Source organism: Rutidosis leptorrhynchoides, chromosome 7 (assembly GCF_046630445.1).
Source record: "Rutidosis leptorrhynchoides isolate AG116_Rl617_1_P2 chromosome 7, CSIRO_AGI_Rlap_v1, whole genome shotgun sequence".
Lineage (NCBI taxonomy): Eukaryota > Viridiplantae > Streptophyta > Magnoliopsida > Asterales > Asteraceae > Rutidosis > Rutidosis leptorrhynchoides.
Window position 1 is genome coordinate 196,080,907 of NC_092339.1, and position 576,716 is coordinate 196,657,622.

At 32.6% G+C, this 576,716-nt stretch overlaps 1 pseudogene; it reads left to right on the forward strand.

The window, feature by feature from the left end:
• The first annotated feature begins 106,962 nt into the window (after window positions 1–106,962).
• LOC139859852 (malonyl-coenzyme A:anthocyanin 3-O-glucoside-6''-O-malonyltransferase-like) lies at window positions 106,963–108,487 on the forward strand (annotated as a pseudogene).
• Window positions 108,488–576,716: the final 468,229 nt, after the last annotated feature.

The window sequence follows — 576,716 nt, forward strand, 5'->3', positions numbered from 1 at the left end:
AGAATCTCGTGGTCAAGGAAACTAAACTATTTTTTTGATAACTGTTCTTCAGATACTGTTACATTATTTTAAACCTATAGATTCACCAACATTATTTGTTGACCTGTGTTTGAATGTTGTTATTCTCAGGTCCTTAAGAGGTATGCTTCCGCTGTCTTTGCTGCATGACTGGCTGTGGAGTCAGCATTTGATTTTAAAGAACATTATTTACTTTCGCATTTAAAACTTTTATACTGTTTAAATACTGTTGGCTTGTGGATACGATCACAACAGTGTTTCTATTTTTGGGATTATTGACTTATGTTTTTGAAAGTTAATTTTTAAATAAAATTAAATGCGACTGCTTTAAACGTCTCATATAGAGGGCGTAACTGTTAACTGTGGGACCTGAATTAACTCGCTGTCAGATGGTAATTTAGCGGGGTGTTATAGTTGGTATCAGAGCTAACGGTTCGTAGGGAAACTAGGACTTGAATTAGTGCGTCTAATTTGGTCATTAGTGTAGTGACCCGAACTTTTCCGAACCTTTCTATGATTATATGTTTATTGAAAACTATATTTACATGATTAAATATTTCCAACATGTTAAGCAATCAAACTTGTTAAGACTTGGTTAATTGAAATGGAAATTTTGTAAACGTCTGATTACCCAGTTTGACCAATGATTCACGAACGCTATAAGTTGTATATGACATGATGATACATAAATGAATAAATATATATGTTTAACATGATATAATGATCATCAAGTATCTCATTAAAAATAGTAACAATAAGTTATATACTTAAAAAGGAGACTATTGACGTATGAAACTCGAAACGATACATATAACGATTATCGTTATAACCACGTCTTACTAAATATATATGAAGCATATTAATACATTGTTATATTATATATAACATGATAATATGATAATTAAATATATCATTAAGTGTATTAACAATGAACTACATAAGTAAAAACAAGACTACTAACTTAAGGATTTCGAAACGAGACATATTTGTAACGATTATCGTTGTAACGACATTTAAATGTATATATCATATTAAGATATATTAATATATCATAATATCATGATAATATAATAATTTAAAATCTCATTTGATATTATAAACTTTGGGTTAACAACATTTAACAAGATCGTTAACCTAAAGGTCTCAAAACAACACTTACATGTAACGACTAACGATGACTTAACGACTCAGTTAAAATGTATATACATGTAGTGTTTTAATATGTATTCATACACTTTTGAAAGACTTCAAGACACTTATCAAAATACTTCTACTTAACAAAAATGCTTACAATTACATCCTCGTTCAGTTTCATCAATAATTCTACTCGTATGCACCCGTATTCGTACTCGTACAATTCACAGCTTTTAGATGTATGTACTATTGGTATATACACTCCAATGATCAGCTCTTAGTAGCCCATGTGAGTTACCTAACACATGTGGGAACCATCATTTGGCAACTAGCATGAAATATCTCATAAAATTACAAAAAATATGAGTAATCATTCATGACTTATTTACATGAAAACAAAATTACATATCCTTTATATCTAATACATACACCAACGACCAAAAACAACTACAAACACTTTCATTCTTCAATTTTCTTCATCTAATTGATCTCTCTCAAGTTCTAACTTCAAGTTCTAACTTCAAGTTCTAAGTGTTCTTCATAAATTCTACAAGTTCTAGTTACATAAAATCAAGAATACTTTCAAGTTTGCTAGCTCACTTCCAATCTTGTAAGGTGATCATCCAACCTCAAGAAATCTTTGTTTCTTACAGTAGGTTATCATTCTAATACAAGGTAATAATCATATTCAAACTTTGATTCAATTTCTATAACTATAACAATCTTATTTCAAGTGATGATCTTACTTGAACTTGTTTTCGTGTCATGATTCTGCTTCAAGAACTTCGAGCCATCCAAGGATCCGTTGAATCTAGATCCATTTTTCTATTTTCCAGTAGGTTTATCCAAGGAACTTAAGGTAGTAATGATGTTCATAACATCGTTCGATTCATACATAAAAAGCTATCATATTCGAAGTGGTAAACTAGTAATCACTAGAACATAGTTTAGTTAATTCTAAACTTGTTCGCAAATAAAGTTAATCCTTCTAACTACACTTTTAAAATCAACTATACACATGATCTATATCTATATGATATGCTAACTTAATGATTTAAAACTCGGAAACACGATAAACACCATAAAACCGGATTTACACCGTCGTAGTTACAACCGGGGGCTATTTTGGTTTGGATAATTAAAAACTATGAAAAACTTTGATTTAAAAGCTATACTTCTGGGAAAATGATTTTTCTTATGAACATGAAACCATATCCAAAAATCATGGTTAAACTCAAAGTGAAAGTATGTTTTTCAAAACAGTCATCAAGATGTCGTTCTTTCGACGAAAATGACTACCTCTTTCAAAAATGACTTGTAACTTGTATTTTCGACTATAAACCTATACCTTTTCTGTTTAGTTTCGTAAAGTCAAGTTCAATACAAAACCGTGGCCACTTAAATCACTAAAAACGGATTAGAAACGAAGAAATGGCGAGCAAAACAAAATTGGTAAAAACTACTCATTTTAGCTACGTGAAAATTGGTAACAAATCTATTCCAACCATAACTTAATCAACTTGTATTTTATATTATGTAATCTTGAGATACCATAGACACGTATACAATGTTTCGACCTATCATGTCGACACATCTATATATATTTCGGAACAACCATAGACACTCTATATGTGAATGTTGGAGTTAGCTATACAGGGTTGAGGTTGATTCCAAAATATATATAGTTTGAGTTGTGATCAATACTGAGATATGTATACACTGGGTCGTGGATTGATTCAAGATAAAATATATATCGATTTATTTCTGTACATCTAACTGTGGACAACTAGTTGTAGGTTACTAACGAGGACAGCTGACTTAATAAACTTAAAATATCAAAATGTATTAAAAGTGTTGTAAATATATTTTGAACATACTTTGATATATATGTACATATTTGTTATAGGTTCGTGAATTGACCAGTGGCCAAGTCTTACTTCCCGACGAAGTAAAAAATCTGTGAAAGTGAGTTATAGTCCCACTTTTAAAATCTAATATTTTTAGGATGAGAATACATGGAGGTTTTATAAATGATTTACAAAATAGACACATGTACGTGAAACTACATTCTATGGTTGAATTGTCGAAATCGAATATGCCCCTTTTTATTAAGTCTGGTAATCTAAGAATTAGGGAACAGACACCCTAATTGACGCGAATCCTAAAGATAGATCTATTGGGCCTAACAAACCCCATCCAAAGTACCGGATGCTTTAGTACTTCGAAATTTATATCATATCCGAAGGGTGTCCCGGAATGATGGGGATATTCTTAAATATGCATCTTGTTAATGTCGGTTACCAGGTGTTCACCATATGAATGATTTTTATCTCTATGTATGGGATGTGTATTGAAATATGAAATCTTGTGGTCTATTATTATGATTTGATAATATATAGGTTAAACCTATAACTCACCAACATTTTTGTTGACGTTTTAAGCATGTTTATTCTCAGGTGATTATTAAGAGCTTTCGCTGTCGCATACTTAAATAAGGACGAGATTTGGAGTCCACGCTTGTATGATATTGTGTAAAAACTGCATTCAAGAAACTTATTTCGTTGTAACATATTTGTGTTGTAAACCATTATGTAATGGTCGTGTGTAAACAGGATATTTTAGATTATCATTATTTGATAATCTACGTAAAGCTTTTTAAACCTTTATTGATGAAATAAAGGTTATGGTTTGTTTTAAAATGAATGCAGTCTTTGAAAAACGTCTCATATAGAGGTCAAAACCTCGCAACGAAATCAAATAATATGGAACGTTTTTAATCAATAAGAACGGGACATTTCAGTTGGTATCAGAGCGTTGGTCTTAGAGAACCAGAATTTTGTATTAGTGTGTCTTATCGAGTTTGTTAGGATGCATTAGTGAGTCTGGACTTCGACCGTGTTTACTTGAAAAATGATTGCTTAAAAAAAAATTTGTTGGAAACTATATATTTTTAACATGTGAATATTATGTGATATATTAATCTCTTAACGTGTTTGATATTATGTGATAGATGTCTACCTCTAGAACAAGTCCCATTGACTCACCTAATAATAATGAAGAGTCAAATGTAAATTGGAATGATTCGTGGACTGATTCACAAGTTCCCGAAGAGGAACCGGAAGAAGAGTCAGAACTGGAAGAAGAATCGGAACCGGAAGAAGAAGCGGAACCAAAAGAAGAAATAGAACCAGTGGGGAAAATAGTAATACGGTTAAGTAGAAGAAAATCCTCAACCAACCGACCAAAGTTAATTATGGTCAATGGTGTTTCCTCCAAGGAAGCAAAGTATTGGGAGGATTACCAATTCTTCGATGAATCGGATCCCGACAAGCATTCCAATGATGTTATAGAAATTACCCCAACACAATTTAATAAGGCAAAAGAGAACAATAAGGGAAAGGGCATAAAAATAGAGAAATTTGATTCCAAACCCGATGAACTTTATATGTATCATCAACACCCGTATTTCTTAAGTTGTGACAATAACCCGGGAACCTCTAAACCACCAGGTTTTTCTAAACCAATGTGGAAAACGACGGCTCGTATTAGGGGAACATCATATATCCCTAGAAACTTGGCAAAACGAACCAAAACCGAAGAAGAAGAAATGAGCGAGTTGGAATAAGATAGTTGTATTCGTGTGGTGTAATATATGTAATATAGTGTGCTTATGCTTTATGATATATGTAAAAATTTCTTGTATTAATAAGTATTTTTTTTTATGAATCTAACTCTTGTCTATTTTACAGTATAAAAACACAAAATGGATAGACAACCAAATATTTTAAGAGACCTACTGTAGTGACCCGAACTTTTCCATGTTTATATATATTAATTGAGATTGATATTTACATGATTAAATGTTTCCAACATGTTAAGCAATTAAACTTGTTAAGACTTGATTAATTGAAATATGTTTCATATAGACAATTGACCACCCAAGTTGACCGGTGATTCACGAACGTTAAAACTTGTAAAAACTATATGATGACATATATATGGATATATATATAGTTAACATGATACTATGATAAGTAAACATATCATTAAGTATATTAACAATGAACTACATATGTAAAAACAAGACTACTAACTTAATGATTTTTAAACGAGACATATATGTAACAATTATCGTTGTAAAGACATTTAATGTATATATATCATATTAAGAGATATTCATACATGATAATTTCATGATAATATAATAATTTAAAATCTCATTTGATATTATAAACATTGGGTTAACAACATTTAACAAGATCGTTAACCTAAAGGTTTCAAAACAACACTTACATGTAACGACTAACGATGACTTAACGACTCTGTTAAAATGTATATACATGTAGTGTTTTAATATGTATTTATACACTTTTGAAACACTTCAATACACTTATCAAAATACTTCTACTTAACAAAAATGCTTACAATTACATCCTCGTTCAGTTTCATCAACAATTCTACTCGTATGCACCCGTATTCGTACTCGTACAATACACAGATTTTAGATGTATGTACTATTAGTATATACACTCTAATGATCAGCTCTTAGCAGTCCATGTGAGTCACCTAACACATGTGGGAACCATCATTTGGCAACTAGCATGAAATATCTCATAAAATTACAAAAATATGAGTAATCATTCATGACTTATTTACATGAAAACAAAATTACATATCCTTTATATCTAATCCATACACCAACGACCAAAAACACCTACAAACACTTTTATTCTTCAATTTTCTTCATCTAATTGATCTCTCTCAAGTTCTATCTTCAAGTTCTAAGTGTTCTTCATATATTCTACAAGTTCTAGTTACATAAAATCAAGAATACTTTCAAGTTTGCTAGCTCACTTCCAATCTTGTAAGGTGATCATCCAACCTCAAGAAATCTTTGTTTCTTACAGTAGGTTATCATTCTAATATAAGGTAATAATCATATTCAAACTTTGGTTAAATTTCTATAACTATAACAATCTTATTTCAAGTGATGATCTTACTTGAACTTGTTTTCGTGTCATGATTCTGCTTCAAGAACTTCGAGCCATCCAAGGATCCGTTGAAGCTAGATCCATTTTTCTCTTTTCCAGTAGGTTTATCCAAGGAACATAAGGTAGTAATGATGTTCATAACATCATTCGATTCATACATATAAAGCTATCTTATTCGAATGTTTAAACTTGTAATTACTAGAACATAGTTTAGTTAATTCTAAACTTGTTCACAAACAAAAGTTAATCCTTCTAACTTGACTTTTAAAATCAACTAAACACATGTTCTATATCTATATGATATGCTAACTTAATGATTTAAAACCTGGAAACACGAAAAACATCGTAAAACCGGATTTACGCTGTCGTAGTAACACCGCGGGCTGTTTTGGGTTAGTTAATTAAAAACTATGATAAACTTTGATTTAAAAGTAGTTATTCTAAGAAAATGATTGTTATTATGAACATGAAACTATATCCAAAAATTATGGTTAAACTCAAAGTGGAAGTATGTTTTCTAAAATGGTCATCTAGACGTCGTTCTTTCGACTGAAATGACTACCTTTACAAAAATGACTTGTAACTTATTTTTCCGACTATAAACCTATACTTTTTCTATTTAGATTCATAAAATAGAGTTCAATATGAAACCATAGCAATTTGATTCACTCAAAACGGATTTAAAATGAAGAAGTTATGGGTAAAACAAGATTGGATAATTTTTCTCATTTTAGCTACGTGAAAATTGGTAACAAATCTATTCCAACCATAACTTAATCAACTTGTATTGTATATTATGTAATCTTGAGATACCATAGACACGTATACAATGTTTCGACCTATCATGTTGACACATCTATATATATTTCGGAACAACCATAGACACTCTATATGTGAATGTTGGAGTTAGCTATACAGGGTTGAGGTTGATTCCAAAATATATATAGTTTGAGTTGTGATCAATACTGAGATACGTATACACTGGGTCGTGGATTGATTCAAGATAATATTTATCAATTTATTTCTGTACATCTAACTGTGGACAACTAGTTGTAGGTTACTAACGAGGACAGCTGACTTAATAAACTTAAAACATCAAAATATATTAAAAGTGTTGTAAATATATTTTGAACATACTTTGATATATATGTATATATTGTTATAGGTTCGTGAATTGACCAGTGACCAAGTCTTACTTCCCGACGAAGTAAAAATCTGTGAAAGTGAGTTTCATTTGCCTTTTTACCCTTTATATTTTTGGGCTGAGAATACATGCGCAACTTTTATAACTGTTTTACGAAATAGACACAAGTAATCGAAACTACATTCTATGGTTGAATTATTAAACCGAATATGCCCCTTTTTAGTCTGGTAATCTAAGAATTAGGGAACAGACACCCTAATTGACGCGAATCCTAAAGATAGATCTATTGGGCCTAACAAACCCCATCCAAAGTACCAGATGCTTTAGTACTTCGAAATTTATATCATATCCGAAGGGTGTCCCGGAATGATGGGGATATTCTTATATATGCATCTTGTTAATGTCGGTTACCAGGTGTTCACCATATGAATGATTTTTATCTCTATGTATGGGATGTGTATTGAAATATGAAATCTTGTGGTCTATTATTATGATTTGATATATATAGGTTAAACCTATAACTCACCAACATTTTTGTTGACGTTTTAAGCATGTTTATTCTCAGGTGATTATTAAGAGCTTCCGCTGTCGCATACTTAAATAAGGACGAGATTTGGAGTCCATGCTTGTATGATATTGTGTAAAAACTGCATTCAAGAAACTTATTTTGTTGTAACATATTTGTATTGTAAACCATTATGTAATGGTCGTGTGTAAACAGGATATTTTAGATTATCATTATTTGATAATCTACGTAAAGCTTTTTAAACCTTTATTGATGAAATAAAGGTTATGGTTTGTTTTAAAATGAATGCAGTCTTTGAAAAACGTCTCATATAGAGGTCAAAACCTCGCAACGAAATCAATTAATATGGAACGTTTTTAATCAATAAGAACGGGACATTTCAGTTGGTATCAGAGCGTTGGTCTTAGAGAACCAGAATTTTGCATTAGTGTGTCTTATCGAGTTTATTAGGATGCATTAGTGAGTCTGGACTTCGACCGTGTTTACTTGAAAAATGATTGCTTAACAAATTTTGTTGGAAACTATATATTTTTAACATGTGAATATTATGTGATATATTAATCTCTTAACGCGTTTGATATTATGTGATAGATGTCTACCTCTAGAACAAGTTCCATTGACTCACCTAATAATAATGAAGAGTCAAATGTAAATTGGAATGATTCGTGGACTGATTCACAAGTTCCCGAAGAGGAACCGGAAGAAGAGTCGGAACCGGAAGAAGAATCGGAACCGGAAGAAGAATCGGAACCGGATGAAGAAATAGAACCGGTGGGGGAAATAATAAAACGGTTAAGTAAAAGAAAATCCTCAACCAACCGACCAAGATTAATTATGGTCAATGATGTTTCCGCCAAGGAAGCAAAATATTGGGAGGATTACCAATTCTCCGATGAATCAGATTCCGACGAGAATTCCGATGATGTTATAGAAATTACCCCAACTGAATTTAAAAAGGCAAAAGAAAATAATAAAGGAAAGGGCATAAAAATAGAGAAATCTAATTCCAACCCCGATGAACTTTATATGTATCGTCAACCCCCGAAGTCCTTAAGTTGTAACAATGACCCGGGAACCTCAAAACCACCAGGTTTTTCTAAACCAATGTGGAAAACGACGGCTCATATTAGGGGAACATCATATATCCCTAGAAACTTGGCAAAACGAACCAAAACTGAAGAAGAAGAAACAAGCGAGTCAGAATAAGATAGTTGTATTCGTGTGGTGTAATATATGTAATATAGTGTGCCTATGCTTTATGATATATGTAAAAATTGCTTGTATTAATAAGTATTTTTTTTATGAATCTAACTCTTATCTATTTTACAGTATAAAAACACAAAATGGATAGACAACCCAATATTTTAAGAGACCTACCCGGAGGCATGATTGATGAAATCTTGTCTAGAGTCGGTCAGAATTCTTCGGCACAACTATTTAAGGCGAGATCAGTTTGTAAGACATTCGAAGAACGTTCCAAGAATGCCTTGGTTTATAAAAGGCTTTCGTTCGAAAGATGGGGGATATCACATTGGGAAATCCATAAGTTACGATGTGTTTACTTTGACGCATATATTGCGGGGAACCCAAATGCTATTTTACGCAATGGGTTAAGAAATTATTTTACTCAATATATCCGAATATTGGACTTCGTGATTTAGAAAAAGCGGCTAACGTGCAACATAAAGAAGCATGTTATGCTTACGGATTAGTAATGTTCGCTTTCACCAAAGTGAGAACAAGAACATCGGGTTACAACTATTAAACAAAACGTTCCCACAAGTGACGGAGTCAGTAATTGGGGTAAGAAATGAGGTTTTTAGATTGTTACGGGACTGTTGGACATTACGTAACCCTCATCCCTTTGACGACGTTACAACACGCTGTCTTATCAACGGCCATAACGGTTATGTTCCACAAGACCAAGGATGGGAAGTAATCCTAGTAAAACCAGAATGCATAACTTGTTTCTGGACATATGAATTACGTGTCTTTATTGCCTTTGCTGTGTACTAGCTAGAATTATCTTCACAACCATCTTGTATCAAATTTATTGTGTGCTATATTTCATGCTATATGTAAAATAAGCGGTATTGTAAGTTTGTAAAATATTGTGTAAAAGTTTGAACGCAAAATATTATTATAATCAGTTTTTCATATAGAATTGTAGTAGTTGAATTGTATATTAGCTACTAAGTATGAACTTAACGGGTAAGTACTACCCGAATTTAAACTTATAAAACGCTAATATGAAGAAAAAGCTTTTATAAATGAGTTCATATTATGCTACGAGATACTATTGACTACTCTTAATATTCTGTATGATTAACTTGTTCCATTTGACTATTTTGAAGGAAATGGCACCGACTACTCGACACACTGTGAATATGAATGAAGAGGAATTCCGTACTTTTCTAGCTTCAAACATAGCCGCAGTACAGGCTGCGCTACATACCAACAATAACCTTGGATCTAGCAGTACAGGAAATCATGTAGGATGCACCTACAAAGAATTCACTGCCTGCAAACCTTTGGAATTTGATGGAACCGAAGTACCGATCGGATTGAAACGGTGGACCGAGAAGGTCGAATCGGTGTTTGCCATAAGTAAGTGTACTGAAGAGGACAAAGTGAAGTACGCTACGCATACCTTCACAGGTTCTGCGTTAACATGGTGGAATACCTATCTAGAGCAAGTGGGATAAGACGATGAGTACGCACTACCGTGGTCAGCATTCAAGCACTTGATGAACGAGAAGTACCGTCCCAGAACCGAGGTCAATAAGCTCAAGACAGAACTTAGAGGGTTACAAACCCAAGGATTTGATATTAGCACGTACGAAAGACGATTCACAGAATTGTGCCTATTGTGTCCGGGAGCATTCGAAGATGAGGAAGAGAAGATCGATGCATTTGTGAAAGGATTACCGGAAATAATCCAAGAAGATATAAGTTCACACGAGCCCGCCTCCATACAACAGGCATGTAGAATGGCTCACAAACTAGTGAACCAGATTGAAGAAAGAATTAAAGAACAGACTGCAGAAGAGGCCAATGTGAAGCAAGTCAAAAGAAAGTGGGAGGAAAACGGTGATAAGAATCACCAATACAACAACAACAGCAATTACAACAATAATCGCAACAATTATCCCAACAATCGTAACATCAATCGCAACTACAACAAACGGCCCAACAATAACAACAACAACAACAGCAACTACAACAATCATCCCAACAACAATAATAACCGCAACAACAACAACAATCAGAAGCTGCTATGCCAAAGGTGTGAAAAGTATCACTCGGGGTTCTGCACCAAATTTTGCAACAAGTGTAAAAGAAATGGTCATCACGCGGCGAAGTGTGAGGTCTACGGACCAGGGGTTAATAGAACGAAAGGAACAAATGGTGTCAGAACGAGTAATGGCAGAGCAAGTAGTGTCGGAGCAAGTTATGCCAATGTAGTTTGTTATAAATGTGGAAAACCGGGCCACATTATTAGAAATTGCCCGAACCAGGAGAACACGAATGGACAAGGCCATGGAAGAGTTTTCAATATTAATGCGGCAGAGGCACAGGAAGACCCGGAGCTTGTTACGGATACGTTTCTTATTGACAATAAATCTGCTTACGTTTTATTTGATTCGGGTACGGATAGAAGCTATATGAGTAGAGTTTTTGTGCTAAATTAAGTTGTCCATTGACGCCTTTGGATATTAATTTTTACTCGAATTAGCAAATGGTAAATTAATTTCAGCAGATAATATATGTCGGAATCGAGAAATTAAACTGGATAGTGAAACATTTAAGATTGATTTGATACCAGTAGAGTTAGGGAGTTTTGATGTGATAATCGGTATGGACTGGTTGAAAGAAGTGAAAGCAGAGATCGTTTGTTACAAAAATGCAATTCGCATTATACGAGAAAAAGGAAAACCCTTAATGGTGTACGGAGAAAAGGGCAACACGAAGCTACATCTTATTAGTAATTTGAAGGCACAAAAACTAATAAGAAAAGGTTGCTATGTTGTTCTAGCACACATCGAGAAAGTACAAACTGAAGAAAAGAGCATCAATGATGTTCCCATTGCAAAAGAATTTCCCGATGTATTTTCGAAAGAATTACCGGGATTACCCCCACATCGATCCGTTGAATTTCAAATAGATCTTGTACCAGTAGCTGCACCAATAGCTCGTGCTCCTTACAGACTGGCACCCAGCGAGATGAAAGAACTGCAAAGCCAATTACAAGAACTTTTAGAGCGTGGTTTCATTCGACTAAGTACATCACCGTGAGGAGCTCCTATTTTGTTTGTCAAGAAGAAAGATTGTACATTCAGGTTGTGTATCGACTACCGAGAGTTGAACAAACTTACCATCAAGAACCGCTACCCACTACCGAGAATCGACGACTTATTTGATCAACTACAAGGCTCGTCTGTTTATTCAAAGATTGACTTACGTTCCGGGTATCATCAAATGCGGGTGAAAGAAGATGATATTCCAAAGACTGCTTTTAGAACACGTTACGGTCATTACGAGTTTATGGTCATGCCGTTTGGTTTAACTAATGCACCAGCTGTGTTCATGGACCTTATGAACAGAGTGTATGGACCATACCTTGACAAGTTTGTCATTGTTTTCATTGATGACATACTTATTTACTCAAAGAATGACCAAGAACACGGTGAACATTTGAGAAAGGTGTTAGAAGTATTGAGGAAGGAAGAATTGTACGCTAAGTTTTCAAAGTGTGCATTTTGGTTGGAAGAAATTCAATTCCTCGGTCACATAGTGAACAAAGAAGGTATTAAGGTGGATCCGGCAAAGATAGAAACTGTTGAAAAGTGGGAAACCCCGAAAACTCCGAAACACATACGCCAGCTTTTAGGACTAGCTGGTTACTACAGAAGGTTCATCCAAGACTTTTCCAGAATAGCAAAACCCTTGACTGCATTAACGTATAAAGGGAAGAAATTTGAATGGAATGATGAATAAGAGAAAGCGTTTCAGTTATTGAAGAAAAAGCTAACTACGGCACCTATATTGTCATTGCCTGAAGGGAATGATGATTTTGTGATTTATTGTGACGCATCAAAGCAAGGTCTCGGTTGTGTATTAATGCAACGAACGAAGGTGATTGCTTATGCGTCTAGACAATTGAAGATTCACGAACAAAATTATACGACGCATGATTTGGAATTAGGCGCGGTTGTTTTTGCATTAAATACTTGGAGGCACTACTTATATGGGGTCAAAAGTATTATATATACCGACCACAAAAGTCTTCAACACATATTTAATCAGAAACAACTGAATATGAGGCAGCGTAGGTGGATTGAATTATTGAATGATTACGACTTTGAGATTCGTTACCACCCGGGGAAGGCAAATGTGGTAGCCGATGCCTTGAGCAGGAAGGACAGAGAACCCATTCGAGTAAAATCTATGAATATAATGATTAATAATAACCTTACTACTCAAATAAAGGAGGCGCAACAAGGAGTTTTAAAAGAGGGAAATTTAAAGGATGAAATACCCAAAGGATCGGAGAAGCATCTTAATATTCGGGAAGACGGAACCCGGTATAGGGCTGAAAGGATTTGGGTACCAAAATTTGGAGATATGAGATAAATGGTACTTAGAGAAGCTCATAAAACTAGATATTCAATACATCCTGGAACGGGGAAGATGTACAAGGATCTCAAGAAACATTTTTGGTGGCCGGGTATGAAAGCCGATGTTGCTAAATACGTAGGAGAATGTTTGACGTGTTCTAAGGTCAAAGCTGAGCATCAGAAACCATCAGGTCTACTTCAACAACCTGAAATCTCGGAATGGAAATGGGAAAACATTACCATGGATTTCATCACTAAATTGCCAAGGACTGCAAGTGGTTTTGATACTATTTGGGTAATAGTTGATCGTCTCACCAAATCAGCACATTTCCTGCCAATAAGAGAAGATGACAAGATGGAGAAGTTAGCACGACTGTATTTGAAGGAAGTCGTCTCCAGACATGGAATACCAATCTCTATTATCTCTGATAGGAATGGCAGATTTATTTCAAGATTCTGGCAGACATTACAGCAAGCATTAGGAACTCGTCTAGACATGAGTACTGCCTATCATCCACAAACTGATGGGCAGAGCGAAAGGACGATACAAACGCTTGAAGACATGCTACGAGCATGTGTTATTGATTTCGGAAATAGTTGGGATCGACATCTACCGTTAGCAGAATTTTCCTTCAACAACAGCTACCATTCAAGCATTGAGATGGAGCCGTTTGAAGCACTTTATTGTAGAAAGTGCAGGTCTCCAATTTGTTGGAGTGAAGTGGGGGATAGACAGATTACGGGTCCGGAGATTATACAAGAAACTACCGAGAAGATCATCCAAATTCAACAACGGTTGAAAACCGCCCAAAGTCGACAAAAGAGCTATGCTGACATTAAAATAAAAGATATAGAATTTGAAATTGGAGAGATGGTCATGCTTAAAGTTGCACCTTGGAAAGGCGTTGTTCGATTTGGTAAACGAGGGAAATTAAATCCAAGGTATATTGGACCATTCAAGATTATTGATCGTGTCGGACCAGTAGCTTACCGACTTGAGTTACCTCAACAACTCGCGGCTGTACATAACACTTTCCACGTCTCGAATTTGAAGAAATGTTTTACTAAAGAAGATCTCACTATTCCGTTAGATGAAATCCAAATCAATGAAAAACTTCAATTCATCGAAGAACCCGTCGAAATAATGGATCGTGAGGTTAAAAGACTTAAGCAAAACAAGATACCAATTGTTAAGGTTCGATGGAATGCTCGTAGAGGACCCGAGTTCACCTGGGAGCGTGAAGATCAGATGAAGAAGAAATACCCGCATCTATTTCCAGAAGATTCGTCAACACCTTCAACAGCTTAAAATTTCGGGACGAAATTTATTTAACGGGTAGGTACTGTAGTGACCCGAACTTTTCCATGTTTATATATATTAATTGAGATTGATATTTACATGATTAAATGTTTCCAACATGTTAAGCAATCAAACTTGTTAAGACTTGATTAATTGAAATATGTTTCATATAGACAATTGACCATCCAAGTTGACCGGTGATTCACGAACGTTAAAATTTGTAAAAACTATATGATGACATATATATGGATATATATATAGTTAACATGATAGTATGATAAGTAAACATATCATTAAGTATATTAACAATGAACTACATATGTAAAAACAAGACTACTAACATAATGATTTTTAAACGAGACATATATGTAACGATTATCGTTGTAAAGACATTTAATGTATATATATCATATTAAGAGATATTCATACATGATAATATCATGATAATATAATAATTTAAAATCTCATTTGATATTATAAACATTGTGTTAACAACATTTAACAAGATCGTTAACCTAAAGGTTTCAAAACAACACTTACATGTAACGACTAACGATGACTTAACGACTCAGTTAAAATGTATATACATGTAGTGTTTTAATATGTATTTATGCACTTTTTAAAGACTTCAATACACTTATCAAAATACTTCTACTTAACAAAAATGCTTACAATTACATCCTCGTTCAGTTTCATCAACAATTCTACTCGTATACACCCGTATTCGTACTCGTACAATACACAGTTTTTAGATGTATGTACTATTGGTATATACACTCCAATGATCAGCTCTTAGCAGCCCATGTGAGTCACCTAACACATGTGGGAACCATCATTTGGCAATTAGCATGAAATATCTCATAAAATTACAAAAATATGAGTAATCATTCATGACTTATTTACATGAAAACAAAATTACATATCCTTTATATCAAATCCATACACCAACGACCAAAAACACCTACAAACACTTTCATTCTTCAATTTTCTTCATCTAATTGATCTCTCTCAAGTTCTATCTTCAAGTTCTAAGTGTTCTTCATATATTCTACAAGTTCTAGTTACATAAAATCAAGAATACTTTCAAGTTTGCTAGCTCACTTCCAATCTTGTAAGGTGATCATCCAACCTCAAGAAATCTTTGTTTCTTACAGTAGGTTATCATTCTAATACAAGCTAATAATCATATTCAAACTTTGGTTCAATTTCTATAACTATAACAATCTTATTTCAGTGATGATCTTACTTGAACTTGTTTTCGTGTCATGATTCTGCTTCAAGAACTTCGAGCCATCCAAGGATCCGTTGAAGCTAGATCCATTTTTCTCTTTTACAATAGGTTTATCCAAGAAACTTAAGGTAGTAATGATGTTCATAACATCATTCGATTCATACATATAAAGCTATCTTATTCGAAGGTTTAAACTTGTAATCACTAGAACATAGTTTAGTTAATTCTAAACTTGTTCGCAAACAAAAGTTAATCCTTCTAACTTGACTTTTAAAATCAACTAAACACATGTTCTATATCTATATGATATGCTAACTTAATGATTTAAAACCTGGAAACACAAAAAACACAGTAAAACCGGATTTACGCCGTCGTAGTAACACCGCGGGCTGTTTTGGGTTAGTTAATTAAAAACTATGATAAACTTTGATTTAAAAGTTGTTATTCTGAGAAAATGATTGTTATTATGAACATGAAACTATATCCAAAAATTATGGTTAAACTCAAAGTGGAAGTATGTTTTCTAAAATGGTCATCTAGACGTCGTTCTTTCGACTGAAATGACTACCTTTACAAAAACGACTTTTAACTTATTTTTCTGACTATAAACCTATACTTTTTATATTTAGATTCATAAAATAGAGTTCAATATAAAACCATAGCAATTTGATTCACTCAAAACGGATTTAAAATGAAGAAGTTATGGGTAAAACAAGATTGGATAATTTTTCTCATTTTAGCTACGTGAAAATTGGTAACAAATCTATTCCAACCATAACTTAATCAACTTGTATTGTATATTATGTAATCTTGAGATACCATAGACACGTATACAATATTTCGACCTATCATGTCAACATATCTATATATATTTCGGAACAACCATAGACACTCTATATGTGAATGTTGGAGTTAGCTATACAGGGTTGAGGTTGATTCCAAAATATATATAGTTTGAGTTGTGATCAATACTGAGATACGTATACACTGGGTCATGGATTGATTCAAGATAATATTTATCAATTTATTTCTGTACATCTAACTGTGGACAACTAGTTGTAGGTTACTAACGAGGACAGCTGACTTAATAAACTTAAAACATCAAAATATATTAAAAGTGTTGTAAATATATTTTGAACATACTTTGATATATATGTATATATTGTTATAGGTTCGTGAATCAACCAGTGACCAAGTCTTACTTCCCGACGAAGTAAAAATCTGTGAAAGTGAGTTTCATTTGCCTTTTTACCCTTTATATCTTTGGGCTGAGAATACATGCGCAACTTTTATAACTGTTTTACGAAATAGACACAAGTAATTGAAACTACATTCTATGGTTGAATTATTAAACCGAATATGCCCCTTTTTAGTCTGGTAATCTAAGAATTAGGGAACAGACACCCTAATTGACGCGAATCCTAAAGATAGATCTATTGGGCATAACAAACCCCATCCAAATTACCGGATGCTTTAGTACTTCGAAATTTATATCATATCCGAAGGGTGTCCCGGAATGATGGGGATATTCTTATATATGCATCTTGTTAATGTCGGTTACCAGGTGTTCACCATATGAATGATTTTTATCTCTATGTATGGGATGTGTATTAAAATATGAAATCTTTTGGTCTATTATTATGATTTGATATATATAGGTTAAACCTATAACTCACCAACATTTTTGTTGACGTTTTAAGCATGTTTATTCTCAGGTGATTATTAAGAGCTTCCGCTGTCGCATACTTAAATAAGGACGAGATTTGGAGTCCATGCTTGTATGATATTGTGTAAAAACTGCATTCAAGAAACTTATTTTGTTGTAACATATTTGTATTGTAAACCATTATGTAATGGTCGTGTGTAAACAGGATATTTTAGATTATCATTATTTGATAATCTACGTAAAGCTTTTTAAACCTTTATTGATGAAACAAAGGTTATGGTTTGTTTTAAAATGAATGCAGTCTTTGAAAAACGTCTCATATAGAGGTCAAAACCTCGCAACGAAATCAATTAATATGGAACGTTTTTAATCAATAAGAACGGGACATTTCACCTAGGTGGCATCTTAACACCTCGATGCTACACCCGAGTGGCATCTTAACACCTCGATGCTACACTCTTCACGTGAAACATGATTGATGAAATCTTGTCTAGAGTCGGTCAAAATTCCTCGGCAAAACTATTTAAGGCGAGATCAGTTTGTAAGGCATTCGAAGAACGTTCCAAGAATGCCTTGGTTTATAAAAGGCTTTCGTTCGAAAGATGGGGGATATCACATTGGGAAATCCATAAGTTACGATGTGTTTACTTTGACGCATATATTGCGGGGAACCCAAATGCTATTTTACGCAACGGGTTAAGAAATTATTTTGACTCAATATATCCGAATATAGGACTTCGTGATTTAGAAAAAGCGGCTAACATGCAACATAAAGAAGCATGTTATGCTTACGGGTTAGTAATGTTCGCTTCTCACCAAAGTGAGAACAAGAACATCGGGCTACAACTATTAAACAAAACGTTCCCACAAGTGACGGAGTCGGTAATTGGGGTAAGAAATGAGGTTTTTAGATTGTTACGGGACTGTTGGATATTACGTAACCCTCGTCCCTTTGACGACGTTACAACACGCTGTCTTATCAACGGCCATAACGGTTATGTTCCACAAGACCAAGGATGGGAAGTAGTCCTAGTAAAACCAGAATGCATGACTTGTTTCTGGACGTATGAATTACGTGTCTTTATTGCCTTTGCTGAACGACTTGTGTACTAGCTAGAATTATCTTCACAATCATCTTGTATCAAATTTATTGTGTGTTATATTTCATGCTATATGTAAAATAACCGGTATTGTAAGTTTGTAAAATATTGTGTAAAAGTTTGAACGCGAAATATTATTATAATCAGTTTTTCATATAGAATTGTAGTATTTGAATTGTATATTAGCTACTAAGTATGAACTTAACTGGTAGGTACTACCCGAATTTAAACTTATAAAATGCTAATATGAAGAAAAAACTTTTATAAATGAGTTCATATTATGCTACGAGATACTATTGACTACTCTTAATATTCTGTATGATTAACTTGTTTCATTTGACTATTTTGAAGGAAATGGCACCAACTACTCGACACACCTTGAATATGAGCGAAGAGGAATTTTGTGCCTTTCTTGCTTCAAACATAGCCGCAGTACAGGCTGCGCTACATACCAACAATAACCTTGGATCTAGTAGTACAGGAAATCGTGTAGGATGCACCTACAAAGAATTCACTGCCTGCAAACCTTTGGAATTTGATGGAACCGAAGGACCGATCGGATTGAAACGGTGGACCGAGAAGGTCGAATCGGTGTTTTCCATAAGTAAGTGTACTGAAGAGGACAAAGTGAAGTACGCTACGCATACCTTCACAGGTACTGCGTTAACATGGTGGAATACCTATCTAGAGTAAGTGGGACAAGATGATGCTTACACACTACCGTGGTCAGCATTCAAGCACTTGATGAACAAGAAGTACCGTCCCAGAACCGAGGTCAATAAGCTTAAGACAGAACTTAGAGGGTTACGAACTCAAGGATTTGATATTACCACGTATGAAAGACGATTCACAGAATTGTGCATATTATGTCCGGGAGCGTTCGAAGATGAGGAAGAGAAGATCGACGCGTTTATGAAAGGATTACCAGAAAGAATCCAAGAAGATATAAGTTCACACGAGCCCGCCTCCATACAACAGGCATGTAGAATGGTTCACAAACTAGTGAACCAGATTGAGGAAAGAATTAAAGAACAGGCGGCTGAAGAGGCCAATGTGAAGCAAGTCAAAAGAAAGTGGGAGGAAAACGGTGATAAGAATCACCAATACAACAACAACAGCAATTACAACAATAATCGCAACAACTATCCCAACAATTGCAACATCAATCGCAACTACAACAAACGACCCAACAACAATAACAACAACAACAACAACAACAACAACAACAACAGCAACTATAACAATCATCCCAACAATAATAACAACCGCAACAGCAACAATAATCAGAAGCAGCTATGCCAAAGGTGTGAAAAGTATCACTCGGGGTTCTGCACCAAATTTTGCAACAAGTGTAAAAGAAATGGTCATAACGCGGCGAAGTGTGAGGTCTACGGACCAGTGGTTAACAGAACGAAAGGAACAAATGGTGTCGGAACGAGTAATGGTGGAGCAAGTAGTGTCGGAGCAAGTTATGCCAATGTAGTTTGTTATAAATGTGGAAAACCGGGCCACATTATTAGAAATTGCCCGAACCAGGAGAAAACAAATGGACAAGGCCGCGGAAGAGTTTTCAATATTAATGCGGTAGAGGCACAGGAAGACCCGGAGCTTGTTACGGGTACGTTTCTTATTGACAATAAATCTGCTTACGTTTTATTTGATTCGGGTGCGGATAGAAGCTATATGAGTAGAGATTTTTGTGCTAAATTAAGTTGTCTATTGACGCCGTTGGGTAGTAAATTTTTACTCGAATTAGCAAACGGTAAATTAATTTCAGCAGATTATATATGCCGGAATCGAGAAATTAAAATGGGTAGCGAAATATTTAAGATTGATTTGATACCAGTAGAGTTAGGGAGTTTTGATGTAATAGTTGGCATGAACTGGCTGAAGAAGGTGAAAGCAGAGATCGTATGTTATAAAAATGCAATTCGCATTGTACGAGAAGAAGGAGAACCCTTAATGGTGTACGGAGAAAAGGGCAACACGAAGCTACATCTTATTAGTAATTTGAAGGCACAAAAACTAATAAGAAAAGGTTTCTATGCTGTTCTAGCACATGTCGAGAAAGTACAAACTGAAGAAAAGAGCATCAATGATGTTTTTGTCGCAAAAGAATTTCCCGATGTATTTCCGAAAGAATTACCGGGACTACCTCCACATCGATCTGTTGAATTTCAAATAGATCTTGTACCAGGAGCTACACCAATAGCTCGTGCTCCTTACAAACTCGCACCCAGTGAGATGAAAGAACTGTAAAGCCAACTGCAAGAACTATTAGAACGTGGTTTCATTCGACCAAGCACATCTCCATGGGGAGCTCCTGTTTTGTTTGTCAAGAAGAAAGATGGTACATTTAGGTTGTGTATTGACTACAGAGAGTTGAACAAACTTACCATAAAAAACCATTATCCACTGCCGAGAATTGACGACTTATTTGATCAACTACAAGGCTCATCGGTTTATTCGAAGATTGATTTACGTTCTGGATATCATCAAATGCGAGTAAAGGAGGATGATATTCCAAAAAAACTGCTTTTAGGACGTGTTATGGTCATTACGAGTTTATGGTTATGCTGTTTGGATTGACTAACGCACCAGCTGTGTTCATGGACCTTATGAACCGAGTGTGTGGGCCATATCTTGACAAGTTTGTCATTGTTTTCATCGATGACATATTTATTTACTCAAAGAATGATCAAGAGCACGAAGAACATTTGAGAAAAGTGCTAGAAGTATTTAGGAAAGAAAAACTGTACGCTAAGTTTTCAAAGTGTGCATTTTGGTTAGAAGAAGTTCAATTCCTCGATCACATAGTGAACAAAGAAGGTATCCAGGTGGACCCGGCAAAGATCGAAACCGTTGAAAAGTGGAAAACCCCAAAAACTCCGAAGCATATACGTCAATTTTTAGGATTGGCTGGTTACTACAGAAGATTCATCCAAGATTTCTCCAAAATAGCAAAACCCTTGACTGCATTAACGCATAAAGGGAAGAAATTTGAATGGAAGGATGAACAAGAGAAGGCATTTCAGTTATTAAAGAAAAAGCTAACTACGACACCTATATTGTCATTGCCTGAAGGGAATGATGATTTTGTGATATATTGTGACGCCTCAAAGCAAGGTCTCGGTTGTGTATTAATGCAACGAACGATGGTAATTGCTTATGCGTCTAGACAATTGAAGATTCACGAGTAAAATTATACGACGCATGATTTGAAATTAGGCGCGGTTGTTTTTGCATTAAAGACTTGGAGGCACTACTTATATGGGGTCAAAAGTATTATATATACCGACCACAAAAGTCTTCAACACATATTTAATCAGAAACAACTGAACATGAGGCAGCGTAGGTGGATTGAATTGTTGAATGATTACGACTTTGAGATTCGTTACCACCCGGGGAAGGCAAATGTGGTAGCTGACGCCTTGAGTAGAAAGGACAGAGAACCCATTCGAGTAAAATCTATGAATATAATGATTCACAATAACCTTACTACTCAAATAAAGGAGGCGCAACAAGGAGTTTTAAAAGAGGGAAATTTAAAGAATGAAATACCCAAAGGATCGGAGAAGCATCTTAATATTCGGGAAGATGGAACCTGGTATAGTGCTGAAAGGATTTGGGTACCAAAATTTGGAGATATGAGAGAAATGGTACATAGAGAAGCTCATAAAACCAGATACTCAATACATCCTGGAACGGGGAAGATGTACAAGGATCTCAAGAAAAATTTTTGTTGGCCAGGTGATAATGCTAAAAACGAACATATATTTCATAGCATTATTCCTCAAGAAAAACAAGCTTTTAGTTGGAATTGTTCTATTTACAAGTGATACTCGTTTAAATAATAAAAGGTGAAGACAAAAGATAGATTCGACGAATTGAAGAAGCAAACGACCAAAAAGCTCTAAAGTACAAAATACAATCAAAGTGGTTCTAATTATTGATAAGAAACGTCTCAAAATTACAAGAATACAAGATTCAAAATGCAAAGTACAAGATATTAAATTGTACGCAAGGACGTTCGAAAATCCGGAATCGGGACCAGAGTCAACTCTCAACGCTCGACGCAACGGACTAAAAATTACAAGTTAACTATGTATATAAATATAATATAATATATAATTAATTATATAAATTATATATATATTATATTTATATATTAAAACCGTCGCCAGACTAGGATCCAAACTTGTGTGAGCTGGGTTTACGAACTCCGCGACTTGCGAAGTTTGTAGTGCAAAGGGACCGCGACTCGCGGAGATACCCTGGACAAAAATGCCTATAAAAGCTAACGCATTTTGATCGTTTTATATATTCTTTTATCAATCTCTCTATAAACGTATATATATATATATATATATATATATATATATATATATATATATATATATATATATATATATATATATATATATATATATATATATATTTATATTTTAATTTTAATTTTAATTTTAATTTCTAATAATAAGGGTATGTTAGCGAATGTTGTAAGGGTGTAAGTCGAAATTCTGTCCGTGTAACGCTACGCTATTTTTAATCATTGTAAGTTATGTTCAACCTTTTTAATTTAATGTCCCGTAGCTAAGTTATTATTATGCTTATTTAATACCGAAGTAATCATGATGTTGGGCTAATTACTAAAATTGGGTAATTGGGCTTTGTACCATAATTGGGGTTTGGACAAAAGAACGACACTTGTGAAAATTAGACTATGAGCTATTAATGGGCTTTATATTTGTTTAACTAAATGATAGTTTGTTAATTTTAATATAAAGATTTACAATTGGACGTCCCTATAAATAACCATATACACTCGATCGGACACGATGGGCGGGGTATTTATATGTATGAATAATTGTTCATTTAACTAGACACGGGAATGGATTAATAGTCTATGGAATTATTAAAATAGGGGTAAAATTATGTACAAGGACACTTGGCATAATTCATAACAAAGTATTAAAACCTTGGGTTACACGCAGTCGATAACCTGGTGTAATTATTAAACAAAGTATTAAAATCTTGTTACAGTTTAAGTCCCCAATTAGTTGGAAAATTTGACTTCGGGTATAGGATAATTTGACGAGGATACTCGCACTTTATATTTATGACTGATGGACTGTTATGGACAAAAACCAGACGGACATATTGAATAATCCAGGACAAAGGACAATTAACCCATGGGCATAAAACTAAAATCAACACGTCAAACATCATGATTACGGAAGTTTAAATAAGCATAATTATTTTATTTCATATTTAATTTCCTTTATTTTATATTTAATTGTACTTCTAATTATCGCACTTTTATTTATTGTTATTGTATTTAATTGCACTTTCAATTATCGTACTTTTTAATTATCGCAATTTTATTTTATCGCACTTTTATTTATCGCAATTTCATTATCGTTATTTACTTTACGCTTTAAATTAAGTTATATTTATTTTTAATATTTTACATTAGGTTTTAACTGCGACTAAAGTTTTTAAAATCGACAAACCGGTCATTAAACGGTAAAAACCCCCCTTTATAATAATAATATTACTTATATATATATATTTGTATTTTTATAAATTAAAACTAATATAGCGTTAAGCTTTGTTTAAAAGATTCTCTGTGGAACGAACCGGACTTACTAAAAACTACACTACTGTACGATTAGGTACAATGCCTATAAGTGTTGTAGCAAGGTTTAGTTATATCCGTTCTATGAATAAATAAATATCTTGTGTAAAATTGTATCATATTTAATAGTTTTTCCTATTAAAATATAAGCTATTTCATATACACCTCGCATAACATCAAGTATTTTTGGCGCCGCTGCCGGGGAACGACGAAGCGAAACGCCACACACAAAAAAAAAAGAGAATTTTTATTAAGTTTTATTTAGTTTTTGTAAAAATACATTTTAAAAATTAAAAAAATATAAAAATTTAAAAACCGAAAAAGAAAAAAATATATATATATAAATCTATTTTTAAGATTTTTATTTATAAATTTATAAAGTATTTCTATTTTTTTATTTTAGTTTTTAAAATATAAGTTTTTATTTATTATATTTTATATAATTATTAAAAACAAAAAAATATATAAAATATAATTTAAAAAAAAACTACAGAACCTGTCGAACGATATTTGTGCATTTAAAATTTTAACCTCCGCGACTCGCGGGGTTTTCTGGTACGTGGCACCGCAACTCGCGGAGCCACCCTGACACGAGCAGAAGCCCTAATTCTGCATTAATTACGTGTAATTATTATTATTATTTATTTAAAAACCCTAATTAGGTTTTGTTAATTAATTAATTTAGTTTAGTTTTAACTATTTTATATATTTAGTTTAATTAGTTTAATTAAATTGTAAAATTAATAGTTTTAATAAATAAATTATATAAAATAATATTTTTATAAAAGTTGTACTTTTTACAACTTTTAGTATATTTTATATTTTGTCCCTTTTTAATTGTTTTAGCGTAATTTTTTGTATTTTTAGCTCATATTTATTGTTAATCCATAGTTTTTGCCATAGTTATTTTTACTTCTAGATTTTTAAGCTTTGCCGTAAAATCCCTTAAGTGCTTTCTCTTTAGACTAAGATTTAGGTACTTTAGAATTTTGCGACGCCTTTTTAAGTTTTAGTACCTTTTTAAGATATTGCCATTTGGGATATAGTTTTTCTTGTAAGCTTTAATATTTTTAGACGTAACTTTTAATTTTTAGTTTTTAGTTCCTTTTTAAGTTTTGACGCACTACTTTCTTATTTTTATTTTTCGACCCCTTTTACCTATGTATCAATTATCACTCCAATTAGTAATCTCAATTTTCAATTTTAATTTTAAGTTAGTGATAGTAATAAGGTTAGGTTAGTCGAGTGTTTTAAAGTTTTATAAGTCACTCTTTTTCTTTCTTATTTTTCGACGCCTTTTATTTTTCAACCCTTTTCTTTTTCGACCTTTTTCGACGCACTCTTTTTCTTTCTTATTTCTCGCCATTCTAGTTTTAGGACTTAGAATTTATTCTATTTCTTCTCTAAATTTCTTTAAATTACGAAAATTTATTTTAAGTGGTTAAATTGATAGACATCAAAATTTTCTGGTTCGTAGTAATAGTTGGATTTGTATGTGGACCGGGTTATTGTAGCCAAACAGTACTCAATTATATTGAGACCAAACGAATCCTACCCCTCTGCTGCATCTTTTGGCTATTCGAAACGTGGGCAAAATCAGAAAAGTCTATTAATTGGATAACTTATATAATTTTTCTTTCCTTTTAAAAACTAATAGGATATTCAGTGAATGCACCGATCAAGACGTTCACCACCTTTTGTACGTTCACCACCTGTAACCAGATCAAGACATCTAGCAAATATTGTCGCCATTGATTTTTATTTAGAATCGTCATCCAGTCGACCAAGTACTCCAATTCAAATTTTCGATAATCCATTTTTTGAACCCAACCTCACAATTGAGAATCCGGAGAATATTCAGGGACGATTCATAGATCCTGAACCACTAATCTTTCCTCCGGAACCACCAATCATTCAAACAGAGATTGTTGAGGAACGAACCATTAAATCAGAATCCTCTAGTGATTCAGATTCAACAAATTCAATCATGGAGAATCTGGAACCTTTAAGTATGGAAGACCGAATGAGAGCTAAACGCACTGGTCAAGGTCACGCAATTACTCATCCAGACATTAATGCGCCAGATTATGAAATCAAAGGACAAATTCTACATATGGTGACTAATCAATGCCAATTTAGTTGTGCGCCGAAGGAAGATCCAAATGAACATCTTCGTACCTTTAATAGGATCTGCACACTATTTAAAATCCGAGAAGTTGAGGATGAACAGATATATCTCATGTTATTTCCTTGGACTTTAAAGGGAGAAGCCAAAGATTGGTTGGAATCGTTACCTGAAGGGGCGATTGATACATGGGACATTTTAGTTGAAAAATTTCTTAAACAATTATTTTCGGCATCTAAAGCCGTAAGACTTCAAGGAGAAATTGTTACGTTCACACAGAAACCGAATGAAACTCTATATGAGGCGTGGACTAGATTTGGAAAGTTAATAAGAGGATGTCCGCAACATGGTTTAGACACTTGTCAAATAGTACAAATATTCTACCAAGGATGCGACATCACTACAAGAAAAGACATAGATATAGCAGCTGGTGGTTCTATTATGAAGAAAACAGAAACTGATGCTTATAAAATTATTGATAACACTGCTTCCCACTCACATGAGTGGCACCAAGAAAAAGATATCGTTAGATCATCTAAAGCAGCTAGAGCCGATTCTAGCCATGACTTAGATTCCATTTCCGCAAAGATAGACGATGTCGAGAGACGAATGGAAAAGATGACTAAAGATATTCACTCAATACGAATTAGTTGTGAGCAGTGTGGAGGACCACATTTGACAAAAGATTATCTCAGTATTGAACTAACAATGGAATGGTCCTAGCAATCAAAACCAGAATTATAACCGAAATGTTCCATACAACAACCAACAAGGTCCTAGCAATCAACAAGTATCCAATAATACTTACAATCAGCAAAGACCTAATTTTCAAAACAAACCACCACAAACCGATGATAAAAAGCCGAATTTAGAAGATATGATGATGAAGCTAGTTGAAACTCAAACGCAGTTTTTCACATCTCAGAAACAAACGAATGAACAAAATGCTCAAGCATTTAGAAATCAACAAGCTTCTATTCAAAATCTGGAACAAGAAGTAAGTAACTTAGCAAGGTTAATAGGTGAAAGAAAACCGGAAAGTTTACCTAGTGATACAACTGCTAACCCCCGGAATGACACAGCTAAAGCTATTACCACAACCTGAAATACCTATAATTTCTGATGAAGCTATTCCTACTCCACAAGAACCACAACCTGAACAAGATAATGAAAAAGAACCGGGAGTTGAAAAGGTTAATGAAGATAACACAGTTAAGGCTAAACCTTATGTTAAACCATACCAACCACCACTTCCTTACCCGAGTAAAATGAAGAAAGAGAAACTTGAAGCCGAGCAATCCAAATTCTTGGATATGTTTAAACAGATAAATGTAAATCTTCCTTTCATTGATGTGATTTCAGGAATGCCTAGATATGCTAAATTTCTGAAAGATCTAATCTCGAATAGAAAGAAAATGGAAGAACTCTGGGCTGTTACTATGAATGCTAATTGTTCAGCAGTGATGTTGAATAAGATACCAAAAAAATTATCATATCCAGGAAGTTTCACAATTCCATGTTTTCTGGGTAGTCTTAGTTCAATAGAAGCATTGGCAGACTTAGGTGCTAGTATAAATTTAATGTCGTATTCACTATACACTAAATTAGACCTTGGAGAATTGAAACCAACAAGAATAAGCATACAACTAGCCGATCGATCAATAAAATATCCTAGAGGGATAATGGAGAACATGCTAGTTAAAGTTGGTACTTTAGTATTTCCAGTAGATTTTGTTGTTCTGGACATGGAAGAAGATTCTCAAGTTCCTCTCATATTAGGAAGACCATTCTTAAATACGGCTAAAGAAATGATAGACGTGTTTGGTAAGAAACTGACCCTAAGTATAGAGGATGAGAGTGTTACCTTTTCAGTTGATAAAGCAATGCAACAACCGCAATCTGCAGATGATACATGTTATTATATTCAAACTATAGAATCGCATGCAGAATTGTTAGAAGAATTTCCAGAATTACAAGGAACAGGAGAATGTTCTTTAGGAGAAGGAACTGAACCAATTGATGAAACTGAAATGTTAGCTACACTAATGGCTAATGGATATGAACCAACAACAGAAGAAATTCAAATGCTAAAAGAAGAAGACAGATATCGATATAAATCATCGATAGAAGAACCTCCGACATTAGAGTTAAAGCCACTTCCAAATCATTTGGAATACGCTTATTTACATGGTGAATCTGAATTACCTGTAATAATATCGTCTTCTCTTACTGAAAATGAAAAATCTCAACTCATTTCTGTATTAAAAGCTCATAAACCAGCCATTGCATGGAAGATTCATGATATTAAATAAATAAGTCCTTCGTATTGCACACATAAAATCCTTATGGAAGAAGGTCATAAAACGTATGTGCAACGCCAACGAAGACTAAATCTGAATATGCAAGATGTTGTTAAGAAAGAAATTATTAAACTGCTAGATGCAGGTTTAATTTATCCAATCTCTGATAGTCCATGGGTAAGCCCAGTTCAATGCGTGCCTAAGAAGGGTGGCATGACTGTTATTACAAATGAGAAAAATGAGCTTATTCCGACTAGGACTGTAACAGGATGGCGTGTATGTATTGATTATAGAAAATTAAATGACGCCACCAGAAAAGATCACTTTCCCTTACCTTTCATTGATCAAATGTTGGAAAAGTTAGCCGGAAACAGTTACTATTGTTTTCTAGATGGTTTTTCCGGATATTTTCAAATTCCAATAATACCCGAGGACCAAGAGAAAACCACATTTACGTGCCCTTATGGTACTTTTGCTTACAAACGCATGCCATTTGGACTTTGTAACGCCCCTACAAAATTTCAAAGGTGCATGATGGCGATTTTTCACGACATGATAGAAGAATGCATGGAAGTTTTCATGGATGACTTTTCAGTCTTCGGTGATACTTTTGAATCATGTTTAGTTAATCTTGAACGAATGCTTATTAGATGTGAACAATCAAATCTAGTTCTTAATTGGGAAAAATGTCATTTCATGGTTAAAGAAGGCATCGTTCTTGGACATAAAATTTCAAAGGAAGGAATTGAAGTGGATAGAGCTAAAGTAGATGTAATTGCTAGACTTCCACATCCCACCAATGTTAGAGGAGTTAGGAGTTTTCTAGGGCATGCCGGTTTTTACCGACATTTCATAAAAGATTTCTCTAAAATTGCCACTCCTATGAATAAACTCCTAGAAAAGGATACTCCATTCATCTTTTCAGATAAATGTATCAAATCTTTTAATATTCTTAAAGAGAAACTCACTAATGCACCGATCATGATAACACCAAATTGGAATCTACCGTTTGAACTAATGTGCGATGCAAGTGATTTTGCAATGGGAGCCGTTTTAGGACAAAGGATTGAAAAACGATTTCAACCTATATATTATGCTAGTAAGACGTTACAAGGAGCACAAACGAACTACACAACTACTGAAAAAGAACTCCTTGCTATTGTCTTTGCTTTTGACAAATTTCGTTCATATCTCGTTCTAGCAAAAACGGTGGTCTATACCGACCATTCTGCTCTTAGATACCTATTTTCAAAACAAGATGCCAAACCAAGATTAATCCGTTAGATCTTACTCTTACAAGAATTCGATATTAAAATCCGAGATAAAAGAGGAGCAGAAAATCTCGCCGCTGATCATCTTTCTCGTCTTGAAAATCCCGAATTAGAAGTTCTAAATGAATCGGCCATACAAGACAACTTTCCTGATGAATATCTATTGAAGATAGATTATAATGAAATACCATGGTTTGCAGACTATGCAAACTACTTAGTTTGTGGATTCCTTGAGAAAGGATTGTCGTTCCAAAAACGAAAGAAATTCTTCAGTGATATAAAACACTATTTCTGGGAAGATCTACATTTGTTTAAAAGTTGTCCAGATGGAATAATACGCCGATGTGTATTCGGAGATGAAGCTAGTAAAATCTTAAACCATTGTCACACAGGACCAACAGGAGGGCATTATGGGCCTCAACTAACAGCAAGAAAAGTTTATGATGCTGGATTCTATTGACCTACCATTTACAAAGACGCACACCTTCTTTGCAAATCCTGTGATGCTTGTCAAAGGGCCGGAAAAATAAGTCAACGTGATGAAATGCCACAAAATATCATTCAAGTATGTGAAGTATTTGACATTTGGGGTATTGACTTTATGGGTCCATTCCCAAAATCTCATAATAATCTCTACATTCTCGTAGCCATTGATTATGTATCTAAATGGGCGGAAGCACAAGCTCTCCCAACTAACGATGCACGAGTTGTAGGCAACTTTTTAAAATGTCTTTTTGCAAGATTCGGAACACCGAAAGCTTTAATAAGTGATCGGGGAACTCATTTCTGTAATAATCAACTTGAGAAAGTTCTTAAAAGATATGGAGTAACTCATAAAATCTCCACTGCTTATCATCCACAGACAAGTGGACAAGTTGAAAATACCAATCGAGCTTTAAAACGTATTCTAGAGAAAACCGTAGGAACAAATCCGAAGGAATGGTCCATAAAATTGGAGGATGCACTCTGGGCTTTTAGAACAGCCTACAAAACTCTAATTGGAACCACACCTTTTAGACTCGTTTATGGAAAAGCATGTCATCTTCTAGTAGAAATTGAACACAAAGCATTTTGGGCTTTGAAGACATGTAATCTTGATTTACATGAAGCTGGACGTCTACGGTTAAATCAATTAAACGAATTAGAAGAATTAAGACATGAAGCATACGAAAATTCGTTAATCTATAAAGAAAGAACGAAGAAATGGCATGATAAAAGAATCAGAAGTTCAAAAGAATTTAAAGAAGGAGACAGAGTTCTTCTTTTCAATTCACGATTCAAGCTATTTCCTGGAAAATTGAAATCAAGATGGTCTGGACCATTCATAGTCAAAAGAGTTTTCCCATACGGAACGATAGAATTAATAAATTCAAATGGGATTGAATTTAAAGTTAATGGTCACAGAGTTAAACACTACATAGATAGTCCGATGGAAGTCGACAACGAAGTTAATCACAATTTCGATACCACAGCTAACTAAGTGTGGGGAGAATCAAGTCTTTTAAAGGATAATATGTATTTCTGTTAGAGTTAGATTTTCTGTTTTCGTGTAGTTCTCGAAAATGGAACCCGAATGGTCTTTCCCTAGCAGACCCTAAAGAACTAGTCTTCTCCCCCCATTCTGAATTTTTATTTTTTTTAGGTTTTTATGAAATGAAGACTTTCTGTGAACTAAACCATGGTCTAATGCTACACGCTTTGATCACTAAACGTAATAATGACACACTACCGAGTGAACTGGTATCAGTAATCAGAGAAAAATTGGACGGAGTAAGAAAAGAATCCAGATGCGAAGATAATAAGTTACAATTTGGTAAAGGAAAATCAAAATCCGCAGCAAAAAGAAGAGCACGACACCTTGAAAGATGTCACAAATGCGGAAAATGGTCACACGAAGGTAAATGTTCAAATAATCAAACTTATTCAAACACCGAATTTGTTACTTTATGCAGAGATGGACCGTTCATATGTTTAGAAGGAAAAACATTAAATGCTCGAGGTTACGCCAATGTAGCCATGGAAAACCAATTAGTCCGACTATCTTATGAGTGGCCTAGAGCATATCACTAAGAAATATATTTCACAGGTAAGTTTGTACAGTTTTTATTTTTATTTTTATTTTTAACCTTTTGATAATAAATGCTAATTTGTTCGCTATAAAGTATTAAATTGGTATTCGATGAAATTAGGTCTTGCGACCGAAATTATTGATATCATACAAAAATTTATTACATCACTGCGAAATTTAACGTTTATTCTTAAGGTACAAATATCTTTAATCAATCAACCCAAAATATTTCAAAAATTCGTCATGAGTTAAATTAGGTCGTGGAACTGAAATTACTTTACCGAAAAGAGAGGCGCATATTTTTGATAATATTTGATTGATTAAAGTGGGATAAAAGCCAAAAAGATTTTTAATTTTATTTTTACCATGTTTTTAAAAAATTAATAAATTAATACTAAATAAATATTGTAAACTTTTAAAATTGTAAATATTTGGAAAATTAATATTTTTAATATAAGTTTGTATGTATAAAAACAAAAATATAATTTAAGTTTGGTGTGAATTTATAATATGAATTTTTAATTAAGTTTGGTGTGAATTTTTTTAATTTTATGCATTTTAAATTTAAGTTTGGTGTGAATTTAAAAACAAAAATTTACTTTATTTCGCTAAGTTAAAAATATGATTTTTAAAATTCGTCGTGAGTTGAAGACTAGGTCGTTGAACCGAAATTGCTTTACCCGAGGGAGGGACGAGAACTTTTATTATCATTATTTTTAATCTTATTGAATTAAAGTATGCCAAAAACATTAAAAAATCCAAAAATCTTTGCTTTTAAAACCGCCCTTTAAATAGACAAATTTTAAAATTTTGTCGAGGGACGGACTAGGACATCGATCCGAAACTACCTCGTCCTAAATAACAAGGGAAACAAATTTTTAAAATTAATTAATATTTGTTTTATAAGTTAAAGATTTAAAAAAATAATAAAAAATAAACGCCGCGACTCGCGGAGTTTGTAATGGGTAAACACCGCGACTCGCGGAGTTTGCAAAATCCAGGAAAAAAATAAAAACGGCCGAACAGATCAGTATCCACACAAACACCCCACAAAACTGCGAAAACAAACACGAAAAACACACACAAAATCGAATTTTTGACCATTTTTCATCAAATCTTTCACAAAATTATGTTGAGAAGAATGCTATCAAGGAATTACTCAAGGAAAACGGTAAATTTCTACACCAAAACACCCTTTAATCCGAAAATTTAGTGTTCTTGAGCAATTTTATACCCAATTCGATATTGATGCTTTTTAGTGTAATTATGCTTAAATTGCTTATGTATTATGCTTATATAACCTAGAGTGATGCTATTTAACATGATTAGAAGCCTTAAAATTCAAATTTTGAGAAATCTAGGGTTTGTGTTCTTGAGCAAAATTGGGGCTTTTTGATATAAACAGGTTATGGCCGATTTTTGTCATGAATTATTGCTAAATTATGTAGTGCAACATGTTTAGGTAGTTAAATGATCCAAAATTTGAGCCTAAACATGATTTTTGAGAATTAAAGTGGACCTTTTCAAGTCTAAAATTCATGAACTTGATTTTTGAGAGATAATGCCATTTGAAACTTGTTTAATTGCTAATAATGATTATTTTGACATCTTATTTGAGTTGAATGCTTATGAACTTGGCGAACATTTTCGTATATGCTTATTTGAAAAAGTGTAGATTTGATAAAAATATGAAAATGAGCATAAGTTTGATATAAATTGAACATGCCATTGTAATTATTTTGATTGATGATTTTGCTGACACTAATGCATATTTGGATGCACAAAAATTGTGTTTGATGTGTTTTGCAGACTGAAAGGGGTGAATCTTCATCCCAAGCTCGCATTGCTCCTCCTGAGAATGCGGAACAACAGGATGTTGATAACTATTACAAACAAGATATACCTCATCCAGTTATGACATTTTCAGATATGCACGTGGAAGATTTGCACCCGAACTTGAGATTAGACAGACGTTGGATAGATTATCCAAAATACCAAAGGAGCTTGCACACTCTTCATTCTAAAGCTGTTGAAGTACCTATGGTAATAGAATGGGAACCGTTAGAAGCCGTAGGATTGGGCGAACGGATTAGAGAATTACTTACACAGAGGTATGGTAATTCTACTTTTAACGATTGGGTACGATTATTCAACATGCGTAGACCTGTATATAAAGTATGGTGTGAAGAATTATTGTGTAGTATAGAAATAAATGATCGGGTAGCTAGTTTAACCGATCAAACTTTTATTAGATTTTTGTTAGGAGGTTCGATGCGCCACATGTCTCTACTAGACATGGCTCAGGCCTTACGTATATATACGCCTGAGGAGCTAGCATCTGCCGATTGTCGAGGGTTGATATTAAATGGTAGGAAGATTGATGAAAATTTTGATACGCATGGTGTATGGAGTCAAATGACTAGCCATCACCGATTTAAAGGAGGAAATTACTCTTATCTTGATATTGATAGAGCTGACTTAAGAGTAATTCACAGGTTTCTAGCGAACTCGATTACACAGCGAGGTAAAAATAAGGAAAAGGTAAATGAGCAAGATTTATTTTGCCACATGTGTATTCGAGACCCACAAAGCGCTGTAAGTATACCTTATTGTGTGGGTTATTATTTATAGGCTATGGTTAGGGGGATGAGACCGTACAGTATAATAGGAGGTGGTATATTTATTACATTAATTGCTGAGTATCTCGATTTGGATATAAGTCGGGGGGGATTATTAATCGAAGAACCAGAACCCCACGATACAATTGGTTTAAATGTATATCATGGTGCTAAGGTTTTGAAGAGGCAAAATAACGCCGCAGTACAATATAATGGAAGACATCCACAGGTTGAAAGAAATCAACAACCAGGTAATGTGGGAGGGGGAAATGAAATGATAGAAATGCAAAGGTTTATAGCTTCACAAGAGTATAAAAATGCTAGACATCGAGCATTTGAAGATTGGCAAGTTCATCAAAACCATATCATAGCACATTGCCAACATATAGGTAGAAACTATATTCCTACTCCAAAGCCCGTATTTCCTCCCTGGTCTATAGAGATCCAACCACCGTATCCTACTTATAACCCAGCTGAAGCATTTTATAACACATACGGTTATGCATGGAACCCCTACTGGTATCAGTATCAACCCTAGTTTATTTAGTTTTATTTATTTTTGTAATGTTACTACATTTAACACTTATGTTAATATTGTAATAGTTTTTATAATTTTCTAACTTTTATTATTAGATTTTAATAATTTTTGAATGTGGAGTAATATACCAAACTTCAAAAATATGTATATATGTTTGCAGTTTATCTTATGTACACAACAGGGTAAAACAACGTATTTTCAAAGACTGGCATTAAGTTCAGCAAAAGCAACTAATTTTGACGACAAGATGCAAAATATATGTGAAATAACAACAAGACGGAATGAACAAATGATGTGCACCATTTATCATTCAACTCAAACAACAATATGTTTGGAAACTTTGGTAAAATTTAATCATTTTTCTACACTAATCACCCTCAATAATTTAAATTGTTACTAATTTCTTGCAAATGAGGACATTGTAAGATCTTAAGTGTGGGAAGGGGTTAAATTCTTTCGGATTTTAAAATTTTTACTTTATACACTTGGTTACCATTAGAAATACTAGTAAAGCAGTAGTTGTATTAGAATCTAGTGCTCTCTGATAATAAAGAACAGCCCTAGTCTTATATACTGACTACCCAATTCTAGTAAAATTTTTCAAAATTTTCAATTAAATGAACTCAAAATCATATTTATACATATTTATGAACGATAAAACTAGGTGTTAACACCGAAATTATTGTTTCCTTGGAAAGGACATAAATTGAGAAACAAACCAAAATGTTAGAATTCATTTAAAATGGAATAGAGGAGAATAAAAAGGCAAAGAAAGGAAAATAAAAGCCAAGTGTGGGAAATTTTTACCAAGTTATTCAAAACATATATCACATATTTTTGTACAATTAATTGAAAATACTTTTGTTTTGGACAAAAATAAACAGTTTTACCCGATTTATTATAATATATTTGAAAGAAAGATGGATCTACACGATGAATCAATTCCATCATTAAAAGGAAGTAAAGTCTTCCGAAAAAGACACGCGCTTCTTGATTTAGGTCAAGAAGTTGTCGTCCAGACCAGCTGTAGGTTGACGAAAAATCTAGAAAAGTCATCTCTAAAATCAGGAGAAAATCCACGGACCTCAGCATCAAACAGGGTCACCAAGTGGTCAGACTTATCCTAACCATGAGAGGATCTGTCTCGTACAATGGGGGGGCACGGTGCAAATTAGCTTGATAAGACTAATGAATCAGATCCCCAGAAAGGATAATCTCCTTAAAAGATCAAAAATCAGCTTTTAAGACTGATATTACTCAATCTTAGAGATTGACCTTAAAGATTGAGAATTCAAACTCATGGAATTCAATGATATCTAAACTCGAGCTTGAACGAGAAAATATTTTGATCAAAATTAAAACCGATTTGTTTTCTGAAAACCCATTTTCAATGCGTTCATTACCATTGAACGTAAAATCCTAGGAATTCACCTGGAATTCATTAGGTCACCTGAACCAAATCGGGTGTCAATCGTAAGAACGGTGGTTGCATAATATGGTCAAAGATAGGACCTTGTGCCAAACCGAAAAATCATAAGGGTGAGCTTTACTATTGCTCCTACAAAGGATAGTAATAGCATCCGACACGTTTTAGACCATGAACAAAAGCATGTCAGGGGACATTGCCTTAACAGTTGCTTGTTCAATGCTTTCCTTTACAACCGGACGGTAGTTTACCAAAAGGTAATATACGGAGCAAGTATACTGGACGTGTTGCTTTCCCAATACAAGGTTAGCAAGTGGGTGACACAAAACCGCAAGTTTTGAGCTAAAATTTTCAAATCTGAAACCCACTAAACCCACAAAAACAATTTGCAAACACCGGTGAAGGGTTATTCCGGAAAACTTAGCTAGGGTAAAAGCTAGAATGAATTTTCAAAAGATCAAATGTTTTCATAAAGATCCAATTTCCTTAATGGAAATAAATTTTTATAGTCATGTGAGACTGTAAACCACATCGTTACTACCATTGTTTATACCGCCGTATAGAAATCACTGATGTACAAAGTGTGAAAAATAAAAAAGTGATTCTAGTATTTCAAGACTATATTGCTTGAGGACAAGCAACGCTCAAGTGTGAGAATATTTGATAATGCTAAAAACGAACATATATTTCATAGCATTATTCCTCAAGAAAGACAAGCTTTTAGTTGCAATTGTTCTATTTACAAGTGATATTCGTTTAAATAATAAAAGGTGAAGACAAAAGATAGATTCGACGAATTGAAGACGCAAATGACCAAAAAGCTCAAAAGTACAAAATACAATCAAAGTGGTTCCAATTATTGATAAGAAACGTCTCAAAATTACAAGAATACAAGATTCAAAACGCAAAGTACAAGATATTAAATTATACCCAAGGACGTTCGAAAATCCGGAACCGGGACCAGAGTCAACTCTCAAAGCTTGACGCAACGGACTAAAAATTACAAGTTAACTATGTATATAAATATAATATAATATATAATTAATTATATAAATTATATATATATTATATTTATATATTAAAACCGTCGGCAGACTAGGATCCAAACTTGTGTGAGCTGGGTTTACGAACTCCGCGACTTGCGGAGTGTGTAATGCAAAGGGACCGCGACTCGCGGAGATACCCTGGACAAAAATGCCTATAAAAGCTAACGCATTTTGATCGTTTTTTATATCCTTTTATCAATCTCTCTATAAACGTATATGTATATATATATATATATATATATATATATATATATATATATATATATATATATATATAAATATATATATATATATATATATATATATATATATATATATATATATATTTATATATTTTAATTTTAATTTTAATTTCTAATAATAAGGGTATGTTAGCGAATGTTGCAAGGGTGTAAGTCGAAATTCTGTCCGTGTAACGCTACGCTATTTTTAATCATTGTAAGTTATGGTCAACCTTTTTAATTTAATGTCTCGTAGCTAAGTTATTATTATTCTTATTTAATACCGAAGTAATTATGATGTTGGGCTAATTACTAAAATTGGGTAATTGGGCTTTGTACCATAATTGAGGTTTGGACAAAAGAACGACACTTGTGGAAATTAGACTATGAGCTATTAATGGGCTTTATATTTGTTTAACTAAATGATAGTTTGTTAATTTTAATATAAAGATTTACAATTGGACGTCCCTATAAATAACCATATACACTCGATCGGACACGATGGGCGGGGTATTTATATGTACGAATAATCGTTCATTTAACCGGACACGGGAATGGATTAATAGTCTATGGAATTATTAAAACAGGGGTAAAATTATGTACAACGACACTTGGCATAATTGATAAAAAAAAGTATTAAAACCTTGGGTTACACGCAGTCGATAACCTGGTGTAATTATTAAACAAAGTATTAAAATCTTGTTACAGTTTAAGTCCCCAATTAGTTGGAATATTTGACTTCGGGTATAGGATAATTTGACGAGGATACTCGCACTTTATATTTATGACTGATGGACTGTTATGGACAAAAACCAGACGGACATATTGAATAATCCAGGACAAAGGACAATTAACCCATGGGCATAAAACTAAAATCAACACGTCAAACATCATGATTACGGAAGTTTAAATAAGCATAATTATTTTATTTCATATTTAATTTCCTTTATTTTATATTTAATTGCACTTCTAATTATCGAACTTTTATTTATTGTTATTGTATTTAATTGCACTTTTAATTATCGTACTTTTTAATTATCGCAATTTTATTTTATCGCACTTTTATTTATCGCAATTTCATTATCATTATTTACTTTACGCTTTAAATTAAGTTATATTTATTTTTAATATTTTACATTAGGTTTTAACTGCGACTAAAGTTTTTAAAATCGACAAACCGGTCATTAAACGGTAAAAACCCCCCTTTATAATAATAATATTACTTATATATATATTTGTATTTTTATAAATTAAAACTAATATAGCGTTAAGCTTTGTTTAAAAGATTCCCTGTGGAACGAACCGGACTTACTAAAAACTACACTACTGTACGATTAGGTACACTGCCTATAAGTGTTGTAGCAAGGTTTAGTTATATCCGTTCTATAAATAAATAAACATCTTGTGTAAAATTGTATCATATTTAATAGTTTTTCCTAGTAAAATATAAGCTATTTCATATACACCTCGCATAACATCACTAGGTATGAAAGCCGATGTTGCTAAATACGTAGGGAATATTTGACGTGTTCTAAGGTCAAAGCGGAGCATCAGAAACCATCAGGTCTACTTCAACAACTCGAAATCCCGGAATGGAAATAGGAAAACATTACCATGGATTTCATCACTAAATTGCCAAGGACTACAAGTGGTTTTGATACTATTTGGGTAATAGTTGATCGTCTCACCAAATCAGCACACTTCCTGCCAATAAGAGAAGATGACAAGATGAAGAAGTTAGCACGACTGTATTTGAAGGAAGTCATCTCCAGACATGGAATACCAATCTCTATTATCTCTGATAGGGATGGCAGATTTATTTCAAGATTCTGGCAGACATTACAGCAAGCATTAGGAACTCGTCTAGACATGAGTACTACCTATCATCCACAAACTGATGGGCAGAGTGAAAGGACGATACAAACGCTTGAAGACGTGCTACGAGCATGTGTTATTGATTTTGAAAACAGTTGGGATCGACATCTACCGTTAGCAGAATTTTCCTACAACAATAGCTACCATTCAAGCATTGAGATGGCTCCGTTTGAAGCATTTTATGGTAGAAAGTGCAGGTCTCCGATTTGTTGGAGTGAAGTGGGGGATAGACAGATTACGGGTTCGGAGATAATACAAGAAACTACTGAGAAGATCATCCAAATTCAACAACGGTTGAAAACCGCCCAAAGTCGACAAAAGAGCTACGCCGACATTAAAAGAAAAGATATAGAATTTGAAATTGGAGAGATGGTCATGCTTAAGGTTGCACCTTGGAAAGGTGTTTTTCGATTTGGTAAACGAGGGAAATTAAATCCAAGGTATATTGGACCATTCAAGATTATTGATCGTGTCGGACCAGTAGCTTACCGACTTGAGTTACCTCAACAACTCGCAGCTGTACATAATACTTTCCACGTCTCGAATTTGAAGAAATGTTTTGCTAAAGAAGATCTCACTATTCTGTTGGACGAAATCCAAATCAATGAAAAACTTCAATTCATTGAAGAACCCGTTGAAATAATGGATCGTGAGGTTAAGAGACAAACAAAACAAGATACCAATTGTTAAGGTTCGATGGAATGCTCCTAGAGGACCCGAGTTCACCTGGGAACAAGAAGATCAGATGAAGAAGAAGTACCCGCACTTATTTCCAGAAGATGAGCCAACACCTCCAATCGCTTAAAATTTCGGGACAAAATTTATTTAACGGGTAGGTACTGTAGTGACCCGAACTTTTCCGAACCTTTCTATGATTATATGTTTAATGAAAACTATATTTACATGATTAAATGTTTCCAACATGTTAAGCAATCAAACTTGTTAAGACTTGGTTAATTGAAACGGAAATTTTGTAAACGTCTGATTACCTAGTTTGACCAATGATTCACGAACGCTATAAGTTGTATATGACATGATGATACATAAATGAATAAATATATATGATTAACATGATATAATGATCATCAATTATATCATTAAAAATAGTAACAATAAGTTATATACTTAAAAAGGAGACTATTGACGTATGAAACTCGAAACGATACATATAACGATTATCGTTATAACCACGTCTTACTAAATATATATGAAGCATATTAATACATTGTTATATTATATATAACATGATAATATGATAATTAAATATATTATTAAGTGTATTAACAATGAACTACATAAGTAAAAACAAGACTACTAACTTAAGGATTTCGAAACGAGAAATATATGTAACGAGTATCGTTGTAACGACATTTAAATGTATATAGCATATTAAGATATATTAATATAGCATAATATCATGATAATATAATAATTTAAAATATCATTTGATATTATAAACTTTGGGTTAACAACATTTAACAAGATCGTTAACCTAAAGGTCTCAAAACCACACTTACATGTAACGACTAACGATGACTTAACGACTCAGTTAAAATGTATATACATGTAGTGTTTTAATATGTATTCATACACTTTTTAAAGACTTCAAGACACTTATCAAAATACTTCTACTTAACAAAAATGCTTACAATTACATCCTCGTTCAGTTTCATCAACAATTCTACTCGTATGCACCCGTATTCGTACTCGTACAATACACAGCTTTTAGATGTATGTACTATTGGTATATACACTCCAATGATCAGCTCTTAGCAGCCCATGTGAGTCACCTAACACATGTGGGAACTATCATTTGGTAACTAGCATGAAATATCTCATAAAATTACAAAAAATATGAGTAATCATTCATGACTTATTTACATGAAAACAAAATTACATATCCTTTATATCTAATCCATACACCAACGACCAAAAACACCTAAAAACACTTTCATTCTTCAATTTTATTCATCTAATTGATATCTCTCAAATTCTAACTTCAAGTTCTAAGTGTTCTTCATAAATTCTACAAGTTCTAGTTACATAAAATCAAGAATACTTTCAAGTTTGCTAGCTCACTTCCAATCTTGTAAGGTGATCATCCAACCTCAAGAAATCTTTGTTTCTTATATTAGGTTATCATTCTAATACAAGGTAATAATCATATTCAAACTTTGGTTCAATTTCTATAACTATAACAATCTTATTTCAAGTGATGATCTTACTTGAACTTGTTTTCGTGTCATGATTCTGCTTCAAGAACTTCGAGCCATCCAAGGTTCCGTTGAAGCTAGATCCATTTTTTTCTTTTCCATTAGGTTTATCCAAGGAACTTAAGGTAGTAATGATGTTCATAACATCATTCGATTCATACATAAAAAACTATCATATTCGAAGTGGTAAACTAGTAATCACTAGAACATAGTTTAGTTAATTCTAAACTTGTTCGCAAATAAAGTTAATCCTTCTAACTACACTTTTAAAATCAACTATACACATGATCTATATCTATATGATATGCTAACTTAATGATTTAAAACCCAGAAACACGATAAACACCATAAAACCGGATTTACGCCATCGTAGTTACAACCGGGGTCTGTTTTGGTTTGGATAATTAAAAACTATGAAAAAGTTTGATTTAAAAGCTATACTTCTGGGAAAATTATTTTTCTTATGAACATGAAACCATATCCAAAAATCATGGTTAAACTCAAAGTGAAAGTATGTTTTTCAAAACAGTCATCAAGATGTCGTTCTTTCGATGGAAATGACTACCTCTTTCAAAAACGACTTGTAACTTGTATTTCCGACTATAAACCTATACCTTTTCTATTTAGTTTCATAAATTCAAGTTCAATACGAAATCGTGGCCGCTTAAATCACTCAAAACGGATTAGAAACGAAGAAATGGCGAGCAAAACAAAATTGGTAAAAACTACTCATTTTAGCTACGTGAAAATTGGTAACAAATCTATTCTAACCATAACTTAATCAACTTGTATTGTATATTATGTAATCTTGAGATACCATAGACACGTATACAATGTTTTGACCTATCATGTCGACACATCTATATATATTTTGGAACAACCATAGACACTCTATATGTGAATGTTGGAGTTAGCTATACAGGGTTGAGGTTGATTCCAAAATATATATAGTTTGAGTTGTGATCAATACTGAGATATGTATACACTGGGTCGTGGATTGATTCAAGATAATATATATATATCGATTTATTTCTGTACATCTAACTGTGGACAACTAGTTGTAGGTTACTAACGAGGACAGCTGACTTAATAAACTTAAAACATCAAAATGTATTAAAAGTGTTGTAAATATATTTTGAACATACTTTGATATATATGTACTTATTTGTTATAGGTTCGTGAATCGACCAGTGGCCAAGTCTTACTTCCCGACGAAGTAAAAAATATGTGAAAGTGAGTTATAGTCCCACTTTTCAAATCTAATATTTTTGGGATGAGAATACATGCAGGTTTTATAAATGATTTACAAAATAGACACAAGTACGTGAAACTACATTCTATGGTTGAATTATCGAAATCGAATATGCCCCTTTTTATTAAGTCTGGTAATCTAAGAATTAGGGAACAGACACCCTAATTGACGCGAATCCTAAAGATAGATCTATTGGGCCTAACAAACCCCATCCAAAGTACCGGATGCTTTAGTACTTCGAAATTTATATCATATCCGAAGGGTGTCTCGGAATGATGGGGATATTCTTAAATATGCATCTTGATAATGTCGGTTACCAGGTGTTCACCATATGAATGATTTTTATCTCTATGTATGGGATGTGTATTGAAATATGAAATCTTGTGGTCTATTATTATGATTTGATAATATATACGTTAAACCTATAACTCATCAACATTTTTGTTGACGTTTTAAGCATGTTTATTCTCAGGTGATTATTAGGAGCTTCCGCTGTTGCATACTTAAATAAGGACGAGATTTGGAGTCCATGCTTGTATCATATTGTGTAAAAACTGCATTCAAGAAACTTATTTCGTTGTAACATATTTGTATTGTAAACCATTATGTAATGGTCGTGTGTAAACAGGATATTTTAGATTATCATTATTTGATAATCTACGTAAAGCTTTTTAAACCTTTATTGATGAAATAAAGGTTATGGTTTGTTTTAAAATGAATGCAGTCTTTGAAAAACGTCTCATATAGAGGTCAAAACCTCGCAACGAAATCAATTAATATGGAACGTTTTTAATCAATAAGAACGGGACATTTCAATTAGGACACCTTGATGAGTCTAGACTACGACCAGGATTTAGTCATTACATGAGTACTTTGTGACTAACGTTATTTACTTGACTAATCTGTTTCGTTTGTGTTCTTGTACTATGAGTTAGATGTCACAGGTTTCAGGAAGCAGTGATAGCGACTCCAGTGTGGCTGAGGTGAATGCTCCTGCCCCAGCACCAGCACCTGCTCCGTATCAGATACCTAACCATCCCGTGAACCTTTATGCATTGGATTTGGTTCATACTAACCATAACAGGGATATTGTTGATCGTGTTAACGCTTTGAGCTATATTGCTAGGACATATCCGCACCCCGATGATCTTGATAGGTTAGAGGAAAGAGTCACAGGTATAAATACTTATACGTACGAGGCTGAAGCGAGGTTCGTTGAAATGGCAGGATTAAAAGCAGCCTTGACTGCCAGGGTGGCTGCGTTGGAGGCAGAACGTGATAGGCCGAGGAATGATGGACCTGCCTTCCGTACCCGACAGAAGAGGAAGTGAAGGGTCGTTGACCATGAACTTCTTTTCCTTTTCCATCCACCATACTTTCTTTAATTGATTATATAAAACTTACCGGGTGTTATAAACCGAGCTATTAGCACATTATGTTTATTGTTTGGTTTACTACTTTGGAATTTGGTTTATCACTCTTGGATTTTATTTATATTAATGGTGGATTATGCTATTAATAACTATTATCTTCTATTGCATGCGGTATTATTCTATATTTAATAACTTTGTATGACCATAATACTTGTGTTATGTTATACTACTACTATTGCCATTAATGTTACTACTTAGTGTTACTACCACTACTATCACTACATAACACTAGTACCACTACTACTACCACTAGGGTTACTACTATCACTACTATCACTACTTACACTACTTCTCACTACTAGCGAATCTTTTCGTACTATTATTTACTAGTCTTCAACACTCGTTGCTAGTATATTTTTAATAACTCTATTTTTCATTGATCTTACTTCGATGTATCGTTTGTGTAGAAGGAGACCATGTTTACTACAGAAATGCTCGAGGCACAAGTTGAAGAATTCGTTAACCAACGTGTGATGAAAGCTCTTATAGCTGCATGTTTTGATTACACGATTGAGAAATACTGTCCCAGACGAGAGCGGATAAGGTGGGAAAATGAACTTCTAAACTTAAGGGTCATTGGAACTGACATTGCTAGTTATACTAACCGATTTCGGGAGCTATCGTTGCTTTGCCCACATTTGGTCCCATCAGCGGAAAGAGCAATCGAGAGGTACATGTTAGGATTGCCAATGGAAGTGTTTGGTTTTGTCCTTTCCCATCAACCAAAAACAATACTCGGAGTCATCAACATGGCGATTAACAGGATGAAGCAAGTTAGCTGGTTGGAAGGAAAAGAGATGCCTGTTACAGGAAATGAAGTTAATGGGAAAAGGAAATGAAGTAAGAATATTGTTGGAAGTCTCGCACAGAACCGAGGTGAGAAGCAAGAGATGCCCCGTAACTTCGAGAAAGGATCTTCATCTAACACGAATTACAAGGGAAAACTACCGTTGTGCGGAAAATGTGGAAAGCACCACCATAGGGGATGCAAAATGCTGGTTTGCATCAAGTGTCAAAAGAAGGGTCACCTGGCCCAAGATTGTAAGGTCAACGCCAATAAGAATAGGTGTTTTATGTGTGGCAAAGCAGGCCATTATGCGAAGGACTGCCCGAGAAAGAGGAAAGATGGATCCACTCAGGGAACTGCAACCACCCATCACCCCGGTGGGACATGCAATGGCATTAACTTAGTTAATGGTACGTTCTCGCCCAGCTATTTTAATGTTTATGTTTTGTTTGATACTGGCGCCGATAGAAGTTTTATATCTAAGGATATTTGTCACCATGTTAAGAAACCTGTTTCTTCCTTAGATAACGTGTATTCCATAGAACTAGGAAATGGTAACTTGATGAGAGCTGATAAGATTTATCGTGATTGTACCTTGATGTTAGAGGGTAAGCCTTTTACAGTTGATGTGATACCTATTAAACTGGGAAGTTTTGACCTCGTGGTTGGAATGGACTGGTTAGCTGATAACAAAGCGGAGGTGGTCTGTGACCTAAAGGGTATTCGTATTCCTATTGATGACGGTGAAACTATGATAATTTTTGGTGAAAAGAATGGTTCACAATTACATCTCATTAACTGCTTGAAAGTCCAGAAGTGTAACGACCCAAACCAACCCGCGATAAAACCACGTGAAAATACAAAATAAAAAAAATTTGCTGTACAGTGAAGTGGCGCGCCCCAGGATGGCCGCGCGGCGCGCCATTCAGGCCTGTCTGGAAAGTTTCAAAATGCGAAAAAGATCGACTAGTTCCTGACATTTTTAGACGACACGATTTTAAACACACATTCAAATATGTAAAACTATCACAATTCAAACATAAAAATGATGTTTTACAAGCGGGGCCCACATCGGCCATTTTACGAGTTTAATACAATTTATGAGTTTCGACCACCAAAAAGTTTAAGTACCAAACTACACTATGAGCATGGCGTTTGGGATTAAACTACCCATGTCTCAGTCAAACTCCCAAAAGTCAACACATCCAAGAGCATTCCCTAGTCAACGACGGGATCTCTAATCCAAAACGATGCCCTTACCCTTGTCCACAACGAACCTATAAAAATGGTAAACAACGAGAGGGTAAGCAAAGCTTAGTGAATGCAATAATTATATGGATACATATATAATTATACCTACTTGCATACACTTACACAACCCGCAAACATGCTAGCAAACACAATTAGCTTATCGTGACAAATACAAGCTATAACCTCCATTAAACGAGCTAGCAAAATAAAAGCATATATAATATAAATGAATATAATATGCTTACGTTACAACACAAATAACCATGGTTACCTAATAGTATAAAGGAACGGCGCTCGCGAAAATGCCATCGGTGTTCACAACATCCGTTAGGGCACTTAACACCTCGCACCACTAACCCCTAGGGTGGCACCTTAACACCTCGGCACTTCACCCCGAGTGCCATCTTAACACCTCGATGCTTCACTCATTATTTTACGGAGTGGTGTCTTAACACCTCGACACTACACTCCTAGTGTAGTGACCCGAACTTTTCCATGTTTATATATATTATTTGAGATTGATATTTACATGATTAAATGTTTCCAACATGTTAAGCAATCAAACTTGTTAAGACTTGATTAATTGAAATATGTTTCATATAGACAATTGACCACCCAAGTTGACCGGTGATTCACGAACGTTAAAACTTGTAAAAACTATATGATGACATATATATGGATATATATATAGTTAACATGATACTATGATAAGTAAAAATATCATTAAGTATATTAACAATGAACTACATTTGTAAAAACAAGACTACTAACTTAATGATTTTTAAACGAGACATATATGTAACGATTATCGTTGTAAAGACATTTAATGTATATATATCATATTAAGAGATATTCATACTAGATAATATCATGATAATATAATAATTTAAAATCTCATTTGATATTATAAACATTGGGTTAACAACATTTAACAAGATCGTTAACCTAAAGGTTTCAAAACAACACTTACATGTAACGACTAACGATGACTTAACGACTCAGTTAAAATGTATATACATGTAGTGTTTTAATATGTATTTATACACTTTTGAAAGACTTCAATACACTTATCAAAATACTTCTACTTAACAAAAATGCTTACAATTACATCCTCGTTCAGTTTCATCAACAATTCTACTCGTATGCACCCGTATTCGTACTCGTACAATACACAGCTTTTAGATGTATGTACTATTGGTATATACACTCCAATGATCAGCTCTTAGCAGCCCATGTGAGTTACCTAACACATGTGGGAACCATCATTTGGCAACTAGCATGAAATATCTCATAAAATTACAAAAATATGAGTAATCATTCATGACTTATTTACATGAAAACAAAATTACATATCCTTTATATCTAATCCATACACCAACGACCAAAAACACCTATAAACACTTTTATTCTTCAATTTTCTTCATCTAATTGATCTCTCTCAAGTTATATCTTCAAGTTCAAAGTGTTCTTCATAAATTCTACAAGTTCTAGTTACAAAAAAATCAAGAATACTTTCAAGTTTGCTAGCTCACTTCCAATCTTGTAAGGTGATCATCCAACCTCAAGAAATCTTTGTTTCTTACAGTAGGTTATCATTCTAATACAAGGTAATAATCATATTCAAACTTTGATTCAATTTCTATAACCATAACAATCTTATTTCAAGTGATGATCTTACTTGAACTTGTTTTCGTGTCATGATTCTGCTTCAAAAACTTCGAGCCATCCAAGGATCCGTTGAAGCTAGATCTATTTTTCTCTTTTCTAGTAGGTTTATCCAAGAAACTTAAGGTAGTAATGATGTTCATAACATCATTCGATTCATACATATAAAGCTATCTTATTCGAAGGTTTAAACTTGTAATCACTAGAACATAGTTTAGTTAATTCTAAACTTGTTCGCAAACAAAAGTTAATCCTTCTAACTTGACTTTTAAAATCAACTAAACACATGTTCTATATCTATATTATATGCTAACTTAATGATTTAAAACCTGGAAACACGAAAAACACCGTAAAACCGGATTTACGCCGTCGTAGTAACACCGCGGGCTGTTTTGGGTTAGTTAATTAAAAAATATGATAAACTTTGATTTAAAAGTTGTTATTCTGAGAAAATGATTTTTATTATGAACATGAAACTATATCCAAAAATTATCGTTAAACTCAAAGTGGAAGTATGTTATATAAAATGGTCATCTAGACGTCGTTCTTTCGACTTAAATGACTACCTTTACAAAAATGACTTGTAACTTATTTTCCGACTATAAACCTATACTTTTTCTGTTTAGATTCATAAAATAGAGTTCAATATGAAACCATAGCAATTTGATTCACTCAAAACGGATTTAAAATGAAGAAGTTATGGGTAAAACAAGATTGGATAATTTTTCTCATTTTAGCTACGTGAAAATTGGTAACAAATCTATTCCAACCATAACTTAATCAACTTGTATTGTATATTATGAAATCTTGAGATACCATAGACACGTATACAATGTTTCGACCTATCATGTCGACACATCTATATATATTTCGGAACAACCATAGACACTCTATATGTGAATGTTGGAGTTAGCTATACAGGGTTGAGGTTGATTCCAAAATATATATAGTTTGAGTTGTGATCAATACTGAGATACGTATACACTGGGTCGTGGATTGATTCAAGATAATATTTATCGATTTATTTCTGTACATCTAACTGTGGACAACTAGTTGTAGGTTACTAACGAGGATAGCTGACTTAATAAACTCAAAACATCAAAATATATTAAAAGTGTTGTAAATATATTTTGAACATACTTTGATATATATGTATATATTGTTATAGGTTCGTGAATCAACCAGTGGCCAAGTCTTACTTCTCGACGAAGTAAAAATCTGTGAAAGTGAGTTATAGTCCCACTTTTAAAATCTAATATTTTTGGGATGAGAATACATGCAGGTTTTATAAATGATTTACAAAATAGACACAAGTACGTGAAACTACATTCTATGGTTGAATTATCGAAATCAAATATGCCCCTTTTTATTAAGTCTGGTAATCTAAGAATTAGGGAACATACACCCTAATTGACGCGAATCCTAAAGATAGATCTATTGGGCCTAACAAACCCCATCCAAAGTACCGGATGCTTTAGTACTTCGAAATTTATATCATATCCGAAGGGTGTCCCGGAATGATGGGGATATTCTTATATATGCATCTTGTTAATGTCGGTTACCAGGTGTTCACCATATAAATGATTTTTATCTCTATGTATGGGATGTGTATTGAAATATGAAATCTTGTGGTCTATTATTATGATTTGATATATATAGGTTAAACCTATAACTCACCAACATTTTTGTTGACGTTTTAAGCATGTTTATTCTCAGGTGATTATTAAGAGCTTCCGCTGTTGCATACTTAAATAAGGACGAGATTTGGAGTCCATGCTTGTATGATATTGTGTAAAAACTGCATTCAAAAAACTTATTTTGTTGTAACATATTTGTATTGTAAACCATTATGTAATGGTCGTGTGTAAACAGGATATTTTAGATTATCATTATTTGATAATCTACGTAAAGCTTTTTAAACCTTTATTGATGAAATAAAGGTTATGGTTTGTTTTAAAATGAATGCAGTCTTTGAAAAATGTCTCATATAGAGGTCAAAACCTCGCAACGAAATCAATTAATATGGAATGTTTTTAATCAATAAGAATGGGACATTTCAGTTGGTATCAGAGCGTTGGTCTTAGAGAACCAGAATTTTGAATTAGTGTATCTTATCGAGTTTGTTAGGATGCATTGGTCAGTCTGGACTTCGACCGTGTTTACTTGAAAAATGATTGCTTAACAAATTTTGTTGGAAACTATATATTTTTAACATGTGAATATTATGTGATATATTAATCTCTTAACGCGTTTGATATTATGTGATAGATGTCTACCTCTAGAACAAGTCCCATTGACTCACCTAATAATAATGAAGAGTCAAATGTAAATTGGAATGATTCGTGGACTGATTCACAAGTTCCCGAAGAGGAACCGGAAGAAGAGTCGGAACCGGAAGAAGAATCGGAACCGGAAGAAGAATCGGAACCGGATGAAGAAATAGAACCGGTGGGGGAAATAATAAAACGGTTAAGTAAAAGAAAATCCTCAACCAACCGACCAAGGTTAATTATGGTCAATGGTGTTTCCGCCAAGGAAGCAAAATATTGGGAGGATTACCAATTCTCCGATGAATCGGATTCCGACGAGAATTCCGATGATGTTATAGAAATTACCCCAACTGAATTTAAAAAGGCAAAAGAAAATAATAAGGGAAAGGGCATAAAAATAGAGAAATCTAATTCCAACCCCGAAGAACTTTATATGTATCGTCAACCCCCGAAGTCCTTAAGTTGTAACAATGACCCGTGAACCTCTAAACCACCAGGTTTTTCTAAACCAATGTGGAATACGACGGCTCGTATTAGGGGAACATCATATATCTCTAGAAACTTGGCAAAACGAACCAAAACCGAAGAAGAAGAAACAAGCGAGTCGGAATAAGATAGTTGTATTCGTGTGGTGTAATATATGTAATATAGTGTGCTTATGCTTTATGATATATGTAAAAATTGCTTGTATTAATAAGTATTTTTTTTTTTATGAATCTAACTCTTGTCTATTTTACATTATAAAAACACAAAATGGAAAGACAACCCAATATTTTAAGAGACCTACCCGGAGACATGATTGATGAAATCTTGTCTAGAGTCGGTCAGAATTCTTCGGCACAACTATTTAAGGCGAGATCAGTTTGTAAGACATTCGAAGAACGTTCCAAGAATGCCTTGGTTTATAAAAGGCTTTCGTTCGAAAGATGGGGGATATCACATTGGGAAATCCATAAGTTACGATGTGTTTACTTTGACGCATATATTGCGGGGAACCCAAATGCTATTTTACGCAATGGGTTAAGAAATTATTTTGACTCAATATATCCGAATATTGGACTTCGTGATTTAGAAAAACCGACTAACATGCAACATAAAGAAGCATGTTATGCTTACGGATTAGTAATGTTCGCTTCTCACCAAAGTGAGAACAAGAACATCGGGCTACAACTATTAAACAAAACGTTCCCACAAGTGACGGAGTCGGTAATTGGGGTAGGAAATGAGGTTTTTAGATAGTTACGGGACTGTTGGACATTACGCAACCCTCGTCCCTTTGACGACGTTACAACACGATGTCTTATCAACGGCCATAACGGTTATGTTCCACAAGACCAAGGATGGGAAGTAATCCTAGTAAAACCAGAATGCATGACTTGTTTCTGGATGTATGAATTACGTGTCTTTATTGCCTTTGCTGAACGACTTGTGTACTAGCTAGAATTATCTTCACAACCATCTTGTATCAAATTTATTGTGTGCTATATTTCATGCTATATGTAAAATAAGCGGTATTGTAAGTTTGTAAAATATTGTGTAAAAGTATGAACGCGAAATATTATTATAATCAGTTTTTCATATAGAATTGTAGTAGTTGAATTGTATATTAGCCACTAAGTATGAACTTAACGGGTAGGTACTACCCGAATTTAAACTTATAAAATGCTAATATGAAGAAAAAGCTTTTATAAATGAGTTCATATTATGCTACGAAATACTATTAACTACTCTTAATATTCTGTATGATTAACTTGTTCCATTTGACTATTTTGAAGGAAATGAGACCGACTACTCGACGCACCGTGAATATGAATGAAGAGGAATTCCGTACTTTTCTAGCTTCAAACATAGCCGCAGTACAGGCTGCGCTACATACCAACAATAACCTTGGATCTAGCAGTACAGGAAATCGTGTAGGATGCACCTACAAAGAATTCACTGCCTGCAAACCTTTGGAATTTGATGGAACCGAAGGACCGATCGGATTGAAACGGTGGACCGAGAAGGTCGAATCGGTGTTTGCCATAAGTAAGTGTACTGAAGAGGACAAAGTGAAGTATGCTACACATACCTTCACAGGTTCTGCGTTAACATGGTGGAATACCTATCTAGAGCAAGTGGGACAAGATGATGCGTACGCACTACCGTGGTCAGCATTCAAGCACTTGATGAACGAAAAGTACCGTCCCAGAACCGAGGTCAATAAGCTCAAGACAGAACTTAGAGGGTTACGAACCCAAGGATTTGATATTACCACGTACGAAAGACGATTCACATAATTGTGCCTATTGTGTCCGGGAGCATTCGAAGATGAGGAAGAGAAGATCGACGCATTTGTGAAAGGATTACCGGAAAGAATCCAAGAAGATATAAGTTCACACGAGCCCGCCTCCATACAACAGGCATGTAGAATGGCTCACAAACTAGTGAACCAGGTAGAAGAAAGAAATAAAGAACAGACTGCTGAAGAGGCCAATGTGAAGAAAGTCAAAAGAAAGTGGGAGGAAAACGGTGATAAGAATCACCAATACAACAACAATAGCAATTACAACAATAATCGCAACAATTATCCCAATAATCGCAACATCAATCGCAACTACAACAAATGGCCCAACAACAACAACAACAACAACAACAACAACAAAAACAGCAACTACAACAATCATCCCAACAACAATAATAACCGCAACAACAACAGCAACAATCAGAAGCAGCTATGCCAAAGGTGTGAAAAGTATCACTCGGGGTTCTGCACCAAATTTTGCAACAAGTGTAAAAGAAATGGTCATAGCGCGGCGAAGTGTGAGGTCTACGGACCAGGGGTTAATAGAACGAAAGGAACAAATGGTGTCGGAACGAGTAATGGCAGAGCAAGTAGTGTCGGAGCAAGTTATGCCAATGTAGTTTGTTATAAATGTGGAAAACCGGGCCACATTATTAGAAATTGCCCGAACCAGGAGAACACGAATGGACAAGGCCGTGGAAGAGTTTTCAGTATTAATGCGGCAGAGGCACAGGAAGACCCGGAGCTTGTTACGGGTACGTTTCTTATTAACAATAAATCTGCTTACGTTTTATTTGATTCGGGTGCGGATAGAAGCTATATGACTAGAGATTTTTGTGCTAAATTAAGTTGTCCATTGATGCCTTTGGATAGTAAATTTTTACTCAAATTAGCAAACGGTAAATTAATTTCAGCAGATAATATATGTCGGAATCGAGAAATTAAACTGGTTAGCGAAACATTTAAGATTGATTTGATACCAGTAGAGTTAGGGAGTTTTGATGTGATAATCGATATGGACTGGTTGAAAGAAGTGAAAGCAGAGATCGTTTGTTACAAAAATGCAATTCGCATTATACGAGAAAAAGGAAAACCCTTAATGGTGTACGGAGAAAAGGGCAACACGAAGCTACATCTTATTAGTAATTTGAAGGCACAAAAACTAATAAGAAAAGGTTGCTATGCTGTTCTAGCACACGTCGAGAAAGTACAAACTGAAGAAAAGAGCATCAATGATGTTCCCATTGTAAAAGAATTTTCCGATGTATTTTCGAAAGAATTACCGGGATTACCCCCACATCGATACGTTGAATTTCAAATAGATCTTGTACCAGGAGCTGTACCAATAGCTCGTGCTCCTTACAGAATCGCACCCAGCGAGATGAAAGAACTGCAAAGCCAATTACAAGAACTTTTAGAGCGTGGTTTCATTCGACCAAGCACATCACCGTGGGGAGCTCCTGTTTTGTTTGTCAAGAGGAAAGATGGTACATTCAGGTTGTGTATCGACTACCGAGAGTTGAACAAACTTACCATCAAGAACCGCTACCCACTACCGAGAATCGACGACTTATTTGATCAACTACAAGGCTCGTCTGTTTATTCAAAGATTGACTTACGTTCTGGGTATCATCAAATGCGGGTGAAAGAAGATGATATTCCAAAGACTGCTTTCAGAACACGTTACGGTCATTACGAGTTTATGGTCATGCCGTTTGGTTTAACTAATGCACCAGCTGTGTTCATGGACCTTATGAACCGAGTGTGTGGACCATACCTTGACAAGTTTGTCATTGTTTTCATTGATGACATACTTATTTACTCAAAGAATGACCAAGAACATGGTGAACATTTGAGAAAGGTGTTAGAAGTATTGAGGAAGGAAGAATTGTACCCTAAGTTTTCAAAGTGTGCATTTTGGTTGGAAGAAGTTCAATTCCTCGGTCACATAGTGAACAAAGAAGGTATTAAGGTGGATCCGGCAAAGATAGAAACTGTTGAAAAGTGGGAAACCCCGAAAACTCCGAAACACATACGCGAGTTTTTAGGACTAGCTGGTTACTACAGAAGATTCATCCAAGACTTTTCCAGAATAGCAAAACCCTTGACTGCATTAACGCATAAAGGGAAGAAATTTGAATGGAATGATGAACAAGAGAAAGCGTTTCAGTTATTGAAGAAAAAGTTAACTACGGCACCTATATTGTCATTGCCTGAATGGAATGATGATTTTGTGATTTATTGTGACGCATCAAAGCAAGGTCTCGGTTGTGTATTAATGCAACGAACGAAGGTGATTGCTTATGCGTCTAGACAATTGAAGATTCACGAACAAAATTATACAACGCATGATTTGGAATTAGGCGCGGTTGTTTTTGCATTAAAGACTTGGAGGCACTACTTATATGGGGTCAAAAGTATTATATATACCGACCACAAAAGTCTTCAACACATATTTAATCAGAAACAACTGAATATGAGGCAGCGTAGGTGGATTGAATTGTTGAATGATTATGACTTTGAGATTCGTTACCACCCGGGGAAGGCAAATGTGGTAGCCGATGCCTTGAGCAGGAAGGACAGAGAACCCATTCGAGTAAAATCTATGAATATAATGATTCATAATAACCTTACTACTCAAATAAAGGAGGCGTAACAAGGAGTTTTAAAAGAGGAAAATTTAAAGGATGAAATACCCAAAGGATCAGAGAAGCATCTTAATATTCGGGAAGATGGAACCCGGTATAGGGCTGAAAGGATTTGGGTACCAAAATTGGGAGATATGAGAGAAATGGTACTTAGAGAAGCTCATAAAACCAGATACTCAATACATCCTGGAACGGGGAAGATGTACAAGGATCTCAAGAAACATTTTTGGTGGCCGGGTATAAAAGCCGATGTTGCTAAATATGTAGGAGAATGTTTGACGTGTTCTAAGGTCAAAGCTGAGCATCAAAAACCATCAGGTCTACTTCAACAACCCGAAATCCCAGAATGGAAATGGGAAAATATTACCATGAATTTCATCACTAAATTGCCAAGGACTGCAAGTGGTTTTGATACTATTTGGGTAATAGTTGATCGTCTCACAAAATCAGCACACTTCCTGCCAATAAGAGAAGATGACAAGATGGAGAAGTTAGCACGACTGTATTTGAAGGAAGTCATCTCTAGACATGGAATACCAATCTCTATTATCTCTGATAGGGATGGTAGATTTATTTCAAGATTCTGGCAGACATTACAGCAAGCATTAGGAACTCGTCTAGACATGAGTACTGCCTATCATCCACAAACTGATGGGCAGAGCGAAAGGACGATACAAACGCTTGAAGACATGCTACGAGCATGTGTTATTGATTTCGGAAACAGTTGGGATCGACATCTACCGTTAGCAGAATTTTCCTAAAACAACAGCTACCATTCAAGCATTGAGATGGCACCGTTTGAAGCACTTTATGGTAGAAATTGCAGGTCTCCGATTTGTTGGAGTGAAGTGGGGGATAGACAGATTACGGGTCCGGAGATTATACAAGAAACTACCGAGAAGATAATCCAAATTCAACAACGGTTGAAAACCGCCCAAAGTCGACAAAAGAGCTACGCTGACATTAAAAGAAAAGATATAGAATTTGAAATTGGAGAGATGGTCATGCTTAAAGTTTCACCTTGTAAAGGCGTTGTTCGATTTGGTAAACGAGGGAAATTAAATCCAAGGTATATTGGACCATTCAAGATTATTGATCGTGTCGGACCAGTAGCTTACCGACTTGAGTTACCTCAACAACTCGCGACTGTACATAACACTTTCCACGTCTCGAATTTGAAGAAATGTTTTGCTAAAGAAGATCTCACTATTCCGTTAGATGAAATCCAAATCAACGAAAAACTTCAATTCATCGAAGAACCCGTCGAAATAATGGATCGTGAGGTTAAAATACTTAAGCAAAACAAGATACCAATTGTTAAGGTTCAATGGAATACTCGTAGAGGACCTGAGTTCACCTGGGAGCATGAAGATCAGATGAAGAAGAAATACCCGCATCTATTTCCAGAAGATTCGTCAACACCTTCAACAACTTAAAATTTCGGGACGAAATTTATTTAACGGGTAGGTACTGTAGTGACCCGAACTTTTCCATGTTTATATATATTAATTGAGATTGATATTTACATGATTAAATGTTTCCAACATGTTAAGCAATCAAACTTATTAAGACTTGATTAATTGAAATATGTTTCATATAGACAATTGACCACCCAAGTTGACCGGTGATTCACGAACGTTAAAACTTGTAAAAACTATATGATGACATATATATGGATATATATATAGTTAACATGATACTATGATAAGTAAAAATATCATTAAGTATATTAACAATGAACTACATTTGTAAAAACAAGACTACTAACTTAATGATTTTTAAACGAGACATATATGTAACGATTATCGTTGTAAAGACATTTAATGTATATATATCATATTAAGAGATATTCATACTAGATAATATCATGATAATATAATAATTTAAAATCTCATTTGATATTACAACACTTACATGTAACGACTAACGATGACTTAACGACTCAGTTAAAATGTATATACATGTAGTGTTTTAATATGTATTTATACACTTTTGAAAGACTTCAATACACTTATCAAAATACTTCTACTTAACAAAAATGCTTACAATTACATCCTCGTTCAGTTTCATCAACAATTCTACTCGTATGCACCCGTATTCGTACTCGTACAATACACAGCTTTTAGATGTATGTACTATTGGTATATACACTCCAATGATCAGCTCTTAGCAGCCCATGTGAGTCACCTAACACATGTGGGAACCATCATTTGGCCAACTAGCATGAAATATCTCATAAAATTACAAAAATATGAGTAATCATTCATGACTTATTTACATGAAAACAAAATTACATATCCTTTATATCTAATCCATACACCAACGACCAAAAACACCTACAAACACTTTCATTCTTCAATTTTCTTCATCTAATTGATCTCTCTCAAGTTCTATCTTCAAGTTCTAAGTGTTCTTCATAAATTCTACAAGTTCTAGTTACAAAAAAATCAAGAATACTTTCAAGTTTGCTAGCTCACTTCCAATCTTGTAAGGTGATCATCCAACCTCAAGAAATCTTTGTTTCTTACAGTATGTTATCATTCTAATACAAGGTAATAATCATATTCAAACTTTGGTTCAATTTCTATAACTATACCAATCTTATTTCAAGTGATGATCTTACTTGAACTTGTTTTCGTGTCATGATTCTGCTTCAAGAACTTCGAGCCATCCAAGGATTCGTTGAAGCTAGATCTATTTTTCTCTTTTCTAGTAGGTTTATCCAAGAAACTTAAGGTAGTAATGATGTTCATAACATCATTCAATTCATACATATAAAGCTATCTTATTCGAAGGTTTAAACTTGTAATCACTAGAACATAGTTTAGTTAATTCTAAACTTGTTCGCAAACAAAAGTTAATCTTTCTAAGTTGACTTTTAAAATCAACTAAACACATGTTCTATATATATATGATATGCTAACTTAATGATTTAAAACCTGGAAACACGAAAAACACCGTAAAACCGGATTTACGCCGTCGTAGTAACACCGCGGGCTGTTTTGGGTTAGTTAATTAAAAACTATGATAAACTTTGATTTAAAAGTTGTTATTCTGAGAAAATGATTTTTATTATGAACATGAAACTATATCCAAAAATTATGGTTAAACTCAAAGTGGAAGTATGTTTTCTAAAATGGTCATCTAGACGTCGTTCTTTCGACTGAAATGACTACCTTTACAAAAACGACTTGTAACTTATTTTTCCGACTATAAACCTATACTTTTTCTGTTTAGATTCATAAAATAGAGTTCAATATAAAACCATAGCAATTTGATTCACTCAAAACGGATTTAAAATGAAGAAGTTATGGGTAAAACAAGATTGGATAATTTTTCTCATTTTAGCTACGTGAAAATTGGTAACAAATCTATTCCAACCATAACTTAATCAACTTGTATTGTATATTATGAAATCTTGAGATACCATAGACACGTATACAATGTTTCGACCTATCATGTCGACACATCTATATATATTTCGGAACAACCATAGACACTCTATATGTGAATATTGGAGTTAGCTATACAGGGTTGAGGTTGATTCCAAAATATATATAGTTTGAGTTGTGATAAATACTGAGATACGTATACACTGGGTCGTGGATTGATTCAAGATAATATTTATCGATTTATTTCTGTACATCTAACTGTGGACAACTAGTTGTAGGTTACTAACGAGGATAGCTGACTTAATAAACTTAAAACATCAAAATATATTAAAAGTGTTGTAAATATATTTTGAACATACTTTGATATATATGTATATATTGTTATAGGTTCGTGAATCAACCAGTGGCCAAGTCTTACTTCCCGACGAAGTAAAAATCTGTGAAAGGGAGTTATAGTCCCACTTTTAAAATCTAATATTTTTGGGATGAGAATACATGCAGGTTTTATAAATGATTTACAAAATAGACACAAGTACGTGAAACTACATTCTATGGTTGAATTATCGAAATCGAATATACCCCTTTTTATTAAGTCTGGTAATCTAAGAATTAGGGAACAGACACCCTAATTGACGCGAATCCTAAAGATAGATCTATTGGGCCTAACAAACCCCATCCAAAGTACCGGATGCTTTAGTACTTCGAAATTTATATCATATCCGAAGGGTGTCCCGGAATGATGGGGATATTCTTATATATGCATCTTGTTAATGTCGGTTACCAGGTGTTCACCATATGAATGATTTTTATCTCTATGTATGGGATGTGTATTGAAATATGAAATCTTGTGGTCTATTATTATGATTTGATATATATAGGTTAAACCTATAACTCACCAACATTTTTTTGACATTTTAAGCATGTTTATTCTCAGGTGATTATTAAGAGCTTCCGCTGTCGCATACTTAAATAAGGATGAGATTTGGAGTCCATGCTTGTATGATATTGTGTAAAAACTGCATTCAAGAAACTTATTTTGTTGTAACATATTTGTATTGTAAACCATTATGTAATGGTCGTGTGTAAACAGGATATTTTAGATTATCATTATTTGATAATCTACGTAAAGCTTTTTAAACCTTTATTGATGAAATAAAGGTTATGGTTTGTTTTAAAATGAATGCAGTCTTTGAAAAACGTCTCATATAGAGGTCAAAACCTCGCAACGAAATCAATTAATATGGAACGTTTTTAATCAATAAGAACGGGACATTTCACCTAGGTGGCATCTTAACACCTCGATGCTACACCCGAGTGGCATCTTAACACCTCGATGCTACACTCTTCACGTGAAACGTGGTGTCTTAACACCTCGACACTACACATTTCACGCTACAACAAATAGATACATTATATACCTACGTATATAATTATTCCACTCACCTCAAAGTCTTGTGAAAAGATACCCGAGCTTGCGAAACCTCAATGTAATGTACCTAATCACATTATACATATTATTAAACGCAAACTCAAGTTAGTCAACCAATTCTTTCACCATTCTAAAGCCATTTTGACCCAAAGTGCAATTTCAACCCATTTTGCACCATTAACCCTAATAATGGGTTAACTTCACCAAAAACCCTAACTCTAGCCAATTATGGTCTTATTACATTTTTAATCACAAGGTTAACTCATTTTCACACATGCAAGACCACTTAGGTCATTAAAGACCCATTTGACCCATTTCAAGGTCAACACACCCATTTGGGTCATCCATACCCAATTAACACCCATTTACATATCATTGAAGTGTTCTAGTACCTTAACTAACTAATTAGGTTCATAAACATAAATTAACACTTTGAAAACCCTAATTAGTTACCTTTGAGTCTACATGACCCAAATTCACCCAAAGCCCCTAAATTTACTAGCAAATGGGTTTTGTGTGCTACACTAACCCAAACCCTAACCCTTAATACAATTAAAGTAAGAAATTGGGTTTTATAACTTACCAACAAAATCACCACGTAGCTAGCGACTAGATGAACGACTTTAGAACTCGCACTAAGACTCGATTCGACTTCCTTCTTCCTTTAATGGAGTTTTCTCACTCTAGAACCTCCTCTCTCTCTAAACTTGAATGGAAGATGATAAGGTGGTTGTGAATGGAGTGAATGAGGCTCCCAAACTGATCTAAGGCATTAAATTCGGATCCCAAAGTAGTTTTACCAAAATGCCCTCAAAATTTCTAATTAAAAGAAAAGGGGAATCTGTCGCAGACAGATGGCGCGGCGCGCCATATAGTCGTGCAGCGCGCAACACCCCCAGTTCAGAATTCTTCCTTGCTTTAAATATACACAACAAAACCCCGCTTCGAGTATCGCAAATACACTTATATACACCGTAATTATTCAGGTCTTACAACTCTCCCCCACTTATTTGGATTGCGTCCTCACAATCCAAGCCGCATGACACGAGGGAAGATAAACCAACACGAACTCTTCGGGCTCCCATGTAAACTCGGAACCTTTACTCCGTCGCCATTGAACCTTAAAAGTTCTCACCTCTTTATTCCTCAACATTTTTCACCTTCTCATCTAGTATAGCAATCGGCTCTTCAACATATTCTAACTTGTTTAGCTCGATTTCGTCTAATGGCATCCATGAAGAATCATCCGCAAGACACTTACGGAGGTGGGAAACATGAAATGTGTTATGGATCCCCGCAAGCTCTTCGGGTAATTCCAAACGATACGCAACTTCACCAACACGAGCTAAAGCCTTAAATGGTCCAATAAACCGAGGAGATAACTTTCCCCGTTTTCGAAACCGAATAACACCTTTCCATGGCGAAACCTTAAGCATCACCATGTCACCTTCTTGAAATTCGATCGTTCATCTACGTTTGTCGGCATACAACTTTTGCCTATCTTGAGCCTTTTTCAAATGTTCTCGAATCACATCAATTTTGCTATTCGTCTCTAATACCAAATCGGTACTCCCGATTTCTCTTTGACCTACTTCACCCCAACAAATCGGGGTTCGACACCTACGACCATAAATCATCTCGTAAGGTGGCATCCCGATACTAGTATGATAACTATTATTGTACGAGAATTCCACCAAAGGTAAGTGCTCATCCCAACTACCACCGAAATCAATAATACACGCTCGTAACATATCCTCCAAAGTTTGATTCGTACGTTCGGTTTGACCGTCCGTTTGAGGATGATACGCCGTCGGTAATCACCCATCTTAGGCACCCACACCCTTCCTTGAAAAGACAACAAACCACGCGGGCCCATAGTAATGAACTCCGATTGGCCCACGATTCGTTCCGCATGCTTGTTGTGAACGTAAGCCTCTATTTGAATCTCGCCAAGCTTCTCAAGAAAATCGTTGGAAATAATCAAACGTAACGATCCCACTTTTATCGCCGGATGTTGACTCTTTCGACTCAACGCATCCGCGAAAACATTCGCGTTACCCGGATGATAAAGTATCTCACAATCATAATCTTTCACCACATCCATCCACCTACGTTGGTGATAATTCAAATCTCGTTGATTAAAGAGGTGTTTCAAACTCTTATAATCCGAATAAATAGTACACTTGACACCATACAAGTAATGGCGCCAAATTTTCAACGCATGCACAACCGCCGCCAACTCAAGATCATGAGTCGGATATCTCGTTTCGTGTTTCTTCAATTGTCGAGAGGCATAAGCGATGACTTTACCTCTTTGCATTAGAACACACCCGAGCCCATTTAACGATGCATCACAAAAAACCGTCATGTCTTCCACTCCTTCCGGCAACACTAACACCGGAGCTTTACACAACTTTTCCTTCAACAATTGAAAAGCAATTTCTTGCTCGTTCTCCCAATTAAACTTAGCATTCTTTCTCGTCAACTTCGTTAATGGAGAAACAATCTTAGAAAAGTCTTGGATAAACCGACGATAATAACCGGCCAATCCGAGAAAACTTCGAATTTCTGTAGGTGTAGTCGGTCGTCCCCAACTCTTCACCGTCTCGATCTTCCTCGGATCTACTTGAATACCGTCTTTGTTCACAATATGACCAAGGAATTGGACTTCCCTTAGCCAAAATTCACATTTGGAGAACTTTGCGTACAACTTCTCCTTTCGTAACGTCTACAATACCTCACGCAAATGACGTTCATGTTCGTTCATACTTTTCGAATAGACTAGTATGTCGTCAATGAACACAATTACCGACTTGTCCAACATAGGTTGGCACACTCGGTTCATAAGATCCATGAATGCCGCCGGTGCATTCGTAAGACCAAAAGGCATAACTACGAATTCAAAATGCCCATAACGTGTTCGAAAAGCCGTTTTCTCGATATCTTCCTCACGGACCCGCATTTGGTGATAGCCGGACCGTAGGTCGATTTTAGAGAAATATGTTGCACCATGGAGTTGGTCAAACAAATCGTCAATCCGAGGCAATGGATAACGATTCTTGATCGTCACTTTATTCAACTCCCGGTAATCGATGCACATCTTCATGCTACCATCCTTCTTCTTCACAAATAAAACCGGAGTGCCCCATGATGAAGTACTCGGTCAAATAAAACCCTTCTCGAGCAACTCTTGGGTTTGATTTAACAACTCTTGCATTTTCATCGGTGCTAAACGATAAGGAGTTTTAGCAATGGGAGTAGCTCCCGGAACTAACTCAACGCGAAATTCAACTTGTCTTTCCGCCGGAACACCCGGTAATTCGTCCGGAAAAACGTCTTCGAATTCACTAACAACCGAAATTTCATGAATGAGTGGTGGCTCATCACGAGTATCAACAACATGGGCAAGAAAAGCCATTCCACCGCTAACAAGGAAACGACGTGCCCGTGCAAAAGTGCATATCGGCACAAGTCTTCTACGCTTATCACCGTGAATAATTAACTCTCCCCTACTTAGAGTCTTCACACGAATAAATTTTTCATGGCATGCAATATCGGTTCTATTACAATCGAACCAATCCATACCCATAACAATATCAAAGTCGCCCAAAGTCATCGGAATGAGATCTATCTTAAAGTTTTCGGCACCAAACACAACATCACAACTTTTGGACACATCGACCACTAGCACCGTCTTGCCGTCCGCTATTTCGACTTCTACCGGACGACTTAACTTAGCTAACGGTATATTAAGTTTAGGCACAAATTTAGGAGACACAAACGACAAATTTGCACCGCTATCGAAAAGAATCCTTGCCGGATTAGAATTAACCATGAAAGTACCTGAGACAACTTCGTTCGATTGTTTGGCTTCATCATTGGTCATCAAATAGTTGCGACCCCTAGCCGTACCCGCCGCCTTCTCTAACCGCTTCACATTATCGTTTCGCAAGTCGGGACACTCCGGCTTCTTGTGCCCCTCTTTACCGCAATTAAAACAAGTGGTTTTGATTCCGGAATGTGGTTTCGGACATTCACGAGCCATATGACCCGGTTTCTCACAATTGTAGCACGTATAAGAAAAACCACCGGTAGCGCCCTTCCTCACGCTATTGACACTTTCGGAACCCTTCTTGTTCTTGTTCTTCTTGTTTGAAGAGTTAGAGTAACTAAAGCCTTCAAACTTTCTTTTGAAAAACGTGAAATCGCTCTTTCTTGGAACCTCCGGCTCAAAACCCCGAGCCAACTCAAATAATTCATCAAATGACTTAGCCATACCCCGACTAATCTTGCCCTTGTACTCATCATTCAAGGTACGGTAGAAATCCTTCATTAACTTGTGATCATCACCCACATATTCCGGGCAAAAATGAGTCTTCGCCAAGAAGGTAGACTTGAGTGTAACCAAGTCCACTGACCCTTGTTGCAAATGGTGCAACTCGTCCCGGATTCTATCGAGATCGGATGAAGTTCGGTATTCTTTGAAAAATTCTTTCTTGAACTCCTCCCATGTCAAGCCCATACATTGTTCTTCGCCATATAAGTGGATCCTATCGTCCCACCACAACTTAGCTTCCTCCCGCAACATGCTTGAACCAAACCTTGTTTTCTTCTCGGGAGGGCATTCCGCGGTACGGAAGGCTCCTTCGATATCGGAGACCCAACATGTACTCTTCAAAGGATCTCGCACCCCATTAAACATCGGGGGTTGAGTGTCCTTGAAATTCTTATAATAGAAGTCCCGCCTTCCTTCACTTCCTTCACCGCGAGGATAAATGTTTCTAGCATCAAGGGCCTCTTCGATAGTGGCCTTCATTCGTTCATTTATCAAATCGGTCACTTGCCCATCGACCGAATCTTGGAAGACCTTTCGGACGTCCGTAAGGAAATCCGCTTTTAACTTTTTAAAGACGGCCTCAACCTTTGCCGAAAACTCGACGTCCTCGCTTGTACTTCCATTATCATGATCGGGTCCGTTTCTCGTCTTCATTCTATAAAACGAAGTGGGTTAAACGGCGAAACAAAAGGACATAACACGTATGTATATACATATACACCACACTACTCCATCTTGCTCAACAATCATCGTACATTGCTTGTTTCACACTATTTGCACCCGTAATAATGGTAGCTAGTTATTACTACGCGAGCACGTCGCATTAACTTGCTAGTACAACGTCCATCTCGCTCGATGCTCGCTAAACATACATAACAAATAGCGCATGATTAGTTTACATAAACCTATGCACTAACCAATCTCGATCCGACCCAAAGTCCTACAAGTCCCGCATAATGCACACACAAAAGGTCTAAGTCTAGCCGCCTATCTCAAGTCACCTAAATCCCTTAGACCATGCTCTGATACCACTTGTAACGACCCAAACTAACCCGCGATCAAACCACATGAAAATACAAAATAAAAAAATTTGTTGTACAGTGAAGCGGCGCGGCGCGCCAGGATAGCCGCGCGGCGCGCCATTCAGGCCTGTCGGAAAGTTTCAAAATGCGAAAAAGATCGACTAGTTCCCGACATTTTTAGACGACACGCTTTTAACCACACATTCAAATATGTAAAACTATCACGATTCAAACATAAAAATGATGTTTTACAAGCAGGGCCCACATCGACCGTTTTACGAGTTTAATACAATTTATGAGTTTTGACCACCAAAAAGTTTAAGTACCAAACTACACTATGAGCATGGCGTTTGGGATTAAACTTCCCACATCTCGGTCAAACTCCTAAAAGTCAACACATCCAAGAGCGTTCCCTAGTCAACGACGGGATCTCTAATCCAAAACGATGCCCTTACCCTTGTCCACAACCGAACCTATAAAAATGGTAAACAACGAGAGTGTAAGCAAAGCTTAGTGAATGCAATAATTATATGGATACATATATAATTATACCTACTTGCATACACTTACACAACCCGCAAACATGCTAGCAAACACAATTAGCTTATCGTCACAAATACAAGCTATAACCTCCATTAAACGAGCTAGCGAAATAAAAGCATATATAATATAAACGAATATAATATGCTTACGTTACAACACAAATGTAACATCCCGCATTTTTCCGTTAAATTATTTTAACGCCCGTCTTTTTTTTTTTTTAAATAATACCTTTCGTTATTTAAATTCGTAGTTTCCGTTGACTAACGTTCATAATAATTCCGTCATTTAATTATAACACCTCTCGTTAACTTGCGTTTTAAAAATATTCGATCGGTTAAATCCCGCACCCGCTTCTAAACTCGAGGGACTAAAATTGACACGGGGCAAACTAGTTGACTAGGTCAACTAGTCCACCCCAATCACCACCATTCAATCACCTCCATCTCTCTCTCTTTCTCTCTAGCAAAAACACACACACAAACACCCAATTCAATCATTCATCATCTAAATCCGATCTAGGAGGCTTACAACAAAACAAATCACATATTTGGAATCCTCTCTTCATCCTCTACAATTTGATACCAACTTCATCTCGTTTGGGTAACATTTCTAAAACTCTAGATTTCTCTAAATTCGTGTTTTTGACTTGAAATGTTGTTAATTAGTGTTTATGGCTCATGGTGATGTCGTGTATGTAATTTGTATGCTCGATTCGTTGTTTTTGGTGTAACTAGTTCAATATGAAAATTTCTTGCTAAATCCTTGATTTTGGATGATCAAATGTTGTTAGATTGTTAAAGTGCATGTTTTAAAAGTGTTACTAGTATCATTAGCTTCGTTTTGATGTATAGGTTGATTAAGGAAACTCCAAGAACATGATTAATGATTTTGTAAACTTGGATTAGGGTTTGATGAGCTTTACATGAACTTTTGATGCGTCAAATGCTATGAGATATTGTTGTTAAGTGTTTTGTTGCAATGTGTGTTTGATTACCTTCGAAACGGCATAACATACATGTAAATTGGTTGCCCGAATCATAAAATGCGTTTTTGGAACTTGAACTTTGATTATGAACGTTTAATTACGGTTTTTGGTTGTGGTAAGTGGAAGTTTGATTGATGAAATGTGCTTAGTTGTATTCCTCGTCAAAATACCTTTCCAACGATATAAGGTGCGAGTCCTAAGTGTTTGTGGTTTGCGTTTTATGCTTATTTGAAGTTTGGATCAAGTTGGACAAGTGAAACAGACCAGGCACCAGCACCCGCCTATTGTCGCGGCGCGACAGAAGGGTGCCGCGGCGCAGCATAAGCCGTGCCCAGCTTCTGTCTCCGGTGTCCATTTTATGAAAAATGTTTGGCACGTTCTAGACCTCCAATTCACATGCAATTTGTTCCAACATGCTTATATATGAATAATTAGCATAGAAAACTTGTCCGAGACCCGACCCGAACATGTTGACTTTTTCGTTGACTTTGACCGACCAAAGTTTGACTTTTTGTCAAACTTAACCAATTAATTATGCAATCTTCCTAACATGATTTTATACTTGTATCTTGCATGAAACTTGACAATTTGCTTCACATGCTACATAATTGAGTCGTGTCGAGCCATAGGACTAATTGAACATCTTTGACCGTTTGTGTTTACCGTTATTGATACAACCTATATGTTTAGGTCAAGACTAGCTTTGTCTTTGCACGCGTCTACTTGTTGAAGTACTTTATTAACTCTTGCACTCAAGGTGAGATCATAGTCCCACTTTTACTCTTTTTGAACTTATATTTGGGATGAGAAAACATAAACGATTCTTTTGAACTAAGTGAACACAAGAACGGGAAAACAAACATTCTACATACGAGTTTAGAACAAAAATCCTCAATTCAATTATCATTAGTTACACTTGCCGGGTGTAAGCGAGAACTTATGTTATATGGCCATATGGGTTGACAACCCTCATCTTTGACGGTTCGCTACCGTCTACGGATGAAATATATTTTCGAGAATCAGTGTTTGTTCTAGCACTAAGTGATGGGGTATACAATGGAAGGAATGTTAAGCTTTGATAATTGGGTGCTCGTGAAACAAACTTTTGGAATGTATTACTATTATTTCATTGATGCAAATCTTGTGGTTCACTTGTACTTACTTACTTAAACCTATGATTTCACCAACGTTTTCGTTGACAGATTTCTATGTTTTTCTCAGGTCTTGCACGATATGTGAAACATGCTTCCGCTTACTATTTGATACTTGCATCCGATGTCGAGTATACATGCATTTCATGGAGCGTCTTTTGACTTTACTTTAAACCGTGTCGCCTAGATTTCAATCGTATCTATAACGTTGTAACTTAACTTTTGGTTGAACAATTCTTGTAAACTTTGAAACAATCTTTATTTTGAAATGAAGGCGACATATTTTGGTCAAACGTTATCTTAAAGACTTATAATCAGGTAATGGAACCCACGTAGCCGACGCCGTCACTTGACGATTTGTCGGGGTCGCTATAGGTGGTATCAGAGCCTTGGTTGTAGGGATTTAGAGTTCATTTGTGTTCACCCCGAGTCATAGGGTACATAGGTGAATCTAGACTACAACCGGCATATAGACTGAAGTAGGAATTATTTGACTAATTGTGCATTTATACTCGAACTCTTCTATCATATCTGACTCGTATTCGATCTTGATCTTACGTTGATAAATTTTGTTGGTGCGCCACCTTGACTTTATGAAGTAATGTTAAATGCACATGAGAATCAGGGTAATATAATTTCCGGGATTATATTACGGTGATTCACATGGACATTCCGACATTATGACATAGAGAATTTAAGGCGAGTCAAGGAAAATTTTCTCTCTATCCTTATTCCATGCCACGGTTAGTATTGTTGAAAATACTAACCAACGATATTCTTGTCTCATGAAGGAACAATGGCTCACCAAGGTCAACACAATACTCCTCTCGAAACTCTAGAACAAGCTCTTCAACGAATGATAACCACCGCCGTGGGTACGGCCGTGGCCGATCACTTTTCTAACAACAACAATCATGGAGCCGGTAATTCAATCGAAGGTTGCTCCTACAAGAACTTCATGAAGTACAATCCTCCCACTTTCGATGGAACCGGGAGACCGGTTACTCTCACCCGATGGTTTGAACAAATGGAGACCGTTTTTAACACAAGCGGTTGTCGAGACCAAGATAAGGTCAAGTTTTCCACCCTCACTTTCACCGGTATTGCTCTCTCATGGTGGAACACGTATGTACAATTAGTGGGAAGCGATGAAGCCCACACACTCTCTTGGACCGAATTAAGAGAAAGAATGATCACCGAATACTTCCCGCGCGACGAGACTCGAAGGCTCGAACAGGGTCTAAGGAATTTAAAAACGGCCGGAAATGACCTCAAGGCTTATAATCAACGGTTTACCGAACTAGTCTCGATGTGTCCAATTCTCATGACTCCCGAATCCCTAAGAGTCGAACTTTACATGGATGGCCTCCCTAAGAGCATTCAACACAAGGTAATGACATCTCAACCCACTAACCTACAAGAGGCTTTAACAATGGCCCGCCAAGCCTTAGAAACGGTGAATGAAATGGAAGCACCGGCACCAATGGTCGAGAACCACCCGAGTAACAACAAAAGAACATGGGAAGCCTCTCAATCAAGCAACCACAACAATAACAACAACCCCGCCAAGAAGCCTTTTACCTCCAACGACAAGAAAGGCTATGCTGGAAAACTGCCTTTTTGTGACGAATGCCACAAGCATCACTTTGAAGGATGTGGCAGGTTTCGCCATCGGCGCCAAGGACCCGTCGCTCGAAAGATGCCCAACGCACACAGAACGGGTGCTTGCTTCGAATGTGGCCAACTAGGTCATTTTAGGAATGTGTGCCCAAATAAGAAAATCAACCCCAACGCACGCCGTTGAACCTTCGACATCGACACCAAGGATGCCCGGAACGACGATGGACTAGTAACGGGTACGTTTCTTCACAACAAACCGTATATTTCATACTTGTTCGATTCGATTACCGCTAGACGTTTTATAACCAAGGATTTGACTCATGCTCTTTATATTCCACCTCTTTCCCCCAGATACTACTTAGACGATTTAAGTGACCGACGGAAAAATATTGTGTGCCTATAAATTTTATTGGAGGAAATACGTTAAGACTTTTGACTTGACACCTATAGAACTAGGGAGCTCGGAACCTATTCGTAAAAAAAAAAAAAAAAAAAAAAAAAAAAAAAAAAAAAAAAAATGTTTCCCCATCATCTTGTATAGATTATTGTGAACAGAGTAATTTTCGGTTGGAAACCGATACCCTCTCCCTCGCATCCATGACCTCATGATTATTTGCACGAATCCCGTATGTTCCAAATCGACCTCCGTTCCGGTTATCATCAATTGGGGGTTAAGTGAGACGATGTCTCCTAAGCCACTTTCCGAACTCGCAACGTTAGTTGTAAATCTCTCTTAGTACCGCTTGATTTATTTAGGGCTCGCCCGTATCCATAACCCTCTTGAATCGCGTATGCAAATTTATATAGACTAACCTGTATTTATAGATGACATCTTAACTTATTCAAGTAAAGAAGGAAAACGAACAACATCACCATCTTAAGCTCGAACTTTTGAGAAAAGAGCAACTTTATACCAAATTCTCCGAGTGAGAATTTCTGTTGAACGAAGTCCAATTTTCTAGACCATGATGTTAATGGTCGAGGCATTACAATCAATCTCCAAATCAAGCCACATGTAATCAGGAAACTCTCATGACTCAGACTTACCGCAGATTCATTTTCGACTTTTTCTCGTGATGCCCGTTCTTTACCCTCGATAACTCATTAAGGTAGAAATCTAAACCTTTACGTGCCCGAATCTTGAACGTGATTATTCACACCAACCTTGCTAGCTTAATTCGTATAGCACCAGGTGGGACTCAAATATGGAAATATTTCTACTTGGACGCCGAAAGACATACTCTCTCGACTCAAAAATCAACATAACTAAAATTCGTTATTTTACACGAAGAATTCGAATACTAAATTGTGGATCCGATCAATCTTCTCGTCATCACGTACCACACTACATACCTCTGTTATTTCACCGTCACCGTCTGATATTACTGGAATTTAAGATAGCACACAATCCAACGATACTTCACTCTTCTTTGACTTAACGCCCTTGCATTGCTGATAATCGTCCAACCATTATTCAACCCCGAACTATACAATTACGTGTACTATCTCGTTTCTCTTTCAGGCTTCATTTTTTTTTTTACAACTAGAGGCACGTTATGGCAACCTCGAGATGTAAGCTCATCCTATTCAAAGTCCTCATTTCACTCCTATCCTCATCGCTCGCATTTCCGTTAAGGAAACTCCTTGTAACATTTCTCCATGGATAGAGAAACTCCTCATATTACATTAGTATTCGCCACGAGGGTGAATAGTCCTAACGAACATTTTTCGAACCCTAACTGACTTGTTCAAACATATCTTAAGAAATTCTATTCCAACACGGTGTATCTTCGTCATTTATCCTGTATTGAAATACTCGTTTCACTTCTAGTTTTACAAGAAACCTTGGAGACCCGTTTAGACATGAGTACCGCGTACCACCCACAAACCGACGAACCGAGCAAACGAACGATTTACGTCTTGGAAAGACATGTCACAAACTCGTATTGTCACCTTTAGTAGATCACTCTTACAACAGTAGATACCACTCGTGTGTTCACACGCACTTTCCGAAACCCTATATGACCGCTAATGTCATACCCCTGTTCATTTAACCAAAGCATCAACCACCGAAATCTGAACTCCATCAAGAAACAACAATTTAGATCGTTCAAGTCCGAGAAGGGCTCGAGACGACCCGTAGTGGCCCAAAAGAGTTATACCAAACTTAGATGAAAACCTCACAAATCCCAGTGTGTAACCGCGTAATATTGAGAAACCGCACATTGGAAAGGTAAAATCCATTTTAGGAAATCGAGAAAGGCTATAGCCGCAATATTGAACCTTTTGAAACCTTGGGGCGTATTGGAACCGCTTCCTATCGTTTAGAACTTCCGACTCAATTAAGTTTCCGTTTACCCTACATTTCGTGTAACAAACTTAGAAACGTGTCCTGCGGAACAGGAACGTGCAATCCTTCTAGATGCACTAACTATTGATGACAAACTCCTCCTCATAGGAAAAACCGGCTGAACTTGTGGATCGTAAAACCAAGCCCTAATACAACGTAACACCCCGACTATCCGGATTCGTGGAATGTCTAAGAAAGTACCTTCAATCATTCGTAGAGTTACTACACTAGGTCCCGAATAAGAGATACCGATTATTACTTCCAACTAAATTTCGGGACGAAATTTCTTTTGAGGTGTGGATAATGTAACATCCCGCATTTTTCCGTTAAATTATTTTAACGCCCGTCTTTTTTTTTTTAAATAATACCTTTCGTTATTTAAATTCGTAGTTTCCGTTGACTAACGTTCATAATAATTCCGTCATTTAATTATAACACCTCTCGTTAACTTGCGTTTTAAAAATATTCGATCGGTTAAATCCCGCACCCGCTTCTAAACTCGAGGGACTAAAATTGACACGGGGCAAACTAGTTGACTAGGTCAACTAGTCCACCCCAATCACCACCATTCAATCACCTCCATCTCTCTCTCTTTCTCTCTAGCAAGAACACACACACAAACACCCAATTCAATCATTCATCATCTAAATCCGATCTAGGAGGCTTACAACAAAACAAATCACATATTTAGAATCCTCTCTTCATCCTCTACAATTTGATACCAACTTCATCTCGTTTGGGTAACATTTCTAAAACTCTAGATTTCTCTAAATTCGTGTTTTTGACTTGAAATGTTGTTAATTAGTGTCTATGGCTCATGGTGATGTCGTGTATGTAATTTGTATGCTCGATTCGTTGTTTTTGGTGTAACTAGTTCAATATGAAAATTTCTTGCTAAATCCTTGATTTTGGATGATCAAATGTTGTTAGATTGTTAAAGTGCATGTTTTAAAAGTGTTACTAGTATCATTAGCTTCGTTTTGATGTATAGGTTGATTAAGGAAACTCCAAGAACATGATTAATGATTTTGTAAACTTGGATTAGGGTTTGATGAGCTTTACATGAACTTTTGATGCGTCAAATGCTATGAGATATTGTTGTTAAGTGTTTTGTTGCAATGTGTGTTTGATTACCTTCGAAACGGCATAACATACATGTAAATTGGTTGCCCGAATCATAAAATGCGTTTTTGGAACTTGAACTTTGATTATGAACGTTTAATTACGGTTTTTGGTTGTGGTAAGTGGAAGTTTGATTGATGAAATGTGCTTAGTTGTATTCCTCGTCAAAATACCTTTCCAACGATATAAGGTGCGAGTCCTAAGTGTTTGTGGTTTGCGTTTTATGCTTATTTGAAGTTTGGATCAAGTTGGACAAGTGAAACAGACCAGGCACCAGCACCCGCCTATTGTCGCGGCGCGACATAAGGGTGCCGCGGCGCGGCATAAGCCGTGCCCAGCTTCTGTCTCCGGTGTCCATTTTATGAAAAATGTTTGGCACGTTCTAGACCTCCAATTCACATGCAATTTGTTCCAACATGCTTATATATGAATAATTAGCATAGAAAACTTGTCCGAGACCCGACCCGAACATGTTGACTTTTTCGTTGACTTTGACCGACCAAAGTTTGACTTTTTGTCAAACTTAACCAATTAATTATGCAATCTTCCTAACATGATTTTATACTTGTATCTTGCATGAAACTTGACAATTTGCTTCACATGCTACATAATTGAGTCGTGTCGAGCCATAGGACTAATTGAACATCTTTGACCGTTTGTGTTTACCATTATTGATACAACCTATATGTTTAGGTCAAGACTAGCTTTGTCTTTGCACGCGTCTACTTGTTGAAGTACTTTATTAACTCTTGCACTCAAGGTGAGATCATAGTCCCACTTTTACTCTTTTTGAACTTATATTTAGGATGAGAAAACATAAACGATTCTTTTGAACTAAGTGAACACAAGAACGGGAAAACAAACATTCTACATACGAGTTTAGAACAAAAATCCTCAATTCGATTATCATTAGTTACACTTGCCGGGTGTAAGCGAGAACTTATGTTATATGGCCATATGGGTTGACAACCCTCATCTTTGACGGTTCGCTACCGTCTACGGATGAAATATATTTTCGAGAATCAGTGTTTGTTCTAGCACTAAGTGATGGGGTATACAATGGAAGGAATGTTAAGCTTTGATAATTGGGTGCTCGTGAAACAAACTTTTGGAATGTATTACTATTATTTCATTGATGCAAATCTTGTGGTTCACTTGTACTTACTTACTTAAACCTATGATTTCACCAACGTTTTCGTTGACAGATTTCTATGTTTTTCTCAGGTCTTGCACGATATGTGAAACATGCTTCCGCTTACTATTTGATACTTGCATCCGATGTCGAGTATACATGCATTTCATGGAGCATCTTTTGACTTTACTTTAAACCGTGTCGCCTAGATTTCAATCGTATCTATAACGTTGTAACTTAACTTTTGGTTGAACAATTCTTGTAAACTTTGAAACAATCTTTATTTTGAAATGAAGGCGACATATTTTGGTCAAACGTTATCTTAAAGACTTATAATCAGGTAATGGGACCCACGTAGCCGACGCCGTCACTTGACGATTTGTCGGGGTCGCTACAACAAATAACCATGGTTAACCAATTGTACAAGGGAATGGCGCTCGCGAAAACACCATCGGTGTTCACAACATCCGTTAGGGCACTTAACACCTCGCACCACTAACCCCTAGGGTGGCACCTTAACACCTCGGCACTTCACCCCGAGTGGCATCTTAACACCTCGATGCTTCACTCATTATTTTACGGAGTGGTGTCTTAACACCTCGACACTACACTCCTAGGTGGCATCTTAACACCTCGATGCTACACCCGAGTGGAATCTTAACACCTCGATGCTACACTCTTCACGTGAAATGTGGTGTCTTAACACCTCGACACTACACATTTCACGCTACAACAAATAGATACATTATATACCTACGCATATAATTATTCCACTCACCTCAAAGTCTTGTGAAAAGATACCCGAGCTTGAGAAACCTCAATGTAACGTACCTAATCACATTATACATATTATTAAATGCAAACTCAAGTTGGTCAACCAATTCTTCCACCATTCTAAAGCCATTTTGACCCAAAGTGCAATTTCAACCCATTTTGCACCATTAACCCTAATAATGGGTTAACTTCACCAAAAACCCTAACTCTAGCCAATTATGGTCTTATTACATTTTTAATCACAAGGTTAACTCATTTTCACACATGCAAGACCACTTAGGTCATTAAAGACCCATTTGACCCATTTCAAGGTCAATACACCCATTTGGGTCATCCATACCCAATTAACACCCATTTACATATCATTGAAGTGTTCGAGTACCTTAACTAACTAATTAGGTTCATAAACATAAATTAACACTTTGAAAACCCTAATTAGTTACCTTTGAGTCTACATGACCCAAATTCACCCAAAACCCCCAAATTTACTAGCAAATGGGTTTTGTGTGCTACACTAACCCAAACCCTAACCCTTAATACAATTAAAGTAAGAAATTGGGTTTTATAACTTACCAACAAAATCACCACGTAGCTAGCGACTAGATGAACGACTTTAGAACTCGCACTAAGACTCGATTCGACTTCCTTCTTCCTTTAATGGAGTTTTCTCACTCTAGAACCTCCTCTCTCTCTAATCTTGAATGGAAGATGATAAGGTGGTTGTGAATGGAGTGAATGAGGCTCCCAAACTGATCTAAGGCATTAAATTCGGATCCCAAAGTAGTTTTACCAAAATTCCCTCAAAATATCTAATTAAAAGAAAAGGGGAATCTGTCGCAGACAGATGGCGCGGCGGGCCATATAGTCGCGCGGCGCGCGACACCCCCAGTTCAGAATTCTTCCTTGCTTTAAATATACACAACAAAACCCCGCTTCGAGTATCGCAAATACACTTATATACACCGCAATTATTCGGGTCTTACAAGAAGTATGTGAGAAAGGGATGTATCACGTTCTTGGCTCATGTAAGCCAAATTGTACCAGAAGTAAGGAGACCTGAAGACGTCTCTATAGTTAAGGAATTTCTTGAAGTTTTTTTGGAGGAATTACCTGGTCTCCCACCGCATCGAGAAGTTGAGTTTCAGATAGACTTAGTGCCAGGATCGGCATCGGTGGCTCGCGCACCGTACAAACTCGCACCCCCAGAACTCCAGGAGTTTTCTAGTCAATTGCAAGAGTTGTTCGACAAGGGATTTATTCGACCGAGTTCTTCGCCTTGGGGAGCTCCGGTCCTGTTTGTTAAGAAGAAGGATGGGTCGATGATATTGTGTATCGACTACAGAGAATTGAACAAGCTGACAATCAAGAATCGGTATCCACTACAGAGGATTGATGACTTATTTGATCAGCTGCAGGGATCCAGTTATTATTCGAAGATTGATTTGAGATCCGGGTATCACCAATTGAGAGTCAAAGAAGCTGATGTCCCAAAGACAGCGTTTAGAACACGTTATGGGCATTATGAGTTTACAGTGATGTCGTTTGGTTTGACGAACGCACCAGCAGTGTTCATGGACCTCATGAACCGTGTGTGTAAGCCATACCTAGATAAATTCGTCATCGTGTTCATTGATGATATATTGGTGTACTCCAAGAACAGAGAAGAGCACGAGCAGCATCTATGTTCGATATTGACTATGCTTAGAGAAAAGCAGTTGTATGCAAAGTTCTCTAAGTGTGACTTTTGGTTACCGGAAGTATAATTCCTTGGCCATGTTGTAGGGGCCAATGAAATACAGGTTGCTCCAGCAAAGATTGAGTCGGTTAAGAATTGGGAAACTCCAAAGGCGCCAATGCAGATTAGGCAATTTTTGGGTCTAGCTGGTTACTACAGGATTTTCATTGAAGGATTCTCTAAGATCACCCGACCATTAACCGCGTTGACTCATAAGGGTAAGAAGTTTGAGTGGTCAGAACCGCAAGAGACTGCATTTCAGTTGTTGAAGGAGAAGTTAACAATTGCACCAGTATTGTCTCTACCTGAGGGAAGTGAAGATTTTATTGTTTATTGTGATGCCTCACATCAAGGAATGAGTTGCGTGCTTGTGCAATGAAATAAGGTTATTGCTTATGGATCGCGTTAGTTAAAGATTCACGAGCAGAACTACACTACGCACGACCTTGAGTTAGGAGTTGTTGTCTTTGCACTTAAAATGTGGAGACACTACCTGTTTGGAACCAAGTTCACTATCTTCACTGACCATAAGAGTTTACAGCACATATTCGATCAGAAACAGCTCAACATGAGACAACGACGTTGGATGGAACTACTTAACGATTATAACTGCAAACTTCAACACCATCCGGCATGGCGAATATTGTGGCAGATGCTTTAAGCAGAAAGGAGCGAGAAAAACCTCTTAGGGTTAAAGCGCTTAACATAGTTGTCCGTACAAATCTCACATCACAAATCCGCGAAGCACAACAAGAAGCCATTAAACAAGAAAATGTTGATGTTGAATTTCTCAAAGGGATGGATAAGAAGTTTGACATCAAGGAGGATGGAACACGGTACTTTGCTAACCGAATTTGGGTACCAAAGTTTGGTGGATTGAGAGAACAAGTGTTGGAGGAAGCACACAAGACGAGATACTCAATTCATCCGGAATCAGATAAAATGTACCAAGATTTGAAGGCGTTTTATTGGTGGCCAAATTTGAAAGCTGACATTGCTACCTATGTCGGGAAGTGCTTGAATTGCGCTAACGTCAAGGCTGAACATCAAAAGCCATCAGGATTATTAACTCAACCAGAGATTCCCCAGTGGAAGTGGGAAGGTATTTCCATGGACTTCATCACGAAACTGCCGAGAATGGATGGAGGTCACGATACTATCTGGGTTATCGTGGATCGTCTCACTAAGTCTGCGCACTTCTTACCGATAAGGGAAACTGATAAAATGGAGAAGTTGGCTCAGATCTACATTAAGGAAGTCGTCTCTAGGCATGGAGTGCCTATATCCATTATATCCGATTGCGACAGCAGATTTACTTCCAGGTTTTGGCAATCATTACAGAAAGCAATGGGGACCCGTTTAGATATGAGTACAGTATATCACCCCAGACGGATGGCCAGAGCGAACGAACTATTCATACTTTTGAGGACATGTTGAGAGCGTGTGTCATTAATTTTGGAAACGGATGGGATAAGTATTTACCACTAGCTGAGTTCTCATACAGTAACAGCTACCATGCGAGTATTAAGGTGGCACCATTCGAGGCATTGTACGGAAGGAAGTGTAGATCACCTGTTTGTTGGAGCGAGTTGGGAGATAGTCAGTTAACAGGTCCTGAGATTATTCAGGAGACAACTGAGAAGGTTCTACAGATTCAGGAACGACTAAGAACGGCTCGAAGTCATCAAAAGAGTTACGTCGATGTTAGACGGAAGGACATAGAGTTCCAAGTTGGTGACAAGTTTATGCTTAAGGTATCACCTTGGAAGTGTGTTGTACGATTTGGGAAACGAGGTAAACTGAGTCCTAGATATGTTGGACCATTTGAGATAACTGAAAGAGTTGGACCGGTAGCTTACAGATTGGAACTACCACAAGCACTCAGCGGTATTCATGACATTTTCCTTGTATCCAATCTAAAGAAGTGACTAGCCGATGATAATTTAATTATTCCTTTAGAGGAACTACGTATCGACGACAAACTTCATTTCATTGAGGAACCTGTTGAAATCTTGGGCCATGAAGTCAAACAGTTGAAGCAAAGCAGAATTCCTATCGTTAAAGTTTGGTGGAACGCGAGAAGAGGACCAGAGTTCATGTGGGAGCGTGAAGACCAGATGAGGCTGAAATATCCGCAACTGTTTCTTGAGGAAACTACTTCAGCGGACGATCACTAAAATTTCGGGACGAAATTTTCAATAATAAGTGGGTAATGTAACAACCCTGATTTTTTCGTTACTTCCGTTAACCTTTCGTTAGTTATTTAACGGCGATTATTTAACTTTTATGCGTTTACGTGTATTAAATGCGTACTTGATCTTCGGGGGGTTTCAATAATTAATATGGGTTGATATTAATTCAAATAAATATTTCGGATAATGAAATACGATAAAAACGATACGATTTTGATAATAGCTTTTTGAGCAACGAAACACTCAGGTTTATTTTAACAATTAATTTTATTAATCATTAACTTTTTAAAATATTTAATTTATTAGATTTTTATTAAATTAAACAATTGGTTGCGTTTAACGATCCGGTTAGCGTTTCGGGCCTTCGGTACGACTAAACGACACTTAAAACGAACCACGATTACACGGGATTACAAAACGAGAGCCCGGGGATACCCCATGGGGCCCATTCGGCCGACCCCTCCCGCTCACCCCCTTATATTTCAATTTTTGTAAGTTTAGAGACTTATGTGCTATTTAGGAGAACTAGGGTTAGTATAAATTAGAAGGTTTAACAAAAATTAGGGAAACCCTTACAAATAAACTGCACCAGTCAACTCCCTCCCTCCTTTTTTGGCTGTCGACCTCCATCACCACTACCACCATCAATTTTCAATTTTTAGAGCAAACCTTGAACATGAAAGTTGCAATTCTCGATCTCCTCTACGCGTTGGTATAATTCTTTTAGCGATCTAAGGTATAATTGCATAAACCCTAATTCTTAAAATCTGATTTTTATAAGAGTTTCATAGTTATGTTGTCAATTGCTCAAGTCTATACGCGTACGTGTTAATCGTTATCGTTATTTTGATTGTTTGATGCGCTAGGGTTTAAAACGAATTTGTATTTACTTGATCAGAAAAATTAAGTTTTACAAATGTTAATTATTATATTATAATCAGATTCCTTGCGAAAAACTATTGAGTTTAGGCTTTGGATTCGCTTGATTTCGTTTTCGTATGATTAAGTTATGTCAATTTGAATTATCGTTGTGTTTTTGTTGCTTGGTCAGAAATCTGGTATTGATAGAAAACTAATTGGCATGTAAGACATATACCATTAGAAATATAATTTAAAAACACTCAATTTAGACTAGGATATCATGTCGTTTGCTTATGTATAGCCCGAGTTATGCTTGAATTAGTGTAAAAGTAGTTTTATACAACACTTGCATGAAAATAACCTTGTATGATAAAATGTGCTAACTTCTGTGATTTAAGATTTGCATATTTAAAAAGTAGACAAAAAGTAATTCATCTTTCATGTGGATATCATAGGCTAATTGTATCTATATCTTCGGATAATCGTGTGCGAATGTGAGTAACTAAATGAGAATCGAATCTGTAAGTTGCACACGGTTTTGTACTCTGTGGATTATGTGAATTGCATGACCATGTATGCTTCTGGAAGATGAAACCTAACATGATATTTGACTTATTGTTAGTTTATGTCAATCTCTGAAACCTTATGCATTGGGCACAATACAGCCATACTTTATGTGAATTCTGATTTGAGCTAAAAACTGAATGTTCAACTTGCATGAATAAACTGTACAAATTGGCTAAATAAAAGTTTCTAGATTTTTGATATGTGTTACTTTGATTTGTCCTTGAACTATGACCACTGGTCTTGTATCAATTTCATGTTCCTAACTCTGGTTATAGCCAAAATGAAATCAGTGCACGGTCAGAAACTGACTTGGCAAACCCCAAATGTATCCCTTCTAATTCCTGACTTTTAATTGACGTATGAGTCCCTGGCCGGACTTTTTGGAATCAATTTTAAGTATATTTATGATCTGGAGTTTTTCATATTTACTTAAATTTTGTACTATGAGATGATGTGCTAAGTATGCTACGTGTTCATAAACTTTGCGCATGACGATAAACTGAAATTGTGAAAATGATTATTCATGACCTAAAACGTATTGTTTGACTTAGGTTTGATATGTTGACCAATATTTGACATGAACCTGCTGATGTTGACTTTAGTTGACCACATTGACCAAGTTTGACTAATGGTTTGACTTCGATTGACCTTGTTTGACTTGCATGATATAGTTGACTTTTACTTTAAAACGCGTCGAGTCGAGCAATAAGACAACGTACACTATGAAATCACACTTATTTAAGATACATATATTGACCAACTTACATACGTATACTTAGGTTGTATTACTCGGCTATAAACCGTACAAGTTAATTGTCATACCCCGTCCTAATCCATCTGGACGAAGTCACCAACATCTGGCCCCGTTGCGATGATCGACTCCAAGTAATGTTTCTAAAATGAGCAAATGCACAGGGGAAGATTTCTTTCATACCTGAGAATAAACATGCTTTAAAGTGTCAACCAAAAGGTTGGTGAGTTCATAAGTTTATCGTAAACAATAAAATTCATCATTTTGATAGACCACAAGATTTAAATGCTGCATGGTACAAATGGGCCCGAATCCTACACCCACCTGTAATGTACATGCGATATCTTTTAAATACAGTACACCTTTCTCGTGTAAGAAATCCATTTTTCATAAATCTTAGTAACAGTACACATATCCCGTGCACAAAAATAACATACACATAACATGTGTATAAAATCATTCTCTCGATACATAACATTCACTTTACTTTCATTGCTTGGCTTGGTAACCGACCTTAACATATAATGCGCATAAATAATATTCCCAAAACAGAACCTCTCGTCTGTATAATAATCATATAAACTTCGAAGTACTAAACACCACGCCCACTAGCCCTTCCGTCTAGTGAACATTCTGGGTGGGGGTGTTAAAACCGGTAGCTACCTTAGGAATTCGCGTCAATTAGGCGTGCACAAATTCTCAAAATTAGTGATGTTCCCTAATTCTTAGGTTACCAAGCAATAATAATCAGGGGAAAAATATTCACAACAATTAGTGGCAATTATCAAGTCCACATAATTCAATAATAATCCACAGAACTTCTGTCTGCATAATAATTTATTCGAGGAATATTTTGCTTGTGTCTATCTCGTCAAACATTTATAAAAGCATTTTAGGTATTCGTAGTTCAAAATATATTTCAAAAGCATTTAATAAAGTAGTTATAAAAATAGCGCATGTATTCTCAGTCCCAAAAATGTAAAGAGTAAAAGGGAGCAAATGAACTCACGCATATAAATATTGAAAAACAGTTAATAAAGCATTTGCATGTATTCTCAGCCCAAAAACGTAAAGAGTAAAAGGGAGCAAATGAAACTCACCATACTGTATTTTGTAGTAAAAATACATATGACGTCATTGCACAAGTGTAGGGTTGGCCTCGGATTCACGAACCTATATTATTCATATATTTATTAAAATATATACTTGTAATCGAACAAGTTTATATATTATTATTAATTGTTATTTCAGTAACTTGTTCGTTTCCTTATTAACTAAATTAACTATATTTATTTTTATATACATTAAATAGATAATTAATATTTATTACAAACATATTAATATAGTTATGTTTTATGTAAATAATATATTTTTTATATAGAAAATCTTTATTTGATATATTAATGATACTAATAATAATAATGATAAAAATAATAATATTAGTGTTAGAAATAATAATAAAAATGATAATAAAAATAATAATGATGAAAATAATGATAATTATAATAATAATAATAATAATAATAATAATAATAATAATAATAATAATAATAATAATAATAATAATAATAATAATAATAATAATAATAGTTTTAATAATAAAAATGATAATTCTTATAAAAATGTTAGTTTCAATAATAATACTACTTACATTAATAATGATAATAATAATAATAATAATAAAAATGATGAAAATAATAATAATAATAATATTAATAATAATAATAATAATAATAATAATAATAGTAAATATAATAATAATTTTAGTGAGATTTATATCCCTTAATCATCATCATCATTATGTTATTCCATCATTAACCTCATAAACTATCACGATCGTTCCATATTCATCTCATACTTAATCGGATATCATAATCTTCATTTTATAATTATAACTATAATCTTACTTATATTGTCCATGTTTTAACTAATAATAATAATAATAATAATAATAATAATAATAATAATAATAATAATAATAATAATAATAATAATAATAATAATAATAATAATAATAATAATAATAATAAAGATAATAATAATAATAAGAATAATAATAAAAATAAAAGAGTACAACCTTTGAAGAAAGGGCTTTAAAATAAACGCCACTCCCCAGACTCGAACCCACAACCTCCCGCTTAACACCAACACTCCTAACCACTCATTCGTTTCATCTTTTCTGATAAAATCTCAGGCGCAAATTCAATTAACCCAACACTTCTGTTTTTCTATTTCTTCTTCATTTTCTAAAAAAAAAAATGCCATAGTCCGGGATTGAACCCATGACCTCTCGCTACTCAGGTAACACCCCAAACCACTCATCCATTTCTGTCTTCCTGATTTAACTCACGATCCTAACCTTTATAACCTATTTATCTAATTTTTCTTCTTCTTTTTCTACAACATAAAATCATAACCTTATACACCATAAAATCATAACTTATATCATCCTCCTAATTCTTATCATCAAACGTATCATCATCATAATTATCAGGTAGGTTTTGTTTGTTACGAGTTTCGTACAGCAACAATGAAAACAGTCCAATTAAGTATAAAGGAGCCCAACCCAAGAACAATAGCCCATATAATTATAAAAGGAGTTCATCGTAGTCCACTTCGTATGGATTTAGTGGAAACAAAAGGTACCGTTTACTAGCAGACATCAATACAACATTCATCATCATATTGTCATCACCACATCATCTTCCATTATCATAAAACATCATCATCATCGAGACACTATAATCATTAATCATAATCATCATAAATTATCACTCATATGTGGTTGTGTGTCGGTTTACAATTAGAAATAATAGCAGTAATATTGCAGTAACATAACCAGCGTAAACAGCAGTCCTAATCACTTGTTTTTGGTCGACACTTTATACAAAAACAGTAGCTGGGTATTAGAGGGTTTCGTTTGAAGTATAAATGAGATAATATTGCGAGAAAGCAGATAAATAGGTGACTTCAAAGGCTGTAGCGGGAGTAAACAATGATAGCGGTTCGTTCGATGTATGTTTGATGGAGGTGGAGTGGGTGTTTATGATAGTGGTGGTTTGCAACAAAAAGAAATAGGAATTTAAGCATAGAAGTGGTTTTTTAACAAAAATAGAAGTGAGAGAGAGGAAGAGAGAGATAGAGATGTGGCGGATTATTATGGTAATTTTGAAGGAAAACAGAAAGAAAAGGAAAGTATAGCGACCAGCAGCAGATAGGGCTATTTTGGGTGTGTTCTACATTGACGGAAATAGTAAAACAAAGGCTGTAGATGGCAGCTATGTATGGCGACTGTAAGAGTGTGATTTGTAGCAGTTCTTGGTGATCGATCCTATAGCAGTAGTCTGGATAATAATGATGATGATGATGTTGGTGTATTGATCAAATGGAAACAGAAGCAACAAAACCAGTGGTTATTTGGTGGTGTTTGATGGTGATTGGTTTGGTTATAACTCGAGCAAAATAAACAGAAAAATGGTAGTGATCAAAGTTAATCGAAATAGAAATCGTAAACATAATTAAAACAGAAGGAATCATGCAATAGTAGATATTTAATGGATGGTGATCGAGTGATTTCACAAGGGTGATGAAGTTGGGTTGTGTTCAACGATCAATAAGGTGGAAGATGGTTGCCGGTGGTTCACGAAGAACAATAAGCAAGAAGTTTGAAATGGGTCTTCAATGAGTTTGTTCTTGGTTGATTGATAAGATGTCATATATATGTATGTATGTTATGTGTATATATAGGTAAGAGATATTGATAGATTGAGAAAATGATAGATAGAAATATTGATAGGTAGTGATTAAATACAATAACACTAACAATAATGTCATTCACGGGTGAAAGTTAGAATAATATTAATACTCCGTAAACAATTGCAAGTGGGGAGAAGAGACATAATCCAAACACAGTAAACCCAATTAATTTGATTCACGGATTCAATAAATATAATATAATAATATTAGTACTAATAAACGTGCTCCTAATTTTAATATCTTACCGACAGTTTTCAAGGACTATTATTTCATACTCCGTTGTTACTTAGTGGCGGATAAAAGTACTTAGAAAAATTTCAAAATTTTATATTATCTATATTTATTTATTTTGGTCTTTTAGAGTGTAAAATCAATCACTAAGTGTTTAAAATTATAGAATAGAAATTAACTCAACCGTCCGCGCTCAATCTCGGGTACAATATAAAAAGTTCTAAAATTTATCAAAATAGCTCTTAAATGCATTTTTAATAAGCCTATAATTTATATAACTCATTTTTGGATCACCGTTTATTTTAAAATCACATACATTCGAATTTAACTTGTTTAATATCAATCGAAACATCAAACGAGTATTACAATCATTTAATATTTATTTTTTAATATACTTTATTTATATATAGAGATATATTTTAAATATTAATTATTATAATATCCTATTTTTTTATGAATTTTTAATAACAACATATAATACTACAAATTATATTTTGAATTATTATTTATATATCCATACACACATATCTATTTACAATTAAATTCGTGAATCGTCGAGAGCAATTGAATATATGAGCATTGTTTCAAAATTTTCTAGAATCAACATTACACACTTTTCTTATCGTATCAAAATCATATAAAGATCAAGTTTAAATTTAGTCGGAAATCCCCGGGTCGTCACAGTACCTACCCGTTAAAGAAATTTTGTCCCGAAATTTGAGTGAGGTGGTCATGGCTAATAATAAAAATGTTTTCATGACGAATATGAGTTGATAAATAGAGTTTTATCATCATTGAGTAATATGGATAAAATAATTCGATTATTTGGAGAGCACAAATGAAGCTATCACTAAATAGTGAAATGAGAAAGACAAGTTTCATCATAACTTTTGACTAGTCATGGTTGAATTCTGGAATTCAAAGGATTTAGAAGAAATTCTTGGAAATCAATAAAATTTGATTCTTCGAATTTAAGGAAATTAGGATCCTCTTTGATTAGATGCAATGGTCTGTCTTGATTGCTTTGTCTGATTTTTCATTATAAATCCACTTCCTTCGTTTTCTTAATATTTTGGAGTTTCATCCTTTTGTTTTCTTTTCCCGACTCTAAATTAGGCGAATAACGATCTAGAATTCATATGTATGAAATTTCGAATGACCATGACTAATGTTCTAAGAGAGAGATTGTAATAGCACAATCTTGATTGGTTAAATTACCAGAAATCAAGAGAAAAGATAGGACTAACGAGAAAAATATGTTCTTGATATGTTTATAAATTAGATAGAATATAAGAATCGTGTAACATGGCACATGATGATGTTATGGTCTGTGAATCATCACGTTCCATTAGAAACTCAGCATGACTTACTGTAATATAATCACGTTGATCAAGTGTCATTATATTATACTAACTCATGCTTCAGTTCCCAACACTACTTCAACATCATTCATAATTTAAACTTGAAGGTTTACAGAATATAGAACCTAACAGTTTCCTTTACAGCGTAATACAGATAACGTGAAATGATATCTGATTTCAGATAAAGATAGTTATGAAAATATCTTCAGAAATATCGAAGATATTTATGACGATATTTTGGAATTTCTAAGATTGAATGTTGATGTAGAAAATCCTTTTGCAAGGATATAGAATAAATAAGGAGCATGATATTTGCTGAAGAGTTCATCAGATACAGAATCATCTGAATTCGTTAAGTACATGTTTAGTCCTTGTGATTTGTCCACAGTCTCTTTCCTGATTTGCTCAATCCGTTTTTCAGTTCCAACTTTTCTTTTGGGCTTTGCAAACATACTATTCTTTATCATCACTTTCGACTGTTAAGGTCGTTTACAGTTTTTGCTGCTTCATCAGCATTTTCGACATTCAGGGTATTAATTTGTAGACTGGGTGTTTTTTTTTCAGAATTTCAGAATGGAAGATCATAATTCTAAGAGATAAATGTTATATATATACATATAACTATTGATGTAGGCATGCTGCGAGTTTTTAAAGTACTGATTGCTGATTTCCGATAATAGGTATGGTAGTTTTCGTTACAATATGCGGATGAATATATGATAGGGTTTTAATGAACAAATATAATGATTTTTCGGAAAGTCAAAGATCAACGAAGTTGTTGGTATGCTTACTGCTAATGTGGTGAGATATAAACGATTCCCCAGTAACGATGACGAAAGGCAATCGTATACATCAAGGTTATAATAAGACTAGTACGATTGAAAAGTCGAAGTTGACTTGCTGGAGCTGTGAAAAAATTGGCTACTTTGGAAGGGATTGCAAAGCTGTTTTCGGTAATAATAACGCCAAAGGAATTAGCACAACTACGTGTTAAACACCAAAGGAATATGCATCGATCTTTTCTTCCGTAGATGAAGGGAGGTTGCTTCATCCTCTCGATTGAGGTATTTTCAAGAATTATGAAAGGTTTGAACGCAGATTGTAACCGTCAAAATACCAATGAGGTTTAAGACAAAATCAAGTGGCAAACTTGAAGAAATGTTTAGGTTCATATGTTATAATCAATATTTTAATTCATTTTAATTGTCCAATGTTTTTAGTCCACAGTCGATAGTCTACAGTTAACCGTCCAATAATTCATATATAGTTTAATTTATAATATTCGAATTAATTAATACGTATCGTGACCCGTGTATATGTCTCAGACTCGATCACAACTCAAAGTATATATATTATTGTAGAATCAACCTCAACCCTGTATAGCTAACTCCAACATTACTGCATATAGAGTGTCTATGGTTATTCCAAATAATATATATAGATGCGTCAATATGATATGTCAAAACCTTGTATACATGTCCCGATATTTAAAGTGCGTAAAATAAATAACAGAAATAAATGACGATAAATAAAATTGTGAGAATATAAACTGCAATAATTAAATTGCTATAAATAAAATGTAATCAGTTAGCTAGGATCAGTTAGCATGGATTCTTAACAAAATTTCTCATAGTTAATTTGTCTGTTTCTAACAAATTTTATTTTGTCATATGTTTTTTTTCATTATGCCACTTGTTGGATTCTGATAGGTCAAAATCAAAATATTAAATTGAATGAAAATGGTTATTCTGCGGTGAACGGATACGTATATCAGTGGTTGTAAGTAGGATAGTAAATGACTATTGAATCAGATTCGAAGAATGTACAGTGTAACTTATTAATGTGAAATCTAAATATTTCCAGGGTATTACCTACCCGTTAAAATATTTTCACCATTAACAGTTTGTACAAAAGAATTTTTAATTACAATCTTTATGAAGATATACTTACATATATATTTTCCTCAGATGTAATCATGGATTTAATGAGTTAATATGATATGTGCTAAACTTTTAAACACCTATAATATTGAGAGAAAAAAAAGAAAAAAAAATTTGTACACATTTTCTATCATATTGTGTAAATAATAATGTATATATAAATAACAATTCTATTATAGTGAAATTTCATAAATACATAGGCATTAACTCCATATCTCATTGGGAGAACCAACTCTATCTACTTGATTGTGGTACCAACTCCAAATTGACAATATTAGTCGTCTTTTGGATGAAAAAGTATTTGAATTTGTGTTTTAAAAATAAATTTTAAATAATTAGAATTAAATAATATACTATAACAAAAAGTATTTTATATTAAAAATTTGTCTAAGTATAACCCTAAATGTTATTTTCTCCGTTGCTAATTATTGTACATAATTCTATTTTGAAATGTTTCAAATTAATTGTCTACTTCCATAAATAGAAAAGAATGAGAAGTTTAAGCTCTATTGTGACCTTAATATAAGTGAATATCATTAAATGAGAAATAATAATTAGGGTAAAACTAGAAATAAACAGAAAGTACTTGTAAGACCCTGAATTTTATGCATCAGAAAGTGTCAGTAAAAGTGTGCATCAGAAAGTGTCACTGGAAGTCTTCCTAACATTATACATTTTCAGAATTTACATCAGAATCAGACAACTTCAGTCCCTGAACTTTTAAATTGAAGCTGGAAACTGAAAATGGAAGTGAGCTGCTGATATCGCGTTTTGGGTGCATTTGTCGCGTCCTGGTATGTCGCGAAACGCGACCAACAAGGTCAAAAGGTGACATCCTGAAACTCTGGTCCTGGTCACTTCGTCGCGAGCTAATCAGGTGTATCGCGTTTGACCGTGTCTCGAAACGCAACAGGTTGTCGCGAAATGCGACAGATGTGCAGAATGCCTATTTTGGACGCGTTTTTGGGTTTAAATTGGGAGTATTTGTGTCTTTTCACTTATGGACGGGTTATATGCTTGAGGACTGATCAAGAACTCAACCCTATCTCATTTTACACCCACATAAACTCTCCCATTCATTTCTAGTAAGAGAAAACTCAAGTGTAGAGAGATAAAGCTTCATTTGGGGAGGAAGAAACGTCGATTCGGGTGAAGGCCCAAGAGGCAAAGTTGTTCATATCGTTCACGGCCACATTTTGGTGGTAGTGGTAAGTCTCGAATCCGAATTTCATTCTATTGATTTGATATTCAAGTTAGGGTTTGAGATTTAATTGTTGAGAAAACCCATCTAGTCCATGGAATGAGTTTATTGTAACTAGTTATTGTTGTTGTTTGTGGGTTTTGGGTTGAAAGACAAATTGGCCATAATTAGGGGTTGTATTGGGATATAATCACTATGATTAATTATTATGTTGTTGATAGAACCCAACTGGGTGTTGTTGGAAGACTAATTTTGAGTTGGGTTAAAGTTAGCGTTTGTAGGTTGACTTTTGGGGAAAACGAGTGTTTAACACTTGTGGTTGGTTTAGTTGGCGTTATTAGAACCATTTTCACTAGTGTTAGTGATTATTGGTGAGTTTAGGTAAGGTTTGTGCTTGGAAGTGCAATTGGGTAAATATTGCACTAGGTGCCAATATGGGTTGGTTTGTAATCCACCCTAATTGTGTTGTTTGTTATGTGATAAATGGAATAGGTACTTTCCATTGGTGATTGCGGATTTCGATATTTCATCCATCAAGGTTTCAAGGTGAGTGTCAATATACTATGTACATATGTATGTGTAGGATAGGTGCGGGGTGGGTAGTGTGACCTCCATGTGTATTCAGATTCGATCTACATATGTTGGGAGAAAGGACTCCGTGAACTCGGGTCCTATAGGCACAGGTGTGCGTTTTGGGTTACCACCCTTGGTAGTGAATCGTATCTTTTGATTTAGACAACCCCGTTGATGTGGGTTTTGATTTGGGTAATGAATCGCATGTGGTGCGTATTCACAATGATGCGTGTAGATTCGGTCATTCTATTCATGTGGTGCGGATTCACTAGGGCTCGTGTATGTTCGACCAACCTCGATCTTTGTTGTTGTATTGAAGATAGTAGTCACGTGTGGTACGGATTTACTAAGGCTCGTGTATGTTCGGCCAATCTTGATTTGATATTTGGTTAAGGGGTTAACCTCGGAAAGATTGCGTATTATTATGTATATATAAAATATTGTGTTGTAGCTAACCTTGGTGGTACGTATTTATATAGTTGGCTTTGCATGCTTGAACTCCGGTATGTGATATTGATTGTTGTTGGTGGCTTATTCATTCTATGCACATATATGTATGTAGTATATTCTCATTCACTAATCATTAGCTTACCCTCTCGTTGACTTTATTTTTATAGTTTCGCAAGGTGGCGGCTTGGGTAAGTGCGGGATGTAGTGGATTGGCTTTTGGTTGCTTAGAAGACTTGGCATTTTGCTTACATAGGATTGGGTAGTTGTCCCCAATCACCATGCTCGGGCTTTATTCGGATGCTATAAATGTGTCTTTTATTTATGTATTTGAAATGGAAAACTTTGATCTTAAATGTGGTTTGATATATAATCATGTTGTCGGTTTAATAGAACTAAATTGTTATTAAAGAAAAAAAAAAAAATTTATGGGACAGTATAATGGCGGGTTGGGTCGTTACAGTACGGTACTTTAATGACATTCCTTAAACTGTGTTTTTTTATCTGGAGACAATAAATATGGGACAGAGAAAGTATATAATATTTGAAAAAACGTATAAATGCCGCAGTACACTGAACACGAACCCAATCATGACGAAAAAAAGAAAGTTAGTAACTACATCAACAACCTTAGAATCTAGCCCACAATCCTTTCTTCTCTTAGGAGGTAGTAATTGTGATGACCCGTCCTAATCCATCTGGACGAAATCTTCAATAGTTGGTTCCATTGCGAGGTTCTGACCTCTATATGCCATGAACGACTCAATGTAATATGAGCAAATGCACAGCGGAAGATTTCTTTCATACCTGAGAATAAACATGCTTTAAAGTGTCAACCAAAAGGTTGGTGAGTTCATAAGTTTATCATCAAAACAATAGAATTCATCATTTTGATAGACCACAAGATTTAAATCCTACATGGTACAAATGGGCCCAAATCCTATACCCACCTGTAATGTACATGCGATATCTTTTAAATACAGTACACCTTTCTCGTGTACGAAATCATCTTTCATAAATTGTAGCAACCGTACACATATCTTGTGCACAAAAATAAAATACACATAACCTGTGTATAAAATCATTATCTCGATACATAACATTCACTTTTCATTGCTTTCATAGCTTGGCTTGGAAACCGACCTTAACATATAATGCGCATAATAATATTCCCAAAATAGAACATCTCGTCTGTATAATAATCATATAATCTTCGAAGTACTAAACACCATGCCCACTAGCCCTTCCGTCTAGTGAACATTCTGGGTGGGGGTGTTAAACCCGGTAGCTACCTTTAGGATTCGCGTGAATTAGGCGTGCACTAATTCTCAAAATTAGTGATGTTCCCTAATTCTTATGTTACCAAGCAATAATAATCAGGGGGAAAATATTCATATCAATTGTGACAATTATCACGTCCACATAATTCAATGGTGGCAATTATCACGTCCACATAATTCATTCGAGGAATGTTTTGCTTGTGTCTATCTTGTCAAACATTTATAAAAGCATTTCATGTATCCGCAGTTCAAAATATATTTCAAAAGCATTTAATAAAGCAGTTGTAAAAGTAGCGCATGTATTCTCAGTCCCAAAAATGTAAAGAGTAAAAGGGAAATAAATGAACTCACCATATTGTATTTTGTAGTAAAAATACATATGACGACATTGAACAACTGAACAAATGCAGGGTTGGCCTCGGATTCACGAACGTATATCATTTGTATATGTATATTAATATACATAATCATAATCGAATAAGTTTACATATTAAAATTTTACTAATTATATCGTTTTTATATTAACAAATATATATACATTTCATATATTTATTTTGTATATCAAAATATTAATTTTGTCATGTTATATGTATTATATATATATATATATATATATATATATATATATATATATATATATATATATATATATATATATATCTTTTGTTTGTTAAAACAGTAATTTGATAATTGCTAATAATAATAAAAAAATATAGTTATTATAATAGTGATAATAATAGTAATTAATATTAATAATAGTAATGTTGATAGTAATATTCATAAAAATAATAATAATGATAATAAAAATAATACTTATAAAAATAATGATATTTCTAATAATAATAATAATATTAATAATAATAATACTTATTTTAATACTAATAATACTAATAATAAAGATAATAAAGATAATAAAGATAATAATAATAATAATAATAATAATAATAATAATAATAATAATAATAATAATAATAATAATAATAATAATAATAATAATAATAATAATAATACATATAACTTAGCTACCTCAAAAGCTCTTCTCAAAAACAAAATGCCCCAGACAGGGCTCGAACTCGCGACCTCCCGTTCACCAGACAGCACTCCTACCAATCGTGTAACTCAGCTTTTCTAAAAGTCTATCACCCCACATGTATATAATCCCGTTTCCTCTTATAATTTGGACCAACCCTTTGGCCCAACTACAATAACCCAAACCCATCATGATATAAGTCTAATTAAAAATTGTGGTTGGTTCAAGTTAATAAACAAGTTCGCGGCAAAAAAAAATTTAAAAAAAATAAGACGTCCGTAAAATAAAATAAAAAAAATAAATAAATTACTCCACTCCATAATCAACCCATTTTAACGGCCAACAAGTCCCACTTGATCCCCCACGTAGGCATTCTTCACTTAATCAATTACAATAGACTGTCCACTACATTCTCCACTTGTTTTAATTAATACCTTTAACAGTCCATTAATTTAATCAACCAAAAGTTCGCTCAGTTGCATGATGTAGGTTTATGGTGACGTTTTCTAGTGGTTTGGTTGATCGTAGTAGATGCAATCAGTTAACCAGAAGGTACAGCAATAGCATTTAAATGCATGAAGGTGGTTGTTTGTTAGATTGTTAAATGGGTTGTTCGAAATAAAATAAAAAATAAAAAAACGATGGGATTGTGGATCATGGTGGAAGATGGTGGTGTTCTTGAAAGTGATGATTTGGTCCGAAGATGATAACAGAGGGTAGCAGTAGTAACTTGGGTTCATTGTAGGTGGTGGGGGTGATGAGCCGATGGTGTTGGGGTTCGGTTTGTAGTGGGTTAAGGTGGTGGTTCGTGTGAACTGGTGAAGATGAAAGATGATGGTGGTTATGACTCACGATGGTTAGGTGACGGGTTTATGGGGATCAAAGTGGTGGTTCGACGGTGTTCACAAGTCATCCAGAGAGTGGGAGGAAGATGGTTGCGGTGGTGGTGGCCGATGTTGTGGTTTTGGAGAAGAAGAAGATGGGTGTCTCTTCTTAATCTCCATCTCTCTGTATATATCTATATATATGGAGTTATATATAATAATTATAATTATAATATTAATAATAATTATAATAATAATTAATAGATATCAAGTGATTGAAAGGATTACAAGAAGTCAGAAAGCCAACAGTTAGCAGCCGGGTGTGTTGGAGTTTTGTACCGACAGTTTTCACGGGGTGTGTCCATTGCTAAACAGTTACGGCTAATTTAATTCAGAAAAATCCCATATTTTAAAATTAAGTTTATTTATTTATTCCATTCATTAACTGTTTGAAACCTGATCAATAATGTTCGATAATTATTTATTTTCTGTTCCAATTTATATGTACGGAGTACTAATATTTAAACTTAAAAAGGTAAAAATATTTTTAACAAATCTAACATCTTCGTAATCGATTTACAGTTTAACTTTTATTTTAGTCCTTCATGAACATGTAATATATCTATATTAAAACTAACGAAACGTCAACCGAGTGTTACTGACGTTTACTGATTAGGCTCGAAATCATTCATTTTCAATATATATATATATATATATATATATATATATATATATATATATATATATATATATATATATATATATATATATATATATATATATATATATATATATATATATATATATATATATATATCAAATCTTAATTATCAAGTTTAAGTAAATAAATATATTAATTATATTCTTTTAAATAACTAAATATAATATTATATATTTACAAGTAATATTTATATATATATTTATATATATATTATTATATATATATATATATATATATATATATATATATATATATATATATATGTAACTATTTACAAATAGTTGTTCGTGAATCGTCGAAAATGGTCGAAGATCAATTGAATATATGAAACAGTTCAAAATTTTTGAGATCCAACATAACAGACTTTGCTTATCGTGTTGAAAATACAATATCGTATCGAGAGTTTGATTTAAAATTAGTCGAAATTTTCCGGGTCACTACAGTACCTACCCGTTAAAGAAATTTCGTCCCGAAATTTGAGTGATGTCGTCATGGCTAACAATAAAAGTGTTTTCATGACGAATATGAGTTAGAGTTTTATCATTATTGATTAATATAAATAAAACGATTCGATCATGTGAAGCGTACGAGTGAAGTTATCACAAAAGAGTGAAAAGTTTCGTCTTAACTTATGACGTAGTCATGGCGGATTTCCGGAATTCAAGGAATTTAAGGAAATCTTCTAATCAGAAAGAAAATGTAATATCATGATTAATTAGCAAACTGCTGGAATCACGGTAAGGATAGAACTATTAAGAAAATAATCTCTTGATATGTTTAGAGGTTAAGTAGAATGAAAGAGTTATGTATCATGGCACATGATGAGGGTAACATCTGTGAACCATCATCACGTTCTATTAGAAATTTAGCATGACTTACTGTAATATAACCACGTTGGCCTGACGTCATTATATTATACCAACTCATGCTTCAATTCGCAACACTTCTCCAGAAACCATTCATAATTCAAACTCGAATTTAAAAGAAATTTAGAAACTAAGATAGTTTCCTTTATGACGTAATACGGATAGCACGAAGAGATAGATAATTTCGAATGAAGATATTTATGAAGGTATCTTCAGAAATATCTAAGATATTTATAACAAAAGATACGATGATATCTTTAGAATTTAAAATATTTAAGATCAGAAGATGATGAAGAAATTCGTCCGCAAAGATTTAGATTAAGGAGCAAGGTATTCGCTAAAGATTTCATCAGCTTTTTCAAAACTCAGAAAACTGATTCATAGACTAAAGCGCTTTTCAGAAATTCAGAATTGAAGTTTTGTAAATCCAGAAGATAGAGTGTATATATATATATATATATATATATATATATATATATATATATATATATATATATATATAAATTGTTGTTGTAGAATCGCTGAGGAATTTGAGATTATCGATTAATGGCTCCTGGTATTTGGTATGGTAATTATCGTTACAAGGTGCCGATGAGTTCATGATAAGACTTCAATAGATAAATATAGTGATTTGTCAGAGAGATTTAAACTAAGGAGCAACGAGGTTGCTGGTACGTCTGCTGGTAATATGGTGGAATATAAAAGGTTCCCTGGTAACAATAAAAGAGCACGCATATATATCAAGGTTATAATAAGGTTGTTTCGAACGAAAAATTGAAGTTGACTTGTTGGAGCTGTGACAAAATTGGCTAAAAAGAGATTGCAAAGTTATTTTCGGTAATAATAACGCTAAAGGAATTAGCACAGCTACGCGTTAAATGTTTACTCAGTTTTCGAGAGTTTTCAGGTGCATAACTATATGCATCGATCTTTTCTTTCGTAGATGAAGTGCGGTTGGGTCATCCTCTCGATTGAGGTGTTTTCAAGAATTATGAAAGGTTTGAACACAGATTGTAATCGTCAAGATACAAATGAGGTTTAAGATGAAATCAAGTGGCAAACTTGAAGAATTATTTAGTTTCATATGTTATAATCAGTATTTTAATTCATTTTAATTGTCCAATATTATTCGTCCACAGTCGATAGTCCACAGTTAACAGTCTAATCATTCATATATAGTTTAATATATAATATACGAATTAATTAATACGTATCGTGACCCGTGTACATATCTCAGACTCGATCACAACTCAAACTATATATATTATTGTAGAATCAACCTCAACCCTGTATAGCTAACTCCAGCATTACTGCATATAGAGTGTCTATGGTTATTCCAAATAATATATATAGATGCGTCGATATAATATGTCAAAACCTTGTATACGTGTCCCGATATTTAAAGTGCGTAAAATAAATAACAGAAATTAAATGACGATAAATAAAATTGCGAGAATTAAAATTGCGATAAATAAAATGCGATAAATAAATTGCGATAAATAAAAGGTAATACAGAATTAACTGTTAGCTGGGAACGGTTAGCTAGGAACAGTTAGCGTGGATTCTTAACAAAATTTCTCATAGTTAATTTATTTGTTTCTAACAAATTTTATTTTGTCCAATGTTTTCTTCATTATGCTACTTGTTGGATTCTGATAAATCAAAATCCAAATATGAAATTGGATGAAAATAGTTATTCTGCGGTGAAGGATTCGTATATCTGTGGATGTAGGTAGGATAGTAAATGACTGTTGAATCGGAATTGAAAGAATGTACGGTGTAACTTATTAATGTGAAATCTAAATATTCCTCGGGTATTACCTACCCGTTAAAATATTTTCACCATTAACAGTTTGTACGAAAGAATTTTTAATTACAATCTTTATGAAAACATATATACATATATATTTTCTTCAGATGTAATTATGGATTTAATGAGTTAATATGATATTAAACTCATTTGATTTACCGTTAGAACAAGAATATTTAATCTCTAAAACATTAGAGATTACATAATCGCCATGTCGAACGAAGATAAATGATGTAGAACGTCATGTAGAACGATGATTATACTCGAGGTACAGAATGAGATGTTGAGGCACGTGGTGTTCAAACTTGGGTTGTTGGTGGTACTGGTGATGTTGCTAAAGCTGGTAAGTTTTGCACCATATTCTCTAAATTGATTACTCAAGCGCGAAGTTCATTGACTTCTTGCATTACTCCGGGATGATTGTCGGTTTGGACGAGCGGATGAATAAGATTCGGAATTTTGAGATAGTATATAATCGTGGCGAGATATTCAGGAAATGAGGATGAAAATAGTGTTGCGGATAGGTTCGCCGGTAAGTGCTTCAGGTTCTTCACCAACAGGTGAATTCAGTTGACGGAAAGGATCGCCTTCTTCTCGTCTCCATTGTTTAAGTCGACTACGAACTCATCAGATGAATTGGGGATGGACGATTGGTTGATTCATTCTGATGACACTGCTTTCGGGGCTTAGGTGAAACTCCATATTGGAATAGCTGTCGAAATCCGAGGAATTCGAACTGGTTGAGGGATTCATCTCGTACGATCAGATGAAGGATTTTCGATAATAAATAGATTATAGGATGTAGATTAGTACCCTGCAATACATAATTTACATATGCATATATAATACAAAAATTCCATAAGTTACGGAGGAATCTACGAAAGCTGTCAGGTAAAGGTAACAATAACAGATACGCTAAGATATGAATTTATCTATACACCGTCTATACAATAGAGGCAGTAAGACGTGTCTAGACTTTAAGAATGATAAGCAGGTAATTTCCTAAGGATGATAAGCAGATGATTTCCGACTAGAAATGATAAGCAAAACTTTTGACATGCAGACCCGGTCGAAGTCCAGACCCACTAATGCATCTAAACAACTATCAGTTAGACACACTAATGCAAGACCTGGTTCGCTAAGACCACCACTCTGATACCACCTGTGATGACCCGTCCTAATTCATCTGGACGAAGTCTTCAATAGTTGGTCCCATTGCGAGGTTCTGACCTCTATATGCCATGAACGACTCTATGTAATATGAGCAAATGCACAGTGTAAGATTTCTTTCATACCTGAGAATAAACATGCTTTAAAGTATCAACCAAAAGGTTGGTGAGTTCATAAGCTTATCATAAAACAATAAAATTCATCATTTTGATAGATCACAAGATTTAAATCCTGCATGGTACAAATGGGCCCGAATCCTATACCCACCTGTAATGTACATGCGATATCTTTTAAATACAGTACACCTTTCTCGTGTACGAAATCATCTTTCATAAATCGTAGTAACCGTACACATATCTTGTGCACAAAAATAACATACACATAACCTGTGTATAAAATCATTCTCTCGATACATAACATTCACTTTTCATTGCTTTCATAAGTTGGATTGAAAACCGACCTTAACATATAATGCGCAAAATAATATTCCCAAAACAGAACATCTCGTCTGTATAATAATCATATAAACTTCGAAGTACTAAACACCACCCCCACTAGCCCTTCCGTCTAGTGAACATTCTGGGTGGGGGTGTTAAACTCGGTAGCTTCTTTTAGGATTCGCGTGAATTAGGCGTGCACTAATTCTCAAAATTAGTGATGTTCCCTAATTCTTAGGTTACCAAGCAATAATAATCAGGGGAAAAATATTCATATCAATTGTGGCAATTATCACGTCCACATAATTCAATGTTGGCAATTATCACGTCCACAAAATTCATTCGAGGAATGTTTTGCTTGTGTCTATCTCGTCAAACATTTATAAAAGCATTTCATGTATTCGCAGTTCAAAATATATTTCAAAAGCATTTAATAAAGCTGTTGTAAAAGTTGCGCATGTATTCTCAGTCCCAAAAATGTAAAGAGTAAAAGGGAATCAAATGAAGTCACGATATTGTATTTTGTAGTAAAAATACATATGACGACATTGAACAACTGAACAAATGTAGGGTTGGCCTCGAATTCACGAACCTATATCATTTGTATATGTATATTAATATACATAATCGTAATCGAATAAGTTTACATATTAAAAATTTACTAATTATATCATTTTTATATTAATAATATATATATATACATTTCATATATTTATTTTGTATATCAAAATATTAATTTTGTCATGTTATATGTATTATATATATATATATATATATATATATATATATATATATATATATATATATATATATATATATATATATATATATATATATATCTTTTGTTTGTTAAAACAGTAATTTGATAATTGCTAATAATAATAAAAAAATATAGTTATTATAATAGTGATAATAATAGTAATTAATATTAATAATAGTAATGTTGATAGTAATATTCATAAAAATAATAATAATGATAATAAAAATAATACTTATAAAAAAATGATGTTTCTAATAATAATAATAATATTAATAATAATACTTGTTTTAATACTAATAATACTAATAATAAAGATAATAAAGATAATAAAGATAATAATAATAATAATAATAATAATAATAATAATAATAATAATAATACATATAACTTAGCTACCTCAAAAGCTCTTCTCAAAAACAAAATGCCCCAGACAGGGCTCGAACCCGCGACCTCCCGTTCACCAGACACCACTCCTAACCAATCGTGTAACTCAGCTTTTCTAAAAGTCTATCACCCCACATGTATATAATCCCGTTTCCTCTTATAATTTGGACCAACCCTTTGGCCCAAATACAATAACCCAAACCCATCATGATATAAGTCTAATTAAAAATTGTGGTTAGTTCAAGTTAATAAACAAGTTCACGGCAAAAAAAAAAAAAAAAAAAAAAAAAAAAAAAAAAAAAAATATAAGACGTCCGTAAAATAAAAGAAAAAAAATAAATAAATTACTCCATAATCAACCCATTTTAACGGCCAACAAGTCCCACTTGTTCCCCCATGTGGGCATTCTTCACTTAATCAATTATAATAGGCTGTCCACTATATTCTCCACTTGTTTTAATTAATTCCTTTAACAGTCCATTAATTTAATCAACCAAAAGTTCGCTTAGTTGCATGATGTAGGTTTATGGTGACGTTTTCTAGTGGTGTGGTTGATCGTAGTAGATGCAATCAGTTAACCAGAAAGTACAGCAGTAGCATTTAAATGCGTGAAGGTGGTTGTTTGTTAGATTGTTAAATGGGTTGTTCGAAATAAAAAAAAAACAAAAAAAAAAAACGATGGGATTGTGGATCATGGTGGAAGATGGTGGTGTTCTTGAAAGTGATGATTTGGTCCGAAGATGATAACAGAGGGCAGCAGTAGTAACTTGGGTTCGTTGTAGGTGGTGGAGGTGATGAGCCGATGGTGTTGGGGTTCGGTTTGTAGTGGGTTAAGGTGGTGGTTCGTGTGAAGTGGTGAAGATGAAAGATGATGGTGGTTATGACTCACGATGGTTAGGTGACGGGTTTATGGGGATCAAAGTGGTGGTTCGATGGTGTTCACAAGTAATCGAGAGAGGGAGGAAGATGGTTGCCGTGGTGGTGGCCGATGTTGTGGTGTTGGAGAAGAAGAAGATGGGTGTCTCTTCTTAATCTCCATCTCTCTATGTATATCTATATATATGGAGTTATATATTATATATAATAATTATAATTATAATATTAATAATAATTATAATAATAATTAATAGATATCAAGTGATTGAAAGGATTACAAGAAGTCAGAAAGCCAACAGTTAGCAGCCGAGTGTGTTGGAGTTTTGTACCGACTGTTTTCACGGGGTGTGTCCATTGCTAAACAGTTACGGCTAATTTAATTCAGAAAAATCCCATACTTTAAAATTAAGTTTATTTATTTATTCCACTCATTAACTGTTTGAAACCTGATCAATAATGTTCGATAATTATTTATTTTCTGTTCCAATTTATATGTACGGAGTACTAATATTTAAACTTAAAAAGGTAATAATATTTTTAACAAATCTAACATCTTCGTAATCGATTTACAGTTCAACTTTTATTTTACTCCTTCATGAACATGTAATATATCTATATTAAAACTAACGAAACGTCAACCGAGTGTTACTGACGTTTACTGATTAGGCTCGAAATCATTCATTTTCAATATACACATTCTATATATATATATATATATATATATATATATATATATATATATATATATATATATATATATATATATATATATATATATATATATATATATATATATATATATATATATATATATATATATATCAAATCTTAATTATCAAGTTTAAGTAAATAAATATATTAATTATATTCTTTTAAATAACTAAATATAATATTATATATTTACAAGTAATATTTATATATATATTTTTATATATTATTATTATTATTATTATTATTATTATTATATATATATATATATATATATATATATATATATATATATATATATATATATATATACGTAACTATTTACAAATAGTTGTTCGTGAATCGTCGGAAATGGTCGAAGGTCAATTGAATATATGAAACAGTTCAAAATTTTTGAGATCCAACATAACAGACTTTGTTTATCGTGTTGAAAATACAATATCGTATCGAGAGTTTGATTTAAAATTAGTCAAAATTTTCCGGGTCACTACAGTAAGCAAGATACACAAGCTAAGATTTTAATATATTTATTTAAATGTATTTTTATTGATATAACTTTAATTAAGAATTATATAACATAAATCAAAATATCTAATGTTGAAGTTGAAAAAGAAGTACCTTAAAAGTCAATAGTGAATACTTCTGATGTGACGATGATATAACTTTCTTCCATTACTCCATCACACATTTCATCACTAATGGTGTACTCTATGATTATACGCAAAAATAAATATGAAATGACCCATGGAGAATAGAAGTAGCGCTTAAAAGCTAAGGAAAATTTAGTCAAAGGCATTTGTCGTATAAAGTCGTCTAGCGTCCTCCGGCAAGAATAATCGAATAAGGATAAAACATGTCGCCTAGTGTTTTTAACGGCCTGCACACATGCCACGTTAGCATAAAGTGAAAAACCGGTTACAAACTTTTTGGATAAATCAACCGATCATAGCATGACAAGTGTCTTCGAATAATCCGAAGACCTTAGGTGCCTGTAAATAGCGCATGTGGGTCATCACCATTTGGACACCTCAACTTGTGTTAGAGAACACACTTTTTCTCTTAGACAATACTCTTTCTCTCTAGGACTCAGGAACAGAGAAGCAAAACACTAAACAGACCAACCCATAGTTTGGCTCTGCATATCGTCTTAAGCTAGCCCACGATTTCAACATCGTGATTAAGGCTAATTATATGGAGGATTTTAGGCAAAATTTAACAATTCATGGATATGTTTGGGCAAATTATGGAGGTTTTGGTTAAAATTGAGTAAAATATGGAGGCTTTTGGACAAAATATGAAGGGTTTTGAGCATATATAGAGGCTTTAGGCAAAATATATAGACTTTTGGGCAAGGAAAAATTCACAATGAACAAAATAAAAAAATTCAAATTTTTGCATTAAATATTTCAAATACACTGGGGCATGTGTCACCCCTTGCCCCATACTAGTTTCGCCCATGGATCTGGGTTTATACGAAACGTTGTTCGAAAAAAAAGGTCAATCAGCAAACTACTTCACTAAGATTTTTAACCTTGTACTCGTACTTGTATGTGTTGGTCGGAAATAATTACAAACAATCACAATATTTCTGATTAATCACGGCTCAATATTTATGCAATTTATTCTTATTTCTCATACTTTAATAGATAAGAACTAGTAAAAGTATCCCGCGCGATGTCGCGGGGTCTTTCGGGTAGCATATCATAGGTGAAGTAAAAAAACGTTTTCCTACAGTTGTGTTTGGATACACAGGGTTAGTACATAGTATACATAATGGCATGTTTATTGAAAAATGTCCGTTTCGCGTATAGTTAGTTGCGTTGGGTTCGTAAGATTATTTCGAGTTGAATCGTGGCGTCGGAAAAATTTAACGCGCGTCGAGCGAGGAGGTATACTTCGTTAAAAATTTGGGTAGAGTTTATTAATTAAATTAACGATTTGACGGTTTACACCCCTCTTTTGGGGGTTGAAATTGCGTATTGTTCAAAGTTTGGGGGGGGGAATATATATATATATATATATATATATATATATATATATATATATATATATATATATATATATATATATATATATATATATATATATTGGCCTTGTTGTTTGGTTTTGAGAATCTGGCCAAAATGACCAAATCCCTCACAGGATTTAGTATATAAGGGTAATAACCAAATGGATTAAATTGTATTTTTCCGGTAGGATCACAAAATAGCCCATTTAATCTAGGGTTAAAGCCATAAATAAGTCATATACTTTCATTTTTGTCCCAATGTAGGCTATATACCCGAAAAATACCAATGTAGGCTATATACTTTCATTAAGTGTACTAATATGAACGGACAAAACTTATTAACCGGATAAACAACTAAAAGTATATGACGTTGGTGATACATCAGAACAAAACTGAAAGTATATAGCCTACATTGGAACAAAACTGAAAGTATATAACCTACATCAGAACAAAACTGAAAGTATATGACCTATTTTTAGCCATATAAAATGCAAAAAAAATGTTAAATAATTAACTCTACCGGTTCAGCAGGTAACTTGTTAAATTTGTGTATATCGATACAACTTTTAAGAGTATATAACCTACATTGGTATTTTTTTGGATATATAGCCTACGTTGGAACAAAAATGAAAGTATATGGCCTATTTATGGCCTTAACCCTTTAATCTAATGCTAAACCCATAAAGCAGATTATTAAATATTTAGAATCCAGACCTCTACACATATCATCAAAAATAATATTGCAACTTCTTTTTTTTTGCGAAAAAACGACATACATTTATAAATCAATAGAAGGTTCATCAAAAAAATGAAATCTCCTAAAAAATACAAACCGATAATGCGGAGCAAAACTAAACTAGACCAAAAGAAAGCTCGTAAAAACCAACTAAAATACATAAGGACTTCGAAACTCAAAAGATCGCGACCCCACTAAGAAAAAGATGATAATATATCTAACCGCCCATCAGAAAATAAAAAATTATCTAATGACCAAAAACGACCGCCTTCTCACAAACATAGAGACTCATGCGTCTTTGACAAAATCACCAAACACTTCCATCTCCTCTTCATGAAACAACTTTTTCCTTTCCTTTCTCGGCCTTTTAACAATCGTAGATACGGAAAACGGATCACTAGAATTATTATCGACCCCCTTTTGTACCCCTTCCATGTTATCTATTACATTGTTGAAAGCCGCAAAAGGATCCCGACCAAAAGATTTGTTAACAATAGATTTGACGGAATGAAAAACACTTGCAACCTTAACCAAACCTTCTTTTGGTTCTTCTGTGCAATGGCTCGACCCAGCAATAGATGAGCCCAAATGCTCAGGCCCACTACCCTTAGACCCACTAATAACACCTAGTTCATCAACAACACTTGGATTACATACGGACGCATCACCAGCATCAGTCTTCGTCGCCAACCCAGGATCCAAATTTACCACACCATCATCAAGCTCGTCCACATAATCGAAAGCCGGAAGCATACACTCGATTGAAGAAACCTTATCCCGATTAACTATCGTCGAATCCGATTCTACAACATCGGAAGTGGTAATACGAACACTACCAACAAACAAGTCATTAGACTCTGGTTGAATCGACTCTGGAAAAAAATTATTCCCCTCGTCAACAGTAGCTATAGAGTTGCTAGCCAAACAACTAAACGAAACGTTATTATTACGGCAAAATTCCCACGATTTAAGGCATTTTTTGACGCACGATATTCCAAAACAGGGAAACTCCAAGTCACCAACGTAGGAAGAGTTAACATTGGAGGCTACCATCGCCGATTTAGCCTTCTTAACTTTCTCAAAAACTAACGTTAATTTAGCCTTCTTAACTTTCTCAAAAACTGACTCGTAATTAACGTGATAAGACGAGACGACAGGAGCATCAGAAATAGGCGTGGTTAAAACGTTACCATCACAAACGGCACGATTAGAATTAATCAAATCAATCGTGGAAAATTCATCTGTAAAAATACGATCACACTCATTTGATGGGATATCATTGATATGAATAAAGAAAGATTCCGATCCCAAGTTATTTTTGACTTCTTTAATCGCATCAATAAGAAATGACGGACAGTCTAATTCGACGAAGGCATAAGCGACCCAATTTGTTTGAGATCTGATGAAGAATGAGCAACATGTAAAACCTTACCAATACCCGCCGCAATTTCCTTAATATTCTTCTCTTAGAAGAAGTAAGCCGGAATACCAGAGATGATGATCCAAGAGAAACGAAAAAAACGTTCAACTCGGTAATTATTAATGACAATCGCTACACTAGAAATTTTCCGTATATTTATGAGCTACATAAAAAAATATATTTCAGTCGAAAAAATAATTCTACCTTGTAGAATTATTAACTTCAAGAAAAAAATATATTTCTTTGGGTGTGTTTAGGTGAAACTAGCTTGTAACTGGAGCTGGAGCTAATTTTTTAAGCTAGAACCTGGAGCTTATGTTTTATAAGTGTTTGATAAATTAGCTGGAGCTTTTGTATATAAAATGACATAAAAGGACAAAAAATAAATGATAAATAATGATTTAGGGGCTAATAATGTAATTTAATTCCATAAGCTTCCTAACTTATTTTCAAAAGCTACTTCAACTAGCTTATTTTTCTAGAGTTTAATTTTTTTCATAAGCTCTGAAACATTTGTATACCAAACAATGCTAGAAGCTAGAGTTTATGAAAAAAATAAGCTTAAGCTTCCATAAACTCTTAGAAGCTGCGTTGCTAAACACACCCTTACTAAAAATTTACTCATAGAATAGATCTAATAAATGGAATGATAAAAAAAAAAAATATTTCCTTTAACGTTGGATGAAAGTTATATTGTTTGGTAGGTAGTTACCCTTATATTAATGACAATCCTACACTAGAAAATTTTCCATATATTTATGAGCTACATAAAAATAACTTTTGCCATAGACAAAAGTAATAAAAATGGCTGCCTCTAAAGAGTTATTGACCATCGTTGAAACCTGCCGGATCTCACCACCGCCTAACACGGTCGGTGAACGAACACTCCCACTTACATACTTTGATTTCCCATGGTTACTCTTGCATCCAATTCACCAACTTTTCTTTTACAAATTCCATCATTCCAAATCCCATTTCATCCAAAATATTATTCCCAATTTAAAACACTCATTATCAATAGCGTTACAACACTTCTTCCCATTTTTTTTTTTTTTTTTTTTTTTTGAAAGGCAATGTTAGTGGTTAGCACACGAAGTTAATTCACGAAAATCCCCCCCCCCCCGAGACTCGAACCCTGGTCTCCTCGAACACCATGTTAACATGGTAACTTAATTGTTTTTCCCGATAATTTTCAAAAACCCGAAATCCGCCATGTTGAAGGGGATGCAGTTAAACTAACATTTGCTGAGTGTTGTGATCTCGATTTCGATGATCTCGTAGGAGATTATCCCCGAGATTGTAACAAGTTTCACCCTCTAGTACCATTACTAGACGGTGCATATAAAACATCTGGTCTTGTGAAAATCCCGATTTTTTCGATTCAAGTGACTGTTTTCCCAAACATTGGTATCACGATTGGGGTAACAAATCATCACGCCCTTTGTGACGCCAGAACGAGGTATGATTTCTTAATGGCATGGACTAGTATAGCAAAATCAGGTACGGATGAATTATTCTTAGCTAATGGGTCTAATTTGCCATTTTATGATAGAGTGATTAAATTAAATACCCTAATTCACTAGATGAATTATTTTTAAAAATACCAATGATTCGAAATCTTGATGAAAATTACGTGTAGCCACAACTGGTTAGTCAAGATAGAGTTCGTGCCACGTTTGTTTTGACACGAACACAAATAAATGGTTTAAAAAAATGGTTACTGGGTCAAGTTTCAACACTAGAACACGTGTCATCGTTCACTATAGCTTGTGGCTATGTCTGGAGTTGTATAGCCAAATCTCGAGTTCGTGTTGATGGAAAAAAGGGCATGTACGAAGTCGAAAGGTTTGGTTGTGTAGCCGATTGGAGGAGTCGTTTAGATCCACCAGTCCCACCAACTTATTTTGGTAATTGTTGGACTGTATGCATTGCTGTAACCAAAACCAGTTTGCTAATTGGAAACCAAGGGTTTTGTACGGGTGTTGATTTACTGGGAAACGCTATTAGCGAAACGGTTAAGAATAAGAAAGATATGTTCAGGAACGTTGAAGCCAAGTGGGAAACTATGACCCAACCGATTCCTACGATGGGCACTGCAGGGACTCCAAAACTTAATGTTTACGATGTCGATTTCGGATGGGGTAAGCCGAAAAAGCACGAGAGTGTATCGCTTGATTTTGGTAATTCCATTTCTGTTAATGCTGGCAAAGATTCATCACAAGATCTTGAAATTGGTTTATGTCTTCCTGCACACCAAATGGATGCGTTTATTGACATTTCCAAAAATGAATTAGAGACTCTGCTTTCGGAGCAGGATCGTAATGAGTGATACAAAGATACATCTATCTACATCATCTCGATCATATTATAATTCATCTATCATGAGTATCAATCTTTAATTATGTTTGTTGTTTATTTGATTTTTGAAATTAATAAATATATTACATTTTCTATTAGTGTGATTTGTAACTTGTTTTATGACGAAGTACGAATTAATATATAAAAAAAAAAAAAAAAAGATCCTAAGATAATTTTAACTACATTGTGCACAGACTCGACTGTATAGTCCGAGTTTATAAAGATTTGATGATTTACTTGCACCAATACACTACAATTACCCATTGGTCGGAGCCTAAGAACATCCTAGCTCCTTTAAAAGCATATAATCATATATTTGAACCAAATTACATCCAAGTCGTCTATTTTAGTCCATATTGAATTTAGATAGAGATTGTATGATGATTTCATGTTTTAAGGACCCTACGAACATAACTTAAATATAATCATCTTCAAGTGCATAAACACTATGTTTCAAACATGAAGATCCATATGATCAAGTTCTAACACATTCATACTCCTTGAGAGCATGTTACCTTTAATGTAAAATATTGCTTATCACCAATGATAGTAGTTAACCCTAACACCTACTTTAATGCAGCGTGTTGGTGTGTGTGTGTTGGCCAACACGCCACCTAGCACCCCATAACAAGGCGTGTTGGTGTGTGTGTTGGTCAAGTGCATCAAGTGAGCACGGAAGAAATGGCTCATGTGCTGCATTTTTTCTTATTTTTTAATTAGTTTTTATCCCCCTTTTCACCTTGTAGAAATAAAATTCGTAAATACAAACTGAGTTTTATTACAAATTCTTAAAAATATAAAGTTAACTGAACATAATATAAATGATAGACAAAAACGGTAGCCGAAGCTTCCGTTGAACGCAATTCCCTTAAAACAGATACGAGCCTGTTTCCCAGGGTACGACGGCCTTAAGCTGCGTATAGCCGGAGTAGAATACTTGCCTGAAAATGCAGAGGTAATGTAAAGTGTTTTATGTGTTTTTCTTGGTGTGTCTGTAATGGATGGAGGTGGTATTCATTTATACACAAAATACTCCACCTTCCAACTAACTCATTAAATGAGATATTAAATGAGTATCAATACTTCCAACTAACACATTAAATGAGATATTAAATGAGTATCAGTTATCCCTTAAAATCAGGGATTTTAATCTTAAAGGAACTGGAAAGCTACAACTCATTAAATGACATTATACACCTCTCTTTGTAACATGATATCTCATTCACCATTATATAACTTTGGACACATAATATAACATCTTGAAGTCCTTGTAAAGAGCTACGTAATCATATAAAATATTATTCATAAATATCTTATATACGTATACATATTTAGGTCTAAAGTTCGGGAAAAATTATACACTTGGAAACTAATTTTCCAACAATCCCTCACATGAATAGATATCAATTTAAAACACACAAACATACTGCATTTTCAACAGTTGAGTCTTGCATAGGATATGTAGGTTTTATCCTTTGAACCTTCCCTTATGAAACATACTTAGTCTCCTGGCTCTCAGTAGACGCGATGTCCTTGAACTGATCTGCCGCTTGTATAGACGACAATACATTTCACAAATGACTCTCCCTAACAATTTCAACTCCTCATAGTCGTGTCCGTTGTGGTCCTGAACACTAGCATGGTTCTGCGAGAGCTCTAGGAATTTTGCCCAATAATTCCTTTCGAAGCGACCCCACTTCTCTCTCACATAGGTGATTCACACATAATCATTAAAAGCTTAATGCTTATCCTCATAATAATGTCACTGAGTTAATAGGAATGGGCTAGAGAGTTTATTTGAACTCCCCCACAGTGACCTCCCTCAGTCTATACAATTAAGTTGTCCTATTGAACCTAGATCTTGGGATCTCCAATCAACTAGGTTAGGTTTCCTTCGTATAAACTCATTCATTCAAGGGCTTTAGTCCCATTCCTCTTAACGACTTATACACTACCTCTCTGCATAAGCCTTTTGTAAGAGGATCCGCTATATTATCATTTGACTTCACATAGTCAATAGTGATAATTCCCGTCGAGAGTAGTTGTCGTATTGTATTATGCCTACGTCATATATGCCGAGACTTACCATTATACATTAAGCTGTGAGCTCTGCCAATGGCCGATTGGCTGTCATAGTGTATACATATGGCCGACACTGGCTTAGGCCATTCTGGTATATCCTCGGTGAACTGACGTAGCCACTCTGCCTCTTCTCCACATTTATCTAAGGCAATAAATTCAGATTCCATTGTGGACCTGGCTATAACTGTCTGTTTACAAGACTTCCAAGATATAGCTGCACCCCCCAATGTAAAAACATATCCACTAGTAGCTCTGGAATCCTTTATATCAGAAATCCAATTAACATCACTAAATCCTTCGATTACGGCAGGATATCTGTTATAATGCAGTCCATATTCACGAGTAAATCTCAAGTACCTAAGTAGCTGAGTTATGCTCTTCCAATGATCAGTGCTTGGATTATTCGTATATCTACTTAACTTACTCACAGCATAAGTTATGTTAGGTCTAGTACAACTCATCAGATACATTAGACTGCCAATTAATCTTGAGTATTCAAGCTGAGCCACAGGCGCTCCTCTATTCTTAGCTAGATGTTGACTCGTATCAATTGGAGTCCTAGCTATGTTAGAGTCATTCTCATTGAATTTCTCAAGAATTTTGTCCACATAGTGCTTTTGACTTAACATAAGTCCATTCTGGGTTCTTATGATCTTGACTCCAAGAATCACATCAGCTAAACCCATATCCTTCATGTCAAACCTAGATTTCAACATGTCTTTTGTAGATATTATCATATCATTATTGCTTCTAATAATAAGCATATCATCCACATAAAGACATAAGATGACATATCCAGATCCTATGTGTTTCACATACACACACTTGTCACATTCATTTATTTTGAATCCACATTCTAACATGGTGTGATCGAACTTTTGATGCCATTTTTTTGGAGCTTGTTTTAATCCATACAATGACTTGACAAGCTTACACACTTTTCTTTCTTGGCCTGGAGACCCAAACCCTTCCGGTTGCTCCATATAAATCTCTTCTTCTATATTTCCATTAAGAAAAGCTGTTTTTACATCCATTTGGTGAACCTCCAAGTTTCTGATGGCTGCGATGGCCAATACCATTCTTATGGAAGTTATTCGGGTTACTGGCGAGTAGGTATCAAAATAATCGAGACCTTTTCGCTATCTATAACCTTTGATCACCAATCTAGCTTTATACTTATCAATAGTGCCATCAGCTTTCATTTTCTTCTTGAAAATCCAACGATAGCCTAATGGTTTACATCCCGGAGGAAGATCCACTAGCTCCCATGTGTGATTTTACAAAATAGAATCTATTTCCACTTTGATGGCTTCTTTTCATTGTGGCCCTTCCGAAGAGGTAATTGCCTCTTGGTATGTCTTAGGATCACTCTCTACCATGTAAGAGACGAAATCAGGACCAAAAGATTTCTCAATCCTAGCCCGTTTCCTTCTTCTGGGCTCATCCTCTTCTTCCTTAACATGTTCATGTCTTTCTAGACTATCCAGTCTATCATCATCATGAATAACCTCATTAGGTTGCTCACATGAACTTTGACAAGGAAACACATTTTCAAAGAATGAAGCATTCCTTGACTCCATAATGGTATTCTTGTGTATATTTGGGATCTTTGACTCGTGCACCAGAAATCGATAGGCACTACTGTGGTGAGCATATCCAATAAATATGCAATCTATAGTTTTGGTTCCGAGTTTAAGTGCTTTAGGTGGTGGAACAACCACCTTGGTTAAACACCCCCACACTTTCAAGTATTTGTATGATGGTTTTCGTCCCATCCACGGTTCATACGGGGTTTCATCCTTCTTCTTACCGGGTATCCTATGTAAAAGATAGTTAGCCGATAAGATGGCTTCCCCCCACATGCGCTGGTTCAACCCTGAACTAATCAACATGGCATTCACCATTTCTTTCAATGTGCGGTTCTTCCTTTCCGCAATTCCATTTGACTGTTGCGAATAGGGTTCGGTGAACTCATTCCTAATTCCATTTTGTGAACAAAAGTTATAAAATGGAGATACATATTTACCTCCCCTATTGCTTCTAACAACCTTAAGTTTCTTGTTAAGTTGGTTCTCAACTTCACTTTTGTACAAGACAAATTTCTCTATTGCTTCATCTTTACTCTTAAGTAAATACACATAGCAATACTTGGTGCAATCATCAATAAACGTAATAAAATACTTGTTTCCACCTTGTGTTGGAATCGATTTTAAATCACACACATCGGTATGTACTATATCAAGGGGTTCGGTTTTTCTTTCAACTGATTGAAAGGATGATCTTGTTGTTTTTGCTTCAACACATGTTTGACATTTATAGTTTGGGTCAATATGAAATGTTGGTATGCAATTTAATTTAATTAAGCGACGGATAGAATTAAAATTTACATGACCAAGTCAGCCATGCCAAACATTTGATGACTCAAGCATATAAGCAGAACTAGTAGATGCTTTATTCATTTCATTTTTTGTCACCATTACATTAAGCTTAAACATTCCATCCTGGGCATAGCCCTTACCAACAAACATTCCATTCTTACTTATAACAACTTTATCAGACTCAAACACAAGCCTAAAACCAAACTTGTAAAGCAACCAACCCGAAACAAGATTCTTACGAATCTCAGGAACTAACAAGACATTTTTGAGCTTAAGCTCTTTTCTCGATGTCATCTTTAACACGACATCTCCTTCACCCTTGATCTCGGAGGTAGAAGAATTACCCATGAATAATTTATCTCCGTTATTCACCTCTACAAGTTTATTAAAGAGGTTCCTATCGGAAGATGCATGGCGAGTAGCTCCAGTGTCAACCCACCATCCTTTAAAATCAGATCCAACAAGATTAACTTCCGAAATCATGGAAGTAATATCGAAAACCATAGCCACGAGGTCCATGTCTTCATCCATCATGTTTGCTTGACGTGAGGCCTCTTGTTTCGGCTGTTTGTACTTAGCAGCTTTGTGACCCGGCTGGCCACAATTATAGCACTTGAACTTCTTCTTGAAAGTTCCACTTTTAACACCAAGGTTCTCAAACTTACCCTTGTTCTTTACATTAGTCTTGCTTTTGGAAGATTACCCCACCTCAACAACATTAGCCTTGGAAGAATCATTAGAGTAAGTGTTCTTCAAAGCTAACTTGTTATCTTCTTCAATTTGAAGTCGAACAATCAGATCTTCCACATTCATCTCTTTCTTCTTATGTTTAAGGTAGTTCTTAAAGTCTACCCAACCAGGTGGTAACTTCTCAATTATTGATGCCACTTGAAGCGTGTTACACATTATCATTCCCTCGGAATGTATATCATGCAAAAGAAGTTGAAGATCTTGCAGTTGACTCATCACGGTCTTTGAATCGATCATCTTAAAATCCAAGAATCGGGCAACCACATGTTTCTTTGACCCAGCATCCTCGGTTTTATATTTTTGGTCCAAAGGTTCCCAAAGTGCCTTAGCCGTTTCCGCCTTACAATAAACATTATAGAGAGGATCAACTAGCCCGTTCAATACATAATTACGGCATAAGAAATCAGAATGTTTCCATGCTTCCACGGTGCTAACAGCATGGTTGTCAGCATTTCCTTTAGCAACTTCAGGAGCCACTTCATTTAGGAACCGAGCCAAATTCAACGTAGTGAGATAAAAGAACATTTTCTGCTGCCATCTCTTAAAGTGCAGCCTGAAAATTTCTCTGGCTTCTCGGCATGATTAGCTACAATGTTAGCTAATGGTATAGTTGTTGGGTTCACGAGTGTTGCATTCACGAGAATACTTGCCATATCTGAAAATGCAGATAACCCAAGTTACACAAGTTTCACAACCTGTTTACATAAAACAGAATGCACTACACTCAATATGTTGAGTGCAACTAATGCCAATATGTTTACATAAAACATTAAACAAAAAGCTAGTTTCAATGAACTAGACAAAAATAATCTGTTTAGTCAAAGAGCATGTGAATTTAAACAAAACTAGTCTTTTGACCCACTAATGTGTAGGTTCACTCTAAAATTTGTACTTAAAATACGAATCACCACAATAATGGACTAACAACTAGCTTGAGCCCATGCTCAATCCTTGTAAGAGATATTGTTCTGTGTTTAGTAAAAGTTGTTTAATCAAATCAGTAAATGCAAGAATTCTAGACATCTATTTAAATTTAAAAGTTTTATATTTTAAATAAAACACAATGACAAGACAACTTAATATGTAACCATGTGAAAAAGTACTTTAAATAAAGAAAACAATATGAGTACTAGTGGAATTTTTTGACACAACATGCTGGCATCCAAAATATATTTTAAATTGAATTAATAAAATAGACTCCAATGATCGATATGATGACACAGCATTATAATAGTCAATTAATTTGATTATATAATAAAGTGTTTCAATTAAAGACATCTTAACACGTAACACATATGTTTGGAAGAAAGATATCATATAAGAGCAAAAGACGTTTGCACCATACTGGTACGTTTCCTTATTTTGATTCTACAAAATATAATTTGATATAAAGAAATATATTGAAATAAACTAGTTACAAAATATGTAATCTGTCACTGACTTTGTTAGTAACAAACTTGCGTTAAACTGATCATAATCAGTCCCAAATCAGTACTATATCGATACAAAACTACTTTGTACGAAAAGAGATTGAAAAAAAATTATAAATCTGGAAAAATAGAAAAAACTCAGTTTTGTATCGTATCTATTTTAAGACTGTAGAAATAAAATTCGTAAATACAAACTGAGTTTTATTACAAATTCTTAGAAATATAAAGTAACTGAACATAATATAAATGATAGACAAAAACGGTAGCCGAAGCTTGCGTTGAACGCAATTCCCTTAAAACAGATACGAGCCTGTTTTCCAGGGTACGATGGCCTTAAGCTGCGTACAGCCGGAGTAGAATACTTGCCTGAAAATGCAGAGGTAATGTAAAGTGTTTTATGTGTTTTTTTTGGTGTGTCTATAATGGATGGAGGTGGTATTCATTTATACACAAAATACTCCACCTTCCAACTAACTCATTAAATGAGATATTAAATGAGTATCAATACTTCCAACTAACTCATTAAATGAGATATTAAATGAGTATCAGTTATCCCTTAAAATCAGGGATTTTAATCTTAAAGGAACTGGAAAGCTACAATGAAATTTCCCGTTCATAATGATTATAAACGTTTCATATTAGTTGATTTCGTTGCGAGGTTTTGACCTCTATATGAGACGTTTTTCAAAGACTGCATTCAATTTTTAAAACAAACATAACCTTTATTTTATCGTTAAAGGTTTTAAAAACATTACGAGGATTATCAAATGATGATAATCTAAAATATAGCGTTATCACACGACCATTACATAATGGTTTACAATAATATTACACATCAACTTAAGTCTTCGAATGCAGTTTTTAAACAATATTATACAAGCATGCAGACTCCAATCTTGTCTTTATTTAGCATGCAACAGCGGAAGCTCTTAATAATCACCTGAGAATAAACATGCTTAAAATGTAAACAAAAATGTTGGTGAGTTATTGTAACGACCCTGGATTTTCCAACGTTTATATATTAATAATTGTTATTATTAATATTTGTGAATTAACGAATGTATGTTATTACATTTACTTGTTACCATGATTGCCTGAACTTGACTTTAATTGCCCGAAACGTCTTTGTGACACGCGAAACTTTCACGAATAATATTTTTACAATATTATTTACATTCATGATTAAGTTTATTAATCATTTTAATTAACTATGATTTCTAGTTAATTACTTGGGCTTTGTTGGACTTTAGTTGTTAAATACTTGAACTTGGGCTTTAATTAATGTTAGTGGACTTAAAGAGCCCACCCTACTTCTTTAGTGGACTTATTAGCCCATTTAACATGTAACTATTACTTTCAAGTTTAACTAGTTAGTTTAACTTTGTAAAGAATCTAGTTACAACATAATCCCCATGCATGCACCCTTATTAACCAACTTTTGAAGGCTTTACATGCTAGTGACTAGTGAACAAATCCCCTCCCCCTCTTGACCCCAAAAACCGTCGGCCTAGGTGAATACAAAGGAGAGTTAAAAAAAAAAATTTCATTACTTACACACTTGCATTTTACTTGCTTCCATTTTCTCTCAAACTTTTCTCTCTTTTTCTCTTAAATATTGTAAGTAACTTGAACTTCTTTTCTCTTCTTCTTTTCTTGTTAAAAACCGAATCAACAACCCTTAATCATCATCATCTTTTATTCTTTGTTGTTAATTATTTGTAGTTGTTAGTTGTTGTTATTTACTTACATGTTATCAAGGATCAAACTTACTAGTTTGTTCTTCTTTTATCTTGTATTTACAAGAACACTCAAGAACATAAACTTACTAGTTTATGTTCTACCTTTAAAGTTTTAAAGATTGTAAGTTCATGGTTGTAAAAATCATACTTGTGAATCATGTTTGTAAACTTAAAAGTTTACATTCTTAAAGATCAAACTTTGGTTTGAATCTTTAAAGTATGAACAACCCATGAACTAGTTACTTGTTTACTTAGCTTGTTTCTTTATATTATGCACTTTAAATTCATGTTTGTTGGTTAAGATTGGTCAAGTGTTACTAGTTAACTTTGATCTCATTAATCTTGAACTAAAAGTTAACTTTAAAAAGTTCAAGAACATGTAAGTAAACTTTCTTTAATTATAACTTGGTACACTTATGTTAGATCTAGACTTTTGGGTCTAGGATCTTCAAGATCTAGCTAAGAACTATGTTCTACAACTTAAGATCTTGATTTTATAAGTTTATTTTCAAGTTGTAACTTAATATTAGTTTTAAAGTTCATGTATGTGTTAGATCTAAGACTTTGATGTAACTTTGGTTCATCAAAACACTTGCAACACTTAAGTGAGTTGTGCTTCATGTCTTAGACTTACACTTGGGTTATGATGGTCAAACCTTGGTGAAAATGATGCAAACACATCAACGATTTGTACACTTGAAGCTATATGCATCAAGGATGAGAACCATGATAAGCATCGAGCACCAAGAACCACCGGAACCTACTGACCCTACTGTTTTACTATATCTGAGTCTGACCCGTACAACCTGGGCTACTGTAAACATGATTTTCCGATCTCTCTGTTCGAGTAGATAACTTTTCATTTAGGACTCGTCTTAATCCGAGTTACGGTTTCGGATTTATGACCCTCCGATCGTCACTATGTCCTTTTAACGTTGTGCAGAAAATTCTGACCTACTCGCACTTAGACCATCGCCACGGTCAAACGAAGATGAGTTTGCTTCTGGGATTTTTACCACAACTAAAGGACTCGTATATGGAGCCATGGCCACTGGTATTACCGTATTTCAGTGGGTATTGAGGCCGTGGTGACCGACCGAACTCAGCCTTTGTTTTAAACACTATACTTGAACGAAACTTACTTTACACCTTTTGTTTAATGATGAATGATGATGACCTTTAAGACCTAATTTACATACATTTAAACCTATTGAGATGATTTACTGACTTAGTACTATTTGACTTAGGTTGAGGACCCGTTTGGACAACCTACATACTTGCTTACTTTCCGACTCATACTTTACCGCTACTTTATCATTGTGAGTTATAGCATTCCCTTTTTACTTTAACTATTTTGGGAACTGAGAATACATGCGTATTTTATGTTTTACATACTAGGCATGAGTACTTAAACTTATATATGTGTGGGTTACACAACGGCATAAACATTCCCTTTAGCTCGGTAACGTTTAGTCATTGGTTTTTGAACCGGTGAACGCGAATCTTAGATATGGATCCATAGAGTTTGACATCCTCACTCGGGCTAGTCGCGCTAGCATTTAACGAGTGTTTAATACATCGTAAACATACGCACTTGCCAAGTGTGTACTTTCAGGGGGTATAAACGTTAAGTTAGTTACCAAGTGCCCACGGTTAAACATATACTTTATCATACTGTTTTGAAATGCTCTTTGTAGCACTGAAATCTCGTGGCCTACCTTACATACTGTTATACTTAAACTATAGCTCACCAACCTTTGTGTTGATATTTTTAAGCATGTTTTTCTCAGGTGCTTAAGGTTGCTTCCACTGTGTACTAGTCTTGCTGTAGACACCCGCTGCTCTAGAGTTATCACCGCATGAACTGTTTATCTTGCATTCATAACTTTAAATACTTTTGAACAATAATTTGTAACGACCTAAGGGTCACGTACTCTACTATTTTCTTCCGTTCATTGAAGCATACTTTTGGATGTAAAACATTTGATGTTGTTTATGACGTCACCTTTTATCATGAATGCAACTTGTTTTGAAAACGCATATAGTATTTGACCTTGTAATGATCCTGTTGTTGATGGTCCGTACATGATGATTTAGTACGGGGCATCACATTTGGTATCAGAGCATTGGTTGTAGGGAATTAGGTTGCATTAGTGAGTCAAAGACCGACCCGAGTAGGATTCACTAATAGGACTAATCTACAACTTACTAGTTTACTTGTTTCCGCTGAAATTACTGCATGCTGCTGCTTACTTTTACTGCTATATTCCGTATGCTACTACATGATTTCACTACTGCATGATATTACTTGCTTTCGATTGCATGCTACTTCTGTACGATTTATTGTTATTGCCATGCTATTTATCGTTATACATGATTTAGACTGTTGGCCTAATACGTGCTTGCTTTATGACTTACTGACATGGAAAATTTATTTTTCCTTGTTCAGATGTCGAATATTCCACCTGCTATCATTTTGGGCAGTTCAGACACTTCAGCCACTTCACCTGCCACTGTTGCCGACACACCGATCCCGTTGCCTACTAGTGACCCCGGCGCTTCATCTTCTGGAGCTAGCAGCCATGCGCCTGCCCTAGTGGTTACTTCTAATGGAACCCAGGACCCTCCGGAGATTTTAGCTCCATCTGCCCTCGGACCCTCGGTGTCACAGCCCCGCTCCGGTGAGATTGTGATTCCCGCGGAATTCGGGAAAGGTCCATTCCGTAACCGGTATCGCCATTGGTGCCGACGCGCCCCTGATCGACGTCTCATTCCGATCGAACCCGCCCGTTACCGACAGATGATAGCCGCCCAAGGAGGGCCGCCCGTGCAGTCACCACCACATGATTCGGACGACCCATCATCCGCTGATTCTTCATCCGATGACTCATCCACAAACGACTCGAGTGACGATGACTCCGACGAGGAGGACCCTGATGCACCTGTACAGCCACCCTCCACCCCGCCGAAGAAGCGGTATCGCTTCGACGGTACTATTATTCCGGGGATCAACGGAGGACGAGCATTCACTGACGCATTTGGTCGGCGTCGTAGGGTTACTGCCCGTAAGCGGCTTGTACCGTACCCTGCCGACCCACTCGTGCGTAAGGCATCCCATTATGTACTGACTATTTCTGGAGCCGGACCGTCTACATCTGCACCACCGGCACCACCGACACCACCTGCACCGCCAGCACTGCCTGCACCACCATCTCCCACTGTTGAGAAATTGACAACGGAGGTGGGGATCCTCTGAGCCCGAATTACTGAGCTCGAGGACCAAATGTCCCATGTATTGGATATCCTATACCCACCTTCACCGTAGGACTTTTGTAGTAGATTTCATTATGTAATCTAGCTGTAGTTTATGTTTCACTTATGTATTGTACGAACTTATACAGATGTATGCAACTTATTATTAATGAATGGAACTTTGCGTTATTTAATTCTTGCACGATGTTCTATTTACGTTACTGTATGATGATTCTGTGGTATTTGTACCTGGATTTCATTACTTAATAAACATGTGATGTGTTGATTCCATGTTGGTTACTATATACTGTATTATTACTATTTGCATACTGGATTTTGACTTGAGTCAAAATTTTTGTTTAGAACACCATGGCCAAAGGACGATCAACACCTACCACCGCCCAAATCGAAGAGATGATTGCCAAAAGGGTAGCCGCAGCCATTGCGGAAATGCAACCCCAAGCTCCACCGCCACCGCCACCGGTTATTCAGCCCGTTCGTAATGGGTGTACGTACAAAGAGTTCCAAAGCTGCAAACCTCATAACTTCAGTGGAACAGAGGGGCCGGTTGGTCTCACTAGATGGTTTGAAAAACTTGAATCTGTATTCCGAGTCAGCAACTGTTCCGACTCCAACAAAACCAAATTTGCTTCATGTACACTGGTGGATGGCGCCCTCACTTGGTGGAACACAATGGCACAAGCAAGGGGTATCGATGAGGCGTTTGAGACACCATGGGAAGAGTTTAAGTGTGCCATCATTGAGGAATATTGTCCGAGAACCAAGATACAAAAGATGGAGATGGAATTCATGCAGTTAAAGGCCGTTGGGAACGACCTTGATGGTTACAACATGAGGTTTTTGGAATTAGCCCTGATGTGTCCGACAATGGTCACCTCGGAATTCAAGCGAATGGAAAGGTACTTCTAGGGACTTCCTAAGAGCATTAAGGGAAACGTCACCTCGTCCAAGCCACCCAATGTCCTAGAAGTGATGCGCATGGCACATACTTTAATGAATCAAATCATCATCGATGAACCGAAGAAGTCTAAGTCCGAAGCAGGTACTAGTGAGAAGCGCAAATGAGATAACAACAGGGGAAGGACCTATGATCAGAACCCGGCGAAACGACATGAGGGTTTCAGAGGAAACAACAACGGTGGAAACCCCAATCCGAACACAAACTCAAACCCGAACTACAAGGGAACCTTACCACAATGCAAGCGGTGCTACAAGCACCATACTGGATATTGTAATGTTGTTTGCGAAAAGTGCCAACGGACTGGGCATATCGGGAAAGACTGCAAGGTCACCACTCTGAATGTGAAGGCGAACCCCAATGGACCTAAAAAGTGCTACGAATGCGGACAGAAGGGCCATTTCAGAAATGCGTGCCCCAACAAAAGAAGAGACGGCGGACCACCCCGTGGTAGAGCTTTCAACGTTAATGTAAGGGACGCCCGAGAAAACCCCGACTTGGTGACAGGTATATTCACTATCAACAATATATTAGCTTCTGTCCTATTTGATACTAGTGCCGATAGAAGTTATGTATGTAGACACTTTTGCGATAAGATTAATTGGTCATTAGTCCCTTTAAAAGAAAGTATGTTTGTCGAGGTCGCCAATGGAAAACTTGAGAAAGTTGACCATATTAGTCGAGGAGCTATTATCAACATAGCTGGTGTAGATTTCGAAATTGATTTGATACCCATCAAATTGGGAAGTTTTGACGTGATCGTCGGTATGGATTGGTTGAGCAAGATAAGGGCCGATATTATCTGTGAAGATAAAGCTCTTCGTATACCACAAGGAGGCAGTGAGCCACTGATCATCTACGGAGAGAGATGTACCTCGAAGCTGAACCTCATTAGTTGCGTGAAAGTGCAAAAGATTATGAAGAAGGGACGTCTTGCTGTCCTAGCGCATGTGAAAACGGTAGAAACTGAGGTGAAGAGCGTGAACGATATTCGAATTGTGAACGAATTTTCCGATGTCTTCCTTGAGGAATTGCCTGGATTACCGCCACCGAGAGCAGTAGAGTTTCAGATCGATTTAGTACCAGGAGCTGCACCTGTAGCTCGCGCACCTTATAGACTCGCACCTTCCGAGAGGCAAGAATTACAGAGTCAACTACATGAACTACTTGACCGTGAATTTATCCAACCAAGCTTCTCACCTTGGGGCGCACCCATTCTGTTTGTAAAGAAGAAGGATGGATCCTTCCGTATGTGTATCGACTACCGTGAACTCAACAAATTGACAATCAAGAATCGGTATCCTCTTCCCCGCATTGACGATCTTTTTGATCAACTACAAGGATCGAGCGTCTACTCTAAGATCGATTTGCGATCCGGTTATCACCAGTTGAGGGTGAAGGAAAGTGATGTCATGAAGACTGCATTTAGAAACTCGTTATGGTCATTATGAGTTTCTTGTGATGCCATTCGGATTAATCAACGCACTTGCCGTGTTCATGGACCTTATGAATCGTGTCTGCAAGCCATACCTGGATAAGTTTGTTATCGTCTTCATAGATGATATCCTCTTCTACTCCAAGAGCGAAGAAGAGCATGAGCAACACCTCCGACTAGTACTTGAACTCTTGAGACAGGAGCAACTTTATGCGAAATTCTCCAAGTGTGAATTTTGGTTGAAGGAAGTCCAATTTCTGGGTCATGTGGTGAGCGACCAGGGTATCAAAGTTGATCCCGCCAAGATTGAAGCTATCAGCAAGTAGGAGACTTCCACTATTCTGACGCATATTTGCCAATTCCTAGGTCTCGCCGGTTACTACCGAAGGTTTATTGAAGGATTCTCTTTGATTGCGCGTCCTTTGACCGCACTGACTCACAAGGGCAAGAAGTTCATTTGGGAACCCGCACACGAATCAGCATTTCAAACTTTGAAGAAGAAGTTAACCACCGCACCTATCCTATCTCTCCCTGAAGGCAGTGACGATCTCGTTGTTTATTGCGATGCTTCGAAAAGTGGTTTTGGTTGTGTACTGATGCAACAATCAAAGGTTATCGCTTACGCCTCCCATCTACTGAAGATTCACGAGCAGAACTACACTACTCATGATCTCGAACTTGGAGCCGTTGTCTTTGCGCTCAAATTGTGGAGACACTATTTGTATGGAACTAAGAGCACTATTTTCACCGATCACAAGAGTCTCCAGCACATCTTCGATCAGAAGCAACTCAATATGAGACAGCGTCGATGGATCGAGACGCTCAACGACTATGATTGTGAACTTCGTTATCACCCTGGCAAGGCCAATGTTGTAGCTGACGCTTTGAGCTGAAAGGAGAGGACGACACCTCTTCGTGTTAGGGCTCTGAACATCACCATCCATTCGAATCTAAACAGTCAGATTCGAGTAGCCCAAGATGAGGCTCTCAAGAAGGAGAATATAACTCATGAACATTTGAACATACTTGTCTCTCGATTCGAGGTTAGCGATACTGGACTTCGATGTTATGCCGGAAGAATTTGGGTACCTCTTTATGGAGATCTACGAAACCTTATACTTGATGAAGCACACAAATCGAGATATTCGATTCATCCCAGAGTGGGCAAGATGTACCACGATCTTAAGGAACAGTATTGGTGGCCGAATCTTAAGAAAGACGTTGCAACTTATGTTGGCAAGTGTTTAACTTGCTCGAAGGTTAAGGCCGAGCATCAGAGACCCTCTGGATTACTTCAATAACTGGAAATCCCACAATGGAAGTAGGAAAGGATCACAATGGATTTCATTACTAAACTGCTGAAGACGGTGGGCGGATACGATACCATTTGGGTTATTGTTGACCGCCTTACTAAATCTGCACACTTCTTAGCGATGAAGGAAACGGATACAATGGAGAGACTTGCTCAATTATACATCAAAGAGGTTGTATCTCGTCATGGTGTACCTTTATCGATCATCTCAGATCGCGATCCCCGTTTTGCTTCCAGATTTTGGCGTTCTTTACAAGAAGCCATGGGAACCCGTCTCGACATGAGTACTGCTTATCATCCACAGACCGATGGGCAAAGTGAACGAACGATTCAGACATTGGAGGACATGTTGCATGCATGTGTCATTGATTTCGGAAAGGCCTGGGAAAGGCATTTGCCACTCGCCGAATTTTCTTACAATAACAGTTATCACTCGAGCATTAATGCTGCACCTTTTGAAGTGTTGTATGGCCGCAAGTGCCGATCCCCTATTTGTTGGGCCGAAGTAGGCGAAAAGAAAATCACCGGACCCGAGGTAGTCCATGAAACAACGGAGAAGATTGCTCAGATTCAAACGAGACTTAAGACTGCTCGCGATCGTCAAAAGAGTTATGCTGATCTTAAACGTAAAGACTTTGAATTCAACGTTGGTGATCGTGTAATGTTAAAGGTTGCACCTTGGAACGGTGTGATTCGTTTTAGAAAGCGTGGAAAGTTGAACCCACGATACATTGGTCCTTTTGAAATCTTAGAACGTGTTGGACCCGTTGCTTACCGTTTGGATTTACCAGCACAATTGAGCTCAGTTCATCCTACCTTCCACGTGTCAAACTTGAAGAAGTGTCTTGCTGCACCTGAACTTATCATACCACTTGAGGAACTTACAATTGACGAAAAACTCCACTTCGTGGAAGAGCCTGTTGAAATTATGGACCGTGAGGTCAAAACTTTGAAACGCAACAAGATTCCGATTATATGAGTACGATGGAATGCCAAACGAGGACCTGAGTTTACTTGGGAGCGAGAGGATCAAATGATGCGGAAGTATCCTCACCTTTTCCCGACTCCTCCATCTACCTCAGCTTAAAATTTCGGGACGAAATTTTCTTTAACAGGTGGGTAATGTAACGACCCTGGATTTTCCAACGTTTATTTATTAATAATTGTTATTATTAATATTTGTGAATTAACGAATGTATGTTATTACATTTACTTGTTACCATGATTGCCCGAACTTGACTTTAATTGCCCGTAAACGTCTTTGTGACACACGAAACTTTCACGAATAATATTTTTAGAATATTATTTACATTCATGATTAAGTTTATTAGTCATTTTAATTAACTATGGTTTCTAGTTAATTACTTGGGCTTTGTTGGACTTTAGTTGTTAAATACTTGGACTTGGGCTTTAATTAATGTTAGTGGACTTAAAGAGCCCACCCTACTTCTTTAGTGGACTTATTAGCCCATTTAACATGTAAGTATTACTTTCAAGTTTAACTAGTTGATTTAACTTTGTAAAGAATCTAGTTACAACATAATCCCCATGCATGCACCCTTATTAACCAACTTTTGAAGGCTTTACATGCTAGTGACTAGTGAGCAAATCCCCTCCCCCTCTTGACCCCAAAAACCGTCAGCCTAGGTGCATACAAAGGAGAGTTAAAAAATTTTTTTTCATTACTTACACACTTGCATTTTACTTGCTTCCATTTTCTCTCAAACTTTTCTCTCTTTTTCTCTTAAAGATTGTAAGTAACTTGAACTTCTTTTCTCTTCTTCTTTTCTTGTTAAAAACCGAACCAACAACCCTTAATCATCATCATCTTTTGTTCTTTGTTGTTAATTATTTGTAGTTGTTAGTTGTTGTTATTTACTTACATGTTATCAAGGATCAAACTTACTAGTTTGTTCTTCTTTTATCTTGTATTTACAAGAACACACAAGAACATAAACTTACTAGTTTATGTTCTACCTTTAAAGTTTTAAAGATTGTAAGTTCATGGTTGTAAAAATCATACGTGTGAATCATGTTTGTAAACTTAAAAGTTTACATTCTTAAAGATCAAACTTTGGTTTGAATCTTTAAAGTATGAACAACCCATGAACTAGTTACTTGTTTACTTAGCTTGTTTCTTTATATTATGCACTTTAAATTCATGTTTGTTGGTTAAGATTGGTCAAGTGTTACTAGTTAACTTTGATCTCATTAATCTTGAACTAAAAGTTAACTTTAAAAAGTTCAAGAACATGTAAGTAAGCTTTCTTTAATTATAACTTGGTACACTTATGTTAGATCTAGACTTTTGGGTCTAGGATCTTCAAGATCTAGCTAAGAACTATGTTCTACAACTTAAGATCTTGATTTTATAAGTTTATTTTCAAGTAGTAACTTAATATTAGTTTTAAAGTTCATGTATGTGTTAGATCTTAGAATTTGATGTAACTTTGGTTTATCAAAACACTTGCAACACTTAAGTGAGTTGTGCTTCATGTCTTAGACTTACACTTGGGTTATAATGGTCAAACCTTGGTGGAAATCATGCAAACACATCAACGAGTTGTACACTTGAAGCTATATGCATCAAGGATGAGAACCATGATAAGCATCGAGCACCAAGAACCACCGGAACCTACTGACCCTACTGTTTTACTGTTTCTGAGTCTGACCCGTACAACCTGGGCTAGTGTAAACATGATTTTCCGATCTCTCTATTCGAGTAGATAACTTTTCATAGGACTCGTCTTAATCCGAGTTACGGTTTAGGATTTATGACCCTCCGATCGTCACTATGTCCTTTTAACGTTGTGCAGAAAATGCTGACCTACTCGCACTTAGACCGTCGCTACGGTCAAACGAAGAAGAGTTTACTTCTGGGATTTTTACCACAACTAAAGGACTTATATACGGAGCCATGGCCATTGCTCTCACCTTATTTCAGTGGGTATTGGGGCCGTGGTGACTGACCGAACTCAGCCTTTGTTTTAAACACTATACTTGAACGAACCTTACTTTACACCATTTGTTTAATGATGAATGATGATGACCTTTAAGACCTAATTTACATACATTTAAACCTATTGAGACGATTTACTGACTTAGTACTATTTGACTTAGGTTGAGGACCCGTTTGGAAAACCTACATACTTGCTTACTTTCTGACTCATACTTTACCTCTACTTTATCATTGTGAGTTATAGCATTCCATTTTTACTTTAACTATTTTGGGAACTGAGAATACATGTGCATTTTATGTTTTACATACTAGGCACGAGTACTTAAACTTATATATGTGTGGGTTATACAACGGCATAAACATTCCCTTTAGCTCGGTAACGTTTAGTCATTGGTTTTTGAACCGGTGAACGCGAATCTTAGATATGGATCCATAGGGTTTGACATCCCCACTCGGGCTAGTCGCGCTAGCATTTAACGAGTTTTTAATACTTCGTAAACATACGCACTTGCCAAGTGTACTTTCAGGGGGTATAAACGTTAAGTTAGTTACCAAGTGCCCACGGTTAAACATATACTTTATCATACTATTTTGAAACGCTCTTTGTAGCACTGAAATCTCGTGGCCTACCTTACATACTGTTATACTTAAACTATAGCTCACCAACCTTTGTGTTGACATTTTTAAGCATGTTTTTCTCAGGTGCTTAAGGTTGCTTCCGCTGTGTACTAGTCTTGCTATAGACACCCGCTGCTCTAGAGTTATCACCGCATGAACTGTTTATCTTGCATTCATAACTTTAAATACTTTTGAACAATGATTTGTAATGACCTAAGGGTCACGTACTACTACTATTTGCTTCTGTTCATTGAAGCATACTTTTGGATGTAAAACATTTGACGTTGTTTATGACGTCACCTTTTATCATGAATGCAACTTGTTTTGAAAACGCATATAGTATTTGACCTTGTAATGATCCTGTTGTTGATGGTCCGTACATGATGATTTAGTACGGGGCATCACAGTTATAGGTTTAACCTATATATTTATCAAATCGTAATAATAGACCACAAGATTTCATATTTCCATTTCTCATAAATTAATATCTATTATCTCGAATCAATCCACGACCCAGTGTATACAAGTCTTAGACTCGATCATAACTCAACGTATATATATTATTTTGGAATCAACCTTAACCCTGTATAGGTAACTCAAACATTACCGCATATAGAGTGTCTATGGTTGTTCCAAATAATATATATAGATGACGTAGATATGATATGTCAAAACATAGTATACGTGTCTATGGTCTATCAAGATTACATAATATATGTTAAAATATATGTATAATACAATATAAGTTAGTTAGGGTATGGTTAGTATAGATTTTTGTCAATTCATCCCGTAGTCAAATTAACCATTTTTTACCAATTTTATTTTACCCATAATTTCTTCGTTTTAAATCCGTTTTGAGTGAATCAACCTGCTATGGTTTCATATTGAACTGTATTTTATGAAACTAAATAGAAAAAGTATAGGTTTATAGTAGAAAATACATTTTACAAGTCATTTTTGTAGAGGTAGTCATTTCAGTAAAAAAAAGACGTCTTGATGACCATTTTGAAAAAGATATTTCCACTTTGAGTTAAACCATGATTTTTGGATATAGTTTCATGTTCGTAAGAAAAATCATTTTCCTAGAAGAACAACTTTTAAATCAAAGTTTATTATAGTTTTTAATTATCTAACCCAAAACAGCCCCCGGTTTTACTATGACGGCGTATGTCCGGTTTTACGGTGTTCTTCGTGTTTCCAGGTTTTAAATCATTAAGTTAGCATATAATATAGATATAGAACATGTGTTTAGTTGATTTTAAAAGTCAAGTTAGGAGGTATAACTTTGTTTGCGAACAAGTTTAGAATTAACTAAACTATGTTCTAGTGATTACAAGTTTAAATCTTTGAATATATATATGAATAGAATGATGTTATGAACATCATTACTACCTCAAGTATAGTAGGTAAACCTACTGGAAATGACAAGAAATGATCTAGAGCTTCAAAGGATCTTGGGTGGCTTGAAAGTTCTTGAAGTAGAATCATGACACGAAAACATGTTCAAGTGAGTTTACTACTCGAATTAAGATTGTTATAGTTATAGAAATTGAATCAAAGTTTGAATATGAGTATTACCTTGAATTAGAAAGATAACCTACTATAAATAACAAATATTTCTTGAGATTGTATAATCACTCGAAATGGATTTGCAAGATTGGAAGTAAGCTAGTAAACTTGAAAGTGTTCTTGATGTGTTCTTGAGTTATTGTTTTGTAAGTTAGTTTATGTATGGATTTATGAGCTAGATTGATGTAGATTCTGATGAAGATGATGAAGAACACTTAGAACATCAAGAGAGAATTTGAGAGAGATGTGTTAGATGCAGAAAAGTTGAAATGAAAATGTGTTTGTGGTGGGTGAAAGAAAACATGAATATGGAGTCAAGATATAGGCTCCATTAGTTTGATTTTTAGTGTAATCATTCATGCTAGTTGCCAAATGATGATTCCCACATGTTTGATGACTCATTAAGGCTGCTAAGGAGCTGATCATTGAGTGTATATACCAATACCAATAGTATATACGTCTAGAGGCTGGGTATTGTACGAGTATGAATACGGATGAATACGAGTAAATAGTGTTTACGGTAGTAAATAGTGTTACTGTAGTAAATAGTATTTTACTGTAGCAAATAGTATTTTATTGTAGCAAATAGTATTTTACTGTAGAAAATAGTATTTTAGTGTAGCAAAGCAAAAATTTAATGTAGCAAATAGTGTTTTACTGTAGCAAATAGTATTTTACTTGTACATCTTTGATTTAATTGTATTTCTTCTTATATATATATATATATATATATATATATATATATATATATATATATATATATATATAAAATCAAAACTTACATCACAAAAAAAATAAAATGATTATATAATCATCACAAGTTTTGACGTTCGGGATGAAATGTCCCGTTCATATTGATTATAAACGTTCCATATTAATTAATTTCATTGCGAGGTTTTGACTTCTATATGAGACGTTTTTCAAAGGCTGCATTCAATTTTAAAACAAACCATAACTTTTAAAATATTACGACGATTATCAAATAATGATAATCTAAAATATAGCGTTTTTACACGACTATTACATAATGGTTTACAATAATATTACACATCAATTTATGCCTTCAAATGCAGTTTTTAAATAATATTATACAAGCATGGACTCCAAATCTTGTCCTTAATTTAGTATGCAACAGCGGAAGCTCTTAACAATCACCTGAGAATAAAAATGCTTAAAATGTCAACAAAAAATGTTGGTGAGTTATAGGTTTAACCTATATATTTATCAAATTGTAATAATAGACCACAAGATTTCATTTATCATAAATACACATCTCGTATCAGGCATTTCGCAAACTGCATAGAGATAAAAATCATTCATATGGTGTACACCTGGTAACCGACCTTAACAAGATGCATATAGAATATCCCCTATCATTCCGGGACTCCCTTCTGACATGATAAATTCGAAGTACTAAAGCATCCAGTACTTTGGATGGGGTTTGTTGAGCCCAATAGATCTATCTTTAGGATTCGCGTCAATTAGGGTGTCTGTTCCCTAATTCTTAGATTACCAGACTAAAAAGGGGCATATTCCGTTTAATAATTCAAACATAGAATGTAGTTTCACGTACTTGTGTCTATTTTGTAAAATATTTATAAAACTACATGTATTCTCATCCAAAAAATATTAGATTTAAAAAAATGGGACTATAACTCACTTTCACAGATTTTTACTTCGTCGGAAATTTAAGACTTGGCCACGGATCGATTCACGAACCTATAACAAATATATACATATATATCAAAGTATGATCGAAATATATTCACAACATTTTTTATTACGTTTTAATGATTTAAGTTTATTAAGTTAGCGGTCCAACGTTATTAATTTACAACTAGTTGTCCACAGTTAGATGTACAGAAATAAATCAATATATATTATCTCGAATCAGTCCATAACCCAGTGTATACAAGTCTCAGGCTAGATCACAACTCAAAGTATATATATTATTTTGGAATCAACCTCAACCCTGTATAGCTAACTCAAGCATTACTGCATATAGAGTATCTATGGTTGTTCCAAATAATATATATAGATGGGTCGATATGATATGTCAAAACATTGTATACGTGTCTATGGTATCCCTAGATTACATATTATATGCTAGAATACATGTATAATACAATATAAGTTAGTTAAGTTATGGTTAGTCTAGATTTGTTACAAAATTTTCGTAGCTAAAACTAGCAAATTTATCCAATTTTATTTTACCCATCATTTCTTCGTTTCAAATCCGTTTTGAGTGATTCAAGTGTTGGAGTATGATACAAATTCAAAGCGAGCGGAAGCATTTTTAAAACTTTACAAAATCATACTCTTCCACGGATCATTGTACAAAACTTTAGTAAACAAAACAAATTAACGAAACTGAACAAGAGAAGATTAGAATACAACCTTTGTAGCCCTTTTGAAGATCGAATTTGAAAACCCAAAGAAGATTTCCTCTAAACGGTAGACACCCAAAGTTCCAACCTTGCTTCGATCTATACCTTCTACTTAACGGATCTTTTCTTTTCCTTATTTCCACCAAAACCCGAACCTAATTATAAAGTATTTTGGTTACTTGAAAATGAGAAAGAGAAATAACATTTTGTATGTGTGTTTTTGTATCTCAAGTTACATATATATTTTCAATACCAAGACTTGGTATTATATAGAATAAAATTGATACATATAATACAAATATAAAGATTTGGAAAGATTTTAAAAGATTTGCAAAATCAAATCTTTATATAAAATAAGATTTACAAATCAAATCAAATCTTATTTATATCAAATCAAATCTTATATATTATATAAAATATGATTATAGTACAAATCTTTATATAAAATAAGATTTACAAATCAATTCAAATCTTATTTATATCAAATCAAATCTTATATATTTAGATTTGTAAGTATATGTACACACATAAAAAAAACTTACTTAATTTATTAAAACATTAACTAATGATTAATAAATTAATTTCTGATTAGAAGATATATCAAACAATTTACGATTGGCCTTTGTGTGTGACCGAATAGGATAAATGGACTTTTATTATTTAATGTCATGGGCATATCTTCAGAATATATGTACCACGGTCAAACCACGATCGAACCGTAGCCAACCCGAGAACATATTTCTAACAGACTCCCACTTGCACTGACATTAATAATATTGGCCTGTCTTAAAAGACACACCGTGTGTAACAACTAGTCTGCTACGTTACACTCCTATATTTTTATTTATATCAGTCATCCTTTTGTTCAAGATATCTATATGAACGTGTGACATGGTTAAGTGTCAATCATCATCATTCAAAATTATGTTTCCCGATAGAGATTTGTGGTGATCAAATAGACTGCTATTGCATCAATTCAGTCATAGCATGGCCATACATTTAATGCAGCACAAATCAACGAGGGGCCCAGAGATATCGCTTCAACTTGCTATGAGAAGAAGGAACAAATTGCTTCAACTGTATAGACATCCACCACATCCCATATTGTACCTGATCGGCACCCTTATGACTGGCATTTACGCACAGCGTTAAATACAGGTCAAAGTAGATTATAGTTTGTGTCAGGATTCCTCATACATATCCACTCTAGGATAAATGATATTGCCATCTTAGAGCTTACTTGTGACTTAAAACCATGAAGTAATGTCTAAGTGTGGTCATTCCAGAACCTTGAATCAACTATCAAGTTCCTCATGAATGTAGTTTCATATAAGCCTATATTACTACACTTCATAGTAGCCTTAATTCAATTCTCTCTTCCTTAGAGAATGATCGACTGTGGAAGTTTATGAAATAATATTCATTGGAAGTTAAAACATGCAAAATGAAACATGACAATATACAATGAAATGATCGCATCGTGCGTATAATATAATCTCAATATATTAATCATCAGATCAATTGCAACATATATTATTGCTCAATGTTTAAAGTTTCAAACTTAACATAATAAATACAATCAAACTTTATCATCGATGACACGAATGCCAATAGACATGCTATGAGCATCATGCTTAGTCTGTGGCAAAGGTTTGGTGAAAGGATCAGCCAAGTTCTTAGTCGTGTCTACTCTACTTAATAATATGTCATTTTCTGCTACAAGTTGACGGATGTAATGGTACTTTCTGAGTATGTGCCGTGTGCACTTTTGTGACCTCGGTTCTTGAGCCAAGACAACCGCACTCACATTGTCGCAGAAAATCTCAACAGGATCATGGATTGTAGGAACCACTCCTAGATCCTCGATGAATTTCTTTATCCACATGGCCTCTTTAGCAGCTTCATTTACCGCTATATACTCGGCTTCTGTCGTAGAATCAGCAATAGTACTTTGCTTGCCACTTCTCCATGTGACGGCTCCATCGTTCAATATAAATACAAATCCTGATTGTGAAGAGCAATCATCTCTATCTGATTGGAAACTAGCATCTGAGTATCCTTTGACGCTCAGCTCGTCATTCCCACCATAGACCAAGAACATCTCTTTAGTCCTCCTAAGATACTTTAGAATGTTCTTGACTGCTATCCAATGAGCTTCACCAGGATTGGCCTGATAACGACTAGTCATGCTTAGTGCATACGACACGTCAGGCCTAGTGCATATCATCGCATACATGATCGATCCTATAGCTGAAGCATATGGAGTCCGACTCATGGTAGCCGATTCCAAGTCAGAATTAGGACATTGAGACTTGCTCAATATCATTCCAGGGTTCATAGGAACGCTCCCTTTCTTGGAGTTATGCATACCGAATTTCTTCAGTATCTTATCTATATATGCACTTTAGTTTAGCCCAATTAATCTCCTTGACCTATCTCGATAGATCTTTATACCCAAAATATATGATGCATCTCCTATGTCTTTCATGGAGAAACATTTCCCTAGCCAAGCTTTGACATCTTTCAATGTCGGGATATCATTTCCCATGAGTAATATGTCATTGACATATAGTACAAGGAAGACTACAACACTCCCACTAGACCTAACATAGACACATGGCTCATCTTCGCCTCTAATAAAACCAAATTCTTTGATCTTCTCATTAAAGCAAAGATTCCAGGCACGAGAAGCTTGTTTAAGTCCATAAATGGACCTTTGAAGCTTGCACACACTATTAGGATACTTAGGATGTACATAACCTTCAGGTTGTGTCATAAACACATCCTCTGTTAGTTTACCATTAAGGAAAGCTGTTTTTACATCCATTTGCCATATCTCATAGTCATAAAATGCAGCTATGGCAAGAAGTATTCTAATAGATTTCAACATAGCTACTGGTGAAAAAGTTTCATCATAGTCTACACCATATTGTTGCGTGTAACCCTTAGCCACCAGTCTGGCTTTGAATGTGTGTACATTTCCATCCATATCGGTCTTCTTCTTGAAGACCCACTTACACCCAATGATTTTAATACCTGGTATATGATCAATCAAGGTCCAGACTTGATTATCATGCATGGATTGGATCTCGTTGTCCATAGCCTCCTTCCATTTGGCAGACTCAGGGCCTGTTATCGCTTCCTGATAGGTAATAGGTTCATCAGAATCTATATTTTCTTCATCACCCTCAAATATGTGTAAACTATATTTCTTTGGTGTTTGATGAACTCTATCAGATCTACGTATGGGTGGTGGCTATAGGTCAGTTTCTCTCTCAACAGCAGGTTCGTCGACCTCTTGAGGAGAATCGGTTCCAATATCGGTTTCCATGTCGGTTGATTCTTGAATTTCTTCAAGGTCTATTTTGCTCCCACTGGTTTCTTTTGATATGAAATCCTTTTCAAGGAAGACTCCCTTTCGAGACACAAAGACTTTGTTCTCAGTAGGGTTGTAAAACAAATATCCAAAAGAATCAGTCGGGTAACCAACAAATAAAAACTTTTCAGATCTGGGTTCAAGTTTATCTTGAGCTTCACGACGAACGTAAGCCTCACAACCCTAGATTCTTAGATATGAGAGAGACACAGTTTTACCATGCCATATCTCATAAGGTGTTTTTGGAAACTTTCTTGGTTGGGGTGAGGTTAAGGATCTTTGCGGGAGTTTGTAGGGCGTAACCCCAAAAACTGATTGGAAGTATTATGCGGCTCATCATGGATCGAACCATATCAAGTAATGTTCGATTCCTCCTTTCAGCCACACCATTATGTTGTGGTGTTCTAGGAGGAGCTAATTGTGAGATTATCCCACAACCCCGTAGATGATCACGAAATTCATCATTAAGATGTTCACCACCTCTATCAGATTGGAGAATCTTAATTCTTTTGTTCAGTTGATTTTCTACTTCATTTTGGTATGCCTTGAACACTCCTAAAGTTTCAGACTTTTGTTTAATTAAATAAACATAGCCATATCTACTGAAGTCATCAGTAAATGTAATGAAGTATCGTTCCTGGTGTCTAGTAGGCGATCTGAACGGACCGCACACATCAGTGTGTACCAACCCCAACAGATCCTTTGCCCGTTCACAGTTTCCTGTGAAAGGTGTCTTTGTCATTTATCCTGATAAGCAAGATTCGCATTCATCATACGATATTATATCAAATGATTCTAGAATTCCATCTGACTGGAGTTTGGCTATGCATTTCTTGTTTATGTGGCCTAAACGACAATGCCATAGATACGTTTTATCCAAAACATCTTTGGATGAATCAACATTGTAGATTGAACTATCATTTAGCTTTGCTGTGGTTTCTAAGATGCCTTTACAAGGACTAGCCTTGAAATAAAACATCCCATTTTTGTGAACTAGTATTGATCCATTATCAAAATTAAAATTAAAATCATCATTAAATAAAGCATCAAAAGATATAATGTTTCTTGCCATTTCGGCACTGTAGCAAATATTAGATAAAACAATACATAAACCAGAATCAAAAGAAAGCTTGTATTCTCCAATCATGTCAACAGAGGCAACATTCTTATTCCCCATGATTAGATTAAGCTCCCCGGTCTTCAGCTTCCTACTTCTTGTGAGTCCCTGCACATTTGTACAAATGTGAGTACCACATCCCGTGTCCAATACCCAGGAATTAGAAATAGTAGTATTGTTTAGTTCAATCATGAACAAACCTGAAGGTACGGCGACTCCCTTAGCCCGTAGTTCATTAAGTTCCTTCAAGTACTTAGTACAATTGCGCCTCCAATGTCCTTTATCCCCACAATGAAAGCATATTGCTTCTTCAGGAGACTTGGTTTGCGGGATCTTTGAAGTAGAAGAGTTAGCAATGCCCTTAGGTTTAGGTTTGAAGTTGGACGTGCCAACCTTACCCTTGCCCTTGTTCTTGTCCTTTGCTTTGTTTTTCTTCTTCTTAATCCCACCTTCACGAATGGCTTGAACGGTAGTTGCGGGTTTAGTTTGGCCATGTTAGCCTCAGCGGTTTTCAACATGCCATGGAGCTCCATGATTGTTTTCTCCATATTGTTCATATTATAGTTCATAATGAATCCTTCATATGCAATAGTCAGCGAGTTCAGGATAAAATCCGTTGCAAGCTCCTGACTTATGGAAAAACCAAGGCGCTCCAACCGGTCTATGTACCCTTTCATTTGTAGTACATGGACACTAACGCTACTTCCCGTTGCCATTTTTCAAGATACGAGAGCTTTCACGGTGTCAAACCTTTCTTGCTTTGCTTGTTGTTGGAACATGTCCTTGAGTTGGTTAAGCATGTCATACGACCCTAAGCTCTCCATGCCCTTTTGGAGCTCTGGAGACATGGTCGCCAACATCAAGCATGCTACCTCATTAGACTCGGAACGCCGTTTTTCAAACTCGTCCCTAGCCGCTTGAGTAGCTCTCGATCCGGGTTCTGCCGGTAAGGGTTCCTCAATTGCCCTGATCTTTCCCTCCATCCTAAGAGCAATTCTTAGGTTGCGAAGCCAGTCCATGTAGTTCAAGCCCGTAAGCTTGTCCTTTTCGAGGAGCCCTTTAAGGCAGAAATTAGTGATTGATGACGGAGTAGGATTTGTGTTTGTTGCAGACATCTGTCATATTTTATTTTTAAAGTAAGTTGTATTAGTTAGTTTGATATGTTTAAACCTTGTTAAGATAATTACCCAAGTGTGTTTAATATTCAAACAATTATAATTAACAAGGCTAAGATCCATATTTCACTTATGTTAACGACGGGTTCGCCGCGGATCACCAACCATAAGCTATTTAGGTAGGTAACTATATTACCAATTTCATCCATTATGAAATTCTTAGGTTCTGCAGGATTTAGTGATAATCAATTATTTCACTTGGCATGTTTAATCCCTTCTACGCTAATCCTTCCTCGTGACGGGTTTGCCGCAAACCACGATTTCAGATTGTAAACCGTCCGTGATAGATAGACGTGAAATCCGGCCCAAGACTCTCGGGTATAGCAAAATTCACCTCACCCTTCCCAACACCCAATTGAAGTCCGGCCCAAGACTCTCGGGTATTGCGAACTCTAACAGGTAGAAGGTTCGGATGTGTGTACTACTCATGGATAGCGTAAAGTTTACATTTAAAACGGGTTTTTGTTTTCTTTTAGCAAAAGTAGTTTACACCATTTTAAAACATTTGCTAATTATGTATTGCGTGTTGCGTTTGTTAAACTAATTTTAACCAAACCGTTTTATATGATTATTGTCCCTTTTGTTTTTTTTTAAAACATTTTCTAGCTAGCATGGCATAGACAAATAATAAAACAATAATAATCATGACACGCAATTATCGGTAGTATGCCTCGAGTCCTATGCGTTTTTTCGGTGAGCCAACACACGGAAAAACATGGTCAACTAGGGACATAACCTTGTGTGAGAATTGGCTCCCACTAAAACCGCCATCTCCATTAATAGCTCGGATGGGCCGCCTTGTGAACATCGTCTTCTTGATTTCAATCTTGGTTGCATTATCTTACAAAATAACTATTCTATTTTCTATACTATTACAAATACAATATAAATAGAAAGACGACATGCAAGTCGTTTAATAAATTATTACATTCATCCCGAATAAATAATAAATTAAATCATACAACCAAACATCCACACAAGGGTCTTATTGAGGCAAATACTACCGATTTCATACAACAATCGCATACATAACAAATGGAGTGCCAACCGTCCATTTTCATATAACATGTTTCGATAAGGATTGATTTAAACAACACTTAATGGCACTTATAATATTCAATCCTTGTTTACATAACATATGTATGTAAACCCACTTCATATTTTGTAAGTATGGTTTTCATGCCAAAACCATCCAAATAAACATATTAAGTGAATCAAAACATGTTGGAGATTTATTCACTTTACCAAAGCATAAAGTCTAAAATTAATAATTTTAATTTTCTCATTTCATGTAAAACATGAAAAAAATTCATGTACTTTATTTTCCTAAACATTGAATCTTTAATAGTCAACATGCAAGTTACCATTAAAATTTTCGGATTTTGGCAGATTCATACATGTAACTTTAAATGGTCATATCTTACTCATTTCTAATCCGTTTTCGATGGTTTTTTTTTTTAAATTTAAGTTCTTTCAGTTAGCTTTCAAATGCAATTGGTCTCATACAATAATATTGAGTTTAAAGCCCCGAAACAGTCCATCAAATACGGATTGTCCAGGCTGAAAAAAATTTCTTAAATGAAAAAAAAATGAATTTAACCCATTTTACATTTTGCCAAAATCCAAGATTCAAATTAGTATTTAGGAAACATAAAACATAAATCATGATACTTGTTTTGCATGTTTGTTATGCATGATCATCTCCAAGAATCATGCACAACGCATCCATCAAAACTAAATATCATAAGAAAAGTTTGCTAAAACTTGTACAAGATGGCTCGGATACCACTGTTGGAGTATGATACAAATTCAAAGCGAGCGGAAGCATTTTTAAAACTTTACAAAATCATACTCTTCCACGGATCATTGTACAAAACTTTAGTAAAAAAAACAAATTAACGAAACTGAACAAGAGAAGATTAGAATACAACCTTTGTAGCCCTTTTGAAGATCGAATTTGAAAACCCAAAGAAGAGTTCCTCTAAGCGGTAGACACCCAAAGTTCCAACCTTGCTTCGATCTATACCTTCTACTTAACGGATCTTTTCTTTTCCTTATTTCCACCAAAACCCGAACCCAATTATAAAGTATTTTGGTTACTTGAAAATGAGAAAGAGAAATAGCATTTTGTATGTGTGTTTTTGTATCTCAAGTTACATATATATTTTCAATACCAAGACTTGGTATTATATAGAATAAAATTGATACATATAATACAAATATAAAGATTTGGAAAGATTTTAAAAGATTTGCAAAATCAAATCTTTATATAAAATAAGATTTACAAATCAAATCAAATCTTATTTATATCAAATCAAATCTTATATATTATGTAAAATATGATTATAGTACAAATCTTTATATAAAATAAGATTTACAAATCAAATCAAATCTTATTTATATCAAATCAAATCTTATATATTTAGATTTGTAAGTATATGTACACACATAAAAAAAACTTACTTAATTTATTAAACCATTAACTAATGATTAATAAATTAATTTCTGATTAGAAGGTATATCAAACAATTTACGATTGGCCTTTGTGTGTGACCGAATAGGATGAATGGACTTTTATTATTTAATGTCATGGGCATATCTTCGGAATATATGTACCACGGTCAAACCACGATCGAATCGTAGCCAACCCGAGAACATATTTCTAATATCAAGTTGCTATGGTTTCATAATGAACTGAAATTTATGAAACTAAAAAGAAAAAGTATAAGTTTATAGTCGGAAATACAGGTTACAAGTCATTTTTAAAGAGGTAGTCATTTTCGTCGAAAAAACGACATCTTGATGACCATTTTGAAAAACATACTTCAACTTTTTGTTTAACCATGATATTTGGATATATTGTCATATTCATATCAGATATCATTTTTCCAAAAAACAAACTTCCAATTCAAAGATGAAGATAGTTTTTATTTTTCTAACCCAAAACAGCCCCCGGTTTCACTACGACGGCGTGTGTCCGGTTTTACGGTGTTCTTCGTGTTTCCAGGTTTTAAATCACTAAGTTAGCATATCATATATATATATAGAACATGTGTTTAATTGATTTTAAAAGTTATGTTAGAAGGATTAACTTTGTTTGCGAACAAGTTTAGAATTAACTAAACTATGTTCTAGTGATTACAAGTTTAAATCTTCGAATAAGATAGTTATATATATATATATGAATCGAATGATTTTATGAACATCATTACTACCTTAATTTTAGTAGGTAAACCTACTGGAAGTGATAAAAATTGATCTAGCTTCAAAGGATCTTGGATGGCTTGAAAGTTCTTGAAGTAGAATCATGACACAAAAACAAGTTCAAGTAAGATTTTTACTCGAATTAAGATAGTTTATATTTATAGAAATCGAATAAAAGTTTGAATTTGAATATTACCTTGAATTAGAATGATAACTTACTATAAATAATAGAGGTTTCTTGTCTTCGATGATTACTTGGAATGGATTAGAAAGCTTGGAAGTAGACTTGTAAACTTGAAAGTATTCTTGATTTTATGAAACTAGAACTTATAGAATTTATGAAGAACACTTAGAACTTGAAAATAGAACTTGAGAGAGATCAATTAGATGAAGAAAATTGAAGAATGAAAGTGTTTGTATGTGTTTTTAGTCGTTGGTATATGGATTAGATATAAAGGATGTGTAAGTTTGTTTTTTTACAAATAATTCATGAATGATTTATAATATTTTTTGTAATTTTGTGAGATATTTCATGCTAGTTGCTAAATTATGGTTCCCATATGTTTAGGTGACTCACAAGGGCTGCTAAGAGCTGATCATTGAAGTGTATATACCAATATTAAATACATCTAGAAGCTGTGTATTGTACGAGTACGAATACGGGTGCATACGAGTAGAATTGTTGATGAAAATGAATGAGGATGTAATTGTAAGCATTTTTATTAAGTAAAAGTACTTTGATATGTGTCTTGAAGTCTTTCAAAAGTGTACTAATACATCTAAATACACTATGTAACGACCCTGGTTTTTCCAACTTTTATTAATAATATTTATTATTAATACTTGCGCTTTAATAAGATGTATATTTATACATTTTACTTGACACCATGATTTACTTTACATGCCCGACTTGTCTTTGTGACACACGTACTTTTCACGAAATAATATTTTCAAATATTATTTACATTAATGATTAATTAATATTAATCATTTTTAATTAACTAATGTTAGCAGTTAATTACTTGGGCCTTTTATTTAATTGTTGGTTGCTTGGACTTGAACTTTTATTACATGGACTAGTAAGCTCACCCTACACATTTAATGGACTTGTGAGCCCATCTTTTATGCTAGTATTACATTAAGAATAATCATGGGTTAATTAAGCTAAGTAGGAGACAAAATACTACAAGCATGCAAGACCATTTCTCCATGCATTTAACCTTATTACTTCTCCTAGCATTCCCACTCTTTCAACACTTGAAAGTGAACTTTGACCTCCCCCATTTGGTCACTAAAACTGACGGCTCCTTTGGCTTACAAGGGAGTTCTTTTTTTTTCAAATCTTGTTACTTATTTGATAGTATCTCATCTCATTTTTCACACACACTTACTTACACTTTACTTTCTCCAAGCTTTTCTCTCTAGTTTGTAAGTAAACAAAATTTATTTTTTTCTTCTTTTCTTTTAAAAACCGAATGCTAGTTCATCATCATCAAGTCACTTGTTGTTTGTTGTTGTTAAAGATCAAGTTATCTAGCTTGAATCTTCATGTAATCTTGCTTTCTTCCATCTTTTGTTTGATGAAGAACCAAGAACAAGGATCTAAGTTCCTATAACTTATGATTCTACACTTAAATGTATAAGATTTAAAGTTCATAAGCTTTATAGTCAAACTTGTGTTCATGTTTTGTAGACTTGAAGTTTACTTTCCTAATATCCAAACTTTGATTTGAATCTTCTCAAGTATGAAACAAACATGAACATAATACTTGTAGATTTAGTTATTCCTTTCTCTTGTTGTTTTTAAATTCGTGATTTGTTGTTCTTGGTCAAGTATTTACTAGTTAATCTTGATCTCATTATTCTTGAAACTTTGTAAGTTCAAGAACATGGAAGTTTAACTTTCTAGTTACAACTTCAAACACTTATGTTAGATCTAAGTTTCTATAGCTTATGGTCTTCTAAATTTGTTGTAAACAAGAGCTTATAAGCTTATATACATTTTACAAGATGAAAATCTAAGTTTCATAACTTATGGTTTCATTAAATTAAAGATCCAAATCTTATAACTTAAGATCTAACTTAAGAACACTAGATCTAGACTTTCTAGTCTAGGATCTTTAAGATCTAACTAAGATCTAAGTTCTACAACTTAAGATCTTGTTTATTTAGTTTACTTTCAAGTTTATAACTTAATATTATTATTAGAACTCATGTATGTGTCGGATCTAAGATCTTGATGTAACTTTGGTTCATCAACCTTCATACAACCCTTAATTGAGTTGTGCTACATATCTTAGACTTGCACTGGTGTTATGAAGGTTAAACCTTGGTTAAGATGATGCAAACACATCAACGAGTTGTACACTTGAAACTACAAGCATCAAGGATGAGAACCGTGATGAGCATCAAGCACCAAGAACCCACCGGAACACCTTACCTACTATTTTATGGAACTCATCAGACCACCTGGGTTACTGTAAAGTTGATTTTCAGTTATTTCTGTTTGAGTAGATGATTTTCCGTTTAGACCTCGTCTTAATCCGAGTTACGGTTTAGGATTTATGGCCTTCCAAAAGTCACTACACCCTATTAACGTTGTGCTAAAATTTCTGACCTACTCCCACTTAAACTGTCACCACGTTCAAAAGAAGACGAGTTTGGTTCTAGAAATTGGTCAATACCTAGGGGACTCATATACAGAGCCATGGCCACTGGTCTCACCTCATTTCAGTTTGTATAGAGGCCGTGGCGACTGAACGAAAGCAGCCTTTGTTTTAACCCCTATTCTTGATTGAAAACTTACTTTACACTTTTTCATTAATGATGAATGATGATGATACTGTTGGGATTTAACAAGTTTCATAATACTTAAAACCTTTTAGAAATCATTCAAAGTGGAAGCATGTTAATTACCATTTTAGAACTTGTATATCTTTAACCAATTAAAGTTAAATCCCAATTAGGATCAAGTTGTGAAACATACTTACAAACTACAAGTAAGAAAAGAGTTTATACCTACTCCTAGCTTGTTGATAAGTGATGAAGATGATGATGATGAATGGAGCTCCAAAATTTATGAAACCTCAAGTTGTTATACCCCAAACTTTGCACCAACACCCTAGCTTTTGGTTAGGATTTTATTGACACTTCAAAACAAGCTTGCAAAAAAGAAAATGAACCCCTTTATGACCTCCAAAGGCCACAGCCAAACAGCAGCAGGAAGGGAGGAAAATGCAGTTTTTTTGCTTGTTATTTTGATGTGTACTTGCATGTCTGTGTTCCAAAGAGTCAAGGAACATCTATATGGAGTAAAGGGAAAGCTTGACCAACTAGATGAAATCTCTAGCATGTGTACTTACACTTCCAAGACCACTTACTCTTTTGTTTAATAAAATAAGTTTTATAAAAGTTAAATTTTATAACACTATTTTATAAAACTTCCATATAATTTATTATGTACATTTCTATTTATAAAACCAATTTTATAAAAAAATGTAACATAACAAAATTAATTATTTAACCTATAAATAATTAAATTCTTATTATATAAATTATTCCATAATTTATATATATATATATATATATATATATATATATATATATATATATATATATATATATATATACACATCAAGTAATATTTCAGAAAACCATTTTTCTTAAAGTTCAAGTGTCGCGTATTTAATCAATAATCCAATCGTTAAGATCAAACACGAATAATGTGTCGGTAAGTTTGTTATTGGGTATGACCCGACTTGGATCAAAACATATTAGCCACGTTAATTTAATATGTCTCTCGGGCATACGAAATACCTTCAATCTCCCACTTGCACGAGAAACATAAGAAATTAATGCAAGTGATGGATACCACCTAACGACCGTCCATCACCCCCAATATGTTATGACTTTGTGCCATTCAATAGCATCATCCCTTTCGAGTTCCCATCTCAAATATGAATAGGTGAATCTTTCATTATATCCTTTCGTGCTAGATGTCATGTTAAATCCAAGAGACACAGAGTGATCACTCTCTTCTAGATTTAACTTTATCAAGCCTTTAGACATCTGACTCTCAACGAATAAGAGGGACAAATTCCATCTTGACTACATACGTCCTAAATATACACCTTGCATTATACCTGAGCTCTTCCTTATGAACTACCATATTTCAGAATAGCGAAGGAAAGAATCAAGGCACAATACTTGGTAAATATCCGAACCTAATATGTATCTCAGGTCAGAGGATACAATGATATTCGCCTTTACTCAAGATTACGTGTGATCAACCACAAAGGTTCCATTTAGTAAATCTTGAGAGCGGGTCTTCCAATATTTGTATCCCACAAATATATATGAACCTTGGTTGCAACCTTGCCCCACATTCATCCCGTGAATGTATACCAATCCTAGTTCATCGTAGTCTAAACCTCACACTTGTTCCCACAAATGTAATCAACTACGGAATTTAGAATAATTGCTTATTCATGGATAAAATATGCAAAATAGGAACATGACTCAAGATTAATAAATTAACCATAATTATATTAATGAGCTTGAAAAAAAATTTGTTCCGTTACAATACTTAAAACAGATCATGACCAATCACTAGAATATCGAAGCCCTAATGCACAAACATGTCCTGCATGTTTTGCTCCATATAAGAGCTTCGTGAGAGGATCCGCTGTATTAAGATCTGTGTGAACTTTGCGAATACATATCTTTCCCTTTTCAACTTCATCCCTTATGTAGTTGAATCTCCGCTCAATGTGACGGGTCTTTTAATGAGCACGAGGTTCCTTGATTTGAGCAATCGCACCCTCGTTGTCAAAAAAGATCTCAAGAGGGTCCTGAAAGGAAGGGACTACTCCTAAATCATCGATGAATTTCTTCATCCATTCAGCTTCTTGAGCTGCCAATGATGGGGCAATGTACTCCAACTCTGTAGTGGATAAGGCAACAACATCCTGTTTTGAACTCTTTCAAGAGACTGCAACTCCATTTAACGTGAAGACATAACCGGATTGTGATCGAGAATCATCTCGATCAGTTTGGAAACTCGCATCCACGTAACCTTTTACGGCGAGTTCCTCCTCACCAGACCCATATATCAGAAACATATCCTTAGTCCTTCTAAGGTATTTCAATATACTTTTGATAGCAATCCAATGACTATTTCCTGGGTTATTCTGGTATCTACTTGTCAGGCTAAGAGCGCATGACACATCCGGTCTAGTGCATATCCAATGGCAGACGCATATGGGACTTTCTTCATTCTCTCATGTTCATCTTTCGTGGTAGGGCACTGAGATGAACTGATAAACGTTCCCTTTTGAATAGGTACCAAACCTTTCTTAGAGTTCTCCATCTTGAACCTTTTCAAGATCTTTTCAATGTATGCACTTTGATTCAAACCTATCAGTTTCTTGGATCTATCCCTGTAGATCCCAATCCCCAAAATGTATTGTGCTTCTCCAAGATCCTTAATGGAGAAGCATTTACTTAGCCAAGTTTTAACACTTTGCATTGCTGGAAAATCATTTCCAAATAACAATATATCATCCACATATAGTACAAGGAACATGATAGTGCTCCCACTAGCTTTCTTGTATACACAAGCTTCATCACCATTTTTAATGAAGCCAAATTTCTTAGCCTCCTCATTAAAATGATGATTCCACATTCTAGATGCTTGTTTCAATCTGTAGATTGACTTCTTTAACTTGCATACCTTTTTAGGACACTTTGGATCAACAAAACCTTCAGGCTGAACCATATAGACATCTTCCTCAAGATGTCCATTTAGGAAAGCGGTCTTGACATCCATTTGCCATATTTCATAATCATAATGAGCAGCAATGGCAAGTAATATCCTAATAGACTTTAGCATTGCCACAGGCAAAAAAGTTTCATCATAGTCAACCCCTTGAGTTTGAATGAAACCTTTTTCTACAAGTCTAGCTTTATATGTATCCAAGTTTCCATGTATGTAGGTTTTCATTTTGAAAAGTCATTTACAATCAACTAGCCTTGAGCCAGTAGGTTGTTCAACAAGTTCCCAAACTTGGTTGTCATACATGGATTGTATCTCAGCGTTCATGACTTCCTGCCATTTATCCTTATCAATCCTTGATAAAGCATCTTGGTAGTTTGTTGGTTCATCCAAATCAACCACGTAGCAACCATCCATGAGAAACCCGTATCTCTAAGGAGGATTACTAATTCTACCAGATCTGCGAACGTCTTGTGTATTTTGATCATCCATTTGATCATTCTCAACAATTTCATGTTGAGTGCTAGTGTCAATCAATTGTGTATCATCTACTTGATCTTGAACCTCTTCAAGATCTATCTTCCTTTCACTATTTCCTTCCATTAGGAACTTAGTTTCAAGGAATTCAGCCTTTCGAGCAACAAATACATTTTGCTCGGTTTAATCATAGAAATAGTATCCCATATCATCCTTGGGATATCCTATGAAAATACACTTCGTGGATCGAGCATTTAACTTATTTGGGACGTAACACTTAGGATAAGCTTCACATCCCCATACCTTTAAGTATGAGAGAGATGGAGGTTTTCCAAACCACATCTCATGAGGAGTTCGTTCCACTTTCTTGGTTGGGGCCATATTTAGAATACTAGCCGTGGAGCATAGACAATAACCCCAGAATGATAGAGGCAACGAGCTTCTAGCCATCATAGATCAAACCATATCCATTAGGGTTCGGTTCCTCCTTTCGGAAACTCCATTAAGTTGGGGTGTTCCAGGAGGGGTGAGTTGCGAGATAATCCCACAACTTTTAAGATGATCATGGAAAGCATCGCTTAGGTATTCACCTCCTCTATCGGTACGAAGTACCTTGATTGTCTTATTGAGTTGATTTTGTACTTCATTTTGATATTCCTTGAATGCTTCAAAAGTTTCGTCCTTATGTCTTAACAAGTAGACATATCCGAAATGACTAAAGTCATCAATGAAGGTGACGAAGTATCTTTCACCTTTCCTAGTCATAGGCTTAAAGGGTCCACATACATCTGAATGTATTAATCCCAATAAGTCTTTAGCCCTTTCATAGGTCCCTTTGAAAGGTGCTTTAGTCATTTTGCCTTGTAAACAAGATTCACATACATCAAACGAGTCTAGTTCATTTGATTTCAAAAGTCCATTCTTTTGAAGTGTATGCATTCGATTCTTGTTTATGTGACCAATGCGGCAATGCCATAAGTAGGAATCACTCAAATCCCTTTTGAGTTTCTTAGTGTTTGCATGGAACATTGAGCTATTGTATGATGTGTCATCATGAACCAATTCATAAATACCATTCGAAGGCGAAGCCTTGAAATAGAACACATTATCTAAAGAAACATGGATATCATCATTAATGAAATTAAGATTAAAACCATATTGTTTCAAACAGGATACAGAAATAATGTTTTGTGATAAATCGGGTGCATACAAAACATTTTTCAAAATAAGCTCCAAACCACTTGGAAGCTTTAAAACAAAGTCTCCATGAGCTTTCACTTGCACCCTTGCTCCATTTCCCATGAAGAGACTTGTTGTTCCCGCATCTTGATCACTTCTTTTGAACCCCTGCAAAGAATTGCAAATATGAGTTCCACATCCTGTGTCTAATACCCATGTATTAGAAGAAGTAATACTAAGCTCAATGTATACGATATATACATTACCTGAGGTTTGACCTGCATCCCTCTTTTCCTTCAACTCCTTAAGGTAGACCGGGCAGTTGCGTTTCCAGTGACCCATTTCACCGCAACCAAAGCACAGATCTTCCTTGGGGTTAGCCTTTCCGACAACCTTTTCCTTCTTGTTGTTGTTGGTTGGGGTAACCATCTTCCCCTTTCCCTTGGCCTTGCCTTGGTAGGCGGGTCCTTTCCTCTTAGCCACCTTTGGCTTAGAAGTGTTATTGTTTTTGGACCCGCCTTCATTGATCGTAAACACGGGTGAAGCCCTTTTACCCATGCTTGCTTCTGCCATCTTAAGCATGGCATGTAATTCGCCAATGCTTTTATCCCAACCATTCATGTTGTAATTCATTACAAATGTGTTAAACCTTTTTGACAGTGAGTTGAGAATAAGGTCCATGGCTAATTCATTAGACACATTGCAATTTAGATGGTTTGCTCGATCAATTAGGCTTTTCATTTTAAGGACATAAGATGAAACGGATTGGGAGTCGTCCATCCAACATGCATGAAGCGCTCGAACTGTTTCAAAGCGCTCGACACGAGCTTGTTGAAGGAACATCTCCTTCAACTGTGTGATCATTTCATATGCACTATGATGCTCAAAATCCTTTTGGAGTTCGGGTATCATAGTCCCAAGTATGAGGCAAGAAACTTGAAACAAATCGGTGCAATATTTCTCCCAATAAGCCATGCCTTCCGTATCATCCTCGTCTGGTTGAACGGGAATGGGGTCTTCCAACACATACGCCCTGTCCTCTAGTTTGAGGACAATTCTTAGATTGCAGAACCAATCCATGAAGTTTGTATGGTTGAGTTTTTCCTTTTCGAGGATTGACCTCAACGATAAGTTGTTAAAGTTGATTGGTGCATTTGGAATGTTGTTGTTATTGGCAGCCATCTACAAAATTTAACAAAGTTGTTTAAGTATCAATTTTAATTTAACAATCAATACCCTTTAAATCCAATTGATATTTATTAAATTTTAGAAACCAACGGTAAACCAAATTTCAGTTAGGTGACCTTTATCCCGTCATTTGATTTAGCTAGGTAGTCATTATATGACAATTGCAATCCTTTTGCAACTTTTAAGTTATGGAATCATGCAATCCTTTTGCATGGCATATTTATTCCATCAACGCCTATTTGTTCCTCATGCTTCGGTGACCCTAAGTTCATGATTCCCAAATCAAGTCGTCCTACTTGTGTAAACGTGTAAATCTAACATACAAGTGGTTAGGTGACCTTTATCCCACAAGTGTGTGAAATTCACCTTAATCACATTAGTTTGCTCATAACGGTTAGGTGACCTTTATCCCATCATGAGTTCACTAACATTTTTAAGTGTTGCACAAAAGGATGGCGTTTAACTTGTTTTCCTTGTTAATTAAAGGGAATTTAAGTTTTCGTTAACTCTAGTTTGAGAAAACTTTTACACCATACACCAACATGCATTTAGTGTGTGGTTTGTATGAAAATCCATTTGCATGTCTTGTAATTAAGCCAATTACATGATTTGATATAAACCATTTTATATGTGTCTTAATAACCAATTATTATGTGTTCTTAACAACCATTTATTAATGTCCTTTTGCCATTTCAATTTAACCATTAAAATTGTCGTTTTGCATGTTGTTAATAACGTCTAATTTAACCAATTAAATTTTAGTTTGTTTATTGTTAACTTGTGTGATTAATTTGTAGCAACCAAACATACAATCTACAATCAAACAACAAAACAACCACACATGCAAAATAATATGTTCATAATCTAGCCTTTTGGTGGACATTTGTTTAGCCAAAAACAAATGTCACCGGTTAATGGGTCATAACACAAAGTAGGAGATTTAACATCTCCCACTAAATGTTGCATCCAAATGCATGTGTTCTTCTTTTGCTCCATCATTTGCATCTTCATACTCTTTACAAAATATATCCTAATACATTTTTCTCTAGAAAATGAAAATACAACCTAATCTATTTTACATACCAAATATAAAATAAATTACATAATGAAAGGACCCGTTCATATACATTATAAACGATTCACAATAGTTGATTACATCGCGAGGTATTTGACCTCTATATGATATGTTTTACAAACATTGCATTCGTTTTTAAAAGACAAACTTTCTTTACATCAAAAATTGACGGCATGCATACCATTTCATATTACATCCAACTATAATTGACTTAATATTAATCTTGATGAACTCAACGACTCGAATGCAACGTCTTTCAAAGTATGTCTTGAATGACTCCAAGTAATATCCTTAAAATGAGCTAATGCACAGCGGAAGATTTCTTTAATACCTGAGAATAAACATGCTTTAAAGTGTCAACCAAAAGGTTGGTGAGTTTATTAGTTTATCATAATCCATCATTTCCGTAATAGTAATAGACCACAAGATTTCAGTTTCTATAAATATCCGTACACTCGCAAGTGTATAAAAGTATTCTATAAGTTGTAGGCACCCGGTAACAAGCCTTAACGTTCATGTTTTACCCTCTGAAGTACACCAGATCAGGTGTGTTTAAAATAACCTCGAAGTACTAAAGCATCCCATAGTCAGGATGGGGTTTGTCAGGCCCATAGATCTATCTTTAGGATTCGCGCCTACCGTACATAGACAAGTAGTTTAATGTTACCAAGCTAAGGGTATATTTCTGGTTTAAACCCACATAGAATTAGTTTTAGTACTTGTGCCTATTTCGTAAAACATTTATAAAACAGCGCATGTATTCTCAGCCCAAAAATATATATAAAAAGGGAGTAATGAAACTCACCATACTGTATTTCGTAGCAATTATGTATATGACGGAACTGAACAAGTGCAGGGTTTGTCTCGGATTCACGAACCTATATTAAGTATATATATTTATATGTTGGTCAATATCTGTCTAACAATTTAGGTCAAGTCGTAGTGTATCACAATCCTAATGCTCGAGACCGACATGCAAAAGTCAACAAAAGTCAACTTGACCCAAAATGACTTCCAAAATCTATACATGTTTATTATATAACTTATATATAGTCATTTTATATATTTAAATACACTTATCAGATCTTATTATACTAAATAATACAAGTCATTTATTAATAAATAAAAATTTATATTTAAATTCATATATGATAAAAATATACTTTTATATATCTCAAGTAATAAAATTTATAAAATTCACTTGATATCATAAAAATATAGTGGTATGTATTATTAATGTAATTATATTACGTGTAGTAAAAATATCTTTGTACGCATAATTATTTGATTAAATAATATTGATAATAATAATAATGATACAAATAATAAAATGATAGTTTCAATAAAAATATGAATTTTTAGTAATAAAGATAATTTTAGTAATAACATCAACTTATAACAATTATAATAATAGTTTTAATAATAATATTAAAATTAATAATAATTCAGTTGGCCATATCTTTTAATCCGTTCATCGAACCCACACGATTTCTAAATGAAAAGTTATTAATTTTTCTTTAGCTTTTTAACGACATGCATATCATATACCTTATCTCAGTAGCATATGTATCAAATTCGTGATTTATCATAAACTATTTAACGACGAAACTAAGCATACAAACATGCATAATCATATGTACTCGAGCACTAGTCAGGGATACACTATGAATATAAAAAATATAAGATATGAATGCTCACGTATCAATATTGTGATTCAATATTGCAGGAAAGTACGTAGACGCAACGAAAATGATAAACGTTAGGTTGACCTCAAGAGCAATACCCTCGAACAATACCCATAACCTCCATAGCTATAACCCATGATTTCCTTAGCTCTATCCCGTTTGAAAACTTATTTTGAAATCGTCTGAATATAACTCCGTCGTAGTATTTTATGTATACTAATAATATCTTGAAATAATACTAAGTAAATATATATATGTAATTCGATTGAGAGAGTTTAGAGAAATATATTTTCAAGTTTCTATGAAATAATGAAACCTATTGAATTCTATTTATAATAAATTTTTAAATTATTAAAGTGAATTATTAAAGTATGAATTATTAAAGTGAATTATTAAAGTATAATTATTAAAGTGAATTATTAAAGTATGAATTATTAAAGTATGAATTATTAAAGTGAATTATTAAAGTGAATTATTAAAGTTAAAGTAAAGTAAAAGTAAAGTAAAGGTAATGTTAAAGTATAGTAAAAGTATAAAACTATGTACGTATAATACGCATATAAATATATTTAATATTAATTTAAATCGTTATATCATAAAACATTTTAGAAAAGTAGAATTATATATATTCATAATAGGTTTCAAGTTTTTAAATTACAATCTGTTGGTGAAGCATGAGATAAAGTCCAAAGGTTTAATAAACGTATGAAATCATCTTAATGAAAAATGTCGAGTTACTTAACTTGTCGATATCCAACATCTAAGTTATTTACACTCCACATTCTTACTTATTGTCAAAAAGAATAGATTTCTTAAATCACAGTGGACCTCATAACATTGGCCCATAATCATATCATCATGTATCTGATAATTCAATCATTTGATATTATCTCTTAATTCTGTCGATAAATATATCAAAACAAATATGTTCATGTAAAGTATCATATATCTAATACTTTGTTAATGTTTTCAGTTAATATTATATATTATATATACATATCTATATACACATAATTGTTCGTGAATCGTCGAACACGGTCAAATGGTAATTGATTACATGAATATAGTTCCAAACTTTTTATGATTCAACATTATAAATTCTGCTTATCGTGTCGGAAACATATAAAGGTTAAGTTTAAATTTGGTCGGAAATTTCCGGGTCGTCACACATAACCAAATGAATAAATAAATTACATGCCAAAAGAATAATTATTATTACATACCAAATGAATGAATAATCAACCAAACAAGCATGCAACCAAACACAAGGTCAAGGCTAAGATTGTGAACAACAACATGCAACCAAATATGACCAAAATGGAAGACCCAAAAACCCATTTTGGATCCCAAATAATTCGGCCAAAAAAACACACCCACCCTAAACATATAATTTTTTCATTTTACAATCATGCATGTACATAAAATGCAAAATATATAGTGAGTTTAATAACCATCTCGAAGCATATTTCAACAACTTCGGATCTAGATACCATTGTTGGGATTTAACAAGTTTCATAATACTTAAAACCTTTTAGAAATCATTCAAAGCGGAAGCATGTTAATTACCATTTTAGAACTTGTATATCTTTAACCAATTAAAGTTAAATCCCAATTAGGATCAAGTTGTGAAACATACTTACAAACTACAAGCAAAAAAAGAGTTTATACCTACTCCTAGCTTGTTGATAAGTGATGAAGATGATGGTGATGAATGGAGCTCCAAAATGTATGAAACCTCAAGTTGTTATACCCCAAAATTTGCACCAACACCCTAGATTTTGGTTAGGATTTTATTGACACTTCAAAACAAGCTTGTAAAAAAGAAATTGAACCCCTTTATGACCTCCAAAGGCCACGGCCAAACAGTAGCAGGAAGGGAGGAAAATGCAGTTTTTTTGCTTGTTATTTTGATGTGTACTTGCATGTCTGTGTTCCAAAGAGTCAAGGAACATCTATATGGAGTAAAGGGAAAGCATTGCCAACTAGATGGAATCTCTAGCATGTGTACTTACACTTCCAAGACCACATACTCTTTTGTTTAATAAAATAAGTTTTATAAAAGTTAAATTTTATAAAACTATTTTATAAAACTTCCGTATAATTTATTATGTACATTTCTATTTATAAAACCAATTTTATAAAAAAAATGTAACATAAAAAAATTAATTATTTAACCTATAAATAATTAAATTCTTATTATATAAATTATTCCATAATTTATATATATATATATATATATATATATATATATATATATATATATATATATATATATATATACACATCAAGTAATATTTCAGAAAACCATTTTTCTTAAAGTTCAAGTGTAGCGTATTTAATCAATAATCCAATCGTTAAGATCAAACACGAATAAGGTGTCGGTAAGTTTGTTATTGGGTATGACCCGACTTGGATCAAAACATATTAGCCACGTTAATTTAATATGTCTCTCGGGCATACGAAATACCTTCAGATACTTAAGACCTAATTTACATACTTTTAAACCTTTGGGAACGATTTACTGACTTAGTAACTTTTGACTTAGGTTGAGGACCTTCCGGACCAACCACTTGCTTATTTTTCCCGCGTATCGAATTTTACTGCGTTCCACTGTGAGTAATAGCATCCCTTTTTACTTTAACTATTTTGGAAACTGAGAATACATGTGCATTTTACGTTTTACAAACTAGGCACGTGTACTTAAACTTAATATATGTGTGCGTTATACAACGGCATAAACTTTCCCCTTAGCTCGGTAACGTTTAGTCTTCGGTCTTTGAACCAATGAAAGCGAATCTTAGACATGGATCCATAGGGTTTGACATCCCCACTCGGGCTAGTAGCGCTAGCATTTAATGGGTGTTTAATACTTAGTAAACTTACGCACTCGCCAAGTGTACTTTTAGGGGGTTATAAACGTTAAGTTAGTTACCAAGTGCCCACGGTTGAACATATACTTTTCATATTGTTTTGAAACGCTGTTTGAAGTACTGAAATCTCGTGGCCTACCTTACATTACTGTTATACTTAAAGTATAGCTCATCAACATTCGTGTTGACATTTTTAAGCATATTTTTCTCAGGTGCTTAAGGTTTGGTTGCTCTCGCTGTAGTTGTCATGCTTTGTAGACTCTCGCTGCGCTTACTAGAGATGCCTTCGCATGAAACATTTTATTTTGCATTCAAACTTTGTTACTTTTGAAACGATGTATTTGTAATGACCTATGGGTCACGTACTATTATTTTTGTCTTCTATTCGTAGAAGCATGTTATCGTTTGTTAAACAATTGGCGTTGGTTAAGACGTCACCCTTTTTATGAATGCAAACTTTTTTGAAATAACTTATAGTGTTTGACCTTGTAATGATCCTGTTGTTGATGAACCGTACATGGTGGTTTTGTACGGGGCATCACATTTGGTATCAGAGCATTGGTTTTAGGGAATTAGGTTGCATTAGTGAGTCTAGACCGGACCGAGTAGGATTAACTAATAGGACTAATCTACAACTTGCTAGTTTACTTGTTTCTGTGGAACTTGCTGCATGCTGCTGCTTACTTTTACTACTATATGCCGTATACTGTTACTTGTTTTCACTACTGCATGCTATTATATGCTTTCGATTGCATGATACTTGTCATTATTGCCATGCTACTTACCGCTATAGATGATCTAGACTGTCGTAGTTACTTTGCCTAATACGTGCTTGCTATATGACTTACTGACATGGAAAAAGTTATTTTTCCTTGTTCAGATGTTGGATGTCCCGCCTGTTATCATTTTGGAGAGCGACTCAGACTCACCCGCCACCTCGCCTGCTACTGCTGCAGACACACAGATCACGTCCTATTTACCCTCCAGCGACTCTGGCGCTTCGTCCTCTAGAGCCAGTAGCCATTCACCCGACCCAGTGATCATCTCAGACGGACATGAGGATCCACCGGAGATTCCAGCTCCACTCATCCCAGGACCCTCAGAGCCACAGCACCATCCCAGTGGTGCTGTGATTCCTGGGGAATATGGGGATGTTTCGTTTTATAATGAGCATAATCATTAGGCTAGATGCCTTCCTGATGGACGTGTCGTGCCGATTCCACCCGGCAGATACCGACTGATGACTACTGGCCGAACACATCCACCTTTCGATGATTACGACGACTCATCATCTGACGACTTAACATTCGACGAATCCAGCGACGATGATTCTGACGAGGACCCTGAGGAGGCACCCGTGCAGCCACCCTCTGCCCCGCGGAAGAAGCAGTATCCTTTCGACGGTACCGTTATTCCAGGGGTTAACGGAGGTAGGTCGTTCGTTAACGCACATGGACTGAAGGTTAGAGTTACCACCCGTAAGAGGCTTGTGCCGTATCCTGCTAATCCATTCATACGTAAGGCTCCCCATTACACAACATCTACTTTTGGTGCTGGACCGTCTGCACCACTAGCTCCACCAGCATCACCTGCACCACCGGCACCACCTGCACCATCAGCACCGCCTACTCCATCAGCCTCTCCCTCCGTCGAGGAACTGACGAGGGAGGTGGATATCCTCCGTGCTCGGATAACTGAGCTCGAGGACTAGGTGTCTCACATGATGGACATCCTTTACCCACCATCACCATAGGGCTTTTGTATTAGGTTTCTTTATGTAATCCCATTTGTAGTTTCATGTTTCACTCATGTAATGTACGAATCTTATGTGATTGTATGCAACTTTTTATTAATGAATGGAACTTTGGGTAGTTTAATTTTTGTACGACATTCCATTTACGTTATCGTATGATGATTTTGTGATATCTGTCTCTAGTTGCATTACTTAATTAACATGTGTTGTGTTGATTTAATGTTGGTTGCCATATACTATATTATTATTTATTGAATACTGGATTTTGACTTGAGTCAAAATTTTTGTTTAGAACAGCAATGGCAAACGGAAGATCAACACCCACAGCCGCACAAATTGAGGAAATGATCACTGAACGTGTAGCCGCAGCTTTAGCGGAAATGAACCCCCAAGCTCCACCAGTTAACAAGCCCATTCGTAATGGGTGTACTTATAAGGAATTCCAAAGCTGCAAGCCCCACAACTTTAGTGGTACTGAGGGGCCAGTTGGTCTCACTAGGTGGTTTGAGAAATTAGAATCTGTGTTCCGTGTAACCAACTGCTCAGAGATGAACAAAACAAAGTATGATGTGTCCCACGATGGTTTCCCCGGAGTTTAAGCGAATGGAAAGGTACTTGTGGGGACTTCCTAAGACCATTAAGGGAAATGTCACCTCTTCTAAGCCACCTAATGTCCCGGAAGCAATGCGCATGGCACACACCTTAATGAACCAAATTATCAGCAATGAACCAGAAAAGGCAAAATCCGAATCGGGGGTTAGTTGAAATGTCCCATTCTTATTGATTAAAAACGTTCCATATTAATTAATTTCGTTGCGAGGTTTTGACCTCTATATGAGACGTTTTTCAAAGACTGCATTCATTTTTAAAACAAACCATAACCTTTATTTCATAGATAAAGGTTTTAGAAAGCTTTACGTCAATTATCAAATAATGATAATCTAAAATATCCTGTTTACACATGAACATTACATAATGGTTTACAATACAAATATGTTACAACAAAATAAGTTTCTTGAATGCAGTTTTTACACAATATCATACAAGCATGGACTCCAAATCTCGTCCTTATTTAAGTATGCGACAGCGGAAGCTCTTAATAAAAATCATTCATATGGTGAACACCTGGTAACCGACATTAACAAGATGCATATATAAGAATATCCCCATCATTCCGGGACACCCTTCTGATATGATATAAATTTCGAAGTACTAAAGCATCCGATACTTTGGATGGGGCTTGTTGGACCCGATAGATCTACCTTTAGGATTCGTGTCAATTAGGGTGTCTGTTCCCTAATTCTTAGATTACCAGACTTAATAAAAAGGGGCATATTCGATTTCGATAATTCAACCATAGAATGTAGTTTCACGTACTTGTGTCTATTTTGTAAATCATTTATAAAACCTGCATGTATTCTCATCCCAAAAATATTAGATTTTAAAAGTGGGACTATAACTCACATTCACAGATTTTTACTTCGTCGGGAAGTAAGACTTGGCCACTGGTTGATTCACGAACCTATAACAATATATACATATATATCAAAGTATGTTCAAAATATATTTACAACACTTTTAATATATTTTGATGTTTTAAGTTTATTAAGTCAGCTGTCCTCGTTAGTGACCTACAACTAGTTGTCCACAGTTAGATGTACAGAAATAAATCGATAAATATTATCTTGAATCAATCCACGACCCAGTGTATACGTATCTCAGTATTGATCACAACTCAAACTATATATATTTTGGAATCAACCTTAACCCTGTATAGCTAACTCCAACATTCACATATAGAGTGTCTATGGTTGTTCAGAAATATATATAGATGTGTCGACATGATAGGTCGAAACATTGTATACGTGTCTATGGTATCTCAAGATTACATAATATACAATACAAGTTGATTAAGTTATAGTTGGAATAGATTTGTAACCAACTTTCACGTAGCTAAAATGAGAAAAATTATCCAATCTTGTTTTACCCATAACTTCTTCATTTTAAATCCGTTTTGAGTGAATCAAATTGCTATGGTTTCAATTGAACTCTATTTTATGAATTTAAACAGAAAAGGTATAGGTTTATAGTCGGAAAAATAAGTTACAAGTCGTTTTTGTAAAGGTAGTCATTTCAGTTGAAAGAACGACGTCTAGATGACCATTTTAGAAAACATACTTCCACTTTGAGTTTAACCATAATTTTTGGATATAGTTTCATGTTCATAATGAAAATCATTTTCTCAGAATAAAAACTTTTAAATCAAAGTTTATCATAGTTTTTAATTAACTAACCCAAAACAGCCCGCGGTGTTACTACGACGGCGTAAATCCGGTTTTACGGTGTTTTTCGTGTTTCCAGGTTTTAAATCATTAAGTTAGCATATCATATAGATATAGAACATGTGTTTAGTTGATTTTAAAAGTCAAGTTAAAAGGATTAACTTTTGTTTGCGAACAAGTTTAGAATTAACTAAACTATGTTCTAGTGATTACAAGTTTAAACCTTCGAATAAGATAGCTTTATATGTATGAATCAAATGATGTTATGAACATCATTACTACCTTACGTTCCTTGGATAAACCTACTGGAAAAGAGAAAAATGGATCTAGCTTCAACGGATCCTTGGATGGCTCAAAGTTCTTGAAGCAGAATCATGACACGAAAACAAGTTCAAGTAAGATCATCACTTCAAATAAGATTGTTATAGTTATAGAAATTGAACCAAAGTTTGAATATGATTATTACCTTGTATTAGAATGATAACCTACTGTAAGAAATAAAGATTTCTTGAGGTTGAATGATCACCTTACAAGATTGGAAGTGAGCTAGCAAACTTGAAAGTATTCTTGATTTTATGTAACTAGAACTTGTAGAATATATGAAGAACACTTAGAACTTGAAGATAGAACTTGAGAGAGATCAATTAGATGAATAAAATTGAAGAATTAAAGTGTTTGTAGGTGTTTTTGGTCGTTGGTGTATGGATTAGATATAAAGGATATGTAATTTTGTTTTCATGTAAATAAGTCATGAATGATTACTCATATTTTTGTAATTTTATGAGATATTTCATGCTAGTTGCCAAATGATGGTTCCATGTGTTAGGTGACTCACATGGGCTGCTAAGAGCTGATCATTGGAGTGTATATACCAATAGTACATACATCTAAAAGCTGTGTATTGTACGAGTACGAATACGGGTGCATACGAGTAGAATTGTTGATGAAACTGAATGAGGATGTAATTGTAAGAATTTTTGTTAAGTAGAAGTATTTTGATAAGTGTATTGAAGTCTTTCAAAAGTGTATCAATACATATTAAAACACTACATGTATATACATTTTAACTGAGTCATTAAGTCATCGTTAGTTGTTAGATGTAAGTGTTGTTTTGAAACCTTTAGGTTAACGATCTTGTTAAATGTTGTTAACCCAATATTTATAATATCAAATGAGATTTTAAATTATTATATTATCATGATATTATCATGTATGAATATCTCTTAATATGATATATATACATTAAATGTCTTTACAACGATAATCGTTACATATATGTCTCGTTTAAAAATCATTAAGTTAGTAGTCTTGTTTTTACATATGTAGTTCATTGTTAATATACTTAATGATATGTTTACTTATCATAGTATCATGTTAACTATATATATATATCCATATATATGTCATCATATAGTTTTTACAAGTTTTAACGTTCGTGAATCACCGGTCTACTTGGGTGGTCAATTGTCTATATGAAACATATTTCAATTAATCAAGTCTTAACAAGTTTGATTGCTTCACATGTTGGAAACATTTAATTATGTAAATATCAATCTCAATTAATATATATAAACATGGAAAAGTTCGGGTCACTACAGTACCTACCCGTTAAATAAATTTCGTCCCGAAATTTTAAGCTGTTGAAGGTGTTGATGAATCTTCTGGAAATAGATGCGGGTATTTCTTCTTCATCTGATCTTCACACTCCCAGGTGAACTCGGGTCCTCTACGAGCATTCCATCGAACCTTAACAATTGGTATCTTATTTTGCTTAAGTCTTTTAACCTCACGATCCATTATTTCGACGGGTTCTTCGATGAATTGAAGCTTTTTGTTGATTTGGATTTCATCTAACGGAATAGTGAGATCTTCTTTAGCAAAAAATTTCTTCAAATTCGAGACGTGGAAAGTGTTATGTACAGCCGCGAGTTGTTGAGGTAACTCAAGTCGGTAAGCTACTGGTCCGACACGATCAACAATCTTGAATGGTCCAATATACCTTGGATTTAATTTCCCTCATTTACCAAATCGAACAACGCCTTTCCAAGGTGCAATTTTAAGCATGACCATCTCTCCAATTTCAAATTCTATATCTTTTCTTTTAATGTCAGCGTAGCTCTTTTATCGACTTTGGGTGGTTTTCAACCGTTGTTGAATTTGGATGATCTTCTCGGTAGTTTCTTGTATAATCTCCGGACCCGTAATCTGTCTATCCCCCACTTCACTCCAACAAATCGGAGACCTGCACTTTCTACCATAAAGTGCTTCAAACGGTGCCATCTCAATGCTTGAATGGTAGCTGTTGTTGTAGGAAAATTCTGCTAACGGTAGATGTCGATCCTGTTGGGATTTAACAAGTTTGAAACTCTTAAAACCATTTAAGATTATAATCAAAACGGAAGCGTGTAAATACAAATTAAACTGGTTAATCTTTAAACCAATTTAAGGTTAAATCCCAATAGGATTAAGTTATGAAATCATGCTTACATATAAAACAAGTACAAGAAGAAGATTATTACCTCCTCAAGTTAATTGAGGGTGATATTGAAGAACAAGAAGGGGATAGAACCTCAAGCTATTGTGTACCAACACCACCCTTATGCTTGTTAGGAATTAAGACCGTTAATCACCTATGAACAAGCTCAAAAACCTTTGCTCCTATACCCAATTTTCTGGACAGCAGTAGGTTGAAGAGATGAAGAGAATGCAAGCCTCAAAAGTATGAAACCTCAAGAGATTATACCCCAAACTTGATACCAACACCTAGTACTTATGTTAGGATTAATTGACACTTAAAAAACTAGCTTGCAAAGAACAAAATGAGCTCCCTATTGACCCTCAAAGGCCACGGCCCTATTCAGCTGCAGAAGCAGTTTTTTTTGCACAAACACTTGATATCTTTGCATGTGTGTTATGGTATTTAGTCAAGGAGCATGCTTATAGAGACTTGGAAAAGTATTGCACATTTAATGAAGAATCTTGTGCATGCTCTTAAACTCCCCATGCCACTACCATTTAAACACATATAATATACTTGGAATATAAAAACTGAATTCATAAAATCAGTTTTTTTTTTATAACATGATTTTATAAAACACATTTTATAAACTTGTATATTATTTGTTATGTATATTTTGTAAAACCAATTTATAAAATGTAACATAACATTAATAAATTATTTAACCTATAAATAATTAAATCCTTGTTACATAAGTTATTCCATAACTTATATAAACATATCAAGTATTATTATTTAAGAAACCATTTCCTTAAAATTCAGGTGTCGCGTATTTAATCAATGATCCAATCGTTAAGATTAAATACCTATAAGGTGTCGGTAAGTTTGTTATTGGGTATGACCCGACTTGGATCATAACACATTAGCCACATTAATTTAATATGTCTCTCGGGCATACGAAATACTTTCAATCTCCCACTTGCACGAGAAACATAAGAAATTAATGCAAGTGATGGATACCACCTAACGACCGTCCATTACCCCCAATATGTTATGACTTTGTGCCATTCAATAACATCATCCTCTTCGAGTTTCCATCTCGAATATGAATAGGTGAATCTTTCATTATTTCCTTTCGTCCTAGATGTCATGTTAAATCCAAGAGACACAGAGTGATCACTCTCTTTCTAGATTTAACTTTATCAGGCCTTAGACATCTGACTCTCAACGAATAAGAGGGACAAATTCCATCTTAACTACATACGTCCTAAATATGTACCTTGCATTGTACCTGAGCTCTTCCTTATGAACTACCATATTTCAGAATAGCGAAGGAAAGAATCACGGCACAATGCTTGGTAAATATCTGAACCCAATATGTATCTCAGGTCAGAGGATACAATGATATTCGCCTTTACTCAAGATTACATGTGATCAACCACAAAGGCTCCATTTAGTAAGTCTTGAGGGCGGGTCTTCCAATATTTGTATCCCACAAATATCTATAAACCTTGGTTGCAACCTTGCACCACATTCATCCCGTGAATGTATACCAATCCGAGTTCATAATAGTGTAAACCTCACATTTGCTCCCACAAACGTGATCGACTACGGAATTTAGAATAATTACTTATTCATGGATAAAATATGCAAAATAGGAACATAACTCAAAATAAATTAATGCCATAATTATATTTAGTGAGTTTGAACAATTTCGTTCCGTTACAATACTTAAAACAGATCATTACCAATCACTAGAATATCGAAGCCCTAATGCACAAACATGTCCTGCATGTTTTGATCCATGTAAGAGCTTCGTGAGAGGATCCGCTATATTAAGATCTGTGTGAACTTTTCGAATACATATCTTTCCTTTTTCAACTTCATCCCTTATGTAGTTGAATCTCCGCTCAATGTGACGGGTCTTTTGGTGAGCACGAGGTTCCTTGATTTGAGCAATCGCACCTTCGTTGTCACAAAAGATCTCAAGAGGGTCTTGAATGGTAAGGACCACTCCTAAGTCGTCGATGAATTTCTTCATCCATGCAGCTTCCTGAGCTGCCAATGAGGCGGCAATGTACTCTGACTCTGTAGTGGATAATGCAACAACATCCTGTTTTGAACTCTTCCAAGAGACCGCACCTCCATTTAATGTGAAGACATAACCGGATTGTGATCGAGAATCATCTCGATCAGTTTGGAAACTCGCGTCTACGTAACCCTTTACAGCGAGTTCCTCCTCACCAGACCCATATATCAGAAACATATCCTTAGTCCTCCTAAGGTATTTCAATATACTTTTAACAGCAATCCAATGACTGTTTCCTGGGTTATTCTGGTATCTACTTGTCAGGCTAAGAGCGCATGACACATCCGGTCTAGTGCATATCATTGCATACATGATTGACCGAATGGCAGAAGCATATGGGACTTTCTTCATTCTCTCCTGTTCATCTTTCGTGGTGGGGCACTGAGATGAACTGAGAAGTGTTCCCTTTTGAATAGGTACCAAACCTTTCTTAGAGTTCTCCATCTTGAACCTTTTCAAGATCTTTTCAATGTATGCACTTTGATTTAAACCTATCAGTTTCTTGGATCTATCCCTGTAGATCCCAATCCCCAAAACGTATTGTGCTTCTCCAAGATCCTTAATGGAGAAGCATTTGCTTAACCAAGTTTTAACACCTTGCATTGCCGGAATATCATTTCCAAATAACAATATATCATCCACATATAGTACAAGGAACATGATAGTGCTCCCACTAGCTTTCTTGTATACACAAGCTTCATCACCATTTTTAATGAAGCCAAATTTCTTGGCCTCCTCATTAAAATGATGATTCCACATTCTAGATGCTTGTTTCAATCCGTAGATTGACTTCTTTAACTTGCATACCCTTTTAGGATATTTCGGATCAACAAAACCCTCAGGCTGAACCATATAGACATCTTCCTCAAGATGTCCGTTTAGGAAAGCGGTCTTGACATCCATCTGCCATATTTCATAATCATAATGAGCAGCAATGGCAAGTAATATCCTGATAGACTTTAGCATCGCCACAGGCAAAAAAGTTTCATCATAGTCAACCCCTTGAGTTTGAGTGAAACCTTTCGCTACAAGTCTAGCTTTATATGTATCCAAGTTTCCATGTATGTCGGTTTTCATTTTGAACAGCCATTTACAATCAACTAGCCTAGAGCCAGGAGGTTGCGCAACAAGTTCCCAAACTTGGTTGTCATACATGGATTGCATCTCAGCGTTCATGGCTTCCTGCCATTTATCTTTATCAATCCTTGATAAAGCATCTTGGTAGTTTATTGGTTCATCCAAATCAACCACATAGCAACCATCCATGAGAAACCCATATCTCTCAGGAGGATTACAAATCCTACCAGATCTGCGAACGTCTTGTGTATTTTGATCATCCATCTGATCACTCTCAACATTTTCATGTTGAGTGCTAGTGTCAACCAATTGTGTATCATCTATTTGATCTTGAACCTCTTCAAGATCTATCTTCCTTTCACTATTTCCTTCCATTAGGAACTTAGTTTCAAGGAATTCCGCCTTCCGAGCAACAAATACATTTTGTTCAGATGGATCATAGAAATAGTATCCCATATCATCCTTGGGATATCCTATGAAGATACACTTCGTGGATCGAGCATTCAACTTATTAGGGACGTAGAGCTTAGGATAAGCTTCACATCCCCATATCTTTAAGTATGATAGAGAAGGAGGTTTTCCAAACCACATCTCGTGAGGAGTTCGTTCCACTTTCTTGGTTGGGGCCATATTTAAAATACGAGCCGCGGAGCTTAGACAATAACCCCAAAATGATAGAGGTAACGAGCTTCTTGCCATCATAGATCGAACCATATCCATTAGGGTTCGGTTCCTCCTTTCGGAAACTCCATTAAGTTGGGGTGTTCCGGGTGGAGTAAGTTGTGAGATAATCCCACAACTCCTAAGATGATCTTGGAAAGCATCGCTTAGGTATTCACCTCCTCTGTCAGTATGAAGTACCTTAATTGTCTTATTGAGTTGATTTTGTACTTCGTTTTGATATTCTTTGAATGCTTCAAACGTTTCGTCCTTGTGTCTTAATAAGTAGACATATCCGAAACGACTAAAGTCATCAATGAAAGTAACGAAGTATCTTTCACCATTCCTAGTCATGGGCTTAAAGGGTCCACATACATCCGAATGTATTAATCCCAATAAGTTTTTAGCCCTTTCATAGGTCCCTTTGAAAGGCGCTTTAGTCATTTTGCCTTGTAAACAAGATTCACATACATCAAATGATTCCATTTCATTTGATTTCAAAAGTCCATTCCTTTGAAGTGTATGCATACGATTCTTGTTTATGTGACCAAGGCGACAATGCCATAAGTAGGAATCACTCAAATCCCTTTTGAGTTTCTTGGTGCTAGTATGGTACATTGAGCTACTAGATGATACATCATCATGAACCAATTCATAAATTCCATTTGAAGGCGAAGCCTTGAAATAGAATACATTATCTAAATAAACATGGATATCATCATTAACAAAATTAAGATTAAAACCACATTGTTTTAAGCGAGAAATAGAAATAATGTTTCTACACAAATCCGGAGCATACAAAACATTTTCTAAAATAAGTTCCAATCCGCTTGGAAGCTTCAAAACAAAATCTCCTTGAGCTTTAACATGCACCTTTGCACCATTGCCCATATAGAGACTTGATGTTCCCGCCATATGATCACTTCTTTTGAACCCCTGCAAAGAATTGCAAATATGAGTTCCACATCCTGTGTCTAATACCCATGTATTAGAAGAAGTAATATTAAGCTCAATATATACCATATATATGTTACCTGAGGTTTGCCCTGCATCCCTCTTGTCCTTCAACTCCTTAAGATAGACCGGGCAATTTCGCTTCCAGTGACCCATTTCACCGCAACCGAAACACGGGTCTTCTTTGGGGTTTGCCTTCTCAGCTACCTTTTGCTTCTTAGCCTTATTGATGGTTGGGGTAACCATCTTCCCCTTCCCTTTGCCTTGATAGGCGGGTCCTTTTCTCTTAGCCACCTTTGGCTTAGAGGTCTTACCTTTAGATCCACCTTGATCGATTGCTAACACGGGTAAAGCCCTTTTACCCATGCTAGTTTCCGCCGTTCTAAGCATACCGTGAAGCTCACCTATGCTTTTATCCATCCCATTCATATTGTAATTAATTACAAATTGATCAAACCTTTTTGATAGGGAGTTAAGGATAAGATCGGTGGCTAACTCATTTGATATGTTTAGGTTAAGACGGTTAGCACGATCAATAAGGCTTTTCATCTTAAGCACATAAGATGAAACCGATTGGGTATCGTCCATACGACAAGCATGTAGCGCCCGAACGGTCTCGAAACGCTCGACACGCGCTTGTTGAAGGAACATCTCCTTCAATTGCGTTATCATGTCGTATGCACTATGATGCTCGAAATCCTTTTGGAGTTCGGGAATCATAGTCCCAAGCATTAGGCATGAGACTTGAAGGGAGTCACGGCAATACTTATCGTAAAAGGCCATTGCCTCCTCATCATCCTCATCCGGTTGATCGGGAATGGGGTCCTCAAGTACATACGCTTTATCCTCTTGTTTGAGGACAATCCGAAGATTGCGGAACCAATCCATAAAGTTGGTATGGTTGAGTTTGTCTTTCTCTAAGAGAGAGCTTAATGATTGGTTGTTTAGGTTAAGTGGTGCGATTGGTATGTTGTTGTTGTTATTGGCGGCCATCTACAAAATTAACAAAGTTCGTTTAAGTATCGATTTTAAATTTAATAAACAATACCCTTTTAAATTTTAATTGACTTATTAAATATTAGAATCCATCGGTAAATCAAATTTCGGTTAGGTGACCTTTATCCCGTTATTTGATTTAGCTAGGTAGTCATTTATATGACAATTGCAATCCTTTTGCAACTTCTAAATTATGGGATCATACAATCCTTTTGCATGGCATATTTATCCCATCAACGCCTATTTGTTTCTCATGCTTCGGTGACCCTAAGTTCATGATTCCCAAATCAAGTCGTCCTACTTGTGTAAACATGTAAAATTAACATACAAGTGGTTAGGTGACCTTTATCCCACAAGCATGCGAATTTTACCTTAACCATATTAGTTAGCTCATAACGGTTAGGTGACCTTTATCCCATTATGAGTTCCCTACTATGTTTAAGTGTCCCACAAAAGGATGGCGTTAAACTTGTTTACCTTGTTTGTAAAAGGGATTTTAAGTTTTCATTAATTCTAGTTTGAGAAAACTTTTATGCCATACATCAACATGCATTTAGTGTATGGTACTTATGAAAAATCATTTTCATGTCTTGTAATTTGCCAATTACTTGATATAAACCATTTTATATATATGTGATCCTTTTCTTGTTCTTAATAACCATTTATCAACGTCTTTAGTTGCTTTTAATTTAACCAATTAAATAGTCGTTTTGCATGTCATTAATACATCTAATTTAACCATTTAAATTGTCGTTTTGCTTGTTATTATCTTGTGATTAATTGTATCAACCAAACATACAATACAATAAACAAACAAACAACCACACATGCAAAACAAGTATGTTCACAATCTAGCCATTTTGGTGGACATTTGTTTAGCCGAAAACAAATGTCACCGGGTTAAGGGGTAATAATACAAAGTATGAGATTTCAAATCTCCCACTTAACCTTGCATCCATATGCTCCTTGTGTTCTTCAAGTCTTCATCATCTTGTATCTTCATTTTTACAAAATATGTATCCTAATACATTTTTATCTAGAAAATGAAAATACAACCTATTCTATTTTACATACCAAATGTAAAACAAATTACATAGCCAAATGAATGAATTATTACATGCCATATGAATGAATAATATTACAAGCCAAATAACATTACAAATCAACCAAACATACATGTATGCAACACAAGGTCAAGGCTATGATTGTGAACATTAACATGCAACCAAATATGAACCAAATGGAAGAGCCCAAACCCACTTATGGACCCTTTTGAATTCGGCATTCATCATAAACCCACCCAAACCCATTTGTTTTTGCAATCTACATTCATGCATGTTCATAGATTGCAAATATAGTGGGTTTAAAACAACAATTCGAAGCATATTTCAACAACTTCGGCTCTAGATACCATTGTTGAGATTTAACAAGTTTGAAACTCTTAAAACCATTTAAGATTATAATCAAAACGGAAGCGTGTAAATACAAATTAAACTTGTTAATCTTTAAACCAATTTAAGGTTAAATCCCAATAGGATCAAGTTATGAAATCATGCTTACATATAAAACAAGTACAAGAAGAAGATTATTACATCCTCAAGTTAATTGAGGGTGATATTGAAGAACAAGAAGGGGATAGAACCTCAAGCTATTGTGTACCAACACCACCCTTATGCTTGTTAGGAATTAAGACCCTTAATCACCTATGAACAAGCTCAAAAACCTTTGCTCCTATACCCAATTTTCTGGACAGCAGTAGGTTGAAGAGATGAAGAGAATGCAAGCCTCAAAAGTATGAAACCTCAAGAGATTATACCCCAAACTTGATACCAACACCTAGTACTTATGTTAGGATTAATTGACACTTAAAAAACTAGCTTGCAAAGAACAAAATGAGCTCCCTATTGACCCTCAAAGGCCACGGCCCTATTCAGCTGCAGAAGCAGTTTTTTTTGCACAAACACTTGATATCTTTGCATGTGTGTTATGGTATTTAGTCAAGGAGCAAGCTTATAGAGACTTGGAAAAGTATTGCACATTTAATGAAGAATCTTGTGCATGCTCTTAAACTCCCCATGCCACTACCATTTAAACACATATAATATACTTAGAATATAAACACTGAATTCATAAAATCAGTTTTTTTTTATAACATGATTTTATAAAACACATTTTATAAACTTGTATATTATTTGTTATGTATATTTTGTAAAACCAATTTATAAAATGTAACATAACATTAATAAATTATTTAACCTATAAATAATTAAATCCTTGTTACATAAGTTATTCCATAACTTATATAAACATATCAAGTATTATTATTTAAGAAACCGTTTCCTTAAAATTCAGGTGTCGCGTATTTAATCAATGATCCAATCGTTAAGATTAAATACCTATAAGGTGTCGGTAAGTTTGTTATTGGGTATGACCCGACTTGGATCATAACACATTAGCCACATTAATTTAATATGTCTCTCGGGCATACGAAATACTTTCAGATCCCAACTGTTTCTAAAATCAATAACACATGCTCGTAGCATGTCTTCAAGCGTTTGTATCGTCCTTTCGCTCTGCCCATCAGTTTGTGGATGATAGGCAGTACTCATGTCTAGACGAGTTCCTAATGCTTGCTGTAATGTCTGCCAGAATCTTGAAATAAATCTGCCATCCCTATCAGAGATAATAGAGATTGGTATTCCATGTCTGGAGACGACTTCCTTCAAATACAGTCGTGCTAACTTCTCCATCTTGTCATCTTCTCTTATTGGCAAGAAGTGTGCTGATTTGGTGAGACGATCAACTATTACCCAAATAGTATCAAAACCACTTGCAGTCCTTGGCAATTTAGTGATGAAATCCATGGTAATGTTTTCCCATTTCCATTCCAGGATTTTGGGTTGTTGAAGTAGACCTGATGGTTTCTGATGCTCAGCTTTGACCTTAGAACACGTCAAACATTCTCCTACGTATTTAGCAACATCGGCTTTCATACCCGGCTACCAAAAATGTTTCTTGAGATCCTTGTACATCTTCCCTATTCCAGGATGTATTGAGTATCTAGTTTTATGAGCTTCTCTAAGTACCATTTCTCTCGTATCTCCAAATTTTGGTACCCAAATTCTTTCAGCCCTATACCGGGTTCCGTCTTCCCGAATATTAAGATGCTTCTCCGATCCTTTGGGTATTTCATCCTTTAAATTTCCTTCTTTTAAAACTCCTTGTTGCGCCTCCTTTATTTGAGTAGTAAGGTTAGTGTGAATCATTATATTCATAGATTTTACTCGAATGGGTTCTCTGTCCTTCCTGCTCAAGGCATCGGCTACCACATTTGCCTTCCCCGGGTGGTAACGAATCTCAAAGTCGTAATCTTTCAATAATTCAATCCACCTACGCTGCCTCATATTCAGTTGTTTCTGATTAAATATGTGTTGAAGACTTTTGTGGTCGGTATATATAATACTTTTGACCCCATATAAGTAGTGCCTCCAAGTCTTTAATGTAAAAACAACGCGCCTAATTCCAAATCATGCATCGTATAAATTTGTTCATGAATCTTCAATTGTCTAGACGCATAAGCAATCACCTTCGTTCGTTGCATTAATACACAACCGAGACCTTGCTTTGATGCGTCACAATAAATCACAAAATCATTATTCCCTTCAGGCAATGACAATATAGGTGCCGTAGTTACCTTTTTCTTTAATAACTTAAACGCTTTCTCTTGTTCATCATTCCATTCAAATTTCTTCCCTTTATGCGTTAATGCAGTCAAGGGTTTTGCTATTCTAGAAATGTCTTGGATAAACCTTCTGTAGTAACCAGCTAGTCCGAAAAACTGGCATATGTGTTTCGAAGTTTTCGGGGTTTCCCACTTTTCAACAGTTTCTATTTTTGCCGGATCCACCTTAATACCATCTTTGTTCACTATGTGACCGAGGAATTGAACTTCTTCCAACCAAAATGCACACTTTGAAAACTTAGCGTACAATTCTTCATTCCTCAATACTTCTAACACCTTTCTCAAATGTTCACCGTGTTCTTGGTCATTCTTTGAGTAAATAATTATGTCATCAATGAAAACAATGACAAACTTGTCAAGGTATGGTCCACACACTCGGTTCATAAGGTCCATGAACACAGCTGGTGCATTAGTTAAACCAAACGGCATGACCATAAACTCGTAATGACCGTAACGTGTTCTGAAAGCAGTCTTTGGAATATCATCTTCTTTCACCCGCATTTGATGATACCCGGAACGTAAGTCAATCTTTGAATAAACAGACGAGCCTTGTAGTTGATCAAATAAGTCGTCGATTCTCGGTAGTGGGTAACGGTTCTTGATGGTAAGTTTGTTCAACTCTCGGTAGTCGATACACAACCTGAATGTACCATCTTTCTTCTTGACAAACAAAACAGGAGCTCCCCACGGTGATGTGCTTGGTCGAATGAAACCACGCTCTAAAAGCTCTTGTAATTGGCTTTGTAGTTCTTTCATCTCGCTGGGTGCGAGTCTGTAAGGAGCACGAGCTATTGGTGCAGCTCCTGGTACAAGATCTATTTGAAATTCAACGGATCGATGTGGGGGTAATCCCGGTAATTCTTTTAGAAATATATCGGGAAATTCCTTTGCAATGGGAACATCATTGATGCTCTTTTCTTCAGTTTGTACTTTCTCGACGTGTGCTAGAACAGCATAGCAACCTTTTCTTATTAGTTTTTGTGCCTTCAAATTACTAATAAGATGTAGCTTCGTGTTGCCCTTTTCTCCGTACACCATTAAGGGTTTTCCTTTTTCTCGTATAATGCAAATTGCATTTTTGTAACAAACGATCTCTGCTTTCACTTCTTTCAACCAGTCCATACCGATTATCACATCAAAACTCCCTAACTCTACTGGTATCAAATCAATCTTAAATGTTTCGCTAACCAGTTTAATTTCTCGATTCCGACATATATCTTCTCGTGTGAACTTATATCTTCTTGGATTCTTTCCGGTAATACTTTCACAAACGCGTCGATCTTCTCTTTCTCATCTTCGAATGCTCCCGGACACAATAGGCACAATTCTGTGAATCGACTTTCGTACGTGGTAATATCAAATCCTTGGGTTCGTAACCCTCTAAGTTCTGTCTTGAGCTTATTGACCTCGGTTCTGGAACGGTACTTCTCGTTCATCAAGTGCTTGAATGCTGACCACGGTAGTGCGTACGCATCGTCTTGTCCCACTTGCTCTAGATAGGTATTCCACCATGTTAACGCAGAACCTGTGAAGGTATGCGTAGCGTACTTCACGTTGTCCTCTTCAGTACACTTACTTATGGAAAATACCGATTCGACCTTCTCGGTCCACCGTTTCAATCCGATCGGTCCTTCGGTTGCATCAAATTCCAAAGGTTTGCAGGCAGTGAATTCTTTGTAGGTGCATCCTACACGATTTCCTGTACTGCTAGATCCAAGGTTATTGTTGGTATGTAGCACAGCCTGTATTGCGGCTATGTTTGAAGCTAGAAAAGTACGGAATTCTTCTTCATTCATATTCACGGTGTGTCGAGTAGTCGGTGCCATTTCCTTCAAAATAATCAAATGGAACAAGTTAATCATACAGAATATTAAGAGTAGTTAATAGTATTTCGTAGCATAATATGAACTCATTTATAAAAGCTTTTTCTTCATATTAGCGTTTTATAAGTTTAAATTCGGGTAGTACCTACCCGTTAAGTTCATACTTAGTAGCTAATATACAATTCAACTACTACAATTCTATATGAAAAACTGATTATAATAATATTTCGCGTTCAAACTTTTACACAATATTTTACAAACTTACAATACCGCTGATTTTACATATAGCATGAAATATAGCACACAATAAATTTGATACAAGATGGTTGTGAAGATAATTCTAGCTAGTACATAAGTCGTTCAGCAAAGGCAATAAAGACACGTAATTCATACGTCCAGAAACAAGTCATGCATTCTGGTTTTACTAGGATTACTTCCCATCCTTGGTCTTGTGGAACATAACCGTTATGGCCGTTGATAAGACAGCGTGTTGTAACGTCGTCAAAGGGACGAGGGTTACGTAATGTCCAACAGTCCCGTAACAATCTAAAAACCTCATTTCTTACCCCAATTACTGACTCCGTCACTTGTGGGAACATTTTGTTTAATAGTTGTAGCCCGATGTTCTTGTTCTCACTTTGGTGAGAAGCGAACATTACTAATCCATAAGCATAACATGCTTCTTTATGTTGCATGTTAGCCACTTTTTCCAAATCACGAAGTCCAATATTCGGATATATTGAGTCAAAATAATTTCTTAACCCATTGTGTAAAATAGCATTTGGGTTTCCCGCAATATATGCGTCAAAGTAAACACATCGTAACTTATGGATTTCCCAATGTGATATCCCCCATCTTTCGAACGAAAGCCTTTTATAAACCAAGGCATTCTTGGAACGTTCTTCGAATGTCTTACAAACTGATCTCGCCTTAAATAGTTGTGCCGAAGAATTCTGACCGACTCTAGACAAGATTTCATCAATCATGTCTCCGGGTAGGTCTCTTAAAATATTGGGTTGTCTATCCATTTTGTGTTTTTATACTGTAAAATAGACAAGAGTTAGATTCATAAAAAAAAATATTTATTAATACAAGCAATTTTTACATATATCATAAAGCATAAGCACACTATATTACATATATTACACCACACGAATACAACTATCTTATTCCGACTCGCTTGTTTCTTCTTCTTCGGTTTTGGTTCGTTTTGCCAAGTTTCTAGGGATATATGATGTTCCCCTAATACGAGCCGTCGTTTTCCACATTGGTTTAGAAAAACCTGGTGGTTTAGAGGTTCCCGGGTCATTGTTACAACTTAAGGACTTCGGGGGTTGACGATACATATAAAGTTCATCGGGGTTGGAATTAGATATCTCTATTTTTATGCCCTTTCCCTTATTATTTTCTTTTGCCTTTTTAAATTCAGTTGGGGTAATTTCTATAACATCATCGAAATTCTCGTCGGAATCCGATTCATCGGAGAATTGGTAATCCTCCCAATATTTTGCTTCCTTAGCGGAAACACCATTGACCATAATTAACCTTGGTCGGTTGGTTGAGGATTTTCTTTTACTTAACCGTTTTATTATTTCCCCCACCGGTTCTATTTCTTCATCCGGTTCCGATTCTTCTTCCGGTTCCGACTCTTCTTCCGGTTCCTCTTCGGGAACTTGTGAATCAGTCCACGAATCATTCCAATTTACATTTGACTCTTCATTATTATTAGGTGAGTCAATGGGACTTGTTCTAGAGGTAGACATCTATCACATAATATCAAACGCGTTAAGAGATTAATATATCACATAATATTCACATGTTAAAAATATATAGTTTCCAACAAAATTTGTTAAGCAATCATTTTTCAAGTAAACACTGTCGAAGTCCAGACTCACTAATGCAAAATTCTGGTTCTCTAAGACCAACGCTCGGATACCAACTGAAATGTCCCATTCTTATTGATTAAAAACGTTCCATATTAATTGATTTCGTTGCGAGGTTTTGACCTCTATATGAGACGTTTTTCAAAGACTGCATTCATTTTTAAAACAAACCATAACCTTTATTTCATAGATAAAGGTTTTAAAAAGCTTTACGTAGATTATCAAATAATGATAATCTAAAATATCCTGTTTACACACGACCATTACATAATGGTTTACAATACAAATATGTTACAACAAAATAAGTTTCTTGAATGCAGTTTTTACACAATATCATACAAGCATGGACTCCAAATCTCGTCCTTATTTAAGTATGCGACAGCGGAAGCTCTTAATAATCACCTGAGAATAAACATGCTTAAAACGTCAACAAAAATGTTGGTGAGTTATAGGTTTAACCAATATATATCAAATCGTAACAATAGACCACAAGATTTCATATTTCAATACACATCCCATACATAGAGATAAAAATCATTCATATGGTGAACACCTGGTAACCGACATTAACAAGATGCATATATAAGAATATCCCCATCAATCCGGGACACCCTTCGGATATGATATAAATTTCGAAGTACTAAAGCATCCGGTACTTTGGATGGGGCTTGTTGGACCCGATAGATCTACCTTTAGGATTCGCGTCAATTAGGGTGTCTGTTCCCTAATTCTTAGATTACCAGACTTAATAAAAAGGGGAATATTCGATTTCGATAATTCAACCATAGAATGTAGTTTCACGTACTTGTGTCTATTTTGTAAATCATTTAGAAAACCTGCATGTATTCTCATCCCAAAAATATTAGATTTTAAAAGTGGGACTATAACTCACATTCACAGATTTTTACTTCGTCGGGAAGTAAGACTTGGCCACTGGTTGATTCACGAACCTATAACAATATATACATATATATCAAAGTATGTTCAAAATATATTTACAACACTTTTAATATATTTTGATGTTTTAAGTTTATTAAGTCAGCTGTCCTCGTTAGTGACCTACAACTAGTTGTCCACAGTTAGATGTATAGAAATAAATTAATAAATATTATCTTGAATCAATCCACGACCCAGTGTATACGTATCTCAGTAATGATCACAACTCAAACTATATATATTTTGTAATCAACCTCAACCCTGTATAGCTAACTCCAACATTCACATATAGAGTGTCTATGGTTGTTCCGAAATATATATAGATGTGTCGACATGATAGGTCGAAACATTGTATACGTGTCTATGGTATCTCAAGATTACATAATATACAATACAAGTTGATTAAGTTATAGTTGGAATAGATTTGTTACCAATTTTCACGTAGCTAAAATGAGAAAAATTATCCAATCTTGTTTTACCCATAACTTCTTCATTTTAAATCCGTTTTGAGTGAATCAAATTGCTATGGTTTCAATTGAACTCTATTTTATGAATTTAAACAGAAAAAGTATAGGTTTATAGTCGGAAAAATAAGTTACAAGTCGTTTTTGTAAAGGTAGTCATTTCAGTCGAAAGAACGACGTCTAGATGACCATTTTAGAAAACATACTTCCACTTTGAGTTTAACCATAATTTTTGGATATAGTTTCATGTTCATAATAAAAATCATTTTCTCAGAATAACAACTTGTAAATCAAAGTTTATCATAGTTTTTAATTAACTAACCCAAAACAGCCCGCGGTGTTACTACGACGGCGTAAGTCCGGTTTTACGGTGTTTTTTGTGTTTCCAGGTTTTAAATCATTAAGTTAACATATCATATAGATATAGAACATGTGTTTAGTTGATTTTAAAAGTCAAGTTAGAAGGATTAACTTTTGTTTGCGAACAAGTTTAGAATTAACTAAACTATGTTCTAGTGATTACAAGTTTAAACCTTCGAATAAGATAGCTTTATATGTATGAATTGAATGATGTTTTGAACATCATTACTACCTTAAGTTCCTTGGATAAACCTACTGGAAAAGAGAAAAATGGATCTAGCTTCAACGGATCCTTGGATGGCTCGAAGTTCTTGAAGTAGAATCATGACACGAAAACAAGTTCAAGTAAGATCATCACTTGAAATAAGATTGTTATAGTTATAGAAATTGAACCAAAGTTTGAATATGATTATTACCTTGTATTAGAATCATAACCTACTGTAAGAAACAAAGATTTCTTGAGGTTGGATGATCACCTTACAAGATTAGAAGTGAGCTAGCAAACTTGAAAGTATTCTTGATTTTATGTAACTAGAACTTGTAGAATATATGAAGAACACTTAGAACTTGAAGATAGAACTTGAGAGAGATCAATTAGATGAAGAAAATTGAAGAATGAAAGTGTTTGTAGGTGTTTTTGGTCTTTGGTGTAAGGATTAGATATAAAGGATATGTAATTTTGTTTTCATGTAAATAAGTCATGAATGATTACTCATATTTTTGTAATTTTATAAGATATTTCATGCTAGTTGCCAAATGATGGTTCCCACATGTGTTAGGTGACTCACATGGGCTGCTAATAGCTGATCATTGAAGTGTATATACCAATAGTACATACATCTAAAAGCTGTGTATTGTACGAGTACGAATACGGGTGCATACGAGTAGAATTGTTGATGAAACTGAACGAGGATGTAATTGTAAGCATTTTTGTTAAGTAGAAGTATTTTGTTAAGTGTATTGAAGTCTTTCAAAAGTGTATAAATACATATTAAAACACTACATGTATATACATTTTAACTGAGTCGTTAAGTCATCGTTAGTCGTTACATGTAAGTGTTGTTTTGAAACCTTTAGGTTAACGATCTTGTTAAATGTTGTTAACCCAATATTTATAATATCAAATGAGATTTTAAATTATTATATTATCATGATATTATCATGTATGAATATCTCTTAATATGATATATATCAAATGAGATTTTAAATTATTATATTATCATGATATTGCCATGTTACACGACTCTGGTATTCTATTTAACCTCTAAGAATATCAAGAAAATATTTTCTTAATGATTCGGACTTTTCCGGATATTCTGGTAATTTGACAAATCAAAATCGTGCCATTACAAATTTCCTTCTTAGAACATTAACTATGTTCATTTCAAAATCCATACCTACGAATTCTGGACCATTATTCGCTTGACTTAAAGTCGGGAAGAGGAGACAAAAGTATGGAACTCTTGGATATAAAAGAAAGTATAAAGCTCGACAACAACACATAAATTACAAACCGTGCATATCAATACGTATTGCCACGTAAAGGCACGGGAGAATTAAAATTACTATAACCCCAAGGTAATAATAAAAATAAATAAAATCCTCCGGTGGTAGATGAAAGAGAAGAATGACAGATATGAAAGTTAGGACGAATGATTCAAAGTATGAATTAAAGAAGAAAGAATAGAGGGTGTGAGTTGTGGAAATAATAAAATGAAGAGAATGGATTTATAGTGACATATCCGACAGAGCAATCAAAACAGGTTATCGCATTTAATCAAAGAAGATCCTAATTTCCTTAATTATCGAAGAATCAAATCTTATTACGAAAATTTTCTCTAAATCCCTTGAAATTCGGAAATCAATCCTATCTACGTCAAAAGATATGACGAATCTACATTTGTTCATTTCACTCTTTTGTGATAGCTTCACTCGTACTCTTCACAAAATCAAATTGTTTGTCTATATTACTCGGTGATGATAAAACTCTAATTTTCAACTCGTATGTGTCATGAAAACATACTTATTGTCAGCCATGAGCCCATGACCATCCCAATCAAATTTCGGGATGAAATTTCTTTAAACGGTAGGTGCCGTGACAACCCGGAAATTTTTGACGAAATTTAAACTTAATCTTTATATGATTCCGACACGATAAGCAAAGTTTGTAATGTTGTGTGTCGACAATTTTGAAACTATGTTCATACATTCAATTACCCTTTTGACTATGTTCGACGATTCACGGACGAATATATAGATGGATATGAATATATATGTATATATATATATTATAACTTTAAAACGTTAACAAAGTATTAAATATATAATATTTTAGATTAAACGTATTTGTCCCAATATATGTTTAATATATTCATCTACGGAATTAGAAGATAATACCAACGATTGGATTAGCAGATATTTCAACAATTATAAATCCCGTAAGTATTGTGATAAGTCTTTGTTAAGAGGTCCACCTTGATTTAAGAAATCTTTCCTTTTTGACTGTATTTGATATATAAATAACTTGGAACGTGTATAGAAAAAGTATTTATATATATTGTATATATATATATATATATATATATATATATATATATATATATATATATATATATATATATATATATATATATATATATATATATATATATATTGAGGTTCGAAATTATTTTTGTAAACAATAGTAACACCCATTTATTGTTCCATTTGATAAATAAATATTATATACAAATTTATATTTTTCTAAACGAAAATATATATTTTACAATGTGATAATGCATAGAATTGAATTAGATATAAAACATTTCGATATTATTAAATATATTTTAATAAACAACGAGGAATTGATTTATAGAAGAAAATGACCAAATTACTAAAATATATAAGTTATACTTTGAGTAATATAGTTTATTGATAATTTAAGATTATATTTTGATAAAAGTACGAATCACGAAATGTAAAGTACAAGTTTTTTAAGCATACGAAAATGCATTCGAGAAACCGGAACTGAGACATTAGTCGAGTGTAAACGTACGAGTCATCGAACCTTAAATTAAAAGTCAACTATGCACGTGAATATAATATAATATATAATTAATTTATATAAATTATATATATTATAAAAATATGTCTACAAACAAAACAACAAAAAATTGTGAGCTGGATTTTGGGGCCATGCGATCGCATGAGAAATAGGCATAAAACCCATGCGATCTGTGACGACCCAGAAATTTCCGACCAAATTTAAACTTTAATCTTTATATTATTCAGACACGATAAGCAAAGTTTGTTAAGTTAAATCTCAAGAATTTTAAACTGTGTTCATACATTCATTATAACCTCGACCAAATTCTGACGATTCACGAACCGTTATATATAAATAGATATGTATATGTATATATATATTATAACTTGAGAATATTAATAAAGTATTAAACGTATAATACTTTACACGAACGAATTTGTTTCAATATGATTTTCGACGAAAAAAAATATATTAAATGATTGAATTATCAGAAACATTGAATTATGATTACAAGTCTCTGTTGAGAGGTCCACTATGATTTGAGAAAATCTATTCCTCTTAACGATATTCAGAATAATTTGTAAAGCTATTTATAAATAAAAACAAAAAGTGTCATTTACGAAAGTTAGACAAAAGTTAGTGGAGAATTGGTTTCCATAATATTCTATTAATCTATTTTCAAACGTACAAAGACGTTTTCAGTTTAAAAAGAACTTTATTATTAAAACGTATATAACTTTTATAAATATCTAGAATCACTTTTGACAACTCATTACTTAACCAGTATAATAAATATAACGATATTTATATTTTATTTCATTAAATATATATAACGATTTAAATTTATATTATATATATTTATACGCGTATTATACATACACAGTTTTTTATACTTTTACTATACTTTAACTTTATCTTTACTTTACTTTTACTTTACTTTAACTTTAATAATTCATACTTTAATAATTCACTTTAATAATTCATACTTTAATAATTCACTTTAATAATTCATACTTTAATAATTCACTTTAATAATTCATACTTTAATAATTCACTTTAATAATTCATACTTTAATAATTCATTTTAATAATTCATACTTTAATAATTTACTTTAATAATTCATACTTTAATAATTCACTTTTATAATTCAAAAATCTATTATAAATAGAATTCAATAGGTTTCATTATTTCATAGAAACTTGAAAATATATTTCTCTAAACTCTCTCAATTGATATATATATATATATATATATATATATATATATATATATATATATATATATATATATATATTTTTGCTCTGTATTATTTCAAGATATTATTAGTATACATAAAATATTACGACGGAGTGCTATCAGAGTGATTTCAAAATAGTTTTTTTGAATGAGTCGAAGCTAAGGAAATTATGGGTTATAGCTAAGGAGGTGATGGGTATGGTTCATGGATATGCTCGTGAGGTCAATCTAGTGTTTATCATCTCCGTTGCGTCTACGTACTTTTCTGCAATATTGAATCTCAATATTGATACGTTCGTGAATCCGAGGCCAACCTTGCACTTATTAAATGACGTTATATGTATTTTTACTACGAAATATAGTATTGTGAGTTTCATTTGCTCCCTTTTATATATTTTTGGGACTGAGAATACATGCGCTGTTTTTATTAATGTTTTACGAAATAGGCACAAGTACTAAAACTAATTCTACGTGGGTTTAAACCAGAAATATACCCTTAGCTTGGTAACATTAAACTACTTGTCTATGTACGGTAGGCGCGAATCCTAAAGATAGATCTATTGGGCCTGACAAACCCCATCCTGACTATGGGATGCTTTAGTACTTCGAGATTATTTTAAACACACCTGATCTGGTGTACTTAAGAGGGTAAAACATGAACGTTAAGGCTTGTTACCGGGTGCCTACAACTTATAGAATACTTTTATACACTTGCGAGTGTACATATATTTATAAACGGAAATCTTGTGGTCTATTAATATATTGAAATGATTGTTATGATAAACCTGTGAACTCACCAACCTTTTGGTTGACACTTTAAAGCATGTTTATTCTAAGGTATTAAAGAAATCTTCCGCTGTGCATTAGCTCATTTTAAGGATATTACTTGGAGTCATTCATGGCATATTTTGAAAGATGTTGCATTCGAGTCATTGAGTTCATCAAGATTATTATTAAGCCAATTATAGTTGGATGTATTATGAAATGGTGTGTATGCCGTCAACTTTCGTTGTAAAGAAAGTTTGTCTTTTAAAAACGAATGCAATGTTTGTAAAATGTATCATATAGAGGTTAAATACCTCACGATGTAATCAACTATTGTGAATCGTTTATAATGTATATGAACGGGTCCTTTCAGTTGGTATCAGAGCGGTGGTCTTAGCGAACCAGGCCTACATTAGTGTGTCTAACTGATAGTCGTTAGGATGCATTAGTGAATCTGGACTTCGACCGTGTCTGCATTTCAAAAGTTTTGCTCATCATTCTTGTCGGAAATTACCTGCTTATCATTCTTAGTCTAGACACATCTTATTGCATTGATTGCATGAATAGTGTATAGACAAAATTCATATCTTAGCGTATCTGCTAATTCATATCTTAGCGTATCTGTTACTGTAAACTTTGCCTGACATATTCCGTAAATTCCTCCGTAATCTAAGAAACCTTTTGCTCTATATAATTAGAATACCACTCGATAGCCAGAAAATCATTTCATATCGAAAAATTCTTTATTCAATCGTACGAAATGGAATTCGTCATTAGTTCAAGTCCCTCGGATTCCGAAATGGAATCCCACTCAAGTTCCGAAAGCAGTGTGACCGGAATGGATCAACCAATTAGTCATCATCTATTCTGGATGAATTGGGGATGGGTTCGTAGCCTCCTTAATCATTGGAGACAAGAAGAAGGTGATCCCTTCCATCCACCACATTGCCCTCTTGGCGAAGAACCTGAAGCACTTACCGGCGAACCTATCCGAAACACCATTTTCTCTCTTATTTCTAGAGTTTCTGGTCACGATTACATACTACACCAAATTCTTAGATTTTATTTATCCGCTCGTCCGAACCGACAATCACCCCGGTGTAATAGAAGAAGTCAACGAGCTTCGCGCTCGGGTAGTGGCTTTGGAGAATATGGTGCAAAGGTTACAAACACCAGCAGCAGCACCAGCAGCATAAACAGTACCACCATCAGCAACACCAACAGTACCATCACCACCACCAACAACAACATCCACATCCCACACCGCAATATCACAATATGTATCTCAAACATCAACGTCATACGCCCTGTAAATATTCAGGAATATCAACAACAACAAACGATGAAGTATTAATTCATAAACTTCATTGAAGAGATATCTCTGCGGCAGTTATGTAATCTCCAAAATCTTAGAGATTATTTAATTCTGACCGTAAATCGGATGAGTGAACGGAGATGGTAGAGTAGAAACTTTGATCGAAAATGGTGTACGATTTACAAGCTAGAATTGTTTTACCAACAGCATCAACAGGACCGTAGCATCATCAACACAGTCAGTGCCGTCAGTATCGTCAGAATCAACAGCACCTGTAACATCACAAACTCTGTCAGTTCAAGAATCATTGTGGACATCATTACAAATCAACAACAAATATATTGTATCAACGAGTTATGAAGTATTAACTCATTTCCAATCGAAAGATTTATATGTATATTTTATATGTATAAATTTTTAAACCATAATAAATCTTCCCGTACTAAGCTATTATGTGTGAATCTTAACTACTCAGTTAATTCATATTACAAATATGCAATGATGTACGTCCTTCGTCCGCAACTTAACCATCGTTAATTACAATCTCTGTCTCAATTCAATAAAAAATCCAATTTATAATAAATCAAGTGTATTATTCGAATATATGTTTGATTTTACGCTTTCATCATCGATGTACTCGAAACTTTTCAAATAACATCATTCGTACCTTGCGAAGTTCACAAGAATTTCACGAAAACCAACAAATAACAAAGTAATGATTCATAATTTCAATATTATTGAAGAAATACTTATGCAATTTATAAAGTTTTAGGGATTACTCAATTCTAGTTCCAACCATAAAACAAATGAGTTTAATTTAATATTAACTCATTAAATCTATATTACATCTAAAGAAAATATACACATATATTTTCATAAAGACTGTAATAAACTTCTTTTGTACAAAATATTAATTGTGAAATTTTTTTTAACGGGTAGGTAATACCCGAGAGATATATAAATTCACAATTAATATATTACATTTTTCGAAACTGATTCAGCAATCATCAACTATACTCTCTACTTTCACAACAATATCCATTCTTTCATATAAATCAAAACAATCATACTCATTCAAATTCAATTACATATTCTGATTTTGAAATCGCATAATTCAATTCGAAATATAACCAGTATCATCACTCTTAGATTCCTATATCTTTCAAAGCTATACTTTGACTTCAAAACTGTGTTAGAACATCATATGTATTAACGATTACAATATGTGCTCAAACCCTTCGAAATTCCTGAAGACACTTCAACTAAGGAACAATCGAGATGATGATCCAACCACATGTTACTCACAGTTATACACCTGAAAAACTCTCAAAACCCAAGTCATAGTTCGACACATATCCGTGTTAGACCCTTTGGCATTTACTAGCTAAAATAACTTTTCAATTCCGTTTCAAAATAGACAGTTTTGTCACAGCTCCAGCAAGTCATCTTCGACTTCTCAATCAAAACAGTCTTATTATAACCTCGATAGATACGTTGCCCTTTCGCCAACGTTACCGGGGAATCGTTTATATTCACCACATTAGCAATAAACTTACCAACAACTTCATTGATCTTTGACTTTCCAAAAAAAAAAAAATATTATAATTATCGAAACCCTATCATATACTCATTCGTACCTTATAACAAGAATTTCCATACTAATTATTGAGAATCAACAATCAGTATTTTGAAACCTCGCAGCATGTCTACATCAACAATTACATATACACACAACGTCTACCTCCAAGACTTACATTCTTTGAATGAGAAATTTCTGAAAAAAACCCTAAACTGCGAACCAGTTCTCGAAATTTTGAAAAATGCTGATGAAGCAGCAAAAACTGTAAACGACCTTAACAGTAAAAAGTTGGATGATAAAGGATAGTATATTGGCAAAGCTCAGAAAAAGAGAAGCTTTGGAACTGGAAAATGGATTGAGCAAAGTATGAATGAGGCTGTGGACAAATCACAAAGGCTGAACCTGCCTTCAAAGAATCCAAATGATTCAGTACTTACTGAAGTCATTAACGAATACCTTGCTCCTGACTCTAAACCCTTGCGGACAATATCCTTCATCATCCTCTGATATTAGACATTCTAAGATATCATCGTATCTTTCATTATAAATATCATCCATACTTCTGAAGATATTTTTATAATTATTCTTATCTGAAATCATTTACCTCTTCGCGCTATCTGTATTATATCATAAAAGAAACTATTTTAGTTTCTAAATTCTGAAACATTCGAGTTTAAAATAGGAATATTCTTGAAGAAGTGTTGGGAGCTGAAGCATGAGTTAGTATAATATAATGACACTTGATCAACGTGATTATATTACAGTAATTCATGCTGAGTTTCTAAATGAAACATGATGATTCACAGATCATAACGTCATCATGTGCTATGTTACACGACTCTTGTATTCTCTTTGATCTCTAAATATCAAGAAAATATTTCTTGATGATTCGGCCTTTTTCGAGGTATTCTGGTAATTTGACAAGTCAAGATCGTGTCATTACAATTTCCTTCCTAGAACATTAACAATGTTCATTCCGAAATTTATATCTGCGAATTCTGGACCATTACAAGCGGTGCTTAATCGCAAGAAGAAGAAACGGAAGGACAAAGCTCCGAACTAGAAATGGGAGTATAAATCATAGCAAATAGAAGAGAGCATTAACTGTGGATGACAATGATTATAGAAGAAGCAAGGACTTTGAAATATAAGGGAAGATATAAAACCCAACAACAACCCAGAAATCACAAACCGTATATATCAATGCATATAGCAATATAAAGACACGGGAGAACTAAAAAACTATAAAACCAAGAGTATAGTAGAAGTAAATAGATTCTTTCGGAGGCAGATGAAAAAGAAGAGCGACAGATATGAAAGTGAGGAGTATATCAAGAATCAGCACTGGATGAAGCATATTGACAAATACTTTAAAATATGAGTTGAGAAGGTGTGAGTTGTAAGAAAACAAATGAGGTGGATTTATAGTGAAATATCCGACAGAGAAATCAAAATGGATTATCGCATTAATTCGAAGAGGATCATAATTTCCTTAATCGCCGAATAATCAAATCCAATATAGATTACAAAGATTTTCTTTTCGGAGATCAATCGTGATGACGTCAAAAGATACGACGAATCACTATTATCTTATTTCATTCATTTACGATAACTTCACTCATACGCTTCGAGTAATCGAATTATTTTATCCATTCTTCTTGAACATGATAAAACTCTATAATCGTTATAATAACATTCTCATTGTTAGTCATGACGACCTCTATCAAATTTCGGGGACGAAATTTCTTTAACGGGTAGGTACTGTGACGACCCGGAAATTTCCGACCAAATTTAAACTTTAATCTTTATACTATTCAGACACGATAAGCAAAGTTTGTTAAGTTAAATCTCAAGAATTTTAAACTGTGTTCATACATTCATTATAACCTCGACCAAATTCCGACGATTCACGAAACGTTATATATAAATAGATATGTATATGTATATATATATTATAACTTGAGAATATTAATAAAGTATTAAACGTATAATACTTTACACGAACGTATTTGTTTCAATATGATTTTTGACGAAAAAAAAATATATTAAATGATTGAATTATCAGAAACATTGAATTATGATTACAAGTCTCTGTTGAGAGGTCCACTATGATTTGAGAAAATCTATTCCTCTTAACGATATTCAGAATAATTTGTAAAGCTATTTATAAATAAAAACAAAAAGTGTCATTTACGAAAGTTAGACAAAAGTTAGTGGAGAATTGGTTTCCATAATATTCTATTAATCTATTTTCAAACGTACAAAGACGTTTTCAGTTTAAAAAGAACTTTATTATTAAAACGTATATAACTTTTATAAATATCTAGAATCACTTTTGACAACTCATTACTTAACCAGTATAATAAATATAACGATATTTATATTTTATTTCATTAAATATATATAACGATTTAAATTAATATTATATATATTTATACGCGTATTATACATACATAGTTTTTTATACTTTTACTATACTTTAACTTTACCTTTACTTTACTTTTACTTTACTTTAACTTTAATAATTCATACTTTAATAATTCAGTTTAATAATTCATACTTTAATAATTCACTTTAATAATTCATACTTTAATAATTCACTTTAATAATTCATACTTTAATAATTCACTTTAATAATTCATACTTTAATAATTCACTTTAATAATTCATACTTTAATAATTCACTTTTATAATTCAAAAATCTATTATAAATAGAATTCAATAGGTTTCATTATTTCATAGAAACTTGAAAATATATTTCTCTAAACTCTCTCAATTAATATATATATATATATATATATATATATATATATATATATATATATATATATATATATATATATATATATATATATATATATATATATATATATATATATATATATATTTGCTCTGTATTATTTCAAGATATTATTAGTATACATAAAATATTACGACGGAGTGCTATCCGAGTGATTTCAAAATAGTTTTTTTGAATGAGTCGAAGCTAAGGAAATTATGGGTTATAGCTATGGAGGTGATGGGTATGGTTCATGGGTATGCTCGTGAGGTCAATATAGTGTTTATCATCTCTGTTGCGTCTACGTACTTTCCTGCAATATTGAATCTCAATATTGATACGTTCGTGAATCAGAGGCCAACCTTGCACTTATTAAATGACGTTATATGTATTTTTACTACGAAATACAGTATTGTGAGTTTCATTTGCTCCCTTTTATATATATTTTTGGGACTGAGAATACATGCGCTGTTTTTATTAATGTTTTACGAAATAGGCACAAGTACTAAAACTAATTCTACGTGGGTTTAAACCAGAAATATACCCTTAGCTTGGTAACATTAAACTACTTGTCTATGTACGGTAGGCGCTAATCCTAAAGATAGATCTATTGGGCCTGACAAACCCCATCCTGACTATGGGATGCTTTAGTACTTCGAGGTTATTTTAAACACACCTGATCTGGTGTACTTCAGAGGGTAAAACATGAACGTTAAGGCTTGTTACCGGGTGCCTACAACTTATAGAATACTTTTATACACTTGCGAGTGTACATATATTTATAAACGGAAATCTTGTGGTCTATTAATATATTGAAATGATTGTTATGATAAACCTGTGAACTCACCAACCTTTTGGTTGACACTTTAAAGCATGTTTATTCTCAGGTATTAAAGAAATCTTCCGCTGTGCATTAGCTCATTTTAAGGATTATACTTGGAGTCATTCATGGCATATTTTGAAAGACGTTGCATTCGAGTCATTGAGTTCATCAAGATTATTATTAAGCCAATTATAGTTGGATGTATTATGAAATGGTGTGCATGCCGTCAACTTTCGTTGAAAAGAAAGTTTGTCTTTTAAAAACGAATGCAATGTTTGTAAAATTTATGATATAGAGGTTAAATACCTCGCGATGTAATCAACTATTGTGAATCGTTTATAATGTATATGAACGGGTCCTTTCACGATCGCATGGCAGTCAGGATTCGGAAAAATTCTATAAATTGGCTAGTTTGTTCGACACACACACACACACACATATCTCAATCTCTGCTCTCTATATTTATTATTATTATTATTATTATTATTATTATTATTATTATTATTATTATTATTATTATTATTATTATTATTATTATTATTATTATTATTAAGATTAATATTATTATTAATCTTATAATTAGGAGTATTATTATTAGTATTATTATACATAAAATACTACGATGAGGTCATGAGAAAATATTTTCAAAACAAGCTTTTCGAGCGGGATAGAGCTAAGGAAACTATGAGTTATAGCTATGGAGATTATGGGTAATGTTCATGGGTATTATTCGCAAGTCTAACCTAGTGTTTATCATCTCCGTTGTGTCTACGTACTTTCCTGCAATATTGAATCACAATATTGATACGTGATCATTCATATCTTATCTTTTATATATTAATAGTGTATACATGTCTAGTGCTCGAGTATATATGTTTATGCATGCTAGTAAGCTAAATTTCTTCGTTAAGCAGTTTATGATGAATCACGAATTAAATACATATATTACTAATAAAAGGTATATGATATGCATGTTTTTGGAAAGCTGGCGAAAAATCAATAATTTTTCATTTAGATATCGTATAATTTCGATGAACGATTTAAAAGATATGATCAACTGAATTATGATTGACGTTAATTGAAATTACTTTTGAATCTGCAATTAATATTTAAACAACTTGTTTATAAGATTGATAAATTGAATTTTTAAATATTACCAGCGGAGTAAATGAATTCTTATATAAGGAACTTCTCATTTTGTTGAACAATTGTCAAAATTGATTGTTTTATCATATTTTAAAGCCTTATAAAAACTATAGTTTAATTTTACAAAAATTAGGAAACTATGTGAAATGTTAAAATGTTTCGATTGCCATGATCATTCAACTATTGTATTGAGTCAGATTGACTTTTTGAAATGACTTTTGATAACTTTTGTGTGACAACCCAGAAATTTCCAACCAAATTTAAACTTTAATCTTTATATATTCCCGACACGATAAGCAAAGTTTGTAAGTTGAATCTCAAGAATTTTAAACTGTGTTCATACATTCATTTAACCTCGACCAAATTCCAAAGATTTACGAACCATTATAGGAACGGTTATGATTATATATGTATATATGTATATATTATAACTTGAAAACATTAACAAAGTATTAGACGTATAATGCTTTACATAAATGTATTTATTTCGAAATATATATTCAAATAGTTATCGATGGGATTAGAAGATGTTATCAAATGATTGACTTAACAGATAGATTGAATTAAGATTACGAGTCTCTGTTAAGAGGTCCACTTTGATTTAGAAAACCTTTCCTTTTTAACGATATCCAGATATTTGATAAAAGTGATTTACAAAAATGTCATTAACGAGAGTTAGTCAAAAGTTAGTAATCATTTCCGTTTAAATTTCAAAAAATGTACTTATTTTGATTAATTCGTGTCCCTCGATAAACCGACTATTAGTTTTCATATTAAAAACATTATTTGGTAAAATAACTAATATTATATAAAACAAACTTTGAAGTGTAATTGATTTTTAAGGACTAAATATTATATCATTAGATAAATATTTCAAACATATATATTAAGTACAAATTTACAATTCTAAATATATATATATATATATATATATATATATATATATATATATATATATATATATATATATATATATATATATATATATATATATATCTTAACTTAGTCATAAAATGTCATAACTTAAAATAATATATTTTGACAAACAACGAGCCACTGATTTATAGAAGCAAATGCCACAACACTCAATTATATAAGGTACATTTGTCATAAAGTAATTTTTCAATAACTAAAACCAAATTTATATAATGGTACGAGTCATTAAACGTAAAAGGCTAGTTTTCTAAACGTACGAAAGTGCGCTCAAAAAACCGAAAGTGGTACATGAGTCGTGAGACCACGTCCGTGTCATTTTTGTAAAAATTATATTTTTACCATGAGCGTAAATATAATATAATATTTAATTAATTCTAAAGATTAAATATATTATATATTAAATATTATATATAAAGTTAAGTATTACGTATGTTACGAGTGATATGATGTAAAATGGAGTGTCGGCAGCTCAAATGAGTGGGATATGAGCTGGATTCCTTTCTCATGCGAGTGCATGACTTTGGGCCTTAGACCCCATGCGATCGCATGGGGGTCTATGGTTGGGTACATATATATATTAAGCTCGTACGCTGGCAACAACACACACACATATATATCGAGCATATTACTCCCTCTGCTATTATTATTATTATTATTATTATTATTATTATTATTATTATTATTATTATTATTATTATTATTATTATTATTATTATTATTATTATTATTATTTATATTATTATTATTAATCATATGATTATTATTAGTACTATTAGGAGTAAATATTATTAGTATTATACATAAAATACTACGACGAGGTTCCGCTCGCGTGATTTCAAAATAAGTTTTTGAGTACGATAGGACTAAGGAAATTATGGGTTATGGCTATGGCTATGGAGGTGATGGGTATGGTTCATGGGTATGCTCGTGAGGTCAATTTGGTAGTTATCATCTCCGTTGCGTCTACGTATTTTTTCTGCAATATTGAATCTCAATATTGATACGTGAGTACTCGTAAATTAATTTTCACATACTAATAGTGTATCCCTGACTAGTGCTCGAGAATATAGGATTATGCATGCTCGTACTTTTGATATTGCCATTAGATAGGTTATGTTGAATCTTGAATTAGTTACCTCTGCGATTGAGATAAGGTATAAGATATGCATGTCCTTGGAAAGCTAGCGAAAAATTAAGAACTTTTCCTTTAGATACCGAATGGTTTTGATGAACGGATCAGAAGTTATAGTCAATTGAATTTTTGTATTATTATTAAAAATGATTATTATTATCGGCGTTATTATCGTCGTTCTAGTTTTTATCAAATTGTTATAATTATTATTATTATTAATAATATTATTATTATTATCATCATTATTATTTTCAATAAAAAGTATTATCATTAAAAGTTGTTATTTTATTATTATTACTATCGTTATTATCATTAAAATTATAATTAGCATTATTATTATTATCATTAAAATAGTTAGTAGTATAAACAGTATCATAATATTTATTATTATTAGTAATATTATAATTAACACTAATATTATTAATACTTAATTATTATGATTACTATTATTATCATTAATATGAACGCTATATAAGAGACGATTTAAAGACGATTAAAAGAATCGATTAGGAAATAATGAGTATGGTTATCATGATGAAATTAAAAATGTTGTAAGATATTGATTTAGATAAAACTATCGTTTTTCATCACTATTATTAAAAGTATTATTAATATTAAAAATATCATTTTTACAAAAGTTATTTTTTTAAAAAGGAACATCATTGTTAATATAAATTTTATTAGTATCATGAATTAGAATTATCATTTATTCATAATATCATTTTTAGTAAATATAAAAATTAATATTTTTATTAATAGGATAATAACAATTATTATTACAAAATAATACAACTTTTACTCACTATTATCATCGATAATATTTTATCAAATAAATATGTAATACAAAAATATTTTACTAAGTATAATATAATTACATTAATACTACCTATCATATTATTATTTTTTTATTATATTAAATGAACTCTGTAAAATTTTATTACTTAAGATATATAAAAGTATATTTTTATTATAATAAATGAATTATATTATTTACTATAATAAAATCTTTTAAAAATATTTAAAAATATAAAACGATGATATTTAAACTATATAATAATCATGTATGAATTTTGGAAACCACTTTGAGTCAAATTAACTTTTGTTAACTGTTGCATATTAGTCTCGAGCATTAGGATTGTGGTACACTATGACCTGACTTAATTTGTTACACAAATATTAACCAACATATAAATATATATATAATTAAATTAGGTTCGTGAATCCGAGGCCAACCTTTTACTTGTTCAATGACGTTATATGTATTTTTACTACGAAATACAGTATGGTGAGTTTTATTTGCCTTTTTACCCTTTATATTTTTGGGCTGAGAATACATGTGCAATTTTTATAAATGTTTTATGAAATAGACACAAGTAATCGAAACTACATTATATGGTTGAATGATCGAAGCCGAATATGCCCCTTTTTGCTTGGTAGCCTAAGAATTAGGGAACATCACTAATTTTGAGAATTAGTGCACGCCTAATTGACGTGAATCCTAAAGATAGATCTATTGGGCCTAACGAACCCCATCCAAAGTACATGATGCTTTAGTACTTCGTTGTTGTTTTTATCATATCCGAAGGATTTCCTGGAATGATAGGGAATATTCTTATATGCATCTTGTTAATGTCGGTTACAAGGTGTTCAATCCATATGAATGATTTTTGTCTCTATGCATGGGACGTATATTTATGAGAACTGGAAATGAAATTCTTATGGTCTATTAAAATGATGGAAATGAATGTTTATGCTAAACTAATGATCTCACCAACCTTTTGGTTGACACTTTAAACCATGTTTATTCTCAGGTGTTAAAGAAATCTTCCGCTGTGCATTTGCTCATTTTAAAGATATTACTTGGATTCATTCATGGCATATTTCAAAAGACGTTGCATTCAAGTCGTTAAGTTCAATAGAGATTATTATTAAGTAAATGACAGATTAGGTCATTTATAGTTGAATCTTATGAAATGGTATGCATGCCTGTCAATTTTCGATGTAAAGAAAGTTTGTCTTTTAAAAACGAATGCAATGTTTGTAAAATGTATCATATAGAGGTCAAATACCTCGCGATGTAATCAACTATTGTGAATCGTTTATAATGTATATGAACGGGTCCTTTCATTTTGTATGTCGATCTCGAGCATTAGGATTGTGATACACTACGACCTGACCTAGCTTGATAGACAATTATTGACCAACATATGTTCTCTAGGTTGAGATCTACGGTTATTTGGTATTCTAAGTTTCGGTCACATTTCAGTGAACGACTTTATGTGCTGCAAAAGTGAGTTTATAGATCCCTTTTTAATTGCTTTTGGAATCTATATTTTTGGGCTGAGAATACATGCACTTTATTTTAAACGCAATGGATACAAGTACATACTTAATTCTACACTGAGTTTGAACTGAAAATCCCTTAGCTTTGGTAACTAGTAACTGCCAGTTATAAGAACTGGTGGGCACGAGTAGTAGTATATGGATCCATAGGGCTTGATATCCCCGTCCGAGCTAGAGCACTAGCCTTTTAACGAACGTATGCTATTTGAGAAGCGTACACGTTGGTTTGCGTGTATTATTACAATGATTATAGATAGGGTATAAATTATATATACGTTTAGTTAAGTTACCAGGGTGCTCAATTTCGTAGAATATTTTGATAAACGTTTCTGGATGAAACAACTGAAATCTTGTGATCCACCTTTATGTACAGATTATGCAAAACATTAAAACTATGAACTCACCAACCTTTGTATTGACACTTATTAGCATGTTTATTCTCAGGTTCCCTAGAAGTCTTCTGCTGTTTGCTTATATGTTAGACAAGCTATGTGCATGGAGTCTTACATGGCATATTTTTCAAGGAAACGTTGCATTCACCAAATCATCACCATGTATCTTATTTTGACTGCATTGTCAATGGAAGTACTATTGTAAACTATTATATTACGGTGATTGTCTATATGTAGAAATCATCAGATGTCGAAAACCTTTGATTTAAATATTCATTTATGGTGTGCCTTTTCAAAAGAATGCAATATTTACAAAACGTATCATATAGAGGTCAAATACCTAGCAATAAAATCGATGAATGACGTGTTCGTCCATATAGATTTGGAGCGATCGTCACACATTTGGTCACTAAAACCGACGGCTCCTTTGGCTTACAAGGGAGTTCTTTTTTTTCAAATCTTGTTACTTATTTTCTAGTATCTCATCTCATTTTTCACACACACTTACTTACACTTTCCTTTCTCCAAGCTTTTCTCTCTAGTTTGTAAGTAAACAAAATTTATTTTCTTATTCTTTTCTTTTAAAAACCGAATGCTAGTTCATCATCATCAAGTCACTTGTTGTTTGTTGTTGTTAAAGATCAAGTTATCTAGCTTGAATCTTCATGTAATCTTGCTTTCTTCCATCTTTTGTTTGATGAAGAACCAAGAACAAGAATCTAAGTTCCTATAACTTATGATTCTACACTTAAATGTATAAGATTTAAAGTTCATAAGCTTTATAGTCAAACTTGTGTTCATGTTTTGTAGACTTGAAGTTTACTTTCCTAAGATCCAAACTTTGATTTGAATCGTCTCAAGTATGAAACAAACATAAACATAATACTTGTAGATTTAGTTATTCCTTTCTCTTGTTGTTTTTAAATTCATGATTTGTTGTTCTTGGTCAAGTATTTACTAGTTAATCTTGATCTCATTATTCTTGAAACTTTGTAAGTTCAAGAACATGGAAGTTTAACTTTCTAGTCACAACTTCAAAAACTTATGTTAGATCTAAGTTTCTATAGCTTATGGTCTTCCAAATTTGTTGTAAACAAGAGCTTATAATCTTATATACATTTTACAAGATGAAAATCTAAGTTTCATAACTTATGGTTTCATTAAATTAAAGATCCAAGTCTTATAACATAAGATCTAACTTAAGAACACTAGATCTAGACTTTCTAGTCTAGGATCTTTAATATCTAACTAAGATCTAAGTTCTATAACTTAAGATCTTTTTTATTTAGTTTACTTTCAAGTTTATAACTTAATATTATTATTAGAACTCATGTATGTGTCGGATCTAAGATCTTGATGTAACTTTGGTTCATCAACTTTTATACAACCCTTAATTAAGTTGTGCTACATATCTTAGACTTGCACTAGTGTTATGATGGACAAATCTTGGTTAAGATGATGCAAACACATCAACGAGTTGTACACTTGAAACTACAAGCATCAAGGATGAGAACCGCGATGAGCATCAAGCATCAAGAACCCACCGGAACACCTTACCTACTATTTTCTGGAACTTATCAGACCACCTGGGCTACTGGAAAGTTAATTTTCAATTATTTCTGTTCGAGTAGATGATTTTCCCTTTAGATCGCGTCTTAATCCGAGTTACGGTTAGGATTTATGGCCTTCCAAAAGTCACTACACCCTATTAACGTTGTGCTGAAATTTCTGACCTACTCGCACTTAAACTGTCACCACGGTCAAACGAAGACGAGTTTGGTTCTGGAAATTGGTCAGTTCCTAGGGGACTCATGTACGGATCCATGGCCACTGGTCTCACCTCATTTCAGTTTGTATAGAGGCCGTGACGACTGAACGAAATCAGCCTTTGTTTTAAACCCTATTCTTGATTGAAAACTTACTTTACTCTTTTTGATTAATGATGAATGATGATGATACTTAAGACCTAATTTACATACTTTTAAACCTTTGGGAATGATTTACTGACTTAGTAACTTTTGACTTAGGTTGAGGACCTTCCGGACCAACCATTTGCTTACTTTTCCAGCGTATCGACTTTTACTACTTTCCACTGTGAGTTATAGCATCCCTTTTTACTTTATCTATTTTGGGAACTGAGAATACATGCGAATTTTACATTTTACATACTAGGCACGAGTACTTAAACTTAATATATGTGTGGGTTATACAATGGCATAAACTTTCCCCTTAGCTCGGTAACGTTTAGTCATTGGTCTTTGAACCGGTGAACGCGAATCTTAGATATGGATCCATAGGGTTTGACATCCCCACTCGGGCTAGTAGCGCTAGCATTTAACGGGTGTTTAATACTTCGTAAACTTACGCACTCGCCAAGTGTACTTTTAGGGGTTATAAACGTTAAGTTAGTTACCAAGTGCCCACGCTTGAACATATACTTTCATATTGTTTTGAAACGCTGTTTGAAGCACTGAAATCCCGTGGCCTACCTTACATTACTGTTATACTTAAACTATAGCTCACCAACATTCGTGTTGACGTTTTTAAGCATGTTTTTCTCAGGTGCTTTGTAATGCCCCGTCCTAATCCATACGGACGAAGTCCATATCGATTATAAACGATTTACAATAGTTGATTTAATCGCGAGGTACTTGACCTCTAAATGATACATTTTACAAACATTGCATTCGTTTTTAAAAGACAAACTTTCATTACATCGAAAGTTGACAGGTATGCATATCATTTCATAATATCCAACTATAAATGACCTAATCTGTCATTTACTTAATAATAATCTTTATTGAACTTCAACGACTCGAATGCAACGTCTTTTGAAATATGTCATGAATGACTCCAAGTAATATCCTTAAAATGAGCTAATGCACAGCGAAAGATTTCTTTCAAACCTGAGAATAAACATGCTTTCAAGTGTCAACCAAAAGGTTGGTGAGTTCATTAGTTTATAGTAATCATTTCATTTTCATCATTTTTAATAGACCACAAGATTTTAAATATTATAAAGCGTGCAGAAGTCTCATTCTAACTGCACAAAAAAATATCTTTCATATGAAGAACACCTGGTGAGGATTCAAAATATAATAGTAACCATATGTGCCGGTCTTTCACCCCACGGCTGAATACATATGCCTTCAAAATATAGAACCTCTGTGCCGGTCTTTATACCCCACGGCTGAACACATGTTTATAAAATATAGGACAACCGGTGCTAAAATGTCGTAAATAATAAACCATCCACCCGGCTTGGGAGCTCATACGCTCTAATGGAAACCGGGGGTTAATGCGTGTCATAATAATCAACCCTAATCCCAGATAATTCTATCATAGAATGCAGTTAAGGTACTTGTGTCTATTTCATAAAACAGTTATAAAAGTTGCGCATGTATTCTCAGCCCAAAAATGTAAAGGGTAAAAAGCAAATGAAACTCACCATACTGTATTTTGTAGTAAAAATACATATAACGACATTGAACAAGTATAGGGTTGGCCTCAGATTCAGGAACCTATATCATTTATTTAGTTTGTGTATATATTCAAAATGTTTAATATTTATATAATTATATCAATATATATTTGATTGGTACTTTAATAAAAAAACCTAACATGTTATATATGAATATTTATATAAATTTTGTTAATATGATTAAAACATACTTATAACCTTAATAATATTCTTAAAACTTTTACTTTCATAAACGTTATCATTTTTTTTAGTAATAATGATACATATAATACTGATAATAATAATAATGATAGTTTTAATAATAAAACTAGTAATAGTGATAATATCAGTAGTTTTTAATAAATAATTTAATAATAATGATAATGAAAATTATAATTTTTGATATTAATACTTTGTACTTGGTAATAATAATTGTAACAACCTTTTTTACTTACGGTAATCTTAATAGTAATACTTTCATTAAAAAAAAAAAAATAATAATAATAATAATAATAATAATAATACTTACTACTAATAACAATAATAATAATTATTAATAATAATAACAATAATAACAATTAATAATAATAATAACAATAAGAGTAATATTAACAATAATATACAAGTAGCTACCTCATAGAAAAAGCTTCCAAAAAAATAAAGAACATAAAGTGCCTCCGCCCAGGCTCGAACCCGCAACCTCTCGAACACCCGAACACACCCATGACCATTTCCGCCTACTGTCTTTCTTGTTTATACTCCTAGCTAAACTAGTTAACCCATTTATTAATAGTTCGGCCCAAAAAAACACAAAATAATACACGGCCCAACAACCAGTTCATAAGCCCATGTATAAACAAGTCCGATAACAGTTTGCATTTAAATTGCACGATGGATTAATTAGTAATTGTGGGGTTCGTCCGGTAATAGGAACACAACTCATATCATCTCAATCATGATAACCATCATCATTATCTTCTTGTACGTGCACCACTTATTATCATGTTACACACATCATCAATCCCGTACGCGTTCATCATCACTATAAAATTATCATCTTCACTATGAATATTATGATAATTGTTAATCATTATCATCACAGCCCACCAACCAACATCTATTATTAACATCACCTTTACTTTAATAAAAGATCAACACTTTGATACGTCAAAATAAGCGACCCACTTTGGTACGCCATGAAGTGTTAATTTGTTCTACTTGCTAATCGATAGAATGCCATATATATAATATAACCAAGTTGGTAAACTTTATAACCTTTTCTATTCTTTTTATTTCTTTAAATAGTTCCAAAGAAAGAAAAAAATAAAGAGATTGAATGGAGGTGGTTAAATGGTGTGGTTCTTGTGATTACTTACTACGACTGCAGCAGCAATATAAGTCGGGCATTAGGAAAATTTTGCAGCTACTGTGATGGTATTTCGATGAACAAAAGATGGTGGCTTAAATGGGTTTGAAGTATGTGGAGGGTGGTTGCTCGTTGGGGTTCATTAAATGAGATGATATAGGCCGAAAGTGGTGATTGTCTCATGGTGGTGTTATGGGTTGTACTTCGTGGAAGAAACAAGAAAGTATTCGGGCTTGAGATCGGTTACATTAGTAAGGGTTTGAGCTGAAACAGAAACGATGGTAGATAGTTGTGGGTGCTTTCGTGGGTGCTTTGATCAACTGAAACAGGAAACACAAAAAGATAGTAGGAGTGAAAGAGAGTGACGGGTTTATAATGGTGCTCATAGGTGACGGTGGTCATGGTGATAACAAGTGGTGGTTTAGTGGTGATTTCGAACAGCAACACAGAAGTGATCAATGAATGGTTCGATGTGTTGGTTATAGTAGAGGTAACCGATGGTGTGTTGCGGTTTGGGAGAGAACTGGTTGAATGGTTTGATGTATTAAAAACCGAATACCAAAGTGGTATATCGAGCATATGGTAATGAAAAAGAAACTGAATGAGGTACTCCATATCATTGGACTCTTCGTTTGTTTTATCTTCAAGTGTCGACAGGATATTTCAATTGTAGAAGAAAAAAAATAAATAAAAAAATAGAAGCTTGATATCGACTCCAAACAGATTTTGTTTGGTACTGAATTCATTTGGAATCAAATTGTACGAAATTTGGAATTCAATTACAGTAAGAAAGCAATTGGTAACTGATTTGGATATATATGTATGATTTTATATATATTTTATTAATAATTATAATTATATTATTAATAATCTAAATACAAATAATAATAATAATAATGATAATAATAATAATAATCCTAATACTAATAATATAAATAAAATAGTACTGATTTCTTGATATATGTATATCTGTGTGTATATATATATATAGACATATCTGTTTTTTATATATTTGTATCTATATTATCTATATAATATAATTAGTCTAATTAATTAATAAAGTATAACTATAATAATAATACTTTTAATATTATTAATAATAAATGATGTTTACAATAGTAATAATATTATTGATAATAATAATAATATCTATAAGATTTATAACAATAATATTAATAATACTTATTTTCAATATATTTATAATGTTACTACAAAATATGATAATGATAATATTAATTTATAATAATACTAATAATTCTTAATAATGATAATAATATCTAATATAAGTGATATGAAAGATATATCAAGTTACGTGTATTTAATTTTCATATTAGATTAATGATATTAATATTTTTGATATTGATATTAATAATAATAAAAGTAATAATAATATTATACAAATATATTTTCAACTTGTAAATATGTTTAATACATTAATGTTACAGTTTATTAGTTATATGATATTTATAAATTATTGTTCGTGAATCGTCGAGACTGGTCGAAGGTCAACTGAATATATGATATAGTTAAAAAAAATTTAAGACTTAACATTACAGACTTTGCTTATCGTGTCGAAATCATATAAAGATTAAAGTTTAAATTTGATCGGAAATTCCCGGGTCATCACAGTACCTACCCGTTAAAGAAATTTCGTCCCGAAATTTGATCGAGGTCGTCATGGCTAACTATACAAAAAAAATTCATGACGAATATGAGTTGATAACAGAGTTTTATCATCATTGAGTATTATTATAGATAAAACAATTTGATTATACGAAGAGTATAAGTTAAGATATCGTAAGAGAGTGAAATGAGTAAATGTAGAATCGTTTTAACTGATGACGTAGTTATGATTGATTTCCGGAATTCATGGGATTTAAAGAAATCTTCGAAATCTAAAAGATTTTATTCTTCGGCGAATAAGAAAATTAGGATCTCTCTAATTAAATGCAGAGATCTGCCTTGATTTCTCTATCAGATATTTCACTATAAATTAACTTATTCCGTTCCTTTACTTTTACCATTCCTATACTCAGTTCACAAATTCAAAAGATTGTGAAAATGCTTAATCCAGTTCTGATCCTTGTCCTTATCCTTACTATCGCAACAATCATTCTCCTTTTCCAACTTCCACCAGAGGAATCTACTTACTTCTACTTTGCCCTTGGGGTTATAGTGCTTTTATTTCTCCCGTGTCTTTATGTTGCGATAAACATTTATATACACGGTTTGTAATTTATGTTTTGTTATCGGGCTTTATGTTCTCCCTTATATTTCGGAGTTTCATACTTTTGTCTCCTCTTCCCGACTTCAAATCAAGCGAATAATGGTCCGGAATTTGTAGGTATGAAGTTTTGGATGAACATAGTTAATGTTCTAAGAAGGAAATCGTAATGACACGATCTTGATTGGTTAAATTACCAGGATATCCGGAAAGATAGAACTATCAAGAAGATATGTTCTTACTATGTTTGGAGATTGGGTAGAATGTAAGAGTCGTGTATATGGCACATGATGACGGTACTGAGAATCATCATGTTCCATTAGAAACTCAGCATGAATTACTGTAATATAATCACGTTGATCAAGTGTCATTATATTATACTAACTCATGCATCAGTTCCCAACACTACTTCAAAACATTCATATTTTAAATTCTAATTTTTAAGATTTTAGAAACTAAGTAGTTTCCTTTATGATGTAATATAGATAACACGAAGAGATAAATAATTTCGGACGAGAATATTTATGAAAATATTCTCAGAAATACCGAAGATATTTATGATGATATTTTGGAATTTCCAAGTTCGATGATTGATGAAGAAAGATTTTTCCTAAGATTTTAACATGAGTACGGAGCCAGATATTCGTTGATGGTTTCATCGGATCCAGAATTACCTGGTTTCTTTGAAAATATGGTATAGTCCTTGTATTTGGCCTTGGTCTCCTTCCTGGTTTGCTCAATCTGTTTTTAGTACCAAATTTTCCATCGAGCATTCCTAACACTCCTTTCTTTATCATCAAACTTTTGGCCGTTTAGACCATCTACAATTTTTTCTGTTTCCTCTGCATTTAATGCTACGATATCTGAATCATCGGTTATCAATCCGAGGTGGTTTCAGGAGAATTGTGTTTTTAGATGTTTAAATGCTGATGGTAATATGGTGACATATAAAAGGTTCCCCAGTAATAATAAAAGAGTATACATATAAATCAAGGTGATAATAAGGTTGTTTCGAACGAAAAGTCGAAGTTGATTTTCTGGAGCTGTGACAAAGTTGGCTAATTTGAAAGGGATTACCAAGTTATTTTGGGTGATAATAACACTAAGGAATTAGCACAGTTATGTGTTAAACGTTTACACAGGTTCTGAGAATTTTTCAGGTGCATAACTATATGCGTAAATATTTTCTTCCGTAGATGAAGTGCGGTTGATTCATCCTCCTGATTGAAGTGTTTTCAAGAATCACGAAAGGTTTGAACGCAGATTGTAATCGTCAGGATACAAATGAGGTTTAAGATGAAATCAAGTGGCAAACTTGAAGTATTGTTTAATTTCATATGTTATAATCAATATTTTAAATCATTTTAATTGTCCAATGTTGGTAGTCCTCAGTTGATTAGTCCACAGTTAGCTAGGAACAGTTAGCTAGGATTTTGTTAGCGTGGATTCTTAACAAAATTTCTCATAGTTAATTTGTTTGTTTCTAACGAATTTTATTCCGTCAAATATTTTCTTCATTATGCCACTTGTTGGATTCTGATAGGTCAAAATCCAAATATGAAATTGAGCTTGGATGAAAATAGTTGTTCTTTGGTGAACGAATACGTATATGTGTGACTTTGAGCAGTGTTGTTAATGACTGCCGAATCTGAATTGAAGAATGTACAGTGTAACTTATTAATGTGAAATCTTAAATATTCCTCGGGTATTACCTACCCGTTAAAATATTTTCATCATTAACAGTTTGTATGAAAGAATTTTTAATCACAATCTTTATGAAAATATATGTACATATATATTTTCTTCAAATGTAATCATGGATGGAATGAGTTAATATGATATTAAACTCATATGATTTTCGATTTGAGCTAGAATAAGTAATCTCTAAAACTATTAGGATCCACATATTCTTCGCAGAATATTAATGAAGTTATGGATCAATACTTCATTATTAATTGCTGTTGGTACTCCTTGGTATCTATGGTGCGTATGATGTTGATGTTCGTTGAACAGATTGTGAAATTGAGGCTTGGGATGCGGATGTTGTTGTTGGTGGAACTGTTGATGCTGGTAATGTTGCTAAAGCTGGTACAGTTTACACCATACTTTTTACGGCTACAACTCGGGTGCGAAGCTCGTTGACTTATTACTCCGGGATGATTGTCGGTTGGAACAAGAGAATGAATAAAGTTTAGAATTTGAGATATGATATGTTTGTGGCGAGATATTCGGGAAATTAGAGTGAAAATGGTGTTTCGGATTGGTTCGCCGGTGAGTGCTTCAGGTTTATCACCAAGAGGAAAATTCGGTGGGTGGAAAGTATCGTCTTCTTCTCGTCTCCATTGATTACGTCAACTACGAACTCATCAAATGAATTATGGATGTCTGCTTGATTGATTCATTCTGGTGACGCTGCTTTCGGAGCTGGAGTGGGACTCTATATCGGAATCCGAGGGACTTGAACTACTGGTGAGTTCCATTGCGTATGATTGAATAAATGATTTTTCGATATGAAATGATTTTCGGATATCGGATGATATTCTAATTACATAGAATATCTATATATATAGAACAAAGGATTTCGTAGATTACGGAGGAATTTACGAAATATATCAGGTAAAGTTTGTGGTAGCAGATACGCTAAGATATGGATTAGCAGATATGATAAGATATGAATTTTGTCTATACACTATTCATGCAATGAATGCAGTAAGGCGCGTTTAGACTAAGAATGGTAAGCAGGTAATTTTCGACAAGAAATGATAAGCAAAACTTTTGACATGCAGACCAGATTCAAGTCCATACTTATTAATATAACCTAACAACTACTAGGTCAAAGTCCAAACTTCACTAATGCATCCTAACAACTACCGGTTAGACACACTGATGTTGACCTGGTTCGCTAAGACCACCGCTCTGATACCAACTGTGATGCCCCGTCCTAATCCATCCGGACGAAGTCCATATCGATTATAAACAATTCACAATAGTTGATTTCATCGCGAGGTACTTGACCCCTAAATGATACATTTTATAAACATTGCATTCGTTTTTAAAAGACAAACTTTCATTACATCGAAAGTGGACAGGTATGCATATCATTTCATAATATCCAACTATAAATGACCTAATCTGTCATTTACTTAATAATAATCTTTATTGAACTTCAACGACTCGAATGCAACGTCTTTTGAAATATGTCATGAATGACTCCAAGTAATATCCTTAAAATGAACTAATGCACAGTGGAAGATTTCTTTCAAACCTGAGAATAAACATGCTTTCAAGTGTCAACCAAAAGGTTGGTGAGTTCATTAGTTTATAGTAATCATTTCATTTTCATCATTTTTTAATAGACCACAAGATTTTAAATATTATAAAGCGTGCAGAAGTCCCATTCCAACTGCACAAAAAAATATCTTTCATATGAAGAACACCTGGTGAGGATTCAAAATATAATAGTAACCATATGTGCCGGTCTTTCACCCCACGGCTGAATACATGTGCCTTCAAAATATAGAACCTCTGTGCCGGTCTTTACACCCCACGGCTGAACACATGTTTATAAAATATAGGACAACTGGTGCCAAAATGTCGTAAATAGTAAACCATCCACCCGGCTCGGGAGCTCATACGCTCTAACGGAAACCGGGGGTTAATGCGTGTCATAATAATCAACCCCAATCCCAGATAATTCTATCATAGAATGCAGTTAAGGTACTTGTGTCTATTTCATAAAACAGTTATAAAAGTTGCGCATGTATTCTCAGCCTAAAAATGTAAAAGGGTAAAAAGCAAATGAAACTCACCATACTGTGTTTTGTAGTAAAAATACATATAACGACATTGAACAAGTATAGGGTTGGCCTCAGATTCATGAACCTATATCATTTGTATATATATTAAAATATATAATCGTAATCGAACAAGTTTTTATATTATAACTTAAATTATATACTATATTTATTTAGTTTGTGTATATATTCAAAATGTTTAATATATATATAATTATATCAATATATATTTGATTGGTACTTTAATAAAAAAACCTAACATGTTATATATGAATATTTATATAAATTTTGTTAATATGATTAAAACATACTTATAACCTTAATAATATTCTTAAAACTTTTACTTTCATAAACGTTATCATTTTTTTAGTAATAATGATACATATAATACTGATAATAATAATAATGATAGTTTTAATAATAAAACTTGTAATAGTGATAATATCAGTAGTTTTTAATAAATAATTTAATAATAATGATAATGAAAATTATAATTTTTGATATTAATACTTTGTACTTGGTAATAATAATTGTAACAACCTTTTTTACTTACGGTAATCTTAATAGTAATACTTTCATTAAAAATAAAAATAATAATAATAATACTTACTACTAATAACAATAATAATAATTAATAACAATAATAATAATTAATAATAATAATAACAATAAGAGTAATATTAACAATAATATACAAGTAGCTACCTCATAGTAAAAGCTTCCAAAAAAATAAAGAACATAAAGTGCCTCCGCCCAGGCTCGAACCCGCAACCTCTCGAACACCCGAACACACCCATGACCATTTTCGCCTACTGTCTTTCTTGTTTATACTCCTAGCTAAACTACTTAACCCATTTATTAATAGTTTGTCCCAAAAAAAAACACAAAATAATACACGGCCCAACAACCAGTTCATAAGCCCATGTATAAACAAGTCCGATAACAGTTTGCATTTAAATTGCACGATGGATTAATTAGTGATTGTGGGGTTCATCCGGTAATAGGAACACAACTCATATCATCTCAATCATGATAACCATCATCATTATCTTCTTGTACGTGCACCACTTATTATCATGTTACACACATCATCAATCCCGTACGCGTTCATCATCACTATCAAATTATCATCTTCACTATGAATATTATGATAATCATTAATCATTATCATCACAGCCCACCAACCAACATCTATTATTAACATCACCTTTACTTTAATAAAAGATCAACACTTTGATACGTCAAAATAGGCGACCCACTTTGGTAGGCCATGAAGTGTTAATTTGTTCCACTTGCTAATCGATAGAATGCCATATATATATATATATATATATATATATATATATATATATATATATATATATATATATATATATATATATATATAATATAACCAAGTTGGTAAACTTTATAAACTTTTCTATTCTTTTTATTTCTTTAAATAGTTCCACAGAAAGAAAAAAAATAAAGAGATTGAATGGAGGTGGTTAAATGGTGTGGTTCTTGTGATTACTTACTACGACTGTAGCAGCAATATAAGTCGAGCATTAGGAAAATTTTGCAGCTGCTGTGATGGTATTTTGATGATCAAAAGGTGGTGGCTTAAATAGGTTTGAAGTATGTAGAGGGTGATGGCTCGTTGGGGTTCATTAAATGAGATGATATAGGCCGAAAGTGGTGATTGTCTCATGGTGGTGTTATGGGTTGTACTTCATGGAAGAAACAAGCAAGTATTAGGGCTTGAGATCGGTTACATTAGTGAGGGTTTGAGCTGAAACATAAACGATGGTAGATAGTTGTGGATGCTTTCGTGGGTGCTTTGATCAACTGAAACAGGAAACACAAAAAGATAGTAGGAGTGAAAGAGAGGGACGGGTTTATAATGGTGCTCATAGGTGACGATGGTCATGGTGATAACAAGTGGTGGTTTAGTGGTGATTTCGAACAGCAACGCAGAAGTGATCAATTAATGGTTCGATGTGTTGGTTATAGTAGTGGTAACCGATGGTGTGTTGCGGTTTGGGAGAGAACTGGTTGAATGGTTTGATGTATTAAAAACCGAATACCAAAGTGGTATATCGAGCAGATGGTAATGAAAAAGAAACTGAATGAGGTACTCCATATCATTGGACTCTTCGTTTGTTTTATCTTCAAGTGTCGACCGGATATTTCAATTGTAGAAGAAAAAAAAATAAATAAAAAAATAGAAGCTTGATATCGACTCCAAACAGATTTTGTTTGGTACTGAATTCGTTTGGAATCAAATTATACAAAATTTGGAATTCAATTACAGTAAGAAAGCAATTGGTAACTGATTTGGATATATATGTATGATTTTATATATGTTTTATTAATAATTATAATTATATTATTAATAATCTAAATACAAATAATAATAATAATAATCCTAATACTAATAATCTAAATAAAATAGTACTGATTTCTTGATATATGTATATCTGTATATATATATATATATATATATATATATATATATATATATATATATATATATATATATATATAGACATATCTGTTTTATATATATTTTTATCTATATTATCTATATAATATAATTAGTCTAATTAATTAATAAAGTATAACTATAATAATAATACTTTTAATATTATTAATAATAAATAATGTTTACAATAGTAATTATATTATTGATAATAATAATAAGGGTTTAGGCTACTCAAGGTCCATATACTTTTCATTTTGTCCCGATGTAGTCCATAAACCCAAAAAATACTATTATAGTCCATAAACTTTTAAAAAGTGTATCGATGTAGTCCATATGTAACCTGTTACCGGTTAAACAGGTCACATTTTGTTTACATCGATACACTTTTGAAAGTTTATGGCCTACATCGATACACTTTTTGAAAGTATGTAGACTACATCGAGACACTTTTTGAAAGTATATGGACTACATCGGGACAAAAAAAATGTATACTTTTTTGAAGATCAACGGTTTAAAATCAATCAACCTATTTATCAGGTCAATGGACTACATCGATACACTTTTTAAAAGTTTATGGACTATAATAGTATTTTTTGGGTATATGGACTACATCGGGACAAAAATGAAAAGTATATGGACCTTGAGTAGCCTTAACCCTAATAATAATATCTATAAGATTTATAACAATAATATTAATAATACTTATTTTCAATATATTTATAATGATACTACAAAATATGATAATGATAATATTAATTTATAATAATACTAATAATTCTTAATAATGATAATAATATCTAATATAAGTGATATGAAAGATATATCAAGTTACATGTATTCTATTTTCATATTAGATTAATGATATTAATAATTTTGATATTGATATTAATAATAATAAAAGTAATAATAATATTATACAAATATATTTTCAACTTGTAAATACGTTTAATACATTAATGTTACAGTTTGTTAGTTATATGATATTTACAAATTATTGTTCGTGAATCGTCGAGACTGGTCGAAGGTCAACTGAATATATGATATAGTTAAAAAAATTTTAAGACTTAACATTACAGACTTTTCTTATCGTGTCGAAATCATATAATGATTAAAGTTTAAATTTGATCGGAAATTCCCGGGTCATCACATGCTTAAGGTTTGGTTGCTCCCGCTGTAGTTGTCATGCTTTGTAGACTCCCGCTGCGCTTACTAGAGATGCCTCCGCATGAAACATTTTATTTTGCATTCAAACTTTGTTACTTTTGAAACGATGTATTTGTAACTACCAATGGGTCACGTACTATTATTTTTGTCTTCTATTCGTAGAAGCATGTTATCGTTTGTTAAACAATTGGCGTTGGTTAAGACGTCACCCTTTTTATGAATGCAAACTTTTTTTGAAACAGCATATAGTGTTTGACCTTGTAATGATCCTGTTGTTGATGAACCGTACACGATGGTTTTGTACGGGGCATCACACACTACATGTATATATATTTTAACTGAGTCGTTAAGTCATCGTTAGTCGTTACATGTAAGTGTTGTTTTGAAACCTTTAAGTTAACGATCTTTTTAAATGTAATTAATTCATTGTTATTATACTTAAATGAGATGTTAAATTGTTATGTTAACATGATAACATGGTGTATGAATATATCTTAACATCATATATATATATATATATATATATATATATATATATATATATATATATATATATATATATATATATATATATATATATATATTGTTTCGAAATCCTTAAGTTAGTAGTCTCATGTTACTTGTATAGTTCATTGTTAATACACTCAATGATATACTTAATTATCATTTTATCATGTTAAATATAGTATATCAATATCTTAATAAAATACATATGTATTTAGTAAGACGTTGTTATAACGATAATCGTTATGTATATCGTTTCGAGCTTCATAATTCAATATACTCATTTTTTATGTATATCACACATTGTTAATATACTTTGTGAGATACTTACTTATCATAATCTCATGTTAACTATATATATATATCCATATATATCATCATATCATTTTTACAGGTTTTAACGTTCATGAATCGCCGGTCAACTTGGGTGGTCAATTGTCTACATGAAACTCATTTCAATCAATCAAGTCTTAACAAGATTAATTGCTTAACATGTTGGAAACATTTAATCATGAAAATATAGTTTTCATTTAATATATAATCATAGAAAAGTTCGGGTCACTACAGTACCTACCCGTTAAATAAATTTCGTCCCAAAATTTTAAGCGGTTGAAGGTGTTGACGCATTTCTGGAAATAAGTGCGGGTATTCCTTCTTTATCTGGTCTTCACATTCTCAGGTGAACTCGATTCCTCTACGAGCATTCCATCGAACCTTAATAATTGGTATCTTTTTTTGCTTAAGCCTTTTAACCTCACGATCCATTATTTCAGCGGGTTCTTCGATGAATTGATGTTTTTCATTGATTTGGATTTCGTATAGCGGAATTGTGAGATCTTCTTTAGCAAAACATTTCTTCAAATTCAAGACGTGGAAAGTGTTATGTACAGCCACAAGTTGTTGATGTAACTCAAGTCGGTAAGCTACTCGTTCGACACGATCTATAATCTTGAATGGCCGGATGTATCTCGAATTTAGTTTCCCCCATTTACCAAATTGAACAACACCTTTCCAAGGTGAAACCTTAAGCATGACCATCTCTCCAATTTCAAATTCTATATCTTTTCTTTTAATGTTCGCGTAGTTCTTTTGTCGACTTTGGGCAGTTTTTAACCGTTGTTCAATTTGAATGATCTTCTTGGTAGTTTCTTGAATTATATCCAGACCCGTAATTTGTCTATCCCTAACTTCACTCCAACAAATCGGAGAACTACACTTTCTAGCATAAAGTTCCTCAAACGGTGTCATCTCAATACTCGAGTGGTAACTGTTGTTGTAGGAAAACTCTGCTAACGGTAGATGACGATCCCAACTGATTCCAAAATCAATAACACATGTTTATAGCATGTCTTCAAGTGTTTGTATCATCCTTTCGCTATGCCTACCAGTCTGTGGATGATAGGCAGTACTCATGTCTAGACGAATTCCTAATGCTTGCTGTAATGTCTGCCAAAACCTTGAAACAAATCTGCCATCCCTATCAGAGATAATAGAGATTGGTATTCCATGTCTGGAGACAACTTCTTTCAAGTATAATTGCGCCAACTTTTCTATTTTGTCATCTTCTCTCATTGGCAGAAAATGTGTTGATTTGGTGAGACGATCGACTATTACCCAAATAGTATCATAACCACTTGCAGTCCTTGACAATTTAGTAATGAAATTCATGGTAATGTTTTCCCATTTCCATTCTGGGATTTCAGGTTGTTGAAGTAGACCTGATGGTTTCTGATGTTCAGCTTTGACCTTAGAACACGTCAAACATCCTCCTACATATCTCGCAATATCGACTTTCATACACGGCTACCAAAAATGTTTCTTAAGGTCCTTGTACATCTTTCCCACTCCGAGATGTATTGAGTATCTGGTTTTATGTGCTTCCCCAAGTACCATTTCTCTCACATCTCCAAACTTTGGTACCCAAATTCTTTCGGCTCTATACCGGGTTCCGTCTTCTCGAAAATTAAGGTGTTTCTCCGATCCTTTGGGTATTTCATTCTTCAAATTCCCTTCTTTTACAACACCCTGTTGTGCCTCCTTTATTTGAGTAGTAAGGTTAGTGCGAATAATTATATTCATAGCTTTTACCCGTATAGGTTCTCTGTCCTTTCTACTCAAAGCGTCGGCTACCACATTCGCCTTCCTCGGATGGTAACGAATCTCGAAATTGTAATCATTCAATAACTCAATCCACATATGCTGCCTCATGTTCAGTTGTTTCTGATTAAATATGTGTTGGAGACTTTTGTGATCGGTATATATAATACTTTTGACCCCATATAAGTAGTGCCTCCAAGTCTTTAATGCAAAAACAACCGCGCCTAATTCCAAATCATGCGTCATATAATTCTCCTCGTGAATCTTCAATTGTCTAGACGCATAAGCACTTACCTTCGTTCGTTGCATTAATACACAACTGAGACCTTGCTTTGAGGCGTCACAATATGTCACAAAATCATCATTCCCTTCAGGCAATGAAAATATAGGTGCCGTAGTTAACTTTTTCTTCAACAATTGAAACGCTTTTTCTTGTTCATCCTTCCATTCAAATTTCTTCTCTTTATGCGTTAATGCAGTCAAGGGTTTTGCTATTTTGGAAAAATCTTGGATGAATCTTCTGTAGTATTCAGCTAATCCTTAAAATTGACGTATGTGAAATGTCTCGTTCATATTGATTATAAACATTCCATATTAATTGATTTCGTCGCGGGGTTTTGACCTCTATATGAGTCGTTTTTCAAAGACTGCATTCAAATTTAAAACCACCATAACCTTTATTTTATCGATAAAGGTTTAAAAGCATTATGTAGATTATCAAGTATTGATAATCTAAAATATACCGTTTACACACTACCATTACATAATGGTTTACAATAAGAATATATTACATCAAAAAATAAGTTTCTTGAATGCAGTTTTTACATAATATCATACAAGCATGGACTCCAAATCTTGTCCTTATTTTAGTATGCAACAGCGGAAACTCTCAATAATCACCTGAGAATAAACATGCTTAAAACGTCAACAAAAATGTTGGTGAGTTATAGGTTTAACCTATATATTATCAAATCATAATAATAGACCACAAGATTTCATATTTCAATATACATCCCATACATAGAGATAAAATTCATTCATATAGTAAACACCTGTTAACCGACATTAACAAGATGCATACAAGAATATCCCCTATCATTCCGGGAAATCCTTCGGACATGATAAAAACGAATTCGAAGTACTAAAGCATCCGGTACTTTGGATGGGGTTGGTTAGGCCCAATAGATCTATCTTTAGGATTCACGTCAATTAGTAGATCGATTTACTAATTCTTAGGTTACCAAGCAAAAAGGGCATATTCGGCTTCGATCATTCACCCATATAATGTAGTTTCAATTGTTTGTGTCTATTTCGTAAAACATTTATAAAACTGCATGTATTCTCATCCCAAAATATTAGATTTTAAAAGTGGGACTATAACTCACTTTCACAGATTTTTACTTCGTCGGGAAGTAAGACTTGGCCACTGGTCGATTCACAAACCTATAACAAATATGTACATATATATCAAAGTATGTTCAAAATATATTTACAACATTTTTAATACATTTTAATGTTTTAAGTTTATTAAGTCAGCTGTCCTCGTTAGTAACCTACAACTAGTTGTCCACAATTAGATGTACAAAAATAAATCGATATATTATCTTGAATCAATCCATGACCCAGTGTATACACGTCTCAGGCTAGATCACAACTCAAAGAATATATATTTTTGGAATCAACCTCAACCCTGTATAGCTAACTCCAATATTACTGCATATAGAGTGTCTATGGTTGTTCCAAATAATATATATACATGGGTCGATATGATATGTCAAAACATTTGCATACGTGTCTATAGTATCCCAAGATTACATAATATATTAGAATACATGTATAATACAATATAAGTTAGCTAGGATATAATTAATATAGATTTGTTATCAATTTTCACGTAGCTACAACAAGCAAAAATATCCAATCTTGTTTTATCCATAACTTATTCGTTTTAAATCCGTTTTGAGTGTTTCAAGTTGCTATGGTTTCATATTGAACTTAATTTTATGAATATAAACATAAAAGGTACAAGTTTATAGTCAGAAATACAGGTTACAAGTTGTTTTTGTAAAGGTAGTCATTTTAGTCGAAAGAACGACGTCTAGATGACCATTTCGGAAAACATACTTCCACTTTGAGTTTAACCATGATTTTTGGGTATAGTTTCATGTTCATAAGAAAAGTCATTTTACCATAATAACAACTTTTAAATCAAAGTTTATCATAGTTTTTAATTAACTAACCCAAAACAGCCCGCGGTGTTACTACGACGGCGTATGTCCGGTTTTACGGTGTTTTTCGTGTTTCCAGGTTTTAAATCATTAAGTTAGCATATCATATAGATATAGAACATGTGTTTAGTTGATTTTAAAAGTCAAGTTAAAAGGATTAAATTTTATTTGCGAACAAGTTTAGAATTAACTAAACTATGTTCTAGTGATTTCAAGTTTAAACCTTCGAATAAGGTAGTTTTATATATATGAATCGAATGATGTTATGAACATCATTACTACCTCAAGTTTAGTAGGTAAACCTACTGGAAGTGACAAGAAATGATATAGCTTCAAAGGATCTTGGATGGCCTAAAAGTTCTTGAAGTAGAATCATGACACGAAAACAAGTTCAAGTAAGATTATCACTCGAATTAAGATAGTTATAGTTATAGGAATTGAATCAAAGTTTGTATATGAGTATTACCTTGATTTAGAATGATATCTTACTATAAACAACAAGGATTTCTTGAGGTTGGATGATCACTTTACAAGATTGGAAGTAAGCTAGCAAACTTGGAAGTATTCTTGATTTTATGAAACTAGAACTTATAGAATTTATGAAGGACACTTAAAACTTGAAGATGGAACTTGAGAGAGATCAATTAGATGAAGAAAATTAAAGAATGAAAGTGTTTGTAGGTGTTTTTGGTCGTTGGTATATGGATTAGATATAAAGGATATGTAATTTTGTTTTCATATAAATAAGTCATGAATGATTACTAATATTTTTATAATTTTATGAGATATTTCATGCTAGTTGCCAAATGATGGTTCCCACATGTGTTAGGTGACTCACATGAGCTGCTAAGTGCTGATCATTGGAGTGTATATACCAATAGTACATACATCTAAAAGTTGTGTATTGTAGAGTACGAATACGGGTGCATACGAGTAGAATTGTTGATGAAACTGAACGAGGATGTAATTGTAAGCATTTTTGATAAGTAGAAGTGTTTTGATAAGTGTCTTGAAGTCTTTCAAAAGTGTATAAATACATATTAAAACACTACATGTATATACATTTTAACTGAGTCGTTAAGTCATCGTTAGTCGTTACATGTAAATGTTGATTTGAAACCTTTAAGTTAGCGATCTTGTTAAATGTCGTTGACCCAATGTTTATTATATATAATGAGATGTTAAATTATTATATTATAATGATATTATGATATATTAATATATCTTAATATGATATATATATACATTTAAATGTCGTTACAACGATAATCGTTACATATATGTCTCGTTTCGAAATCCTTAAGTTAGTAGTCTTGTTTTTACATATGTAGTTCATTGTTAATACACTTAATGACATGTTTACTTATCATTTATCATGTTTAAACATAGTGTATCAATATCTTAATATGATTCATATGTATTTAGTAAAACGTTGTTATAACGATAATCGTTATATATATCGTTTCGAGTTTCTTAAATCAATAAACTCAATTTTATGTATATAACTCATTGTTAAAATACCTAATGAGATACTTACTTATCATAATATCATGTTAACTATATATATAATCATATATATGTCATCATATAGTTTTTACAAGTTTTAACGTTCGTGAATCACCGGTCAACTTGGGTGGTCAATTGTCTATATGAAACCTATTTCAATTAATCAAGTCTTAACAAGTTTGATTGTTTAACATGTTAGAAACACTTAATCATGTAAATAAAAATTTAATTTAATATATATAAACATGGAAAAGTTCGGGTCACTACAATACCTACCCGTTAAATAAATTTCGTCCCGAAATTTTAAGCAGTTGGAGGTCTTGACGTATCTTCTGGAAATAAGTGCGGGTATTTCTTCTCGTTCCCAGGTGAACTCGAGTCCTCTACGAGCATTCCATCAAATCTTAACAATTGGTATCTTGTTTTGTTTAAGTCTTTTAACCTCACGATCCATTATTTCGACGGGTTCTTCGATGAATTGAAGTTTTTCGTTGATTTGGATTTCGTCTAACAGAATAGTGAGACCTTCTTTAGCAAACATTTTTCAAATTCGAGAAGTGGAAAGTGTTATGTACTGCCACGAGTTGTTGAGGTAACTCAAGTCGGTAAGCTACTGGTCCGACACGATTAATAATCTTGAATGGTCCAATATACCTTGGATTTAATTTCCCTCGTTTACCAAATCGAACAACACCTTTCCAAGGTGCAACCTTAAGCATGACCATCTCTCCAATTTCAAATTCTATATCTTTTCTTTTAATGTCGGCGTAGCTCTTTTGTCGACTTTGGGCGGTTTTCAACCGTTGTTGAATTTGGATAATCTTCTCGGTAGTTTCTTTTATTATCTCCGGACCCGTAATCTGTCTGTCCCCCACTTCACTCCAACAAATCGGAGACCTGCACTTTCTACCATAAAGTGCTTCAGACAGCGCCATCTCAATGCCTGAATGGTAGCTATTGTTGTAGGAAAATTCTGCTAACGGTAGATGTCGATCCCAGCTGTTTCCGAAATCAATAACACATGCTCTGCCCATCAGTTTGTGGATGATAGGCAGTACTTATGTCTAGATGAGTTCCTAATGATTGATGTAATGTCTGCCAGAATCTTGAAATAAATCTGCCATCCCTATCAGAGATAATAGAGATTGGTATTCCATGTCTGGAGACGACTTCCTTCAAATACAGTCGTGCTAACTTCTCCACCTTGTCATCTTCTCTTATTGGCAGGAAGTGTGCTGATTTGGTGAGACGATCAACTATTACCCAATTAGTATCAAAACCACTTGCAGTCCTTGGCAATTTAGTGATGAAATCCATGGTAATGTTTTCCCATTTCCATTCCGGGATTTCGGGTTGTTGAAGTAGACCTGATGGTTTTTGATGCTCAGCTTTGACCTTAGAACACGTCAAACATTCCCCTACGTATTTAGCAACATCGGCTTTCATACCTGGCCACCAAAAATATTTCTTGAGATCCTTGTACATCTTCCCCGTTCCAGGGTGTATTGAGTATCTGGTTTTATGAGCTTCTTTAAGTACCATTTCTCTCATATCTCCAAATTTTGGTACCCAAATTCTTTCAGCCCTATACCGGGTTCTGTCTTCTCGAATATTAAGATGCTTCTCTGATCCTTTGGGTATTTCATCCTTTAAATTTTACTCTTTTAAAACTCCTTGTTGCGCCTCCTTTATTTGAGTAGTAAGGTTAGTGTGAATCATTATATTCATAGATTTTACACGAATGGGTTCTCTGTCCTTTCTGTTCAAGGCGTCGGCTACCACATTTGCCTTCCCTGGGTGGTAACGAATCTCAAAGTCGTAATCATTCAACAATTCAATCCACCTGCGCTGCCTTATGTTCAGTTGTTTCTGATTAAATATGTGTTGAAGACTTTTGTGGTCGGTATATATAATACTTTTGACCCCATATAAGTAGTGCCTCCAAGTCTACAATGCAAAAACAACTGCGCCTAATTCCAAATCTTGCGTCGTATAATTTTGTTCGTGAATCTTCAATTTTGTAGACGCATAAGCAATTACTTTCGTTCGTTACATTAATACACAACCGAGACCTTGCTTTGAGGCGTCACAATATATCACAAAATCATCATTCCCTTCAGGTAATGACAATATAGGTGTCGTAGTTAACTTTTTCTTTAACAATTGAAACGCTTTATCTTGTTCATCTTTTCATTCAAATTTCTTCCCTTTATGCATTAATACAGTCAACGGTTTTGCTATTCTGGAAAAGTCTTGGATGAACCTTCTGTAGTAACCAGCTAGTCCTAAAAACTGGCGTATGTGTTTCGGAGTTTTCGGGGTTTCCCACTTTTCAACGGATTCAATCTTTGCTGGATCCACCTGAATACCTTCTTTGGTCACTATGTGACCGAGGAATTGAACTTCTTCTAACCAAAATGCACACTTTGAAAACTTAGCTTACAGTTTTTCTTTTCTCAGCAACTCTAGCACTTTTCTCAATTGTTCTTCATGCTCTTGATCATTCTTCGAGTAAATAAGTATGTCATCGATGAAAACAATGACAAACTTATCAAGATATGGCCTACACACTCGGTTCATGAGGTCCATGAACACAGCTGGTGCATTAGTCAATCCAAACGGCATAACCATAAACTCGTAATGATTGTAACGCGTCCTAAAAGCAGTCTTTGGAATATCATCCTCCTTCACTCGCATTTGATGATATCCAGAACATAAATCGATCTTCAAATAAATGGACGAGCCTTGTAGTTGATCAAATAAGTCGTCGATTCTCGGTAGTGGGTAGCGGTTCTTGATGGTAAGTTTGTTCAACTCTCGGTAGTCGATACACAACCTGAATGTACCATCTTTCTTCTTGACAAACAAAATAGGAGCTCCCCATGGTGATGTGCTTGGTCGAATGAAACCACGCTCTAAAAGTTCCGGTAACTGACTTTGTAATTCTTTCATTTCGCTGGGTACGAGTCTGTATGGAGCACAAGCTATTGGTGCAGCTCCTGGTACAAGGTCTATTTGAAATTCAACGGATCGATGTGGGGGTAATCCCGGTAATTCTTTCGGAAATACATCGTTAAATTCTTTTGCGACGGGAACATCACTGATGTACTTTTCTTCAGGTTTAACTTCCTTGATGTGTGCTAGAATGACGTAACAACCTTTTCTTATTAGTTTTTGTGCCTTCAAACTACTAATAAGATTTAACTTCGCGTTGTTCTTTTCTCCGTACACCGTTAAAGGTTTTCCTTTTTCACGCATAATGCGAATCGCATTTTTGTAACAAACGACCTCTGCTCTCACCTTTTTCAACCTGTCCATGCCAATTATTACATCAAAACTCCCTAACTCGACTGGTATTAAATTAATTTTAAACGTTTCATCCCCCAGTTTAATTTCTCTCTCCCAACATATATTATCTGCTGAAATTAATTTACCGTTTGCTAATTCGAGTAAAAATTTATTATCCAAAGGTGTCAATGGGCAACTTAATTTAGCACAAAATTCTCTACTCATATAGCTTCTATTCGCTCCCGAATTAAATAAAACATAAGCAGATTTATCGTCAATAAGAAACGTACCCGTAACAAGCTCCGGGTCTTCCTGTGCTTCTGGCGCATTAATATTGAAAACTCTTCCATGGCCGTGCCCATTAGTATTCCCCTGATTCGGGCAATTTCTAATAATGTGACCCGGTTTTCCGCATTTATAACAAACAGCGTTGGTATTACTTGCTCCGACACTATTCGTTTCGGCATTACTTGTTCCGACATTATTTGCTCTCTTAGTTTTGTTAAACTTTGGTCCGTAGACCTCACACTTTGTCGTGCTATGACCATTTCTTTTACACCTGTTGCAAAATGTCGTGCAAAACCCCAGGTGATTTTCTTCAGACGTATGACATGGCTGTTTTTGGTTTTGTTATCGTTGTTGTTATTGAGGTTGTTGTTGGAATTGTTATTGTTGTTGAAACGGTTTTTGTAGTTGTTGTTGTTGTTGTTGTTGTTGGGATGTTTGTTGTAGTTATTGTTAGGATTGCGATTATTGTTGCGATTGTTGTTGCGGTTGTTGGAATAGTTGTTGCGATTGTGGTTGTAATTGTTGTTGTTGTTGTTGTACTGGTGACTCTTGTCACCGTTTTCCTCCCACTTCCACTTGAGTTATTTCGTGTTGGCTTCTTCGGCCGCCTGCTCTTTAATTCTTCCCTCAATCAGATTTATGAGTTTATGAGCCATTCGACTTGCCTTCTGTATAGAAGCGGGTTCGTGTGAACTCACATCTTCTTGAATCCTTACTGGTAACCCTTTTACAAACGCGTTGATCTTCTCTTCTTCATATTCGAATGCTCCCGGACACAATAGGCACAACTCTGTGAATCGTCGTTCATATATGGTAACGTCGAACCCTTGTGTTCTTAACTCTCTAAGTTCTGCCTTGAGTTTATTGACTTCGTTTCTAGGACGGTACTGCTCGTTCATCAATTGCTTGAATGCCGACCACGGTAGTGCGTAAGCAGCATTTTATCCTACCTGTTCAAGATAGGTGTTCCACCACATTAACGCAGTAACTGTGAAGGTATGCGTAGCGTACTTAACTTTGTCCTCTTCAGTACACTTACTTATGGTAAACACCAATTCGACTTTCTCGGTCCACCGTTTCAATCCAATTGGTCCTTCGGTTCAATCAAATTCCAAAGGTTTGCAGGCAGTGAATTCTTTGTAGGTGCATCTTACACGATTTCTTGCGTCGTTAGCTGCATTGCTAGATTCATAGTTATTATTGGTATGTAGCGCAGCCTATACTGTGGCTATGTTTGCAGCAAGAAAGGTACGAAATTCCTCTTCGCTCATATTCATGGTTTGTCGAGTAGTCGGTGCCATTTCCTTCAAAATAGCCAACTGAATTGAGTTAATCATACAGAATATTAAGAGTAGTCAATAGTATTTCGTAGCATAATATGAACTCATTTATAAAAGCTTTTTCTTCATAATAGCGTTTTATAAGTTTAAATTCGGGTACTACCTACCCGTTAAGTTCATACTTAGTAGCTAATATACAATTCAACTACTACAATTCCATATGAAAAACTGATTATAATAATATATCACATACAAATATTCTTCAAACTTACAACATCACTATATTACATATAACATGAAATATAGTACACTTTGATACAGGACAGTTTTGAAGATAAACCTAGTTAATACGCAAGTTGTTCAGTAATGGAAATAAAGATACGTAATTCATAAGTCTAGAAACAAGTCATGCATTCTGGTTTTACTAAGATGACTTCCCATCCTTGGTCTTGTGGAAAATAACCGTTATGACCATTGGCTAGGCAGCATGTTGTAATGTCGTCAAAAGGACAAGGATTTCGTATTGTCCAACAGCCCCGTAATAATCTAAAAACCTTGTTTCTCACCCCAACTACTGAATCCGTCACTTGTGGGAATGTTTTATTTAAAAGTTGTAATCCGATGTTCTTTTTCTCACTTTGGTGAGAAGCGAACATCACTAACCCGTAATCATAACATGCTTCTTTATGTTGCATGTTAGAAGCTCTTTCTAACTCACGAAGTCCTACGTTGGGATATGTTGAGTCAAAATAGGTTCTTAACCTGTAGCGTAAAATTGCATTTGGGTTCCCCGCATTTAACACTTTAAAGAAAACACGGCGTAACTTACAGTGTCCCCAATGTGATATACCCCATCTTTCAAATGAAAGCCTTTTATAAACTACTGCATGCCTGGAACGTTCTTCAAATGTTCTACAAACTAATTTTTCCGTAAATAATTGTGACGACGAATTCTGACCGACTTTAGACAAGATTCCATCAATCATGTCCACGGGTAGGTCTTCTAAAATTTTTGGTTGTCTATCCTTAACGTCCATTGTGTTTTTATGCTGTAAAACAGACGAGAATTAGATTCGTAAAAGATAATTATCAAATAATACAAGAAATTTTTTTACATACAACATGAAAGTACAAGCACACTTATATTACATATATTACACCGCATGATTACAACTCTTTATTCCGACTCACTTGTTTCTTCTTCTTCGGACTTGGTTTGTTTCTCTAATTTCCTAGGGATATATGGTGCTCACCTAATACGAGCCGTTCTTTTTACAAATGGTCTAGAAGGACCCAGTGGCTTAGATGTTCCCGGATTATAGCTAAAACTTAAGAAATACGGGCATTGACGGTATTTTCCATCGGGACATTTCATGTTAACATAGAGGTCATCGGGGTTGGACTCGGGTTTTTCTATTTTTATGCCTTTTACCTTATTATTTTCTTTTGCCTTTTCAAATTGTGTCGGGGTAATTTCTATAACATCATCGGAATCCTCATCGGGATCCGATTCATCAGAAAACTGGTAATCTTCCCAATATTTTACTTCCTCGGCAGAAACACCATTGACCATTATTAATTTTGGTCCATTGGTTGAGGATTTTCTTTTATTTGTCTGTTTTTCAGTGGTTTCTAATATTTCCTCCCCCCGGAACCTCTTCTTCTTCAGGTTCCTCTTCTTCCGGTTCCTCTTCTTCCGGTTCCTCTTATTCCGGTTCCGCTTCGGGAATTTGTGAATCTTCCCAATATATATTCGACTCTTCATTATTATTAGGTGAGTCGATGGGATTTGTATTAGAGGTGGACATCTATCACACAATATCAAACACGTTAAGAGATTAATATATCACATAATATTTACATGTTAATAATATATAGTTTCCAACAACAAAATGTTAAGCAATCGTTTTTAAAGAAAACATGGTCGAAGTCCAGACTCACTAATGCATCCTAACAAATTCGGTTAGACACACTAATGCAAATTTTGGTTCTGTAAGACCAATGCTCGGATACCAACTGAAATGTCCCGTTCATATTGATTATAAACGTTCCATATTAATTGATTTCGTTGCGAGGTTTTGACCTCTATATGAGACATTTTTCAAAGGTTGCATTCGATTTTAAAACAAACCATAACTTTTAAAATATTACGACGATTATCAAATAATGATAATCTAAAATATAGCGTTTTCACACGAACATTACATAATGGTTTACAATAATATTACATGTAGTGACCCGAACTTTTCCATGTTTATATATATTAAATGAAATTGTTATTTACATGATTAAGTGTTTCCAACATGTTAAGCAATCAAACTTGTTAAGACTTGATTAATTGAAATAGGTTTCATATAGACAATTGACCACCCAAGTTGACCGGTGATTCACGAACGTTAAAACTTGTAAAAACTATATGATGACATATATATGATTATATATATAGTTAACATGATATTATGATAAGTAAGTATCTTATTAGGTATTTTAACAATGAATTATATACATAAAATATCGTTATAACAACGTCTTACTAAATATATATGAATCATATTAAGATATTGATACACTATGTTTAATCATGATAAATGATAAGTAAACATGTCATTAAGTGTATTAACACTGAACTACATATGTAAAAACAAGACTACTAACTTATTGATTTCGAAACGAGACATGTATGTAAAAATTATTGTTGTAACAACATTTAACTATATATATATCATACTAAGATATATTAATATATCATAATATCATGATAATATAATAATTTAACATCTCTTTAGATATAATAAACAATGGGTTAACAACATTTAACAAGATCGTTAACCTAAAGTTTTCAAAACAACATTTACATGTAACGACTAACGATGACTTAACGACTCAGTTAAAATGTATATACATGTAGTGTTTTAATATGTATTCATACACTTTTGAAAGACTTCAAGACACTTATCAAAATACTTCTACTTAATAAAAATGCTTACAATTACATCCTCGTTCAGTTTCATCAATAATTCTACTCGTATGCACCCGTATTCGTACTCGTACAATACACAGCTTTTAGATGTATGTACTATTGGTATATACACTCCAATTATCAGCTCTTAGCAGCCCATATGAGTCACCTAACACATGTGGGAACCATCATTTAGAAACTAGCATGAAATATCTCATAAAATTACAAAAATATTAGTAATCATGCATGACTTATTTACATGTAAACAAAATTACACATCCTTTATATCTAATCCATATACCAACGACCAAAAACACCTATAAACACTTTAATTCTTCAATTTTATTCATCTAATTGATCTCTCTCAAGTTCTATCTTCAAGTTCTAAGTGTTCTTCATAAATTCTATAAGTTCTAGTTTTATAAAATCAAGAATATTTCAAGTTTGCTAGCTTACTTCCAATCTTGTAAAGTGATCATCCAACCTCAAGAAATCTTTCTTATTTACAGTAAGATATCTTTCTAATATAAGGTAATAATCATATTCAAACTTTGATTAAATTTCTATAACTATAACAATCTGATTTCTAGTGGAAATCTTACTTGAACTTGTTTTCGTGTCATGATTCTGCTTCAAGAACTTTCAAGCCATCCAAGGATCCTTTGAAGTTAGATCTATTTTTCTCATTTTCAGTAGGTTTATCCACAAAACCTGAGGTAGTAATGATGTTCATAACATCATTCGATTCATAAATATAAAACTACCTTATTCGAAGGTTTAAACTTGAAATCACTAGAACATAGTTTAGTTAATTCTAAACTTGTTCGCAAACAAAAGTTAATCCTTCTAACTTGACTTTTAAAATCAACTAAACACATGTTCTATATCTATATGATATGATAACTTAATAATTTAAAACCTGGAAACACGAAAAACACCGTAAAACCGGACATACGCCGTTGTAGTAACACCGCGGGCTATTTTGGGTTTGATAATTAAAAACTATGATAAACTTTGATTTAAAATTTGTTCTTCTGGGAAATTGATTTTTCTTATGAACATGAAACTATATCCAAAAATCATGGTTAAACTCAAAGTGGAAGTATGTTTTTCAAAACGGTCATCAAGACGTCTTTCTTTCGTCTGAAATGACTACCTCTTACAAAAATGACTTGTAACTTATATTTCTAACTATAAACCTATACTTTTTATGTATATATTCATAAAATAGAGTTCAATATTAAACCATAGCAATTTTATTCACTCAAAACGGATTTAAAACGAAGAAGTTATGGGTAAAACAAGATTGGATATTTTTTGATTGTTGTAGCTACGGGAAATATTGTAACAATTCTATACAAATCATATCCTAGCTAACTTATATTGTATTATACATGTATTCTAATATATTATGTAATCTTGGGATACCATAGACACATATGCAAATGTTTTGACATATCATATCGACCCATGTATATATATTATTTGGAACAACCATAGACACTCTATATGCAGTAATGTTTGAGTTAGCTATACAGGGTTGAGGTTGATTCCAAAAATACTGAATCTGTCAACTACTGAATCCGTCACTTGTGGGAATGTTTTATTTAAAAGTTGTAATCCGATGTTCTTTTTCTCACTTTGGTGAGAAGCGAACATCACTAACCCGTAATCATAACATGCTTCTTTATGTTGCATGTTAGAAGCTCTTTCTAAGTCACGAAGTCCTACGTTGGGATATGTTGAGTCAAAATAGGTTCTTAACCTGTAGCGTAAAATTACATTTGGGTTCCCCGCATTTAACACTTTAAAGAAAACACGGCGTAACTTACAGTGTCCCCAATGTGATATACCCCATCTTTCAAATGAAAGCGTTTTATAAACTACGGCATGCCTGGAACGTTCTTCAAATGTTCTACAAACTAATTTTTCCGTAAATAATTGTGACGACGAATTCTGACCGACTTTAGACAAGAATCCATCAATCATGTCCCCGGGTAGGTCTTCTAAAATTTTTGGTTGTCTATCCTTAACGTCCATTGTGTTTTTATGCTGTAAAACAGACGAGAATTAGATTCGTAAAAGATAATTATCAAATAATACAAGAAATTTTTTTACATACAACATGAAAGTACAAGCACACTTATATTACATATATTACTTCTTCTTCGGACTTGGTTTGTTTCGCTAATTTCCTAGGGATATATGGTGCTCCCCTAATACGAGCCGTTCTTTTTACAAATGGTCTAGAAGGACCCGGTGGCTTAGATGTTCCCGGATTATAGCTAAAACTTAAGAAATACGGGCATTGACGGTATTTTCCATCGGGACATTTCATGTTAACATAGAGGTCATCGGGGTTGGACTCGGGTTTTTCTATTTTTATGTCTTTTACCTTATTATTATCTTTTGCCTTTTCAAATTTTGTCGGGGTAATTTCTATAACATCATCGGAATCCTCATCGGGATCCGATTCATCGGAAAACTGGTAATCTTCCCAATATTTTGCTTCCTCGGTAGAAACACCATTGACCATTATTAATTTTGGTCCATTGGTTGAGGATTTTCACCCCAACTAAATACATATGAATCATATTAAGATATTGAATCATATTAAGATATTGATACACTATGTTTAATCATGATAAATGATAAGTAAACATGTCATAAATGATAAGTAAACATGTCATTAAGTGTAATAACAATGAACTACATATGAAAAAACAAGACTACTAACTTAAGGATTTCGAAACGAGACATATATGTAACGATTATCGTTGTAACGACATTTAAATGTATATATATATCATATTAAGATATATTAATATATTATAATATCATGATAATATAATAATTTAACATCTCATTATATATAATAAACATTGGGTTAACAACATTTAACATGATCGTTAACTTAAAGGTTTTAAATCAACATTTACATGTAACGACTAATGATGACTTAACGACTCAGTTAAAATGTATATACATGTAGTGTTTTAATATGTATTTATACACTTTTGAAAGACTTCAAGACACTTATCAAAATACTTCTACTTATCAAAAATGCTTACAATTACATCCTCGTTCAGTTTCATCAATAATTCTACTCGTATGCACCCGTATTCGTACTCGTACAATACACAGCTTTTAGATGTATGTACTATTGGTATATACACTCCAATGATCAGCTCTTAGCAGCCCATGTGAGTCACCTAACACATGTTGGAACCATTATTTGGCAACTAGCATGAAATATCTCATAAAATTACAAAAATATTAGTAATCACTCATGACTTATTTACATGAAAACAAAATTACATATCCTTTATATCTAATCCATATACCAACTACCAAAAACACCTACAAACACTTTCATTCTTCAATTTTCTTCATCTAATTGATCTCTCTCAAGTTCCATCTTCAAGTTCTAAGTGTTCTTCATAAATTCTACAAGTTCTAGTTTCATAAAATCAAGAATACTTCCAAGTTTGCTAGCTTACTTCCAATCTTGTAAAGTGATCATCCAACCTCAAGAAATCCTTGTTGTTTACAGTAAGATATCATTCTAAATCAAAGTAATACTCATATACAAATTTTGATTCAATTCCTATAACTATCTTAATTAGAGTGATAATCTTACTTGAACTTGTTTTCGTGTTATGATTCTACTTCAAGAATTTTCAAGCCATCTAAGATCCTTTGAAACTAGATCATTTCTTGTCACTCCCAGTAGGTTTACCTACTAAACTTGAGATATTAATGATGTTCATAACATCATTCGATTCATATATATAAAACTACCTTATTCGAAGGTTTAAACTTGAAATCACTAGAACATAGTTTAGTTAATTCTAAACTTGTTCGCAAATAAAAGTTAATCCTTCAAACTTGACCTTTAAAATCAACTAAAAACATGTTCTATATCTATATGATATGATAACTTAATAATTTAAAACCTGGAAACACGAAAAACACCGTAAAACCGGACAAACGCCGTCGTAGTAACACCGCGGGCTGTTTTGGGTTTGATAATTAAAAACTATGATAAACTTTGATTTAAAATTTGTTCTTCTGGGAAAATGATTTTTCTTATGAACATGAAACTATATCCAAAAATTATGGTTAAACTCAAAGTGGAAGTATGTTTTTCAAAACAGTCATCAAGACGTCTTTCTTTCGTCTGAAATGACTACCTCTTACAAAAAATACTTGTAACTTATATTTCTGACTATAAACCTATACTTTTTATGTATATATTCATAAAATAGAGTTCAATATTAAACCATAGCAATTTGATTCACTCAAAATGGATTTAAAACGAAGAAGTTATGGGTAAAACAAGATTGGATATTTTTTTATTGTTGTAGCTACGGGAAATATTGTAACAATTCTATACAAATCATATCCTAGCTAACTTATATTGTATTATACATGTATTCTAATATATTATGTAATCTTGGGATACCATATACACATATGCAAATGTTTTGACATATCATATCGACCCATGTATATATATTATTTGGAACAACCATAGACACTCTATATATAATAATGTTTGAGTCAGCTATACAGGGTTGAGGTTGATTCCAAAAATATATATACTTTGAGTTGTGATCTAGCCTGAGACGTGTATTCACTAGGTCGTGGATTGATTCACGATAATATATATCAATTTATTTCTGTACATCTAACTATGGACAACTAGTTGTAGGTTACTAACGAGGACAGCTGACTTAATAAACTTAAAACATCAAAATGTATTAAAAATGTTGTAAATATATTTTGAACATACTTTGATATATATATGTATATATTTTTTATTGGTTCGTGAATCGACCAGTGGCCAAGTCTTACTCCCGACGAAGTAAAAATCTGTGAAAGTGAGTTATAGTCCCACTTTTAAAATCTAATATTTTAGGATGAGATTACATGCAGTTTTATAAATGTTTTACGAAATAGACACAAGTAAGTGAAACTACATTATATGGGTGAATGATCGAAGCCGAATATGCCCCTTTTGCTTGGTAGCCTAAGAATTAGTAAACCCCATCCAAAGTACCGGATGCTTTTGTACTTCGAATTCGTTTTTATCATGTCCGAAGGATTTCCCGAAATGATAGGGGATATTCTTATATGCATCTTGTTAATGTCGGTTCCAGGTGTTCACCATATGAATGACGTTTATCTCTATGTATAGGATGTATATTGAAATACGAAATCTTGTGGTCTATTATTATGATTTGATAATATATAGGTTAAACCTATAACTCACCAACATTTGTGTTGACGTTTTAAGAATGTTTATTCTCAGTTGATTATTAAGAGCTTCCGCTATTGCATACTAAAATAAGGACAAGATTTGGAGTCCATGCTTGTATGATATTATGTAAAAACTGCATTCAAGAAACTTATTTTTGATGTAATATATTCTTATTGTAAACCATTATGTAATGGTCGTGTGTAAACGGTATATTTTAGATTATCATTATTTGATAATCTACGTAATGCTTTTTAAACCTTTATAGATAAAATAAAGGTTATGGTTGTTTTAAAAATGAATGCAGTCTTTGAAAAATGTCTCATATAGAGGTCAAAACCTCGCGACGAAATCAATTAATATGGGACGTTTATAATCAATATGAACGGGACATTTCAGTTGGTATCAGAGTGTTGGTCTTAGAAAACCAGAAATTTGCATTAGTGTGTCTTATCGAGTTTGTTAGGATACATTAGTGAGTCTGGACTTCGACCGTGTTTTCTTTAAAAACGATTGCTTAACACTTTTGTTGGAAACTATATATTATTAACATGTAAATATTTAATGATATATTAACCTCTTAATGTGTTTGATATTGTGTGATAGATGTCTACCGCTAGTACAAATCCCATCGATTCACCTACTAATAATGAAGAGTCGAATATATTTTGGAAAGATTCACAAATTCCCTAAGAAGAACCGGAAGAGGAGGAACCGGAAGAGGAGGAACCGGAAGAGGAGGAACCGGAAGAAGAGGAACCGGAAGAGGAGGAACCGGAAGAAGAAGAGGTTCCAGAGGAAGAAATATTGATACCTATAGTAAATTGATTAAATAAAAGAAAATCCTTAACCAACGGACCAAAGTTAATAATGGTCAATGGTGTTTCCGCCGAGGAAGCAAAATATTGGGAAGATTACCAATTTTCAGATGAATCAGATCCCGATGAGGATTCTGACGATGTTATAGAATTACCTCGACCCAATTTAATAAAGCGAAAGAAAATAATAAGGGAAAAGATATAAAAATAGAGAAACCCGAATCCAACCCCGATGAACTTTATATGTATCGGCAACATCCGTGTTTCCTAAAATGTAACAATGACCCGGGAACCTCTAAACCCCCGGGTTTTTCTAAACCATTGTGGAAAATGACGGCTCGTATTAGAGGAAAACCATATATTCTTAGAAAATTAGGAAAACCAACCAAGTTTGAAGAAGAAGAAACCAGTGATTCAGATTAGAGGGTTGTAATCATGTTGTGTATTATATGTATTTTAGTGTGCTTGTACTTTTATGTTCTATTTAAAAATTGCTTGTATTGTTTGTTAATTATCTTTTACGAATCTAATCCTTGTCTATTTTACAGTATAAAAACAAAATGGACGTTAAGGGTAGACAACCGAATATTTTAGAAGACATACCAGAGGATATGATTGAGGAAATCTTGTCTAGAGTCGGCCAGAATTCATCAGCACATTTAGTTATGGCAAAATTAACTTGTCAAACATTTGAAAGACTTTCCATAAATGCCTTAGTTTATAAAAGGCTTTCCTTTGATAGGTGGGGTATATCACATTGGGGAGACCGTAAGTTACGCCGTGTTTTCTTTAAAGCGTTAAATGCGGGGAACCCAAATGCAATTTTATGCTACGGGTTAAGAACCTATTTTGACTCAACATATCCCAACATAGGATTTCGTGAATTAGAAAGAGCTTTTAACATGCAACATAAAGAAGCATGTTATGCTTACAGGGTAGTGATGTTCGCTTCTTACCAAAGTGAGAAAAAGAACATCGGATTACAACTTTTAAATAAAACCTTCCCATAAGTGACGGATTCAGTAGTTGGGGTGAGAAACAAGGTTTTTAGATTATTACGGGGCTGTTGGACATTACGAAACCCTCGTCCTTTTGACGACATTACAACATGCTGCTTAGCCAATGGTCATAATGGTTATTTTCTACAAGACCAAGTATGGGAAGTCGTCTTAGTAAAACCAGAATGCATGACTTGTTTCTGGACTTATGAATTACGTGTCTTTATTTTCTTTGCTAAACAACTTGCGTATTAACTAGATTTATCTTCAAAACTGTGATGTATCAAAGTGTACTATATTTCATGTTATATGTAATATAGCGATGTTGTAAGTTTGAAGAATATTTGTATGTGATATATTATTATAATCAGTTTTTCATACGGAATTGTTGTAGTTGAATTGTATATTAGCTACTAAGTATGAACTTAACGGGTAGGTAGTACCCGAATTTAAACTTATAAAACGCTAATATGAAGAAAAAGCTTTTATAAATGAGTTCATATTATGCTACGAAATACTATTGAATACTCTTAATATTCTGTATGATGAACTCGATTCAGTTGGCTATTTTGAAGGAAATGGCACCGACTACTCGACACACCATGAATATGAGCGAAGAGGAATTTTGTACCTTTCTTGCTGCAAACATAGCCGCAGTACAGGCTGCGCTACATACCAACAATAACTCTGAATCTAGCAATGCAGCTAATGGCGCAAGAAATCGTGTAGGATGCTCCTACAAAGAATTCACTTCCTGCAAACCTTTGGAATTTGATGGAACCGAAGGACCAATTGGATTGAAATGGTGGACCGAGAAAGTCGAATCGGTGTTTTCCATAAGTAAGTGTACTGAAGAGGACAAAGTTAAGTATGCTACGCATACCTTCACAGGTACTGCATTAACGTGGTGGAACACCTATCTTGAATAGGTAGGACAAAATGCTGCTTACGCACTACCGTGGTCGGCATTCAAGCAATTGATGAACGAGCAGTACCGTCCTAGAAACGAAGTCAATAAGCTCAAGGTAGAGCTTAGAAAGTTACGAACACAAGGTTTTGACATTACCACATATGAACGACGATTCACAGAGTTGTGCCTATTGTGTCCGGGAGTGTTTGAAGATGAAGAAGAGAAGATCGACGCGTTTGTAAAAGGGTTACCAGTAAGGATTCAAGAAGATGTGAGTTCACACGAGCCCGCTTCCATACAAAAGGCAAGTCGAATGGCTCATAAACTCATAAATCAGATTGAAGGAAGAATTAAAGAGCAGGCGGTCGAAGAAGCCAACACGAAACAACTCAAGAGGAAGTGGGAGGAAAACGGTGACAAGAGTCACCCTTACAACAACAATAACAATTACAACCACAATCTCAACAACTATCCCAACAACCGCAACAACAATCGCAACAATAACCGCAATCTTAACAATAACTACAACAAACATCCCAACAACAACTACAACAACCATTTCAACAACAATAATAATCCCAACAACAACCTCAATAACAACAACGGCAACAAAAACCAAAAACAGCCATGTCATAGGTGTGAACAAAAATCATCAGGGGTTTTGCACGACATTTTGCAACAGGTGTAAAAGAAATGGTCATAGGGCGACAAAGTGTGAGGTCTACGGACCAAAGTTTAACAGAACTAAAGGAAAAAATAGTGTCGGAACAAGTAATTCCGGAACAAATAGTTTCCGAGCAAGTAATACCAACGCTGTTTGTTATAAATGTGGAAAACCAGGCCACATTATTAGAAATTGCCCGAATCAGGGAAATACTAATGGGCAGGGCCGTGGAAGAGTTTTCAATATTAATGCGGCAGAAGTACAGGAAGACCCGGTTCTTGTTACGGGTACGTTTCTTATTGACGATAAATATGCTTATGTTTTATTTAATTCGGGTGCGGATAGAAGCTATATGAGTAGAGAATTTTGTGCTAAATTAAGTTGCCCATTGACACCTTTGGATAATAAATTTTTACTCGAATTAGCAAACGGTAAATTAATTTCAGCAGATAATATATGTTGGGAGAGAGAAATTAAACTGGGGGATGAAACGTTTAAAATTAATTTAATACCAGTCGAGTTAGGGAGTTTTTAATGTAATAATTGGCATGGACAGGTTGAAAAAGGTGAGAGCAGAGGTCGTTTGTTACAAAAATGCGATTCGCATTATGCGTGAAAAAGGAAAACCTTTAACGGTGTACGGAGAAAAGAACAACGCGAAGTTAAATCTTATTAGTAGTTTGAAGGCGCAAAAACTAATAAGAAAAGGTTGTTACGTCATTCTAGCACACATCGAGGAAGTTAAACCTGAAGAAAAGAACATCAGTAATGTTCCCATTGCAAAAGAATTTTCTGATGTATTTCCGAAAGAATTACCGGGATTACCCCCACATCGATCCGTTGAATTTCAAATAGACCTTGTACCAGGAGCTGCACCAATAGCTCGTGCTTCATACAGACTCGCACCCATCGAAATGAAAGAATTACAAAGTCAGTTACAGGAACTTTTAGAGCGTGGTTTCATTCGACTAAGTACATCACCATGGGGAGCTCCTGTTCTGTTTGTCAAGAAGAAAGATGGTACATTCAGGTTGTGTATCGACTACCGAGAGTTGAACAAACATACCATCAAGAACCGTTACCCATTACCGAGAATCGACGACTTATTTGATCAACTACAAGGCTCGTCGGTTTATTCGAAGATCGATTTACGTTCTGGATATCACCAAATGCGGGTGAAAGAGGATGACATTCCGAAGACTGCTTTTAGGACGCGTTACGGTCATTACGAGTTTATGGTTATGCCGTTTGGATTGACTAATGCACCAGCTGTGTTCATGGACCTCATGAACCGAGTGTGTAGGCCATATCTTGACAAGTTTGTCATTGTTTTCATCGATGACATACTTATTTACTCGAAGAATGATCAAGAGCACGAAGAACATTTGAGAAAAGTGCTAGAGTTACTGAGAAAAGAAAAACTGTACGCTAAGTTTTCAAAGTGTGCATTTTGGTTGGAAAAAGTTCAATTCCTCGGTCATATAGTGAACAAAGAAGGTATTCAGGTGGATCCAGCAAAGATTGAAACCGTTGAAAAGTGGGAAACCTCGAAAACTCCAAAACACATACACTAATTTTTAGGGCTAGCTGGTTATTACAGGAGATTCATCCAAGATTTTTCCAAAATAGCAAAACCCTTGACTGCATTAACGCATAAAGGGAGGAAATTTGAATGGAAGGATGAACAAGAAAAAGCGTTTCAATTGTTGAAGAAAAAGTTAACCACGTCACCTATATTGTCATTACCTGAAGGGAATGATGATTTTGTGATATATTGTGACGCCTCAAAGCAAGGTCTTGGTTGTGTATTAATGCAACGAACGAAAGTAATTGTTTATGCATCTAGACAATTGAAGATTCACGAGCAGAATTATACGACGCGTGATTTGGAATTAGGCGCAGTTGTTTTTGCATTAAAGACTTGGAGGCACTACTTATATGGGGTCAAAAGTATTATATATACCGACCATAAAAGTCTTCAACACATATTTAATCAGAAACAACTAAACATGAGGCAGCGCAGATGAATTGAATTGTTGAATGATTACGACTTTAAGATTTGTTATCACCTGGGGAAGGCAAATGTGGTAGCCGATGCCTTGAGAAGAAAGGACAGAGAACCCATTCGAGTAAAAACTATGAATATAATGATTCACACTATCCTTACTACTCAAATAAAGGAGGCGCAACACGGAGTTTTAAAAGAGGGAAATTTAAAGGATGAAATACCCAAAGGATCGAAGAAGCATCTTAATATTCGGGAAGACGGAACCCGGTATAGGGCTGAAAGGATTTGGGTACCAAAATTTGGAGATATGAGAGAAATGGTACTTAGAGAAGCTCATAAAACCAGATACTCAATACACCCTGGAACGGGGAAGATGTACAAGGATCTCAAGAAATATTTTTGGTGGCCGAGTATGAAAGCCGATGTTGCTAAATATGTAGGAGAATGTTTGACGTGTTCTAAGGTCAAAGCTGAACATCAGAAACCATCAGGTCTACTTCAATAACCCAAAATACTGGAATGGAAATGGAAAAACATTACCATGGATTTCATCACTAAATTGCCAAGGACTGCAAGTGGTTTTGATACTATTTGGGTAATAGTTGATCGTCTCACCAAATCAACACACTTCCTGCAAATAAGAGAAGATGACAAGATGGAGAAGTTAGCACGACCGTATTTGAAGGAAGTCATCTCCAGACATGAAATACCAATCTCTATTATCTCTGATAGGGATGGCAGATTTATTTCAAGATTCTGGCAGACATTACAGCAAGCATTAGGAACTCGTCTAGACATGAGTACTGCCTATCATCCACAAACTGATGGGCAGAGCAAAAGGACGATACAAACGCTTGAAGACATGCTACGAGCATGTGTTATTGATTTTGGAAACAGTTGGAATCGACATCTACCGTTAGCAGAATTTTCCTACAACAACAACTACCATTCAAGCATTGAGATGGCGCCGTTTTTAGCACTTTATGGTAGAAAGTGCAAGTCTCCGATTTGTTGGAGTGAAGTGAGGGATAGACAGATTACGGGTCCGAAGATAATACAAGAAACTACCGAGAAGATCATCCAAATTCAACAACGGTTGAAAACCGCCCAAAGTCGACAAAAGAGCTACGCCGACATTAAAAGAAAAGATATAGAATTTGAAATTGGAGAGATGGTCATGCTTAAGGTTGCACCTTGGAAAGGTGTTGTTCGATTTGGTAAACGAGGGAAATTAAATCCAAGGTATATAGGACCATTCAAGATTATTGATCGTGTTGGACCAGTAGCTTACCGACTTGAATTACCACAACAACTCACGGCTGTACATAACACTTTCCACATCTCAAATTTGAAGAAATGTTTTGCTAAAGAAGATCTCACTATTCCATTATACGAAATCCAAATCAATGAAAAACTTCAATTCGTCGAAGAACCCGTCGAAATAATGGATCGTGAGGTTAAAAGACTTAAGCAAAAGAAGATACCAATTGTTAAAGTTTTTTGGAATGCTCGTAGAGGACCCGAGTTCACCTGGGAACCAGAATATCAGATGAAGAAGAAATACCCGCACTTATTTCCAAAAGATACGTCAACACCTCCAACTGCTTAAAATTTCGGGACGAAATTTATTTAACGGGTGGGTACTGTAGTGACCCGAACTTTTCCATGTTTATATATATTAAATGAAATTTTTATTTACATGATTAAGTGTTTCCAACATGTTAAGCAATCAAACTTGTTAAGACTTGATTAATTGAAATAGGTTTCATATAGACAATTGACCACCTAAGTTGACCGGTGATTCACGAACGTTAAAACTTGTAAAAACTATATGATGACATATATATGATTATATATATAGTTAACATGATATTATGATAAGTAAGTATCTCATTAGGTATTTTAACAATGAATTATATACATAAAGTTGAGTTTATTGAATTAAGAAACTCGAAACGATATATATAACGATTATTGTTATAACAACGTCTTACTAAATACATATGAATCGTATTAAGATATTGATACACTATGTTCAATCATGATAAATGATAAGTAAACATGTCATTAAGTGTATTAACAATGAACTACATATGTAAAAACAAGACTACTAACTTAATGATTTCGAAACGAGACATATATGTAACGATTATCGTTGTAACAACATTTATCTGTATATATATCATACTAAGATATATTAATATATCATAATATCATGATAATGTAATAATTTAACATCTCTTTAGATATAATAAATAATGGGTTAACAACATTTAACAAGATCATTAACCTAAAGGTTTCAAAACAACATTTACATGTAATGACTAACGATGACTTAACGACTCAGTTAAAATGTATATACATGTAGTGTTTTAATATGTATTCATACACTTTTGAAAGACTTCAAGACACTTATCAAAATACTTCTAATTAACAAAAATGCTTACAATTACATCCTCGTTCAGTTTCATCAACAATTCTACTCGTATGCACCCGTATTCGTACTCGTACAATACATAGCTTTTAGATGTATGTACTATTGGTATATACACTCCAATGATTAGATTTTAGCAGCCCATGTGAGTCACCTAACACATGTGGGAACCATCATTTGGCAACTAGCATGAAATATCTCATAAAATTACAAAAATATTAATAATCATTCATGACTTATTTACATGTAAACAAAATTAAACATCCTTTATATCTAATCCATATACCAACGACCAAAAACACCTACAAACACTTTCATTCTTCATTTTTATTCATCTAATTGATCTCTCTCAAGTTCTATTCTAAGTATTCTTCATAAATTCTATAAGTTCTAGTTTCATAAAATCAAGAATACTTCCAAGTTTGCTAGCTTACTTCCAATCTTGTAAAGTGATCATCCAACCTCAAGAAATCTTTCTTATTTACAGTAAGATATCTTTCTAATAAAAGGTAATACTCATATTCAAACTTTGATTAAATTTCTATAACTATAACAATCTTATTTCGAGTAAAAATCTTACTTGAACTTGTTTTCGTGTCATAATTCTGCTTCAAGAACTTTCAAGCCATCCAAGGATCCTTTGAATCTAGATCTATTTTTCTCATTTTCAGTAGGTTTATCCACAAAACCTGAGGTAGTAGTGATGTTCATAACATCATTCGATTCATATATATAAAACTACCTTATTCGAAGGTTTAAACTTGAAATCACTAGAACATAGTTTAGTTAATTCTAAACTTGTTCGCAAACAAAAGTTAATCCTTCTAACATGACTTTTAAAATCAACTAAACACATTTTCTATATCTATATGATATGATAACTTAATAATTTAAAACCTGGAAACACGAAAAACACCGTAAAACCGGACATACGCCGTTGTAGTAACACCGCGGGCTGTTTTGAGTTTGATAATTAAAAACTATGATAAACTTTGATTTAAAAGTTGTTCTTCTGGGAAAATGATTTTTCTTATGAACATGAAACTATATCCAAAAATCATGGTTAAACTCAAAGTGGAAGTATGTTTTTCAAAATGGTCATCAAGACGTCGTTCTTTCGACTGAAATGACTACCTCTTACAAAAACGACTTGTAACTTATATTTCCGACTATAAACCTATACTTTTTCTGTTTAGATTCATAAAATAGAGTTCAATATGAAACCATAGCAATTTGATTCACTCAAAACGAATTTAAAACGAAGAAGTTATGGGTAAAATAAGATTGGATATTTTTTTATTGTTGTAGCTACGGGAAATATTGTAACAATTCTATACAAATCATATCCTAGCTAACTTATATTGTATTATACATGTATTCTAATATATTATGTAATCTTGGGATACCATAGACACGTATTCAAATGTTTTGACATATCATATCGACCGATGTATATATATTATTTGGAACAACCATAGACACTCTATATGCAGTAATGTTTGAGTTAGCTATATAGGGTTGAGGTTGATTCCAAAAATATATATACTTTGAGTTGTGATCTAGCCTGAGACGTGTATACACTGGGTCGTGGATTGATTCAAGATAATATATATCAATTTATTTCTGTACATCTAACCATGGACAACTAGTTGTAGGTTACTAACGAGGACAGCTGACTTAATAAACTTAAAATATCAAAATGTATTAAAAATATTGTAAATATATTTTGAACATACTTTGATATATATATGTATATATTTGTTATAGGTTCGTTAATCAACCAGTGGCCAAGTCTTACTCCCGACGAAGTAAAAATCTGTGAAAGTGAGTTATAGTCTCACTTTTAAAATCTAATATTTTGGGATGAGAATAATGCAGTTTTATAAATGTTTTACGAAATAGACACAAGTAAATAAAACTACATTATATGGATGAATGATCGAAGCCGAATATGCCCCTTTTTCTTGGTAGCCTAAGAATTAATAAACCGATCTACTAATTGACGCGAATCCTAAAGATAGATCTATTGGGCCTAACGAACCCCATCCAAAGTACCGGATGCTTTAGTACTTCGAATTCGTTTTTATCATGTCCGAAGAATTTCCCGGAATGATAAGGGATATTCTTATATGCATCTTGTTAATGTCGGTTACCAGGTGTTCACCATATGAATGATTTTTATCTCTATGTATGGGATGTATATTGAAATACGAAATCTTGTGGTCTATTATTATGATTTGATAATATATAGGTTAAACCTATAACTCACTAACATTTTTGCTGACGTTTTAAGCATGTTTATTCTCAGGTGATTATTAAGAGCTTCCGATGTTGCATACTAAAATAAGGACAAGATTTGGAGTCCATGCTTGTATGATATTATGTAAAAACTGCATTCAAGAAACTTATTTTTGATGTAATATATTCTTATTGTAAACCATTATGTAATGGTTGTGTGTAAATAGTATATTTTAGATTATCATTATTTGATAATCTACGTAATGCTTTTTAAACCTTTATAGATAAAATAAAGGTTATGGTTGTTTTAAAAATGAATGCAGTCTTTGAAAAACGTCTCATATAGAGGTCAAAACCTCGCGTCGAAATCAATTAATATGGAACGTTTATAATCAATATGAACGGGACATTTCATTACACATCAATATATGCCTTCGAATGCAGTTTTTAAACAATATTATACAAGCATGGACTCCAAATCTTGTCCTCAATTTAGTATGCAACAGCGGAAGCTCTTAACAATTACTTGAGAATAAACATGCTTAAAACGTCAACAAAAAATGTTGGTGAGTTATAGGTTTAACCTATATATTTATCAAATTGTAATAATAGACCACAAGATTTCATTTCTCATAAATACACATCTCGTATCAGGCATTTTGTAAACTGTATAGAGATAAAAATCATTCATATGGTAAATGAAATGCCCCGTCCTAATCCTTCTGGACGAAGTCATCAACATTTGATCCTAGAGCGATGATTAACTCCAAGTAATGTCCTTAAAATGAGCAAATGCACAGCGGAAGATTTCTTTCATACCTGAGAATAAACATGCTTTAAAGTGTCAACCAAAAGGTTGGTGAGTTCATTAGGTTTATTATAAAACAATAAAATTCATCATTTTGATAGACCACAAGATTTAAATGCTGCATGGTACAAATGGGCCCGAATCCTATACCTACCTGTAATGTACATGCTATATCTTTTAAATACAGTACACCTTTCTCGTGTACAAAATCATCTTTCATAAATCTTAGTAACCGTACACATATCTCGTGCACAAAAATAACATACACATAACCTGTGTATAAAATCATTCTCTCGATACATAACATTCATATCAATTGGTGGCAATTATCATGTCCACATAATTCAATGATGGCAATTATCATGTCCACATCATTCAATGGTGGCAATAATCATGTCCACATAATTCAACGGCGACAATTATCATGTCCACATAATTCAACAATAATTCGCAGAACTTCTGTCTGCATAATAATTTTTTTGAGGAATGTTTTGCTTGTGTCTATCTCGTCAAATATTTATAAAAGCATTTCATGTATTCGCAGTTCAAAATATATTTCAAAAGCATTTAATAAAGCAGTTGTAAAAATAGCGCATGTATTCTCAGTCCCAAAAATATAAAGAGTAAAAGGGAACAAATGAACTCACCTAATGTATTTTGTAGTAAAAATACATATGACTATATTGAACAATGCAGGGTTGGCCTTGGATTCACGAACCTATATCATTTATATATATATTAACACCTATAATTGTATTCGAACAAATTTATATATTATTATTAGTGAGATAATGGTTATAATTAATAATTTATAGGTTTTATTAATTAATTAAGTATATTTATTATATATATATACTATTAAAATATTAAAATAGTTATGTTATATGTATTAAATATATTTTTTATATAATTAATATTTATTTGTTATAATATTAATAATAGGAATAGTATTAATAATAATAATGATAATAATAATAATTATAAAAATGGTAGTAATAATAATATTAATGATAATAATAGTAAAATGTATTATTTTTATAAATATAATAATAATAATAAATTTGATAAAATGTATTATTTTTATAACAACCACATCTGCTCTATTCCATTTATCTTATTCATATCCTAATCTAATTTTATATAAATCGATGCTTGGTTGTAGGGTTTTTAGTTTTTTGCATGAGCTGTAAAGGAAACGAATAGGAAAAAGAAAAGAGAACGTCGGTGATGTGGTGATTATGATTAAAACATAAAAAGATTGTGAAATAGCCATTTACTTTTTCTTTCCATCCCTACATCTTCATTAACATCATCATTAATCATCATAATCTTAACCTATATTCCATAATCATTATCATCATCATTCCTAGTCTAATCAGTAATAAAATAGAGACATAAATCGAATAGCTGTAGCAGGTAATGATCATGAAAGCGGTGGTGATTGTGGCTATTTTACTAAGGTTATTATATGTGATGTTGGGTTTCGGATACAATAGGAAAGAAAGTAGGCTGGAACTTGGCACATAAGATTAATTATCTAAGTCCACTAGGCTAGCTTATTAACAGCAATCCCAAAAAGAGTTTTTCGGTGCTTGGTTACAAGACACAAAAGATTTGCTGCGGCCTTCAACGACCCCACAGCAACATGAATAATTCCTGAATATTATTGCGTTAAGTGGAAAGCATTAGTGGGGTTTTTGTATTTATAAACTGTTGGCCAAATAAGAAAAGAACACGCCTAGAATTCTAATCATCACCCAACATTTACTTTTATCACATGTATAATATCATTATAAATATGTTGCTGTATTGGTTCACTTACTTTTAGTATGAAAACAAGTTAACATTCGTTCGTAATCCAAAAGAATCAACTTGAAGCCTTTTGGTTGAAGATCAAACAGATCAGAGAAAAGAAAAGAAAAGGTTTAGTTTGTGTTGGTGTTGTGTTTTGGGTGGGTTTTGATGTCGATAATAGGGATTCCATGGTGGTGATCTCTTGTTGAAGAAAGAATTGTATATTAGCAACGATGATCGATGTCGTTTATATTGGGTGATGGTTTTATGGTAACAATGATTTATATGTTCTCGGTTGCTCAATATGATCGAAAAGAGAAGGTGATGATAGAATATGATGAATGATGGTGATAATGATCGATAAGGTTTGATGTAGATATGGTTGTTATGGTTGCAGCTCACCCTAAAAGAGATTAATTTGGTTTCAATTGTATGAATAACAGTGATAGCTTTCATATATAAAAGAATCAAAGTTTGTGTTGTTCGTATATGATTAAAGGGGTTTGTGCAGTAATAAGTATTGATTGATCTTGATTGTATATTGAATTATTCCAACAGAATATCACGAGTAACAGAAAAGAGAAAGGAGAAAATATAATTGATAGGGATGGGATATACACGTTTTTATATACGGAGTAGATATCTTCATTTATATACGGAATATATAACATTATTTATGTATCTCTATTTATAACTTATAATTAATCTTAATACTTAATAATTACATTATTTTAATAATACATAGTATTATAAATAATAATAATAAAATTCATGATAATATAATACTAATAATAATAATAATACTATAACAACTTATATATATTAAATTCATATCTATAGATTATATTTAAAATAATATTAATAATACTATTATTGATATTATTTTTGAAAGTATTAACAATATTATTATAGCAACTATAATTATACTTGTATTATATATATGTATTATTACTTATGTAATAATTATTATTCATATAATATATAATATATTATACAATATTTTCTATTGAATATTTATCATTTATAAATTTCACATGTTATAATATACATTTAATAGCAATTATACATAGAAATTTATTATATATATATATATATATATATATATATATATATATATATATACATATTTATTTATAAACAAACGTTCGTGAATCATCAGGTATGGTCCATTGGATAGTTAAGTGCATGAAATTTTATAAAACGTCGATTTAATTAACTTGTCGATATCTATTTTCTAAGTTATTCTCACTACACATTCTTACTTGTAAATTACTTTACAGACTTTGCTTATCGTGTCGGAATCATTCGAAGATTAAGTTTAAATTTGATCGGAAATTTCCGTGTCGTCACAGTACCTACCCATTAAAGAAATTTCTCCCGAAATTTGAGTTAGGTGGTCATGGCTAACAATAAAAATGTTTTCACGACGAATATGAGTTGATATTTAGAATTTCATCATCATTGAATAATAATGATAAAATAATTCGATTATTCGAAGAGCACGAATGAAGCTATCATAAAAGGATGAAATGAATAAATAAAGTTTCGTCTTAACTTTTGACGTTGTCTTGTTTGAATTCCGGAATTCAAGGGATTTAAAATAAAATCTATGGAAATCTATAAGATCTGATTCTTCGGCGAATAAGGAAATTAAGATCTCTATAATTAAATACGGTGAATATGCTTCGATTACTCTGTCTGATATTTCCATTTCCATTATAAATTAAACTCTTTCGTTCCATTTTTCTCACCATTCTTATACTTTCTTTCTTAGTTCATACATCCAAAAGATTGTGAAAATGCTTAATCCCGTTCTAATCCTTGATATTTTTCTAATTATCATTCCTGTCATCCTTCTTTTCAATCCTCCACTAAAAGAATCTATTTACTTCTACTATTACCTTGGGATGATACTATTCTTAATTATACCGTGTCTTTATATTGCTACTCGTATTAATATCCACGGTTTGTAATCTCCGTGTTGTTATTGGGCTCTATATTTTCTCTTTTATTTTGGAGCTCTTTTGTCTTTTTATTCTCTTCTCGACCTCTAGTAAAGCGAGTAATTGTCCAGAATTCGTAAGTATGGAGTTTCGAATGAACTTAACGTTCTAAACGAGAAAGAATTTAATAACACGATTTAATTTGTCAAATTACCAGAATCACTGAGAATAGAACTATCAAGAATATATTTTCTTGATATGTTCAGAAGTTAAGCAGAATGAAAGAGTTATGTAACATGGCACGTGATGACGTTATGGTCTGTGAATCATCACGTTTCATTAGAAACTCAGCATGATTTACTGTAATATAATCACGTTGATCAAGTGTCATTATATTATACTAACTCATGCATCAGTTCCCAACATTACTTCAATAACATTCATAATTTAAGCTCGAAAGTTTACAGAATATAGAAACTAACAGTTTCTATATGATGTAACACTGATAGCACGAAGAGATTATTGATTTTAGATAAGAATAGTTATGAAAATATCTTCAGAAATATGGAGGATATTTATAATGAAAGATACGATGATATCTTGGAATTTCTAATACCAAAGGATGGTGAAGAAAAATTTTTATTTTTTTTTGTAAGAGTTTGGAATCAGAAGTAAGGTATTCGCTAAAGATTTCATCAGAAACAGTATCATCAGAATTCTTAATATACAAGTTTAGGCCTTGTGATTTGTTCAGAGACTCCTTCCTAGTTTGCTAAATCAGTTTTTCAGTTGCAAACTTTTTCTGAGCTTTGCCAACATACAATTCTTTATCATCAACTTTTGACTGTTGAGGCCATTTACAGTTTTTGGTTGCTTCATTCAACTTTTCAAAATTCAGAGTATTAATTCTCAGACTGGCTGCTTTTCAGAATTTCAGAATGAAAGATCATAGTTCTAAGAGATAAATATTATATAGATACATATAATTGTTAATGTGGAAATGTTGCGAGACTCACAATACAGATTTGTTGATTCCCGGTAATTGGTATGGCAGTTCTCGTTACAAGATGCGGATGAGTACATGATAGAGTTTTAATGAATAAATATAATGGTTTTTCGAAGAGACTTAAGCTAGTTAGTAATGAAGTTACTGGTAAGTTTACTACTAATATGATGGGATGTAAATGGTTCCTCGGTAATGATGACGAAGGGCAATTCATACATCAAGGTTATAATTAGGCTAATTCAAATGAAAATCGAAGTTGATTTGCTGGAGGTGGGACAAAATTGGTTACTTTGGACAGGGATTGTAAAGTTGTTTTCAGTAATAACAACGTCAAAGGAGCTAACACAGATACGTGTTATACGTTTACTCAGGTTCCGAATGTTTTCAGGTGCATAATTATATACATCAATCTTTTCTTCCGTAGATGAAGTGCGGTTGATTCATCCTCTCGATTGAGGTGTTTTCAAGAATCATGAAAGGTTTGAACGCGGATTGTAATCGTCAAGATACAAATGAGGTTTAAGATGAAATCAAGTGGCAAACTTGAAGAATTATTTAGTTTCATATGTTATAATCAATATTTTAATTCATTTTAATTGTCCAATCTTGGTAGTCCACAGTTAGCAGTCTACAGTCACTAACTCAATAATTCATATATAGTTTAATATACAATATTCGAATTAATTAATACGTATTGTGACCCGTGTACATGTCTCAGACTCGATCACAACTCAAAGTATATATATTATTGTAGAATCAACCTCAACCCTGTATAGAGAACTCGATCATTACTACATATAGAGTGTCTATGGTTATTCTAAATAATATATATAGATGCGTCGATATGATATGTCAAAACCTTGTATACATGTCCCGATATTTGAAGTACGTAACATAAATACAAAAATTAAATGGCGATAAATAAAATGCGTAAAGTAAATAACATAAATTAAATGACGATAAATAAAATTGCGATAAATAAACTGCGATAAATAAAATGTAATCAGTTAGCTAGGAACAGTTAGCTGGAACAGTTAGCGTGGATTCTTAATAGAATTTCTCATAGTTAATTTGTTTGTTTTCTATCAAATTTTTATTTCGTCAAATGTGTTCTTCATTATGCCACTTGTTAGATTCTGATAAATCAAAATCCAAATATAAAATTGAATGAAAATGGATATTCTGTGGTGAACGGATTCGTATAGCTGTGGATGTAAGTAGGATAGTAGATGAACGTTGAATCAGATTCGAAGAATGTACAGTGTAACTTATTAATGTGAAATCTAATTATTCCTCGGCTATTACCTACCCGTTAAAATATTTTCACCATCAACAATTTGTACAAAAGAATTTTTAATTACAATCTTTATGAAAACAATATATATATATATATATATATATATATATATATATATATATATATATATATATATATATATATATATATATTTTCTTCAGATGTAATCATGGATTTTAATGAGTCAATATGATATTAATCTCATTTGATTTATCGTTAGTTCTATAATACATAATCTCTAAAACATTAGAGATTACATAATCGCCATGAAGAACGAAGATAATTGATGTAGAACGATACGTAGAACGAAGATAAATAAATAGAATGATACGTAGAACGATGATTATGCTCGCGGTAAAGAATAAGATGTTGAGGCATGGTTTGTTGACGGTACTGGTGCTATTACTGATGGTACTATTGATGCCGGTGATGTTACTGAAGCTGGTAATTTTTGCACCATATTCTTCGAATTTATTAATCGGGCGCGAAGCTCGTTGACTTCTTCCATTACTCCAGGATGATTGTCGGTCGGGACGAGCAGATGAATAAGGTTTAGAATTGTGGATAATATATAGTAGTTACGAGATATCCTGGAAATGAGGGTGAAAATGGTGTTTCAGACTGATTCGTCGGTAAGTGTTTCAGGTTTTTCACCAAGAAGTGAATTTGGTTGATGGAGAGGATCGCTTTCTTCGCGTCTCCATGGATTAAGTCGACTACGAACCCATCCTCAATTCATCCAGAATATATGATGGCTAAATGGTTGATCTATTCTGGTTATACTGCTTTCGGAGCTTGAGTGAAAATCCATGTCGGAATAGCTGTTGGAATAACTATCGGAATAGCTATCGAAATCTGAGGGACTCGAACTGGTTGAGGGGTTCATCTCGTACGATCAGATGAAGGATTTTTGATAAGAAATAGATTATAGGATGTAGATTAGTACCCTGCAATACATAATTTACATATGCATATATAATACTAAAATCCCATAAGTTATGGAGGAATCTACGGAAGCTGTCAGGCAAAGGTAACAATAACAGATACGCTAAGATATGAATTTATCTATACACTATCTATGTAATAGAGGTAGTAAGACGTGTCTAGACTTTAAGGATGATAATCAAATAATTTTTGACACTAAATGATAAGCAAAACTTTTGACATGCAGACACGGTCGAAGTTTAGACTCACTAATGCATCCTAACGACTACTAGTTAGACACACTAATGCAAGACCTGGTTCACTAAGACCACCACTCTGATACCAACTGAAATGCCCTGTCCTAATCCTTCTGGACGAAGTCATCAACATTTGATCCTAGAGCGATGATCGACTCCAAGTAATGTCCTTAAAATGAGCAAATGCACAACGGAAGATTTCTTTCATCCCTGAGAATAAACATGCTTTAAAGTGTCAACCAAAAGGTTGGTGAGTTCATTAGGTTTAACATAAAATAATAAAATTCATCATTTTGATAGACCATAAGATTTAAATGCTGCATGATACAAATGGGCCCGAATCCTATACCCACCTGTAATGTACATGCTATATCTTTTAAATACAGTACACATTTATCGTGTACAAAATCATCTTTCATAAATCTTAGTAACCGTACACATATCTCGTGCACAAAAAATAACATACACATAACCTGTGTATAAAATCATTCTCTTGATACATAACATTCATATCAATTGGTGGCAATTATCATGTCCACATAATTCAATGGTGACAATTATCATGTTCACATAATTTAGTGGTGGAAATTATCATGTCCACATAATTCAACGGTGGCAATTATCATGTCCACATAATTCAACAATAATCCGCAGAACTTCTGTCTGCATAATAATTCATTCGAGGAATGTTTTGCTTGTGTCTATCTCGTCAAACATTTATAAAAGCATTTCATGTATTCGCAGTTCAAAATATATTTCAAAAGCATTTAATAAAGCAGTTGTAAAAACAGCGCATGTATTCTCAGTCCCAAAAATATAAAGAGTAAAAGGGAGCAAATGAACTCACCTAATATATTTTGTAGTAAAAATACATATGACTATATTGAACAATGCAGAGTTGGCATTGGATTCACGAACCTATATCATTTATATATATATTAACACCTATAATTGTATTCGAACAAATTTATATATTATTATTAGTGAGATAATGGTTATAATTAATAATTTATAGGTTTTATTAATTAATTAAGTATATTTATTATATATATACTATTAAAATATTAAAATTGTTATGTTATATGTATTAAATATATTTTTTAAATAATTAATATTTATTTGTTATAATATTAATAATAGGAATAGTATTAATAATAATAATGATAATAATAATTATAAAAATGGTAGTAATAATAATATTAATGATAATAATAGTAAAATGTATTATTTTTATAAATATAATAATAATAATAATAATAATAATAATAATAATAATAATAATAATAATAATAATAATAATAATAATAATAATAATGATAAATAAAAATTTAGATTACAACCTTTGAAGAAATAAGCTTCTAAAAATAAACAATAACGCCTTTGCCCGGATTTGAACCTACGACCTCACACTCAACACCCACACCCTTAAACCACTCGTCCATCCCATATTATCTGGCAAATCCTCAGACCCAATTCATTTAAACCGAGTTTCAAACTCTATGTCTAGTCCATCATCGGCCCAACAAGTAATTTGATCTTGGCCCAATGAAATATCCATGTACCTGGCCCAACAGCATCTTTTATTGTAAAAAAAATGCTGTGGCCTAGTTTTGAACCTAGGACCTTTCGAACAACAACATCTCCCTTTAACCATCTGCTCTATTCCATTTATCTGATTCATATCCTAATCTAATTTTATATAACTCGATGCTTGCTTGTAGGGTTTTTAGTTTTTGCATGAGCTGTAAAGGAAACGAATAGGAAAAAGAAAAGAGAACGTCGGTGATGTGGTGATTATGATAAAAACATAAAAAGATTATGAAATAGCCATTTACTTTTTCTTTCCATCCCTACATCTTCTTTAACATCATCATTAATCATCATACTCTTAACCTATATTCCATAATCGTTATCATCATCATTCCTAGTCTAATCAGTAATAAAATAGAGACATAAATCGAATAGCTGCAGCAGGTAATGATCATGAAAGCGGTGGTGATTGTGGCTGTTTTACTAAGGTTGTTATATGTGATGTTGGGTTTCGGATACAATAGGAAATAAAGTTGGCTGGAACATGGCCCATAAGATTAATTATCTAAGTTCACTAGGCTAGCTTATTAACAGCAATCCCAAAAAGGGTTTTTCGGTGCTTGGTTACAAGAATCAAAAGATTTGCTGCGGCCTTCATGTGATGACCCGGGAATTTCCGGCCAAATTTAAACTTAATCTTATCTGATTTCGATACGATAAGCGAAGTCTGTAATGTTAAAGTCTCAAAATCTTTGAACTGTATTCAAGTACATATTTGACCTTTGACCATGCCCGACGATTCACGAAAAATTGTATGTAAATAAATATGTATATATATATAAATGAGAGTATATGTAATAATTAGAAAATAATAAAATAAAATTTAAACATTTAAACTTAATATGTCAATTAAGAAATTAAATAATTAAGTTGTAATTAAAACGAATCGATATAAAGATATATGATTTATATATATAATTAACATTATTATATGTATATTTTAATATATGATTAAAATGTATAAAAGTTAATACTAACTATAATTTATTATGTAATGTATATTAGGTAGATGTGTTACCTACACAATATTATGTAATATTAAAATATAAAATTTTTATTATAAATATAGTTATTATAATAATGTTATTATTATTTTCAATAGTAATATAAATACTAGTGTTATTAATATTGTTTTAAATATATATAATCTATAGATATGTATGTGGTATATGTAAATTGTTAGAGTATTATTATTACTAATATTATTATTAACATTACTAGTATTAGTATTATTATTATTATAATTAGTATTATTATTATTATTATTATTATTATTATTATTATTATTATTATTATTATTATTATTATTATTATTATTATTATTATTATCATAAATGTTATAGTTATTATGATTATTATCATCAATAATATTACAATTATTGCTAATATGGTATTATAAATTATATTATCTATAATATTGAGGGTATTATTAATATAATTATATTTATAAAATTTATATAGTAATATAGTTATAATTTGTAAGTTTAATTATAACTTATAAATATAGATATATGAAAACAGATATATACTATTATATAAAATAAATACTGATTAATATATATACAACATTACACGTAATATATATTTATATCTTCATAAAAAAATTTTATTTGTTTCTGCCTCTGTACAAAGCGTGACACACCAGGTCAAGGAGTATAACCCTACAACTGACTTTGATAGCCATTTTTTTTGGATTCACTCATTAAAATCGCACCATATAATTTTCATCAGTTACTTGATTAATCATTTGCGTTTTTTTTTTAATTTTTTTTTTCTTTTCATCCGACCATAAACCAAACCCATTTAGCCTATATTTTGATTCGAAGCGAATTGACCAAAAGTAGTAATGCAGAAGTTTCCTAATTCATGTCGTAAAGGTTTCCTCAAATTCTCAATTCTTAACTCGTCATATCGAATTCGAATTTGAAGAGTCAAAGTTTTAAAACCAAAAGTCAACAGATTCGTTCTTGGTAAAATTTGATTTTGTTTTGACATTTCAAGTTCAATCAACGATTTGGAAAGTTTATATGAGTGATTAGAAACATACTTTATGTTATAACCTTGGCCTAAATCGATCACGAAACCAAAAATCAATTTTTTTTTTGTTAAGAGCTGCTGTAGCGACCTGCTTGTTCTTTTATATTTTTTTATTTTCGTTAATCAAGAACACAAGTTACAAGTTAGTAAACGTTTTCAGGTCTTAAACAAATCAACAAACTCGTTATTATAGTTATTGAATTTGAGCTTGGGTTGTTGATTATAAAGAAGAAGGAGAAGAATAAGAACAGAAAACAAGAAAGGGTTAAATAGAATTAGTTTAGGAATATAACCAAAAAAATGGGCAGTAGCTCGATGGATTAGGGTGTTAATGTGTATTCGGGAGGTCGCGGGTTCGAGGCTTGTTCAGAGCAAATCTTTTTATTACAACTTTTAAAGGTTCGTGAATCCGGGGCCAACCCTATGCTTGTTCAATGTCGTTGTATGTATTTTTACTACAAAATACATTAAGTGAGTTTTCATTACTCCATTTTTATATATATTTTTGGGACTGAGAATACATGCGCTGCTTTTATAAATGCTTTACGGAATAGACACAAGTGATCGAAACTACATTCTATGGTTGAATTATCAAAATCGAATATGCCCCTTTTATTAAGTCTGGTAATCTAAGAATTAGGGAACAGACACCCTAATTGACGCGAACTCTAAAGATAGATCTATCGGGCCCAACAAGCCCCATCCAAAGAACCGGATGCTTTAGTACTTTGAAATTTATATCATGTCCGAAGGAGGATCCCAGAATGATGGGGATATTCTTATATGTATATTGTGAATGTCGGTTACCAGGTGTTCAATCCATATGAATGATATTTTTTGTCTCTATGCATGGGACGTATGTTTATGAGAAATGGAAATATGAAATCTTGTGGTCTATTAAAATTATGAAATGATTATTAATGTTAAACTAATGAACTCACCAACCCTTTTGGTTGACACTTTAAAGCATGTTTATCTCAGGTATGAAAGAAATCTTTCGCTGTGCATTAGCTCATATTAGAGACATTACTTGAAGTCATTCATGGCATATTTCAAAAAATGTTTCATTCGAGTCGTTGAGTTCATCAAGATTATTATTAAGTCAATTATAGTTGGATATATTATGAAATGGTATGCATGTCGTCAACTTTCGTGGTAAAGAAAGATTTTCTTTTAAAATCGAATGAAATGTTTGTAAAATGTATCATATAGAGGTCAAGTACCTCGCGATGTAACCAACTGTTGTGAATCATTTAATAATCGATATGGACTTCGTCCGGATGGATTAAGACGGGTCTCTACAGTTGGTATCAGAGCGGTGGTCTTAGTGAACCGGGTCTGCATTAGTGTGTCTAACTGATAAGTCGTTAGGATGCATTAGTGAGTCTGGACTTCGACCGTGTCTACATGTTAAAAGTTTTGCTTATCATTTTTGTCAGAAATCATTTGCTTATCATCCTTAGTAAATTAGCTGCTTATTATTCTTAGTCTAGACACATCTTATTGCATTGACTGCATGAATAGTGTATAGACAAAATTCATATCTTAGCGTATCTGCTAATTCATATCTTAGCGTATCTGCTAATTCATATCTTAGCGTATCTGCTAATTCATATCTTAGCATATCTGTTATTGTTATCTTTACCTGACAGCTTCCGTAGATTCCTCCGTAACTTATGAGATTTTAGTATTATATATGCATATATAAATTATGTATTGCAGGATCCTAATCTACATCCTATAATCTATTTCTTATCGAAAATCCTTCATCTGATCGTACGAGATGAATCTTCAACTAGTTCGAGTCCCTCGGATTCTGACAGCTATTCCGATAGTTATCTCGATAGTTATTCCGAATGGATAGTCATCTAAGCTCTGGAAGCAACGTCACCAGATCGAATCAACCAATCATCCATCCCCAATTCATCTGATGGATTCGTAGTCGACTTAATCAATGGAGATGCGCAGAAGGCGATCCTTTCCACTAACCGAATTCACCTTTTGGTGAAGAACCTGAAGCACTTACCGGTGAACCTATGCGCAACACTGTATTCACCCTTCTTGCTAAAGTTTTCCACCTCGAAGGTCGCGTTACTGCAATCTCAGAGAATATTCAACCTCTACTTCCGAAAACCAATTGAAGGGGAATATTAGAAGAAGTTAGGGAACTTCGAATTGATAATCAAGATCTATCGAATCAGATGAGTGGATGGATAGATATGATAGAGGGTAGGATAGAAACCCTGACAAGAATGGCGTGTGATCTACATGCTATACTTACTACACCAACATCATCACCAACCTCAGCACCAACAACACTTGTAGCACCGACAACAACAGTACCACCATCAGCAGCACTAGCAGCATAACCAGTACCAACAACAACAACAACATAATTGCACATCTCAACCTCGCAATCTATACCTCAAGCATGATCATCGTTCTACGAATCGTTCTACATAAACTATCTTCGTCCTTCATGGTGATTATGCAATCTCTAATGTTTTAGAGATTATGTACTCTAGTTCTAGCCGTAAATTAAATGAGTTTAATATCATATTAACTCATTAAATCTATGGTTACATCTGAAGAAAATATATATGTATATATGTTTTCATAAAGAATGTAATTAATAATTCTTTTGTACAAATTGTTAATGGTGAAAATATTTTAACGGGTAGGTAATACCCGAGGAATATTTAGATTTCACATTAATAAGTTACACTGTACATTCCTTCAAATCTGATTCAACAGTCATTTACTATACTGTTTACATCCACCGATATACGTATTCGTTCACCGCAGAATAACCTTTTTCATTCAATTTCATATTTGGATTTTGATCTATCAGAATCCAGCAAGTGGCATAATGAAGAAAACATTGGACAAAAAAAAATAAAATTTGTTAGAAACAAAAAAATTAACTATGAGTAAATTTGTTAAGAATCCACGCTAACTGTTCCTAGCTAACTGTTCCTAGCTAACTGTTAATTCCGTATTACCTTTTATTTATCGCAATTTATTTATCACATTTTATTTATCGCAATTTTAATTCTCGCAATTTTATTTATCGTCATTTAATTTCTGTTATTTATTTTACGCACTTTAAATGTCGGGACACGTATATAAGGTTTTGACATATCATATCGACGCATCTATATATATTATTTGGAATAACCATAGACACTCTATATGCAGTAATGCGGGAGTTAGCTATACAGGGTTGAGGTTGATTCTCAAATAATATATATAATTTGAGTTGTGATCGAGTCTGAGACATATACGGGTCACGATACGTATTAATTAATTTGAATATTATATATTAAATTATATAGTAATTATTGAACTGTCAACTGTGGACTATCGACTGAGGACCAACATTGAACAATTAAAATGAATTAAAATATTGATTATAACATATGAAACTAAACAATTCTTCAAGTTTGCCACTTGATTTCATCTTAAACCCCAATTGTATCTTGATGATTACAATTCGCGTTCAAACCTTTCATGATTCTTGAAAACACCTCAATCGAGAGGATGAATCAACCGCTCTTCATCTACGGAAGGAAAGATTTATGTATATAGTATTGCACCTGAGAAACTCTCGGCAACTGAGTAAAAGTTTAACACGTAGCCGCGTCAGATTCTTTGGCATTTATTAGCAAAAATAACTTTCCGATCCCTTTTCAAAGTAGCCAATTTTGTCACAGCTCCAGCAAGTCAACTTCGACTTTTCATTCGAAGTAGCATTACTATAATCCTGATATATAAACAATTACCTTTTTTATACCGGATATTTCTTTTATATTCCACCATATTACCAGCAGACGTACCAGCAACCTCGTTGCTTTTTAGCTTAAATCTATCTGACAAATCATTATATTTATTCATTGAAACCCTATCATATACTCATCCGCATCTTGTAACGAGAACTGCCATAACAATTACCGAGAATCAGCAATCAATACTTTGAAAACTCACAACATATCTACATCAACAGTTATATGTATCACATATATCGCTTAGAATTACGATCTCTCATTCTGAATTTCTGAAAAGCACTCAGTCACAAATCAATACTCTGAATGTTGAAAAAGCTGAATGAAGCAGCAGGAACCATAGACAACTATAAACGCCCTTAATCATCAGAAGTTTAATGATAAAGAATAGTATGTTGGAAAAGCTCAGAAAGGTTGAAACTGGAAAACGGATTGAGCTAACCACGAAGGAGACCAAGGACAAATACATGAACCATACCATATATTCAAAGAATCCAGATAATTCTGGATCCGATGAAACCTTCAACGAATATTTTGCTCCGTACTCATGTTAAAATCTTGCGGAAAAAAATCTTCCTCATCAACCATCGAACTTAGAAATTCCAAAATATCATCATCAATATCTTCGATATTTCTGAGGATATTTTCATAAATATTCTCGTCCGAAATTATATACCTCTTCGTGCTTCCCGTGTATCATTATATTGGAAACATTCAATAGAAAATTTAGTACCGAAAAGCATATTATGCGAAACTATGAAGAAAGCCGTGGACAAATCACAAAGAATAAGTTTGACTTCAAAGAATCCAAATGATTCAATGTCTACTAAAGTCTTTAGTGAATATCTTGCTCCTTACTTTAAACCCTTGCGGACAATAGTTTTTATCATCCTCTGAGTTTAGATATTCCAAGATATCATCGTATCTTTCATTATAAATATCCTCCATATTTCTGAAGATATTTTCATAACCATTCTTATCTGAAATCATTAATCTCTTAGTGCTATCAGTGTTGCATCATATAGAAACTGTTAGTTTCTATATTCTGTAAACTTTCGAGCTTAAAATATGAATGCTATTGAAGTAATGTTGGGAACTGATGCATGAGTTAGTATAATATAATGACACTTGATCAACGTGATTATATTACATTAAGTCATGCAGAGGTTCTAATGGGACGTGATGATTCACAGATTTTAACGTCATCATGTGCCATGTTACATAACTTTCTCATTCTGTTTAACTTCTGAACATATCAAGAAAATATATTCTTGATAGTTCTATTCTCAGTGATTCTGGTAATTTGACAAATCAAATCGTGCTATAATGTTCTTTCTTGTTTAGAACATTAAATTAATTCAAAACTCCATATCTACGAATTCTGGACCATCACCAGAGATGTCCAATCATAAAAAGAAGAAACGAAGGGACGAAGCTCCAAAAGAAATAGAAAATTTGAGTATAAATCGCATCAAAATAAGAGAGAGCATTAACTGTGGATGACAATGATTATAGAAAACGGAAGCAGGGATTTCGAAATATAAGAGAAAATATAAAGCCCGATAACAACACGGAGGTTGCAAACCGTGGATATTAATACGAATAGCAATATAAAGACATGATATAATTAAGAATAGCGTCATCCTAAGGTAATATTAAAAGTAAACAGATTCTTCTGGTGGAAGATTGAAAGGAAGGATGACAGGAATGATAATTAGGAAAATATCAAGGATTAGAACTGGATTAAGCATTTTCATAATCTTTTGGATGTATGAAATAAGAAGGAAAGTATAGGAATGGTGAGCATAATGGAACGGAAGAGTTAAATTTATAATGAAAATATCAGACAGAGTAATCGAGGCGGATCACCGTATTTTATTTTAGAGATCTTAATTTTTCTTACTCGCCGAAGAATCAAATCCTTTAGATTTCGAAGATTTTCTTTAAATCCCTTGAATTCTGGAATTCAACCCTGACTCTGTCAAAAGTTAAGATGAATCTTTACTTTCATATTTCACTCTTTGGTGATAGCTTCATTCGTACTCTTTGAATAATCGAATTATTTTATTCCATATTACTCAATAATGATAAAACTCAAATTATCAACTCATATTCGTCATGAAAACATTTTTAATATTAGCCATGACCACCTCACTCAAATTTCGGGACGAAATTTCTTTAACGGGTAGGTACTGTGATGACCCGGGAATTTCCGACCAAATTTAAACTTAATCTTATCTGATTTCGATACCAATAAGCGAAGTCTGTAATGTTAAAGTCTCAAAATCTTTGAACTGTATTCAAGTACATATTTGACCGTTGACCATGCCCGACGATTCATGAAAAATTGTATGTAAATAAATATGTATATATATATAAATGAAAGTATATATAATAATTAGAAAATAATAAAATAAAATTTAAACATTTAAACTTAATATGTTAATTAAGATATTAAATAATTAAGTTGTAATTAAAACGAATCGATATAAAGATATATGATTTATATATATAATTAACATTATTATATGTATATTTTAATATATGATTAAAATGTATAAAAGTTAATACTAACTATAATTTATTATGTAATGTATATTAGGTAGATGTGTTACCTACACAATATTATGTAATATTAAAATATAAAATTTTTATTATAAATATAGTTATTATAATAATGTTATTATTATTTTCAATAGTAATATAAATACTAGTGTTATTAATATTGTTTTAAATATATATAATCTATAGATATGTATGTGGTATATGTAAATTGTTAGAGTATTATTATTACTAATATTATTATTAACATTACTAGTATTAGTATTATTATTATTATTATAATTAGTATTATTATTATTATTATTATTATTATTATTATTATTATTAATATTAATAATATTATTATCATAAATGTTATAGTTATTATTATTATTATCATCTATAATATTACTATTATTGCTAATATGGTATTATAAATTATATTATATATAATATTGAGGGTATTATTAATATAATTATATTTATAAAATTTATATAGTAATATAGTTATAATTAGTAAGATTAATTATAACTTATAAATATAGATATATGAAAACAGATATATACTATTATATAAAATAAATACTGATTAATATATATACAACATTACACGTAATATATATTTATATCTTCATAAATTTTTTTTTATTTTTTTCTGCCTCTGTACAAAGCGTGACACACCAGGTCAAGGAGTACAACCCTACAACTGACTTTGATAGCCATTTTTTTGGATTCACTCATTAAAATCGCACCATATAATTTTCATCAGTTACTTGATTAATCATTTGCGTTTTTTTTTGTTTTTTTTCTTTTCATCCGGCCATAAACCAAACCTATTTAGCCTATATTTTGATTCGAAGCGAATTGACCAAAAGTAGTAATGCAGAAGTTTCCTAATTCATGTCGTAAAGGTTTCCTCAAATTCTCAATTCTTAACTCGTCATATCGAATTCGAATTTGAAGAGTCAAAGTTTTAAAACCAAAAGTCAACATATTCGTTCTTGGTAAAATTTGATTTTGTTTTTACATTTCAAGTTCAATTAACGATTTGGAAAGTTTATATGAGTGATTAGAAACATACTTTATGTTATAACCTTGGCCTAAATCGATCACGAAACCAAAAATCAATTATTTTTTTGTTAAGAGCTGCTGTAGTGACCTGCTTGTTCTTTTATATTTTTTTTATTTTCGTTAATCAAGAACACAAGTTACAAGTTAGTAAACGTTTTCAGGTCTTAAACAAATCAACAAACTCGTTATTATATTTATTGAATTTGAGCTTGGGTTGTTGATTATAAAGAAGAAGGAGAAGAATAAGAACAGAAAACAAGAAAGGGTTAAATAGAATTAGTTTAGGAATATAACCAGAAAAATGGGCAGTAACTCGATGGATTAGGGTGTTAATGTGTATTCGGGAGGTCGCGGGTTCGAGGCTTGTTCAGGGCAAATCTTTTTATTACAACTTTTAAAGATTCGTGAATCCGAGGCCAACCCTATGCTTGTTCAATGTCGTTGTATGTATTTTTACTACAAAATACATTAAGTAAGTTTTCATTACTCCCTTTTTATATATATTTTTGGGACTGAGAATACATGGGCTGCTTTTATAAATGGTTTACGGAATAGACACAAGTGATCGAAACTACATTCTATGGTTGAATTATCGAAATTGAGTATGCCCCTTTTTATTAAGTCTGGTAATCTAAAAATTAGGGAATAGACACCCTAATTGACGCGAACTCTAAAGATAGATCTATCGGGCCCAACCAGCCCCATCCAAAGAACCAGATGCTTTAGTACTTCGAAAATTATATCATGTCCAAAGGAGGATTCCGGAATGATGGGGATATTCTTATATGTATATTGTGAATGTCGGTTACCAGGTGTTCAATCAATATGAATGATATTTTTTTGTCTCTATGCATGGGACGTATGTTTATGAGAAATGGAAATATGAAATCTTGTGGTCTACTAAAATTATGAAATGATTATTTATGTTAAACTAATGAACTCACCAACCCTTTTGGTTGACACTTTAAAGCATGTTTATTCTCAGGTATGAAAGAAATCTTCCGCTGTGCATTAGCTCATATTAGAGACATTACTTGAAGTCATTCATGGCATATTTCAAAAAAACGTTGCATTCGAGTCGTTGAGTTCATCAAGATTATTATTAAGTCAATTACAGTTGGATATATTATGAAATGGTATGCATGTCGTCAACTTTCGTGGTAAAGAAAGATTGTCTTTTAAAATCGAATGAAATGTTTGTAAAATGTATCATATAGAGGTCAAGTACCTCGCGATGTAACCAACTGTTGTGAATCATTTATAATCGATATGGACTTCATCCAGATGGATTAGGACGGGTCTCTACACTTCAACGACCCCACAACAACATGAATAATTCCTGAATATTAGTGCGTTAAGTGGAAAGCATTAGTGGGGTTTTTGTATTTATAAACTATCGGCCAAATAAGAAAAGAACACGCCAAGAATTCTAATCATCACCCAACATTTACTTTTATCACATGTATAATATCATTATAAATATGTTGCTGTATTGGTTCACTTACTTTTAGTATGAAAACAAGTTAACATTCGTTCGTAATCTAAAAGAATCAACTTGAAGCCTTTTGGTTGAAGATCAAACAGATCAGAGAAAAGAAAAGAAAAGTTTAGTTTGTGTTGGTGTTGTGTTTTGGGTGGGTTTTGATGTCGATAATAGGGATTCCATGGTGGTGATCTCTTGTTGAAGAAAGAATTGTATATTAGCCAAGATGATCGACGTCGTTTATATTGGGTGATGGTTTTATGGTGACAATGAATTATATGTTCTCGGTTGCTCGATATGATCGAAAAGAGTAGGTGATGATAGAATATGATGAATGATGGTGATAATGATCGATAAGGTTTGATGTAGATATGGTTGTTATGGTTGCAGCTCACCGTAAAAGAGATTAATTTGGTTTCAATTTTATGAATAATAGTGATAGCTTTCATATATAAAAGAATCAAAGTTTGTGTTGTTCGTATATGATTAAAGGGGTTTGTGTAGTAATAAGAATTGATTGATCTTGTTTGTATCTTGAATTATTCCAACAGAATATCACGAGTAACAGAAAAGAGAAAGGAGAAAATATAATTGATAGGGATGGGATATACATGTTTTTATATAAGGAGTATATATCTTCATTTATATACGGAATATATAACAGTATTTATGTATCTATATTTATAACTTATAATTAATCTTAATACTTAATAATTACACTATTTTAATAATACATAGTATTATAAATAATAATAATAAAATTCATGATAATATAATAGTAATAATAATAATAATACTATAACAACTTATATATATTAAATTCATATCTATAGATTATATATTTAAAATAATATTAATAATACTATTATTGATATTATTTTTGAAAGTATTAACAATATTATTATAGCAACTATAATTATACTTGTATTATATATATGTATTATTACTTATGTAATACTTATTATTCATATAATATATTATACAATATTTTCTATTGAATATTTATCATTTATAAATTTCACATGTTATAATATACATTTAATAGTAATTATACATAAAACTTTTATTATATATATATATATATATATATATATATATATATATATATATATATACACATATATATATATATACATATTTATTTATAAACAAACGTTCGTGAATCGTCAGGTATGGTCCATTGGATAGTTAAGTGCATGAAATTTTATAAAACGTCAATTTACTTAACTTGTCGATATCTATTTTCTAAGTTATTCTCACTACACATTCTTACTTGTAAATTACTTTACAGACTTTGCTTATCGTGTCGGAATCATTCGAAGATTAATTTTAAATTTGATCGGAAATTTCCGGGTCGTCACATTGAACACCTGGTAACCGTCCTTAACAAGATGCATATAGAATATCTCCTATCATTCTGGGACTCCCTTCGGACATGATAAATTCGAAGTACTAAATCATCCGATATTTTGGATGGGGTTTATTGAGCCCAATAGATCTATCTTTAGGATTCGCGTCAATTAAGATGTCTGTTCCCTAATTCTTAGATTACCAAAACTAAAAAGGGGCATATTCGGTTTAATAATTCAACCATAGAATGTAGTTTCACGTACTTGTGTCTATTTTGTAAAAAATTTATAAAACTGCATTTCATCCCAAATATATTAGATTTAAAAAAATGGGACTATAACTCACTTTCACAAATTTTTACTTCGTCGGAAATTTAAGACTTGGCCACGGATCGATTCACGAACCTATAAAAAATATATACATATATATCAAAGTATGACCGGAATATATTCACAATATTTTTTATTACATTTTAATGATTTAAGTTTATTAAGTTAGCGGTCCAACGTTAGTTATTTACAACTAGTTGCCCACAGTTAGATGTACAGAAATAAATCAATATATATTATCTCGAATCAATTCATGATCCAGTGTATACAAGTCTCAGGCTAGATCACAACTCAAAGTATATATATTATTTTAGAATCAACCTCAACCCTGTATAGCTAACTCAAGCATTACTGCATATAGAGTGTCTATGGTTGTTCCAAATAATATATATATATATGGATCGATATGATATGTCAAAACATTGTATACGTGTCTATGGTATCCCAAGATTACATATTATATGTTAGAATACATGCATAATACAATATAAGTTAGTTAAGTTATGGTTAGTCTAGATTTGTTACAAAATTTTCGTAGCTAAAACTAGCAAATTTATCCAATTTTGTTTTACCCGTCATTTCTTCGTTTCAAATCCGTTTTGAGTGATTCAAGTTGCTATGGTTTCATAATGAACTGAAATTTATGAAACTAAACAGAAAAATTATAACTTTATAGTTGGAAATACAGGTTACAAGTCATTTTTAAAGAGGTGATCATTTCCGTCGAAAAAATGACATCTTGATGACCATTTTGAAAAACATACTTCAACTTTGTGTTTAACCATGATTTTTGGATATAGTATCATATTCATATGAAATATCATTTTTCCAGAAAACAAACTTCCAATTCAAAGATTAAGATAGTTTTTATTTTTCTAACCCAAAACAGCCCCCCGGTTTCACTACGACGGCGTATGTCCGGTTTTACGGTGTTTTTCGTGTTTCCAGGTTATAAATCATTAAGTTAGAATATCATATAGATATATAACATGTGTTTAATTGATTTTAAAAGTTATGTTAGAAGGATTAACTTTGTTTGCGAACAAGTTTAGAATTAACTAAACTATGTTCTAGTGATTACAAGTTTAAATCTTCGAATAAGATAGTTATATATATATATATATATATATATATATATATATATATATATATATATATATATATATATATATATATATATATATATATGAATTGAATGATGTTATGAACATAATTACTACCTTAAGTTTAGTAGATAAACCTACTGGAAGTGACAACAATTGATCTAGCTTCAAAGGATCTTGGATGGCTTGAAAGTTCTTGAAGTAGAATCATGACACAAAAACAAGTTCAAGTAAGATTTTTACTCGAATTAAGATAGTTTATAGTTATAGAAATCGAATCAAAGTTTGAATATGAATATTATATTAAATTAGAATGATAACCTACTATAAATAACAGAGGTTTCTTGATCTTAGATGATTACTTGGAATGGATTAGAAAGCTTGGAAGTAGACTTGTAACTTGAAAGTATTCTTTATTTTATGAAACTAGAACTTATAGAATTTATGAAGAACACTTAGAACTTGAAGATAGAACTTGAGAGAGATCAATTAGATGAAGAAAATTGAAGAATGCAAGTGTTTGTAGGTGTTTTTGGTTGTTGGTATATGGATTAGATATAAAGGATGTGTAAGTTTGTTTTTTTTTTTTTGTAAATAATTCATGAATGATTTATAATATTTTTTGTAATTTTGTGAGATATTTCATGCTAGTTGCCAAATGATAGTTCCCACATGTTTAGGTGACTCACAAGGGCTGCTAAGAGCTGATCATTGAAGTGTATATACCAATAGTAAATACATCTAGAAGCTGTGTATTGTACGAGTACGAATACGGGTGCATACGAGTAGAATTGTTGATGAAAATGAATGAGGATGTAATTATAAGCATTTCTGTTAAGTAGAAGTACTTTGATATGTGTCTTGAAGTCTTTCAAAAGTGTACTAATACATCTAAATACACTACATGTATATACATTTTAACTGAGTCATTAAGTCATCGTTAGTCGTTACATGTAAGTGTTGTTTTGAAACCTTTAAGTTAACTATTTTGTTAAATGTAACTAATTCATTGTTATTATACTTAAATGAGATGTTAAATTGTTATGTTAACATGATAACATGGTGTATGAATATATCTTAACATCATATATATATGTTAAAATACTATTACAACGATAATCGTTACATATATATATTGTTTCGAAATCCTTAAGTTAGTAGTCTCCTTAAGTTTTAACGTTCGTGAATCGCCGGTCAACTTGGGTGGTCAATTGTCTACATGAAACTCATTTCAATTAATCAAGTATTAACAAGTTTGATTGCTTAACATGTTGGAAACATTTAATCATGCAAATATAGTTTTCATTTAATATATAATCATGGAAAAGTTCGAGTCACTACACGTGAATCATCAGGCAAACGGGGTGGCAAATTGTCTACATAAACTCATTTCAATTAATCAAGTCTTAACAAGTTTGATTGCTTAACATGTTGGAAACATTTAATCATGTAAATATAGTTTTCATTTAATATATAAATATGGAAAAGTTCGGGTCACTACATACAACTCATTAAATGACATTATACACCTCTCTTCGTAACATGATATCTCATTCACCATTACATAACTTTGGACACATAATATAACATCTTGAAGCCCTTGTAAAGAGCTACGTAATCATATAAAATATTATTCATAAATATCTTATATACTTATACATATTTAGGTCCAAAGTTCGGGAAAAATTATACACTTGGAAACTAATTTTCCAACACACCCAACTTCCAATCAGATTTTAACACATCACCCAACACGCCACTAAACACTCCACCCTATTACACAACAGTCTGGCAGCATGCCCATCAAGCACCCCACCCCCACCCAGCAACACGCCAAAACGCCCATCAGGGATAAAGATGGTCTAATAAGGTAATGGCACTTCTATTTATAATGTCTATAAACTAAAAAGCGCGCCCTTGATCAATGCACTTAATTACACCGCACCCTTGATCAATGCGATGTATTACTATGCATACCGTCATTTCACATGATTGCTCTTAGCAAAAATGTATGCACATCCGCACATACAAACAATACTTGTTAGTGCATATTCGTGAAAGTTCTGTATTCGTTAATGTTTAACTCGCTCTTTAATAAATAACATTGTGACTATTGAATATTTATTAATATACGTAAACGTTCAAATCAATACAGTCGATCGACTGTGGACACTGTCGACCTACAATCCAGGTCGGTGTAAGTTGATCTTCGATTGACTCAATAGTCAGTCGATCGACTGTATCTGCAGACAGTATATGAATGGGTTTAAGTCTCATATGGTATGTTACGCATCATATTAACCTTAGGTCGTCTGGAACTCAGTCCCTACATCCAATACCACAAAACATCACGTTTAGGCTTTGTGTTAATCAAGATTTCATCTTGGTTTGACTCATACAAACCCGAAAACCGTATATTCAATTATTGCATGTTATAGTGTTATTCGGCCCTTAGTTCATGTTAGATTGATTATAATATCCATTAAGTACGTTTACAAAGTGGTATCAGAGCTTTTGGGTTCTGAATCAATTGTTTTAAACCAATTTGTTTTGGGTTTATGTTTAAATTGAAATGTCCCGTTCATATCGATTATAAACGTTTCATATTAATTGATTTCGTTGCGAGATTTTAACCTCTATATGAGACGTTTATCAAAGACTGCATTCGTTTTTAAAACAAACCATAACCTTTATTTTATCGATAAAGGTTTAAAACCATAACGTATATTATCAAGTAATGATAATCTAAAAGATAACGTTTTACACACGACCATTACATAATAGTTTACAATAATATTACACATCGATTTAAATCTCCGAATGCAGTTTTTAAACAATATATTACAAGCATGCTGACTCCAATTCTTGTCCTTAAATTAGCATGCAACAGCGGAAGCTCTTAATAATCACATGAGAATAAACATGCTTTAAACGTCAACAAAAATGTTGGTGAGTTATAGGTTTAGCCTATATATTTATCAAATCGTAATAATAGACCACAAGATTTCATATTTCCATTTCTCATAAACATCATGCATGCATATAGCCATCTGCATAAAAATCATTCATATGGATTGAACACCTGGTAACCGACATTAACCATAATGCATAGAATATCCCCACAGACATCATCGTCTGTATAATAATAATCTCGAAGTACTAAAGCCATCTATAGACATGAATGGGGGTTGTTAGGCCCAATAGATCTATCTTTAGGATTCGCGTCAATTAGGGGCCATTTCCCTAATTCTTAGGTTACCAGACTTGAAGGGCTATATTCGATTTCGATAATCCAACCATAGAATGTAGTTTCGCGTACTTGTGTATATTTTGTAAAACATTTATAAAACTGCATGTATTCTCATCCCAAAAATATTAGATTTCAAAAGTGGGACTATAACTCACTTTCACAGATTTTCAAATCGTCGGAAATAAGACTTGGCCACGGGTCGCTTCACGAACCTATAACAAATATATACATATATATATATATATATATATATATATATATATATATATATATATATATATATATATATATATATATATATATATATATATATACATCAAAGTATGATCGAAATATGTACACAACATTTTTATTACGTGTTGATGTTTTAAGTTATTAAGTTAGCAGTCCAATGTTAGTATTCCACAATTAGTAGTCCACAGTTAGTAGTACATAAATGAATCAATATATTTTCTCGAATCAATCCACGACCCAGTGTATACAAGTTTGAGACTTAATCACAACTCAAAGTAAATATATTATTTTGGAATCAACCTCAACCCTGTATAGCTAACTCGAGCATTACCGTATATAGAGTGTCTATGGTTATTCCAAATAATATATATAGATGACGTCAATATGATATGTCAAAACATTGTATACGTGTCTATGGTCTATCAAGATTACATAATATATGTTAGACTACATGTATAATACAATATAAGTTAGTTAATTTATGGTTAGTATAAATTTGTTATAAAATTTTCGTAGTTAAAACTAGCAAATTTATCCAATTTTGTTTTACCCATCATTTCTTCGTTACAAATTTGTTTTGAGTGAATCAAATTGATATGGTTTCATAATGAATTGAAATTTATGAAACGAAATAGAAAAAGTATAAGTTTATTGTCAAAAATACAGGTTACAAGTCATTTTTGAAAGAAGTAGTCATTTCCGTCGAGAGAACGACATCTTGATGACCATTTTGAAAAACCTACTTCCACTTTGAGTTTAACCAGGATTTTTGGATATAGTTTCATGTTCATAAAAAATATCATTTTTCCAGAAGAACAACTTTAAATTCAAAGGTTATCATAGTTTTTTATTATCCAACCCAAAATAGCCCCCGGTTTAACTATGACGGCGTATGTCCGATTTTACGGTGTTCATCGTGTTTCCAGGTTTTAAATCATTAAGTTAGAATATCATATAGATATAGAACATGTTTTTAGTTGATTTTAAAAGTTAATTTAGAAGGATTAACTTTGTTTGCGAACAAGTTTAGAATCAACAAAACTATGTTCTCGTGATTACAGGTTTAAATCTTCGAATAAGATAGTTTTATATATATGAATCGAATGATGTTATGAACATCATTACTACCTCAAGTATAGTAGGTAAACCAACTGGAAGTGACAAGAAATGATCTAGCTTCAAAGGTGTAACACCCGTGTTACATCCGTCCCACATCGGTTGGAGAGGGGAACGAAGCATGCCTTATAAGGGTGTGGAGACCTTTCCTAGCATGACGCGTTTTGGGACCACAAGCGCAGCAGATCCCATTAGAACTCTGCAGTTAAGCATGCTCAGGAGAGAGCACTACCAGGATGGGTGACCTCCTGGGAAAGTGCTCGTCGTGTTTGGTCGCCAAGAAAAATCTGTGAGCAACCTACGGGGGAGACAAGGGTACGTCCCTATCTCTGCAAAGCGGACAATATCATGCTACGGGGAACGTTTTACCTGGGGTGTCACAGATGGTATCAGAGCCAGGCCCCGGATCAAACGTGCACAGCGAGGACATTGTGTCTCATTAGGGGGGAGGATTGTAACACCCGTGTTACATCCGTCCCACATCGGTTGGAGAGGGGAACGAAGCATGCCTTATAAGGGTGTGGAGACCTTTCCTAGCATGACGCGTTTTGGGACCACAAGTGCAGCAGATCACATTAGAACTCTGCAGTTAAGCGTGCTCAGGCGAGAGCACTACCAGGATGGGTGACCTCCTGGGAAAGTGCTCGTCGTGTTTGGTCGCCAAGAAAAATTCGTGAGCAACCTACGGGGGAGATAAGGGTACGTCCCTATCTCTGCAAAGCGGACAATATCATGCTACGGGGAACGTTTTACCTGGGGTGTCACAAAAGGAACTTGGATGGCTTGGAAGTTCTTGAAGTAGAATCATGACACGAAAACAATTTCAAGTAAGATTACTACTCAAATTAAGATAGTTATAATTATAGAAATTGAATCAAAGTTTGAGTATGAATATTACCTTGAATAAGAAAGATAACCTACTGTAAATAACAAAGGTTTCTTGATCTTAGATGATTGCTTGGAATGGATTAGAAAGCTTGGAAGTAATCTAGTAAACTTGAAAGTGTTCTTGATGTGTTCTTGAGTAGTTGTTTTGTAAGTTGTTTTATGTATAGATTTATGAGCTAGATTGATGTAGATTTTGATGAAGATGATGAAGAACACTTAGAACATGAAGAGAGAACTTGAGAGAGATGTGTTTGATGCATAAAAATTGGAATCAAAATGTGTTTGTGGATGTGCTAGTTCACATGAATGATGGAGTCAAATATAGGCTCCATGAGTTTGTAATTTTGTGAGATATTTCATGCTAATTTCCAAATGATGGTTCCAAAATGTTTGATGACTCATTAAGGGCTTCTAAGAGCTGATCATTGAAGTATATATACCAATAGTATGTACATCTAGGAGCTGGGTATTGTACGAGTACGAATACGGTTGCATAAGAGTAGAATTGTTGATGAAAATGAATGAGAATGTAATTGTAAGCATTTTTGTTAAGTAGAAGTACTTTGATATGTGTCATGAAGTCTTTCAAAAGTGTATTATTACATCTTAATACACTACATGTAAATGCATTTTAACTGAGTCGTTAAGTCATCGTTAGTCGTTACATGTAAGTGTTGTTTTGAAACATTTAAGTTAACGATCTTGTTAAATGTAATTAATCCGTTGTTATAATACTTATTGAGATGAGATGTTAAATTGTTACATTATCATGGTAACATGATGTATTAATATATCTTAATATGATATATAAATAGTAAGACGTTATTACAACGATAATCGTTACATATAGATATCCTTTTGAATTCCTTAAGTTAGTAGTCTTGTTTTATGTATATAGTTTGTTGTTAATATATATAATGAGATACTTAAATATAATTTCATCATGTTAAACATATCTATATGTCCATATATATATTAACATGTCATATACGAGTTATAACGTTCGTGAATCATCGGACAAACTGGGTGGTTAAACGTTAACACAAAATCCGTTTCAAGTAATCAAGTCTTAACAAGTTTGATTGCTTAACATGTTGGAAAAATTTATTCATGTAAATATTAATCTCATATAATATATAATCATGGAAAAGTTCGGATTACTACAGTACCTACCCGTTAAATAAATTTCGTCCTGAAATTTTAAGCAGTTGGGGGTGTTGACGCATCATCTGGAAATTAGTGTGGGTATTTCTTCTTCATCTGATCTTCACATTCCCAGGTGAACTCGGCTCCTCTACGAGCAATCCACCGAAACCTAACGATTGGTATTTTATTTTTCTTAAGTCTTTTAACCTCACAATCCATTATTTCTACGGGTTCTTCAATGATTTGAAGTTTTTAATTGATTTGGATTTCGTCTAAAGGAATAGTTAGATCTTATTTGGCTAAGCATTTCTTCAGATTCGATACGTGAAAAGTATCATGTACGCCGGCGAGTTGTTGAGGTAATTCAAGTCGGTAAGCTAATGGTCTGACACGATCTATAATCTTCAATAGTCCAATGTACCTTGGATTCAGTTTCCCCCATTTACCAAATCGAACAACGCCTTTCCAAGGTGAAACTTAAGCATGACCATCTCTCTAATTTTAAATTCTATATCTTTTCTTTTACTGTCTGCGTAGCTCTTTTGTCGAATCTGGGCGGTTTTCAACCGTTGTTGAATTTGAATAATTTTCTCGGTCGTTTCTTGGATTATCTCTGGACCCGTAATTTGTCTATCCCCCACCTCGTTCCAAAAATTGGAGACCTGCACTTTCTACCATAAAGTTCCTCAAACGGTGCCATGTCAATAATCGAGTGGTAACTGTTATTGTAGGAAAATTCTGCTAACGGTAGATGTCGATCCCATCTGTTTCCAAAATTAATAACACATGCTCGTAGCATGTCTTCAAGAGTCTGTATCATCCTTTCACTCTGCCCATTGATTTGTGGATGATAGGCAGTACTTATATCTAGACGAGTTCCCAATGCTTGTTGTAACGTTTGCCAAAACCTTGAAACAAATCTACCATCCCTATCAGAGATAATAGAGATTGGTATTCCGTGTCTAGAGACAACTTCCTTCAAGTATAGTCGTGCTAAATTTTCCATTTTATCATCTTCTCGCATTGGTAGAAAGTGTGCTGATTTGGTGAGACGATCGACTATTACCCAAATATTATCATAACCATTTGCAGTCCTTGGCAATTTAGTAATAAAATCCATGGTAATATTTTCCCATTTCCATTCTAGGATTTTAGGTTGTTGAAGTAGACCTGATCGTTTCTAATGTTCAGCTTTTACCTTAGAACATGTCAAACATTCTCCTATGTATTTAGCAATATCAGCTTTCATACCCGGTCACCAAAAATGCTTCTTGAGATCTTGGTACATCTTTCCCGCTTCAGGATGTATTGAGTATCTGGTTTTATGTGCTTCTCTAAGTACCATTTCTCTCACATCTCCAAACTTTGGTACCCAAATTCTTTCAGCCCTATACCGGGTTCCGTCTTCCCGAATATTAAGATGTTTCTCTGATCCTTTAGGTATTTCATTCATCAATTTCTCCTCTTTTAAAACTCCCTGTTGCCCCTCCTTTATTTGAGTAGTAAGGTTAGTATGAATAATTATATTCATAGCTTTTACTCGAATAGGTTCACTGTCCTTTCTGCTCAAGGCGTCGGCTACCACATTTTCCTTCCCCGGGTGGTAATGAATCTCAAAGTCGTAATCATTCAACAACGTAATCCACCTACGATGTCTCATGTTCAGTTGTTTTTAATCAAATATATGTTGGAGGTTTTTGTGGTCGGTAGATATAATACTTTTGACCCCATATAATTAGTGCCTCCAAGTCTTTAATGCAAAAACAACAGCACCCAATTCCAAATCGTGAGTCGTATAATTTTGCTCGTAAATCTTCAATTATCTAGACGCATAGGCAATCACCTTCATTCATTGCATCAATACATAACTGAGGCCTTGCTAAGAGGTGTCACAATACATCACAAAATCATCATTCCCTTCAGGCAATGATAATATAGGTGTTAACTTTTTCTTCAACAACTGAAACACTTTCTCTTATTCATCCTTCCATTCAAATTTTTCCCTTTATGCGTTAATACAGTCAAGGGTTTTGCTATTTTGGAAAAATCTTGGATGAATCTTCTGTAGTAACCAGCCAATCCTAAAAATTGGCGTATCTGTGTAAGAGTTTTCGGTGTTTTCCACTTCTTAACGGTTTCAATCTTTACCGGATCAACTTGAATACCTTCTTTGCTCACTATATGACCGAGGAATTGAACTTCTTTCAACCAAAATGCACACTTTAAAAATTTAGCGTACAATTTTTCCTTCCTCAATAATTCTAGCACTTTTCTCAAATGTTCTTCGTGCTCTTGATCATTCTTTGAGCAAATAAGTATGTCATCAACGAAAACAATGACAAACTTATCAAGATATGGTCCACACACTCAGTTCATGAGGTCCATGAACACAATTGGTGCGTTAGTCAATCCAAACGGCATAACCATAAACTCATAATGACCGTAACGAGTTCTAAAAGCAGTCTTCAAAATATCATCCTCCTTCACCCGCATTTGATGATACCCGGAACGTAAATCAATCTTCGAATAAACTGACGAACCTTGTAGTTGATCAAATAAGTCGTCGATTCTCAGTAGTGGATAACGGTTCTTGGTGGTAAGTTTGTTCAACTCTCGGTAGTCGATACATAATCTAAATGTACCATCCTTCTTTTTGACAAACAACACCGAAGCTCCCCACGGTGATGTACTTGGTCGAATGAAACCACGCTCTAAAAGTTATTGTAATTGACTTTGTAATTCCTTCATTTCGCTAGGTGTGAGTCTATAAGGAGCACGAGCTATTGGTGCAGCTCCTGGTACAAGATCTAATTGAAATTCAACAGATCGGTGTGGAGGTAGTCCTGGTAATTCTTTCGAAAATACATCAGAAAATTCTTTTGCGATGGGAACATCATTAATGTTCTTTTCTTTGGGTTTGACTTCTTCGATGTGTACTAGAACGGCATAGCAACCTTTTCTTATTAGCTTTTGCGCCTTCAAATTACTAATAAGATTTAACTTCGCATTGCTCTTCTCTCCGTACACCATTAAGGGTTTTCTCTTTTCGCGCATAATGAGAATCGCATTTTTGTAATAAATGATCTCTGCTTTCACCTCTTTCAACCAATCCATGCCAATTATCACATCAAAACTCCCTAAATCTACTGGTATCAAATCAATCTTAAACGTTTCACTAACCAGTTTAATTTCTCGATTCCGACATATTTTATCAGCTGTAATTAATTTACCGTTTGCAAATTCGAGTAAAAACTTATTATCTAATGGCGTTAATGATCAGCTTAATTTAGCACAAAAATCTCTACTCATATAGCTTCTATCTGCCCCCGAAGCAAATAAAACATAAGCAGGTTTATCATCAATAAGAAACGTACCCGTAACAAGCTCCGGGTCTTCCTGCGCTTTAACCACATTAATGTTGAAGATTCTTCCTCGGTTTTGCCCATTATTAGTTCCCTGATTTGGGCACATAGTTCTGTAGTGGCCCTTCTTCCCGCATCCGAAATAAGTAATGTGTCATTATTTGTTCATCTAGCCGCTGATCCATAAACTTCACACTTTATCGCACCATGGCCCTTTCTATTACACTTAGTACACGATGTAGTATAGAGTCCAGTCAGATGGCATCCATCACATCTCTAGCATGGTTTCTGCATCTGGTTATTATTGTTGGGATTGTTGTTGTTGCGGTTGTTATTATTGTTGGAACGGTTGTTGTAGTTGTTGTAGTTATGGTTGTAATTGCTATTGTTGTTGCGGTTAAGGTTGCGGTTGTTATGGTATTTGTTGCATTTGTGATTGCGATTATTGTTGTTGTTGTTATTGTTGTATTGTTGACCCTTGTCTTGATTTGTTTTGTGTTGGCTTCTTCGGCCGCCTGCTCTTTAATTCTTCCCTCAATCTGATTTATGAGTTTGTGAGCCATTCGACTTGCCTTTTGTATGGAGGTGGGCTCGTGTGAACTCACATCTTCTTGAATCCTTTCTGGTAACCATTTTACAAATGTGTCGATCTTCTCCTCTTCATCTTCGAACACTCTTGGACACAATAGGCACAACTCTGTGAATCGTCATTCGTACGTGGTAATGTCAAATCCTTGCGCTCGTAATCCTCTAAGCTCTACCTTGAGCTTATTGACCTCGTTTCAGGGATAGTACTGTTCAGTCATCAAGTGTTTGAATGCTGACCACGGTAATGCGTAAGTAGCATCTTGTCCCACATGCTCGAGATAAGCGTTCCATCATGTTAACGCAGTACCCGTGAAGGTATGCGTAGCATACTTTACCTTGTATTCTTCAGTACATTTACTTATGGAAAACACCGATTCGACCTTCTCGATCCACCATTTTAATCCGATTGGTCCTTCAGTTCCATCAAATTCCAGAGGTTTGCAGGCATTGAATTCCTTGTAGGAGCATCCTACACAATTTCTTGTGGAATTTGTTCCATTGCTGGATTCAGAGTTATTGTTATTTTGCATCGCAGCCTCTACTGCAGCTATATTTGCAGCAAGGAATGCACAGAAATCTTCCTCACTCATATTCAAGTTCTGCCTAGTAGTCGGTGCCATTTCCTTCAAAAATAGCCAAAAGAATTAAGTTAATCATATAGAATATTAAGAGTAGTATTTTGTAGCATAATACGAACTTTATTATAAAAGCTTTTTCTTCATATTAGCATTTTATAATTGTGATTAGGGTATTACCTACCCGTTAAAGTTCATACTTAATAGCTAGTACAAAAATTAACTACTACTATCAACATAATATTCTATCATGAAAAACTTTAATTCGTTAACATTTCACGCTTAAATTTTCGATACAATATCATACAATCATACAATATCATTATTTTATATACAGCATGAAATAAGGCACACGATGACCATAATACCAGGCAGCTGTTAGGACAATTCTAGTGAAACTCAAATTATTCAGTGAAGGCAATAAAGACACGTAATTCATAAGACTAGAAACAAGTCATGCATTCGGGTTTCACTAGTACTATTTCCCATCCTTGATCAAGTGGGGAATAACCGTTGTGACCGTTGGCAAGGCAACACGTTGTAACGTCGTCAAAAGGACGGGGGTTACGTAATATCCAACAGTGCTGTAATATGTTAAAAACCTTATTTCTTACCCCAACTACTGAATCTGTCACTTGTGGGAATGTTTCATTAAGAAGTTGCAAACCGATGTTCTTTTTCTCAGTTTGATGAGAGGCGAGGAATCCTGACCAACTCTAGACAAGATTTCATCAATCATATCCCGTGGTAGGTCTTCTAAAATATTCGGCTGTCTATCCTTAACGTCCATTTTGTATTTTTATACTGTAAAAGAGATGAAAAATTAGATCTTGTAAAGGATGATAGAATACAAACATTACAAGCAATTTTTACAAACAGCATAAAAGTATAAGCACACTATAGTACACATATTACACAGCATGATTACAAATCTTTATTCTAACTCACTTGTTTCCTCCTCCTCGGACTTGGTTCATTTTGCTAATTTCCTAGGGATACATGGTGCTCCTCTAATACGAGTCGTCATTTTCACAAATGGTTTAGAAAAACCTGGTGGCTTAGATGTTCCCGGGTTATAGTTAAAATTTAAGAAATACGGGTGTTTACTCTTGAAATGTCCCGTTCTTATTGATTAAAAATGTTCCATATTAATTGATTTCGTTGCGAGGTTTTGACCTCTATATGAGACGTTTTTCAAAGACTGCATTCACTTTAAAACAAACCATAACCTTTATTTCATCAATAAAGGTTTAAAAAGCTTTACGTAGATTATTAAATAATGATAATCTAAAATATCCTGTTTACACACGACCATTACATAATGGTTTACAATACAAATATGTTACAACAAAATAAGTTTCTGGAATGCAGTTTTTACACAATATCATACAAGCATGGACTCCAAATCTCGTCCTTATTTAAGTATGCGACAGCGGAAGTTCTTAATAATCACATGAGAATAAACATGCTTAAAACGTCAAAAAAAATGTTGGTGAGTTATAGGTTTAACCTATATATATCAAATCATAATAATAGACCACAAGATTTCATATTTCAATACACATCCCATACATAGAGATAAAAATCATTCATATGGTGAACACCTGGTAACCGACATTAACAAGATGCATATTTAAGAATATCCCCATCATTCCGGGACACCCTTCGGATATGATATAAATTTCGAAGTACTAAAGCATCCGGTACTTTGGATGGGGTTTGTTAGGCCCAATAGATCTATCTTTAGGATTCGCGTCAATTAGGGTGTCTGTTCCCTAATTCTTAGATTACCAGACTTAATAAAAAGGGGCATATTCGATTTCGATAATTCAACCATAGAATGTAGTTTCACGTACTTGTGTCTATTTTGTAAATCATTTATAAAACCTGCATGTATTCTCATCCCAAAAATATTAGATTTTAAAAGTGGGACTATAACTCACTTTCACAGATTTTTACTTCGTCGGGAAGTAAGACTTGGCCACTGGTTGATTCACGAACCTATAACAATATATACATATATATCAAAGTATGTTCAAAATATATTTACAACACTTTTAATATATTTTGATGTTTTAAGTTTATTAAGTCAGCTGTCCTCGTTAGTAACCTACAACTAGTTGTCCACAGTTAGATGTACAGAAATAAATTAATAAATATTATCTTGAATCAATCCATGACCCAGTGTATACGTATCTCAGTATTGATCACAACTCAAACTATATATATTTTGGAATCAACCTCAACCCTGTATAGCTAACTCCAACATTCACATATAGAGTGTTTATGGTTGTTCCGAAATATATATAGATGTGTCGACATGATAGGTCGAAACATTGTATACGTGTCTATGGTATCTCAAGATTACATAATATACAATACAAGTTGATTAAGTGATGGTTGGAATAGATTTGTTACCAATTTTCACGTAGCTAAAATGAGAAAAATTATCCAATCTTGTTTTACCCATAACTTATTCATTTTAAATCCGTTTTGAGTGAATCAAATTGCTATGGTTTCATATTGAACTCTATTTTATGAATCTAAACAGAAAAAGTATAGGTTTATAGTCGGAAAAATAAGTTACAAGTCGTTTTTGTAAAGGTAGTCATTTCAGTCGAAAGAACGACGTCTAGATGACCATTTTAGAAAACATACTTCCACTTTGAGTTTAACCATAATTTTTGGATATAGTTTCATGTTCATAATAACAATCATTTTCTCAGAATAACAACTTTTAAATCAAAGTTTATCATAGTTTCTAATTAACTAACCCAAAACAGCCCGCGGTGTTACTACGACGGCGTAAATCCGGTTTTACGGTGTTTTTCGTGTTTCCAGGTTTTAAATCATTAAGTTAGCATATCATATAGATATAGAACATGTGTTTAGTTGATTTTAAAAGTCAAGTTAGAAGGATTAACTTTTGTTTGCGAACAAGTTTAGAATTAACTAAACTATGTTCTAGTGATTACAAGTTTAAACCTTCGAATAAGATAGCTTTATATGTATGAATCTAATGATGCTATGAACATCATTACTACCTTAATTTCCTTGGATAAACCTACTGGAAAAGAGAAAAATGGATCTAGCTTCAACGGATCCTTGGATGGCTCGAAGTTCTTGAAGCAGAATCATGACACGAAAACAAGTTCAAGTAAGATCATCACTTGAAATAAGATTGTTATAGTTATAGAAATTGAACCAAAGTTTGAATATGATTATTACCTTGTATTAGAATGATAACCTACTGTAAGAAACAAAGATTTCTTGAGGTTGGATGATCACCTTACAAGATTGGAAGTGAGCTAGCAAACTTGAAAGTATTCTTGATTTTATGTAACTAGAACTTGTAGAATATATGAAGAACACTTAGAACTTGAAAATAGAACTTGAGAGAGATCAATTAGATGAATAAAATTGAAGAATAAAAGTGTTTGTAGGTGTTTTTGGTCGTTGGTGTATGGATTAGATATAAAGGATATGTAATTTTGTTTTCATGTAAATAAGTCATGAATGATTACTCATATTTTTGAAATTTTATGAGATATTTCATGCTAGTTGCCAAATGATGGTTCCCACATGTGTTAGGTGACTTACATGGGCTACTAAGAGCTGATCATTGGAGTGTATATACCAATAGTACATACATCTAAAAGCTGTGTATTGTACGAGTACGAATACGGGTGCATACGTGTAGAATTGTTGATGAAACTGAACGAGGATGTAATTGTAAGCATTTTTGTTAAGTAGAAGTATTTTGATAAGTGTATTGAAGTCTTTCAAAAGTGTATAAATACATATTAAAACACTACATGTATATACATTTTAACTGAGTCGTTAAGTCATCGTTAGTCGTTACATGTAAGTGTTATTTTGAAACCTTTAGGTTAACGATCTTGTTAAATGTTGTTAACCCAATGTTTATAATATCAAATGAGACTTTAAATTATTATATTATCATGATATTATCATGTATGAATATCTCTTAATATGATATATATACATTAAATGTCTTTACAACGATAATCGTTACATATATGTCTCGTTTAAAAATCATTAAGTTAGTAGTCTTGTTTTTACATATGTAATTCATTGTTAATATACTTAATGATATGTTTACTTATCATAGTATCATGTTAACTATATATATATCCATATATATGTCATCATATAGTTTTTACAAGTTTTAACGTTCGTGAATCACCGGTCAACTTGGGTGGTCAATTGTCTATATGAAACATATTTCAATTAATCAAGTCTTAACAAGTTTGATTGCTTAACATGTTGGAAACATTTAATCATGTAAATATAAATCTCAATTAATATATATAAACATGGAAAAGTTCGGGTCACTACAGTACCTACCCGTTAAATAAATTTCGTCCCGAAATTTTAAGCTGTTGAAGGTGTTGACGAATCTTCTGGAAATAGATGCGGGTATTTCTTCTTCATCTGATCTTCACGTTCCCAGGTGAACTCGGGTCCTCTACGAGCATTCCATCGAACCTTAACAATTGGTATCTTGTTTTGCTTAAGTCTTTTAACCTCACGATCCATTATTTCGACGGGTTCTTCGATGAATTGAAGTTTTTCGTTGATTTGGATTTCATCTAACGGAATAGTGAGATCTTCTTTAGCAAAACATTTCTTCAAATTTGAGACGTGGAAAGTGTTATGTACAGCCGCGAGTTGTTGAGGTAACTCAAGTCGGTAAGCTACTGGTCCGACACGATCAATAATCTTGAATGGTCCAATATACCTTGGATTTAATTTCCCTCGTTTACCAAATCGAACAACGCCTTTCCAAGGTGCAACTTTAAGCATGACCATCTCTCCAATTTCAAATTCTATATCTTTTCTTTTAATGTCAGTGTAGCCCTTTTGTCGACTTTGGGCGGTTTTCAACCGTTGTTGAATTTGGATGATCTTCTCGGTAGTTTCTTGTATAATCTCCGGACCCGTAATCTGTCTATCCCCCACTTCACTCCAACAAATCGGAGACCTGCACTTTCTACCATAAAGTGCTTCAAACGGCGCCATCTCAATGCTTGAATGGTAGTTGTTGTTGTAGGAAAATTCTGCTAACGGTAGATGTCGATCCCAACTGTTTCTGAAATCAATACCACATGCTCGTAGCATGTCTTCAAGCGTTTGTATCGTCCTTTCGCTCTGCCCATCAGTTTGTGGATGATAGGCAGTACTCATGTCTAAACGAGTTCCTAATGCTTGCTGTAATGTCTGCCAGAATCTTGAAATAAATCTGCCATCCCTATCAGAGATAATAGAGATTGGTATTCCATGTCTGGAGACGACTTCCTTCAAATAAAGTCGTGCTAACTTCTCCATCTTGTCATCTTCTCTTATTGGCAGGAACTGTGCTGATTTGGTGAGACGATCAACTATTACCCAAATAGTATCAAAACCACTTGCAGTCCTTGGCAATTTAGTGATGAAATCCATGGTAATGTTTTCCCATTTCCATTCCGGGATTTTGGGTTGTTGAAGTAGACCTGATGGTTTCTGATGCTCAGCTTTGACCTTAGAACACGTCAAACATTCTCCTACGTATTTAGCAACATCGGCTTTCATACCCGGCCACCAAAAATGTTTCTTGAGATCCTTGTACATCTTCCCCGTTCCAGGATGTATTGAGTATCTGGTTTTATGAGCTTCTCTAAGTACCATTTCTCTCATATCTCCAAATTTTGGTACCCAAATCCTTTCAGCCCTATACCGGGTTTCGTCTTCCCGAATATTAAGATGCTTCTCCGATCCTTTGGGTATTTCATCCTTTAAATTTCTCTCTTTTAAAACTCCTTGTTGCGCCTCCTTTATTTGAGTAGTAAGGTTATTATGAATCATTATATTCATAGATTTTACTCGAATGGGTTCTCTGTCCTTCCTGCTCAAGGCATCGGCTACCACATTTGCCTTCCCCGGGTGGTAACGAATCTCAAAGTCGTAATCATTCAATAATTCAATCCACCTACGCTGCCTCATATTCAGTTGTTTCTGATTAAATATGTGTTGAAGACTTTTGTGGTCGGTATATATAATACTTTTGACCCCATATAAGTAGTTCCTCCAAGTCTTTAATGCAAAAACAACCGCTCCTAATTCCAAATCATGCGTCGTATAATTTTGTTCGTGAATCTTCAATTGTCTAGATGCATAAGCAATCACCTTCGTTCGTTGCATTAATACACAACCGAGACCTTGCTTTGATGCGTCACAATAAATCACAAAATCATCATTCCCTTCAGGCAATGACAATATAGGTGCCGTAGTTAGCTTTTTCTTCAATAACTGAAACGCTTTCTCTTGTTTATCATTCCATTCAAATTTCTTCCCTTTATGCGTTAATGCAGTCAAGGGTTTTGCTATTCTGGAAAAGTCTTGGATGAACCTTCTGTAGTAACCAGCTAGTCCTAAAAACTGGCGTATGTGTTTCGGAGTTTTCGGAGTTTCCCACTTTTCAACAGTTTCTATCTTTGCCGGATCCAACTTAATACCTTCGTTGTTCACTATGTGACCGAGGAATTGAACTTCTTCCAACCAAAATGCACACTTTGAAAACTTAGCGTACAATTCTTCCTTCCTCAATACTTCTAACACCTTTCTCAAATGTTCACCGTGTTCTTGGTCATTCTTTGAGTAAATAAGTATGTCATCAATGAAAACAATGACAAACTTGTCAAGGTATGGTCCACACACTCGGTTCATAAGGTCCATGAACATAGCTGGTGCATTAGTTAAACCAAACGGCATGACCATAAACTCATAATGACCGTAACGTGTTCTGAAAGCAGTCTTTGGAATATCATCTTCTTTCACCCGCATTTGATGATACCCGAAACGTAAGTCAATCTTTGAATAAACAGACGAGCCTTGTAGTTGATCAAATAAGTCGTCGATTCTCGGTAGTGGGTAGCGGTTCTTGATGGTAAGTTTGTTCAACTCTCGGTAGTCGATACACAACCTGAATGTACCATCTTTCTTCTTGACAAACAAAACAAGAGCTCCCCACGGTGATGTGCTTGGTCGAATGAAACCACGCTCTAAAAGTTCTTGTAATTGGCTTTGCAGTTCTTTCATCTCACTGGGTGCGAGTCTGTAAGGAGCACGAGCTATTGGTGCAGCTCCTGGTACAAGATCTATTTGAAATTCAACGGATCGATGTGGGGGTAATCCCGATAATTCTTTCGGAAATACATCGGGAAATTCTTTTGCAATGGGAACATCATTGATGCTCTTTTCTTCAGTTTGTACTTTCTCGACATGTGCTAGAATAGCATAGCAACCTTTTCTTATTAGTTTTTGTGCCTTCAAATTACTAATAAGATGTAGCTTCGTGTTGCCCTTTTCTCCGTACACCATTAAGGGTTTTCCTTTTTCTCGTATAATGTGAATTGCATTTTTGTAACAAACGATCTCTGCTTTCACTTCTTTCAACCAGTCCATACCGATTATCACATCAAAACTCCCTAACTCTACTGGTATCAAATCAATCTTAAATGTTTCGCTAACCAGTTTAATTTCTCGATTCTGACATATATTATCTGCTGAAATTAATTTACCATTTGCTAATTCGAGTAAAAATTTGCTATCCAAAGGCGTCAATGGACAACTTAATTTAGCACAAAAATCTCTACTCATATAGCTTCTATCCGCACCCGAATCAAATAAAACGTAAGCAGCTATATTGTCAATAAGAAACATACCTGTAACAAGCTCCGGGTCTTCCTGTGCCTCTGCCGCATTAATATTGAAAACTCTTCCGCGGCCTTGTCCATTCGTGTTCTCCTGGTTCGGGCAATTTCTAATAATGTGGCCCGGTTTTCCACATTTATAACAAACTACATTGGCATAACTTGCTCCGACACTACTTGCTCCGCCATTACTCGTTCCGACACCATTTGTTCCTTTCGTTCTATTAACCCCTGGTCCGTAGACCTCACACTTCACCGCACTATGACCATTTCTTTTACACTTGTTGCAAAATTTGGTGCAGAACCCCGAGTGATACTTTTCACACCTTTGGCATAGCTGCTTCTGATTGTTGTTGTTGTTGCGGTTATTATTGTTGTTGGGATGATTGTTGTAGTTGCTGTTGTTGTTGTTGTTGTTGTTGTTGTTGGGCCATTTGTTGTAGTTGCGATTGATGTTGCGATTGTTGGGATAATTGTTGCGATTATTGTTGTAATTGCTGTTGTTGTTGTATTGGTGATTCTTATCACCGTTTTCCTCCCACTTTCTTTTGACTTGCTTCACATTGGCCTCTTCAGCAGTCTGTTCTTTAATTCTTTCTTCAATCTGGTTCACTAGTTTGTGAGCCATTCTACATGCCTGTTGTATGGAGGCGGGCTCGTGTGAACTTATATCTTCTTGGATTCTTTCCGGTAATCCTTTCACAAACGCGTCGATCTTCGCTTCCTCATCTTCGAATGCTCCCGGACACAATAGGCACAATTCTGTGAATCGTCTTTCGTACGTGGTAATATCAAATCCTTGGGTTCGTAACCCTCTAAGTTCTGTCTTGAGCTTATTGACCTCGGTTCTGGGACGGTACTTCTCGTTCATCAAGTGCTTGAATGCTGACCACGGTAGTGCGTACGCATCGTCTTGTCCCACTTGCTCTAGATAGGTATTCCACCATGTTAACGCAGAACCTGTGAAGGTATGCGTAGCGTACTTCACTTTGTCCTCTTCAGTACACTTACTTATGGCAAACACCGATTCGACCTTCTCGGTCCACCGTTTCAATCCGATTGGTCCTTCGGTTCCATCAAATTCTAAAGGTTTGCAGGCAGTGAATTCTTTGTAGGTGCATCCTACACAATTTCCTGTACTGCTAGATCCAAGGTTATTGTTGGTATGTAGCGCAGCCTGTACTGCGGCTATGTTTGAAGCTAGAAAAGTACGGAATTCCTCTTCATTCATATTCACGGTTTGTCGAGTAGTCGGTGCCATTTCCTTCAAAATAGTCAAATGGAACAAGTTAATCATACAGAATATTAAGAGTAGTTAATAGTATTTCGTAGCATAATATGAACTCATTTATAAAAGTTTTTCTTCATATTAGCGTTTTATAAGTTTAAATTCGGGTAGTACCTACCCGTTAAGTTCATACTTAGTAGCTAATATACAATTCTATATGAAAAACTGATTATAATAATATTTTGCATTCAAACTTTTACACAATATTTTACAAACTTACAATACCGCTTATTTTACATATAGCATGAAATATAGCACACAATAAATTTGATACAAGATGGTTGTGAAGATAATTCTAGCTAGTACACAAGTCGTTCAGCAAAGGCAATAAAGACACGTAATTCATACGTCAAAAAACAAGTCATGCATTCTGGTTTTACTAGGATTACTTCCCATCCTTGGTCTTGTGGAACATAACCGTTATGGCCGTTGATATGACAGCGTGTTGTAACGTCGTCAAAGGGACGAGGGTTACGTAATGTCCAACAGTCCCGTAACAATCTAAAAACCTCATTTCTTACCCCAATTACCGACTCCGTCACTTGTGGGAACGTTTTGTTTAATAGTTGTAGCCCGATGTTCTTGTTCTCACTTTGGTGAGAAGCGAACATTACTAATCCATAAGCATAACATCCTTCTTTATGTTGCATGTTAGCCGCTTTTTCTAAATCACGAAGTCCAATATTCGGATATATTGAGTCAAAATAATTTCTTAACCCATTGCGTAAAATAGCATTTGGGTTCCCCGCAATATATGCGTCAAAGTAAACACATCGTAACTTATGGATTTCCCAATGTGATATCCCCCATCTTTCGAACGAAAGCCTTTTATAAACCAAGGCATTCTTAGAACGTTCTTCGAATGTCTTACAAACTGATCTCGCCTTAAATAGTTGTGCCGAAGAATTCTGACCGAATCTAGACAAGATTTCATCAATCATGTCTCCGGGTAGGTCTCTTAAAATATTGGGTTGTCTATCCATTTTGTGTTTTTATACTGTAAAATAGACAAGAGTTAGATTCATAAAAAAAATACTTATTAATACAAGCAATTTTTACATATATCATAAAGCATAAGCACACTATATTACATATATTACACCACACAAATACAACTATCTTATTCTGACTCGCTTGTTTCTTCTTCTTCGGTTTTGGTTCGTTTTGCCAAGTTTCTAGGGATATATGATATTCCCCTAATATGAGCCGTCGTTTTCCACATTGGTTTAGAAAAACCTGGTGGTTTAGAGGTTCCCGGGTCATTGTTACAACTTAAGGACTTCGGGGGTTAACGATACATATAAAGTTCATCGGGGTTGGAATTAGATTTCTCTATTTTTATGCCCTTTCCCTTATTATTATCTTTTGCCTTTTTAAATTCAGTTGGGGTAATTTCTATAACATCATCGAAATTCTCGTCGGAATCCGATTCATCGGAGAATTGGTAATCCTCCCAATATTTTGCTTCCTTGGCGGAAACACCATTGACCATAATTAACCTTGGTCGGTTGGTTGAGGATTTTCTTTTACTTAACCGTTTTATTATTTCCCCCACCGGTTCTATTTCTTCATCTGGTTCCAATTCTTCTTCCGGTTCCGATTCTTCTTCCGGTTCCGACTCTTCTTCCGGTTCCTCTTCGGGAACTTGTGAATCAGTCCACGAATCATTCCAATTTACATTTGACTCTTCATTATTATTAGGTGAGTCAATGGGACTTGTTCTAGAGGTAGACATCTATCACATAATATCAAACGCGTTAAGAGATTAATATATCACATAATATTCACATGTTAAAAATATATAGTTTCCAACAAAATTTGTTAAGCAATCATTTTTCAAGTAAACACGGTCAAAGTCCAGACTCACTAATGCATCCTAACAAACTCGATAAGACACTCTAATGCAAAATTCTGGTTCTCTAAGACCAACGCTCGGATACCAACTGAAATGTCCCGTTCTTATTGATTAAAAACGTTCCATATTAATTGATTTCGTTGCGAGGTTTTGACCTCTATATGAGACGTTTTTCAAAGACTGCATTCACTTTAAAACAAACCATAACCTTTATTTCATCAATAAAGGTTTAAAAAGCTTTACGTAGATTATTAAATAATGATAATCTAAAATATCATGTTTACACACGACCATTACATAATGGTTTACAATACAAATATGTTACAACAAAATAAGTTTCTGGAATGCAGTTTTTACACAATATCATACAAGCATGGACTCCAAATCTCGTCCTTATTTAAGTATGCGACAGCGGAAGCTCTTAATAATCACCTGAGAATAAACATGCTTAAAACGTCAACAAAAATGTTGGTGAGTTATAGGTTTAACCTATATATAACAAATCATAATAATAGACCACAAGATTTCATATTTCAATACACATCCCATACATAGAGATAAAAATCATTCATATGGTGAACACCTGGTAACCGACATTAACAAGATGCATATTTAAGAATATCCCCATCATTCCGGGACACCCTTAGGATATGATATAAATTTCTAAGTACTAAAGCATCCGGTTCTTTGGATTGGGTTTGTTAGGCCTAATAGATCTATCTTTAGGATTCGCGTCAATTAGGGTGTCTGTTCCCTAATTCTTAGATTACCACACTTAATAAAAAGGGGCATATTCGATTTCGATAATTCAACCATAGAATGTAGTTTCACGTACTTGTGTCTATTTTGTAAATCATTTATAAAACCTGCATGTATTCTCATCCCAAAAATATTAGATTTTAAAAGTGGGACTATAACTCACTTTCACAGATTTTTACTTTGTCGGGAAGTAAGACTTGGCCACTGGTTGATTCACGAACCTATAACAATATATACATATATATCAAAGTATGTTCAAAATATATTTACAACACTTTTAATATATTTTGATGTTTTAAGTTTATTAAGTCAGCTGTCCTCGTTAGTAACCTACAACTAGTTGTCCACAGTTAGATGTACAGAAATAAATTAATAAATATTATCTTGAATCAATCCACGACCCAGTGTATACTTATCTCAGTATTGATCACAACTCAAACTATATATATTTTGGAATCAACCTCAACCCTGTATAGCTAACTCCAACATTCACATATATAGTGTTTATGGTTGTTCTGAAATATATATAGATGTGTCGACATGATAGGTCGAAACATTGTATACGTGTCTATGGTATCTCAAGATTACATAATATACATTACAAGTTGATTAAGTTATGGTTGGAATAGATTTGTTACCAATTTTCACGTAGCTAAAATGAGAAAAATTATCCAATCTTGTTTTACCCATAACTTCTTCATTTTAAATCCGTTTTGAGTGAATCAAATTGCTATGGTTTCATATTGAACTCTATTTTATGAATCTAAACAGAAAAATTATAGGTTTATAGTCGGAAAAATAAGTTACAAGTCGTTTTTGTAAAGGTAGTCATTTCAGTCGAAAGAACGACGTCTAGATGACCATTTTAGAAAACATACTTCCACTTTGAGTTTAACCATAATTTTTGGATATAGTTTCATGTTCATAATAACAATCATTTTCTCAGAATAACAACTTTTAAATCAAAGTTTATCATATTTTCTAATTAACTAACCCAAAACAGCCCGCGGTGTTACTACGACGGCGTAAATCCGGTTTTACGGTGTTTTTCGTGTTTCCAGGTTTTAAATCATTAAGTTAGCATATCATATAGATATAGAACATGTGTTTAGTTGATTTTAAAAGTCAAGTTACAAGGATTAACTTTTGTTTGCGAACAAGTTTAGAATTAACTAAACTATGTTCTAGTGATTACAAGTTTAAACCTTCGAATAAGATAGCTTTATATGTATGAATCTAATGATGTTATGAACATCATTACTACCTTAAGTTCCTTGGATAAACCTACTGGAAAAGAGAAAAATGGATCTAGCTTCAACGGATCCTTGGATGGCTCGAAGTTCTTGAAGCAGAATCATGACACGAAAACAAGTTCAAGTAAGATTATCACTTGAAATAAGATTGTTATAGTTATAGAAATTGAAACAAAGTTTGAATATGATTATTACCTTATATTAGAATGATAACCTACTGTAAGAAACAAAGATTTCTTGAGGTTGGATGATCACCTTACAAGATTGGAAGTGAGCTAGCAAACTTGAAAGTATTCTTGATTTTATGTAACTAGAACTTGTAGAATATATGAAGAACACTTAGAACTTGAAGATAGAACTTGAGAGAGATCAATTAGATGAAGAAAATTGAAGAATGAAAGTGTTTGTAGGTGTTTTTGGTCGTTGGTGTATGGATTAGATATAAAGGATATGTAATTTTGTTTTCATGTAAATAAGTCATGAATGATTACTCATATTTTTGAAATTTTATGAGATATTTCATGCTAGTTGCCAAATGATGGTTCCCACATGTGTTAGGTGACTCACATGGGCTGCTAAGAGCTGATCATTAGAGTGTATATACCAATAGTACATACATCTAAAAGCTGTGTATTGTATGAGTACGAATACGGGTGCATACGTGTAGAATTGTTGATGAAACTGAACGAGGATGTAATTGTAAGCATTTTTGTTAAGTAGAAGTATTTTGATAAGTGTATTGAAGTCTTTCAAAAGTGTATAAATACATATTAAAACACTACATGTATATACATTTTAACTGAGTCGTTAAGTCATCGTTAGTCGTTACATGTAAGTGTTGTTTTGAAACCTTTAGGTTAACGATCTTGTTAAATGTTGTTAACCCAATATTTATAATATCAAATGAGATTTTAAATTATTATATTATCATGATATTATCATGTATGAATATCTCTTAATATGTTATATATACATTAAATGTCTTTACAACGATAATCGTTACATATATGTCTCGTTTAAAAATCATTAAGTTAGTAGTCTTGTTTTTACATATGTAGTTCATTGTTAATATACTTAATGATATGTTTACTTATCATAGTATCATGTTAACTATATATATATATCCATATATATGTCATCATATAGTTTTTACAAGTTTTAACGTTCGTGAATCACCGGTCAACTTGGGTGGTCAATTGTCTATATAAAACATATTTCAATTAATCAAGTCTTAACAAGTTTGATTGCTTAACATGTTGGAAACATTTAATCATGTAAATATCAATCTCAATTAATATATATAAACATGGAAAAGTTCGGGTCACTACAACTGTATACCCCGTCAGGGTTTTCATGTTAATATAGAGTTCATCAGATTTGGGATAGGTTTTCTCTATTTTTATAGCTTTTCCCTTATTATTCTCTTTTGCTTTATTAAATTTTGCCGGGATAATTGATATAACATCATCAGAATCCTCATCAGAATCCGATTCATCAGAAAATTGGTAATTTTCTCAATAATTTGCTTCCTCGGCAGAAACACTATTAACCATTTTTAACTTTGGTCCATTGGTTGAGGATTTTCTTTTATTTATCTATTTTTTAGTGGTTCTTAATATTTCCTCCTCCGGAACCTCTTCTTCCGGTTCCTCTTCTTTCGGTTCCTCTTCTTCTAGTCCTCTTCTTCCGGTTCCTCTTCTTCCGGTTCTTCTTCTTCTTCTTCTTCTTCCGGAATTTGTGAATCTTCCCAATATATATTCGACTCTTCATTTTTATTAGGTGAGTTGATGGGATTTGTACTAGAGGTAGACATCTATCACACAATATCAAACCCGTTAAGAAATTAATATAGCACATAATATTTACATGTAAAAATATATAGTTTTCAACAAAAGTGTTAAGCAATCGTTTTTAAAGTAAACACGGTCGAAGTCCAGACTCACTAATGCATCCTAACAAACTCGGTTAGACATACTAATGCAAATTTCTGGTTCTCTAAGACCAACGCTCGGATACCAACTGAAATGTCATGTTCATATCGATTATAAACGTTTCATATTATTTGATTTCGTTGCGAGGTTTTGACCTCTATATGAGACGTTTATCAAAGACTGCATTCATTTTTAAAACAAACCATAACCTTTATTTTATCGATAAAGGTTTAAAACCATAACGTAGATTATCAAGTAATGATAATCTAAAAGATAACGTTTTACACACGACCATTACATAATGGTTTACAATAATATTACACATCGATTTAAATCTCCGAATGCAGTTTTTAAACAATATATTACAAGCATGCTGAATCCAATTCTTGTCCTTAAATTAGCATGCAACAGTGGAAGCTCTTAATAATCACATGAGAATAAACATGCTTTAAACGTCAAAAAAAATGTTGGTGAGTTATAGGTTTAGCCTATATATTTATCGAATCGTAATAATAGACCACAAGATTTTATATTTCCATTTCTCATAAACATCATGCATGCATATAGCCATCAGCATAAAAATCATTCATATGGATTGAACACCTGGTAACCGACATTAACCATAATGCATAGAATATCCTCACAGACATCGTCATCTGTATAATAATAATATCGAAGTACTAAAGCCATCCATAGAGATGAATGGGGGTTGTTAGGCCCAATAGATCTATCTTTATGATTCGCGTCAATTAGGGGCCATTTCCCTAATTCTTAGGTTACCAGACTTGAAGGGCGATATTCTATTTCGATAATCCAACCAAAGAAAGTAGTTTCGCGTACTTGGGTCTATTTTGTAAAATATTTATAAAACTGCATGTATTCTCATCCCAAAAATATTAGATTTCAAAAGTGGGACTATAACTCACTTTCACAGATTTTCAAATCGTAGGAAATAAGACTTGGCCAAGGGTCGATTTACGAACCTATAACAAATATATACATATATATATCAAAGTATGATCGAAATATATACACAATATTTTTATTACGTGTTGATATTTTAAGTTATTAAGTTAGAAGTCCAACGTTAGTAGTCCACAATTAGTAGTCCATTGTTAGTAGTACATAAATGAATCAATATATTTTCTCGAATCAATCCATGACCCAGTGTATACAAGTATCAGACTCAATCACAAATCAAAGTATATATATTATTTTGGAATCAACCTCAACCCTGTATAGCTAACTTGAGCATTACCGCATATAGAGTGTCTATGGTTATTCCAAATAATATATATAGATGACGTCAATATGATATGTCAAAACATTGTATACGTGTCTATGGTCTATCAAGATTATATAATATATGTTAGACTACATGTATAATACAATATAAGTTAGTTAAGTTATGGTTAGTATAAATTTGTTATAAAATTTTCGTAGCTAAAACTAGCAAATTTATCCAATTTTGTTTTACCCATTATTTCTTCGTTACAAATCCGTTTTGAGTGAATCAAATTGCTATGGTTTTATAATGAATTCAAATTTATGAAACTAAACAGAAAAAGTATAAGTTTATAGTCAAAAATACAGGTTACAAGTTGTTTTTGAAAGAAGTAGTCATTTTCGTCGAAAGAACGACATCTTGATGACCATTTTGAAAAACATACTTCCACTTTGAGTTTAACCATGATTTTTGGATATAGTTTCATGTTCATAAGAAATATCATTTTCCCAGAAGAACAACTTTTAATTCAAAGGTTATCATAGTTTTTAGTTATCCAACCCAAAACAGCCCCCGGTTTAACTATGACGGCGTATGTCCGGTTTTACGGTGTTCATCGTGTTTCCAGGTTTTAAATCATTAAGTTAGCATATCATATAGATAGAGAACATGTGTTTAGTTGATTTTAAAAGGTAATTTAGAAGGATTAACTTTGTTTGTGAACAAGTTTAAAATCAACTAAACTATGTTCTAGTGATTACAAGTTTAAATCTTCGAATAAGATAATTTTATATATATGAATTGAATGATGTTATGAACATCATTACTACCTCAAGTATAGTAGGTAAACCTACTAGAAGTGATAAGACATAATCTAGCTTCAAAGGATCTTGGATGGCTTGGAAGTTCTTGAAGTAGAATCATGACACAAAAACAATTTCAAGTAAGATTACTACTCGAATTAAGATAGTTATAGTTATAGAAATTGAATCAAAGTTTGAGTATGAATATTACCTTGAATAAGAAAAATAACCTACTGTAAATAACAAAGGTTTCTTGATCTTAGATGATTGCTTGGAATGGATTAGAAAGCTTGGAAGTAATCTAGAAAACTTGAAAGTGTTCTTGATGTGTTCTTGAGTAGTTGTTTTGTAAGTTGTTTTATGTATGGATTTATGAGCTAGATTGATGTAGATTTTGATGAAGATGATGAAGAACACTTAGAAAATGAAGAGAGAACTTGAGAGAGATGTGTTTGATGCATAAAAATTGGAATCAAAATGTGTTTGTAGATGTGCTAGTTCACGTGAATGATGGAGTCAAATATAGGCTCCATGAGTTTTGTAATTTTGTGAGATATTTCATGCTAGTTTCTAAATGATGGTTCCCACATGTTTGATGACTCATTAAGGGCTGCTAAGAGCTGATCATTGAACTGTATATACCAATAGTATGTACATCTAGGAGCTGGGTATTGTACGAGTACGAATACGGTTGCATAAGAGTATATTGTTGATGAAAATGAATGAGAATGTAATTGTAAGCATTTTTGTTAAGTAAAAGTACTTTGATATGTGTCATGAAGTCTTTCAAAAGTGTATTATTACATCTTAATACACTACATGTAAATGCATTTTAACTGAGTCGTTAAGTAATCGTTAGTCGTTACATGTAAGTGTTGTTTAGAAACATTTAAGTTAATGATCTTGTTAAATGTAATTAATCCATTGTTATAATACTTATTGAGATGTTAAATTATTACATTATCATGGTAACATTATGTATTAATATATCTTAATATGATATATAAATAGTAAGACGTTATTACAACGATAATCGTTACATATAGATATCGTTTTGAATTCCTTAAGTTAGTAGTCTTGTTTTATGTATATAGTTTGTTGTTAATATACATAATGAGATACTTAAATATCATTTCATCATGTTAAACATATCTATATGTCCATATATATATATATATATATATATATATATATATATATATATATATATATATATATATATATATATATATATATATATATATATATATATATATATATATATATTAACATGTCATATACGAGTTATAACGTTCGTGAATCATCGAACAAACTGGGTGGTCAAACGTTAACACAAAATCTGTTTCAAGTAATCAAGTCTTAACAAGTTTGATTGCTTAACATGTTGGAAACATTTATTCATGTAAATATTAATCTCATATAATATATAATCATGAAAAAGTTTGGGTTACTACATAAATTTGGTTTTTGGATAGAAATCTTTATGTTTTCACGTGAATGTTTTAATTTTTGTTGTTTATGGTGTTTGCTGAAGTCATACAAAGGTCTCATAGGTGTTTGTCTGCGTTTTTCTTTCAAAAATTGATCATACGAATGTTTTGAGTTCAAAACCCTAATTTTAGAAAAATTGCTGCTATCAAGAACACAGTCGACTGGCTGTAACGACTGATATTTACATTTCAACCGTTTGTTAGCCCTCCGACTGTCTGTCAACCCTTCAACCATTTGACAGACCATCGACCGACTTAGGTAACCATCAACCATCTGTATCTTACCTTCGACCGATTGAGTAAGACCTTCGACCGTTTAAGTTCGGCAAACCACCGATTCTGTTTGGTAATACCTGGTAACTAATTTTAACAGACTATCGACCATTTAACTTTGAGACAGACGACTGAATGTGAGATAACCGATCGACTGACGTGGATAATCGACCGTTGAGACAACTGACCAACTAACATGGACAATCGACTGACTGTTCAGATAACCGACCGAGTGTGTAATAGTTTAATACTTAAATACTTTGAACAATGTCTGAATCAACCTCGTACGCAACTACTGACTACTCCATGGGTATTACACCTGGTGTCCAGAACCTGTTAATGTCAGACAGTGAATCAGGAAGCACCACTCGTGTTCCTAAACTAGATAACTTAAATGACTATGTTAGATGGAAGTCAAGATTCATAATTTATTTAAAAGGACTTGAACCACGTTTGTGAAACTTAATAATCAGTGAATATCAAACACTAGTGGGTACAAACAATGCTAAAAAGGAATATTGTAACGACCCGCACTTTTTCGATCGTTCTATACTTATAAGATTGATATTTACATAAATTAAACATTACCAACTTGATAAGCAATCCAAATTGTTGAGACTTATGTTTCCGAAAAGAGTTTTACACAACGTTTGACCGTCTAGTTTGACCGATGATATCACGAACTATACAATATATGATAATTATACGTTTGTGTATATATATGTATATATACATATTTAACATGATTAAAGAATGTTTTAATATCTCATTTTGTATTAATAACAATAAGTTACAAGTATATTTTGAAACTACTAACTTAAGTTTTCAAAACGATAACTATACGTAACGTTATTTGACATAAATACTTAAGACTTATAATGTTATACATATATTGTATAAGTAATGTATTTAATCACTTTTAAAGACTTAAATACATAAAACCATATAAGTGTATTCACAAAAGATAGCTATATTTGAATCCTCATTCCATTTTTCACAAAATTTCTATACGTATATCTACGGTATATGTACCGTATCATACCCAGCTCCTATACGTATTTACTAATAGTAAATACACATCAAAATCACCACCTAACCAGCCATTGTTCATGCCATGAGGGCTAGGTAATTGAACTTGGATGCAAATAAGACTAGATACATAAAATGATAGCTTGAATTTTTGTCTCCATACCCCCCATTCACGTTTTTTTTGGTGTATATATACATGCTCATTTTGATCCATTTTTACTACCATTTTCTTATCAAAAACACACACTCTTTCTTACTCTCTAAACTCCATAACAATCCAGCAAATAACCAAGAAGATCTAGCCATAAAAACCATACTAAAACACCATAAGAAAACTCTTACAACAACACTTCAAGAAAACCTTCCAAGAACACCAACTTACTTCCAATCTTTCATCCACTTCTATCACCCTTTTGATTCTAGCTTCTTACTCCTCTTTTACAGCAAACTTATCCAAGGAACTTGAGGTAGAATCTATGTTCATAACCTTATTCGATTCATATATATATAGCTATCTTATTTTGTGGTACAAAAGTTTAACAACAAGAACATAGTTTGAATGTTTTCAAACTTGTTTGCAAACTAAATAGATCCTTCTAACTTAACTTTTAAAATACTTCAAGACATGTAACATAACTTATTTATATGTTAATTTAACAAGGTAAAACTTGGTTTTTCAAAGTATAAGTATTTTTGGAAAAATGGTCATTAAATGATTTTGTTGTAACAAAAATGTTTAACTTCATATGTTTCACTAAACTTTCACCTATGCCGTATGATTTTGAATACAAACCAAGGTATTTACAGTTCATAGTCTTAAAGAAGAACTCGATCCAAGAAGATGGCAATTTGAATCAACGAAAACGGACTTGTAACGAAGAAACTATGACCGAAACAAAATTGGTTATCCAAGACTTAATTGACTTCGGGATTCATTGGAAAAATTTACATAAAATCACATCTTTATAAGATAACATGATATTTTATATATATGTACTCATAATTCAATTTTATATGGTTCAGGATCACCCGTAAACAACACGAGAAGATTAATCATAAGATCCCATGATTGTACGCAACACGTCATTTGACAACACCGGTACTTTATGTACGCAACACGTCATTTGACAACACCGGTACCATGGGTCAAGATTAATCTCGACCAATACATATACGATGAGGTTTTATTTATTTCGTTGGGGGTTTTATTTATTTCATTGCGGGTATATTAAACATCTAAAAATGAACCATTAAAATTGAATTACTAACAACGAACTGCTAACTACGGACTAAGGAATTATTCAAAGTATTAAAAGTATAACAAGTATATATATGTGATGTTTGTTTAAAAAGAAAAGGTATTGATATATTATATATGGATAGGTTCGTGATATCAACCGGAAGACCGAGTCAAAATATATATATCATCAAGACAAGAGTGAGTATATAGTCCCACTTTTAAACTCTAAATATTTCGGGATGAGAATACATGTATTTTATGTTTTACGATATGGACACAAGTAACTGAAAAATATGTTCTACGTTGAGTTGTACCACTGGCATACTTCCCTGTAGCTTGGTAACTAATATTTACAGCGGTATTGTAAACGCGAATCCTGTTGATAGATCTATCGGGCCTGACAACCCCAACCGGACTGGACGACCAGTATTCAACGGTTGCACAGTACTTCGTTTTGTGACTACACTTGGTACGGTGTAGTAAGATTTCATATTAAAGGGAATATGCGACGTGAAAATGTTAAGTATGGTTACCAAGTGCTCAACCACTTAGAATACTTTTATTAAACTGTTTATATACGAAATCTTGTGGTCTATATATATATTGCTGCCGGCATTAAACCTATATCTCACCAACTTTATGTTGACCTTTTAAAACATGTCTATTCTCAGGTGATTTCTAAAGCTTCCGCTGCATCATGTTGGATCTAACCAGGATCTTGCGTACGCATGTTTGTGTCAAAAATAAAACTGCATATCCGAGATGTTGTATTGTAAAATATGCTAGAAACCGTGTTGTTGTCATCATTTGTAAAGTTTGTAAGTCGAAGATTATCGCTAAACGTTAATCTTCTTTTTATTGTCTTAAGCTTGTAACAAAAATAATGGTTATGGTTTGTAATGTATAATATATGCAGTTTTCTTTCAAAAATGTCTCATATAGAGGTCAATACCTCGCAATGAAATCATACGTTATCTAACGCGTTCTTATGGTTAAGGACGGGTTATGACATGTGGTATCAGAGCGTTGGTCTTAGCGAACCAGGTTTGCATTAGTGTGTCTAACTGAGAAGTCGTTAGGATACATTAGTAAAGTCTGGACTTTGACCGGGTCTGATTTAAAAAAAAAAAACCATTGCTTATCACTGTTGGTTAAAATTTATATGTAAATATTATGTAGTACTAATGGGTTAGTTGTTGTGTGATAGATGTCGGGCTCGAAACTTATTATCACATTCAGCGACTCCGAATCAGAACCTTCAGATTGTGTTTCAGTCATTAACATATCCGATGACGAAAGTGGTATTTTTGGGGAAGACTCACAATTTCCGGATGAACCAACTATAGAAATATCGGAAAGTGAACCCGAGGAGGAAAGTGAACCCGAAGAGGAAAGTGAACCCGAAGAAGAAAGTGAACCCGAGGAAGAAATACTAGAAATTACGAAAGAAAAATTCGATCAAGGAAAGAAACGAAAAGCGAATGAATTAGAAAATTCAAATCCCGAACTTAGTAAGAATGACGTAGCACCAATTCCACTCAACACTACCACCCCTATTCCCGCTATTCCTATTAGTGCTATCCCCGCATCTAGTTCTTCGGCTCCTCAGCCAAAACGTAGGCAGACAGCTAGGATAAGCGTTAGGCCATTCATTGGAACTAAACGCCCTAGAAAATAGACCGAACGATGCACTGCCGTATTAAGCCATGGAATCATATAATGTTTTGTATAATATTATTAGTGTGGTTTGCTTAAAGTTTGATGTAAGATAAGCATATGTAAAATAGCGAAGTATGAAATGCAATAATTTTCCATGGTTAAGTATTATTTAGATTGTAGTAATTGATTCTGTACTAAGCTATTAAGTATGAACATTAACGGGTAGGTACTACCCAAGATATAATTATAAAACGCTAATAAGAAGAAAAGGCTTTTATAATAATACCTGGTTCATATTATTAACAAGCTATAAATGTACTATAAATACACACTACATCTATAATATTCCATGTGAATAATTATTTTCTTTCATTAGGAAATGGCGCGATTGAATCGAATGACGGAACAAGAACTCGAGGAACTCATCAACCAGCGAGTGAACGATAGAATGCTATGGGTCGAAGCTGCAAGAGCTGCTGCAGTTAACCCAAATCCTCGTGTAGGATGCTCCTACAAGACGTTTCAAGCTTGCAAGCCATCATCATTCAGTGGAACGGAAGGACCGATCGGTTTAACCCGATGGATAGAAAAGATGGAGACGGTGTTCAAAATCAGTGGTTGTGATGAAAAAGACATGACCAAGTTTGCATCGTGCACTTTACAAGATAGTGCACTCACATGGTGGAAGAATTATGTGAAGGCGGTAGGAGGAGATGTAGCTTATGATACTCCATGGGAAGAATTCAAAGCGATGATAATCACCGAGTATTGTCCAAGGAATGAGGTTATTAAGTTAGAAGATGAGTTACGAAGTTTGAAGGTGGTTGGTACTGAAATCACCAACTACAATCAGCGATTCATGGAATTGGTTTTACTATGTCCTGAATTGGTTCCAACCGAAGCACGGAAGATTGAAATGTACAAAGGTGGTTTGCCCAAAAAGGTCAAGGCAAACGTTACAGCATCGAAACCTAAGACAATTCATGAAGCTATAACCATGGCGAACGAGTTAATGGATCAGGTCATTCTGGATAAGAAAGCATCCAATACTGATGTGAAGGTATCAGGTAACAAAAGAAAGTGGAATGGAAATTATGATCGAGGTAACCAACAACAATCTTTTAAGAAACAAGAAACCATACAAGGTGCAGGTGGTGGTTCAAGCTTTGGTTATAAAGGACAAAGTCCTTTATGCAACCGTTGTCACAAACATCATTTTGGTTACTGTAGTGTGTTGTGCACTAAATGCAATAGACAGGGACATCTTGCTGAAGATTGTAAGGCTCTCGTTACAAATGGTAACAAGACTCCTGCCACCAACGCAAATAGAACTGCTTTGGCTAACATTACTTGTTTTGGGTGTGGAAAACAAGGTCACTATAAGAGCCAGTGCCCGAATCAGAATGGCGGACCTGCACGTGGAAGAGCGTTTGTTATTAATGCTAGAGAGGCACGAGAAGACCCGGAGCTTGTTACGGGTACGTTTACCATTAATAACTTATCAGCATCTATTTTATTTGATACTGGCGCCGATAGAAGTTACGTGTGTATAAATTTTTACACTAAATTGAATTGTTCATCATTACCTCTAGATGCTAAGTACTTGATTGAGTTAGCTAATGGTAAACTAATTAAAGCCGATAAAATTTGTCGTGATTGTGAAATAAATCTAGCCGGAGAAACGTTTAAAATCGACTTAATACCCGTGGAATTAGGAGGTTTTGATGTAATAGTCGGCATGGACTGGATGTCCAAAATAGGAGCGGAAGTTGTTTGTGCCAAGAAGGCAATTCGTATTCCTGGTAAGGATAAAATACCGGTGATGATTTATGGAGAGAAGGGTAATTCAAAGCTAAAACTCATTAGCTGTTTGAAAGCCAAGAAGTGTTTAGAAAAGGGATGTTACGCTATTTTAGCACATGTTAATAAAGTCGAAAAGAAAGAAAAGTGCATCAACGACGTGCCTGTGGCAAGAGATTTTCCTGAAGTTTTTCCGGAAGAATTGCCGGGATTAAATCCATTTAGATCTGTAGAATTTCAAATAGATTTAGTACCAGGAGCTGCACCAGTGGCTCGTGCGCCATATAGACTTGCACCGTCCGAATTAAAAGAACTTCAAAGTCAGTTAAAAGAATTACTAGACCGTGGATTCATACGACCAAGTACTTCACCGTGGGGAGCTCCGATTCTATTTGTTAAAAAGAAAGATGGATCTTTTAGGATGTGCATAGATTATCGTGAATTAAATAAGTTAACTATCAAAAATCGGTATCCACTACCGAGAATTGACGACTTATTTGATCAACTCCAGGGATCATGTGTTTATTCGAAAATCGACCTAAGATCGGGCTATCATCAACTACGTGTCAAAGAAGAGGACATTCCGAAAACTGCTTTTCGAACACGTTATGGTCATTACGAATTTTTGGTCATGCCGTTTGGGTTGACAAATGCGCCAGCTGTATTCATGGATCTCATGAATCGAGTTTGTAGTCCGTATTTGGATAAGTTTGTTATCGTTTTCATTGATGATATTCTTATCTATTCCAAGAGTGAGCAAGAGCATGAAGAGCATTTAAGGTTGATATTGGAGTTGTTAAGAAAAGAACAGCTATATGCTAAATTTTCTAAGTGTGCTTTTTGGTTGAAAGAAGTGCAATTTCTTGGCCACGTTGTTAATAGCAAAGGAATTCAGGTTGATCCAGCAAAAACTGAAGCTATTGAAAAATGGGAGACTCCTAAGACACCAACACAGATACGCCAATTTTTGGGTTTAGCCGGTTATTATAGAAGGTTTATTCAAGATTTTTCCCGAATAGCTAAGCCGTTGACAGCATTAACACAAAAAGGGAAGAAATACGAATGGACCTCGGAGCAGGAGAACGCATTTCAATTACTGAAGAAGAAGTTAACTACGGCGCCTATTTTATCGTTACCTGAAGGGAACGATGATTTTGAAATATATTGTGACGCTTCGCGACAAGGTTTTGGTTGTGTTCTTATGCAACGGAAGAAAGTTATTGCATTTGCATCCCGACAATTGAAGATTCACGAGCGAAATTATACGACGCATGATCTAGAATTGGGAGCAGTCGTGTTTGCATTGAAGATGTGGAGACACTACTTGTATGGGGTTAAATTCACTGTGTTTACTGATCATAAAAGCCTTCAACATATTTTTGATCAGAAACAATTGAACATGAGGCAACGTAGGTGGGTCGAGTTAATAAACGACTATGATTGTGAAATTCGTTATCATCCCGGAAAGGCGAACGTGGTGGCCGATGCTTTAAGCAGAAAGGAACGAGAACCAATTCGAGTACGAGCGATGAACATAAAAATTCGCATGAATCTCAACTCACAAATCAAAGAAGTTCAACGAGAAGCACTTACTAAAGAAAATATAGGAAATGAAATAATGAAGAAGTATGAGAAGCAACTCGTTATGCGGGAAGATGGAATTCGATATTTTGCAAATCGTATTTGGGTACCGAAGTTGGGTGGATTAAGGAAGTTGATATTGAACGAGGCACATAAGACAAGATATTCGATACATCCTGGAGTTGGAAAGATGTACCAAGATCTTAAGACGCATTATTGGTGGCCTAATTTGAAGACAGACGTTGCAACATATGTTGGGGAATGTTTAACTTGTTCCAAAGTCAAAGCAGAACACCAGAAGCCGTCAGGGTTACTTCAACAACCAGAAATTCCAGAATGGAAATGGGACGGTATTACCATGGATTTCATCACGAAGTTACCAAAGACTGCCTGGGGATACGACACCATTTGGGTAATTGTTGATCGTCTTACCAAATCTGCACATTTCTTGCCTATAAAGGAAACAGATAGAATGGAGAAATTATTACGATTATATATAAAGGAAATAGTTTCAAGGCATGGAATACCTATTTCCATTATATCTGATCGTGATAGTAGATTTACCTCAAAGTTCTGGCAATCACTACAGGAGGCACTAGGAACTCGTTTGGATATGAGTACCGCATATCATCCGCAAACGGACGGGCAGAGTGAAAGAACAATTCAGACTCTTGAAGACATGCTCAGGGCATGTGTGATCGATTTTGGAAACGGATGGGATAAGTATCTACCGTTAGCAGAATTTTCGTATAATAATAGTTATCATGCAAGCATTAAAGCTGCACCATTCGAAGCATTGTATGGAAGGAAGTGTAGATCTCCTATCTGTTGGAATGAAGTAGGAGATCGACAATTAACTGGTCCCGAGATCATACACGAAACGACTGAGAAGATAGTACAAATCAAGGAGAGATTGAAAACAGCCCGAAGTCGCCAAAAGAGCTACGCCGATGTCCGAAGGAAACCATTAGAGTTTCAGATTGGGGACATGGTTATGCTAAAGGTGTCACCTTGGAAAGGTGTGATACGTTTTGGAAAAAGGGGTAAACTGAACCCAAGGTACGTAGGCCCGTTTAAGATCATCGAACGCATTGGACCGGTAGCTTATCGGCTCGAGTTACCGCAACAACTCGCTGGAGTACATAATACCTTTCACGTCTCAAACCTGAAGAAGTGTCTTGCAAAGGAAGACCTCACCATTCCTCTTGAAGAAATCCATGTCGACGAGAAACTACAATTCGTCGAAGAACCAATCGAAATCATGGACCGTGAAGTTAAACAGCTCAAACAGAGCAATATACCGATTGTTAAGGTTCGTTGGAATGCTAGAAGAGGTCCCGAGTTTACGTGGGAATGAGAGGATCAAATGAAACAAAAGTATCCACACTTGTTTCTCGATAACGCAAAATAGGTACAATTTTAAAATTTCGGGACGAAATTTATTTAACGGGGAGGTAATGTAACGACCCGCACTTTTTCGATCGTTCTATACTTATAAGATTGATATTTACATAAATTAAACATTACCAACTTGATAAGCAATCCAAATTGTTGAGACTTATGTTTCCGAAAAGAGTTTTACACAACGTTTGACCGTCTAGTTTGACCGATGATATCACGAACTATACAATATATGATAATTATACGTTTGTGTATATATATGTATATATACATATTTAACATGATTAAAGAATGTTTTAATATCTCATTTTGTATTAATAACAATAAGTTACAAGTATATTTTGAAACTACTAACTTAAGTTTTCAAAACGATAACTATACGTAACGTTATTTGACATAAATACTTAAGACTTATAATGTTATACATATATTGTATAAGTAATGTATTTAATCACTTTTAAAGACTTAAATACATAAAACCATATAAGTGTATTCACAAAAGATAGCTATATTTGAATCCTCATTCCATTTTTCACAAAATTTCTATACGTATATCTACGGTATATGTACCGTATCATACCCAGCTCCTATACGTATTTACTAATAGTAAATACACATCAAAATCACCACCTAACCAGCCATTGTTCATGCCATGAGGGCTAGGTAATTGAACTTGGATGCAAATAAGACTAGATACATAAAATGATAGCTTGAATTTTTGTCTCCATACCCCCCATTCACGTTTTTTTTGGTGTATATATACATGCTCATTTTGATCCATTTTTACTACCATTTTCTTATCAAAAACACACACTCTTTCTTACTCTCTAAACTCCATAACAATCCAGCAAATAACCAAGAAGATCTAGCCATAAAAACCATACTAAAACACCATAAGAAAACTCTTACAACAACACTTCAAGAAAACCTTCCAAGAACACCAACTTACTTCCAATCTTTCATCCACTTCTATCACCCTTTTGATTCTAGCTTCTTACTCCTCTTTTACAGCAAACTTATCCAAGGAACTTGAGGTAGAATCTATGTTCATAACCTTATTCGATTCATATATATATAGCTATCTTATTTTGTGGTACAAAAGTTTAACAACAAGAACATAGTTTGAATGTTTTCAAACTTGTTTGCAAACTAAATAGATCCTTCTAACTTAACTTTTAAAATACTTCAAGACATGTAACATAACTTATTTATATGTTAATTTAACAAGGTAAAACTTGGTTTTTCAAAGTATAAGTATTTTTGGAAAAATGGTCATTAAATGATTTTGTTGTAACAAAAATGTTTAACTTCATATGTTTCACTAAACTTTCACCTATGCCGTATGATTTTGAATACAAACCAAGGTATTTACAGTTCATAGTCTTAAAGAAGAACTCGATCCAAGAAGATGGCAATTTGAATCAACGAAAACGGACTTGTAACGAAGAAACTATGACCGAAACAAAATTGGTTATCCAAGACTTAATTGACTTCGGGATTCATTGGAAAAATTTACATAAAATCACATCTTTATAAGATAACATGATATTTTATATATATGTACTCATAATTCAATTTTATATGGTTCAGGATCACCCGTAAACAACACGAGAAGATTAATCATAAGATCCCATGATTGTACGCAACACGTCATTTGACAACACCGGTACTTTATGTACGCAACACGTCATTTGACAACACCGGTACCATGGGTCAAGATTAATCTCGACCAATACATATACGATGAGGTTTTATTTATTTCGTTGGGGGTTTTATTTATTTCATTGCGGGTATATTAAACATCTAAAAATGAACCATTAAAATTGAATTACTAACAACGAACTGCTAACTACGGACTAAGGAATTATTCAAAGTATTAAAAGTATAACAAGTATATATATGTGATGTTTGTTTAAAAAGAAAAGGTATTGATATATTATATATGGATAGGTTCGTGATATCAACCGGAAGACCGGGTCAAAATATATATATCATCAAGACAAGAGTGAGTATATAGTCCCACTTTTAAACTCTAAATATTTCGGGATGAGAATACATGTATTTTATGTTTTACGATATGGACACAAGTAACTGAAAAATATGTTCTACGTTGAGTTGTACCACTGGCATACTTCCCTGTAGCTTGGTAACTAATATTTACAGCGGTATTGTAAACGCGAATCCTGTTGATAGATCTATCGGGCCTGACAACCCCAACCGGACTGGACGACCAGTATTCAACGGTTGCACAGTACTTCGTTTTGTGACTACACTTGGTACGGTGTAGTAAGATTTCATATTAAAGGGAATATGCGACGTGAAAATGTTAAGTATGGTTACCAAGTGCTCAACCACTTAGAATACTTTTATTAAACTGTTTATATACGAAATCTTGTGGTCTATATATATATTGCTGCCGGCATTAAACCTATATCTCACCAACTTTATGTTGACCTTTTAAAACATGTCTATTCTCAGGTGATTTCTAAAGCTTCCGCTGCATCATGTTGGATCTAACCAGGATCTTGCGTACGCATGTTTGTGTCAAAAATAAAACTGCATATCCGAGATGTTGTATTGTAAAATATGCTAGAAACCGTGTTGTTGTCATCATTTGTAAAGTTTGTAAGTCGAAGATTATCGCTAAACGTTAATCTTCTTTTTATTGTCTTAAGCTTGTAACAAAAATAATGGTTATGGTTTGTAATGTATAATATATGCAGTTTTCTTTCAAAAATGTCTCATATAGAGGTCAATACCTCGCAATGAAATCATACGTTATCTAACGCGTTCTTATGGTTAAGGACGGGTTATGACAAATATGATGCTTTCATTTCTACTGAAAAAGAGACTTATGCCTTAGAATGTATGTGTTATGCCCAAATCACTCAGGGACTGGATAAAGACATCTATCATTAGTTTCAGAACCACAACACTTCATATGCTCTCTGGAATGCTATTCACTTTGCTGTAGAAGGAAATTCTGTGTTCCGTACAAAGAAAGGAAAGGTCCTTGAGAAAGAATGGAAAATGTTTGCTGCTCTAAGTCATGAGAGTCTAGAGGAGTCGATTACTCGATATCGTCTCCTAATTTCTCAACTGCATAACCTGAGTGTAGAAGTAACTAAGACTAAAGCTATAAAGGTTCTTAAGGAAGGTTTTCCTAAGAAGTGGGAATTGTTCATAGAATATGTGGAAGATAAAGCATTGGCTACAAAAACACAACTCACATTAGCATCATTCTCCTCGAAACTGATACAAAAAGACTTAGACATGGAGGAAAAGAGGTTCCAACTGGTTCGAGTAAAACACATTCTCCTTTACAAACAACTTTTGTTTCTAGTAACTTTGCAGTGAGTCTCCACAACCTGTTCAAACTGTGGTTTATCAAGCTTCGGTGAATCATTCAGTTAGTGCAGGTCATTCTATTTCTATTCAGGAGCTTAAGCCTCCAGTTATCAATACTGAGAATATTAGAAAAAGTCCTCTATCCATAATTGAGGAATATATGGCCTTGGTTGCGTTGGTAGTTAATTCGTATAACGATATGGTCAGTGGGCAAATTGGTAATGTTCATCTTGAAGCAGAAGACTATGAACAGATTGATGAGGATGAACTTGAAAAGATGGACATCCTGTGGGCAATGGGAAGTGTTATCATAAGAGCGAAGAAGTATCTGATGAGAACTGGTCAGAAGAGTTTGAGTGTCTCTAGGGATACTAAGTTTAGTTTTGATATGTCAAAGGTGAGGTGCCATAACTCTGATGAGTTGGGACATTTCAAAAGAACTTGTACTAGGCCACCAAAAACTGGTTTCAATAATCCTTTTCATGGTCATAACTAGGAAGCCAAAAATAGAGTCATAGTGCCTTTTGAAAAAGGAAATAAGAAAAATGTGAGTTGTGATAAGTCAAAAGCTTTGAATGCAACTTATGCTGATGAAGGTTTTGATTGGGCAGTATGTGCTGATGACCATGGAAACTATGCCAATGTAGTGAGAATGCCAAAATCAAAGGAAGAAATTGAATATGAGAAACGAGAAAGAGAAAGAGTATGTTGTGTTGGTACAGATGATGAATGCAGGTGTGGAAGCAAGACTTGAGAGAGCTCATGCTATGGTTAGATACATAAGAAGAGGTATTATTAACAAGATGATGTATGAAAGTTCAAATATGCCATGCACAATGATGGTGACTTGTGGACGGATGAAAGTAGTTCTTCTTCTTCATAAGATGATGTAAGACCCGTTTATTCGTACGATGTATATATGAAGAGAACGTACGACGTATAACGAATATGTATATATATATATATATATATATATATATATATATATATATATATATATATATATATATATATATATATATAAAGGGCGTACGATGGGCTTAACGAGATAATATTTGAGTTGTGACGCGTAATAGAAGTGTTTTTATATGGATGTACGTTGCATGGATGAAGGGCACATGTATGTATGCATGAGTACGTTTGACAAGTTAAAAACTGTACCAAAAACTACGGCACGGTAATGAACTCAAATCAAGATCAGACAGCATGCAAACAAGACAACCAAACCACGTTGTAGGTCGCGGCGCAGAGAAACAAGGCCGCGGCGCGGTGCTTCTGGGAGTCTGGTTCCGGATTTGTAATTTTAAAGGGAAAGTGAGGGCGTTTTGGTCTTTTCACGTATGGGGCAGATTTAAGCCCCAATTCTGGTCCACAAATTTCATTTTATCATTTTTATTTCCTTTTTCTTTCTCATTTTCCTCTCAAAACTTCAAACCCCAATTCATTCTAAGTGTAAATCAAGGAAGAGGAAGCGGGATTCGATCTTTGAAGCAAGAAAAAACGTTTTTCTCCTCGTTCTTAGCTACAAGTTGATACTATATTTAAGCTCTAACTCCTAATTTAATTTTTGTGTTCATCATCTAAATTTAGGGCTTTTGATTGTATGTTCATAAGGGAACCCCACTAGTTGTCAATGGAAGATGATAACTAGGATTCGGGTTTATAAGTGATGAAGGCGGGTTTTGGGTTTGGTGTGCAAGTTTAAACATGTGAGACTTGCAAAGAGTGAATAATCACTAGTATTAGTGATTATTGAAGTAGTGGAAACCATTTGTGTACATTTGATTGACTAATTTTGAATAGAGTCAAAATTAGGGTTTGTTGGTGATTTTGGTTCAATTGTCGTTTGTGTAAGGTTTATAAACTTAAATTGAGTTAAGTTAAAGTATAAACTTGAGTTAATAGCGTTTTGAAGTCAAAACTAGCAAATGGTGAGATGTTGACTCTTTAAGGGTCAAAATGGGTTTTTGAACGAAACTCAAGTTAAAATGCATTCGAGTGCTAAAGTTGGTACTTTTAGGTATGTTGGGTACACGGGATTTGGTCTTGTTGGTTTCAGACCTTCGAGTAGCGTTAAAAGTGCAAAAGGGTGTGATTTGCACTTGTTGTTCATTTGGGCGGGTCGAGAGTCCAAATGAGTTTGTATTGATGATTATGTGATAAATGGAATAGGTACGTGATGTGTGCAGAGGTGTATACGAAATAGTTATATATTTACTACGAAATACTATTAAATACGATACAATTTTACACAAGTTATTTATTTATTTATAGAGTGGATATACCTAAACCTTGCTACAACACTTATAGGCAGTGTACCTAATCGTACAGTAGTGTAGTTTTTAGTAAGTCCGGTTCGTCCACAGGGAACTAGCCAAGTTTAACGCTATATTTTTTTTTAAACTATATTTGTATATATATATATATATATATATATATATATATATATATATATATATATATATATATATATATATATATATATATATCAAGTAGTATTATTATTAAAAAAAAGGGGTTTTTACCGTTTAGTGACCGGTTTGTCGATTTTATGTCTTAAGTCGCAGTTAAAACCTAATGTAAAATATTAAAAATAAATATAACTTAATTTAAAGCGTAAAGTAAATGACAATAATTAGAGTTGCGATAATTAAAAATGCGATAAATGAAATGACAGTAAATAAAAGTGCTATAATAAAAAAGTACGATAATTAAAAGTGCAATAAATAAAATGACAGCAAATAAAAGTGCGATGAAATATGAAATAAAGGAATTATGCTTATTTAAACTTCCGTAATCATGATGTTTGACGTGTTGATTTTAGTTTAGTACCATGGGTTAATTGTCCTTTATCCTGGATTATTCGATATGTCCATACGGTTTTGTCCATAATAGTCCATCAGTCATAAATATAAAGTGCGAGAGTCTTCGTCAAATTATCCTTATACCCAAAGTCAAATATTCCAACTAATTGGGGATTTGAATTGTAACAAGGTCTTAATACTTTGTTTAATGAATACACCAGGTTATCGACTGCATGTAATCCAAGGTTTTACTACTTTGTTAACAATTACACCAATTACCCTTGAATGTAATCCACCCCTGTTTCAACGAGTCTATTGATTATTAATCCATCCCCGTGTCTGGTCAAATGAATAATTATTGGTATTTATAGATATCCCGCCCACCGTACCCAGTCAAGCGTATGTGTTTATATATAAATACTTCAAATTATAAGTCTATATATTAAATTAACGAGGTATCATTTAGTTAATATAAAGCCCATTAATAGCCCATAGTCTAATTTCCACAAGTGTCATTCTTTTATCCAAACCCCAATTATGGTACAAAGCCCAATTACCCCGTCTTTAATATTTAGCCCAACATCACGATTACTTCGGCTTAAATAAGCATAATAATAACTTAGCTACGAGACATTAATTTAAAAAGGTTGAACATAACTTACAATGATTACTAATAGCGTAGCGTTACACGGACAGAATTTTGACTTACACACTTACAACATTCGCTAACATACCCTTATTATTATTAATCTTAAATTAAAATTAAAATTAAAATTATATATATATATATATATATATATATATATATATATATATATATATATCTGTGAGAGAGAGATTGAAATATTATGTCAAAATTCGGCCAAAACACGCGAAATTTAAGGACCTCTCGTGCTACATTGCACCATGCGACCGCATGGTTTTTGTACTTCCAGGCCATGCGGTCGCATGGCCTGCTTTTCCAGCTCACAAAGATTCCAAAATGTGGGCTGCTGGATTTTAATAATATTTATAATATAATATAATTAATTATATATTATATTATATTCTTGTACTCCGTTAACTTGTAATTTTTGGTCCGTTGCGTCGCGCGTTGAGAGTTGGCTTAGGTCCTGGTTCCGGATTTTCGAACGTCCTTTCGTACTATTTAATATCTTGTACTTTGCGTTTTGCGGCTCGTACTCTTGTAATTTTTAGACGTTTCTCATCAATAATTTGAACCACTTTGATTGTACTTTGTACTTTTTAGCTTTTTGGTCATTTGCGTCTTCAATTCGTCGAATCTGTCTTTTGTCTTAACCTTTTATTATTTAAACGAATATCACTTGTAAATAGAACAATTGCAACTAAAAGCTTGTTTTCTTGAGGGATAATGCTATGAAATATATGTTCGTTTTTAGCATTATCAAATATTCCCACACTTGAGCGTTGCTTGTCCTCAAGCAATATAGTCTTGAAATAAAAATACTAGAATCAATTTTTATTCTTCACACTTTGTACATCATTGATTTTAATACGGCGGTATGAACAATGATAGTAACGTTGTGGTTTACAGTCCCACATGACTATGAAAATTTAGATCCTTTAGGAAATTGGATCTTTATGAAAATATTTGATCTTTTTAAAATTCAATCTAGCTTTTACCCTAGATAAGTTTTCCGGAATAACCCTTCACCGGTGTTTACGAAATTTTTTTTTTTGTGGGTTTTGTGGGTTTCAAATTTGAAAATTTTAGCTCAAAACATATGGTTTTGTGTTACCCACATGTTAACCTTGTATTAGGAAAGCAACACATCCAGTAAACTTGCTCCGTATATTACCTTTTGGTAAACTACCGTCCGGTTGTAAAGGAAAGCGTTGAACAAGCAACTGTTAAGGCAATGTCCCGTGACATGCTTTTGATTATGGTCTATATCATGTCGGATGCAATTACTATCCTTTGTAGGAGCAATAGTAAAGATCACAATATAGTTTTTTCGGTCTGGCACAAGGTCCTGTCTTCAACCATGCTATGCAACCACCGTTCTTACGGTTGACACCCGATTTGGGTTCAGGTGACCTAATGAATTCCAAGTGAATTTCTAGGATTTTACGTTCAATGGTAATGAATGCATTAAAAATGGGTTTTCAGAAAACAAATCGGTTTGTAATTTTGATCAAAATATTTTCTCGTTCAAGCTCGAGTTTAGATATCATCGAATTCCATGAGTTTGTAATTCTCAATGTTTAAAGTCAATCTCAAGGATTGTGTAATATCAGTCTTAAAAGCTGATTTTTGATCTTTAAGGAGATTATCCTTTCTGAGGATCTGATTCATTAGTCTTATAAGCTAATTTGCATGGTGCCCCCCCATTGTACGAGACAGATCCTCTCATGGTTAGGATAACTCTGACCACTTGGCGACCCTGTTTGATGCTGAGGTCCGTGGATTTTCAGCTGATTTTTGAGAAAACTTTTCAAGGTTTTTCGTAGACTCTACAACTGGTCTGGATGACAACTTCCTGACCTAAATCAAGAAGCGCGTTTCTTTTTCTCGGAAGACTTTACTTCCTTTTAAATCAAGTGGCATATATTATAAGAAATCGGATAAAACTGATAAAATTGTCCAAAACAAAAGTATCTTCAATTAATTGTACAAAAATATGTATTATATGTTCTAAATAATTTGGTAAAATATTTCCACACTTGGCTTTTATTTTCCTTTCTTTGCCTTTTTATTTTCCCCTATTCCATTTTAAATGAATTCTAACATTTTAGGTTGTTTCTCAATTTATGTTCTTTCCGAGGTAACAATAATTTCGGTGTTAACACCTAGTTTTATTGTTCATAAATATGTATAAACATGATTCTGAATTCATTTATTTGAAAACTCTGAAAAATTTTACTAGAATTGGGTAGTCAGTATATAAGACTAGGGCTCTTCTTTATTATCAGAGAGTACTAGATTCTAATACAACTACTGCGTTACTAGTATTTTTAATGGTAACCAAGTGTATAAGTAAAAATTTTAAAAATCCGAAAGAATTTAACCCCTTCCTACACTTAAGATCTTGCAATGCCCTCATTTGCAAGAAATCAGTACAATTTAAATTATTGAGGGTGATTAGCGTAGAAAAATGATTAAATTTTACCAAAGTTTCCAAACATATTGGCCTTTTTTTTTCTTTTTAAATATTTTTGGCATACTTTAGATCAATAAGATTAAAATTAATGATAATAAAATTTCTCATCCCGCCCTCGAGTAAAGCAATTTCGGTTCAATGACCTAGTCTTCAACTCACGAAGAATTTTAAAAATCATATTTTTAGCTTAGCGAAATAAAGTAAATTTTTGTTTTTAAATTCACACCAAACTTAAATTTAAAATGCATAAAATAAAAAATTCATATTATTAATATTTTTATACATACAAACTTATATTAAAAATATTAATTTTTTCAAATATTTACAAACTTAAATATATTGATTTAAAAATTTACAATATTAATTTTAAAACATAGTAAAAATAAAATTAAAAATCTTTTTGGTCTTTTATCCCACTTTAATCAATCAAATATTATCAAAAATATACACCCCTCTTTTCGGTAAAGTAATTTCGGTTCCATAACCTAGTTTTACTCTTGACGAATTTTTGAAATATTTTGGGTTGATTGATTAAAGATATTTATACCTTAAGAATAAACGGTAAATTTCGCAGTGATGTAATAAATTTTTGTGTAAGATATCAATAATTTCGGTTACGCATACCTATTTTTATTGAATACCAATTTAATACTTTATAGCGAACGATTCAGCGTTTATTATCAAAAGGTTAGAAGCAATAAAATAAAAAAATAAAAACTGTACATACTTACATGTGAGATAGAAATCTCAGAGACCTGCTTTAGCCGACTCATAGGAGAGTCGTGTGATTTGGTTTTTCATAGCTACATAAGCGTAACCTCGATTCTTCAATATCTTTTTTCTAAACATATAAGCGGTCCTTCTCTGCATAGAGTAACAAATTCGGTATTTGAATATGTTTGATTATTTGAACATTTACCTTCGTGTTACCATTTTCCGTATTTATAACATCTTTCAAGGTGTCGTGCTCTTCTTTTTGTTGCGAATTTTGATTTTTCTTTACCAAAATGTGTCTTATGATGATCTTTCCTGAGTTCTTTTCTCACTTCGTCACATCTGCCTCTTATTACTGACACTAGGTCACTCGGGAGTGTGTCATTATTACGTTTAGTAATCAAAGCGTGTAGCATTAGACTATGGATCAAATCAAAGGAATTCTTCATCTCGTAAAACCTAAAAAAAAAAAATCAGAATGGATGGAGAAGGCTAGTTCTTTAGGGTTTGCTAGGGAAAGACCATTCGGATTCCATTTTCGAAAACTACACGAAAATAGAATATCTAACTCTAACAGAAATATATATTATCGTTAAAAGATTTGATTCTCCCCACACTTAGTTAGCTGTGGTGTTGAAATTTTAATTAACTTTGTCGTCACCTTCCATTGGATCATGTATGTAATATTTAACTCTGTGACCATTAACTTTAAATTCAATCCCATTTGAATTTATTAACTCTATTGTTCCGTACGGGAAAACTCTTTTGACTATGAATGGTCCAGACCATCTTGATTTCAATTTTCCAGGAAATAGCTTGAATCGTGAATTCAAAAGAAGAACTCTGTCTCCTTCTTTAAATTCTTTTGAACTTTTGATTCTTTTATCATGACATTTCTTCGTTCTTTCTTTATAGATTAACGAATTTTCATATGCTTCATGTCTTAATTCTTCTAATTCGTTTAATTGACATAACCGTAGACGTCCGGCTTCATGAAAATCAAGATTACATGTCTTCAAAACCCAAAATGCTTTGTGCTCAATTTCTACTGGAAGGTGACATGCTTTTCCGTAAACGAGTTTAAAAGGTGTGGTTCCAATTGGAGTTTTGTAGGCTGTTCTAAAAGCCCAGAGTGCATCCTCCAATTTCATGGACCATTCCTTCGGATTTGATCCTATGGTTTTCTCTAGAATACGTTTTAATGCTCGGTTGGTATTTTCAACTTGTCCACTTATTTGTGGATGATAAGCGGTTGAGATTTTATGAGTTTCTCCATATCTTTTGAGAACTTTCTCAAGTTGATTATTACAAAAGTGAGTACCCCGATCACTTATTAAAGCTTTCGGTGTTCCGAACTTTGCAAAAAGATGTTTTAAGAAGTTGACTACAACTCGTGCATCGCTAGTTGGGAGAGTTTGTGCTTCCGCCCATTTAGATACATAATCAATTGCAACGAGAATGTAGAGATTATTATGAGATTTTAGAAATGGACCCATAAAGTCAATACCCCAAATATCAAATACTTCACATACTTGAATGACATTTTGTGGCATTTCATCACGTTGATTTATTTTTTCGGCCCTTTGACATACATCACATGATTTACAAAGAAGGTGTGCGTCTTTGAAAATTGTAGGCCAATAGAATCCAGCATCATAAACTTTTCTTGCTGTGAGTTGAGGCCCATAATGCCCTCCTGTTGGTCCTGTGTGACAATGGTTTAAGATTTGACTAGCTTCATCTCCGAATACACATCGGCGTATTATTCCATCGGGACAACTTTTAAACAAATGTGGATCTTCCCAGAAATAGTGTTTTATATCACTAAAGAATTTCTTTCGTTTTTGGTACGACAACCCTTTTTCAAGGAATCCACATACTAAGTAGTTTGCATAGTTTGCAAACCATGGAATTTCATTATAATCTATCTTCAATAGATATTCATCAGGAAAGTTATCTTGTATGACCGATTCATTTAGAACTTCTAATTCAGGATTTTCAAGACGAGAAAGATGATCAGCGGCGAGATTTTCTGCTCCCTTTTTGTCTCGGATTTTAATATCGAACTCTTGTAAGAGTAAGATCCAACGGATTAATCGTGACTTGGCATCTTGTTTCGAAAATAGGTATCTAAGAGCAGAATGGTCGGTATAGACCACCGTTTTTGCTAGAACGAGATATGAACGAAATTTTTCAAAAGCAAAGACAATAGCAAGGAGTTCTTTTTCAGTAGTTGTGTAATTCATTTGTGCTCCTTGTAACGTCTTACTAGCGTAATAAATAGGTTGAAATCATTTTTTGATCCTTTGTCCTAAAACGGCTCCCATTGCAAAATCACTTGCATCGCACATGAGTTCAAATGGTAGATTCCAATTTGGAGTTATCATGATTGGCGCATTAGTGAGTTTTTTTAAGAATATTAAAAGATTTGATGCATTCATCTGAAAAGATGAATGGAGCATCCTTTTCTAGGAGTTTATTCTTAGGAGTGGCAATTTTAGAAAAATCTTTTATGAAACGTCGGTAAAAACAGGCATGCCCTAGAAAACTCCTAACTCCTCTAACATTGGTGGGATGTGGAAGTTTAGCAATTACATCTACTTTAGCTCTATCCACTTCAATTCCTTCCTTTGAAATCTTATGACCAAGAACGATGCCTTCTTTAACCATGAAATGGCATTTCTCCCAATTAAGAACTAGATTTGATTATTCGCATCTAATAAGCATTCGTTCAAGATTAACTAAACATGATTCAAATGTATCACTAAAGACTGAAAAGTCATCCATGAAAACTTCCATGCATTCTTCTATCATGTCGTGAAAAATCGCCATCATGCACCTTTGAAAGGTTGCAGGGGCGTTGCATAGTCTAAATGGCATTTTGTACTCAAAAGTACTATAAGGGTACGTGAACGTGGTTTTCACTTGGTCCTCGGGTGCTATTAGGATTTTAAAATATCCGGAAAAACCGTCAAGAAAACAATAGTAACTATTCTCGGCTAACCTTTCCAACATTTGATCAATGAAAGGTAAGGGAAAGTGATCTTTTCTGATAGCGTCATTTAATTTTCTATAATCAATACAAACACGCCATCCTGTTACAGTCCTAGTAGGAATAAGCTCGTTTTTTTCATTTGTGATGACAGTCATGCCACCCTTCTTAGGTACACATTGAACTGGGCTTACCCATGGACTATCAGAGATTGGATAAATTAAACCTGCATCTAGTAGTTTAATAATTTCTTTCTTAACAACATCTTGCATATTAGGATTTAGTCTTCGTTGGCGTTGCACATATGTTTTATGACCTTCTTCCATAAGGATTTTATGTGTGCAATACGAAGGACTTATTCCTTTAATATCATGAATCTTCCATGCAATAGCTGGTTTATGAGCTTTTAGCACAGAAATGAGTTGAGATTTTTTATTTTCAGTAAGAGAAGATGATATTATTACAGGTAATTCAGATTGACCATGTAAATAAGCATATTCCAAATGGTTTAGAAGTGGCTTTAACTCTAATGTTGGTGGTTCTTCTATCGATGATTTGTATCGATATCTGTCTTCCTCTTTTAACATTTGAATTTCTTCTGTTGTTGGTTCATATCCATTAGCCATGAGTGTAGCTAACATTTCAGCTTCATTAATTGGTTCAGTTCCTTCTCCTAAAGAACATTATCCTGTTCCTTGTAATTCTGGAAATTCTTCTAACAATTCTGCATGTGAATCTATAGTTTGAATGTAAAAACATGTATCATCTGCAGATTGTGGTTGTTGCATGGCTCTATCAACAGAAAAGGTAACACTCTCGTCCTCTATACTTAGGGTCAGTTTCTTACCGAACACGTCTATTATTGCTTTAGCCGTGTTTAAGAATGGTCTTCCTAATATGAGAGGAACTCGAGAATCTTCTTCCATGTCCAGAATAACAAAATCTACTGGAAATACATAAAAGTACCAACTTTAACTAGCATGTTCTCCATTATCCCTCAAGGATATTTTACTGATCGATCGGCTAGTTGTATGCTTATTCATGTTGGTTTCAATTCTCCAAGGTCTAGTTTAGCATATAGTGAATACGACATTAAATTTATACAAGCACCTAAGTCTGCCAATGCTTCTATTGAACTAAGACTACCCAGAAAACATGGAATTGTGAAACTTCCTGGATCTGATAATTTTTCTGGTATCTTATTCAACAGTACTGCAGAACAATTAGCATTCATAGTAACAGCCGAGAATTCTTCCATTTTCTTTCTATTTGTGATTAGATCTTTCAAGAATTTAGCATATCTAGGCATGCCTGAAATTACATCAATGAAAGGAAGATTTACATTTATTTATTTAAACATATCCAAGAATTTAGATTGCCCGGCTTTAAGTCTTTCTTTTCTCATTTTACTTGGGTAAGGAAGTGTTGGTTGATATGGTTTAACATAAGGTTTAGCCTTAACTTTGTTATTTTCATAAACCTTTTCAACTACCGGTTCTGTTTCCTTATCTTGCTCAGGTTGTGGTTCTTGTGGAGTAGGAATAGAGTCATCAGAAATTACAGGCATTTCAGGTGGTTTAAGTGTAATACCACTTCTTGTGGTAATGGCTTTAGCTGTTTTATTCCGGGGGTTAGCATTTATATCGCTAGGTAGACTTCCCGGTTTTCTTTCACCTATCAACCTTGCTAGGTTGCATACTTCTTGTTCCAGATTTTGAATAGAAGCTTGTTGATTTCTAAATGCTTGAGCATTTTGTTCAATCGTTTGTTTCTGAGATGTGAAAAATTGAGCTTGAGATTCAACTAGCTTCAACATCATATCTTCTAAATTTGGCTTTTTATCATCAGTTTGTGGTGGTTTATTTTGAAAAATAGGTCTTTACTGATTGTAAGTATTATTAGATACTTGTTGATTGTTAGGACCTTGTTGATTGTTGTATGGAACATTTCGGTTATAATTCTGATTTTGATTGTAGATTGGTCTTGGCGGTTGATAATTATTTCCAGGCCTTTGGTTCATATATAAAACATTCTCTCTTTGTTCCATTGTTTGTTCAATAGTGAGACAATCTTTTGTCAAATGTGGTCCTCTACACTGCTCAAAACTAATTCTTATTGAGTGAATATCTTTAGTCATCTTTTCCATTCGTCTCTCGACAGCATCTATCTTTGCGGAAATGAAATCAAAGTCATGGCTAGAATCGGCTCTAGACGCTTTAGATGATCTAATGATATCTTTTTCTTGATGCCACTCATGTGAGTGGAAAGCAGTGTTATCAATAATTTTGTAAGCTTCAGTTGCGATTTTCTTCATATTGGAACCACCAGCTGCTATATCGATGTCTTTTCTTGTAGTGATGTCGCATCCTTGGTAGAATATTTGTACTATTTGATAAGTGTCTAAACCATGTTGCGGACATCCTCTCAATAACTTTCCAAATCTTGTCCATGCCTCATATAGAGTTTCATTTGGCTTTTGCGTGAACGTAACAATTTCTCCTTGAAGTCTTACGGCTTTAGATGCTGGAAAGAATTGTTTAAGAAATTTTTCAACTAAAACGTCCCATGTATCAATCGCCCCTTCAGGTAACGATTCTAACCAATCTTTGGCTTCTCCCTTTAAAGTCTAGGGAAATAACATGAGATAGATCTGTTCATCCTCCACTTCTTGGGTTTAAAATAGAGTACAGATTCTATTAAAGGTACGAAGATGTTCGTTTGGATCTTTCTTCGGCGCACCACTAAATTGACATTGATTAGTTACCATGTGTAGGATTTGTCCTTTGATTTCATAATCTGGAACATTAATGTCTGGTTGAATAATTGCATGACCTTGGCCAGTGCGTTTAGCCCTCATTCGGTCTTCCATACTTAGAGGTTCCAGATTTTCCATAATTGAATTTGTTGAATCTGAATTACTAGAGGATTCTGACTTAATGGTTTCTTCCTCGACAATATCTGGATGAGTGATTTGTGGTTCAGGAGGAATGATTAGTGGTTCAGGATCTCTGAATTGTCCCTGAATATCCTCTGGATTCTCAATTGTGAGGTCGGGTTCAAAAAATTGATTATCGGAAATTTGAATTGGAGTACTCGGTCGACTGAATGATGATTCTAAAGAAAAATCAACGGCGACAATATTGACTAGATGTCTTGATCGAGTTACAGGTGGTGAACTTATGAAAGGTGGTGAACGTTTTGCTCGGTGCATTCAATGAATATCCTATTAGTTATAAAAGATAAAAATTATATAATTATCAAATTAATAGACTTTTCTGATTTTACCCACGTTTCGAATAGCCAAAAGATACAGCAGGTAGCCAGGACCCTTTAAATCAGAAGCCCACAACTCGCCACTAACAAATCCAACTATTACTACGAACCAGAAAATTTTGGATGTCTATCAATTTAACCGCTTAAAATAATTTTTCGTTTTGAAATTTAAAGAAATTTTAGAGAAGAAATAGAAAATTCTATACCCTAAAAACTAGAGCGTCGAGAAATAAGAAAGAAAAAGAGCGCGTCGAAAAATGTCGAAAAATAAAAGGTCGAAAAAAAATAATAAAAAGAACGTAGCACCTCGAAACTTAAAAGTCTCGTGCTAAGAATTAAAAGTTGCATCTAAAGGTATTAAAGCTTAAAAGAATTCTATATCCAAAACGGCAATTATTTAAAAAGTACTAAAATCTTAAATACTAAAACAATAAGGGACGTCGTAAAATTCTAAGGCGCCTAAATCTTAATCTAAAGAAAAAGTACTTAAGGAATTTTACGGCAAAGCCTAAAAATCTAGAAATAAAAGTAAACTACGGCAAAAACTATATCTTAAAACTAATTACGAACTAAAAATACAAATTACGAATTAAACTAATAAAAAGATACGAAAATATAAAAATAAAACTAAAGTTATAAAAATACAATTTTTTTAAAACATATTATTTTTATATTATTTATTTTATAAAAGTATTAATTTATTAATTATTAGAACTAATTATAACTTAAAAGTACAAATTAAATAAAACTAAATCTAATTATTATTAAAATAAACCCTAATTAGGGTTAATAATAATAATAATTATTAATACTCCGTAATTATTGTTGTACCACGTCTGGTGTGCCAGGGGTTACCATGCGGTCGCATGGTTTTAAAACACTGCAGCCATGTGATCGCATGGATTGCAGTTTCAGAAATGGTGCAGGCCAAAAAATTGCAGCTTCAGCGTTTTATATATATATATATATATATAGCGTTTCGCTTCCGACATTTAAGCAGATTCCCCGGCAGCGGGGCCAAAAATACTTGATGTGTGCAGAGGTGTATACGAAATAGTTATATATTTACTACGAAATACTATTAAATACGATACAATTTTACACAAGTTATTTATTTATTTATAGAGTGGATATACCTAAACCTTGCTACAACACTTATAGGCAGTGTACCTAATCGTACAGTAGTGTAGTTTTTAGTAAGTCCGGTTTGTCCACGTTGAACTAGCCAAGTTTAACGCTATATTTTTTTTTAAAACTATATTTGTATATAAATATATATATATATATATATATATACAAGTAGTATTATTATTATAAAAGGGGGTTTTTACCGTTTAGTGACCGATTGGTCGATTTTATGTCTTAAGTCGCAGTTAAAACCTAATGTAAAATATTAAAAATAAATATAACTTAATTTAAAGCGTAAAGTAAATAACAATAATTAAAGTTGCGATAATTAAAAATGCGATAAATGAAATGACAGTAAATAAAAGTGCGATAATTAAAAAGTACGATAATTAAAAGTGCGATAAATAAAATGACAGTAAATAAAAGTGCGATGAAATATGAAATAAAGGAATTATGCTTATTTAAACTTCCGTAATCATGATGTTTGACGTGTTGATTTTAGTTTAGTACCATGGGTTAATTGTCCTTTATCCTGGATTATTCGATATGTCCATACGGTTTTGTCCATAATAGTCCATCGGTCATAAATATAAAGTGCGAGAGTCTTCGTCAAATTATCCTTATACCCGAAGTCAAATATTCCAACTAATTGGGGATTTGAATTGTAACAAGGTCTTAATACTTTGTTTAATGAATACACCAGGTTATCGACTGCATGTAATCCAAGGTTTTACTACTTTGTTAACAATTACACCAATTACCCTTGAATGTATTGCACCCTTGTTTCAACGAGTCTATTGATTATTAATCCATCCCGGTGTCCGGTCAAATGAATAATTATTGTTATTTATAGATATCCCGTCCACCGTACCCAGTCAAGCGTATGTGGTTATATATAAATACGTCAAATTATAAGTCTATATATTAAATTAACGAGGTATCATTTAGTTAATATAAAGCCCATTAATAGCCCATAGTCTAATTTCCACAAGTGTCATTCTTTTATCCAAACCCCAATTATGGTACAAAGCCCAATTACCCCGTCTTTAATATTTAGCCCAACATCATGATTACTTCCGCTTAAATAAGTATAATAATAACTTAGCTACGAGACATTAATTTAAAAAGGTTGAACATAACTTACAATGATTAATAATAGCGTAGCGTTACACGGACAGAATTTCAACTTACACACTTATAACATTCGCTAACATACCCTTATTATTATTAATCTTAAATTAAAATTAAAATTATAATTATAAATATATATATATATATATATATATATATATATATATATATATATATATATATATATATATATATATATATATATATCTGTGAGAGAGATATTGAAATATTATGTCAAAATTTGGCCAAAATACGCGAAATTTATAGGAACTCTCGTGCTACAGTGCACCATGCGACCAGATGGTTTTTGCACTTCCAGGCCATGCGGTCGTATGGCCTGCTTTTCCAGCTCACAAAGATTCCAAAACGTGGGCTGCTGGATTTATATAATATTTATAATATAATATAATTAATTATATATTATATTATATTCTTGTACTCCGTTGACTTGTAATTTTCGATCCGTTGCATCACGCGTTGAGAGTTGGCTCAGGTCCTGGTTCCAGATTTTCAAAAGTCCTTTCGTACTATTTAATATCTTGTACTTTGCGTTTTGCGGCTCGTACTCTTGTAATTTTTAGACGTTTCTCATCAATAATTTGAACCACTTTAATTGTACTTTTTACTTTTTAGCTTTTTGGTCATTTGCGTCTTCAATTTGTCGAATCTGTCTTTTGTCTTCACCTTTTATTATTTAAACGAATATCACTTGTAAATAGAACAATTGCAACTAAAAGCTTGTCTTTCTTGAGGGATAATGCTATGAAATATATGTTCGTTTTTAGCATTATCAGTACGTTCCATTGGCAAGTTGTGGGATTGGATTGCACTTCATCGAGGTGTTTAAGGTGAGTGTAAATTTACTATACGTGTATGTATGTATAGGATGGGTGCGTGTGTGTAGGGTGACCCTTGCTTGGGTTTACTCTATGTTTGTGTGCGAGAATGGACTCCTTTTGTGCTTCGGGTCCATGTGATACACTTATGCATTTTGGGTTACTACCCTTGGTGTTGTGATTGGCTAGCGTATTGGATAAACCCTTTGGCGATGGGTCTTGCTAGCATTTGTTGTTGAAGAGATGAATCTCGGGTAGTGCGGATTCATGATGACTTGGGTAGTTTGGTCATCTTGGTGATGAGGTGGTGAATTTCGGGTTGTGCGAATTCACTAAGGCTCGGGTAGTTCGGCCAGCCTCTGTTGTTGAAGCGGTGAAGGAAGTGAATCTCGGGTAGTGCGAATTCACTAAGGTCCTGGTAGTTCGGCCAACCTTCATGTGGTTTAAGTTAAGGGGTTAACCTTATTGATGTTGTTGATAATATTTATCGCATAAGCGTATATCCTTATTGTTGTGTTGTAGCTAATCTTGTGGCGTTAGCTTGGTGATTACGTATCTTGTAGCTACTTTTTGTATGTACTATTTTGTAGCTTGTTTACCATGAGGAGGTGGTATGTGTTTACTATTGTGCTTGGTGATACGTAGTCATTTTATGCATATGTATGTGTATAGTATCTTAACATTCACTAAGCATTAGCTTACCCTCTCGTTGTTGATATTTTTATGGCGGCTCGGGTAAGCGTGGAAATTAGAGATCTTGGATAGGTTGCTTTAGAAGATCTTGCTTTTGGACTCGATTTAGGATTGGGTAGCGTAGTCCCAATCACCATGCTCGGTTTTGTGTAAAATTTATTAGTCGGGCATGTGACGTATATCGGTTTAGTCAAATGGGTCATGAGTAATAACCGAGTTATGAATTAACTAACGTATTATTGTATTAAGGAGTTTAAATTATTATTGTATGTTTTAAGTTCGTTGAACTTACTTTGATAATAAATACGTTTTGGAAATTATGTAATGGGACCCAAAGTGTTATTTAATGTATATTAAAAAAGAAAAATTTTTATGGGCCGGTAATCGACAGGTTGGGTCGTTACATATGAATCTAGTTTAATGTTTGATTGGAGTAATCATGAAAGAGATGAGTCTCTAAGTGAAAATGTTAAGGTTGAATATGATTCAGAGAAGGTTCCAGTGAAGAGTGATCCGGAACCTAACGGTATGTTGGGTAATGTTGATATTTTGTTGAATCAGTAGAAGACATATGCACTTAATTATAGTTCCATCTCCAGTTTAGAGTCAGAATCTGAATTAGACCTAGAGACTGGAGACAAGCGTGAGTATGCATTCATGGCCAATACTTCAAGTGAAGGTAAGGTACACATTGACTCTACTTCTGTATGTATTAATTGTACCAAATCTAAGAAGGAAATAACTAGACTTGAATGTATAGTTTTAAACTGGATGAAATCTCTTTAGTCTGTAATAAATACCCAAAGTTAGAACATGAGCTTAAACTGCTAAGAAAGATTACATTCTGATAAGAAACTTGTAAGAGGATAATCTGTTTCACTTTTATAAGGAGAACGAATATAAGAAAGCTATTAAGACACTAGAAAATCAAGTTTTTTAGTTAAGAGCTACTGTAATAGATGATCAGAAGGCCGTAGCTATGTACTTAAATCAACTTGAGTGTGCTAAGAAAGAAACAAAGGATTTTAAGATTAGCTATGAGCCAAAAAAGGCTAGAAATGATAACCGGCACAAATGTCATATGTTACTCACTACATTGTCCATGAATGATGGTAGGAAGTGTATAGGTTACAGACAATGCCCACCTCCTCTTAGGAATGAATATATTCACAAACCTGCTGCCTCTTGTCTTAGGGAGATCCTTGAACCTAATCCAGTAAAGTCTGAGAGTCCTAAACTCGAGGAGAAGGTTGTAGAAAGCCATCTTTAGTTGATGGAATAGTGGAAGATTGTAAGACTGATTCAGATGATGAGGGTGAAACAAGAGAGATTCCTAAGGTAGTCCAACCAAAGTCTAAAACCATCACAGTTTTGAAGAATCCTTTGAATGTTGGTAAGGATAGTGCCTATAAGAACCGTACACATAGGCATGTAGGAAATGCTAAGAACTCAAATGAGAAGCTTAAGTTTCAAACACCTGTTAGGTATGATAAAGGTCTGGATTTAGAAAAGGAATATGTTTCTTACACCAGCACCTGAAGAATTACTGAAATGTGAGAGTCCTAAGACTGACAGTGTGCCCAAATATATACACCTCAGATGTCGACATGCCATGCAACAACAGGTAGAAAAGCCTGTGCTATCCAAGAAACAGCTGCCACCCCTATGAATCATTATTCTAGACCAACTGTTAAAAGAATTTAATCTAGTAGTTCTAATAATAGTGGACCCTCTGTTGAACCTCCATGTTGTTATAATTGTGGGAAAGTGGGACATAGGGCAGTTAATTATAAATGGGGTTGGCAGACACCACACAGGAAAGTTGACCTAAATCTAAAGTTTAATGACTATGCTTCGAGTTCCAGTTCTAAAGGTTCCTCAAGTAATATTTCAAAACATTTTATAAACCCAGATAAAATTCTCCTATGCAGTCGTCTCCACAAGTGATGTCAAATGCAAACAAAGGTTTTCAAACTAATGATTACAATAAGAACCCTGTTGTTGAAAGAAATGCTTGGAAACCTAAAGCAGAGATAAAGGGTGTTGAATGTATGGACCCTCAATCAGTGGACTTGCAAGTTGTCAGTGTCAACGGGAAACCCACTGCCATTAGGGCATTGGTGTCCCTCTCAAACTTATCTTCTTTACTTTTGTGCAGGTAACCTATGATCCATGCAACAACACCTGGATTGTTGATAGTGGGGCGTCCCGACACATGACACGAAACATGTCCTTACTTTCCAACGTCAAGTCGGTGAATGAAGGACCGGTTCTTTGTTGCATTTTTGCTTGAGGATTTATTTCTAATCCGAACGTGAGTTTTGATAAGAAGAACTATGTGAAGCAGATGTCGAACAATCTGTTGTCAGTATCTCAAGTGACCAACAAGAAACATAAAGTCTCTTTTGATATTTTGTTATATTCTAAAGAAAGAGTATGTGAATACTCCCAGATGTAAAGACCTATATATTATGGATATATCCACGGCTCTTGTGAAAGCTGCAACAGGTCATCAAGCCTTTGTATCAAAAGCTACTACACAAGAGTCAATCTCATGGTATAGGCGTCTGGGTCATCAGAGTTTGAGAAAAAATGAACAATCTGGTTCATAATGGGTTATTCGAGGGAGTAAATGTTAAAATTTTTTAGATTCCTGAAGGATGTCTTCCGTGTAAGAAAGGTAAACATACAAAGAAGTCATATGCAGCCAAGAAACATCACTCAATTAACATTCCTCTAGAGTTATTTCACATGGATGTCTTTTGTCTTATTAACCGCACAAGCATCTCTAAAGATTCTTACTATTTGGTGGTCACTGACGAATATTAGTGTGGCCAAAATAGATGGTTTATTTAGCGGCGGTGTCGTTAGGTCGCCAGCCATGTATCGAGCTTCGTTAGAGGGAATCTGGGTTTTAAATTTATAATATGTGGGGCCTAAATCTACTACTCCTTCATATGGATGAGTAATGAAAGTATGACCTATAGTGTTCGTTTAAGAAGATAGCAACATCGAACCTTTCGCAGTAGCAAAACTATTAATAGACTTATTATTCTAAGGAGTAGTTCGGGATAATTTGGGTTTTCTAATTTTCTAAGATAGACAGATAAATAAAGGAAAGCAATAAAGATAAAATTCTTAATTCGGATAAGGTTAAAGCAAGTGCATATTATGATTTCATCAGTTACATAGTTGAGAATGTGCAATGTCGGCTCATGAATAGGTGATGTCCTTAAACCTGTTTTACTGGTCCTCACCCCTATCAGAGGACTGACATGTCACTAGGTAAATACGTTAGGCATGAAGATTCTGAATATACATCAATGTCTCATACCCCCAAAGCTTGTGAAACATGAATTACATGCAAACACTGGCGGATGATCAATAGGAGCAACCCGGTGAGGTGGCATATTAACGATCCTTAAGGTCTAAAATTTCTTAAGCATAAAAAAAAGATAGAAGGTATCCCTGACCCGAGAGACATGATGTGTTTCAGATGCTTTCGTTAATGTTTGGACTTATTTAATCAGTGATGCCCTAAATCAAAAGAGAAGAACCATAAAGAACAACATGGCCAAGTCACAGAGTAACCTCGATGAACACGTTCAGTTATCCTAACGGTTCAATCCGTTATGGGTTTAAGCAAACAGTTCCTGAATTAACTAAGAATCCCTCAAGTGGCGTGCAATGTTTGAGACCGCATTATGGTGCATTGTATTGTATCTGCACTGGGAATAAGCTTCCATGGCAACACACGGCAGAGGTATAGAGTACTAAAATTGTTGTACCTCCTGTAAATCTCTTTTCCCGAACATTTCATCTACCACCGAAGACACAGCCTCCTCTTACTGAGGCTACCAGCACCACACCTCCACCTCAACATATTTCAGAGCCATAACGTCCTCCTACTGAGGATACTTGCCCTACACCTCTACCTCATCCTATTCTGGAACCACATCCTTCTTCTACGGAGGCTACATCTTCCTCTACTTCTATCTCCACTCACCCTATGATCACCTGCACCCGCCTTGGTACCACCAAGCCAGTTCAACGTCTCAACCTTCACACAACTGCCATATCTCCCATTCCCCATGCTTACTTTGAAGCCCTTCGTGACCCTAACTGGAAACAAGATATGACTGATGAATATTATGCTTTAATTAACAACAGTATTTTGAAACTTGTGCCTCGTCCTTCAGACACGAACATAGTTCGCTCCAAGTAGCTATTCAGGCACAAGTATAATGCAGAAGGTAATTTGAGAAGATATAAAGCTCGACTAGTAGCTAACAGTTAAAGGAAACAAGTTGGCATTGATTGTAACGAGTCTTTTAGTCCGATTGTTAAACTGGCATCCATACGTACAGTTCTCAGTTTAGTGGTGTCTAAACACTAGCCTGTCCAACATCTAGATGTCAAGAACACTTTTTCTACATGGAAAACTTTCTAAGACAGCCTATATGCATCAGCCTCCCGTGTTTCAAGATCCGAGATTTCTAGATCACGTTTTATTATTGCAGAAATTTCTGCATGGCCTTAAGCAGGTCCCTCGTGCTTGGTTTCAGCGCTTTACCGGATATACCTACCATTTTGGTTTTCATCAAATTCGTTGTGATACATCACTTTTTATTTATCGTGAGGGATTAGATACAGCCTATCTGCTTCTATATGTTAATGATATTGTGTTTGCTGCTTCGTCTATAGGTTTACTTCAGTGAATTATATCTTTCTTACATAAGGAATTTGCTATGGCTGATTTGGGTCCCTTAAACTACTTTCTTGGGATCCACGCGACTCGTACCGCATCTGGCATGTTCCTCTATCAGAGGCAATATGTTACCGAGATTATTGAGCGGGCTGGAATGATCAATTGCCATCCCTGCAGGATCCCTATTGAATCGGGTGATAAAGCTTACTAGTCACGGTCCTCTTCAAGGACCCGAATCTCTATCAGAGACTTGCAGACGCATTACAATATCTCACATTCACTCGACCAGACATCTCATATGCTGTTCATCAGATCTGTCTCTTCATGCATGATCCTCGGGAGCAGCACATGCACGCTCTGAAATGGATCATTCGCTATATTCAGGGTACCACTAATCTTGGCTTAAAGTTATACGCATTATCTCCCACTATACTAGTTGCCTACTCTGTGACGACCCGGGAATTTCCGACCAAATTTAAACTTAATCTTTATATGTTTCCGACACGATAAGCAAAGTATGTAATGTTGAGTCTAGAAAAATTTTGAAACGATGTTCATATATTCAAATGACCTTCGACTGCTCTTGACGATTCATGAACAATTAATTGTAAATAGATATGTGTGAATGTATATCTAAATAATAATTAGAAATATAATTTGAAGTATTATATGTTGTTGTTATTAAAAATTTATAAAATAAAGATAGGATATTATAATAGTTATTATTTAAAATATATCTCTATATATAAATAATGTATATTAAAAATAAATATTAAATGCTTGTAATACTCGTTTGATGTTCCGATTGATATTAAGCAAGTAAAATTCGAACTTATGTAATTTTAAAATAAAAGGTGATCCGAAAATGAGATATATAAGTTATAGGCATATTAAAAGTATATTTAGGATCTAATTATTTAATTTTAACATTTTTAACATTTTACACATAAATGAGAGGGACAGTTGATGTAATTTTTAGCTAACAAAATAAGGATCGAATTTTATACCATAATGACCGATATAATTAAAGATAACTACTGTGAAAGTTTGGGATTTTTCCGAATATATTTTTATCCACCACTGATTGACAATAGAGCACAAAATCTAGTCCGTGAAAGGAATAGTAATAGGGCGGCTATATTATTTCAACATGTTTATTAGTATTATTATTATAATATTATAAAAGTTAGATATTGATGTACCGTTTACATATTCCCACTACTAATTCACTAGTACTGCCTTTTGTTTCTTTTCATTATATAATATAATACTCCTTTCAGGGGTTGTGGGGAAAACGAAATCACAAACAAATCCACCTTTTGATCTTGATATCTATTTATCTCATAGAACTTTCAATTTTATTAATATTTTTTTCCTTTTATAAGAAACATGTTATTATAAGTATTACTATACTATATTATATAACATATAACTTTATATATATATATATATATATATATATATATATATATATATATATATATATATATATATATATATGTATGTATGTATAATCGGTCACAAGTATGGATAAGACACCAAAACACCAATCCATTTCCAATGATAATCATGCAACCCATCTTCATTCTCATCTTCATCATGGCCAAATCCACTTCATCTCATTTGCAATTAATATCACTAAAATCACTTGTGAAGCCTACTACTTCGTTGATTACCATAACTATAACCACCTTAACACCACTGTTACAATCACACGCACCCCGGAGCACCACCGTTGATCGCCTACATCGCCACTGTAAACCACCATCTCCATATTTCACACTCTCTCTTTATATCTCTATCTTATTTTTGTCTGTTGAGTCGTGTACCCAAAAACCATCGATGGTGTAACTGCTAATGTTTAGCTTCTTATTCGACACCCAAGGCTCACCCAAAACCGCCACCATGATCGGATGAATCTGCTACAAGTTGTTTTCTATTATTGTTTGATCAATCACAACCCACACACCATAAACCCATGTAAAGGACCACCACCTTAAACCCATTCCATTCTTGTTCTCGTATCTGTTTCCATTCGAATGACACCACCCAAAAGTGAGAGGTGTCAACATATATCATAACTTTAAACATAGTGGGACGAATTCTTTATGAATGGGGCTACAGATGATTCAACTGTCCACTACATGAACTCCATGATTAGAAAACACCATGTATATAAAGATTATTATGATAAATTAAAGTTAATGAGGTTATAGGTTGAGACAAAAGATGATGGGGATCGTTATATATGATGATAATATATTATGTCATTATGAGATTATGATGATTAAAGAATATGAGGAGAATGTTGCTTGGTCACGACACTAAAGCAGCAAAGTAGAATGCTTTTAAGCTTTTGAATTTACTTTATATTATTGGCCCTTTGGAATCTTTCAAAGATTGGTACCACAATTCTTCAAGTGGCGATTAAAATATAATAGTTTTGATAATCTAATAAATATGTTGATGAGATATGTCGTGCGATGATGATGATTATGATACGCATATGACAATGAATGATGATGGTAAGATGAGAGATCGTGAGGTTAGAGGAAGCTCATAACATAGATGATAGTGATGTTACTTTGAAAGAGATGATAGATAGTAAACGAAAAAGATGAGCACGATGGTATTTGGATAAGGGTTACGGTTTGATTTCGATGATGATAATAAATGGAAACCTCGTGAGGCTAACAACCGAATGCTTATATTCTTGTTTTCCATTCGAGTAGACAAGAAACCACAACTACTAGTACTGTTCGAAGCTGCCGTTTGTACTGGACTGTACGTGGGTTCTGTTCCATGTCAATAGTGAAGCTAAGAATTTAACAACCTTATGTAATCGGCCTGCTATTGATTCTGAACCAGTTTCTGCTCTCCAAACGGGCCATCAAACATGTTATGGACTTAAGGGATTGGGTTGCCATTCAACTTACTAAGTGGGCTTGTTATTTACCAATTGGATTGCAATATTTTTTACTAGGCCAAAGCAAAACCACATGATTTCTTATTAAAGGGTATTATTTCTAGTATTATTATTATTGATATTGATTATTGTTATTATTATTATTATTATTATTATTATTATTGTTATTATTATTATTTATTATTGATTGTTATTAAGAAATTATTAATATTACCAGTCCTAGAAATAGGATTATTATATTTATTTTTATTAAAAAAATAATACAAGTTATTATTATTTTCACTAATATTAGTATTAGTATTATTTTTGTAATTATTAGTATTATTATTATTATTAACAAAAGTACCACTTTTAACAATATCATTATTATTATTATTAGTAATATTATTAACAACACGTTATTATTACTTTTAGAAAATTATTATTATTAAAACTACCATTTAAAACAGATAAATATTTTGTACGTAAAACATACTTATACTATAATTGTATTAATATTTCATATAACTATATATCAAATCTATTAACATCATACTTATGTATAATAAACTAATGATTTTTAGATATAACACTAAACACATATGTATATATATAACTAAATGTATAGATAATAATTATGTTAAAATATTATATATATCATAAAAGTTAAAGATATAATAGAATCTAACATAAAATTATATAAGCTACAAACACATAAATAATATATAATTAATAAAGGAAATTATGTGGTTTCCATGATATGTTTTAATAGATATACAATTGATATAGGTTCGTGAATCCGAGGCCAACCTTAAACTTGTTCAATGTCGTCATATGTATTTTTACTACAAAATACAGTATGGTGAGTTCATTTGTTCCCTTTTACTCTTTATATTTTTGGGACTGAGAATACATGCGCTATTTTTACAACTGCTTTATTAAATGCTTTTGAAATATACTTTGAACTACGAATACATGAAATGCTTTTATAAATGTTTGACGAGATAGACACAAGCAAAACATTCCTCGAATGAATTATTATGCAGACAGAAGTTCTGCGGATTATTATTGAATTATGTGGACATGATAATTGCCACCATTGAATTATGTGGACATGATAATTGCCACCATTGAATTATGTGGACATGATAATTGCCACCATTGAATTATGTGGACATGATAATTGCCACCAGTTGATATGAATGTTATATATCGAGAGAATGATTTTATACACAGGTTATGTGTATATTTTTTTTGTGCACAAGATATGTGTACGGTTACTATGATTTATGAAAATGGTTTCGTACACGAGAAATATGTATTGTATTTAAAAGATATAGCATGTACATTACAGGTGGGTATAGGATTCGGGCCCATTTGTACCATGCAGCATTTAAATTTTGTGGTTTATCAAAATGATGAATTTTATTGTTTTAAGATAAACCTATGAACTCACCAACCTTTTGGTTGACACTTGAAAGCATGTTTATTCTCAGGTATGAAAGAAATCTTCCGCTGTGCATTTGCGCATTTTAAGGACATTACTTGGAGTCGATCATCGCTTTGGGATCAAATGTTGATGACTTCGTCCAGATGGATTAGGACGGGGCATTACAGTTAGTATCAGAGCGGTGGTGTTAGTGAACCAGGTCTTGCATTAGTGTGTCTAACTGATAGTTGTTTAGATGCATTAGTGGATCTGGACTTCGACCGTGTCAGCATGTTAAAAGTTTTGCTTATCATTTCGTGTCGAAAATTACCTGCTTATCATCCTTAGGGAATCACTTGCTTATCACTCTTAGTCCAGACATGTCTTACTGCCTCTATTGCATAGACAGTGTATAGATAAATTCATATCTTAGCGTATCTGTTATTGTTACCTTTACCTGACTTCCTTAGATTCTTCCGTAACTTATGGGATTTTTGTATTATATATGCATATGTAAATTATGTATTACAGGGTACTAATCTACATTATGTAATCTATTTCTAATTGAAAATCCTGCATCTGATCGTACGAGATGAATCTCTCAACCAGTTCGAATTCCTCGGATTCCGACAACTATTCCGACATGGATGTTCACCTAAGCTCTGAAGGCAGCATCACTAGAATGAATCAACCAATCAGCCACCTCAATTCATCTGATGGGTTCGTAGTCAACTTAACCAATGGAGACGAGAAGAAGGCGATCCCTTCCACCCACCAACCTGCACTCTTGGCAAAGAACCTGAAGCACTTACCCTCGAACCTGTTCGTGATACTATTTTCTCTCTCATTTCCCGAATATCTCGTCACGATTACATACTATCTCAGATTTTAAACATTATTCATTCGCTCGTTCCGACAGACAATCAACATAATAAAAGAAGTCAACGAACTTCGCGCTCGAGTAATCAATCTGGAGAATATGGTGCAAAATTTACCAGCTTCAGCAACATCACCGACACTAACAGTACTATCAATAGCAGCACCAGTACCATCAACAATCCATGCCTCAACATCGCATACTATACCTCGAGTATAATCATCGTTCTACGTATTGTTCTACCTCATTTATCTTCATTCAGCATGGCGATTAGGTAATCTCTAATATTTTAGAGATTATGTATTCTAGTTCTAACGATAAATCAAATGAGATTAATATCATTTTGACTCATTAAATCCATAGTTACATCTGAAGAAAATATATATGTATATATATTTTCATAAAGATTGTAATTAAAAGTTCTTTCGTACAAACTGTTAATAGTGAAAATATTTTAACGGGTAGGTAATACCCAAGGAATATTCAGATTTCACATTAATAAGTTATACTATACATTCTTCGAAGCTGATTCAACAGTCGTTTACTATCTTACTTACATCCACCGATATACGTATCCGTTCACTGTAGAATAACCATTTTCATTCAATTTCATATTTGGATTTTGACCTATCAGAATCCAACAAGTGGCATAATGAAGAAAACATTGGACAAAATAAAATTTGTTAGAAACAAACAAATTAACTATGAGAAATTTTGTTAAGAGTCCACGCTAACGAAATCCTAGCTAACTGTTCCTAGCTAACTGTTAATTCCGTATTACCTTTTATTTATCGCAATTTATTTATCGCATTTTATTTATCGCAATTTTAATTATCGCAATTTTATTTATCGTCATTTAATTTCTGTTATTTACTTTACGCATTTAATTTATCGTCATTTAATTTCTGTAATTATTTTATGCACTTTAAATATCGGGACACGTATACAAGGTTTTGACATATCATATCGACGCATCTATATATATTATTATGAATCACCATAGACACTCTATATGCAGTAATGATCGAGTTCTCTATACAGGGTTGAGGTTGATTCTATAATAATATATATAGTTTGAGTTGTGATCGAGTCTGAGACATGTACACGGGTCACGATACGTATTAATTAATTCGAATATTATATATTAAATTATATATAAATTATTGGAATATTAACTGTGGACTATCGACTGTGGACTAATGACATTGGACAATTAAAATGAATTAAAATATTGATTACAAAATATGAAACTAAACATTTCTTCAAGTTTGCCACTTGATTTCATCTTAAACCTTATTTGTAACCCAGACGATTACAATCTGCGCTCAAACCTTTCATAATTCTTCAAAACACCTCAATCCAGAGGATGAACCAACCGCACTTCATCTACGAAAGGAAGAACTTATGCATATAGTTATGCACATGAAAACACTCGGAACCTGAGTAAGCGCTTAAAACGTATCTGTGCTAGCTCCTTTGGCGTTGTTATTACCGAAAATAACTTTGCTATTCATTTTCAAAGTAGCAAATTTTGTCACAGCTCCAGCAAGTCAACATAAACTTTTCGTTCGAAACAACCTTATTATAACTTTGATATATATGCGTGCTCTTTTATTATTACCAGGGAACCTTTTATATTTCACCATATTACCAGCAGACGTACCAGCAACCTCGTTGCTTCTTGGCTTAAATCTCTCTGATAAATCATTATATTTATTTATTGAAACCTATTATATACTCATCTGCATCTTGTAACGAGAACTGCCATACCAATTACCGGGAATCAGCAATCAGTACTTTGAAAACTCACAGCATATCTACATCAAAAGTTATATGTATAACATTTATCTCTTAGAATTATGATCTTTCATTCTAAAATTCTGAAAAGCACTCAGTCTACAAATCAATACTGTGAATGTTGAAAAAGCTGAATGAAGCAGCAGAAACCGTAGACAACCGTAAATGACCTTAATCATCAGAAGTTGATGATAAAGAATAGTATGTTGGAAAAGCTCAGAAAAGTTGAAACTGGAAAATGGATTGAGCCAACCATTAAGGAGACCAAGGACAAATACAAGGACCATAACCTATATTCAAAGAATCCAGATAATTCTGGATCCGTTGAAATCTTTAGAGAATATCTTGCTCCGAAGTCATGTTAAAATCTTGCGAAAAATCTTTCTCCATCAACCATCTAACTTAGAAATTCCAAAATATCATCATCAATATCTTCGATATTTCTGAGGATATTTCCATAAATATTCTCGTCCGAAATTATATACCTCTTCGTGCTTCCTGTGTTTCATTATATTGGAAACTTCTGAAAAATCTAAGTTTAATTTATGAATAAATCCTGGAGAAATGTAAAGAAATTGATGTATGAATTAGTATAATATAATGACACTTGATCAACATGATTATATTACAGTAAGTCATGCTGAGTTTCTAATGGAACGTGATGATTCACAGATCATATCGTCATCACGTGCCATGTTACATAACTCTTTCATTCAAATTAACTTCTGAACATATCAAGAAAATATATTGTTGATAGTTCTATTCGCAGTGATTATGGTAATTTGACAAATCAAATCTTGCTATTACGTTCATTCTTACTTAGAACATTAAGTTCATTCGGAACTCCATACCTACAAATTCTGGACCAATACTTGCGAAAAGAAAACAAAAGCATGAAGCTCCGAAATAGAAAGGGAGTATAAATCGCAGCAAATAAGAGAGAACATTAACTGTGGATGACAATGATTATAGGAGACAGAAGCAGGAACACCGAAATATAAGAGAAAATATAAAGCCCAATAACAACATGGAGATTACAAACCGTGAATATTAATATGAATAGAAATATAAAGACACGGTAGAATTAAGAATAGTATCATCCCAAGTTAATAGTAGAAGTAAACAGATTCTTCTGGTGGAAGATTAAAAAGAAGGATGACAGAAAGGATAATCAGGAAAATATCAATGATTAGAACTGGATGAAGCATTTTCAAAACCTTTTAAAAGTAAGAATTAAGAATGAAAGTATAGAAAATGGGAGTGTGGAAAATAATGGACCGGAAAAAGTTTAATTTATAATGGTAATATCAGACAGAGTAATCGATACAGATCACCGTATTTAACTATAGAGATCTTAATTTCCTTACTCGCCGAAGAGTCAAATCTTTTAGATTTCGAAGATTTTCTTTAAATCTCTTGAATTTCGGAATTCAACCCTGACTCTGTCAAAAGTTAAGATGAATCTTTACTTTACCTATTTCAATCTTTTGCGATAGCTTCACTCATACGCTTCGAATAATCGAATTGTTTTATCTGTATTACCCTATGATGATAAAACTCTATTCATCAACTCATATTTGTCATGAAAACATTTCTATTATTAGCCATGACCACCTCACTCAAATTTTGGGACGAAATTTCCTTAACGGGTAGGTACTGTGACGACCCGGGAATTTCTGACCAAATTTAAACTTAATCTTTAAATGTTTCCGACACGATAAGCAAAGCATGTAATGTTGAGTCTAGAAAAATTTTGAAACGATGTTCATATATTCAAATGACCTTCGACTGCTCTTGATGATTCATGAATAATTAATTGTAAATAGATATGTGTAAATGTATATATAAATAATAATTCGAAATATAATTTGAAGTATTATATGTTGTTGTTATTAAAAATTTATAAAATAAAGATAGGATATTATAATAGTTATTATTTAAAATATATCTCTATATATAAATAATGTATATTAAAAATAAATATTAAATGCTTGTAATACTCGTTTGATGTTCCGATTGATATTAAGCAAGTAAAATTCGAACTTATGTAATTTTAAAATAAAAGGTGATCTGAAAATGAGATATATAAGTTATAGGTATATTAAAAGTATATTTAGGATCTAATTATTTAATTTTAACATTTTTAACATTTTACCCATAAATGAGAGGGACAGTTGATGTAATTTTTATCTAAAAAAATAAGGATCGAATTTTATACCATAATGACCGATATAATTAAAGATAACTACTGTGAAAGTTTGGGATTTTTCCGAATATATTTTTATCCACCACTGATTGACAATAGAGCACAAAATCTAGTCCGTGAAAGGAATAGTAATAGGGCGGCTATATTATTTCAACATGTTTATTACTATTATTATTATAATATTATAAAAGTTAGATATTGATGTACCGTTTACATATTCCCACTACTAATTCACTAGTACTGCCTTTTGTTTCTTTTCATTATATAATATAATACTCCTTTCAGGGGTTGTGGGGAAAACGAAATCACAAACAAATCCACCTTTTGATCTTGATATCTATTTATCTCATAGAACTTTCAATTTTATTAATATTTTTTTCCTTTTATAAGAAACATGTTATTATAAGTATTACTATACTATATTATATAACATATAACTTTATATATATATATATATAATCGGTCACAAGTATGGATAAGACACCAAAACACCAATCCATTTCCAATGATAATCATGCAACCCATCTTCATTCTCATCTTCATCATGGCCAAATCCACTTCATCTCATTTGTAATTAATATCACTAAAATCACTTGTGAAGCCTACTACTTCGTTGATTACCATAACTATAACCACCTTAACACCACTGTTACAATCACACGCACCCCGGAGCACCACCGTTGATCGCCTATATCGCCACTGTAAACCACCGTCTCCATATTTCACACTCTCTCTTTATATCTCTATCTTATTTTTGTCTGTTGAGTCGTGTACCCAAAAACCATCGATGGTGTAACTGCTAATGTTTAGCTTCTTATTCGACACCCAAGGCTCACCCAAAACCGCCACCATGATCGGATGAATCTGCTACAAGTTGTTTTCTATTATTGTTTGATCAATCACAACCCACACACCATAAACCCATGTAAAGGACCACCACCTTAAACCCATTCCATTCTTGTTCTCGTATCTGTTTCCATTCGAATGACACCACCCAAAAGTGAGAGGTGTCAACATATATCATAACTTTAAACATAGTGGGACGAATTCTTTATGAATGGGGCTACAGATGATTCAATTGTCCACTACATGAACTCCATGATTAGAAAACAACATGTATATAAAGATGATTATGATAAATTAAAGGGAATGAGGTTATAGGTTGAGACAAAAGATGATGGGGATCGTTATATATGATGATAATATATTATGTCATTATGAGATTCTGATGATTAAAGAATATGAGGAGAATGTTGCTTGGTCACGACACTAAAGCAGCAAAGTAGAATGCTTTTAAGCTTTTGAATTTACTTTATATTATTGGCCCTTTGGAATCTTTCAAAGATTGGTACCACAATTCTTCAAGTGGCGATTAAAATATAATAGTTTTGATAATCTAATAAATATGTTGATGAGATATGTCGTGCGATGATGATGATTATGATACGCATATGACAATGAATGATGATGGTAAGATGAGAGATCATGAGGTTAGAGGAAGCTCATAACATAGATGATAGTGATGTTACTTTGAAAGAGATGATAGATAGTAAACGAAAAAGATGAGCATGATGGTATTTGGATAAGGGTTACGGTTTGATTTCGATGATGATAATAAATGGAAACCTCGTGAGGCTAACAACCGAATGCTTATATTCTTGTTTTCCATTCGAGTAGACAAGAAACCACAACTACTAGTACTGTTCGAAGCTGCCGTTTGTACTGGACTGTACGTGGGTTCTGTTCCATGTCAATAGTGAAGCTAAGAATTTAACAACCTTATGTAATCGGCCTGCTATTGATTCTGAACCAGTTTCTGCTCTCCAAACGGGCCATCAAACATGTTATGGACTTAAGGGATTGGGTTGCCATTCAACTTACTAAGTGGGCTTGTTATTTACCAATTGGATTGCAATATTTTTTACTAGGCCAAAGCAAAACCACATGCTTTCTTATTAAAGGGTATTATTTCTAGTATTATTATTATTGATATTGATTATTGTTATTATTATTATTATTATTATTATTGTTATTATTATTATTTATTATTGATTGTTATTAAGAAATTATTAATATTACCAGTCCTAGAAATAGGATTATTATATTTATTTTTATTAAGAAAATAATACAAGTTATTATTATTTTCACTAATATTAGTATTAGTATTATTTTTGTAATTATTAGTATTATTATTATTATTAACAAAAGTACCACTTTTAACAATATCATTATTATTATTATTAGTAATATTATTAACAACACGTTATTAATAAAGGAAATTATGTGGTTTCCATGATATGTTTTAATAGATATACAATTGATATAGGTTCGTGAATCCGAGGCCAACCTTAAACTTGTTCAATGTCGTCATATGTATTTTTACTACAAAATACAGTATGGTGAGTTCATTTATTCCCTTTTACTCTTTACATTTTTGGGACTGAGAATACATGCGCTATTTTTACAACTGCTTTATTAAATGCTTTTGAAATATACTTTGAACTGCGAATACATGAAATGCTTTTATAAATGTTTGACGAGATAGACACAAGCAAAACATTCCTCGAATGAATTATTATGCAGACAGAAGTTCTGCAGATTATTATTGAATTATGTGGACATGATAATTGCCACCATTGAATTATGTGGACATGATAATTGCCACCATTGAATTATGTGGACATGATAATTGCCACCATTGAATTATGTGGACATGGTAATTGCCACCAGTTGATATGAATGTTATATATCGAGAGAATGATTTTATACACAGGTTATGTGTATGTTTTTTTTGTGCACAAGATATGTGTACGGTTACTATGATTTATGAAAATGGTTTCGTACACGAGAAAGATGTACTGTATTTAAAAGATATAGCATGTACATTACATGTGGGTATAGGATTCGGGCCCATTTGTACCATGCAGCATTTAAATTTTGTGGTCTATCAAAATGATGAATTTTATTGTTTTAAGATAAACCTATGAACTCACCAATCTTTTGGTTGACACTTGAAAGCATGTTTATTCTCAGGTATGAAAGAAATCTTCCGTTGTGCATTTGCTCATTCTAAGGACATTACTTGGAGTCGATCATCGCTCTGAGATCAAATGTTGATGACTTCGTTCAGATTGATTAGGACGGGGCATTTCATACTCTGACGCCGATTAGGCCAGTTGCCCAACTGCCACACGATCTACCTCCAGTTACTGTGTTTTTCTCAGTAAAAACCTTTTATCATGGTCATTCAAGCGGCAACTCACGCCTTCTTGCTCAAGTGCCGAAGCGGATTATTGCGGATTGCCAATGCTGTTGCCGAGACTTCACTGTCCTCTGCGAGATCTTCACTGTCCTCTCACCCAAGCCACCCTAGCATATTATTATAATGTCAGCTCGGTCTACATATTTCCTAGTCCGGTTCAACATCGGTGGACTAAGCATATCGAGATCGACATTCACTTTCTTCGTGATCTTGTTGCCCATCTTCATGTACCATCCGGATAGCAGTTTGCAGACATCTTCACTAAAGGTCTCTCATATGCATTGTTTGATGAGTTTCGATCCCGTTCGAGCGTTTGGTGTACTCCCGCTCCAACTGCGGGGGGATCATAGACTATATTATTATGCTATTCCATGTATGATGCCTATTGGGTTTAGCCCATTATAGTTTGCTAGGGTATTTGGCTATATATAGCCTCACTTCAAGTACTACTCAAGGTATCATCAATATCAATATATCACGTATGTGTTTAACAGATACATAACATATTCTCATGATCGTCTATGTTAAACCAGAAAAGCGATAAACAGAGGCTTTTTAGAGTAGCCGAAACATGTGAATGCAACTTTAAAATTTAAAGATGGTTGATGCTAGCGCTTCAGAGAATTAATTTAATTAAAGTTAATCGTCTTCCTATATAGGAGGTTTTATTTCCATTTCAACAAATTTTTAGAGATTTTTGATACAATATTTTATTTGACTTGTTGATCTTACGTATAGCCCATATTATTATTTTATCCTCTATACTAAAACATAAAAACGCTGAAAAGTAACTTGCATTGGTACAGTAGTACATTCCATCATTAAATCTAACGTGGCATCCTTTCTATGACAATATTCTCTTTATAAAAACTTCAAAAAAAAAAAAAAAAACGCTGAATAGTAACTTGCATTGGTAGAATAGTAAATTCCATCATTAAATCTAACGTGGCATCATTTCTATGACATTATCCTCTTTATAGTAGAATAGTAAATTCCATCATTAAATCTAACGTGGCATCCTTTCTATGACATTATCCTCTTTATAAAAACTTCAAAAAAACATAAAAACGATGAATAGTAACTTGCATTGGTAGAATAGTAAATTCCATCATTAAATCTAACGTGACATCCTTTTTATGACATTATCCTCTTTATAAAAACTTTAAAAAGATAGAACAATAACCTGCAGGGTAGATAGTAAATTACATTATTAAATCTAATGTGACTTCCTGTCTATGGAACTCAAACGTAGGAAGTACGCTTTCCAACGTAGCTACAGTGCTTTCTGTCATCTTTGCAAAAGTTGTAAAACTCGGAATTTTGGAACCTTAAAAAGACACGAAATTTGAAAGCAAGTTTCTTGTCTACATTTTCATTTCAAGTAAAGGTAATTTTACGGGAAGTAATGGTTTAGTCTTATGTATTTTTAAAAGAAGGATTATAGGACAAAAAAGACGCTTAATAGTCATCAAAAGAAGAGTTAAATGCATTTTTTACAATAAGAGGTTCAACATTCTCAATCAATAAAGTATTTTTATGGGAAGTAATGGTTTAGTCCTATGTACTTTTAAAAGAGGGATTATAAAGACGCTTAGAAGTCATCAAAAGCAGAGTTAAAGGCATTTTTTACAATAAGATGTTCAGCATTCTCAATTAAAGAAATATCAATAAATAACAAATCATACCCTCTAGCGATTTGAGTAAGTTCTGTAGACAGCTTTTAATGTTTAAGCACTAAATATCTAAATACGAAGCACATGAGCAACACACATGTCACGTCAGAATGAAGCTCAAAGTCGATTGCATACTTTTTGCATGGATCGAGCAATAATAACATGACACGTGTCTTCGAAAAATCCGGAAACCCCATACACCGATTAATAGGACACCTGGAACATTATTTTTCAGACGCTTGGACTTCAAACAGAGAGCACACTTTCTTTCTCACACAATACTTTCTATCTCTGGAACTCAAGGACTTAGACGCCCAGGGCTTGACAGACCAGATAGTATCTTCGTAATTGATTTTGTTACCTTGTAATGGTAGAACATCATATAAAGTTACTAAATTCAGACACGTTAAATATAAATCATTATATACTTGCCACAAAGCATGCATATGAGTAAATGACTGTTTGGTTTATGAGTGGTATATTAGTAACAAAGTCAGACAGTGCCTAAATAAACACTATACATTTAGTACTTATGAAAGCATGTCTGATTCTATACTCGATTAACATAAAATTCATAATTAACTTGTTATCAGAAAGATGATTCATCACTTAAAGAGTACGACATGTAAGTATGTAACTAAAGTATTTCATATGGTATACAATTATTCATAATATACTGTATCATAATTCAGATATTCAACTTTTATACCAGAGATCATCACAAATGTAATAATCTAAAATGTACAATTTTTTTCCTTACAACATAGAGTAACTCAGATACAGACCCGGCCCAAAGCATGAGCAAGGTGTTCACCTGCTCAGGACCCATTATTTTAGGGGCCCAAAATAGTTATGGAACTAGTTATACTCATAATATTTTGAGTTGTTTTGGAATGGGAACTAGGTATAGTTATGGGTCCAAAAAAGTAGTGGGTGGGCGGTAAGAGATTGGATTTTGGTCGTGGTCCCCAAAAATCACTAAGAGCACAGAGTGCCGTAACGCGTCAGTTCAGTGTTAGTTCAGTGTTTTGCTGATGACTGGACCCTGACTAGACTGACATTGTAAACTGACATTGGTGAAAAAACAGGAGAATTGAGAAGATTGTCAGTTCAGTATCTTGGAGAGAGAAGATAGGGTCCACCAATTTTTTATTTATAGATTTTCTTATATATTTCTCACACATTATTAAATATAATTAATAAAAATACGAACAAATATCTAATTAAAAAATACATTAAAAGTCCTAAAATACACTTTTATTAAAAAAAAAAAGACCTAAAACGGTTAAAATTAAAAACCTAAAGTTTTATCCTAAAAATTACTTATTAAAAATAACAACAATTTAACGACCATAGCGAGTGAGAGATCCCGATTCATGCGAAGACGTATCATCATCTCGACCATTTGAAGCGGGAAGGCTCCACACGTTCCTACACTACATGGTGATACGTTTGTTCTTCAGTTTGGCCTTTCGAACCATTCATTCCCACACGGCTTTGGATCGAAATTCCGTGAACAAATCCGTGACCTCGTCACAGTACCAAACGTCGGCGGCTTTGCAATCTACCATATCGCGTATAAAGCTTACTACGCGTTCTACATCGAAGCCGGTAACGTCTAGAGCTTCGAACGATTTTGTGAACCCGTCGTACCAATACTGGCGGTTATCGGAAAGCTCACCGTCGTGATGGACGTCGAGGTTGATCAAGCAACGATTGGCCTTTTTTTTTAGTTTTGAATGTGTATAAAATAATGGAAAAGAGAGAATTGTGTGTATAAAATGTGTGTGTAAAATGAGATTGTGGGTGTTTATTTATATAGAGATAGAGAAATGTGTTTAAAAAAAAAACCCAACAGCATCATCAAACATTCAAATATATAAATTTAGGTCCCACTTTCTTCACTTCAGCCAACGTCGAGCAGGCGACGTCGAGACCTCCGACTCCGGACCGACGTCGGGTCGGTTGTAGAGGTCCGTCCTAATCCACCTGGACGAAGTCTTCAACATCTGGCCTCATTGCGAGGTACTGACCTCAATATGATACGTTTTATAAACATTGCATTCTTTTAAAGGACAACTCATTTCAAAATACCAATTGGTATATGTTTTTCAATAATATGAATGACTAATCTGCCATTTACTTAATAACAGTCTTTGTGAACTCGACGACTTGAATGCAACATCTTTTGAAATATGCCATGAATGACTCCAAGTAATATCTTTAAAATGAGCAAATGCACAGCGGAAGATTTCTTTAATACCTGAGAATAAACTTGTTTAAAAGTGTCAACCAAAAGGTTGGTGAGTTCATAGGTTTATCATAAACAATAAAATTCAGTCATTTTGATAGACCACAAGATTTAAATACAATACACCTATCTCGTGTACGAAACCATTTTTCATAAATGTTTGGCAGAGTAGGTTCGTATTCTTTTCTCCCCCGTAAGTTACCTTGCGATTTTTAATAACCGTACACATATCTCGTGTACAAAATAACATATATATATATATATATATATATATATATATATATATATATATATATATATATAACCTTGCTTGGTAACCGACCTTAACATATAAAGCGCATCATGAATATCCCCCAAAATAAACAGAACTTTCAGTCTGTAATATACAAGTATCGTCTGTATATATATTGTTGGTCCCTTGATAAACAACATGAGTATTGTAGGGGGGGTGAATACAATTCTTTTAATTAACTTAACAGTTAAGACACAGTTTAGTATTTAAGCAAGTAAATTAAATAGAGTCAAAGGTAATTTTTCAACGGTTTATTCTTTATTGATTAAATCACAAAGAATTACAACTATCCTCGGCGATATGATAGTTGGTTGATACAGATTTACCTAAGTATAGCTACAGAGGGTGTTCTAAGCTATTACATATTTTGGACTCTAAATAAACAAAACCCAAACCACTAGTTATTACAATAGTGGATACATCAATTTATACTAGTCCTATTATCCATGTAATTATTCTATTGTCCACTGGTACATAGGATGTCTGTACTTGTGGGGACAACTGCATCAGAGAGCGTGCTCTCCTCTTTCCTCTTTGGTGGCTATTTGCAGGAACACTCCAATTCGGTTTGGCACCACTATTTGTTTAAATAAATAGAATGTTGCGTTCCCTAGGCGTTGACAAAGTATAATTCATGTCTGCACATGCGTTAAACTTCTGCATTCTCACGTGGTCTTGTAAGGTCACTTGTCAGCCGCCGACGCGTGTCCTTTTCTGTTCAACTTTGTCTTTTACTTCTGTTGAATAGTACAATTGATGTGGACCACTCAGGAAACCACTATGCGTGTAATGGAGCATAGATGTCTTGTGTAGTAAGCTGCATTCCAGCTATACTGGTTCTTCATTGCTGAGTCACTTGATATTCTTGAATTGCTAAGTACACATCCTGTGCTAATTGAAGAATACTATCTACCTTGTGCTGGTAGACTAAGCAGCAAACTAAACACTCGACACAACAATATCTGCTGTCTATACATAAACAAACTTATGCTGACTGCACATAACATTTTAGTGCAAATAAATTATAGTTTTGTCATAATTAAATCCTTAATTATTTTGCGAACTCAACAATCTCCCCCTATTTGATTATGACAAAACCTTTGACATAAAGAGAAAACACTAAAGCCAGCACTAAGGGACTTAAAGAAAAATAGGCAGTAAATTTGTCCCTTTTTGGTTTGTTTTTGGATCTTTTGCTGAGTTATCTATATCTTATAAATTGATATGATTTTGAAGATAGACTCATTTCATTTTCACTACAGCAGAGTATATACAAACATTTATAAAACGGTATAATGAAAGATGAAATAACAAAAGATACAATTAATTACAAGAAGGCTATCTATCTTTATCTTTATCTTCATCTTTATCTTGTTCATCACCAGATAGCTCTTCTTCCTTTACTTTGAGGGCTGCCCAGGCTTCAGGGAATAGGTAAGGTAGCTCAGCAGGGTCATACACTGGAATTTGAGGGGGTAGAATGATGGGATCTCTCCTTTGTGGACCTGCACCAGTAGACTTCTCCATTCACTACTGGTGCATTCCCATACTTTACTGCTTTGTTGAAGAGCTCTTGAAGTTTAGGTTTCAGTGTATCTTTAATACTACTTTTACCTTTACCAATAAAGTACTGCAGTATCTCCCTCCATTCACTGAATCCTAAGGATCTTAGATCAGTGTAATCTACCCTCTCTTGAACATTATTTCCCTACTGACACTGAAGGCCCTTTTTGTGCCTTTGTGCACCTTGATGATCTTGCTGAGATTGGTTCTTCTGGTCATCACATCACCATACTTGCTCCTATAGTAATTATCAGATAGCTCTATTGTTCGTTTAGTTTCTATAGGAGCTACAGTAGATACCTTCTCAGTAGATTCTTGTTCATCAAATGCCTTATCCTGAGCCTTCACAATGGCTTTTGCTAACTTTAAAGATTCAGCTTCTTGTTGTCTGTCAGTAGCTAATTTCTCTTCCACTTCCTTATGTGACGACCCGAGAATTTCAGATCAAATTTAAACTTTAATCTTATTATGATTTCGTCACGATAAGCAAAGTCTGTTATCCTGAGTCTCAAAATTTTTGAACTAGTTTCTTACAATCATTTAACTTAGATCATTTCCGACGATTCACGAACCATTATTTGTAACTAAATGTGTATATATATAAATATAAATATAACAATATGAATATATATAATAACTTAAAATAATAATATACAATATAATTAAATTTTTATTAAAATAAATCTATATATATAGAGTATATCAAATATAATTATTTAATAATTGTAACGATTATTATTTAGAGAACTTTAATTCGAACTTAAATGATTTTAAAATAAACGGTGATCCGAAAATGAGTTCTATAAATTTTAGGCTTATTAAAAATGTATTTAGGAACTAATTGTTAAATTTTAAAACTTTTTATATTTTACTTGGGGTTGAGAGTGAATAATTAATGTAATTTTTATTTAATAAATAATGATCGAATTATATACCATAATGACCAAAATAAATAAATATAGTTAATTTAAAAATATGTGATTATTCTGAACACTTTTATCCGCCACTAATTAACAACGGGGACTCAACTGTCGGTAGATAAATTACAAAATTAAGGCTGCTTAACTATTATGCCACTGTTTCTTAAAGTCTCACTCATGTTCTCTACATATGTCATTCAATCATAGAATCACTTTATGTATAATTATTTATTACTAGTATGGTTATTATATATATATTATACTTAAACATCTACTGCTCGCCTTTTATTTTATTTTGTTTTCATTCGAACAAAAATCTTTCATGTGAGCTAATAATAAAGGTGACAGATATTTATGTGGTTAACACATGAGACTTTATATTTATATATTATATATACATACACATCATGCACATAAACCATAACCACCACCCAATCGTGTTCTTTCTACAAGATATTACACAACCCATAAACACATCTTTAGGGTTGTACTATCACTCGTGCACCACCTTCATATAACCACACCGCCATATCACCTTCGTTCACCTTGAACCACCTACTAGTGTTCTAACTTTTGTCTAATTATCCATCGTGTACCAAGTTGAACCACCCAAACATCACCACGCCATCACTTTTTGATCACCTATCTCTAAACTCCATCACCACCGGCCACTTTTGTACCAACACCCCACCGCCACCTTATAACCACCAAGGACCACAAACACCATCTTATAAGTTCATTCATCCACCATTCACAACCGTCCACCACCACACCAATTATCCACCTTTCCTCTCTCTACTCTCACTCTAGATATACTTTCTGTAAACACCCATGAACACCAACAAAACTCATTCGATTAGTTGTTCTACTGCTATAGCAAAGTGTTGTTATTCAACTTGCAACAAGATCAAAACCTTTGGGGTACTAATACACCTGCTCGAGTTAACCCTAACCGCCCCCACCAATTTATTTACAGCAAATTGCAGCTACTCTCCCACTTTGTTCAAATCAAATAAACTCAAACCTACTGAGTTTCTCTATTGCAACCATCGCAGGTTACATGTCTTCCTATATTTCTAACTCTTTCTCTCTCTATAACCCTTAACAATCACCCCCTCTCAACCACTAAATACCATTCGCATAATTTGTTTCTGTCTCATTAGATAAACCATATAAAACCCAATTCAAAAATCACCACAACTACTACGTTTTTGTTGTTTTATGATTTAACCGAAATCACCATATGATCATCACCATTCGCTGCTATTTCTTTCTGTTTGTTTGAAATACCAAAACCCCATGTTTCATCCTTGGTGTACGAGAACCACAATAATCAAAATGAGTATGAATTGATTTGTGTGAACAAAGTAGTTACTGTCATAACCCGAAAAATTTCGACTTATTTTTAACTCAAATCTCTAAATAAACTAATATTTCCGACGCGATAAGCAACGTGTGTAATGTTGAGTCTCAAAATTTTTGAACTATTTTCATAATTTCATTTAACCTTTTGACTATTTCAGAGATTCACGAACAATAATATTAAATCAATATGTATAACAATTTTAAAAAGTGAAATTTTTATTTATACTTTTACCCGTCAATTATTAGCAACCGAGCACGAAATACCAGTCCATGATAAACTATCGGTAGAAAGAAACAAAATGGTGGCAGCTTATTTCATTACCACAAAATTTCTTTTATAGTATTATATTATAATTATAATATAATATTTATTATATTATCGTATTTATTATACTATTCTATTATTATATTGCCTAATACACTAATAGCCGATGTATGATGAATAATACATGAACTTATTTTACTATTCTTATATTTATTTTTATTATTATTTTATTTATCTAATTTTACCTAATCTAAAATCATTACCTAATCCAAATTTCAATTCTTTGTTTTCATATGAAATATTATATATATTCTTATATTAGATTATATTTAGATTCAACAAATAATTTATTATAGGAAAAAGATTTTAAATGAAAATCATGAAATCATACTTTAAGATTTAACAATGTATTCTAACAATATATAATTACGTTAAACGCAGATGATTGATTAGTTACTAGAAAAATCAAGTAGTCTTATTTTAACTCAAGCAACATTGTGTTAGAGCCACCCTTAATGTTAAATCCTGGCTCCGCCTCTGTGTGTAACCTTAGAAGCTAAAAGTCAAATATGACAATAGACATAATCATGATCATTCTTATTTGAAGTCAGTTGCGAACCCAAAATTTCAAGTTAGTGGGTGCACAAAATAAAATGTAAGATAATAATAAAATTTATAATTAATACTGTAATAAAAAAATAGATTAATAATACGATCTAATGAAAAGAAAATATGAGAATGTGATAATTGAGTGGACCTCACCACTATCTCAAATTATTGTAATGAGTGAATGAATTCTTATCTTCTTCCAACATATATACAAGATATGCATACACATCCATTTCAACTCAACTGCTCGGATGATAAAATACTCCTTTCCGTATAATTAATTCTTTGTGGGTCAATGAACAAAAATCATACACCTATATAATATCAAACCACCGCACCATCCAAATCCTCTTAACCTTCCAACTACTTTTTTTTTCTATTATTATATATTTATCTTTATATATCATCAATCTCATCTTTGAGAATATATATCACTCTTTCAGTGATATTTATTCCACATCTCATTCTTTCATTAACCTTTAAAGCCATACTCTTATCACTCATTCCATATACTCTTTAGAACTACCCATCCATCATGACCGTAAATCTTTCAAGATCCTAGGAGTGTCTTTAAAGCTAAACTGAATCATTTAATAACAACCTTATTAATTCACCATAAGCACTTCACAACTAGAACAAATAGTGTTATAGAAAACATGGAATATGGAGGAGTAACGAGAAACTTTACGTGTTAGTTTCGGTACAAGCGCAAGTTCCTTTAGAAGGTAAATCCTATCATAACTCATATACTAGTATGCTATTATATCATAGTAATATTTTAATGTTCATATACATGATCGAAACCAATCGTCTAACTCATCGTTTTGGTGACTAAGTCGGAAAGTTTCGACCATTTGAACAAGAAATTTTCGATTAATATAATTTACTATCCTTAATACGAAGTATTAATCAAATGAATCTCTACACTCAATTTTGAGCCTACATGCACATGATCTAATGAAAAGGAAAACATAAATAAAATTTTTATGATAAACGCATAGATATAGATATATATATATATATATATATATATATATATATATATATATATATATATATATATATATATAAATATATATGTATATTAAAAACTAACTTAAGGTATTACTAAAGTAAAAAAAAAAAAAATTGTTAATAAATTGAAATGCTTTTGTTGTTGCTGTACGTAGGCGAAGACAAAGTCGAGAAGACTAAAGTCTTGAAATAATAATTGAAATTTTACACTTATTACCCCTAGAATATGTACAATATTACAATATTAACCAACTTAATATTAAATATACGGATCCAGTCCCTAAAGCATTCTATTTTTTTTAAATATTTAACTACTGTATTTTTATAAATGAATGATTTCAACTTACCTTTTTGTAGCATGTCTAAGTCTACACCTATTACCTTTTTGGCGGGTCGTCACAGATCAGTTTTTCTTAAAACAAATGTATAAAGTAGTTTAGACATTGGCACACTTTTTACCATGTTTCTCTTTCGTCATGATTAAAATAATTATTTTTAATGTTATCCTAAAATATAAAATTTTATGACTTTTAATGATTTATTATTAGTACGGGGCATAAAACTATACCCGTAAAAACTATCGGTATATGAAGACAACAAGCTGGATTCGTTTTCTTTGTGAATCACGATTAAGGCAAAAGCCTTTTCATTTGAACCATTACGTGGAGATTAGGACAAAATGAGGTTATTTAAATTTTATTTTTTTTAAAAAATAATAATAATGAATCTAGTCTTGTTTTGAGGGTGGTTACCAACATCAAAAGTAAATAAGGAGATGATAAGTCGGTTTTATTATTAAAGATAAATAGTTGGCTAAATAATCGCGCAAGTTGAAATTTGATTAGTCTATATATATTTCAGATTTTGGGTTCTGGGAAGGGAATGACACAAACGTAGGTCAAATTCAATCTACCTTCATTATTTCATATTAACAACATACTCATCATTATATTTATTATTATAAATATTAATATTATTATTATTATTACTAGTATTATAATTATTATTAGTATTATAATTATCATTATAGGTACCAAAGTCATTATTATGATTATTATCATTATAAGTATTATTATTTATATTATCATGAGTAGTATTATGTAGTTACTAAAATCATTATCATAACTAGCATTAACAATAAAATTAATATTTTTACTTTTATTATCATTAATATTATTATTATTATCATTAATTGAATTATTAACACTATTATCTTATTAATAATATTATGTACTATAATCATTTTTACCACTATTAATATTATTTTGGTATTATTATAACTACTTTAATTAATATACAAATGATATATTTAATACAAATAATATAACAAAAATTAATATTTTTGTATACAAAATGAATATATGAAACATATATATATATATAAATATTTAATATAAAAAGGATATAACTAATAAATTTATATATATATATTTGTTCGATTATAATTATGTATATTAATAAATATACAAATGTTATAGGTTCGTGAATCCGAGGCCAACCTTACACTTGTTCAATGACGTCATATGTATTTTTACTACAAAATACAGTATAGTGAGTTTCATTATTCCCTTTTAAATGCTTTTGCAATATATATTTTTGGGACTGAGAATACATGTGCTGTTTTTATAACTGTTTTACGAAATAGACACAAGTACTCGAAAATTACATTCTATGGTTGGATTATCGAATCGAATATGCCCCTATATAGTCTGGTATTCTAAGAATTAGGGAACAGACACCCTAATTGACGTGAATCCTAAAGATAGATCTATCGGGCCCAACAAGCCCCATCCAAAGTACCGGATGCTTTAGTACTTCAAAATTTATATCATGTTCGAAGAAGGATCCCGGAATGATGGGGATATTCTTATATGTATATTGTGAATGTCGGTTACCAGGTGTTCAATCCATATGAATGATATTTTTGTCTCTATGCATGGGACGTATGTTTATGAGAAATGGAAATATGAAATCTTGTGGTCTATTAAAATTATGAATTGATTATTTATGATAAACTAATGAACTCACCAACCTTTTGGTTGACACTTTGAAGCATGTTTATTCTCAGGTACGAAAGAAATCTTCCGCTGTGCATTTACTCATATTAGAGATATTACTTGGAGTCATTCATGACATATTTCAAAAGACGTTGCATTCGAGTCATTGAGTTCATCAAGATTATCATTAAGTCAATTATAGTTGGATATATTATGAAATAATATGCATGCCGTCAACTTTCGATGTAAAGCAAATTTGTCTTTTAAAAACGAATGCAATGTTTGTAAAATGTATCATATAGAGACCATGTATCTCGCGATGTAATCAACTATTAGGAATCGTTTATAATCGATATGGACTTCGTCCGGATGGATTAGGACGGGTCCTTTCAGTTGGTATCAGAGCGGTGGTCTTAGTAAACCAGGTCTACATTAGTGTGTCTAACTGATAAGTCATTAGGATACATTAGTGAGTCTGAACTTCGGCCGTATCTGCATGTCAAAAGTTTTGCTTATCATTTCGTGTCGAAAATCATCCGCTTATCATCCTTAGGAAATTACTTGCCTATCATTCTTAATCTAGACATATCTTACTGCCTGGATTGCATAATTAGTGTATAGACAAAAATTCATATCTTAGCGTATCTCCTAATTCATATCGTAGCGTATCAGTTACTGTAAACTTTGCCTTACATATTCCGTAAATTCCTCCGTAACTTATGGGATTTTAGTATTATATATGCATATGTAAATTATGTATTGCAGGGTACTAATCTACATCCTATAATCTATTTCTTGTCGAAAATCCTTCATCTGATCGTACGAGATGAATCCCTCAACCAATTCGAATTCCTTGGTTTCCGACAGCTATTCTGATATGGAGTTTCAACTAAGCTCCGAAAGCAGAGTCACCAGAATGAATCAACCAATTCATTTTATGGGTTCGTAGTCTACTTAATCATTGGAGACAAGAAAAAGGTGATCTTTTCCGCCAACCGAATTCACCTCTTGGCAAAGAACCTGAAACACTTACCGGCGAACCTATTCGAAACACCATTTTCAGCCTCATTTCCAGAGTATCTCGAAATGATTATATTGTAACCACAATTCTAAACCTTATTCATCCACTCATTCTGATCGACAATCATCCCGGAACCATAGAAGAAGTCAACGAGCTTCGCGCTCGAGTAATCAATTTGGAAAATGTAGTGCAAAATGTACCAGCTTCAGCAACATCATCGGCACCAACAGTACCATCAGTAACAGCACCAGTATCATCAACAATCCATGCCTTGACATCTCATTCTGTACCTCGAGTATAATCATTGTTCTACGTATCGTTCTACATCGATTATCTTCGTTCTTCATGACGATTAAGTAATCTCTAAATGTTTTAGAGATTATGTATTCTAGTTCTAACGGTAAACCAAATGAGTTTAATATCATATTAACTCAATGAATCCATGATTACATCTGAAGAAAATATATATGTGTATATGTTTTCATAAAGATTGTAATTAAAAAATCTTTCGTACAAAGTGTTAATTGTGAAAATATTTTAACGGGTAGGTGATACCCGAGGAATATTTAGATTTCACATTAATAAATTACATTATACATTCTTTGAAGCTGATTCAACAGTCGTTTACTATCCTACTTACATCCACCGATATACAAATCCGTTCACCACCGAATAACCATATTCATCCAATTTCATATTTAGATTTTGATTTATCAGAATTCAACAAGTGGCATAATGAAGAAAATGTTTGACAAAATAAAACTTGTTAGAAACAAACAAATTAACTATGAGAAATTTTGTTAAGAATCCACGCTAAAAAAATCCTAGCTAACTGTTCCTAGCTAACTGTTAATTCCGTATTACATTTTAATTATCGCAATTTATTTATCGCAATTTATATTCTCGTAATTTTATTTATCGTCATTTAATTTATGTTATTTATTTTACGCATTTAATTTATCATCATTTAATTTCTGTTATTTATTTTATGCACTTTAAATATCGGGACACGTATACAAGGTTTTGACATATCATATCGACGCATCTATATATATTATTTGGAATCACCATAGACACTCTATATGCAGTAATGATCGAGTTCTCTATACAGGGTTGAGGTTGATTCTATAATAATATATATACTTTGAGTTGTGATCGAGTCTGAGACATGTACACGGGTCACGATACGTATTAATTAATTCGAATATTATATATTAAATTATATATGAATATGAATTATTGGACTGTCAACTGTGGACTATCGACTGTGGACTAATAACATTGGACAATTAAAATGAATTAAAATATGGACTATAACATATGAAACTAAACAATTCTTCAAGTTTGCCACTTGATTTCATCTTAAACTTCATTTGTATCTTGACGATTACAATCAGCGTTCAAACCTTTCATGATTCTTGAAAACACCTCAATCGGGGGGATGAATCAACCGCACTCCATCTACGAAAGAAAAGATTTACGCATATAGTTATGCACCTGAAAAATTCTCAGAACCTGTATAAACGTTTAACACGTATCTGTGCTGGCTCCTTTGGCATTGTTATCACCGAAAATAACTTTGCAATTCCTTTCCAAATTAGCCAATTTTGTCACAGCTTCAGCAATTCAACTTCTACTTTTCATTCGAAGTAACCTTACTATAAATCCTAATATATACGATTACCCTTTTAATACCGAAGAATTCTTTTATATTCCACCATATTACCAGCAGACGTACCAGCAACCTCGTTGCTTCTTGACTTAAATCTCTCTAACAAATCATTATATTCATTCATTGAAACCCTATCATATACTCATCCACATCTTGTAACGAGAACTGCCATACCAATTACTGGGAATCAGCAATCAGTACTTTGAAAACTCACAACATATCTACATCAACAGTTATACGTATGACATTTATCGCTTAGAATTATGATCTCTCATTCTGAAATTCTGAAAAGCACTCAGTCACAAATCAATACTCTGAATGATGAAAAAGCTGAATGAAGCAGCAGAAACCATAGACAACTATAAATGCCCTTAATCATCGGAAGTTTGATGATAAGGAATAGTATGTTGAAAAAGCTCAGAAAGGTTGGAACTGGAAAACAGATTGAGCTAACCACGAAGGAGACCAAGGACAAATACAAGAACCATACCATATATTCAAAGAATCCAGATAATTCTGGATCCGATGAAACCTTCAATGAATATTTTGCTCCGTACTCATGTTAAAATCTTGCGGAAAAATCTTCCTCATCAACCATCGAACTTAGAAATTCCAAAATATCATCATCAATATATTCGATATTTCTGAGGATATTTTCATAAATATTCTCGTCCGAAATTATATACCTCTTCGTGCTTCCTGTGTATCATATATTGGAAACATTCAATAGAAAAATTTAGTACCGAAAAGCAGATTATGCGAAACTATGAAGAAAGCCGTGGACAAATCACAAAGAATAAGTTTGACTTCAAAGAATCCAAATGATTCAATGTCTGCTAAAGTCTTTAGTGAATATCTTGCTCCTTACTCTAAACCCTTGCAGACAATAGTTTCTATCATCCATCGATATTAGAAATTCCGAGATATTATCGTATCTTTCATTATAAATATCCTCCATATTTTTGAAGATATTTTCATAACTATTTTTACCTGAAATCATTAATCTCTTCCTGATATCAGTGTTACATCATATAGAAACTGTTAGTTTCTATATTCTGTAAACTTTCGAGCTTAAAATATAAATATTTTCATAATTTTAATAGACCACAAGATTTCATATTTCCATTTCTCATAAAAAAAAACATCCCATGCATAGAGACAAAAATATGATTCATATGGATTGAACACCTGGTAACCGACATTAACTAGATGCATATAAGAATATCCCCTATCATTCCGGGATCCTCCTTCGGACATGATATAAATTTCGAAGTACTAAAGCATCTGGTACTTTGGATGGGGCTTGTTGGGCCTGATAGATCTATCTTTAGAGTTCGCGTCAATTAGGGTGTCTGTTCCCTAATTCTTAGATTACCAGACTTAATAAAAGGGGCATATTCGATTTCGATAATTCAACCATAGAGTGTAGTTTCGATTACTTGTGTCTATTTCGTAAAACAGTTATAAAAATTGCGCATGTATTCTCAGCCCAAAAATATAAAGAGTAAAAAGGTAAATGAAACTCACGCATATAAATATTGTAAAACAGTTAATAAAGCATTTGCATGTATTCTCAGCCCAAAAACGTAAAGAGAAAAAAGGGAAAATGAAACTCACATAATGTATTTTGTAGTAAAAATACATATGACTATATTGAACAATGCAGGGTTGGCCTTGGATTCACGAACCTATATCATTCATATATATATTAAAATCTATACTTGTAATTGAACAATTATATATATATTTAGTTATGTATTAATATTAATATTTATATATAATTTTATTATTATCTAATATAGTATAATATTTATTCGATATATAATTTAATTAGCTTTATATCAATAAACGTAGTATTATATTAGTTAAAACATAAGATTATGTAATATTAGTATACCTATATATATATATATATATATATATATATATATATATATATATATATATATATATATATATATATATATATATATATATATATATATATATATATATATATATATATATATATATATATATATATATATATCTTCTATTTGCAAAAGTTAATAGTTGTATTATTACTTGGTTAAAAAAATAGTAATAATAGTAGTTTTAATAAAAAATGATAATAATACTAATAATATCTAATGATAATACTAGTAATTATAGAATAATACAAGTACTAATATTAATGATAATAATAATAGTTCGTATTATTTTTGTAATAATAATAATAATAATCATATTCATGATAATAATTATATTATTGGTAATAATATTAATATCTAATAATAACAATAATAATAATATTTAGTAGTAATGATCTTAATAATAATGTGTTATTTAATAATACTGGTAATTATAATACTAATAAATATAATAATCAAAATAATGATAATAATAATGATAATAATAATAACAATAATAATAATAATAATAATAATTTTTGTAATAAAAACTACCTTCAAAACAAGCTTGTAAAAAGAAACGTCCCGAACCGGGCTTGAACCCGCGACCTCTCGCTCACCCGCTTAACTCCCTAACCATCTGGGCTGTTGCCCATTTCCTGATTTATATTGCCCCATATTTATAATTAAACTGTATTCTTATATCACCCATCTTCTTCTTCAATGAAAACTAATCAACCAGAGAAGTAAGGAAACTAATCCTATACCTCGAATTATATTTGTTTTAGCATTTAAAGTGGAACGTAGTCAATTGACAAGGTAATTAAATTAATAAACTCGAATAGAAAAGAAAAAAAAAATAAAAGAAAGAAGGAAAAAAATAGCAGAAGTTGTATTCGTGAACCATGGTGAAACTCAAACTTGGCTTTTGAAATACAGACACATTCTGATGATGGTTACAAAATGAAAGGTGTTTTAAATCCTTCAAAGAATCTTTGTGAATCGTCAATTGAAACAGAAAAATTAAAACAAGCTTGAATTTCATGAAGAACAAATGTTTGACTTTTTAACCGAAGCTTTGACTCGAAAATTAAGCTTCAATATGAAGAATTAGGTCATGAAACTTTGCAGGTAGCTTGAGTAGAAGATTTAAAACACAATTGCATTTATAATTTTTGAAATTCGAATCGAAATTCAGCTGTTAAGAAAAATAGGCACGAACAGGGAAAAAAACTGAGTTTTCGTTTTTCTTATCTGATATAAATTCGATTTGCAGATGTAATATATCTAATGTGTTTAGGTACATGATATAATAGTTAAATTCGTTCCTAATTAAAGTGTGAAGTCGACCTTTAACAAATTACAGACATGATGAATCATTCGTACACCACAAAATAAAATAAAAAAATAAAAACGATTCTGTTTGCTATCTGAATTTGGAGTTATCTTGTGATTGAGATTGAGTAGTATGATTTTATGGACAGGAAACAAATTAAGCTACAGCATGAAAGCTATGTCAAACTGATTCGTACATAAATTTTCTTGATTTAATGGTTTATATAATAATTACTATTATTTAATAAATATATTAGTAAAATTAATACTAATTAATAATTATACTAATAATATTGAATTAATAATAATAGAAATTACCAATATTATTTATGATAATAATATTATTACTAATAATAATGATAGTATTTGTAATGATATTTGTAACTATAATATGAGTATTAGCAATAATACTAATTATACTAACACTAATATTAATAATAATAATAATAATAATAATAATAATAATAATAATAATAATAATAATAATAATAATAATAATAATAATAATAATAATAATAATAATAATAATAACAATAACAATAATAATAATACTATTATTAATAAAATATCAATTTATATATGTCAACTTTCATGTTTATATTATATCTATTGATATTAATAATATATCAAACACTAATTTTAATAATGATAATAAAATATTATTATTATTATTAATGGTACTATCAACATTAATTTTACTGAAAATAATAATATTTAACAATAATAATATAATAATTTTTACATAACAAATTTCATATTTAAATGTGACATATTATAACATTATTAGTACCGATATTGTTATTATTATTTATTTTAATGAAAGTACTAATAATATAGCAATTATATTTAATTTGCAAGTAAGTTTAATATAATAGCATTTCATATTATAAATTATATAATACTTATATTATAATATAGCATATTTGAATTTTTAATAGTAATATATAATATATATATATATATATATATATATATTACAACATACATATAATATTAGTTATGTACAGAATTCATATATATATATATATATATATATATATATATATATATATATATATATATATATATATATATATATATATGTATATATATATATATATATGTATATATATATATATATGTATATATATATATATATATATGTATATATATATATATATATGTATATATATATAACATCTTATTTATTTTGTATATTATTTTACTTATTTAATTCAAATGATTAAATGGTGTTAATTCAAATTAATATATATACACTTATTTTTATATTTACATATATATTTATTTACATGTTTATTTACACATAATTGTTCGTGAATCGTCGAGAATAGTCAAAGGTCAAATGCATTCATGTAAACTGTTCCAAAGTTTTCGAGACTCAACATTACAGACTCTGCTTATCGTGTTGGGAACTTATAAAGATTAAAGTTTAATTTTGATCAGAAATTCCCGGGTCATCACAGTACCTACCCGTTAAAGAAATTTCGTCCCGAAATTTGAGTGAGGTCGTCATGGCTAACAATAAATATGTTTTCCTGACGAAGATAAGCTGATAAATAGAGTTTTTATCATTATTGAATGATACAGATAAAATACTTCGATTATTCGAAGAGCACGAATGAAGTTATCACAAAAGAGTGAAATGAATAAATGATGTTTCGTTTTAACTTTTGACGTTGCATTGGTTGAATTCCGGAATTCAAGAGATTTAAAGAAAATCTTCGAAATCTAAAAGATTTGATTCTTCGAAGAGTTAGGAAATTAAGATCTCTATAATTAAATACGATGATCTGCCTCGATTACTCTGTCTGATATTTCCATTATAAATTAAACTCTTCCGTTCCATTATTCTCACCATTCCTATATCTTCTTTCTTAATTCATACATCCAAAAGATCGTACAAATGCTTAATCCTATTCTAATCCTTGATATTTTCCTAATTATCATTTCTGTCATCCGTCTTTTCAATTTTCTACCAGAAAGATTTGGTTACTTCTACTATTACCTTGGGATGATACTATTCTTAATTATACCATCTCTTTATATTGTTATTTGTATTAATATCCACGGTTTGTAACCTCCGTGTTGTGATTGGGCTTTATATTTTCTCTTATATTTTGGAGCTTTGTCCCGTCGTTTCTTCTTCTTGCGATCAAACACCGCTTGTAATGGTTCAGAATTCGCAGATATAAACTTCGGAATGAACATTGTTAATGTTCTAAGAAGGAAATCATAATGGCACGATTTGATTTGTCAAATTACCAGAATCACTGAGAATAGAACTATCAAGAATATATTTTCTTGATTTGTTCAGGAGTTAGGTATAATGAAAGAGTTATATAACATGGCACATGATGACGTTATGATCTGTGAACCATCACGTTCCAATAGAAGCTCAGCATGACTTACTGTAATATAATCACGGTGATCAAGTGTCATTATATTATACTAACTCATGCATCAGTTCCCAACATTACTTCAATAACATTCATATTTTAAGCTTGAAAGTTTACTGAATATCAAAACTAACAGTTTCTATATGATGTAACACTGATAGCACAAAGAGATTAATGAGTTCAGATAAGAATAGTTATGAAAATATCTTCAGAAATATGGACGATATTTATAATGAAAGATACGATGATATCTTAGAATTTCTAATATCGAAGGATGATGGAGAAGATTTATCCGTAAAGGTTTAGATTCGGAAGTAAGGTATTCGCTAAAGATTTCATCAGAAACAGAATCATTTGGATTCTTTGAAGTCAAACTTATTCTTTGTGATTTGTCCACTGCGTTCTTCATAGTTTCGCATAATCTGCTTTTCAGGTACTAAATTTTCTATTAAATGTTTCCAATATAATGATACCCAGGAAACACGAAGAGGTATATAATTTTGGACGAGAATATTTATGAAAATATCCTCAGAAATATCGAAGATATTGATGATGATATTTTGGAATTTCTAAGTTCGATGGTTGATGGAGAAAGATTTTCCGCAAGATTTTAACATGACTTGGGAGCAAGATATTCTCTAAAAATTTCAACGGATCTAGATTTATCTGGGTTCTATGAATTTAGGGTATGTTACTTGTATTTCTCCTTGGTTTCCTTTATGGTTAGCTCAATTCGCTTTCCAGTTCCAACTTTTCTGAGCTTTTCCAACATACTAATCTTTATCATCAAACTTTCGATGATTATGGTCATTTACGGTTATCTACAGTTTTTGCTGCTTCATTCAGCTTTTTCAACATTCAGAGTATTGATTTGTGACTGAGTGCTTTTCAGAATTTCAGAATGAGAGATCATAATTCTAAGAGATAAATGTTATACATATAACGGTTGATGTAGATATGCTGTGAGTTTCAAAATACTGATTGCTGATTCCCAGTAATTGGTATGGCAGTTCTCGTTACAAGATGCGGACGAGTATATGATAGGGTTTCAATGAATAAATATAATGATTTATCAGAGAGATTTAAGCCAAGAAGCAACGAGGTTGCTGGTACATCTGCTGGTAATATGGTGGAATATAAAAGAATTCTCCGGTATCAAAAGGGTAATCGTATATATCATAATTATAGTAAGGCTACTTCGAATGAAAAATCGAAGTTGACTTGTTGGAGTTGTGACAAAATTGGCTACTTTGAAAAGGGATCGCAAAGTTATTTTTTGCTAATAAATGCCAAATGATCTGACGCGGCTACGTGTTAAACTTTTTCTCAGTTGTCGAGAGTTTCTCAGGTGCAATACTATATACCTAAATCTTTCCTTCCGTAGATGAGGTGCGGTTGGTTCATTCTCTTGATTGAGGTGTTTTCAAGAATCATGGAAGGTTTGAACGCGGATTGTAATCGTCAAGATACAATTGAGGTTTAGGATGAATTCAAGTGGCAAACTTGAAGAATTGTTTAGTTTCATATGTTATAATCAATATTTTAATTCATTTTTAATTGTCCAATCTTATTAGTCCACAGTTGACAGTTCAATAATTCATATATAGTTTAATATAATATTCGAATTAACTAATACGTGTCGTGACCCGTATATGTCTCAGACTCGATCACAACTCAAAGTATATATATTATTATAGAATCAACCTCAAACCTGTATAGAGAACTCGATAATTACTGCATATAGAGTGTCTATGGTGGTTCCAAATAATATATATAGATGTGTCGATATGATATGTCAAAACTTTGTATACGTGTCCCGATATTTAAAGTGCGTAAAATAAATAACAGAAATTAAATGACGATAAATAAAGTGCGTAAAGTAAATAACAGAAATTAAATGACAATAAATAAAATTGTGAGAATATAAACTGCGATAAAATAAATTGCGATAATTAAACTGCGATAATTAAATTGCGATAAATAAAAGGTAATACGGAATTAACAGTTAGCTAGGAACAGTTAGCTAGGATTTTGTTAGCGTGGTTTCTTAATAAAATTTAATATTGTTAATTAGTCTGTTTCTAATCAATTTTTATTGTGTCCATTATTTCTTCATTATGCCACTTGTTGGATTCTGATAAATCAAAATCCCAATATGAAATTGGATGAATATGGTTATTCTGTGATGAACGGATTTGTATATCGGTGGATGTAAGTAGGATAGTAAATGACAGTCGAATCAGATTCGAAGAATGTATAGTGAAACTTATTAATGTGGAATCTAAATATTCCTCGGGTATTACCTACCCGTTAAAATATTTTCACCATTAACAGTTTGTACAAGAGAATTTTTAATTACAATCTTTATAAAAACATATATACATATATATTTTCTTCAGATGTATTCATGGATTTACTGAGTTAATATGATATTAAACTCATTTACTTTTCGGTTGGACTTAGAATAAATAATCTCTAAAACTTTAGAGATTACATATTCGCCATGTCGAACGCAGATAAATGAGGTAGAACGATACGTAGAACGAAGATCATACTCAAAGTACATATGATGATATTGAAGCATGGATTGTTGAAGGTACTGGTGCTGTTATTGATTGTACTGTTGGTGCCGGTGATGTTGCTGAAGCTGGTACATTTTGCACCATATTCTCCGAATTGATTATTCTAGCGCGAAGTTCTTTGACTTGTTACTCCAGGATGATTGTCGGTCGGAACGAGCGGATGAATAAGCTTCAGAATTGTGGATAGAATATGATCTTGTCGAGTTACCCTGGAAATGAGACTGAAAATGGTGTCTCGAACAGGTTCGCCGGTAAATGCTTCAGGTTCATTGTCAAGAGATGAATTTGGTTGGTGGAAGGGATTGCCTTCTGCGCATTTCCATTAATTAAGTCGACTACGAATCCATCAGATGAATTGGGGATGGATGATTGGTTAATTCATTCTGCTGACGTTGCTTCTGGAGCTTAGATGACTATCCATTCGGAATAACTGTCGGAATAACTATCGGAATAGCTGTCGGAATCCGAGGGACTCGAACTAGTTAAAGGATCCATCTCATACGCTCAGATGAAGGATTTTCGATAATAAATAGATTATAGGATGTAGATTAGTATCCTGCAATACATAATTTATATATGCATATGTAATACTAAAATCTCATAAGTTACGGAGGAATCTACGGAAGCTGTCAGGTAAAGATAACAATAACAGATACGCTAAGATATGAATTAGCAGATACGCTAAGATATGAATTAGTAGATACGCTAAGATATGAATTTTGTCTATACACTATTCATGCAGTCAATGCAATAAGATGTGTCTAGACTAAGAATAATAAGCAGGTAATTTACTAAGGATGATAAACAAATGATTTTTGACAAAAATGATAAGCAAAACGTTTCACATGCAGACACGGTCGAAGTCCAGACTCACTAATGCATCCTAACGACTTATCAGTTAGACACACTAATGTAGACCCGGTTCACTAAGACCACCGCTCTGATACCAACTGAAAGGACCCGTCCTAATCCATCCAGACAAAGTCTATATCGATTATAAATGATTCACAACAGTTGATTACATCGCGAGATACTTGACCTCTATATGATACATTTTACAAACATTGCATTCGTTTTTGAAAAGAAAATCTTTCATTTCATCGAAAGTTGACGACATGCATACCATTTCATAATATATCTAACTATAATTGACTTAATAATAATCTTGATGAACTCAACGACTCGAATGCAACATCTTTTGAAATATGTCATGGATGACTCCAAGTAATATCTTTAAAATAAGCAAATGCACAGCGGAAGATTTCTTTCGTACCTGAGAATAAACATGCTTTAAAGTGTCAACCAAAAGGTTGGTGAGTTCATTAGTTTAACATAAATAATCATTTCATAATTTTAATAGACCACAAGATTTCATATTTCCATTTCTCATATAAAAAAAACGTCCCATGCATAGAGACAAAAATATCATTCATATGGATTGAACACCTGGTAACCGACATTAACTAGATGCATATAAGAATATCCCCTATCATTCCGGGATCCTCCTTCGGACATGATATAAATTTCGAAGTACTAAAGCATCTGGTACTTTGGATGGGGCTTGTCGATAGATCTATCTTTAGAGTTCGCGTCAATTAGGGTGTCTGTTCCCTAATTCTTAGATTACCAGACTTAATAAAAGGGGCATATTCGATTTCAATAATTCAACCATAGAGTGTAGTTTCGATTACTTGTGTCTATTTCGTAAAACAGTTATAAAAATTGTGCATGTATTCTCAGCCCAAAAATATAAAGGGTAAAAAGGTAAATGAAACTCACGCATATAAATATTGTAAAACAGTTAATAAAGCATTTGCATGTATTCTCAGCCCAAAAACGTAAAGAGTAAAAAGGGAAAATGAAACTCACATAATGTATTTTGTACTAAAAATACATATGACTATATTGAACAATGCAGGGTTGGCCTTGGATTCACGAACCTATATCATTCATATATATATTAAAACCTATACTTGTAATTGAACAATTTTATATATATTTAGTTATGTATTAATATTAATATTTATATATAATTTTATTATTATCTAATATAGTATAATATTTATTCGATATATAATTTAATTAGCTTTATATCAATAAATGTAGTATTATATTAGTTAAAACATAAGATTATGTAATATTAGTATATATATATATATATATATATATATATATATATATATATATATATATATATATATATATATATATATATATATATCTTCTGTTTGCAAAAGTTAATAGTTGTATTATTACTTGGTTAAAAAAAATAGTAATAATAGTAGTTTTAATAAAAAATGATAATAATACGAATAATATCTAATGATAATACTAGTAATTATAGAATAATACAAGTACTAATATTAATGATAATAATAATAGTTCGTATTATTTTTGTAATAATAATAATAATAATCATATTCATGATAATAATTATATTATTGGTAATAATATTAATATCTAATAATAACAATAATAATAATATTTAGTAGTAATAATCTTAATAATAATGTGTTATTTAATAATACTGGTAATTATAATACTAATAAATATAATAATCAAAATAATGATAATAATAATGATAATAATAATAACAATAATAATAATAATATTAACAATAATAATAATAATAATTTTTGTAATAAAAACTACCTTCAAAACAAGCTTGTAAAAAGAAACGTCCCGAACCGGGCTCGAACCCGCGACCTCTCGCTCACCCGCTTAACTCCCTAACCATCTGGGCTGTTGCCCATTTCCTGATTTATATTGCCCTATATTTATAATTAAACCGTATTCTTATATCACCCATCTTCTTCTTCAATGAAAACTAATCAACCAGAGAAGTAAGGAAACTAATCCTATACCTCGAATTATATTTGTTTTAGCATTTAAAGTGGAACGTAATCAACTGACAAGGTAATTAAATTAACAAACTCGAATAGAAAAGAAAAAAAAAATAAAAGAAAGAAGGAAAAAAATAGCAGAAGCTGTATTCGTGAACCATGGTGAAACTCAAACTTGGCTTTTGAAATACAGACACATTCTGACGATGGTTACAAAATGAAAGGTGTTTTAAATCCTTCAAAGAATCTTTGTGAATCGTCAATTGAAACAGAAAAATTAAAACAAGCTTGAATTTCATGAAGAACACATGTTTGACTTTTTAACTCCGAAGCTTTGACTCGAAAATTAAGCTTCAATATGAAGAATTAGGTCATGAAACTTTGCAGGTAGCTTGAGTAGAAGATTTAAAACACAATTACATTTATAATTTTTGAAATACGAATTGAAATTCAGCTGTTAAGAAAAATAGGCACGAACAGGGAAAAAAACTGAGTTTTCGTTTTTCTTATCTGATATAAATTCGATTTGCAGATGTAATATATCTAATGTGTTTAGGTACATGATATAAAAGTCAAATTCATTCCTAATTAAAGTGTGAAGTCGACCTTTAACAAATTACGGAAATGATGAATCATTCGTACACCACAAAATAAAATAAAAAAATAAAAACGATTCTATTTACTATCTGAATTTGGAGTTATCTTGTGATTGAGATTGAGTAGTACGATTTTATGGACAGGAAACAAATTAAGCTACAGCATGAAAGCTATGTCAAACTGATTCGTACATAAATTTTCTTGATTTAATAGTTTATATAATAATTACTATTATTTAATAAATATATTAGTAATATTAATACTAATTAATAATTATACTAATAATACTGAATTAATAATAATAGAAATTACCAATATTATTTATGATAATAATATTATTACTAATAATAATGATAGTATTTATTATGAAATTTGTAACTATAATATGAGTATTAGCAATAATACTAATTATACTAACACTAATAATAATAATAATAATAATAATAATAATAATAATAATAATAATAATAATAATAATAATAATAATAATAATAATAATAATACTATTATTAATAAAATATCAATTTATATATGTCAACTTTCATGTTTATATAATATCTATTGATATTAATAATATATCAAACACTAATTTTAATAATGATAATAAAATATTATTATTATTATTAATGGTACTATCAGCATTAATTTTACTGAAAATAATAATATTTAACAATAATAATATAATAATTTTTACATAACAGATTTCATATTTAAATGTGACATATAATAACATTATTAGTACTGATATTGTTATTATTATTTATTTTAATGAAAGTATTAATAATATAGCAATTATATTTAATTTGCAAGTAAGTTTAATATAATAACATTTCATATTATAAATTATATAATACTTATATTATAATATAGCATATTTGAATTTTTAATAGTTATATATAATATATATATATATATATATATATTACAACATACATATAATATTAGTTGTGTAGAGAATTCATATATATATATATATATATATATATATATATATATATATATATATATATATATATATATATATATATATATATATATATATATATATATATAACATCTTATTTATTTTGTATATTATTTTACTTATTTAATTCAAATGATTAAATGGTGTTAATTCAAATTAATATATATACACTTATTTTTATATTTACATATATATTTATTTACATGTTTATTTACACATAATTGTTCATGAATCGTCGAGAATAGTCAAAGGTCAAATGCATTCATGTAAACTGTTCCAAAGTTTTCGAGACTCAACATTACAGACTCTGCTTATCGTGTCGGGAACTTATAAAGATTAAAGTTTAATTTTGATCGGAAATTCCTGGGTCATCACAATGATAATTCGAAACTCCATACCTACGAATTCTGGATCATTACTCGCTTTACTAGAAGTCGAAAAGAGAATAAAAAGGCAAAGAGCTCCAAAATATAAGAAAATATAAAGTCCAATAACAACACGGAGGTTACAAACCGTGGATATTAATACGAATAGCAATATAAAGACACGGTAGAATTAAGAATAGTGTCAATGTAATAGTAGAAGTAAGCAGATTTTTCTGGTGGGAGATTGAAAAAAAGGATGACAGAAATGATAATTAGGAAAATATCAAGGATTAGAATGGGATTAAGCATTTTCACCATCTTTTGGATGTATGAACTAGGGAAGAAAGTATAGTAATGGTGAGAATAATGGAACGGAAGAGTTTAATTTATAATGGATATATCAGACAGAGTAATCAAGGCAGATCACCGTATTTAATTATAGAGATCTTAATTTCCTTACTCGCCGAATAATCAAATCTTTTAGATTTCAAAGATTTTCTTCAAATCCCTTGATATCCGGAATTCAACCATGACTAGTGAAAAGTTATGATAAAACTTATATATCTCACTTCACTATTTAGTAATAGCTTCATTCATACTCTTCGAATAATCGAATTTTATTTAAATTACTCACTGACGATAAAATTCTAAATTCCAACTCATATGAGTCATGAAAACATACTTATTGTCAGCCATAACCATCTCAATCAAATTTCGGGACGAAATTTATTTAACGGGTAGGTACTGTCATAACTCGAAAAATTTCGACTTATTTTTAACTCAAATCTCTAAATAAACTAATATTTCCGACGCGATAAGCAACGTATGTAATATTGAGTCTCAAAATTTTTGAACTATTTTCATAATTTCATTTAACCTTTTGACTATTCCAGAGATTCACGAACAATAATATTAAATCAATATGTATAACAATTTTAAAAAGTGAAATTTTTATTTATACTTTTACCCATCAATTATTAGCAACTGAGCACGAAATACCAGTCCATGATAAACTATCGGTAGAAAGAAACAAAATGGTGGCGGCTTATTTCATTACCACACAATTTCTTTTATAGTATTATATTATAATTATAATATAATATTTATTATATTATCGTATTTATTATACTATTCTATTATTATATTGCCTAATACACTAATAGCCGATGTATGATGAATAATACATGAACTTATTTTACTATTCTTATATTTATTTTTATTATTATTTTATTTAACTAATTTTACCTATTCTAAAATCATTACCTAATCCAAATTTCAATTCTTTGTTTTGATATGAAATATTATATATATTCTTATATTAGATTATATTTAGATTCAACAAATAATTTATTATAGGAAAAAGCTTTTAAATGAAAATCATGAAATCATACTTTAAGATTTAACAATGTATTCTAACAATATATAATTACGTTAAACGCAGATGATTGATTAGTTACTAGAAAAATTAAGTAGTCTTATTTTGACTCAAGCAACATTGTGTTAGAGCCACCCTTAATGTTAAATCCTGGCTCCACCTCTGTGTGTAACCTTAGAAGCTGAAAGTAAAATATGACAATAGACATAATCATGATCATTCTTATTTGAAGTCAGTTGCGAAGTCAAAATTTCATGTTAGTGGGTGAACAAAATAAAATGTAAGATAATAATAAAATTTATAATTAATACTGTAATAAAAAATAGATTAATAATACGATCTAATGAAAAGAAAATATGAGAATGTGATAATTGAGTGGACCTCACCACTATCTCAAATTATTGTAATGAGTGAATGAATTCTTATCTTCTTCCAACATATATACAAGATATGCATACACAGCCATTTCAACTCAACTGCTCGAATGATAAAATACTCCTTTCCGTATAATTAATTCTTTGTGGGTCAATGAACAAAAATCATACACCTATATAATATCAAACCACCGCACCATCCAAATCCTCTTAACCTTCCAACTACTTTTTTTTTTCTTTCTATTATTATATATTTATCTTTATATATCATCAATCTCATCTTTGAGAATATATATCACTCTTTCAGTGATATTTATTCCACATCTCATTCTTTCATTAACCTTTAAAGCCATACTCTTATCACTCATTCCATATACTCTTTAGAACTACCCATCCATCATGACTGTAAATCTTTCAAGATCCTAGGAGTGTCTTTAAAGCTAAACTGAATCATTTAATAACAACCTTATTAATTCACCATAAGCACTTCACAACTAGAACAAATAGTGTTATAGAAAACATGGAATATGGAGGAGTAACGAGAAACTTTACGTGTTAGTTTCGGTACAAGCGCAAGTTCCTTTAGAAGGTAAATCCTATCATAACTCATATACTAGTATGCTATTATATCATAGTAATAGTTTAATGTTCATATACATGATCGAAACCAACCGTCTAACTCATCGTTTTGGTTACTAAGTCGGAAAGTTTCGACCATTTGAACAAGAAATTTTCGATTGATATAATTTACTATCCTTAATACGAAGTATAAATCAAATGAATCTCTACACTCAATTTTGAGCCTTCATGCACATGATCTAATGAAAAGGAAAACATAAATAAAATTTTTATGATAAACGCATAGATATAGATATAGATATATATGAAAATATATATGTATATTAAAAACTAACTTAAGGTATTACTAAAGTAAAAAAAAAAATTGTTAATAAATTGAAATGCTTTTGTTGTTGTTGTACGTAGGCGAAGGCAAAATAAAGAAGACTAAAGTCTTGAAATAATAATTGAAATTTTACACTTATTACCCCTAGAATATGTACAATATTACAATATTAACCAACTTAATATTAAATATACGGATCCAGTCCCTAAAGCATTCAGTTTTTTTTAAATATTTAACTACTGTATTTTTATAAATGAATGATTTCAACTTACCTTTTTGTAGCATGTCTAAGTCTACACCTATTACCTTTTTGGCGGGTCGTCACAGATCAGTTTTTCTTAAAACAAATGTATAAAGTAGTTTAGACATTGGCACACTTTTTACCATGTTTCTCTTTCGTCATGATTAAAATAATTATTTTTAATGTTATCCTAAAATATAAAATTTTATGACTTTTAATGATTTATTATTAGTACGGGGCATAAAACTATACCCGTAAAAACTATCGGTATATGAAGACAACAAGCTGGATTCGTTTTCTTTGTGAATCACGATTAAGGCAAAAGCCTTTTCATTTGAACCATTACGTGGAGATTAGGACAAAATGAGGTTATTTAAATTTATTTTTTTAAAAAAAATAATAATAATGAATCTAGTCTTGTTTTGAGGGTGGTTACCGACATCAAAAGTAAATAAGGAGATGATAAGTCGGTTTTATTATTAAAGATAAATAGTTGGCTAAATAATCGCGCAAGTTGAAATTTTATTAGTCTATATATATTTCAGATTTTGGGTTCTGGGAAGGGAATGACACAAACGTAGGTCAAATTCAATCTACCTTCATTATTTCATATTAACATCATACTCATCATTATATTTATTATTATAAATATTAATATTATTATTATTATTATTACTAGTATTATAATTATTATTAGTATTATAATTATCATTATAGGTACCAAAGTCATTATTATGATTATTATCATTATAAGTATTATTATTTATATTATCATGAGTAGTATTATGTAGTTACTAAAATCATTATCATAACTAGCATTAACAATAAAATTAATATTTTTACTTTTATTATCATTAATATCATTATTATTATCATTAATTGAATTATTATCACTATTATCTTATTAATAATATTATGTACTATAATCATTTTTACCACTATTAATATTATTTTGGTATTATTATAACTACTTTTATTAATATACAAATGATATATTTAATACAAATAATATAACAAAAATTAATATTTTTATATACAAAATGAATATATGAAACATATATATATATATATATATATATATATATATATATATATATATATATATAAATATTTAATATAAAAAGGATATAACTAATAAATTTATATATATATTTGTTCAATTACAATTATGTATATTAATAAATATACAAATGTTATAGGTTCGTGAATCCGAGGCTAACCTTACACTTGTTCAATGACGTCATATGTATTTTTACTACAAAATACAGTATAGTGAGTTTCATTATTCCCTTTTTAAATGCTTTTGCAATATATATTTTTGAGACTGAGAATACATGTGCTGTTTTTATACCTGTTTTACGAAATAGACACAAGTACTTGAAAATTACATTCTATGGTTGGATTATCGAATCGAATATGCCCCTATATAGTCTGGTAATCTAAGAATTAGGGAACAGACACCCTAATTGACGCGAATCCTAAAGATAGATCTATCGGGCCCAACAAGCCCCATCCAAAGTACCGGATGCTTTAGTACTTCGAAATTTATATCATGTCCGAAGGAGGATCCCGGAATGATGGAGATATTCTTATATGTATATTGTGAATGTCGATTACCAGGTGTTCAATCCATATGAATGATATTTTTGTCTCTATGCATGGGACGTATGTTTATGAGAAATGGAAATATGAAATCTTGTGGTCTATTAAAATTATGAATTGATTATTTATGATAAACTAATGAACTCACCAACCTTTTGGTTGACACTTTGAAGCATGTTTATTCTCAGGTACGAAAGAAATCTTCCGTTGTGCATTTACTCATATTAGAGATATTACTTGGAGTCATTCATGACATATTTCAAAAGACGTTGCATTCGAGTCATTGAGTTCATCAAGATTATCATTAAGTCAATTATAGTTGGATATATTATGAAATAATATGCATGCCGTCAACTTTCGATGTAAAGCAAATTTGTCTTTTAAAAACGAATGCAATGTTTGTAAAATGTATCATATAGAGACCATGTATCTCGCGATGTAATCAACTATTAGGAATCGTTTATAATTGATATGGACTTCGTCCGGATGGATTAGGACGGGTCCTTTCAGTTACTACTTTTATTATTGACAGACAACTTGAAAATCAAACCCCACTTGAATTATTAACTAGGCGATTTAATCATTGGATTCCATTTACAAACATATATCATGCCTTTTTAATTGAGGTTATGGTCGACAACTAAACCAAAAGACTTAATAAATTATTTAGTAGGATTCCTTGCTGGATTCCACAATCTTGTACAACAGATTAATTAACCTATCTGTTGGAACCGGGCTTCCTCTAGGCCAAATAACTCTTATCTAGTTAGGCCAAGAACTGGGTGAGTATGGAGCTTAGGATAGTGGGCTGTTAGTGTGGACTGCCATTTTGTTGGGCCATTATGTTTAAACTAAATAGGCCGAGACCCAACTACTATTTCGATTGGGTCACTGAGTTACTGTATTTTCTGTGTAAACCACAAACCATATTGAATGGTGAAAGTCACGTTAGTAATAATGATGATTATGATGCTAGCGTATGATGTATATGATGAAACATGATAAATGATGATGATGAAGGAACATGTCGATGATGTGATGATGTAAATGATGAATAAATGAAATTGATAATGATGAATGAAGAATAAAATCGTGAGATACATGAATTATATATTCAATGGTATTTAAAACAGAAATAAAGAGATAGAGGGACGGTTTAGTGGTGTATTCGGGTGAACGAGAGGTCGTGGGTTCAAGCCCAGGCGGGAGCGTTTCGTTTTTGAATCTGATTCCTTATAAGGTAGCATTATATTTATTACAATTATTGTTATTATTATTATTATTGTTGTTATTTATTATTATTATTATTATTATTATTATTATTATTATTATTATTATTATTATTATTATTATTATAACTACTAATTATTAATATTATCATTATTATTAGGAATAATATTATCCTTATTATGATTACTAATGGTGTATCCTATCGTATACACACATAAAAGGCATAATGGTTGCATAAAAGTAGCATCAGGAAGGCTGGAAACAACAGTTTTGTGGAGTTAACCGTCCAGCGTTCTCCGTTGTACAGGCTGCTCCGTCATGCGTAAGCCCTGAAGGCCGCCTAGCGCGTAAGCCTTGGCCGGAGAACGCCACCTTCAACGTAAATTTCAGATCACGAATAACAGAACATATCATCATCTGACACGTGTCCCCAAGCAATCTGGTGGATCTGACACTATAAATAGATCCCTTGGGTCGTCATTTTACACAGTTCAGATATTCTGACAACTTTGAGAGCTGAGACTTCACTTCTCTCTCTCTACTTTCTCTCACTAGAAGTCATCTGGCTTGCACTCTTACGCTCTACAGACGACAGATTGATTAAGCCACCCCACAAGTTTCTACACTTGTGAACCGGGTCAGCAGGGATTATTTCCCGAGGGTAAAAATCAATTGGCAACACTCCGCCCTCCCAAAGCTATATTACTTCTAGTATCTTGATGGCACACTAAGCCTTACCTCATAAGGAAATAGGTGTTAACAATGGCCCCATCCACTAATGCAAACAACACATGAAACGGAAAAGGAACAAAAACAACTGAAGCTCCATTTGTACTTGAAGCAGTCAACAATCCATCAACTGATGACATGATAACTATTGAAGATGTACCCTTTCAGCCACTAGATGGTACGATTGAAGAAACAGTTGTTGAAACTATAGAAAGGCTTAAACATTTGGCAACTAATTCGGAGAAAAGGCCAGTAATCGAAGAAACGACAGCCAAAAGTGCAGAAAGACTTTCAAATTTTGTTACTAATCCAGAGCGACGACCATTGATGCAACTACGACGATGTCCATCATTTATACCTCTTCGGCGGATGGCGGATGGCAAAGACAAGCAAATAATGAAAAGGCAATCTATATCAAAATACAAGTTATCCAGGCTACTCGACAAGCAGAGCAGTCTTATTGATGATTCTGGGGATGATAATGACCTGAGCTATGATAATAATGACTCTGATGATGAAATTGACAAAGATGAGTTCATGTCAGAGAAGCAGGCATTGTTGCTATTAAATGACATTCTGAAGCAGACAGCTCCGGCAATTTCTTTGCCCTCATTACTGGAGAGCAAGCCACCAAGCCACCATCCATGGCAGAATCTACACAGTGTTTCATTGATCGAATTGCTAATTATCCATTGCCCAGAAATCTTGCTATACCAACAATTGGAGTTTATGATGGCACAACGGATCCGGAAGATTTTCTGACTAAGTTTGAAGGTGTTATGAGGTTGCAGCATTGGGAGGATGAAACTGCATGCCATATGTTTCCTATGGTACTGCAGAAAATGGCATGCGAATGGTTTGCTAGTTTGCTGCCAAGGATTATTACTAGTTTTCTTGACTTGAGAGCAAAATTTGTGATGCAATACCAAAATCTCCGGAGCTGTACTCTGACACATCTTGACGCAAACGAGATCACAATGCATCATAACGAATCTTTGAGCAATTTTATGAAGTGTTATACACTTGAAGCACAGAAGATCCCTGATTGTCCAGAATCACAGCTTGTATCTGGTTTCATTTTCTGTTTGGACCAGCGACGGTTTAGTGCACTTGTTCATGCATTACGGTATGACTTGCCAAAAACATTGCATCAGGCATTGGAGGTTGCACAGAGGCATGTTTGAGCTGGTGAGAGTGGGTTGAACAAGTTTGATACTGGCAGTAGTAGCAAGCCGCAAAACGGAGGATGGTATTTTGACAGAAATCAGAGAAGGAATGACAATTCAAATGGAGGATGGAGAGGAAACAATCACCCTAATGATTTTCACCACAACAAAAGACCAATAGAAAGGCACCCGTTAATAATGGCGCTTACCAAAACTCCGAAAGAGATTCTCTTCATTGAACCAATTCGGACCACTTTCAATGCTCCAGCACCTACGGAAGAAAGGGAGGGTCCAAAGAGTGAGTTGTGGTGCGATTTCCATGAAGCTTGGGGCCATGATACGGACAATTGCAAATCTTTGACGAGAGAAATTATAGCAAAAATCAAGGCAGGAGAACTGAATCATTTGTTGCCTGGCAAACAGTACAGGAGGAATGATCCTTGCAGGAAATTTGCGTGGCAAAGGAATGATGGTAACAGAGGACGCCGTGGAGATAACAGAAGAGAGCAGCATGGTGGAAGAGATAATCGGAACCAACCGCAGTACGAAGACCGGAACATAGAGCGCGAGACAACCCCAGAAGTTGTAATCAGGATGGTTTGGATCAACGACGGTCATTATGAAGAAGGTGAATCATTAAACAGCAATTTGGACAGCTGGAGATATGCTCCAATTATCTTTCAGCCTATTCAGAATTGGGCGTTGTCCGTCCAACCAGTGATCATTTCAGCAGAGATAGCAAATAAGTTTGTTAACTGTATCTACACAGATACGGGAAGTGAAGCTGACATCATTTACTGGCATTGCTTGAAGACTTTTCCAAGGCATGTGCAGAACAGAGCTAGGCAAACGAGGTTGAAAGTTTCTGGATTAACGGGAGCACCGATAAATGCCATGGGACAGATTCGTTTGGAAGTTGTTATGGGCACATTCCCATTGTTGAGAACAGAAACAATCGATTTCACAATCATAGATGGAAATTCTCGATTTAATGTCCTTTTTGGAAGGGCAGCGTTGGCTAAATTCGGAGCGATAACATCGACAGCTCATGCAGAGATCAGGTTCCCAACTCCTAACGGAGTAGCCGCCATACATTCGCAGTATGTCCCACCGGCTAGGGAGAGATCCACATTTGTGAACTTACCAAAAGGCAACATAAACTGGAGAAAGCATGATCGGTTGTTTAGTGATGATGAAGTTCAGGAGTTTTTCATTCCATAATCAAGTGTTTAGGCCGGATAGCGCTGGGCGCTCGGCGTGTGAAGAAGAAAATCTCAGCATGTTATCAAGAACAAAAGTTTATTATCAGAGCAGTTTTTTAGCATTTTTACGAAGACATTGCCTTTTACAATCATTGTATTCATGCCAAAATACGCATGTTTGGCATTTGAAGAACATATTTTCGCATTATATGAAGAGCAAAGTTTATCAATTTACTGTGAACCATTGTGGTTATTTTATAGTGCATATGTTAGCAATTGCATACATTAAACATTCATGGCTACTAATTAGGCTTGATCCACCTAAATTTGTCATCAATCGTTTATGTACTACATAGTACCGAACAATAAATTTTATATTTTTCTTAAACAAAGTGCTGCCCGTGACAAATGTAAAACATTACATTTATAACCTGCCCACAGAAGGAGTGTATTTTTAAAATAATTCCCATGGCGGAAGCTTTTGTGCCGGCCAGTAAAGGCACAAGGGATCTGCTAGAAAACGTTTAAAGTTTTACTAGAACGCACCGAGGCATGATACAAAACTCAGATACTTGTCATGACAAACATTATAAAAAACTTACTTCACAGAATGAAGTTCTATATTTTATGTATGAAGGCAAAATAATTAGCAATTCTTCCTCATATACTTTATGACGGAAGGCGTAAGACGGAGAGTCTATTGATTTGTAATCATTCTTCTAAAACACTTCATAATTCTTCCTCATTAATTTTATGATGGAAAACGTGTAACAGAATTCAGATATCATATTCATTTAGCAAAACTTAATACTACAAGGCGTCTACATATGAATTACCTTATACAAAATGATTTGCTCAATTATACACTGCACAATTGTGTATAGAAATTTTATGCTCAGGTGCATAATCGATTGGTTTTAAAGCATTAAGCATCAAAATATTTGCAACAAGCATGTAAACACACGTAGTCATCACAATAAAGTCAGTATGTATATAATGTCAAGGACAGAAGAAAATTTATTACAGAACATTGTTTGACATTTTTACAAAAATCAATCAAACTGCACGCTAAGCACATCTTGAGCAGATGAATCTTCTTTGCTGCATACTTCAACATAAACGTTTATCTTCAAATTTATCAATTTGTCTTTAGTCTCATCAACCTTTTCCTGAGTACCAGGAGGCATAAGTTTGGTAATAGCAGCAGAAGGGGTCTGGTTGGGAGCAAGGCGTTTAAATAGCTTGCCGGTCACATCAGCAATAGCATGGGTGCAGGCAGCATCAACATAATCATTGTAGGGATTCCCTACAAGACCGGATCCAAGCACCTTAGCTATCAGACCTGGTATACCCTTCTTAAGCTCAGCAAAATTACCTTCACCTTTCTCCGCCCTCCGGAGAAGCTCAGCAGACTTTTCCCTCTCTGCATTCAGCTGCTTCTCCAGCTCACCCACTTTCACCTGCTCCTCTTCAAGTTTTTTCTTCTCAGCATCCCATTCCCCTTGCAGAACAACAGCGACATCTTGAGCACTTTTTAGCTCAACTTCTTTAGCCTTTATTATTTTCTGCGCATCACTTAAGGCACACTCAGCATCAGCAGCTCTTTTACGAGCATTTGCACCTTCAGCTATGTCTTTACGGGCTATAGCAAGGATAGACTCTTGATGCTTCTGCAGTTGTAGCACAAAGTCCAGATGATTGGTTAGCAGTACATGAGCTACCATAGTTGATTCCCTGAGTTGATCAGAACGGAGAGCGGTGAATTGCGGTTTCAGCTCAGGGATAACACAACCCTGTACAAGAAAATTTTTTATGAGTAATTTCAGGCAACTCACATCAATAAATTACAAACGTATACATGCAGAAGGTCTTATCATTCATACCTGAAGAAGAGTTGCAAATTCTTTATCCTTAGTGGCAGGGTTTGCAATGATGGCCTGTAATGCCTTCACATGAGCAGGAAGAGTTGGCTCTTGCATATTAGAGGATGTGATAGCTGGGTTAGTGATATTAGGAGGAGGAGAATGATAAGCAGAGTTGCCTTCTGGCCTATCTTCATGAAATTCAGATTCATCGAATGGAGTAAAGTTTGGGTCAGGCGTTTTCAGGCCCTTTTCTCCTTTACTTTCAAGAATCTCCTCCGACCTCCGTTCACCGCCCTCCGCGGCCTTCCCTTGGCTATCATCCCACTCTGCTAAAATCACTAACAAGAACAAATTAGCATTATGAACAAACATAACGGTTGTAAGCAAAAACATGTGAATTTTCAAGAAAGCACAGAATGGACATACTTCTCCTTCGTTTCTGCTTTTTGCCCTCCTCTGTACTCTTCGCCCTTTTAGAGCCTATGCTCTTCTTTCTTGTCTTTTGGGTTGGAGGAGGAGTGTGGTTAGTTTAACCCGTGATGTCAACTGACCCCGATGTTTGTTGATCGGCGGTGGTGGTATCATCCGCTGTCCGCTCAGTGTCTGTATGTTCATACTCGGATTCACTGATTGAGCTGCTCATAGTAATTTCTTTCCCCTTTTCAGCAGCAGCAGCAGCATCAGCAGCAGCTTTAGTTTCAGCTGCAACTCTCTCTGCCTCTAGCTCTTCAGCAGTTTTGTCACGAGCAGTGACCTCTACATCATCATCAAGATCAGCGGATAAAAGAGCAGAGCGAACCTACATCACGGAGTTGGCTGCAAAAATTACACATAAACAGCAATATAAGTAAACATGACAAACAATACACACAAATCTATATATATAATAGGATGATCATATCACATCCTACCCTGGTTTTTCTCACGAAGTACTGGCACAGAATTGCTTGGCCATTCTTGACTCACTTTGCACAGCACAAGAATTCCCTCATACCTTTCGTATGATCTGGGCGGAAGACGGAGCTCTTTCAAGCTATTTACTATCCACTGCTCTGAGGGAGAAATCTTAATGCCCTTTCCTATACCAGCAACAATAGCACCCCATTTCCGGACAACGGAGTACTCTTCCGGAATAACGGTCTCATCAACAAAGAAAAATGAACTTTTCCAGTCCTTCAAATTTGAAACTCTATTCGGACCAACAAAATGGTTATTTTTCTTACTATCAATAGTAATCCAGCAATCACTAATTGTGCGAATTCTAAACAAAGAGATAAAAACTTTAATGCGAGGCTTTATATTAATAGCATTGCAGTACATTTAAAAAAGGATGATTTTTTGAAGGCCGTGGGGATGCATTTGACTAAGACAGGCCTTATAATATCTAAGAAGGCGAAGAAGAAAGTTAGTAAGGGGAACACGGAGGTTGCCGTGGGTAATTTGTAAGGCGTATAAAGTAATTTTCCCCTCAGGAGGGTTGTCAGCAGTTTGTCTATTGGTGGGAAGAACACGGTTGTATTGATTGAAATGGCGGAAGGTAATCTTTAAGCCATCTAAATATTTGGAAGGCAATCTTTAAGCCATCTAAATATTCACTTGTCAATGATGAAGCCATCGTGCTAACTTCTGGAATGTCAGCGGTATTTAACGAAGAAGGCTTAGCGTGCTCTTGGCCAGTACTCCGTGTAGAAGCCATGATAATACAGTAAAAGATATCAACAAGAAGAAAATAGCAGTAAGATGAAGTGTACTGACCTTGGAAGACGGTAAACCTTAAAAAGTTGAAGATTGAAGAAGGCGATGAAGATTTGGGGGAGAAATATGCTTTTTAGATCTTGGCAAAAGTAAAAAAGTGATGGTAACAGGGTTATGACGGTTTTTATAGGGGTTCATCGGTGCAATTTTTATGGCCATGATTGAGACACGTGTATGGGTAAGTTTAAACGAAAGGTACGAAATAACACTTTTTACAGCTGGAGGCGCGTGGATGATCTCAGCCGTAAAAAATTAATCATAGCAGCGTCAGTAAAATTCGTCTGTATTTAATGCCTAAAATGTTTTCTCCGATGCAAGTGGGCAATGAACAGGCTGGTTTGGCATGCATTTTCAAAAGTTTAACGACTTAATCATTCTTCAAATGCTTAAGTCATTAAACTGGGGGGGACTTAATGGTGTATCCTATCGTATACACACATAAAAGGCATAATGGTTGCATAAAAGTAGCATCAGGAAGGCTGGAAAGAACAGTTTTGTGGAGGTAACCATCCAGCGTTCTCCGTTGTACAGGATGCTCCGTCATGCGTAAGCCCTAAAGGCCGCCTAGCGCGTAAGCCCTGGCCAGAGAACGCCACATTCAGCGTTAATTTTGGATCATGAATAACAGAACGTATCATCATCTGACACGTGTCCCCAAGCAATCTGGTGGATCTGACACTATAAATAGACCCCTTGGGTCGTCATTTTACACAGTTCAGATATTCTGACAACTTTGAGAGCTGAGACTTCACTTCACTTCTCTCTCTCTCTCTACTTTCTCTCACTAGAAGTCATCCGGCTAGCACTCTTACGCTCTACGGACGACAGATTGATTAAGCCACCCCACAAGTTTCTACACTTGTGAACCAGGTCTGCAGGGATTATTTCCCGAGGGTAAAAATCAATCAGCAACACTCCGCCCTCCCAAAGCTAGATTACTTCTAGTATCTTATTGGCACACTAAGCCTTACCTCATAAGGAAATAGGTGTTAACAATTACCATAATGACTCTTATCATTAAAATTAGTAGTATTATCATTAAGACTAATATTAGATTTATCATTATTATTATTAAACTTATCTTTTTATTAAAAGTGTCATTATTATTATTAGTATTAACATTACTTTTATTATTACTTTTAACATTATTATTATTATTATTATTATTATTATTATTATTATTATTATTATTATTATTATTATTATTATAATTAATATTATTACTATCATATCATTTTTATAAAAATTATCATTTTTATTATTATTATTAGTTTTATTATCTCTATTTTAGTACTATTATAATTATTGATCTTACAAACAAAAGAGATTTACATACAAAAAGTATATTGCATACTATATTTTTGTTAACTATAATAATAACTAAATTACAGCTAATGAATAAATATATCTTAAAATATTAATATTAATTTGAATACATTATATAAGTTACAATTTTATAATATATAATGAAATATATATATATATGAAACATATAATTTATATCACTAATAATTGTATATAAATTTGTTCGATTACAATGTGTTAATATATATAATTGATATAGGTTCGTGAATCCGAGGCCAACCCTACTTTTGTGCAATGTCGCCATATGTATTTTTACTACAAAATACAGTATTGTGAGTTTCATTTGCCTTTTTACCCTTTATATTTTTGGACTGAGAATACATGCGAAATTTTTATAAATGTTTTACGAAATAGACACAAGTAATTGAAACTACATTATATGGGTGAATGATCGAAGCCGAATATGCCCCTTTTGCATGGTAGCCTAAGAATTAGTAAACCGATCTACTAATTAACGCGAATCCTAAAGATAGATCTATTGGGCCTAACGAACCCCATCCAAAGTACCGGATGCTTTAGTACTTCGAATTCGTTTTTATCATGTCCGAAGGATTTCCTGAAATGATAGGGGATATTCTTATATGCATCTTGTTAATGTCGGTTACCAGGTGTTCACCATATGAATGATTATTTTTGTCTCTATGCATGGGACGTATTTATGAGAAATTGAAATATGAAAATCTTGTGGTCTATTAAAATGATGAAAATGATCGTTTATGATAAACTAATGAACTCACCAACCTTTTGGTTGACACTTTAAAGCATGTTTATTCTCAGGTATGAAAGAAATCTCCCGCTGTGCATTTGCTCATTTTAGAGATATTACTTGGAGTCATTCATGACATATTTCAAAATACGTTGCATTCGAGTCATTGAGTTCATCAAGATTATTACTAAGTCAATTATAGTTGGATATATTATGAAATGTTATGCCTGCCGTCAACTTTCGATGTAATTAAAGTTTGTCTTTTAAAAACGAATGCAATGTTTGTAAAATGTATCATATAGAGGTCAAGTACCTCGCGATGTAACCTAATGTAATGTATTCGTCCAGATGGATTAGGACGGGGCACTACAGGTGGTATCAGAGCAGTGGTCTTAGTGAACCAGGTATTGCATTAGTATGTCTAACTGATAGTTGTTTAGATGCATTAGTGGATCTGGACTTCTACCGTGTATGCATGTCAAAAGTGTTGCTTATCATTTCGTGTCGAAAATAATCTAGTTATCATCCTTATGAAATTACCTGCTTATCATTCCTAGTCTAGACACATCTTACTGCATTGATTGCATGAATAGTGTATAGACAAATCCATATCTTAGCGTATCTGTTACTGTAGACTTTATCTGACACGTTTCCTTAATTTCCTCTGTAATCTACGGGATCTTCTGTACTATATTAGATATTCTATATAATTAGAATATTATCCAATAACCGAAAATCATTTCATATCGAAAATCCTCTAACTGAACATAAGAGATGGATCATACACCTAGCTTGGATTCCATTAGTTCCAGAAGCAATTTCGAGATGCGTATTGAAGTAGACTCCGAAGTCAATGAACCCGAAGTGTCTCCACCGTTTAGCTATTTTTCTTTCTGGAGGAGATGGGGGTGGGTCCGAGACTTACTCACTCGATGGAGAAATGAAGAAGGCGAGCCCTACCGCGAACTAAACTTACCTCCTAACATCGGAGAAAATGATGTACTCACAGGTGAACCTATGCGCAACACTGTATTCACCCTTCTTGCTAAAGTTTTCCACCTTGAAGGACGCATTACTGCAATCTCAGAAAATATTCAACCTCTACTTCCGAATACCAATCGAAGGGGAATATTAGAAGAAGTTAGGGAACTTCGAATTGATAATCAAGTTCTATCGAATCAGATGAGTGGATGGATAGAAATGATAGAGGGTAAGATAGAAACCCTGACAAGAATGGTGCGTGATTTACAAGCTATACTTACTACACCAACATCATCACCAACCTCAGCACCAACAACACTTGTAGCACCGAAAGAAACAGTACCACCATCAGCAGCACCAGCAGCATAACCAGTACCAACAACAACAACCTCATCACACGTCTCAACCTCGCAATCTATACCTCAAGCATAATCATCGTTCTATGAATCGTTCTACATAAAATATCTTCATCCTTCATGGCGATTATGTAATCTCTAATGTTTTAGAGATTATGTACCCTAGTTCTAGCCGTAAATCTGATGAGTTTAATAACACATTGACTCATTAAATCCATGATTACGTCTGAAGAAAATATATATGTATATATGTTTTCATAAAGATTGTAATTAAAATTTTTATTGTACAAACTGTTAATGGTGAAAATATTTTAACGGGTAGGTAATACCTGAGGAATATTTAGATTTCGCATTAATAAGTTACACTGTACATTCTTCGAATATGATTCAACAGTCATTTACTATCCTACTTACAACCACAGCTATACGTATCCGTTCACCATAGAATAACCAATATCATTCAATTTCATATTTGGATTTTGACCTATCAGAATCCGACAAGTGGCATAATGAAGAAAACATTGGACAAAAAAATTTTTTTGTTAGAAACAAACAAATTAACTATGAGAAATTTTGTTAAGAATCAACGCTAACAAAATCCTAGCTAACTGTTCCTAGCTAACTGTTAATTCCTTATTGTAAATTTATTTATCGCAATTTATTTATCGCAATTTTAATTCTCGCAATTTTATTTATCGTCATTTAATTTCTGTTATTTATTTTGCGTACTTTATCGGGACACGTATATAATGTTTTGACATATCATATCGACGTCATATATATATATATATATATATATATATATATATATATATATATATATATATATATATATATATATATATATATATATATATATATATATATATATATATATATATATATATATATATATTATTTGGAATAACCATAGACATTCTATATGCTGTAATGATCGAGTTCGCTATACAGGGTTGGGGTTGATTCTACAATAATATATATACTTTGAGTTGTGATCGAGTCTGGGACATGTACACGGGTCACGATATGTATTAATTAATTCGAATATTATATATTAAACTATATATGAATTATTGGACTGTTAACTGTGGACTATCGACTGTGGACTAATAACATTGGACAATTAAAATGAATTAAAATATTGATAATAACATATGAAACTAAACATTTCTTCAAGTTTGCCACTTGATCTCATCTTAAACCTCATTTGTATCTTGACGATTACAATCAGCGTTCAAACATTTCATGATTCTTGAAAACACCTCAATCGAGAGGATGAACCAACCGCACTTCATCTATGGAAGAAAAGATTGATGCATATAGTTATACACTTGAAAACTCTCGGAACCTGAGTAAACGTTTAACATGTATATGTGCTAATTCCTTTAGTGCTATTATTACCCAAAATAACTTGATAATTTCTTTCAAAGTAGCAAATTTTGTCACAGCTCCAGCAAGTCAACTTCGACTTTTCATTCGAAACAACCTTATTACCACCTTGATTTATATGTATGCTCTTTTATTATTATCGGGGAACCTTTTATATTTCACCATATTACCATCATCGTTTAATCATCTAAAAACACAATTCTCCTAAAACCACCTCGGATTGATAACCGATGATTCAGATATGGTAGCATTAAATGCAGAGGAAACAGAAAAATTGTAGATGGTCTAAACGGCCAAAAGTTTGATGATAAAGAAGGGAGTGTTAGGAACGCTCGATAGAAAATTTCGTACTGAAAAACAGATTGAGCAAACCATGAAGGAGACCAAGGCCAAATACAAGGACCATACAATATATTCAAAGAAACGGGTAATTCTGGATCCGATGAAACCTTCAACGAATATCTTGCTCCGTACTCATGTTAAGATCTTGCGAAAAATCTTTCTTCATCAACCATCGAACTTAGAAATTCCAAAATATCATCATAAATATCTTCGATATTTCTGAGTATATTTTTATAAATAATCTCGTCCAAAATTATATACCTCTTCGTGCTTCCTGTATTTCATTATATTGGAAACTTCTGTAAAATCTAAGTTTAAATTATGAATGAATTCTGGAGAAATGTAAAGAAATTGATGCATGAATTAGTATAATATAATGACACTTGATAAACGTGATTATATTACAGTAAGTCATGCTGAGTTTCTAATGGAATTTGATGATTCACATACCATAACATCATCAGGTGCCATATGACACGACTCTTATATTCTACATAACATCTAAACATATCATGAAAATATTTTTCTTGATGATTCGATCTTCTTCAAGGAATTCTGGCAATTTGACAAATTAAATCGTGCTATTGCGTTTTTTTCTTGTTTAAAACATTAAGTTCATTCGAAACTCCATACTTACGAATTCTGGACCATTACTCGCTTTACTAGGGGTCGAGAGGAGAATAAAAAGGCAAAGAGCTCCAAAATATAAGAGAAAATATAAAGCCCAATAACAACACAGAGGTTACAAACCATGGATATTAATACCAATAGCAATATAAAGACACGGTAGAATTAAAAATAGTACCACCCCTAGGTAATAGTGAAGGTAAACAGATTTTACTGGTGGAAGATTTAAAGGAAGAATGATAGAGATGATAATTAGGAAAATATCAAGAATTAGAATTGGATTAAGCATTTTCACAATCTTTTGGATGTATGAACTAAGAAAGAAAATATAGGAATGATGATAATAATGGAACGGAAGAGCTTAATTTATAATGGGAATATCAGACAGAGTAATTGAGGTGGATCACCGTATTTAATTATAGAGATCTTAATTTCCTTATTCGCTGAAAAATCAAATCTTTTAGAGTTCAAAGATTTCCTCTAAATCCCTTAAACTCCGGGAATCAACCCTATCTGCGTCAAAAGATATGACGAAACTTTATTTCTCTCTTTTCACTCTTTTGTGATAACTTCATTCGTACTCTTCGAATAACCGAATTGTTTTATCTATATTAATCAATGGTGATAAAACCCTATTTATCAGCTCATATTTGTCATGAAAACATTCTTATTGTTAACCATGACAACCTCACTCAAATTTCGAGATGAAATTTCTTTAACGGGTAGGTACTGTGATGACCCGGGAATTTCCGATCAAATTTAAACTTTAATATTATTATGATTTTGTCACGATAAGCAAAGTCTGTTATCCTGAGTCTCAAAATTTTTGAACTAGTTTCTTACAATCATTTAACTTAGATCATTTTCGACGATTCATGAACCATTATTTGTAACTAAATGTGTATACAAATAAATATAAATATAACTATATGAATATATATAATAACTTAAAATAATAATATACAATATAATTAAATTTTTATTAAAATAAATCTATATATATAGAGTATATCAAATATAATTATTTAATAATTGTAACGATTATTATTTAGAGAAGTTTAATTCGAACTTATATGATTTTAAAATAAACGGTGATCCGAAAATGAGTTCTATAAATTTTAGGCTTATTAAAAATGTATTTAGGAACTAATTGTTAAATTTTAAAACTTTTTATATTTTACTTGGAGTTGGGAGTGAATAATTAATGTAATTTTTATTTAATAAATAATGATCGAATTATATACCATAATGACCAAAATAAATAAATATAGTTAATTTAAAAATATGTGATTTTTTTGAACACTTTTATCTGCCACTAATTAAGAACGGGGACTCAACTGTCGGTAGATAAATTACAAAGTTAAGGCTGCTTAACTATTACGCCACTGTTTCTTAAAGTCTCACTCATGTTCTCTGCATATGTCATTCAATCATAGAATCACTTTATGTATATTTATTTATTACTAGTATGGTTATTGTATATATATTATACTTAAACATCTACTGCTCGCCTTTTATTTTATTTTGTTTTCATTAAAACAAAAATCTTTCATGTGAGCTAATAATAAAGGTGACAGATATTTATGTGGTTAACACATGAGACTTTATATTTATATATTATATATACATACACATCATGCACATAAACCATAACCACCACCCAATCGTGTTCTTTCTACAAGATATTACACAACCCACAAACACATCTTTGGGGTTGTACTATTACTCGTGCACCACCTTCATATAACCACACCGCCATGTCACCTTCGTTCACCTTGAACCACCTACTAGTGTTCCAACTTTTGTCTAATTATCCATCGTGTACCAAGTTGAACCACCCAAACATCACCACGCCATCACTTTTTGATCACCTGTCTCTAAACTCCATCACCACCGGCCACTTTTGTACCAACACCCCACCGCCACCTTATAACCACCAAGGACCACAAACACCATCTTATACGTTCATTCATCCACCATTCACAACCGTCTATCACCACACCAATTATCCGCCTTTCCTCTCTCTACTCTCACTCTAGATATACTTTCTGTAAACACCCATGTACACCTACAAAACTCATTCGATTAGTTGTTCTACTACTATAGCAAAGTGTTGTTATTCAACTTGCAACAAGATCAAAACCTTTGGGGTACTAATACACCTGCTCAAGTTAACCCTAACCACCCCCACCAATTTATTTACAGCAAATTGCAGCTACTCTCCCACTTTGTTCAAATCAAATAAACTCAAACCTACTGAGTTTCTCTATTGCAACCATCGCAGGTTACATGTCTTCCTATCTTTCTAACTCTTTCTCTCTCTATAACCCTTAACAATCACCCCCTCTCAACCACTAAATACCATCCGCATAATTTGTTTCTGTCTCATTACATAAACTGTATAAAACCCAATTCAAAAAGCACCACAAACTCTACGGTTTTGCTGTTTTATGATTTAACCGAAATCACCATATGATCATCACCATTCGCTGCTATTTCTTTCTGTTTGTTTAAAATTTTAACGCCCCGTTCCTAATCCATCCGGACGAAGTCCATATCGATTATAAACGATTCATAATAGTTGATTACATCGCGAGGTACTTGACCTCTAAATGATACATTTTACAAACATTGCATTCGTTTTTAAAAGACAAACTTACATTTCATCGAAAGTTGATAGGTATGTATACCATTTCATAATATCCAATCTATAAATGACCTAATCTGTCATTTACTTAATAATCATCTCTAATGAACTTTAACGACTCGAATGCAACATCTTTTGAAATATGTCATGAATGACTTCAAGTAATATCCTTAAAATGAGCTAATGCACAGAAGAAGATTTCTTTCAAACTTGAGAATAAACATGCTTTGAAGTGTCAACCAAAAGGTTGGTGAGTTCATCAGTTTATAGTAATCATTTCATTTTCATCATTTTAATAGACCACAAGATTTTAAATATTATAAAACGTACAGAAGTCCCATTCCAACTGCACAAAAAAATATCTTTCATATGAAGAACACCTGGTGAGGATTCAAAATATAATAGTAACCATCTGTGCCGGTCTTTCACCCCACGGCTGAATACATGTGCCTTCAAAATATAAAACCTCTGTGCCGGTCTTTCACCCCACGGCTGAATACATGTGCCTTCAAAATATAGAACCTCTGTGCCGGTCTTTCACCCCACGGCTGAACACATGTTTATAAAATATAGGACAATCGGTGCCAAAATGTCGTAAATAATAAACCATCCACCCGGCTCGGGAGCTCATACGCTCTAACGGAAACTGGGGCTAAAGTGTGTCATAATAATCAACCTCAATCCCAGATAATTCTATCATAGAATGCAGTTAAGGTACTTGTGTCTATTTCGTAAAACAGTTATAAAAGTTGCGCATGTATTCTCAGCCCAAAAATGTAAAGGGTAAAAAGGCAAATGAAACTCACCTAATGTATTTTGTAGTAAAAATACATAGAACGACATTGAACAAGTATAAGGTTGGCCTCGGATTCACGAACCTATATCATTTGTATGTTTATTAATATACATAATTGTAATCGTACAAAGTTATATATATAATTAGTTATGTATTGAGATTAATATTTATATATAATTTTATTAATATTTATATTGTATTATAATGCTTATTTGACATATAATTTTGTTAACATTATAATAATACAAGTTGTAATATATTAATTAAACATAATTTTATGTAATATTAATATAATTATGTAGTAAATATATATAAATAACTTTTGTTTGCCAAAATTAATAATTGTAATAATACTAGGTTAAGGATAATAGTAATAATAGTTGTTTTAATAAAAATGATAATAACAATAAGATAAAATGATTGTTTTTATAAAGATACCATTTTTAATAATAATAGTAACTTTGATAAAAAAAAATTAATAGTCATAATAATAATAATACTAATATCAATGTTGAATAAGGATTTTATTGATAATGATACAAATTATTCTAATAATCATATTCTAATGTTAATTATAATAACGATAATTTTATTAATCATTTTGATACTAATAATATTAATAGTAATACTAATAATAGTGATAGTAATAATAATGATAACAATGAAATGTATTTTAATGATAATGATATTAGTAATAATAATAATATTATTAATAATTTACTTATTATAATTATAATAGTAATAATAAGTGTTAATTAATAATACAAGTAATTATAATACTAATGATAATAATAACTATCAAAATAATGATAATAATAATAATAATAATGCTTAATACTTATAACTATTGTAGTGATACTAGTTATAATACTAATTATAATTATAATTATAATTATAATATTAATAATGTTAACAATAACTAATAATAAAGATGATAGTAATAATAATAATAATAATAATAATAATAATAATAATAATAAAAAGATAAAAAATATGAACTACCTCACATAGATGGGCTTTAAAAAGAAAGGTCACCAGTGGGTCTCGAACCCGAGACCTCTCGTTCAGACAAACACATCATTCACCACTCATCCGTTTCTATATATCTATTTAGATTCGACCTTTTTAATCTTTTAATTAGTTTTCTGTTTCCTCTTCATCTTTTCAATTTTAAAACCCAATTCATCATTATTCCTTATGATCATAATCGTTATTATTTCATTCCAATCATCGTCTGCATTTAACCATAACATCACCTTCTATATCATGATCATGTTTATAATTTTATGTACTAATAAAATATCATCATCTCGCTTCATCTTTTATGGTTTTCTTCATCTCATCATCCTCGTTCTCCGGTCATCATCGTTTATCATGCTTCGATCATTCTCACAATCATTCTTATCGTCATGATCACTGTTAATCTCATGGGTTCTTTGAATAATAACAGAAACAGTATTAAGTGAGTTGCAGCAGCGGTTTTTAATCATGGTGGCGGTTTTGAGCAGAATCAATAATACAAGTAAATAGCAACAACGACAATGGGTGTTTCAATATTGGTTTTATGGGTCAAGTGGAGGAATAAGGCCCACATTCAAGTGTTATTTGCTTTAATAGTTGTTGTCCAAAACAAAAACAAAAAGGGAACGTATTATAAATTTTAAAACCGTAAATTTAGAGGTAGAAGCACAAGTTGCACAGGTTGGAATAATTAAAGTGGGGTATTCCTTGTTTAAAGTTTATCGGCCAACCATAATAGCATCTCCTCGTTTTTTTGCTTTAGTTCTATATTAATTCGATAGAACTTGTTAATTAGTTGGTTTTTGTATGACTGTAACCAAGTATAAACAGTAGCAGAAGTAAGGTGGTTCGACAGTGTGGTTGTGGTGGCTCAAGATGGCGGTTCATGATGGTGGTTCGTGTGTGTGTAAGGGATGTGGGTTAGTGGTGACCGGATAATGGAAGAGAGGAGGATAATAGCATCGTGGTCGGTGGTTGTAGCTCGACAAAATAGAAAAAGAAAGCAAGATGGTGGCTTCGGTTGACTATAGTGTGGAAGGTGGTGGTGACTGGCGGTTCCTGGTGTGGTTCCCGGTAGATGAGGGTTGTGAGGTTTGAAGCTAGTTGATGGTTTGTGTTGGTGTTAATTATTATTGGTAATTGATAATGGTAACGAAAAAGTAATTGGGATACTTGCAATCTATCCTGAGGTGGTCAATTGTATATAAAAGAGAAAATGGGTTGTCAGCAAATATTCGTATCAGAAGAAGGTAACAAATTTTAAAAGCAGAAAATGACTGATAACAAAATCGTACCTGTGATATCAATGTGTAACAGATTTTTGGATTATTCATCTGTTTTGGTTTGTGATTTGTACTAGATAGATTTAAAGGATCAATCAACCACCGTAGAGAAGATATAAGAAACTGATTAAGTTCTTTTCTATATTTGTAATTGTATATATATATGTATTTATACATCTATATTTATGTATACATAGGTATAGCTATCTGTTCTTATATATATATATATATATATATATATATATATATATATATATATATATATATATATATATATATATATATATATATATATATATATATATATATATATATATATATATATATATATATATATATATATATATATATATATATATATATATATTTGTAATCTGTATGTATATAGGTATATTTATATAATCGTATATATATACTTCAGTAGTTATATATTATAATTAGTTCTTTTATGTAATTGTATTAATATTACACCTAATATAATAAATGATAATAAAAGTAACAATGTAATAATAAAGTTAGTAATAAAAATAGAAATAATAATAATAATAATAATACATGATAATAATAATAATAATAATCATATTATTAATGTTAATAATAATAAAATATATTATTTTCTAATGATAACAATAATAATATTAATAATAATAATTTATAACAATAATATTGATTTCAATGATAATAATAATAATAATTTCTAATCATAGTGTGATGACCCGGGAATTTCCGACCAAATTTAAACTTAATCTTTATATGTTTCCGACACGATAAGCAAAGTCTGTAATGTTGAGTCTCGAAATTTTTGAAATCTATATTCATGTAAACAATTACCCTTTGACCGTGCTCGACGATTCACGAACCTTAATATGTATATATACATATATATGATTGTTATTAATAAATATTATATTGTAATTTATATGGAATAGATATAAATGTTAAATATTTATATATATTATTAAATGGAATAAGTATTACCTATGTAACAAAAGGTAAAGATAATATATTATAGGTTAAAGTGAGAGTGTTGTAATATGATCATTACCTTCACTAAGATAAATATTAATATTAATATTTGTAATATTAATATCATTAATTTTATAAATGAAAGTAGATATGTATATTGTGATATAAGTTAAAATGTATAAGAATTTAATAACCAATATAAATTATTATGAAAGTTATATTATATAGTTATATGACATAATCAATAATATGAAATGCTAATAAATTAAATATAAATACAAGTAAAATATAGTTGTTATAATGATATAATCATTATTTTCTTTATCATTATTAATGCTAATACTAATATCAATATTGGTATTATTAACATTAATATTATTGTTATAATTATAATTATTAAAATTCTAGTAATTATAAGATTTTGGGTTATCAAAATAAAGATTTTAAGTATAATTATTATTATAAGAATGATTAAAATTATAATTCATAATTAAATAAATTACTAATTATTAATAAACTCATATTCGTACTAAAATGATTATTGTTGATATTATTAATGTCATCATATTATAATTATTACTTTTAATTATTATTATTGTTAAAATTATTACTAATACTATCATTAGATCCATTATTATTAGTACTAGTGTTTTTACTATAATTAATTATGTTAATATGTTAATAGAGTTATTATTTGTAATATAATCCTATTAATTATTAATATTTATTAAAGGTAATATATAAAAAAATCATAAAACTACAAAATCAGTTTTAGCTGTTTTCTTCCCTACTGTAAACTCGTGATTCTCTGTCAAACTCATCAACCCCACATGAAGAAATTGATCAAATAATACTTTGGAGTTAAGCATACAAATGGTACCAAATTATTTTCCTCAGCTGTTCCAATTAATCATTCGCGTTTTTTTTTGTTATTTATTTATTTTTTTTTCTTCCTTCGGTCCTGAACCAAAACCACACAATCATAAATTCGTTTTGAAACGAATTAAAGGAATGTGTAAATACAGAAGTGTTCTAAATCTATTCGTGATCCTATCTGCAAAGTTTTGAACTTTAATTCTTCCAATTGATCATGAATTTCGGAGTCAAACTTATTTTCTAAAAAGTCAACTAAATTGTTCATCATGAAATTTGTTTTTGTGTGGAAGTTTCTGGGAAAATTCACTGTCTAGATAGTTTATAGGATTGTAGTAGAACATATTTCATTCAGGAACTTTTGGCTAAAACGAATTAAAAATCGAGATTTAATTTTGTTTTTTTTTCTTTTTTTGCGAACTGCAGTAGCAGTTTTTTTGCTTCTTTTTTTTCATTTTTATTCAATCAGGAGCACCTCTTTTCTATTTCCATGTTGGTTACAAGTCCTAAATGTTGTCATGTATTAATTATCTTGAATTGTTTGATCCCTGGTTGAATCGATACAAGTTGTGGAAGAAGAAAATGATAGAAATTAGAAACAGTTTATATGAACTGCATCGTAATAATATTCAAAAAAAATAAAAACGGACTGGATGGTTTGAGGAGTGTGTTGGTTAACGGGTGGTCACGGGTTCGAGTCCCTAATGGAGCATTTTTTTTTCCAGCCTTTTCATGCAAGGTAGTTCATTTTTTTTTATTATAATTATCATTTCCTTTATTATAATTATTATTATTATTATTATTACTATTATTATTATTATTATTATTATTATTATTATTATTATATTCATTATTGTTGTTGTTATTATTTTTCTTAGTATTAGTATTGTTATTATGATTATTATTATTATTATTATTATTAATATAAGTATTACTATTATTATTATGGTTAGTATTAGTATCATTTATGCAATTATTAGTATTATCATTAACAATAAAATTATTATTATTATTACTAAAATAAGTATTAGTTACCATTTATTATTTATCATATTTAAAATTACAAATATGATTATTATTATTGTATTACTAATATTATTACCATTTCTAGTTTTATTATTAAGTATTAATGTTATTAATATTATCATAGTACTATTATAAGTATTACTAAAAACATAATTTTTACCACTTTAGTATTATTATCAAAATTATGATTATGTTTATTATTAGTATGAAAATAATACGAATTATTATTATTTTTGTAAATATTAGTATTAGTATCTTTCTATAAATAATAGAATTATTAATATTAACATAAGTAGTATTATTTGTATTATCACGGGTATTATTATTATGTAATTACTAAAATCAGTAACATAGCTATCATTAACAGTAAAATTAATATTTTACAATTATAATTATTAATATTATTATAATTAACATTAAGTATTATAATTACTATCATTTTCACCACTATTAATATTATTTTGGTTTTACTATAACTACTATTATTAATAAACAAATATATATGTTAAAAATATATTTAGTACATATGACCTAACGAAAAGTAATAACAAAATGAATATATGAAACATATATATTATTAAAAGTGTATAACTAATAAATTTATATATATATATATATATTGTTCAGTTACAACTATGTATATTAATAAATATATAAATTATATAGGTTCGTGAATCCGAGGCCAACCCTACATTGTTCAATATAGTCATATGTATTTTTACTACAAAATACATTAGGTGAGTTTCTTTTGCCCCTTTTACTCTTTACATTTTTGGGCTGAGAATACATGCAAATGCTTTATTAACTGTTTTATAATATTTATATGCGTGAGTTTCATTATTCCCTTTTTATATACATTTTTGGGCTGAGAATACATGCAAATGCTTTATTAACTGTTTTACAATATTTATATGTGTGAGTTTCATTAATCCCTTTTTAAATGCTTTTGCAATATATTTTTGGGACTGAGAATACATGCGCTGTTTTTATAACTGTTTTACGAAATAGACACAAGTAATCGAAACTACATTATATGGTTGAATGATCGAAATTGAATATGCCCCTTTTTATTAAGTCTGGTAATCTAAGAATTAGGGAACAGACACCCTAATTGACACGAATTCTAAAGATAGATCTATCGGGCCCAACAAGCCCCATCCAAAGTACCGGATGCTTTAGTACTTCGAAATTTATATCATGTCCGATGGAGGATCCCAGAATGATGGGGATATTCTTATATACATATTGTGAATGTCGGTTACCAGGTGTTCAATCCATATGAATGATATTTTTTGTCTCTATGTATGGGACGTATGTTTATGAGAATTGGAAATATGAAATCTTGTGGTCTATTAAAATTATGAAATGATTATTTATGCTAAACTAATGAACTCACCAACCTTTTGGTTGACACTCTAAAGCATGTTTATTCTCAGGTATGAAAGAAATCTTCCGCTGTGTATTTGCTCGCCTTAAAGATATTACTTGGAGTCATTCATGACATATTTCAAAAGACGTTGCATTCGAGTCGTCGAGTTCATCAAGATTATTATTAAGATAATTATAATTAGATATATTATGAAATGGTATGCATATCATCAATTTTCGATGTAAGGAAGTTTGTCTTTTCAAAACGAATGCAATGTTTGTAAAATGTATCATATAGAGATCAAGTACCTCGCGATGTAACCAACTATTGTGAATCGTTTGTAATCGATGTGGACTTTGTCCGGATGGATTAGGACGGGTCCTTTCAGTTGGTATCAGAGCGGTGGTCTTAGCGAACCAGGTCTTGCATTAGTATGTCTAACTGATAGTTGTTAGGATGCATTAGTGAGTCTGGACTTCGACCATGTCTGCATGTCAAAAGTTTTGCTTATCATTTTGTGTCAGAAATCATCTGCTTATCATCCTTAGGAAGTTACCTGCTTATCATTTTTAGTCTAGACACATCTTACTGCAATGATTGCATGAATAGTGTATAGACGAAATTCGTATCTTATCGTATCTACTAATTCATATCTTAGCGTATCTATTACCGTAAACTTTTCCTGACAGTTCCATAGATTCCTCCGTAACTTATGAGATTTTAGTATTATATATGCATATGTAAATTATGTATTGCAGGGTACTAATCTACATCCTATAATCTATTTCTTATTGAAAATCCTTCCTCTGCTCGTACGAGATGAATCCCTAAATCAGTTCGAGTCTCTCAGATTCCGATAGCTATTCTGATAGTTATTCCGACAGCTATTCCGACATAGATGTTCACCTAAGCTCCAAAAACAGCGTCATCGACATGAATCAACCAATCAGTCATTATCAATTCATCTGATGGGTTCGTAGTCGACTTAATTAATGGAAACGCGCAGAAGGCAATCCCTTCCACCAACCGAATTCACCTCTTGACAATGAACCTGAAGCATTTACCGGCGAACCTGTTTGAGACACCATTTTCAGTCTCATTTCAGGGGTAACTCGACAAGATTATATTCTATCCACAATTCCGAACCTTATTCACCCGCTCGTTCCGACCGACAATTATCCTGGAGTAATAAGTCAACGAACTTCGCGCTCGAATAATCAATTCGGAGGATATGGTGCAAAATGTACCAGCTTCAGCAACATCACCGGCACCAACAGTACAATCAAAAACAGCATCAGTACCATCAACAATCCATGCTTCAAAATCATCATATGTACCTTGAGTATGATCTTCGTTCTACGTATTGTTCTACCTCATTTATCTTCGTTCGACATGGTGAATATGTAATCTCTAAAGTTTTAGAGATTATTTATTATAGTTCCAACCGAAAAGCAAATGAGTTTAATATCATATTAACTCATTAAATCCATGAATACATCTGAAAAAAATATATATGTATATATGTTTTCATAAAGATTGTAATTAAAAATTCTCTTGTACAAACTGTTAATGGTGAAAATATTTTAACGGGTAGGTAATACCCGAGGATTATTTAGATTTCATATTAATAAGTTACATTGTACATTCTTCAAATCTGATTCAACAGTCATTTACTATCCTACTTGCAACCACAGCTATACGTAACCATTCACCACAGAATAACCATATTCATCCAATTACATAATTGGATTTTGATCTATCAGAATCCATCAAGTGGCATAACGAAGAAATAATGGACACAATAAAAATTGATTAGAAACAGATTAATTAACAATATGAAATTCTATTAAGAATCCACGCTAACAAAATCCTAGCTAACTGTTCCTAGCTAACTGATTACATTTTGTTTATCGCAATTTATTTTATCGCAATTTACATTCTCGCAATTTTATTTATCGTCATTTAATTTCTGTTATTTACTTTACGCGCTTTATTTATCGTTATTTAATTTCTGTTATTTATTTTACGCACTTTAAATATCGGGACACGTATACAAGGTTTTGACATATCATATCGACGCATCTATATATATTATTTGGAATCACCATAGACACTCTATATGCAGTAATGATCGAGTTCTCTATACAGGGTTGAGGTTGATTCTACAATAATATATATACTTTGAGTTGTGATCGAGTCTGAGACGTATACGGGTCACGACACGTATTAATTACTTCGAATATTATATATTAAACTGTATATAAATTATTGAACTGTTAACTGTGGACGAATAATATTGGACAATCAAAATGAATTAAAATACTGATTATAACATATGAAACTAAATAATTCTTCAAGTTGCCACTTGATTTCATCTTAAACCTCATTTGTATCTTGACAATTCCAGTCTATTTTCAAACCTTTTATGATTCTTGAAAACACCTCAATCGAGAGGATGAACCAACCGCCCTTCATCTACGGAAGAAAAGGTTAATGCATATAGTTATGCACCTGAAAACACTCGGAACCTGAGTAAACGTTAAACACGTATCTGTGTTAAATTTTTTTGGCATTGTTATTACCAAAAATAACTTTGCAATTCCTTTTCAAAATTAGTCAATTTTGTCACAGCTCCAGCAAGTCAACTTCGACTTTTCGTTCAAAACAACCTTATTATAATCTTGAAATATACGCGTGCTCTTTTATTGTTACCAGGGAACCTTTCGTATTCCACCATATTACCATCAGCGTTTAATCATCTAAAAACACAATTTTCCTGAAACCACCTTGGATTAATAATCGATGATTCAGATATCGTAGCATTAAATGCAGAGGAAACAGAAAAATGGTAGATGGTCTAAACGGCCAAAAGTTTAATAATAAAGAAGGAAATGTTAGGAACGCTCGATAGAAAATTTGGCACTGAAGAACAGATTGAGCAAACTATGAAGGAGACCAAGGCCAAATACAAAGACCATACCCTATATTCAAAGAATCCGGATAATTCTGAATCCGATGAAACCTTCAATGAATATCTTGCTCCGTACTCATGTTAAAATCTTGCGGAAAGTCTTTCCCCATCAACCATCGAACTTAGAAATTTCAAAATATCATCATCAATATCTTCGATATTTCTGAGGATATTTTCATAAATATCCTCGTCCGAAATTATATACCTCCTCGTGCTTCCTGTGTATCATTATATTGAAAACATTCAATAGAAATTTAGTACTGAAAAGCGGATTATGCGAAACTATGAAGGAAGCCGTGGACAAATCACAAAGAAGAAGGTTGACTTCAAAGAATCCAAATGATTCTATTTCTGATGAAGTCTTTAGCAAATACCTTGCTTCCGAATCTAAACCCTTACGGATAAATCTTCTTCTTCATCCATCGATATTAGAAATTCCAAGATATCATCGTATCTTTCGTTATAAATATTCTCCATATTTCTGAAGATAATTTCATAACTATTCTTATCTGAAATCATTAATCTCTTCCTAATATCAGTGTTACATCATATAGAAACTTTTAGTTTCTATATTCTGTAAACTTTCGAGCTTAAAAATATGAATGTTATTGGAGTAATGTTGGGAACTGATGCATGAAGCAGTATAATATAATGACACTTGATCAACGTGATTATATTACAGTAAGTCATGCTGAGTTTCTAAATGGAACGTGATGATTCACAGATCATAACGTCACCATGTGCCATGTTACATAACTCTTTCATCCTACTTAACTCCGGAACAAATCAAGAAAATGTATTCTTGATGGTTCTATCTTCAGTGATGTTGATAAATTTGAAAATCAAATCGTGCTATCACATTCCTTCCTGCTTAGAACATTATAATCATTCGAGACTCTATATCTACAAATTCTGGACCATTAACCGCTTGACTGGAAGTCGGGAAGAGAAAATAAAAGCATAGAGCTTTGAAATATAAGGGAGAATATAAAGCCGATAACAACACATAAATTACAAACCGTGTATATCAATGTTTATTGCAACATAAAGACACGGGAGAATTAAAAACATTATAATCCCGAGGGCGAAGTAAAAGAAAACAGATTCCTCGGGTGGAAGTTGGAAAAGGAGAATGATTGTTACGATAGTAAGGATAAGGACAAGGATTAGAACTGGATTAAGCATTTTCACAATCTTTTAAAGGTATGAACTAAGAAAGAAAGTATATGAATGGTGAGAATAATGGAACGGAAGAGTTTAATTTATAATGGAAATATCAGACAGAGTAATCGAGGCAGATCATCGTATTTAATTATAGAGATCTTAATTTCCTTACTCGCCGAAGAATCAAATCTTTTAGATTTCGAAGATTTTCTTTAAATCCCTTGAATTCCGGAATTCAACCCTGACTCTGTCAAAAGTTAAGATGAATTTTTACTTTCCTATTTCACTCTTTAGTGATAGCTTCATTAGTACTTCTCAAATAATCAAATTGTTTTATCCATATTACTCAATGATGATAAAACTCTTTTGATCAGCTCATATTGCCAGGAAAAACATATTTATTGTTAGCCATGACGACCTCACTCAAATTTCGGGACGAAATTTATTTAACGGGTAGGTACTGTGATGACCCGGGAATTTCCGACCAAATTTAAACTTAATCTTTATATGTTTCCGACACGATAAGCAAAGTCTGTAATGTTGAGTCTCGAAATTTTTGAAATCTATATTCATGTAAACAATTACCCTTTGACCGTGCTCGACGATTCACGAACCTTAATATGTATATATACATATATATGATTGCTATTAATAAATGTTATATTGTAATTTATATGGAATAGATATAAATGTTAAATATTTATATATATTATTAAATGGAATAAGTATTACCTATGTAACAAAAGGTAAAGATAATATATTATAGGTTAAAGTGAGAGTGTTGTAATATGATCATTACCTTCACTAAGATAAATATTAATATTAATATTTGTAATATTAATATCATTAATTTTATAAATGAAAGTAGATATGTATATTGTGATATAAGTTAAAATGTATAAGAATTTAATAACCAATATAAATTATTATGAAAGTTATATTATATAGTTATATGACATAATCAATAATATGAAATGCTAATAAATTAAATATAAATACAAGTAAAATATAGTTGTTATAATGATATAATCATTATTTTCTTTATCATTATTAATGCTAATACTAATATCAATATTGGTATTATTAACATTAATATTATTGTTATAATTATAATTATTAAAATTCTAGTAATTATAAGATTTTGGGTTATCAAAATAAAGATTTTAAGTATAATTATTATTATAAGAATGATTAAAATTATAATTCATAATTAAATAAATTATTAATTATTAATAAACTCATATTCGTACTAAAATGATTATTATTGATATTATTAATGTCATCATATTATTATTATTACTTTTAATTATTATTATTGTTAAAATTATTACTAATACTATCATTAGATCCATTATTATTAGTACTAGTGTTTTTACTATAATTAATTATGTTAATATGTTAATAGAGTTATTATTTGTAATATAATCCTATTAATTATTAATATTTATTAAAGGTAATATATAAAAAAATCATAAAACTACAAAATCAGTTTTAGCTGTTTTCTTCCCTGCTATAAACTCGTGATTCTCTGTCAAACTCATCAACCCCACATGAAAAAATTGATCAAATAATACTTTGGAGTTAAGCATACAAATGGTACCAAATTATTTTCCTCAGCTGTTCCAATTAATCATTCGCGTTTTTTTTTGTTATTTATTTATTTTTTTTTTCTTCCTTCGGTCCTGAACCAAAACTACACAATCATAAATTAGTTTTGAAACGAATTAAAGGAATGTGTAAATACAGAAGTGTTCTAAATCTATTCATGATCCTATCTGCAAAGTTTTGAACTTTAATTCTTCTAATTGATCATGAATTTCGGAGTCAAACTTATTTTCTAAAAAGTTAACTAAATTGTTCATCATGAAATTTGTTTTCGTGTGGAAGTTTCTGGGAAAATTCACGGTCTAGATAGTTTATAGGATTGTAGTAGAACATATTTCATTCAGGAACTTTTGGCTAAAACGAATTAAAAATCGAGATTTAATTTTGTTTTTTTTTTCTTTTTTTGCGAACTGTAGTAGCAGTTTTTTTCCTTCTTTTTTTTCGTTTTTATTCAATCAGGAGCACCTCTTTTCTGTTTCCATGTTGGTTACAAGTCCTAAATGTTGTCATGTATTAATTATCTTGAATTGTTTGATCCCTGGTTGAATCGATACAAGTTGTGGAAGAAGAAAATGATAGAAATTAGAAACAGTTTATATGAACTGCATCGTAATAATATTCAGAAAAATAAAAACGGACTGGATGGTTTGAGGAGTGTGTTGGTTAACGGGTGGTCACGGGTTCGAGTCCCTAATGGAGCATTTTTTTTTTCCAGCCTTTTCATGGAAGGTAGTTCATTTTTTTATTATAATTATCATTTCCTTTATTATAATTATTATTATTATTATTACTATTATTATTATTATTATTATATTCATTATTGTTGTTGTTATTATTATTCTTAGTATTAGTATTGTTATTATGATTATTATTATTATTATTATTAATATAAGTATTACTATTATTATTATGGTTAGTATTAGTATCATTTATGCAATTATTAGTATTATCATTAACAATAAAATTATTATTATTATTACTAAAATAAGTATTAGTTACCATTTATTATTTATCATATTTAAAATTACAAATATGATTATTATTATTGTATTACTAATATTATTACCATTTCTAGTTTTATTATTAAGTAGTAATGTTATTAATATTATCATAGTACTATTATAAGTATTACTAGAAACATAATTTTTACCACTTTAGTATTATTATCAAAATAATGATTATGATTATTATTAGTATGAAAATAATACGAATTATTATTATTTTTGTAAATATTAGTATTAGTATCTTTCCATAAATAATAGAATTATTAATATTAACATAAGTAGTATTATTTGTATTATCACGGGTATTATTATTATGTAATTACTAAAATCAGTAACATAGCTATCATTAACAGTAAAATTAATATTTTACAATTATAATTATTAATATTATTATAATTAACATTAAGTATTATAATTACTATCATTTTCACCACTATTAATATTATTTTGGTTTTACTATAACTACTATTATTAATAAACAAATATATATGTTAAAAATATATTTAGTACATATGACCTAATGAAAAGTAATAACAAAATGAATATATGAAACATATATATTATTAAAAGTGTATAACTAATAAATTTATATATATATATATATATATATATATATATATATATATATATATATATATATATATATATATATATATATATATATATATATATATATATATATATATATATATATGTATATATATTGTTCAGTTACAACTATGTATATTAATAAATATATAAATGATATAGGTTCGTGAATCCGAGGCCAACCCTACATTGTTCAATATAGTCATATGTATTTTTACTACAAAATACATTAGGTGAGTTTCATTTGCCCCTTTTACTCTTTACATTTTTGGGCTGAGAATACATGCAAATGCTTTATTAACTGTTTTACAATATTTATATGCGTGAGTTTCATTATTCCCTTTTTATATACATTTTTTGGGCTGAGAATACATGCAAATGCTTTATTAACTGTTTTACAATATTTATATGTGTGAGTTTCATTAATCCCTTTTTAAATGCTTTTGCAATATATTTTTGGGACTGAGAATACATGCGCTGTTTTTATAACTGTTTTACGAAATAGACACAAGTAATCGAAACTACATTATATGGTTGAATGATCGAAATCGAATATGCCCCTTTTTATTAAGTCTGGTAATCTAAGAATTAGGGAACAGACACCCTAATTGATGCGAATTCTAAAGATAGATCTATCGGGCCCAACAAGCCCCATCCAAAGTACCGGATGCTTTAGTACTTCGAAATTTATATCATGTCCGATGGAGGATCCCGGAATGATGGGGATATTCTTATATACATATTGTGAATGTCGGTTACCAGGTGTTCAATCCATATGAATGATATTTTTTGTCTCTATGTATGGGACGTATGTTTATGAGAATTGGAAATATGAAATCTTGTGGTCTATTAAAATTATGAAATGATTATTTATGCTAAACTAATGAACTCACCAACCTTTTGGTTGACACTTTAAAGCATGTTTATTCTCAGGTATGAAAGAAATCTTCCGCTGTGTATTTGCTCGCCTTAAAGATATTACTTAGAGTCATTCATGACATATTTCAAAAGACGTTGCATTCGAGTCGTCGAGTTCATCAAGATTATTATTAAGATAATTATAATTAGATATATTATGAAAGGGTATGCATATCATCAATTTTCGATGTAAGGAAGTTTGTCTTTTCAAAACGAATGCAATGTTTGTAAAATGTATCATATAGAGGTCAAGTACCTCGCGATGTAACCAACTATTGTGAATCGTTTGTAATCGATGTGGACTTTGTCCGGATGGATTAGGACGGGTCCTTTCACATAGTACAAATATTAATCATGTTACATGTTTCAATATTATATAATAATATTAATAATACAAATATTAATATTAATGAAAGTAATAATAATAATATTGATATAAAAATTTATACATATAAAATCTCATATATATATATATATATATATATATATATATATATATATATATATATATATATTAAATTAATACTATTATTAATACTGATATCAAAATTAATAATGAAAGTAATATAATAACTATATTTTAACTCATAATTAAATTTAATAATATTACATTTTATTAGTTATGTAATACTTAAAATAACACATTTGAATATTGTATATTAGATATACTACAACATACGTATAATATTAATTATGTACAGAATTCATACATATATTTATATATTTAATTTAATAATATTTTACTATTTTGTACTTTACTTTACATGTTTACATCACATGATTAAATGATATCATATTAATACAAATTAATACACACACACACACACACACACACACACACACACACACATATATATATATATATATATATACATATTTACTTATACACACTTGTTCGTGAATCGTCGGGAACAGTCGAAGGGTAATTGATTACATAAATATAGTTTCAAAATTTTCGAGACTTAATATTACAGAGTTTGCTTATCATGTCGGAATTATATAAAGATTAAAGTTTAAATTTGGTCAGAAATTTCTGGGTCATCACAGTACCTACCCGTTAAAGAAATTTCGTCCCAAAATTTGAGTGAGGTCGTCATGGCTAAAAATAAAAATGTTTTCATGACGAATATGAGTTGATAAATAGAGTTTTATTACCATTTAGTAATAAGGATAAAATAATTTGATTACGCGAAGAGTATAAGTGAAGCTATCGCAAAAGAATGAAATGAGTAAATATAGATTTGTCTTAACTGATGACGTAGTCATGATTGATTTCCGGAATTCATGAGATTTAAAGAAAATCTTCGTAATAAGATTTTGCTTCTTTGACGATCAAGGAAATTAGGATCCGCTTTAAATGCGATCATCTGTTTTGATTGCTCTGTCGAATATTTTACTATAAATCCTCCCCCGTCGTTTCCTTAAAACTCACACCTTCTTTTCTTCCTCCCTCAACTCATACTTTAAAGCATTCATTAATATGCTCTATCCTATTTTGATTCTTAATATCCTCTTAACTTTCATATCTGTCATTCTTCTTTTTCATCTGCCACCGGAAGAATCTATTTACTTCTACTATACCCTTGGGTTTATAGTGTTTTTAATTCTCCCGTGCCTTTACGTGGTAATACGTATTGATATGCACGGTTTGTAATTTCGGTGTTGTCATTGGGTTTTATATCTTCCCTTATATTTCTGAGCTCTTTGCCTTTTTATTCTCTTCTCGACTCTAAGTCAAACGGATAATGGTTCAGATTTTATAGATATGAAATTCGGAATAAACATAGTTAATGTTCTAAGAAGGAAATCGTAATGGCACGATCTTGATTTGTCAAATTACCAGAATATTCGAAAAGATAGAACTATCAAGGAGATATGCTCTTAATATGTTTGGAGATTAAATAATATGTAAGAGTCGTGTAAATGGTACATGATGACGGTATGTTCTGTGAATCATCATGTTCCATTAGAAACTCAACATGAATTACTGTAATATAATCACGTTGATCAAGTGTCATTATATTATACTAACTCATGCATCAGTTCCCTACACTACTTCAAAATCATTCAAAATTCAAACTCGAATTTTAAAGAAATTTAAAAACTAAAGTAGTTTCCTTTATGATGTAATATAGATAGCACGAAGAGATAAATAATTTCGGACGAGAATATTTATGAAAATATCCTCAGAAGCATCGAAGATATTTATGATGATATTTTGGAATTCCTAGGTTTGATGGTTGATGAAAAAAAAAATATTTCCGCAAGATTTTAACATGACCTCAGAGCAAGATATTCTCTAAAGATTTCATCGGATCCAGAATTACCTGGATTCTTTGAATATAGGGTTTGGTCCTTGTATTTGTCCTTGGTCTCTTTCACGGTTAGCTCAATCCGTTTTTCAATACCAAATTTTCTATCGAGCGTTCCCAACATTCCATTCTTTATCATCAAACTCTTGGCCATTTAGGCCATCTACAATTTTACTGTTTCCTCTGCATTTAATGCAGCCATATTTGAATCATCGGTTATCAATTCGAGGTGGTTTCAGGAGAATGGCATTTTTTAGATGATTAAACGCTGATGGTAACGTGGTGGAATATAAAAGGTTCTCCGGTAATGATAAAAGAGCACACATATATATTAAGGTTATAATAAGGTTGTTTCGAATGAAAAGTCGATGTTGATTTGCTGGAGCTGTCACAAAATTGGCTAATTTGAAAAGAAATTGCGTTGTTATTTTTGAAAATAACAATGCCAAAGAAGCTAGCACAGATACGTGTTAAACATTTATACAGGTTCCGAGAATTTTTCAGGTGCATAACTATATGCATAAATCTTTTCTTTCGTAGATGAAGTGCGGTTGGTTCATCCTCCCGATTGAGGTGTTTTTCAAGAATTACGAAAGGTTTGAACGCAGATTGTAATCGTCAAGATACAAATGAGGTTTAAGATAAAATCAAGTGGCAACTCGAGGAGATATTTAACTGTAGTAGATGTAATTTATTTACGATCTTTTAAGTAAAAATGTGTTGTAATTAATATTTTCTACTCTTTTAATACTTTTTAATTGTTCATAATAGTAGTCCAATAGTACAATAGTTCAATAGTTCCACCAAAACTAGTATATTTTAAGGAAATAGTCATATAGGAACAATTAGTTAGGAACAGTTAGCTAGGATTTGGTTAATATAGTTTTAAATTTTTACGTAGTTAATTAATTGGTTACTAATCAATTTTATTTTGTTGATTATTTTCTTCATTATGCCACTTGTCAAATCTTGACTTGGATTCTGATTGGTCAAAATCCGAATATGAAATTGAACTTGAATGAAAATAGTTGTTCTTTGGTGAACGGATATGTATATGTGTGAATTTGAGCAGTGTTGTTAATGATTGCTGAATCTGAATTGAAGAATGTACAGTATAACTTATAAATGTGAAATTTAAATATTCCTCGGGTATTACCTACCCGTTAAAATATTTTCACCATTAACAGTTTGTACAATAGAATTTTTAATTACAATCTTTATGAAAACATATATATATATATATATATATATATATATATATATATATATATATATATATATATATATATATATATATATATATATATATATATATATATATATTCTTCGGATGTAATTATGGATTTAATGAGTCAATATAATATTAGACTCATTTGATTTTCGATTTGAGCTTAGAATAAGTAATCTCTAAAACTATTAGGATCCACATATTCTTCGCAGAATATTAATGATGTTATGGATCAATACTTCATTGTTAATTATTAGGATCCACATATTCTTCACAGAATATTAATGAAGTTATGGTTTAATACTTCATCGTTAATTGCTGTTGGTACTCCTTGGTATCCATGGTGCGTATGATGTTGATGTTCGTGGAACAGATTGTGATGTTGAGGCTTGGGATGTGGATGTTGTTGTTGGTGGTACTGTTGGTGCCGGTAATGTTGCTGAAGCTGGTACATTTTGCACCATATTTTTCAAAGCTACAACTTGGGGGCGAAGCTCGTTGACTTATTACTTCGGAATGATTGTCGGTTCGGACGAGGGGATGAATAAAATTCAGAATTTGTGGTAGTATAAAATCATGACAAGATATTCAGGAAATGAGGGTGAAAATGGTGTTTCTCATATGTTCACCGGTAAGTGCTTCAGGTTCTTTGCCAAGAGGTGAATTCGGTTGATGGAAAGTATCGCCTTCTTCTTGTCTCCAATGATTGAGTAGACTACGAACCTATCAGATGAATTGAGGATGGCTGATTGGTTGACTCTTTCTGGTGACGCCGCTTTCGGAGCTGAAGTGGGACTCCATATCGAAATCTGAGGGACTTGAATTAGTTGTGAGTTCCATTGCGTATGATTGAATAAAGGATTATTCGATATGAAATGATTTTCGGATATCGAATGATATTCTAATTACATAGAATATCTATATATCTATAGAACAAAAGATTTCGTAGATTACGGAGGACTTTACGAAATATATCAGGCATAGTTTATGGTAACAGATACGCTAAGATATGGAGTAGCAGATACGCTAAGATATGAGTTTTGTCTATACACTATTCATGCAGTCAATCCAGTAAGATGTGTCAAGACTAAGAATGACAAGCAGGTAATTTTCGACAAGAAATGATAAGCAAAACTTTTGACATGCGGACCAGGTTCAAGTCCAGACTCATTAATATAACCTAATAACTACTAGGTCGAAGTCCAGACTTCACTAATGAATCCTAACAACTCCTAGTTATACACACTAATGTCGACCTGGTTCGCTACGACCACCGCTCTGATACCAACTTTAACGCCCCGTCCTAATCCATCCAGACAAAGTCCATATCGATTATAAACGATTCATAATAGTTGATTACATCGCGAGGCACTTGACCTCTAAATGATATATTTTACAAACATTGCATTCGTTTTTAAAAGACAAACTTCCATTTCATCGAAAGTTGACAGGTATGCATATCATTTCATAATATCCAATCTATAAATGACCTAATCTGTCATTTACTTAATAATCATCTCTAATGAACTTCAACGACTCGAATGCAACGTCTTTTGAAATATGTCATGAATGTCTTCAAGTAATATCCTTAAAATGAGCTAATGCACAGCGGAAGATTTCTTTCAAACCTGAGAATAAACATGCTTTCAAGTGTCAACCAAAAAGTTGGTGAGTTCATGAGTTTATAGTAATCATTTCATTTTCATCATTTTAATAGACCACAAGATTTTAAATATTATAAAACGTGCAGAAGTCCCATTCCAACTGCACAAAAAAATATCTTTCATATGAAGAACACCTGGTGAGGATTCAAAATATAATAGTAACCATCTGTGCCGGTCTTTCACCCCACGGCTGAATACATGTGCCTTCAAAATATAGAACCTCTGTGCCGGTCTTTCACCCCACGGCTGAATACATGTGCCTTCAAAATATAGAACCTCTGTGCCGGTCTTTCACCCCACGGCTGAACACATGTTTATAAATATAGGACAACCGGTGCCAAAATGTCGTAAATAATAAACCATCCACCCGGATCGGGAGCTCATACGCTCTAACGGAAACCGAGGCTAAAGCGTGTCATAATAATCAACCCCAATCCCAGATAATTCTATCATAGGATGCAGTTAAGGTACTTGTGTCTATTTCGTAAAACAGTTATAAAAGTTGCGCATGTATTCTCAGCCCAAAAATACAACAACAACAACAACATTACCCAATTCCACTAAAGTGGAGTATGGGGGAGGTTAGATGTAGACAGTCCTTTCCTTTACCCTAAAGTAAAAGGGAAGTCATTCTTCTACCCAGGATACCTATCGGTACCCAGGTAGAGGAAGTCGTCCCTCCTTATTCTGTAGAGCAGAGAGGCTGCTTCCTAGGGACCTCCGACCAGAAAGAACCATGAAATCCGATATGTGAAGTAAAATTATACAAGTAAAGTTGATAAAATAGAAACTTTACCATGGATAATGTATACTCCAATACGATATATATAGGTAAATAAAACATATAACAATATAATGTAATATAACATATACGAAAATATGTGAGTGCCAAATATGCAAGTATAACAAGTCATGTAAGTACAATAAGTATACGTAAACATGTAGGTAAGAAGCATGTAGGTATAATATGTAGTATAAAATAGATGGTATACTATGTAGGCATAGACAAATAAGTATACTATGTTAGCATAAAAACATGTGATATGTAAGTACGTATAAATTAATTGCTATATAATGTAATACAAACATGTAACCATATAGTGCAATAAAGCATGTGAATATGCTACAATAAGTATAAATATATTATATATCCATAAAACATGTCCAGCCAATACGTAAAGTCCCACGAAAAAAAATAAAAAAATAAAAAAATAATAAAGACATATATGAAGTGCACACAAGCAAGTAGGCAAGAAATATAATATAAATATATAAAATAAATAAACCCCATGTAGAACCTATTCATCTATTCTAATTCTACTCCTCCACAAATTCCTATTAGAAGTCATGTCCTCGGTCAATAAGAGCTCCTTCATGTCAAGCTTCAATCTATCCTCCAACCTACGTTTGGGTCTACCCCTTCTCCTTACACCCCCAACAACAAGGGTCTCAACTCTCCTAACCGGAGCTAAAAGTGGGCGCCTCATAACATGCCCGAACCATCTAAGTCGTCTTTCCCTCAACTTGTTGGTTATGTTCTCAACTTCCAAGTTCTCCCTAAAAACTCCATTTCTCAGCCCAAAAATGTAAAGGGTAAAAAGGCAAATGAAACTCACCTAATGTATTTTGTAGTAAAAATACATAGAACGACATTGAACAAGTATAGGGTTGGCCTCGGATTCACGAACCTATATCATTTGTATGTTTATTAATATACATAATTGTAATCGTACAAAGTTATATCAATAATTAGTTATGTATTGAGATTAATATTTATATATAATTTTATTAATATTTATATTGTATTATAATGCTTATTTGATATATAATTTTGTTAACATTATAATAATACAAGTTGTATTATATTAATTAAACATAATTTTATGTAATATTAATATAATTATGTAGTAAATATATATAAATAACTTTTGTTTGCCAAAATTAATAATTGTAATAATACTAGGTTAAGGATGATAGTAATAATAATAGTTGTTTTAATAAAAATGATAATAACAATAAGATAAAATGATAGTTTTTATAAAGATACCATTTTTAATAATAATAGTAACATTGATAAAAACTTTAATAGTCATAATAATAATAATACTAATATCAATGTTGAATAAGGATTTTATTGATAATGATACTAATTATTCTAATAATCATATTCTAATGTTAATTATAATAACGATAATTTTATTAATCATTTTGATACTAATAATATTAATAGTAATCCTAATAATAGTGATAGTAATAATAATGATAACAATGAAATGTATTTTAATGATAATGATATTAGTAATAATAATAATATTAGTAATAATTTACTTTTTACTTATTATAATTATAATAGTAATAATAAGTGTTAATTAATAATACTAGTAATTATAATACTAATGATAATAATAACTATCAAAATAATGATAATAATAATAATAATGCTTAATACTTATAACTATTGTAGTGATACTAGTTATAATATTAATTATAATTATAATTATAATATTAATAATATTAACAATAACTAATAATAAAGATGATAATAATAATAATAATAATAATATTAATAATAATAATAAAAAGATAACAAATATGAACTACCTCACATAGATGGACTTTAAAAAGAAAGGTCACCAGTGGGTCTCGAACCCGAGACCTCTCGTTCAGACAAACACATCATTCACCACTCATCCGTTTCTATATATCTGTTTAGATTCGACCTTTTTATTCTTTTAATCAGTTTTCTGTTTCCTCTTCATCTTTTCAATTTTAAAACCCAATTCATCATTATTCCTTATGATCATAATCGTTATTATTTCATTCCAATCATCGTCTGCATTTAACCATAACATCACCTTCTATATCATGATCATGTTTATAATTTTATGTACTAATAAAATATCATCATCTCGCTTCATCTTTTACGGTTTTCTTCATCTCATCATCCTCGTTCTCCGGTCATCATCGTTTATCACCCTTCGATCGTTCTCACAATCATTCTTATCGTCATGATCACTGTTAATCTCATGGGTTCTTTGAATAATAACAGAAACAGTATTAAGTGAGTTGCATCAGCGGTTTTTAATCATGGTGGCGGTTTTGAGCAGAATCAATAATAGAAGTAAATAGCAACAATGACAATGGGTGTTTCAATATTGGTTTTATGGGTCAAGTGGAGGAATAAGGCCCATATTCATGTGGTATTTGCTTTAATAGTTGTTATCCAAAAGAAAAACAAAAAGGGAACGTATTATAAATTTTAAAACCGTAAATTTAGAGGTAGAAGCACAAGTTGCACAAGTTGGAATAATTGAAGTGGGGTATTCCTTGTTTAAAGTTTGTCGGCCAACCATAATAGCATCACCTCATTTTCTTGCTTTAGTTCTATATTAATTCGATAGAACTTGTTAATTAGTTGGTTTTTGTTTGACTGTAACCAAGTATAAATAGTAGCAGAAGTAAGGTGGTTCGACGGTGAGGTTGTGGTGGCTCAAGATGGCGGTTCATGATGGTGGTTCGTGTGTGTGTAAGGGAGGTGGGTTAGTGGTGACCGGGTGATGGAAGAGAGGAGGATAATAGCATCGTGGTCGGTGGTTGCAGCTCGACAAAATAGAAAAAGAAAGCAAGATGGTGGCTTCGGTTGACGATATTGTGGAAGGTGGTGGTGACTAGCGGTTCCTGGTGTGGTTCCCGGTGGATGAGGGTTGTGAGGTTTGAAGCTAGTTGATGGTTTGTGTTGGTGTTAATTATTATTGGTAATTGATAATGGTAACGAAAAAGTAATTAGGATACTTGCAATCTATCCTGAGTTGGTCAATTGTATATAAAAGAGAAAATGGGTTGTCAGCAAATATTCGTATCAGAAGAAGGTAACAAATTTTAAAAGCAGAAAATGACTGATAACAAAATCGTACCTGTGATATCAATGTGTAACAGATTTTTGGATTATTCATCTGATTTGGTTTGTGATTTATACTAGATAGATTTAAAGGATCAATCAACCACAGTAGAGAAGATATAAGAAACTGATTAAGTTCTATTCTATATTTGTAATTGTATATATATATATATATATATATATATATATATATATATATATATATATGTATTTATACATCTATATTTATGTATACGTAGGTATAGCTATCTGTTCTTATATATATATATATATATATATATATATATATATATATATATATATATATATATATATATATATTTGTAATCTGTATGTATATAGGTATATTTATATAACCCTATATATATATACTTCAGTAGTTATATATTATAATTAGTTCTTTTATATAATTGTATTAATATTACACTTAATATTATAAATGATAATAAAAGTAACAACGTAATAATAAAGTTAGTAATAAAAATAGAAATAATAATAATAATACATGATAATAATAATAATAATATTCATATTATTAATGTTAATAATAATAAAATATATTATTTTCTAATGATAACAATAATAATATTAATAATAATAATTTATAACAATAATATTGATTTTTAATGATAATAATAATAATAATTTCTAATCATAGTACAAATATTAATCATGTTAAATGTTTCAATTTTATATAATAATATTAATAATACAAATATTAATATTAATGAAAGTAATAATAATAATATTGATATAAAAATTTATACATATCAAATCTCATATATATATATATATATATATATATATATATATATATATATATATATATATATATATATATATATTAAATTAATACTATTATTAATACTGATACTAAAATTAGTAATGAAAGTAATATAATAACTATATTTTAACTCATAATTAAATTTAATAATATTACATTTTATTAGTTATGTAATACTTAAAATAACACATTTGAATATTGTATATTAGATATACTACAACATACGTATAATATTAATTATGTACAGAATTCATACATATATTTATATATTTAATTTAATAATATTTTACTATTTTGTACTTTACTTTACATGTTTACATCACATGATTAAATAATATCATATTAATACAAATTAATATATACATATATATATATATATATATATATATATATATATATATATATATATATATATATATATATATATATATATATATATTTACATATTTACTTCTACACACATGTTCGTGAATCGTCGGGAACAGTCGAAGGGTAATTGATTACATAATTATAGTTTCAAAATTTTCGAGACTTAATATTACAGAGTTTACTTATCATGTCGGAATTATATAAAGATTAAATTTTAAATTTGGTCGAAAATTTCCGGATCATCACAGAAATACCACAACCCCATGTTTCATCCTTGGTGTACGAGAACCACAATAATCAAAATGAGTATGAATTGATTTGTGTGAACAAAGTAGTTACTACTTTTATTATTGACAGACAACTTGAAAATCAAACCCCACTTGAATTATTAACTAGGCAATTTAATCATTGGATTCCATTTACAAACGTATATCATGCCTTTTTAATTGAGGTTATGGTCAACAACTAAACCAAAAGACTCATTAAATTATTTAGTAGGATGCCTTGCTGGATTCCACAATCTTGTACAACAGATTAATTAACCTATCTGTTGGAACCGGGCTTCCTCTAGGCCAAATAACTCTTATCTAGTTGGGCCAAGAAGTGGGTGAGTATGGAGCTTAGGATAGTGGGCTGTTAGTATGGACTGCCATTTTGTTGGGCCATTATGTTTAAACTGAATAGGCTGAGACCCAACTACTATTTCGATTGGGTCACTGAGTTGCTGCATTTTCTGTGTAAACCACAAACCATATTGTATGATGAAAGTCACGTTAGTAATGATGATGATTATGATGCTAGCGTATGATGTATATGATGAAACATGATAAATGATGATGATGAAGGAACATGTCGATGATGTGATGATGTAAATGATGAATAAATGAAAATTGATAATGATGAATGAAGAAGAAAATCGTGAGATACATGAATTATATATTCAATGGTATTTAAAATAGAAATAAAGAGATAAGGGACGGTTTAGTGGTGTATTCGGGTGAACGAGAGGTCGTGGGTTCAAGCCCAGGCGGGAGCGTTTTGTTTTTAAATCTGATTCCTTATAAGGTAGCATTATATTTATTACAATTATTGTTATTATTATTATTGTTGTTATTTATTATTATTACTAATTATTAATATTACCATTATTATTAGAAATAATATTATCCTTATTATGATTACCATAATGACTCTTATCATTAAAATTAGTAGTATTATCATTAATACTAATGTAACGACCCTGGATTTTCCAACGTTTATTTATTAATAATTGTTATTATTAATGCGTGTGATTAAACGAATGTATGTTATTACATTTACATGTTGCCATGATTGCCCGTACTTGACTTTAAATGCCCGAAACGTCTTTGTAACACGCGAAACTTACACGAATAATATTTTCAAGTATTATTTACATTCATGATTAAGTTTTATTAATCATTTTATTTAAGTAAGGTTATTAGTTAATTACATGGGCTTTTATTGGATTACTTGTTAATTACATACAACTTGGGCTTTTAATTGAACATGGACTTGATTAGCCCACCCTACTTCTTATATGGACTTAATTGGCCCATCTAAACATGTAAGTATTACTTGTAAGTGTAACTAGCTAGTTTTGTTCATTTGGAATCTAGTTATCACATAATCCCCATGCATGCATCCTCATTATCCAATATTTTGAAGCTTTACATGTATAAACCTAGTGGACTAATCCCTCCCCCCTGGAACCCCTCAAACCGTCAAATTTTATGGGGTAGAGGGAGATTCAAAATTTTTTTTGTTAACTTATCTTCTAGCTTCTCTCATTACACTTCACATTTAACAAACACACTTACTTTCTCTCAAACACTTTCTCTCTTTTCTCTAGTTCTTGTAAGTAAACTTGAAGCTTTTTCCTCCTTTCTTTTTCTTTGTAAAACCGAATTACATGCACCCTTAATCATCATCATTTGTTGTTTGTTACTTGTACTTAGTTGTTGTTACTTTGTTACTAGTTGTTGTTTGTTACTTACTAGTTTCAAGAATCAACTCTTTAGTTTGATTCTTCATAATATCTTGTATTTTCAAGAACACAAGAACATAAACTTACTAGTTTATGATTCTACATTTATTGTTTCAAAAGATTTAAGGTTCATGTGTTGTAAATCATAATTGTAATTCATGTTAGTAAACTTTAAAGTTTACTTTCTAAAGATCAAACTTTGGTTTGAATCTTTAAAGTATGAACAACAATGAACTAGTTACTTGTTTACTTAGTTTACTTCTTCATTCTTTCACTTTAATTTCATGTTTGCTGGTTGTTATTGGTCAAGTGTTACTAGTTAACCTTGATCTCATTAATCTTGAACTAAAGTTAACTTTAAAAGTTCAAGAACATGTAAGTAAGATTTCTTTAATTATAACTTTGTACACTTATGTTAGATCTAGACTTTTGAGTCTTGGATCTTCAAGATCAAACTAAGAACTATGTTCTACATCTTAAGATCTTGATTTTATAAGTTCACTTTCAAGTTTGTAACTTATTATTAGTTTTAAAGTTCATGTATGTGTTAGATCTAAGACTTTGATGTAACTTTGGTTCATCAAAACACTTGCAACACTTATGTGAGTTGTGCTTCATGTCTTAGACTTACACTTGGGTTATGATTGTCAAACCTTGGTGATGCAAACACATCAATGAGTTGTACACTTGAAGCTATATGCATCAAGGAGGAGAACCGTGATAAGCATCGAGCACCAAGACCACCAGAACCCACTATTTTTCTGTTTTCTGTCTTCTGCCTATTGTTTTCTGGGTTCTGTAACAGACCAGTACACCTGGGCTACTGTAACCATGATTTTCAGATATATCTTTTCGAGTAGATAATTTTTCATATAGGACTCATCTTAATCCGAGTTACGGTTTAGGATTTATGGCCCTCCGATCGTCACTATGTCCTTTTGACGTTGTGCAGAAATTTCTGACCTACTCGCACTTAGACCATCGCCACGGTCAAACAAAGACGAGTTTACTTCTGTAAATTTTACCACACTTAAAGGACTCATATACAGAGCCATGGCCACTGGTCTCACCTTAATTCAGTAAGGGTAGAAGCCGTGGTGACTGATCGAAGTCAGCTTTTGTTTTAAACTACTTTCATGAACAAAATTTACTTTACGTCTTTTGTTTGATGATGAATGATGATGACCCTTAAGACCTTATTTACATACTTTTAAACCTATTCGGACGATTTACTGACTTAGTACTATTTGACTTAGGTTAAGGACCCGTTTGGACAACCTTCATTACTTGCTTACTTTCCGAGTCATACTTTACCGCTACTTTGTCATTGTGAGTTATAGCATTCCCTTTTTACTTTAACTTATTTTGGGAACTGAGAATACATGCGGATTTTATGTTTTACATATAGGCACGAGTACTTAAACTTTATATATGTGTGGGTTATATAACGGCATAAACATTCCCTTTAGCTCGGTAATGTTTATTCATTGGTTTTTGAACCGGTGAACGCGAATCTTAGATATGGATCCATAGGGTTTGACATCCCCACTCGGGCTAGTAGCGCTAGCATTTAATGAGTGTTTAATACTTCGTAAACATACGTACTTTCCAAGTGTACTTTCAGGGGGTATAAACGTTAAGTTAGTTACCAAGTGCCTACGGTTAACATATACTTTATCATACTGTTTTGAAACGCTCTTTGTAGCACTGAAATCTCGTGGCCTACCTTACATACTGTTATACTTAAACTATAGCTCACCAAACTTTGTGTTGACATTTTTAAGCATGTTTTTCTCAGGTGCTTAAGGTTATTTGCTTCCGCTATCGTGCTAGTCTTGCCATAGACACCCGCTGCTCTAGTGTTATCACCGCATGAACTGTTTATCTTACATTCAGACTTTAATACATTTGAAACTATGTTTTGTAACGACCTAAGGGTTACATATATTTATTCATGCTTGCTATTCATAGAAGCATACTGTTGGTGTAAAACATTTGATGTCGGTTATGACGTCACCTTTTTATCGTGAATGCAACTTCTTTTATTACAGCATGTAGTACTTAACCTTGTAATGATCATGTTGTTGATGATTCGTACAAGATGGTTTTGTACGGGGCATCACATTTGGTATCAGAGCATTGGTTGTAGGGAATTAGGTTGCATTAGTGAGTCTAAGACCGACCCGATTAGGATTCACTAATATGACTAATCTACAACTTGCTAGTTTACGTGTTTCTACTGAACTTACTTCATGCTGCTGCTTACTTTTACTCCTATATGCCGTATGCTACTACATGATTTCACTACTGTATGATATTACTTACTTTCGATTGCATGCTACTTCTGTATGATTTGTTATTATTGCCATGCTACTTATTGTTATACATGATTTAAGCTGTTGGCCTAATACGTGCTTGCTTTATGACTTACTGACATGGAAAATTTATTTTTCCTTGTTCAGATGTCGGATGTTCCACCTGCTATCGTTTTGGGCAGTTTAGACTCGTTAGCCACACCACCGGCTGCTGCTGCTGACATACCGATCCCGATACGCACCAGTGACCCCGGCGCTTCGTCTTCCGGAGCTAGTAGTAGTGCGCCGGCACCAGTGGCTACTATTGACGGACACGTGGACCCTACGGAGATTCCAGCTCCGTCTGCTCCCGGACCCTCGGAGTCACAGCCCCGCATCGGTGGTGTTGTGATTCCCGCGGAGTTCGGGGAAGGGCCATTCCGTAACCATATGCGCATGCCGTGCCGACGCACTCCTAATGGACGTTTAGTGCCGATTCTGCCAGGCAGATACAAACAGATGATGGCCGCCCATGGACGGCCAGTTCAGCCACCCATACAGCCACCACATGATTCGGACGACCCGTCATCCACTGATGCTTCATCCGACGACACCTCCTCAGACGACACCAGTGATGATGAGGACCCTGCTGATGTACCTATTTAGCCACCCTCCACCCCGCCGAAGAAGCGGTATCGCTTCGACGGTACCATCATTCTGGGGATCAACGGAGGACGACCCTTCACTGACGCATTTGGTCAACGTCGTAGGGTTACTGCTCGTAAGCGGCTTGTGCCGTACCCTGCCGACCCACAAGTGCGTAAGACACCCCGTTACGTACTGACTATTTCTGGAGCCGGAACGTCTGCACCCCATTTCATACGGTCTGCACCACCCGCACCCTCGGCACCACCCGCACCACCCGCACCACCTGCACCGCCTGCCCCACCATCTCCCTCTAACGAGGAACTGAGGAGGGAGGTGGGAATCCTCCGAGCTTGGGTTACTGAGCTCGAGGAGCAGTTGGCTCAGGTTTTAGACATCCTGCACTCACCTTCACCGTAGTACCTTTTGTATTAGATTTCATGATGTAATCTAGTTGTAGTTTCATATTTCACTTATGTATTGTACGAATCTATCATGATGTATGAAACTTATTATTAATGAATGGAAACTTTGTGATATTACTTTTTGCACAAGTGTTCTATTTACATTACTGTATGGTGTTTTGCGGTACTCGTATCAACTTGCGTTACTTAATTAACATGTGTTGTGCTGTTTACATGTTGGTTGTTATATACTATATCATTATATATTGAATGCTGGATTTTGACTTGAGTCAAAATGTTTGTATAGAACACCATGGCTAACGGTCGATCCACACCTACTGCTGCTCAAATTGAAGAGATGATCCAAGAACGTGTGGCCGCAGCCATTGCGGAAATGCAACCCTAAGCTCCACCACCACCGCCACCACCACCGGTTATTCAACCCATTTGAAATGGATGTACTTACAAGGAATTCCAGAGCTGTAAACCATATAACTTCAGCGGCACTGAGGGACCGGTTGGTCTCACCAGATGGTTTGAGAAACTTGAATCATTATTCCGAGTTAGCAACTGTTCGGAGGACAACAAAACCAAATTTGCTTCTTGAACGCTGTCTGACGTTGCGCTCACGTGGTGGAACACAATGGCACAGGCATAAGGCATTGATGAGGCGTATGCTACGCCATGGGAAGAATTTAAGTGTGCCATGATTGAGGAGTATTGTCCGAGAACCGAAATCCAAAAAATGGAAATGGAATTCATGCAGTTAAAGGCCGTTGGGAACGACCTTGATGGTTACAACAGGAGATTTTTGGAACTAGCCCTGATGTGTCCGACAATGGTCACCCCAGAATTCAAACGAATGGAGAGGTACTTCTGGGGACTCCCTAAGAGCATTAAAGGAAACGTCACCTCGTCCAAGCCACCGAATGTTCTCGAGGCGATGCACATGGCGAACACTTTAATGAATCAAATAACCATCGATGAATCAGAGAAAACTAAGACTGAAGCGGGTACTAGTGAGAAGCGCAAATGAGATAACCACAATAACAACAACAGGGGAAGGAACTATGATCAAAACCCGGCGAAACGACATGAGGGTTTCAGAGGAAACAACAACGGTGGAAACCCCAACCCCAACAATAACACCATCTCCAACCCGAACTACAAAGGAACCTTACCACAATGCAAGCGGTGCTACAAGCACCACACTGGGTATTGCAATGTTGTCTGCGAGAAGTGCCAACGGTCTGGGCATGTTGGAAAAGACTGCAAGGTCACCACTTTGAATGGGAAGCCGAACCCCACAGGGCCAAGGAAGTGTTACGAATGTGGGCAGACAGGCCATTTCAGAAATGGGTGTCCAAATAAGCGAAAATATGGCGGACCACCTCGCGCTAGAGCTTTCAATATTAATGCAAGGGACGCATGCGAAAACCCCGACTTGGTGACAGGTATATTCAAAATCAACAATCTTTTAGCTTCTTTCTTGTTTGATACTGGTGCGGATAGAAGTTATGTATGTAGACATTTTTGCTATAAGATTAATTGGTCATTAGTCCCGTTAAAAGAGAGTATGCTTGTCGAGCTCGCCAATGGAAAACTTGAGAAAGTTGACCATATCAGTCGAGGAGCTATTATCAACATAGCTGGTGCAGATTTCGAAATTGATTTGATACCCATAAAATTGGAAAGTTTTGACGTGATCATCGGTATGGATTGGTTGAGTAAGATAAAGGCTAATATTATTTGTGGAGATAAAGCTCTTCGTATACCACAAGGAGACGGTGAACCACTGATCATCTACGGAGAAAGATGTACCTCGAAGCTGAACCTCATTATTTGCGTGAAAGCACAAAAGATTATGAAGAAGGGACGTCTTGCTGTCCTAGCGCATGTGAAAACGGTAGAAACTGAGGTAAAAAGCGTGAAAGACGTTCGAATTGTGAATGAATTTTCCGATGTCTTCCCAGAGGAATTTCCTGGATTACCGCCGCCGAGAGCCGTAGAGTTTCAGATCGACTTAGTGCCAGGAGCTGCACCTGTAGCTCACGCACCTTATAGACTAACACCTTCCGAGATGCAAGAATTATAGAGTCAACTAAAAGAACTACTTGATCGATGATTTATCCAACCAAGTTTCTCGCCTTGGGGCGCACCTGTTCTGTTTGTGAAGAAGAAGGATGGATCCTTCTGTATGTGTATCGACTACCGTGAACTCAACAAATTGACAATCAAGAATCGGTATCCTCTACCCCGAATTGATGATCTTTTTGATCAACTACAAGGATCGAGCGTTTACTCAAAGATCGATTTACGATCCGGTTATCACTAGTTGAGGGTGAAGGAAAGTGACGTGATGAAAACTGCATTCAGAACTCGTTATGGTCATTATGAGTTTCTCGTGATGCCATTCGGATTAACCAATGCACCTGCCGTGTTCATAGACCTCATGAATCGTGTCTGCAAGCCATACCTGGATAAGTTGGTTATCGTCTTCATAGATGATATCCTCATCTACTCTAAGAGAGAAGAAGAGCATGAGCAACACCTCCGACTAGTACTTGAACTCCTGAGACAAGAGCAACTTTACGCCAAATTCTCCAAGTGTGAATTTTGGTTGAAGGAAGTACAATTTCTGGGTCATGTTGTGAGCGACCAGGGTATCAAAGTTGATCCCGCCAAGATTGAAGCCATCAGCAAGTGGGAGACCCCCACTACTTCGACGCATATACGCCAATTCCTAGGTCTCGCCGGTTACTACCGAAGGTTCATTGAAGGATTTTCTCTGATTGCGCGTCCTTTGACCGCGCTAACTCATAAGGGTAAAAAGTTCATTTGGGAACCCGTCCACGAATCATCATTCCAAACTTTGAAGAAGAAGTTAACCTCCACACCTATCCTATCGCTTCTCGAAGGCAGTGACGATTTCGTTGTTTATTGCGATGCTTCGAAGAGTGGTTTTGGTTGTGTACTGATGCAACGATCAAAGGTTATTGCCTATGCCTCCCGTCAATTGAAGATTCACGAGCGGAACTACACTACTCATGATCTTGAACTTGGAGCCGTTGTCTTTGCACTCAAATTGTGGAGACACTATTTGTATGGAACTAAGAGTACTATCTTCACCGATCACAAGAGTCTCCAGCACATCTTCGATCAGAAGCAACTGAATATGAGACAGCGTCGATGGATCAAGACGCTCAACGACTACGATTGTGAACTTCGTTATCATCCTGTAAGGCCAATGTTGTAGCTGACGCTTTAAGCCAAAAGGAGAGGACGACACCTCTTTGTGTTAGGGCTCTGAACATCACCATTCATTCGAACCTCAATAGCCAGATCAGAGTAGCCCAAGATGAGGCTCTCAAGAAGGAGAATATATCCCATGAACATTTGAACATACTTGTTTCTCGATTCGAGGTTAGGGAGTCTGGACTCCGATGTTATGCCGGAAGAATTTGGGTACCTTATTATGGAGATCTACGGAACCTTATACTTGATGAAGCACACAAATCGAGATATTCGATTCATCCCGGAGCGGGCAAAATGTACCACGACCTTTAAGAACAGTATTGGTGGCCGAATCTTAAGAAAGACGTTGCAACCCATGTTGGTAAATGTTTAATCTGCTCGAAAGTTAAAGCCAAGCATCATAGACCTTCTGGGTTGCTTCAACAGCCGGAAATCCCACAATGGAAGCGGGAAAGGATCACAATGGATTTCATCACCAAGCTACCAAAGACGGTGGGCGGATACGATACCATCTGGGTTATCGTTGACCGTCTTATCAAATCTGCACACTTCTTGGCTATGAAGAAGACGGATACGATGGAGTGACTTGCTCAATTATACATCAAAGAGGTTGTATCTCATCATGGTGTACCTTTATCGATCATCTCAGAACGTGATCCCCGTTTTGCTTCTAGATTTTGGCGTTCTTTACAAGAAGCCATGGGAACTCGTCTCGACATGAGTACAGCATATCACCCACAGACCGACGGGCAAAGTGAACGAACGATTCAGATGTTGGAAGACATGTTGCGTGCATGTGTCATTGATTTTGGAAAGGCCTGGGAAAGACATTTTCCATTAGCCGAATTCTCGTACAACAACAGTTATCACTCAAGCATTAATGCCGCACCTTTTGAAGAATTGTATGGCCGTAAGTGCCGATCTCCTATTTGTTGGGCCGAAGTAGGCGAAAGCAAATCACCGGACCCGAGGTAGTCCATGAAACGACAGAGAAGATTGCTCAGATTCAAGCTAGACTTAAGACTGCCCGCGATCGTCAAAAGAGTTATGCTGATCTTAAACGTAAGGACTTTGAATTCAACGTTGGTGACCATGTAATGTTGAAGGTTGCACCTTGGAAGGGTGTGATTCGCTTTGGAAAATGCGGAAAGTTAAACCCGCGATACATTGGTCCTTTTGAAATCTTGGAACGTGTTGGACCCGTTGCTTACCGTTTGGATCTACCAGCACAATTGAGATCAGTTCATCCTACCTTCCACGTGTCAAACTTGAAGAAGTGTCTTGCTGCACCGGAACTTATCATACCACTTGAGGAGCTTATGATTGACGACAAACTCCACTTTGTGGAGGAACCTGTTGAAATTATGGATCGTGAGATCAAAACTTTGAAACGCAACAAGATTCCGATCGTCCGAGTACGATGGAATGCCAAACGAGGACCTGAGTTTACTTGGGAGCGAGAGGATCAAATGATGCAAAAGTATCCTCACCTTTTCCCGACTCCTCCATCTACCTCAGCTTAAAATTTCGGGATGAAATTTTCTTTAACAGGTGGGTAATGTAATGACCCTGGATTTTCCAACGTTTATTTATTAATAATTGTTATTATTAATGCGTGTGATTAAACGAATGTATGTTATTACATTTATATGTTGCCATGATTGCCCGTACTTGACTTTAAATGCCCGAAACATCTTTGTGACACGCGAAACTTACACGAATAATATTTTCAAGTATCATTTACATTCATGATTAAGTTTTATTAATCATTTTATTTAACTAAGGTTATTAGTTAATTACATGGGCTTTTATTGGATTACTTGTTAATTACATACAACTTGGGCTTTTAATTGAACATGGACTTAATTAGCCCCCCACTTCTTATATGGACTTAATTGGCCCATCTAAACATGTAAGTATTACTTGTAAGTGTAACTAGCTAGTTTTGTTCATTTGGAATCTAGTTATCACATAATCCCCATGCATGCATCCTCATTATCCAATCTTTTGAAGCTTTACATGTATAAACCTAGTGGACTAATCCCTCCCCCTTGGAACCCCTCAAACTGTCGACTTTTATGGGGTAGAGGGAGATTCAAATTTTTTTTTTGTTAACTTATCTTCTAGCTTCTCTCATTACACTTCACATTTAACAAACACACTTACTTTCTCTCAAACACTTTCTCTCTTTTTTCTAGTTCTTGTAAGTAAACTTGAAGCTTTTTCCTCCTTTCTGTTTCTTTGTAAAACCGAATTACACACACCCTTAATCATCATCATTTGTTGTTTGTTACTTGTACTTAGTTGTTGTTACTTTGTTACTAGTTGTTGTTTGTTACTTACTAGTTTCAAGAATCAACTCTTTAGTTTGATTCTTCATAATATCTTGTATTTTCAAGAACATAAACTTACTAGTTTATGATTCTACATTTATTGTTTCAAAAGATTTAAGGTTCATGTGTTGTAAATCATACTTGTAATTCATGTTAGTAAACTTTAAAGTTTACTTTCTAAAGATCAAACTTTGGTTTGAATCTTTAAAGTATGAACAACAATGAACTAGTTACTTGTTTACTTAGTTTACTTCTTCATTCTTGCACTTTAATTTCATGTTTGTTGGTTGTTATTGGTCAAGTGTTACTAGTTAACCTTGATCACATTAATCTTGAACTAAAGTTAACTTTAAAAGTTCAAGAACATGTAAGTAAGATTTCTTTAATTATAACTTTGTACACTTATGTTAGATCTAGACTTTTGAGTCTTGGATCTTCAAGATTAAACTAAGAACTATGTTCTACATCTTAAGATCTTGATTTCATAAGTTCACTTTCAAGTTTGTAACTTATTATTAGTTTTAAAGTTCATGTATGTGTTAGATCTAAGACTTTGATGTAACTTTGGTTCATCAAAACACTTGCAACACTTAAGTGAGTTATGCTTCATGTCTTAGACTTACACTTGGGTTATGATGGTCAAACCTTGGTGAAAATGATGCAAACACATCAACGAGTTGTACACTTGAAGCTATATGCATCAAGGATGAGAACCGTGATAAGCATCGAGCACCAAGACCACCGGAACCCACTATTTTTCTGTTTTCTGTCTTCTGCCTACTATTTTCTGGGTTCTGTAACAGACCAGTACACCTGGGCAACTGTAACCTTGATTTTCTGATAGATCTTTTCGAGTATATAATTTTTCATATAGGACTCGTCTTAATCTGAGTTATGGTTTAGGATTTATGGCCCTCCGATCGTCACTATGTCCTTTTGACGTTGTGCAGAAATTTCTGACCTACTCGCACTTAGACCATCGCCACGGTCAAACGAAGATGAGTTTGCTTCTGTAAATTTTACCACACTTAAAGGACTCATATATGGAGCTATGGCCCCTGGTCTCACCTTAATTCAGTAAGGGTAGAGGCCATGGTGACTGATCGAAATCAGCTTTTGTTTTAAACTACTTTCATGAACGAAATTTACTTTACGCCTTTTGTTTGATGATGAATGATGATGACCCTTAAGACCTTATTTACATACTTTTAAACCTATTCGGACGATTTAATGACTTAGTACTATTTGACTTAGGTTGAGGACCCGTTTGGACAACCTTCATTACTTGCTTACTTTCCGAGTCATACTTTACCGCTACTTTATCATTGTGAGTTATAGCATTCCCTTTTTACTTTAACTTATTTTGGGAACTGAGAATACATACGGATTTTATGTTTTATATACTAGGCACGAGTACTTAAACTTTATATATGTGTGGGTTATATAACGGCATAAACATTCCCTTTAGCTCGGTAACGTTTAGTCATTGGTTTTTGAACCGGTGAACGCGAATCTTCGATATGGATCCATAGGGTTTGACATCCCCACTCGGGCTAGTAGCACTAGCATTTAACGAGTGTTTAATACTTCGTAAACATACGCACTTGCCAAGTGTACTTTCAGGGGGTATAAACGTTAAGTTAGTTACCAAGTGCCCACGGTTAACATATACTTTATCATACTGTTTTGAAACGCTCTTTGTAGCACTGAAATCTCGTGGCCTACCTTACATACTGTTATATTTAAACTATAGCTCACCAACCTTTGTGTTGACGTTTTTAAGCATGTTTTTCTCAGGTGCTTAAGGTTATTTGCTTCCGCTGTCGTGCTAGTCTTGCCGTAGACACCCGCTGCTCTAGTGTTATCACCACATGAACTGTTATCTTGCATTCAGACTTTAATACATTTGAAACTATGTTTTGTAATGATCTAAGGGTCACATACATTTATTCATGCTTGCTATTCGTAGAATCATACTGTTGGTGTAAAACATTTGATGTCGGTTATGACATCACCTTTTTATCGTGAATGCAACTTCTTTTATTACAGCATTAAGTACTTAACCTTGTAATGATCCCGTTGTTGATGATTCGTACACGATGGTTTTGTACGGGGCATCACAACTAATATTAGATTTATCATTATTATTATTAAACCTATCTTTTTATTAAAAGTGTCATTATTATTATTAGTATTAACATTACTTTTATTATTACTTTTAACATTATTATTATTATTATTATTACTATCATATCATTTTTATAAAAATTATCATTTTCATTATTATTATTAGTATTATTATCTCTATTTTAGTACTATTATAATTATTAATCTTACAAACAAAAGAGATTTACATACAAAAAGTATATTACATACTATATTTTTGTTAACTATAATAATAACTAAATTACAGCTAATGAATAAATATATCTTAAAATATTAATATTAATTTGAATACATTATATAAGTTACAATTTAATAATATATAATGAAATATATATATATATATATATATATATATATATATATATATATATATATATATATATATATATATATATATATATATATGAAACATATAATTTATATCACTAATAATTGTATATAAATTTGTTCGATTACAATGTGTTAATATATATAATTGATATAGGTTCATGAATCCGAGGCCAACCCTACTTTTGTGCAATGTCGCCATATGTATTTTTACTACAAAATACAGTATTGTGAGTTTCATTTGCCTTTTTACCCTTTATATTTTTGGGCTGAGAATACATGCGAAATTTTTATAAATGTTTTACGAAATAGACACAAGTAATTGAAACTACATTATATGGGTGAATGATCGAAGCCGAATATGCCCCTTTTGCTTAGTAGCCTAAGAATTAGTAAACCGATCTACTAATTGACGTGAATCCTAAAGATAGATCTATTGGGCCTAACGAACCCCATCCAAAGTACCGGATGCTTTAGTACTTCGAATTCGTTTTTATCATGTCTGAAGGAGTTCCCAGATTGATAGGGGATATTCTTATATGCATCTTGTTAATATCGGTTACCAGGTATTCACGATATGAATGATTATTTTTGTCTCTATGCATGGGACTTATATTTATGAGAAATTGAAATATGAAAATCTTGTGGTCTATTAAAATGATGAAAATGATCGTTTATGATAAACTAATGAACTCACCAACCTTTTGGTTGACACTTTAAAGCTTGTTTATTCTCAGGTATGAAAGAAATCTTCCGTTGTGCTTTTGCTCATTTTAGAGATATTACTTGGAGTCATTCATGACATATTTCAAAAGACGTTGCATTCGAGTCGTTGAGTTTATCAAGATTATTACTAAGTCAATTATAGTTGGATATATTATGAAATGGTATGCCTGCAGTCAACTTTCGATGTAATGAAAGTTTGTCTTTTAAAAACGAATGCAATGTTTGTAAAATGTATCATATAGAGGTCAAGTACCTCGCGATGTAACCTAATGTAATGTATTCATCCAGATGGATTAGGACGGGGCACTACACCTTAAGCCTCAGCCTCTCAGTAAGTTCAGCATCATCCCTTGTTTACTGTTCAATCTGAACACTTAAAATATAATTATTCACTGTGATGTTTAGGGATTTAGCTGTAGTAATTAACTGTCTGCCTTCATCAGTAGTCATGGCATCACAATATTGCTTTAGATCCATGTTCAACTGTAGAGCCTTATAAAAGCGAGCTTTCTCCGCATCATTATGTAGCCTTTGACCACTGTTGTATAGATACACACCAACTTCAATGCCGAATTCCAAAGCATTGATGTAGAATTGCTGATCAATTGGATGGTACAGCATTCTGATTTGGCATATCCTTTCAGCTATAGATGCTGCTCTTTGTACAAGTAGTTCTGAAACAGTGATCTCCAGCCTGTAAGCCTCTCTTTCGTCTAGATTCATCTTTCTTAAGTCTGGCTCTCCTTGTGCAGCTGAATCATCTTCCCAAGTAGTGTGTTTATCATTACGTTTTGGGGAAGATGGAGGATATTTGAAGAATGATTCTGCTGTGCCAGAAGGACCCACGGGTTCAAAATCAGGTTCTTCCCGTATCCTATCTAAATAAGTAAGGGTCCGGGCAGGAATTGGTGATTGAATGAAGGTTGAACTACCCCTACCCCAGATCGTGAAATCAACAACATCAACAGAATCAGTATCCTGGTTAGCACCCAGCTCATCCACCTTTGCTGGGTCTTCAACACTTGTTACACCCACCAGCACACTTCTGGCTGGGTCTTCATTTACAGCACTCCTTGCTGTGTCTCCAGTACCAGCTGACTGATTAGTATTAGCTGGCACAACTGCCACAGTATCTTCACTAGCTGCCTCAAATAAGGGCTCTTTTCTTAGGGGCTAATTATCCCTAGGGGCATATTTTACCCTTTGTTTATCGATTGGTTTGGGTTCAGCTGGTGGTTCTTGTGTTGATACTGGTTCTTGTGGAGGCAGATAGGGAGTAATCGCAAGATACTCCCCCTCAATAACATCATCATCAAGGTTGATGACTTCTGCTGGCTGTTGTGAAACAGCTGGCTGAGCAGAAGATGTTGGTCGAGAGGAATGGCTATTTTTTAACATAGCGTCCAACCATTTATTGAATACATCAGCTCTAACTCCTCCTGACTCGGTAGATTGCAAATAATCTTGCATCTCTTCAGGTGTCACTCTTTTAATACTGTCTGCTCGCTCAGCATACAGCTTTGCCTTCTTTTTATCATATTTCACCATGAACTTAGCATTTCGTTTCCGAGTATCTCTCTTGTATTTGTTTATACTCAGCAGTTCATCATGAATATCCATATTTTCAGGGTCTAGGCTTCTTCTATGCTCAATTCTGTGTCGTTTACGAGCAACATAGGCCTCCCATTTTGCATTAAAGGCATCGTTCAGTTCCTGCTCTCTCTTCTGATGCCTCTCCAATTTCGTTTTCAATTTTCTTTCGATCGTTTGAGAGACAACAAAAGATTCAGCAACAGCCAGTTCAGAAACATCACTGGGCTTATTGCCAGAACCAATATTATCCACAGATGTGGCAGACACACTGGGTTGAGATTCACCAGCATGTCATACCCCGTCCTAATCCATCTGGACGAAGTCACGAACATCTGGTCCCATTGCGATGATCGACTCCAAGTAATGTCTCTAAAATGAGCAAATGCACAACGGAAGATTTCTTTCATCCCTGAGAATAAACATGTTTTAAAGTGTCAACCAAAAGGTTGGTGAGTTCATAAGTTTATCGTAAACAATAAAATTTATCATTTTGATAGACCACAATATTCAAATACAGTACACCTATCTCGTGTACAAAACCATTTTCATAATTCTTAGTAACCGTACACATATCTCGTGTACAAAAATATCATACACATAACCTGTGTATAAAAATCATTCTCTCGATACATAACATTCACTTTTCATTCATCGCTTGGCTAGGTAACCGACCTTAACATATAATGCGCATAAATAATATCCCCAAAATCAGAACATCTCGTCTGTATAATATATAAACCTCGAAGTACTAAACACCCTACCCACTAGCTCTTTCGTCTAGTGAACATTCTGGGTGGGGGTGTTAAACCCGGTAGCTACCTTTAGGATTCGCGTGAATTAGGGCCATACCCGATTCTAATTCTTAGGTTACCAAGCAATAATAATCAGGGGAAATATTCACAACAATTAGTGGTAATTATCACGTCCAACTAATTCAATAATAATCCACAGAACTTCTGTCTGCATAATAATTCATTCGAGGAATGTTTTCCTTGTGTCTATCTCCTCAAACATTTATAAAAGCATCTCAGTCCAAAAATATAGATTTTAAAGGCATTTAATAAAGCAGTTGTAAAAACAGCGCATGTATTCTCAGTCCCAAAAATGTAAAGAGTAAAAGGGAGCAAATGAACTCACAATATGATATTTTGTAGTAAAAATATGCATTCGACGATACCGAACAATGCAGGGTTGGCCTCGGATTCACGAACCTATATCAATTATATAAATTAACACATATAATTAACATGTAATAATAATCAAACTAGTTTATGTATATTACTTATTTAATTCAATAATCTATTTGTTATTTCAAAGGTTATATATATATATATATATATATATATATATATATATATATATATATATATATATATATATATATATATATATTTATTTATTTATTTTGTATATTAATATTTATACATATAGCTATACTAAAACATGTATATCTATCTATATAATTAGTATTATATTATAAAATCAAAATTTGTTATATGTAAATATTGTTATTATGTTTGTAGTAACAATAATACAATAATAATAATAATATTAATGATAATAATAATGATAATAAAAATAATGTAAATAAAATTATATATAAAAATCATGTTAAAGAAAATAATAATGATAGTTTCAATAATAATGATAATAATAATGATAGTTTCAATAATAATAGTACTATTAATAATAATAATAATAAAATGATAATTTTTAATAAAAATGACACTTTTAATAATAATAGTTGTTTTTAATCAAAATGATAAGTTTAATAATAATGATAATGAAAATAATAGTTTTGGTAATAATACTTAATAATAATAATAATAATAATAATAATAATAATAATAATAATAATAATTTTAGAATACAACCTTTGAAGAAAACAAGCTCCTAAAAAAATAAAATGCCATTGCCCAGGCTCGAACCCATGACCTCTCGGTTAAACCAATTTCTTTCAAGCCACTGACCTATTAATTTGTTCTTGTTTTAATTTGCTCACTGATGTGTGCGAGGTGGTGTATAAAATAGTTATATTTTTTCAACAAAATACTATTAAATACGATACAATTTTATACAAGTTATTTATTTATTTAAAGAGTGGATATACCTAAACATTGCTACAACACTTATAGGCAGTGTACATAATCGTACAGTAGTGTAGTTTTTAGTAAGTCCGGTTCGTCCACAGGGAACTCGCCAAGTTTAACGCTATATTTTTAAAACTATATTTGTAAATAAATATATATATTACAATTATTATTATAAAAGGGGGTTTTTACCGTTTAATGACCGGTTTGTCGATTTTAAAACTTTAGTCGCAGTTAAAACCTAATGTAAAATATTAAAAATGAATATAACTTAATTTAAAGAGTAAAGTAAATAACGATTGCGATAAATAAAAGTGCAATAAAATAAAATTTGTGATAATTAAAAGGTACGATAAATAAAATGACAATAAATTAAAGTGCGATAATTAAAAGTGCAATTAAATATGAAATATATAAACTATGCTTATTTAAACTTCCGTAATCATGATGTTTGATGTGTTGATTTTAGTTTATTACCATAGGTTAATTGTACTTTGTCCTGGATTATTCAATATGTCCGTCTGGTTTTTGTCCTTAACAGTCCATCAGTCATAAATATAAAGTGCGAGTGTCCTCGTCAAATTATCCTTATATCCGAAGTCAAATATTCCAACTAATTGGGGACTTAAACTATAATTACACCAAGTGTCCTTGTATATAATTCACCCCTGATTTAATAAGTCCATTAACTATTAATTCATTCCCTTGTCCGGTTAAATGAACGATTATTAGTACTTATAAATATACCGTCCATCGTGTCCGATTGAGTGTATATGGTTATTTATAGGTACGTCCAATTGTAAATCTTTATATTAAATTAACAAACTATCATTTAATTAAACAAATATAAAGCCCATTAATAGCCCATAGTCTAATTTCTACAAGTGTCGTTCTTTTGTCCAAACCCCAATTATGGTACAAAGCCTAATTACCCCGTCTTTAATATTTAGCCCAACATCATGATTACTTCAATTTAAATAAGAATAATAATAACTTAGCTACGAGACATTAATTTAACAATAAAATTAAACATAACTTACAGTGGATATTAATTGCGTAGTGGTACACGGACAGAGTTTTAACTTACAAAACCTTAAAACATTCGACTAACCCAACCTTATTATTATCACTAACTTAAAATTAAAATTACAAATTGAGATTACTAATTGGATGGATAATTGATACATATATTATGTATATAGAGTAGGAAATAGAAAAAGAAGTTAAAAAATTCGATCAGAATGCGCGACTTTTATTGCCCCACATTTCACTGTAGACCTCCGCGAGTGTGGATGTTTTGTTCACAAAAGTTCCGCGAGTGCAGAGGTATGGATTACAGCTCATCTCTTGATTTAAACGTGGGCTGCTGTAATTTTTAATATATATATATATATATAATATATATATAATTTATATAATTATATATATATTATATTATATTATTGTACATAGTTGACTTGTAATTTTTGATCTGTTGCGTCGTGCACTGAAAGTTAGTTCATGTCTCGGTTCCAGATTTTCGAACGTCCTTGCGTACTATTTAATATCTTGTACTTTGCATTTTGCGTCTTGTACTCTTGCAATTTTGAGACGTTTCTCATCAATAATTTGAACCACTTTGATTGTACTTTGTACTTTTTAGCTTTTTGGTCGTTTGCGTCTTCAAATCGTCGAATCTGTCTTTTGTCTTCACCTTTTAATATTTAAACGAATATCACTTGTAAATAGGACAATTGAAACTAAAAGCTTGTCTTTCTTGAGGGATAATGCTATGAAATATATGTTCGTTTTTAGAATTATCAAATATTCCCACACTTGAGCGTTGCTTGTCCTCAAGCAATATAGTCTGGAAATAAAAATACTAGAATCACTTCTTTATTCTTCACACTTTGTACATCAGTGATTTCTATATGGCGATATGAACAATGGTAGTAACGATGTGGTTTACAGTCCCACATGACTATGAAAATTTAGATCCTTTAGGAAATTGGATCTTTATGAAAACATTTGATCTTTTGAAAATTCAATCTAGCTTTTACCCTAGATAAGTTTTCCGGAATAACCCTTCATCGGTGTTTGCGAAATTGTTTTTGTGGGCTTGGTGGGTTTCAGATTTGAAAATTTTAGTTCAAAACTTGAGGTTTTGTGTCACCCACTTGCTAAACTTGTATTGGGAAAGCAACACGTCCAGTATACTTGCTCCGTATATTACCTTTCGGTAAACTACCGTCCGGTTGTAAAGGAAAGCGTTGAACAAGCAACTGTTAAGGCAATGTCCCCTGACATGCTTTTAATTATGGTCTATAACGTGTCGGATGCAATTGCTATCCTTGGTAGGAGCAATAGTAAAGCTCGCCCTATAGGTTTTTCGGTCTGGCACAAGGTCCTGTCTTTGACCATGCTATGCAACCACCGTTCTTACGGTTGACACCCAATTTGGTTCAGGTGACCTAATAAATTTCCAGGTGAATTCCTAGGATTTTACGTTCAATGGTAATGAACGCATTAAAAATGGGTTTTCAGAAAACAAATTGGTTTGTAATTTTGATCAAAATATTTTCTCGTTCAAGCTCGAGTTTAGATATCATTGAATTCCATGAGTTTGTAATTCTCAATCTTTAAAGTCAATCTCAAGGATTGAGTAATATCAGTCTTAAAAGCTGATTTTTTTAATCTTTAAAGGAGATTATCCTTTCTGGAGATCTGATTCATTAGTCTTAGAGCTAATTTGCACGGTGCCCTCCCCATTTTACGAGACAGATCCTCTCATGGTTAGGACAAGTCTGACCACTTGGCGACCCTGTTTGATGCTGAGGTCCGTGGATTTCCAGCTGATTTTCGAGAATACTTTTCAAGGTTTTTCGTAGACTCTACAACTGGTCTGGATGACAACTTCCTAACCTAAATTAAGAAGCGCGTGTCTTTTTTGGAAGACTTTACTTCCTTTTAATGATGGAATTGATTCATCGTGTAGATCCATCTTTCTTTCAAATATATTACAATTTTCTGGGTAAAATGGTTAATTTTGTCCAAAACAAAAGTATCTTTGTACAAAATATGTGATATATGTTTTAAAGAACTTGGTAAATTTTTCCCACACTTGGCTTTTATTTTCCTTTCTTTGCCTTTTTATTCTCCTCTATTCCATTTTAAATGAATTCTAACATTTTGGGTTGTTTCTCAATTTATGTCCTTTTCGAGGTAACAATAATTTCGGTGTTGACACCTAGTTTTATCATTCATAAATATGTATAAACATGATTTTGAATTCATTTATTTGAAAATGTTGAAAAATTTTACTAGAATTGGGTAGTCAGTATATAAGACTATGGCTGTTCTTTATTATCAAATAGCACTAGATTCTAATACAACTACTGCATTACTAGTATTTTTAATGGTAACCAAGTGTTTAAGTCAAAAAATTTTAAAAATCCGAAAGAATTTAATCCCTTCCCACACTTGAGATCTTGCAATGCCCTCATTTGCAAGAAATCAGTAACAATTTAAATTATTGAGGGTGATCAGCGTAGAAAAATGATTAAATTTTACCAAAGTTTCCAAACATATTGACGTTTGTTTGTTGAATGAAAAATGGTGCACATCATTTGTTCATTCCTGCAGTTGTTATTTCACATATATTTTGCATCTTGTCGTCAAAATTTGTTGCTTTTGCTGAACTTAATGCCAGTCTTTGAAAATGCATTGTTTTACCCTGTTTTGTACATGAGATAAACTACAAACATATATATACATATTTTTGAAGTTGGGTATATCACCCCACATTCAAAAATTATTAAAAATCTAATAAGAAAAGTTAGAAAATTATAAAAACTATTAAAGTATCAAAAGAAATATTAAAAGTATAAAATTACAAGTTACCAAATAAATAAAAATAAGCATAAAGAAAATCAGGGTTGGTAAGGATTGTGCCAGTAGGGATTCCATTCATAGCCGTATGTAATGTAGAATGCTTGAGTTGGGTCATATGTAGGGTATGGTGGTCGGGTCTGTATAGTCCAGGGAGGAAATACGGGCATTGGAGTAGCAATGTAGTTTGCATTTATGTGTGCACGATGACTTATGATTTGGTTTTGATGATACTGCCAATCTTGAAATGCTCGTTGTCAAGCCATTTCATACTCATGATGAGCCATAAAAAGTTGCATTTCTGTCATCTCATTCCCCCCTCCCGCGTTACCTTGCTGCTGATCTCTTTCGACCTTTGGATGCGAGCCATCATATGGTGCTGCAGCGTTATGTCGTTTTTTTAAAACCTTAGCACCATGATATACTTTCAAACCAATTAGATCACGGGGTTCTGGTGCTGCAATTATTAATTCCCCCCGACTTCTATCGACACCGAGATACTTAGCAATTAAAGTAACAAAGATACCACCTCCAATTATACCATTAGGCCGTATACTATTAACTATAGCTGATAAATAATAACCTTCACAATAAGGTATACTCACAGTGCTCTGTGGGTCTCGAATACACATGAGATAAAATAAATCATTCTCATTTACTTTCTCTTTGTTAAGAACCTATGGATTACTCTTAGCTCAGCTCTATCAATATCAGTATAAGAGTTATTCCCCCCCCCCCCCCCTCACGAAATCAGTTATGCCTAGTCATTCTACTCCATACACCATTCATATCAAAATTCTCATCAACCCTCCTACCCTCAACTATCAACCTTTGACAATCAGCAGATGCTAGTTCCTCAGGCGTATATATACACAAAGCCTGAGCCATGTCTAGTAGAGACATATGGCGCATCACACCTCCTAATAAAAATCTAATAAAACTACGATCGGTTAAGGTAGATACCCGATCATTTATTTCAACACTACATAATAATTCTACACACCATTCTCTATATACACGCCTACGTATATTAAACAAACGTTCCCAATCAGTAAAAGTAGAATTACCATACATTTGTGTAAGTAATTCTCTGATTGGACCGGCCAATTCGACTGTTTCTAACGGTTCCCAATCTATTACTCTAGGTACTTCAACAACATTAGACTGAAGTGTGTGCAAGTTCCTCTGGTATTTTGGATAATCTATCCAATGTCGATCAAACCTTAAATTAGGATGTAAATCTGCCAATTCTATATTTGAATATGAAATGAATTGATGCGGTAGATCTTGTCTATATTGGTCATTAATCTCCTGTTTTTCTGCATTCTAAGGAGGAGCATTGTGAGCCTAAGATGTGTATGAAGGTTCACACCTTTCAGTCTGCAAAACACATTAAACACAATTTTTGTGCATCCAAATATGCATTAGTGTTAGCAAAATCATAAACCAAAACAATCATAATGACATGTTTAATCCATATTAAACTTTATACGCATTTTCATAACATTAACAATTCTACACTTTTACAAATGAACAAATATGAGAAAGTATACAATGTTCTTTAGCTTTTATCTCAAATAACATGTCAAAATAATCATTACTAGCAATTAAACAAGTTCCAAATTACATTCATATCAGTTAAATTAAGTTCATGCATTTTTGACTCAAAAAGTCCACTTTAATTCTTGAAAATCATGTTTAGGATCAAAATTTTGATCATTTAGCAACCTAAACATGTTACACTACTCAATTTAGTATAAACTAACATCAAAATTCGGCCATAACCCGTTTATATCAAAAAGCCCCAATTTTGCTCAAGAACACAAACCCTAGATTACTCAAAATTTGAAGTTTAAGGCTTATAATCATGTTAAATAGCAACAATCTAGGTTATACAAGCATAATATACAATTAATTTAAACACAATTACACTAGAAATCATCAAAATCAAATTAGGAATATTTTTTTTTCAAGAACACTAATAATTCGAATTAAAGAGTGTTTAGGTGTAGAAATTACCGATTTTCTTGAAAAACTTCTTGGTAGCATCTGTAGTGACCCGAACTTTTCCATGTTTATATATATTAATTGAGATTGATATTTACATGATTAAATGTTTCCAACATGTTAAGCAATCAAACTTGTTAAGACTTGATTAATTAAATTATGTTTCATATAGACAATTGACCACCCAAGTTGATCGGTGATTCACGAACGTTAAAACTTGTAAAAACTATATGATGACATATATATGGATATATATATATATATATATATATATATATATATATATATATATATATATATATATATATATATATATATATATATATATATATATATATATATATATATATATAGTTAACATGATACTATGATAAGTAAACATATCATTAAGTATATTAACAATGAACTACATATGTAAAAACAAGACTACTAACTTAATGATTTTTAAACGAGACATATATGTAACGATTATCGTTGTAAAGACATTTAATGTATATATATCATATTAAGAGATATTCATACATGATAATATCATGATAATATAATAATTTAAAATCACATTTGATATTATAAACATTGGGTTAACAACATTTAACAAGATCGTTAACCTAAAGGTTTCAAAACAACACTTACATGTAACGACTAACGATGACTTAACGACTTAGTTAAAATGTATATACATGTAGTGTTTTAATATGTATTTATACACTTTTGAAAGAATTCAATACACTTATCAAAATACTTCTACTTAACAAAAATGCTTACAATTACATCCTCGTTCAGTTTCATGAACAATTCTACTCGTATGCACCTGTATTCGTACTCGTACAATACACAGCTTTTAGATGTATGTACTATTAGTATATACACTCCAATGATCAGCTCTTAGCAGCCCATGTGAGTCACCTAACATATGTGAGAACCATCATTTGGCAACTAGCATGAAATATCTGATAAAATTACAAAAATATGAGTAATCATTCATGACTTATTTACATGAAAACAAAATTACATATCCTTTATATCTAATCCATACACCAACGACCAAAAATACCTACAAACACTTTCATTCTTCAATTTTCTTCATCTAATTGATCTCTCTCAAGTTCTATCTTCAAGTTCTAAGTGTTCTTCATATATTCTACAAGTTCTAGTTACATAAAATCAATAATACTTTCAAGTTTGCTAGCTCACTTCCAATCTTGTAAGGTGATCATCCAACCTCAAGAAATCTTTGTTTTTTACAGTAGGTTATCATTTTAATACAAGGTAATAATCATATTCAAACTTTGGTTCAATTTCTATAACTATAACAATCTTATTTCAAGTGATGATCTTACTTGAACTTGTTTTCGTGTCATGATTCTACTTCAAGAACTTCGAGCCATCCAAGGATCCGTTGAAGCTAGATCCATTTTTCTCTTTTCCATTAGGTTTATCCAAGGAACTTAAGGTAGTAATGATGTTCATAACATCATTCGATTCATATATATAAAGCTATCTTATTCGAAGGTTTAAACTTGTAATCACTAGAACATAGTTTAGTTAATTCTAAACTTGTTTGCAAACAAAAGATAATCCTTCTAACTTGACTTTTAAAATCAACTAAACACATTTTATATATCTATATGATATGCTAACTTAATGATTTAAAACCTGGAAACACGAAAAACACCGTAAAACCGGATTTACGCCGTCGTAGTAACACCACGGACTGTTTTGGGTTAGTTAATTAAAAACTATGATAAACTTTGATTTAAAAGTTGTTATTCTGAGAAAATGATTTTTTTTATGAACATGAAACTATATCCAAAAATTATGGTTAAACTCAAAGTGGAAGTATGTTTTCTAAAATGGTCATCTAGACGTCGTTCTTTCGACTGAAATGACTATCTTTACAAAAACGACTTGTAACTTATTTTTCTGACTATAAACCTATACTTTTTCTGTTTATATTCATAAAATAGAGTTCAATATGAAACCATAGCAATTTTATTCACTCAAAACGGATTTAAAATGAAGAAGTTATGGGTAAAACAAGATTGGATAATTTTTCTCATTTTAGCTACGTGAAAATTGGTAACAAATCTATTTCAACCATAACTTAATCAACTTGTATTGTATATTATGTAATCTTGAGATACCATAGACACGTATACAATGTTTCGACCTATCATGTCGACACATCTATATATATTTCGGAACAACCATAGACACTCTATATGTAAATGTTGGAGTTAGCTATACAGGGTTGAGGTTGATTCCAAAATATATATAGTTTGAGTTGTGATCAATACTGAGATACGTATACACTGGGTCGTGGATTGATTCAAGATAATATTTATCGATTTATTTCTGTACATCTAACTGTGGACAACTAGTTGTAGGTTACTAACGAGGACAGCTGACTTAATAAACTTAAAACATCAAAATATATTAAAAGTGTTGTAAATATATTTTGAACATACTTTGATATATATGTATATATTGTTATAGGTTCGTGAATCAACCAGTGGCCAAGTCTTACTTCCCGACAAAGTAAAAATCTGTGAAAGTGAGTTATAGTCCCACTTTTAAAATCTAATATTTTTGGGATGAGAATACATGCAGGTTTTATAAATGATTTACAAAATAGACACAAGTACGTGAAACTACATTCTATGGTTGAATTATCGAAATCGAATATGCCCCTTTTTATTAAGTCTGGTAATCTAAGAATTAGGGAACAGACACCCTAATTGACGTGAATCCTAAAGATAGATCTATTGGGCCTAACAAACCCCATCCAAAGTACCGGATGCTTTAGTACTTCGAAATTTATATCATATCCGAAGTGTGTCCAGGAATGATGGGGATATTCTTATATATGCATCTTGTTAATGTCGGTTACCAGGTGTTCACCATATGAATGATTTTTATCTCTATGTATGGGATGTGTATTGAAATATGAAATCTTGTGGTCTATTATTATGATTTGATATATATAGGTTAAACCTATAACTCACCAACATTTTTGTTGACGTTTTAAGCATGTTTATTCTCAGGTGATTATTAAGAGCTTTCGCTGTCGTATACTTAAATAAGGACGAGATTTGGAGTCCATGCTTGTATGATATTCTGTAAAAACTGCATTCAAGAAACTTATTTTGTTGTAACATATTTGTATTGTAAACCATTATGTAATGGTCGTGTGTAAACAGGATATTTTAGATTATCATTATTTGATAATCTACGTAAAGCTTTTTAAACCTTTATTGATGAAATAAAGGTTATGGTTTGTTTTAAAATGATTATAGTATTTGAAAAACGTCTCATATAGAGGTCAAAACCTCGCAACCAAATCAATTAATATGGAACGTTTTTAATCAATAAGAACGGGACATTTCAGTTGGTATCCGAGTGTTGGTCTTAGAGAACTAGAATTTTGCATTAGTGTGTCTTATCGAGTTTGTTAGGATGCATTAGTGAGTCTGAACTTCGACCGTGTTTACTTGAAAAATGATTGCTTAACAAATTTTGTTGGAAATTATATATTTTTAACATGTGAATATTATGTGATATATTAATCTCTTAACGCGTTTGATATTATGTGATAGATGTCTACCTCTAGAACAAGTCCCATTGACTCACCTAATAATAATGAAGAGTCAAATGTAAATTGGAATGATTCGTGGACTGATTCACAAGTTCCCGAAGAGGAACCGGAAGAAGAGTCGAAACCGGAAGAAGAATCGGAACCGGAATAAGAATCGGAACCGGATGAAGAAATAGAACCGGTGGGGGAAATAACAAAACGGTTAAGTAAAAGAAAATCCTCAACCAACCGACCAAGGTTAATTATGGTCAATGGTGTTTCCGCCAAGCAAGCAAAATATTGGGAGGATTACCAATTCTCCGATGAATCGGATTTCGACGAGAATTCCGATGATGTTATAGAAATTACCCCAATTGAATTTAAAAAGGCAAAAGAAAATAATAAGGGAAAGGGCATAAAAATAGAGAAATCTAATTCCAACCCCGATGAACTTTATATGTATCGTCAACCCCCGAAGTCCTTAAGTTGTAACAATGACCCGGGAACCTCTAAACCACCAGGTTTTTCTAAACCAATGTGGAAAACGACGGCTCGTATTAGGGGAACATCATATATCCCTAGAAACTTGGCACAACGAACCAAAACTGAAGAAGAAGAAACAAGCGAGTCGGAATAAGATAGTTGTATTCGTGTGGTGTAATATATGTAATATAGTGTGCTTATGCTTTATGATATATGTAAAAATTTCTTGTATTAATAAGTATTTTTTTATGAATCTAACTCTTGTCTATTTTACAGTATAAAAACACAAAATGGATAGACAACCCAATATTTTAAGAGACCTACCCGGAGACATGATTGATGAAATCTTGTCTAGAGTCGGTCAGAATTCTTCGGCACAACTATTTAAGGCGAGATCAGTTTGTAAGACATTCGAAGAACGTTCCAAGAATGCCTTGGTTTATAAAAGGCTTTCGTTCAAAAGATGGGGGATATCACATTGGGAAATCCATAAGTTACGATGTGTTTACTTTGACGCATATATTGCGGGGAACCCAAATGATATTTTACGCAATAGGTTAAAAAATTATTTTGACTCAATATATCCGAATATTGGACTTCGTGATTTAGAAAAAGTGGCTAACATGCAACATAAAGAAGCATGTTATGCTTACGGATTAGTAATGTTCGCTTCTCACCAAAGTGAGAACAAGAACATCGGGCTACAACTATTAAACAAAACGTTCCCACAAGTGACGGAGTAGGTAATTGGGGTAAGAAATGAGGTTTTTAGATTGTTACGGGACTGTTGGACATTACGTAACCCTCGTCCCTTTGACGACGTTACAACACGCTGTCTTATCAACGGCCATAACGGTTATGTTTCACAAGACCAAGGATGGGAAGTAATCCTAGTAAAACCAGAATGCATGACTTGTTTCTGGACGTATGAATTACGTGTCTTTATTGCCTTTGCTGAACGACTTGTGTACTAGCTAGAATTATCTTCACAACCATCTTGTATCAAATTTATTGTGTGCTATATTTCATGCTATATGTAAAATAAGCGGTATTGTAAGTTTGTAAAATATTGTGTAAAAGTTTGAACGCGAAATATTATTATCATCAGTTTTTCATATAGAATTGTAGTAGTTGAATTGTATATTAGCTACTAAGTATGTACTTAACGGGTAGGTACTACCCGAATTTAAACTTATAAAACGCTAATATGAAGAAAAAGCTTTTATAAATGAGTTCATATTATGCTACGAAATACTATTAACTACTCTTAATATTCTGTATGATTAACTTGTTCCATTTGACTATTTTGAAGGAAATGGCACCGACTACTCGACACACCGTGAATATGAATGAAGAGGAATTCCGTACTTTTCTAGCTTCAAACATAGCTGCAGTACAGGCTGCGCTACATACCAACAATAACCTTGGATCTAGCAGTACAGGAAATCGTGTAGGATGCACCTACAAAGAATTCACTGCCTGCAAACCTTTGGAATTTGATGGAACCGAAGGACCAATCGGATTGAAACGGTGGACCGAGAAGGTCGAATCGGTGTTTGCCATAAGTAAGTGTACTGAAGAGGACAAAGTGAAGTACGCTACGCATACCTTCACAGGTTCTGCGTTAACATGGTGGAATACCTATCTAGAGCAAGTGGGACAAGACGATGCGTACGCACTACCGTGGTCAGCATTCAAGCACTTAATGAACGAGAAGTACCGTCCCAGAACCGAGGTCAATAAGCTCAAGACAGAACTTAGAGGGTTACGAACCCAAGGATTTGATATTACCACGTGAAAGGATCCGAAACTAATCATCCGGACGTTGTCCATATTGATTACAAACGAATTACAATAGTTGATAACATTGCGAGGTACTTGCCCTCTATATGATACATCTTACAAACGTTGCATTTATTCTTAAAAGGCAATCTATAGTTACATCCAGAATTGACATAATCGCCTGACATTTCATAATATTCAAATGACATAAACCGCCATTTACTTAATAATAGTCTCTATGAACTTCAATGACTCGAATGCAACGCCTTATGATATAAGTCCTTAATAGCCTCAAGTAGTATCCTTAGTACGAGCTAATGCACAGCGGAAGACTTAATTCATACCTGAGAATAACATGCTTTAAAATGTCAACATAAAGTTGGTGAGATATAGGTTTAATACCGGCAGCGATATATATATATATATATATATATAGACCACAAGATTTCATATATAAACATTTTCATAAAAATATTCTAAGTGGTTGAGCACTTGGTAACCATACTTAACATTCAATCACGTCGCATATTCCCTTTAATATGAAATCTTACTACACCGTACCAAGTGTAGTCACAAAACGAAGTACTGTGCAACCGTTGAATACTGGTCGTCCAGTCCGGTTGGGGTTGTCAGGCCCGATAGATCTATCAACAGGATTCGCGTTTACAATACCGCTGTAAATATTAGTTACCAAGCTACAGGGAAGTATGCCAGTGGTACAACTCAACGTAGAATATATTTTTCAGTTACTTGTGTCCATAACGTAAATCATTTATAAAAACAGCGCATGTATTCTCAGCCCAAAAATACTTAGAGTTTAAAAGGGACTATATACTCACTTTCGTCTTGAAGATATATATATTTTGACTTGGTCTCCGGTTGATATCACGAACCTATCCATATATAATATATCAATACCTTTTCTTTTTAAACAAACGTCACATATATATACTTGTTATACTTTTAATAATTCCTTAGTCCGTAGTTAGCAGTTAGATGTTAGTAATTCAATTTTAATGGTTCATTTTTAGATGTTTAATAAACCCCCAACGAAATAATAAAACCCCCATCGTATATGTATTGGTCGAGATTAATCTTGACCCACGGTACCGGTGTTATCAAATGACGTGTTGCGTACATAAAGTACCGGTGTTGTCAAATGACGTGTTGCATACAATCATGGGATCTTATGATTAATCTTCTCGTGTTGTTTACGGGTAATCCTGAACCATATAAAATTGAATTATAAGTACATATATATAAAATATCATGTTATCTTAAAAAGATGTGATTTATTTAATTTTTCCCAATTATTTTCGCGGCCAAACTAGTCTTGGATATCCGATTTTGTTTCGGTCATAGTTTCTTCGTTACAACTCCGTTTTCATTGATTCAACTTGCCATCTCCTTGGATCGAGTCCCTCTTTAAGACTATGAACTGTAAATACCTTAGTTTGTATTCAAAATCACACGGCATAGGTGAAACTTTAGTGAAACTTATGAAGTTAAACATTTTTGTTACAAAAAATATCATTTAATGACCATTTTTCTAAAAATACTTATACTTTGAATTAAATCATGAAATTTTTATGTGTTAACATATTTATAGTAAAAATCATTTTTCCAGAGAATAAACTTCCAATTCAAAGTTTAAGATGGTTTTTAATTATCCAACCCAAAACAGCCCCCGGTTGCACTCCGACGTCGTAAAAACAGTTTTTAAGGTGTTCTTTGAAAAACCAAGTTATACCTTGTCAAATTAGCATATACTTAAGTTATATTACAGGTCTTGAAGTATTTTAAAAGTTAAGTTAGAAGGATCTATTTAGTTTGCAAACAAGTTTGAAAACTTTCAAACTATGTTCTTGTTGTTAAAATTGTATACCACAAAATATGATAGCTATATATATATATGAATAGAATAAAGTTATGAACATAGTTACTACCTCAAGTTCCTTGGACAAGGTTGCTGTAAAAGAGGAGTAAAAAGCTAGAACCAAAAGGGTGATGGAATTGGATGAAAGATTGGAAGTAAGTTTGTGTTCTTGGAAGGATTTCTTGAAGTGTTTTTGTAAGGTTTTCTTATGAGGTTTAAGTGTTGTTTTTGAAGCTAAATGATGGGGAAAATGCTTAGAGATGATCAAGTATGAAGTTAAGAGTATTTTGAGAGAGAAATGGAAGTGTAAGTATGAGAAAATGGGGTGAAGAAATGGTGTGCATGCATAAAAACGTTTTTAGGTTATAAAGGAAAAAAAAATACCTAACTTTGTTTTCTTGCTAAATAATTCATGCTACTTGACAAATGGTTGGTTCTACATGTTTCTTAATCATTTAAGGCTGCTAAGGAGCAGATTTTTATTGGTATATACCAATAGTAAATACATCTAGAAGCTGCGTATGATACGGGTACATATACCCTAGGTATACGTATAGAAATCTTTGAGAAAACGGAACGAGGATTCAAATATAGCTATCTTTTGTAAATATACTTATATTGTTTTATATATTTAAGTCTTTAAAAGTGATTAAATACATTACTTATACGATATATGTATAAACATTATAGGTCATAAGTATTTAAGTCAAATAACGTTACGTATGGTTATCGTTTTGAAAACTTAAGTTAGTAGTTTCAAAATATACTTATAACTTATTGTTATTAATACAAAATGAGATATTAAAACATTCTTAGATCATGTTAAATATGTATATATACATATATATACACAAACGTATAATTATCATATATTGTATAGTTCGTGATATCATCGGTCAAACTAGACGGTCAAACGTTGTGTAAAACTCTTTTCGAAAACATAAGTCTCAACAATTTGGATTACTTATCATGTTGGTAAGGTTTAATTTATGTAAATATTAATCTTATAAGTATAGAACGATCGAAAAAGTGCGGGTCAACTTTAGGGTTTTTGCTTATCGTGTCGGAACCATATAGAGATTAGAGTTTAAATTTGGTCGGAAATTTCCGGGTCGTTACAGTACCCACCCGTTAAAGAAATTTCGTCCTCGAAATTTGGTAGAGGTTGTCATAAATAACAATAGGAATGTTTTCATGACGAATATGAGGTAATAATGAAATTTTATCATTATTGAAAGATTTAGATAAAACAATTCGGTTATGTGAGACGCACGAGCGAAGCTATCACAAAAGAGTGAAATGAGTAAATATATAATTGTTGTAACCGATGACGTGATTAGGATTGATTTCCGGAATTTATGGAAAATCTTACGTAATAAGATTTGGTTCTTTGGCGATCAAGATCTTCTTTGATTTAGTGCGGCGATCTGTTTCGATTTCTTTGTCGAATATTTTGCTATAAATCCATTTCCTTCTCTTCCTTATTTCCACAACTCACATCTTCTATCCTTTCTCATTCAACTCATACCTTAAAGTATTCTTTTAAATGCTCCATCCCGTTCTAATTCTTGTTATACTTCTAACTTTCATATCTTTCATTCTTCTCTTTCATTTATCGCCAGAAGAATCTATTTACTTCTATCCTTTCCTCGGAATTATAATATTTTTAATTCTCCCGTGTCTTTACGTTGCAATACGTATTGATATACACGGTTTGTAAATCCTGGGTGATTTTCGGCCTTTGTATTCTTCATTATTTTTCAAAGCTTCCTACTTTCATTTTCTCTTCCTGACTTCGAGTCAAGCGAGTAATGGTCCGGAATTTGTAGATATGAGATTCGAAATGAGTATAGCTAATGCTCTAAGAAAGAAATGGTAATAGGACAAATTTTGATTTGTCAAATTACCAGAATACCCCGGAAAAGATAGAACTGTCAGGATGACATGTTCCTATTATGTTTGAGAATTGGATAGAATGTAAGAGCCGTGTAACATGGCACATGATGATGGTACTGTGAATCATCACATTTCATTAGAAACTTAACATGACTTACTGTAATATAATGAAGTTGATCAAGTTTCATTATATTATACTAATTCATGCATCAGTTCCCAACACTGCTTCAGAACATTCCTATTTTAAACTTGAAGGTTTTAGAACTTAGAAACTAACACAGTTTCTTTTATGTTGTAACGCAGATATTACGGAGAGATAAATATTCTCAGATAAGAATAGTTGTGAAAATATTTCCAGAAATATGGAGAATATGTATAACGGAAGATATGAAGATATCTTATAATATCTAGGATAAGATGATGATGAAGAATATCATCGGGAAAGGTTTAGGATAAGGGGTAGGGTTTTTACTAATGGTTTCAGCAGGCACTGAATCGTTTGAATCCTTTGAAAGCAGATTCAGTTCTTGTGATTTATCTACATCCTCCTTCATACTTTGCTCAATCCGTTTTCCAGTTCCAACTCTCCTCTTTTTCTAAGCTTTACCAACACAATGTACTTCATCATTAAACTTTTGACTGTTAAAGTCGTTTACAGTTTTTGCTGCTTCTTCAGCATTTCAAGAACTACTTCATAGTCCAGGATTTTTTTTTTCAGAACTTCACATTCGAAATATGTAATTCTTAGGGATAGTCGTTCTCGGTATAACTGGGAGAATTTCTACGAGATTTTCAAAATACTGATTGCGGATCTCGCCAAAGAGATAACGAGTTGCTGGTACGTCTGCTGATGATGTTGTGAAAAAGGTTCTCCGGTAACAACGGCGAAAGGACAAAGTATAAATATCGAGATTATAATAGGAGTAGTCTCACTGAGAAGTCGAAGTGGAGCTGTGACAAAATTAGCTTCTTGAAAAGGAATCGTATGATTGTTTTTGATAATGAATGATAAGGAATTCGACGCGGATACGTTTTAACTATAACTTCGGTTTAGAAAATTTTTCAGGTGCATCACTGTATGCATAAATCTTTCTTCCGTAAACGAGGTGCGGCTGGTTCAACTTCTCGATCGAGGTGTTTTCAAGAATCATGAAAAGATTTGAATGAGGATTATAATTATCGAAGTACAAATGAGGTTTAGGATGAAATCAAGTGGCAAACTTGAAGAATTATTTAGTTTCATATGTTATAATCAATATTTTAATTTAATTCATTTTAATTGTCCAAAGTTAGCAGTCCAATAGTCCGATGGTTCAATGATTCATATATAATTTAATATATAATATTCGAATTAAATAATACGTATCGTGACCCGTATACCGGTCTCGGTGTCGATCACAACTCAAAGTATATATATATTTTGAAATCAACTCCGACCCTGTATAGCCAACTCCCACCTTCACATATAGAGTGTCTACGGTTGTTCCGAAATATATATATAGATGGGTCGATATGATAAGTCGAAACCTTGCATACGTGTCCCGTTATTTAAAGAGCGTAAAAGTAAATAACAGAAATTAAATGATGATAAATAAAATTGCGAGGATGTAAATTGCGATAAATTAAATGTTAATCAGTTAACTGGGAACAGTTAGCCGGAACAGTTAGCGTGAAATCCTATCACAATTTCAATTAATTAATTCGTTTGTTTCTAACACTTTTTATTTTTGTCCAATGTTTTCTTCATTATGCCACTTGTTGGATTCTGATAGATCAAAATCCAAATATGAAATTTGAATAGAAATGGTTATTCTGTGGTGAACGGATACGTATATCGGTAGTTGTAAGTAGGATAGTAAATGACCGTTGAATCAGATTTAGAGAATGTACAACGTAACTTATTAATGTGAATTCTAAATATTCCTCGGGTACTACCCACCCGTTAAAATATTTTCATCATTAATAGTTTGTACGAAAGAATTTTTAATTACAATCTTTATAAAAATATACTTGCATATATATTTTCTTCAGATGTAATCATAGATTCAATGAGTCAATGAAGTATTAAACTCATTTGATTTATCGTTAATACTAGATTACATAACTTCTAAAGCATTAGAGATTACATAATCGCCAGGTCGAACGAAGATAAATGAGGTAAAACGATACGTAAAGCGAAGATAATCGATGTAGAACGATATATAGAACGAAGATCATACTCGAAGTTCCGATGAGGTTTTTGAGGTATGTGATGTTGATATCCGAGATACAGTTTGTGATGTTGAGATTTTGGGGGTGACAAAAGTACTGTCGGCGTTGTTGATAGTGATACAGATTATGCTGCTGGTGCTGCTGCTGGTGTTTGTAACCTTCGCACCTTATTTTCTAAAGCCACTACCCGAGCGCGAAGCTCGTTGACTTCTTCTATTATACCAGGATGATTGACAGTTGGAACGAGCGAATGAACAAGATTCGAAATATGGGATAGTATGTAATCATGACGAGATACTCTAGAAATGAGCGAGAAAATGGTGTTTCGAATAGGTTCGCCGGTAAGTGCTTCAGGTTCATCGTTAAGAGGACAATTTGGTGGATGGAATGGATCACCTTCTTCTTGTCTCCAGAGATTTAGTATATTACGAACCCATCCCCAATTCATCCAAAATAGATGATGGGAAATTGGTTGATCCATTCCGGTGACGCTGTTCTCGGAGCTCGAATGGAAATCCATATCGGCGTAGCTATCGAAGTCGGAGGAATTCGAACTGGATGAAGAATCCATCTTGTATAGTCGGAGAAATGAATTTTTGGTTTGGAATAGATTATAGGAGTTGGGTTTGGTACTCTTCAATACATAATTTACATATGTATATATAATATCAAAATCCCATGAATTACGGAGAATCTTTGAAATACGTCAGGCAATGTCTATAGTAACAGATACGCTAAGATATGAATTTTGTCTATACACTATCGATGCACTAAATGCAGTAAGACGTGTCTAGACTTAAGAATGATAAGCAGGCAGTTCCCTAAGGATGATAAGCAGATGATTTCCGACTAGGATTGATAAGCAAAACTTTTGACAGGCAGACACGGTCAAAGTCCAGACTCACTTAATGTATCCTAACAACTACTAGTTAGACACACTAATGCAAAGCCTGGTTCGCTAAGACCAACGCTCTGATACCAACTGAAAGGATCCGAAACTAATCATCCGGACGTTGTCCATATTGATTACAAACGAATTACAATAGTTGATAACATTGCGAGGTACTTGCCCTCTATATGATACATCTTACAAACGTTGCATTTATTCTTAAAAGGCAATCTATAGTTACATCCAGAATTGACATAATCGCCTGACATTTCATAATATTCAAATGACATAAACCGCCATTTACTTAATAATAGTCTCTATGAACTTCAATGACTCGAATGCAACGCCTTATGATATAAGTCCTTAATAGCCTCAAGTAGTATCCTTAGTACGAGCTAATGCACAGCGGAAGACTTAATTCATACCTGAGAATAACATGCTTTAAAATGTCAACATAAAGTTGGTGAGATATAGGTTTAATACCGGCAGCGATATATATATATATATATAGACCACAAGATTTCATATATAAACATTTTCATAAAAATATTCTAAGTGGTTGAGCACTTGGTAACCATACTTAACATTCAATCACGTCGCATATTCCCTTTAATATGAAATCTTACTACACCGTACCAAGTGTAGTCACAAAACGAAGTACTGTGCAACCGTTGAATACTGGTCGTCCAGTCCGGTTGGGGTTGTCAGGCCCGATAGATCTATCAACAGGATTCGCGTTTACAATACCGCTGTAAATATTAGTTACCAAGCTACAGGGAAGTATGCCAGTGGTACAACTCAACGTAGAATATATTTTTCAGTTACTTGTGTCCATAACGTAAATCATTTATAAAAACAGCGCATGTATTCTCAGCCCAAAAATACTTAGAGTTTAAAAGGGACTATATACTCACTTTCGTCTTGAAGATATATATATTTTGACTTGGTCTCCGGTTGATATCACGAACCTATCCATATATAATATATCAATACCTTTTCTTTTTAAACAAACGTCACATATATATACTTGTTATACTTTTAATAATTCCTTAGTCCGTAGTTAGCAGTTAGATGTTAGTAATTCAATTTTAATGGTTCATTTTTAGATGTTTAATAAACCCCCAACGAAATAATAAAACCCCCATCGTATATGTATTGGTCGAGATTAATCTTGACCCACGGTACCGGTGTTGTCAAATGACGTGTTGCGTACATAAAGTACCGGTGTTGTCAAATGACGTGTTGCATACAATCATGGGATCTTATGATTAATCTTCTCGTGTTGTTTACGGGTAATCCTGAACCATATAAAATTGAATTATAAGTACATATATATAAAATATCATGTTATCTTAAAAAGATGTGATTTATTTAATTTTTCCCAATTATTTTCGTGGCCAAACTAGTCTTGGATATCCGATTTTGTTTCGGTCATAGTTTCTTCGTTACAACTCCGTTTTCATTGATTCAACTTGCCATCTCCTTGGATCGAGTCCCTCTTTAAGACTATGAACTGTAAATACCTTAGTTTGTATTCAAAATCACACGGCATAGGTGAAACTTTAGTGAAACTTATGAAGTTAAACATTTTTGTTACAAAAAATATCATTTAATGACCATTTTTCTAAAAATACTTATACTTTGAATTAAATCATGAAATTTTTATGTGTTAACATATTTATAGTAAAAATCATTTTTCCAGAGAATAAACTTCCAATTCAAAGTTTAAGATGGTTTTTAATTATCCAACCCAAAACAGCCCCCGGTTGCACTCCGACGTCGTAAAAACAGTTTTTAAGGTGTTCTTTGAAAAACCAAGTTATACCTTGTCAAATTAGCATATACTTAAGTTATATTACAGGTCTTGAAGTATTTTAAAAGTTAAGTTAGAAGGATCTATTTAGTTTGCAAACAAGTTTGAAAACTTTCAAACTATGTTCTTGTTGTTAAAATTGTATACCACAAAATATGATAGCTATATATATATATGAATAGAATAAAGTTATGAACATAGTTACTACCTCAAGTTCCTTGGACAAGGTTGCTGTAAAAGAGGAGTAAAAAGCTAGAACCAAAAGGGTGATGGAATTGGATGAAAGATTGGAAGTAAGTTTGTGTTCTTGGAAGGATTTCTTGAAGTGTTTTTGTAAGGTTTTCTTATGAGGTTTAAGTGTTGTTTTTGAAGCTAAATGATGGGGAAAATGCTTAGAGATGATCAAGTATGAAGTTAAGAGTATTTTGAGAGAGAAATGGAAGTGTAAGTATGAGAAAATGGGGTGAAGAAATGGTGTGCATGCATAAAAACGTTTTTAGGTTATAAAGGAAAAAAAAATACCTAACTTTGTTTTCTTGCTAAATAATTCATGCTACTTGACAAATGGTTGGTTCTACATGTTTCTTAATCATTTAAGGCTGCTAAGGAGCAGATTTTTATTGGTATATACCAATAGTAAATACATCTAGAAGCTGCGTATGATACGGGTACATATACCCTAGGTATACGTATAGAAATCTTTGAGAAAACGGAACGAGGATTCAAATATAGCTATCTTTTGTAAATATACTTATATTGTTTTATATATTTAAGTCTTTAAAAGTGATTAAATACATTACTTATACGATATATGTATAAACATTATAGGTCATAAGTATTTAAGTCAAATAACGTTACGTATGGTTATCGTTTTGAAAACTTAAGTTAGTAGTTTCAAAATATACTTATAACTTATTGTTATTAATACAAAATGAGATATTAAAACATTCTTAGATCATGTTAAATATGTATATATACATATATATACACAAACGTATAATTATCATATATTGTATAGTTCGTGATATCATCGGTCAAACTAGACGGTCAAACGTTGTGTAAAACTCTTTTCGAAAACATAAGTCTCAACAATTTGGATTACTTATCATGTTGGTAAGGTTTAATTTATGTAAATATTAATCTTATAAGTATAGAACGATCGAAAAAGTGCGGGTCAACTTTAGGGTTTTTGCTTATCGTGTCGGAACCATATAGAGATTAGAGTTTAAATTTGGTCGGAAATTTCCGGGTCGTTACACCACGTACGAAAGATGATTCACAGAATTGTGCCTATTGTGTCCGGGAGCATTCGAAGATGAGGAAGAGAAGATCGACGCGTTTGTGAAAGGATTACCGGAAAGAATCCAAGAAGATATAAGTTCACACGAGCCCGCCTCCATACAACAGGCATGTAGAATGGCTCACAAACTAGTGAACCAGATTGAAGAAAGAATTAAAGAACAGACTGTTGAAGAGGCCAATGTGAAGCAAGTCAAAAGAAAGTGTTAGGAAAACGGTGATAAGAATCACCAATACAACAACAACAGCAATTACAACAATAATCGCAACAATTATCCCAACAATCGCAACATCAATCGCAACTACAACAAACGGCCCAACAACAACAACAACAACAACAACAACAACAACAACAATAACAACAACAACAGCAACTACAACAATCATCCCAACAACAATAATAGCCGCAACAACAACAACAATCAGAAGCAGCTATGCCAAAGTTGTGAAAAGTATCACTCGGGGTTCTGCACCAAATTTTGCAACAAGTGTAAAAGAAATGGTCATAGTGCGGCGAAGTGTGAGGTCTACGGACCAGGGGTTAATAGAACGAAAGGAACAAATGGTGTCGGAACGAGTAATGGCGGAGCAAGTAGTGTCGGAGCAAGTTATGCCAATGTAGTTTGTTATAAATATGGAAAACCGGGCCACATTATTAGAAATTGCCCGAACCAGGAGAACACGAATGGACAAGGCCGCGGAAGAGTTTTCAATATTAATGTGGCAGAGGCACAGGAAGACCCAGAGCTTGTTACGGGTACGTTACTTATTGACAATAAATCTGCTTACGTTTTATTTGATTCGGGTGCGGATAGAAGCTATATGAGTAGAGATTTTTGTGCTAAATTAAATTGTCCATTGACGCCTTTGGATAGTAAATTTTTACTCGAATTAGCAAATGATAAATTAATTTCAGCAGATAATATATGTCGGAATCGAGAAATTAAACTGGTTAGCGAAACATTTAAGATTGATTTGATACCAGTAGAGTTAGGGAGTTTTGATGTGATAATCGGTATGGACTGGTTGAAAGAAGTGAAAGCAGAGATCGTTTGTTACAAAAATGCAATTCGCATTATACGAGAAAAAGGAAAACCCTTAATGGTGTACGGAGAAAAGGGCAACACGAAGCTACATCTTATTAGTAATTTGAAGGCACAAAAACTAATAAGAAAAGGTTGCTATGCTGTTCTAGCACACGTCGAGAAAGTACAAACTGAAGAAAAGAGCATCAATGATGTTCCCATTGCAAAAGAATTTCCCGATGTATTTCTGAAAGAATTACCGGGATTACCCCCACATCGATCCGTTGAATTTCAAATAGATCTTGTACCAGGAGCTGCACCAATAGCTCTTGCTCCTTACAGACTTGCACCCAGTGAGATGAAAGAACTGCAAAGCCAATTACAAGAACTTTTAGAGCGTGGTTTCATTCGACCAAGCACATCACTGTGGGGAGCTCTTGTTTTGTTTGTCAAGAAGAAAGATGGTACATTCAGGTTTTGTATCGACTACCGAGAGTTGAACAAACTTACCATCAAGAACCGCTACCCACTACCGAGAATCGACGACTTATTTGATCAACTACAAGGCTCGTCTGTTTATTCAAAGATTGACTTACGTTCCGGGTATCATCAAATGCGGGTGAAAGAAGATGATATTCCAAAGACTGCTTTCAGAACACGTTACGGTCATTACGAGTTTATGGTCATGCCGTTTGGTTTAACAAATGCACCAGCTGTGTTCATGGACCTTATGAACCGAGTGTGTGGACCATACCTTGACAAGTTTGGCATTGTTTTCATTGATGACATACTTATTTACTCAAAGAATGACCAAGAACACGGTGAACATTTGAGAAAGGTGTTAGAAGTATTGAGGAAGGAAGAATTGTACGCTAAGTTTTCAAAGTGTGCATTTTGGTTGGAAGAAGTTCAATTCCTCGGTCACATAGTGAACAAAGAAGGTATTAAGGTGGATTCGGCAAAGATAGAAACTGTTGAAAAGTGGGAAACCCCGAAAACTCCGAAACACATACGCCAGTTTTTAGGACTAGCTGGTTACTACAGAAGGTTCATCCAAGACTTTTCCAGAATAGCAAAACCCTTGACTGCATTAACGCATAAAGGGAAGAAATTTGAATGGAATGATGAACAAGAGAAAGCGTTTCAGTTATTGAAGAAAAAGCTAACTACGGCACCTATATTGTCATTGCCTGAAGGGAATGATGATTTTGTGATTTATTGTGACGCATCAAAGAAAGGTCTCAGTTGTGTATTAATGCAACGAACGAAGGTGATTGCTTATGCGTCTAGACAATTGAAGATTCACGAACAAAATTATACGACGCATGATTTGGAATTAGGCGCGGTTGTTTTTGCATTAAAGACTTTGAGGCACTACTTACATGGGGTCAAAAGTATTATATATACCGACAACAAAAGTCTTCAACACATATTTAATCAGAAACAACTGAATATGAGGCAGCGTAGGTGGATTGAATTATTGAATGATTACGACTTTGAGATTCGTTACCACCCGGGGAAGGCAAATGTGGTAGCCAATGCCTTGAGCAGGAAGCACAGAGAACCCATTCGAGTAAAATCTATGAATATAATGATTCATAATAACCTTACTACTTAAATAAAGGAGGCGCAACAAGGAGTTTTAAAAGAGGGAATTTAAAGGATGAAATACCCAAAGGATCGGAGAAGCATCTTAATATTCGGGAAGACGGAACCCTGTATAGGGCTGAAAGGATTTGGGTACTAAAATTTAGAGATATGAGAGAAATGGTACTTAGAGAAGCTCATAAAACCAGATACTCAATACATCCTGGAACGGGGAAGATGTACAAGGATCTCAAGAAACATTTTTGGTGGCCGGGTATGAAAGCCGATGTTGCTAAATACGTAGGAGAATGTTTGACGTGTTCTAAGGCCAAAGCTGAGCATCAGAAACCATCAGGTCTACTTCAACAACCCGAAATCTCGGAATGGAAATGGGAAAACATTACCATGGATTTCATCACTAAATTGCCAAGGACTGCAAGTGGTTTTGATACTATTTGGGTAATAGTTGATCGTCTCACCAAATCAGCACACTTCCTGCCAATAAGAGAAGATGACAAGATGGAGAAGTTAGCACGACTGTATTTGAAGGAAGTCGTCTCCAGACATGGAATACCAATCTCTATTATCTCTGATAGGGATGGCAGATTTATTTCAAGATTCTGGCAGACATTACAGCAAGCATTAGGAACTCATCTAGACATGAGTACTGCCTATCATCCACAAACTAATGGGCAGAGCGAAAGGACGATACAAACGTTTGAAGACATGCTACGAGCATGTGTTATTGATTTCGGAAACAGTTGGGATCGACATCTACCGTTAGCAGAATTTTCCTACAACAATAGCTACCATTCAAGCATTGAGATGGCGCCGTTTGAAGCACTTTATGGTAGAAAGTGCAGGTCTCCAATTTTTTGGAGTGAAGTGGGGGATAGACAGATTACGGGTCCGGAGATTATACAAGAAACTACCGAGAAGATCATCCAAATTCAACAACGGTTGAAAAACGCCCAAAGTCGACAAAATAGCTACGCTGACATTAAAAGAAAAGATATAGAATTTGAAATTGGAGAGATGGTCATGCTTAAAGTTGCACCTTGGAAAGGCATTTTTCGATTTGGTAAACGAGGGAAATTAAGTCCAAGGTATATTGGACCATTCAAGATTATTGATCGTATCGGACCAGTAGCTTACCGACTTGAGTTACCTCAACAACTCGCGGCTGTACATAACACTTTCCACGTCTCGAATTTAAAGAAATGTTTTGCTAAAGAAGATCTCACTATTCCGTTAGATGAAATCCAAATCAACTAAAAACTTCAATTCATCGAAGAACCAGTTGAAATAATGGATCGTGAGGTTAAAAGACTTAAGCAAAACAAGATACCAATTGTTAAGGTTCGATGGAATGCTCGTAGAGGACCCGAGTTCACCTGGGAGCGTGAAGATCAGATGAAGAAGAAATACCCGCATCTATTTCCAGAAGATTCGTCAACACCTTCAACAGCTTAAAATTTCGGGACGAAATTTATTTAACGGGTAGGTACTGTAGTGACCCGAACTTTTCCATGTTTATATATATTAATTGAGATTGATATTTACATGATTAAATGTTTCCAATGTGTTAAGCAATCAAACTTGTTAAGACTTGATTAATTGAAATATGTTTCATATAGACTATTGACCACCCAAGTTGACCGGTGATTCACGAACGTTAAAACTTGTAAAAACTATATGATGACATATATATGGATATATATATAGTTAACATGATACTATGATAAGTAAACATATCATTAAGTATATTAACAATGAACTACATATGTAAAAACAAGACTACTAACTTAATGATTTTGAAACGAGACATATATGTAACGATTATCGTTGTAAAGACATTTAATGTATATATATCATATTAAGAGATATTCATACATGATAATATCATGATAATATAATAATTTAAAATTTCATTTGATATTATAAACATTGGGTTAACAATATTTAACAAGATCGTTAACCTAAAGGTTTCAAAACAACACTTACATGTAACGACTAACGATGACTTAACGACTCAGTTAAAATGTATATACATGTAGTGTTTTAATATGTATTTATACACTTTTGAAAGACTTCAATACACTTATCAAAATACTTCTACTTAACAAAAATGCTTACAATTACATCCTCGTTCAGTTTCATCAACAATTCTACTCGTATGCACCCGTATTCGTACTCGTACAATACACAGCTTTTAGATGTATGTACTATTGGTATATACACTCCAATGATCAGCTCTTAGCAGCCCATGTGAGTTACCTAACATATGTGGGAACCATCATTTGGCAACTAGCAAGAAATATCTCATAAAATTACAAAAATATGAGTAATCATTCATGACTTATTTACATGAAAATAAAATTACATATCCTTTATATCTAATCCATACACCAATGACCAAAAACACCTACAAACACTTTCATTCTTCAATTTTATTCATCTAATTGATCTCTCTCAAGTCCTATCTTCAATTTCTAAGTGTTCTTCATATATTCTACAAGTTCTAGTTACATAAAATCAAGAATACTTTCAAGTTTGCTAGCTCACTTCCAATCTTGTAAGGTGATCATCCAACCTCAAGAAATCTTTGTTTATTACAGTAGGTTATCATTCTAATACAAGGTAATAATAATATTCAAACTTTGGTTCAATTTCTATAACTATAACAATCTTATTTCAAGTGATGATCTTACTTGAACTTGTTTTCGTGTCATGATTCTACTTCAAGAACTTCGAGCCATCCAAGGATCTGTTGAAGCTAGATCCATTTTTCTCTTTTCCAGTAGGTTTATCCAAGGAACTTAAGGTAGTAATGATGTTCATAACATCATTCGATTCATATATATAAAGCTATCTTATTCGAAGGTTTAAACTTGTAATCACTAGAACATAGTTTAGTTAATTCTAAACTTGTTCGCAAACAAAAGTTAATCCTTCTAACTTGACTTTTAAAATCAACTAAACACATGTTCTATATCTATATGATATGCTAACTTAATGATTTAAAACCTGGAAACACGAAAAATACCGTAAAACCGGATTTACACCGTCGTAGTAACACCGCGGGCTGTTTTGAGTTAGTTAATTAAAAACTATGATAAACTTTGATTTAAAAGTTGTTATTCTGAGAAAATGATTTTTATTATGAACATGAAACTATATCCAAAAATTATGGTTAAACTCAAAGTGGAAGTATGTTTTCTAAAATGGTCATCTAGACGTCGTTCTTTCGACTAAAATGACTACCTTTACAAAAACGACTTGTAACTTATTTTTCCGACTATAAACCTATACTTTTTCAGTTTAGATTCATAAAATAGAGTTCAATATGAAACCATAGCAATTTGATTCACTCAAAACGGATTTAAAATGAAGAAGTTATGGGTAAAACAAGATTGGATAATTTTTCTCATTTTAGCTACGTGAAAATTGGTAACAAATCTATTTCAACCATAACTTAATCAACTTGTATTGTATATTATGTAATCTTGAGATACCATAGACACGTATACAATGTTTCGACCTATCATGTCGACACATCTATATATGTTTCGGAACAACCATAGACACTCTATATGTAAATGTTGGAGTTAGCTATACAGGGTTGAGGTTGATTCCAAAATATATATAGTTTGAGTTGTGATCAATACTGAGATACGTATACACTGGGTCGTGGATTGATTCAAGATAATATTTATCGATTTATTTCTGTACATCTAACTGTGTACAACTAGTTGTAGGTTACTAATGAGGACAGCTGACTTAATAAACTTAAAACATCAAAATATATTAAAAGTGTTGTAAATATATTTTGAACATACTTTGATATATATGTATATATTGTTATAGGTTCGTGAATCAACCAGTGGCCAAGTCTTACTTCCCGACGAAGTAAAAATCTGTGAAAGTGAGTTATAGTCCCACTTTTAAAATCTAATATTTTTGGGAAGAGAATACATGCAGGTTTTATAAATGATTTACAAAATAGACACAAGTACGTGAAACTACATTCTATGGTTGAATTATCGAAATCAAATATGCCCCTTTTTATTAAGTCTGGTAATCTAAGAATTAGGGAACAGACACCCTAATTGACGCGAATCCTACAGATAGATCTATTGGGCCTAACAAACCCCATCCAAAGTACCGGATGCTTTAGTACTTCGAAATTTATATCATATCCGAAGGGTGTCCCGGAATGATGGGGATATTCTTATATATGCATCTTGTTAATGTCGGTTACCAGGTGTTCACCATATGAATGATTTTATCTCTATGTATGGGATTAGTATTGAAATATGAAATCTTGTGGTCTATTATTATGATTTGATATATATAGGTTAAACCTATAACTCACCAACATTTTTGTTGACGTTTTAAGCATGTTTATTCTCAGGTGATTATTAAGAGCTTCCGCTGTCGCATACTTAAATAAGGACGAGATTTGGAGTCCATGCTTGTATGATATTGTGTAAAAACTGCATTCAAGAAACTTATTTTGTTGTGACATATTTGTATTGTAAACCATTATGTAATGGTCGTGTGTAAACAGAATATTTTAGATTATCATTATTTGATAATCTACGTAAAGCTTTTTAAACCTTTATTGATGAAATAAAGGTTATGGTTTGTTTTAAAATGAATGCAGTCTTTGAAAAACGTCTCATATAGAGGTCAAAACCTCGCAACGAAATCAATTAATATGGAACGTTTTTAATCAATAAAAACGGGACATTTCAGCATCCTTCTCAACATGATTTTAGCAAAAAATTTGATGTTTATCGGTGAAAAATCGCGATTTTGGGAGTGATTTTGTGGGTTTTTTCGCAAAAAATGAGATGGGGTGTGTGGAAACTGGTCTGTTCGACCAGTTTATCTGGTCTGGGATTCCACACCTCCGCGAGTGCGGATGTGGAACCCACAAAGTACCGCGCGTGCGGTTTTTTTTTTAATGTTTTTGGCATACTTTAATTTAATAAGATTAAAAATAATGATAATAAAAGTTCTCGTCCCTCCTTTGGGTAGAGCAATTTCGGTTCAACGACCTAGTTTTCAACTCACGACGAATTTTAAAAATCAAATTTTTAACTTAGTGAAATAAAGTAAATTTTTGTTTTTAAAATTCACACCAAACTTAAATTTGAAATGCATAAAATTAAAAATTCATATTATTAATACAAACTTTATATTAAAAATTTTGTTTTTAAACATACACACTTATTTTAAAAAATATTAATTTTTCAAATATTTACAAACTTAAATATATTGATTTTAAAAAGTTTATAATAATAATAATTTATTATTAATTTAAAAAAAAATCTTTTTTTGTCTTTTATCCCACTTTAATCAATCAAATATTATCAAAAATATACGCCCCTCTTTTCGGTAAAGTAATTTCGGTTTCATAACCTAGTTTTACTCATGACAAATTTTTGAAATATTTTGAGTTGATTGATTAAAGATATTTATACCTTATGAATAAACGGTAAATTTCGCAGTGATGTAATAAGTTTTTGTATGATATCAATAATTTCGGTCGCAAAACCTAATTTTATTGAGTATCAATTTAATACTTTATAACGAACAATTTAGCGTTTAATATCAAAAGGTTAAAAGCAAAATAAAAATAAAAACTATACAAACTTACCTGTGAGATAGAATTCTCAGTGACCTGCTTTAGCCCACTCATAAGATAGTCTGACTAATTGGTTTTCCATAGCTACATAGGCATAACCTCGAGCATTCAACGATTTTTCTTCGAAACATATGAACGGTCCTTCTCTGCATAAAGTAACGAATTCGGTATTTGAATATGTTTGATTATTTGAACATTTACCTTCGAGTGACCATTTTCCGCATTTGTGACATCTTTCAAGGTGTCGTGCTCTTCTTTTCGCTGCGGATTTTGATTTTTCTTTACCAAAATGTAACTTATTATGATCGTTTATGAGTTCTTTTCTTACTCCATCTAATTTGGCTCTTATTACTGATACCCGGTCACTTGGGAGTGTGTCATTATTATGTTTAGTGATCAAAGCGTGTAGCATTAGACCATGGTTTAGTTCACAGGAATTCTTCATCTCGTAAAACCTAAAAAAAAATAAAAATTCAGAATGGGGGGAGAAGACTAGTTCTTTAGGGTCTGCTAGGGAAAGACCATTCGGATTCCATTCTCGGAAACTACACGAAAACAGAATATCTAACTCTAACAGAAATATATATTTTCCTTAAAAGACTTGATTCTCCCCACACTTAGTTAGCTGTGGTGTCGAAATTGTGATTAACTTCATCTTCAACTTCCATTAGATTATCTATGTAATGTTTAACTCTGTGACCATTAACCTTAAATTCAATTCCATTTGAATTTATTAATTCTACTGTTCCGTACGGGAAAACTCTTTTGACTATGAATGGTCCAGACCATCTTGATTTCAATTTTCCAGGAAATAGCTTGAATCGTGAATTGAAAAGAAGAACTCTGTCTCCTTCTTTAAATTCTTTTGAACTTCTGATTCTTTTATTATACCATTTCTTCGTTCTTTCTTTATAGATTAACGAATTTTCATATGCTTCATGTCTTAATTCTTCTAATTCATTTAGTTGGCTCAACCGTAGACGTCCGGCTTCATGTAAATCAAGATTACATGTCTTCAAAGCCCAAAATGCTTTGTGTTCAATTTCTACTGGAAGATGACATGCTTTTCCGTAAACGAGTCTAAAAGGTGTGGTTCCAATTGAAGTTTTGTAGGCAGTTCTAAAAGCCTAGAGTGCATCCTCTAATTTCATGGACCATTCCTTCGGATTTGATCCTATGGTTTTCTCTAGAATACGTTTTAAAGCTCGGTTGGTATTTTCAACTTGTCCACTTGTTTGTGGATGATAAGCAGTTGAGATTTTATGAGTTACTCCATATCTTTTGAGAACTTTCTCAAGTTGATTGTTACAAAAATGAGTACCCCGATCACTTATTAAAGCTTTCGGTGTTCCAAACCTTACAAAAAAAACGTTTTAAAAAGTTGACTACAACTCGTGCATCGTTAGTTGGGAGAGCTTGTGCTTCCGCCCATTTAGATACATAATCAATGGCAACGATAATGTAGAGATTATTATGAGATTTTGGAAATGGACCCATAAAGTGAATACCCCAAACGTCAAATACTTCACATACTTGAATGACATTTTGTGGCATTTCATCACGTTGACTTATTTTTCCGGCCCTTTGACAAGCATCACAGGATTTACAAAGAAGGTGTGCGTCTTTGAAAATTGTAGGCCAATAGAATCCAGCATCGTAAACTTTTCATGCTGTAAGTTGAGGCCCATAATGCCCTCCTGTTGGTCCTGTGTGACAATGGTTTAAGATTTGACTGGCTTCATCTTCGAATACACATCGGCGTATTATTCTATCGGGACAACTTTTTAATAAATGTGGATCTTCCCAGAAATAGTGTTTTATATCACTAAAGAATTTCTTTCGTTTTTGGTACGACAATCCTTTTTCAAGGAATCCACATACTAAGTAGTTTGCATAATCTGCAAACCATGGAATTTCATTATAATCTATCTTCAATAGATATTCATCAGGAAAGTTGTCTTGTATGGCCGATTCATTTAGAACTTCTAATTCGGGATTTTCAAGACGAGAAAGATGATCAGCGGCGAGATTTTCTGCTCCCTTTTTATCTCGGATTTCAATATCGAACTCTTGTAAGAGTAAAATCCAACGAATTAATCTTGGTTTGGCATCTTGTTTCGAAAATAGGTATCTAAGAGCAGAATGGTTGATATAGACCACCGTTTTAGCTAGAACGAGATATGAACAAAATTTGTCAAAAGCAAAGACAATAGCAAGGAGTTTTTTTTCAGTAGTTGTGTAATTCATTTGTGCTCCTTGTAACGTCTTACTAGCGAAATAAATAGGTTGAAATCGTTTTTCAATCCTTTGTCCTAAAACGGCTCCCATTGCAAAATCACTTGCATCGCACATTTGTTCAAATGGTAGATTCCAATTTGGAGTTATCGTGATCGGCGCATTAGTGAGTTTTTCTTTAAGAATATTAAAAGATTTGATGCATTCATCTGAAAAGATGAATGGAGCATCCTTTTCTAGAAGTTTATTCATAGGAGTGGCAATTTTAGAAAAATCTTTTATGAAACGTCGGTAAAAACCGGCATGCCCTAGAAAACTCCTAACTCCTCTAACATTGGTGGGATGTGGAATTTTAGCAATTACATCTACTTTAGCTCTATCCACTTCAATTCCTTCCTTTAAAATTTTATGACCAAGAACGATGCCTTCTTTAACAATGAAATGGCATTTCTCCCAATTAAGTACTAGATTTGATTGTTCACATCTAATAAGCATTCGTTCAAGATTAACTAGACATGATTCAAAAGTATCACCGAAGACTGAAAAGTCATCCATGAAAACTTTCATGCATTCTTCTATCATGTCGTGAAAAATCGCCATCATGCATCTTTGAAAGGTTGCAGGGGCGTTACAATGTCCAAATGGCATGCGTTTATAAGAAAAAGTACCATAAGGGCATGTGAAAGTGATTTTCTCTTGGTCCTCGGGTGCTATTGGAATATGAAAATATTCGGAAAAACCATCAAGAAAATAATAGTAACTATTTCCGGCTAATCTTTCCAACATTTGATCAATGAAAGGTAAGGGAAAGTGATCTTTTCTGGTGGCGTCATTTAACTTTCTATAATCAATACAAACACGCCAGCCTGTTACAGTCCTAGTAGGAATAAGCTCATTTTTTCATTTGTGATGACAGTCATGCCACCCTTCTTAGGTACGCGTTGAACTGGGCTTAGCCATGGACTATCAGAGATTGGATAAATTAAATCTGCATCTAGCAGTTTAATAATTTCTTTCTTAACAACATCTTGCATATTCGGATTTAGTCTTCGTTGGCGTTGCACATACGTTTTATGACCTTCTTCCATAAGGATTTTATGTGTGCAATACGAAGGACTTATTCCTTTAATATCATGAATTTTCCATGCAATAGCTGGTTTATGAGCTTTTAGCACAGAAATTAGTTGAGATTTTTCATTTTCAGTAAGAGAAGACGATATTATTACAGGTAATTCAGATTCACCATGTAAATAAGCATATTCCAAATGGTTTGGAAGTGGCTTTAACTCTAATATCAGTGGTTCTTCTATCGATGATTTATATTGATATCTGTCTTCTTCTTTTAGCATTTGAATTTCTTCTGTTGTTGGTTCATATCCATTAGCCATAAGTGTAGCTAATATTTCAGTTTCATCAATTGGTTCAGTTCCTTCTCTTAAAGAACATTCTCCTGTTCCTTGTAATTCTGGAAATTCTTCTAACAATTCTGCATGTTAATCTATAGTTTGAATATAATAACATGTATCATCTGCAGATTGCGGTTGTTGCATTGCTCTATCAACTGAAAAGGTAACACTCTCGTCCTCTATACTTAGGGTCAGTTTCTTACCGAACACGTCTATTATTGCTTTAGCCGTGTTTAAGAATGGTCTTCCTAATATAAGAGGAACTAGAGAATCTTCTTCCATATCCAGAATAACAAAATCTACTGGAAATACTAAAGTACCAACTTTAACTAGCATGTTCCCCATTATCCCTCTAGGATATTTTACTGATCGATCTGCTAGTTGTATGCTTATTCGTGTTGGTTTCAATTCTCCAAGGTCTAGTTTAGCGTATAGTGAATATGGCATTAAATTTATACTAGCACCTAAGTCTGCCAATGCTTCTATTGAACTAAGACTACCCAGAAAACATGGAATTGTGAAACTTCCTGGATCAGATAATTTTTCGGGTATCTTATTCAACAGTACTACAGAACAATTAGCATTCATTGTAACAGCCGAGAGTTCTTCCATTTTCTTTCTATTAGTGATTAGATCTTTCGGTAATTTAGCATATCTAGGCATTCCTGAAATCACATCAATGAAAGGAAGATTAACATTTATCTGTTTAAACATATCCAAGAATTTGGATTGCTCGGCTTCAAGTCTCTCTTTTGTCATTTTACTTGGGTAAGGAAGTGGTGGTTGGTATGGTTTAACATAAGGTTTTGCCTTAACTGTGTTATCTTCATTAACCTTTTCAACTACCGGTTCTGTTTCCTTATCTTGCTCAGATTGTAGTTCTTGTGGAGTAGGAATAGAGTCATCAGAAATTACAGGCATTTCAGGTGGTTTAAGTGTAATACCACTTCTTGTGGTAATGGATTTAGCTGTTTCATTCCGGGGGTTAGCATTTGTATCACTAGGTAAACTTCCCGGTTTTCTTTCACCTATTAACCTTGCTAGGTTGCTTACTTCTTGTTCTAGATTTTGAATAGAAGCTTGTTGATTTCTAAATGCTTGAGCATTTTGTTCATTGTTTTGTTTCTGAGATGTGAAAAACTGAGTTTAAGATTCAACTAGCTTCGACATCATATCTTCTAAATTTGGCTTTTTATCATCAGTTTGTGGTGGTTTGTTTTGAAAAATAGGTCTTTGCTGATTGTAAGTATTATTGGATACTTGTTGGTTGTTGTATGGAACATTTCAGTTATAATTCTGGTTTTGATTGTAGATCGGTCTTGGTGGTTGATAATTATTCTGATAATTATTTTCAGGCCTTTGGTTTATGTATGAAACATTCTCTCTTTGTTCCATTGTTAGTTCAATACTGAGACAATCTTTTGTTAAATGTGGTCCTCCACACTGCTCACAACTAATTCGTATTGAGTGAATATCTTTAGTCATCATTTCCTTTCATCTCTGGACAGCATCTATCTTTGCAGAAATGGAATCGAAGTCATGGCTAGAATCGTCTCTAGATGCTTTAGATGATCTAACGATATCTTTTTCTTGGTGCCACTCATGTGAGTGGGAAGCAGTGTTATCAATAATTTTATAAGCGTCAGTTGCGGTTTTCTTCATAATGGAACCACCAGCTGCTATATCTATATCTTTTCTTGTAGTGATGTCGCATCCTTGGTAGAATATTTGTAATATTTGACAAGTGTCTAAACCATGTTGCGGACATCCTCTTAATAACTTTCCAAAATCTTGTCCACGCTTCATATAGAGTTTCATTTGACTTTTGCGTGAACGTAATAATTTCTCCTTGAAGTCTCACGGCTTTAGATGCCGGAAAGAATTGTTTAAGAAATTTTTCAACTAAAACGTCCCATGTATCAATCGCTCCTTCAGGTAACGATTCTAACCAATCTTTGGCTTCTCCCTTTAAAGTCCAGGGAAATAACATGAGATATATCTGTTCATCCTCCACTTCTCTTATTTTGAATAAAGTACAGATCCTATTAAAGGTATGAAGATGTTCATTTGGATCTTCCTTCGGTGCACCACTAAATTGGTATTGATTAGTCACCTTGTGTAGGATTTGTCCTTTGATTTCATAATATGGCGCATTAATGTTTGGTTGAGTAATTGCGTGACCTTGGCCAGTGCGTTTAGCTCTCATTCGGTCTTCCATACTTAGAGGTTCCAGATTTTCCATGATTGAATTTGTTGAATCTGAATCACTATAGGATTCTGATTTAATGGGTTGTTCCTCGACAATCTCTGTTTGAATGATTGGTGGTTTCGGATGAAAGATTAGTGGTTCAGGATCTCTGAATTGTCCCTGAATATCCTCCGGATTCTCAATTGTGAGGTCGGGTTCAAAAAATGGATTATCGAAAATTTGAATTGGAGTACTTGGTCGACTAGATGACGATTCTAAAGAAAAATCAACGGCGACAATATTTTCTAGATGTCTTGATCGAGTTACAGGTGGTGAACGTACAAAAGGTGGTGAACGTTTTGCTCGGTGCATTCACTGAATATCCTATTAGTTAAAAAAATAAAAATTATATAAGTTATCAAATTAATAGACTTTTCTGATTTTGCCCACGTTTCGAATAGCCAATAGATGCAGCAGGTAGCCAGGACCCTTTAAATCGGAAGCCCACAACTCGCCACTAACAAATCCAACTATTACTACGAACCAGAAAATTTTGGATGTCTATCAATTTAACCGCTTAAAATAATTTTTCGTTGAAGTTTAAAGAAATTTTAGAGAAGAAATAGAAAATTCTATATCCTAAAAACTAGAGCATCGAGAAATAAGAAAGAAAAAGAGCGCGTCGAAAAACGTCGAAAAATAAAAGGTCGAAAAATAATAAAAAGAACGTAGCGCCTCGAAACTTAAAACTCTAAAAACTAAGAATTAAAAGTTGCGTATAAATATATTAAAACTTAAAAGGAATTCTATATCTAAAACGGCAATAACTTAAAAAGTACTAAAATCTTAGAATAGCGTCGCAAAATTCTAAAGTACCTAAATCTTAGTCTAAAGAAAAAGCACTTAAGGGATTTTATGGCATAGCCTAAAAATCTAGAAATAAAAATAACTATGGCACAAACTATGACTTAAAACTAAATACGAACGAAAAATACAAATATTAGGAATAAAAGATTAAAAAGGTACGAAATTTTTAAAAAAAATAAAACTTAAAGTTGTAAAAATAAAATTTTTATAAAAATATTATTTTTAAATTAATATTTTATAAAAGTATTAATTTTATAAGTAATAAAACTAATTAAAACCTAAAAATACAAATTTAATTAACTAAAACTAATTAATATGTTAATTAAACCCTAATTAATAATAATAATAATTAATTAAACAACCCTAATTTCGTAATTAAAGCTGCAGTATTTGACCTGTCAGAAACCTCCGCGAGTGCGGATGCCAACTGGCAAAAAGTACCGCGAGTGCGGATACCACAGATTCAGATGAGATGCAGGTCGAATTTTGCAGGCTCAGTTTGTTTTATTTAATTTTTTTTAATTTTTAATTTTCTGTTTTATAAAATACTTATATAAAAAAATAAAAACTTATAATTTGAAAAATAGAAATAGAATTACTTTATAATTTTATATATTTTAAACAAATTCTTAAAATTATATAGATATTTTTTTATATTTTTGTATTTTTAATATTTAAAACGTATTTTTACAAAAATAAACTAAAACTTAATAATAATAAAAAAAAATTTATAGCGTTGCGTTTTCGGCGTTTAACTTTCCCCGGCAGCAGCGCCAAAAATACTTGATGTGTGCGAGGTGGTGTATAAAATAGTTATATTTTTACAACAAAATACTATTAAATACGAAACAATTTTACACAAGTTATTTATTTATTTAAAGAGTGGATATACCTAAACCTTGCTACAACACTTATAGGCAGTGTACCTAATCGTACAGTTGTGTAGTTTTTAGTAAGTCTGGTTCGTCCACAGGGAACTCGCCAAGTTTAACGCTATATTTTTAAAACTATATTTATAAATAAATATATATTACAATTATTATTATAAAAGGGGGTTTTTACCGTTTAATGACCGGTTTGTCGATTTTAAAACTTTAGTCGCAGTTAAAACCTAATGTAAAATATTAAAGATAAATATAACTTAATTTAAAGCGTAAAGTAAATAACGATTGCGATAAATAAAAGTGCGATAAAATAAAATTTGTGATGATTAAAAGGTACGATAAATAAAATGACAATAAATTAAAGTGTGATAATTAAAAGTGCAATTAAATATGAAATATATAAATTATGCTTATTTAAACTTCCGTAATCATGATGTTTGACGTGTTGATTTTAGTTTATTACCATGGATTAATTGTAATTTGTCCTGGATTATTCAATATGTCCGTCTAGTTTTTGTCCTTAACAGTCCATCAGTCATAGATATAAAGTGCGAGTTTCCTCGTCAAATTATCCTTATATCCGAAGTCAAATATTCCAACTAATTGGGGACTTAAACTATAATTACACCAAGTGTCCTTGTATATAATTCACCCTTGTTTTAATAAGTCCATTAACTATTAATTCATTCCCGTGTCCGGTTAAATGAACGATTATTAGTACTTATAAATATCCCGCCCATCGTGTCCGATCGAGTGTATATGGTTATTTATAGGTACGTTCAATTGTAAATCTTTACATTAAATTAACAAACTATCATTTAATTAAACAAATATAAAGCCCATTAATAGCCCATAGTCTAATTTCCACAAGTGTCGTTCTTTTGTCCAAACCCCAATTATGGTACAAAGCCTAATTACCCCGTCTTTAATATTTAGCCCAACATCATGATTACTTCAATTTATATAAGCATAATAATAACATAGCTACGAGACATTAATTTAACAATAAAATTAAACATAACTTACAGTGGATATTAATAGCGTAGTGGTACACGGACAGAGTTTCGACTTACAAAACCTTAAAATATTCGACTAACCCAACCTTATTATTATCACTAACTTAAAATTAAAATTACAAATTGAAATTGCTAATTGGATGGATAATTGATACATATATTATGTATATAGAGTAGGAAATAGAAAAAGAAGTTAAAAAATTCGATCAGAATGCGCGACTTTTATAGCCCCACATTTCACTGTAGACCTCCGCGAGTGCGGATGTTTTGTTCACAAAAGTTCCGCGAGTGCGGAGGTATGGATTACAGCTCATCTCGTAATGGTGAAGAATCAGGAGCAAGGTATTCATTAATTACTTCAGCAGACACTGAATCATTTGGATTCTTTGAAGGCAGATTTAGTCTCTGTGATTTTTCTACAACCTTCTTCATAGTTTCGCATAATCCGCTTTTTGGTACTAAATTTTCTATTCTGCGTTTCCAACACTCCATTCTTTATTATCATACTTTTGACTGTTAAAGTCATCAACAGTCTTTGTTGCTTTATCAGCTTTCTCACAATTCAAAGAACTGATTTGAAGACTAGAGTGCTTTTCAGAATTTCAGAATGGGAGATCATAATTCTTAAGAGATAAATGTTATATGTATACATATAACTGTTGATGAAGAAACGCTGCGAGATTCAAAATACTGATTGCGAATTCTCGGAAATTGGTAAGGCAATTCTTGTTACCAGATACGGATGAGTATTTAATAGGGTTTCAATGAATATGCATAGTGATTTGTCGAAGAGACTTACACCAGATAATACTGATGTTGCTGATACGTTTATTGCTAATATTGTGGAACATAAAAGGTTCTTCGGTAATGATGACGAAAGGCAAATTTATATATCAAGGTTATAATATAAGGATAATCTAAATGAAAGTCGAAGTTGATTTGCTGGAGCTGTGACAAAATTTGCTACTTTGAAAGGGATTACTAAGTTATTTTGGGTAGTAATAATGCTTTCAGGATCAGATACGGATTCGTGTTAAACTTTTACTTAGTTTCCGAAGGTTTTTCAGGTGCATGATTATTGCTTAAATCTTTCTTCTCGTAGATGAAGTGCGGTTGGTTCATCCTATCGATTGAAGTGTTTTCAAGAATTATGAAAGGTTTGAATCGCAATTTGTAATCGTTAAGATACAAATGAGGTTTAAGATGAAATCAAGTGGCAAACTTGAAGAATTGTTTAGTTTCATATGTTATTTAGTTTCATATATTATTATCAATATTTTAATTCATTTTAATTTTCCAATGTTGGTAGTCCACAGTTAGCAGTCCACAATTAGTAATCCAATAATTCATATATAGTTTATAATATTTGAATTAATTAATACGTATTTGTGACCCATTGTATACATGTCTCAGACTCGATCACAACTCAAAGTATATATATTATTGTAGAATCAACCTCAACCCTATATAGCTAACTCCAGCATTACTGCATATAGAGTGTCTATGGTTATTCCAAATAATATATATAGATGCGTCGATATGATATGTCAAAACATTGTATACGTGTCCCGATATTTAAATGCGTAAATAACAGTATTTAAATGACGATAAATAAAATTGCGAGAATTAAAATTGCGATAAATAAATAGCGATAATTAATTGTAATAATGAATTAACAGTTAGGTAGGCACAGTTAGCTAGGATTTTGTTAGCGTGGATTCTTAACAAAATTTCTCATAGTTAATTTGTTTATTTCTAACAAATTTTATTTTTGTCCAATGTTTTCTTCATTGTGCCACTTGTTGAATTCTGATAAGTCAAAATCCAAATATGAAATTGAATGAAAATGGTTATTCTGTGGTAAACAGATTCGTATAGCTGTGGGTGTAAGTAGGATAGTAAATGACTGTTAAATCAGATTCGAAGAATGTACAGTGTAACTTATTAATGTGAAATCTAAATATTCCTCGGGTATTACCTACCCGTTAAAATATTTTCATCATTAACAGTTTGTATGAAAGACTTTTTAATTACAATCTTTATGAAAATATACTTACATATATATTTTCTTCAGATGTAATCATGGATTTAATGAGTCAATGTGATATTAAACTCATTTGATTTACTGTTAGAACAAGAATATATAATCTCTAAAACATTAAAGATTACATAATCGTCATGTCGAACGAAGATAAATGCTATGTAGAACGATGATTATACTTGAGGTACAGAATGAGAAGTTGAGGCATGTGATGTTGAGACTTGGGTTTTTGGTGGTACTGGTGTTGATGTTGATGGTACTATTGGCACTGGTGATGTTGCTGAAGCTGGTAGGTTTTGCACCACGTTCTCCAAATTGATTACTCGAGTGCGAAGCTCATTGACTTCTTCCATTATTTCGGAATGATTGTCGGTCGGAACAAGCGTGAAAAGACCTGTTCATACCGATTATAAACGATTCACAATAGTTGATTTCATTGCGAGGTACTTGACCTCTATATGATACATTTTACAAACATTGCATTCGTCTTTAAAAGACAAACTTTCATTACATCAAAAGTTGACGGCATGCATACCATTTCATAATATATCCAACTATAATTGACTTAATAATAATCTTGATGAACTCAACGACTCGAATGCAACGTCTTTTGAAATATGTCATGAATGACTCCAAGTAATATCTCTAAAATGAGCAAATGCACAGTGGAAGATTTCTTTCATACCTGAGAATAAACATGCTTTAAAGTGTCAACCAAAAGGTTGGTGAGTTCATTAGTTTAACATAAATAATCATTTCCATCATTTTAATAGACCACAAGATTTTCATTTTTATTTCTCATAAATATACGTCCCATGCATAGAGAAAATATCATTCATATGGTGAACACCTGGTAACCGAAATTAACAAGATGCATATAAGAATATCCCCTATCATTCCGGGAAATCCTTCGGACATGATAAAAACAACATCGAAGTACTAAAGCATCCGGTACTTTGGATGGGGTTCGTTAGGCCCAATAGATCTATCTTTAGGAATCGTGTCAATTAGCAGATTGGTTTACTAATTCTTAGGTTACCAAGCAAAAGGGGCATATTCGGCTTCGATCATTCACCCATATAAAGTAGTTTCAATTACTTGTGTCTATTTCGTAAAATATTTATAAAAGCAGCGCATGTATTCTCAGTACCAAAAATATATATTGCAAAAGCATTTAAAAAGGGAGTAATGAAACTCACAATACTGTATTTTGTAGTCAAAATACATATGATGACATTGAACAAGTGTAGGGTTGGCCTCGGATTCACGAACCTATATCATTTGTATATATTAACACATATAATCGTAATCGAACAATTATGTATATTCTGTTATTAATAATATACTTGTTATACTATACGTTATTTCGATAAGTTTAATATATTTAGTTTATATGATTTATATGTAACTATTACTTATCGTTAATAATAAAAACTTTATATTAAAGTTTAGCATATATTTATATATTAATTGATATAACTTAACTAATATATTTTTAATAATAAAAGTATAGTGAAATGTATTTTTATATAAAAGTATCTATTTGTGAAAATATTGAAAGTTTTAGTGATCCAAATAATAATTTTAGTAAGAATGATAATAATGATAATAAGTTTAATAATAACAATACTAATAATTATATTAATAATAATAACGATAATATTTATAATAATACTTATGTTACTAATAATAATAATAATAATAATAATAATAATAATAATAATAGTACTAAAAATGATATTAATGCTATTATTTAAGAAAACAATAATAAGTTATATTATTTTCATAATAACTAATGATAATAATAATTATAATACTTATAAGTATGATAGTAATAATAATAATTATAATACTAACTATAACAATAATAATATTCATAATAATAATAATAATAATAATAATAATAATAATAATAATAATAATAATAATAATAATAATAATAATAATAATAATAATAATAATAATAATAATAATAATAATAATAATAATAATAATAATAATAATAATAATAATAATAATACTAAATAATAGGGAGAGGACTACCTCACAAAGAGTTCCAAAAAAAATATAACTGCCTACGCCTAGGTTCGAACCCAAGACCTCTCATTCCCATACCAAGCGTCTAACCACTCCTCTCTTTATTGTTTTCTGTTTTATTATCACGAGCGAATTTATTTAATCCGTATTTTCTGTTTTTCTTTTTTTTCACAACCCTAATCACCATCGTCGCTTTAATAAAATATATATATATGTCTGAGTTGTCGTTGAATCAAGAAACAGATAGATGAGATTTGCTACTTCGTGGCACAAGTTACTCCAAGACCCAATATCTGACGGATTAATTGGCCCAACCATGTAACTTATGCCCACACAATTTATTTGATGAACCAGTCCACAAATACATATAAGCCCACATCTTATTTTACTTTAAACTGAATCATGGTGGGGGTTCGGCTGGCATAAATTTTTTTTTCAGCCGATAGTTGCATCATATTATTATGCGTCATCATACTTTAATTATTCTAATCAAATAATATGATCCACCTAATTACTTAAAAAAATGTAGAACAACCCTTTTAATCTTTCCTTTTGGTCGGCCTAAACTTTCCATTTGAATATAAAAAGATAAGCATTATGTATTCTTGATTATCTTCACCACATATCTTGTAATTATAAAAGAAAAACCAAAACTTTTCCTTTTTGTTACTCCCACTGTGATCGACCAAAGCAAAAAACAAAGAAAGAGCTCGATTACTATTAAGTAGTTGGAGTTTGTAACATATTGTGGTGAGTTGGTTCATTGAAGATGAAGGGTGGTTCGTTGGTGGATTGTATTGGTGTTGATTAAAGATAATATGAAGGTGGTGGAGTGTTCTTGTGGTGGTGAATTAGTAACCGAAGAGACAAAGTGGGCGTACGAGTGATGGAGGTTTTGATGATCATAAGTTTAATAGTTGAAGAAGAAAGAGGATAGAGAGAAAAATAGGTGACATGGTGGTGTTCGTTGTGTTTAATTCAACTTGAAAGCAGAAACAGTGAAGTAGTAGTAACAACGTAACCATGGTGTTTGGGTCTCGGTTGCAAAGATAGAAAAACACAAGGTGGTTTAGTGGTTTGGTGACGTATGATCGAAACAACTGTAAGACAAGTGAATATTGTGGTGATGGATTTAGATGGTTGGAGATGGTGATTATCTTGATGGCCGTGTAAAGTTGGGTTGTTGTAATGCTCGATGGTTAACACAAGAAAAGCAAAGATGGTTGTTTCAATTTTGAGATTATTAAGGTGGTGATGGTATGGTTTGTCTGAGTAATTGATCAAATATGACAGGTGTGAATGGTAAGACTCAATGATTCTTAACAACTGGATTAATTGTTTTGTAGCTGAAGTTCCGAGTATCGACTAGTACACAAAAAGATGAAAGGACAGAAAGAAAATTCCATTGTAACAGAATTTGGTTGTTCTAATGACCCATCCAAATCCATCAAGACGAATACATTACATTTGGTAACATCGCGAGGTACTTGACCTCTATATGATACATTTTACAAACATTGCATTCGTTTTTAAAAGACAAACTTTCATTACATCAAAAGTTGACGGCATGCATACCATTTCATAATATATCCAACTATAATTGACTTAATAATAATCTTGATGAACTCAACGACTCGAATGCAACGTCTTTTAAAATATGTCATGAATGACTCCAAGTAATATCTCTAAAATGAGCAAATGCACAGCGGGAGATTTCTTTCATACCTGAGAATAAACATGCTTTAAAGTGTCAACCAAAAGGTTGCTGAGTTCATTAGTTTATCATAATCGATCATTTTCATTATTTTAATAGACCACGAGATTTTCATTTCCATTTCTCATAAAAATATGTCCCATGCATAGAGACAAAAATAATCATTCATATGGATTGAACACCTGGTAACCGACATTAACAAGATGCATATAAGAATATCCCCTATCATTCCGGGAAATCCTTCGGACATGATGAAAACAACATCGAAGTACTAAAGCATCCGGTACTTTGGATGGGGTTCGTTAGGCCCAATAGATCTATCTTTAGGATTCTCGTCAATTACTTGTGTCTATTTCACAAAACATTTATAAAAATTGCGCATGTATTCTTAGCCCAAAAATATAAAGGGTAAAAGGCAAATGAAACTCACAGTATTGTATTTTGTAGTAAAAATACATATGACGACATTGAACAAGTGTAGGGTTGACCTCGGATTCACGAACCTATATCATTTGTATATTTATTAAAACTGGTACTTATAATCGAACGAATTTATATGTAATTATTATTAATAATATACTTGTTATATTATGTTATATAGACAAACTTAATATATTTAATTCATACTTTGTATATAATTAATACTTATCATATTAAATTTTAATATAGTTTAGTTGGTAGCAAAATATAGTATTAAGAAATATTAATATATGGGTAATGTGTTTTTATATATAATTTTATTTGTAGTTATAATTGTAATAATAATAGTGATAATAATAATAATAATAATAATAATAATAATAATAATAATAATAATAATAATAATAATAATAATAATAATAATAATAATAATAATAATAATAATAATAATAATAATAATAATAATATTCTGTTTTAATCTTACATATAAATTTCATAAAAACATTGATATTCGTATTTGTAATTTTCATATTTATAATCTTAACAACATTTTTAAAACTTTTATTTTCATAATCATAATAGTTTTTACAATAATGATATTGATAGTAATAATAATATAGTTGAAGTAATATTAATAATGGTAAAAGTAATAATAATGATAGTAATAATATTATTACTTACGGTAACAATAATAATAATACTAATAATAATAATGATGTTGTTAAAGATACAATAATAATAACAATATACATGCTTATATATTATTACTAACAAACAATCTTCATAATAATAATAATAATAATACTAATACTAATAATAATCATGATATTACTAATACCTAGTAATATTAATAATTGATAATTACTATTTATATTAATAATGTTAATGACACTAATAATTTTAGTACTAATATTAATAACAATAACAATAATAATCATAACAATAATAATCATATTAATAATAATAATAATTAATAATAATAAGTAATAATAAATAAATAAATGAAAACTACCTCAAAAATGCATTAAAAAGAATGTACGCCACTAGCCGGGTTCGAACCCGAGACCTCACTCTCACCCGAATCAACACCCAGCCACTCCTCCAACCAAACATTTCTGTTTTATAAATCCACCCAATTATATATGTATCTAATTAGTTTCCTGATTGCACTTCATCTTCTTCATTAAAATCAACTAACAAGAACCCAAAATAACCTAACAGCTAATACCTTTGGTCGATTTAAATTTGTATTTTGAAACAGAAACGTGAGTGTTTGGAAATAAATCAGTGAGCGAATAAAAAAATCAACAAAAAACTGCTGCTGCAGTTTCATGGAGCAAAAAAAAAATATAAATATTGATTTTGAATTTCGGGGCGTTTTAGGCCGTGGTTACTAAATAAAATAGGTAGCAAATCGTTGTTAAAGACTTCTGGGATCATTAATTGCTTCAGAAACAATCAAACGAACTCGAATTTCACAAAGAGCACGGAAGTTGACTTTTTACTATTGATCTTTGACTCCAAAATTCTCGATCAAGAAGATGAATTGGAACTTTATTTTTATTAATCAGACAAGCATAACATATATATATATGATAATAATGTTCGTTGTCAAATATCTGAAACAGAAATTATGATTGGATCGTTTTTGTAATATTGCGATGGTGGAGATGGATTTGAAGTTACGAGTGAGCAGAGAGCAGGAAAAAAAATAAATAACAATCTGATTGTATATATGCATATATATCTATCTTTATCTCTTATATTTAATATAATTAATTATTAAATATTAAATATCTTAATAATAATAATTCTTATTAATATTAATAATAATTATTATTATTATCATAATTATACTAATAATAATAATAATAATAATAATAATAATAATTATATTAATAATTAAAATCATAATTATAATAATGGTAATACTAATAATAATACTTATGTTAATGATAATAATAACTAATAATTTATTTAATTCATAATTAGTTTGAATTTTCAATCTTTCTCATAATAATATTTATAGTAAGGATCTTTATTATGATAACCCTAAAATTATTAGAATTTATTAATTACAAATATAACAATAATAATATAATATAATTAATACTATCATTGATATTAGTATTAATAATGACAATAATAAGATTATGATACTATATCTTTAAAACTTGTAATTACATTTACTATCTTTAATATCATAAATTATTAATCATGTATCATATTATAATATAACATTTATTGAATATTTATTATTTTTATTTGTATATTACTTTAATTATGAATTTAGGTCATACATATAGATTCATAACAACTTTTTATTGTCTATATGTATTTTTACATAATTAACTCTGATAATCAAATTGTATTTCATTATTTAAATTTAATATATAAACTTATATATCTACATATATATTTACACATATTTATTTATAAATATTGTTCGTGAATCGTCGGGAATAGTCAAAAGGGTAATTGAATATATGAAACAGTTCAAAATTTTTGAGACTCAACATTACAGACTTTGCTTATCGTGTCGGAATCATATAAAGATTAAGTTTAAATTTGGTCGGAAATTTTCCGGGTCGTCACAGTACCTACCCGTTAAAGAAATTTCGTCCCGAAATTTGAGTGGGGTCATCATGGCTAACAATTAAAATTGTTTTCATGGCGAATATGAGTTGATAAATAGAGTTTTATCATCATTGATTAATATAGATAAAATGATTCGATTATGTGATATGTACGAGTGAAGCTGTCACAAAAGAATGAAATGAAGAAATTAAGGATTTGTCTTAACTTTTGACGTAGTCAGGGTTGAATTTAGAAAATAAGATGCGTCTTAACTTTTGACGTTGTCTTGATTGAATTCCGAATTTCAAGGGATTTAAAAGAAAATCTTCGAAATCTAAAAGATTTGATTCTTCGGCTAGTAAGAAAATTAAGATCTCTATAAATAAATACGGTGATCTGCCTCGATTACTCTGTCTGATATTTCCATTATTAATTAAACTTTTTCTGTTCCATTATTCTCACCATTCCTATACTTTCTTTCTTAGTTCATACATCCAAAAGATTGTGAAAATGCTTAATCCTATTCTAATCCTTGATATTTTCCTAATTATCATTTCTGTCATCCTCCTTTTCAATCTTCCACTAGAAGAATCTGTTTACTTCTACTATTACCTTGGGGTGATACTATTCTTAATTATAATGTGTCTTTATATTGCTATTCGTATTAATATCCACTGTTTGTAACCTCCGTGTTATTATTGAGCTTTATATTTTTCTCTTATATTTTGGAGCTCTTTGCCTTTTTATTATCTTCTCGACCTCTAGTAAAGCAAGAAATGATCCAGAATTCGTAAATATGGAGTTTAGAATGAACTCCATGTACTAAGCCAGAAAGAACGTGATCGCACGATTTGATTTGTCAAATTACCAGAATCACTGAGAATAAAACTATCAAGAACATATTTTCTTGATATGTTCAGAAGTTAAACAGAATGAAAGAGTTATGTAACATGACACATGATGACATTATAGTCTGTGAATCATCATGTTTCATTAGAAACTCAGCATGACTTACTGTAATATAATCACGTTGATCAAGTGTCATTATATTATACTAACTCATGCATCAGTTCCCAACACTACTTCAAAATCATTCATATTTTAAACTCGAAGGTTTCAAAATTTAGAAACTAAAATAGTTTCTTTTATGATGTAACACAGACAACGTGAAGAGATAATTAATATCGGACGAGAATATTTATGAAGATATCTTCAGAAATATTGGGGATGTTAATAATGAAAGATACGATAATATCTTAGAATTTTAGAATCAAATTGTGATGAAGAAATTCATTCACGATGATTTAGAGCAATTAATGAGCAAGATATTCGCTAAAGATTTCATCAGAATCAGAATCATCAGGATTCTTTATGTACAAGTTTAGTCCTTGTGATTTATTCACAGTCTCATTTATAATTTTCTCAATCCATTTTCCAGTTTCAACCTTTCTGAGCTTTGCCAACATACTATTCTTTATCATCAAACTTTCGACTGTTAAAGTCGTTTACAGTTTTTGTTACTTCATTCAACTTTTTCAAAAGTTGGAGTTTCGATTCGTAAACTGGGTGCTTTTCATAATCTCAGAATAGAAGATCATAATTCTAAGAGATAAATGTTATATGTATACATATAACTGTTGATGTAGAAACTTTGTGAGATTTAAAATACTGATTGTTAATTCTCGGTAATTGGTATGGCAATTCTTGTTTCGATAAATATAATGATTTTTTGGACAGTCAAAGATCAACGAAGTTGTTGGTAAGTTTATTACTAATGTGGTGGGATATAAACGGTTCTCCAGTAACGATGATGAAGGGCAACTTATATATCACAGTCATAATAAGGCTAATCCGAATGAAAGACGAAGTTGATTTGTTGGAGCTGTGACAAAATTGGCTAATTTGGAAAGAGATTGCGAAGTTATTATTTTTTTTAATAACAAAACCAAAGGAGTTAGCATAAATACGTGTCAAACGTTTACTCAGGTTCCAAGTGTTTTCAGGTGCATAACTATATGCATCAATCTTTTCTTCCGTAGATGAAGTGCGGTTGGTTCATCCTTTCGATTGAGGTGTTTTCAAGAATAATGAAAAGTTTGAACGGAGATTGTAATCGTCAAGCTTTAAATGAGGTTTAAGATGAACTCAAGTGGCAAACTTGAAGAATTATTTAGTTTCATATGTTATAATCAGTATTTTAATTCATTTTAATTGTCCAATATTATTCGTCCACAGTCGATAGTCCACAGTTAACAGTCCAATCATTCATATATAGTTTAATATATAATATTCAAATTAATTAATACGTATCGTGACCCTTGTACATGTCTCAGACTTGATCACAATTCAAAGTATATATATTATTATAGAATCAACCTCAACCCTGTATAGCTAACTCGATCATTACTGCATATAGAGTGTCTATGGTTATTCCAAATAATAAATATAGATGCGTCGATATGATATGTCAAAACATTGTATACGTGTCCCGATATTTAAAATACGTAAATAACAGTATTTAAATGACGATAAATAAAGTGCGTAAAATAAATAACAGAAATTAAATGACGATAAATAAAATTGCGAGAATTAAAATTGCGATAATTAAAATGTAACAGTTAGCTAGGAACAGTTAGCTAGGAACAGTTAGCTAGGATTTTGTTATCGTGGATTCTTAACAAAATTTCTTATAGTTAATTTGTTTGTTTTTAATAAATTTTATTTTGTCAAATGTTTTCTTCATTATGCCACTTGTTGGATTCTAATAGGTTAAAATCCCGAAAATGGTTATTCTGTGATGAACGGATTTGTATATCTGTGGATGTAAGTAGGATAGTAAATGACTGTTGAATCAGATTCGCAGAATGTACCGTGTAAATGATTAATGTGAAATTTAAATATTCTTCGGGTATTACCTACCCGTTAAAATATTTTCACCATTAATGGTTTGTACAAAAGAATTTTTAATTACAATCTTTATGAAAATATACTTGCATATATATTTTCTTCAAAAGTAATCACGGATTTAATGAGTTAATATGATATTAATCTCATCTGCTTTTCGGTTTAACCACATATTCTTCGCAGAATATTTCTTCAATGAAGTTATGGATCAATACTTCATCGTTCATTCTTGTTGGTACTCCTTGGTATCTATGGTGCGTAGTTGTTGATGCTCGTGGGACAGATTGTGATGTTGAGATGTAGGATGCGGATGTTGCTGTTGGTGGTGGTGATGGTACTGGTGATGTTGCTGAAGCTGATAAGTTTTGCACCATATTCTCCACATTGATTATTCGAGCACGAAGCTCGTTGACTTCTTCCATTATTCTGGGATGATTATCGGTCGGAACGAGCGGATGAATAAGGTTTAGAATTATGGATAGAATATAATCATGACGAGCTACTCTAGAAATGAGGCTGAAAATGGTGTTTCGGATAGGTTCACCGGTAAGTGTTTCAGGTTCATTGCCAAGAGGTGAATTTGGTTGGTGGAAGGGATCGGCTTTTTCGCGTCTCTATTGATTAAGTAGACTACGAACTCATCAGATGAGTTGGGGATGGCTGATTGATTGGTTCATTCTGGTGACGCTGCTTTCGGAGCTCGAGTGAAACTCCATATCGAAATTCGAGGGACTTGAACTAGTGACGAGTTCCATTTCGTAAGATTGAATAAGGATTTTTTTTTATATGAAATGATTTTCGATTATTGGATGATATTCTAACTACATAAAATATCTATATATATATATATATAGTACTAAAGATTTCGTAGACTACGGAGGAATTTACGGCATATGTCAGGCAAGTCTACAGTAACAGATGCGCTAAGATATGAATTATCAGATACGCTAAGATATGAATTCTATACACTATTCATGCAGTCAATGTAGTAAAACGTGTCTAGACTAAGAATGATATGCAGGTAATTTCCTAAGGATAATAAGCAGGTAATTTTTGACACGAAATGATAAGCAAAACTTTTGACATGCAGACACGGTCGAAGTCCAGACTCACTAATGCATCTTAACAACTATCAGTTAGACACACTAATGCAAGACCTGGTTCACTAAGACCACCGTTCTGATACCAACTTTAATGACCCGTCCTAATCCATCAGGGTACTTGACCTCTATATGATACATTTTACAAACATTGCATTTGTTTTTAAAAGACAAACTTTAATTACATCAAAAGTTGGCGGTATGCATACCATTTCATAATATATCCAACTATAATTGACTTAATAATAATCTTGATGAACTCAACGACTCGAATGCAACGTCTTTTGAAATATGTCATGAATGTCACCAAGTAATATCTCTAAAATGAGCAAATGCACAGCGGAAGATTTCTTTCATACCTGAGAATAAACATGCTTTAAAGTGTCAACCAAAAGGTTGGTGAGTTCATTAGTTTATCATAATCGATCATTTTCATCATTTTAATAGACCACAAGATTTTCATTTCTCATAAAAAATACGTCCCATGCATAGAGACAAAAATAATCATTCATATGGATTGAACACCTGGTAACCGATATTAATAGGATGCATATAAGAATATCCCCTATCATTTCGGGAAATCCTTCAGACATGATAAAAACAACATCGAAGTACTAAAGCATCCGGTACTTTGGATGGGGTTCGTTAGGCCCAATAGATCTATCTTTAGGATTCGCGTCAATTAGTATATCGGTTTACTAATTCTTAGGTTACCAAGCAAAAGGGGCATATTCGGCTTCGATCATTCACCCATATAATGTAGTTTCAATTACTTGTGTCTATTTTCGTAAAACATTTATAAAAATTGCGCATGTATTCTCAGCCCAAAAATATAAAAGGTAAAAGGCAAATGAAACTCACAGTATTGAATTTTGTAGTAAAAATACATATGACGACATTGAACAAGTGTAGGGTTGACCTCAGATTCACGAACCTATATCATTTGTATATTTATTAAAACTGGTACTTATAATCGAACGAATTTATATGTTATTATTATTAATAATATACTTGTTATATTATGTTATATAGACAAACTTAGTATATTTAATTCATACTTTGTACATAATTAATACTTATCATATTAAATTTTAATATAGTTTAGTTGGTAGCAAAATATAGTATTAAGAAATATTAATATATGGGTAATGTGTTTTTATATATAATTTTATTTGTAGTTATAATTGTAATAATAATAGTGATAATAATAATAATAATAATAATAATAATAATAATAATAATAATAATAATAATAATAATAATAATAATAATAATAATAATAATAATAATAATAATAATATTCTGTTTTAATCTTACATATAAATTTCATAATAACATTGATATTCATATTTGTAATTTTCATATTTATAATCTTAACAACATTTTTAAAACTTTTATTTTCATAATCATAATAGTTTTTACAATAATGATATTGATAGTAATAATAATATAGTTGAAGTAATATTAATAATGGTAAAAGTAATAATAATGATAGTAATAATAATATTACTTATGGTAACAATAATAATAATACTAATAATAATAATGATGTTGTTAAAGATACAATAATAATAACAATATACATGCTTATATATTATTACTAATAACAATCTTCATAATAATAATAATAATACTAATAATAATCATGATATTACTAATACCTAGTAATATTAATAATTGATAATTACTATTTATATTAATAATGTTAATGACAGTAATAATTTTAGTACTAATATTAATAACAATAACAATAATAATCATAACAATAATAATCATATTAATAATAATAATAATTAATAATAATAAGTAATAATAAATAAATAAATGAAAACTACCTCAAAAATGCATTAAAAAGAATGTACGCCACTAGCAGGGTTCGAACCCGAGACCTCACGCTCACCCGAATCAACACCCAGCCACTCCTCCAACCAAACATTTCTGTTTTATAAATCCACCCAATTATATATGTATCTAATTCGTTTCCTGATTGCACTTCATCTTCTTCATTAAAATCAACTAACAAGAACCTAAAATAACCTAACAGCTAATACCTTTGGTCGATTTAAATTGGTATTTTGAAACAGAAATGTGAGTGTTTGGAAATAAATCATTGAGCGAATAAAAAAAATCAACAAAAAAACTACTGCTGCAGTTTCACGGAGCAAAAAAAAATATAAATATTGATTTTGAATTTCGGGGCGTTTTAGGCTGTGGTTACTAAATAAAATAGGTAGCAAATCGTTGTTAAAGACTTCTGGGATCATTAATTGCTTCAAAAACAATCAAACGAACTCAAATTTCACGAAGAACACGACAGTTGACTTTTTACTATTGATCTTTGACTCCAAAATTCTTGATCAAGAAGATGAATTGGAACTTTATTTTTATTAATCAGACAAGCATAACATATATATATGATAATAATGTTCGTTGTCAAATATCTGAAACAGAAATTATGATTGGATCGTTTTTGTAATATAGTGATGGTGGAGATGGATTTGAAGTCACGAGTGAGCAGAGAGCAGGAAAAAAAAATAACAATCTGATTGTATATATGCATATATATATATATATATATATATATATATATATATATATATATATATATATATATATATATATATATATATATATATATATATATCTTTATCTTTATCTCTTATATTTAATATAATTAATTATTAAATATTAAATATCTTAATAATAATAATACTTGTTAATATTAATAATCATAATTATACTAATAATAATAATTATATTAATAATTAAAATCATAATTATAATAATGGTAATACTAATAATAATACCTATGTTAATGATAATAATAACTAATAATTTATTTAATTCATAATTAGTTTGAATTTTCAATCTTTCTCATAATAATATTTATAGTAAGGATCTTTATTATGATAACCCTAAAATTATTAGAATTTATTAATTACAAATATAACAATAATAATAATAATATAATTAATACTATCATTGATATTATTATTAATAATGACAATAATAAGATTATGATACTATATCTTTAAAACTTGTAATTACATTTACTATCTTTAATATCATAAATTATTAATCATGTATCATATTATAATATAACATTTATTGAATATTTATTATTTTTATTTGTATATTACTTTAATTATGAATTTAGGTCATACATATAGATTCATAACAACTTTTTATCATCTATATGTATTTTTACATAATTAACTCTGATAATCAAATTGTATTTCATTATTTAAATTTAATATATAAACTTATATATCTACATATTTATTTACACATATTTATTTATAACTATTATTCGTGAATCATCGGGAATAGTCAAAAGGGTAATTGAATATATGAAACAGTTCAAAATTTTTGAGACTCAACATTACAGACTTTGCTTATCGTGTCGGAATCATATAAAGATTAAGTTTAAATTTGGTCGGAAATTTTCCGGGTCGTCACAGTTGTATTATGGTAATTGAGATCGATCGTACCAATTTAATAGACAGGAACAAAAATTGATAACAGTTAGATTGCAACTGTAAACTGAATCGATCCTTTTTCTGCATTTATAAATGCATATATATATAGTTATACAATTATTTTTAATATATAAATCCGTATTTATTTATATAGTTTATATATCTATTTTATATATTTTTATATATGAAATCTGTATATATCAATATGATATATCTATATATCTGTTTATTTAGTTATATCAGTATTTTACATGAGTTATAATATTATTTATAATACAACTTTAATATTTAACATTAATATTAATAATAATAACAAAACTAATAATAATAATAATAATTAATAGAGAAAATAATAATATTAATGATATTAAGATCATAATAATACTAATAAGAATAATGACAATAATAAAATGATAATTCTAGTAATCAAGTTAATAATACTTTTAATGACCCTAATAATTAAATTTATAATGATACTAATAATGGTCATAATAACAAGGATTATAGTTTTATTATTAGTTATAATAATAATGATATTAACATTGATAATTATAATATTAATAATAACAATAACATAACAAATCAAATGTATAAATTTTTAGTTTATAATTAGTAGTAATATTAATAGTACTGATAATAATGTTTATAATAATAATATAACAACTAGAATTAACTTGCATTTATATTTTACACATTAATATTACAATTTATTAATTATGTAAGATTTATTAATTGTATAATATAAAATTTAACATTTATACACTATATATATATATATATATATATATATATATATATATATATATATATATATATATATATATATATATATATATATATATATATATATATATATATATATATATATATGACTCATTGTAATAACAACTTAATTACTTTGTATATTTCTTTTCATTTCCAATTCAAATAATTAAATTGTATTTTATTAATTCCCATTATCACATACACTTTTATTTATATTCATATATATACATATTTATTAACAATAATTTGTTCGTGAATCGTCGGTATGTAGTGACCCGTCCTAATCCATTTAGACGAAGTCCATATCGATTACAAACGATTCATAATAGTTGATTTCATCGCGAGGTACTTGACCTCTATATAATACATTTTACAAACATTGCATTCGTTTTTAAAAGACAAACTTTCATTTCATCGAAAGTGGACGACATGGATACCATTTTCTAATATATCCAACTATAAATGACTTAATAATAATCTTGATGAACTTGATGACTCGAATGCAACGTCTTTTGAAATATGTCATGAGTGACTTCAAGTAATATCTCTAATGAGTAAATGTACAGCGGAAGATTTCTTTCGTACCTGAAAATAGACATGCTTTAAAGTGTCAATCAAAAGGTTAGTGAGTTCATTAGTTTAACATAATCATTTCATAATTTTAATAGACCACAAGATGTCATATTTCCATTTCTCATAAATATACGTCCCATGCATAGAGACAAAAATATCATTCATATGGATTGAACACCTGGTAACCAACATTAACAAGATGCATATAAGAATATCCCATATCATTCTGGGAAATCCTTCGGACATGATAAAAACAACATCGAAGTACTAAAGCATCCGATACTTTGGATGGGGTTCGTTAGGCCCAATAGATCTATCTTTGGGATTCGCGTCAATTAGTAGATTGGTTTACTAATTCTTAGGTTACCAAGAAAAAAGGTGCATATTCGGCTTCGATCATTCAACCATATAATGTAGTTTCGATTACTTGTGTCTATTTCATAAAACATTTATAAAAATTGCGCATGTATTCTCAGCCCAAAAATATAAAGGGTAAAAAGGCAAATGAAACTCACCTAATGTATTTTGTAGTAAAAATATATATGACTTTATTGAATAACTAAAAATGCAGGGTTGGCCTCGGATTCATGAACCTATATCATTTGTATATATATTAAAATATATAATAGTAATCGAACAAGTTTATATATTATATCTTAAATTATATATAATACTTATTTAGTTTGTGTATATATTCAGAATGTTCAATATCTATATATTTAGTTATATTAATATATCTATATATATTTATATATGTGATTAGTAGTATATTTAAGAAATATCATTAATTTGTTACATGTAATAAGTATATTTAATGTACAGAATATTTATTTGCTAAAACGATAGTTTTGATAATAATGATTTACTAATAATAATAATAATAATAATTTTATAAATAATGATAATGATAATACTAATAATAAGAATGAAAATGAAATTTTTTAATAAATATAATAATGATAAGTTATTTTACGATTATAATTAAAAACAATAATATTTATAATAATACTTATGTCAAAACCCGTCCTTACCCACCTGGACGAAGTCATCAACATCTGGTCCCATTGCGAGTTACTGATCTTAAATATGCAGGAATGACTCTAAGTAATATGAGCAAATGCACAGCGGAAGACTTCTTATATACCTGAGAATAAACACGCTTAAAAGTGTCAACCAAAAGGTTGGTGAGTTCATAGGTTTATCCTAACAATCATTTCAATATATTAATAGACCACAAGATTTCATAATCATAAACATAATACACTCGCAAGTGTATGTAAAGCATTCTAAGTGGTTGAGCACTTGGTAACCATACTTAACATTTAATCAACGTCGCATATTCCATTTATTATGAAATCTCACTACACCGTACCAAGTGTAGTCACGAAACGAAGTACTGTGCAACCGTTGAATACTGGTCGTCCAGTCCGGTTGGGGTTGTCAGGCCCGATAGATCTATCAACAGGATTCGCGTTTACAATACCCATGTAAATAGTAGTTACCAAGCTACAGGGAAGTATGCCAGTGGTACAACTCAACGTAGAATGTATTTTTAAGTACTTGTGTCTATTTCGTAAACATTTATAAAAGTAGCGCATGTATTGAAATGTCACGTTCTTATTGATTAAAAACGTTCCATATTAATTGGTTTCGTTGCGAGGTTTTGACCTCTATATGAGACGTTTTTCAAAGACTGCATTCATTTTTAAAACAAACCATAACCTTTATTTCATAAATAAAGGTTTAAAAAGCTTTACGTAGATTATCAAATAATGATAATCTAAAATATCCTGTTTACACACGACCATTACATAATGGTTTACAATACAAATATGTTACATCGAAATCAGTTTCTTGAATGCAGTTTTTACACAATATCATACTAACATGGACTCCAAATCTTGTCCTTATTTTAGTATGCAACAGCGGAAGCTCTTAGTATTCACATGAGAATAAACATGCTTTAAACGTCAACAAAAATGTTGGTGAGTTATAGGTTTAACCTATATATATCAAATCGTAACAATAGACCACAAGATTTCATATTTCAATAAACATCCCATACATAGAGATAAAAATCATTCATATGGTGAACACCTGGTAACCGACATTAACAAGATGTATATATAAGAATATCCCCATCATTCTGGGACACCCTTCGGATATGATATAAATTTCGAAGTACTAAAGCATCCGGTACTTTGGATGGGGTTTGTTAGGCTAAATAGATCTATCTTTAGGATTCACGTCAATTAGGGTGTCTGTTCCCTAATTCTTAGATTACCAGACTTAATAAAAAGGGGCATATTCGATTTCGATAATTCAACCATAGAATGTAGTTTCACGTACTTGTGTCTATTTTGTAAATCATTTATAAAACCTGCATGTATTCTCATCTCAAAAATATTAGATTTTAAAAGTGGGACTATAACTCACTTTCACAGATTTTTACTTCGTCGGGAAGTAAGACTTGGCCACTGGTTGATTAACAAACCTATAACAATATATACATATATATCAAAGTATGTTCAAAATATATTTACAAAACTTTTAATACATTTTGATGTTTTAAGTTTATTAAGTCAGCTATCCTCGTTAGTAACCTACAACTAGTTGTCCACAGTTAGATGTACAGAAATAAATCGATAAATATTATCTTGAATTAATCCACGACCCAGTGTATACTTATCTCAGTATTGATCACAACTCAAACTATATATATATTTTGGAATCAACCTCAACCCTGTATAGCTAACTCCAACATTCACATATAGAGTGTCTATGGTTGTTCCGCAATATATATATAGATGGGTCGACATGATAGGTCGAAACATTGTATACGTGTCTATGTTATCTCAAGATTACATAATATACAATATAAGTTGATTAGGTTATGGTTGGAATAGATTTATTACTAACTTTCACGTATGTAAAATGAGTAGTTTTTATCAATCTTGTTTTACTCGCCATTTCTTCGTTTCTAATCCGTTTTGAGTGATTCCAGTGGCCACGGTTTCGTATTGAACTTAACTTTATGAATCTAAACAGAAAAAGTATAAGTTTATAGTCGGAAATACAAGTTACAAGTCGTTTTTGAAAGAGGTAGTCATTTCCGTCGAACGAACGACATCTTGATGACCATTTTGAAAAACATACTTTCACTTTGAGTTTAAACATGATTTTTGGATATAATTTCATGTTCATAAGAAAAATCATTTTTCCAGAAGTATAGCTTTTAAATCAAAGTTCTTCTTAGCTTTTAATTATTCCAACCAAAACAGCCCCCGGTTTTACTACGACGGCGTATATCCAGTTTTATGGTGTTTATCGTATTTCCGGGTTTTAAATCATTAAGTTAGCATATCATATAGATATAGAACATGTGTTTAGTTGATTTTAAAAGTCTAGTTAGAAGGATTAACTTTATTTGCGAACAAGTTTAGAATTAACTAAACTATGTTCTAGTGATTACAAGTTTATAACGTTGAATAAGACAGCTTTTATGTATGAATCGAATGATGTTATGAACATCATTACTACCTCAAGTTCCTTGGATAAACCTACTGGAAATGAGAAAAATGGATCTAGCTTCAAAGGATCCTTGGATGGCTTGAAAGTTCTTGAAGCAGAATCATGACACGACAACAATTTCAAGTAAGATTTCCACTCGAAATAAGATTGTTATAGTTATAGAAATTGAATTAAAGTTTGAATATGATTATTACCTTGTATTAGAAATATAACCTACTATAAGTAACAAAGGTTTCTTGATCTTGGATGATTACTTGGAATGGATTTAGAAAACTTGGAAGTAACTTGCAATCTTGGAAGTATTCTTGATTTTATGAAACTAGAACTTTTGGAATTTATGAAGAACACTTAGAACTTGAAGATAGAAATTGAGAGAGATCAATTAGATGAAGAAAATTGAAGAATGAAAGTGTTTGTAGGTGTTTTTGGTCATTGGTGTATGGATTAGATATAAAGGATATGTAATTTTGTTTTCATGTAAATAAGTCATGAATGATTACTCATATTTTTGTAATTTTATGAGATATTTCATGCTAGTTGCCAAATGATGGTTCTCACATGTGTTAGGTGACTCACATGGGCTGCTAAGAGCTGATCATTGGAGTGTATATACCAATAATACATACATCTAAAAGCTGTGTATTGTACGAGTACGAATACGGGTGCATACGAGTAGAATTGTTGATGAAACTGAACGAGGATGTAATTGTAAGCATTTTTGTTAAGTAGAAGTATTTTGATAAGTGTCTTAAAGTCTTTCAAAAGTGTATGAATACATATTAAAACACTACATGTATATACATTTTAACTGAGTCGTTAAGTCATCGTTAGTCGTTACATGTAAGTGTTACAAGTTTTAACGTTCGTGAATCACCGGTCAACTTGGGTGGTCAATTGTGTATATGAAACCTATTTCAATTAATCAAGTCTTAACAAGTAAGATTTCTTAACATGTTGGAAACACTTAATCATGTAAATAACAATTTCATTTAATATATATAAACATGGAAAAGTTCGGGTCACTACAGTACCTACCCGTTAAATAAATTTCGTCCCGAAATTTTAAGCAGTTGGAGGTGTTGACGTATCTTCTGGAAATAAGTGCGAGTATTTCTTCTTTATCTGATCTTCTCGTTCCCAGGTGAACTCGGGTCCTCTACGAGCATTCCATCGAACCTTAACAATTGGTATCTTGTTTTGCTTAAGTCTTTTAACCTCACGATCAATTATTTCGACGGGTTCTTCGATAAATTGAAGTTTTTCGTTGATTTGGATTTCATCTAACAGAATAGTGAGATCTTCTTTAGCAAACTATTTCTTCAAATTCGAGACGTGGAAAGTGTTATGTACAGCCGCGAGTTGTTGAGGTAACTCAAGTCGGTAAGCTACTGGTCCGACACGATCAATAATCTTGAATGGTCCAATATACCTTGGATTTAATTTCCCTCATTTACCAAATCGAACAACGCCTTTCCAAGGTGCAACTTTAAGCATGACCATCTCTCCAATTTCAAATTCTATATCTTTTCTTTTAATGTCAACGTAGGTCTTTTGTCGACTTTGGGCGGTTTTCAACCGTTGTGGAATTTGGATGATCTTCTCGGTAGTTACTTGTATTATTGATAGTGCTCCAAATGAACATATATTTAGTATCAATATCCCTCCGATATGTAAAGATTTCAGTTGAAATTGTTCCATTTTCATGTAATATTCATTTATATTAAATAAGTGCGAAGACAAAAGGCGAAAACAACGAATTGAAGACGCAAAGGTCCAAAAAGCTCAAAAGTATAAGATACAATTAAAAAGGTTCAATTTATTGATAAGGAACGTCTAAAAATGACAAGAGTACAAGTTACGAAACGCAAAGTACAAAATATCTCAGCGTACGCAAAGACGTTCGAAAATTCGGAACCGGTACATGAACCAACTCTCAACGCTCGACGCAACGAAAAAAAAATTACGAGTCTACTATGTATATAAATATAATATAATATATAAATAATTATAAAAATTATTTATATATTATATATATTTAAATAAAAACCGTCGGCAGCCTTGGATCTTAAACTTGTGGGCTGGTTTTGGAACCTCCGCGACTTGCGGAGCTGGAAGGCCAAAAGTGCCGCGACTCGCGGAGCACAGAAATTTCAGAATCCCTATAAAAGGTCGCGAATTCTGCCGAGTAATATATAATAATAATAATAATAATACTCCATAAGATAATAAATAAATAAATATATATATATAGTATAGATTAGTGTTATATTAGATTAGTTCGGGTTATGTAAAGGTTATTTTACGGGTTTTTGAAGTCGAAACTCTGTCCGTGTAACACTACGCGATAAATAATCAATGTAAGCTATGTTCTCCTTTTTAAATTAATGTCTCGTAGCTAAGTTATTATTATGCTTATTTAAAATGAAGTAATCATGATGTTGGGCTAATTACTAAAATTGGGCAATTGGGCTTTGTACCATAATTGGGGTTTGGACAAAAGAACGACACTTGTGGAAATTAGACTATGGGCTATTAATGGGCTTTATATTTGTTTAACTAAATGATAGTTTGTTAATGTTAATATAAAGATCTACAATTGGGCGTCCCTATAAATTACCATATACACTCAATCGGACACGATGGGCGGAGTATTTATATGTACGAATAATCGTTCATTTAACCGGACACGGGAATGGATTAATAGCCACTAGAATAATTAAAACAGGGGTGAAATTACATTCAAGGGTAATTGGTGTAATTGTTAACAAAGTAGTAAAACCTTGGTTTACACGCAGTCGATAACCTGGTGTATTCATTAAACAAAGTATTAAAACCTTGTTACAATTCGAATCCCCAATTAGTTGGAATATTTAACTTCGGGTATAATAATAATTTGACGAGGACACTCGCACTTTATATTTATGACTGATGGACTGTTATGGACGAAAACCAGACGGACATATTAAATAATCCAGGACAAAGGACAATTAACCCATGGGCATAAAACTAAAATCAACACGTCAACCATCATGGTTACGGAAGTTTAAATAAGCATAATATATTTTATTTCATATTTCCTCGTACTTTTATTTATTGTCATTTTAATTATGGTTATTTATTTTATTGTTATTTAAATATCATCATTTACTATACGCTTCGCTTAAAATATAAATCGACAAACCGGTCATTAAACGGTAAACCCCCTTTTATATATTATTTTATATAATTATATATATTTTGTACAAATATAGTTGTTTAAAAATATAGTGTGCAATAAGCCCGCTCCCTGTGGAACGAACCGGACTTACTAAAAACTATACTACTCTACGATTAGGTACACTGCCTATAGTGTTGTAGCAAGGTTTAGGTATATCCATTTTGTAAATAAATAATTAAAACTTGTGTAATTTTTAATAGTATTTCTTGTAAAATTAATAGTATTTTATATACACCTCGCTCGACATCAAGTTTTTGGCGCCGCTGCCGGGGACTCGGCAAAACTCTATATTTTTAATTCATTTTTGTATAAATATATATTATTTTTAGATACAAACAATATAAAATCCTAAAAAAAAAAAAAAAAAAAAAAAAAAAAAACGCGTCAAATTTTAAACTGTACCTGAGTTGAAAATTGGAACCCCGCGACTCGCGGAGTTTGAAGCCTCGAATACCGCGACTCGCGGAGCCACCCTGACACCGACAGAAACCCTAATCAGCATTTATTACGGGTAATTTATTATTTATTATTATTATTAACCCTATTTACTTATTATTATTATAATTAGTTTTAAGTTTTTAATTTAATTTGTATTTTAAATATTAATTAGTATTATTAAATATATATATATAAATTAATACTTTTATAAAATAAATAATATAAAAATAATATTTTTATAAAAATAAATAATTTTTATAACTTCAAGTTTATTTTTTGTTTTAGCGTAATATTTGTATATTTTTCGTTCGTAGCTAGTTTTAAGACATAGTTCTTGCCGTAGCTTATTTTTATTTTCTAGATTTTTAGGCTTTGCCTTAAAATCCCTTAAGTGCTTTTTCTTTAGACTAAGATTTAGGTGCTTTAGAATTTTGCGACGCCGTTTTTATATTTTAGTACCTTTTTAAGTTATTACCATTTGTGATATAGTTTTTCTTTTAAGCTTTAATATTTTTAGACGCAACTTTTAATTCTTAGTTTTTAAGTTACGACGCGCTATTTTCTTATTTTTATTTTTCAACGTTTTTCGACGCGCATTCTTTTTCTTTCTTATTTCTCGACGCTTTAGTTTTTAGGACTTAGAAATTTTCTCTATTTCTTATCTAATATCTCAAACGGAAAGAAAAATTATTTAAGTGGTTAAATTAATGGACGTTGACAATTTTCTGCTTCGTAGTAATAGTTGGATTTGTTAGTGGCTGAGTTGTGAACTTCCGATTTAAAGGGTTCTGGCTCCCTGCTACATCTTTTGGCTATTCGAAACGTGGGCAAAAGCAGAAAAGTCTATTAATTGGACAACTTATATAAGTTTTTCTATTTTTATAACTAATAGGATAATTAGTAAATGCACCACATTGTAGCTAAAATTTGGCCATCGCAATAAAATGGAAAATTTTGAAAACAAGGCTATGGAAACCCTTTTTGATATCCAAAATCAATTAAATCAATACTCTCAAACGAGTGTTGATGACAATTCGTTCGGTCAATCTTGGATCACGAATGACGAAACAATAACTGGTTGTGAAATCTGTGGAGATTATCACTCAACATGGGAATGTTACTATTACGTTCCTATGGAAAATTACGCACCCACGGAACCTGAATGGAACAATTACGAAGAATACAATTCAAATTGGGATTATTCCCAAGAATATATCCAAACTCAACAACCAGAAGACGAGGAAAATTATGTGCCTGAAAATTCTTTAGATTATATGAAAATCAAGCTCGAAGAACTCAATGCTCAAAATGAACAAATGAGAGAGTTTGTAAACCGGCAAGCTGAAACTCTATCAGACTACACACCTGTTGATCTGAGGAGTATTGTACAAGAAAATCTCATATCATCAAATTTTGATGAATTCGAGAGCTCCGAAATCACCAACTATCCCGATGATACTTTTTATTCAGTCTTACCAATTTCACAACATATCGACCCATTAGCCTCTACCGACGAAATCATCGATCCATCAATGGATAAAGAAGAAGTAAGGGTGACAAATTGGTACTCTTGGGAATACGATAACGTTGAAAATTTTACCCCCGAGGCCAAACCGAACTTCACCATTCCACAACCTTCCAACACAATATTCTCAATAGACGAGTCATCCACCGGAAATGAACTACGAGCTGTAATAGATAATGACACCTCGAATTTCACCCAATTGGGTAATAGAGGTGAAAACTTTGATCCTGAGAATAAAAGGAAGGAAATGTTAGGAATTGTCCACCCTATAGAAATATGTATGTCGGTGTATATCGATCCATTTGACCAAGAACCAGAAAAGAGACATATCCATTTACTAAAAGCTACACTTAAAAAAGAATTAAGTAGTGACAATCGGGTGGGTCTAAACTTTAAACCCATTGATATAATATATACCACCCGAGATGTAAATAACTGGCTCACTATTTTAATTCTTGGAACTTATTCTACTGACTTCACATATCGTCAGCTAAGTGTGGGGAAGTTTAACCCCACTTAACGTTAAATTAGGGGTTCGGGTTAGTGCATAACTCGTTAATAAACATGCATAATAAATTAGGGCAAAAGACGTATTTTTAAAGATTAGCAAACAGTTCAGAAAAGCAACCGTTTTTGAAGAAAAATATGTGTGATAAAACATGAAGGAATGAACGATGAGGCGCGCCATCTATCATTCGACGAGCTTTGTAATTACAAACTGGGTATTTTTAATTACTTTTCTACACTAATCACCCTCATGAATTTATAATTATAGTCTGATTTCATGTAAATGAGGGCATTGCATGATCTCAAGTGTGGGGAAGGGTTATAAATTCTCTCGGGTTTGCACTTAGTTTATTTGCCAAATTTTGTGAAAATTTGAAAAATTTTCAACTAAATGAAGTCAAAATCATGTTTATACATATTTATGAACGATGAAAACTAGGTGTTAATACTGAAATTATCGTTACCTCGGAAAGGACATAAATTGAGAAACACCCTAAAACGATTGAATTCATTTAAAATAGAATAAAGGAGAATAAAAAGGCAAAGAAAGAAACTAAGTGTGGGGAGAATGTACCAAGTTATTCAATTAAAAACTATCTATCACATGTTTGTGTAAAGTTTATTGCAAGTGCTTTTGTTTTGGACTAAATTAACTGTTTTACCCGATTTACTGTAATGAAAGATGGATCTACACGATGAATCAATTCCATCATTTAAAGGAAGTAAAGTCTTCCGAAAAAAGAAACGCGCTTCTTGATTTAGGTCATGAAGTTGTCGTCCAGACCAGCTGTAGGTTGACGAAAAATCTAGAAAAGTCAACTCTAAAATCAGCAGGAAATCCACGGACCTCAGCATCAAACAGGGTCGCCATGTGGTCAGATTTATCCTAACCATGAGAAGGATTTATCTCGTAAAATGGGGAGGGCGCCGTGCAAATTAGCTTGATAAGACTAATGAATCAGACCCCCAGAAAGGATAATCTCCTCAAAGATTAAAAATCAGCTTTTAAGCCTGATATTACTCAATCCTTGAGATTGACTTTAAAGATTGAGAATTACAACTCATGGAATTCGATGATATCTAAACTCGAGCTTGAACGAGAAAATATTTTGATCAAAAATAAAACCGATTTGTTTTCTGAAAACCCATTTTCAATGCGTTCATTGAACGTAAAATCCTAGGAATTCACCTGGAATTCATTAGGTCACCTGAACCAAATCGGGTGTCAACCGTAAGAACGGTGGTTGCATATTGGTCGAAGACAGGACCTTTTGCCAAGACCGAAAAACTATAGGGTGATCTTTACTATTGCTCCTACAAAGGATAGTATTGCATCCGACACGTTAAAGACCATAATCAAAAGCATGTCACGGGACATTGCCTTAACAGTTGCTTGTTCATCGCTTTCCTTTACAACCGGACGGTAGTTTACCGAAAGGTAATATACGGGACAAGTAAACTGGACGTGTTGCTTTCCTAATACAAGGTTAGCAAGTGGGTGAAACAAAACCATAAGTTTTGAGCTAAAATTTTCAAATCTGAAACCCACCAACCCACAAAAATATTTTGCAAACACCGGTGAAGGGTTATTCCGGAAAACCTGTCTAGGGTAAAATCTAGCATGAATTTTCAAAAGATCAAATGTTTTTATAAAGATCCAATTTCCTAACGGATCTAAATTTTCATAGTCATGTGGGACTGTAAACCACAAATGCTACTATCATTGTTTATACCGCCGTATCAAAATCACTGATGTACAAAGTGTGAAGAATAAAGAAGTGATTCTAGTGTGTTTTATTTCAAGACTGTATTGCTTGAGGACAAGCAACGTTCAAGTGTGGGGATATTTGATAGTGCTCCAAATGAACATATATTTAGTATCAATATCCCTCCGATATGTAAAGATTTCAGTTGAAATTGTTCCATTTTCATGTAATATTCATTTATATTAAATAAGTGCGAAGACAAAAGGCGAAAACAACGAATTGAAGACGCAAAGGTCCAAAAAGCTCAAAAGTATAAGATACAATTAAAAAGGTTCAATTTATTGATAAGGAACGTCTAAAAATGACAAGAGTACAAGTTACGAAACGCAAAGTACAAAATATCTCAGCGTACGCAAAGACGTTCGAAAATTCGGAACCGGTACATGAACCAACTCTCAACGCTCGACGCAACGAAAAAAAAATTACGAGTCTACTATGTATATAAATATAATATAATATATAAATAATTATAAAAATTATTTATATATTATATATATTTAAATAAAAACCGTCGGCAGCCTTGGATCTTAAACTTGTGGGCTGGTTTTGGAACCTCCGCGACTTGCGGAGCTGGAAGGCCAAAAGTGCCGCGACTCGCGGAGCACAGAAATTTCAGAATCCCTATAAAAGGTCGCGAATTCTGCCGAGTAATATATAATAATAATAATAATAATACTCCATAAGATAATAAATAAATAAATATATATATATAGTATAGATTAGTGTTATATTAGATTAGTTCGGGTTATGTAAAGGTTATTTTACGGGTTTTTGAAGTCGAAACTCTGTCCGTGTAACACTACGCGATAAATAATCAATGTAAGCTATGTTCTCCTTTTTAAATTAATGTCTCGTAGCTAAGTTATTATTATGCTTATTTAAAATGAAGTAATCATGATGTTGGGCTAATTACTAAAATTGGGCAATTGGGCTTTGTACCATAATTGGGGTTTGGACAAAAGAACGACACTTGTGGAAATTAGACTATGGGCTATTAATGGGCTTTATATTTGTTTAACTAAATGATAGTTTGTTAATGTTAATATAAAGATCTACAATTGGGCGTCCCTATAAATTACCATATACACTCAATCGGACACGATGGGCGGAGTATTTATATGTACGAATAATCGTTCATTTAACCGGACACGGGAATGGATTAATAGCCACTAGAATAATTAAAACAGGGGTGAAATTACATTCAAGGGTAATTGGTGTAATTGTTAACAAAGTAGTAAAACCTTGGTTTACACGCAGTCGATAACCTGGTGTATTCATTAAACAAAGTATTAAAACCTTGTTACAATTCGAATCCCCAATTAGTTGGAATATTTAACTTCGGGTATAATAATAATTTGACGAGGACACTCGCACTTTATATTTATGACTGATGGACTGTTATGGACGAAAACCAGACGGACATATTAAATAATCCAGGACAAAGGACAATTAACCCATGGGCATAAAACTAAAATCAACACGTCAACCATCATGGTTACGGAAGTTTAAATAAGCATAATATATTTTATTTCATATTTCCTCGTACTTTTATTTATTGTCATTTTAATTATGGTTATTTATTTTATTGTTATTTAAATATCATCATTTACTATACGCTTCGCTTAAAATATAAATCGACAAACCGGTCATTAAACGGTAAACCCCCTTTTATATATTATTTTATATAATTATATATATTTTGTACAAATATAGTTGTTTAAAAATATAGTGTGCAATAAGCCCGCTCCCTGTGGAACGAACCGGACTTACTAAAAACTATACTACTCTACGATTAGGTACACTGCCTATAGTGTTGTAGCAAGGTTTAGGTATATCCATTTTGTAAATAAATAATTAAAACTTGTGTAATTTTTAATAGTATTTCTTGTAAAATTAATAGTATTTTATATACACCTCGCTCGACATCAATTATCTCCGGACCCGTAATCTGTCTATCCCCCACTTCATTCCAACAAATCGAAGACCTGCACTTTCTACTATAAAGTGCTTCAAACGGCACCATCTCAATGCTTGAATGGTAGCTGTTGTTGTAGGAAAATTCTGCTAACGGTAGATGTCGATCCCAACTGTTTCTGAAATCAATAACACATGCTCGTAGCATGTATTCAAGCATTTATATCGTCCTTTCACTCTGCCCATCAGTTTGTGGATGATAGGCAGTACTCATGTCTAGACGAGTTCCTAATGCTTGCTGTAATGTCTGCCAGAATCTTGAAATAAATCTGCCATCCCTATCAGAGATAATAGAGATTGGTATTCCATGTCTGGAGATGACTTCCTTCAAATACAGTCGCGCTAACTTCTCCATCTTGTCATCTTCTCTTATTGGCAAGAAGTGTGCTGATTTGGTGAGACGATCAACTATTACCCAAATAGTATCAAAACCACTTGCAGTCCTTGGTAATTTAGTGATGAAATCCATGGTAATGTTTTTCCAATTCCATTCCGGGATTTCGGGTTGTTGAAGTATACCTGATGGTTTCTGATGCTCAGCTTTGACCTTAGAACATGTCAAACATTCTCCTACGTATTTATCAACATCGGCTTTCATACCCGGCCACCAAAAATGTTTCTTGAGATCCTTGTACATCTTCCCCGTTCCAGGATGTATTGAGTATCTGGTTTTATGAGCTTCTCTAAGTACCATTTCTCTCATATCTCCAAATTTTGGTACCCAAATCCTTTCAGCCCTATACCGGGTTCCGTCTTTCCGAATATTAAGATGCTTCTCCGATCCTTTGGGTATTTCATCCTTTAAATTTCCCTCTTTTAAAAATCCTTGTTGCGCCTCCTTTATTTGAGTAGTAAGGTTATTGTGAATCTTTATATTCATAGATTTTACTCGAATGGATTCTCTGTCCTTCCTGCTCAAGGCGTCGGCTACCACATTTGCCTTCCCCGGGTGGTAACGAATCTCAAAGTCGTAATCATTCAACAATTCAATCCACCTACGCTGCCTCATATTCAGTTGTTTCTGATTAAATATGTATTGAAGACTTTTGTGATCGGTATATATAATACATTTGACCCCATATAAGTAGTGCCTCCAAGTCTTTAATGCAAAAACAATCGCGCCTAATTCCAAATCATGCGTCGTATAATTTTGTTCATGAATCTTCAATTGTCTAGACACATAAGCAATCACCTTTGTTCATTGCATTAATACACAACCGAGGCCTTGCTTTGATGCGTCCCAATAAATCACAAAATCATCATTCCCTTCAGGCAATGACAATATAGGTGCCGTAGTTAGCTTTTTCTTCAATAACTGGAACGATTTCTCTTGTTCATCCTTCCATTCAAATTTCTTCCCATTATGCGTTAATGCAGTCAAGGGTTTTTCTATTCTGGAAAAGTCTTGGATGAACCTTCTGTAGTAACCAGCTAGTCCTAAAAACTGGCGTATGTGTTTCGGAGTTTTCGGGGTTTCCCACTTTTCAACAGTTTCTATCTTTGCCGGATCCACCTTAATACCTTCTTTGTTCACTATGTGACCGAGGAATTGAACTTCTTCTAACCAAAATGCACACTTTGAAAACTTAGCGTACAATTCTTCCTTCCTCAATACTTCTAACACCTTTCTCAAATGTTCACCGTTTTCTTGGTCATTCTTTGAGTAAATAAGTATGTCATCAATGAAAACAATGACAAACTTATCAAGGTATGGTCCACACACTCGGTTCATAAGGTCGATGAACACAGCTGGTGCGTTAGTCAATCCAAACGGCATAATCATAAACTAGTAATGACCATAACGCGTCCTAAAAGCAGTCTTTGGAATATCATCTTCTTTCACCCGCACTTGATGATACCCGGAACGTAAGTCAATCTTTGAATAAACAGACGAGCCTTGTAGTTGATCAAATAAGTCATCGATTCTCGGTAGTGGGTAGCGGTTCTTGATGGTAAGTTTGTTCAACTCTCGGTAGTCGATACACAACCTGAATGTACCATCTTTCTTCTTGAAAAACAAAACAGGAGCTCCCCACGGTGATGTGCTTGGTCGAATGAAACCAGGTTCTAAAAGTTCTTGTAATTGACTTTACAGTTCTTTCATCTCCCTGGGTGCGAGTCTGTAAGGAGCACGAGCTATTGGTGCAGCTCCTAGTACAAGATCTATTTGAAATTCAACGGATCAATGTGGGGGGTAATCCCGGTAATTCTTTCGAAAATACATCGGGAAATTCTTTTGCGACGGGAACATCATTGATGCTCTTTTCTTCAGTTTGTACTTTCTCGACGTGTGCTAGAACAGCATAGCAACCTTTTCTTATTAGTTTTTATGCCTTCAAATTACTAATAAGATGTAGCTTCGTGTTGCCCTTTTCTCCGTACACCATTAAGGGTTTTTCTTTTTCTCGTATAATGCGAATTGCATTTTTATAACAAACGATCTCTGCTTTCACTTCTTTCAACCAGTCCATACCGATTATCACATCAAAACTCCTTAACTCTACTGGTATCAAGTCAATCTTAAATGTTTCGCTAACCAGTTTAATTTCTCGATTCCGACATATATTATCTGCTGAAATTAATTTACCATTTGCTAATTCGAGTAAAAATTTACTATCCAAAGGCATCAATGGGCAACTTAATTTAGCACAAAAATCTCTACTCATATAGCTTCTATCCGCACCCAAATCAAATAAAACATAAGCAGATTTATTGTCAATAAGAAACGTACCCGTAACAAGCTCCGGGTCTTCCTGTGCCTCTGCCGCATTAATATTGAAAACTCTTCCGCCGACTTGTCCATTCGTGTTCTCCTGGTTCGGGCAATTTCTAATAATGTGGCCCGGTTTTCCACATTTATAACAAACTACATTGGCATAACTTGCTCCGACACTACTTGCTCCGCCATTACTCGTTCCGACACCATTTGTTCCTTTCGTTCTATTAACCCCTGGTCCGTAGACCTCACACTTCACCGCGCTTTGACCATTTCTTTTACGCTTGTTGCAAAATTTGGTGCAGAACCTCGAGTGATACTTTTCACACCTTTGGCATAGCTGCTTCTGATTGTTGTTGTTGTTGTTGCGGTTATTATTGTTGTTGGGATGATTGTTGTAGTTGCTGTTGTTGTTGCTTTTGTTGTTGTTGTTGTTATTGTTGTTGGGCCTTTTGTTGTAGTTGCGATTGATGTTGCGATTGTTGGGATAGTTGTTGCGATTATTGTTGTAATTGCTGTTGTTGTTGTATTCGTGATTCTTATCACCGTTTTCCTCCCACTTTCTTTTGACTTGCTTCACATTGGCCTCTTCAGCAGTCTGTTCTTTAATTCTTTCTTCAATCTGGTTCACTAGTTTGTGAGCCATTCTACATGCCTGTTGTATGGAGGCGGGCTCGTGTGAACTTATATCTTCTTGGATTCTTTCCGGTAATCCTTTCACAAACGCGTCGATCTTCTCTTCCTCATCTTCGAACGCTCCCGGACACAATAAGCACAATTCTGTGAATCGTTTTTCGTACGTGGTAATATCAAATCCTTGGGTTCGTAACCCTCTAAGTTCTGTCTTGAGCTTATTGACCTCGGTTCTAGACGGTACTTCTCGTTCATCAAGTGCTTGAATGCTGACCACGGTAGTGCGTAAGCATCATCTTGTCCCACTTGTTCTAGATAGGTATTCCACCATGTTAACGCAGAACCTGTGAAGGTATGCGTAGCGTACTTCACTTTGTCCTCTTCAGTACACTTACTTATGGCAAACACCGATTCGACCTTCTCGGTCCACCGTTTCAATCCGATCGGTCCTTCAGTTCCATCAAATTCCAAAGGTTTGCAGGCAGTGAATTCTTTGTAGGTGCATCCTACACGATTTCCTGTACTGCTAGATCCAAGGTTATTGTTGGTATGTAGCGCAGCCTGTACTGCGGCTATGTTTGAAGCAAGAAAGGCACGAAATTCCTCTTCACTCATATTCAAGGTGTGTCGAGTAGTCGGTACCATTTCCTTCAAAATAGTCAAATGAAACGAGTTAATCATATAGAATATCAAGAGTAGTCAATAGTATTTTGTAGCGTAATATGAACTTATTTATAAAAGCTCTTTCTTCATATTAGCGTTTTATACTCTTTAATTCGGGTAGTACCTACCCGTTAAGTTCATACTTAGTAGCTAACATACCATTTCAACTACTACAATTCTATATGAAAAACTAATCACAACAAAAAAATATATATATCATATTCAAACCTTTATACAATAACTTGCAAACTTAAAATACCGCTATTTTACATATAGCATGAAATATAGCACATAAAACTTTGATACAAAGTAGTTGCGAAGATAATTCTAGTTAATAAATAAGGCGTTCAGCAAAGGCAACAAAGACACGTAATTCATACGTCCAGAAACAAGTCATGCATTCTGGTTTTACTAATACCACTTTCCATCCTTGGTCTTGCGGAACGTAACCGTTGTGACCGATAGTATGACAACGTGTTGTAACGTCGTCAAAAGGGCGAAGGTTACGTAATGACCAACAGTCTCGTAATAACCTAAAAACCTCATTTCTTACCCCAATTACCGACTCCGTCACTTGTGGGAACGTTTTGTTTAATAGTTGTAGCCCGATGTTCTTTTTCTCACTTTGGTGAGAAGCGAAAATTACTAACCCATAAGCATAACATGCTTCTTTATGTTGCATGTTAGCCGCTTTTTCTAAATCATGAAGTCCTATATTCGGATACATTGAGTCAAAATAATTTCGTAACCCGTTACGTAAAATAGCATTTGGGTTCCCAGCAATATATGCGTCAAAGTAAACATATTATAACTTATGGGTTTTCCAATGTGATATCCCCCATCTTTCAAACAAAAGCCTTTTATAAACCAAGGCATTCTTGGAACGTTCTTCGAATTTCTTATAAACTGATTTTGTCATAAATAGTTGTGCCGAGGAATTCTGACCGACTCTAGACAAGATTTTATCAATCATGTCTCCGGGTAAGTCTTCTAAAATATTGGGTTGTCTATCCATATTGTGTTTTTATACTGTAAAATAGACAAGAGTTAGATTCATAAAAGATACTTATTAATACAAGCAATTTTTACATATATCGTAAAGCATAAGCACATTATATTACATATATTACACCGCACAAATACAACTATCTTATTCCGACTCTCTCGTTTCTTCTTTTTCGAACTTGGTTCTTTTTGCTAAGTTTTTAGGGATATATGATGTTCCCCTAATACGAGCCATCGTTTTCCACATTGGTCTAGAAAAACCTGGTGGTTTAGAGGTTCCCAGGTTATTGTTACAACTTAAGAAATACGGGTGTTGACAATACATATAAAGTTCATCGGGGTTAGAATCAGATTTCTCTATTTTTATGTCCTTTCCCTTATTATTCTCTTTTGCCTTTTTAAATTCAGTTGGAGTAATTTCTATAACATCATCGGAATCCTCGTCGGGATCCGATTCATCGGAGAATTGGTAATCCTCCCAATATTTTGCTTCCTTGGCGGAAACACCGTTGACCATAATTAACTTTGGTCGGTTGGTTGAGGATTTTCTTCTACTTAACCGTTTTATTATTTCCCCCACTGGTTCTTCTTCCTGTTCCGATTCTTCTTCCGGTTCCGATTCTTCTTCCGGTTCCGACTCTTCTTCCGGTTCCTCTTCGGGAACTTGTGAATCAGTCCACGAATCATTCCAATTTACATTTGACTCTTCATTATTATTAGGTGAGTCAATGGGACTAGTTCCAGAGGTAGACATCTATCACATAATATCAAACACGTTAAGAGATTAATATATCACATAATATTCACATGTTAAAAATATATAGTTTCCAACAAAATTTGTTAAGCAATCTTTTTTTTTTTCAAGTAAACACGGTCGAAGTCCAGACTCACTAATGCATCCTAACAAACTCGATAAGACACACTAATACAAAATTCTGGTTCTCTAATACCAACGCTCGGATACCAACTGAAATGTCCCGTTCTTATTGATTAAAAACGTTCCATATTAATTGATTTCATTGCGAGGTTTTGACCTCTATATGAGACGTTTTTCAAAGACTGCATTCATATTTAAAACAAACCAGAACCTTTATTTCATAAATAAAGGTTTAAAAAGCTTTACGTAGATTATCAAATAATGATAATTTAAAATATCCTGTTTACACACGACCATTACATAATGGTTTACAATACAAATATGTTACATCGAAATCAATTTCTTGAATGCAGTTTTTACACAATATCATACAAACAGGGACTCCAAATCTTGTCCTTATTTTAGTACGCAACAGCGGAAGCTCTTAGTATTCACCTGAGAATAAACATGCTTTAAACGTCAACAAAAATGTTGGCGAGTTATAGGTTTAACCTATATATATCAAATCGTAACAATAGACCACAAGATTTCATATTTCAATACACATCCCATACATAGAGATAAAAATCATTCATATGGTGAACACCTGGTAACCGACATTAACAAGATGCATATATAAGAATATCCCCATCATTCCAGGACACCCTTCGGATATGATATAAATTTCGAAGTACTAAAGCATCCGGTGCTTTGGATGGGGTTTGTTAGGCCCAATAGATCTATCTTTAGGATTCGCGTCAATTAGGGTGTCTGTTCCCAAATTCTTAGATTACCAGACTTAATAAAAAGGGGCATATTCGATTTCGATAATTCAACCATAGAATGTAGTTTCACGTACTTGTGTCTATTTTGTAAATCATTTATAAAACCTGCATGTATTCTCATCCCAAAAATATTAGATTTTAAAAGTGGGACTATAACTCACTTTCACAGATTTTTACTTCGTCGGGAAGTAAGACTTGGCCACTGGTTGATTCACAAACCTATAACAATATATACATATATACCAAAGTATGTTGAAAATATATTTACAAAACTTTTAATACATTTTGATGTTTTAAGTTTATTAAGTCAGTTGTCCTCGTTAGTAACCTACAACTAGTTGTCCACAGTTAGATGTACAGAAATAAATCGATAAATATTATCTTAAATCAATCCACGACCCAGTGTATATGTATCTCAGTATTGATCACAACTCAAACTATATATATATTGGAATCAACCTCAACCCTGTATAGCTAACTCCAACATTCACATATAGAGTGTCTATGGTTGTTCCACAATATATATATAGATGGGTCAACATGATAGGTCGAATCATTGTATACGTGTCTATGGTATCTCAAGATTACATAATATACAATATAAGTTGATTAGGTTATGGTTGGAATAGATTTATTACTAACTTTCACGTAGGTAAAATGAGTAGTTTTTATCAATCTTGTTTTACTCGCCATTTCTTCGTTTCTAATCCGTTTTGAGTGATTCTAGTGGCCACAGTTTCGTATTGAACTTAAGTTTATGAATCTAAACAGAAAAAGTATAAGTTTATAGTCGGAAATACAAGTTACAAGTCGTTTTTGAAAGAGGTAGTCATTTCTGTCGAAAGAACGACATCTTGATGACCATTTTGAAAAACATACTTTCACTTTGAGTTTAACCATGATTTTTGGATATAGTTTCATATTCATAAGAAAAATCATTTTTCCATAAGTATAGCTTTTAAATCAAAGTTCTTCTTAGCTTTTAATTATCCCAACCAAAACAGCCCCCGGTTTTACTACGATGGCATATATCCAGTTTTATGGTGTTTATCGTGTTTCCGGGTTTTAAATCATTAAGTTAGCATATCATATAGATATATAACATGTGTTTAGTTGATTTTAAAAGTCTAGTTAGAAGGATTAACTTTATTTGCGAACAAGTTTAGAATTAACTAAACTATGTTCTAGTGATTACAAGTTTATAACGTTGAATAAGACAGCTTTTTATGTATGAATCGAATGATGTTATGAACATCATTACTACCTCAAGTTCCTTGGATAAACCTACTGGAAATGAGAAAAATGGATCTAGCTTCAAAGGATCCTTGGATGGCTTGAAAGTTCTTGAAGCAGAATCATGACACGAAAACAATTTCAAGTAAGATTTCCACTCGAAATAAGATTGTTATAGTTATAGAAATTGAATTAAAGTTTGAATATGATTATTACCTTGTATTAGAAAGATAAACTACTGTAAGTAACAAAGCTTTCTTGATCTTGGATGATTACTTGGAATGGATTTAGAAAACTTGGAAGTAACTTGCAATCTTGAAAGTATTCTTGATTTTATTAAACTAGAACTTTTGGAATTTATGAAGAACACTTAGAACTTGAAGAAAGAACTTGAGAGAGATTAATTAGATGAAGAAAATTGAAGAATGAAAGTGTTTGTAGGTGTTTTTGGTCGTTGGTGTATGGATTAGGTATAAAGGATATGTAATTTTGTTTTCATGTAAATAAGTCATGAATGATTACTCATATTTTTGTAATTTTATGAGATATTTCATGCTAGTTGCCAAATGATGGTTCCCACATGTGTTATGTGACTCACATGGGCTGCTAAGAGCTGATCATTGGAGTGTATATACCAATAGTACATACATCTAAAAGCTATGTATTGTACGAGTACGAATACGGGTGCATACGAGTAGAATTGTTGATGAAACTGAACGAGGATGTAATTGTAAGCATTTTTGTTAAGTAGAAGTATTTTGATTAGTGTCTTGAAGTTTTTCAAAAGTGTATGAATACATATTAAAACACTACATGTATATACATTTTAACTGAGTCGTTAAGTCATCGTTAGTCGTTACATGTAAGTGTTGTTTTGAAACCTTTAGGTTAACGATCTTGTTAAATGTTGTTAACCCAATGTTTATAATATCAAAAGAGATTTTAAATTATTATATTATCATGATATTATGATGTACGAATATCTCTTAATATGATATATATACATTAAATGTCGTTACAACGATAATCGTTACATATATGTCTCGTTTCTAAATCATTAAGTTGGTAGTCTTGTTTTTACATATGTAGTTCATTGTTAATATACTAAATGATATGTTTACTTATCATAATATCATGTTAACTATATATATAACCATATATATGTCATCATATAGTTTTTACAAGTTTTAACGTTCGTGAATCACCGGTCAACTTGGGTGGTCAATTGTCTATATGAAACCTATTTCAATTAATCAAGTCTTAACAAGTAAAATTTCTTAACATGTTGGAAACACTTAATCATGTAAATAACAATTTCATTTAATATATATAAACATGGAAAAGTTCGGGTCACTACATGTATTCTCAGCCCAAAAATATATATTGTAAAAGCAATTAAAAAGGGAGCAAATGAAACTCACCATACTGTATTTTGTAGTAAAAATGCATATGACGACATTGAACAAGTATAGGGTTGGTCTCGGATTTATGAACCTATATCATTTGTATATATATATTAACACACATTATTGTAATCGAACAAAGTTATATATATATATATATATATATAAATTTATTAGTCATATTATTTTTATATTATTAACCTATATGTTTAATATATTCATTTTATATATTCAAAATAAATAAAAATATAAATTTTGTTATGCTATATATAGTAAATATATTTTTGTATATATACTTATAAATATATTTTTTGTATATATATATATCGTTTGTTTGTTAAAAATTATAGTAATACTAAAATAATATTAGTAATTGTAAAAATAATAATAATGATAATAGGGTTATAAATGATACTTTTAATATAAATGACAGTTTTTAATAAAAATTATACTAATAATAATATTAATGATATTATTAATAATAATTTTAATAATACTAATAATATTAATAATAATAACAATAATAATAATAATAATAATAATAATAATAATAATAATAATAATAATAATAATAATAATAATAATAATAATAATAATAATAATAATAATAATAATAATAATAATAATAATAAAAAATAGATAAATAACTACCTTAAGGAAGTAGCCCTAAAAATAATGCCCAAGTCCGGGTTTTGAACCTGCGATGTCCCACTAACCCGGTAATATTCTTAATCATTGAACTACTAGCTCGATCTTGGTTAAACCCCATATTTATTTTATTTAACCCATCTTTCCAGCCTTAACTATATTTCAAAAAAAAAAAAAAAATGTCGCCCCCAAGTCTCGAACCCTTGACATGTGGTTCCCATATCACACACTTAACCATCCAAGCTATCACTCTTTTTTTGTTATTAACCCCAAATTAACAGCTATAAACCCATTTATCTATCAGTTCCTCTTCCCCTTTCTCCAAAATTCGGCCCAACAGCATCTTATGGGTTGAATCTCGGCCCAACAGAGAATGAAACTTACGGCCCATTACTTAAAATAAGCCCAACATCCAATAAAATTAATATTTCGGCCCAAGTTTGCTTAATTAGCCCAAGAACAATAAGAAAAATAACTCATGGCCCGTTAATTGCTTCTAACTCCTCACAAACATCACAATTGACATCACCCAATTGTCATTCTCCATTAATAACAATAGACAAATTATCGGTAACTTTATCAATAATATTTTCCATGAATGAATAATTAATTAGTATGATCATGGTTACTAGCTTTTAGTGATACCAGCGAAACAGAAAGAAATAATATAGCAGCAGTAACGATAATGAATGATGCAGATGATTTCATCGAAAAGAAAAATAAATAAATAAAAGGAACGGGCTACTTAGAGTAAAAGAGAAAAGTGAGAGAGAAGAAGGAGAAGGTGATAACGTGGTGGTTATGGGTGATGTCTACGGTGGCAATGGTGGTTGATGATTGTTGTGTTGTGTTTTACATCGATTGAAACAGAAATATTATGTAGCGAACTTAGAAGTTGTTATGGTGTTTTGTTCATGGTGTCCGGACCGACATATAGCAGCGGCATAGCAGAAGCTTTGATGGTGATCAGAAGTAATAGACATAGCAGTTTTTGAATGGTGTGGGATCAAGAGAGTGTGGATTTAGTGTGGGTCTTCGGTTCTTAACAGAAATAGTAGCGTGGCATCAAGTGGTGGTTTGATGGTTATGGTGCAGTGGTGATGTTCTGTTGAAGATGGTGGTGATAGGGTGGCGGTGATCCATGGTGGTGGAAGGTGTCCCGGTGGCCATAAGGTGGCGGTTATGGGGATGTGAGTGATTAAGGTGTAAGGTTGATGGAGAAGAAGGGAGACAATAAAAGTGGTAGTGATATGGCTCGATGAAATGTAACCAGTAGGAATCAAGAAGGTGGTGTACGGTTTATGTTGGTTCCAATGGTAGTGGCATGGTGACCGATGGTTGGAAGTGGTGGGGGTGGCGGCAGTGAAGGAGTGCCGTGGTTGTTTGTGACTTCAACCTCACTCACTCTCTATGTATATAGAGTTATGTGTTATATAATAATTATAATATTAATAATTAATAATTATAATAATAATTAATAATGTCAAGTTAGATCAAAAGGGGAAATAGTACTCCCTCCGTGAATATACAGAAGCCGCCTCTATTATAGATATTTTCCACTGGATTTCGTGATTCGTTGTTAATCAGTGACGGATAAGAGTCTTCGGAAAAAACTCATTTATTTAAATTAATTTTCTTTAATTATTTCAGTCACTTTGGTGTAAAATTCGGTTATTAACTATTAAATAAAAAATACATTAATTATTCATTCCCAACCCTAAGTAAAATATAAAAAGTTTTAAAATTTATTAAATAACTTCTAAATGTATTATTAATAAACCTATCATTTATAAAACTCATTTTTAGATCACCGTTTATTTTAAAATCACTTAAGTTCCTTTTTAACGCGTTTACTATCAATCGAATGAAAATTTAGCGTTACCTTTGCTTTCTTAATAACTTCGAAATTACAAAATATAAATATTATATGTACTTTATTTATATATAGATACTTTTTATATATTATTATTATTTTTACAAAATTAATTATAACAATTACAATATATACTATTTCATATTATTATATACAACTATATACATATCCATTTACAAGTAATCATATCGTGAGTCATCGGAAATTGTCAAAGGCCAAATGATAACCTGAAAATAGTTCAAAATTTTTGAGACGCAACATAACGGACTTTTCTTATTGTGTCAAAAATGCAAAAATCGTATCGAGAGTTTGGTTTAAAATTAGTCGAAATTTTTCGGGTCGTGACAGTACCTACCCGTTAAAGAAATTTCGTCCCGAAATTTGATCGAGGTCGTCATGGCTAACAATAAATATGTTTTCATGATGCATACGAGCCAAAAATTAGAGTTTTATCATTATTGAGTAATAAAATAATTTGATTACGCGATAAGTATAAGTGAAGCTATCACAAAAGATTGAGATAGGATTTAACTTTTGACGTAGTGACGGTGAATTTCCGAAATTTAAGGGATTTAAGGAAATCTTCTAATCAGAAGGAAAATGTATTAGCACGAATTATTAGCAACTGTTGGAATTATGGAAGAACAGAAATATCAAGGAAATATTTCCGTGATATGCTTAGAGATTAAGTAGAATGAAAGAGTTATGTAGCATGGCACAGGATGACGGTAAGATCTGTGAACCATCATCATGTTCCATTAGAAATTCAGCATGACTTACTGTAATATAATCACATTGGCCAAGCGTCATTATATTATATTAACCCATGCTTCAATTCCCAACACTTCTCCACAATTCATTCATAATTTATACTTAGATTTTTCAGAAGTTTTCAATTTAATGGAATACAAATAACACGAAGAGGTAGATAATTTCGGACAAGTACGTTTATGAAAATATCCTCAGAAATATCGAAGATATTTTTGATGATATTTTGGAATTGCAAAGTTCAAAAATTGATGAAGATACTTTTTTTGCAAGATTTTAACATGACTTCGGAGCCAGATATTCTCTAAAGATTTCATCGGATCCAAAATTACCTGGATTCTTTGGATATAGGGTTTGGTCTTTGTATTTGTCCTTGGTCTCCTTCATGGTTAGCTCAATCCGTTTTTCAGTACCAAATTTTCTATTGAGTGCTCCCAACGCTCCATTCTTTTATCATCACTTTTGGTGATTAAGACCATTTACTACATGCTGCTTCGTCAGCATTTTTAAAGTTCCGGATCTGGATCATTGGTTATCAAACCGAGGGGTTTTAAGAGAATTGTATTTTTAGACGATTAAACGCTGATGGTAATATGGTGGAATATAAAAGGTTCCCCGGTAGTAATAAAGAGCACGCATATATATATCAAAGTTATAATAATATTGTATCAAATGAAAAGTCGAAGTTGACTTGCTGGAGCTGTAACAAAACTGGCTATCTCGAACAGGAGTTGCAAAGTTATTTTTGGTAATAATAACACTAAAGGAATTAGCATAGCTACGTGTTAAACGTTTACTCAGTTTCCGAGAGTTTTTCAGGTGCATAACTATATGCATCACTCTTTTTTCTCGTAGATGAAGTGCGGTTGGTTCATCCTCTCGATTGAGGTGTTTTCAAAAATCATGAAAGGTTTGAAGCAAATATGAATCGTCAAGATACAAATGAAGTTTAAGATGAAGTCAAGTGACAAACTTGAAGAATTGTTTAGTTTCATATGTTATAATCAATATTTTAAATTCAATTTTAATTGTCCAATGTTGATAGTCCAATAATCGGTTTATATATATATAATCTTAGAATTATCCCACGCCGTATTGTATACGTATTGTCTTTGCATCAACCCAGAGACGTATTGTAGACGTATTGTCTTAACTTAATACTTATAAAGAGTAACAAATAATACCAATAATGGTAATAATAATGTTATTAATAATAGTGATACTTATAATAATAATAATGATAATAAAGATAATAATACTTTAATACTTAATAATAACAATAATAATTATAATCATATTTGTAACCTTAATCATAATAATAATAACACTTATTCTAATAATAATTTTAATGATAGTTTGGGAAAAATAATAATAATAATAATAATAATAACAATATTGCCTATATATTAATAATAGTAATAATACTAATTGATAATACTTAATAGTGATAATAATAATAATAATAATAATAATAATAATAATAATAATAATAATAATAATAATACTAGCAATACTAATAATAATAATAGTAATTAAAATCTTGATATTATTGATGATTAAAATTTATTTTTAAATAAAACTAACAATAATAACAATAATAAAAATTTGGTTTTTGGAAACTACCTCAAAAAGTGCCTTTAAAAAAAATAGTAGTCACCCGCAAGGATCGAACTCGAGACCTCTTGTAAACCTGACTCCACACTAAACCATTCAGCTATACTGTTTTTCTGTTATTATACACGATTCAATTTCATTTAACCCGTAATGTTTTCTGATTACACTTTCTTCTTCACCAATTCCAAATCGACCAAAAATCATACTAAGGTTTTAACAAGTTTTAAAATTCGATTCATATTAGAAATTGAAACAGAAACGTTCCTTAGTGGGTGATTGAATTAATTCAAAACAGCAAAAAAAATAAAATAAAAATCAAACTGTAACAAAAAGACACGATGAACAAGTTAATACGTGATTTTGAATTACAAGAAGTTTTAGCTTTAGATTTCTACATGAAAGATGTTGTAAATCATTATTAGAAACTTTCTGATCCCTTAATTGATTCTAAAACATCGACTGGAGTTCGAATTTCATCAAGAACGAAACGTTTGACTTTTTGATCTTAAACTTTGACTCCAAAATTCGAACGCGTTTGAAAGAATTAGAATGAGAAATTTTGCAGAAAGATTATCTAAGATATTCCTAACAAAATGGCATTTATGTATTTTGAAATGAAATTCGAATTCAATTTTTTTAAAATTTTTATCAAGAACAGAGGAATATGCTTGTGTTCTTGATATTTCTATTTAAATTCGATTGAATAAAACGATTAAGGGTAATTGTGATCGATAAATGATAATGAGGATGAAAGAACTGAATGAATATCTTAGTATCACAGAATAACTCGATTGCTTTATAGCCAAACTGGTCGACAGGTTTGATTAAATCAGAAAAAAATAAATAAATAAATAAATACATAAATAAATAAGAATAAAAAGGACGTTCAGCTGTTTTCAATTGGACTTGTGAGTAAAAATCGACAAGAAGAATCAGTTTAGGATATCCAAACAAAATAAAAGAAATCTCGATTGATACAGGTAACCAACTAGTACGATTCTTATGATTTTATTTATTATTTATATTTAATTAATATTATTACCTAATAAATATATTATTATTAAATATATGGATAATTTTATTAATAATACAAAAATACTAATACTAATAATAATAGTAATAGAAATAATAATATTAGTCAAAATAATATTAATATGAATATTGTTAAAAGTAATAAAATTAATGAAAATAATAATTTTAAATAAAAATGACAATTTTTAGTAATAATAATAACTAATCACATTTAAATTATAACTAAGTTATATTTTTAATTATTCTTACAATAATATTTGTACTTATCGATTATAATCAATCTTATTAATAAATATAAATACAATAATAATATTCTTTAATATTATATATATATTAGTAATATAGACATAATAGTAATAGTAATAATACTATTATTATTGAAATATATAATATTATTAACCATAATACCAACTATACTAGTAACAATAATACTGGTAATAATAATAATGTATCAATATATATATATATATATATATATATATATATATATATATATATATATATATATATATCAACTTTTATATAATCTATTGATTATGTTAATGTATCTGACACTGATAAATATGTTAATATTATTAATGGTACAAATAATATTATTAGTTATAAGAATACTAATTTTATTGATAAATATCTATTAACAATTATAATAATATAAAAATTTATACTTATTAAGTTTCATACATATATATATATATATATATATATATATATATATATATATATATATATATATATATATATATATATATATATGTATATATATATATATATATATGTATATATATATGTATATATATATTTACACATTTACTTATCAATTTTATTTATAATTATCATATACATATAATAGTAATTACCTACAGAAATAATATATTTAATATAAATTTCTTTCATTTACAACTTAATGATTTTATGTTTTATTTTACACATTTAATTTTTTTTAATGTTTAAATTATATTTTAAACTTCTAAATTATTATATATATGCTTATATATATATATATATATATATAAATACATATATATATATATATATATACATATTTATTTACAAACAATTGTTCGTGAATCGTCGGGATTAGTCAAAGGTCAAATGTATACATGAACATAGTTTCAAAGTTTTCGAGACTCAACATTATAGACTTTGCTTATCGTGTCGAAATCATATAAAGATCAAGTTTAAATTTGGTCAGAAATTTGCGGGTCATCACAGTACCTACCCGTTAAAGAAATTTCGTCCCGAAATTTGAGTGAGGTGGTCATGGCTAACAATAAAAATGTTTTCATGACGAATATGAGTGGATAAATGGAGTTTTATCATTATTGAGTAATATATATAAAACGATTCGATTTTTGTGAAGCGTACGAGTGAAGCTGTCACAAAATAGTGAAGTGAGAAAGACAAGTTTCATCATAACTTTTGACTATTCACTGTTGGATTTAGAAAATAAGGTGCTTCTTAACTTTTGACGTTGTCTCAATTGAATTCCGGAATTCAAGGGATTTAAAAGAAAATCTTCGAAATCTATAAGATTTGATTCTTCGGTGAATAAGGAAATTAGGATCTCATTAATTAAATGCGGTTATTTGCCTCGATTGCTTTGTCTTATATTTTCACTATAAATTAAACTCTTTCATTCCATTATTTTCACCATTCCTATACTTTCTTCCTCTATTCCTACTTTCAAAATATGGTGGAAATGCTCCACCCAGTTCTGATTCTTGATATCTTCTTGATTATCGTATCAATCACTCTTCTTTTTCAACTACCACCAGAGGAATCTATTCACTTCTACTATTACCTTGGGGTTATAGTATTTCTAATCCTTCCGTGTCTTTATATGGCTATAAGCATTGATATACACGGTTTGTAATTCTGTGTTGTTGTCGTGCTTATATTTTCCCTTATGGTTTGAAGCTTCATTCTTTTATTTTTTCTTCCCGACTTTAGATCAAGCGAATAATAGTTCAGAATTCGTAGATACAGAGTTTCGAATGATTATGGTATTCTTAATCAGAAAGGAATGTATTAGCACGATTTAATTTGCCAAATTACCAGAATCACGGAAGATAGAACTATCAAGAATATATATTCTTGATATGTTCGGAGGTTAAGTAGAATGAAAGAGTTATGTAACATGACACCTGATGGTGGTATGATCTACTGTGAACCATCATCACGTTTCATTGGAAACTCAGCATGACTTACTATAATATAATCACGTTGGCTAAGTGTCATTATATTATACTAACCCATGCTTCAATTCCCAACACTTCTCTACAATTCATTCATAATTTATACTTAGATTTTACAGAAATTTCCAATATAATGGAATACAGAAAGCACGATGAGGTAGATAATTTCGGACAAGAATATTTATGAAAATATCCTCAGAAAAATTGAAGATATTTATGATGATATTTTGGAATTTCTAAGTTCGAAGGTTGATGAAGAAAGATTTTCCGCAAGAATTAAACATGACTTCGGAACAAGATATTCTCTAAAGATTTCGGCGGATCCAGAATTACCTGGATTCTTTGAATATAGGGTTTGGTCCTTGTATTTGTCCTTGGTCTCCTTCATGGTTAGCTCAATTCGTTTTTCAGTACCAAATTTTCTATCGAGCGTTCCCAACACTCCATTCTTTATCATCAAACTCTTGGCCATTCAGGCCATCTACAATTTTACTGTTTCGTCTGCATTTAATGCAGCTGTATATGAATCGTCGGTTATCAATCAGAGGTGTTTTTTGAGAATTGTGTTTTTAGATGATTAAACGCTGATGGTAATATGGTGGAATATAAAAGATTTCCTTGTAACAATAAAATAGCACACATATATATCAAGGTTATAATAAGGTTGTTTCGAACGAAAAGTCAAAGTTGACTTGCTAGAGCTGTGACAAAATTTGCTAATTTGGAAAGGGATTGCAAAGTTATTTTGGGTAATAATAACACTAAGAAATTAGAATAGCTACGTTTTAAACGTTTACTCAGTTGCCGAGTGTTTCTCAGGTGAATAGCTATATGCATCAATCTTTTATTCCGTAGATGAAATGCGGTTGGTTCATCCTCTTGATTGAGGTGTTTTCAAGAATTACGATTGGTTTGAACGCAGATTGTAATCGTCAAGATACAGATGAGATTTAAGATGAAATCAAGTGGCAAACTTGAAGCATTGTTTAGTTTCATATGTTATAATCAATATTTTAATTCATTTTAATTGTCCAATGTTGGTAGTTCACAGTTGATAGTCCACATTTAACAGTCCAATAATTCATATATAGCTTAATATATAATATTCGAATTAATTAATACGTATCGTGACCCGTGTACATGTCTCAGACTCGATCACAACTCAAACTATATATATTATTGTAGAATCAACCTCAACCCTGTATAGCTAACTCCAGCATTACTGCATATAGAGTGTCTATGATTATTCCAAATAATATATATATATGCGTCGATATGATATGTCAAAACTTTGTATACGTGTCCCGATATTTAAAGTACGTAAAAATAAATAACAGAAATTAAATGACGATAAATAAAGTGCGTAAAGTAAATAATAGAAATTAAATGACGATAAATAAAATTGCGAGAATGTAAATTGCGATAATTAAATTGCGATAAATAAAATGTAATCAGTTAGCTAGGAACAATTAGCTAAGAACAGTTAGCATGGATTCTTAACAAAATTTCTCATAGTTAATTTGTTTATTTCTAACAAATTTTATTTTGTCAAATGTTTTTTTCATTATGCCACTTGTTGGATTCTGATAAATCAAAATTCAAATATGAAATTGAATGAATATGGTTATTCTGTGGTGAACGGATTTGTATATCGGTAGATGTAAGTAGGATAGTAAACGACTGTTGAATCAGATTCAAAGAATGTACAGTGTAACTTACTAATGTGAAAACTAAATATTCCTAGGGTATTACCTACCCGTTAAAATATTTTCACCATTAACAGTTTGTACGAAAGAATTTTTAATTACAATCTTGATGAAAATATATACATATATATTTTCTTCAGATATAATCACGGATTTAATGAGTTAATGTGATATTAATCTCATTTGATTTATTGTTAGAACAAGAATATATAATCTCTAAAACATTAGAGATTACATAATCGTCATAATGAACGAAGATACTTGATGTAGAACGATACGTAGAACGATGATTATACTCGAGGTACGGAACGAGATGTTGAGGCGTGTGATGTTGAAACTTGGGTTGTTGGTGGTACTGGTGTTACCGGTGCTGTTGCTGAAGCTGGTAGGTTTTGCACCACGTTTTCCAAATTAATTACTCGAGCGCGAAGTTCGTTGACTTCTTCGATTACTCCGGGATGATTGTCGGTAAGAACGAGCGAATGAATAAGGTTTAGAATCTGAGATAGTATGTAATCATGACGAGATATTTGGGAAATGAGGGTGAAATTGGTGTTTCGGACTAGTTCGCCGATAAGTGTTTCAGGTTCTTTGTCAAAACGTGAATTTGGTTGATGGAAAGGATCGCCTTCTTTTCATCTCCATTGATTTAGTAGGCTATGAACCCATCAAATGAATTGGTTGATTCATTCTAGGACACTGCTTTCGGAGCTTAGGTGAAACTCCATATCGAAATAGTTGTCGGAATTCGAGGAATAGCTATCGAAATCTGAGGGACTCGAACTGGTTGAGGGATTCATCTCGTACGATTAAATGAAGTAATTTCGATAAGAATTAGAATATAGGATGTAGATTAGTACCCTGAAATACATAGTTTATATATGCATATATAATACTAAAATCCCATAAGTTACGGAGGAATCTACGAAAACTGTCAGGCAAAGGTAACAATAACAGATACACTAAGATATGAATTTATCTATACACTGTCTATGCAATAGAGGCAGTAAGACGTGTCTAGACTTTAAGGATGATAAGCAAATAATTTTCGACACGAAATGATAAGCAAAACTTTTGACATGCAGACACGGTCGAAGTCCAGACTCACTAATGCATCCTATCGACTTATCAGTTAGACACACTAATGCAGACCTGGTTCGCTAAGACCACCGCTCTGATACCAACTGTAGTTACAGTGGGGACAACCACCGTCCCACCCAGTGCCTTCCTAACTAACTACCTGGTGACCACTGAGTGTACCTCAGATACTGATTTTAGGGCTTGCCTCTGGGCTACTGTCAACCCTCGTAAGGGATCGTAAGGAGTAAGAGCCAATGATTCGCCACAGGTCACACTGTGAGAACCTCCTTTACGACTAACCCGCCACACATGGACGCGGTTATACCAGCTCTGATACCAACTGTAGTGACCCGTCCTAATCCATCTGGACGAAGTCCATATCGATTATAAACGATTCATAATAGTTGATTTCATCGCGAGGTACTTGACCTTTATATAATATATTTTACAAACATTGCATTCGTTTTTAAAAGACAAACTTTCATTTAATCGAAAGTTGACGACATGCATACCATTTTTTAATAAATCCAACTATAAATGACTTAATAATAATCTTGATGAACTCGACGACTCGAATGCAACATCTTTTGAAATATGTCATGAGTGACTCCAAGTAATATCTCTAATGAGTAAATGCACAGCGGAAGATTTCTTTCGTACTTGAGAATAGCCATGCTTTAAAGTGTCAACCAAAAAGTTGGCGAGTTCATTAGTTTAACATAATCATTTCATAATTTTAATAGACCACAAGATTTCATATTTCCATTTCTCATAAATATACGTCCCATGCATATAGACAAAAATATCATTCATATGGATTGAACACCTGGTAACCGACATTAACAAGATGCATATAAGAATATCCCCTATCATTCCGGGAAATCCTTCGGACATGATAAAAACAACATCGAAGTACTAAAGCATCTGGTACTTTTGATGGGGTTCGTTAGGCCCAATAGATCTATCTTTAGGATTCACGTCAATTAGTAGATCGGTTTACTAATTCTTAGGTTACCAAGCGAAAAGGGGCATATTCGGCTTCAATCATTCAACCATATAATGTAGTTTCGATTACTTGTGTCTATTTCGTAAAACATTTATAAAAATTGAGCATGTATTCTCAGCCCAAAAATATAAAGGGTAAAAAGGAAAATGAAAATCACCTAATGTATTTTGTAGTAAAAATACATATGACTATATTGAACAACTGAAAAATGCAGGGTTGGCCTCGGATTCACGAACCTATATCATTTGTATATATATTAAAATATATAATCGTAATTGAACAAGTTTATATATTATATCTTAAATTATATATAATACTTATTTAGTTTGTGTATATATTCAGAATGTTCAATATCTATATATTTAGTTATATTAATATATCTAAATATATTTATATATGTGATTAGTAGTATATTTAAGAAATATCATTAATTTGTTATATGTAATAAGTATATTTAATGTACAGAATATTTATTTGCTAAAATGATAGTTTTGATAATAATGATTTACTAATAATAATAATAATTTTATAAATAATGATAATACTAATAATAAGAATGAAAATGAAAATTTTTAATAAATATAATAATGATAAGTTATTTTACGTTTATAATTAAAAACAATAATATTTATAATAATACTTAATACTTATAAAGAGTAACAAATAATACCAATAATGGTAATAATAATGTTATTAATAATAGTGATACTTATAATAATAATAATGATAATAAAGATAATAATACTTTAATACTTAATAATAACAATAATAATTATAATCATATTTGTAACTTTAATCATAATAATAATAACACTTATTCTAATAATAATTTTAATGATAGTTTGGGAAAATTAATAATAATAATAATAATAATAATAATAACAATATTGCTTATATATTAATAATAGTAATAATACTAATTGATAATACTTAATAGTGATAATAATAATAATAATAATAATAATAATAATAATAATAATAATAATAATAATAATAATAATACTAGCAATACAAATAATAATAATAGTAATTAAAATCTTGATATTATTGATGATTAAAATTTAATTTTAAATAAAACTAACAATAATAACAATAATAAAAATTTGGTTTTTGGAAACTACCTCAAAACGTGCCTTTAAAAAAAATGGTAGTCACCCGCAAGGATCGAACTCGAGACCTCTTGTAAACCCGACTCCACACTAAACCATTCAGCTATACTGTTTTTCTGTTATTATACACGATTCAATTTCATTTAACCCGTAATGTTTTCTGATTACACTTTCTTCTTCAACAATTCCAAATCGACCAAAAATCATACTAAGGTTTTAATAAGTTTTAAAATTCGATTCATATCAGAAATTGAAACAGAAACATTCCTTAGTGGGTGATTGAATTAATTCAAAACAGCAAAAAAAAAAAAAAAAAAAAAATCAAACTGTAACAAAAAGACACGATGAACAAGTTAATATGTGATTTTGAATTACAAGAAGTTTTAGCTTTAGATTTCTACATGAAAGATGTTGTAAATCTTTATTAGAAACTTTCTGATCCCTTAATTGATTCTAAAACATCGACTGGATTCGAATTTCATCAAGAACGAAACGTTTGACTTTTTGATCTTAAACTTTTACTCCAAAATTCGAAAGCGTTTGAAAGAATTGGAATGAGAAATTTTGCAAAAAGATTATCTAAGATATTCCTAACAAAATGGCATTTATGTATTTTGAAATTAAATTCGAATTCAATTTTTTAAATTTTTTTATCAAGAACAGAGGAATATGCTTGTGTTCTTGATATTTCTATTTAAATTCGATTGAATAAAATGATTAAGGGTAATTGTGATCAATAAATGATAATGAGGATGAAAGAACTGAATGAATATCTTAGTATCACAGAATAACTCGATTGCTTTATAGCCAAACTGGTCAACAGGTTTGATTAAATCAGAAAAAAATAAATAAATAAATACATAAATAAATAAGAATAAAAAGGACGTTCAGCTGTTTTCAATTGGACTTGTGAGTAAAAATTGACAAGAAGAATCAGTTATAGGATATCCAAACAAAATAAAAGAAATCTCGATTGATACAGGTAACCAACTAGTACGATTCTTATGATTTTATTTATTATTTATATTTAATTAATATTATTAACTAATAAATATATTATTATTAAATATATGGATAATTTTATTAATAATACAAAAATACTAATACTAATAACAATAGTAATAGAAATAATAATATTAGTCAAAATAATATTAATATGAATATTGTTAAAGTAATAAAATTAATGAAAATAATAATTTTAAATAAAAATGACAATTTTTAGTAATAATAATAACTAATGATATTTAAATTATAACTAAGTTATATTTTTAATTATTCTTACAATAATATTTGTACTTATCGATTATAATCAATCTTATTAATAAATATAAATACAATAATAATATTCTTTAATATTATATATATTAGTAATATAGACATAATAGTAATAGGAATAATATTATTATTAATGAAATATATAATATTATTATTAACCATAATACCAATTATACTAGTAACAATAATACTGGTAATAATAATAATGTATCAATATATATATATATATATATATATATATATATATATATATCAACTTTTATATAATCTGTTGATTATGTTAATGTATTTGACACTGATAAATAAGTTAATATTATTAATGGTACAAATAATATTATTAGTTATAAGAATACTAGTTTTATTGATAAATATCTATTAACAATTATAATAATATAAAAATTTATACTTATCAAGTTTCATACTAATATATATATATATATATATATATATATATATATATATATATATATATATATATATTTACACATTTACTTATCAATTTTATTTATAATTATCATATACATATAATAGTAATAGTAATTACCTACAGAAATAATATATTTAATATAAATTTCTTTCATTTACAACTTAATGATTTTATGTTTTATTTTACACATTTAATTTTTTTAAATGTTTAAATTATATTTTAAATTTCTAAGTTATTATATATATGCTTACATTTATATATATATGTATATATATATATATATATATACACATATTTATTTACAAACAATTGTTCGTGAATCGTCGGGATTAGTCAAAGGTCAAATGTATACATGAACATAGTTTCAAAGTTTTTGAGACTCAACATTATAGACTTTGCTTATCGTGTTGAAATCATATAAAGATTTGCGGGTCATCGCACGGTAATGGTCGAAGGTTAAAATAAATACATGGACAAAGTTCAAACTTTTAAGGCTCAACATTACAGACTTTGCTTATCATGTCGAAATCATATAAAGATTAAGTGTAAATTTGGTCAGAAATTTTCGGGTCATCATAGTACCTACCCGTTAAAGAAATTTTGTCCCGAAATTTGATTGGGATCGTCATGGTTGACAATAAGTATGTTTTCATGACTCATCTGAGTTGGAATTTAGAGTTTTATCATCAATGAGTAATATAGATAAAACGATTTGATTACTCGAAGCGTATGAGTGAAGCTGGCACAAAAGATTGAGTTAGAGATTTAACTTTTGACGTAATCGCGGTTGCCTTCTGGAATTCAAGGGATTTAAAGAAAATCTTCGAAATCTAAAGGATTTGATTCTTCGGCGAGTAAGGAAATTAAGATATCTATAATTAAATACGGTGATCTACCTTGATTACTCTGTCTGATATTTCCAAAATAAATTAAGCTCTTCCGTTCCATTATTCTCACCATTCCTATACTTTCTTTCTTAGTTCATACATCTAAAAGATTGTGAAAATGCTTAATCCAATTCTAATCCTTGATATTTTCCTAATTATCATTTCTGTCATTCTTCCTTTCAATCTTTCACCAGAAAAATCTGTTTACTTTTACTATTACCTTGGGGTGATACTATTCTTAATTCTACCGTGTCTTTATATTGCTATTCGTATTAATATATATGGTTTGTAACCTCCATGTTGTTATTGGACTTTATATTTTCTCTTATATTTTGGAGCTTTTTGCCTTTTTATTCTCTTCTCGACCTCTAGTACAGCGAGTAATGGTCCAGAATTCGTAAGTATGGAGTTTCGAATGAACATCATGTTCTAACCAAGAAAGAACGTATTAGCACGATTTGGTTTGTCAACTTACCTGAATCACTGAGAATAGAACTATCAAGAATATACTTTCTTGATATGTTCAGAAGTTAAGCAGAATGAAAGAGTTATGTAACATGGCACATGATGAAGTTGTGATCTGTGAATCATCACATTCCATTAGAAACTCAGCATGACTTACTGTAATATAATCACATTGATCAAATGTCATTATATTATACTAACTCATGCTTCAGCTCCCAACACTACTTCAAAAATATTCCTATTTTAAACTCGAATGTTTCAGAATTTAGAAACTAAAATAGTTTCTTTTATGATGTAATACAGATAGCGCGAAGAGGTAAATGATTTCAGATAAGAATAATTATGAAAATATCTTCAGAAATATGGAGGATATTTATAATGAAAGATATGATGATATCTTAGAATTTCTAATATCAGAGGATGATGAAGAATATTGTTCGCAGGGGTTTATGATCAAGAGCAAGATATTTGTTAATGACTTCAGCTGAATCATTTGGATTCTTTGAAGGTAGATTTCGTCCCTGTGATTTGTCCATAACCTCTTTCATACTTTGCTCAATCCGTTTTCCAGTTCCAAAACTTCTCTTTTGCCAATACACTATTCTTTATCATCAAACTTTTTACTGTTAAGATCGTTTACAGTTGTTGCTGCTTCGTCAGCATTTCAAGAACTAGTTCGCAATTCGAGGTATTTTTCAGAAACTTCACATTCAAAGTATGTAAGTCCAGGAGATAGACGTTGTACGTACACATATAACTATTGGTGTAGACATGCTGCGAGATTTCAAAATACTGATTGCTAATTCCCGATGATTCGTATGGCAATTCTCATTACAAGATGCGAATGAGTAAATGACGGGGTTTCGATAAATATAATGTTTCTTCGGAAAGTCAAAGATCAGTGAAGTTGTGAATAAGTTTATTGCTAATGTGGTGTAATATGAAAGGTTCTCCGGTAACAAAAGGGTAATCATATATATCAAGATTATGATAAGGCTACTCCGAATGAAAAATCTAAGTTGTCTTGCTGGAGCTGTGATAGAATTTGCTACTTTGAAAAGGAATTGCAAAGTTATTTTTGCTAATAAATGCCAAAGGATCTGACACAGATATGTGTTGAATTATGACTTTGGTTTCGAGAGCTTTTCAAGTACATAAATGTGGGTAATATGTGGTTGGATCATCATCTCGATTGCTCATTATTTGAAGTGTCTTAAATTTTTTTTGAAGGGTTTGAACACAGATTGTAATCGTTACTATACATTTGATGTTCTAACACAGTTTTGAAGTCAAAGTATAGCTTTGAAAGATGTAGGAATCTAAAAGTGATGGTACCGGTTATATCTCGAATTGAATTATGAGGTTTCAAAATCAGAATATGTAATTAGGTTTGAATGAGTATGGTTGTTTTGATTTCTATGAAAGAATGTATATTATTGTGAAAGTAGAAAGTATAGTTGATAATTTGCTTAATCAGATTCGAAGAATGTAACATATTAATTATGAATTTATATATATCTCTCGGGTATTACCTACCCGTTAAAAAATTTCACAATTAATATTTTGTACAAAAGAATTTTATTACAATCTTTATGAAAATATATATGTATATATTCTCTTCAGATGTAACATAGATTTTAATGAGTTAATACTAAATTAAACTCATTAGATTTACGGTTGGAATTAGATTTGAATACTCATTTAAAGGCTTTAGAGATTACATAAGTATTTCTTCAATAATATTGAAATTATGAATCAATACTTCGTTATTTGTTGAGGCGTGATGTTGGTTTTTGTTAAATTCTTGTGAACTTCGCAAAGTACGAATGTTGTTATCTGAAAAGTTTTGGGTACATCGATGATGAAAGTGTAAAATCAAATATATACTTGATTTATTATGAATTAGAATTTGTTGAATTGAGACAGAGATTGTAGTTAACGATGATTAAGTTGCGGGCGAAGGACGTACATTATTGCATATTTGTAATATGAATTAACCGAGTAGTTAAGATTCACACACAATAGCTTAGCATGGAAAGATTTATTTTTATTCCAAAATATATATATATATATATATATATATATATATATATATATATATATATATATATATATATATATATATATATATATATATATATATATATATATATATATATATATATATATATATATATATATAATTTTTTCAAAGGGGATGAGTTAATTCTTCATAACTCGTTGATACAATATACGCGTTATTGATTCGTAATGATGTCTACAGTGATTCTTGAACTGGCGGAGCTTGTGATGTTATAGGTGCTGCTGATTCTGACGTTGCTAATGGTACTGACTGTGCTGGTGATGTTAACGGTAATGCTGATGCTGTTGATAAAACAAGTCTGGCTTGTAAATCACGCACCATTCTTGTCAGGGTTGCTATTCTTCCTCCTATCATTCTGGTTCATTTATCTGATTTATGGTTAAGGCTAGAATAGATAATCTCTAAGACTTTAGAGATTACATAATCACCGCAGAATACTTCTCCAATGAAGTTATGAATCAATACTTCATCGGTTAATGTTGCTGGTACTCCTTGGTATCTACGGTGCGTATGACGTTGATGTTCGAGGTACAGATTGTGATATTAAGGTGTGAGATGCGGATGTTGTTGTTGGTGGTGGTAATGGTACCGTTGGTGTTGTTGATGGTGGTGATGTTGATGTCGGTGATGCTGCTGGTGCTTGTAGTATTGAGGCTTGTGATGTAAATGTTGTTGGTGGTACTGGTGTTGTTGATGTAGATGTAAGTCTATCTTCCAAATTGCGTACTATACTCTCCAAAAACTCCACTCTTTCTTCAAACCTAGCACGAAGCTCTCTATCTTCTTCCACTAATCCTACTTGATTAGTAGTCAGGAGTAGAGGCTGAATCACCAACATAATTCTATGAATGCTTTCTTCGAGGCAGAATATGCGAGCAAAGAGTGTGAAAATGGTATTGCGAATTGGTTGACCGGTGAGCGCGTCAAGTTCTCCAATATCGGGAGGTAAATTTGGTTCGCGGTAGGGTTCTCCCTCTTCATTTCTCCAGTGAGTGAGAATGTCTCGAACCCATCTCCATCTCCTCCAGAAAGAAGTGTAGTCAACCATTTGGGGAACTTCGATCACACTACCTTCGGAGTCTTCAGAATCGCCTTCAGAATTATATGAATTCGAGCTTGGTACAGGATTCATCTTGCACAATCAGCTAAAGGATTTTCGATATGAAATGATTTCTGGCTATTGGATGGTATTCTAATTTTAACAACCCGTCCTAATCCATCCGGACGAAGTCCATATCGATTATAAATGATTCATAATAGTTGATTACATCGCGAGGTACTTGACCTCTAAATGATACATTTTACAAACATTGCATTCGTTTTTAAAAGGCAAACTTTCATTTCATCAAAAGTTGACAGGTATGCATACCATTTCATAATATCCAATCTATAAATGACCTAATCCGTCATTTACGTAATAATAATCTCTAATGAACTTCAACGACTCGAATGCACGTCTTTTGAAATATGTCATGAATGACTCCAAGTAATATCCTTAAAATGAGCTAATGCACAGCGGAAGATTTCTTTCAAACCTGAGAATAAACATGCTTTAAAGTGTCAACCAAAAGGTTGGTGAGTTCATTAGTTTATCATAAATAATCATTTCATAATTTTAATAGACCACAAGATTTCATATTTCCATTTCTCATAAACATACGTCCCATGCATAGAGACAAAAATATCATTCATATGGATTGAACACCTGGTAACCGACATTAACAAGATGCATATAAGAATATCCCCATCATTTTCGGGATCCTCCTTCGAACATGATATAAATTTCGAAGTACTAAAGCATTCGGTACTTTGGATGGGGTTCGTTTGGCCCAATAGATCTATCTTTAGGATTCGCGTCAATTAGGGTGTCTGTTCCCTAATTCTTAGACTACCAGACTAAAAAGGGGCATATTCAGTATCGATCATTCAACCATAGAACGTAATTTCGATTATTTGTGTCTATTTCGTAAAACAGTTATAAAAGTTGCGCATGTATTCTCAGCCCAAAAATATAAAGGGTAAAAAGGCAAATGAAACTCACCATACTGTATTTCGTAGTAAAAATACATATAACATCATTGAACAAGTGTAAGGTTGGCCTCGGATTCACGAACCTATATCATGTATATATATATATATATTAACACTTAATATTGTAATTGAACAATGTTGTATATATATATTTATTATAATATTTTATTAAATTGTAACTTATGGTTATAGATATATAATGTGTTGAATTCAATATTTATATATGTGTTTATTATTACTTATAATATCTTTAAATATTTTTATACAATATATGTAATTTAGTTATTATTACAGTTATTAATATTTCATATGAAAATATAGTATGTAATATACTTTTTACATACAAGTCTCTTTTGTTTGTAAAATTAATATTCATAATACTATTAAGGTAAAGATATTAATACCTATGATAAAAATGATAGTTTTACTAATATTGATTCTCTTAATAATAATATAGTTGTAAAAATAATATATATATTTTTTTAATAATGATGCTAATATTGATAATGATAATATTAATAATAGTAGTACTTATTTTAGTAGTGATAATAATAATAATTATAGAGATACCTATTTTGTTAATTATGGTTATAAGTTTAATTATAACCATTCTAATAATAATCATATTAATAATAATAATAGTTATACTAGTAGTAAAATGTTAAAGTTATATTTTAAATGATATTAGTAAATACATTAGTAATAATAATATTCGTATTTGTATCTATAAATGAGTTTCTATCATACATTTGTAGTAATACTTATCTTAATAATTATAAAACTAATAATAGTAATAATAATCTTAATAATCAATATTAATAAGGAAAACTACCTCACAATGAAGGAGTCCCAAAAAGAATAAAGATGCCTACGTACGGGCTCGAACCCATGACCTCTCGATTACAGGCAACACGCCTGGCCACTGCTACAATTCGTATTTTCTGTTTCAATTTGTCATTTAAACCAATTTAACCCATATGTTTTTCTGTCTGTTGTTCTTCTTAATTTAAAACCCAATTCATCATTTTCATTACACATCACAGTCCCTTAGATATCATCATCTTCTTAATCATATTTTCGTGATGACATCATCATATCATGCTTATCATTTTATGTATCACCATCTAATCTTTTTCCTGATCATAATCACAATTATAAATCATAACTCATATATCATATATCGTTCGATCATTTATCCATATCGTGAAATCATGTAACAATACCATCTAACATCTCCATCATCCATTTCGTCTCCTAATCCTAATTACTAACATCATAATACTTGTATATCATCTATTCATCATCATCACTCTTCCTAACTACTAGAGCCCAAGTTCACGGCCACTTAAAAAAAAACGGTCCACTCCTAGTGACCCAGCTCGTGGGACTAATTAATAAAAAAAAATGTTTTCCTTAGTTCACGGATCATCCTTTATTTTAATGACTATCTTACCTCAATTAAGTATTGTAAATAAAATGAGCTGTACGAATAAAATGCATACCACTTTTGTTTTGATTCCATCTTTCGGCCCCATATACACAACTACTCGACCAGCTGGAAGTAAATCAAAGGACTTCGGTCCCTTTTATAATTTAATAGTCATCTAGTGGGATGGAGGTGGGTCTTCTATGAGTGAAGGCTGTCTGCCATAATGCTAGCAAAACAGACCAATATCTTGTTCTAATTTAAATGAGACAATAACTTTAGTGGAAGGTGGGTTCGGTATTCTTGAGCGAAGTAGAAACCGAAACTAAATTTAATAACATATTAAGTAGTAGGGTTATCACAGAAGAAGGAAGAGGAAAAACGCAGGGTGGTGATTGTGGTTGTTCCAACGAAAGTGGTGTTTAAATGGGTACCTGAAACTGAAATACGAAGTGGGTTTCGTGGGTTTAATTAAGTAGCAAGGCAGAAAGGTAGCTGCACTATGATCAAGTGTAATTATTTGTTGGGTTGTGGGTTCGAATAATAAACAAAGAAAGGGATAGATGGAGGAGTTGATGGTGTGATTCTCGTATAAAACAGAAGTTACAGCAGCAGACAACAAACAAGGTAAGTTACAGCAGACCCGTTTAATCATCATCTTTCTTTGCTTGAACATAAGTAGTAGCATGTGGTGGCGTATTGAGGTTGGTATTTTCTCGATTAAAACAGAAGAATAGCAGAAGCATTTCGTTAGAAACATGAACAGAAACAGAAAGAGAGAGCGGCAGAATCAGCTGCAGTAGCATCTGCAACTCACGATGATGTTTTAATGGTGATGGTTGTGGGTGGAGAAGAAGGTAGCAAGTAGGAGGTGGTGGTGGTTTATGGTAAGTTCAAGGTGGTGGTTGCTTGAATTCGATTGAAACAGAAAATAATAATTGTGGCAGCAAAATTATACGAGCAACATGATGGCTTAAAGATACGAGGTGGTGGCGGTTTTGGTTATCAAACGAACCAGAAAATAAGGTAATAAGTGTGTTCGTGGGTGATGTTGGAATAGAAAACGAATACAGAATAAGGAGATAGATATCTATGATGGTTACATAGAATTTCAGTGATATCATTTTAGCTTAACCGAATCAATTATAGTTTGTTTTGTAGTTGGATTTGCTAGACAAGAATTTTCTGTCAGAAGTAAAATAAATAAAGTGAAGTCGACCCTTAACATCATTTGTTTGTTAACATGACTTAATTGAATCATTCAAATCAGTTTAAAAGCAAAGGACAAATTACATCATAGTTGGATAATGAAATGTAACAGACATATCAATGTGGAGTTGTTACCAATAATTTACTAGTGAAAAGATAGAAGGAAAATAAAGATAGAATATATGGGTGTCGACTAGCCAAAAGGAAAGAAACAAATTAGTTGTGGTTTGTATCTTTTGTCCAAGTTTGTGTCTATTGTAACTATGTCGTGTATGTACACATATTATATATAAAGAGTTAAAGATAGTGGATAGGAATCATAATTAAGTATAGTGAAACACATTATCTTTTCTCAATCAATTTGCTACAAGAGAGTGATGGTGGTAATTTGGCCATACGCATATATCATCTATATATTTGATAGGTGACAGCTAACAGAAATATGCAATAAACAATCACAGTATCCAATTAAATATTACTACCTCCGTAAATTATATTAATTGGAAAAAGATTAATAGAGATAGGAAAAATTGTTATAATTCATATATATTGTTATATAACCATATAGTTGTTAGTATATAATGTATGTATTATACTCGGTTTAATATCTTTCATATATTACTTAATCCTTCCAAGTTGTTTATATACACACATTATATAGTTAGTGAATTGTAGGAATATAGTCAAAGGGTAATTTGAATATATGAACAGTTCAAAATTTTGAGGTTCAGTTTAACAGACATTGCTTATCGTGTCAAAACCATATAAAGTTTAGGTTTAAATTTGGTCGAAAATTTTCGGGTCGTCACAGTACCTACCCGTTAAAGAAATTTCGTCCCGAAATTTAAGTGAGGTCGTCATGGCTAACAATAAAAATATTTTCATGACGAATATGAGTTGAGAAATAGAGTTTTATCATCAATGAATAATAAGGATAAAATAATTTGATTATTCGAAGAGTACGAGTGAAGCTATCGCAAAAGAGTGAAATGAGTAATGAAGATTCGACTTAACCGGTGACATAGTCACGATTGAATTTAGAAAAATCAATTGCGTCTTAACTTTTGACGTTGTCTTGGTTGAATTCCGGAATTCAAGGAATTTAAAGAAAATCTTCGAAATCTAAAAGATTTGACTCTTCGACGAGTAAGGAAATTAAGATCTATATAATTAAATACGATGATCTGCATCGATTACTCTGTCTGATATTTCAATTATAAATTAAACTTTTTTCGTTCCATTATTTTCCACCACTCCCATTTTCTATACTTTCATTCTTAATTCTTACTTCTAAAAGATTTTGAAAATGCTTCATCCAGTTCTAATCCTTGTCCTTATCCTTACTATCACAACCATCATTCTCCTTTTCCAATTTTTACCAGAGAAATCTGTTTATTTCTACCTTGCCCTTGGGGTTATAGTGCTTTTAATCCTCCCGTGTCTTTATGTTGCTATAAACATTGATATACACGGTTTGTAATTTATGTGTTGTTATCGGGCTTTATATCTTCCTTTATACTTCGAAGTCCCTTCTTCTGTTTTCCATAATTATTGTCATCCCCAGTTAATGCTCTCTTTTATTTACTGCGATTTATACCCCAATTTCTATTTCGGAGCTTTGTCCCTTCGTTTCTTCTTCTTGCGATTAAGCACCGCTTGTAATGGTTCAGAATTCGCAGATATTAACTTCGGAATGAACATTGTTAATGTTCTAAGAAGAAAATCGTAATGGCACGATTTGATTGGTCAAATTACCAGAATCACTGAGAATAGAACTATCAAGAATATATTTTCTTGATATGTTCAGAAATTAATCAGAATGAAAGAGTTATGTAACATGAGACATGATGACGTTATAATCTGTGAATCATCATGTTCCATTTAGAAACTCAGCATGACTTACTGTAATATAATCACTTTGATCAAGTGTTATTATATTATACTAACTCATGCATCAGTTCCCAACATTACTTCAATAAATTTTAAAGCTCGAAAGTTTACAGAATATAGAAACTAAAAGTTTCTATATGATGTAACACTGATAGCACGGAGAGATTAATGATCCTAGATAAGAATATTTATGAAAATATCTTCAGAAATATGGAGGATATTTATAATGAAAGATACAATGATATCTTGAAATTTCTAATATCGAAGGATGGTGAAGAAAATTTTCTCCGCAAGAGTTTAGAGTAAGGAGCAAGATATTCGCTAAAGACTTCAGCAGGCATTGAATCTTTTGGATTCTTTGAAGTCAAACTTATTCTTTGTGATTTGTCCACGGTTTCCTTCATAGTTTCGTATAATCTTCCTTTCGGTACTAAATTTTTCTATTGAGTGTTTCCAATACTCCATTCTTTTTCATCAAACTTTCAACGGTTAAGGTCGTGTATAATTTTTGCTGATGTATTTAGCTACTTCAGAATTTATGGTATTGATTTGTAGACTGGGTGTTTTTCAGAATTTCAGAATGAAAGATCATAAATCTAATAGATAAATGTTATATGTTTACATATAACTGTTGATGTAGACACGCTACGAAATTCAAAATACTGAATGGGGATTTTTGGTAACTGGTATGGCAATTCTCGTTATAAGATATGAATGAGTATATGAGTAGGTTTTAACGAACAAATATAATGGTTCTTCGGAGAGACTTAAGCCAATGGGTAATGAAGTTGCTGGTAAGTTTACTGCTAGTGTGGTGAATATAAACGGTTCCCCGGTAATGATGGTGAAGGGGTAATCTTTATAATAGGGTTTATTCGAATGAAAAACTTGAAGTTGATTTGCTGGAGCTGTCACAAAATTGGCTAATTTGAAAAAGAATTGCATTGTTATTTTCGAAAATAACAATGCCAAAGAAGCTAGCACAGATACGTGTTAAACATTTATACAGGATCCGAGAATTTTTCAGGTGCATAACTATATGCGTAAATCTTTTCTTCCGTAGATGAAGTGCGGTTGATTCATCCTCCCGATTGAGGTGTTTTCAAGAATCACGAAAGGTTTGAACATAGATTGTAATCGTCAAGATACAAATGAGGTTTAAGACGAAATCAAGTGGCAAACTTGAAGAATTGTTTAGTTTCGTATGTTATAACAATATTTTAATTCATTTTAATTGTCCACTGTTGGTAGTCCTCAGTTGATTAGTCCACAGTTAGCTAGGATTTTGTTAGCGTGGATTCTTAACAAAATTTCTCATAGTTAATTTGTTTGTTTCTAACAAATTTTATTCCATCAAATGTTTTTCTTCATTATGCCACTTGTTGGATTCTGATAGATCAAAATCCAAATATGAAATTTGAATGGAAATGGTTATTATGTGGTGAACGGATTTATATATCTGTGGATGTAAATAGGATAGAAAATGGCTGTTGAATCAGATTTGAAGAATGTACAATGTAACTTATTAATGTGAAATCTTAAATATTCCTCGGGCATTATCTACCCGTTAAAATATTTTCATCATTAACAGCTTGTACGAATGAATTTTTAATCACGATCTTTATGAAAATATATATACATATATATTTTCTTCAGATGTAATTATGGATTTAATGAGTTAATATTATATTAAACTCATATGATTTTTGATTTGAGCTAGAATGAGTAATCCCTAAAACTATTAGGATCCACATATTCTTCGCAGAATATTAATGAAGTTATGGTTCAATACTTCATCGTTCATTGCTGTTGGTACTCCTTGGTATCTATGGTGCGTATGATGTTGATGTTCGTGGGACAGATTGTGAAATTGAAGCTTGGGATGCGGATGTTGTTGTTGGTGGTACTGTTGATGCCGGTAATGTTGCTGAAGCTGGTACATTTTTCACCATATTTTTCAATGCTACTTCCCGAGTGCGAAGCTCGTTGACTTCTTCCATCACACCGGGATGATTGTTTGTCGGAACGAGCAGATGAATAAGGTTTAGAATTTGAGATAGTATATAATCATGGAGAGATAGTCGGGTAATGAGGGTGAAAATGATGTTTCGGATTGGTTCGCCAGTGAGTGCTCCAGATTCATCGCCAATAGGGCAATTTGGTGGATGGAAGGGATCGCCTTCTTCTTACCTCTAATGATTAAGTAGGCTACGAAGCCATCAGATGAATTGGGGATGGCTGATTGGTTGAGTCATTCTGATGACACTACTTTTGGAGCTTAGGTAAAACTCCATATTAGAATTCGAGGGACTTGAACTTGTGGTGAGTTCCATTTCGTACGATTAGATAAAGGATTTTCGATATGAAATGATTTTCGGATATCGGCTGATATTCTAATTACATAGAACATCTATGTATAGTACAGATGATCCCGTAAATTACGGAGGAAATTAAGGAAACGTGTCAGATAAATTCTACAGTAATAGATACGCTAAGATATGAATTAGCAGATACGCTAAGATATGAATTTTGTCTATACACAATTCATGCAATCAATGCAGTAAGATGTGTCTAGACTAAGAATGATAAGCAGATGATTCTCTAAGAATGATAAGCAGGTAATTTCCTAAGGATGATAAGTAGATGATTTTCGACACGAAATGATAAGCAAAACTTTTGAAATGCAGACACGGTCGAAGTCCAGACTCACTAATGCATCCTAACAACTATCAGTTAGACACACTAATGCAAGACCTGGTTCGCTAAGACCACCGCTCTGATACCAACTTTAACAACCAATCCTAATCCATCCGGACGAAGTCCATATCGATTATAAACGATTCATAATAGTTGATTACATCGCGAGGTACTTGACCTCTAAATCATACATTTTACAAACATTGCATTCATTTTTAAAAGGCAAACTTTCATTTCATCAAAAGTTGATAGGTATGCATACCATTTCATAATATCCAATCTATAAATGACCTAATCCGTCATTTACGTAATAATAATCTCTAATGAACTTCAACGACTCGAATGCGCGTCTTTTGAAATATGTCATGAATGACTTCAAGTAATATCCTTAAAATGAGCTAAAGCACAGCGAAAGATTTCTTTCAAACCTGAGAATAAACATGCTTTAAAGTGTTAACCAAAAGGTTGGTGAGTTCATTAGTTTATCATAAATAATCATTTCATAATTTTAATAGACCACAAGATTTCATATTTCCATTTCTCAAAAACATACGTCCCATGCATAGAGACAAAAATATCATTCATATGGATTGAACACCTGGTAACCGACATTAACAAGATGCATATAAGAATATCCCCATCATTTTCTAGATCCTCCTTCGGACATGATATAAATTTCGAAGTACTAAAGCATCCGGTACTTTGGATGGGGTTCGTTAGGCCCAATAGATCTATCTTTAGGATTCACGTCAATTAGGGTGTCTGTTCCCTAATTCTTAGATTACCAGACTAAAAAGGGGCATATTCAGTTTCGATCATTCAACCATAGAACGTAATTTTGATTATTTGTGTCTATTTCGTAAAACAGTTATAAAAGTTGCGCATGTATTCTCAGCCCAAAAATATAAAGGGTAAAAAGGCAAATGAAACTCACCATACTATATTTCGTAGTAAAAATACATATAACATCATTGAACAAGTGTAAGGTTGGCCTCGGATTCACGAAATTGTAATTGAACAATGTTGTATATATATATTTATTATAATATTTTATTAAATTGTAACTTATGGTTATAGATATATAATGTGTTGAATTCAATATTTATATAAGTGTTTATTATTACTTATAATATCTTTAAATATTTTTATACAATATATGTAATTTAGTTATTATTACAATTATTAATATTTCATATGAAAATATAGTATGTAATATACTTTTTACATAGAAGTCTCTTTTGTTTGTAAAATTAATATTCATAATACTATTAAGGTAAAGATATTAATACCTATGATAAAAATGATAGTTTTACTAACATTGATTCTCTTAATAATAATATAGTTGTAAAAATAATATATATATTTTTAATAATAATGCTAATAATGATAATGATAATATTAATAATAGTAGTTCTTATTTTAGTAGTGATAATAATAATAATTATAGAGATACCTATTTTGTTAATTATGGTTATAAGTTTAATTATAACCATTCTAATAATAATCATATTAATAATAATAATAGTTATACTAGTAGTAAAATGTTAAAGTTATATTTTAAATGATATTAGTAAATACATTAGTAATAATAATATTCGTATTTGTATCTATAAATGAGTTTCTATCATACATTTGTAGTAATACTTATCTTAATAATTATAAAACTAATAATAGTAATAATAATCTTAATAATCAATATTAATAAGGAAAACTACCTCACAATGAAGGAGTCCCAAAAAGAATAAAGATGCCTACGCACGGGCTCGAACCCATGACCTCTCGATTACAGCCAACACGCCTGGCCACTGCTCCAATTCCTATTTTCTGTTTCAATTCATCATTTAAACCAATTTACCCCATATGTTTTTCTGTCTGTTCTTCTTCTTAATTTAAAACCCAATTCATCATTTTCATTACACATCACAGTCCCTTAGATATCATCATCTTCTTAATCATATTTTTGTGATCACATCATCATATCATGCTTATCATTTTATGTATCACCATCTAATCTTTTTCCTAATCATAATCACAATTATAAATCATAACTCATATATCATATATCGTTCGATCATGTATCCATATCGCGAAATTATGTAACAATACCATCTAACATCTCCATCATCCATTTCGTCTCCTAATCTTAATTACTAACATCATAATACTTGTATATCATCTAGTTATCATCATCACTCTTCCTAACTACTAGAGCCCAAGTTCACGGCCACTTAAAAAAAACGGTCCACTCCTAGTGACCCAGCTCGTGGGACTAATTAATAAAATAAAAATGTTTTCCTTAGTTCATGGATCATCCATTATTTTAATGACTATCTTACCTCAATTAAGTATTGTAAATAAAATGAGCTGTACGAATAAAATGCATACCACTTTTGTTTTGATTCCATCTTTCGGCCCCATAAACACAACTACTCGACCAGCTGGAAGTAAATCAAAGGACTTCAGTCCCTTTTATAATTTAATAGTCATCTAGTGGGATGGAGGTGGGTCTTCTATGAGTGAAGGCTGTCTGCCATAATGCTAGCAAAACAGACCAATATCTTGTTCTAATTTAAATGAGATAATAACTTTAGTGGAAGGTGGGTTCGGTATTCTTGAGCGGAGTAGAAACCGAAACTATTAATAACATATTAAGTAGTAGGGTTGTCACAGAAGAAGGAAGAGGAAAAATGTAGGGTGGTGATTGTGGTTGTTCCAACGAAAGTGGTGTTTAAATGGCTACCTGAAACTGAAATAGGAAGTGGGTTTCGTGGGTTTAATTAAGTAGCAAGGCAGAAAGGTAGCTGCACTATGATCAAGTGTAATTATTTGTTGGGTTGTGGGTTCGAATAATAAATAAAGAAAGGGAAAGATGGTGTAGTTGATGGTGTGATTCTCGTATAAAACAGAAGTTACAGCAGCAGACAACAAACAAGGCAAGTTGCAGCAGACCCGTTTAATCATCATCTTTTTTTGCTTGAACAGAAGTAGTAGCATGTGGTGGCGTATTGAGGTTGGTATTTGCTCGATTAAAATAGAAGAATAGCAGCAGCATTTCGTTAGAAACATGAACAGAAATAGAAAGAGAGAGCGGCAGAATCAGCTGCAGTAGCATCTGCAACTCACGATGATGTTTTAATGGTGATGGTTGTGGGTGGAGAAGAAGGTAGCAAGTAAGAGGTGGTGGCGGTTTATGGTAAGTTCAAGGTGGTGGTTGCTTGAATTCGATTGAAACAGAAAATAATAATTGTGGCAGCAAAATTATACGAGCAACATGATGGCTTAAAGATAAGAGGTGGTGGCGGTTTTGGTTATCAAACGAACTAGAAAATAAGGTAATGAGTGTGTTCGTGGGTGATGTTGGAATAGAAAACGAATACAGAATAAGGAGATAGATATCTATGATGGTTACATAGAATTTTAGTGATATCATTTTAGCTTAACCGAATCAATTATAGTTTGTTTTGTAGTTGGATTTGCTCGACAAGAATTTTCTGTCAGAAGTAAAATAAATAAAGTGAAGTCGACCCTTAACAACATTTGTTTGTTAACATGACTTAATTGAATCATTCAAATCAGTTTAAAAGCAAAGGACAAATTACATCATAGTTGGATAATGAAATGTAACAAACATATCAATGTGGGGTTGTTACCAATAATTTACTAGTGAAAAGATAGAAGGAAAAGAAAGATAGAATATATGGGTGTCGACTAGCCAAAAGGAAAGAAAAAAATTAGTTGTGGTTTGTATCTTTTGTCCAAGTTTGTGTCTTTTGTAACTATGTCGTGTTTGTACACATATTATATATAAAGAGTTAAAGATAGTGGATAGGAATCATAATTAAGTACAGTGAAACACATTATCTTTTCTCAATCAATTTGCTACAGGAGAGTGATGGTGGTAATTTGGCCATACGCATATATCATCTATATATTTGATAGGTGACAGCTAACAGAAATATGCAACAAACAATCACAGTATCCAATTAAATATTACTACCTCCGTAAATTATAGTAATTGGAAAAAGATTAATAGAGATAGGAAAAATTGTTATAATTCATATATATTGTTATATAACCATATAGTTGTTAGTATATAATGTATGTATTATACTCGGTTTAATATCTTTCATATATTACTTAATCCTTCCAAGTTGTTTATATACACACATTATATAGTTCGTGAATTGTAGGAATATAGTCAAAGGGTAATTTGAATATATGAACCGTTCAAAATTTTGAGGTTCAGTTTAACAGACATTGCTTATCGTGTCAAAACCATATAAAGTTTAGGTTTAAATTTGGTCGGAAATTTCCGGGTCGTCACACTAATTATATAGAATATCTATTTATTTAGAACAAAAGATTTCATAGATTACTGAGGAATATACGGAATATGACAGACAAAGTTTACAGTAACAGATACGCTAATATATGAATTAGTAGATACGCTAAGATATGAATTTTTTCTATACACTATTCATGCAATCAATGCAATAAGGTGTGTCTAGACTAAGAATGATAAGCAGACAATGTCCAATGAAAATGATAATCAAAACTTTTGACATGCAGACACGGTCGAAGTCCAGACTCACTAATGCATCCTAACGACTTATCAGTTAGACACACTAATGCAGACCTGGTTCTCTAAGACCACCGCTCTGATATCAACTGAAAGGACCCGTTCATACCGATTATAAACGATTCATAATAGTTGATTTCATTGCGAGGTACTTTACCTCTATATGATACATTTTACAAACATTGCATTTGTTTTTAAAAGGCAAACTTTCATTACATCAAAAGTTAATGGCATGCATACCATTTTATAATATATCCAACTATAATTGACTTAATAATAATCTTGATGAACTCAACTACTCGAATGCTACGTCTTTTGAAATATATCATGAATGACTCCAAGTAATATCTCTAAAATGAGCAAATGCACAGCGAAAGATTTCTTTCATACCTGAGAATAAACATGCTTTAAAGTGTCAACCAAAAGGTTGGTGAGTTCATTAGTTTATCATAAATAATCATTTCCATCATTTTAATAGACCACAAGATTTTCATTTTTATTTCTCATAAATATACGTCCAATGCATAGAGAAAAAAATCATTCATATGGTGAACACCTGGTAACCGACATTAACAAGATGCATATAAGAATATCCCCTATCATTCCGGGAAATCCTTCGAACATTATAAAAACAACATCGAAGTACTAAAGCATCCGGTACTTTGGATGGGGTTCGTTAGGCCCAATAGATCTATCTTTAGGATTGGCGTCAATTAGTAGATCGGTTTACTAATTCTTAGGTTACCAAGCAAAAGGGGCATATTCGGCTTCGATCATTCACCCATATAATGTAGTTTCAATTACTTGTGTCTATTTTGTAAAACATTTATAAAAGAAGCGCATGTATTCTTAGTCCCAAAAATATATATTGCAAAAGCATTTAAAAAGAGAGTAATGAAACTCACAATACTGTATTTTGTAGTAAAAATACATATGACGACATTGAACAAGTGTAGGGTTGGCCTCGGATTCACGAACCTATATCATTTGTATATATATTAACACATATAATCGTAATCGAACAATTATATATATTCTGTTATTAATAATATATACTTGTTATACTATACGTTATTTAGATAAGTTTAATATATTTAGTTTATATGATTTATATATAACTATTACTTATCGTTAATAATAAAAACTTTATATAAAAGTTTAGTATATATTTATATTAATTGATTTAACTTAACTAATATCTTTTTAATAATAAAAGTATAGTGAAATGTATTTTTATATAAAAGTATCTATTTGTGAAAATATTGATAGTTTAAGTGATCCAAATAATAATTTTAGTAAGAATGATAATAATGATAATAAGTTTAATAAAAACAATACTAATAATTATGTTAATAATAATAACGATATTATTTATAATAATACTTATGTTACTAATAATAATAATAATAGTACTAAAAATGATACTAATGCTATTATTTATGAAAACAATAATAAGTTATATTATTTTCATAATAACTAACGATAATAATAATTATAATACTTATACTTATAAGTATGATAGTAGTAATAATAATAATAATAATAATAATAATAATAATAATAATAATAATAATAATAATAATAATAATAATAATAATAATAATAATAATAATAATAATAATAATAATAATAATAATAACAATAACAATAATAATAATACTAAATAATAGGGAGAGGACTACCTCACAAAGAGTTCCAAAAAAAATATAACTGCCTACGCCTAGGTTCAAACCCAAGACCTCTCATTCCCATACCAAGCGTTTAATCACTCCTCTGTTTATTATTTTCTGTTTTGTTATCACGAGCGAATTTATTTAATCCGTATTTTCTTTTTTTATTTTCTTTCACAACCCTAATCACCATCGTCGCTTAAATAAAATATATATATATATATATATATATATATATATATATATATATATATATATATGTCTGAGTTTTCGTTGAATCAAGAAACAGATAGATGAGATTTGTAACTTCGTGGCACAAGTTACTCCAAGACCCAATATCAGACGGATTAATTGGCCCAACCATGTAACTTCGGCCCACACAATTTATTTGATGAACCAGTCCACAAATACATATATGCCCACATCTTGTTTTACTTTAAACTGAATCATGGTGCGGGTTCGGCTGGCATAAAAAAATATTTTCAGCCGATAGTTGCATCATATTATTACGCGTCATCATACTTTAATTATTCTAATCAAATAATATGATCCATCTAATTACTTAAAAAAATGTAGAACGTCCATTTTAATCTTTCCTTTTGGTCAGCCTAAACTTTCCATTTGAATATAAAAAGATATGCATTATGTATTCTTGATTATCTTCACCACATATCTTGTAATTATAAAAGAAGAACCAAAACTTTTCTTTTTTGTTACTCCCACTGTGATCGGCCAAAACAAAAAATAAAGAAAGAGCTCGATTACTATTATGTAGTTGGAGTTTGTAACATATTGTGGTGAGTTGGTTCATTGAAGATGAAGGGTGGTTCGTTGGTGGATTGTCTTGGTGTTGATTAAAGATAATGTGAAGGTGGCGGAGTGTTCTTGTGGTAGTGAATTAGTAACCGAAGAGACAAAGTGGGCGTATGAGTGATGGAGGTTTTGATGATCATGAGTTTAATAGTTGAAGAAGAAAGAGGATAGAGAGAAAAATAGGTGACATAGTGGTGTTCGTTGTGTTTAATTCAACTTGAAAGCAGAAACAGTAAAGTAGTAGTAACAACGTAACCATCGTGTTTGGGTTTCGGTTGCAAAGATATATAAACACAAGGTGGTTTAGTGGTTTGGCGACGTATGACCGAAACAACTGTAAGACAAGTGAATATTGTGGTGATGGCTTTAGATGGTTGGAGATGGTGATTATATTGATGGCCATGTAAAGTTGGGTTGTTGTAATGCTCGATGGTTAGCACAAGAAAAGCAAAGATGGTTTTTTGAATGGTGAGATTATTAAGGTGGTGATGGTATGGTTTGTCTGAGTAATTGATCAAATGTGACAGGTGTGAATGGTAAGACTCAATGATTCTTAACAACTGGATTAATTGTTTTGTAGCTGAAGTTCTGAGTATCGACTACTACACAAACAGATGAAAGGACAGAAAGCAAATTCCATTGTAACAGAATTTGGTTGTATTATGGTAATTGAGATCCATCGTAGCAATTTAATAGACAGGAACAAAAATTGATAACAGTTTGATTGCAACTCTAAACTGAATCGATCCTTTTTCTGCATTTATAAATGCGTATATATATAGTTATACAATTATTTTTAATATATAAATCCGTATTTATTTATATAGTTTATATATCTGTTTTATATATTTTTATATATGAAATATGTATATATCAATATGATATATCTATATATCTGTTTAGTTAGTTATATCAGTATTTTACATGAGTTATAATATTATTTATAATACATCATTAATATTTAACATTAATATTAATAATAATAATAAAACTAATAATAATAATAATAATAATAATTAATAGAGAAAATAATAATATTAATCTTATTAAGAACATAATAATCCTAATAAGAGTAATGACAATAATAAAATGATAACTTTAGTAATCAAGTTAATAATACTTTTAATGACCCTAATAATAAAATTTATAATGATACTAATAATGGTCATAATAAAAGGATTATAGTTTTATTATTAGTTATAATAATAATAATATTAGCATTGATAATTATAATATTAATAATAACAATAACATAACAAATCAAATGTATAAATTTTTAGTTTATAATTTGTAGTAATATTAATAGTACTGATAATAATGTTTATAATGATAATATAACAACTAGAATTAACTTGCATTTATATTTTACACATTAATATTACAATTTATTAATTATGTAAGATTTATTAATTGTATAATATAAAATTTAACATTTATACACTATATATATATATATATATATATATATATATATATATATATATATATATATATATATATATATATATATACTCATTGTAATAACAACTTAATTACTTTGTATATTTCTTTTCATTTCCAATTCAAATAATTAAATTGTATTTTATTAATTCCCATTATCACATACACTTTTATTTATATTCATATATATACATATTTATTAACAATAATTTGTTCGTGAATCGTCGGTAATGGTCGAAGGTTAAAATAAATACATGGACAAAGTTCAAACTTTTAAGGCTCAACATTACAGACTTTGCTTATCGTGTCGAAATCATATAAAGATTAAGTTTAAATTTGGTCGGAAATTTCCGGGTCATCACAGAGCGGATGAATAAGGTTTTAAATTTGAGATAGTATATAATCATGGCGAGATATTCGGGTAATGAGGGCAAAAATAGTGTTTCGGATTGGTTCACCGGTGAGTGCTTTAGGTTCTTCACCAAAAGTGCAGGTTGGTGGGTGGAAAGGATCGCCTTCTTCTCGTCTATATCGGTTAAGTCGACTACGAACCCATCAGATGAATTGGGGATGGATGATTAGTTGATTCATTCTGGTGACACTGCTTTCGGAGCTTAGGTGAAACTCCATATCGGAATAGCTGTCGGAATCCGAGGAATTCGAACTGGTTGATGGATTCATCTCGTACGATCAGTTGAAGGATTTTTGATAAGAAATAGATTATAGGATGTAGATTAGTACCCTGTAATACATAATTTACATATGCATATATAATACTAAAATCCCATAAGTTACGGAGGAATTCTACGGAAGCTGTTAGGCAAAGATAACAATAACAAATACGCTAAGATATGAATTTATCTATACACTGTCTATGCAATAGAGGCAGTAAGACGTGTCCAGACTTTAAGGATGATAATCAAATAATTTTCGACACTAAATGATAAGCAAAACTTTTGACATGCAGACACGGTCGAAGTCCAGACTCACTAATGCATCTAAGCAACTATCAGTTAGACACATTAATGCAAGACCTGGTTCGCTAAGTCCACCGCTCTAATACCACATGTCATACCCCGTCCTAATCCATCTGGATGAAGTCACCAACATCTGGTCTCATTGCTATGATTGAATCCAAGTAATGTCTCTAAAATGAGCAAATGCACAGCTGAAGATTTCTTTCATACATGAGAATAAACATGTTTTAAAGTGTCAACCAAAAGGTTGGTGAGTTCATAAGTTTATCGTAAACAATAAAATTCATCATTTTGATATACCACAAGATTCAAATACAGTACACCTATCTCGTGTACAAAACCATTTTCATAATTCTTAGTAACCGTACACATATCTCGTGTACAAAAATATCATACACATAACCTGTGTATAAAAATCATTCTCTCGATACATAACATTCACTTTTCATTCATTGCTTGGCTTGGTAACCGACCTTAACATATAATGCGCATAAATAATATCCTCAAAAACAGAACATTTCGTCTGTATAATATATAAACCTCTAAGTACTAAACACCACGCCCACTAGCTCTTCCGTCTAGTGAACATTCTGGGTAGGGGTGTTAAACCCAGTAGCTACCTTTAGGATTCACGTAAATTAGGGCCATACCCAATTCTAATTCTTAGGTTACCAAGCAATAATAATCAGGGAAAATATTCACAACAATTAGTGGCAATTATCACGTCCAACTAATTCAATAATAATCCACAGAACTTCTGTCTGCATAATAATTCATTCGAGGAATGTTTTGCTTGTGTCTATCTGGTCAAACATTTATAAAAGCATCTCAGTCCAAAAATATAGATTTCAAAGGCATTTAATAAAGCAGTTGTAAAAACAGCGCATGTATTCTCAGTCTTAAAAATGTAAAGATTAAAAGGGAGCAAATGAACTCACAATACGATATTTTGTAGTAAAAATATGCATACGACGATACTGAACAATGCAGGGTTGGCCTCAGATTCACGAACCTATATCAATTATATATATTAACACATATAATCAACATGTAATAGTAATCAAACTTGTTTATGTATATTACTTATTTAATTCAATAATCTATTTGTTATTTCAAAAGGTTATATATATATATATATATATATATATATATATATATATATATATATATATATATATATATATATATATATATATATATATATATTTTGTATATTAATATTTATACATATAGCTATACTAATACATGTATATCTATATAATTAGTATTATATTATAAAATTAAAATTTATTATATGTAAATATTGTTATTATGTTTGTAGTAACAATAATACTATAATAATAATAATATTAATGATAATAATAATGATAATAAAAATAATGTAAATAAAATTATATATAAAAATCATGTTAATGAAAATAATAATGATAATAATAATGATAGTTTCAATAATAATGATAATAATAATGATAGTTTCAATAATAATAGTACTATTAATAATAATAATAATAATAATAATAATAATAAAATGATAATTTTTAATAAAAATGACACTTTTAATAATAATAGTAGTTTTTAATCGAAATGATAAGTTTAATAATAATGATAATGAAAAAAATAGTTTTGGTAATAATACTTAATAATAATAATAATAATAATAATAATAATAATAATAATAATAATAATAATAATAATAATAATAATAATAATAATAATAATAATTTTAGAATACAGCCTTTGAAGAAAACAAGCTCCTAAAAAAATAAAACGCCATTGCCCAGGCTCGAACCCATGACCTCTCGGTTAAACCAATTTCTTTCAAGCCACTGACCCATTAATTTGTTCTACTTTTAATTTGCTCGCTAATGTATATAACCTATGAACCGTTTCATCTAATCACCATTAACTCGATCATTATCATGATAATCTTATTCATTATCACTAACAACATATATCCCCATGATCTTATACATCATGCTTCATGTTATCTTCACCATAACATAATCATAATCGGCATATCATCATCATCTATATCATGTACCTATATCACCATTTTTATCTAATTGGCCTAACAAGCAAAATCACCATCGTTATCTTATGTAATCAAAGCTCACTACCATTCTCATTTCTTCATCGCTCTCATCAAATAAAAACAGGAACATTTGTTGCAACCGAAACAGAAGTTGGACCAAGATCTCGGTCCAATAATATGATTTTATCTAAGCTCAATTAACGGCCCAAGAACAATAGATAAACGGTCCATATAGAAGCTGGAATATGATAGATCAAAATGCAATTTAATACAGCCCAACTGACACTGGAAATGATTAAATGGTTTGAGTATGTGTAACATGAGTTTTGAACGGAAAAATTAAAACAAGGACTAAAGTAATTTCGATCACTTTTGCTGCCAGCTGGATTCCTTCGAACAACAGCCCACAACTTTATACAACATCCTTCATTGTCTCGAATTGTATATCATTATTTAAATAATAAAAACAGCAAGTTGTTTGCACCTTTCACATTATTGTATAATATCTTTCTCCACATTTAATAAAAACAGGAGACAAATCATAATAGCAGTTCATGTTGGTGATGGTGTTCGAGAAGAAAGAAAAAAAAATTAACATTTCAGTAGCTTGCTCGAGCATACAGGAAACAAGAGAACTTTTGTGGGTTTTATGAAGGGTTCGTTGGTGGTTTAATGGTGTTTGATCTGATCGAAACTAAACTGAAACGAGTGGCAGCAGTAGCAGCGGGTATGTGAAGGTTTGAGAGTATTGTTTGAATAAAGAAATAGCAGCAATAATAGGTTCATTATAACAGTCCTTTGGGCTAGTGCGTGTAACGAACCTACTTTTTCCGTTATCTTTTATCGTTAATTATTTAACGACCGTTAACTGTTATTCGTGCCACTTCATTTCTATGACCTATGTGAATATTTGTATTCATATTTTAAGTTATACATTTCTACGTGTCGCGGATTTCTATCCGGCGAATCTTTTCGGTTTTCAAACCAACGGTCAGACTTTTGGGATTTTTAAATCCAATTTATTTTAAATATGATATTTTAATGTCATATGATTATATATAGTGTTTATATATTTTATTCGTCGCGTATTTGTTATCTCTACGAAAAATCAATCGCGTAGTAGCATTTTCACGTTTCGGGCTTCGTTCGGGCATTTGGGCCACAAGCAATTATGCATTTTATCAAATTTGGGCAAATGGGGGCCCACTCCTCTCAATATTTCGGCCAAACTCCTTTGAAAGGGGGTATTTGTGCAAAATTGGTAACTAGTGACTAAAATGATCAAAAGTCTCATTTTCCTTCATTTCACCCTAATTCCTCATTTTAATTTTCTCCTCTTTTTCTCCTTTCTTTTGAGCCGTCACCTGCACCACCAATAATCATCATCATATTTTCATTTCAAGCTTGAAGATTTAGGGCTTTCATCATTTCCGGATTCACCGTATCGAGCTCTACGCGTTCATACTAATCATTTCTTGATTTGGGTATAAACCCTAACCCTAGATTTTTAATTTTTCTTTATTTTTTTGTATTTTGATGTTATATTGATAGTATGATGATTACATGTTATTGTATTGATGATTGTATGCATAGAATTGCTCGATTATACATGTTTTTGGTTTGATTGAATTGGGACAGCAGCTTTTTCGTTCATTTCTGGTTATGTAACTGATATAAAGTGAAATTAAAGTATCTAGATGAGTTCCTCTCATCAAGACATTTATTTTAGACTCCGGATTCATGTCATTTCTGAAGGTATTTCGTATGCATGAGAGACATATTAAATCAATGTGGCTAATATGTTATGATCCAAGTCGGGTCATACCCAATAACAAACTTACCGACACCTTAAACGTATTTAATATTGACGATTGGCTCGTTAAATAAATACGCGACACTTGAACTTTAGAAAATCAGTTTTCTAAAATATAATCACTTGAGATAAATTATTTGGATAATTTATATACATTATGAATTTAATTATTTATAGGTTTAAATAATTATATTGTGTTATATTTTGTAAATGGTTTATAAAATATGCAAGTAACTTACAAAATACTTGGCATTTTGTAACAAGCTTTTATAAAACAAAATACAAGTTTTATAAAATAAAACTAAACCCACCCCACATGGTGGACAGTTTTGGGGAGTCTCTAAGGTCCTCCCATGCTTGTTTCCTTGTTACTTGTGTTAGCACAAGTTCATATATGCATGGGTCATTCAAATACCAAAGTATTCTTTGACTAAAGCCTAGAAAACAAGTGAAAAACACTCTCTTCTTCTTGATACAGCATTCTGGCTGAAATTTTTTGGTAAAAAGGAGTGTGCTTGAGTTTGTTTGAATGCTTATCTTCAAGTGTCAATAAATCCTAACTATAGTATTAGGTGTTGGGCAAAGTTTGGGGTATTATCTCTTGAGGTTTCATGCTTTTGAAGCTTGCATTCTCATCATCTTTCTAGTTACTGCTGTCCAGTTTTTCAAGTGCAAATAAAAGGGTTTTGAGCTTGGTTAATTAGTTAGTTAAGTGTCTAAATCTTAACTAACTTAAAGGGTGGTGTTGGTGTATCAAAGGATTGGGTTTTACACACTTGTTCATCATCTTCATCATCACTTATTAACCTCCTAACTTGGAGAAGGTATAACCTCTAAACTACTTCTATTTTGTAAGCATATACTCAAGGCTTAATAATTCATAATGGAATTCAATTGATGAAAATGGTTTAACATATACACTTGTTTATAAATGAAATAATGCTTCCGCTTGACTTAACACTCATAAAATTGGTTTTGTGATTATATAAACATTATGAACTTGTTGTTATGTTGAATTCCATCAATTTCAATTTCCGGAGCTTAAGATATGATTAAAATGGTATTTTGTTAAGATTGAAATATGAAAATGAATTAAACCAGGTTTAGTCTGAGTTTGTGACCACTTTTAGAGTCTTTAGGGTGTACTAGTGTGTTAGGATTGATGATGGGATGAACTTTCATGTTCGGGTCATCTAAATCCGAGCCACGGATCACCCGTTATAACTAAAACACGTTTTTGAACGAATTGAAGTTCCAAGTGGTGTAATCGCTGATCATCACGACTTGGTTACTGTTCTTGGAGTGTTCTTAAGTGCACCAATGTGTCGGGTGGTTTGATTAGGCAGAGATATATATAAGGCTCGTCAAAAACCGACACCCGGGGCTCAAGATATGACCCGATGAACTTGTGATTAAAACTTATGGTTAAGTATTAAAACTTATGATATAAATAATGATTTTCATTATTATTAAATTACTTATGATATAAAAAGTAATTATTATAATTTAAGACTTATGATATATATTTATTATATCATTTAATTATTACTTATGATTTCATTAACATTTTAATTAAACTTATGATTAATAATACTTTTATTATTAATGGAAAATACTTATGATAAGTATTAAAATTATATTATGAGATTATTATTATAAGACTTATAATAAGGATTAAGTAATTATTTAATTATTATAAGGCTTAGTTATAATTTAATTATAATTTAATTATTAAATACTTATGATTTAATAATTATAATTAGAAACTTATGATATGATTAATAATTCATTATTAATTAATAATACCTATGATATGATCTAAAATTTATTATTAATAAATAATACTTATATTATGACTAATATTTAATTAATCTATTAAATACTTATGTTATATTAATTATATCATTTAAACTTATGTTAACTTTAATAATTCATTTTAATTTAATTAAACTTATATTATGACATAATTATACATATTTAACTTTAATTAACATTATAACTTATATTATTATTATAACTTACACTTTTAAAATTTATGTTGACGATGTTTGACCAAGGTTGACTTTTGAGTTGACTTTCGGTTGACTTTGACTTTCAGTTGACTTTTGTTGACTTTCTAATTAAGGAAACTTTCCTAACTTAAAACTTTCTAAAAATAGAAACTTTCTAAATATGGAAACTTTCTAAATTTGGAAACTTTCCAAAAATAGAAACTTTCGAAAAATAGAAACTTTCCAAAAATAGAAACTTTCCAAAAATGGAAACCTGCTAAAAATAGAAACTTTCTAAAAATAGAAAGTGTGTCTCCGTACGCTGTTCCGATCAAACCGATGCATGTTGAGTATTGTTCCATGTCTACTTGCAACATGTACAATAGGTATCATACTAAGACTTTACCTAAGTTAGTTATTTATATCGACCTGCTTTATTTATAGGTCGGCGTTGTGATCATTCCTGATCACTTTACTTCGTTAGCTGTTCGCTTGTTTGTGTGGTTCCTTCATTTGCTATTAAGGTGAGTTATAGACCCATTTTTCTATTTTAAATCTTTTGCGATGAGAATACATGCAATTTATTTTATATTTTTGGACACATGTGGAAGTTGGTTTAAATTATTCATTGTGAGTTGAGCAAAAATATTCCCTAGTCTGGTAACTGTAATCACTGGTTTCTACTGGTGAACGCGAATCCTACAGATAGATCTATCAGGTTTGACAACCCCATTTCGAGCTAGTCGCGCTAGCAATTTATAATCGGAATGTTTAGTACTTCGTATTTTGTTGTAGATACACTTGTTCGGTGTATATTATTTATTGTGTTTGGTAAGGGTAAATAAATGGTTAAGTGGTTACCAGGTGGCTCACGGTAAATGGAATAATGTTTTTATATGTTTTCTAGCATATAATTTTGTGGTCCGAAAAGGAGTTTTTATGTTTTCAAACATAAATTTTTATTGTTTAAATTAAATATTGTTTGCAATATTAAACCTATAATTCACTCAACATTCTTGTTGACAGTTACTCGCATGTTTTATTCTCAGGTTCATGATTGATTGCATCCGCTGTGCTTAGAGAGTCTGCATATTTATGATGGCAGCTTTTGTTAAACAATAACTTGCATTCTATTTTGATACATTTAATAGTGGATGTTGTTGACTTTGTTTTGGTCAACTTTGGTTAAGTAATAATGTATGTTTTTTCTAAACTTACATATTTTGGTAGATTTTCTTTATAGGAAATCATTTTTAAACAAAGAATGCTAGGTTATTTATTAAATTCATATAGAGTTATGATCAAGCTTTGGGACCAAGATAATGATGGTCGTCAAGTGTACTTTGACGGGTCATTTCAGTTGGTATCAGAGCTTTGGTTGTAGGGAATTAGGCTGCATTGATGTCGTTACCCGAGTCATTAGGGTGCATTAGTGAGTTTAGTCTACAACCTGGCCTATAATATATTATTATATGTGATTATTTATATCGTATTGGTATGTGTATTGTTATCATACATACATCTCTATTATGTTCTGAATCCGGGCGGAACTCTCATTCTGATTTAAATGTATTCTCCGATTCATGCGAACTTATCCTTATAAGAACACCTCGGATAGTGAAACCGAGGAATGTCATTCTTCACTTCTGAAATTCTCGACATTTCTATGTCATCTATTATGGTTGTGTATATAACGTTTGAGTTATATTACGCGAGATGTCATTCTTGACTTCTAAATGCTCGGCATTTCAATGTCAGCTATTATGTTTAGGTATATAACATTCTTGTTATATTACGTGCCTTTGTGCTGTTGTGCCTATGTGCTTTGATTTTTGAACCGAAAAACGTCATTCTTGACTTTTAGAGATTCTTGGTACTTCGAAGACATTTTTATGTCATCCTTATTCCTATTCATTACTTTTGGATATTTTGTCTCTTGTGCTATCCTTAGTACATTGTTTAAGAAATCATTTTAGAGAAATTGTGTGGAAATTCGAGATTGATCGCGTGTCCTGACCTCATGTAGTACTATTGGAATGGAACTATGAATTAGTGAAATATAATGGCGTCAGGCCAACGTGATTATATTACGTTAATTCATAAAGAAGTCCCAATATTATGACATGAGGAATAGAAAGCGAGCCAAAGAAAATTTTTACACCACTCATTCAGAAATTCCGATGTATTACATGCGTATGGAAAATATTTATTATCTTATTTGTTGATATACGGGAAGCTCGTTTTAACCGGATTATCTATCTCATGCTCTATCCTTCATAACTCGCTTGTTAGCAACAGCTTCGCTAGGGAACAGTTTTGGTCTAAGGACTTATGTCCTGATATTAGTCAACGCAACATTTAACTCATTCGTTTTCATGACCTCGTAACATTTATTGGTCAAATGTCGCACGACGATTCAAGTCCTTTACTCGATCTTCCACGATCTTACTTCAACTTGTAACCAATACAGATACTGTGACGACCCGGGAATTTCCGACCAAATTTAAACTTATTCTTTATATGTTCCGACACGATAAGCAAAGTCTGTAATGTTGAAGTCTCAAAAATTTTGAACCGTGTTCATATATTCAATTACCCTTCGACTGTTCTCGACGATTCATGAACAACTATTTGTAAATAGATATATATATATATATATATATATATATATATATATATATATATATATATATATATATATATATATATATATTAATTCGAAGTATAATTTGAAATATAATATTATTTAGTTATTAGAATTAATTTTGTAAAATAAAATAATATAAGATATAATAAAATTTATTAAAATGAATCTATATATAGATTTAAAAGTTTATTGAATACATTGTGATACTCGGTTGACACCTCGTTAGAGTTCATATAGATCTAAAACAAGTTTATGAAGATTTAAAATAAAAGTTGAACTACAAATCGATTACGAAGATTATAGGTTTGACAGAAGTATGTTTACCTTTTTAGTTTAAATTTTAGTACTCCGTACATATTACTTGGAACTAAAAATAAATATTAGACGAATCTCTTTGATCAAGTTTCAAATATTAAATGACCAAAATAACTATATAGATTTAATATAAAAATTTGGGATTTTTATGCGTACTCTTATCCGCAACTGATTAACAACGAACACGATATAGCATTCTCCGTGAAACTGTCGGTAGCATACCAACAACTGAATTCACGTAGTCTTAAATTATGTACTATCTTTTGAAATCATTGCATCTACTTTACCTTATTATATTATATATATCGTACGAGAAATATATTAATAAATCATCATATAACAACCCCTTGTTTTTATCTGTAAGTTGTTAGTAATGCGATTGCACTATTTTACTTTATCTTATTTTAATTCATCGACATGAGATTACTATTATTATCAATTCATATGTTATATACAAGTATATCTATGGATATATATGGATAGTTGACCCGAATCACACTTTCTTCCTCAGTAAACATCCTTCATCATCATGAGAATTCTCCACTTAAAACTTTGATCATCACTATAACTCGCCATCCTTTTCTAATCGCCATGAACACCATTCTTCTTCGTAAACTACTGCTGTGAAGTTTCTGTCATCGAACCCATCAAAACCCACTAGTTACCATCTACAACTTCAACCATCAACTACTATCACCTTTATATTTGGTTACGTTTCCTGTTTCTACTTAAACTTGTTCGACAATCACCCTTAAACTGTCACCTAAGTATCACCATCCACCATAAAAATCCATGATTTTGATACGATTTTTTTTCTGTTTTTGTTCTAGTCAAGTAACACTAAATAACCATCACCTAAACTCCTACAACTACTTCGCCACCAGACCATAACCACTTTGAACAACCCAACACCTCAACCAACGACAACTATCATCAAACACCATTAAAACTGCCACCCCTTATATTTTCTCGCTACAATTGAAACTACTACAGGCTATTTCGTTTCTATTTTTTTTAACAACCAAGAACCCCACTGCAGCCTTTGCAGCCATAAAACATATCTTTAAAACATAGAGCTGTCACTCCACTATTGCTGTTTCAATTTGTATTCAACCCCAAACCTTATCACCATTAAGGACCATTCAACATCGCCAATTAAGATAATCATTGTCGCTACCTGACATTATTCTGTTTCTTCTTTTAATATTAAACACCACAAAACTCAACCCAACATTAACTTTATGTTTATGATCTGCTCGAATTAAAAACAAGAAAAGAAAATGGATCGTGGGGTTATGAAGAAAATGACGGGTTTTATCAAGTTGAAGTCTAGACTTTTAAGTGGTCACTTGTAATATTTTAATCTATAAGTAAACTTTACACCTAAGATAAGACCCGTCGACATTATTATATTTGGACGTAATGACAATTGAAATATGATTTTGATACGAGTACTATAGGTAGAAAACGATGGGTAACAAGATGAAAATGATACGTAAGTTGAAAGAAATGTGGATATATTGTGTTATGATAATGCTTAGAATAATAATACATAAAATGATATAGGATTAAAAGATGATTAGATGATAAGGTATGACATAGGAGTTGATGATGCTTGTGAAGATGTTTCGGTTATTGCTCGATCATAATAAAAATAGTGATAGTGATTTTGACATTATACGGGATGATGATAGTGTGAGGTCACAATGATGAAATGATTAGGATCTTAATTTTAATTATGATCATGATGGCAACACTATAAAATTTAGTGATGAGGTTAATGGATTATGGGGATGACAATAATCGAATGACATAATAGATTATGATGATAAAATGGGTATGACGTCGTGATTAAGTTGATAATGATATATGGTATAGATGTTAACATAGTGATGACATTATGACAATGATAACCGTATGTATTAGTAAGATGATGATGAAACTATAAAAATGATGGTGAATGATAATGAAGAAAAAGAAGATAGAGATATAGATTAAACAGAATTAAGTTACCCATAATTTCAGAAATGAAATGAAGGAGATATGGCTACGGATGTTATCGGGTTAGCGGAACGTCACGGGTTCAAACCCAGACTTGGGCATTTTTTTTTAAAAGGGCTACTCCTTTGAGGTAGTTATTACTAATACTCTCATTATTATTATTATTATTATTATTATTATTATTATTATTATTATTATTATTATTATTATTATTATTATTATTATTATTATTATTATTATTATTATTATTATTATTATTATTATTATTATTATTATTATTATTATTATTATTATCATCATCACATATTATTATTATTAAAGATGAGTATTATTATTACCATTAACATTCTTATCATTATAAGTATAAGTATTATTATTATCATGACTATTAAAAATTATCATTTAAAAAAAAAAAAAACTATCATTAGTATTATTATTAGAATTATTATTATTATTATTATTACTATTATTCTTATTATTAGTAGTATTATTTTTAGTGACATTATTATCATTTTTATCATTATCATTATTATCATTATTTTAGTAGTATTATAATTATCTTTTAACAAAAAAATAATATTTGTATAAAATATATATTTTACATACAACTATATTAATATTACCTACTATTCTGTTAATTGTTATCATTTATAATAATATAACACAATATCTATATATATATATATAACATTTGGATTAACAATTATATTACTAAAATACAATAAGTCATATATATATATATATATATATATATATATATATATATATATATATATATATATACATATATAAGTTGTTGGATTGTGATTACATGTCTTAATATACATAACTGATATAGGGTCGTGAATCCGAGGCCAACCCTGTATTGTTCAATATCGTCACATGTATTTTTACTACAAAATACAGTATCGTGAGTTCATTTGCTCCCTTTTACTCTTTATATTTTTGGGACTGAGAATACATGCGCTGTTTTTACAACTACTTTATTAAATGCTTTTGAAATATATTTTTGAACTGCGAATACATGAAATGCTTTTATAAATGTTTGACAAGATAGACAAAAGCAAAACACTCCTCGAATGAATTATTATGCAGACAGAAGTTCTGCGGATTATTATTGAATTATGTGGACATGATAATTGCCACCATTGAATTATGTGGACATGATAATTGCCACCATTGAATTATGTGGACATGATAATTGCCACCAATTGATATGAATGTTATGTATCGAGAGAATGATTTTATACACAGGTTATGTGTATGTTATTTTGTGCACGAGATATGTGTACGATTACTAAGATTTATGAAAAATGGTTTCGTACACGAGAAAGGTGTACTGTATTTAAAAGATATCGCATGTACATTATAGGTGGGTATATGATTCGAGCCCATTTGTACCATGCAATATTTAAATCTTGTGGTCTATCAAAATGATGAATTTTATTGTTTTATGATAAACTTATGAACTCACCAACCTTTTGGTTGACACTTGAAAGCATGTTTATTCTCAGGTGTGAAAGAAACCTTCTGCTGTGCATTTGCTCATATTACATGGAGTCGTTCATGACATTATTTGGAGTCGATCATCACAATGGAACCAGATGTTGGTGACTTCATCCAGATGGATTAGGACGGGGTATGACATGTGGTATCAGAGCGATGGTCTTAGCAAACCAGGTCTGCATTAGTGTGTATAACTGATAAGTCGTTAGGATGCATTAGTGAGTCTGGACTTCGACCGTGTCTGCATGTCAAAAGTTTTTGCTTATCATTAGTGTCAAAAATTATTTGCTTATCATCCTTAAAGTCTAGACACGTCTTACTGCCTCTATTGCATAGACGGTGTATAGATAGATTCATATCTTAGCGTATCTGTTATTGTTACTTTTGCCTAACAGCTTCAGTAGATTCCTCCGTAACTTATGATATTTTAGTATTATATATGCATATGTAAATTATGTATTGTAGGGTACTAATCTACATCCTATAATCTATTTCTTATCGAAAATACTTCGTCTGATCGTATGACATGAATCCCTAAACCAGTTCGAGTCCTTCAGATTCCGATAGCTATTCTGATAGTTATTCCGACAGCTATTCCGACATGGAGTTTCACCTAAACTCCGAAAGCTGTGTCACTAGAATGAAAACAACCAATCAACCATCCCCAATTCATCTGATGGGTTCGTAGTCCATTAAATCAATGGAGACACGAAGAAGGCGATCATTTAAATCAACCGAATTCACCTCTTAGCGAAGAACCTGAAACAATTACCGGCGAACCTATTCAAGACACCATTTTCTCTCTCATTTCCAGAGTAGCTCGACACAATTATATTCTATCCACAATTCTAAACCTTATTCATCCGCTCGTTCCGACCGACAATCATCCCGGAATAATAGAAGAAGTCAACGAACTTCGTGCTCGAATAATCAATGTGGAGAATATGGTGCAAAACTTACCAGCTTTAGCAACATCAACAGTACCACCATCACAAACAGAAACATCTACATCCCACACCTCAACATCACAATCTGAACCACGAACATCAACATCATACGCACCATAGATAGCAAGGAGTATCAACAGCAATTAACAATGAAGTATTGAACCATAACTTCATTAATATCCTGCGAAGAATATATGGATCCTAATAATTAACGATGAAGTATTGGACCATAACTTCATCAATATTCTACGAAGAATATGTGGATCCTAATAGTTTTAGGGATTACTTATTCTAGCTCAAATCGAAAATCAAATGAGTCTAATATTATATTGACTCATTAAATCCCTGATTACGTCTAAAGAAAATATACATCTAGGTATATATTCATAAAGATTGTAATTAAAAATTCTTTCGTACAAACTGTTAATGGTGAAAATATTTTAACGGGTAGGTAATACCCGAGGAATATCTATATTTCACATTAATAAGTTACACTGTACATTCTTCAATTCAGACTCAGCAGTCATTAACAACACTGCTCAAATTCACACATATACGTACCCGTTCACCAAAGAACAACTATTTTCATCCAAGTTCAATTTCATATTTGGATTTTGACCGATCAGAATTCAAGTCAAGATTTGACAAGTGGCATAATGTAGAAAACATTTGACGGAATAAAATTTGTTAGAAACAAACCAATTAACTATGAGAAATTTTGTTAAGAATCCACGCTAACAAAATCCTAGCTAACTGTGGACTAATCAACTGAGGACTATCAGCAATGGACAATTAAAATGATTTAAAATATTGATTATGACATATGAAACTAAATAATTCTTCAAGTTTGCCACTTGATTTCATCTTAAACCTCATTGGTATATTGACGATTACAATCTGCGTTCAAACCTTTCGTAGTTCTTGAAAACACCTCAATCAGGAGGATGAATCAACCGCACTTCATCTACGGAAGAAAAGATTGATACATATAGTTATGCACCTGAAAAACTCTCAGAAACTGAGTAAACGTTTAACACGTAGCTGTGCTAATTCCTTAGTGTTATTATTACCCAAAATAACAATTCCATTCTTTTTCAAATTAGCCAATTTTGTAACAGCTCCAGCAAGTCAACTTCAACTTTTCGTTCGAAACAACCTTATTATCACCTGGATTTATGTGTATGCTCTTTTATTGTTACCGGGGAACCTTTATATTCCACCATATTACCATCAACATTTAATCATCTAAAAACACAATTCATTTGAAACCACCTCGGATTGACAACCGACGATTCAGTTATGGTAGCATTAAATGCAGAGGAAACAGTAAAATTGTAGATGACCTAAATGGCCAAGAGTTTGATGATAAGGAATGGAGTGTTAGGAACGCTAGATAGAAAATTTGGTATTGAAAAACGGATTGAGATAACCGTGAAGGAAACCAAGGACAAATACAAGGACCAAACCTCATATTCAATGAATACAGGTAATTCTGGATCCGATGAAATCTTTAGAGAATATCCTGCTCCAAAGTCATGTTAAAGTCTTGCGGAAAATTTTTTTATGATCAACTTTCGAACTTAGAAATTCTAAAATATCATCATAAATATCTTCGATACTTCTGAAGATATTTTCATAAATATTCTCGTCCGAAATTATATACCTCTTCGTGCTATCTGTATTACATCATATTGAAAACTGTTTTAGTTTTCAATATTCTGTAACATCTAAGTATAAATTATGAATGAATTCTGGAGAAGTGTTGGGAATTGAAGCATGAGTTAGTATAATATAATGACACTTGATCAACGTGATTATATTACAGTAAGTCATGCTGAGTTCCTAATGGGACGTGATGATTCACAGAACATACCGTCATTATGTGCCATGTTAACGACTCTTACATTATACTTCATCTCCAAACATATCAAGAACGTATTTTCTTGATAGTCCTATCTTTCTATTGAATTCTGGTAATTTGACAAGTCAGATTGTGCTATTACCGTTTCTTTCTTAGAACATTAACCATGTTCATTCTAAACTCTATACCTACGAAATCTGGACCATTATTCGCTTGACTTAAAGTCAGAAAGAGAAAACAAAAGGAAGAAACTCCAATATATAAAGGAAATGAAGGGAGTAGATTTATAGTAAAATATCAGACAGAGTAATCGAGACAGATCACCGTATTTAATTATAGAAATCTTAATTTTCCTTAATTACCAAAGAATCAAATCTTATATAGATTTCGAAGATTTTCATTCCTTGAATTCCAGAAATCCACCGTGACTACATCAAAAGTTAAATCTCTATCTTATTCTTTTGTGACAACTTCACTCGAACGCTCCACATAATCGAATCGTTTTATCTATATTTATCAATAATGATAAAACTCTATTTATCAACTTATATTCGTTATGAAAACATTTTTTATTGTTAGCCATGACCACCTCACTCAAATTTCGGGACGAAATTTCTTTAACGGGTAGGTACTGTGACGACCCGTGTATTTCTGACCAAATTTAAACTTATTCTTTATATGTTCTGACACGATAAGCAAAAATGTTGAAGTCTCAAAAAATTTGAACCGTGTTCATATATTCAATTACCCTTCGACTGTTCTCGACGATTCACGAACAACTATTTGTAAATAGATACATATATATTTAAATATATATATATATATATATATATATATATATATATATATATATATATATATATATATATATATATATATATATATATATATATAATTCGAAGTATAATTTGAAATATAATATTATTTAGTTATTAGAATTAATTTTGTAAAATAAAATAATATAAGATATAATAAAATTTATTAAAATGAATCTATATATAGATTTAAAAGTTTATTGAATACATTGTGATACTCGGTTGACACCTTGTTAGAGTTCATATAGATCTAAAACGAGTTTATGAAGATTTAAAATAAAAGTTGAACTACAAATCCATTACGAAGATTGGTTTGACAGAAGTATGTTTACCTTTTTAGTTTAAATTTTAGTACTCCGTACATATTACTTGGAACTAAAAATAAATATTAGACGAATCTCTTTGATCAGGTTTCAAGTATTAAATGACCAAAATAACTATATAGATTTAATATAAAAATTTGCGATTTTTATGCGTACTCTTATCCGCAACTGATTAACAACGAACACGATATAGCATTCTCCGTGAAACTGTCGGTAGCATACCAACAGCTGAATTTCACGTAGTCTTAAATTATGTACTATCTTTTGAAATCATTGCATCTACTTTACCTTATTATATTATATAAATCGTACGAGAAATATATTAATAAATCATTATATAACAACCCCTTGTTTTTATCTGTAAGTTGTTAGTAATGCGATTGCACTATTTTACTTTATCTTATTTTAATTCATCGACATGAGATTACTATTATTATCACTTCATATGTTATATTCAAGTATATCTATGGATATATATGGATAGTTGACCCGAATCACACTTTCTTCCTCAGTAAACATCCTTCTTCTACCAACGACCAATTGGTTGAATGGTAGCCGGCTCCCATGAACCCCGGGCCCGCAGTTGTATACCCCTTTGCCAAATATGAGGTGCAGGTTCAAATCTGGCCTGTGCCAACTGTTGGACTTGGGGGGAGGAGTTTTACACGGTATACTTAGCCCTTACGGGGTGGGCGGTATAGGTGCTGCGGCACACGGTGTCAGGGTTTCACCGCCAAATTAAACCTTTTGCCAAACATCCTTCTTCTTCATGAGAATTCTCCACTTAAAACTTTGATCATCACTATAACTCGCCATCCTTTTCTAACCGCCATAAACACCATTCTTCTTCGTAAACTACTGCTGTGAAGTTTCTGTCATCGAACCCATCGAAACCCACTAGTTACCATCTACAACTTCAACCATCAACTACTATCACCTTTATATTTGGGTACATTTCCTGTTTCTACTTAAACTTGTTCGACAATTACCCTTAAACCGTCACCTAAGTATCACCATCCACCATAAAAATCCATGATTTTGATACGATTTTTTTTCTGTTTTTGTTCTAGTCAAGTAACACTAAATAACCATTACCTAAACTCCTACAACTACTTCGCCACCAGACCACAACCACTTTGGCCAACCCAACACCTCAACCAACGACAACTATCATCAAACACCATTAAAACTGTCACCCCTTATATTTTCTCGCTACAATTGAAACTACTACAGTCTATTTCGTTTCTATTTTTTTTAACAACCAAGAACCCCACTGCAGCCTTTGCAGCCATAAAACATATCTTTAAAACACAGAGCCGTCACTCCACTATTGCTGTTTCGATTTGTATTCAACCCCAAACCTTATCACCATTAAGGACCATTCAACATCGCCAATTAAGATAATCATTGTCGCTACCTGACATTATTCTGTTTCTTCTTTTAATATTAAACACCACAAAACTCAACCCAACATTAACTTTATGTTTATGATCTGCTCGAATTAAAAACAAGAAAAGAAAATGGATCGTGGGGTTAGTGAAGAAAATGACGGGTATTATCAAGTTGAAGTCTAGACTTTTAAGTGGTCACTTGTAATATTTTAATCTATTAGTAAACTTTACACCTAAGATAAGACCCATCGACATTATTATATTTGGACGTAATGACAATTGAAATATGATTTTTATACGAGTACTATAGGTAGAAAACGATGGGTAACAAGATGAAAATGATACGTAAGTTGAAAGAAATGTGGATATATTGTATTATGATAATGCTTAGAATAATAATACATAAAATGATATAGGATTAAAAGATGATTAGATGATAAGGTATGACATAGGAGATGATGATGCTTGTGAAGATGTTTTGGTTATTGCTCGATCATAATAACAATAGTGATAGTGATTTTGACATTATACGGGATGATGATAGTGTGAGGTCACAATGATGAAATGATTAGGATTTTAATTTTAATTATGATCATGATGGCAACACTATAAAATTTAGTGATGAGGTTAATGGATTATGGGGATGACAATAATCGAATGACATAATAGATTATGATGATAAAATGGGTATAACGTCATGATTAAGTTGATAATGATATATGGTATAGATGTTAACATAGTGATGACATTATGACAATGATAACCGTATGTATTAGTAAGATGATGATGAAACTATAAAAATGATGGTGAATGATAATGAAGAAAAAGAAGATAGAGATATAGATTAAACAGAATTAAGTTACCTATAATTTCAGAAATGAAATGAAGGAGATATGGCTACGGATGTTATCGGGTTAGCGGGACGTCACGGGTTCAAACCCAGACTTGGGCATTTTTTTTTAAAAGGGCTACTCCTTTGAGGTAGTTATTACTAATACTCTCATTATTATTATTATTATTATTATTATTATTATTATTATTATTATTATTATTATTATTATTATTATTATTATTATTATTATTATTATTATTATTATTATTATTATTATTATCATCATCACATATTATTATTATTAAAGATGAGTATTATTATTACCATTAACATTCTTATCATTATAAGTATAAGTATTATTATTATCATTACTATTAAAAATTATCATTTAAAAAAAAAAACTATCATTAGTATTATTATTAGAATTATTATTATTATTATTCTTCTTATTATTAGTAGTATTATTTTTAGTGACATTATTATCATTTTTATCATTATCATTATTATCATTATTTTAGTAGTATTATAATTATCTTTTAACAAACAAATAATATTTGTATAAAATATATATTTTACATACAACTATATGAATATTACCTACTATTCTGTTAATTGTTATCATTTATAATAATATAACACAATATCTATATATATAACACTTGGATTAACAATTATATTACTAAAATAAAATAAGTCATATATATATATATATATATATATATATATATATATATATATATATATATATATATATATATATATATATATATATAAGTTGTTGGATTGTGATTACATGTCTTAATATACATAACTGATATAGGTTCGTAAATTCGAGGCCAACCCTGCATTGTTCAATATCGTCATATGTATTTTTACTACAAAATACAGTATCGTGAGTTCATTTGCTCCCTTTTACTCTTTATATTTTTTGGACTGAGAATACATGCGCTGTTTTTACAACTGCTTTATTAAATGCTTCTGAAATATATTTTTGAACTGCGAATACATGAAATGCTTTTATAAATGTTTGATGAGATAGACACAAGCAAAACACTCCTCGAATGAATTATTATGCATACAGAAGTTCTGCGGATTATTATTAAATTATGTGGACATGATAATTGCCACCATTGAATTATGTGGACATGATAATTGCCACCAATTGATATGAATGTTATGTATCGAGAGAATGATTTTATACACAGGTTATGTGTATGTTATTTTGTGCACGAGATATGTGTACGATTACTAAGATTTATGAAAAATGGTTTCGTACACGAGAAAGGTGTACTGTATTTAAAAGATATCGCATGTACATTACATGTGGGTATAGGATTCGAGTCCATTTGTACCATGCAACATTTAAATCTCGTGGTCTATCAAAATGATGAATTTTATTATTTTATGATAAACTTATGAACTCACCAACCTTTTGGTTGACACTTGAAAGCATGTTTATTCTCAGGTGTGAAAGAAACCTTCCGCTGTGCATTTGCTCATATTACATGGAGTCGTTCATGACATTATTTAGAGTCGATCATCACAATGGAACCAGATGTTGTAGACTTCGTCCAGATGGATTAGGACGGGGTATGACAGATACTCTGTTTATCATCGGGAGTTTTACACATTTGTTTAATTGGGCGGTTCTCACGGGATTTATGGGTGAATAGAAGTAATGAAATATTTTGTCATGTATACAATTTATAAAATCATAGATGTATGTATGGATTCAAATGAATAAATTTACCCTTACCTATTTTGGCTAGTATATACTAAATCATACCTTCAAAATTATTTTAAAACCACTCATTTATTGAGCTGTTTGTGAAATGTCCAGTTCTTATTGATTAAAAACGTTCCATATTAATTGATTTCGTTGCGAGGTTTTGACCTCTATATGAGACGTTTTTTCAAAGACTGCATTCATTTTTAAAACAAACCATAACCTTTATTTCATAAATAAAGGTTTAAAAAGCTTTACGTAGATTATCAAATAATGATAATCTAAAATATCCTGTTTACACACGACCATTACATAATGGTTTACAATACAAATATGTTACATCGAAATCAGTTTCTTGAATGCAGTTTTTAGACAATATCATACAAACATGGACTCCAAATCTTGTCCTTATTTTAGTATGCAATAGCGGAAGCTCTTAGTATTCACCTGAGAATAAACATGCTTTAAATGTCAACAAAAATGTTGGTGAGTTATAGGTTTAACCTATATATATCAAATCGTAACAATAGACCACAAGATTTCATATTTCAATACACATCCCATACATAGAGATAAAAATCATTCATATGGTGAACACCTGGTAACCGACATTAACAAGATGCGTATATAAGAATATCCCCATCATTCCGGGACACATTTCGGATATGATATAAATTCCGAAGTACTAAAGCATCCGGTACTTTGGATGGGGTTTGTTAGGCCCAATAGATCTATCTTTAGGGTTCGCGTCAATTAGGGTGTCTGTTCCCTAATTCTTAGATTACCAGACTTAATAAAAAGGGGTATATTCGATTTCGATAATTCAACCATAGAATGTAGTTTCACGTACTTGTGTCTATTTTGTAAATCATTTATAAAACCTGCCTGTATTCTCATCCCAAAAATATTAGATTTTAAAAGTGGGACTATAACTCACTTTCACAGATTTTTACTTCGTCGGAAAGTAAGACTTAGCCACTGGTTGATTCGCGAACCTATAACAATATATACATATATATATCAAAGTATGTTCAAAATATATTTACAATACTTTTAATACATTTTGATGTTTTAAGTTTATTAAGTCAGCTGTTCTCGTTAGTAACCTACAACTAGTTGTCCACAGTTAGATGTACAGAAATAAATCGATAAATATTATCTTGAATCAATCCACGACCCAGTGTATACGTATCTCAGTATTGATCACAACTCAAACTATATATATATTTTGGAATCAACATCAACCCTGTATAGCTAACTCCAACATTCACATATAGAGTGTCTATGGTTGTTCCGCAATATATATAGATGGGTCGACATGATAGGTTGAAACATTGTATACGTGTCTATGGTATCTCAAGATTACATAATATACAATATAAGTTGATTAGGTTATGGTTGGAATAGATTTATTACTAACTTTCACGTAGGTAAAATGAGTAGTTTTTATCAATCTTGTTTTACTCGCCATTTATTTGTTTCTAATCCGTTTTGAGTGATTCGAGTGGCCACGGTTTCGGATTGAACTTAACTTTATGAATCTAAATAGAAAAAGTATAAGTTTATAGTCGGAAATATAAGTTACAAGTCGTTTTTGAAAGAGGTAGTCATTTTCGTCGAAAGAACGACATCTTGATGACTATTTTGAAAAACATACTTTCACTTTGAGTTTAACCATGATTTTTGGATATAGTTTCATGTTCATAAGAAAAATCATTTTTCCAGAAGTATAGCTTTTAAATCAAAGTTCTTCTTAGCTTTTAATTATCCCAACCAAAACAGCCCCCGGTTTTACTACGACGGCGTATATCCAGTTTTATGGTGTTTATTGTGTTTCCGGGTTTTAAATCATTAAGTTAGCATATCATATAGATATAGAACATGTGTTTAGTTGATTTTAAAAGTCTAGTTAGAAGGATTAACTTTATTTTCGAACAAGTTTAGAATTAACTAAACTATGTTCTAGTGATTACAAGTTTATAACGTTGAATAAGACAACTTTTTATGTATGAATCGAATGATGTTATGAACATCATTACTATCTCAAGTTCCTTGGATAAACCTACTGAAAATGAGAAAAATAGATCTAGCTTCAAAGGATCCTAGGATGGCTTGAAAGTTCTTGAAGCAGAATCATGACACGAAAACAATTTCAAGTAAGATTTCCACTCGAAATAAGATTGTTATAGTTATAGAAATTGAATTAAAGTTTGAATATGATTATTACCTTGTATTAGAAATATAACCTAATTTAAGTAAAAAAGGTTTCTTGATCTTGGATGATTACTTGGAATGGATTTAGAAAACTTGGAAGTAAACTTGCAATCTTGGAAGTATTCTTGATTTTATGAAACAAGAACTTTTGGAATTTATGAAGAACACTTAGAACTTGAAGATAGAACTTGAGAGAGATCAATTAGATGAAGAAAATTGAAGAATGAAAGTGTTTGTAGGTGTTTTTGGTCATTGGTGTATGGATTAGATATAAAGGATATGTAATTTTGTTTTCATGTAAATAAGTCATGAATGATTACTCATATTTTTGTAATTTTATGAGATATTTCATGCTAGTTGCCAAATGATGGTTCCCACATGTGTTAGGTGACTCACATGGGCTACTAAGAGCTGATCATTGAAGTGTATATACCAATAGTACATACATCTAAAAGCTGTGTATTGTACGAGTACGAATACGGGTGCATACGAGTAGAATTGTTGATGAAACTGAACGAGGATGTAATTGCAAGCATTTTTGTTAAGTAGAAGTATTTTGATAAGTGTCTTGAAGTCTTTCAAAAGTTTATGAATACATATTAAAACACTACATGTATATACATTTTAACTGAGTCGTTAAGTCATCGTTAGTCGTTACATGTAAATGTTGTTTTGAAACCTTTAGGTTAACGATCTTGTTAAATGTTGTTAACCCAATGTTTATAATATCAAATGAGATTTTAAATTATTATATTATCATGATATTATGATGTACGAATATCTCTTACTATGAACTATATAGGTTAAATGTCGTTACAACGATAATCGTTACATATATGTCTCGTTTCAAAATCATTAAGTTAGTAGTCTTATTTTTACATATGTAGTTCATTGTTAATACACTTAATGATATATTTACTTATCATTTAACATAATTAACCAAGTGTATCAATATCTTAATATGATTCATATGTACCTAGTAAGACGTTATAACGATAATCGTTATATATATCGTTTTCGAGTTTCTTAATTTAATAGTCTCATTTTTATGTATATAACTCATTGTTAAAATACCTAATGAGATACATACTTATAATAAAATCATGTTAACTATATATATAACCATATATATGTCATCGTATAGTTTTTACAAGTTTTAACGTTCGTGAATCACCGGTCAACTTGGGTGGTCATTTGTCTATATGAAACCTATTCCAATTAATCAAGTCTTAATAAGTTTGATTGCTTAACATGTTGGAAACACTTAATCATGTAAATATCAATTTCATTTAATATATATAAACATGAAAAAGTTCGGGTCACTACAGTTTGACTAAGTCAATTTGTTTTATATAAAATGGTTCACGTTGTACATACTTCTAAATTTACTAAGAACTTCGTTCTGTTTATGTTGTCACATCAAACGTTTAAAGATTTTTCAAAACTCCTTTGATTGATTTTATCAAATTTTCCGCTCAGAGTATTTGGATCACAGTTCTTCTCATCCTCCATTTAAGGATGAAACTTACCATTAAGTTTATTGATAGAAACTCTTACACCACTTTGGATGCCGGTTTCATAAAATTTGTTGGAAAGTCTTTGCGCTCGTAAAATTTACCCTCTTATGGTTGGACATGGCCGAAACGCGGTCCGATAAATCCATTTTCTAGGGTACACTCGGTGGACACCCTATTATGGAAAAGGCACTAGGTGGATTTCTACCCCAACTGTTGTTATAGTGGGTATCATGGATATATATTACACTGGACCGTTTGAGGATTTTTTACTCTCAATATTCGCTGTCAACCGCAACACCCTCGTAAACATCAATCCTAGGATTCAATACTTTGAGGTGCATGAAATTATTTTTGGAGGTTCATCTCACCTGGTGTCGGCCATTCTTTATAACCCATGAATCACTTTCTTATCATCCGCACATAAATTTAAGAATATGGATGAATCCTAGATTTCCTCGCTCACTGTACAATGAAGTTCACTCTCGTTGAAATATCACACCTTTCGTACGTCTTCCTTTCGAAAATGTAATGAAAATTTACTTTGAAGTCCATGATCCTCGTTATCTCCTTTGAGAGAATTGCCTTAAATATCTATGCCACCGATGTGACTACTCCATATATATTTCTTCCTTCATTGTTGCAACTATATTTCATTCGTCCCAATTCATCCCCTTGGGGAGCTTCTGTTTTGTTCTTAAGAAGAAAGATGGTTCGTTCCGATTGTGTATTGATTATCGCGAGTTGAACGAGCTTACTGTTAAAAACCGTTACTGTAGTGACCTGAACTTTTCCATGTTTATATATATATATATTAAATAAAATTGTTATGATTAAGTGTTTCCAACAAGTTAAGCAATCATCTTGTTAAGACTTGATTAATTGAAATAGGTTTCATATAGACAATTGACCACCCAAGTTGACCGGTGATTCACGAACGTTAAAACTTGTAAAAACTATATGATGACATATATATGGTTATATATATAGTTAACATGATATTATGATAAGTAAACATATCTTTAAGTATATTAACAATGAACTACATATGTAAAAGCAAGACTACTAACTTAATGATTTTGAAACGAGACATATATGTAACGATTATCGTTGTAACGACATTTAATGTATATATATCATATTAAGAGATATTCATACATCATAATATCATGATAATATAATAATTTAAAATCTCATTTGATATTATAAACAATGGGTTAACAACATTTAACAAGATCGTTAACCTAAAGGTTTCAAAACCACACTTACATGTAACGACTAACGATGACTTAACGACTCAGTTAAAATGTATATACATTTAGTGTTTTAATATGTATTCATACACTTTTGAAAGACTTCAAGACACTTATCAAAATACTTCTACTTAACAAAAATGCTTACAATTACATCCTCGTTCAGTTTCATCAACAATTCTACTCGTATGCACCCGTATTCGTACTCGTACAATACACAACTTTTAAATGTATGTACTATTGGTATATACACTCTAATGATCAGCTCTTAGCAGTCCATGTGAGTCACCTAACACATGTGAGAACCATTATTTGGCAACTAGCATGAAATATCTCATAAAATTACAAAAATATGAGTAATCATTCAAGACTTATTTACATGAAAACAAAATTACATATCCTTTATATCTAATCCATACACCAACGACCAAAAACACCCAAAAACACTTTTATTTTTCAATTTTCTTCATCTAATTGATCTCTCTCAATTTCTATCTTCAAGTTCTAAGTGTTCTTCATAAATTCTACAAGTTCTAGTTTCATAAAATCAAGAATACTTCCAAGTTTGCTAGCTTAATTCCAATCTTTTAGAGTGATCATCCAACCTCAAGAAATCTTTCTTATTTACCGTAAGATATCTTTCTAATATAAGGTAATACTCATATTCAAACTTTGATTCAATTTCTATAACTATAACAATCTTATTTCGAGTGGAAATCTTACTTGAACTTGTTTTCGTGTCATGATTCTACTTCAAGAACTTTCAAGCCATCCAAGATCCTTTGAAGCTAGATCCATTTGTCTCTTTTCCAGTAGGTTTATACACAAAACTTGAGGTAGTAATGATGTTCATAACATCATTCGATTCATACATATAAAGCTATCTTATTCGAAGGTTTAAACTTGAAATCACTAGAACATAGTTTAGTTAATTCTAAACTTGTTCGCAAATAAAAGTTAATCCTTATAACTTGACTTTTAAATCAACTAAACACATGTTCTATATCTATATGATATACTAACTTAATGATTTAAAACCTGGAAACACGAAAAACACCGTAAAACTGGACATACGCCGTCGTAGTAATACCGCGGGCTGTTTTGGGTTTGATAATTAAAAACTATGATAAACTTTGATTTAAAAGTTGTTCTTATGGGAAAATGATTTTTCTTATGAACATGAAACTATATCCAAAAATCATGGTTAAACTCAAAGTGGAAATATGTTTTTCAAAATGGTCATCAAGACGTCGTTCTTTCGACTGAAATGACTACCTCTTACAAAAATGACTTGTAACTTATATTTCTGACTATAAACCTATATTTTTTCTGTTTAGATTCATAAAATAGAGTTCAATATGAAACCATAGCAGTTTGATTCACTCAAAACGGATTTAAAATGAAGAAGTTATGGGTAAAACAAGATTGGATATTTTTTGATTTTAGTAGCTACGGGAAATATTAACAATTCTATACAAATCATATCCTAGCTAACTTATATTGTATTATACATGTATTCTAATATATTATGTAATCTTGGGATACCATAGACACGTATGCAAATGTTTTGACATATCATATCGACCCATCTATATATATTATTTGGAACAACCATAGACATCTATATATATACAGGGTTGAGGTTGATTCCAAAAATATATATAGTTTGAGTTGTGATCTAGCCTGAGACGTGTATACACTGGGTCGTGGATTGATTCAAGATAATATATATAGATTTATTTCTATACATCTAATTGTGGACAACTAGTTGTAGGTTACTAACGAGGACAGCTGACTTAATAAACTTAAAACATCAAAATGTATTAAAAGTGTTGTAAATATATTTTGAACATACTTTGATATATATGTACATATTTGTTATAGGTTCGTGAATCGACCACTGGCCAAGACTTACTTCCCGACGAAGTAAAAATCTGTGAAAGTGAGTTATAGTCCCACTTTTAAAATCTAATATTTTTGGGATGAGAATAGATGCAGGTTTTATAAATGATTTATAAAATAGACACAAGTACGTGAAACTACATTCTCTGGTTGAATTATCGAAATCGAATATGCCCCTTTTTATTAAGTCTGGTAATCTAAGAATTAGGTGTAGTGACCCGAACTTTTCCATGTTTATATATATTAATTGAGATTGATATTTACATGATTAAATGTTTCCAACATGTTAAGCAATCAAACTTGTTAAGACTTGATTAATTGAAATAGGTTTCATATAGACAATTGACCACCCAAGTTGACCGGTGATTCACGAACGTTAAAACTTGTAAAAACTATATGATGACATATATATGGTTATATATATAGTTAACATGATATTACGATAGGTAAACATATCATTAAGTATATTAACAATGAACTACATATGTAAAAACAAGACTACTAACTTAATGATTTTGAAACGAGACATATATGTAACGATTATCGTTGTAACGACATTTAATGTATATATATCATATTAAGAGATATTTGTACATCATAATATCATGATAATATAATAATTTAAAATCTCTTTTGATATTATAAACATTGGGTTAACAACATTTAACAAGATCGTTAACCTAAAGGTTTCAAAACAACATTTACATGTAACGACTAACGATGACTTAACGACTCAGTTAAAATGTATATACATGTAGTGTTTTAATATGTATTCATACACTTTTGAAAGACTTCAAGACACTTATCAAAATACTTCTACTTAACAAAAATGCTTACAATTACATCCTCGTTCAGTTTCATCAACAATTCTACTCGTATGCACCCGTATTCGTACTCGTACAATACACAGCTTTTAGATGTATGTACTATTGGTATATACACTCCAATGATCAGCTCTTAGTAGCCCATGTGAGTCACCTAACATATGTGGGAACCATCATTTGGAAACTAGCATGAAATATCTCATAAGATTACAAAAATATGAGTAATCATTCATGACTTATTTACATGAAAACAAAATTACATATCCTTTATATCTAATCCATACACCAACGACCAAAAACACCTACAAACACTTTCATTCTTCAATTTTCTTCATCTAATTGATCTCTCTCAAGTTCTATCTTCAAGTTCTAAGTGTTCTTCATATATTCTACAAGTTCTAGTTACATAAAATCAAGAATACTTTCAAGTTTGCTAGCTCACTTCCAATCTTGTAAGGTGATCATCCAACCTCAAGAAATCTTTGTTTCTTACAGTAGGTTATCATTCTAATATAAGGTAATAATCATATTCAAACTTTGGTTCAATTTCTATAACTATAACAATCTTATTTCAAGTGATGATCTTACTTGAACTTGTTTTCGTGTCATGATTCTGCTTCAAGAACTTCGGGCCATCCAAGGATCCATTGAAGCTAGATCCATTTTTCTCTTTTCCAGTAGGTTTATCCAAGGAACTTAAGGTAGTAATGATGTTCATAACATCATTCGATTTATACATATAAAGCTATCTTATTCGAAGGTTTAAACTTGTAATCACTAGAACATAGTTTAGTTAATTCTAAACTTGTTCGCAAACAAAAGTTAATCCTTCTAACTTGACTTTTAAAATCAACTAAACACATATTCTATATCTATATGATATGCTAACTTAATGATTTAAAACCTGGAAACACGAAAAACACCGTAAAACCGGATTTACGCCGTCGTAGTAACACCGCGGGCTGTTTTGGGTTAGTTAATTAAAAACTATGATAAACTTTGATTTAAAAGTTGTTATTCTGAGAAAATGATTTTTATTATGAACATGAAACTATATCAAAAAATTATGGTTAAACTCAAAGTGGAAGTATGTTTTCTAAAATGGTCATCTAGACGTCGTTCTTTCGACTGAAATGACTACCTTTACAAAAACGACTTGTAACTTATTTTTTCGACTATAAACCTATACTTTTTCTGTTTAGATTCATAAAATAGAGTTCAATATGAAACCATAGCAATTTGATTCACTCAAAACGGATTTAAAATGAAGAAGTTATGGGTAAAACAAGATTGGATAATTTTTCTCATTTTAGCTACGTGAAAATTAGTAACAAATCTATTCCAACCATAACTTAATCAACTTGTATTGTATATTATGTAATCTTGAGATACCATAGACACGTATACAATGTTTCGACCTATCATGTCGACACATCTATATATATTTCGGAACAACCATAGACACTCTATATGTGAATGTTGGAGTTAGCTATACAGGGTTGAGGTTGATTCCAAAATATATATATAGTTTGAGTTGTGATCAATACTGAGATACGTATACACTGGGTCGTGGATTGATTCAAGATAATATTTATCGATTTATTTCTGTACATCTAACTGTGGACAACTAGTTGTAGGTTACTAACGAGGACAGCTGACATAATAAACTTAAAACATCAAAATATATTAAAAGTGTTGTAAATATATTTTAAACATACTTTGATATATATGTATATATTGTTATAGGTTCGTGAATCAACCAGTGGCCAAGTCTTACTTCCCGACGAAGTAAAAATCTGTGAAAGTGAGTTATAGTCCCACTTTTAAAATCTAATATTTTTGGGATGAGAATACATGCAGGTTTTATAAATGATTTACAAAATAGACACAAGTACGTGAAACTACATTCTATGGTTGAATTATCGAAATCGAATATGCCCCTTTTTATTAAGTCTGGTAATCTAAGAATTAGGGAACAGACACCCTAATTGACGTGAATCCTAAAGATAGATCTATTGGGCCTAACAAACCCCATCCAAAGTACCGGATGCTTTAGTACTTCGAAATTTATATCATATCCGAAGGGTGTCCCGGAATGATGGGGATATTCTTATATATATGCATCTTGTTAATGTCGGTTACCAGGTGTTCACCATATGAATGATTTTTATCTCTATGTATGGGATGTGTATTGAAATATGAAATCTTGTGGTCTATTATTATGATTTGATATATATATATATAGGTTAAACCTATAACTCACCAACATTTTTGTTGACGTTTTAAGCATGTTTATTCTCAGGTGATTATTAAGAGCTTCCGCTGTCGCATACTTAAATAAGGACGAGATTTGGAGTCCATGCTTGAATGATATTGTGTAAAAACTACATTCAAGAAACTTATTTTGTTGTAACATATTTGTATTGTAAACCATTATGTAATGGTCGTGTGTAAACAGGATATTTTAGATTATCATTATTTGATAATCTACGTAAAGCTTTTTAAACCTTTATTTATGAAATAAAGGTTATGGTTTGTTTTAAAAATGAATGCAGTCTTTGAAAAACGTCTCATATAGAGGTCAAAACCTCGCAACGAAATCAATTAATATGGAACGTTTTTAATCAATAAGAACGGGACATTTCAGTTGGTATCCGAGCGTTGGTCTTAGAGAACCAGAATTTTGCATTAGTGTGTCTTATCTAGTTTGTTAGGATGCATTAGTGAGTCTGGACTTCGACCGTGTTTACTTGAAAAATGATTGCTTAACAAATTTTGTTGGAAACTATATATTTTTAACATGTGAATATTATGTGATATATTAATCTCTTAACGCGTTTGATATTATGTGATAGATGTCTACCTCTAGAACAAGTCCCATTGACTCACCTAATAATAATGAAGTGTCAAATGTAAATTGGAATGATTCGTGGACTGATTCACAAGTTCCCGAAGAGGAACCGGAAGAAGAGTCAGAACCGGAAGAAGAGTCGGAACCGGAAGAATAATCGGAACCGGATGAAGAAATAGAACCGGTGGGGGAAATAATAAAACGGTTAAGTAAAAGAAAATCCTCAACCAACCGACCAAGGTTAATTATGGTCAATGGTGTTTCCGCCAAGGAAGCAAAATATTGGGAGGATTACCAATTCTCCGATGAATCGGATTCCGACGAGAATTCCGATGATGTTATAGAAATTACCCCAACTGAATTTAAAAAGGCAAAAGAAAATAATAAGGGAAAGGGCATAAAAATAGAGAAATATAATTCCAACCCCGATGAACTTTATATGTATCGTCAACCCCCGAAGTCCTTAAGTTGTAACAATGACCCGGGAACCTCTAAACCACCAGGTTTTTCTAAACCAATGTGGAAAATAACGGCTCGTATTAGGGGAACATCATATATCCCTAGAAACTTGGGAAAACGAACCAAAACCAAAGAAGAAGAAACAAGCGAGTCGGAATAAGATAGTTTTATTCGTGTGGTGTAATATATGTAATATAGTGTGCTTATGCTTTATGATATATGTAAAAATTGCTTGTATTAATAAGTATATTTTTTTTTATGAATCTAACTCTTGTCTATTTTACAGTATAAAAACACAAAATGGATAGACAACCCAATATTTTAAGAGACCTACCCGGAGACATGATTGATGAAATCTTGTCTAGAGTCGGTCAGAATTCTTCGGCACAACTATTTAAGACGAGATCAGTTTGTAAGACATTCGAAGAACGTTCCAAGAATGCCTTGGTTTATAAAAGGCTTTCGTTCGAAAGATGGGGGATATCACATTGGGAAATCCATAAGTTACGATGTGTTTACTTTGACGCATATATTGCGGGGAACACAAATGCTATTTTACGCAATGGGTTAAGAAATTATTTTGACTCAATATATCCGAATATTGGACTTCGTGATTTAGAAAAAGCGGCAAACTTGCAACATAAAGAAGCATGTTATGCTTACGGATTAGTAATGTTCGCTTCTCACCAAAGTGAGAACAAGAACATCGGGCTACAGCTATTAAACAAAACGTTTCCACAAGTGACGGAGTCAGTAATTGGGGTAAGAAATGAGGTTTTTAGATTGTTACGGGACTGTTGGACATTACGTAACCCTCGTCCCTTTGACGACGTTACAACACGCTGTCTTATCAACGGCCATAACGGTTATGTTCCACAAGACCAAGGATGGGAAGTAGTCCTAGTAAAACCAGAATGCATGACTTGTTTCTGGACGTATGAATTACGTGTCTTTATTGCCTTTGCTGAACGACTTGTGTACTAGCTAGAATTATCTTCACAACTATCTTGTATCAAAGTTATTGTGTGCTATATTTCATGCTTTATGTAAAATAAGCGGTATTGTAAGTTTGTAAAATATTGTATAAAAGTTTGAACGCGAAATATTATTATAATCAGTTTTTCATATAGAATTGTAGTAGTTGAATTGTATATTAGCTACTAAGTATGAACTTAACGGGTAGGTACTACCCGAATTTAAACTTATAAAACGCTAATATGAAGAAAAAGCTTTTATAAATGAGTTCATATTATGCTATGAAATACTATTAACTACTCTTAATATTCTGTATGATTAACTTGTTCCATTTGACTATTTTGAAGGAAATGGCACCGACTACTCGACACACCGTGAATATGAATGAAGAGGAATTCCGTACTTTTCTAGCTTCAAACATAGCCGCAGTACAGGCTGCGCTACATACCAACAATAACCTTGGATCTAGCAGTACAGGAAATCGTGTAGGATGCACCTACAAAGAATTCACTGCCTGCAAACCTTTAGAATTTGATGGAACCGAAGGACCGATCGGATTGAAACGGTGGACTGAGAAGGTCGAATCGGTGTTTGCCATAAGTAAGTGTACTGAAGAGGACAAAGTGAAGTACGCT